The sequence below is a fragment of the Manacus candei genome, unplaced genomic scaffold (genome assembly GCF_025592945.1).
Source record: "Manacus candei isolate 608988 ecotype Guabito, Panama unplaced genomic scaffold, ASM2559294v1 h1tg000019l, whole genome shotgun sequence".
Taxonomy (NCBI): Eukaryota; Metazoa; Chordata; class Aves; order Passeriformes; family Pipridae; genus Manacus; species Manacus candei.
In genome coordinates, this window is record NW_026138067.1 from 6,966,105 (window position 1) to 7,456,770 (window position 490,666).

Consider the following 490,666-nt stretch of genomic DNA (forward strand, 5'->3'; position numbering starts at 1 on the left):
CTAGAAAGAGTTCCCTGTGCTTTCTTCTTTTTCCTGGTGCAGTTTGTTTAAGAAGTTGATGTCTCTTTTCCCTGACTTGTAATTAATGTTGAGTTGTTCAGATCACTGCAAATCTGCTATGGCTATTGTGTATCAGCCACTTCAAATGCTTCCAATTTCTCCATAAATGATAGGTTTTCATGTGCCAGCAAAATTTCAAACAAGACTTTTTCTAAACCGCAGCTTCAGAAAGATGCTGTGTCATGCAAAAAACATAGGACACTATATTAATAAGAATAAAATATTAGTTGTGGAGGACAGCAAAGAAAAAATTATACTGTTTAAATATTGTAGTGTTAATATGTGTATTCTTTTTGGACACATTCTCACTAGTACATGAAACAAATAAAACAAACATAAACATTATAGTAAATATTAACTATTTCTGACCTAGTAGTACCAGGGTGTCATGTGTGAAGAGTCCTAAGTGCTTATTAAACAAAATCGATGTTTCCACAGCCCCAGTCCTGAATTAATTTCCCAGACAAGTACACTTGTAACCCTGGAAGAGAGTGTCCCTATGTCTTAAAACCAACAAAGAATTCAAAGTCAGAGATCCTGCCTCGGTGAGCTTGAACTCATACATGGGGTCAGAACTAGAAATTCTCACCTGCAAGAAAGTGAGGCATAATTTCTCTTAAACTGTCTATAATTGACTGAGCCTATGAGTACTCCTCCATGTTAGTTATCAGTTGTTAATTTACTATTTTTTTTTCATCTTCTGCACATGAGTTACAATGGTGGAGTGGGAAAACTTTAATTTTTATCCATGGAAGCTTCAGGATCTCCCCATGATCCCTGTAGGCTCCTCCAGCGAGGCTCACCACAAGCCATGCTTTGGCACAGACTGTCCATTCAAAAGTGACAGAAAGCCCTAATTCATCTTAATCTAAAAACTAATCAAGGGCTATCTTGTATGGTATTGATTTCCATGTAGTCAATGGGCATTCTGTGTCCTTGAAACGCGGATCAGAAATTCAGGTGAAGAAAGGAGTGAGGAGCAGAAGCTTGTGCTGGTGCTGGAGGGAGAGAGGGAGCACGTCTGTGCCCCTGCCCTCTCCAGACTCTGTCACTCATCTGCACTGACTGTCTTGTCCTGCTTTCCCCAGGCAGCTGGGGGTTCAAGTGAAGACATTCAGATCAAAATAAAATGTGTGGGGAGGTTATTCTTTGTATATAAAAAGGGTTTTCTCACCCTCTTGAAAAATTAGTGTCCATCCTCATCGTGGAAGAATTGCTTTGAGAAGAAGAAATCCAGTTAGCTGCTACTTAAGCATAGAGAAATTGTGTCAATCACAGATGTGACTGGATGGGAAGCAATCACCATACAGGATGATGTTTAGCAGCCTGGTAAAGAAATAGTCCAGTTAGCTTGTGCTTTTAGTTAAATAATTTGAAGTGGTTAAAATCTTAAAGGCAGTTAAGTAATAAGCAAGGCAGTAAAATCACAGTGTAAAATATGACATTATTTTGTAGAGTGCTGTAGCATAGCTCTGAGTATGTGGGATCAGATTTGCAATACATACACCCATACAGACAACACACTTTGAGCACATTAATCAACATGTGCGCAGAGTGGTTCCCAGTCAAGTGCCTCCACTAGACTTCATTAATTTAAGAAGATCTTGCTGAAATTATGCCATGTTCATCACAGTAGAAAAAGAAAAATAAACATTCATATTTTCTTGATTGTTTGAGTGTAGTGTCAGTTAGTTTGCTGGTACAGATTTTAATCATAGCAATTAATCTTCCAGGTAACTTTTCCTTTTACTTGTTTTAGACGTTTATAATTCAGGTCTGGAAAATAAGTAATTTCATGCTTCAGGTATAACAATATATCCTTATCCTTTCCTCACACAGGGAGCCATTATTAGACATGGTGCACCCAAAAGGCACTCCAAGTCCACTCCTGCTAACTTATAAGGAGAACTTCCCTAGTATCACTAGGTTTTGACTTTAAAACCCGTGATTTATTCATTCCTGCTGAAGATAAGTGATAACGTTGGGATGGATGGCAAATGTCTCGCAAGAAATTATTTTTTGTGAACCTCAGCATTAGATTTTCCATAGTTACCATGTCTTTGATATGATACCACTGGCAATACATATGTCATGGTTTGAATCTTGTTTTCCCCCAGAGGCTAGAAAAGTGGTAGACCCCAAGGGGTGGAAACCCCTGGAAGTTTTGGAGTTCTGTCCAATGGGCGCTCCTGCAGAAATGTAAACATATCACAAGCTCACCGGAAGAGATGACTTGTAGTTTTTGGGTGGTTGAGGAGAGGTGGCCATGTTGTGAGCCACGAGGAAGGGGCTCTGAGCCCCTTGGGCCCTCTGGGGCCTCCCAGCCCCTGGCTGGGGGGGGCTACAGGGACCTGGAACAGCATAAAGCTGGGCTAGGTGCCTGTAGTTATGCCGGGAGATGTTTTCTCCATGGGCACAGAGCAGCAGCCGGCACTGACCAGAGAAACGGTGGCAGAGAGCCAGAGATAAGACCTGAACTGGAGGAGCAGCAGAAGCAACATGCAACACCGCAGAGAAGACTCCTGGAAAGAGAGCTGAGGAGAAAGAGAGCCAGCAGCCTGAGAGACAGAGTTTGGGGTAAGACTGTACCAGCCCCCCAAAACTCCTTTGAGATCCCTCTTGGAGAAGAGTGACATGGACTCCTATTGAGGAGAAGAGTTTTAGACATGCAGCACTGGAGAGAGAGAGGAGCTGAGAAGCTCAGAGCGTCCCGGAGCTGGACCGGGACGGCCAGAGGAATGCAGGGGGAGTTGACCTTGGCTCCCCCCTTGCACTGCTGCCACGGTGGCAGCCTGAGAGACAGGGCACAGAGGCCCTGCAAGGAGCTGAGTCTCCTGGAGATACCAGACCGTCACGAAGACCCCCCTGTGTCTTCGTGATATGACGTGGTGATACGACCTTGTCTGGGGTTACGAAGCCCACGGAAGACCCCTCGGTTGGAGGCGATGGGGCCGAGAGAGGCTTGAATACCTCCCTCGTGAGTGCTGGCAGAAATCCAGCTATCAGCTGCTGCATGTGGAGAAGACAGACAGACTGCTGCCTCAGAAGATGCTGCTGTTCAAAGACTGAAAGGGATCTGCCCTTCTTTCCCTCCTGGACTTTTATTTGGAGGGGAGAAGAGATCTGATCCACTGTAAATACATATGTCATGGTAGAGATAGTTTGTGATCATGTGTATAATGTGATATAGTATTTATTTGTACAGTCATTGTAATATATTCCCTTTCCCCCACTTTGAGTCTGGTGTGTGTGTTGTCTGGAAAAACCCATCTCACATTAAGCTGAGATGTGGGAGGGGGAATGGAGCTAGGGAATTGGATTTTGGGGCCATCTCAAACCATGACAAGTAGTCACTGCCTTTGCCTGCCTATGCATAATGATTTACTCCTAAAAAATTATTAACAGCATTTTAGCTCCTGGGATAATATACTTGAAAGTCAGACTAGATGTATTTTCCATTTACAGTGGTTATTATAGAATATTTTTATGCAGAAAAAGAAAACAGTCATTTCTATGATAAAGTAATAAAGCCATGCTTCTTTGAGTACATTTGCCCTTGGCCACCGATTTTGTCTGAATCATGTTTCTTTCAAAATTTCAAATATGATTTGTCTTTCAAACTGTCAAAAATAATGTACATAAGAAATGCACAAGAATAAACAGGTGTCAACAATGTACAATCTACCTGCTAGCTGATACCTGTGGCATTGCATCGTTTGCTGTGAATAAAAGCTATTTATGCAACCTTACCTTCCCTGCTGCTAAAAGTGAAGAAGAAAGGAAAAAAAAAAAACCAAAGCTCTTCCCTTGTTCCTGTGTTTATATATATGTGTGTGCGTGTGTGTGTAGTATGCATATAAATATATATAACTTGCTGCAAGGAAGGCAAGTGCAAGGGATTCCCTCTACCCTTCCAAATTAAAAGAACATTTTATGAAACAAAGGTCTGTGAAATAAAGGAATTTTAGTAAGTGTGGGCAATCTTGTACAATGCATTGGGTCCAGCGTAGCTGACAGATTGGTGCAAGCACAAACAAACAAACAACTGGTTATGCTGAATTCTTTCTCTAATTTGGCTGTTTTGTCTGTCTGTTTATATTTGACTGTGCAGTGCTCAGATCACAGCAGTGACAGATCAGGACTACGTGTCCTCTGTAAGCATGCAAAGAAGTCTTAATTTCATGTTACTTTAGTCATGTATTTAACATACTGGTTTGCACTACATTTCTTAAAAAAGGGCTCCAAAGTTACTAGCTCATTCCATTAAAAGCAAGAGCCTGCATTTTTCCAGCTTTCATGAAACATCACAAGCAACATGTCACAAGGTGATGGGAACATTGTGGGTTTTGCCCTCACCATAACTAAGTGGCATAAAATACCAATCAAGTTGCTAATATCTTGGATCTGTCATCATCAACCATAAATGTAGAATTCAAACCCTCTGTCAGCAATGAGAAAGGTAACATGGTTACAGCCAAGACTGAAGGTTTTGTAACCTCTCTGTGTTTTTGTATACTGCAGAAATCTGTCAGATGTTATTGCTACTTTCTCTTCCTTTTTTTTTTTTTTTTTTAGACCATCAGCAATGGTATGTATCAAAAGAGTATCTTCTATGGACAGTCTTGTTTATGATCATTCCTACATTAAAAGAAGGGATAACTATACTACCAGTTCCATACACTCTGAATATATTGTGGTAAGGTCTATTTAGTTGACAGATGTTTGTACAAATTTTCCTGAGCAAAATTAGTAATTCTGAATTTTGCAGATCTGATGCAACTTACTTTGAAGGGGAGTAGACTATGATAGATCTAATTCATCTCAGTCTCCATACTGCCACAGATCTGGAGATAAGCCTAACAGCAGTAGCAAGTATGAGCCTAAAGAGACAAATTGTATTAGTCAAGGCACCATGGGCTCAGTATCTGCAATGTTTCTTCACTAGGAAAGAAAAAAGAGATCAAAAGTCAAGGAGTCAAGGAAGATTCTATTACGCTGGATGCACTAAATCTTTAAAGCCTCGCTTTATGTGTAAGAAAGGTGTAGGACAAGTTATCAATTGTTCTACCTGATCCTTTTTATTAAGTGTTTCTGGGAAGCTGTCTTTGGACTGCCAGCTCAGTGTTTTCTTCCCTTACTTGGGTAGGTCTTAACCAACACTTCTCATGGGACCTTTCTCTCAGAACCACTTCATTTTTAAACAATTTTTGAAAATTCTCTGCTAGTTTTCGAGCTTATAGTTTGATTTTGTTCCAATTTCCTTCCTCCATTCAGGGTAAATGATGAAATATTAACTTCCAACTTTAGTACATCCACTGAACAAAGACTCTTAACCTGAAATACCAACCTGGGGAGTTCAGGCCATGCATTCCTTTCAGCACAACAGCTCTACCTCCTTACCTTTCTCTAATACTCTGGCTGTTTTTTTCAGAAGACAATTTGGTTCTGTCTTCACTACTGAGAAATATTGATCTGCTTCTGGAGAGTATTTTGTAAAGTCAAGTCAAAAGTCCTTATAAAATCTTCGACCTGGCCATTGTGAGCTGTGGTCATGGATCCATACATGTTCCAAACATCACTGACTTTGGCACAAATCTACAGGTGAAAAATGCAGTAAAATTCTGAAGTGGTTTTCAGCCTCTTATCTTATTATTACAAGTGGCAACTGCCCCAGTAAATAGTCCGAGCTATGCATGACCATAGTATGGGCAAGATTTTCCAAGCCATCAAGATCCCTTTGGGCTATTTATGCCATATGAAATGCACTATGATGCATGGATTTAAAAGTTAGAAAGATGCTACATTTTGAGTTCTGTGATTTGTGAACAAGATACTGCATTAAATAAATCAGTGGCCTAATCAAGTCTGTGAGGTTTTAGGGATAAAACATTAAAGCTCCTTAGTGTTAGAAAAATATTGGGATCCTTTATCTCTATCACAGAAGTCATTCAACTAGGCATTTTACAAGTATTTGTACTTTTCTTTCCTCACAGTAATGCCAACTAACACAGGTTATATTAGTGGCTTTACTGAGTGTTCAACAGTTTCTATGCTCCCAATAATGATTGTGGTAAAAAGTCACGCTTCAGGGTGTAAATTAATCACTGGCATTTAGAGACTGAGAGAAAAATCAATAAAAAACCTGTAGTACTGCCTACCTTAACAAATTTCCTTCTAAATACACTTCAGCTTATTTTGGCCAGTTATCAAGCAAGTTTTCACTTAAAACCTGCAGCTTATTTTTATCCCAGACCTTACCAGTGCCCTGAGTTAATAATCCTTTCAGCACACAGAAGTCCACTGCACAGGACTCTGCTTTGGTGGCACTAGGGAAGCAGTGGATGGCTTGTCTGTCCCTGACATTATGCATTGCATATTGGACACCAGCTTGTAATTCAGTTTATAGTTGTTTCTAGAAAACTATTTTATGTATGAGCCAAATTGAACTGTCCAGACCATGCCTCTGCTCATGCAGATGCTTTCTGGAATTTGAACTACACCACCTTTCTGGGAATGTCTCACACAACCAAATGGAAACAGGATGGAAAGAAATTTCTAGTGAATAACAACGGTGAAGCACCTGGCATGTACCCAGTACAGACAGTGAAACTGAACTTCTAGTTCAGCTTCACAACATGAACTTGTTCCATCTTTTTGGTATTTCCTCAGGCCAGAGAACCCTACCTATGGGACAGTGCATCACTATGAAACTCAGGTCAGTAATGAGTCAGGAATTGTAACCACTGTAGAGAGATGGACTCCTTCAGAGCAGGACTGAGACAGATTCCAGATTCTAGGTTCCTGTATAAATACTTCTGCTGGCCTAAAGAGCTCCATATCAAGGAGAAGGACCACTTGGGCACCTCAAAGCCTCAGCATTCATGTTCCAAGTCAGGTTTCTACATTGCCAACAGAATAGTACACGCAGGGAATAGTACATGATAACCTTCTGTAAATTAGTCACGGGAAGCTCTAAATAAAGGGAGTGTGATTCAGATGTATCCTAAGGAACTAGGCATTTTCAACCCATTAGATTTCTCAGTGAGGAATTAGGGATTTCAATTGTTCCATTTGTGACTGAAAGTCAACATTTTGAGTACTGTACAGTACCAAGTACGAAGGCCAGAGGTGTAACTTCCTTGTAAAAATACCTTTAAAATAAGCACAGAAAAGTAAACCATCGTGTCACATGCTACAGAATTCTGTGACTAAACCTGGAAATTTTGAAAATACCTAATGGAAAGAATCAACAGCAAGAAAAGCTGAGGTTTTTTGATCTTCTAGCTGCTAGGTTCAAAACCTGCATGAATCTAGCAATGAATTCCAGTGCTTTTAAAATATAAGAAGGAAGCAAAAGGGAACCTTTCCCACTCATAAATATGATAAGGAAAAGCTATGTGCCTTTGCAGTCAAAAGATATTGGTTTGTGGTTAATTTTTTTTTTCTTTTTCTTTCTCATACCTTGTATGATATAAAACCCATTCCTAAGATTATTTTTAAATATGATCTGCTTGAAGGCAATGTGCTCATTCCCTGGGTGGGAAATATGCTTCATTTTAAGTCAACAGCAATCTGTACTGCTGATTAAAAAACAAGTGCTGATGGGCTTCACAGGGAGCCTCATCCATCTAGCCTTAGCTAAGAAGTTGGTAGAGAAAGTGGTGGTGGGAGGAGAGGAAGGATGGTGGACAGCGTTCCATGAAACATTGAATAACAACAGCAACAACAACAAATCATGAATTTTCTGTACTTAAAAGTTCTATCAGTGTGGAAAAATAGCTCTGAAAAGAGAATTTCAAATTGTTTGATGATTGCATATCCTGGGAATTCAAATGAACTTTGTCACCACTGCCAGTTTTATAAAAGAATGAAGTCTCCAGCAAGGCACAGATGGTAATTCTGAATGAACAGATGATTATGCCAAGAGAATATTATGCTTGGAAACACATTTTATTGATATATGAGTAAAGCTGTTAGAAGGACAGTTGTGAAAAAGAGGACCTAGCTCTTTACTGAACACCTGAATACAATAAGAAATTAGGGAGTGGCTAAAGGTTATTTTGTGAATTTTTCAGTCCTGTTTACAGGGAATTAATTTAAAAATTATCCAGGAATACTGAAGATTAAAATGCTACTATAATTGATGGGAACCACAAAAGATGTGTAAAAAACATCAGTTAGATATTAAGCTGTATTTACCTAAACTGAAAAGAGATTATGCAGTAGCTATTGGATTTCCAAATAGAGGGGCCAAATTCCACACTGATTCTGAGTATAAATTCACTTCAGTGAAGCAAAAAAATTTATGCCCATTGATGTTTAGGGACTCACAAGCCCAAACATATGCCCCTGGTTGTTCTCTAAGTTAATTGGTTTACAGTTGTTAAATGAGTTGACTCAATTAATAGAGTTATTTCTAATTACACCCGTGTCATCCCACAGCCAAGGTAGATTCCCTGAGTTCAGTGGAATGCTGTGACTGTAAACCAAGGATCTGATGTGACTATATATCAGAAAAGGAGTGTATGATCTTTTGCATCACTGGATTTGAAAATGTTGTCTTTATATTTTATATGACTATTACTAAGTGAAGGCTGGAAACAACAGATTTGCATTCCACACAAGTTTTAAATACAAACCATTGAGGTCTATAGGCTCTTTCTTGTGACTTAAGATGGTTAATGTAAGGGAAGAAGTGTATCACATGAGATTTTTCTTGGAGGTGAAAGATATTTAGTATGTCTTGCAGGGTCACATCACAGATGTTGGCCTCAGCTTCTTCCATACACTTTATTGAGCATATAAGGAAACCATTGGAGACAGATGACACTGGTAAAATAGTACAAACTCTGTAGCTTGAAGAAAATTATATTCATCACCAACTTGCAATCAAAAATAATACATATCCCTCAGAAACATTTATCCTGATTACAGTGATGAAAATATATGAGGGATCGCCTAGTTTATTTTAAAATTATTGATGTTCAGTTACAACATTATTTATGAAATTAGGAATAACCAAATGATTTGAATTGTACTGGGGAAAAAAAAGAGAAAGAAAAGAGGAAACAGTCTTTTAGGTTTCTTCTTCAATATGAGACAAATGCAAATTTTAGTACGGGAGTAATTAGAAGGAAGAGATTACAGGGATTCCTGTGTTATTAAATAAAATCTGTGGGTCAGATTACACCTCCATTTTTGCAATGGTGCCAGTTGATTTCAATACCAATAAGGTCAGATTAATGCAAAGCAGTGAGAGACATCATCCACAATCCCATTTGTATGTGTGAGATGAATACATTAGCTTCCCAGCAGATGGCCGTGAATTCTTCCAGACAGAGCATGTCTTGGGCTTTCAAGAACCATTTATCAAAAAGAACACTGAATCATCATCAGTTCTGCAGCGATCACTCCAGGGAAGCAAGTGCTAACTGGTTTAAAGATTGGAGGCAAATGTACTGTATTGTCAGCTCCAAGTGCAGTGGCCTTTGGTCTATGCATCACATCAACTGGGACTTCACGAGCACCTTTTACTTGTTGCTTTGTGATGTCAGAGATATATATCTTTGAGTATTTCCTTAAAAAATAGTTTTCTTTCAATCAGTGGGGGGAAGCAGGTGTGTAAATTACATTTTGAATGTCCGGAATTATTTAGTAGCTACATTCCTTCTTATACTTCTGGATTCTGCCATTGTGAAGTGAGGAGTGGTCAGTAGAAGTTAAGAAAAAAAATCTGCATTGGGTAAACAAGAAAAATATTTCCTAGTTTTCTAAATAGAACATTTTAAGGAAGGACACAGAGACCTGTTTTTTAAAAGGTTACTAGAGTTCAGCTAAAGAGATCCGATGCAATATTGATGAAATAATGGTATTACCATTTCTGGTTTTAGGACACCTTTCACTGAACAATGTCACTTCAATGTGCAGACCTAACTTCACAGGGCTTCTCTTCACTCTAGTGATGTAGCCAAATTTACCTAGTGGGCTATATTTCTCCTACTCAAGCAGGATGAAGGCAAACAGCACCAGGGAACAGCACCAGCTGAAACTCAGGGAACAAATAATATTCTTACTGTGGATTTTCATGGAGTCATAACAGGATTTTCTAAGTGGCTGATTTAATGCCATATTTTACTTTTTAAAGACCCCATAGCAGACACAGTATGTAGGGAATGTATAATGATCCATTAGAAAAATTGAAGCCCGTAAATATCTGGGGCCACTGGTCATGTTTGTTGGCTGCCATTTAGGGAACAGGAGACAGCTGCTATAACAGAAAGTAAAATGTCAGAATCTTTTAATCAATATATTCTACACATAGAAGGGGCATGCAAAGTCTGACACAGACAAAAATGGCAACTTCCTTCCCTAATCCTTATCACCCTCATCTACAGTACTCTGTCACAAGCATGTTTCTTATGTATTTGGTGAATACAACAGACAGCGTGCCATAATGTACTACAAATGTTAAAAGGGCAAGTAATGATTGTAGTTTATTTTTACTGTATATAAAAGTTCAATTACAATTTACCAAGAGTAAATAGCTTGGCAAAGATTAGACAAAAATAATCTAAGAATGGCATTACCAGACAAGGGTATAAAGCCATGTACTCAGAAATGTACATTGTTCTACTGAATGGAAATGTAAGGATAGTTGGCATTCAGAGAATGATGGACTGTCCAATCCATCCTAGTTTCCCTTTTATCTATGTACATCTCCATGGCATCAGCTGGTGACAAGAGTAGAATTGTGCTGATATACCTGAAAACAAGTAAATAGAAAATCAGGGGAGTTTTGCACTAATAGATAATAGATAGATAATAGATAGAGTTCCTTTGTGGGCATGTGTTACCATTTGTATATATAATTTTATGAAGATAATAAGACATAACTTTCTTGTTTAAAAAAAAAGATTTTTTATTTGTTTTTTTTTTTACAGAAAATGTTCATCATGATTTGGCAATAAAAGTTCCAAACCCTAAAGAATGCATCAGGATTTGTATAGTTCCCACTGAAAGTAATATGATTGGATGTTCGAATAGCCAGTGGAGAAAGACAATATCACAAATAATTGGAAAATTCTGCTGGTCACAAGGAAAAATATCCTAATGAAGCAACAAAAACAAAGTTCAAGATGAACAAAAGGACAAAGTTCATTTCCACACAAAGTTTTATTAGTCCAATTGTTTTTATGCAGAAGGCATTTAGTGATTATATGTTTACCCATTTTAATAGGCATATGTACAGAACCTAAAGCCAGCTATTTTTATATAAGTGCAAAGAAAAATCTACTCATTCATTTCCTGACCATTCATTTCTCTTCAGTAGTCGGGAGGAAACAGAAGACAAAAGTTCTTTGTTTTACATCACATTATCAGAGAAATTGTAAGCAAAAAGGACAGATCTTTCATCCAAAGAAGTGAAGGTATGCAGAACCATCCCAGAGCAGAGAAAGAACAAACAAAAACTGTGTGTCAGCACTTAGGAAAGAGGAGAGGAATAGTAATTCATATTGTCTTTTAATCTTCTTATTTCCTATGATGAAAGAAGAAGATAAGGTTTTTTTCTATGTAGTTTCAATTCTGTACAGTGGACTATCTGTGAAAATGTAGCTCAATGGTTTTTAGAGTCATTCTTTAATTCTTTGCCTTTGTCTTTTTGCCTTCCAAAAAGTGGTATTGGAGACAAGAGGCTGAAAAACCATATCATCAGACCAAGCCCTGGTTCCTCTCAGGTCCTACTAATCTCATGAGGCACTGATTGACTTCACTGCTCAAAGGCACGTCAGAAACCAGGAAGCCTTGAAGAATCAAGGTCTGTTCTATTTGGGAAACTCACTAAGTCTAATGGATCTGGGAATTTTTGGCTGGATTTGCAGTTGACTAGGATAATGTCTATGAGGCAAGAAAAATAGCAATTAAGACATTAGTTCCTTAGGAAATGAACACATCAGTTCAAATTAGATGGGACCCACTCTGATTATTACCTTTTGTTTTCCTATTTGTCTTCTTTCAACTGCTTATGAAGAAAATGGATCCCAATTTTTGAAATTCAGGTCTCTAAAACCAAACAATATTAAAAAAAAATGCCTGGTCAAAAAATCCAAAGTAAAATCCTACTTTCTGATTTCCCTTGGAGCAATAAAATAGAGTATTAAAATGCTGACTAAAGCAAAACACCGTCAGAATTCAAATGCAGAAGATATGATTTATATATGTGGAGAGACTGAAGCTGTGATATTGACTAAGAAAAGTTTGAAAATACATAACACTAAAATGTAATTCTGATGTAAAACTGAGGTTCTTGTTTGGGATTAAATGGCTAATTAGAAAGGATGGTTTGCCTAATTTATCTGCTAGGCCAGAACTTTTGGCGTAACAAATAATAAAGCAAAAACACTGAGGCAAAATTAACTATTAAATATTTGAGAGGTTCATCCTCTACACAAGATCAGGTGCTGGTGATTAAGGATGAAATATGGAAAAAAATAAAGCAACAGTTTTTGAAGGATAATGGAAGGAGAAAAATCACCTCTTAAACATACCTGGACAAAACATGTATATTATTGAAACAATACTGGCAGAGTAACATGCTGGAAATATCAGTAAACAGTTCTGGAAAGGAACAGTACAATTTAGGTCCTGGCTTGAAATATTCTTTTCATAGCTTAGCTTTGAACCAGTTGACCAGGTAGAAAAATTGTAGTCCCTTCCCCAAGAGACCCAAAATACAACTACAGATGCATAATCAAAGATAATCAACCACAAAACATACCTCTGTAGGGAGCTGCTCAGAGACTTGTCGATTCTTAAGCAAAAAAATAAATCAGTGTAGCTGTGCTGAAAGTCTATTACCTCTTATGAAAATAGGAGGTAAAAACCCCACATTTCTAAAAGAGGTCATATGTTCAAGTCTATTTTGTTTGAAGAGTTAATTTTATTTGAAAATACAACCTATTAAACGGTAATGTTTTTTATGAATTCTGTACCTTGTAGGGTTGTGGTAATGGCCACATTACATTCTGCCTGGTATAAATGCTTCAGAGCTGACAGTTTCTTAAGAAAATGAAGTGGTATCTTTTTTTTACTTATGAATCATCAAATAATTGGTTATCTATTGCAAACACAGGGGGTATTATTAGTACTCATAAGTGCTGGATGTATGTCCCTGTACAATTTGGCTTTCAATTCTGAAAGAAGGAATTAGCTGAAACGTTTTCACTTGCAAGCCCCCTCTGTTTTCTGTGGAAACGCCTGAAAGATAATAGAGCCCACAAAGCTGTTATTTGCAACATTGTTTTTCAGAGTAGCGCAACATCTTAAAGCATCTTCTTCCCAACCAGTCGAAGGATGGACCTGTCACTCTTGCTTTCCCCTTCCAATACATCTGCGTTTGGAATTGTCAACTAATGATGAAATAATTTCTACAACAGAGTCAGGAATGCCTGGCACAGTCTGCAGGTGTAATTCTGTCTTCTGCTTGTGAGGGAGAGGCAGGGAGGACAGGGAAGACCTTCTCTCGGAGTTTCACATCTCTTGGAGCTCATGTGCCAGTGTCAGAATTTCTGCTGATACTGGAAACAGCCAGGTAACAAGCAACAAGAGAAAACTAATGCACCTCATATAGGAGGATACAGAATGTTTGATTCAGGAACAAAGCTTCTATCTAGCTGTCTGTCTATCTATTTATCTATCTATCTATACATACATACATGCATACCTACCTACCAGTAGATTTCAGGAAGGACTGGACTGGGCCCTGACAGAGAAAAGGAAAGAAGAGAAAAATTTCAGTCTTCTGAGTACAGGTGTGCAAAAATAGTTAAATGATTCGCTTGTAGTTAAAACAATTGTCCTAGTATTCACCCTGGAGAACAGAGTCTGGAGATACTTTATAGCACCTTCCAGTACCTATGGGGGGCCTACAAGAGAGCTGGAGAGGGATTTTTTTATACAAGCATGTAGTGACAAGACAAGGGGTAATGGCTTTAAATTGAATGAGGGTAGGTTTAGATCAGGTATTAGGAAGAAATTCTTTACTCTGAGGGTGGTGAAGCACTGGAGCAAGTTGTCCAGAGAACTTGTGGACACCCCATCCCTGGAAGTGTTCAAAGCCAGGTTGGATAAGGTTCTGAGCATCCTGGTCCCATGAGTGGCACCCTTTTCCATGACAGAGGAGTTGGAACAAGGTGATCTTTAAGGTCCCTTCCAACTCAAACTATTCTATGATTCTATCCCACAGTGTGCAACTGGAGTATCATAAAGCATGTTGGGCACATAGGATAACTTCCACAGCTACAAATAAGATGATGAGTGAAAATATGTATTTTAGGACTCAAGGGATGCAGGTTCCAGGATAGAAGACATGTCTTAGTGCTGATCCTGAAGCTAGATTAACACCATCAAATATTGAAGAATAATACAATTCCCACAGGATTTTGCTTTGTGGAATGTTGTTAATCAAAGGTAGAATAAGATTGCAGTTCGCAAGAAAGAATCCTGTACTACTTCTCAGAAATACCACTATCTCAGTTCTGGATAAAACATTGTAACTGGGAAAAAACCCTTATATTTGACACACACAGCTCATGACAACAAAATCTAAAGCCGTTTAGTGCAGAGTTGCTACTCCCTGAAATGTTTAACTGACTTAAGTAGTGGTGAATCAAGTGGTGACTTCCGCCTTACCTGTGGCCGCAAGTTGACGTTAATAAATATCTATTCTGTCTTCAAGCAAATCTTTCATTGGTTTTATTGTATGTTAACAATAAGAGGCTATACGGAACTATAAGCCTCACTCACTGGTAGATTATGTCAATCTAAAATTGGAATAATAGTACTTAGTAATAATGATAGCAAAACTAAAGCAAATAAAAGAAAGTATTTCCTCAAACTTTAGAAAAGTTAGTAAAGTATAATTAGTTCTTCCTAAACCAAAACAAGAAATAAACTGACCACCATGTCTTCATTTATTTTTCCCTATATGGCAAAAAACAGATCTCTGGAAGAAGATTATTATCTTGTCTTCATTGCTTTCCTGTTCAATTTGTTAAGTAAATTATTTTATTTTGGCTCAGAATTATCTAATTTTCTTCCTTGGTCAGTATTTGTTACATTGCCATATAATCAGTTTTAGATGAGCAATTTTCATTCATGAAAACTGTGATAAACTCAGTGCATTGAAATTAGCTATCTGGGGAAAAATACTGACAAAACTGATGCTCCCAAGCCAGTCATTGCTGTGTCTGTGATCTCTGTTGAGTGGCCAGATATTACTTAGAAGAAGTAACCAAAAAGATCAGACAGAGCAGTTCTGTGAACTCACGACAGATCTATACTAAAACTTGTGACTGGCTCAGGGGCACTCTTACTAATTAGTCTGATGAGGATTTTAATGTTCTTAGTGCTATTACTGAAGATGAGAGGCATTAATCATCAAGCCAGATGACCTACTCTTGTTAAAGAGGTATGAGTGACTAATGGACATTCCCAACCAAAACAGACAAAGAAAGATGACACAATAACTATCTAAAGGCAGAAGAGCAAGATTATATTTGGATGTGAACCAGGTCAGATATGTGCAAATACTACCAGCCTGAATGTTTAAAGTAACTTTGGATAATTATTTGACCCCTCTTGATGTCTAAGTGCAAGATAAGTGAACATGAAAAAACTGGAGGTGAGATTTCGTCTCTTTTGATTCATCATTTCAACCTAAATGTGTTTCCAGATTCTAAATAATGATCGGTAGTTATTAACAGTGCTGTTCACCTTTCCTCTAAAAATTGCAAATACGTGCAATTACTGTAAAGCAAAGATACTATCCGACTAATGTGAAGCTTTCCACATTGGATTATGCCATTTATTTGAACTAAAGAAAATAGTGCTGGGAGGAACTGTGAAAGGTTATTCAATGGATCTTTGTACTCCACTGCTCTATTTATTTTAGTACCCTGTTTGTGCAGTTGCCAGGTCTACCTAGTTAATTGCTGATATCACCATTTTATACTGTTTACACAAACTAACAAAAGTGGAAGAAAAAAACTCTGCCAATCTTTTCATTTCAGAACTGTCATTATTTCTACTCCTATCTCTTTACATGATAAGTTGCACTTAACTGTATCTTTAACTAAAATCTGTAATAAGGGAAGCTGTGTGGGCAAATATGCTTATACAGTTTATTCCAGTGACAGAAAATAGAGGATTTCCAGATCAAGGCAGTCAAGACCCTGCAAGGATGAAGCATAAAATAATTAAAGATAAATATCTCATAAATACTTAAAAATATTTCTTTTTAGTCTGGGAATTACAGAGACCAGGGTTGGGCTTCGTGGTTGGTTGCAACAAGTAGGGGAACTAGCTGCATAGAACAACATAATGATTGCAAAAAACCCCCTGCCTCTAGTGATTTGGATTTTTCACTTCACACATCATTTAAAACACATTGAAGTGAAGTTATTAAATCAGAACATACACATATGAAAAGTACTGAAAAGAAGTGAGTCAGTGCACTTTGAGATTTTATAACTCCTTGTGGCAGTTTGAGCCACATTAGAAATCCAAAATCCAATTTCTAGGCTTCCTCCCACCCCTTCCCACAATTTATCCTAACACCGGAGAGAAACTTTCAGGCCAGAAGCTTCTATAGGGGAAGGGGAAGTATATACGTTTATTTACACAAATAAATATACTGTACAAACTAAAAGCAACTATATATATATATATATATATATTTACATTTCTGTCAGTCCTTTTAAGCTCCTCCCTTTAACTTTAGTCCAGGAGCAGCCTTTCAAGGCTGATATGTAACGCAGTCTCTCTCGTGGGAGTGTTCTGGGCCCGAACACTCCCCCCTCACCAAGCTCCAGCCGTTTGTTGCAGTTTTTCCTCCTCACAAAGTCCAAGAAGATAGCTTTAAGTCCTTTCTCCTCGGTTCTGTGTCATTTCTGCTGTGTGATCTCTCCCTCTCGGTCTCATACCTCTGTTCGTAGGCTGCTGCAGCGTAGTTTAGCTTATCAAGCGTCTGTGTCCTGGAATGTTGATTCCTCCTCGGGTTTTTGGCTGTCCTCCATTTAGATCACAGCAGAGACATCCTCTGGGCCTCTCTCTATCGGTCCATCTCTGATTTCGCCTCGGTTTCGTTTCCCAAGCACTGAGCTGATTTGTTATCAACCCGTTCACCTGGCTCTGCTTAAATGCTGAGCCTTAAAATCCACCTCCCACCAGCCTAAATGCAGTGTGTGGGGGAAAAAAGCCCCCTAGCCTTGGCTACAGGCAGCTCGGTTGAGTTATGCACTGTCCCAAGCGTCCCTCAGCTGCAGAGGGGGGAAGAGGGCCTAGCCTCCTCCCTCTTACCTCTCAGGTGCTGTGAATCTCTTCCTTCACAGCACACACTCCAAATGCGGCCTCTGGCCTAGGCAGAGGGGGGGATCACAGGGCTCCCCTCCCTCCCTGGAGGGGAAGAGAGGGAGCCCTCCTCATATCTTCTCTTCCACTTGTAGTTGCTCAGTTAGATGGACTCCCAAGTAGTGTGATACTTTTGGTTCATTTCTCTGTGTAAAGTAATAGTGATTCTACAACAGGCTGCCAGAACCCCTTGATATGTTCATCCTTTATTACAGCAGGTTTCAGCATCTGACCTTCCCTGTACAGTGTGGCTTTCTGTGGACTTTTTTCCTAGTTATTGAAATAGATCTTGTCTGTAGTCTGAGAGGCTTTGGAGAGAAATGCACTTTAGGTGATCCTTGTAATTTTTTTACTTACCTATATACATTAATAATTGTCAGTGAATACATGATTAAGGGTCATGCCAGTACACGTATGTCAAGAAAAGCAGTATTCTTCATTGAATCATGAATTACCTTCAGACAGTTTTAAATTAAGCTGTATAGGCGTATGCTTTGTTTTAAATCACTTTTTCATGGAAAAACTTCAGTTCTAGGAATTAGCTTCTTGCCTTTATTAATCTTAAAAGGAAAAACATACAGTTTTATTCCTGCATTGGTATAGTTAAGTTTTTGCCTACTGTTTTTCTGCCTTTTCACTTTTCTTTAAACACTCTTTCACTTTCCATTGACGGAAGACTATATTCAAAACTCTCAATATAGAGATTGATGAAATCTTTTCCATAACATAATTAGCTGTTATAAGAAAGTTGAGAAAGGCTTTAAGGATCCTTCTTGACTGGTTAAAGCTCGCAAGTCCCTGTGGCATCTCAAAATCATTCATCTATCTAATCAATTATATTGAGAGAGCAAGAAAAGGAATTAGGTCTCGAGTTATATCTGGTATGGATTGAAGAAAGGAATAGATAACCCTACCCTTTACAGAATCCATTTTCATTTGGACTAGAGTTTGTCTTATGATTGTTGCTGCTAAACTTGAAAGTACTGAGATACTGTTTTAGACACCATTCAAAGATGAGAATCATAGAATGTGTCAGATTGGTAGAGAACTATAAGAATCACCAAGTCCAACTTCCTGTCCCTTGTAGGACAACCTAAAATTAAACTATGTGACTAAGAACGTCATCCAGACACTCCTTGAACTCTGACAGGCTTGGCATCATGACCAGTTGCCTGAGGAGCCTTTTTCAGGGACTAACCACCCTTTCAGTGGAGAACTTTTCCCTGATGTTCAATTTAAACTTCTCCTGGTGCATTCCTTTTCCTCATGTCCTGTCACTGATCACCTCCTCCTCCTCTGCCTGCCTTGAGAAAGTTGTAGACTGTGATGGGGTCACCACAGTAAAGAGATGATAACATGTAAGAGAGGTAAAGAACATATAAAGTGATGGTAAGTAGGCAAAGGCTGAATTTGCAGTGTAATTGCACACACAAGGCAAGATTCTGTTTTCCTTGTGCTTGTTCCTGCTTTTAAATTTCTCTGTATATATTCCTTCAAGGGAATACTTCATAAATAGTGTGTCAGCTATCTAGGTATGGCAGGGGATAAACTTGTTCTCATAATGTGAGACTGCTGCCAGTCATGTGACATGTCATGCATACTGACCATGGAGACAGAAATAAAGGCTGCTACAGCCCTCTAACTGTTCCTAGTAGATCCTCTGCTGCTTGTATTTTGTGCTCCTCTTTTTTCCCATAGTGCTTTAGATTTATGCAACATCTGACTAAAATTCTTGTCTTATACAGTTTGTCAACATTGATATGCTTGTGTCCAAAGACATTAAATAAATCCACATAAATGTGGAATGCTTAATACCATCTTCTCTGGAGTAGAGATTTATGTGCTGGTAAATTACTTTTATCTTTGGTTTATTGCCTCTGCAATGTCGGGTAAGTGCTCCTCTATAAATAGAATGCACTTAGAAACAATGTTGATTCACAAGTTCACTCTAATGGAGAGGTCTGCTGTCAGAGGAGCAATGTCTAATTAATTCTCTGTTTTGATTATTTTCACAGAAAAAAATAATGCATTTTACACTAACAAGTTAGCTTCTGAGAGCATATTATGGCAATCAAAAGGAAAGAAAAGGAATCACGTTTTCCTTCTGTACATATATATATGTATATTTCCATAGAGTTTTCCTTTCAAAACATGGTGAAAGATATGTCAGGCTCAGTTTGTGTTAAACAGCACAAAACTCTGAGTTTTCCCAGCCTTCACTGAACACTGTGCTCTCCAGGCATGCTCTGCTACCTGAAACATCAGTATGAAGATTTGATTCCAGTCATAGTAATAGCTTAATACATCATCTGAAGTTTGTGAACGATTTAGTATGTGCACCATTGTTTCTTCTTCCATAAGTCTTCAAGCAAAGGAAGGAAGAGACAGAACCAGTACCTTAGATTGGTGCATGGCCTTTCTTTCTCTGTATGTTTTTCAGTTGCTTAGGTGGGTGCCGTAACTCTACTAGTAATTTCCAGTTATGGGATCATTATTAAGATACCTGGACAAGCAAAGAAAATTATGAAAAAGAGGGAGAAACAGACAACTAGGAACTTTTGAATAAAGCTCTTATTAGCATACAGGGTACCTTTCACAAGCAGCTACAACAATTTCTTTCCATAAAAAATTTGATAAGGAAGTCTAAAAGGGCCTATTCTCTCTCTTCTGCTCTAAATGAAGAGTTACTCCACCACACAAAGCAACACAACTGCTGTGGTTAAGCGTAGGATCAGTCCCAAGGACTTTCATTTCAAGAAAACCTCATCTTAAAATACAACTAACAGTTTCATTCCTACAGATTTTGTTATATCTGAGCTGCCTAATACATCTGTACCTTTTAATATATTTTTCTTTTCAAGACATGTGGAAATGTAATAGGTTTTACAAGCTCAATTGAGGTAACACTCATAGCATCCAAAGAAGGAAAAATGATGTGAGACAATCAAATTGGTGAAAGGCAGAGAATCCTAGCAATAACATGGGCCAACTCCCTTGGCACTGGTGAGTGCATCCCATTCAATCCTGTGGACTTGTGCATGACTGATTTGTTTAAATGCTTCCTAAACTGATCCTTCTCTATTGAACATGTTTTCATTGCCATAGCCCGAGATATGGGAATTCTGTGCTGGAACCCTGAGTTTGCAGTGAGACCCTAACAGATATTGCCTTATGGTGTCCTCTCCTGTAAAACCGAAATAACAGCACTGAACACTTTTCAGAACAGTTTGGATGCACATGTGAATGCTATATAAGAATGGTTTTTTATTAATATTCTCTTTATGTATGAATGAAAATACTAAGAGAGTTAAAATCACACCTGCAATTAGTCATGCTATTTTTTAATGCCTAATCTATCAAGTACAGGTGTTTAACAAATGTCTCCTGTACACTTTACCTATGTTACCAATGCGTATTATTATGTAACTGAGAAATGGAGATTGCACTTATATTTTTGCACTTGGCCATACTCCCATGAACATACTACTTTCTCATTTTACTATAAGAAAATCTTGCATTATTGTGCCCTAATGTATTGTAGCTAATACCCTGTTACCTGAGAAGACTGGTAGCATGTTATTTCCTCACAAAGTTCTCATAAATCCACCAGCATATAAGCAGAGTGGTTATCAGTTAGCAATCTCCACAGTTAGCCATTTCCTATACCTATGTCCATAGACAACTGCTTCTAGCCTGCAGTGAAACAGGATTACTAATAACCTGCTCCTAACATTTCTCAACATCTTTCCCTGGATTCCTACAGTATTGTAGCCTAAGTGCTCTAATGTACATATAAACTCAAATAAGATTTGTGAGAATGCAAAAAATTGCAGCACAGCTCTGTGACACATCTATGCTAAGATCCTTGAAGGTAATTAGGCCTGACTGCAGTCTAGGTGAACCTCTAAACCAGGGTGAGGTACCAGGCTTCTCACAAAACACAGGCAGCTCTAACTTTTAAAATAAGGTTCTTCAGAAATCAGATAGTACAGGGTGCTTCTGTACTACCTCTGAGTGATATCCAGAGAAGGATGTTCTGATGTCTCACCACCTAGAACAAGCAGAAAATATGATGTGGCTTATTGAGAAAAGTACTCTGTAGTCTTCTACTTCTTTTATTAGTGTGTGATAAGCAGTCCCCAATATTAATGAGTCAGTGAATTGTTCAGCTTCAATAATACCGCAAATCCAGGCCAGAGTTTGTCAATGTATATGGTGCTGCCTAGAAAGAGAGTAGCTAATCAAAGCTGAAGTTTTATGGACTCTTTGATCATGAATGTGAAAAGAGAGGGAAAAGTCAACATTCCTAAGAAATCTTTGAATACCAAAGATAGCTACCCCCCTGCAGATTTGAAATCTCTATTTCTATTGTTTTGCTCGAGGGCTCTTTCAATTAATATTTTGTTTCACTAGAGATGGCTGAGAAAGGCCTTTGATCCTAAAATATAAAAAATAATGTACCCTTTTCAAGTGCTATACCTTATTCAATGGAAAAAAAGAAAAGAGAAAAATAAACACACCCCAGGACAGACATGGTTATTTGGTGCAGGTTCACAGTTTACAGATTGCCTTTAATATAAAAATTCCCTAAGGATAATGACCAGTGATGAAAATACTTATCACCTGCAGCATTAATAGAAACAAGGTAACACAAAATCTACATCCTAGTGTCTGCTGAGCCTTATTCTAGTGAAGTGGCCTACACAAGGAAAGTTTTGCAAAGGTCAGGCAAACGTGTTCTCAAATCTGTATGACTCAGACCAGGGAACTGAAATTATATCCTGGGTAAGTCTGGTAAGCAAAGTATTTAGCCCACTGAACTAGGCAACAGTTTCAGCTAAGCAGCTTTTCTTCTTATGTATATTTATTGCAATCCACCACCAATATTTGCACTCCATAACTGATGTCTTAACTTTCTCCCCTTTATCCCTATCTCCTGCCCTGCACCTGGTGTAATGAGTAATTTCCTATACAAAATAGTACAGGCTGAATGAGTAAAGCAGAAGATGGTCTCTTGGGATATGGGGAACTGAGAAAAATGCTCTTTCTGAAAGTGATATAACTACAGATAAACTTACCACTAGAATAATAGATGGGATTGGGTGTTAATTAAATTTAAAATAGTCAAATAAGTGAGAAAATGTCCAGTTTGAGGAAGCTCTTTCGAACTTCTCAAGCTTCAGTTGAGCCATGACTAGAAGGTTCTTGTTCGGTAGCAGAGCACAAGCATTTTGACAGCTTGAATGTAAGTTAACATACAAAGGTAAAAAAACCCCAAAATAGTAAGTCCATGCATTTTCCTCCTTCCTCTTTGCTTGCTTGAGTCAAAAATGCAAAAATATTAATAAAAAAGAAAATTAATCAAATGCTGCAGTACAAGATTTCTGAGTTACATGAGGAATGGATAAGAACAGCAGAAGATTCAGAACAAACCAAAAGATAGATGTAAAGAGTTCTGAGCAAATGATATAATTAAATGTATGTGTAAAGTGAACAGCTGCTCACTGACTTGCAAAAATCACTAATGAATATAGAACATTTTAGTTAGAACCTCCAGAAACTTGGAAAAAATGTGTGTTTTTAGGAGAGCTTGGTCAATAAAAAGTTACTCTTTGTTTTTGAAGAAAGGTGTTTCAAAAGATTCTGTCATCCTGAGCCTGAATTTCATAATGATAGACAGTGAATGCACAACTTAGGAGATATCATAAACAATATGTCAAGTCTAAATGGAGCTTTATGCATGCTCAGAAATACCTTGCTTTGCTAGAACATTTTTGAGTAAACTCAACTGCTAGGGCAATATAGCTTCAACCAATGCTGTGCCAGCCCATTGCACACCATAGCAATATGTAAAGTAAGTTAGGCAAATGCAGAAAGAATGCAGAAAGAAAGATGAAAATACCTAGTTCCTAAAACAAGTCCAATTTAAGAAACAAGTTTTTGTTTGGGATGTAGAATGACTCCTACAGAGGAGAGATCATTTCCCTGTTGGCATGCTCCAAGCTCTGATAGGTAATAGCAGCTGTAGAGTACTTTCAGTTCAGCGCTGCCATTTCAGAAAGCATTTGGGAATAACCTTTTCTCACTTTGATCCCTCTGAATCCTTTCTATCCTTTTCTATTTGATCTGCTTCAGGCCTGGGTTTTTTTGTTTTTTCTTTTTTTAATAAGTGCTTAGGAACACATGAAGAGATGAATCAGTTACAAATAAAACTTTCACTCAGTACTCAGTAGGTAACTATGCTGGTTTCATAACACCTGTCAATGGAGGTGATCTGATCCAGCCTATCCAAATCTAAAATGGAAAAGACATTAATTTCTGCACAATGAGCTCTCTGATAATGAAAGACAACCAAAGAAACAAAGATTTATGGATCACCAAGAGATCCATCCTCAGAAATAACTGTCAGACAATTTTATATCTTGGCTAATTTCAGTGATGCCATATCGATATTATCATTTGCACAATTGTTAGCACAAGACAGTAACACAATGTTATACCCGTATTGCTATCTGATTATGGTTTCAGTCTCATGGAGGTCAGTGGTAAGCTTTCACTTACTTTCACATGAGCCGATTGGGGCTGTTAAAGGACCATGAGTAAGCTGTTTGAATTGGATTTATCTTACTATAGAAATCAAAAAGTTAATCATTATATCTAATTTACACATCTATCTATTTCTGACTGAATGCATCTCCAGGGCGTGCTTCATTTCCTTCGCAATTTAGTGTCTAAAAGAGGTGGGAGGAATCACCCACTCTTCTTCCCTTGACTACAGAGAAGCCTCGATCACTGTCTTGACTTGTTGCCTAAGTTTTAGATTTCTAAAGCTGAATGATTTCTGTGGAATACAAATCCAATCCCAACAGCACCCCAGACACACGGTGCAACATTAGTTTCTTCATACATCATCTGCTAGTTTGGGCTGGGATAGAGTTAGTTTTCTTCATACGGTCTGATATGGGGTTCTGTTTTGGATTTGTGCTGGAAACAGTGTTGATAATTCAGGATGGTTTTTGCTATTGCTGAGCAGTACTTACACAGAGTCAAGACCTTTTCTGTTTCTCACCCCACCCTGCCATCAAGAAGCCTGGGGGTACACAAGAATTTGGGAAGGGACACAGCTGACTCCAACTGAGCAAAGGGATATTCCATACCATATGGTGTGGAATATGCTCAGAATATAAAGCTAGAGAAAAAGAAGGAAGGGAGGATGTTCAAGGTAACTGTCATGCATGATGAAGCCCAGCTTTCCTGGGAATGGCAGAACAACCCCCTGCTTGTGGCAAGCAGTGAATGAATTCTTTGTTTTGCTTTGCTTACATGCATACCTTTTGTTTTACTTAATAAACTGTCTTTATTTCAACCCATGAGTTTTCTCACCTTTATCTTTCTAATTCTCTCCCCCCATCCGGGGGGGGAGTGAGCAAGCAGCTCTGTGGGGCTGACTTGCCAGCTGGGGTAAACCACAACACAGCAGAAGAGGTAGACAATTTTCATATTCTCCTTGGTTTACTCAAGTTAAAAGAGATTAATAGAAATTATATGAATTGGCAGAGAGAAAAAGTCTGTATTAGAAAAGCAACCAAGACTAAGACAAATGCTATGTCTGGTTATTCTTTACTTACTAAGATGAAGATCATCAGCTCATCTGTTTATTAGCTGCTAGTGGTAACATTTACTTAAATTAACAATTGTTATGATGATATACAGTGTAGAGAGTTACACCAGTACATCTCATATGCACTACACTTGGTAAAGCTCTATAATACAAAGAGAAAGTTGGTAATACATCAAGTTAGTAATGTTACATCAATAGTATGCCTCTAATCAACAACTGAACGGCTGCCAAGCTCTGCAAATGGAATCAACACTAAATGGATCTCTCCATCTCCCACCACTTATTTTATTACCAGATAGAGCTAGCATAACGCATTTCCCTACAACTCTACAGTCATGATAAAGGTCAAAGTAAAAGAGAAGAAGAGCCTAAAAAGGGATATAAGAGGTTTCCTTGGAACAGAAGAGCAGATCAATTTGTCTATTAGACATATGCCAAAGTAAAGTGCTGTGATCAAGAGGTGATATATGAGGGACTTCTGTCGCAGATGTATAGATTCAAGAATAAATCTTTGAAATACAATTATAAATGTTTTATATGTCTTTGGGGCAAGTCTTTCCTTAGCTCTGAAATGAATATCAATTAAAGCACATGGAAGAGATCAAGGGGGAGTGGGAAAATGAGTGGTTCAGCATGGAGGTGTGAGTTGGTGGGAGATCTAGCGCCAGGGTTATCAAAATCTGCTTTGCTTTCTCCACCAAACCCTAAGAGGACAAAGCCAAGCACTAGGCTAAGCACAGACAGTGGAGATTCTGAAGGGCATCAGCATCAAAAGCAAATGGAGCTCTTTGTAAATGTTTGTTGTAACTGGTTAAGCAGCTAAGATTTTACAGTCTGGAACCAGAAAACTGGGCCTCCATTGAGGATGTCCCATCCCTGGAAGTGATCAAGGCCAGACTGGATAGGGCTTTGAACAACCTGGTCTAGTGGAAGGTGTCCCTGCCCACAGCACAGGGGTTGTGACTAAACAGTCTTTATTGGTCCCTTTCAACCCAAACCATTTTATGATTATATGATTATGGCCCTGTTGGAAATTTTAAATTGTTTTGGATTGTGAATAATTGAAAAATATGGGTCCCTTAGCAAGAAAAGGTAGGAAGGAAGGTTGAATCATTGTATGGACTATTTTCTTCATGTTCTAAGGTGTTTTTCATTCATATATATATATATATAATAAATATATTTTTATCAACGGAAATATTTTGTGATTTCTTCTTCAAGTATATCACTGCAATGAAGACAGAGGAGATTACGTTAGAAGCTGCCTTAGCCATGGAAACCTTCTGAAAAGAACATACATCTCCTACCATTCCAGATAAATTTGGATGTGCCAAGAGAGAGGAACACTGCAACACCAAGACAATTAAAAATAGCTCATTGCTCAAGACATTGCTGGTAATGATAAGTGATGTTCTTGGTCTGATACAAAAGTTAAATCCCCAAAATGAGATGGTATGAAACTGGCCCCATGACAGTGAAAAGTAAATAGTGTGTTTTCTTCAACACTGGTATTTTTGGTCTGTAAAACACATGGTCTCATCATTAGATGTACTCAACATCAGCCACAACTACTTTCCACTCCATGCCCCCATAACACCAATTTTAGTACTTGTACTTCTTTAAAATTGCCACCTTGTATTTTTCCTCCCAGTTGACATCCTCTTTTGATGTAATGTTATATTAAAAATATCCATTGGGGCCTCTGCTCAATATTTTAAAATTAATCTGTAAATCTTTATTTTGGGTTTTAGAACAGTTCAAGAGTAAGTTAGAGTCTTTCAAGTATACCATTCTTTATCCAAGTCCCAAGGGATAAAAATACTTAATACGTGATCAAAATCTAGTTCTATTTTTTAAAGTGTGCATCTGACTTTTGATCTAATCTACAGAGAGAGTAGGCTTTTAGAAATGATGCAACCTGACAACTGATGTCTAGCTTATTGACATTTAGAAGGGTAATTGTTTGCTGGCAGCTTGTCCAGAAGAAGTTTCCAAAGCCTCAGTGTACACATCACCCAAAGCTCTCACTGAAGGCCAATCTTCAAATGTCACTGGTAGAACATAAATAGATAAAAGGTTATCCTAATTAAAGCTGTGATGGGATAGTTCAAGACTATTAAAAAGAGGAAAAGAAATATTACAAAAGTAGTCTAAATAAAATCTTTAGTAAGAGAGGAGGCTTTTCTTGCTGTTTTTTTTTAATTTGCAAATAAGATATTTAAGACATATCTTTCTCTTTTAATCAAGTACATTCCTTTTAATTTATATTAATTCTCATTTTAAATATCTCTGTCTATGCTATTGAAGCTCAGAATATTTTTCCCTTTAGAAAAGGGATTTTCTTTTTGGAACATCTTGACAGGTCTTGCAGTAACAAGCAAATTCTGAGATTATGGGGAGCACTGGAAGGGGCTACATAGAAAAGCCATGTGAAGGATTAAAACAATGCCAAGAAGAGTACTGACAGCCACTGTCCTTAATCACTGCTGTGTTGAATCCTTGTTCTATGTGAAATACAATCTTAGTACTATGTACAAAGATGCATCTGCCTCATCACTGCCATTGTGTCGTAAGTGCTTCTTCCTTTTTCAGCCTCCAGCAAACCATGTGAATGAAGCTATTTTAATGTTATTTGAGGGTACTGTATATGAGTTCTGTCAATTTGAAAATTCATCATCTAATGATCTAAAGAGGCCCGGCCTGGACAAGAAGCACCAGGGAAGATTCAACCTTGGGCAGTGCACCATCTCCCCAAGTTCCCCGCTGAGGGCAACAATATTTGGCTACTTTTCCCCTTGTAAAATCTGCGAACTGCAAGATAAGAGAAGTCTTTTCACAACAGTCTCTTCCCCTCTTTCCCAACACTGCTCCCAAAAGAGTTTCTGTAGCTGCCATCACATACTGTTGCTCTGCCACCAAAGGGCTACTACTGCAAGAACTGAAGGTTTTGGGGTTTTTTTTGTAACATAATTGGCATATTGTCTTGAGCAGGCCTTAGGAGAAATGCATATATTCACAGGATAACACCTAGTAGCTCAAAGAGGGAACAGAGATGACTGAAGACTCATTGCACCAACAGTTTTCACATAAGGGTACTTGCTGTCAATCCCTCAGCATGAGTGATTGATGTAGCACCCACATTTAGAAGAATTAAAAATGTAAATGTGTGTAACTTTCCATTCATATACCATGATTGGATGACAAATAGTAGTTAAAATACGAGGCATGTCAGCAGTGCATAGACTAATTAATTCTTCATCACTACAACCTCACCACGTGGTGAGTCACCAGGAAACTCTTTCTGAACTACAGCCATTTCCCTGAAGGACAGTGCAACAGCAGAACATTGCCCTGTGTTGAGTACAGGATGAAAATATATGTACAGTTTCTGCTGGTATTTTAGCTCTTGAATACATTCCTCAGTTCATACCCTAAAACAGTCTGGAACGAATTACTTCAAGAGAGCAGAAGCCAAAAAAATGATTCCTGAAGTGACCTGAACACAGGCTCCAAAAACCTACAAGCTCCATCTTAAAGCTCTAGCTGCATTCTCAAGAGTGTGTTCTTAGGAACACACAACGTGGCAGCTTCCAGTCTTCAATTAACTCTTTTAAATATGTCCATGGTGTGGAACAAACTGTCCTTCCCATTCTCAGTGTGTGATACCATGAGCAAACGTGTCAATACTTACTTTCCCTGGGTCCCTCTGTGTGCATCTTGTCAAGACTCCTCATTCAGAATTGTCATCCACCTCCTGCCCCATCCATTTTCCCATGCTGTTCCCCCCCATGTGAATGGGATCTCCCACAGTTTCACCTCTGCTCCACAGAATAAGCTGCAGTGAGTTCCTTCTTACACTGCACAAACCCTACAAAAGTGCCAGTGATGCCCTTACCCAGTATGCTACTGATTACAGGGGACTGGCCTCCTTAGCATGTTGCTTGTTGAACCTGGTACTGCTGGTCCACCTCTTCCCTTTGGAAAGCCTCCATCTCCTGGTCACCCACCTGCAGCATCAAGGCAGAGACTGCTCAGCAGCAGCAGGAGCACAGTGCTGCTCTGGGGAGCCATCCCAGAACTCCCAGTTCTCTCAGTCTTCCTAAAATCTGCTTATTCACAAAATTGTCCTTCATTTATGGGGCTAATCCATGGCATAAAGAAGGCATGATTATTACAGATTTATAGTTGACTTGCTTTGAAGATACTGGAACTGCAATCTGATTGCAGAACATTGCCTTTCTGGTGAAAACTCAACCTTCATCCTCTCCTCCAAAATCCAGACTTGCTTCAGATCTGACAGTTATATTTTTATGGACCTTTCTGTATCCTGTTTTGGATCAGGGATTCATAGCACTTCTTTGCCATATATAAATCTACTGCCTACACAGCAAGAAAACATTTGGAGATGTGACATAAGAGTCACATAGGAAGGTGCTTAGAAAGACTATGAAATTATGAACGAAAAATATTGCCAACAAGACCTCTTCATGTAACTTGGTATATTGGGCTGTCCTGGATTAAACAGCCCACAATAAAAGTAAATTAATCATCTATTAGCTTTTATTTGCATGTAAAGATAGGGTGAGTATAACATGAGGAATTCTGTGCTATTAGATAAACAGCTGATCTCACAACAAATGTAAGACAGCATTCTTGCATCTCTTATTTAGAAAAAAAGAAAAGAGGTAGAGAGGTTATGTCAGTGATAAGTGAAGAAATTAGTATAAAGCAGATTTGCAGCATGACCTCTCTGTGGATTTTGCCACAAGTCTGCATCAAACCATTGTCACAGTTTTAGCTGGGGTTGTGTATGTATGTGTGTGTGTAGTTTCTTCTCAGAATTTGGTCCAAAAACATTTACAATTGCTTCTTAAGAATGACCCAACTCAATCTGTGGAATTCAGACTTTCTTTCTTCATAAATTGCTAGGACAGTTTAGGGCCTGACTCTAAGACTGTTGAGAGCAGTGACTAGTTTCTAATGAGTATCAAAAGGATCTAAGTACAGAAAAGTCCACTATAAAATACATATTCCTATTGGTTTTATTAATCACTTCAGCAGAATTAAAATCCTCCCTTAACCCTCTACCAACTATTTCATACATTATATGGAAAAGCTGGACATTTGCTGAAGGCAGAAAGGTCCCTTTCAAAAAAGCACTGTTTTGCACATCATTTCTACTGTCAGATCAGAATACATTAGAATATGGAAGAGCACAAGGGAGGTCTACAGTGCTATTAAAAGCTAGGAATAAAAAGGATCAGTGAAATGGCAGAATAATGAATAGGAACATTATCTGTATTCAGTTTGGCTATCTTAACACTTTAATTAATAATTTAAAGTAATTTCTTCTTCAGTGACATTTCTCAGGAAATATTTATTCTGCACCTGCTAAAATCTGCCACCTACACAACTTCAGCTAAATGAATATCATGAACAAAAATATTCTGTTCTCTCATAGAGGGTTAACAACACAGCCTGTTATTAAGCTTACCTGACACTTTGCATTATAAGACTTTAATTTCGATTACTTATAACTGTGTTAGACTCTCACTCACAGTTGTCTGCCAGGTGCTACTTCAAGATGACATTTTTGGAAAGTTTCATTCAAAACAGTCAATTATGAAATTAAGACAGGGAAAGAACATTGATTTCCTACATTGAAGGTTTTACAGTTTATTGTTCTAGGAGCTACTTTAAATGAAGACTTCAGCTGCCAGAAAGCCTTTCAGTACCTCAGAAGATTTGCATGCAAAACTGATGGAGTCAGTCTGATACTAGTGGTCACATGCTACAGCACTGACAGGTTATTTCTTAAAACAGCCTTTGGGCTGTCAGACCAGAGAATGTGTGGTCTGCAATATGATCTTTTTTTTTACAATAAGGGTATTTTTAGTCCCTGAAGTCCATATTCCCTGACCATTTATACCATTTTCATTTACAATGAGCTCCTTCTCCCTGTGAAAGTAAAACGCGAGCAGTCCAGATGAACTGATAGAGCAATAGCTCTTGCATCCACACTAGGTGTTTGGTTTTCAGATGTTTTCCTTTCCTCAGGGAGACCACAGGGTTCTGACCCAATATTTCTAGCTGAGAAGTGCAAACATCATTGCTAAGCAACACAAATTTGCCTCATAAACAGTTGCACATGAACCTGGTCAACAGGAAAAAATTGTGGGGTGTTTTTATGGTACATATGCACATACTGCAACCCGCTCAGATGCCCTTTATGCCTCTTTTATCAGTCAGCCCACGCTGGGCTTTTGGAGTAGGTAACTGTGCTTCTCATGGCCAATTTAAAAGCACAAGTAAAAAGATAGAGAAAAACCTGGGGAAATTATTCCTACTTGGATACCAACCATTTTTATAGGTATATACATCTTCCCATACCATCTCTCAGAGGTAACTGTATTTACAGGTCCAACCCTGGTTGTGCTTTGTTCATGTCTTAGCCTTGCCAGCCCCCAAGATGCATTCACTTTTCTCTACATGTGTCCTAGGCAATGCAAAGTTCACCCTGTGGTCAGGGCTGGCAGGCTGGGCAGCTGCAAGGGAGGACCATGTGGGGAGGAGTATAGAGAAAGGAAGGCTTGTCACTGGCTTCACACTGAGTACATCTGCTGTGTTCCGTTCCTAATCATCAGTATCTGGCAAGGGCCCCTGCTTTCCCCTCACAGCCTCAGCTGAGGCACAATGGCCCACAGTCTTGCACATCTTCTCTTACTCCTGCCCAGGAGCATTTGCAGAGATTGACTGCATCCTTTTCTGGTGATGTCCACTGCTGTTCAGAAGCAACTGCTCTTGAAACCAGGTGGAGTTATTCTACAGGGTTTTTCTTTGTCACCATGGTCAAAGAGGATTATCATGGTGTCTCCTGCCTTTCATAGTTTTAATTTCAGGTCTCTTGCAGTCCGAGGCTGGCTCTGTTAGTTGTCTGGTTCCAGAGTATTTCAGGAAGGCCAGGAGACAGTGGCTATGAGAAACCAGCAAGGTTCTAGTAACAGATTCTAAATGCAGATCTCTAATAGTAGGCTCTAGGAAGATTTTTAGATACCCATGTGCAAAAGTATGACAGCATCTAATATAGAATAGTCTCCTTTTTAAAAGGGCTGTTCACCCTTTCCAGTTCGCGATGGAGCCATTGAAATGACCCTGGTTGGTCTGACCTCTCTCATGACCAGTGATAGACACAGTGTCTCAGGGGAGCAGCACTGTGCCTCACCCCATGCCCTGGCTTGCTGTGCGGATGGCTCTTTCCTAGAGAAAATTTCTTCAGAGAGAATGAGCACTAAACAAGCTGCTGGATCCTTCCAAAGCAATGGCCATTGCATATATCTGCATATGGTAACCAGACTAGTTAGACAAACTAGTTTGTGGCAGACACAGGGGTGGGAGGGTCTGACAAGGATGGAGTATGCCAGGAGTTGAAGGTGGGGAGAGCTCGCAAACATCATGGGTTGCCCCCACACTTCATGCCACCTATACTGGGCTGCACTGCTGAAGTGTGCTTGCCATCCTGCTGACATCTGCTGCACACTCAGGATGCACTTGTGATTTCATGGATGCTGCACCATCCTGCCCCAATTCGCCTCCCACTGCTGCTGGTGGGGCAGGGTCAGCACCAGGAGACTGTGGGGCTGAGGCCATAGCCCTCCTCACACTGTGCAGCACACACAGTGTTTTGCATGCAGATAAAAGCCATCCTTGTTTCTCTAATAATGTCTTACGGCATATGCTTCCAGTGCTCCGCTATTCCCTGAAATAAGCTGTAAGGCTGGTTGGGGCCCTGTCTCCTGGCTGGTGTGGAGGCACGGAGGCGTGTGGGCAGCCACCACCGCGCACGGCAGCTGCTGTGGGACACAACAGCACCTGGCAGGGCTCTGCTCTGCAGGCAAATGCTGTCAGCATCAGGAAGGGTTTGTCAAATCTAGGTCAGCCAAAAGCTGATTCGCAGATAGGGGAGGAGGAGGAGGACCTGCAATGTGGGTGAAATTCTGACATTTGAAGGGTATGTGCAGCAGACCAGGGGAGCAGCCTCTGTGGGATGAGCACTGGCAGGCTCTGGCCCTGCTTTCGATCATGCAGCTTTCCGGATAGCATGGAGATTCCCTCAGGGAGCCGTTCAGGAATGTGGCAAAGGCAGGGCACTGCAGGTGTCCTTCTCTGCTCAGGTTAGGGTTAAGACTAAGGATAGAGTTATGGTTACAGTTCAGGTTAGGGTTAGGGCTCTCTCAGCTGGAGCTTAATGAAGATTATTTGGAATCACTGCTGAATAGTGAGGGGACTTAAAGGAGACGTTCTTGGGATAGAATCAAAGAGAAAAATAGAGGGAAAAGGATCTATAAGGAGATACCTCTGCAATTTCTAAAAGAGTGAGGGAAAATCAGAGTTTAAGAGAAACTGAAGACTATGAAACAAAGCAATAAAACTGCAACAGCAGGATAGAGGTTGCACATTTGTCTTCTGAGAATTGGATACTGAGTGATTTTTGAACTGGTTAAGACAGTACTATCTTGTTAGCCAAGTTCCTCAGGTCCTTATGTGCTCCTGAACAGAGTGTAAGGAATAACTTGTACAATTACATTGCTGATATGACTGCAGACTGCTGCCAGTGTTGAGTTAATGATAGGGTTAATGACAGATAAAAGAAGAGGGTGGAGGAATTTCTGAGGTATGAACTACTGGACTATGCCTGCTTTCCTTTTTTTTTTAACCTTATACATAGTCAGTATGTGTCACTCAGCCTTTTTATGACTAGAAAATGAGATACTAGGACAAAACCTAGTGTGTCTGATAATGCATATGATCAAATGTGTTCACCTGTACTTGACTGATCTAAATTAAAATTTTCAAAGTGGGAGCTTAATGGCATCATTATTTCCCTGTCACATATATGTGTGGTGAAGTGAGCTATTAGATGCGTGTGCCCTGAAGCTGTCTGTAAACTGATCCTCATCGTGAGATACATTAACTGCTATGATATGGTGTGGGTTAATGGGAGTAACTGAAGGGAAAACAGTCCACAGGCAGAAACAGCTGGTCTCTGTGAAAAGCTCAGACTGTGTGTTGTCTCCTTCTTTTCTTCCAGAAGTGCAAGTAGAACGAGTGGCTGTGCTTGCCTTCCCACCTTGGGCTTTGGGAGTGTCAGAACACAAGGGTGTTCTATGGGTATAGAACTAAGAGGAAAGGAGGTTCCTGCACCTTTTCGGTGGGAAATGCACACACTGTAAATGGTGTTTCAGCTTCACTGTTAAGCTGAAAAAGGGGAATGAGAGATGTGCTAAGACTGGACAAACCGCAGTATGGGGGAAGCAGCGTAAAGTCACTTTACAAGCATCTGTTTTCATGTTGCTCCTTGAAGTCATAGATTTTTTGGTCTTTACATTATTTTAATACATATTGATAATGATTACACATATGGACTTCAATAATCAAACAAAAAATCTATTCCAGAGAAAAAGTTATTCAAAAACTTCTTAAAATAATACTGGCCTTAACTAATCATTGTCACTCTTAGTTTCTTCACTTTTTCTTTCTCTAGTCTATTCTATTTTGATTTATGTGGGATTTTTTACACTCCTTTCAGCTACCTACTCTCTATTATATGCATTATTCTAAACATGTCCAGTGCAGAAAATAAGTCCATTCAAAGTTGTTCTGTCACACTAAGGAGAATTTGTTACACAAACATCTCCATTCAGATGCACTCAATGACAACCTCGTCATATGGCTGGTATTTGCAGTGCTCTCAGAACCACAGTACTGTGCTTAGATTCAAACCAACCTAATTGCATGAAGCAAAGAACATGTGTTAGATGAGATTGTAAGTGTAAGCAGAAGTTGGAAACTAATTGTTTCCAACTAACAGGCCTGCACAATCTCAGAGGAACCAACAGATGTTAAAACATAACATCTGTTAAAACATAAAACATCAATACCTAATATTGATTTGTTTTCCAGCTGGTTCTTACTTAACTGTGTCTTATGATACATCAGTGACTCACCAATATATTATTTATGAAAGCAGGATGCATTTAAGTTATATTTAGAATGCAAGAGTACCTTACTAGAAATATAATATTTAGCAGCTCATGCAAGGAATACAGAGTAGAGCAATTACTGTTTATAGGTCTAGTTTTCACAAGTTGGAAAAGAGGATAGTAATTTATATGCTTGTATAGAGAATGCAAAATACTGCTAGAGCAAAGAGGAAAGATACTGCTTTATCTACATTGGTGTTTGTGATTACAGAAAGTGCACACATTAAGCTTTTTTTGTTGTTGTTTAGAAGTGACTAATAATGAGACAAGGTCTATTTGAGTTATAGAACAACCAAAGAGTTATGGTACATGGTTAATTATACAACATTAGGATGCAAGGAAAACTATGCAATTTTAGGCATTTCTGTTTCAGGATGACTTGTGATGACTTATCTCATTACTTGCTATAAGGAACCACTACACAAATAGTGCTTGACAAATTATTCTTGTGTTCTTCCCATGTCAACTACGATTCTGGCAGGAAGTTACATGCTCTGAAGTATATTTTAATACAACCTAAAATACATTACCCATGGAAAGACAGGTAAAAGTTGTGCAATTCTGCTAATGTACTTCAAGAGTTACAGCAACCTGTAACTCTTCAAAAATAGTCTCCCAGTAGAACAACCTTTTGGTAAGGCACAAGTTGAAGGGTTAAATGAGGGAAAATTGGTCCAAAGTGCCTTCCTGTACATGGAACTGAAAGTGAGGGGGAAGAAGGAAAAGTTGGTTGGTTCTTTGTCATTGATAGAGATAAAATAAAACAGTAACTTGAAATCTCTAAAGGTTCTCAGCAATATGATTGTATCTTCCTGTATTTGAGCCATACACAGAGCTGGCAGGAATTATTCTACATTTAGGGGGCAGTATTTCTGCCTTTAAACTGCATCTTGCTGCTTAGAGGAATGTGAGTCTGAACGAATGAGAGTTGGTCTGGTACGTGCTGTATAGGGGCAGTACAAATGTATCTTTCCTTAAAGAGGTCACCTCTGACAAGACTAAAGAAAGAATGAATCTTCACTATTATCAGAACATTTCCCCTCCCCAAATATTTCTATTAAGATTATCCCAACAGTGTAATGCTTATTAGAAATTTGTGAATTGGAGGTTTAAATATACTTTCTTTTACATGTGTCAAGTAGTTCCTGTTGCTGAAAAGACTTAAATCTATATGTAGATTTCAAAACAGACAGTTACTGGAAATTACCACTGTCTAGTAAATTCCAGTATGAATTATTCACTAACATAATACCTATATAAACTAACTTTATGTACTGATTCTGCTGGTCAAGACAGTATAAAATTAGTCTTACAGGAGTAAAATGTGTAATTCATTTAATAGGCCACTAAAGCTATGATTCTGCAATTATGTATGAAATTGTAATCCTTTAAAATGATGTCTTCAATAATTAAAAGTCATGCTGCACTGTCATACTATCTGTTCCTAGTATGCTCCTAGCCTGGCTTTTACATCACCGTATAACCTGTTGTTTTCAGTTTGTACAACTTGCCAAACTTTAACTTTGGTTTGGTATAATATACTAAGATTTAGGGTAAGGTTGTTTTCTTCTCAAAGTAAGATAATGTATCCACTTTGTAGAACAAGGCAAGACAAAAGCATATATTGTTCACACTTGAAGAAATCTGCATCTAGAATTTAAAAATGGATGTGAAACTTTATTAGACTTGAACATGATTTTCAAAAGCAGCCCACACCTGTCCTAGTTACAAACTATTCAAAAATTTATATCTCATATATTCTCTGACTGCCAGAGCTACCATAAATTGTCCAAGTATTTAATATCACCAGGAGCACTCTAAGAGTAACAAACCATAATAAACTCCCCAGATTCAGAATGCTTGATACTACTGCCTATTCTGACTCCAGGGAGACAACTGGGAACAAGGGACTTTTTCCCCAGGGCACTTCTCATCTCTTCCAACCAGATCTAGAATCGCATTGAAAGAAGTTGCCCTTGAGAACCATAAATAGGATAAGACTAGGAACTTCAGAATAGGGTAAAGCAGCAGGCGTAAGCTGAAGAAGTGACTGTGACTTCTGCATGTGAGAACCTCCTTTTGAGGAGGAGGAGGAAAAACTGAAAAAAGGGTCTCCCACCTCCCTCATATAAATGAAAGAGGAACTCAGTGTTTGAAAGGTATATGTATTCATGCATCCTGTGAAATAGTATTTATTTGTAATTCACTCATGTCCATGTTTCTAGACATTCTTGGAAAGAAGAAGAAAAACACGCTAGACTGACACTTACTTGGCACGCACAAAGAGTTAAAATATAAGTTCTCACTAAGTAGGAGACTGTCATAGAGTGGATCAGTTGCTTCAGTGTTGAACCTGAGAATGTACTGGACTTCATGAAACTGTACTGAGGAGGGAGAGAGAGAAACTTGCAACATTTGCTATGAGACTTCACTAAATAATGCATTGGATTAGATTCGTGCTTCAACTCTGTGATTACCTTTACACGTGTCATGGAAAAAGCATGGTGTTGCACGAAAGGTGTAAAGTACTTAGAGCTTAGCTTTAAAACAGGCATTGGGTAAAGTTCCAAGTGTAACTACCGCAAAGGTACTTTGAACTAAAGCATCTTGGTCCTGGAATTTTGTTAGCATTAATAGAATTCTTTCAGTAAATATCAACTTCATATTAATGTACCTTATTGCCAAAATATAGCTTATCACTATGCAAGTTTTGCATTTATGCTACAAAGCTTACCAAGCTTTTAAAAATGCAGGCATCTTCCTAATAAAAATGTAAATATGATCTTTCCAAGTCTGACTCTGAAATGTTAGTTTTGCAATGTCCGTTCTCATATTTAGGTGTGCTTGATGGAGCTGAATGATACTGAATAACTGCTGATCTTTCATCTTTGGTTCACTGATTCAAATGTACAATGAATTACTGAGTAAAGTGAAGGGTTTTTTTGGGTCAGCCCACATTGCATAACAATGACAAGTTGCCCATGCCAGAACCTCTGTATATAAACTGTGTCTAGACAGAATAAATACAGAGGGTCCCCACAGGCTTCATCTTCTGTTAATTAGCCAGAAGCTTAGTTCTCCCTGCTTTTTCAGCACTGTTGTCTATGCTAGCAGTATTACAGCTATCAGAGCTATGTTGATTCTGCTCCTCTTACACTTTCATCCTTCTATTATCAGGTTATAGCTATATTTTCCTTCCTAGCAGTGTTTGAGTTCTTAGAGAAGTGACTTCTTTTTTATCTGTAGCATTAAGGCTTAAGGGTAGCCTGAGAAAAGCTTTTGCTTAAAGCCAGCGTAATGAGAAAATTAAACATGGGAATTACTCTATGCACATTAACAACTGAACAACCTAATACTTGCATGATGCACCTGCTGTCCTCCTAGCTCACTCTCAGGATGCTCCAGACCACTCTCAGGATTCTCTCCACAGCTCTTCAGTACCAGTTCTCAGTTCCTGCTCTGTTGCAATACTGTTGCCATTCTGTTAGTGTAGCCTAGGTGAACTACCAGACAGTGTCCTTAGTTCCTACACCACTGCTGGGACAGATTAATAATATTGCCTGAGAAATCAACTACTACTTCCCTCCTTCCTAAAGCACTGGTTTAGGGCTAGGCTTGAGTCAGGCTATTGGTTAAAAAGTAACTATTTTTAAGGAAGGAGATGTGAAGTCCGAGCAAGACACATACTCTCCACAGAGCTTACAGACCATGGGTGTGAGTAAAGCTTGGTTTTGGAGGGTCATGCTTAGTGTCTTCCTCCCAGACCCTCATCCTGCCATGCCAGCCTACTCATCTTCATGCCCAGATGTGCAGCCACCACATGTTGGACTTTGGCTGTCTTCACCAGAACAGTGGCTTGAGACAGGGAAATTTGCTCCTCAAATCAGACTTGGACACCTTTATTCTAGTTATCTACAATATTTTGGGCTCTTCTAGGCAGTCAGTAGTGAGTGTGTTCCTTGAGGCAATGGAGGTGGCAAGTTGTTCAGCAAAGTCTGTATGCCTGAAACTCGTTCCACTGTGACTTTATGGTGTATTGCTAATGCAGGTCCTCCTAGATCACAGTGGGTTTGTGGGTACTGGATGAGTACACAGGGTTTGTCTGTTTGACAAGGAGTCAGTAAAGCCCCGCATTATCTGCCTCCTTAGAGACACAAAGTAAGTAACCTTAAAGAATCGTAGAATCATAGAATTGTTTAGGTTGGAAAAGACTTCTAAGATTGAGTCCCACTGCTAACAAAACCCTTCCAAGTTGACTGCTGAACTATGTCTCCAACCACCACACCTGCATATCTTTTAAATACTACTGGAGATGGTGACTGAATCACTTCCCAGCAGCCTGTTACAATGCTTGACAATCTTTTCCATGGAGAAGTTTTTCCTAATAACCATCCTAAACCTCCCCTGGCACAACTTGAGGATGTTTCCTCTTGTCCTATCACTTGTTACACGGGAGAAGAGATTCAACACTCACCTTGCTGCAACCTCCTTTCAGGTAGTTGTAGAGAGGACTAAGGTGTCCCCTGAGCCCCATTTTCTCCAGGGTAAACCACACCAACTCCCTCAGACACTCCTCCTAAGACTTGTAACTGAGCTGGCAGTGCTTGTCCTCTGTAGGACTTTATCATCCCTACACAGGCCACACAGAAGTTCTAGGAAAGGGTTAATAAATATGTAACAGTGAAGCATCTGGACTGCAGATTTCAGCCAAGGGAAGCCTTGACAATTACTACTTCACTATAGTCTTGTGGGAACAGACCAAGTAGCAGTTCTGTTGAAGCTAAAAGACCCACAGTGTGCTCTGCATTCAAATGTACACGTCACTGTTCAGCAAGTCTGCAACAGAAGCTGTCCTGAACAGTTAGGGATGCAAGAAAGAGGGGAAACAGCTGCAGGCTATCTGAGAAAACACATACAGACTCCACTGTGTTGCCCTATTTGAGGTGTATTTTTACTTGCGAGAACATCAAATTTGTTCATGCCTACCTATGCTGTTCAAGCACGGGTGTGTGTGACCCATGAATATCCTGGAGTCCTCAGTCTTCTCTCTGGTGGAAAGAAGGGAACTGGGAGTCTGTCCTATGTCTTGCTTTATCCTGAATAGGTCTGGGGTACAGCATCTGTCTTGGCAGAATTTAGCAGCGCACGTATCCCTGTGCTCACCATAACTCCAACCTTTCCCCACCTCTGACACACACACATTCCTGCCTCTCATTGCACCTACCATACTCACCAGCTAGTCTGGGCTGATATTCACTGGTGATCACAGACTCACTCATGCACCCATGCTCACTCTAGTCAGTGACACCACGGACACATGAGCCTCTGACCTGCAGTCTGACTCCAGTTGCTTCACCTCTCCCCCCCCGCCCCAAACACACAAGCGCAGAACAAAGACCCCCTCACCCAGGAAACAACTTAGAAATGGAATTTAATGAGAAGACAGAAAGACTGTTCTGAGCTGGTTTTTCTTTTCATGCTTGTTTGTCCTCAAACCACCGTGTTTGCTCCATTTCCCCATTTTTGATTCCTCCATGTTGTAAGTTTCACACAATCCCACAATGCTTTTCCTGCTCTCCCCGCCCATCCCATAATAAGTACCATCTCCCATGGTAGGAACCTGCCCTGTGCAGTGCCCTGGAAACTTGTCACCAGGGACTCACACTGCTGGATCTCATCCAGCCCATGGGGCTGATGCTCTTCTGGGACAACTAGGGGAGGAAAGGGCAGGGTACAATTTATTTCCATTCCTCCCAACCCCCATATTGTTCTCATGGTCTTCTCAGCATCAGGCTTTGTGTCCAAGATGTGCACATATCAAGTAGAGGGGATGGAGAAACATGCAAATCTGCCCATTTCATCTCAGATGTACTTGCATGCCAGTCTTAGGAGCAATAGCTCAGAAACAGTAGGAACTTAGAAAAACTACCTCTACTGAATTAAGCTTTTAGACCCTCACTTCTCTGAATTCCATAAATATGGCAGCAGAGGTATTATTTGTCTTTTAGCTTGGCTCTTGTGCAATGAACTCCTGAGGCTAAAAGCATAGAATTTACAGAGCACAAGTCAATGACATCTTACAGCAGAAAAAGTGTGAATAACAGTTTTCCCATACTGAAGTTCCAGCTATTTATATTGTTTTTCTTTAAATCCATCTTACTTTCTTCAACTGCATTGACATATATGTTGTTTATTCTTTCATTTCACACCACACTCCCTCCCCCAAATTAAGTACTGGCAAGCTACTGAATGAAAGCTTTCTCTTTATTCCAAGTTGCACTGAAAGACTTCTCAGAAACAAAATGTTTTATTTAAATACCAAGTAAGGCACCCTACACCTTTAGGCTAAAACAAACCCGGGACACATTTATTTCTGTCAGTCAGAATCACGAAATAACAGAATCACACAATGGCTATGGTTGGAAGGGACCACAGCAGATCATCTGGCCCAACCTCCCTGCTCAAGCAGGGCCATCCTAGAGGACATGGTATAGGACTGCATCCATACAGTTCTTGAATATCTCCAATGAGGGACACTCTACAACTTCTCTGACCAATATGTTCCAGTGCACGGTCACCCTGACAGTAAAGAAGTACTTCTTCATATTCAGGTGGAACTTTCTGTGCATCAGTTTCTGCCCGTTGCTCTTGTCCTGTTATTTGGCCTGGCTCCATCCTCTTGACACCCTTCAGATGCATATATACTTCAATGAGATCCCCTCTTAGTTATTGCTTCTTGAGGCTGAAATTGTGTGAGGGGGGGTTAGGCTGGATATTAGAAAAATGGTCTTCACTCAGAGGGTGGTTGGGCACTGGAACAGGCTCCCCAGGGAAGTGGTCACAGCCTTAAACCTGACAGAGTTCAAGAAGCTTTTGGACAATGCTCTCAGGCACATGGTGGGATTCTTGAGGATGGTCCTGTGCGGGGTCAGGAGTTGGACTTGATGACCCTTGTGGGTCCCTTCCAACTGAGAATATTCTGTGATTCAGTGAAAGGCTTAAGGAGCTGGGCCTGTTCAGCCTAGAGAAATGATGATTAAGGGGGACCTTGTTGACTTGTATATATATCTGATGGGAAGGTGTCAAGAGGATGGAGCAAGGCCAAATAACAGGCTCTGCCCTTGCTTAGTTTACTGCTACAGATATTATTCTGAATTGTACATGGATGAGTCTGTCTGGATGAGTGTCTTGGGAGGTAGGAGATGAAAGTTTTAATTCTTTCAGACAAAAGAGGTCACTGAACTTTCTGCTTCCTGTTTTGAGCATTTTAGCCATTTAGCTGACATATATAAACTGGGGTGAGGATTGAAGAAAGAACAGAGAAAGTCAGGTGCAAGATGTAATGAGATGTTGACAAAAGAGATGCAGAGCTATTTGGGGAGCCACTTCATCCTGCTACTGCACAGCAAGTGCCTAGTGAGAACATGCCAATTAGGGGAGCTTGGGACCTCTGCCCACTCTTCAGACCTGATCTGGCTATAGCATAAACAGGCCCTTTTGTGAAGAAGCAATTCAATTTATTTTGGGCAATTTGAGTAAAATATAAATAAGACATGTCAGGATTGTACAAAAATTATTTTGACTTTTCAAGACCAAGTTATGCATTATCTACATTTTGTACCAATCTTCTTTGGGAGAGGGCCCTATTCTGCTCAGATCTGCTGGGTCCCAGAATAATCTCTCATTCCTCCTTTGTGATGACTATTTCTCCTTGACTCAATGTGATTCAATGATCCAACACTGATCATACTGAAATTCAAATTACTTACTTTTGTGAAGTTACTAAACTAACCAAGTGACCCTTCATTGGCACTTATTCATCACTTACCATTATGAAAATTTTGTGACATTCATAAATAGTCTAAATGATTTTGTTTTTCTTCATTTCTTCTTTAACAAAATGTTAAATACTATAGATTTCAAATCAATCTTTGTAGGAAACCTCTATAACACATTACCACACAAGCATTTTCTCTTTACAAACCCATTTTAAAAGACATTAGTTAGCAAGTTTTGAATCCATTTAATGTTTTTAGGTTAAGTTTATAACTGAGATTCTTGTTTCCTAATAAAAATGTGAGATACTATTGGGGCAACTGCCTGACAGAATTAAGTATTATTTATCAACTAGATTTATAATCTAAGAAAAATATCAAGTTAGTTTGAAAAAAAAAATATTTTTCATAAAGTAAAATTGATATTAAGAAGAGAGGGATAAAATTATTTATTAATGATGATGTCAAACATTCTATTATTTGCCTAGGATTGAGATTTGATGGGTAGTTTGCCCTTTTAAAATATTGGCTTAAGATAAGCTTTTTTCCAGCTCTCCATAATTTCCCCTGTGTTTTAAATTTTATTAAAAATCAACATACATAACTGAGAAAGCTTATTTGATGATTCCTTTTTTGTGGTTCTAAATGCATGCGATTTAGGTCTCCTGATAAAAAAAAAAGAGAGAGAAAAAAAGAGCTTTACTAGTTGCTGTTTTCACATTTTTCAGGAGACTGTTGAAATGGAACTTTTAAATTCCACCCTTTAATCAGCTCAGTCTTCTGTCTCACTTGAGGAGTGATGTTGGGGTATGCTTGTTAAAATCAGCTCTAGTTCTTCTTTGTTATTACAAATCCTTTCCTCGCCATCCAATCAGACATTCTACGAGTTGATGGAGTTCATAATTATTCTTAGCTTTCTGAAACAAAAACATCATGCAGAGATATGATTGTGTGTGCTTCTGTGTGCAGACATACGTGTAGCAGCACTTTAATTGTGTTCCTAGTTTGGACACTGCTCTGTTTACATGCAGCAGACATTATGAATGCACGATGGCTTACCCATACACTCAGATAAAATTTTGTTTTGTGATCAATGTCTCTTCATCTTGTGCTTTGAAACGGTACTTCAGTAAAATCCATTGGCTGGAGGAAGCTCAGAGGCTACAGGCAATGTGCCGAGAGCCTCAGGAGTAAGAACAGAGAAAGAAAAATCAGTGCACTGTGATTGATTTACCAAATTGCTGTTCTGAGCTTTCTACTACAGCTCCCAGCTCAGAGGCATGGGTTTGATGATTTTACATATATATAAGTATGACTTATTTGACATAATATCAAAAATATAGTCTTAATATTCCATTGCAAGAATATTTCAGATTAATATTATTTCCTAAAAATACATTATTTTTGGCTATTATTAAATTGTTTTCTATAAGCAAAAATGTGCAATGTCAGGTTATAATGGCTGAGGGGTAGAATATTTAAGCTACTGTTTCTTACTTTCACAGAAAGTGAGCTTGACTTTTACCTCAAGCATTTAGGCATCTTAGAAAAAGAATAGAAAATGGTTGGCTGCAAAGAAGAGAGGAGGGTGTAACACTACAAACCAAAATGCAGTTACAAATGGGTAAAGGAATGTTTCCTTTTCATGTCTAGGTTTAGAAGAATTACAGAGTTGAATGCTTCACTGTCCTTTGAGCACTTGGCAGTGTCCCTTACAGGCTACAAATAGATACAATAAAAAAAAGGCAGTAACAGTTTGTGCTGGTTTTGGCTGAGGTAGAGTTAATTTTTTTCATAGTAGCTGGTATGGGGCTGTGTTTTGGGTTTGTGCTGGACACAGGGTTGATAATATAGAGATGATTTTGTTATTGCTGAGCAGTGCTTACATGGAGTCAAGGCCTCTTCTGCTTTTCGTGCTGCCACACTGGTGAGGAAGTTGGGAGTGCATGGGAGGCTGGGAAGAGACACAGCCAGGACAGGTGACCCAAAGGGATACTCCATGCCATGTGACATCATATTCAGTACATAAAACAGGGGGAAGAAGGAGGAAGGGGGAGTCATTTGGAGTGATGGTGTTTGTCTTCCCAAGTAACCATTGCATGCGATGGGGCCCTGCTCTCCTGAAGATGGGTAAACACCTGTCTGCCCATGGGAAGCAGTGAATTAATTCCGTGTTTTGTTTTGTTTTGCTTATGTGTGTGGTTTCTGCTTTCCCTGTTAAACTTTCTTTATCTCAACCCATGAGTTTTCAAGCTTTTACCGTTCCAGTTCTCTCCCCGGTCCTGCTGGTACAGTAGTAAGCCAATAGCTGCAGGGGGCTTGGTGGCTGGCTGGGATTAAACCATGACATAGTCATGGATTTTTGTCTTTGTCCCATCCAAAATCTTGTCCCCCTTAGACTGTCAGTAAATATAAATAACCACTGCTTCATCTAATATCAAGGTGTTTTGTTGTGTTTTTTCTCCAAAGAAAAGAGATTGATTGTGCCCAACTACATTTTTTTACTATAAAAGAATAATGTATTTGATCCCAACAAAATACACACATAGTGAATAATATATCAAAACTAACTATTCAGCAATTTATCAAAATTTCACTTACACCACTACTGTATCACTTGATTCTTTGTATTTGAATCATCAAAAAATATCAGTAAGGAATGTATTTCTGTATTCCAGAAAAGGAATAAGGCTCAAACAGAAGGGGATCTATCACTGACTTTTTAAGAGGGAGTACAGCACTCTTAGCATAGCTATGAATGGGGGTATGTTCTGTATATTAGCTAGTAAAACCCACAGGTGATCTTTCTCAGACAAATTTCACACCTAAATCTTATTTCCTTTATTAGACAATGTGAGACCAAATCTTGAAGCTTTTCTATATCATTCTACATTATCTGAGTAACTTATCACTAAAACGGTACATCCAAATTGCAACACAGAAATGTGACAGCTTATTGAAATGCAGTGCTATTAACCCTTCCTGGATGTGCATCAGTCACACGAACCAGCATGACCTCAGACTACTGTTACATGCTTTAATTTGGAAGTATCATGCTGAGCACCATCTTTCACTACATTTCTACCTGGGCTTCTGATAAAACAATCTAATCAGCTAAAACAAGATTATATGGTAACTATAGATGCATAGCATGAACATTTTATCCCTACAGAATTCCTCTATTAAAGTAATTTTGTTTCTCTCATTAATCTCATTGAAGATTATTCTGCAATAAAGAAAGGATGTAATCTGCTACTGACTAATTGCTTCAGACTCTTCAGTACTCATATCTTTCTTTTCAAAAGGCTTTTCCCCATGTTTCTTCTGGTTACTTAAATGAAAAGCAAGCTGAGAGAAAACAGGTTTTGTAGATCTTTTCAGAAGCTTTATAAAAATGCAATAAAGACAATTAAAGTATTTTTCACACATCCTCAATCATGTTTTTTTAGGATTTAATTTCTAAGTTTAAGGCTCCTCCCATTCTGTGTGTTTTGGTCCCATCAGTAACTTCTTGGACAACATCAAGATCTGATTCTTTGCATTATCTGTACTTGCTGGCAATGAGACAACTCTCAAATTGCAGACTTCCTGTTGCCTGGGTTTTGAATGAAATCTGAAGCCCTAACCTGGGAAGAAGACAAAGCAAAATAGAATTTATTGAGCCCAAAATGCTAAGAGGTAATTTGTTTAAAATAGCCAAAGATGAGAAATGCCTAATGTCACAGCTGAGTGCTCCCCTGTATGCTCATCACTCTTTCTGAGTAGATGGGAGCCTCTTCCCCACCACTCAGAAGAGTGCCCTGAGCAGCAGAGGCAGTCTGGTGTTCTGTGGTAGGACTCCTCTATTTTGCTTGAAAGCAATAATTAAATACCCATCCTGTATATATTGAAGAAAACCATTAAAAGTGAGCTTTGCTTCCAGCCTGTTGAAGCAAATTTGTGCAGAAACGAGGGAAACTTGTGTTGTGTACTTTTCTCCAATGCTTATTCAATCTGAAATACTTGTGGATTCATTAGGTGTAAGTATTCCCCTCCCCAGCTGAATACCATCATCAGAGCAGTGAGTGACGTTCGCATTTTCACTGAATAGTCCATTGAGCCGTTGATTATTTCATGCAAAATGAAACAGCTTCTGCAAAAGAGACAAACATAGCACTTCACCTTAGACTACCCAGGAATCTGATTGCTGGATATACTACAGGGAGGTGGGAGACAGGGATTCAAGGGCTGTCAGGCAGAGGAGGCAATTAGACCATAGATTTTTGGGTGAGCGCTCAAGCTGTTTGAAGACAGGAGAGATGACATCTCCTTCTCTTCTAGCTGTATTCTTGTGTAAACCAAATCTGTTCAGGTTTTAAATTGTTTCTTCACCAAAATAAAAGAAACATGATACGTCTGTGAATCCTGTGAGGATTTGTGTAAGAGAAACTCATCATTGTAGTGGTTGAAAAAACATTTCTATTCATTGCCAGAACAGATCTGTAGGTATAAGCACCACAACTGTCAAAATCTCAGATATTGTGAGAGTTTGGCCATTACCAGAATATGCCAGCAGCATAGTGAAAATTATTAAGAACAAGATTTTCTACTTAGTGAATGCTTTTATCACAAGGCTGTCTTCATTTTGCTTCACTCCAGACTCTAAACTTAGAAATAAAGTAGGGAAATGCTGTTTACTCCTATAGGGTTATTGCAAGGCATTGAAATACTTCACAGTAATGACATTCCATAATGAGTATCGTAAATACAAATATCTAAAGTAACTTCCTGTTACTGATTCAATGCAGTACATGCTATGGTACTTATTTCTTTTATGATAGCTCAGCACCTAAGTTTATTATAAGTTTATTATAAAAATTTAAGTTTATTATAAAGATTTTCTCAATAAATTTCTACTGACACCTCATAAATCTTTGGCTTCATTTTTCTCTGTGGAGCTATTTTGAAAGCTGTAGAAGTCATTATAACTGTAACTATGTTGTAAAGTTCAACCATACATATTACTAACCATCTGAAATGGTTCCATAGGTTTCTGACTACTAAGAGTAGTACCATACAATTAAATCTTTATTAACCAGTGTGCAGCATGAAAGGCTGTCAAGAATGACATTCAGAACAATATTTTCAGAGGTTTACAAAATCATATATTGTGCTAACATATTGTCTACAATTTAAGACAGATAAATCTTCCTCTTACAATCAGTTTGTGGGTGAGGGGACTAGGTAATGGGCCACAGATGCTTTTTGCTTCAGCTACTAGACCACCTCCCCAGTCTTCACTTACCAACCACCAGTCATTCGGCTTCCATGCTGCAAAGGTACTACAGGCCTGAGTGCAGCACAGGAGGAGTGAAACCAGTTTCATGGTCATATTCTTTCTTCCCACGATTGAGGGTATGCTGCAGCTCACAGTTTTAAAATGTTTTGTCAGCTTCACTGTAGAAAGTATCCCAGCCTTGCCTAGTTTCAATTAAGCTTCTTTAAAAGGAAGCTTTAAAAAAAAACTCCCTAAGCCAGGTAACTGAAGATGTACATCCAAGGTAGTTGTCAAAATAAATGTAAAGTAAAAGTAAGGTGACCTTATCCTTTTGTGACATATCCTCTTATGTTGCATTTGTCTTCACTCCATCAAATGTTTGTCTGATTCACATTCCTGTACCAGAATGGCATCTGTGAGTGCACCGTATTCAAACTAGCTTAGTGAACAGATTCACTATTCTCATCAGTCACTAGTAAATGTTGTCTTGAAGTGTATACTTCTTAAAAATACACCAGGCTTTCTTCAATAATCTGATAAATTGTCATTGATTATAGTCAGTGAAATATGTTATTTAGACAATGTGATGTCTTAGTCCTTGTGAAAGCCATTATCTTTCCTTCTAGAAACAGTGAAGAGTATGATGTGGAAATGTAAGGGCTATCTGATTTATTCTCTGGTTCCCCGAAAATCTTTAGTGGTGATTTTTATCTTCAGGTGAGAGACAGAGTTAGGTATTATTTTTGGATGTAATCTCTATTTTACCTATTCTCCATGGACAAGAAATCTACATTGTCACAGGAATTCAGTATTACACACAGAGATGTTAAAATTATATTTCAGCTTCAGGAACAAATGTCTAGGTGCACTTATGTTTCCTCCCAGTTTGTTTTGTAACTGATACTTATGCAATTGCAGCCTTGCTTTGTCCATTCTGCTCTGTTTGTGTTTTTTGATAACTTCCAAGGCAGGAAAATTTCACCTGTTTAAGATGATTTTTATGACACAGCCAAGCAGAATGACTAAGCAGAGAAAAAAAATGGCTACAGTGTCACTTCATGATTTATCAAATGTCAGAGAATCCAGAAAGGATAAATTCTGCATATGACAGCAAAGGTTTCATTTAGATCTCATTCTTTAATTCACAGTAGACAGAAATCCATAGGAAATCAGGCTTTAGATTCTGCTTGGATTTAGATTTTGCTTGGATTACTTTGAAATTTTAAGGAAGCATATCATAAAAAGCCCAAGAACTTTAGATACTTGGAGAAAGTTGGAAAATAAATTACAAGAAAGCAGTAATTTTCATTTTAATTTTGTCTAAAAGTTATAATTAAGAAGTATTAGTATTAAACCTGTACTCGTGGTTTTCGTTGTTATCCACACAGAGCATTCAGGGCCTTCTTGGATCTGAAGATGTGGGGAAGATAATCTCTTCCACAATGGGTTGTTTTAAAGACATTGGACATCTATTTATGCAGTGTTTATTATCTGAATTTGAACAGTACTGGAGAAGACACTGGTGAAGAGAAGTCTGAAGTCACCAAAATACACTAACTGTGCATTTTAGGATTTTTTTTATTTTGTATTTTAGCAAAATGGGGGGAAAATTACTGTTCCAGAGCACATTTATGTGTTGGTTTAAACAGGGAAAATGTTAAAGGAAATATCCAGAGCTTTCAACCCTAAAGCATATCTAACAAAACCATAGGCTATAATTAAAATCTGTACAAATGTTCTAAGGAGAAATCTCCCAATCAATTAATATACCACAAAAAAAAAGTAAATTGGACAAGTAGGTATTCATACAGCTATGCATCTGTACTTATATTGCCACAGTCTATATTTCTCTTGATAGCTCCTTTAGGGACCCCACTAAGTAATATCAGAGTCTCTCATACCTAACAACATTCATCCATCCTTCTCATACAACTGGGTAGTTGTGGGGTTTCACAAGAAATACACAATTAAAGGAAAACAAACAAGGCCCTGTTAGCACCCAGCTAAAAACTGCATCAGCCAAACGTAGGTACCTGATCCTTTAGACATACAAATTTTGGCATATCCAGAGTGATATGAATCTTGGTTAAGGCCTCCTCTTCAGTGGGGCTCTGAAAGCTGCCACTCTTCAGTGCAGCCCAGTCCAATAGAAACTTCCAGAATGACCCAGAGGACTGGGTTTTGTACAGCTGACATCAGTGCTGCTCTGAAGTCCCACCATATCCCATTGCTTGTAGTCAGTTCATTTCCAGTGAACAAGAAAGCCTGTTCCTAAATCTCTGTTCTGCCCAATCTGAACTTCAGACTTCCCTATTCCCTCTCACCAGATTTTTTCAAAATACTGTGGGAAAGATGCTTTCAACCTGTCACCTTTAAGTGCATAACTTTCTGGTGAGAATCAGATTAGTGGAGATGCCCACAGGAATGCCAGATTATTTGTTGCAAAGGGAACTTAGTCATGGGTCCCTGCTATACAGAACTGGCCAAACACTGCAACCTCTGCCTCTTTGGCATGTGTGAACAACAAACATGGTAACTGCCACATCCAAATTTCAACCTTCAAATTTTTACTTCAAAGGAAAAATCAGGAAAACTCTCACCTGGACTCTTTCCATTATCTCACATTAAAAATCATCCTAGGCTTACAGTCTTTTGCTTCACCTGTACTTGATTCACTAACCATATGAGGCGTAAACCGGTGTTTAAAATGTAGACATAATAAAACAAACAAACAAAAACCACCAAACAAACAAATCCCACCCCCCAAATAGAATCAATCCAAACCAAACCAAACAATCAAAACAAACCCAAACAGATGTCTATTAAAAATTGCTAGGTTTTGCAATTCATTTGTCTCCAATGAATTTTTCTTCTGCTAGCAGGTGTCAGTATTGATGATGCTCACAAGCTCAGCTAGGAATGCACTGTGTCATCCTATACCCAAATGAAAAATGTTTATTCCAGTTGCCATTCTACATACTGTCCTAGGAGGATCTGAAATGAGCATTCTCAATTACAATTATGGCTGGTTCTTCCAATGTATTTGGCCACATGCATTAACTGAATAGCAAATAGGAATATACCATGACACACCATATGCAGTCAAGGTATTTTCTGATGTAGGCGGATTAGAATTTCACTCCAGTAAAGAGAAATGAACTCATTTTTTTTCATGTACTAACTTTAAACAATTCAAGAAAGATTATCTTTGGGAGAAATCATAACAGAATTTAAGTTTGAATTTGTGAATAGGCAGGATAGTAAACAACCTTCTTGCAAAAAAACAAGAAAGAAAACCCACTAGTTTCGATGTACATGCCCCTTTCAGCCCCTTTGCTATACTCATGGGTTCTTTATATTTTCTTCACAAATGACCAAAAAAAGCAAACTAATGAATTATACCTGGAGGCGGCAAAATGTGACTAATGAGAGCTAGAGCTTTAAGATAAAAATGTGCAGAAATTCCAGCATGCTTTATAATTTATAATAATGAAATTCCTGATTTACAATATTTGGATCATATATTAAAGTTTAATCACAAATGCATTTGGTTCACAATCCCTTCTCAGTGTTGATCAATCTCTCAGGAACTTCAATAATGCAATTTTTGATCAGGGCTGCTAAGAGTTCAGAAACAGAGGACAGGAAAGAACTTTCCATTCAGTGGGTTCAGACCTTGACTTTATAAGCAGACAGGTCACACAATCCCTTCCATGAAATTCCCTGATTTTTATTGTTTTGTCATACAGGGATCGTCTTATCTTTTTTTATCTTATGTATATTAATTGCTAATTTATAGTAATTTGCTCCTCTACTAACATTTGCTATTAGAGAAAAAAGTTGTTCTTCCTCTTGTCAATAACCATTCCTCATACATATTTAGGGAAATATATAATATTTTCTCTCAGCCTCTGCTTTACAAAGCTAAATGAACCAAACTGTTCTCACGTAGTGAGCTCTCCACATCCCCGGTAAAACTTTGCAATACCTGTTTCACTTCATATCACTCATTATTACCAATGAGTGATTTGGTTATATTTATGAATTTTTGTGAGAACATACAGAAATAGAGAATATCTATTGGGTCAATATTTCCATCACTTTTCAGGCTTTTGCCACCTGAGAGGTTTCCTACAAATATGTCTGTTCTGAAATATCTCCAAACATGATCATTCTTAAATTAAAACTTCAATCAGAAAATATAAATCAGAAATAAACATGTAATCAGGAGGTAATCCCCCATGGTCATCAACTTACATCAATTTATTAATGTTATAAAAATAACGATCTGCTTTCGGAACTCATAAATGAGCAAGGATTGAAGACAAATCTGAAATGAAATTAAACTTAACTTTACCCATAAGCAGAAGTTAAATTTCAGCCTGTTGTATAAGGCCTCTTTTAATTAAAAAATAAATAGTACATGATGATTTATGATATGAAAGAACAATAGTAACACAGGTATTTATTTTATGAAACCTCACAACTTTTTTATCAGCCTATCAGTCCCCTTTTTGTAATTTAGAACAATCGAACTGGCAATGGTATATTATACAGCCAACACATAATTAAAGAGCCTTCTGTCCTAAGAAATGTAAGTAATATGCCTTTGAAAATGAAAGCTTAATGCTACAAGAATGAGATAGCTAAAGTTCTGTGTATTGAAAGAAATTTGAGAGATGAACTTATTCGACAAAGGATCTAAATGCAAATGAGCACCAAGATCAAACCACTATCAAAATAAGTTCCATCTAGGCAATGCAGCAGAAAAAGTGGTTAAAAGCACAGCTAAAAATATCTACTGTGACTCAGAGTCTTTGAGAATCCACAACAAAAACAGCCAGTAATGTGCACCTGTGACCCTTTTACTTTTTTTGGTAAACATTTTATCTTCATTGTTAAAAGATAAACTATTTGCAATGTAGTAACTGAAAGCAGAAGATGCCAGAAGAGTCCAGCCTGCTGAGAAACAGCAGGTTTCTGCTGTAACAGAAACACAATCATAGCCCCTGTCTGTGTTGGCTTAAATATTACTTAAAAATAGGATATGGGCTGTTTGCTACATTACTAGTAGCAGCCATTTATCTCTGAATCATTCAGCCAAGAAAATACGATGAGAACCAGGAATTCACAGTAGCAGCAAAAAGTGGTATGGACATTCAGGTGTTTAGCATAGACTGAGAAAATTCATTGTGAGTATTGCATCAAAAAAAGGGTACGGAATTAAAAGCTTTAAAAACTGGGTTGAATAAAGTAAATACCTCTGTATTTTTCCACCTTTCTTTCAAAAAATTGAAAAATCTGAAATATTTCACTGTTGTAATTTTGATTAATTTTCTTCTTCTTTTGAAATGAATTTTTTTATATATAAGAAAAGGTAAACTGGTTTTATAATGTCAAATTGTAGAAGAGAGATGTTTTTTCTGTTTTCTCTTTCACACAAAAGGGAACATTAAGATTTTTTTCCCTAAAAGATTCCCCATTTTTCCTTTTTTTTTTTTAAATTTAATTTGGAATTTTCTTACATACTTCTAATCAAAATATAGAAGATTTTAATATTTATTTAAGCTGGTTTGGCGTTTTTTTGATAGTTGGAGAATTTACATATCTTTTTTTTTTTTAGTCTAATTCAAACAAAGCTGGATTAAAACAAGAAATTTTCAGCAGCTGAGACACATTTGTATTGCTTGATAGCAGCCATGTCAGTCTTTCCTTTTTTTCCTTGCATACAGAAGTGCACTCGTAGTATTACACTGCCTACACCAGATAAGCAGGGCTATGATCTTCCTGATCCTAGAACACCTATGTGGTTTTCTGTAGCATCAACAGTAAAACTTCCATCACCTTGATATTTTGTCAATAAACTCCCAAGGACACCTGTGCAGTTGTAGTTAATGCTTCATTCTGTAATTCATTCATTTTTCCTAAAGCTTACACAAAACATGCAAAAGGAATTTGGCCTGTTGTGCCCAAGGTGGAATTACCGAATCTCAAGGTAATTTTATCACAGTGATTCCAGGAGTGAAATACTTAAGGGACATATCCAATCAGGTAGTCAGATTCCTTCATTTTCATTAATATATCAACAAACTATGCAATGCATGAATGTTTCATGTTCTTCTTTGTGCCTTCCTTGCCTTTTACTGCCCTCCATGCTTCTCAGCATTGCTTTTGCTGGGTGCCAACCCTGCATGATGCCTGATTACAAATGCTGAAATGAAACTTCCAGTACATACCCTGACCAGCTATTTTTGGGCAGCCTATATGTCATTACATAACAGCACATATGCTATAGATCTAGATTTTGGTTTAGCTAAAATGATTTTCTTCAGTGGTTTCAATTTAAATTTTGCACTTAAACCAGCCTGGAAGTAGTTTACCTTTTGGCTTACTGCACCTTTGTATTTCTCTGCCAGAGTTAGAACATCAGGGATCACATGTAATATTTAAGTGAGATTCCCCTTTTATTTTTCAATTGATTCCAGTTTGCATTGTTTGTTGTGTTTTATTTTAAATGATAGGACCAGCTTTCCAGGTGGTTAAAAACCATGCTTCCCAGAGCCAATTGAAAACTCACAAGGCTGTATGAAACATTGACATCTTTCTTTTTTAAGCATACAACTAATTCTCCTTAGAACAGCATCTGTGAGATATTGTTGGTTGGGTGCTGGAACAGGCTGCCCAGGGAAGTGGTCACAGCACCAAGCCTGACAGATTTCAAGAAGCATTTGGATGACACTCTCAGGCACGTGGTGTGACTCTTGGGGATGGTCCTGTGCAGGAGTTGGACTCGATGATCCTTGTGGGTCCCTTCCAATTTGGCATATTTTGTGATTCTGTGATTGTTAGTTTCCTCAAGCATTTTTTTTAAAAATAAAGGCTATTGAAGACCTTTTTTTAGCCAGCAGGTTTTGCTTTATAAACCCACATGGAAATTTCATAGAAGGAAAGTTTTGAATTAGTTCCAAAGAAAATTTGCAGCTGTGTTTTTTTGCCCCATGATATTATGCCTGTTGGTTATTAGAGGCCCCCCTTTTAAAGATGATCATATCTTGACTGGTGCTAGTTTTTACAACAGGGTATGATTTCTGTGAAATCATAGATGATCTCAGTATACTTTTAGTCTTTGTATTGATTTACAGAAGACAACCAATGGCTTAATCCCATCGGTGCATGCCCCCAGCCTGGCACTGCTGAATACCAGAGACCTCTCCTCATCCTCCCTCTAAACAACCATATGACTTGTTAGAAATTACTGAAGGGCATCAAGGGGCCATATAGATTGAATATTGATCTCAAAGTAGTATGCTGCACTCCTTTCTTTTGTTTTTAATAGCAGCACTAATAGCCCACTGCTTTTACTTCTGCTCTCTGAGAGACAGATGCTTATGGCAGCTTCCTGGTGCAAAGGAATGCACTTCTTCCCCCATTAAAAATCTCATATTCTCTCTTTGTTTTGGGTACATTCTGCAATAATTAAATAAGCTATGATTTTCTATTTTACAGGGGCACAACTTCAGTAATCTTGAAAGAAGGCTCAAACAGATCTACAATTAATTTTATTACTGAAGAGAACTAAGAAAACCTTTCTGAAGCATTTACTACATTTACATAGCAATATAAGCCCGTGACTGTGTTCATAACACATTGCTCAATTATCGGTGTCTTTGAAAACAAAGCAAATTAATCTCGCATATACAAATCTACATAATGCATGAAAGTAATGCATGAACTGAATAAGTTTCCTATACTCTACTGAGATCAGCACACACACAGTCTTACAATAAAATGTTCACTTGCAAGCCTCCAGCTGCCTGGTAGAACTTTCAGTTGAAGAAGTCAGGGATGGATACTTAAACTCCAATGTCTATGGAAAAAAACAAACCTTCAAAGCCCACAGAGGACAGTAAAAAGTAGATAACTGCAGACTGATTGGAAGAAAAATATTGATTACCATGAAGAAAATGTCTGAGGGGAATGTGGTCAACTAAGTTTAAATGTTGGAAATGCTGAACTTTGAGTAAAAACACATTCTATATTCTTCCTATGCTAGCATACGAGATTATTTTCCTTTCATATTATAGGGAATTATTACAAAACCCATTGTTTGAAATTCAGCTATATTTTGAGCTTCTATATTTTGACACTTCTATTTCTTACATGCAAAACGGTTTTTAACTAAAGAATGTAGACTCATCCACTGGGCAACACTTGCATGCTGTCAGTGCAGTTTCTGTGTAGCAATGGCAGGATAAACCCTTACTGCTTTGTTCTGATCAAACTCCTCTAACAAGAGGCTGTAGAAAATAAGTGGATTGTCACTGCTTTCTGCTCATGGACCAAAAACTGATGCTCAGTCTGTTACTGACAGAGATTGACCTATCAGCAACAAAAGTGAATGTTTGACATGGTCAGGGAAGAAGAAAGGATACCATAAAGATAATGAATTATAGAAGGATGTATTTCTGAGGGTTTCAAACCACTCATGTCCACTGGCCACTTATTACAGAGTGTATGGTAGCAAAGCCCCTTGGATGTTAAATGGAATGTATACTCATTGATAGCAACCACAAGTTATCAAGAATTGTGGGATACAGTTAGACTCTTCTACTTAGACTTCTACTAGGCTCTGCTAGCTGGATTCCCTCTGTGCATGTTTCTCTTTTCTCTTGTACCTAATAACATGAACTTTGGTTTGGTACTCTCTCCCTGTAGTGTTTAGTTTAAAATGAGGTACAAGAAATGGTCACATAAAGGATCACAAACCACGAGGAAATAGCCTCTACTTTTTATTTATGTCTTCACTTGCTTCAGTCTTCACTGACAAGTGCTCCAGCCACACTGCCCATCACAGAAAGAAAAGGCAGGAACTGGGAGAATGAAGAAACACATGCCATAGGAGAAGATTAGTCTTGAGACCATCAAAGGAACCTGAAAGTGCCCAAGTTCTCATGAGGGGCCTGATGAGATGCATCTGCAGGTTCTGAGGGAACTCTCAGAGGAATCGCTAAGCCATTACCCATCATACTTGAGAAGTTGTGGCAGTCTGGTGAAGTTCCCACTGACAGGAAAGGGAGAAACATAACACCTAGTTTTAAAAAGCGAAGAAAGAAAGACTCAAGGAACTACAGGTCAGAGTCTCAACTCTGTACCTGGCAAGGTCATGGAGGAGATTCCCCTAGAATCTATTCTAAGGCACATAGAAAATAAGGAGGTGATGAGTGACAGCCAACACATCTTCACTAAGGGCACATCATACCTGAAAAAATTTGCCATCTATGGCACAGTTACAGTGTTGATAGATGTAGGAAAAGCAACTGACATCATGTGCCTGGACTTGTGTAAAGCGTTTGACATTGTCCTGCACAATTATCTTTGTCTTTTAACTGGAGAGGCATAGATTTGACGAATGGACCACTCAGTGAATGAGGAACTGGCTGGATGGTCACACTCAAAGAACTGCAGTCAACGGTTCAATGTCCAAGTGAGGACGAGTGACCAGTAGTGCCCCTCAGGGTCAATACTGGGACTGGTGCTGTTTAATGTCTTAGTCAGTGACACGGACGGGGGCACTGAAGGCACCCTTACTAAGTTCGTTGACAACACCAACCTGTGGGGTGCAGTCGACACGCTGGGGGGAAGGGATGCTGTCCAGAGGGACCCTGACGGGTCTGAGAGGTGTGAACCTCATGAAATTTTACAAGGCCAAGTGCAAGGTCCTGCACCTGGGTTGGGGCAATCCCAAAAACAAACATAGGCTGAGCAGAGAATGGAGTGAGAGCAGGTCTGAGGAGAAGGACGGACGTGGGGGTGTTGGTGGATGGGAGGTTCAACACAAACCAGCAGCGTTCACTTGCAGCCCAGAAAGCCAAACACATCCGGGGCTGCTTCAAAAGCAGCACAGTGAGCAGGTCAAGGGAGCCAATTTAGCCCCTCTACTCTACTCTTGTGAGACACCACCTGGAGTGCTGCATCCAGTTCTGGGGACTCCCAACACAAGAAGGACGTGGACTCGGTGAACTGAACCCAGAGAAGGGCTACAAGAAGGGCTGGAGCACCTCTCCTATAAACAAAGGCTGAGAGAGTTGGGGCTGTTCAGCCTGGAAAAGAAAAGGCTCTCATTACCTCTCTTACAGCAAGAGAGCTGGAGAGGGACTTTTACAGAGACATGTAGCGATAGGACGAGAGGTAATGGCTTTAAACTGAGAAAAGGCTTAGATTAGATAATAGAAAGAAATTCTTCACTATGAGAGTGGTGAGACACTTGAACAAGTTGCCCAGAGAAGTCGAGGATGTCCCATCCCTGGAAGCGTTGGAGAGGCCAGGTTGGACAGGCCTTTGAGCAACCTGGTGTAGTGGAACATGTCCCTGCTCATGGTAGCAGAGTTGAATTGGCTGATCTTTAAGATGCCTTCCAATCTAAACCATTCTATGATTCTATGATCATTCTATGATACTAAAACTTCCAAATTATATCCCTTGAAAATACGCTTTGTCCTATAAGCAATCAACAACAACAACAACAAAACCAATCAACCAATGAACCAAAAATATCAGTGCATAGTCTACCTACCACACAGGAAGACTGTGTACTCAACTACATGGAAAAGTTCACTAGGACAGTGAACTTAAAAGGTAACAGTGCTGGAATGTAGCTTTGAATTACACAAGGAGACAGTGGAGAGAATATGAATATTGCTATCAGGGACAGGGGTGAAAATAACAACGAGAGGAGAAAACTGCGAGGACTGAGGTGAAAGTCTGAGAGCCAGAGGCAGTCAGTGGTATGCCACAGCCTCAGATCATCAGCAATGTGGAATTATAGGAGATACATTTGAAAAAGAAAGCTTTTGCTAGAGCCTTCCCAAGTAAAATGAAGAGAGATTGGTAAAGTGCTGTGCTATTCATGGAGACCAAACCTGCACACTTTCTACATGCTGAGGAACTGTTCCCCTTCTGTCTGACAGAACACAGCAGATATTTACATCTTTGCTGCTGTGTATGTACAAAATACAACTCTATGGAAATTTCTGCTGAGCAAAACTTGACGAAGAAAGCAACAGCATCCAGCTTTAGATGGGTGTCTACCTCTAAATATAGTTCACTGGCTGGTACAGCAGATGCAGCCACCACTTACTTGCTAATTTGGTAATCTGCATCTTGGTGACGATGGTGTCTTTTGAATGCTGGAATACATTATCTTAGGCTTTCATACATATATATAACTTCATGCAATTACAACAGCATGTTTTAGGTAGGAAAGATCCATATATGTTTGTCTCTCGTTGTAAAAAGCAACTACATTTGACAAGTTCTGAAGAGATTCCTCATGGACAAGGAAAGGTGTGAGAATGAAAATATAGCTACCTCTGAGGAGAATAATAATGCAGACTTAAAAAAAGTACATGTTTTATTTGCCATTATTTTAACATTTGTTCCCATGATGAACAGTATTCTGTACTCCCTAGATAGTAAGACTCCCTAGTGGAAGTTACTCTCCTGAGACTCAGGACACCTTTCAGTCTTCTAATTTACCCAGAGCTGTATGATGGTAAAGGTGCAAGCTGTTCTAGGAAATTCTAGCCCTCCATTATCCCAAACATGAGGCTGCATTCAGAAAACTGCCTTTTCTATTTGCTCTGCTGTCTATCTCAAGATCAATAGCTTCACGTGAAAGAATTACATCATGTCCCCCCTCTCTTTGTACAGTTATGCATGTTGCATAGCTGACAAGTTTTTATAATACGTAGTGTGAAGGTGGCTGTTAGACACAAACTACAGAATACAGCATATTTCATGGCTTACGGAGAACACAGAATGGGGAGACAATTAATGAACATGATTCATTCCCTTTTTAATACTACATTCATCGCGATGTCATCTTTCATTTCTTAAAATACTGCAGCAGAGTAACCTACATAATCTTATCTAATAATTTATCCCATTGTATGTCAGTTTGCAAGGGAAATTGCTTCCTTGCTCTCTCCTTATTTGACATTAGTGACAAGTAACGCTTCCTACCCTGATTATACTCACCTACATGTAACAGAGGGTTTTTTTCTGCAGTAGTTTTTGCTGAAGGCTGTTAGAGTTCAGATTAAGATAAGCTTTCAGTGCTCCCCTCTCATATCTAATGAATTAAATGAAACTTTTTGAATATGGTAGTCTTGATTGTACATGTTATTGTACATGATGTCATTAGAATGGCAAGTTATCATGATGCAGATGTCATCTGATACTCTTTCTGAGAACTTGTTTAGTATTCACACTGTAAAGATTTTTTTGTGTGTGTGCAATAGCAATTTTCTATATCCATAAAAGCAGAATTTAGCAAAACCACTGAACTCCTGGTAGGGTAATACAATTTTAGGCTTGGTAGTATCTATAAATCTAAAGCAATGTGGTGCTGTCATGTTTATTCTTATCGGTCTTTTAGGAAGGCAAGGAATGATAATTCACAGCTTAAAACAGCAGAAACTCCCATTCACAAATACTTAGGGGGCTTTTAATTTCGACAGCTCTTAGGTTTGAAACGCAGTAGTGTCAGTGAGAGGTGATCATATATTTTCTCTTGCCGCATAGCTCTTCCAGCCTAGAAAATCGTATTTAGGAGGACTGTTCTTCACGCTCTTCGCCTCGGACCTGTGACATTCTCATCTGACTGCTCTGAGCTTCGCAGGAGAGCTCCTGTGTGTCCCCAAGCCTCGTCCGCACAACCTAACTCCTAGGAGCTGGATGGAGATGTCTCTGGAGAAGCACTGCATAAAAACGCTGCTGGGCATCCTCTCCCTCACTCTCTAGATCTCATTCCTAAAGGTGCCGCTTCACGGGGTGGCCCAGAGGTAAATGGCCCGGCCCCGTTGTACCCTGCCCGACCCGGCTCCGGGGCGAGGGCCACGGCCCTGGAGTGAGGAGCGGGCAGAACCCGGGGCCAGCCCCGTCAGACGCCCCCCAGAGCCCCCCTGGCATCCTGTGCCCCCTGCGCGCTCGGCGGGAGCAGCCGAAGCCGAGGGCCCCGCAGCGCTCCCGCCGCAGAGGCGCGGGCAGGACCCGGGCGCGGTGGCGCAGCATCCATCGCCCCGCTTCCAGAGCCTCTCCTCCGGCTCCGCAGGCAGGACCAGCGCGGCGGGAGGAGGCGCCGCTGGCCCGGGGCTGCGCGGAGCGAGGCGCCGCTGCCCCTTTAAGCTCCAGCTGTTCCATTCTGCGGTGCCTATTTTTAGCCTGTCCTCTTGGTAGCATCCAGCTCTGCCCGCTCTCTCTCCGCGCTCCCCCCGTCCCCCCCCGGTGGTAGGTTCCGCACGGCGGGGGACTGAGCATGTCCGAACGCGCTCGGCAGCGGCCGCCGCGCCGGGGCTGCGCTCGCTGGCGGGGCGGGAAGGGGGGCGCGGGCGCCGCCGCCGCCGCCCGCAAGTAAGTTTGTCCGCGGGCGGGAGGGCGAGGGGCAGCGGTGCCGTGGTGCCACCTCACCGCGGCAGGGCCGGCCCGGGGCAGGCGCTCGGGGGTCGGTGCCCCCCCGTCCCTGGGGGATGGAGCCGGGCGGGACGCGCGGCGGGACCGGCGGCACCTGCCCGCCCGGGCGGCTCGGTGCGCGGCTCGCCGCCGCCGCAACTTGTGGGCTGCGCGCCCCGGGGTCAGCGGCTGCGGCCTGCCGGCTCGGCTGGGCTCGGCTCGGCCACGGCGGGTCCCCGCTGCGCGGGTCGGCGGCGGGGGAGCGCATCCCCTCGGGGCGTGTGAACCCGCGGCCGCGCCGCCGGCGGCGGCAGGGACGGTCCGAGCGCGGTGCGATGCGGGAGCGCGGTGCAGTCCGAGCGCGGTGCGATGCGGGAGCGCGGTGCAGTCCGAGCGCGGTGCGGTCCGAGCGCGGTGCGGTCCGAGCGCGGTCCGCGGCTGTGAGCGGCTCTGAGGGAGGCGGGCGGCGGCGGCAAGGGCGCGATGCGAAAATACCGAGCGAGTATCGGCACAGCCCGGGCACCTCGGAGTCAGCGAGGCTGCGGTGTTCAAAGGAGTTTCTGATTTAACAGATGGTACCGCAGCAAAGAAACTGTTTGCGGAGGGGAACTGTAATGACACAGGTTTTTTACTCCCTCGTGTGACAATTTATTCTGGGTGTTCTTCTAGTTCAGCAAGGCTATAGTATTTTAACTTACTGGCAGTAGCAAGCCCCAAAGTATGCCCCGAGGTTTTTGCCTCTAAAAATGGGATTTTGTTATTAATTTTAAAAAATGCTTGTTTTGTTGTTCCGTTCATATGTAAATCAGTTTAACACTACGTGTCACTGATGTTTGGGAATGTAAACTTCTTAACGCTGAAAGCAGGATGGCTTAGTTTCTTCTCCTGTGCTCTGAAGCTGCTTCCCTTTTCAGAAGATGCTTCTTGCTGTTTGCAAAGTTGCATTAAGATAGTCTTCTAATTAAAATCATAGTAGGGGAAGGGGAATTTGAGGAGCTTTCTGTGAAGCAGATGTCACGAAACTTCTGCTTTGCGTATCACTGGCGAAAGAATAGGACTGAGGGTTAGTAAGGTCCTCTTGACGGACAATCTGTCTTAGTTTTCATTAGACCGTTGCGGTAGGCATTGTCAGTCTAACGATCTGACTTTTGACACTTTTACGGTCATGCTTATCTTTGCACAGTGACTTAGATTTGGTGGAGTACTCAGACCTGAATATTCACATAAGCTTAAAGGTCTGCATTGTCAGAATTTAGATGCATTTTAAAATAGTTGCAGACTCAGAACTTGCCACTTCTACTGTGTATATTCTTCATACTGTTAATTAGCGTTATGCAGATAAGACGAGGAGGCTGCTGTGTGATGGTTTCCGTACCTCTGCAACTCTTCAGCTGCTCCCTTCTCCCAGATGAAGCCCCCGCCTCCCCCCACCCCCCGCCAAAACACCCTTGCCAAACAGTAACAACTGAATTAGGGTTTCTGAAAGCTAGTCCGTGTAATTTGGATCTGGTTTGTGCATGAATAAACTGCTGTCCTGTCAGTTCCATTTTTTATGAGTATACAGTAATGGGGAAAAATTGAATTCTTGAGTAGATGCCTTTTGCCTGCTGCACAAGACCATAAGACAATGCAGCAGGAAAGAACAGCCTATGTTGACAGCATACTGAAAAATGAAGAGGGAAAATTTTGTGCATGGCAACCTGCCATTTTTCTTCTGTGATTAGGCTTGAACTGAAATAATACCAGGTATTTCAAAAATTAGATTGCTTAAAATGGCTGAAGTCTTCAAAGCTGGAATGTTAAAAATGCCCTTCCTTATGCTCTTGGAGTTTTGTTTAATTATTTGTGTTGCAGAATACTGTTAGGATGTTTTAATACTATTTGTTATAGTTCCAGAGCTCATACATAATAATACAATTATCATCAGCATCCTAACCAGATAAGCATTCTTTGATACTCAAAACATATGCTAATATAGCATATAAGGATATCCTTAGAATTTATGCTGTAGTATAATTCCTGTAGAGCCTCAGTCGATTCTTTGTTTCTTGGCCATCTTTGAGCCCAGCTACTGGAGATGAGAAAATTATTTGAGTGACAGTGAGGTTATATATTAATTGTTTGAGAATGTATAGTTATCAGCTGCAGTGTTTGCATAGTTATGTCTCCCTTCAGTCAGAAAAAAAAAAGTATCTAATATTCTTTCTCAGTGCATATCTTTCCTTGAAAACTTTTTTCTCCACTGTTTGCCTAATCTAAGGAAATATCTTCCATGCTTTGGTTTGGGTTTTTTTTGGTTTTTTTTTAATAATTTTTTTAATAAAGTATGTCATTTTGCATTGTAGGAAATCATATATACTTATGCCTCCTGGATTTGGAGAAATAACAGAAGTATGGAAAGAGATGTAAATTTTTTTTTGTTTTAGTTGAATTTCATTTAAAAACAAAACTTAACCCTCCCCCCCAAAATAAAACCTCAAACACTCAAACCCTATTAATAGTGCCATAAGACATTTTCATAGGGAAGTGACAATTCTTTAAGGCTGGGAGCTGGAAGGCAGTAATCTAGGATTGTCAGCACTAATGGGCTGTTAATTCACAAGGTCTCTGAGCACTTATATTGGTTGATGAGCTACTGTGACTTATTTCCTCTTTACCCTTTAGTGAGTTGCTGTTGTTTCTTAAGTGACTATAGCAAAAACATTAAATTAAACATATTGAAACATATGGGAAATGGCAACCTTAGAGAAGCAAACAGTTACTACTACCAAGTGTGGTCAAGTGTCAGATTAGCACAAGATTGCTACGTGGATGTGAGTGGGTTCACTCAGGAGATACTGATACTTCTGTTTAATAGAGCCATTTACTTAAATTTGGGATGGCTTCCTTGTTCACTGCAGCGGATATTTGTTATAGTAGGGTGTCTCTGGTATGTGAACTGTTGCCATCAGGGGCAGAAGGAGCAGTTTGAGATAGGCAAAGAATTGCACATGTTCTGAAGCTCGTGGGGAAGAGCTTTAGGTGTTCAAAACAGACATTGCTATTTTGATTTTATTGGTGGTTTTTTGTGCCAGGGACAGGTGCTTACATGGTGCACTGTAGCAGTGAGCTGCAAATTACCCTGCTATTCTAGCATCTGCTCCAAAAAGTTTTACTGAAGATTAGACACAGATACGAAGAAGGCATCTCCTGGATATCTCATGATGTGCTATGGATGTGTAATACAGTTTAAGACAGGAAGTGATTTGATCTGCAGGCCTCTGTCACAGAAAGAGCTTATCCTTGGCTGCAGTAGTACAAGTAGTGAGTTTCCGCTCTATGTGAGGTTACTGCTTGTCTCTCTCAACTACACATTGAAGCAAGCGATGACCTGCTTTCTTACATTGCTCTGGCAAAACAGAGATAGAGTATTTTATTTCTTTTTTTGGTTATTCTACTACCTGTTAATAAATAGGGTAAAATCAGAAGATAAAAGAGAAGTAGGTTGAAAATCATAAAGTTGGGTTAATCTTCCACAGTTATTGTACTGAGAACTAATTTAGGTTTGGCTCCTTATCTCTTAAATGGCACGAGTACCATTCAACTCCACTTTGTTACTCCTACGAATACACTCAGTTATCTTTACTACATGAAAGGAGGGGGGTGTTAGACATGGGAGCAAAGGGAAGAGAGGACAGCTACCCATAAGCAGGATGTGTGTCATAATGGAGTTCTCAGCAGAGCCCTGAACGTCTGTCCCAAAACAAAGGACTGGACCTTCTCTGGGGCCAATATAATGTCTTGTCCGCATAGCCCAGGGGTGGTAACATGAAGGGAAAAAATGGGATTGGGTGAGTTCCTCTGAATAGCTTGAGAACATGAAAGGTGCATCGGTCTCCTCTTTATTTTCTTTTTGCTGGGCCTGTTGTTTTCAGGAGTGGTTGGAGTGGTAAGTCTAATCTGTTTTATATATTTCTGGTAAGCTTTTATGACCCTTTTATTCCATATGATTTGGGTTCTGTTCTCTACATCACACCCCCCCCCCCCCCAAGATTGGTACCTACTGAGTACTAGTTAATCAGCATTGGAAAGCCTGACTGTCTGATTTGAAAAGGAGAGTCAAACTTAAGACTTGTGAAGGAACAAGTAGATTTTCCGAGAACAGCCATGGGCATTGTAAAACTGGAGGGACCTGTGCAGTGACTTCCCATGTAATAGAAACTAAAGGACTCGAGTAAATTCTTGATTGTATGAGACTTGCCACTTAGAAGTTATTCTTCATTAAAAATTTTGGAGTAAATCCCTCTTAACACTGGTGAATGCATCCAGATCCATTGTGAGCTCTCCAGTTATTCATTAGCCTTAGTGTTTGCTATTACTAACTAATTTTTAGGTTAGTGTTGTTTTTATTGAACTTCCATCTATCTGCCTGTTTAAAGAGCTATATATTGTCCAATATTTTTTATAGGAAAATCTGTATCAGTTGATGAAGACCTCTTGATAAGACTGAGCTCTTCAAATCTTTTGCTGTTTATGTATTTTCAGTCCTGTTTCATTTTTGTGGCTGCTCAGTTAGACTGTTTTCTGTCCCTTCGAAGCTATACCTACTGTGTCCTGGATGCAAATGCTTTTCCTGAATGTGCAGTAGCTTCACACACAAATAAAATGTTAAGGGCATAAAAAAGTTAGTGCCCTAGTAGGAAGAACAGAACATAAAGAAATCTCTAATGGTGAAGTAGGTACAAGTCTAATACTTAGTTGGTAAATCTATCAGTGATCAACAGTGAAAGATGAATGAAAGAAGAAATTTTGAACACTAAGCAGAACCTAAGATGTTAGCAAAAGCAAGACCTTTTTCTGTGGAAGATGGGAACTGTTAGTCTCTGAATGGGAGTCTTAGTCATGCAAGATCCACTGTTGTAGTTTACACATCCTTCAATAATCAATGACCAAAGACTAACACTTGGGGTCAGCCTGGGACATGCTCCTTGCGTCCCTGTGAAGACACAGCTGACATGTTTGCAATCATGGATGTGAGGTATTTCTTACTGAGCTTTTAAAACAAAGCTGTAGGAATTCTGTATCAAACTTGGGATATCTCTGGAAGACAAAGTATTGCCTCTTGAAAGTGTGGGTAGCTTGTTTGTTCAGTTGATATTATTTGTACACGCTTTTGTTCTGGAAGAACACCTTGCAGCCATCAGGACATAATTAGAAACCATCTTTTCTGTCTTCCGTGTGTGGTCTCACCCATGAAAGCACAAAATTTGGAGAAAAATTTACCACGTGAACAAATACAGGACTGCTTAATTGATGTGCTTTTTCTTTCTAGACACTTTATGTATACAATTCTCATTCATTTTGCTGTGAATTTGACTTGTGGAAACAGAAAAGAATTGTCTGTCTCCTCTGCTCCTTTGTATAAAATGCTTTTGGAACCCATAGATGTGAAACAAATTTCATGGATAAAACATAGTTCAATTTAAGTACTTCCGTAGATAATAAGTATCCAGAAACCTTTACATAAACCTTTACATGCATATAAATATAAGACTTTGATACTGTAGTCAGAATTGTGTTTTTCCCCAGGGCATAACACAACCATGTCTTCTTCCATACCTTCTAAAATAACAGTAAATACATTATTAGATATTCTTTAATCTAATCATAGCTATACAAAACCTTAGTAATATATCATGTTTCATAAATAATACAGAGCATACTAAAAATCTTAGAATTTATAATCACCTCTTTGAAATTGGCTTCACTTGTGAGTCTTCTTTCTACTTCCTTTGTGATTTCAAATTATTAATACTGTTATATTGCAGAAAGTTATATTTGTATAATGTTGATATAAACTTAATCTGTGCAGTCATCTGAGTCTTTGACAGTTGAATTCCAAGTGGTCGTATGTATTTTGTTGCACCAAAAAGCCAGGGCATCCATGTTGTTGATAAAAGGACATTTCAAGATGATTGATCAACTATTATCACAGCTTCTGTAGCTTATGAAAAGAGAAGTTATAACAGCTTTTAAATCCCCTTTAGAGGAGGAAACATTTCTTATCCAGGAGTAAAAACAGCAGTAGCAACAAAAATGAATGCAATGGGAAACAAAATATACTTTTTTTCTTCTGGTTTTAGTTCTCCATTGGGATCTTATTGTTAGTCTCTGTGGGTTTTCAGTAATTTTATCTGGATTATTACTATATAGTTTCTTTTTTTTTCCCTTTTTTTGTTTTTCCTGGAGTCAGTGTAAACACTAACTGCAGTGAAATATTATGGCCTTAGGAGTAATACTAATTCATTAGTAGTCAATCTCACTTCTAGATGAAACCCCAAACCCCTTGTACTTTCTGCTTGAATAGTTTTTGAAAAATAACACTAATTTTTTATGTGGTCTTAAACTACTGATAGAAGTCCCACTCATACCTTCTGTTGCCATTAGTATATCACGATGGCAAAAATAGTGTCTTTCTTTGCATACAGTTTCCATATGCCAGAAAGGGTGATAGTAGCAAGAATTAGCTGGTCCGTGTGGAACACTTGACTGTGAAACTCTTCCCTTGTGCAAACTGTCATACCTCCTTTTTTTCTTTCTTCTTTTTTTTTGTTTTCACTGAGATCTACTTCACCTGAAAGCTTACATATCTGAGTTTGTGCTCCACTGAGAAGTTTTATCTGAAGCAGTGAGAGACTTAGGCACCTCTAAAATGAGAATAGTGGAATAGCTATGTGTAAGAAATTGTAAAGCAAGTTTTGAAGTGGGATTAACTGAAGTGGCATTAACATTTACTACACTTGAACTTTTACAGATGTAAAATGAAGATGTTACTAGCTGCACAACATAGCATGATATGAGAAGATAAGTTCATTAATGTTGGTAAAATAGTCTGAATCTGTAGTGATGATCACGTTGGAGAGGCTCATGAGGAAATTGATACTTCTGGCATCCTAGCAGAGCTTAAGTGGAGTACCCTAAGGCTGTGGACTGAACAACTCTGATCAGACTGGATCCGGATACCTTATCTGCTTACCCAGTAAAATATGTCCTTCCTGCTCTCTGAGTGTTGAAACAGTCTTGGTGGAAAGAAATTAAATGCTCTGTGTCAAGCTGTTCATGCATCCTTTTTGAGAAGATTGTTTAAACAATTGGTGACCTGTGGTTCTTAAGTGTGTTGAAAATAGCAGCTGCAGCATATGAGGTGTTGGTACCTGGTGAAGTCCTCATCAAACTGCAACCAGCCTTCTGAATTAGGGGAGAAAAGGTCCTTATACAGATAATGGGACCATGGGAGAAGAGATCTATGTAGCAGTATACTACGTATAAAAGTCATTGCTAATGTATAAATAGTGAGAGTAGGTAAACACAGAAAGGAGCAAGAGAGACAGAATTAAGATACAAGAGGTTTTGATTTTGGTGTGATACTTTTCCTTACATCACATAAAGGAAATAGGCATCAAAATTATATTATGTGTGTGCTGGAAGTCTAACACATATGTACATTGTATCTGACAGCACTAGCAGAGTCTCCAAAATGAGTGTACTCAGTGATGGTGGCAGCAGATGTTTTTGCACAGGTGGAGAAGCAGCATGGCTGGATGGAGTTTGCAATGTTAGGAAGGAGAGTGATGTGCTGATGAAATGTAAGCAGAGACTATAGAATCATAAAATGGTTTGGGTTGGAAGGGACCTTAAAGATCATCTAGTTCCAACCCCTTTGCCATGGACAGGGACACGTCCCATAAACCAGGTTGCACAATGTCCCATCCACCCTGGCCCTGAACGCTGCCAAGGATGGGGCATCCACATCATCTCTGACCAGCCTGCATCTTGAGGATCTACTTTGACACAGGAATGTGGCACAGTGAACACCACTGCAGTTCTGTCACCATCTCCTAATGCTGCTCTTACCAGTGTTGAAGTAAGTTTTGTGCAAGGCTTAAGTCATACCTAGAGATAAGGCTTGACCTTACTGAAGCTTTAAAGGGAAGGTATTGGAAATATACAGTCATATTGAGAAATACACAGAAAAGATACCCTTACTTTCCTTCTGTTTTCTTCAGATTTCAGGGTCCTGTGAGTGACAGGTGTCATAAAACTGTAGCACAGGCAGAACACAAACTTGTTGCTGCTCTTCCTAATATACTCTCAGTCACTTCTAACCACTTCTATTTCTCAGGTACACCCAAAGGCAGAGATTTTTTAAGATGTTGTGGCAATGGGCAGTAGAAATGAATTCCCCAAATGAATTGGCATGTCATCTTCTCTGCCCTCTTTTGGGGAACATAAAAGACCAGTGGTTGGAACCCATGGGGTTTTCTTCAGCTGAAATAAATGAAATGTTGACGAAATCTGAAAGTTCGCATTGATAGGTAGGAAATTGTTCCATCTCCATGAAGCTTGCAAAGGATCACTGTCATATCTTCTAAATTCCTGTAACTGCTAATTGCATCCTGTTTTCTAATTCTTCTTTGCAATTATTTTAGTTACATCTCACTATGGCAAAAGTACCTGCCTCTTTTGCTGTCTGAGTGAATCCAAGAGAAGGAAGAATAAGAATAAAAATACTTAAAAAATTCTTTATTTATTTCACTTTCTTGTAATAGTCATGTTGTAGATCAATTTTCTGATTTTAGTTTTCCAAATTCACACCTATTAAATCCTTAGATAATAGGAAGATTTGGCTTTAAATAACTTCATACGACAAGCACAATAACTTTTTTTCCAAAGATCTCTAAATATTTTCAAGGTGCATTAATTCATGTTTGCCAAAATGAGCCAGATCTATACCTGTGTGAGGTCAAAAGCAGACACCAATGTACTTTAATACATCTAAGTTAGGCCATTTCATGTTAACTGGATGCTGAAACACTGACACAGATTGCCTAGAGAAGTTGTGGATGCCACACCACTGGAAGTGTTCAAGGCCAGACTGAATGGGGTTTTGTGCAATCTGGTCAAGTGGAAGGTGTCCCTGCCCTTGACAGGGGATTGGAACTAGGTGATCTCTAGGGTCCCTTCAAACCCAAACCATTCTATGATGATTAGTAGAAAGATTTAAAGAATAATCTGAATAAAAGTGATGAGAATGACTTTTTGATGGATAAATGAATATAAATTGTGCCAATCTACAGAAATACAGACTGAGATGGCGTGAAACAGCTTGCAGTTTTTTCTATGCTTGTACCTGACATTTTATACCACAGTGCTTGCACAGTGGCACCATGCAAATTTCAGTGCATCAAGCATTCAGTTTCCATGCCAGGATTAAATTACTCAAGTTTGTTTGGAGTTCTAGACTGTTGCAATTTTAAACCACTTGTGTTTTGTCATGTGTCTTTGTTTAGGAAGATTCCTATTCCATTTAATAAAAATTGAATTGTGATAAATTAATGATTATGACCAACCCAGAGCTGCAGGACATCTGAAGCCTGCAAATGTGTTACGCTTAAGATACTTGTAACTGACTAACTTGCGTGACAATCTTATTACATCTTCCACTCTGTTCTTGGTGTATTGTTAACCATACCTCCCTACAGGTAAATCAAGATAAAATGATAGGTTTTCTTCCAAAGAAAACAAGCTAATCATCCACTTCTTGATCGTGGGTGAGAAATGCAACATTATTCCTGAAGGACTTCAAACTATAACCCTCTGTTTTCTTCAAACACACATCTATTGATTTGTGCAAGAGCAAGTTAGGAGGAACACAGGAAAATCTTCTTCATTTGCCTGGTAAATCATTACAGCTAAGACAAGATTACTGTCATATTGTATTGATCATTCCTTAACATTTGACATTTAGAAAGAGTTTCTGTTCTTTCTTTAAAACTGTAATCTTCTGTGTTGCTTGTTTGGATATTGTCTCACCTAGGCTCTTGATGTTGAAGAGAACATACTTGTATTGATCCATAAAATATACGTATCAAAGTGTATGAAGGAAAAGTTTGACTGTGCAAATGAGCATTTGCATTTATACAATGTAATAATGAGTTAATGTATTTGTAAGAGTACATGACTTCTAATTATGAATCCCAATACAGGATCTGAGGTGGCCATTTGGCTCAAAAACTTCTTCCCATCCACTCTTAAATCATCTAGCCTGCCTCTGCATACTTTGGTTTTTTTGAATCTTTAGTCATTATGGGTATAGTTGTAGTGATGCTAAAAGGCTACACTAATGGCCTTTTTTTTAAAAAAAGGCCAATGCAAAAGAGTAGTTTGTGAGACCACTAGGAGAATGCTTTAAAAATTGTTATACTCTGTGTGCTGTCACATAAAGAATGACTTGAGTATGGTTGGTTAAAGGTGAGTTACAAGAACAACATTTAATTTCAACTTTAAATTAAGGTATTAACTAATAGAGCTTGGGACAGCAGATTACAGAAACTATGGCGTAGTCTCTTTCAGAGTACTGCTACATTGAAATTCATGCCTAAGCTTGTATTTTTTTTTCCTCCTTGCATGTTATCTATGTTTGGAGATTCTAGTTCTGGTCTTTCCTACCAACAGATGCTAATGTTAGAAGTTTTTGCTGTGACTTTATTACCTAAACCCAATAACACTGTACAGAACAGCAAGCAGCTCTTCTGTGTTTGCCAGCAAAACAAACAGATTACAGGAACAGAGTAAAAAACTTCCTTCATTCTCTTCCAATTGATTTAATTCCTGGTAATATCTTGTTTATGTTTGGAAAAGAATGACCTTGAAACATTGCAGTTCACAGTTCAAATCTTTCGGTCGATATTGTCTTATATACTGGGTGACCTGAATAGAAAATAATGAGTAGACTGTAGAATCTTTTGTTGTTGAATTACTTATTATCTTTTTCCACATCTCTATATTTGTTATATAAAGTACAAATTTAGTATTGTGGACTCAATAATGACATCTCCCTTTCCACAGTCATAGTTCTTACTTAATACTACCAGCATAATAATTTTTATAGATGCTCTGCATAATGTATCAGCATGGGCCAGATTTTCGTCAGTGACTCAGAAGCTGTTGTAATTATATTGGTGCAGGCAGCTGCATCTCTTACTTATGAGGCTGTAGTAGTGGTAGTGAATTTTCTACATGAATGGAGAATTTGTAAGCCTGCACCAACGTTAGATAAATAACCTCTGACAAGTGTTGAAATTTTATTTCAATTATGTGATAGTGTTTGGTTTCTGTCAGAGGGCTCTGTTGTTCTCAAGCATCCTCATTATGTGCCTGCATTTGCAGTGAGCAAAAGGTAATTTGTGCCCTCGTATATTCCACTGGGATAGTGGTGAAGTATTTTGGTAAGAATGTACTCTGTCAATCTTGCTCCTCTTATGCCCTGAATCACTTTGCAGATGCCACAGTTGAATATTGCTGGAAAAAGTGCCTAATGCGGACAGTCTGAAATTATGTGAAAACTTCTTGCAATAGTCATGGTGTGATACCTGAAACAGAATAGAGGAAACTATTTACAAAAATATAGAAAGCTTTAATTATTCATCAGATGCTGGTGAAAAACTATCATATGTATCCTACCAGGCAGAAAAAGTTGTGACTTTCACTGTAGTTCTACAAAGCCCTATGAGTTCTTAAAACTCGTAGGCATGGGCTTAATTATTGCAGTGTATTGGTTTTACCTGAATTAAGAGAAGGGAAGCAGTATGATTTTACATTAACAAGGTGCACAAAGCTGAACTAACAGCAGAGTCCAGTTAGGCATTTGAAACACACAAAGTGTCTGAATTGCCTGTTTCCTGTGTACTGCCTGTACTTTTTGGGATGATGCTGTTCTCTGGTACTGTGTGGACATGACAGCTAAGAAGGGTAATAAGATAAGCCCCTTTTGGCTAAAAAAAGAACAGTGCTAAGCTTGAGGGTGACGCACGTGTAGGCTCTCCTTTGGACTTCCCCCTGGAACTGCAAGAATATGTAACTCCTTTCCTCCTCAGCTAATGAGATCTAGGGAGTTCCCATAGTGGTCACCTCCTGTTTTAACCTGCTGAAAACAGCCCCCTAAAGCAGTCATGTTTCTGCTATTCATGCAGTGATCTGTCACAAAGTTCTATGGGAAATATGTGATGTCTTTGTTAAGTACTGATTTCAATTCTACTCTTGTAATCCTAAAAATTAGACTTCTAAACAGTGGACTGAATGTCCAATGTCATTTTAGTAGCACTTGAGCAGGCAACACTTTTATCGTTGATACCTGTGTATAGAGTTGAATCTAATAAAAAAAAAGAAGGAATTACTTAATCTTTTTGATAGTTTTCATATTTTTAAAGACTTGTAAAAAAACCCAAAAACCATAGAACATTAAGAAGCAACTAAGTACATGTTTCTTAGGAAAAAAGTAAGGAAAAATGTTAAAACCGATTCCAAGTTTTAATTGGAAAAAGATTAACTGTATATTTGACTTTATTAACAAAGGCATAATTAGGTCCAATTTTCTTCTTCTCTATTGTAGTTGAAATGTCCCGTGTGAGCACTTACAAACCTTAAACTCTGCAAATGGAGAATTGAATACAGGCACCATATGTTTCACTTCTTTCATATTGATTTTAAGGTATTATCAACACTCACAAATAGACAATTGCAAATCCATCTTAAAATTGAAGTACTTGCCATTTTCATGATGTTTTCCCATGAGGTTTCTCTCTCTGAGATCGGTCTTTTCAATTACCATTTGCTGTCATTCAGCACTTCTTGCACTTTAATTTTATAGCACAAATGCCTCTGAATCCATCAAAGTTTATTTCAGTCGCTTCTCTGTTTCCATGCTGTTTTCAGTCCCAAACAGTTTTTAAGGATTGGTTCTCAAAAAACATTATTGGTATAGTGAGGTTCAGAAAGCAATAGCAACAGTCCACAGTTTCAAGCTTTTCTGAAAAATAAAAATAATTAGAATGTTTCTCTTCTCAATTTTTAGTGGAATTACAGCTTCACCAGATAGAAACTAGGGCTTCAAGAGAATTTAAGTGTCATGGCATAAACTCTTCAAAATAAGAAAACTCTAGGCATGGTACCATGCCTAGTGATAAAAGCAGGACAGAATGACTTAAGAGTATGTGTAGTGCTTTTGGCTCCTGTCTTTTGCCCATACATGTAATTGGCCAGAAAACAAAAGAAATATCACAACAAAAGGTTCATATTGTTGGCTACTGTCTTGCATTGCTAAGGTCAAAGTAGTGTAGATATTCTGTGCTGACACTTTTTTGCAGTTACAGCTCTTGGGGCTTAGCTGTTCCTAAGTGCAATTGAATTCAGTCATTATTACCCTCGATTTTCTGCGGTGCTAAATTCCTGCTAATTTTTGGAAATTCAAAAATACTTTGACCTTTACTGAAGCCAGTAAGATCTGTGTGTGCTGATGACTGTTGAAATCGGACAGAAAGTTGCATGCCAGAGCACAGTTGCATGCCAATCTCTCCAGGCTCCATCATTTAATTCTGCATTAGCTACCTAATAGCTAAATTAGACCTCTGCTCTTGAATTCCCCGATGAAGATGACTGTCTTTTAATCCATAGATGACAAGTAACTACTTGACATATTACCTTATTTTCTTGAAATCAGCCCTCACAAATACTGTGTCTTTATTTTTAAGGTTAAGCTTGAAAATGGCAATTTTTGTTTTCATGTTTTTAAGTGTCAGTATGGGTAACTCAATTCTACCCTTTATCTTCTTTTTTGTTTGTGTACATGTTATAGGAAAATTAAAAACAGTCATTCTTGGGTGTTTGGCCACAAAACTGGTAGATGTTGGAAGCATGCTAACAAGCTGAGCATTTTTCCAGTGAGGCATTTTACATTGATCCTTTTGGAATCAATATAGCCTGCTTTTGAATTTCTCTAGTCATGATGTTAAATTTTCTGAGTGCCTAAATGTGAATCTTATGCCTCCTACTTTTAGAAGTGCTGTGATTCTTAAGCAATTACTTCCTTTTCAGTGTGATTCATATATTTTCTACAATATCTCTCATTTGACAAAATAAACCTGTGTGCTCTTTCATTACTGAAGTGGTGAATTTTAATTGGCTTTATATTTTAATTTCTTCTTGAGACTGACTTTATGACATCAGTTTTATGAGTTAAGAAGCTACCTGCTGTGGAATCGGTCTGCTTTTTCTCCTTGAGGGAAGCAAATTTCTGTGTACAGGATAAGCACTGAATTGATTTTACAAGCTTTTGTTAGGAAGTTTGATAGGGTTTTTTTTATCTAGTTCTGGCCTTGTCATACCACATTTCCTTAGAAGTTCTGTAGTGTGTATTTTAGTGAATTATCTTGAGTCATTCATCATACAACGTCCTTCCAAGTGCTTAGGATAAAGACTGTTTTAGAAGGAGCATGTATTTAGGGTGGTAAGTGCAACCTAAAGTGTTCTGTTAATCTCTGTGCTGCTTCTTCTGTTCAGAATTGAGTGGGTATAATTTTGGCTGCACGACTTCATGCTACTTGTTATTCATTAAGTTGAAAACTCCATCTGGAGAAGGTATTAATCCAAACTGTTATTCTGTTGCAGCTTGTTTTGAAGTTATTTGCTTTGGAGTGGGACTGAGTTGACCAGCAGTATGTTAAAGAAAGATTGACTGCTTGGAAATGGTTTTTAGTACATTAGGCATGTACATACAGTTTCAGTGTTTCATATCCTATTTGATATGTCTTGAGTGTGTCTGTGACTTTGGCTCTCTCTGAAACGTGTTTATTTTTATGTGCATTCTTCTATTTTCTTAACATTTTTTCTTTCATGAAGTCTAAAATAAGATTGCTTGACCTAGATTTCTTGCAAATTCTTCAAGTGCTATTGCACATACTACTTGCAAATTATAGTTTCATTTGAATGGGAAGGTTTAATTTGTTTTTTTTTTAAATTGAGGTTTAGCTGTCAGATGAAGTATTATGTCACTCTTCCATATGCAACTGAAAGTTGGTAATTTAGTCAGCCTTTTGTGAGCAATTTTTTACAGTATTTAAAATTCCTGTCATATAACAGAGGATCAGTGTGAAGTATTTTTGGAGAGAATAGTTTCTTCTGCCGTTGCTAGATTAGTCTTGAGATCTTGTTTCTAATTAACAAAAAAAAAAAAAAAAAGCCCAGCAGCATCCTTTCAGATGGGGAAGAAAACTAGGGAAAAATGTAGTGTTGAGATAAGGCAAAAAGAGAAGTTCCTCAGCAGCATCTTGGATACAGTTTCGTGAGTTGCAATTTTTCATTTCAGATTTTATTTTCCTTTGTAAACTATTTAGAAAAAAAAGAAAATAAAAGATAAGACTATTTTTGCAGAGTGATCTCTTCTAGCCTTTACCTGCATTTGGCTACTGCAAAATACAAAAGTGAGGTCATAGACATATAGCAGTGAATAAAAATATAATAGTGATAATAATAGCCTAATCACAGAAAAAATCTGATGCCCAGTAGACTTGGTGAGTGACTTGCCCTCTTTCCTCACAGTCTCATGGGAGATGATACAGTGTGCTCCTGCTGTACAATGTTCCTGTTTTCTAGAGTTTGCCTACCCCCTGCTGGGGGGTTTCCCTGCTGGGAAACTGTAATTTCTGGCAGGGATGTCTGCTAGCACACACCTCTGGGAGAAGGTGTCAGTCCAGAGCATGCTTCTGCCACCATGGTTGCAGATTGCATGGAGGTACCATCACTTGCCCTCTGGGCCACTTTGTTCACCCTTAGTTAATCTTCCTAAACATATGTACCAATATTTCTGTTTTCTCTCCTATGTGTATTTGTGTGTTCATAAACCAGCATGACTTGAACAATGCTGGTTTATATTCTCTAACCCAGGACTAAGGGCATATAGTAATTAATATTTAGTTTATTAAAAGCCAAAATATGTAACCGAACATTTTTCTCAGGTTCTGTTTATGTAGAATACTGAGTGTTCATTTCTATCTTCTTCTGCCCCCTTAATTTAATCTTAGTGAAAGGAAGGATGTCAGCTCTATAAACCATATTTAGAGCTGTGAAAAATAGCATTCTCTGCAAAATGGGATTCCTGATGGAAGCAAATATGCTCCCAAACAGTAGTTCTGCTTCCCAAAAGGACAGGCCCATTTTAATACCCTGTGGTAGGGTGACAGACAGGGCAATCCAGGCAATCTGCTTGTCTCACTGTAATTTGCTACATATACTTAGTCCTGAGCCACTTAAAATGAAAAACACCATAAACCCCCATAAGTGGGGCATGTGCCCCACTAAATTTAAGGATATAAACATGGGGGTTCTGTTCATTCATTGCTGGCCAAAGAGTTTTTAATTCTGGTTTGCATACAGACATGTACTGAAGGTCTAAGTTACTGACAAAATATAATAACTATTTTTTCAACCTTTGGAAATCCATTTTACCAGCAGATGAGACTGCAGTTGATATACCTGGATAGGCAAGTTGTGATTCCTGTATAGTTTGTTTGGCAATATTGTACACATTCTACTGTAAATTCAGGAAATAGACAGGCAACTCCTAATGAAGTTTAGTGTCGAAAACAGGGAACCATTTGTACTCTTTGGGCATGAGGTTCTTTAGTTATGTCAGGATGATAAACAGAAACTCCATGTTAATCTGACTTAGTAAGGAGCTTTCGGGATCGCAAGTTGGCAGATCCATAATCTGACTGTTTGTAAACAGATACAGTTGTTGACCTTGTTCGTTGTGGATGTGCTTCATCACTATAGCTTTAGAAAAGCATAATACATTTCCCCCATTACCTAAATTGCACAAATAAAAATGGAAGCCAGACCTTTCTGCCACAGATTTCTCAAATAACTGCATTATCCCGTAGCTGAGGAACTGGTGCTGTTTTCATGTTCTTATGCAATGCATTTAATCCTCAGTGATCGGCATCCTTTAAGAATTAGAGCATCCAGTTTTTCACTTCCATTATTTTTATGGGCACACAGTACCCACACACTTGTGCTGCTTAGAAACCACCGTGCGAAATAAATTGATTAATAACAAGCTGTATTTAAGGGTTCCCCTGCTGGGCTTGTTGTCTTTCTATTACTTTTCTATTCTTGTTTTTATTATGCAAAATAAATTATGTTCGTCATGTAGCTGGCTAGGAAAAGATGAACACCAAACTCTTAAATTCTATCTCTTTAAAGTGCTAAATGTTAATTGGGTTTCTCAGTAGAAACTGTCTTGAGAGGCAATATGACTATAGTATAATTGCATGAAAGCAAAACATCTGCAAGACTGAAGCAGCATCATGTAGGTTTGTTTTCTAATAAGGTACTTGAAAGGAATTAAAATGATTAATATTTTTACATGCCACAACAGTATTTTTAATCCAGTGGTTCGTATCTTCTGTTTCTCACTCAGAAAGCACCAACCAGTATTTGCTAGTGGGAATATCAGAGACCTCTCATCCTTGGAAGTTTGCTTGCACACCTTTTTCCTTTTGAGATTAGACTGACCCAAAAGGTGTCAGGTTGTGTAATACTGTTGTGATTTTATCAAGAAAATAGGACCAGATTTCACAAACTACATCTTTTTGCATTTTCCTAAACCTACTTAATGCCCTGTCAGTCCTATCTGTTCTTGTGTCAACGGTGCTTCTGTTTGGCAGTGTGGTGATCATATTCCTGTTGCATTTTGTATGGGAAGTTGGGTGCATGGAGGGCTTTTCATATTGCATGTCCATTCAGGATACCAGCACTTGATCCATGTATCCTAGCTGCAGAGTGAGAGTGTAATGGGGACTGTGGATTTAACTACTGCTCTGTAACAACTCATTTTCCTTTTACAAGACCTTTTTACCTCATGAATTAAAAAGGTCAAATCCAGAAATAAATAGCGAGACAGTGTGCATTATTCAGAAGTGCTAGCTGCAGCCAATTTCCACCACTAATAGAGAAGTAATCCATTTACTCTTGCTTCTTTTTTTAAACTGAAAGTATACCTGAAGCTGACCAAACAGCAGATGGCTAGGTAACATCTTTCTCTGAAGAGCTTTTAATTGATTTTATATTCATTGATTTGTGAAGTCTCCCAAAGTCTTGCAGGAGCTGCTGTATTTCTTTACATTTAATGGACTCCTGCATCTTCTCAAAGAAAAAGAGTAGACCCCGATACTGGAGAGTATTTCACCACTGCGAAGGTGGCGTGCAGCACATCATGTCCTGGCACACTGCTTCTTGCAATTAGTGGGCAGATACTCTGGAAAGCATAATGAGTAGCTCTATAGGAGACTGAAGCATCTGTCTCTCACCTACTTGCTGTCTGCGCTTCATGTGCCTCACAGCCCTGACATCAGTGTAGCCTTGCATCACTAGTAAAGCTGACTTAGAATTCTGGATGTGAAGCCATCAGACAAGGTATTTTGGATCTTGCCTTCAGGTGTTTTAGTCCTTCACTGAATCTGTCCTTACTCGACGTGGTGGAATGCCAACTGCTGGTGTTTTAATTCACTCTAAATAACAACTGAGTTCATTGAAGTGAGTAGAACTACTTAAATAATTAGGATCAAATCTGTAAACTGAGTTGCAAAATCTGATTCAAGGTAAGCTGAAAGAGATTTAAAGAGAAATAGAACAGCCGTCTTGCAAACCACTACCTTTTCACACACGTGCATGTGTGCGCACGCATACCTGTGTGCACAGCACCTCACTAGTGTCTCTGATGGAAATTTGCAGTCAGTTGCAATTTGGCTTAGCATGCTCTACTGCTGCCCAATATTCATAGAAAGGCTTTGGATCATAGAACGATCTATTTTTCTTTAGAAAATTATTTGCTGTAAACCTTTTTGTTGTCTCTTTTTCTCAGCTAATTCTAATGACTATGACTGACTTTAATGGCTTTAAACTGAAAGAGAGTAAGTTTAGATTAGATATTAGGAAGAAATTCTTTACTGTGAGGGTGGTGAGGCATTAGAACAGGTTGTCCAGAGAAGTTGTGGATGCCCCATTGCTGGAAGTATCCAAGGCCAGGCTGAATGGGGCTCTGAGCAACCTGGTCTAGCAGAAAGTGCCCCTGCCTATGGCTGGGGGATTGGAACTAGATGGTCTTTAAAGTCCTTTCCAACCCAAACCATTTTATGGTTCTTTGACTTCAGTTCAGCTTCTCCAGCCATTTTAAGTAAGTAAAATAGAAAATCAATGACAGCAATGATTGATCTGCTTATCATATAGGGAACTGGGAAACAGTTTGCAGTATTAAAGACTTGAGTGTTTCCTGGTTATATTCAGTTTCTGTTTTGGAAAAACAAGATGTCATAAATGGCAGAGTTAAGGAGAGAACTGCAGAAGAAAGATAAGTAAGTAATGACAAAATAAAAACCACATAATGGGAAGATATTTATTTTGGTTCCCTAAACATGGTAGAGAATGAAAATTGTTTACCAGTGTTCACAACTAAAAAGAGAACCAGGTCGTTCTGCCTTTCTTCCCTTCTACTGCCATTGTAAACAGTCACTCCTAACTGACTCTCTCAAACAGTTTTGTGTTTTTAGGCATTATCTTGCACGCCATCATGCTACTACATGCTGCCTTCCCTACTGAGAAACTATTATAGCACAGTGGACAATAAAGGCTGCCTGCTGTGATGAATGTTGGCTACCCAAGGGCAATGACATCCTTCCTTACTTCACTTCTGAGTTGCTGACTGTGCCTCCCAGCAGACCTATATGAAAGAGCTTAAGAATAAATTGATCCTCAGTTTTGTTGCTTATCCTTACCTGGTGAAATAAATAATAAAAAAAAAAATCTTAAAAAAAGGAAGAGTGTTGCATTTTATTGTTTTGTACAAAGTAACCAACTAACAAAATCAATTTTGTTAACAAGTAAAAGATGCAAGTTAGGACAAATGGCAGAAAAATGTTTGTTTAGTCTTCTCTACAGAGATTGATGATTTTATTTTTTATTTTTATTTTTTCCCAAGGCTTCAAAAATGTATTTCAACATCTGACTTGTGTATGGTTGCTCCAAGCTGCTCATACATAAGGCTGATCAAGACTTCTTATTGATCAGACTTTGATTTCTTCTCTAAGGCAAAATAAACCCGATAATGCTGCATTTATCTTCTTGTAGGAATATTCTTTTCATGTATTTAGATAATTGCAGCAGTGGTTTTATCAGTTCTGGAGGCATTTGGAATTTCAAAGTATTTCTAAGGGTCAGTGTGCTTCTATTGTAGTTGTCTGATGCTTGATTTTCATTTATTTTACATTTAACTTTTGGGTTGACTGGTGTCTTGAAAAGTTCGTGACACAAACCATAGCATTGTGATTATAAAGATTTTGCAAAATTCCTCAGCTGTTGTTGTATTCTTTAGTTTTCAAATGCTGTTTTTAATTTATTTTTCTTTCAAAAAGAACACTGCTGTGACATTGTCTCTCTCAACAGAGGAAGGATGGATATTGAGGGTGAAAAAAAAAGTCAGGGTCATTTCAGTTATCCTACAACAATAATTTCCTGATCTCTGGTGTTGACGTGCTATGTTTTTGTTACAAGAAAGCTACACTAGGCTTTTCCCTGTTTCCGTCTAATGGGCTGTTTCTAAATCTTTCTGATTCTACTATGCAACAGACATTTAATTCCTCAGGGTGCAAAGGCAAGCAGGATGGCCTATTTATTGCTTGTGTCTTTCTCGCAAAACCTGCCGTTAAGTCTGACTTTACTGAAGTTGCAGGCTCTTACAGAGTAGTGACATGGACATGCATGCTGTTGTCCAAAAAGAAGATTCCAGTGTCTAGAACCTGGGAAAAGGGATGCTTTCCAAAGATTCTTAAACAGCTATAGTAAGTTTTGATTTAGGATAATGTGCCAAGAAAGAGATGAACGAACAGTCACTTGTGCACACTGAGTAATAGTCACAACTTTTAAATTAGGTGTGCCAGGATTTGGAGCCTGCCTGCACATTGCCTGATATTCTGGTTTGCTAAAGACTATGGTATCTCTATAAATGGGATTTCCTGGGCTAAGCTCCCAGTGTGAGGTTTTTGCACTTTTTTTAGCAGATACTCTCAATGGAGTCCTTTGAAGCAGTTTCACCAGGTGAGTGTGACCCACTCCATGAGATTGTACCCCAAATTCTTTAGCTTGACCTGTATTCTTAACCAGTTGTAATCAGTTTCCCATATTACCCAAAATGCTTTTTCTGTTTGCAAAATCCTGTAACAACTACATTATCCTTCACAAGAATTATTTTCAGTTGTTCTAGTAGCTGTCATTTACAGTCACAGGGATGTGCCAGAGCCAATAAATATAAGAGTCTTAACTGTTGTGATACTCTATCCCTAAAAATGTCTTAGAAAAAAGAAGTTACAGATCATATGTTTGAAGCTAGTTTGGCAGCCAGGGACCTAGTCTTTGTTACAGTTAGCTAATATCTGGGCACCCTCTCCAAAACCCTGCAGAACAATCATCTGTGTTTGGCATATCTGGAATCCAGAGGGGCTGTCCTCTGAGCTGGTGTGCGGATTGGGATTCTTGAGCTCCCAGCACTTCAGGAAATGCAAGCCTGTGACTAATGTCTCCTACAAAAAAGTTCTAGCTTGACATAGGGGTTTAAGGTGCTTCTCAGGTATGCATCCAAGTGTTTTGAGAGAATTTCAGTGGATTTGAGGCAAGAAAGAGCTTTCCAAAGAAAAACATTAAGTAAAATAGGTGCAATCTAAAGTTCATGGTTTCTTCTCCGAAGACTTGTATTTCAGTGTTGATAATGTACTCTTCTGTCATAGTGAAGAATTTGAGAGCTAAACCGAAGATAAGCATGTAGTAATCTAGTTTTGCTACTTTGTTTCCTCATAGAAGTCCACTAATGACTTCCAGAAAACCAAACTCCAGTAGAATAATAATAGTAAAAAGAGGTGGGGAAAAAGGTGGTTGATTCTTGTGACATGGGGCAAGTGCAGTACTCACAGGTGGTGGTGTAACTCATGACTGTGAGCTATAGGCTGTTAAGTATTCTGCTAATCCATGTGTTTGATTTAACGAATAAAAAACCATTCACCTAGTACTTTCTTGGAGATTTTACTCTATCCCTACAAAATAAAGTTTCTGAATCTCCAGCAGATCGCTGCACTTCCATCAGTTTACACAGTTGGGTGCCAGTGCATGTTTTGTTTCTCTCTACCTGTCCTACAGGCAACATGCTGGTATGCAGCTTTGAACTTCAGATATGGTTGTTTGCATACCAAAGGAAAACCTTTGGTTGTGGAGAACCCTTGGTAGTTTCTACTGGACATCAAGATAATGACATGTAATGCAGAGAGGACTATGCATGCTTTTAGGAGTAACCTATAGATCTCATGATTGACTCTTCATTTTTCCCCCACTAACACCATCCAAGAGATACTACCAAAACTTCCCAGACAGTTGAAATGAGCTGGGGATTTTTTTTTTGTGGTGTTTGGTTTTTTATTTTATTTGTTTGTTTGTGTTTCCCTTTCAATCAGACCATAAATCTTGTACTCTTGGCAAAAAGCTTTTTTTCTTCTTGCAGAGATTTGGTGAAGTATTATACCAGTAGCTGCCAAAAGACATCTCTCCAACTCTTGTATTTTGTCTTGGAAGAGGACCAATTTCCTTGTCAGATTTTGGCTAGCAAAACAACTACATGCAAAGTTCCTTCCCTGCTCTTTTTTAATTTCAGCAAATTATGGGGACTATTGAAATTAAACTAAAACTTCCTACAACATCTTTGCATTGATTAGACCTTTTATAATGTCTTTGTTGTGCTGCTATAAACCTCTTGCAGCAATAGGAATACCATAATGGGTGAACCGAGGAACTCTCATTTAAGCAGTAGAGAGATGCAAGTGTTTATACTAACATCTGTAATTCCCACATTTAGCCTTCTGCTGGGAGAAGTTAGATACCATGCATAATTTTCTTGGAACATAGATTCAAATGTCAAATGTCAAAAATATATTATTTTTTATTAATAAACTATTTGATATGAGTAGCCTTATAGGCTGTTCATTCTAACAGTGTATATGGTCTGAAAGATGTTCTTCTGTACTTAAAGGGATCATGTTAATACTTAGCTTTAATTCATGGTGTCTAATCTACTGTCTTGCTAATTATAAATTTAGCAAGTCCAAAGTGGTGGACAAAATGTGTCCAGGGGTGCATCAAATACAGCATGACCAGCTGGGCAAAGGAAAGGATTATCCCATTGCTTTCAGTGTTGGTGTGGCCTCACCATTTCAGAAGGATGTGAAGGTCCTTGAATGTGGCCACAGGAGGGCAACACATCTGGTGAAGGGGCCTAGAAGGCATGTCCTGTGAGGAGTGGCTGAGGACTTTGGGGCTTGTCTAGTTTAGAGAAAAGGAGGTTGAAGGGCAACCTCATCGTGCTCTACATCTTCCTGAGGGGGGGAAGGGGAGAGGGAGATGCTGAGCTCTTCTCCCTGTTATCCAGTGACAGGATATGTGGGAATGGTTCAAAACTGCACCAAGAGAAGTTCAGACTGGGCATTAGGAAGCATTTCTTAACTGAGAGGGTGATCAAACACTAGAACAGGCTTCCTGGAGAGGTGGTTGATGCCCAAAACCTGTCAGTGTTTTAGAGGCATGTGGACAATGCCCTCAGTAACAGGCTTTAACTTTTGTTCAGTCCTGCGTTCATCAGGCAGTTGGACTAGATGATCACTGCAGGTCCCTGCCAACTGAACTATTCTATTCTGAAATATTTTCTGACTTGTTATTCACATTGTTGTGGTTTAACCCCAGTTATCAACCAAGCCCCACGCAGCCCCTCACTCACTGCTCCCCTGGTGAGATGGAGGAGAGAATTGGAAGAGTAAAAGCAAGAAAACTCATGGGTTGAGATAAACAGTTTAATAGCTAAGGTAAATGCCACATGTGCAAGCAAAGCAAAAGAAGACATTCATTCACACTTCCCATGGGCACACAGGTGTTCAGCCATCCCCATGAAGCAGGGCTCCGTGACATGTGACGGTGACTTGGGAAGACAAATGCTGTCATTCTGAATGTCCCTTCCCATCCCTCCCTCTTCCCCCAGCTTTATATGCTGACCATGATGCCATATGTGGGATATCCCTTGGGGCAGTTGGGGTCAGCTGTCTCAGCTGTGTCCCCTCCCAGCTCCTTGTGCCTCCTCTCTAATGGGGTAGGGCAAAAAGCAGGAAAGGCCTGGATACTGTGTAAGCACTGCTCAGCAATAAGGAAAACATCCCTGAATTATCAGCACGGTTTTCTGCATAGATCTAAAACACAACCACATACCAACTATGAAGAAAATTGACATTATCCCAGCCAAAAGCAGCACAAACAAACTTTAGGAGTTCTGTTCTCCCATCTTTATAAGCTACAGACACGTTTTTTTGTAACCTTCTTGGTTAACTGTCAGAGAAATGAGAAGATTCACTGGGACACATGGACGTGTGTTACTGTTTTTGTGACTCTGTGAGTCAGACCCTGTCTGTGATGAAAAAAATGGGATGAATGCACACAAATAATGAAGTGAACTGTGCAGTGCATGGCTGGACAGTTGGGGCAGGTGACAGTCCTCCTCCACTTTGCAATGGTGTAGCCTCCCTTTGAGTACTGTGTGCTGTTTTGTGTGCCACAATATAAGAAGAATATGAGAGTTTTGAAGATGGTCAAGAATCAAGAAGGAAAGCCATATAAGGAACAACTGAGGTCACTTGGCTTTTTCAGCCTGGAAAAGAGGAGACTGAGGGCAGGGCGGTGGAGGAAGTAAACTGAAGGCTGGAAGAGTTAAGAGACAAAAGGAGATGTCAAGAAAATATACAGGAACATCTTCCAATCTAGGTGATTTTCAGAGCTTACCTGAAGCTGTAAGAGATGGGAAAATCATTTCAATCTCTTATTCTCTAGCTTGGTTTGTTCTTACCAGCTCTTGGCCTGAGGGCAACAAAGGTTAACAGCAGTGCAATATTTCCTGTAGTTCTGTATGACAGTGAGCACAGTGATGGTGGTAAAACATGCTGCATTCAGACTACCTGTTCTAGCTTTAATGTCAAAGATATTTTGGCCCCAAAGATAACTGATGGACTAGGTATTTCATTATTTTTATTTGTCAAACCTTAACTCATATGAACTTAATGGTTTTCACACTAAAAGATATAGAAAGCTGGCTGAAGCAATCACAGAACAGATTAATGAATTCTTTGTGAGAAGTATATTATATTGCTGAGTTCCCTGAATTCACAAAATATGAGACAGGGAAAAATTAGCTGTGTAGGAACATTAGGGAAAAAGCCTAAGGTACGAGTAGCAAGCTGAATGTTAGCTACTGATGTAGACTGATGAGGAAGAAAAAAAGAACATATCAAACTGGAATGTAGAACCAGTGTTGCCATATGCAAGATAATAAATAATTCCTGTTTTACTCAGTCTGCATTGAATACGTTCTCCAGTTTTGGGCACCCATGGTTTAAAACATAAAGATCAGAAATCTAGAAAACATCTAGGGAAAAAAAAAATGAATTCTAGATTGATGTTTGGCCTAAAAAAGAGACACACTGGGGAGACATGGGAAAATCACTGAAATATGTGAAGTGCATTTGTGAGAAAGAGGGTCAAGAATTTTTCTCTGTGTCTGCTGGGAAAATAACAAATAATGAGCTGGAGTTGTGGCAGGAGTTGTGGAGTTGTTTTCAGGAACAAATATCTAATGTTTACAATAGAAAGCTATATTTCAGGTTATACAATCTCAGTCCTTTGAGGTTTTTAAGAACAGGTTATAGTTAGGCCAGTATATATTAGAAATGGCTTAAATGCATCATATTTTGCTTTGAGGAAAGATTAAAAAATAAGTAGTCTCTTTAGCTCTCTTCTATATTCACTAAATTTCTGACCCCCCTGTGACCCATTGATTCTTTGTTCCACCTGTCTGCCAAACAGAGCCTTAACATAGCTGAGCATTTCTTTGTCTGATTTGAGTTTTGGGGTAATCCTCTCTTTTTCTCTTTAGTTTTTACTGACTTTGTAAAACAAAAATGTGTCCTCTAATGGTGTCTTCTGTGAAAGTTAATTTTTTAATTTCTGCTTGGGAAGAAAAATAGCAGGACTTGGTCTGTGCATCTTTAGGAGTGGAAAGTTGGAACTGGCTGCAACGAGGATTCTTCAGAATAGGAGTGGGGGAGAGAAAGTAATGAAGAACCACCTTGAGGGGCCACAGTCATGTATGAGCCTTTTCTGTTATGACAAATATACCTTAGCTACTGTTGTGCTTGGTGGGGTGAAAGCTGCATAGTGCCAAGATTTGGAATACTTTAGTTATTTACCAAATTGGAAGTATAACTTTTGATCTAAAAAACCTATTCACTAATTCTTACAGATCTGGCCCAAAATTTTGGTTTGAGAGTGGCACAGTCTATAGGCAGCAGTACTCTTGGATCCAATTCCAGCTGAGAACTTCACAGTATATATAGTCAGCTTTCTTCTTGAAAAGGAGCAGAAGTAGAAAGCAGCAAAAATGGATATATATATAAATTGTGAAAGGAAAATAAGGTACTGTAAATATTGTATATTGTAATTTCTGTATTTGTGGCTTTCAAAAGAGAGGACAAAAACCATTAATGTCATTAAATGAATGGCAGTGGGACCTCCACAGTGATTATGAATGAAAGGAATATTTTGCTGTTGATAACACAGGAGTAAATAGATAGACTTGACAGCTGATTAGGGGAGACTTTTAGTAAGTGAACTGAGAAGAGCTTTTTTAATACAGTTAGGAAAATCTGCATCATCATATCTTGAGATATAGTCATCAACCAGCTAATGACTAAGCACAAATATACTTCACATTGTATTGAATAAATGTCACTCTTTTTATTTTTTTCCTTTTGAATAACACAGGCTATATTAAGTGAAAGTGCTTGAGTGCCTCTTCAATACGAAATAGATATATTGAAATCACTGTTTTACATCATTCTGTACAGTTAAGTGACCTCTTTAATTTAGATATAAATTATCACTGGAGCTGTAGTTAAAGTAAAAGCCATTATCATAGGATTAGATTAAAAGTCAAAATTTGAAAATCAGAGTCCATATATTCTTAGGATGAATCTGCTACTGTTGCTGTGTCTAGCATCTGTAATCAGGTACAAAAAAACCCCTGTTATGCCTTTTTTTATGATGATAGCTAATAAACTCGTGCTTGACATATTTGGCTTTATCTGTCCAAGTTGTACTCACTCTACTCCTGTTTGAATTAGGTCAGATAACTACAGCCAAAGCTCATCTCTATTTCTCCATCCTCCAAAGGTTTCTACCTTTGTCTGGCTGACTAGAGACTCGAGTCTGTATTTTTCTGTTCTGTACTATTGATCACGTTTAGCTGCCATTATTTTATTCTGAGGAGAGATGGCTTTTATCTGTTAAAAAATACAAAGCTTGTGAAATACTGAACTTAGCTTACAGTACCACTACATTTGGTAATAGTGCAAAAGTGTACAGGAAAGAGAGCAATTCATCAGCTTTGGTCCCAGGAATTGTTTTATCTCTACATCTTTATTTATGTGGAATGAATTACGATCCCTGCAGTCGTCCCTCTGCTGCTGTAAATTATATAACTGTTATATTTTGTCTGCAGCATTAACAAATGATATATAGAAATCTGATTCGCAGTATCTCAGACTGGCTTGTAATCAGATGGAAATAGGACTGGGTTTATACGGCGAAGATTTGATAGTGGGGAAGCTGCAGGGGTGAGTTCTCTGAGAAGACATCAGGAGCCATCCCAGTGGCTCACAGAGCTAGTTCCAGATGTTCCAAGGTGGACCCGCTGCTGCTCAAAGCTGAGCCCATCAGTGATGTGGTGGGGCACCACATATAACAATATAACAAGAAAGGGTAAACAAAGCTGTGCGGCAGCTGTGGGAGAGGAGTGAGAGGTGAAAAAAGAGAGAGAAAGGAACAACTCTGCAGACACTAAAATCAGTGAAGAAGGTGGGGGAGGAGGTGGTCCAGGTGAGAGCAGAGATTCCTTGCAGGCTGTGGAGAAGACCAGAGGGAAGCAAATTGTCCTCCTTCGGTGCATGGGGAACCACGATGGAGCAGATATCGACCCTGCAGCCAGTGGAGCAGCCCATGCCACAGCTGATGCGTGAGTTCTGAAGGAGGCTGCAGCCCATAGAGAGCCCATGGAGAGGAAACCATGCTGGAGAAGGTCTTCTGGCAGGACCTGTGACCCTGCAGGGGATTCATGCTGGAGCAGTCCATTCCTGAAGGACTGCACCCCATGGAAAGGACCCACATTGAAGCAGTTCTGGAAGAACTGCAGCCCATGGGAAGGATCCATGTTGGAGCAGTTCATGAAGGCCTGGATCCTGTGGGAGGAACCCCATGCTGGAGCAGGAATGGTGGAGACAAAGCATTATGGGGTGACCCCAACCTCTATTCCTCATCCTTCTATGCTGCTTGAGAGGGGAGATGGAAGCCAGGAGTGAAGTTGAGCCTGGGAAGTATGGAGGAATGGTAGAAACTTCATCAGGCTTTATAAATCTTTGTAAACAAAGAAAAATAATGAAAACCTGATCAGTCCTGGCTACTCTCTCTGAGTCTTCTCTGTATGCATGCTGTTCTCTGTTCATAGGCACATCCACTGCTTAATTAATAATAAATTATTGATAGTCCAGCAATTGTACCTAGAGAAGGACAAGCAATTTTTAGCAGTCTTTTTTTCCCCCATGTTAGGTTTCCAAAGAACTTAGATTTTAAGGTGATCTAAGGGATGTAAAGGAATTTCCCTTTATCCTGAAACCATAGGAAAAGAAGCTGAGTGTGCTGCGGCAAAGGTGAAGGAGGGCAAAATACCCCAGGCAAATGGTTGTTTGTTTTTTTCTGTCTCGTTTAAAAATCAATACATTTCTTTAGCATGCTCACAGAGAGCATGAGAGGAAATTTTTTCTCTCCTATTGCAATAGTTAGGGTTTGTCTTGAATTGCCTACAGGCAGAAGTGGATGATCTAACAGGGAATGAGCGATAAAGCACAGCTACATCTCTGCACTGAATATACTATGTGGATTCTGTGGCAGAAGCTACACTTAGTTATGACACCAGAAGATACATATATGGTATTTTAAAATGTAGGAAAGGAAAAGAAGCAAAAGAAAGAAAATGAAAACGAAGTATATTTTGAGGCATTGTGATATTATTTTAAAGAATAAAAGATGAGGCTTTAAAAACAAGGGATGAGAGAAGAATTATCAGTGGAGGTCACGTGAGCTGTCACTGGGATGAGGAGGCAAATTCATAATTCTTTGTTGTTGTTTTAAAACCAGAAATATTTAACCTCGTTTTGGAATAAGAAAACATCTGTCATGGAAACTGTATGATTCAAATGAAAAGCATACAGCAATAATAATGTAATTAATTTGTAAAGAAAAAACTAGAAGTGTAAGAAGATTAAATTAACAGGATTGCAAATGTAATCATAACAGATAATAGTATCAAATCTTTAGCAACTATGTGGTTGCTGTAAAAGTCTGCTGATAGACAAAATAATCATCATAATCAAATATATGAAGTTAACTTCTATATTTCTAAAATCCTTTCCCTTCAGATATCAGAAAAAAAAATTAATGAAAAAATAAAAAGTTAATACTTCTGAATGACCATAATGTTGGCTGCCCTCATGATTTGCATTAGTAAAATAAATTGTTTATTAAACTTGATACTGAACTGACCTTTGATCAACAACAGGTGGCAGTCAGGCTTATTTCACTGCATAAGAATTGCTGTTAAGGATTTCATTTACATTTCAGATAAATCAGTCTTTAGATTAGTAACTACATTTCAGCTCTTTTATTTTTCTTTATCATTTATTTTCTTAAGAATTCACTAATTAGTTAGCTCCAAGAACTGCCAAACTAAACCTTTAATTGCTTATTTGAATTGTAAAGTGTACTTCCTTCAAGAGTTAGGGTAATTAAACAAAACAAACCAAAAAAAAATCAAGCTCAACTATATAGATGATAAATGTAATTTTTGTTTTATAAAGGTTTGGAGAAATTATTTCTTCTAATTTTGGCATAGTTGCACAATATACTAAAAAAGCTGAAATAAGTGATCTGAGGCAGAGTTTGATAGAGCTTAAGGCCAGAGGTAATCAATCTCACTGTATCCACAGGCCATTACATTTCTTCTGGTTAATCCTGTATGATCCCCTTAACTAGACATAGCTTGAGTTTTTTGAAGCACAGCTTTTGGGAAGATATTGTGATCCTACATCAGTATACTATTATACTGCAAAGGACTACTTGCTGTAAAACCATCTCACATTGCTCTGTGCCTTAAGTTTTTTTACAGTGCTGTGTAAATTAAAAATTCAGGTGACATTTTCCTGCTTTCTCTGTTTCTGTGTATCCGTGTATCACTCAGCTCCTTTTCTCTGTGTAGTTCAGACCATTAAATTCAAATAGCTTCTGCAGTTCCCCAAGTATGGAAGAGGACAGACATCTACAGGAGAAGGCCACTGTTTTCAAGTCAGAGGGCAGAAGAAAAGCACTGACCTACTTACCAAACATGTTCTGCTGTAGGTGATCTTATCCTTTTCTTCTGAGTTGTTTTTTTTTTTTTTAACTTTTGATATCTCAAAGAGTGTTGAGAAGTTTATCAGAAGTTTTTTTTCCTAAGCTTCAGCAAATCACTTTTAATCACGATAACTTTTAATAAGGTATGGTATTTCAATAAGGTATGCTATAGCACTGAGACACACTGAATACCAAGATTACATGTTTTTCTCTCTGATGGCATTCAGTAGAATTACTCAAATATACGAAAGTACACATTAGCTACATAAAGGTAGTTTGGTTTAGTGGGTGATCTAGCTGAGAACAGGGAATTGCAATCTTTTGGAGGGGCGTGTCAATACAGAGGCCTTTGGGATGTAAGTATGAAGAATTTAGAACAATATATTTGTTAAAGATTGCATGGGCATTTCACGACACACTTGTGAAGTTGGAATAATATTTAAGAGTCTTAGATTCTTTTACATTACTAGTAATGTGTTGGTTTTGTTGGTTTTTTTAAGTTATTATGATTAGTGAAGTACAGCAGTGACTTATTTTGGTAAATGGAGAAATTTTGTTTCAACTGAGTGATTGCTTTGCAGCAAGGACAGAATTAAGAATATTTCTAGTTAACTTCATGCTTTACTTGTCTGGTGATTTGTTTCACAGCAGTCTTTTTCCAGAGATAGTCTGAATTAAGTGACTGCTGAGTCTCTCTTAGATTTCTCCTTTACATTTTACTGCAAGCATGACACATCAAAAGTTAGCACATATTTTCTTTAATGTGGCAGTATATCAAAGATTTCCTGAAGTGCAAAAATTGTTTCATTCCCATTAGCTCTCACTGTCACTTCATCATACTGTATCTTATGTAAGCATGGCCATGTTTGTTTTTAGTTGCCTAAGTACTGAACTAGAGTTCTCTCTCTCCTTTCTAATTTTACACTTTATTTCTTCACTTGTTTTCTTCTGCGAAAAGAAATCTTTGAAACAGTGATGCTGCTAATAAACTTTTTACATATTCCAGGTGTCCCCAGTGATATGAGCACTGAAGTCATGTGCTTTCCATTTTTTAGGTTATTTCTTTTGAACTGGTAAAATTCTACATATACATCTTTTAATTTCAAAGGTAAAAATTCTCATAATCTTTGGCTTCTGTTGTTGTATTGTGATTCAGTATTTCCCATTGCCTATGGACAATATTATGCTCTGCTCTTAATTTTCAAGGCTTACTGGGCATAGTAGTGTTTCAGTTTTCAGATTTTTTCTCATCTGCTTATTGCCGCCTCCTGGATTTCAATATTTTTAAATTCAACTAAGTCAGGTTTACAGTTGGATATATGTAGTTCCTGTTTGCTGCTCTTGGTCCTCATCTATAAATATACTGAATCTACCTCTTCTGAGAGGAACTTAATGTAACTGTTTTTGTAACCTTTCAGAACAGAAATTTTAGTGTTTTCTTCTTGGTGTTTCCTTAAAGCAGAAAATAATCTTTTATCCTGTTGTTATACCAGCATTATATTTTAATTACCCCAGCTTCAACCATCATTTCACATCCCCTTCCATTTTTTAACTTCTTTATACATAGACTTATAAGATCTTGGGATAACTCGAGTTGGAGGGGACCTCAGAAGGACTCTAGTCCATCCTCCTGCTCAGAGCATGGTCAACTGTGAGATCAGTCCTGGTTGTTCAGAGCTTTATTTAGATGGGGTTTAAGAAATTCCAATGGGCAATGCTGCACAACCTCTCTGGGCAATATGGTCAGTGCTCAACTGAACTCTCTCCAGTTCATCGGTGTCCTTGCATCGAGGGCAGGCTGCAGAACTGGGTGCAGTATTTCAGGAAGAGTTTGATGATTTTTCAATAAAGCAGTATGATCCCTTCTCTCTGTCTGCTGACCATGCTCCTGCTAATAAAGTCTGGAATGCTGTTCACTGTCTCTGTGCCAGGACACTCTGCCGACTCATGCTCAACTTGCTGCCCTTCCAGCCAGGCAGTGCCCAACCTGTGCCATTGCAAGTGTTTTTCCCTTCCTAAGTACAGGACTTTGCATCTGTCTGTCCATGCTGAATTTCATAAGGTCCCTGTCAACTTGTGTCTCCAACCTGTCCAACCCTCCCTGGGTGCCCTTAAGCATATCAACTGGTCTCCCTAATATGGTCCCATCTGCAAACTGGATGACACTGCATTCCGTTGCTTCCTGCAGGTCATTGATAAATATCTTATTTTGCAATTCTGTATGAACATTTTTTGCCATACTTTTCACTATAATAAAGTTATAGTTAAGAGAAAATATTTTTATTCTTGATACTTGTGCTCAGATTTGCATGGGTTTGAGCAGTCAGTGTGAATCTCAGTTATTTATGCTTAAGTATATCTGGTGCAAATGAAAATGTTCTCTGAGTTTTTGTGCCAGTTTTAATGACATCTTTAAGATATCATTTTAGAAATCGCTATTGCTTCTAATTTCACTTTGGAAGTTGTAGCTTTCAGAACTTAGTCTGCAAGCAGATAGATGCTTTGTCGCATCTGCTTCAGTGCAAAATGACCCTTTTTACTTAATCAACCTTTCAGTGTAATGCAACTGTTTGCAAGAAAGTAAGGATGGTTCTCCCAGGTTGTTATGCCACTTTGTCCTGAGGACAGTACCTTCCATCGGAGAGGCAGTGGGTTCAGCTGAAAGGCAGCAGCTGACACAGCTGCCTTTGCTAAGCCAATGAAATGCTATGGGAAACATTTTTATGCAACACCAAAAACTCTATACAAAGGAAAAAAGGTCCAAAGTCCAAATTAATGTCTCATTTAATATATTTGTTGACTGTATCAGTCTTTTTTTTTTCCCTGAAAGAATATAGTTGTGCCTAGAGGGAATGGAAGGTGATAATGCCAGCAAAGTTTCTGCTGAGATCATTAGCAGTGTGGGGTTAATGGTTGAACTTGATCTTAAAGGTTTTTTCCAACCTAAATTAATCTGTGATTCTCTGACTCTGTATCCAATGCCTTGCTCTTCCTATTTCTGCACCAGTCACCTTCAAGGGAAGTTGCTTCAGCTACTCATCAATTTTTTACCTGTTGTCCTGTTTTCTGAGAAACTGCAGTACCTTATGTCATCCCTAAAATTATTATTTATATCCAAGAAGAGATAGGAAGCACTAAAGCCATTCAGAGTTCTTACAAACATAAAACCATACTACCTACTAATATACCTAACATAAAAACATAATACCTACTAATTTTAGATGCTTGTGAATGGTGCTTTTGAGTGGAAATGGAAACGATCATCAGTTGATTGAATAAACTGGGATTAAAATTTTCAGTGTCCAAGTTCCACTAATGCTTTTGTGACCATAAGTGATTGTGTAATTTTCAAATACGGGAGCTGGGCTTCCAGGCCACAACCTAAATAGTTATGAAAATTCTGAAAACCTTGCTATTTCTAAAAGAAAAGGAATGCCTGACTCACGTACCCATTTATGCTCCACATTGTATAATCAGCTGTCTGAATGGCTTAAGATACTTAGTGTGCATTAGGGCAGAGGTTGAGTTGCAGTCTTTAATCTCATCCATGTTCCATCTCCGAGCTGCATATCTGACAGTGTAGGCATAGCTTAGACACACAGGGAATGTGTATGCCCCAAATCCATTGATTTTCAATTGTAGTGGACACTTGGCTTACTTAAAGCCTTTAGAAATTCCCAATCAAGACAGCTAACTTGAAGCATGCATTTGTTATGCTCGCAAAGTAGAGGGACTGATGTTACTGAGTGGCAGGGAGAATAATTACATGGGAAGGAAAATGTACTTCAGGCTGATGATATTTGTGCTGCTTGCCCAGCTGCAAGGCTGTGATTCTGGAACAAGAGGGCATGGAAAGGAAGAGGGAGGTTCCCTTTGAGTCTTTGCAGCTGTACAAGTTAAGGAGACACACTGAAACCAAAAAAACCCTACACAAAACAGAAAAGAAAGTGCTTTAAGAGCAGCTGTTAAATTGAGACAAAAATGTCATTGCCCAAACCCATAATGAAATATAGTGCTGTGAAAATATCACTTCCTCGCCTGCAAGTAACAAGACATTTTATCTTGTGTCATTTGATATGATCTGACATGGAGATGTGAAGTCCCCTTGAGCATCTTACGAATTTAGGAGGGAATTTATAGACAAAAATCTGCCCGTCAGTCAAGATCATGTAATCACAGCTTGTTCCCGGTGAACAAAACATTTGTATTTAGATAGTACATTTACATTTAAAAATCAACAAAACTGGGATAGAATGTTTGAATTTGTAAGCTATATATTTTTGCTTTAAATTGAACATTTGAGATTAGGGCAGAAATGTTTCATTAGCATCAATATTACATTTTGTGGGGGCAGTGGGAGTATGAACTGACATTCATAAGGGGAGTGAACCAAAAACGGAAGCCGCTGCAGTCTTGTGGGAAGGGACGTGGTGGGAGAAGCTGGAGGGGCTGCTGCCTGCCTGCACTTTTCCGGTTGATACTTAGCTGCTCCTTAGGCAGGGAAGGACCAGAGTGCTGTGAACAGGCTTGCAAAAGGGACTTGATTTGTGGGGCTGGGAGCATGCAGAGCACCCAGAGCACTGCCTGGGCTGTCGTCATAGTTGCTCTTCCCAGTTTGTGCAGCATTTTTAGTCTCTGCTTCCAGTTCTGCTGGGAGCTGCTTCTGGCTGCAGCTGGCAATGGCTGAATCCTCCTGTGGGAGGGCCAAGCTCATGGGGAGCAGCAGTGTCAGCCTCCTCACAGCCATTGGCACAGCAATACAAGCTTCTCTGCTTAAAGTTGCCTGGGGTGGTGTGGAGGGTGTGCAGTGATGGTCTCAACACCCCACAGGGTATCTCCCTTGCCACCAGCTGCTGCTACTGTCCTTTGCATTTTGGAGACCTTGGCTCGGAGGGCACATGGAGGGAGGCTACTGTTGGCCTGATGTGGGGCTGCAGAGTCCCTGGGGCCTCTCCTGGGCACAGGCACCCTGAACGATGTACTGACTTGCCTGGGGAAGGAGCTGCTGGAGGGCAGTGGTGCTATTCAGGAGGACCTGGGCAGGCCAAAGAAACGAGCTGACAGGAACCTCACGAAATTCAGCAGAAGCATATGCAAGTTCTTGCCCATGGGGTGGAATAACCTTGTGTAAAACGATGGTTGGGGACCAAGTGCCTGGGAAGCAGTGGTGCAAAAAGGGATCTGAAGGGCCTAGTGAACAGCAGTTTGCATGTGAGTCAGAGGCATGCCCTTACAGCAAAGAAAGTTACCTGCTTCCCTCAGCTTCATGGGCAAAAGTGTAGCCAGCAGGTCAGGAAAAAATCCTTCCCCTCTGCTTGGTATTTGTGAGGCTGACTGTGGAGTACCATGTCCACTTTTGGGCTCCGTGGAACAAGAAGGGTGTTGATTTACAGAGCCCAAACAAGGTGGTCAAGGGGCTGTAGCAAAAGGCATACAACACAAGGCTGAGAGAACTGGATCAGCTCAGGCTCAGAAGAGATGGCCAAGAGACCATCTTAGTGCTGTCAGTGAGTACTTGAGTGGAGGACACAGAGGAAATCGATCTAGATTTTTCTCAGAGGTATACAGTGATATGATAAGAGGCAGTGGATCCAAGTTGTAACATAGAAAATTCTGATTAGGTATTAGGAAAATATTTTTACTGTGAAGGTGGTGAAGTACTGGAACTGGTTTCTGAAAGAGGCTGTGAACATGTTCAAGACTCAAGTGGACATATTTCTGAGTAACCTGATCTAATTATACTTACTTTGAGCTGTGGGCTGGACTAGGCAGTTCCTCCTGACCTAATTATTCTATTATTCTATAATATTTTTATATTTTTATATTTATATAAAAAATGGAATTTCTTTTTGTTGAAATAATAACGTTTCCCGAGGTTAGTACTTAGTAGGCCCACATCAGGAAGTTTCATATTGATATTAATATTTTCTTTCTGGAAAAATGACTTAATTTACTAAGCTAGTCATTCAACAAATTAAGCACCAAAACGCAATTAAGATATAAATTTATATAGCTGTGTTCAGCCTGGCAATTCAGGAAGACCTGTTTAGTTGCTTTAAGACACATGCATTTAACTCATGCACATGAATTTAATTGTAAAAGTCAAGGACTTTTAGATCCTGCACTATCACATAGCATTATGCCTAGCTTTTGTTGAGCAACTGCTCTAGCAACATCAGGTTTAAGCCCCAGCAGTAGGATTCAGTCTTAGGTTTTTTAACTCTTATCTTTTGTTTGTTAATCTTTACACAGTTTTGCTAACTTTTTTATTTCTATAAAATTGCTAAGTATTCTCTGAATTCTCACTGGAAGATGTTTACTAATGTACTTGTCGTTCAGGATATTAAAATCAAGGTCCTGAGTTTCTTGATCTAAAAATCTCTCTTTCTTCTCATCCAGGTCAATATAAACAGCCTGTGCAGAGCAGTGCATTCATAAATGTGAAACAAGCCCGCACCACCATGTTTGGCACTAAGAGGTCAGTTTCCACCGTTTTTGTTATGCTTTTCATCTAAAAAAAAAAAAAAGGTATGACTGCTGTGACTCTAAACTGAAAATGTTACATTTTCTAAATATATTGTTATACAAAACACATCATCTATATATATTACTCTTTTTATTATACTAATTGGATTTTCTTTGCTGTACAGCTCTGGTCTACTTTAATTGACAGGTATATGGCATACAGGCCAAGTAGCACAAATGCAAATAGCTTCCCCAAGGCATTATGGGTCACAGCAAGAATGCCAAAGAGGACACTGTGCTAGTACTGGAGGGCATCCCTCCAGCTTTCTGGGTGTGGAAAATAACACCAGGAAAAAAAAAGCACCAGTATAAGTAAGGTTCTTTTCTGTCATTTTAGGGAATCTGTACTGAATATAAGGTAACTTTCACCTCTTACTCTGCATGATTCAATGTCATACTACCCCAAATGTCTCAAAAAATCAACAGTTTTGAGTTCATGGTGTCTACTTCCTGCGTCTTTGAATGCTCTTCATAAACATCAGGTCTCTTGTATCTGTCATAAACGGTATGGCCCTGCTTCCCCCACAGTTCCTGCAGCTGCACAAGCCCCCAGCACACTGAGGCACCTTGCCAGATACCAGCTACTGCACCCAGGGGCCTTCTGCAGGGGGGTGTGATTTCTCTGTATAACAAAGATACTATAGACCATTCCTGTCCTATGTGAACTCCCTGATTTTTGTGCTTTTAGGTTTTTAGTACAAACTAGTCAAGGACTTCAATGCTTCTGCCCTAGTCGCAGGGCAGCCGAGTGAAACCTTTGCCCGGTGCAGTGGCAGAGCACCTTTAATCTGGTACCTGGAGGAGTACCTCGCCTCTTCTGAATTGTTGTGAAGAGGGGAGGCTAGCTGGCCATTAGGTAGAACATATGAAGCAGCATCCTGTATGCCTGCAGGAGTCAGGGCAGGCAAATGATAAGAAAAAGCACCTTGGTTTTCTGAAGCATCGGCTCCTGCACTGGTTGCACGAGGCTTCAGGGTGAGCTGCAGTCCTGTCAGAGTCAGGGTGCTACCAGGGGCTATCCTGTCCACTGGGCTCCTGCAGCTGTGGGTGTGGCTGCCTCACATGGCCACAAGTTCAACTTGTATACAAGATACAAATGCAGCACATTTTTAGGATTTTTTTTTCAAGAAAAGGAAACTTGAGTTGTATTTTTAGATAAAGACAGAATCTGTTGTTTTGTCAGTCTGATGGGTTTGAGATAACTGTTGCTGAGGGTACAGTAATGGAATTGCAAACTTCCCATTTGAGGATTCCTGCTTTTAATTAGTTGCCTCTGCAGAATATTAACACTCCAGTAAATCAAAGACATTCTGTGAAATAAATTATTATAATACATTATATTCATGTGGATTAGTTATTTTTGCCACAGTTTAGTATAACCCCATATGAACTCCTTATGGGCTGATCTAACAATTTTTTTAACTGTTAGGATCATGTCTTTGTCTTTTCTTAGCATTATAAAGCAATGGCAAAATGAAGAATTGTGTATCATTGCTAGGCTTGAAATGTCTTTCTTTATCTTTTTCCTCACAGATTTTAATCTTGAGTAATATGCAAATGAAAATTCCCAATAAGGATTATTACAGACAATAAGAAATTTTCTCCCATATCTGCAAACAAGGTTTTAAGAAAAAAAGGCACATTTGAGGAACAGAATTTCTTTGTCTCTTCACTGTACTGTGTTCTGCTATTTCTCACTTTATGCAGACTGTTATTAATCACTTGCAATACATAAAGGATGTTCTGCTTCCTGGAGGGAAAGAGTCACAGTGGTCTTCCATAATAGTAGCCTTCTATGTGTAGACTGGGAAATTACATCAAGTATTCTTGAGATTGGTACCATGTTTTAGTTAGGCAGTGATTAAGTACTTGTCAGGTGTTTTGTTCTAACAATTGCAGTGCATTTTAAATTTAAATTTCATAGAGAACTATTAGTTGTGAACAAGAAAGTCTTGAGGTTCTATTGATCATTTTTAAATTTTATAAACTTCTACAGACAGACTGCCTAAAACTGTTGAGAGTTTTTGAAATCTTAGTTTGATATGTTAATTCTCTTCCTAAAAAGAAATACTGTATTATTTTGGAAATATAATTAAGAACAGGAAAAGATGACTTAAGGTTTATTTCCTTGAAAAATTAATTTTAATTAGTTCTAATAATACATTACTAATTATAATCTCCACAAAACTTCTAATGAAATTGCAAAACTCTAGCTCAAAAGCTGAGTTATCTCCTGTCACCAGATCTTTGAAAGTTTCCTGGTATACAGTATCCAAGCTGCTTTTTCATTTATACCTTTCTCTTAATTTTGCATTTATTTTGTTTATTTGTTATTTTTAGTGGATAATCCCTTTTGAATGGGCTGATAAGAGTGCCTGTCCAACCAGAAAAGCTATGAGAAACTTTGTATGAGGCAGATATTTCTCATCTGCTTTGTAAGAAACTGTGTTGTTAATGTGAACTGACATTGCTAACAAAGAGGGGAATTCCTCTTAATTTCAGTTTCATTTGAGTGCCAATCCCATGCTTTTAAATACTAAACTGTTGTGGTTTCTCTGTTTTATATTGTATTCTGCTCTCATCTGTTTCACTATCATGCTAATTTTTCTCTAATTAATCTAATCTACAATAGACACCATCATTGAATAATCAGTATATATACCAGTGAGTTCCTGATGTGTTGTATTATTCATATTGTATACTTATTTCTGTTCTTTCAAGAGCAGTTGCTGATACCAAGCAACTGCTTGGTAAGGAAAGGAAAAGTATTTAAAGGGTTTTAGAGAAGGGATGTTTGTTTTATGAGAACCATCTTCATGTGTAGAAGATTCCCAGCACAGATAGGCTCCATATTAGCACATCTTCAGGATCTGCAGTAAACTCTGTCTCACTGTCTACCTACCACTGTTATGATGTTCAAGGGTACTCTTACTTGTGATTATTTATGTTCTGCAGTTTAAAAAACTCATGTTGTATAGCTCATTTAAACTGACAGTTATTGACTACTTATTAAGTTAAGAAAATAGTGTTCATTTGTAAGCTCCTGATATGAACAGACTGTAGTGTTTTCAAGATAATATAAGCCTAGTTTCTTCTTTTCCCTTAGTTGCAGAGAGGCTATGTTTACACATGGTTTCTAAATTTCATGTTTTTAATTGGCATTAGTCCTGGACCATTGCTGTGTTTGTTCTGATACCTCTGCCAGGTTCTAAAGCATGACCAGTGGATGCCCACAAAGCTCTGTCCATTACTGAGCGCTAAGAACATGTGCCAAATTTTTTTCCTTTGGGATTTTTAAGTGTACAAAAATAATTATCTGGCCAAATTATTATTTGACCTAAATTCTCATGGTGTTCACATGGTGTTCACTGTGCCCTTTCTTTTGCTTTTTAATTGGAAGTGACACTATTTAAATGAAGCTGTAACATGCTTTATGTCTTCTGCTCTGTTGTGGAATTAACTTTCTTACTGCTGAACTTTGTTACGGTAGCGAACTGCAAAATAATATCTACTTATGTGGACTCTCTTTAAGCTTACTTCCTTTTCCTAAATATGAACTTCTAATGTCTTGCACTGTTTTACTGCTTAGGGGTCTGGAGGCTGACTAATACAAAGTGATAAGGAGGCTGTGGGACTTAGGTTCTTGTTCAACCAGAACAGACACAGTCTAGAATACAGATGTATATAAGGCAACAGAATGTGTCGTAAACACAGACAGGGGGACAGAGTGGGAGACAGAGAAGGACTTGACACTGTGTAAGCAATAGCTAAAACACTGATGTGTTATCAACAGTTTCTTAATCACAAATCCAAAACACATCACCATATGGGCTGCTGTGAAGAAAATGAGCTGCATCTCAGCTCGATCCAATACAATGTAAAAAGCCCAATCAGTGTTCATATGCTGGAGCTTAAAGCTCCAATAAAATGGTTGTGTATATAACAAAAGATAGAAAATACATATTTTTCATTTACCAGTTCCTCTAATAAAAATTCAGCTTCCTATACATACAAATAAAGTCACAAAATTTTTAAGCAATGGTGAAGAGCTTTTAAAAATTTACTCTAAGCAGTCGCATCCTTAATTAGAAAATGTGAATTAATGTCTGGATATAATGTATATTTTTAGAAATGAAAAGATAAAAGAAATTTGTTTAATTTGTTCTTAACTAATTAATGTCTTCTCAATTTTATTTTTACAGAAGTTTATTTCACAATAAGGCTCTTGTGAAGGGCTTGTCTTGGGCTTCTTAAAGACATTTACATGAGCTAATCAGCCAACTTGGCATGTACATTTTGTTAGAGAAAGTCATGTCCATTTCTACACCAACTTTATGCTGTTGGTCTAATACTCAGAATTATTTAATTATCCTGATGTGTTTATTTACTATATCTTGGAGTTTCTGTAAAAGTGTCTGATTATTGCCTGCAGATTATTTAATTATAGAATTACACTTGCACCTCAGTTATAACCTTTAATACCACAAGTTCCTTCTTCAAAAGTTGCTGGCACTTGAAATTACAAAGAGGACCTAACATTTAGTGACTGGATTTTTGTTTGTTTGTTTGTTTGTTTTCTTTGCATTAGAATGCAAATTGTTTATTTATTTCTACGGTTGATCTCAAGTAATTAATGTATGAGCAAAAGAGCAGATACCTTTCTTGTCATGGTACCAGTTCTCTTATGCTTTAGAAGATTCAGGAGGTGCAGAGTTTCTGAATAAGACCCTTAAAATATATTGTGTACATGGCTGGGCTTTACAGTGTACAGGGATGTACACCCTGTTCAAGTTCCCGCTGAAGGGCAAAATGCTGGCATTTCCAAAGCCAGTGAAATTCTTTTGCTTTTATGCTAGAAGTCATGATGTCACATTTTCAGATAATACTCTTTACCAAGAGTATGCAGGATGAGGAAAATGTTTTATTTTGCTTTTTAAAAAATGCATTTGGAAGAAAAATATGCCAGGGTATAAACTGAAGGTCAGTCTTGCTGAATGATGAAGTCAGTTGAAGGTACTCATGCTGCAGTTCAGTCATTTCTTCTTGCACAGGAAAGCATGAAAATATTTCCCAGACACGGATGAATTTTTCCTCATGCTCAGATTTCATGCTGAGCTTGGGCCTCAGTGCCCTGCAGATATCTCCAGTTGGTGGTATGTTTCTAGTCTTAGCAGAACTGCTCCTGGTCAATTCAGGCTGTAAAAAGATAAGATTTCTCTCATTTTTAGAAAATGACATCTGTAGATTAGAGAATTATCAGTGCTGCCACATGTGAAACCTACTCTCAATTTGAAACCTATCTAGTTTAATTCTAACTTCAGTGTGAAAAGCACATGTATGACAATCAGCACCTAACAGAGCTCAGTGGCATTATCCAGCCTCTGCTGCATCTTTCACATGTAAGAATAGCTACACTGGTGGTCAGAAATACATTTTCTCTCAGGGGTTGCTTGTCAGATACATCTCTGAAGCCTTCCAAGGCAGAGCTGGTACCACATAATGAGAGTAGTTGTGTCCTACAGACTTTTTCAAATGCTTCTGGCAATTACATAATTTCTCAGATGTCTCCCTTTTTAGGGATGCTTTTATAAATCCCTGCCCACAATCACACCACTATATCAGAGCAAAAGGCTTTTCTCCCTGTTCTTTATTTCCTAACAAAAATCCCAATATCCTGATAAAAACCAAGCCTCATTTCACAATGTGATATGTCTGCATCCTGCTTGTTTGTGTCTGAAGTCCCCAGGTTAAATTTTCAACATGGCGAATAGTGGATACCTGCTCAAGTCCCATGCTTTGCTAATGGGATGTTTTTCATGCTGCTTCTTGACACTTTTTTTAAACACTCATACTGATTTATTTTATGGCAGTGTTACAGAAGACAGTTTGGTAAAGCATGTTCTGATTCTGTATTCAGCAACATGAATCAGGCCAAGGGAATGGGACCAACTAACCGTCTGTGTGTGTGCTGTACTGCTGCAGATAGCAGTCATGGGTTGTTGGCTCTGTATTTATGTGGCCATAAATTGCCCGTTTTGCTGACACTTTAAAGTAAATGAAGGAAAGCATCAGCATTGCTGGCTTTCTGGCAGGAAGCCTAAGAGCAACTTGGTATGCCCTCTGTGTCTAAATAGTGCCACTTCGATGGAAAGTTTTAATTAAGTGCATGTCTGTGCGTGCAGAGAAGAAATCAAAGGCACTTGGGAGAAAGAAAGTGTATCTACTCCAGAGTCATTGAGGAGTAATCTGGTGAGAGCACTAAATGACTTTCAATTAATTGGAAAATATTTTCTTAATATTGCCAGAAAGGACAAGAGAAATCAGTCTGAAGGGAAGACTATAAAGTTATTCTGTAGATCTAATTAATTTGCTCTATACTGTTGTAAGATGTCATGGTAGTACAAATCCGAGGTATAGGAGTTGTGAAAATAATCTGATATGCTGGATTTCATTAAGCTTCCTAATTGTAATTATCAGAAGAATACTGGAAACTGGTTTGCCTACAGCTAGTATTTTTGATTTGTCATTTCTGTAGTAGTTTCTAAGCTTATAAACATCCAAAAATTCATTGTTAATACAAGTATAATTTTATAGCAAATATTTTATAGGTACTGGTATTAAAATTCTAGCTATTGAAATTGCACTAATCATATGGGAATTTTAGCTCTATTTCCTTGTTCTTTTAGTTACAGAAAGAAAATTCACTCAGTTTTCCTGAGACTGTCTAGAGGGGTGGCTCTTTATGAAAAGAGCAGTTATGAGGAGCAGGGATAATTCATTTACCACTAGATATGGTCCATGATATATTTTACATAATGTTTGATATATGATTCATTGTTTTATCTGCACTACATCGAAGTTAAAAGGGCCAACCCTTTTGTTTGTACAGGTCTCATTATGTCATATTGTATTTGCCTTAATCCCTGTAATCTTTTTATGGCCTTAATACAGGATGGCTTCCACCTTCAGTTGGTTAAAGCCTGGTGCTAATAATACTAAGGTTGTGGGTTCAATCCCTGTATGGGCCTTTCACGTAAGGGTTGGATGATGATCCTTGTGGGTCCCTTCCAATTTAGAATATTCTGTGAAATCAGATTTATTATTCAGTAAATCTTTTTCCAGAAGAAATGGAGCTTTCTCAAGAGCCAGTCCAAAACTGTAACAAACTCCATGAGCAGCTAGGGATGACCACATAGTCTTATCTTTGTCCCTGGTTGATCTTCCACCTTTAATATAACTCTAAGATACTCTTTGCATTAAATAACCACAGTGAAAGAACAACACCAGTGGCCTGAGCCTTGTCATGGTGAACTCTTTTGTTCCTCTGTATGACAAAGTCAGCTCCATCTACTCATCTTACTTTAAATGCATATTCTTCTGTGAACTGTACTATCAGATGGAACCTTCCCCCATTCCCAAAGCTCCAAAGCTTTTTTGTTTCTTAACATGGAAAAGGTTATTTTTTGAACACAGAATTCTAGGTCTTATTTTCTAATGTCATGGAGACTCCTATGACTGAAGTGTCAGAATGGAAGGATACAGGCTTTTTAGGAAGGATAGGCAGGGGAGACAAGGAGGGAGCATCACCCTTTATGTCCATGATCAGCTGGAGAGCATGGAACTTCATTTGGGGATGGATGAGGAGCCAGCCAACAGCTTATAGGTCAGGATTAAAGAGAGGCCAGGGACAGGTGACATTATAGTGGGGGTCTACTATAGACCACCCAAGCAGGAAGACCGAGTGGATGGGACCCTCTATAGACAGAGAGAGGCAGCCTCCCATTCTTACAAGCCCTGGCCCTCATGAGGGACTCCAACCACCCTATCTGTTGGAGGGGCAACTCAGCAGTCTAGGAGGTTCCTGGAATGGATTCCTGATAAATTCCTTCTCCAAGTGATAGAGAAGCCAATAAGGAGAGGTGCTATGCTGGACCTTGTTCTAATGAACAAGAAGAGACTGGTGGGGAATGTGAAGCTCAAGGGCAGCCTTATCTCCAGTGACCAGTGGAGTTCAATATCCTTAGGGCAGCAGGCAGGGTACACAGCAATCTCACTACCCTAGACTTCAGGAAAGCAGACCTTGTCTCTCTTGAGGTGCCCTGCTTGGTAGAGTACAGAGGATAAAGTCCTGGATGGAAAAGGAGCCCAAGAAAACTGGTTGATATTCAAGGATCACCTCCAAACTCAGGAGAGTTGCATCCCAACAAAGAGGAAATCTTGCAAAAATGTCAGGAGACATGTATGGGTGAACAAGACACACCTGGACAAATTCAGACTCAAAAAAGAAGCCTACAGAGTGTGGAAACAAGGAGAGTTAGCTTGGGAGAAGTACAGAAAAATTGTCTGGGCAATCAGAAGTCAAGTTAGGAAAACTAAAGCCCTAGTAGAATCAAATCTAACCAGGGACATCAAGGGTGACAAGAGATGTTTCTGTTGGTACGTCAGTGACAAAAGGGAGACTAGGGAAATTGTGGGCCCTCTCCATAAGGAAATGGGAGACCTGGTTACCTGGGGTATGGAGAAGGCTGAGATATTCAATGCCTTTTTTGTCTTAGTCTTCACTGACAAGATGCCATTTCAGATGTATACAGCAGATGGGGAGTCTCATGGGAAGGGGAGAAATAAATGCAACAGATGCATAATACGAGGAAAAAAGCTATTTATGAGAATAGTTCCAAGAATTGAAGATGCCATTAGAAGGTTATTTACCTTTTGGCAAAGCACTGGATTTTGCCTGACTTCTTTTAGTGCAGGAGATGAGAAATATTTTGGCATTTATTATGAGAAACTAGTTTTAAACAGAATAATCTTATTTCTCTGGGTATTATGGAGCAATGCTAGATGCCTCCACTGCTCTGACAAAGACAGGAATCCTTACAGACAACATAGGGAAAATCCAGAACTCAGAAAAATTATGCATCTCAGAGTACTCCAATAAAAGTAATGAATGCACTGGTCTTAAAACCTTTTTGAGATCACCACTTCACATTAAGGTAGAGCAATGGTTCTGAGCAGAGTGAAGGAAGATGTGAGAAACATTGCATACACCAGGCTTGCGCTCGGCTCCTCAGGCAGTGCATAGGCAGGCTCTGGAATTTTTTGCAGCAGCATCTGAATGCTAAAAAGTTCAGAAAATGTCAGAAAAAAACCCATTTTTTAATGTGAAGGTGGTCAAACACTGAAAGAGGTTGCCACAACAATTTATGGTCTCTGTCCTGGCTGATAATCAAAGCCCAACTGATTGTGGCCCTGAGATCAGCTGAGCTGGCTGTGAGCAGGAGGATCCCCAGAGGTCCCCCCAGCCTCAATGACCTTGTTGCAGGCTATGAAACAAAGAAATACCTCTACAGTAGGAAGCCTCTGAACCCCAAATTTCTGGAAGAAGTGAAGCTTCGTCCTACTGTTTGTCCTGGTATTTACCACTGTCTGTGTTGATTTCTCCCTCAGGGCTGGTCTTGGCCACCATCCCAAAGGATGCTGAGCTAGGTTGATCATTGGTCTGATCCAGCATGGATGTTCTTGTGTGTGTTAAGAGGATATTGGGCTAGGCTGCAGATAGGGAGTAAGTCTAATTATGGAGGAGAGATTATTTAGGAAAGGAGGTTAAAGCAATGCAGCTATGCCTGTGATCCATGCAGGGCAGCCCAGGGAGAGTGCTGACATTGAGATTTTGCATGAGGTTTTGTTTTCTTATCTGCTGTATGATATAAGGCTTGTGGGCCCTCCTCTTTGAGAAGGTGTTGAAGGTCCTGGATGCTTTGGTGTGGTGTCTATGTAGCTGTGCAACAGCAATGGGGACCATCCACTGTGCTGTGTTGGGGAGAGCAGGAGCTGTCAGAGCATGGCACTAGCACTGGCACTGAAGGAACAGGAAAACAAATTAATTCCAGTTAAACATGAATGTGACATCACCACTCTGAGGTAAGTGTGACTATTTCTAGCAGCAAACAGGTGGTGGTTTGTCTAACAGTAAAAACACAGCATTACCTTTCAAAGGGGAATGTGACTTTTGCAAGTGGAACAAGACTTCAGGACAGTCATACCTACAAATAAATAGTTTCTTCCAATAATTTGCATGTGTTATGAAAAACACTAGCAGCAGAAAGAATAACAAGGTGCCTCATATTGTGATGATGTCTGTCTGTAGGAGATTCAGATGCAAGCTTGGCTTGCAGCAGGTAGCTTTTTGCCTGTGTTGTCTCAAGTGTCTCTGCTATCAGAAACAGCTATGTGTGGCTTTTACTTTCTGAGCACCCGTGTTTCCTCATGCCAGAGCTGCCCTTTGGGCCTGCCCCTCTGCAATGTGGGTTATGCCAGTAGAGATCCAGGACACCTGCACTGAGAGAACAGCTTCTGGGTGCATCATCTTTAATACAATGATCAACTTGCATTGTCTGAATTGATTCCCATTCATAAAGCTGACATATAATCGACATCAGAGTTAACCATCAATGTCCTCAGCAGAGTTAGTCTAGCTTTCATGTTTTAATAACTCTGAACAGCATGGAGTTCCAGGTAGATTCCTTTCAAGGTAGATTCATTAGGGCAAAAAAAATCATTAGCAACTGGTAATGGATTGTTTCTCAGTAAGATAAACGCAAATTCAGACATGCTTTGAACTGCCAGTGTTGGCTCACTTCAATGACAAAGGGAGCAGGTGAGCCATGGTGTCCTGATTATTCCTTTTACTTCTGTCTAAAAAAGAATCTTTGAAGACCACAAGGTGTTGGAAATATACTGTCCTATCCACTAATGAGTAGTAGAACTAATGAGATATCTCACAACTCCCTTAGTGTCCACATACTTAACATATACTTGTCTGAACTTCATCTAATTCTTTTCAAAGTGATGTGTGACATTGGTGTCAGGAGAGAAATACTGAAAGTAGTTTCCATTCTTTTCAGTCGTTTAGTCACTCATGCTGAGTGATCAGATCAGATTTGGGCATCTATTATGCTTTGTGATGAGCATATGAGAGGGTCTCTGCCATGCTGTATTCTCCTTTAGTTCATGGGCAATATTCATAAAACCAGGATGAGGAAGGTTTGCTGATAACCATTTGTTTGCTAGAGAAAATTTTATCTGAAGGAATAAATACTATGTGGCAATATCCTCACATGTATGACAGTGCAGCAGTAATGGTGGAAGCCCAGGTTGCTCATAAAATTATCTATTTCCCTGAAACTCCTTCAGGGGAATTTCACACAGGGTCTACCTCTGTTATCTCCCCTTCTGGTCATTAAGGGCTCTGCTCACAAGTAGAGTTTTGGTGACAGCTGCCACAAGGAAGAGGAGAATCCTTATTCCTTATTACCTGAAAGGTTGTATTTAGTAGAGGCTTCCTGAAAGCAAACTTTGCCTTTGGTAAAGCACAACAACTTTCTGTGGCTTTTACCTGCTGTTTGCATTGGCACCTTGAAATATGTTCGTTTGAAAAAGCGTATAGTCCCTTTCTTTAAAAAAAAAAAAGAGAGGAAAAAAAAAGAAAAAAAGAAAAAGAAAATATTTGCCATTTTCTGTATCTTGTTTACCAGAAGCACTCCCTCATGCACCGTACCACAGAGAAAAAAAATTTCTGAGCTCCTTGTTTTTCTGTACTTCTTGCCTTGTGACATTTTCTCACAGGAAATATTCACAGCATATGGAAATGTTGAGAGTTTGGTCTCCATCCTTGTGACTAGCAATGGCTAAGATGTATGCAGTTTCAATCTCAAAAAAAAAATAAAAATCATGTGCTTCCTTTAATAATGGAAATTTTTTAAGTCTGAAGATCTTGTCTAGCTAATATGATTATTTTGGCTTTAAATTGACTAAAGAACTGAACATATTCATGTGAAGAGTCTGAACCTAGCCTCACTAAATAGCTTCCGCTTGTATATGAAAAAGTGCAGATATTGGCATGTGATTATGAAATACCAAGCATACATACTGATATCAGATTTTTTTAAAAATAATTGTTTTTCTTTCCCTCAGATGCCTCTGTAGATTATGTCCAGTTCATCTTGTGAAAGTTTCTGAAAGCCAATTTATAGGAAGAGACTTGTCTCCACAGAACTTCTTACTATCAATTAATGTGTGTTTTGCCACAATTTGGTGCATTTTTTTAAAAATGACTGTAACCTACATAACATATTAACAAAGGATTTGACAGATTTTTTTATTCTGTTCAGGCCTTTAACTCAGGATAAATGATATGCTTGAGAACAAGGAATTGAACTTTATACAGGGATTTCTTGATGAAATCCTGTGGTCTTTCTTGATGAAATCCTGTGGTCTTTGTTATTTATTATGGCCTTGGATTTGACCCTTCCTCTCCCTCTTTTGTTTTGTCCATTATTATGGTCTGTGATTATGGAAGAATTGGCTTGGCAGACTGTTATGTTTTATTTTGTAATTATATTGAAAATCCAAATGAAATTCATCTGCATATATTATTCACCCATTACAATGGGTTACTAGAAGGGAAATGCTGATAACTACAAGCTATGAAGAGCTCTTGGCTGCAGAGTTTTTATCCTGTAGCTCTGTGCATCCTGTTATGTTGCGGCTATTTCGTAGGAGATTTGCATCAGGGGGTGAAATCCTAGGACCACTGAAGTACTTGTGAACTCCCACTGAAATTAGGGTTTTTCTTATCCTGAATGGTGCCTGGAGCCCTGGAGCCTCTCTCTCTCTCTGCCCCCCATGCAAGCCTCTCAATGGGCATTAAAGTAGGGTCAGTAAGGGACTGTAGAAAAAAAGCTACAATTCTGAATAGGTATTTGAATGCATAATTTTTTAGTGAATGTTTACTCACTAGTAGTTTTTCAGGATACTTAAAACATCTTAAATACTGTAGGTACATCTGTTGTGATTTATGTGACCTCAGTATTAACATTATAATTGAAACAAAGTTAAGGAAGTTCAAGAATTCAAAGTTGCTGTTTTGCTTGTGACATACAGTGGTTTATATGTATATCTATATATACACATATATATATATATATTTATCTCAGTTACATTTTTTGCACAAACTTTAGCAAGGGTCTGTACTATTAGTTTAAATCAAATTACTTCTAACCCTAATATTGGATTGATACCTCTATAACGTAGACAATATACTACTATTGTAAATTGTGTTGGTGAGACCTGATGATGCTGATTTCAGGTTTCATCCAAAATCAATCCCACAGGAAGACCAGCCAGCCCTTTAACCTGCAACTTAGAGTTCAGGATTACTGCTTTGGGCAGCTGCCTATTGATTTTATTGTATGCTTGGCAGATCCAAACATGCCAGAGTTGCTGTGTGTTCATAGCATGCAAATGTGCTGCTTTCAGAATTCCAATACTGGTAGAATTGGTGTCAGGAATAGGGAATTAAATACTGATTTAGTTTTAATAGTTCAGGAGGTGAAAGCATTCCTGTGTATGTTTACAACCTGTAGTGCTGCTTGCCTAGTAAGAATGGATGGGTTAACACCACTCCATGGGTTAAAGTTTTGGAGAAAAACAGATACATATCTTCTGTACACAAGGTGTGGTAGATAAATATTTTGTGTAGGTAAGCAACTTTACTCAAGGAATGTTTAGTAGTATTTGCAGATGGAAGGAATTAGTTAACTTTGTTAGAGTCTGTGTTAATATCACATAATTAAAACACTACCTCAATCCGTTTTTTCCCCTGGAATAGTTCGTTAATTCATTTATTTTATCTGCAAATTTATAATGATCTAGTGTTATGTGTACTCAGAAATCATTACCGGGTGTCTGCTGAGTGTTTGCAGTACTGGATATTTAACATTTGCAATTTATGGCACTAAAAATCCTAATCTTCCACTTCATTCATGGGAAGAATGTTCTTGTGACTGTTGTGATCTTGTTTTTCACAAGTACTTTGTATTCCAGGATTTCACTTAGTGTGTATTTAACTCTAAATATGTAACATGAAAATTTAATTCATTTACTGATTCGTATCTGCTTTTGAGAAGCTTTTAGATTTTAACAAATCAAGAACACCAAGTAAGAGCCAAGGTATTTAGGAGAACAAGTTAAAAGAAAAAGAAAGAAAAAAAAAAGGAAAAATGCAGCTAGTTTTGATATGAAGCTGTAGTTATAGAACACACCTGGAGCCAAAATAACAGCTCACCTCCAGCAAAAGGGAGAGAGAGGGAGGTTCTGCCTCCTCCCTCTCATGTTCTGCTCTACTCACTCCCCTCCTCTTGCCTCTTAAACAAGTACCAGAACTCTCCAGGTGATTGCCTGGCAGGTAGGACCCACTCCCTAAAGCAGCAGAAGATGAGCTTGGGGCAGTTACAGTTCTTGCTACATCAGTGAGGAGTATAACCTGGCATCCAGCATCAGAGCTAGTGCAGAAGGATGGAGGGCTAGTGGTGGAGAGGAAGAGGAAACCCCACCAGATTTTGGGGTTGCATTATGAACTGCTACTTTTGAGGTTGCATTATGAACTGCTCCCTGCTTAAGGCTGAAACAGTTAGATCTTCCATTTTAATTTAAGACTCTATTTTTAAATTTTAGAATAGAATAGAATAATTCAGCTGGCAGAGACCTTGCAGTGGTCACCTAGTCCAACTGCCTGACAATTCAGAGCTGACAAGAAGTGAATGCGAGTTGTTAAGTGCGTTGCCCAGATGCCTCAAACACTCACAGGCTTGGGGCATCGACCGCCTCTCTAGGAAGCGCGTTCCCGCGCTTCGCCCCCCCATCAGTAAAGATATGCTTCCTGGTGTCCAGTCTGAGCCTCCTCCGGCACAGCTTTGAACCATTCCCGCACGTCCTGCCACTGCATAGCAGGAGGAAGAGATCCGCACCTCCCCTCCCCTCCTCAGGAGGCTGTGGAGATTAAGGGCATCGGCTCAGCCTCCTTTTCTCCGAAGTACACGATCCCAAAATCCTCAGTCGCAGCCTCCAGAAAAACAGCTGTCAGAAGTGGGATTCGAACCCACGCCTCCAGGGGAGACTGCGACCTGAACGCAGCGCCTTAGACCGCTCGGCCATCCTGACTCACATGGTATTGCTCCCGTGGCTGTGTCATTCTCTATTTGTAGGTATGTTCAGTGATGCAATACTGTACTGTTTTCTACACACAGCAGGTGTCAAAAAATATTCCAAACTAAAATGTATTTTATGTTGACTCTATTGTAACTATAATAACTGATGTTAATTTGGTACATGCGGCTGTTTCATTCTGAATCTGAGTGTTATTATGTTGAGAAAGAAGCAGGCACTGTCGCACATAAATTACATATGCCATGAAGCAGAAATTTGAAGGTGTACAGAAATTGTTGAAAATGTGGTATATTGCGTAAGGACACTGGTTAAAGCTGATTTGTTTCCTGTAATGTCTATGAAAATCCCCTTGAGATATGTACTAGTTATTCATGGTAAGAGTTTTCACTGTGATAGTTGAAAGGGGACTGTGGCACTGAAACAAAATATATGTTCTTTTGCTGCATTTTTTTTCCTAAAGAATTTATGCACTTGAAAGCTGCATACAGGAAGCTCTAAACATACAAATTTGGTCAGGATTTGAGAGTAAAAGCCAATGTGAAAGGCAAGAGGTGTACTTGTTTGAGAGCATCAGATTTAAAACCCAGTGTCTCTGTTTGGAATGTAAACTTAACAGAAAAAAAATCAAATTTTGAAATGGGACAACCAAAAACTGACTATCAGAAATGGCAAGTATACCTCTGGCCTCAAAACATAATCATTCCTCAGAACCTTAAGAAGCAATATTTTCCAATGGCAAAAAAAGGCTACAGTCTCTACTAGATTGGCCAAAAATTGATACTGATTTTATTTGGTACTGGTATTGGAGGAAAATCATAGCTGCTGTTTGGAGAAACCAATTCTTCTGGCTCCAGTTTGACAATGTCTTTCTAGCACTGGGGAGCCCAAAGTGCCGGGCCCTGTACTTTGATGCAGTCTCGTGGGTACTGAGTTGAGGGAACTAATGACTTGTCTTGACTTACTGGCCATGTCCTTCCTTGGAGATACAAAAGAGTTGACTACACAAGGCCTTCTCTTGTCCTTACTTCAGAGTCAGATCTTATCTTGAAAGTTGACTTTGCTTTGAGCAAGACTTCAGAGCAGATCAGTGCCAAAGGTCCCCTCAAACCTAAATTGTTTTGTGATTCTACAACTATGTGCTATAATTTTGAATTGCTGGGAAAAAAACTAAATAGGTCCTAATTTAAATCAAGTCTAAGTCATGAAGATAACATTACCCATTGGCTTCCAGACTTGTGGATTGCACAAGAAGGCAGAACTAAGTGCATACCAACCATACAGTGATCTTGGTGAAGAATCTGCCTAAGCCTAGTCCTGGACAGTACTCCTTTAACAGGAGCATTTTTTGGCCCAGAACTTCAGTTGACTGAAGAGTTAACACTCAGGCTGTTGCTTAAAAATCTGTAGATATGGCTAACTTACTGGTCAAAATGTAGTGGTACTTGGTATGCAGTTGCCATACTGACTGAGTTGAGCTCTAGTAAGTGAACTGGAAACCTCACTAAAAATGTCATATTTAAAAAGATGTACATATTCCTCACATGCTTTGGCACAGACTTAACTAACTGCCTGTCCATCACACAGTCAAACTCACTGGACTTGAGGCTGGAGGTTGTTCTGTTGCAGGATGTTGATGGGCTCCAGGATTGTTGATTGTGTTCCTTATCATCCTTGTTGATAGTCTCTCTTATGTCTTTATGCTGCTGCTCAACCAGTCAGTCATTTACACTGATGTCAGGGTACAGTAGCAGTCAATTTATTTAAATGCTGGGTCTGCTATCTCCAGCACTGGAGATAAAACTTATCACAACATTGCTTGATATGAAAGGCCTTTCTCCCACCTTTGCTATCCCTTCTGTTACTTGATAGCCCTTCCTGGGCCATTGTGGGTTTCTGTCCTGCTTTAAGGAAAGTTTCTCACGAAGTGAGAGCATCTTTTGTGCCATTCTTTCTCTGAATAGGAAACTTGTTTTCCTCCTTATGTTTCAGAGCTCTCCCTGGGGCCCTGAAAGGAATACTTACTAAATCAAAAAGAATGGCTTAACCCTGTGGGACCAATTCATCTCTTTCCAAAGAGAAAGGGGAGCATGTTATATGGGTGATAATGACATTAAACATGGTTAAATGAAGACTTACCTTAAAATTATGATGCCTTTTCAATATTCTTATAACTTCTGCAAAAGGAGATGTGCTTGATTTTACTGGTACCACTAATCCTGTTGTCAGGCTTTTTTTTTTTTTTTTGTTGCACAAACAGAAATACAAAGAGATGCATAGCCTCAAAATGTTCTCAAGAACCTGGGAAGCTACTCTTCCTGCCCCCTGTAATCTTTAGGGACCAGACTCACTCATTTATATTAAAAATATATTTTCATCAGTAGCAGAAGCAGATTGTAAGCTAGAAACAAGACTGTCATGTGTCAGGACTGTGTTGTCTCAGCTGACAGCTGTTTTGCAGCAGAACCTCAAGTCTTGTCATGGTCACAGATAGTAATGGGCTTGAATAGTAATAGAGGCTTTGTCCTGAGCCTATTCCCTCCATTCTAGTGGGAATTAGAGGTTTGAGGGGTGCAGCTGAGAAAAAAAGTGATCATCTTACTCTATTCACATGGGTCTTCTTCATTAAATAACTCATCTTCAAAGTACCTTACAAGCAAGAATGCTCTGAAACCTCCTTTGAATTAAGTACACTCCCTTAAATTTCCAAAATAAGTAAACTGCTTTTGAAGAGATAAAGCAGATTAAATGTGTGGAACCCTGTGGCACTTCTAGGAGATCGGGAATACTAGAGAAGGCTGGCATAGCATGTCTGCACTCTCTGTGATAATAACAGAAAATGCCTCAGGAGCATATATTATCAGCAGGATCCAGAAGAGAGACAGCATCTGTGTGTTTGGCAGGGGAGGGAGAATTCCTTCTATCCCCTGAAATGGGTGATGGGTATCAGCTTTTCTTTCCTCCCAAATCACTATTTCACATGAACATGGGTACCAACTGGAGAGCTCATTGCTCTGTGATTGCTGCCTGTTGAGTTGGAATAACTTTTTTCCTTAATACTTTTAATTCCAAGTGAAATTTAGGAGTTCTCCAAAACAAAAAATAGAACTGCCTTTATTTTAATGATCATGTCTTCTGTTCACAAGTCATGGATATGGACTTTTGTTCCTGCTTAGGTTAAGTCATTAAGAGCTGTGAGCTGTGAGGATAGTGAGTGGATTTCTTGTCTGCTTTCATTAGAACATGTCCTGATGAAAAGTTAAGCTCAGTTTTGTTCCCACCCTGTCCTCTTCATGTCCAGTAACCTTTCAGCTCCCATGAATGGAAGTAGTTACATCTATGACTGTGGATGGGGGTGTATATTTAACGTGGCTGCAGTAAAAGGTAACTTGACAGCTGACACTGGGGCAGAACTTGACCTACAAAATCCTAATTACTAATTGATGAGTAAGCATCTAACCTGACTTTCAGCTTCCAGCTCAAGTGTTCTAGCAATGAAAAATATCCTTGTGCTTGTTTGGAAAAATGAAAAAAGAAAACAATCTGTACATCATTGGAGATGTGATAATCATGGAAACTCATAGTAACAGAATAATTATATTTTGTTGTTAACAGTGATTTTATTTTCATTTTTAGATAACAAATTCCTAAAATATTTGAAGCAAAACTGCATATTTTTACTCTGTTAAGTTCTATCCTTATTTATAAAGGCAATAGCAAACAACCCGAAGGAACCCGAAGGAGCCTTGGTAATTAATTAATGTTAAAAGAATCAGTTGATGTTCTGATTCCCAGACTCTTGGATGAAAAACAGTGATAAAAGTAGTTTATCATGTAACCTGTGATGGAGACCCTGTGTCCTCTTTTGGCAGTTTCAAAGAAGGCTGGGACATGGTAGAGAAGTTTTAGCTTAAATGGTGCTAAACAGAGTTTGGCTGTGGAGAGCAGGATGATTTAGTGATTATGAGAACAGAAGATTTAGTGAACGGGGAGCTCAAGAAGGGCTTGCCTCCTGCTAGCTCAAGGAGGGAGAACCATAAGGGATTATCTACAGTGTTGCAGGTGTTTGGCTCTTCCAGATTTTTTGCAGGGCAATAAACAAGCTTTGAATAAAGGACAGTACCTGACTGTGGCCTGGTTTCTATTTCCATGTGATAAAGCCACTTCCTACTTACTAAAATTATATGGAAACAGTATATCCCAGGCCTGTTGATACTGGATATTGATTGTGCTTGGCACCTCCTTTTGAACATTCCATCCTTTCTCTCCTTTCCAGATGGAATGAATTGAGTCTGTGGCCATTCACTCTGATACACAAGTGAATGTTGCTTTTGAGATGCAGAGGACAGAGGCAACGAGTGTCCAGCTGGTTTTATATGGGCCTATTTGCAATAAAAAAAGAGTGCAACCAGTACAGCACTGCTAATTATCACACAATAAAGACAATGATAAATAACAATGACATTATATATATTATGTAATAAGAGCATTAAAATATTGAATCATTAATGATTAGCATATTATAAAATATGGAAGGTTTCTTAAGAGTGTTTTATGTTTGGAAAGTGGGGTTCATCAGTGCAGTTGTCAATACCAGAGTCTTGTGACTGTGTTATACAGTATGTTAAAGAAATAAGCAATATGTTAAGTGCAAAATACTTTGCCCTTCACTGTGTACAGAAAACAGTAACCCAGTAACTGACAAATATTAACCATCCCTTAGACTTCCCTCATTTTCTAAAAGCAGATATTTACATGTTTACTTCTCTTATCCCAAAGAGAGATAGTATCTTTTTTTTTTCCCTCCAAAGGCTTTCTATTTGCATGATTAATATGTTCCTTGCATACTGAGAAGAGGAATATCTGCTTCACTCTGGTACCCATGCTGACTCCACATCGATTGCTCTCCAAATTAACATAAGAACTATTTATGTTTGCGACAGAAAGAAATCCTGCTGGTTTTGAGTGTGGTTTTCTTGTTGACATTTTAGAAACTCTTTCAGTCTCTTCTTAATATTTAGACAAACAAATATGTTTGCTTTTTGTGGTGCTGCTGTTGACATTTCCTAAGGGAATTGCTGAAGATGTTCACAACTTCCTGGCACAGGCATGCTGTAATGGAATAGTTCTTTGCTTGTGGCCCTGACACAAATTCTTTTTAACTGATGTTTTTGCTGAAAGTAATGTGATTGTGATAACTTACGTGAGTCAGGGTAAATGTGAGTCAGTCCTGGCTATTTTGGGGAGCATAAATGTCTGCTAAACTACTTAGTGTTTTGCTTCTTGCAGATATAACAAGCAGAAGGTGCCAATTTATTGTGTGCCTCAGAGCCTCTGTGCTGCACAAACATCTGCAGTGCAGAGCGAGAAGAAGGTCCATGAGGAGCATTGGTAATTGGTGAAGCCTGACGGCCAGGGAAGCTTGTAACTCTACCAGCAGAAATTGGTCAGTTAGGGGCTTGGCTAATTTTGGAGCCAGTAGCCATGAAAAACAATCACATAGCATAACATGCCCTTATATGTGTAGTGTATGCCCCAAGGGTGCTCCAGATGAGACACAGACTGATGTTGTTGTGAGTTTGCTTTTACAGGACATGGTTTTGAACCTGTGCATTGCCACAGCTTTAATATCTGGTCAGTACAAACAGTGTATAATTACAGTAGCAATTAACCCATGACTATCCACTTCAAGAATTTATTTAACCTTTTTTGTGTGAAGGTTTTGAAGACTCTTTAAGCAGGTTGGGTTTAATTACAGAATCCCTGATTAAAAGTATGCAACCAGACAGCCAGTTTAGCCTGTGTCTGTATTAAAAATGCCAACATTGTTACTACAAGAATCAGCTATAGCTTACAATCTTTTAGCAAGACAGTATCTCTTTATGACTGGTCACCATGTATTGCAGCTATGAAACAGATTTTTCTTTTTTGCTTTTTAAAAATCTTTTCAATTGAAAAGCATTTCTGTTTCTGGGATTATCCTAACCTCGGCTGCTAAATCCTCTGCATTTTCAGTGAAATTGTAGAGAAACTCGTTTGCCAGACGGTTGTGCAGTGGCATTTTGGCCATGTTGTTTGTTCTGTTTCCCAGCCCTTCAGCAGAGGCTTGAGGAGAGGCAGTCTTTATTGGTCTGTGGCTGTTCCCCTCCCTTGAAAAAGAACAAAAACTGTCAGGAAGAAAGATATTCATCCTAAAGGTAGACTCCAGTTACATTAAATAGAATAGCAGCCACTTGGAGGTGGGACTGGAAGGCAGCCAAAAGGACACCGTGAAATTTTTCAATAGTCTGTCCCTATGCCTGTCTCCCAGTGATCAACAGAGAATGTAATTTCAACCTTCAAACTATTCACTGCAACCAAAGGGAATCGAATGCTGCTCTGGCTCTGTTTTAAAGAGCTTTGTAACCTAGATGTGTAGATACTCTTCCCTCAAATGTACATGTTATTCTACTATTGCAGTAAATCATTGCAGGTATTACTACTTATTGACTTAAGTAAATTGTCCTTTTGACTGAGTTGTATGTGTTTCATAAGGAAAAAATTGACCTTGACCAGTGGATAGAACATATTTTCAGTTAGTGTTTTGATTAAGGATTTCTTAGATGGTCCTGCTTGTAAGCAGAAGGGGTCAGCTGAGAATCACCAAGTGAAGTCATGTTTTGAGGCATTAGGGTAGTGATGAGATCAACTGGCTTTCCTTGTAACATCTGTAAAAAGGTATAATTATATGCTGTAACTTCTTTAAGAAAATCTTTAGATTTGTGTATGTAAAAGCAGATGGCCTGTGACTTACAGGAAGATTACAGCCTCCTGAATCTCCAAAAATTTCAGTCATGTACTTGCAGTAATATCTTTCCCTTCCTTCTGAGAGATCTCTGTACCCTTACATCATTGTATGTGAGGCATCATCAGTTGAACCTGGTGGGTCATCACAGCTGAGGTGAGATCAGAATTGGGTCTGCTGCCACTTGGTTTTGGGCATTGCTGTTCCCTCCCCAGTGGGATCTCTACATATGTCTCCTGAGGGAGCGGAGGAGCTGAGGCCATTTTAATTTTAAAACATTTCATTTTAGTGAAAGCAGTAAAGTGGAGATATAAGAAAAATAAGAAATTGCATTATGTAGATGGTTCGTTAAAAAAAATCTCATTCCTACTGTCAAATATTTGAGAACTTTGTTCAATTTTGTGTATTCTAATATTTGTGCAGTGCAGTGTTTGTGTTTTCTTTCCTCCTGGAATGTAGAGTTATATTTGTAATGCCATTTTAAAAACCTCGCACCCTGTCCCTTTTTTTCTACACATGATCATAATGAAATATTTGCTTCAGTAAATAGGAAAGCAAAGAGGTGGGAGGTGCCCTCTGTGAGTATGCTTTGGATGTAAAGAAGTAGAGATGACATATGGCTTCAGAAAGACGATCTGTAGGATTCAGGAATTGAAAATCATAGGTGCAATAAGTATACATTCTCAGCTTCCACAGAGTAACCTGCTCTGTTTTGCAGGTAGGTGTCAAAGTAGAGAGGAAGTAAATGTTCTGCCCAAAGCCCTGTCATCCTGCCCAGGCCATGGACAGTCCCTGAGAGTGCTACAAAGTATGGCACTTATTATGAAATATATGGGGCGTTACACAAATGTAGAGTCTTGTCTAAAGTCCCCAGTGACCACAGCTATTAATTACGAAGAGCAGTAGTTACTACTGTGAGTAGTCCATTAACTTCAACAGAAACTACATTGATGCATTCAAGAGTAAAATAATGTCCTTCAGTTTTTGCATTAAGGTAGGAAGGGCAGCTTTCCACGGTGCTAAAAATCTGGATTTATGATATGTTCACAGCTAATGTGCTCTTCAGGCCAGGTAGTTTTACCCAATAAATTTTTAAAAGTGTTTGGTAGATAGTGGAGAAAGAGGCATCTAATATCCACCTTTAAATTACGTATTTAGTAAACATACTAGAGTCTAGTATCTGGCTCAGATTTCTGTCTCTCACTGTGCTTGTGCAGAGTCTTTTGCCTCTAAAGACCATGGTCTATGAGATAAAAATAATGACATGTTTCTTGTAATGTGTATGACATACCTTGCTGGCATGAGGATCCTTAAAATGGACACTGTTAGCCATGTCCATCCTGGGGGCTCTTCACTAAAAGAGGGCATCGTTCAACCAGAGCTTCATCTTACACCTCTTACACTTCAGCAGATGCTGATTACTTCCCAGTCTGTTTTTCATGAAATGGCCATAAAATTTTCTATTATTACTCCTTTCTGAACACAACTAGTTTTTTTTAAATACTCTACTTTCTTTTTTTTTCTCTCTCTGTGCAAGTTATGGTAAATAAATGAAGACCAAGAAGAAGACTGAAGGAATAAAGGAAGGAGACAGAGAAAAGAGAGGTGAAAGGAGTGGGAAGTGAATGAAAATAAGGGACAGAGAAGTTATATATGTATAAATATTTTGATGACTCTAGAAAAATTAATAGATTCAGGATTATAAATTAAGGAAAGACATAGCACATCAGAAATTGCACTTTTTAAAATATAGGGAAAACATTCCAGGTGTCTTACATCATAATAATAAGTTTTAGTTGCTTCTGACGTATTTAAATGTAGAAAATAAAATTGAAGCAAAAACAGAAAAAGGAAAACTGAATAGTGTACTGCAGAATGAAGGTGATCACAGAAGGAAGAAAAGTAGAGAGGGAAGGTTGCCTAAATCCACTTTACTCTAGCACATCTTATGCTCTGAGTCATACTTAGGGCCCCAAACATTTTCAGGAGGTGCTCTCTTAATATTTGCCTCTCCTAGTATTGTTTTGGGGTTTTGGGGGGTATTTTTAAGAACACAAATGCATTCTAAAATCACTTTATGTTTTTCATTCTTTTTGAGGTAACATCCAAAGTACAGAAGTTAAAAAAAAATTGTTTTGAAACATTGCAACTGTCTCCCCTTATTCCCCTCCTTCTTCATGGAAACAATGTGGTTTTTTAAAAAGAGGGAAAAGTAAGATTATTTTTTCCCTTTAGGAAAGGAGGCAGCAGTTAGTGTACTAAAGGGAAGTGTAGACCTTCAAAGTTTCAGTAGCTAATTCTCCAGTTTTTTTAAGGCACGAGGTACCGTGGTACAAGTACAAGAGGTCCCCAGTGCAAGAAATGGATATGTTAGAGTGTGTCCAGAGGAGGGCCACTAAAATGATCAGAGGACTGGAGCACCTATTCTATGAGGACAGACTGAGAGAGTTGGTGTTGTTCAGCCTGGAGAAGAAAAGGCTCTGAGGAGATTTTATAGTTACCTTTCAATATATAGTGAGGGCCTATAAGAAAGATGGAGAGAGAGTTTTTAACAGGAACCTGTAGTGACAGGACAAGGGGCAACAGTTTTAAACTGAAAGACTTTAGATTGGATATAAGGGAGAAATTTTTTATGTTAAGGCTGATGAGCACTGGAACAGGTTGCCCAGAAAATTGTGGCTGCCCCATCCCTAGAAGTGTCCAAGGCCAGGTGGAACAGGGCTTTGAGCAACCTAATCTAGTTGAAGATGTCTCTGACCATGGCGAGGTTGGACTAGACAAACTTTAAAGGTCCCTGCCAACCCAAACCTTCTGTGATTCTATGAGTCTATGTTCCTTGTAGCCCAGGAGCTCTGACCTCTTGAACATCAAAAAATTTTCTCTATTGAGAATTAATTTGTAAATCTTTACCAGTTCAGTTGATATTTGGTTGATCTCTTATTTAAAAGACACTGCTCCATTTAGACAAATCTAAACCCCTTCTTAGTATCTCCTCCTTAGTAAAGGTTGTACTGGAAATACCATCATTACCTTGGTTTCATGTGATATCACTGCAACACAAACCCCATCGACAGAGGAACAGAAAAAAGTCCTGTAACAGAACTCCTCTGGCGTGACTGTTGTTGTGGAGTTAGACTAATGCTCTTTGTATGTGATTCTCTTGGGCTATATTTTTCTGATACATTTTCTGTTTTTCAGTTTTACATCTAATATTGCTACATTTATGACACTGTGAAAAAGGTGATAGAGCAATTGAAAGAAAACATCTTTCAGTTTCTTTGCATATCATGTTTGTTGTTTTCAGCCTATAAATGCACCTGAGCATTGATTTTCTTGAGTATGGAGGGAGCTCAGGGTGATACTGCTGACTCTGAAGAAAATGTTTTTACAACTAGCCTTACGAGGAAGTTTCTTGATTCACATTTGAACTTTGTTTTTTTTATAGTCAATAAAAAGTGGATTCAATACTGTCAAGGGCTCGAATTGCAAAGTCAGTATCTGAGACGTTGCTTAAGAAAAGTTCCTGGCAGGTGTTTCATCATATTGTATTATCTGGTAAAAGCAGGAGTTAAGGAGCATCCAGAGTTGCTTAGCCCCTGGCAGGATAAGGCTCTCTAAAATGATGTCTTCTTAACCTCTGCTTCTGAATCCATTTCCTCTGACATTTTGAGTAATTTTCTAACATAGTAGCTAGATAATGCTTGTCCTTGATTCCGTGAGAATGTTTTTTCCTGGAGTGAAACTTTAAATGTATATTCTCAAAACTGTATCTGGTTTTTATACAAGCATGAAATTAATCTTCCTCTTAGGTTTCTCCTGTTCTTAAATTGGTCTCCCATCTATAGCCATTTACGCATTTAAGTCAAATTTACACTGTTTTATGGTTCAAAGTAAGTGGTATTTTGGGTGAAATGGAACAAAAATCCAGTGTGAATGAGCTGTTTTGAAAACAGGCCAAAAATATAATCAGTTATTTCATTAGAAGCATTGCCATGCTGCTTTCCCTACTGCAATGCTGCATTTACAGACCGGAAAGCCAGCTGTATCTGGGGCTTCCTCAAAAGCAGCATGGCCAGCAGGTCCAGGGAGGGGACTCTGTTGCTCTGCTGTGCTGTCTTGACCCTACCTGGAGTGCTGCATCCAGCCCTGGGGCCCCCAACGTAAGAAGGATGTGAAACTGTTGGAGTGAGTCCAGATGAGGGACACCAAGAAGGATCAGAGGTCTGGAGCACCTCTCATGTGAAGACAGGCTGAGAGAGTTGGGGCTGTTCAGCCTGGAGAAGAGAAGGCCCTGAGGAGACCATATAGCACCTTCCAGTATCTAAAGGGGTCCTGTGAGAAAGGTGGAGAGGGACTTTTCACAAGGGCCTGTAGTGATAGGATAAGAAGGAATGGCTTTAAACTGAGAGTACATTTAGATTAGGTATTAGAAGAAATTCTTTACTGTGAGGATGGTGAGACACTGACACAGGTTGCCCAGAGAAGTTGTGGATGCCCCATCCCTGGAAATGGTTGGATGGGGCTTTAAACAACCTGCTGTCCCTGCCCATGGCAGGGCGTTTAGAACTAGTGTTGATGGAAGGGTATAGACAGATTGCTCCAGGATCAATATGATCAGGCAAATGTCGGATTTATTAGGAGAAAGACAGATTATATAGTGCTCATGACGCTCAGCTTCTTGTTCACACTACATTGGTTACATAAGGAAAGCATACTCTGCTGTCCACTGCTAATTGGACCACAACAGGTGGTCATAGGAGATGAGAAAACTTTATTCATCTGCCAAAAACTCCTCCTTGGCATCTTGGCACAAGACCTGCAGCCATATTAGTGGCGCAGCATTTTTTACTATCTGCACCCAGCCATGCTAAGGTGAAACACACAGAAATGTAAAGAAAATTGTTCACACAATTTTTGCCTTACGACAAACTAGCTGATCTTTAAGATCCTTCCAACCCAAATTATTCTATGATTCTGTGCCTAGAGGCTGTATAATTTCAACAAATAGTGTTAAGAATAGAAGATAGAATTATAATATAGGTCACCTATTAGTGAAGATTTAATTTCCTATACGGAAACATAATTAATTTGTGTAATATCAGTGATTCTGTCACGTTATATGAGAACATATTTGCATATATGCTATCTCTATGTATAGTATTGCCTTCAGTGATTCTGTAATTTGGAGGTTCCTTACATAGTGTGTGGGTTTTCAAAACAATATATCTGTCTAATCTTCCTGATCAGACCTATCTGTCTGATCAGCTCTGTGAATATATAAAAATGTGCATCTGGTTAATGTGTATTTGGTTGATAGGGCCTCATTTTGAATGCCAGTTTGAAATACCTGACCTATACAGGGGAATAGAGTTGTGCTGGTTCTTGATGTCCACCACGTAGAAGAGATTGGTGGGAAATACAGAGAATGATATGTTTGTTTGAATCACTAGAAAGATGAAGAGCAGGGAATGGATGGCCTCAGAAAAGATAATTTAAGTCTCATACTACTTTTTTGTATTCTAGGGAAGTATGTTAATTATAAAGAATTTTAAAGGTGATTGTTTTATGCCCACCAAAAATACATATATTTTTTAACACAAAAAGTTAATTAACCTGTAGAGCTGATGCCACAGAGACGAAATTTCTAGGGAGTTCAAAAAGGATTTTGTGAAGACAGGTTGATGTTCTTTCTGAGGATTACTAGAAAATCCTCACTGCTCAGGGAATGAAACTTCTGGCTGACAATAGTCCGGAGGAAGCTATCCTGGGGTTCTACTCATAGGTGCTGGCTGCTTGTTAATAATACGACCCTTGTTCTTACCCTAGTTTTCTACACTGGTTTTTATGGTGTTTTAATTCTCTTTATGTGAATGGGGCTAAATCACACAAATCATACTAGAAAAAAGTGAGCATAAAGTGATATACCATTCTAAAAGCTTGGTCTTCTGCCAAGGTTACTTTAAGGTCATGGCCAAGCAAAGAGGAGACTGCCGACATCACAGTTACAGCCCACCACTCCATCCACATCACATTTCTGCAGTGAAAGAAAAGCTTGTTACATGAAGGTCTAATGAGTCACAGCAGCTGGCATTTCATCTGCCATAATAATGGACCACAATCAAAACAAAATCATTCATATATTTGTGTGGGGTGTTTATGTACTACTGAATGAAAATTTACTCACAAGATGAAGAGATGTATTGCTATTTGGTTTTGTTTCACTTTCTCTTGGGTCAGAAGGAGAGTGGGCCTTTTTATTTAGACATAGAACTACTTTGTCTAAAAAAAAAATTTTTTTTCTTTTTTTTCCTGATTGTATTGTTTTGTCTTTAAACAATAGTTGAATGTTTGCTTCATTGTGCTTATGATAGGAGAGTTGAAGTTTTCAGTGCAGAGGCATTGCTTTATTACTACCTCCTGCATGTCCATCTCCATTATCTATTTGCTTTTAAACTTGCCACTTCTTTTTAATGTGTTGCTTTTACATGTCACCATGAGACAGAGTGAGATTGTCCCAGTTTTCTTGATTTCTTTCATAAAAATATTGACATTTAAACTCTCTTTCAGAGTTTAATAATACCCACTTTTGATATAACAACAAAAAAGAGAGCCTAAACTTTTAAGAATATTCCAAAGAGGCTATAAAACAGACTATCAGATTACTGTTCACTTGAAATGATCATAGTGATAGGGAGTTGAAAAGAAATTTGCATAACTTTTCAAATAGGAAAAGAAAAAAGACAAGATTGATATCATTATATCAAATACTATGTTGAAGAGTGTTACATTTATTTTCTTACAGTTCTTTTTGGCCTGATGGGTTAGTGGAAGACACTAAACCATGCTGGACACACTTCCTCCTCTAGTTTCTGATTTTCAGCTGGAGAAAGGATACTTGAATTGATCTGATTATTTCTTGCTTGCAAACAATGATTACTTGAGAGTATGATTTACAGCTAAGAACTATAATGGCACTAAATTTAAGCAGTCAGAAAATTCCTGGTTTAAATTTAAAGATAATGTCACATTGGAAGAAGCTAATTCCTGATGCACTATCAAGTCTGAAATTCACTGTGTAATAAAAGAAGTGTAACTCAGAATAAAAGGAGAAAGAAACCACTACATTTTCCCCTGTAATTCAGCTAGCAGAGAAGTTCTACAGTGTTTCTCCCATTTTATGGCTGAATTTAAAATAGTAAAAAAAAATGTAGAAGCAATCAAGTATTCTATATACAAGATGAAATTCGTATGTCTGATTTTTTTTTCTGATGGACAGTCTTCTTCCTATATAAATTTAGTAGTGTTGAGGAATCCCTTGTAAGGTACAGGAAAGACTGTGAAAACTGATAAACTGAAGAGAGTTCAAAGAAAGAATGTGAAGAAGATGGATTGACAAGCTATGGAAGTAATTTTGGTCCATGAGAATATGGTAACACTTCTCAGTGGTTATACCCTGAGGATACCAAATATATCTTTGTTCCTGTTTCTGGTCCCCACCCTCCCTGCACATGCATCACCCAGTGAGTTAACAAGAGGCTTTCTGGTCATGAGATGAGACCCTCATTTATAAGTTACATGAGCTTAATGCTAAGTCCCAGCTCTGAATCATTTCGGGTAACACAGGGGAGGGAATTCTGTTCTCTGTGTAGGTGAAAGTTCTTTTAAATTTTGTTTATAATAGGAATAACTTGAGAAAAAGAAATCCTAATTCCCAGAGAAAATTACAGCAGCATCTAGTTTGATAAGAGAGCTTTTAATTTTCCTGCATTGGATATCATCTTGCAAAATCACTGAGATTTTGCTGCTGATGTTAGGAGAAGCAACTTCAATGTCTGGATGATTTCTTTATTAATTGATGTTAGTGTTAGGAATTATCTTATTATTTTAGCTTGACTTCATTCTTTCTGTTGTGTTTTTTATCACAATTTATGATAGCAAAAAGGCTTGGAAAGGATTATTAAATCTGTTCCTCGGCCACTTTAAAACCGTAACCCATGCTCCATCTTAATTATGGTTGCTTAAATACCCCTTTCTTTCATGCTCATTTTCTAAGACTACTTTCTGTATGGACAATAAAGTAATTTTAAGGGAATGAACAAACATATTAGGGGAAGCTTTTTTTTCCCTCTGTATCTCCCAGAAACCACCCCTACTTCTGGAGCAGGAACACTATGATAATATATCACAGGCTTGTTATATTAATTACTGTACAATATATCGCAAGCTGCTAAGGTCTTGTTCTACAAAAAAGGCTACCAGTTGTAATGGCACATTGAGGATATTTAATAGCACTCATGCAAAACCCACTTCCTCACTGCTTTATAGTATGTGAGATAACAGTTCAATTAATATTCAGAGCCAGCCTAGATGAATTGAACATTGAATATGAAATTTAAAATACTTCCTTGGTTTCTTGCCAAAGGTATTGGACACATACTATACATTTACAACTCCTGCATGATAAGGATTTGAGTTTTGTTATTTAGACAAATATTGTGTTGCAACATTAATTGCAAGTTAACTTCAAATTATTTTAGTATAATTATTACTTTTATGGAGTCAGGTTTTAAAACAACAAACTTATGTGACCATTTAGGGCTCACAGAATGCAATCAGAATCATTATTAGAATCACTGGAATATGGTACAAACTTAGCATTCTGACTTCAAAAGGAGTTGCACATTTAGGCAGTTCTATATTTTCTTAAAGCCAAGCTAAGCTGATTCCACATGACAGTGGTTTTAATGAGGCTCAATAAACAGTACAGTTTGTAACCTCAGGCCAACTGCTGAGCAGAAGCCAAGAGCAGTGCTACAGCTTTAGTGAACCCATTACTGTGAAAGATGCTGGATCCTGAAGCAGCCTGAGTCACTCATTGCACAACAGATGAAGCTCCAATAAATAAAAATGAATATCCAAGGTGACGGGTGACAACTTCATGCATACGTGATTTTCTCTGATTTGACAGTGCCTTGATAAAGTCTTAAGGCATGTGGCTTACTAGCAACCATTTACATTTTTAGCCATTGAATCTTCTGTTTTACTTGCAGACATTAACAGTTGGGGCTTGTGGTTTCATATATATACTAAAAATTTGCTTTGCTTATGTATTGGGCCTAATTCTCAGAGCTACTTAAGATCTAGAACAGCTCCTATAAACTGCTAGGATAGTCAACAATGCTGAAATGCGTATGTTTTCTCTGCCAATTTCTGCTTATTTTTATTAATTTTTTTAAAGGTGACTTGATATAGGGCAAATTAAAGCATGCATTGATATAGTTGCTATCTACCCTTGGGGATGATCTCAGACATTGTTCCCCCACCAGCACATCCACTGACCTGGAGCCCCATGTAAGCTCTGCTAACAGTCTGCATCCCCTGTGAACAAGGTGAGAAAATAGTGGTTAAAAGACCACTAGAGATACCGTAACTCCCATTTTAAGATGTTATGACTCTCCTAGTCTTTATGAACATATTCCTAAAGGGTGTCAAGAAATACAGTATAAATGGATGTAGGGACTGAAAAAAAACCAGAAAAGAGCAGAACTATGATATTGAGGTTTTAAGTGAACAGGGATGCTGAACCACTTCCATGGCTGTTTTTGTGCATCAAAAGTATAGACCAAATTAAACAGAAGAGGTGGTGGCACAGGATAAAAAAAATTGTTCTTGTACAAGAAAATAGGCAGAGATTTGTTTACATTGGCAGGAATGGTAGATTCAATCTTAAATATCTTTTCCAAACTAAATATTTCTATGATTCTGTGATTCTGCGATTCTGCATAATATGCTGGACTGTTATTCATATTTTCCTGAGATAATCTTATCAAAAAACCTTAAATCTGAGCAGTTAACCATGTGTGTCAAATTTGTGATTCTTATTTGTTTTATCTATCAGCTTTGCAAAGTTGCTGAATCACAGTTTAAGGGGTTAACACTGAAATACAAGCTGGTAACAGGTTTACCATTTGTGCTTTTGATCTTCAACCCAGTAAGACAACAGAAAAAGATGTTAAAATAACACAGAGCTAGTGCAAAAAGATTCTGCAATCAGATGCTGTTCCCTGTTTAGTGCAGTTAAATTACTGAATGGCAACAACAAAGACTAAGCTGTCATCTGCTGACATTTAATTCAGTGGAAAACAGGAAAAATGCACTGTTATAAAGTGATATCAGAATCACCAGGGATTTGCAGAGATATAAAAAGACAGATAAACACAACAAAAATCAATGTGGTTAGTGTCCTTGGCTCTATCACCACTTCCCAAAATGATACAGTTTCTATTTAGTCGGGAATTATGTACTCAGACAGTGGCATTGCAAGAAATGGTCTGGGGACCAGTCAACATCATCACACAGACCAGGAAGGGACAAACCACAGGTTTTTAATCACTGGAGAAAGGGAAATGAGTTATACTAGTACATTATTTTTCCTTGGAAGGCACCAGGCATGGTACAGTGCAGACTGAAATATCTGAGCCAAGTCACAAAATGCAAAGCGAACTTTGACTGGGTAGATCAAATATTTGGAGTTCCAGGCAGCAGTGCCTATAATCTGAGATTAAACAGGTGTTGCTAGTTTGGTTTTCCAAGCAGATCAATAATTGGTATTTGGAATTGTTTTATAAATGACCATCATTCATGGTTATCTTCATAGAAACAGTGTTTCCTTCCAAAGGAGACTGGCAAGAAAATAGTTTTGTGTTATGTAGGGGTAATTTTATAGTGTCATTGCCTGTTGAGTGTCCCTGCCAGCTTAAAATACACATATGGAAGGAAAATGGTCATGGTCGTCTTCCTTGCCTGTGGTAAGCCAGAGGTTTTATAGGCCTAAAGCTATTAAAAAAAAAAAAAAAAAAAAAAAAAGGTAAGTAACTGATCCTGACATATTAATCAGGACTAGTGCTAGACCTGAACTTTAAAGGATCTTGTATTCTGAAGAAATTCACGTCTAATGCCTTTCCCAGTGTTGCTGTTCCTGCACTCAGGAGTATGTGATTGCTGACTCAGGGAAAGGAACTTGGCAGCTGTGCAGAACTCCAGAATTTCAGTAGTTCCACATTACAAGTTATTGGCTTATGTATTGAATCAGAATTTATTGAAGTTCCCCATCTCCAGAGAAGTTTAAAAGGATAAAAAGCTAAAATGGAGTATAAGTCCAGAATGTAATCCCTTCTGATACATATGTCTGTAGATCCTGAGGCCAGGTTTCCTGAAGGTATCCTATGGGCAGTCAAGGATCACTCCCAACTCCCTTGTTGTACATTGTGATGTATTCCTGCCACCGTGATAATAAATCGAGAGATGAAGTAATGTGGTTTTGAATGGAGATAGATGAGGCACATATAATAGTCCATGCCAGGCTTCCTCCTGTGGAAGGAGAGCTCTCTACTTTCCAGTAATATCCCCTGTGTTTGTGGTACTTAGGACAGAGTGTGGATGGGTGAGGTAATTTTGCTGGCAGGGGGTCTTATCATATTGCACATCTGATTGTGGCCCCCCATGCTTGAAATCCTCTCCTTCCTGCCAAGTGGGAAGGGTGACCCACCCTTGTAGCACACTTCCTTTTGCAAACAAGGCCGTGCAGGAAGAATCTCAGTAACCCATCTTGGGTGGATTGATGGCACCAGGAATGGACGGTAAGGAGCAGTTGCTGTTGATATCCTTATTGATTCATTCTCCCTTCGCCTTGAAATTCTCAAACTTGCTCCTGTGTACTTCAGTTATTAAAATTGTGTTCTAATTCCCTAACTGCAGGCAAGGTTTTGTGAGTGAGTGGTGTAATTCTTGTGATCAAAGCATGAGCTTTGTTTTTTTCAAAATCATATACAAGTCTCAATGAATTGTTCCCATGTCTGTTGAAGCTTCTCTCTCATTCTGAATATCAGAGAAATAATTCCCTTTCTTTTTTCTTCTCAAATGAAGCTTGCTGTTTGGTTGATATTTTAAAAGGAAGTTCAGATACGAAACCCTGTGGGCAGTGATAATCTGGAAAGAGATATTTGCTATCAGTTTGTGTAGACTTTATGTTCTGACGGGAAGGACTTCTTTTGGCCTGAGCAGCCATCCTGCACTACTGCAAACTGGAAACTGAGTAAAAAATGGATAGTATTTTGTTAAATTGTCAATTGAGTCATTATTGTTATTGTAATTATTTTCATGACATACTCGAAACAATTGACTGTTATATTGTACAGCTATTGTTCTGCTGCTGTTGTGCTGTTTTTCTCAAATAAGGAGGTTTATTTATTTAGATCCTGATTTTTACATGAAATAAATGACAGATAACTTTTATTGCTTGGTAAAGATAAAACTTCAGAATGAAATCAGATATTTTGAAGTATTTTTCACTTTAGAGATTCCTTTTTAACCAGAAGTTAGAAGATGCTCACAAAGAAGATTAGACTGCAAGAGACCTAAACTCAAAACCCAGGAAGTATAAGACTAGAAGTGCTCATGGAAGTCAGCACCACACTGTTACAAAGAAGCACAATTTCAATTTAAGCGGAGAATCCTGTCTATAGGATTTTTGCTTTAATCTAAATTTACGATTAGGGCCTGTTTTAGCCTTTAGACCTTTCTTAACCTGTTTTATTCATTGATAGTAACGGCTTCATCAGAGACATTAAGTCTGATCATCAATTGTTAATTAAATTTCTAATTATTTCTAATAAGAATATAAAAAAGAAAAATGTGATAATAAAACTCCCTGTCATATTTTATTAAAGAAGTTGACCCTCTAATTTTCATGTTTCTGCAAGAACTGTAAAAATGTCGCTTTAAATTAGATTGCAGCTTAAATTAGATTGATGGACTGCTAAGAACAGTAACCATTCCATCCTTTCTGTTTTAATGCCAGAATTTCAAGCTATATCACAACATCTTGAGCATTTCTGCCACAGCTAAAGCAAAACCTTTAGTCCTGGTCCCTGCACCGAGAGAGTATGGATTTAGAATAGCTTATGCATGAAAATTTACAACTAAATCAGTACAAGATTGATTAGCTCAAGTGCTTATATATGATGTTTTACACATGAAAATTTCTGCTGTGCAGTTTTGGTGCTGCTCTTGCTGTGATGGAAGAGGGCTGTGCTGGGAGCCATGTGGTCTGTGTCGAACAGGCCACATGTCCTGCACTGCAGGGTTGCAGCAGCAGCTAAGGTGGTGCCTCTGCAGGAGAAAAAAGGTGTTTTTATCCATCCTTGGTGAACCAGCCTCTGCAAGGACAGGAGAAGGAGCCAGTCCTGAGGGATGGAGGCATCACTAGAACAACCAGCCTGTCGCTCTGTGAGCAAAGCAGTTTGTCCAAGCCTTGCACAGCTTCCCTCGAGGAGTGTTGTAAGAGATGGTGTTCCACAAAACTTTGAACTAAGGAACAGGGAACAAGCATGATGATTCCTCCCTTCCTCTTCCCATCTCTCTTGAATGTGAATTAGCTGCCAGCTAGAGGATCTGAAGAAAAAGGAAGGTAGAAAATGACAAAAAATAGTGTAGCAGTTACCATCTTCTATCTTGAAATGTGTAGAACCAGACAGTCCTCTGAGGTGATTCACTGGAAAGTTAAATTCATTTATTTTTGAAGGGAGATGAAGTTTTTGATAGTTCTGTTTGATTTTTTAAGATTAATCTTTGGTTTTCACCTGAATTCTTGCTGCTGACAGGAAGCAGATAAGCAGCAGCAACTCGGCCAGAGGAGAGGGCAGTTTAGCATAGGATGCATTTGCTGCTGCTCACTTCTCCCCTGTGAGTCCATGAACATATTGGTTGTAATGCAGAAATGAGTGTAGGAATGCTTGGCTGCCTGTGTAGCTCAGCCTCTGACATCAAAAGTGGTGCTGAAAATGGCATTAAAATGACATTGGCATTCCCTGAAGGCAAGGAGATTTACAGAAACATAAAAACAATGAAAGGAAATAAAAGTATATTTATGGATAAGGGTCAATGTTAGAGCTCTAGATGTGTGTCCGTTTGATGGAAGGTGGAAGGGGAAGAGGTAGGGTTGGAGGCAGAGCTGACCCTGATAAACCCAGAAACAAGTTATAACAGTCAGGTAATGAAGAACAGAATAAAATGTGTGGCAGGTCTGCAGTCACAGTGCTGGCTTTGTTGCCACTGTCTCCCAGTGATCAGAGGCACAGTGGATAGCTGTTCCCTTCTCCTTCCCTGGCCAAACACTAGCATCTTCCAAATTATCAAAAACCTGAGCTGCCTCATTCCTGTGTGAGCATTGCTTTGACAGAAATGGGCTCGGGGGAAAAAAAGCAAAACCAACTAACTAGTAAGGTGAAACAGTGTCACTAGTAGCATAAATTAAGGACATCAGCTGTCCTGGGCTATTATGAGTCAGGTACCTGTACCAGCTCCTGTTATTAAAAGCCTGTTATATATGCAGATTTGGATTTTGGAAGATAAAAACAAGCAGTGATACAGGAACCGCTGTACTTGTTGCAGAAAATATAAGATTACATATGGTCTATGTTTTCAATTGTGTCTCTTGGTAATAGGAAGGAAAAAAGGGTTTGGGGAGTTGAAGACAGGGCAGCAGAGCTTAGTGTCTCCAGACTTCACCTGTTGTAAAGGATATCAGATATGCTGATAAAGTGGTTACACATAAATATGTTACTTATAGCTATTCCTTGGATATATGAAAGGTCACAGGAACTTTTCTTGGAATGGACCCCTTTTAGTACTTTTGCTATCAGGTTGGTGTTTTGGGTTTTTTTTGTTTGTTTTCCCCAGCAGTAGCCTAAAAATAGTTTGAACTATTGTGGTTCAATATAGGTAGCTGGTTCAGGTAGATGGCAATACAATTTGAGTGGAATCTCTGTGTGTGTTCTGTCAGGAAGGTGTTAAGGTACTTAATGACTGTCTTTGCACGCTGCTAATTTGAGCTGGTATTTTTAGTTGTATTCCCGGTAGGAATGGCACCAAGGTTTTTGACAGCATTTCACAGGTACAGCTTTGATAGCTGAATCCTGGGGGAAGGGGCTGCTACAGAACTGCAGTAGCTATCCCACCAAGGTTGATGCCTGCTTTACTCTGATAAACCAAATTTTCAATTAAAAAAAATTTCCAGAAACAAAACAACCTCCTAAAACTTAACATCCTGTTCTTTCCAGTGAGACACTGATTTTTTTTCCCCCTGGAAGTTCAGAGGAAGGGATTCTGAACATATCTTAAAGCTGCCCTTATACAACTTATTATATGTCCTACCAGTTTTAACCTGCAAGTTCTTGATGGTATTATCTTGTTGGTTATGTTTGAGGACTGTGGTATTTTTCTTCTTATGAAAATCTGCAGAGATGCTCAAGGAAGAGTTCTTCAGATAAATTATAAGAAGAAAACAGGGAGTTAGAAGGATATGGGGTCTTTTTTCTAGTTCATTTTAGTTACTAAGACTGCATATTTAAATATGTCATTTATGAAATAATTCAGCAGGTTAATAATGATACAAATACTCTGGGATAAAAAAATAATTTGTGACACTGGAAGTCATAACTTTAACTAGCTCTTTTTGGTTTCTCTGATAGTCCTAATCAGAAGGGTTCATGAAGGGTTGTGAATTAGTGCTATTGGGCATGCAAGATTCCTCATGAGCAGTTCTCAGAGTTTCTAAGGTCTGACTTTACTCTTTTACTAATATTTGAGTTTCAGATAGCCAGAGCCCTTGTGATTAGTGCTGCTGGGAGGCCTGCAGAGTGCTTGGCTTGTGTGCTGGAGAGAGAGAAGGACTGCTCTGATGTATTGGTAGTGGATTGCGACTGACGTGCTGAGTAGATGCCTGGATTGTTTTGAAAAGTACATTTATTTTTTGACCGTGGTTTTGTTTTTCAAGCCCTGAGGATACTCAATTTTTAACCGTGGTTTCAGGAACACTTTTTGCTATTACTGAAACTTCTTTGTAATTACATTTTTTGTGTGGTAGTGTTTAGGGAACTAAAATAATCCCAAAATTGAGCACTATGTTGATTTTTCTCCAGTAGTCTTTGTCAGAAAAAATTCTTATACTACATTTCTGCTGGACACTGTAGTTTGCATATTGTCCTGTTTTCAGTGTCTACTGCCTCCCCTGACTTTTAGTACCAAAAAGTACCAGAACTGGAAGTCACATGGGGGGTAAAAAGTACCCACAGCAATATAAATAAGGCATCTGTGGGCTGTGGAGAGACACAGTGTAGAAGAAGCAGGGGCTGGACAGTGACACATCCAAGAAAGTTGAACTCTCTATTTGTGTGCAGACCTGGGAGACTTTGAGCTAGATCACAGGTAGGTCCTGGATTTCTGAACATTGCTCTTTGCTGTTCTTTAACTAAAAATATTTTCTGGAACAGAGTGTGCAGGCACCTTGCTTTGGACTTTCTTAACTCCCACTGTGTTCAGTGCGTTTTTCTGTTCATGAAAGCAGACCAGGTACCACTCAGTGAACAAACCAGGCTCTTTTGTGCAGGAGAATATGGAAACACCCTAAATGTCAGGTGAACGTGCTGGGCAAAATATTGGAAGCTGCTCAGATAACACCTGCAGACTGTTAGCAGAGATTGTTTTTTCTCAAAGAAAGAAGGAGGTAAGAGGAGGGTGGCATAGAGGACTCTCCTGGGGGCTGTGTGACAGCAATATGCATACATTGTCTATGAAAAGAAGAATTTCCTCAGTGTAAGCTGTGTATTCACATTAGATTTTGCTGTCATTACATAAGGACAGTTGTATTGACACTGTGGATAACATGGCACCTTTCTAATTTCTTTTCCCTGCCTCTAGTATGGCAATAACTCATAGTAATGCTTGAGCTTGCAAAATGCTGGTGCTTATGATGCGGTGGCACCAACTGAGCACAAATCCAGCACCACTGGGAGGCACTTTGTTGGACAGGCTGCTTGTGAGGAGGCCAGTGTGGTAGCCATCCCCATGTGAGCAGGGTGGGCAGGGCTGGTGATGGTAGCCAGCATCAGCCCTGAGTCTGGCAGCTACTCCACAAGCTGATGGCAGGGGATGTCTGTCTGTCTGTCTGTCTGATGGCAGGCTGGGGGGTTGGCTCACAGGTAGGAGTCTGGATCAGTGGGCAAAAAGGCAGGCATGGGCATGGCAGCAGTGCTGCTTCAAAATTGCTCACCTGTACTGGATTTCCCTCCAATAAATTATTCAAAAGTTTAGTTTTTCTTACTGTCAGGAAATTTCATCTTTTTAAGGTTTTGTTCCTCCAAGCTCTATTAGAGCCATTGAATCTTATGCCTTTGCTTGCAAAACTGGGAAGTAATTTTCCTCTAAGCATTTTCCATATGTAGTCATATAAATTCAGTGACAATTCACCTTTCATCCTTTCCTTATGAGCTGAGTAGATTAAACTTCTTTAATTTAGCATTGTGGGGCTTATTTTTCAGCCACAGGGTTGCTTTTGTTTTCCTTCAAAGTTTTCAGGAAGTGGAAATAATAAACTTTATTGTCAGAAATGACATCCTAATCTGGCAGTTAATTCAATCATATACAAAAAGAGAAAGATTAAACTATTTTTACTCCAGCGCTGGACCCAGATTTTATGAGAAGGCAGGCATGGCTTTAGATAACCAAGTCTTTCTTTGAGCTGTTTCCTTCCAAGTCAAAATCTTTCGACCTTACTTGGGAATATGTTATCTCGGAGAACGAAAAAAGAACATCGAAGTGACAAAACTTTTTCCGAAAAATCTTATTGACTGGCATAAATTAGTTTTCTTGCATCTAATTATTGATAATCACTATGATAACAACAGTGAAAAAAACCTTAGAAGTCTTAAATTTTTCCGTGGGTGGTAAGGATACATTTAGGTAGCAGTAAATACTATCACATTTTAATGAGGAGAAAAAATTTTCAACTAGCTTTTGAATCTAAAGATTTACAGTTAAAGTGTGTGTGGGAGAGGAGAGGGGAGCCTTTTACCCTGTCTCTCTCTAAAGCAATGTTTTGTGTTGCTACATTGTTCATGGGAAAAAAATACTGGATTGAGCCTGATTCCATATGTGCATTCCTTTATTAGAATTACTGAACAAAAAAGAGATGAGTTGGTGACTTTGATAGAATTGCACAATAAAATCTGCTATAAAAGAAATTGTTTTTTCTAAGTTCATTTGATGCCATTCAGTGATCTGTCTTCCCAGATTTTATTTGCAGGGTGGTTCTTGGGCACACACACTGCCACGTGGATTGAGAGCTGTCTCACAGGCTGTCAGCAGAAAAGGCTGATCGTTTCTGCAGGGAGCTGGTGCCAAGCCGGGCGCTGCAGGGCCATTAATTCCAAAGTCTTCCACCATCTGCTTTCAGGAAATAGAGAGGGGAACGTCACTGACCTTCGGGGTGTTTTTGCCTTTGGCTATTAAACAATCTTCGATAGTACTGAGCTCTGGCTCTGAGCTCTGCCTGCAGTCCCTTTCTCTCACTCCAGTTCCTACAGTGAGCTTGAAGGTGTCCAACCCATTAGAAACTTCTGAACACGTTTCTTTTGAGTATTATAAAACTAGTTAGAAATGACAGAAATGATAAATCAACCTTTTATACCTAGTGAGTAGGGATTCAAAAACAAATCAAAGAATGCATCCAGACACTTTTTTAAAAGAGTGAGCATGTGTCCCAGCTGCCCAGTTACTCCTGCAGACTCAGGTGGTGTTGCTTCCTTTGCAGTAGTGCCATGTTTTGCTCCTCGTGTGCAGTGTAGGTCTGCACTAGCTATATATGCCCATGGAGCTACAAAATGATAAAGAACCCTGCCTGCTTGTGCACAAACTCAGCACTACTTATTCCCCATGCATGGCACTGAGCTGGAGCAGTTCCTCCTGCTTACTTTGTGTCCCCAGGAGCAGTGAAAGTCTCTGCTGGCTCCAGCATCTGATATCTTTATATATCAGAGTCTGATTTCCGTAGTCCGACAGGTTAAAGACTGGGAGGTATAGCTAAAGCACTGGCACAAGAAACAATGTGGGATAATGCTTAAGCTGGAAATCGGGAGAATTTGGAACTCCCAGCCTTGCAGATCCATGGGAGGTTTTTTGAAACCCTCAATATCCTTGCTAGAGGGCTGATCTGCTTTGAGATGTCGGGGGACAACCATTTCTGCCTTCTGCCCAGATCACCCGGCCATGCAAACAAATTGTGATAAAAATAAAGGCAGCTGCATTACATAAACCTGAATGCCCTTCCAGCTGGGGAAGAGGATGAAGTTTAATATTATCAGTGTGGTGGTCTCAATGGCCTTTTTTTATTGGACAAAGAAGACTGTCAACATGGGGAATGAAAAGCATTTGAGGCTCATGCACATCTGCATTGGCCTCTTGCACTCGTAGGATTTATTTTTGACTTCTTCCATTGTGCTTGGAGTGCTTAAAGTGTCATTTGCAAAATTAATCCTTGAAATGGAGGACGAATACTCATGGCATTTGCAGAAATTGAGTGGGGACTAAAATCCTCATTCAGCAAATATTGCAGATGTCATATTGTGCTAAAAAAATTGGCAAAAATATTAAGAATGGTTTTAGTCTAATTTTAAACTCACATAAAATTAATGGCCAATGAACATCTGTAACCTTTGAGTATTCTGAAAACAAGAGAAACCTTGAATTGACTGTGGTCAGTTTGAGTAGTAAAATACTTTTTAAATTAAATATTATAAAGAATATTTTATGAACTTTTAAATTCTGTTTTGTTCTTTTAAATGAGAACTTAGGTAAGTAGCAATCACATTGCATATTAGTTTGGTAGCATTTCCACTTGAAAAGCAGAAAAAAGAAAAAAATCTTTGTGTTTATATTTAAAGTAAATTTTAATGAAAAGTTTAGAGACTCCAAAACAAATTTTTTTTTGCTTTTTTTTCATGAAAAAAGAGATATTTTAGGGATATTCTAACAATTATTTCAATTTGTGTGTTTGGTTTTTTTTTCTGAAAAGCGTATATTTGAGGTTGAGGGTTTAGGGAACTGTTCTGTGGAGCTATTTTTTTAACACTGATAGCTAAATAAGATCCTAATAAGCAGTGGCAAAAATTAAAGCCAAACACCTCTCTGAATGATTTATAACTTTATCACTTTATATTTTTATTTATTTTTTTTAAGTAAGAGTTTTATTATGTCAGGTCATGTTCAGCATCCAAATAGTGACTCTCCCACTGTAAAACTTCTGTTCAAAACTGAGGAGCAATAAAACAGCATCCTTTTCTAGTGGCTGAGCAAGTTGTTAGTCTTAGAGTAAATGCCCATGTACGAAACAAGAGTTGAGTGTCAAGTTTTTCTGTGGCCTTTTGTCAAAGCTATAAGGGATAGCAAAGAAGTTGCTGCATCAGTCCTTTAACTAGTCTGTTCTGGAAGGAAAAGTGCTTTCTGCACATCACACGTTAATGAGTCTGACATGAAAATACTATTAAAAGGAACTGTCTTTAAGTCTTCTTTGACCAGTTTTGTTCTCAGATGGGTGTAAATATGTGTAAATAAAATTATTGCAGCATCTTATTAGTTTCTGATTCTCCTGCCTTCTCCCAGAGGCAGAGCTGCAGGGGCTGAGGCATCTGCTGCTGCTCTGCAGAAGGACGAAGTTAATCATTATATTGGCATTCAGTCTCTCCCTTGTGTAATCCTTGTCCCTTCCTCTCGATCCTTATTTCTTATGTAAATATTAATGAGTTGTCTTGTTTGAATTTTAAGACTGATCTTTTTCCCTTAAGACCAATTTTCTGTAATTATTTATGCTCTTACCTATTTCTGAAAGATTTGCTTAAAAAATATAAACTCAGTTTGGGGATATAAAACAAAACACTCTTCCTGCCTTGACAGTGAAGATGAAGGAAAGCTAGAAATGTTTGTTTATTAAAATATTCAAACTTATTTAGAATTCAGACGGCAATTCCTGTCTGTTCAGACAGATATTTGTTCCTCCTGTGAGGGTGGTTCCCAGTGCAATCTGGTAAGACTGGGTATTCATGCTAGTCTCACTTCATCAGCAATTTAAAAACAACAGAATGAATATTTTGGGCAAGATGATCTTGCAGGTAAGAGATGACCTAGAAAATATTTGGAAACTTCACCTGTTGTGGTACCCTCCTCATGAACACTTTCAAAGAGCTGGGCATTGTCACTTCTCTCCTTGCACCCCTCAACACAGGCAAAGGACCCCACAAATCTCCCTTTGGGGTACTGAGAAGCCAAATACTCCAGTGGCAGCAGCACTCATACCTTGGTTTAGGTATTAGTCTCTTCCTTTCCTACTGTACATTGCCACAGAACAAAACCAGGGTCCTTTTTTCAACTTCTCTTCCTCTCTTCTTTCTCCCTCTCTTCAGCTCTTAAGGTTGCATAGCACTGACGCTGTGTGTGCAAAAATCTACTGATGTTTTACTATTTATTTGTGTTATTTCAGTCTTTCTGAGCTGTCTGAAGGTGAATGATATGAGAACAACACTTGCATCCTTAGTTAAGGTACTGATAATTTGGAGCAGATGCAGCACTGCTGTAATTCTTACCAGGGAATCTCACGTTTCCTCTCAGTAGGCATATGTCTACTTTTGCCTATAATAATGTGTGACCCGTACAAGAGATTATACTAAAGTATATTAAATAAAGTAATTAAACTAAATATTTATGTTTTCTTTTGTTTCCACGGTACCCTTAGTAGTAAAACAGATTATAGATTACATTAGCTGTGTTTCTGAGTTTGGGGTTTATTTTTCCTGTGTTGTACTAAAAATCTCTAAGCTGATATTAGTAAGGCAGTATTTTCTGAGTGAAAAAATAAACAGCACTTGACACTTCACAACTGCTTTTAAACAGAAGAAACCATTACTCCAGTAATGTGTGATGGCAGACAGAATGATCCTGACATAGCGTGCCCAACCTTCGCACGCCAAGTGTTGGTCCAGCTGTCATGGTTCCTTCTGTCAGTGATGGCTGGGGTCTAGCAACAGAACATGAGTGTGAAACCCTTGTATTCAAGAGGCTCATTATATCTTCTGCCTTTGTGGTGTTTAAATGGTTGCTACAGAAGACAAAGGAAGGCCTATTTGGAGTGGAAGGCTGTTAGAGACAAACTGGTTCCCAGTCCATTCTGCATGTGAATAGTATGACACTGCTGCAACAATAGTATGAATGGGAAATCTGTTTATTTTTAGCTATGTTACAGCAGTTTCACGTTTTTTCATTATCTTGTGTCCACATGGGCCCTAGGAATGCACATGGAAAGAAAATGTACATTACAAGTAGAGCCAGAGAGGTTTTTAGCAAGAATGGGCTAACCTAGGGAAACTTACTTCCATGCACTGATTATATATTTGCTTTAATCTTTTCATTATTAGCCCTAATAAGATCATCCCTGTTTGGGATGATGGCAGCCATCACCTTAGTAACTTCTTCCAGTTTTTCATTGCTGCTGTGAAAAATTTTCTGTTGTGCTGCGGAATAAATCTTATGCATCAAGTGCACTGGAAATTCAGTAAGAAATAGTTATTTCATGTTCTTTCCATCTGTTGTGCTTCTCAAACCTGTAACTACATGAGGGGAATGTGGAAAGTAAAAGTTATAGGTCCTATGATTCTTGGCAAAATTATTAGCAAAATGTTATTGCATGGGAAGGATGCATGGATATATCTGAAACTTCTACTGCTGTGGTGACTCCTCATCAGGAAAGTTCCTTTTTTTCTCAAGAGTCCAGTACAAGAAAAGAATATATGCAAACTTGAAATGAGTGGTGAGATAGAAATCTACTCAAAGGACATTTGCAACTAGATCTCCTACTTGTTTGGACTAGCTGGATTTCTGTGATTTACAAAACAAGGTGCCAAGCAATACTTGGCTCTAGAAGCCAGCTGGTGAACCTTCAGTGCTGGGCTTAGCTGTCTTCTTTTTTTCCCCTCTTCTTGTCACTGTTTTTTTTATGTTGGCCAAGGACACTTTGCCCAGCTTTTATACATGAATTCTCAGATTTGGTTTAAGTCTATCAGCTTTCTATCCCTTTGTAATTAAACTGTTTTTATGCACTGTGTCATGTGGTAGGCAGTGACAGAAGGCTGTAACCAGCAAGAATCTGTGGGGTTTTTTCCCTCGGGGAGACTTTTGAACACAAAATGCTTGTAGGAGACACATGATAACTGGCTCAGCACAGCAGGGCAGTCTCTCCTGTTCTCCGGGGACATGCTAGTTGGGCAAGTCAGTAATTTCCATCTGAAGTGTGAATTTTTGGAGGAGGAGAGATGCTGCATTAGTACAATAAAATGCCTGAATCACAGTGTCAGAGAAATGAGAGAGGAGGGCAGCAATAGAGGTTAGTTTCATATACCTCAAATCTGACAGATTTATGTAGCACAGACATATGGTCTGGATATAAATCCCAAGATGGAAGAGTCCACATCCACTGCTCGATGGTGAAATGTGAAAATACAACCTGCATTTCTAGAACGTTGCTCCTAACTGTTACCCAGGGCCACGTGGAAGTTGACGGAACAGATACAGCCTTTTAACTAACATCTTCTGAAGGAAGATCTACATATGTTTCTAAATTAATATGGTTTGTTTCTAAATTAATATGGTCTAAAAGGAGACCAAGAATCTGCTATGATGCATGCAAATAAAGAGGTGTTTATGTTGATGCCCAGCCACACAAGTGCCATGCTGACACAGATCTAGGATTTCCAAGTTGAGCTTTCTGAAAAATGGCAAGTTCATTTTGCCATGTGTTTTTACTCTGTGCTGTAATAGATCCAAAACCTTCATATCAACATCACAAATGACATTGTGTGAAAGTACCTGTTTTCAGATTGGAAAGATTATTTTTTTTTATTTGGCATCTTCTTTTAGAAGTGACAAAAATGGGCCATGAGTGACAAAAATGTACCATACAGAAACCTTTCCACTGAAATTGATACATCCCTGTGAAACATTGCACTCCTGATGGAACAGCATAATTCTGTGGAAAAAAAAGAAAAAAAACCCTAAAAAACAACACCAATATTTTGTTAAGTTTTGACAAGATCTAGTCTGTCTTCAGAGAAATCTTACAGTAAGTGGGTTAATTCAAACTATTTGGTTCTCTTTTTTCTATTAACAGGGCTAAAAAAAGAAAAAAAAAACTACTTTACCATAAAGGCTTTTTTTTTAAAATATACCATGGCCCACAACCATCTGACACAAGCATGCATCTAGCACTGCCTGCTAAGTGATATAAAAAATTACAAGCCTGGAACCAAATGTCTCGTTGAAAACTAACATGAACAAAAGTGTCAGACTTAAAAGTGTTAGCTAGAAAGCTAAAGGCTTCTCTATGTGTCTTTATCATTTGTCTTTTTCAAATTTGGCAGTGGATGCTAGCAAAGTCTGTTTCCTTGTGTTCCTCAGACTACAGACCTATGTAGGAAAGAACAAATTGACAACACTGTGCTTAGTCCAAATGCATGGCAGAAAGAGAGACACAACTCTTGGTACAGGTGCTGGTGCTGATCAGTGTGGGGCCCAGGAGTTTGGTACATGAAGAACTCGCAAGTAGGCTCATGTTCAAAGATGAAGAGCACACAGGAAAATTAAACACCTGAGGTGCTATTAGATAGAAGAAAGAAGTTTTATAGGTATAAGGAAGAATTTTTTTTACAATGAGGGTGGTGAAACACTGGCACATGTTTCCAAGAGAGGTGGTGGATGCCTCGTTCCTGGAAACATTCAAGGTCGGGTCAGATATGTCTCTGAGCAACCCGATCTAGTTGAAGATGTCCCTGCTTATTGCAGGGGGGGTTGGACTATATGAACTTTAAAGATCTCTTCCATCCCAAACTGTTCTATGATTCTGTTAGAAAGAGATTCCCATGGACTAATTTTTCAAGCTTGTCCGGGTCCCTCCGAGAGCTGTTTGTGTGCCAGGGGCAATTACAGAGCTGCTGGGTGTTCCTCTCCCGTGCTCTCACGGCCTTACAAAATGCTCCAAGAGCCGCACGTAGCTGTGTTTCAAACCCCTGTGGAGTATAAAGAGCCGCCCCTCTACGTGAGGACGCAGCGCGTGCGCTTCTGGGTGTCCTGTCTCTCCCACCACAGTGAGAGAAGGAATCCTGTAGGGGTGGGGTCCTTGCACAGGCTTATGGGACCCTTTGCACTGAAGCAGCACATAAAATAAATAGTTCCTCTGGGTAGCAGCTGTGACTTCTTCCCTAGGTGATGCCCGGTCCACAGGCTGAGCCAAGCCCAGCCCTTGCGGCTGTCCCTGGCCACGGCATTCCCGGCTTTTTGGGTAAGGGATGCTCCTTTCTTCTCCAGTTCTGAGAGGCTATTGTAGTACCATGGAGGACATAACAATATCACAGACAAGAGACTGACTTCTTGACTCTTTACATCTTTAGCTGTGACTGAACAGTCTACAGATTTGCATAAGTGCTGGGAAGGTGTGGGGCAAAAACCTCTGCCTTGGAATTGGAAAAAAAGAGTCCATATTTTTGAGTATGTAGTATGGATGTCACAAAGGAATGTGTAATTATCATATACCTCTTGATAAGAAATAGTATTTCCATGGGTTCATTGAGCATATTTCTAATTTCTAAATTTTACACGTTCTCCTTTCCTAAACAGCAAATATACTCATTTACTGAAACTATTCTGACTATAGAAGGTGATAAACATTTTATGAAAATTGAAGTGGGCTGTTACGTATGCCCAGGGAGGTGGTGGATGCCCCATCCCTGGTAACATTCAAGGTCAGGTCAGATGGGGCTCTGAGCAACTTGATCTAGTTGAAGATGTCCCTGCTCATTACTGGGGTGTTGGGCTAGATGACAAGTAATGGTCCCTTCTAACCCAAACTATTCTGTGATTCTATTACCATACTCCTAGCTCATATGCCAGTGGAAAAGTATCTGTACCTCCAGTAGACTTTGAGACCCCAATGAAAGATGAATATCCTGGAAGGAACATGAGATGCTTTTACTTGGGAGTGACTTGCAGAGGGCAACTCTTCCTGGAAAGTGCAGTATTGCTGATAAACTGCACAAAGCAATAGCAGTTTTATGTTCAACCATACAGATTCACACAGTGCAATGTTACTGCCCTCACATCTCTGCTCTCTGGAGAGCTCTGGGTTTTAATAACCATGATCCAAGATATGTTGGCTCATCCCTCCTTGGAAGGAAAGTAGAATGTTAGTAATGCAGAAATGTTTCCCCTTCTCCTCCTGAGGCACTACTTTTCCCTTTCTACCTCTGAATCCCCGCTTTGTGTCATGGGCATCCTGTAGAGCTTTGTTCTTCAAAAAAAGCAGTGTTTGCACCGAGAGAAGCTGTAAGGGTGGGTGAGCCAGGCCTGTCTTTGTAACTTCTGTTTCACAGACCTATCTTTGGATGTGTCTGACATTACTTGAGAGTAACTTAGGGGAGATATAAATTAACATGATTTTACAATTCTTCCTTAAAGTTGTAAATAAGATTAAAAGAAACAAGGCTTTACGTGTCTTAAACCAACCACTCTGTATTACGTGTCAGTGGGGTCTTTAGGGTGGCCTCTGTGAGTCCCAGTTGGCTTTCATGGACCACCACAAGGCACATCAGCCAATATAGTGGTGCCTCTGTCATTAAATATTTAAGAAAGGACAAAAAAACCTGGAGGAGGTGGAAGAGTCAAGAATAAAGTTGAGCCTGGGAAGGAAGTAGGGCTGGGGAAGGTGGTTTTAATTTTGTTCTTATTTCTCACCATCCTACTTTGTTAATAATTAGAAATAAAATTAAATTAATTTCCTCAGGTCAAATCTGTTTTGCCTGTGATGGTAATTGGTGAGTGATCTTCCTGTTTTTATCTTGACTCATGAACTTCTCCATCTTATTTTCTCTCCCTGTCCTGCTGAGGAGGGGGAATGAGAGTGTCTGGCTTGGCACCTGCCAGACAGCCAAGGTCAACCCACCACACACAAATATCTGGTGCCATTAAGAAGACCAGATTTTAAAACAAAGAATTTGGAATGAATCTCTGAGATTTAAAATTCAGACAAGACCCCATGTCTAGCACCACTTTTGTATCTAGACTCAACACTAAGACTTTAACCCTTGTTTGTGTTGAAGGCATTGAACAGGTTTAATTTTTCAGAACAAAGAAAAAAATCCAAAACCTCTGTGTTCTTCATGATGCTTATTCTGTTTATTTTGATAGTGCATATAGGGCCAGCTTTAGAAACTTTTTTGTGACTTTGGCTCATTGGTTGTAATTAAGCTACTGTGTTTCATGGTCCATTGTTTAACTTGCCTCAAGAACTGATAAATACATCACTAAAACCTGGCACTGTGTTCAGTGAAAATACGACTTGTTAGGCGAGTCCATCAGAGCTAATCTTCATATCAAGCAATGAGAACTCACTGTGACTTTGGAAAACAATATTCCCATGCCATTGGTTTGATTTGATGTAAAGTATTTAATGAGACAGAGACTCTAATGTATCTTATGCTTCCAGCTTTATATGAAGAAAAATTGTAAGAAATTTCTCAGTTACTAATATTGTGTTGTTGTTTGTTGGTTTTTTTTTTCCCCCTGGCTTTAGCATACAGAAATAGTTTCCCTTGCAACCCTTGCAGGAACCTAAATAATGACTTAGTGACTGGGATGAAATAAGTGTCTGCTCTGGTTACTTATCTGAGCATTTAGAAGAAATTATGCTTTTCAGAAAACTGTATGTAGCATCAAAGCCAGGATTTATTTCCACAAAGTCCTATTACACTCCAGATGTCAAACTGAAAAGAAGTTCATCCATTGTCCTCCACGTGCTTTTTGGATTTTGTTTCCCTGCATGTGATCTCTACACAATCAGTGGAGACATTAGGAAAACAGGTATATGTGCTCATCAGCATAAAGATGCACAGAGCATATTTGTGCACATTAGCTCTAGACTGCTAGTTTTAGTAAAGGAGTTCTTGCTTTGTTTCATTATGGATGTTTTCCCTTCCTGTTTACCTTCCTCTACCCTTGCAGTTTTTACTCAGTGTTTTCTTTTGGTAAAGGAAAATCTGTGGAATATATTAGACTTAAAATCATAAGAATGCAAGCAATACCATAAGCTATTTCATAAGATACAGATGTTAGATCTTCTCACAGCTCCTAATTTCAGTGTTGTTGCCATCTGAGGAGAGTTCTGCTTTATGAGCTTTTCTAACAAAAGCAACCTAATCCCCAAAGCGCAGCGTCTGCTCATGTGAGCTCTCTGCCTGAATCCAGGGAACTGCACAGCGCTGGGCACACAGAGTTGTATTCATTCACATCACACTTGGCTGGCAAATTTTCCTTTGGCTCCCCCCCTCATCAGCAGAGAGATTAAATCACCCTCAAACAGGTAAAGTCAAGCTAATCAGTAGCCAAGTGCTGTGACTATTTCTTAAAGCATAAGTACATAGTTTAGTGATGGACTTGTCAGCGTTAGGTTTACAGTGAGACTCAATCACCTTAAAGGTCTTTTCCAACCTAAGTGATTCTGTGATTCCATTTCTCAACATTTGAACAAATTCATAGAGGCTGAGCTATATACTATATGCTTCATAGGATATAAAACAATACATACATGACGTATAATGAAAATTATCTATCTCAATAAGAATGTGAATTCCAAATACTTGGGGCCTGGACAGGGCAAAACAATACGCTATTTACAGGAAATGAGGCGCACTCAAACATATGTTTGCTGCAGGAATATATTAACTTTTACCCTTTTAAGATGCTGAGGTGAAGAAGGAAAGAAAATTACTTTAATAACAGCCTGACCCAAATTTTCCCAAGATTTCTGAAGAGAAAGAAATTATTTATCTGAACCCATTTCTAAAGAGAAATTAAGATGGTTTTCCCTAAGTGACTTAAACTCATTTCTAATCCCCTAACAACCTTAATCAACAAGTTTAAAATTATGTTAAAATCTCTTTAAGGCTTATTACTTTGATATTATTGCCACTAGTCCAATGGCCAATTGGAAATCAGTGCAAAATAACTTTGTTCCCATACCATCACATAAGAGCATGTAAGCAATATGAAAATGTGTTGCAGGGAATAGGTATCTGTTGTGTTGTTATGCAGTATTGCAGTTTTTTACACCCAAGGCCCTTTAATGCTGCCTTGAAATTAATCAGAAGAGTCCATGCTGCAGCTGCATTCTTGAAAGGATACCCAGCCTAGAAGGTGCCCACTGTGACCTTTCTGCGTGCCCTGGCCCGGACTTCAAGGAGCTCTGAATCCCCCCGGTGTCCCTGAGCATGCACATGCCTTTCTGCAGCCACTCTCCTGTGATTACCCGAGCAATCTGTAACTTGTGCTGTGCTTTGGGAAGCGTGAGAGGGAGTGCTGGCTGCGGCGGGGGACAGCAAACACTCTGTGGTGCTGTTATGCTGTCAGCAGCACCAGGCAGCCCTGACCACGCTCTGAGATGCAGTCTCTGTCTAAGAGGGCTTGCCATCCTCAGCCTCTTTCAGGGAGTATGAACTTGTATCTCTTGAACTTTTTCATGGTCATGTAGTCCTTGGTGGCTGCTTTGTCCAGAGGACTCCCACTTGGTTAGAAGTGGCCAGTGCTGGTATCCTTGCAGAACTCTGCCAGGCATTCTGGTGATGCCCTTTTCTCCTGAGGGTGCTATCAACAGGCAGAAGAGTGCAGGTGAAGTCTCCCATGCTAAAATTGCCTTTTCCCAGCAGGTGGAGGCAGCTGTCATGCCTGATCTGGCAAGATGCCACACTGTGTATGTAACAAAGAGGAGCGTGCCCTGCTAGTGTCAGTGCCTTCTATTATGGTGTGCAATGTAGGAGCACCAGGAGCACAGCATTAAGTTAAGGTGTCTAGATATGCTTTGACAGACTTGAAGTGATTTATGCAGGGCTGTTATGGATCTTACAGCTTCTTGGCGACAACAGCCTGAACGGACCCTCTTTTCTTGTTTTCCTTGGGCTATTCTGAGCAGGTCCCAGAAACCACTACAAAAGTTAGACATCTGCTGGTGAAAGAATTAGGTCTCAGTGACACATGGGGAGACAAAGCAGCAAGATTGACAATGATGTGAAACCGATGGGCTCTCTGCTTCCAAGGTCTTCCTGACATATGTTGGAGCTTTATACTGTTGTATTTTCCTTAGCAACTAAGCATGATTCATGCAAACTTATCTGCAATAACAAGTCCCTAATAGATTCTGCATGCTCCTCAGAACCCCTGCCCTTTAGAAATTAATAGGTTGTTATTTCAATTTGCAGTGGTTATAGTCTATTTCTTATTTATTCCTCTTTTAATCTGGGTTTGTTCGGTTGTGCTGTTTGCATACTTGTTTTGAAAGGACGGTGATGAAACCACAATGTAGCTCTATATTTCTTGTTCCCTCCTGCCCCCCTCCCCCTCCAAAAATCTAAAGATGAATGAGTTTGAAGTTCTTAAATCCTTTAATATTAACAGAATCAAATTCTCAGTGTGATTGCAATTTTAAGCTGAAACTAAATGTTCAGACTAGCATTTATAGGAAGATTTCCTATTGCTGAGTTGTTGATTCAAGTTTTATTTCCTTGCATTTGTGCTGTTAAAATGACAGGTCTATTAATATCTTGCATCTTCCAAATCTTTTACCTGGGGACGTAGTGGTTCCCTTGTTGGGTTCATCTGGGCATCTTTAAGCTAATTAGTTCCCGGACAGCAGAGGTGCCCCAGGCACTGGTGGTGTGTCTTGCTCATTCCTGTTGGCTATTTACCTTTTCAGTCTTCTTTTCAGTGTCTTGAACAGGAGTGTTTGAATTAAGTAATATCAAGCCTGAAAGTGGAAAATTGTGATGAATGAAACAGGAACTTGGTCTAAATGCTCCAATATTATTTTGTCTAGTGGCCAAAGTCTGAGCCACCTCTCCTTTAAGACAAATGTTTTTGAAAGAAGAGGGGACCTTTTTTCTGTGTGTCTTGCATTTTTCCAGAACCTTAAGGATAATCTTTTAAAGACTGATTCTATCACTTCATATGAATTTGCATCTCTTTTCGAGATCTGAGGAACTGACACTTCTCAAATGCCCAAAACTGTAGTTTGAGTTTGAGTTGCCTGTATGGGAGTATTGTCCCTGCAGCAAAATGGAGTCTGTCCTGGGGTTCAAGATCCTTTTTTACATCATGTTGAGATATGGAGCAAAGTGTCCTTCCTTACCTGTGAAGCTGTGTAACTCACTCTTGTCCAGAAGTTTGTTTGAAAATTAATTTTCCAAATTCATGTCTGAATCATGTCTTCCTTTTGGGTAGAGAAGTAGCAAAGTCTGGCAGGGAACCTACAGTGTTTGTTGGGCCTTGCATTACAGATTTTAGTCTTTATTGGCAAACTTGACACGATGCCTGATAGCCCTTTCTAGATTGATTGGCACCTGTCTTCCCCTTCTGAGCTCTTCACTGTCCCAAATAAGGACCCGAGAGGTACCATTCCTTCTCACCCACATGGCTTTGCCTCCTTCTCAAATAACCAAGGTCTGGGTGAGTTCATTGCTATATGGCTCAGTGTCCAGTGAGAGAGCTCTGTGGAGCTTCAATGTTCTCCTTGGCTCACCTATTCAGATGTAGTGACAGGTTGCATGTTAAGTTAGACTTAAAAACAAGACAGATGCACCTCTCTTGGTGGTTGCAGAAGGGAAAGGTGGTGATGGAATTACTCCTTAGAGTTCACTAAAGATTTTGTTTAGTTTGTAATGTGTTAATGGCATGTCATATATCTCTCTGGGAGTTGTTATTTCCCTTTGTTGCATGCAGAAACACTGAGAATAAAAGAAACAATAAGATGGCTGTCTGTCAGTCTTCCTATACTTGGAAAATGAGCAATTTGGACACCTATTTAGAAGCTTAAGGTAAAGCACTATCATCATGGCTAGGCTTTGCAAACGAAGATTTAGGAAGGCTCTAAGGTAAAGCACTATATGGTATCCTGGAAAGGGCAAATTGTGTTCCATGGTGACAGAAATAACCCTTTCAAGCAGAAAATGTCAGCTTTTGGTCACTCTTACACTGTGTACATTGAACTGTAGTAGTTTGTTAATGGGCAGACAGACCTGCCCTGGGTTTCTGTTTGAGGACTGCAGATCACTCCAGAATGTGTAATTGTTACCAGCGCTGGAACTGGTGTTAGGGCTTTTAGCATGCAACTCAAAGTTAATATTTTTATTTCAAATTATGCTTTCTAAAGGCAGTTTTATGTTCCAAATACTTAATTCATTTGCATTTCTATAATTCATCACGCTCACTTTGAATAAGGATCATCCTAACACGGTTCCCTATATATGGAAAACCACATATGGAAGAATTATAACAAGTAAAGTGAAATTAACTGGGGGTTTTTTAGCTATTTCAACTACACCAACAATTCAGGAGAGACACAAACTTGAATATTTGGTGCACTGCCATTTTCAGCTGCCTGTACTTATGTGGAAAACTTCCAAGCAGTTTTTCATGTTTGCTTTGGCATATGATTACCAGCGGGGATGGATGGTTGCTGTACATAGTAAAATTTTGGCATTAGTTAGAGTTTTGTTTGTTTAATCAGTGTTTTCCAGAAACAGACAGAGAAGGGAAGCAAAGTTTCTCAGAGGTATGGTGTGATCTCCATAGAAGGAGAGAGTAAGCAGGGACTCTTCAGTTTGAATATATGTATATATGTGTATATACACACACATATAACGTCTGTAGAGCATCCATTAAATTTAGATGTCAGTAAGTTTAAAATTGTCACCCAATGCAAAAGGAACATGCAGGTTCTTTTAGGGATTCTTGGCAGAATGAGGGTTATTGATCCTTGGCCACAGGGTTGTAGTAGTTATAACTAGAGCCTTATTATTACATTAAAATTTTAATAATCAGCATAGATTATTGTTATCTGCTATTTCTGGCAGTTAGTGCAGCTTGGCTACTCTTAGTATAGCTTATGGAGTATTCTTAGCAATTATCATAGCTTTCACTTAAACAGAATTTCTAGTAATTAGTGTAGCTTTCTTACTATCAAGAGTTTTTAGTTACCTGAACCCTCTACAGATTGGGTCAAATTCTTAATGATCCGTGTGTGATACAATAACCATAATCTAGACTCAGACTTTACCAAAAACAACATGGCTCACTAAGTCTCAGAGGAAGCAGGTCACAGCCAAGGTGCTCCAGACCCCCAGGGGATCATGGGTTTTCCTGTCCAGCAGCCGTTCCAGTCTGTCCCACTTAGGACTTGCAGCTGCTGGATTTTGTAGGCAATATCTCATGTGCTGGTATGCTTCCCTATTCCCTAACATCCTGGAGACAGCACTCTGTGAGCAAATGGTCTTGTAACACTGACAGAAGGGTTATCTGTTTTACAATGGGGGTCATCATATCCTGGTGACAACCAGAGTGTTGAAAAGGGGAAGAGAGAAGGAGTTGGTGCGTGATCAGCACACTGACACATCGTGGCTGTTTGTCTTAGAAAGTGGTGTTGGTTCTGCTAACCATATTACCAGGCTCAGGAACTGGGGGTACCAGACACAAAAACAGAGGAACTTATTTTTTACCCGGACCAAAGTAAACTGACACAGGTTCCCACAGGGATCGAAAGCACAACTAGGTTGAAAAAAGAATCAAACACAGTCGTCCAGATATATTTCGATATATCTTTGATCTATTCAGCAAGTTCCTAAGCTATCAATTTTCAGGAAGATAAATACAGAAGGATAGTATGTTTGCCCTTTTTCTTATGTTTGCTCTGTAAGTTCCAGTTTTTGGCCACTATTGGGAATAGGATGGAGGAAGAGAAAATGAGTTGTTCAGGCAGGTGTTGTAGTTCCCGTACCATCATAGTTACAGTGGATATGTAATGGAAAGCGAAAGAATGTTTAAAGCAAAAAAACCCTCCACTTATTCTGCTATTACAAACATACCTGCTTAGCTGAACTGTACCTGTCTGCCTCTTTCTAAGGCTCTGCATGAAATTAGGAGGGTCCATGTAATATCGATGAGCCTGTGCATTGATTGTGATGAGGAACACAGAATTGCTGCTGGGTGTCTTTGACACCAGATTTACAGTGACTTCCTGGTGGGTAAGATGTGCATTTTTGTAGCCATTAGAAATGCTGTTGCAGTTTTGATTGCTCAGCTGTGCATGCTTGTTTAAAAAAAGTAACCTAATGAGAAGTACCTATTTTCATGCTGTTGGATGTGTAGAATAACAAACTGTCAGTTACAGTGCTGTTCAGCATTAATGTTTGGAAATAACAATTCTGTTGAAGATATCAATATATTTAAACATTTTGCAAGTGGACAATGTAAACTGCACGTGTCCCTCTCACAGCCGTATGTCACAGAGTCTGCATAATTTGTGGCACCAAGGTGCATAACTGCTGTTATGAAACTTGCATGAAAATCAGGATTTTTGGTATTCAGGAACTGTGTGTATATATGGAATATTGAAGAGCTTTTACATGTAGTTACTTTGTGTTTAGTTTGCAGTCAAATAAGGCATAGATATTTTAGATTTGTTTGAGATTGTTTTAAGGAGATTTGCAGTAGCTGTCTGCAATATCTTTTACATCAGGATTGATAATTATTTATGTGTTTCATAATGCCAGAAGTTATTTTGGTTTGCATCTTGTTTCCTAAACATTTTAATGTGTTTTCTTTGAAAATTATGTCCTGCAGAGAGAGTAGCAAGCAGTAAAGCAGGTGTAATGTGCTCTTGTAAGTGTTTGAAATTACCAGTGTTCACCAAGCACTAGGTATCATGGGAGTGGAAGAAATTGCTGTTTCTAAAGTTATTAATGCCAGTTAGCCTCTGATTCAATGTGGAGAGAAGGAAAAGTGCTGGTACTGAAAAATGTATTAAGATGTATAATAGCATATTATTCTTCTGAAGGATTGTTTTCATGGCATATTTTTGCTCTACTGTTGTGGTACTGAATATATTGCTGTTCTAAACTGTTATCTCCTGTGCTTTATTTTTTTTTTTTTTAAATTAGAGCTTTTTTCAAAATTACAGAAAACCACTAGGTCTGAAGGAATATTTTAAATATAGTGTTATTTCTAAAACAGAACTGCCAAATGCTTTCGTTGCACAACTACAGAAGAGAACCAAGAGAAAAGTGAGATGGTTCTTAATCTTTTGATTTCCAGTGGGATGTTTTCCTTGGTGTGTCAGAGAGGATCTAAGCCAAGCAGTTCTCTGGGTCAGGCTGTTTAAATCAACTGTACTCAAGGGAGCTGGATGTCAGCAGGTTTTGGATCAGTCCCTAGGGAAGAGAAAAGCTCAGAAATACTTAGTTGGTAAGTGTTGTTTTCTTTACTGCTTTAAAGATGGTATGCATATTATATGTAATTATCTCTGGTAGCTGAGAAGGTAAAACAGAGCAGAGAAAACAGTTATTTAGGGGCTGGACACAGTATTTTATTGCTCTGGATTTATCTTTCCGGACAAGGCTGACATTACCAAACACCTGACTGTGTGAAATAAGCACAGAACATTACCGGAAGGAAAACTACAGCTTGGAGACAAGGATAAATTCCCAGCTGCATTAGGAGAGTGAGTACAATCTATTTTGTAATTTAAAACTTTTAATGAGAAATTAATTCTTATTCCATGTACTCCCTGAGATACGAAGCTCCCCAAAGCTGCAGGCTGCACATTTTTGGAAGCCACATCTGCTTCACAGTCGGCAGAATGTGCAGCAGGACGGCTGCCTGCCTGCTGTCAGTGCCTCACCACGCTTTTGATAGCCAGCAGCAGACTTGCGTTGGCGAGCAGCACACTGGTGTGAGACAGTCTGCTCATCTTAGACAGAGAAATATGAAAACTGGTCTACATGTCTGTCTTTTGCATAGACTGAAGAAGTGTCCCAGTGAACAAAACAAAGTATCAACTTCTAGCTCTGTGCAAGAAAGGCTGTGGTAAACTTATTTTCCGAAGGCCCTCTAACTAAGAGTTGCCTGAGTGTCCAGAAGGAGAGGAGAGGAAGGAAACATCTTGTGATCCAGCTAGATTTGTTGAATTAAGACAAAATGGGAAGAGTGTTCAACCTTGCTTTACCTCCTGGCATATTGCAGGTTTCTTTTCCATTATCTCTGTTAATTTGGGTTGCCTCTGTCACTTATGTATGCTGTGATCAGCGATATGGCTCAAGAGATGGCTGCAAAGCAGCACACACCCTGTTCCATAGTCTGTCTTCAAGGGAAATCTTTGCAAATTCCACATCCCAACACCACATGCCTGTGATGTTGAAAAACTCTTGCCATTCTGTTTATTGAGTGTCTCCCTTGTAGTGTGGTCACCACAGAAGAATGTTGCCTGTATGTTAACAACCTGACTGAGCAGAGGTGGTCCTGGCCTGGCCCTGCTTTTTCACAAGTCTTATGACTTATGACAAGCAGCTGAGGGAGCTGGGGTTGTTTAACCTGGAGAAAAGGAGGCTCAGGGGAGACCTTGTCACTCTCTAAAATTACCTGAAAGGCGATTGTACTGAGGTGGGGATCAATCTCTTCTCCCAAATAACAAGCAATAGGTCAAGAAGAAATGACCTTAAGCTGCACCAGGGAAATTGGTATATTGGAAAAATTTCTTCACAGACAGGGTTGTCAAGCACTGGAACAGGCTGCCCAGGGAAGTGTTTGAGTCATTATCTTTGGAAGTGTTTTTAAAAGACGTGTAGATGTGGCACTTAGGGACATGGTTTAGTGGTGGACTTGGCAGTGCTGGGTTAATGATTGGACTCAATGATCTTACAGATCTTTTCCAATCAAAATGATCCTATGATTCTGTGATCTGCAGCTGTGCATGAGCCTGCTGCTCAGACCTGCTCCCACTGCTCTTCTGAAGCTTGCATAGAGTCCTCAGCCAAGCCCAGACTTGGCTGGATCTGCATAGTTTGGACATCACACAAAAACAGGCTCAAGCAAAAGCTTTACCCATATTGCATTTTAGGGCTAAATCTGCCTTGGATGGCAGCTTTTAAGTGTAAGATGGGGATATTTCTTCCTTGCCTTACAGCAAAGATGATAAAACCATTACTGATGATGAGGCTCTCTAAAAAGCAGATTACTGTTGATTTTTGTAAAATCCGTTGCATATGATGTTGAAAAAATGTTAAGGAACAGATATGTGTGTGCTAGTTGCACCACATCTGTGACAGAGCATGAACCCCCTCCATGTGTAACAGTAAAAAGGCAATGTCACTGGACTTGTTGAGTGGGAAAAAAAATACCTGTCAAAATTTATAAGGAACCTAAAGTAAGCATGGATGGAGGACCTGACAGCTGATCTAACTAGAGAAGCACTGATTACAATGAGATATGGGATATGTTCCAGAACATTAACTAGTTTGTCCAAGCTGAAAGAACCTGATCTTATGGCTGAGTGTTAAGGAAAAGTACTCCTCTGCAATATTACTTAAAGAACAGTTTTGGGAAATTCAGATATAAGCAAAGAATTTAATAACAGTATCAATATTATGTACATACTTCTGCTACGGATAAGGTACAAGTAGGTATCAATAAAAATGCAAAGGCTGGGATATTGTTTAAATGTAAAATATGCGAGCCCTTGTTTATATTTTCATTTTTAAATTATGTCTCAGATGAAATTTCATTTTGGATTAAATTTTGTCAGCTCTCCAGATTCACCCACATTTTTGTTAGTAGTAACAAGTTGCATTTGATTGTTCCTCTTCTATCACAGTGTAAAAACCTTCCTTCAATTTTCTTCTCTTTTTATCTTTCTAGGATTGCTTTTTTCAGTCAGCCATCATCTGACTTAAGCTCATTTTAGCATATGCAAATCCTTTACCTTTGACAGTTGCCAATAGTACTGACAGATTGGTGTCCATTCATTAAAATGGCACTTGATTTGAAATCCCTTGGTTTCAGATGCCAGTAGACTGGTGGAATAAACAGTTCAATTTAAAGGAATGTTAGGTTGAGAAATTTGGAGATATTAAGACTTACAGTCAGATTCTAGGTTTGCAGCATTTCTGAACATGCAGTTTTGATAATATTTTAAAGATTAAAATTTTAAAATACCAAACCAATTGTGCATTAATACAGCATTAATAATAGTATTTTATTAAAGAAGAACAAAAAGTGTAGTAAAACTGTGATGACATCGTAAGGTGATCGGGGAAAAATAAAAGGCCAGTATTTGAGATCAGTCTTCCTAAAGGAAAAGATTTATTGAACTTGTCGGTAATCTCTTGCTCAAACACAATAACAGAAGATTCTAAACTTTTAGAATATGAACAGCACTCCTCTTGCTGTAGTAGTGAAATACTCTTGAGGAAAAAAAAGTAAATCTAAAACTTCTGAGGCAATCCTGACTCCTCCTGACTGTGGTATGAAACAAGCAAACACTTCCAGGACAATATAGTTCTTTTAAGAGGTAGGTGTATCTGTTGTCATGCAGTTCTTAAGTGTACTGACTGGAATTCAGAGTAAGGCAAAATGATTTCTGTGTGTAATTCTCTGTGATGGTGAACCACAGAAAATTCTTAACTCTGTCTCTCGATCCTGAATAAAATCAGCGTTGTGGTAGAATGTGCCTCCACTGCCTCCACCACTGGTATGGTGGAGACTAATCAGTCTTGCAAATTTTTATTTTGTTTGTGGGGCAGACAATTCAAGTGGAAGTGAAAGTAGATGTCTGGCTTACGGTATGGTGGGCACTACGTAATGACCAGCTGTCCAATGCCAGCTAGGCTGGTATCCAACCAAGAAGCCTCCCTCTTAGAACATTGTTTCCTTGTGAGACAAAGTTGTTCCAAATATTGCTGTCCCCTCTACTGAAAGATATGAGTGTTCGTGATCTGTTTCAGTGGAAAGGAAGATAAAGTAGTTTAACACAGTTTATGAGACACTATGGTGAGTTATCACATCTTGGCAGCGGAGGAGCAACTCCTTTAAATCATTGCTCCTGCTTGATAGGTGAACGTTAGACCATATCCTTATGCATGACATGGATTGCTATGCCAAGAATGTGCTCTTTATAAATTTAAGCAAATGCATGAATTCCTGGTTACCTCGGGGTAGAGAGAAACAGAATCTGCTTTGCAGTTGCCCATCCTCCAATGTTGTTTAGAGCTGCTTAAACCAATGGGCATACTGAGTTCAGTGCCCCAAGTTCTAACTCATATAATGTGTATCCTTGTAGAAGATTTGCTCAAATTAAAGTAGCTTAAATATTCATATGACCCAGCTTTTTCGACTAATTACAGAAAAAGTAAATTAAATATATAATCAGATCCTTGCGGGAAGTACTGGAAGAAAGCTTTGTAAAAATTCCCCTGAGAAGAAAAAGTCAAGAAAGGTTGTGTGTAGTGCTTTCCAGTCCCTTTAATCTAGAGAAAAAGTTCTTTTACTTATAGTGACATAATTGTGCAAATTGTAACTAATTACCCTCTGATTAGTTTGTCTTTACTCAGCTTTTATGAAGGGTGGGTAAGAGTAGATTTATCTCATGGTGTGCTATGCATTTGCTTTGCTTTGCCTACTTTTCTTGAGGTTAGGAAAAGAAGATTTGGAGCAAGACTCAGTGAAACCATACAGTGAGAAAAAGAACGAACACTTCCACATGGTGAAAAAAATTATTTCTCTGTCTCATCTTCTGTGGGTTGTTGGGACTGTCTGGAGTATAGACCAGCAGAGACCAAGAGTAGCTGGTAGTGGATGGTATGACAGGACTTTCTTCTTCTGCCCTTGGTACCCAAGCAAGTTAAGTAGAGGAACCAAAACCAATGATAATAACTTAATAATATGTAGTAATAATTTAATAATGTCTACCACTGTGTGTGGTAGATAAATTTTACTGCTTTTATTATACTTACAGGAGAAAGAAACAACTTTCTTTTGGATAATTTGAACATTATTACATCAATACTATAGTCCTATCAGTTGTATGTCTTTGCTGTAAAATGGCAGTGCTGAGGTGCCTTTTTCAAGGGTGTAATGTCAAGACAATCCATATCAGGTTTTCTGTGTGTTTAAACACTGCATCTTTCTTTATAAAACTCTCTGCTTTAAAGATCTTTGTTAGCTAGAGCTGTTCACTGATACAATGATGAAGGGAAAAGCCAAGTCACTTTGATTATAGTGCTCAAATAGCTGCTCTCAGAAATTAATACATTAACTATCGCTTCACTGCACCTTCAAAGAACAGTATTTAAACCTTCCTGACATTTTTTTCAAACATCTTCCCTAACTGCATGTAATATATAAACATATAAACAAGTATGAGTCATCCTGCTTTTAAATTCAGTGTCTCTTCTGCAGTGAATAAATAGTGCTAGCCAAGAAAGGAATTTCTCTACAAAGAGAAACTGGAAATGTTTCTAGCTTATGCTGTCATCCTCTACGTCAGCAAAGCCAAGCTTGCGTAAGTCTGCGCTCTGTATGCGTTTTAGGTTTGTAGCACACGTACATGTAAACTAGTTGTTGTAACAATGATGTGTGTACCTTGAATAAGTAGGGCTGGACTGAGCTTGTTGTTTGATGTGGCCCTTAGGAAGGGGCTAGTGACTTTGCTGCACTCCCAGCTGGGACTTGTGGTAGAGCTGATCTCCTGGCAGAGGAAAGATGAGAAGGAGTTAAAGTGGAGATCAATCCATAAGCCCTCCTTTCACTAGTGGAATTTTGCAGATCTGCCTGATCCTGGCTGACATAACATATCACTGAGCTCTCTAGACACATACATTTGTCACTGCAAGTGTTTTATAGCCTTGTTTGTGCCGCTATGGTTGAGGTTGGTCAGTCCTGTGGTACTTTCACTGTGTCATTTTCCTATCCAGAAGAAGCACTGATGCTGCTTGTTCTCAGAGCTGTAACTCTGCACGTAAGGTGTATATTCATATCAACTGCTCTTCAGTTTTGAAGTCACTGACAGTAGGTGAGGAAACAAACCCCAAGAACCTACCTCTGAACATGGTGAGAAGTGGGGATCAGATTGTCGTTCTTAAAACTACTGCTCAGTCCAGCTGTGCTGCAGGGTTTTTTCAGTACATTTGGTAGCTTTATATTAGCCAAGCCAGGCTGAGGTGGAGCCACTGATGCTGAACAACAAAGAACCAATAACATGCTGTTGTCATCATAATTGGCCTTTTTAGCCACCAGCACGCTTGTAACAAATGTGGGTAGAGCCCTTCCTAAATGTTCGTTCACGTGCTGTTATAACCTACCAGCATATCCCCAGTATGTCTTCGATCAGAACTTAAACCTCTGTCAGGTTCAAAGCCCTTGAAAGGCCTTCATGAGTTGTCTGCAATGCCAATGGTGGTGGATATGCCTCTGCCTCTGGCTCCATTCCTGCAGCTGCCGTGAGGTGCTCCAGCCTTGGAGAAAGTCTTGCACTGTTGAAGCACATTTTGAGTCTAGGGATTCACTGCGTCTAAAAGCATCCTGATTTATATCCAAAATGTGTTCAAGATTTGTGTTCTGCAGCGGCATGTTATTAGCATCTAATTCAGGTTTGATATGAAATGTTATATTTAGGTGTGTGGGGGAAAGGTAAGCAGCAGGTATGTTATTAAGACTTTGTTTTTATGGGAGAAACTATTTGCAAGTTTGTAAGAACGTAAATCACCTGACCTCTGAAATCCTCTGGAGTTTGCTTTATTGCTAGATAAAGTAGCTCTAGTTCAATATCTGAACTATTCTGTTGCCATTTTCAAACAGTACTTTGGAGTGTTTTCACATTTGCTTTCATGCCTTTGATAACTCATGTCAAATACTGTCAGAGTGTAGCTTGGCTGTGTCAGATTTACTGGATGATTAGGTTATTGCAGGGAAAGTTTGCCACAACTGTTCTTTGTTTTACTTGCAATAAATATCAAGAAGAGTTTCAAAATCCTTTGATCTCCTCCAAAACACCAATACGTGGTATACGCAAATGTTGTGTGCCACAGGAGCTCAAATGGGCTTTGAACTCCACAAGCAGCCAGTAAAATAAACTGTGTAAAAGGAATACCCTGGAGAGCCAGAGGTTTGTGGACAATCCACCCCATGATGTCTAAAGATTAGGTAGCAATAGCTTTGTAAAGCTTTTCCCTCCCCTTCTGGCTGAGTGTAGTAATTGGAAGCTGCAAGATAAAAATGGAATAAGGAGAGGGGAAAAAGAAGACCTGACTGGGAAATCTATTTGTTTTAGCAACTGTTTTTCAAAACTTTGCAAGTTTCCCAAACAGATCTTGAGAAACAGATGCAAACCAAAGCTATCAACTACATTTGTCTAGAGGTTTATTTTTCTACTATTAACTATATATTAAACAAAATAAGTATAAAGATAAGGCTAAAAAATAGCACTATATAGGAATGTTTTAATGGTGGATTTACAAATGATGTAACATCTTCCTCTTTTTTAACAAATTTTATCAGTAGAAATCTAAGAAGTGGAAAAACTTATAGAAACCTTATTTTCAGAGAAAAAAACTGATCCTTCTCATGTTAAATATGAATACAGGAAGCAATTCTAGATTCACCAATGCTCTGTGAGAAATTCACTACTCCAGACATAAGCTATTGGTTGCAGACTAATAGCTGCCTTTTTTTTTTTTTTTAATATTGCCAAGTCTATTGGATACTGAATTCTGTGAACTTTTTATTTTAAGAAGTGAGGCCAGTGCAAGTTTCCTACCAGTGTCTTTCTTTAAATACTGGAGATCTAGTTTTGCTCTTTTGGAAAACAGTAGACCTGTAGCCACAGACAGTAACTGGTGGGGAATAAGACTGTGCCAAATGAAACTGTGTTTGTGTATGTCTAACATCAGTGCTTAATTTGAGAAATCCTATGAGATGCATTTTTATCTTATTTTTCTCATTTAACTAATTTTATTATTTCTAATAAGATCTTTCTATTACATTGTTTTGACTAAGGTAAATATTTTACACTGCTGAGAATGCAGCATGCATTTTAAAACTACACTCCATGCTTTCTATTTACAATTACAAGAGCCTCATTCCACATGTTTTAAATACACTTAGCAATTGTATCCAGTGTCATTTTGCTAGAGGGCAGCTTTGGGGATGGCTTCTGTGAGAAGAGGCCAAGGCCTGCTGGGTGCTCCACGATGGACCTACCACAGGACATAGCTGAGCCCATCGGGCAACCTGATGGCACCTCTTTGAAAACAAGTTTGGTAAGGGGCAGAGATACAGAGAGAAGGAAGAGGGAGGAACCAAGGAGAAGACCAAGGCCAGAGCAGAAGGAGATGCTCCACAACAAAGGAGCTGGGGCCTGTAGACGAGCCCATGCTGGAGCAGGTGCTCTCCCAAAGGGACTGTGACCCATGGAAGAGCCCATGCTGGAGCAGAAGAAACAAATTACAAGGAAGAAGCAGCAGAAGAGCAGGAAGCTGTGAGTGGCTGAGACAAACTGCTGTGGTCTGACCCTTCCTCCCTCTCTATGTGAGAATAACCTACAGTGATAACAGAGCAAGTGGTGACCAGGAAGGGAGCAGGAGAGGGGTCTGGAATAAGGTCGTGGCAGAGGAGAGAGAGAGGGTTTCCCCCCCACCACCATGTGTTTATTTGTCTCTTTTGTTTGTTTCCTAATACTTGAATTATTAATTAAATATTTATACAAAATGACAGTAAATTAAATGCCTCCAAACTGAGGCTGTTTTGCCTGCAGCGGTAGTTGTAAGTGATGTCCCTGTCTTTACTTCTACCCACAGGTTTTCTTATTCTCATTCTTCCTGTTTTCTCATGTCTCCCACTGGGGATGGAGGGAGCAAGCAGCTGGATGGGTGCTTGGCTACCAGGTGGGATCGACTACCAAAGCAATGAATATCTTTACAGTTCTCCACACTTGCTTTCCCAGTACGTTACTGTCTGCCATTACGGTCTTAAGCTCTGCCAGGGGAGGTTTAGGTTGGATATTAGGAAGAAATTTTTTACAGAGAGAGTAATCAGACATTGGAATGGGCTGCCCAGGGAGGTGGTGGATTCACCGTCCCTGGAGGTTTTTAAGATGAATCTGGATGTGACACTTAGTGCCATGGTCTAGTAACCACGGCAGTGTTGGATCAAGGGTTGGACTTGATGATCTTGTTTGTCTTTTCCAACCTGATGGATTCTATGATTCTGTGATTACAAAGAGTCAATTCTCAGTGGATTTTTCGCACAGCAATTTTCCTTACACCTTCTAGAAACTCTGTAACATCAGCAATTAGGATGCATTTTTTTGGTAAGTATGTTTTATTGTTTTCAAGTATTTTAAACTTAATAAAAATAATTTACTGATGCAATTTACCAGCACGTGTTGGTGCCCCACCATGCCTTATGTTTCAGACTTTTAGGGAAAAAGAGACACCCAAAATACTTTGTTTCCAGAGATCCTCCGTTTGAAATTGACTTGCTCTCTTTTGGTCTTAAAAAATGGAAAACGTGACACTGGCTGGAAAGGGAAATACCTAACTTGTCACAGAATTAGAAGGTTTGTGTTGGCATTTATATGATTTTTAAAAAAATATAAATTCTGTCTTGGCAAGGAATAGGCATAGAAATGAGCCATTTTTTCTGTTGAAAAGCAAACCCACAATGATTATTTTTTCAGTGATGATGCCTAAGGCATCAGTGATAACATTTTTACCTCAAGCTACTTCTTTCTGCAGCGATAATTTGTCACCTTTAATTGCCAGTGGTGTCTGTGCAGGTAGCCCTTTTCACTTATGCAGAATGTATAAGTCTAAATTGGGTCTAAATTTGATCCTTGTTCACAGTTAGACCTGTCAATGCTTTATGAATTGGGACAATCTAAAAGGATTTCGAAGGAGGGTTGTTATTTTACGATTATGATTTTCTCCTTAGAAATGCATTAAACTTAGGGTACCTTCAGCCTCTCTTGCTCATCTCAGCATGTTCTTATCAGCCCAAAGGACCCAGGATGAAGACCACAGAAAAAAACCTTAGGAATTACACAAAATAGGAAAGAATTTTTCAGATTAGATAGTGCTCTAGTCTGGAATCTTGCCATTTGCTGGATTCCGAGGAATGTAGTAGCAAGAAAACCAAGACATTATATTTATTTTTCTCTCACAATAACCATACGTTTCAAGTTACTTTTAAGTGGGTAATGTATCATCATGGCCAGTCTTTGCGAACGAAGATTTGGGAAATCTTCTGCACAGTGGATTTTTTAGGTGAGACACAGTGTGCGCTGAACTGAGCCCACCCTTTAATCCTGAGGTTCATCTGCCGGGGCCGAGCAAGCTTGGACGGTGGCAGTGAGGTCCTCAGGACGTAGGTTTGTTTAGAGTGACCTTCTCTTGGATGGATGGCCTTACAGGGCTGACGAGTTCCATCTGCCCAGAGGAGTTCCCTGACCGGGAATCAAACCCGGGCCGCAGCGGTGAGAGCACCGCATCCTAACCACTAGACCACCAGGGGAAGTGGGTATGATATCTTCTGGAAGAACCCAGATGTGTTGTAAAAAAAAAAAAAAAAAAAAAAAAGGAAGAAGATGTTGTAGGGACCAAAGCTGCTAAGTTCTCTATCAACTGGCACCTCAGGAAGTCTTCCATCATCCCCATATCACCATTGGCCAATCAGAGCTCAAATCAGTCCAGCAGTTTACTTACCTAGGTAGCCTCATCTCCTCGGATGGTAAGATTGATGGAGAGATAGACAACAGGTTAGCAAAGGCATATAGTGCTTTTGGAAAACTCCATAATAGAGTATGGCATAATAAACACTTGAAGAAAAGTACCAAGATCAGTGTTTACAGAGCCATAGTGCTGTCTACTCTCTTATGTGGATCTTATATGGTCATCTACCACCACCACCTGTGTCTCCTAGAACACTTCCATCAACGCTGCCTCCGATCAATCCTAAACATCCACCGGTCAGATTATGTGACCAATACGTCTGTTCTAGAACAAGCAGCAGTCACAAGTATTGAGGCCATGTTGCTGAGAACACAGCTGCGATGGGCAGGGCACGTCTCCAGGATGAAAGATCACCACCTCCCTAAGATCTTGCTTTATGGTGAACTTGCCACCGGCTGCTGCAAGAGAGGAGCCCCGAAGAAAAGATACAAGGACTCCCTGAAACAACATCTCAGCCTTGGCCATATTGATCAACATAACTGGTCTACTCTGGCCTCCAACTGGGAGGTCTGGAGACACACCATCTATAACGCTGCTGATGCTTTTGAGAAAGCACGCAGGATCACTCTCAAGGAGAAAAGGCAACGCAGAAAGAACTGTGCCTTGCAGAATATACCACCTAAGGAGTCTTTCTGCTGTGCCTTTTGCAATCGGACATGTCTATCTTGTATTGGCCTTTTTAGCCACCAGTGTGCTTGTAAAAAATGTGGATAGAGCCTTCCTAAAATTCGTTTGCAAAGCCTAGCCATTAAATCTTGAAAGGCAAAGATATTAGAGTAGACCTATTGCTTTGACATTCTTATTGAGAGGAGGTGAAACTCCTTTTATTTGACTTTAACTCTCAAGATATGAATGCTAGAGAGTTAGTAGAAACTGATAAAATTAAGGTTCTCACTTTTTGTTCTATCCAGTATCTCTAAATAATAGCCAGAAGATGAAGAGTTTTGTTCAGTTTTGAGAATATGCCCCATCATGTGTTGTCTTTATTATAAATGGCTGAAATGGAGCCTTGCTTTGTGTCCCTGTTTGCAAATGGAAAAACAGATTGTATTTTATTGCAGTCCACTTGCTTACTTCATATTAGATGCAGGAAAGTATATATATATGTATTCTGCATTTATAGCCTTTACAATGTTCAGAGTTCTCAGAGTCCCTCAAGAGAGGAAAAGGAGCAGTAGGGCAGTTTCTGCTGAATTCAAAATTATTGCGACTTGTTAAAATAGGATGTTTTCTCACAGACAAGCACTTTGCTGCAGTATTTGTTGTGATTTTCATTAGAATTGATGAGAGTAGTATGTATAGCAAAAGCAAATATCACACTTGGTAATTGTTAAAGACAATGGGAACTTCTAAAAAATAAGAAATGTAGTTTTTTCCAATGATTTCTGTCACTTCAGTGACAAACAAATTAATGAATACAATCTTTTTCATTGATTCATTTGGGGGTGTTGGTCAACAACCTGCTGAACATGAGCCAGCAACATGCCCAGGTGGCCAGGAAGGCCAATGGCATCCTGGCTGGTGTCAGAAATAGTGTGACCAGCAGGAGCAGACCAGTGATTGTCCCACTGTACTCAGCACTGATGAGGCCTCACCTCGAATCCTGTGTTCAGTTTTGGACCCCTCACTACAAGAAAAACACTGAGGTGCTGGAGCAAGTCCAGAGAAGGGCAACAGAGCAGGGGCAGGGTCTGGAGCACAAGTCCTACAAGGAGTGGCTGAAGGAGCTGGGAGTGTTTAGTCTGGAGAAAGGGGGGCTAAGGAGTGACCTCCTGAAAGGAGGTTGAAGCCTCTTTTCCGAGTAACAAGCGTTAGGATGAGGCTGAAACTGTACCAGGGGAGCTTTAGGTTGGATATTAGGAAAAATTTCCTTATGGAAAAGGCTGTCAGACATTGGAAGAGGCTGCCCAGGGAAGAGATGGAGTTACCATCCTTGGAGATATTTAAAGTCGTGTAGATGTGGCAGAATAAAGCAGCCCTACAGTAGTGTAATTAAACTAATTAGACTGTAGACAAAGACATTCCTTGCTCTTCTGTTAGGTGTCCTTAAATCTTTTCCAACAGAGATGTTTCTGTGGAAAGCCCTCCACTGCTGAATACAGCTGACATTTTAAGCCTCTGCTTGGGTGCTGCACTAACAGGCTGCCAGGTCCAGTTCTGGTTTGTGTTGCTGGTTCATTTGGAATGGAGTAAAGTGGGCAGCAAGCTGTCAATACATGCCATGGAGAGGAAGGCTTTGACATTGTAATGCAGCAGAATGAGAAGAAAAACATCTTTGTCCGCATATGTTATAAATTGTTGCCCTTTCTTTTATCGGAGCCTTCTCAAAATTTTTTCTTTAAAAGTGTTTTGGTTCTGACATTATCGATACTCTGTTTCTGTGGGAAAGGGCATTCCCACAAGATTCTTCTAGACTGTGAGATAGCAAAGATGTGATGAGTCCTGTAATGTCAGTCTGAGCCCTCCGTGCAGCCCACTGCTGCAGGAAGAATTCATCCATGTCCATATGATGTTTTCTGACTGCTGATTATGCAACATTATGATGGCAGGACATAAAAATGTTCCTACAGAGAAAACAGGTTCACAAAAAATTTTTCCAGTTGAACATCCCTAAATTAGCATTAGTACCCTGTAAAACTAAAGTTCTTGCAAACTTTTTTTTGCAGTCTGATGAAAAATAAAAATAGAAAGAAAAATCATGTAATAACATAAATGAGATGCAAGAATGGGAAAAAAAGACAAAAGAAGAAATAAAACATAGGATATGTAAGAAATAAAACCGAGACGAAGGAAAGTGATAATGCACAAGTGCCAAAATATATTATTCTGTTGAGGACAGGTACAGTATACTTGTGATAACTGAAACCTTCTGCAAAATATCAAGAGCAATTTTAAAATGAAGAAGCATTGAAAAAAAATTAGTGGAAAACCCAATGGAAAATATAAGATAGAAAGGATTAATTTCACACTGCCTATCATGTAAGTGCATATAGCCTCTGTCCATGCTTACAATGGAGTATGGAAGTCTGGTGTTCCCTTGATATAAAGTATTAACTGATTTGAGAATTTACAGTACATGTCAGATAATATTCTTCTCCAAAAGTATATCTTCTGGCAACTAACTGACCTGGTAAGCAGAGTGGACCAGATAGCCTAAAGGAAAAGCAGACAGATATGTATTTACTATGCAAATGTTGGGTTTACATGTAGAGTTGTGAGATCTTTAGAGTTCTTCCAAATAGTGAGGGAAACAATATACCTGGTGGTGCCATGGTCATATCATCCTCCACATATTCACCACATATCAGGTAGTGAATAAATGAAAAAAACCTAGTTGTTTAGAGTTTTCCTCAGCTAGTATTTAATTGTATCCCTCAGTTTAGAAAGGCAGATATTTATTCCTTGCACTTCTTTGCTCCTCTGATATAGAAGACTTATGAGCAGCAGATATATATAGTTATAGACAGTTCTTTTAGCAAGATTCAATGACAGACTAACAAAACTTTAATTTTACATTCCTACCTATGGCCAAGCTTTATTTCTCTGGCATAGCTCTATCAGGTATCAGGAACCCACTGTATCGATGAAATGAGCCTGATTCTAATTCTGCTCTCTAGGAAATTTGGTTAATAGATAAAGGGTTGTTAGCCAGGGCTCACATAGGGCTTAAAATCTTGAAGTCTGTGCATTTGCCTGCAGTTATGTATCCGTCTCATATTCCTGGAAGAGTGGAATAGCAGAGTTGCAATGGACATTTCCATCTACCTGTAGAGTCCAACCTTGGTCAGAGCAGGTCATGGCAGCAGGGGAAATGTGCCACAATCTCTACTGTCACCTGCTGGTTTTTTGTGTGCCTGCAGAAATGCAAGCCTCAGTTCCAGCTGCATGGCATTTACTCTCAGAGGCTTTTGAGAGTGCAGTTAGTAGGTGACACTCCTGCCTTTCCTCAGGAGCAATGGTGGAAATTTCAGGCTGAAATTTCAGTACCTGAATCCTCCTCCATATTGCCATGCGTGTTCCCCTTTTGGCTGATTCCTACTTGTTCTTTTTGAGATAGGTGTTCTGCAAAGCTGGAGGTAGCAGTTCCTCTGGTGTACACAGATACCACTTCCAGTTAACAAAGTGGTGAACTGAGGTGAAGCAATGAGCACTGGGAATGAAATACAGCTCTGACGAAAAAGGGATCAGCTTGGATTATGCTGTAGTTTCTTCCTCTCTGGAGCCACGGAGTGACAGGCTCGAGGTTTGAGTATGCTAAGATACCACTCAGCTGTGGGTGTTTTCCATGACACTTTCCATGGGCTTTAGAGGACACTCTAAGGAACTGGTGCTGTTTTGGGAAGCGATGGGTCAAGTATGAAATTGTGAACGCAGGAAAAAAGAAGGTTAAAGAACATGGCAGGAAATACAAGCTTTGTGAAAGTGACTGTGCAGAGATGCTGGCAGCTTCTCAGTACTGGTGATTTACTATTAAATAGAATTGTCACAACTCAGTTTTGCTACAAATGTGGTTTGTTGGGGAGTGGGGAGGGGTATGTTCTTCCAAGGGAATTTCAGAAATCGTGTGCCCCTGTACCACACGCCAGCCTCTATCTCTGCATTCACAGCTCAATTTGTATTAATTAGATAGATGACACAATCCATGGCAAGCAGTCCTTATTTAATATTGCAGATTTATGGCAACCCCCCAAATTGGTCATAACAGCCATTAGGCTTCAGTCAGAGAGAGACAGTGTTTTTTGTAATTGCTGTGGGTGTCAATGTCCAGAACGGCTTGGTGTCCCAGTTAGCTGCCTTCACCTTGCATGGCTGGTGGCTTCTCTTTTGTTGTTAGTTTTTTCCCATAGTATTTGATGGTGATTATAACTGTAGAAGATGAATGGCACTGGCAGATGTCATAGGTGTACAGTGCAGGGATGCTTTGCACAGGAGCCCTCCTGCCTTCTGCCTGGTTTGTTACTGATTTTCATTTTATTACTGATTTTGCACTCACAGGTGGTGGTGTGACCAGTTGTCTGTAAAAATATAGGTGAAGGCATTCACTCCATTTGTGAACAAACTAAACTCGAATCCCAGAGTTTGGAGATTAATACTGAATTAACATACTGGAAGCTGAAATTAAACTCCTCAATCAATGCAAAACTTTAAAATTAAATGTTACTTAGCTTTGTTCTGAGCACTAACTAGCTCCAATTTCAGTAGGTGTTTCTGACTGTTCAGTGCTTTTGAACACAGGATGTTCCTCTAAACAGGAATAGTGCAATTCATGGCCTGAAATAGTAGTTCCATTATACCGCTCAGCATCTGATTGCATTGCCTTTCAAAGCAGATAAAACTGCTGAAGAGAAAGATCTGTGCTGTAGAGAACAGAACAGGGAGACAAGTTGTACTTTTTCAGTGGTCTGATTCTAAATGTTCCTCCTGAATGCACAGGAAACATGTCAATGTAAATATTGAGAAAGAAATACTGTACTTCACTTTTCATCTATTGAAGTTGGAAAATACGTACTGAACCAGTATATTTGATAAAGTTCTGCTTTCCAAAACAGTGTGGGTACAGTATGTAAACTCATTTTTCTGATAGGTTGATGCTAAAACTGCTACTATGACAAAATTAACTGTAGTGTCCATGCCATGAATATCACAACCCATAGTTTTTTCTCTTATTTACTTATCTGTGCTTCTTAGCCTTTAAAATGCTATCTAATTTCCTAGTACACAAGTTCCTGCAGCTCATCAGCAATGGAGCACAGTGGGCTGGCTGCATGTCTCAAAAAAGTTGTTCCACCCACTTGGTGGGTGTAGGGCAGTGGGGAGATGTGGAGAATTAGTGGCAAGCATGGAGAAGTAAACCTGTGGCTTTTCAGCTGGGAGGATTCTGACCAGTGATGCAGTAAGTTCCTGAGTGGGAAGCTCAGTTTAAGCACTGACTAAATGACTGGAGAGAGGTCATTGCCATATCAGTTTGCTGATGTGTCTGCATTCATCATTAAATTTTAGAGAATGGAAATTCTACTGCTCCACATTGATTTCTACCCAAGTGCATTCTTTCAGTTATGACCACGTGTTTTATACCCTTCTGCACCTCTTATGTTATGAGGGAATGAGAGAAATTGGAATTAAACCTTTTTTCTAGAAGGTGTCAAGCATTGGGTTTGCAAGCAGTGCTGTACATATAACTTCTTAGGAAACACCAAGCTGAAAATATTGCACCATGAGTGGTCTAATTTTTTCTTCCTTTATATATATATATATATATTTAATAGCTATTTCTTTTTTTTTCTTTAAAGTCCTTTGTGTAATACAGAGAAGGATGTTAGCAAACCACTTACTTTAGGAAATGAACCTTTCTAAGGAGGTACTTCTGTTTCATGAATTTCAGGATGAAGAAATTTGATCTGACAGATTGCAAAGTGGAAGTGAGGAAGAACAATGGACAGGGCCTGTGTCAGTTATAAGGCTGTCCATGTATTCTCCTTGAAAGCACAAGAACAAAGAAATTATTAGAGAAGAACAAAACTTGTAATAGCATAGATGTTAACACCATGAGCTACATAATGTGATTTGGTTTGTTTTGAAGGTGAACTTAATGATCACTGCTGTTTCAGTAAAGGCAAATGGTAAAACCTAAGGTCATTGGTGATATCAGTTCCTAAATTTACATTCAACCTTCTAAAAGTCTGTTGAAATACAATATATGTCCCTTAGATGTCATTTCTTGAAGAAAAATTTAGACTAGGAGTCAGCATGTTCCCAACTGAAGCCTTTATTTCAAGATACAACCAAGAGCCCAAAATGATTACAATAATCACTGTTACGATTTTACTATTTATTTTACTGTTATGGCCTTTGGAACATTAATTTTATTACAGGAGCTGGGAATCATAACATTGATAGAAACATAAATGCCTTTTTTATTTTATTATTAAACTTTGTTTTAAAAGGCAGTTGTCACAAGAATGGTTCACTCTTACATGATGTTAAATGTAACAGATTTAGGTGTTGTCAATGATACATCGTTTTATGGGGTAAATAACTAAATTAGTTCATACTTTTATATTCGCTCTTCCTGTAAATGACAGCTAAATGGGAATAAATTGCCTATCTGTTTCCAAATGTTACTTTTAGCCACCCGCTTTCTGAACTTCAGAAATACTTGCTAACAGCCCTGGTATTGCTTTGCCTTCCTGTACTATTTATAGTTAATGTCAATGCAAGAAGTTGTTTATATCTCAAACTGGTTTTCTTCTGGGAAATTAGGGACTTATGCCTTCTTTCAGAAATGACTTTCAGTGTTTCTAACCTACCTATGATCAGAAAAAGTGACTCATTTTAGTTGCCCAATTCCAACTGGATTAAAGGTCTATTGTTCTCTAAAACTGTCCAGCGTGATTCATGGGGTCTATAAGGCAGTGATCCCTTTTGCAAGGTTTCTTTCAAGCTGCAGTTTTGTAAGCCTCTTATCCCTGATGAATTTTGTAGTTTGCTATCTTCTCACATCTCATGTGTCAAGAGGACTCTAAGAACTAAGTGGTACACTCTACTACTGCTGGTGAAAATGAAAAGCATGAAAAATAAAATGTGACTTGTAGAAAAGCTGGAGAATTCCTATTTATATGATTGCCCTGGATGAGTCACTGAAGTAGAAGTGAGATGGCTTGTGATGAGGGAAGCTAACTGGCTCCAAGAGTTTCATGTCATTCTGTCCCATGTGGCCTATTTGGTCAGAGGGACAGGAGATGGGATGAGAAGTAGGAAGAAACAGTTACTTAAGGCTTTCCTTCTCCACAGAGTATCTAGGGGTAAAAGAAAACAAAACCAAATGGTTGATGTGGTTCCTTGATGAGCTTTACAGTTTTGATGAAGGGAGTTGGCTATGGCACTGACAATGTAGCCTCTTTGACAGTCTTGATTCACAGGATAAAGGGAGATCAGGAGACTTGCACCTGGAGAAGGAAATGCTCAGCCTTCTTTTTTATTAATTTCAGAGCTGAATTGCATTTTAGATCACAGTAATGATTAAACACTATCATGATTTGGCAGTTGTGAAGGCACCAATAATTCTGGAGTGACAAGGGATAAACTCTCATTATGACAGACAGGCTCTGACCTGAGAGTGGCTGACGTCAGTGTCATGGCAAGTGGTTGCTGAGAAAGCCACTTAGGAAATAAATTGCTTTTGCCATGGATTCCTGGTATTAGAGGAACCCTGAGGAGAAATGATTTTTGAACGCTGCTCTCATTTCTTAATGCACATCTTGTTTTGCTGAGAATAGGAATATGTTAAAAACAGCTTTTCTTTTTGGTATATGGTATGTGAAAGTGCCCACAGTTTCTGAATAGAGCAGGCTTTTTGCTTTCAGACTGCTGACAGCATCCTGACTGACAAAGGTGCTTCCAAATTCATGCTTTGATATTAAAACTCATTATCTCACAAGCAGGTTAATGGGTAAGAGGATTACTGTTGGCTGATAAAGACAGATGTACAGTATTACCCTAACAGAGGGGATACCTCTTGTTTTAAAGCCATTTGTGAGGAAAAAAACATCACCAACAAAAAAACCCCACAAGTAGGCCATGATCATGCAAGATGTTACGTGCAGACAGGTGTCTGTGTTGACCTTTTGGGGGATCTGGAGAGCCCAGGGTAAGCCTGTGCTGAGGAGCTTGCAGGGCTGATACTTCACTGGGCACTGATCCAGCATCAAGCACAGCATTTTCTGTGCTGAGATCATGGGGATGTTTCTTTGGCTCCACTTTTAGGAAATCTGCAGCAGGAAGTGAGAAGAATGAGAGGACATTGCCTTATTAATTGTGTCTCTTGTATTTTATTGCTGTACAACTATTGTTCACTTTGGGGACTTCCCTGTATAATTATAAATCTTTCAAAATGGTGATAGAAAGACTTTCCAATACAGACTTGTTTTTCTCTGTCCTAATTTTTCAGGTAGCCTGAATAAGGTGGTCATACATCAGAAACTAAAGTGTAGAGACATCAATAATCTCTTACTTTTTTTGTGTTCATATATCACCTCAGCTTCCAGAAAGATTTAATCTGTTCATTGGGTCCTGCTTTGCCCTCCATACTGATGGCACCCTGTCTCTCTTTTCCTCTTGTTGCTCCAGCAGAACAGAGTAGATGCAGGTGGGGGTACTTTAATATGGACTATCAGGAGTGCAACCATAAAAACACTCCTAGAGGAAAAAGGAGCCCTAACTCTCAAGAGGCACTAAATGGGTATCCATGTCCTGCAGTTCATTGCCTCTCAAGAGAAGGAATAAGAAAGGGAGGGAGGAAAGAAGGAGGAGGAGGGGAAGATCTGAGGTTGCAGAAGGCATGGGACTCCCAGAATGGACCTTTAGGATGGGAAAGCAATCTGCTAGAGCAAGAGGGAGAGAACTTGAAGTGACAAGGCAGCTCTATTGGCCGCATCTTTTGTGATATAGCCCTGCCTTCTGAGAGAAGGCCTCTGTCAGGGAGTGATAATTTCAAACTGCTGCCAAACTAAAGGCCTAAGAAACAAAAAGGAAGCAATTTCTTATCGTAGTGTTGTATGCAGCTAGTTTAAATGGATTTTGAGCTATTATTTGTATTCCTGATTGAAATGCACAGGTTACTGCATCTGCAGTAGTTTCCTGACAGTTTTGCTCTTGGAAACTTTCCAAAATCTGATTGCTTATGTTATTCCTCTATCCATCTTTTCTTCTTAAAAAAAAAAAAAAAGGAAGAATAAACCTTCCTGCAGGGAAGAGTCCATGTACAAATAGCTCCTGAGGTGGCTTAGCTCACTTCTATGAATTTTCTTATCTGGCTTTTGTTATGTGTTCCTTTAGTCCTGTAATCATGGAAGAAGTGGAGCAATATAAATGGAGAAGTATTACAGAGAAACAAGGAGATTAAGATGGGGGGCATCTTCAGAGTAGTGCTGTCTGCTTGACGGGAGGATGAGGAGGAATCAGAAGGCAGCTAAATGTGGGAATCAGGAGACTTGCTGTGGTTTTACTGGGTCATCCAGATGAAAGGCAGCACTTACTGTCTGCTTAGTTTACAAATCCTAAACCATGGGCCATTTGAATGGATGTGAAAATAGGGAGATGAGAAGAGCTGTAGTGAGTTAATATTGTGTTTGTTGGGAAACCTTTTAGTCATTTAGTGATAGGAAGAAGTGAAAAAGGCAGTAAAAGGCAGGATTATTGTTCCTGCAATTCTGCAGTTCTCTGACAAAAGCTGAAAGCAGCAACATGAATTTTTAGCTCTGCCACCCCCAGTGAAACACAGTTTTATCAATGACTCTTCTCTGAGCAGTGATGACTGACTAAATAATCTGTTCTTCTGTGTGAGTGGTGAACTGAAGCACTGATGAATAAACGAGAATGTCAACTGTATGAAGGTAGAGATATGGATGAAGGGCTTCTTGACAGTCAGTCCAACTCTGCTAATGACTAGTGAACAAAATGAGAGAAGGAAGTCAAATATTGTCTGGACCAACGTGACTGTCTACAAATCTAGCCAAATACCTACCGTCAGTAAAAAGTTTAAAATCTTATGATCTCTTTTGCAGTACAATTACGAACTTCATCCTAAAGCTTTGAAAATCCCTTCCCTGAAAACCTTGTAAGTGTTCTTTGTGTAAGAAGCAGCCCCTCAGGCTTACAAGGGGTCGTGTGATACATATTGAATGCCTGCATGCAAAAGGGTGTCTTGGCGTAAAAGACAAGTGTTTGTGTTGATTTGTGTTACCTCATTCCCTGCAGCCATTCAAAAAGACACTGAATTTGTCTTCTAATGACTTGAAGATCTCAATTATACTTTTAATTCCTACATGGAAGGCATTTTGGCAGAAAAGTACTGTCAGCATGTGGGTATTTTAAAATACAAAGGCATTTTGGTTAAAAAGAAGGAAGTAAAGAAAGAAGTCATATCATCCTATGGCAATGGGACCTATTTGGGAATTCTGCTTTCAGTTAGATTTTTCCTGGATATTGTAACTACAGAACATGATTAAGAAGTTCTCAAACCTTTTTCTTTTTTTTTTCCCCTAATTAATGTCTGCTAAAGCTTCATTTTAAAGAAATCTCCACTGGTACTGTAGCAGCTTTAGAAGATCAGAGTTACAGTGAAGGAAACACAAAGAAGTAGTGATTTGCTGCAGTATAATTTTCTTGTATGCCACTCATGCATTTTCCCTGTCATTAAAATTCTGCTGCTGCTGTTTGAGTGGCGGGAAATCCGGAAATGGCTGAAAAGATGCAAGGAGCATTTTTTATCTTTATGTTTCTAAAAGATATTCGATACAATGCTGGGAGTAAAAAATACTCTGGTGAAAGCAAGTTTAGCAGATGCCAGGTTCAGCTGGCAGCTGACCCAATCACAAAAAGTTTATTGGCAAAATAAACTGCTATTCATTTCCTGCAGGACGCACTGTGCAGGTAGGGCAGGTGTGTGTTTCACCAACTTACTGTGCTCAAGAGTCTCAGCCTTGATTTTGTAACAGACCAGCTGATCAAAGTGGTTGTAGTTTGCTGATGCTGATTATCAAGTGAGGGTTTTAACTCTTTGCATTATCCTCAGTTCAGGGATTTCCTTTACTGGGTATGGGCAGTGGTGCCTTTTGCCTCCATATGGTCATGCAGCTCTCACCTTTGTTCACAGGACTAGGTCCAGATGGAGTTCTGTTCATAAGCATGTGAAGACCTCGGTCTGGTGGGCATCTTCAGCAGATGCTTAATGGAGGGGAATCAATACAATTCTAATTTGGCACTCATTGATTGAAATCTCTTTTCATGTGCTTTGGCCGTATTTTGAATTTGCTCCCTTTTCATCCATTATACATTTTACAGAAAATGTCTTCTTTTGCTTTCCTCCTCTAAAAGCTCACTCCACTTGTATATGAATCAAGTGACAATTACCAGATTTTTTTTTTCTAGGTGGCGTGTGTTTGAATGGATAAAAGGCGTGACTGATCAATGCAGGGAAAAATAAATCAATTCCTGTGGATTGTGGAGATACTTTTATGGCCTCTGAGCCCTTATCCTTGTCTTTTTTGGTTTTCCTTCCTGAGACAATTTGAAAGTAAAAGTCTGTTGACTTATCCTGATCTGCCTCCAATCAAAGATAGCTCTAAGTCCTTTTGATGGGACTATTTTCCCTTTGAAAAGTGCAGATTGATCTAAGTAGGACTATGTTGTGTTTCCAGATAAAAAAAGAATATAATTGTTTGGCTTCCTTATTCCAATTAGGCCCCATATTGTAAGTTACTATTATGTTACCTATTTACTAATTAGCATAAGCAGAATCAAAAGAATGTCATCAAAATAATTAGTCTTTTTCCTCCATCATAACAGCACCTTGAAATGATCTATGATTATTCTGTTCCTTCTCTGCTCTGCCTGTCCTTCCACTTCCCTCCCACACTCCCTTTTTCTTTAAAGTTTTATTGCTCATTTTTATTTTAAAATATACATATATAGGTATATATTATGGGATGGAGATTTTGGTTCCTGAAGAGGTTTTTTTTTTCTTTTCACATCTTGCAATTGATTTTCACCTAGTGGGATTTAAAATGTCACTGGCCCTATCAGCTTTTCACTAAGTTATATAACTTCTTGGTTTCTCAGCACTCTGTAAAGATGAAATGCAGTAGCTGTAGCACAGATGATGTCAGTTCTCATGCATAAAATACTGTCTACCCTTTCTTCACTTATATGTTAATGGCTTATTTTTTTAATAGGAGCAGATGACTAATTTCTACCATATTAACATTAAACCCTTTATATTCTCAGAATATATGTACTTTTATGATTTACTGAATTCCTAGCCATTTTTTTTTCTGTAGTATATATACTGCAGAATAAATATAATGGAAGTTCAAGGAACTCTGTATTTTGTTCACATAAATGATGAATACTACAATGTTCTAAAATATATATCATCTGGGTACCCAATTATCTTGGAAAAGCTGTGGGACTGCATCAGCAGGAGGTCACTGCAATGATCAGTACCAAAACAGACACTGGACCGGTGTATGTAATTCATAATCCTGCTGCCAAGTAGGAACAATCTTTCTGTCTAATTTTAGGTATCTCCAGATTAATTTTTGTGTTGCTTTAAAATATTTCTATAAAAATACAAACCTGGCATTAATCTTACAGTCAAACTAAGTATGTTCAATCTGGAGTTAGTTTACCAAAACCATGCATTTTTCTAGAGAAAAGCATAAGAATTTCTCAATCCAAAGCTTGACTGCTTCTGGGTTTTGGCTTTGGTGGAAAGGTGGGGGGTTTTTTGACCCCAAACTGTTCTGAAAGTGGAAATCTTGAGCGCATGAAAGGGGGCTTTCAAGGTCTCTGTTGAAGCACCTGGGCACAGGTATTTATGCTGCCAGGGTTTCAAGGAGAGGACCCTGCCTGGCACATGCAGCTGGAGCAGAGCCATCCATCCATTCAGTACCACTTCAGGCAGGAGCAGGCTGTGCCTGTTGGTCCTTTCCTGTCTGTTCTCAGTGAAGGCAGGTACTAGGCAGTGCCTATGTCCGGTCTGGATGGGCAGGAAAATGAGGAACTCTAGTGCCTTTTCCCCTTCCTACTCCTTTGAGTTTGTTGTAAAGACTTACACAAGTTTTAATTGGTGTGTTTTGCAGGCTACTAATATAGTAAGAAGCTAGCCCCAAATTTACTGGGGTCTGAACTAAGTCTATATATATCTGCAGAGGGCTATTGAACTGCTTGGAGGAAATAGATTCCAATCTCTTAATTTTATTTTCTGTTGTTTTATGTTCCTAAATTCTTCCTCTTTCTCATGTTTTTCATATGTGAGTGAGAGGTTTTACCTTTCTGTTCATAAGAGCAATTAGCAAGGCTTAGCCATAATGTTTTTATTTTTTTATAGTTACTTTTCATAGAAGATTAGCCAAGGGAAAAAACAGACATTGTGAGGTTAGTTAGATACATCTTGAAATCCTGCCAATGCTTCCTGAAAAGAAAATGTGATTTACTGATTCTCATTTTGCATTTAGACGAATCGCCTCTGATTTGTCTGGTAGGACTTCCAAAATCTTGACAGTTTTATTGCACGCATCTAAATGCAGCTTCTGTGTTTTAGCTTGTATGCTGTTCCCATACAAGTTCTGATCAGGTGGTTCTGCCATGGAGCTGAGCCTTAGTTAGGAAGCTAAATACACAAATGTTTCCAAACTCACTTGTCTCATTTAACATGCTGTGGCCTCATTTGTCTCCTGAGCTCTGGTTTTGATCACTTCCAATTGTTTAAATTTCTCCTTGGCTTCTTTTTTCATTCTGTCAGACACTAACTCTTCGTCTCCTGTACTTTGTTCATCTGCCCATGCAGGCTTATGTCTGATCAGGGGAACTTAACCTGGCAATGCCAAATTAGCCTTGAGGTTCTCTTTATTCTGGACTAAGGGGAAAAAAAAGGTGTCACTCTGCTTTGGAAAGTCACAGTATAATGCTTTTTTATTGGATTCTTCTTTAATTAATGTCATTTACTGTGATGCCTATAGATTGCCAGTGTCTGCAGTGGGTGTAGCTGCAGTGCTTATAGCTCTATGGGCTTACCGATTTTAAAATTATAATAAAAAGTGCTGCAGGGCAACCATGTTCTACAATCTCTTGTTTCTATGTTTGTCCAATCCTACTTTGTATTATTGTGAGCAGGAAAAAAATTGGAAAAAGATTGTTGCTTGTTACAGGCATAAATCTGAATGTTGGTTCAAGGGAAGCTTCATCCTTGTCCGCTGGTGAGGACATGACTTTTCTTCAGCATAAAACTGAATTATGGGTTTAGACTGTCTTCTTGAATCTCAGTCTGTGCTGCCTTTAAGTCCCACCTGCAGAAGGAAAAAGGAATAAGCAGGTGAGGCCCCTCACTGCGTACACGGGTGGGAGCTGCAGCCTGGGCAGCAGAGGCCCTCAGCTATAGCTGCCACTCCACAACCACAAATGGCTCCCTGGGAGTGCTGCTTGTCTTCCCCTTCCTGTTCTTCCTATTTCAGCCCCAGTTTCTCCCCCCATGTGTGGCCGAAAGGTTAAGAAGATACCCAGTCTATGGATAAAACATAGTGATCTCTTTCACACTGTTGCAATGTCACTGCAGGGTTTGTTAGGACAACCCTTGGGGTTGTCTTCTCTCAACTTCTTGCTGGGAGCATGTTCCTTCCTGCTCGATCCACCACGGTTGTATTGGTGACTGTCTCTAAACATCAGACATAAGTCTCTGAGAAAGAAAGAATAGAACACTTGTGCCTACTGCAGTGTGCAGACCCAGTAGCCGTGGTCCCAAAAATCCTCCTCATGCCCCTGAGAGAGTGCTGCTACTGAAGACACAACAGCTCAAATGCTGCTCACCCAAGAGACTTCATTCAAGCACAGGAGCATGGATGCATGATGCATCCTGAAAGAAAGAAAGGAAAAAGCTGAGAGGGATTGTTTTTCTTTGGTGTTGTGGCAGAATGTTTTGCTTTCCAGGAGCTGTGCTTTAAGGCAAGGATCTGAACAGGCTTGTATCATCCTGGGCACTCACTTGCCCCTCAGGCATGAACTACTTCATGTTCATTAATGCAATTTCTTACTAGGCTTCTAGATCCTTGCAACATAAGTAAAGAGTTTTAATATTTAAGTGTTTTTATGGTGTAGTGGCTTGGTAGATAACTCTACAGATGGATGTGAGCTGTCTGCTCTTGAATCTCAGCATGTACATGCTTCTACTGAGTCGACAGGTCTTTGGCAATCTGTGACCAGCTTCCACAGCTGGTTCAAGGAATATGGTTCTGCAATACTAGGATGCTGAAAAGAGCTCAGGTACCCAAAGTCCTGCAAATTGGATTTTCCTTTTTTACTATTGACATAAAAATTCACAGCTAGAGATTTACATTGCACATATAAAAAAAAAGTTGGATGGTGTCTCTTGATAAGCCATGCTGTGCATTAATGGTTACCTCCTTGGTGGTGGTCTCAGCATCAGGTCTAAGGATGCTGCAGAATCAGGGCCCCTGTCGGGAAGCAGGGAGGGACTCAGGAATACACAACTGGGTTATTAAAGACTAAGCAGTAACACACTTCATCGTGCTGCTCTCTGTTTTAATTTAAGTGACTGACAGCATTTGTCAGGAAAAAGTTCAGCTTCTAAGAAAATGCTGACAAACTTGATAACTGCAGTACTTAATGTCAAGTTGCATTTATTAAACACACAGCTTAAAAATTAAGTCTTCAGTCTGTAGTTAACAAAATGAACTTTGCTCTATTAAAAAACCCAAACTTTTTCAATATTTATTGATATCATTGCTATGGATATAAAATAAGAGAGTACCTTCCTTTCTTAAGCAATTTCCTTTCCTAACATTGAAGTTTTACTATGTGGCATAGAAACAGGGTATAGATATTTATGATAGGAAAGACTGAAAAATATCTTTTGTGATTTAAATATTTAAAAATATAGAGATGTTTTAAAATATATACTTTTTTTAGAGTCGTTCATATTTATATAAATATGAATTATGTAAGGACTGGAGGACATATTTATTTTTACTGTCACAGTTGTAAATGGAATACCCACCCTGCCTGCTTCAAGCTCAGGCCACAGGGACACCTGTGCCACCCCCAGCAGCCCACGTCCCTGGCACAGGGCACAGACACAGCCTTCAGGGCACTTGCAGCAGGAGATCTGGTGGTGTGTAGTCTAGAAGTGACTTAATTTCAGTGAATGGGAGACATCAAAATGAATTGTGGCACTTTTGTTGAAGACAGGTGTTTCAAAATAGGGGAAATCTGCTAGCTAAATCTTCAGTGGCTTCCAGCAGCTGGTGACATGCTTTGATCACTGGGTCATCAAAGCATAGTGGCTTGGTAATGGTAGCAGAAAGCAGGATTACAGGGGAAGACCTGAAAGGATCCAGGGCTAAGTCAAGAGGCAAGAGGGAATTGTATTTGTAAGGCAACTTGAAAAGAGAAATTGGCTGTAGTAGTTCTTAGGTCATAGTTCTTAGTCTAAAATGAAAGCTAAGACGAGGAGAAAACTGGACTGATGGGAATGTACCTGATGAAGTTTGTAGGCACTGTCTGTTGTGAGCCCATATCCAATTAAAAAATATATGCTTAGCATAGATACCAGCAGTGCCTTCTGCTTACAGCTCTGAGGACTTTTAGTCCCCACAGTTAGGGAAAGTTGAAATTAGTGTTGAAATTTCAAACAATCTTATAGTATAAGAAACATTAATGTTCTTGAAGGGTTTTCTTTCTCCTTTTTTTGTCATAGTTTGTTGTCCCCAGAATACATTTCCTAGGGTTCAGATTGATCAATTTGGGTTCAGTGGCTCAGTCACTTTGTTCTCTCTTGGGGCTGCTCATGCCCTTGTTCTCACTCCTGCAGCTCCTGTGTCTCCTGTGCCTCTGACTGCTCAGTCCAGCAGAGCTTGCCCCCGTGCACAGTCCCTTCTGCAGCCAAGGGAGTGTATCATCAGTGCTTGTGGGCTGTGCCTGCAGGGTGAAGACATACAGAAATGTCTTTACAACCTTTACACTCTTGTGGACACAAAGTAAAAAGTCGTTGAAAATGTTCCTCCTACTACCACAATAACAATATAGTTGTGTGGGTTTTCCATTTGTTTTTAAATAAGTAAGCACTGTTTCACAACCTGTCTGTTCTGATGTATGTTTCTCCTTTATATATAGATTCTCAGAACAGCCTGTTATTAGTCAGTTTATCAAGGGGCATTCCTTACTTTATAGGGTGACAAGACATGAAAACATATATACTCAAGATAGCCTTTTCTCAATAGGTGTAATGAACAGATTTCCTATTTTCTAATTGTGTCTGAAGAGACCTTATCAGGGCTCTGGATCTCTACCTGCTGTGCAGCTGCAGTGTTTGAAGGAACAGAGTATGGGCTGGCATCCCCAGTCAGCCCCCTGGGCCATTCTTGGAGCTCTGGAGGAAATGCCAGTAGCTTCTTTGCCATGTTACAGACTCTGGGTGAGAAGAAAAAGCTGGTTGGAATTAGTCAGAGCTCAATGCTTAGAGCCAGAGGGTCTCCTGCCAGAAGGGTAGGAGGATAATTTTGTCTTGTTTAAATATAAAATATTCCTGTATCTTTGAAGATGCTTCTCTCCCATCTAGTAAAAGCTTGGCTAACCTGATTTATGAATCGGAAATGCAAAAAGAACAAGACAAGAATTTTTTAAAACCTGTATGGCTAGTGCCTGGTGAAACTCCCTCAAGAAAAAGGAGCTTGAATTAACATGTTTTCAATGGAAGATGTGGTGTATATATCAAATACTCAAAAAAGCTGACCAATATAAAGCTCATTTTACACTGTCTATATATTTTCTGCACATTTCACTAAAATGCTAAAATTATACTTATTTATTCATATTATTCAAAATACTTGAGTTATGTGTAAGCTGAAAGGCAAAAATTCAATTCTGCTTTGGCAATGATGATGAAAGATTTCCCATTTTGCCTAGTTTCTAACTTGCCTTTGAAAAGTTAAGCGCTTCCACAGAGATCTACCTGATATTATTATATCCTGCAGAACACCCTAAGAACCAATTTATATTCCTAGGAAGCAGAAATGCTAGATGTTTTAGTCTCCTCAAGGAGACTTTCCCCAAAGGGCACTTCATCCTCAGTATGGGGATGAATCTTGTGGCTCAAGGAAGACGAGAGGGCCTTCCATTTGGGAAGGAGCATGAGGAGAATTTGGATGATTTCCTGTGAGATCTGTGCTTCTGCTGCCCTGGACTGGCCCCCCTCCTCAGCCCCATGATCTGTTGGCAGGTCACAGAGCATGGTCTTTACCCTCTCTGCAGCTTGTCTTAATGGTCACACTGAAGGCAGAGACTCTCCTGCTTGCTGCACCTCTGGTCCCAGGGGTGGCATTCCCAGCTGCCAAGCAGCACTGTGTAACAAGGCAGTGGATGTCAGGGTGTGACAGGGCAGGCTGCCCAGCTACAAGAGGAAGGCCAGACCAAAAGGTCCCCACTTGCCTGGAGGCACTCCAGCCACTGGGCTGTTGTACCTACCTGGGCTCAGATGCTTCTGGCTGGATCTCTCCTGCTGTTTATCATCTTTTCCCCTTTCACAAAATACCTTTATACCTCACGGAGTTTTCAGTGATGAGATCAGAATGTCTCATCCCATATATATCTTATGGAATAGAGATAATAATGATGTATAAACTAGTTTTATATTTTGAAAGAAGTCTTTAAGTTGTTTCAGGTTGTATAAGCTACTGTGCAAGGCAGAAGAATATGCAGATTTATATTTCCATATATTAGGACAAGCATATCCACATTCTTTGAACCTGAGCTATGCTTGCCCACTGTGCTGATGATTATTTGTAGAGATGGTAGAACTAGAACACACAAATCTGTCTAAGAGCATTGTAACTTCCAACCTCCTCTGTCATCTCTTTGAGAAGTTAAAAGGCCCTTTTGCTTCCAAATTTGACTACATAAATGTATGTGTGTTATGATTGCATATAGCGCAGCAATCTCAGGAACGTAAGTGCCCGGAGATATTGCAGCTGACTTGTAAACAACTCAGAAAGCAGTCAAGCATAGGGTTGGAATGGGAAATGTTAATGCAATTGCCTAAATTAAAGGCCATGGATAAAACAGCTTTGTTGATGTATAAATTACTTGCAGTTAGCACAGAAAATAATTGATACTATGACAAAGTTAATTACATGGAAAAATACTATGAATTTGTATGGCTTCACTGTAAGTGAGGTTTTCTGTATGTCTTAGGGTATGCCATGTAGCTCACAGACCACTGGATGCTTTGAAACCCCTGAATTAAGTGTATAGGAGAGAGAAAATGGTAATTTAGGATGTGGTCCTCCATAGTACAGGATATGTGAAGATCTCCCAGTAATTTTCAGGGGAATAGAATCTGGGTGCTCGTTGCATAGTCTATAATAAAGAGATTTCAGAAACTTACTTCTAATCAGGTGAAGTAAAGGCTTTCCTTAGAAATACAACCTTAAAATAGTCTGGGCAGTTTGAATCCATCCTTATAAATAAAACTGCAATAGATATAATGCTGCAGCATTAATGAGACAAATAAGAATGAAATAGAAATCATAATCACTTTTAAACCATTATGCAAAATTTTTCTGTGCTGAATATGACAGAGCTGGAAATTTCAAGACCCATGAAAATTGTACTGAAGTAGATTTGCATAATGCATTGGAAGATCTTTTGTGAAAATGGAACTAGTGGGAGTTATTTAAATAACAGGATAGCAGCTATTAACAAAATAGCAAAATTCAAAATAGTAATTTACTTTACACATCTCTTCTAAAACACGTCCAGAATCAAGATAACTGTCAGCAAATAGTACAGCATTGCAACCCACCCTCTCAAAATCCTGAAAGAACAGATCCTGAAAGAAATTCTCAGATACCTGACAAAACACAAACCTTAGTTGCAGAGCATATTATTTCCACCATGTAAAACAGCTGTAAAACTTTATACCGCCATGGAGAAGCCATATGATCTTGAGCTGTTAATCCTTACCCATGCTTAGGCAGGAAAAGAAGAATGAATGGTTTATGCTATGACTATTCGAGTTCCATTATGTATTTAGCATGACCACTGCCATTTTCCTCTCCATCATCATCATTACCTCCCTCCCTACTCCTGCCATACCTCATCCTCCTGCAAATGTACATCTCCAAACCCATCTGTGGTGTGTAGAGCTCTTTGACTCCTTTGCCCACGGACTCACTAACGCTTCTCTCCCAGGCAGTGAGAATGCCTTGTCACATTTGAACCACAAGTGGATTCTGGATTCTCCCGCTTGGAGTTCATGGATGTAACCTGGCAGCAACCAATCTATATGTCTTCTGTAAATGATCCTCCAAGGGTTTACCTGTAGCAGTGCTGTCATGCTCCCAGGAATAATCACAAGGTTTGTGTTCATTTTTGTAAGTCTTTATTCTGTGATATGCCCTTGAAACACATGAAGCTCCAGCGTTGTCTATAGATCTTGTTAAAAGGGTGTGGATTGCCTGTTCCACACAGCAAAAGGGCAATTTTTCAATCATTTAGATACTCTTCATCTTTTCCCCTCTAGCCTGGTCAAAACTTCTGGTCTGACGTTGTCCTTTGGTACAGAGAGAGGGACGGTGGCAGTTTTCCTGCACATGCTGTGACCAGTTCCATAAGGATGACTAGGAGATGGAGAGAGGGTGGTTTGGGTTTGCTTTCTGGTACTGTGACAATTGAAAATTGTTGTGTCTGCATGGTAATTTTTGATAGTGTGTGTAAAGAGGAAAAAAAAGGTGTTTTGCATGCTGCTGTACTTGCTCAAATAAATAATGCTGGGGTATAGAGCAAAATATGATGTTGAAATACCACTATTTTTTTTTTTTGGACATAGCTCTCAAGCCTTTATTGTTTCCTTTCCTGAAGCTGGGCTCACTGTTGCATTGTTAATACATACTTGCCACTTAGAATTGCTTTTTGGGCTGTGTAGGTGTGACTTCATTCCTAATCCTTTCATATCATCACCCATGTGAACGTCATCTTGCTCGAGTTTTGTGCCATCAAATGATCTCATAAGATGCTTGCATTTCCAGAAAACTCTGCATGATCAACACATAAAGTAACAGACTGAAGGGCTTTTCTGCAGTTTTTTTATCTGTTTGTTTACTGTCAGACATTGATTTAATGGCATCCTATATTCTTTGTGGTTTCCTTTCCTCTGCAATTCATAATGACCAGTTCAGGTTGGAATTACAAGAATGTTGCACGCTCACTGCCTGTGGTACTTAAATAGTAGTGGATACTTACCGATAGTACCAGAGATGGAGCATGCATTGAGTGGCTCTTTCCTTGTGAAAACCCTCCATCTTCCAGCAATTCCTGGCTCGAGGAATTTGTTTGCTGAAGTACCTGCATGCTTTACAGCGCCTAATGAATGCTTTCTGCCTGACTCCTGTCTTTGTTTTCGGTACCGAGTGATACTCCTAGCCTGTGCTGTTAGTTCTGTTAAGCAATTATATATGCTATTCGAAGAAGTATTTAGCTGTGTTTGCTCCAAACGTGCTGCTTGCCTTCATTTGGTTCTTCTGAAATTACCATCGCTGTAAAACCATTTGCCACCCCCTTTCCAATGGCCGATGGCTGTAAAGGTCCCTGCGCTCGTCCCCTGCTGGCAGCTCCTTCCACGGTCTGTTTTGTCTTTTCCCACGAGGAACCGACTCATCATGATCACGAGTGGTTTTTGTCTGTACCAGTCTAATCCTGCTATGTTCCTTTTGGGAGTGGATGGCCAGGGCCATAACCAGGTGATACTCAAGAGCATTAAACAAAATATTTTCTAGCAGCCCTCTATGGCATTGCCTCATGCTGCGAGCACACAGAGAAGCCTCAGGTGATAAACGGAGCCTTTTACTTGATTCCTCTGACTTGCCAAAAATGCCAGCTATGTGCAAATGCAGATTTGTGTGGTGGCTGGGGGGTACAACCAGTGTGTCTACAGGGGAATAAAATAACTATCTTGGGGACTAGTCTATGCAGTTGGTGCAGGGACTGGGGGACGGGGGAGGAGGGGAGGAGCATGACGGTTAGGCCTTTTCCTGTGTTAAAGTCATCAGAACTTTGCAGTGTTGTCTTTAAAGCAGTAGTTTACCTGTTTTTTTTCCAGAATCAGATAAATCCTGGCTGTTGACATCAGTTTAAATCACATTTCTCACTACAAAGAAATCAAATTCATAATCAACTCTTCTGAGCATTCAAAAATATTAAATGCATCTCTGAAGAATAAACATCACTCTTCAAATGAATGGTTTTACTTCTCCTGTTAACTGTGTAGTAAAATTTCTACAATAGTCACAGGGGGCACAAAGAGGGGTTTTTTTTGTTTTCGGTAGATAAGGATGAGCTAGACTGTTCTCCAAATCTTTGTTGCAGTAAGGGATTTTTACTTAGAAATTCACAAAGACTTAATTGTGCAGATTCCCAACCCCTAAGATGCTTTGTATTGTTGTTTGTTTCCACCATAAATTTATGGTTTAAACACTTTTATTTCCCCCCTCCCGCCTTTTGTTTCGAATTGGACTGCCAACCATGATGGTTTTAGGTGCTTTCACGATCTGTTAAGAAAATAATGCCTTATTTTTTTTTTCCATTCTGCTTTACAAAAATGCAGTTTGTAATTTTAACATGGAAAAAAGGCATGCATTTTATTAGAAATGGAATAGAAACCTATTCCATGGTAGTGAATGCCAGGGATGAACTCCTAATGTTCACAAATTCTATAGCAGACTTCACAGGGAATTCACTAGCCCCAGGACTTCAGGACTTTCCATATGTATAGCCTGCCTAGGGTATCAACATCACTTTGGGGTTGATACTCAAACACCTGACCACATTTTCTTTTTGAGGGAACTGGTAAGACTCTGTTCCAAGTGACCCGTTCCTGGGAGGTGCTGCTGGGGAGTGCAGGATGCCAGCTGGGCAGGAGGAGGTAAAAGCATCTCTCAAGAGGTTTCTAAGATGCAGTAGAAAACCTTGCAGTTGCATGCAGAGGGTAGATAGAGAAATAAAGTGCAAGTTCAACAGCTAGTCATTGTATCTACTTATACGTATGTCATTCCTTGTGGATTAGCTGAATGAGAAAATCCTCTGCAATTAGTAACCAGTAGGATGCTGAGGCAGATTTGGGTTTTGTGCCTCTGTCCAGTAGAATAGAGGCACTAAGGATGCATAGAAGGTCTTGGACAGCTGGAGATATTGGGGTGAGCAACATCTGTTGTAGGAAAATACAGTGAGGGAGAAATGGAGAAAATGGGGATTTAATGGTTTATTAGCAATAGTGCAATTGAACTACTCAAAGAGATGTGTCAAATGTATGTTTGAACAGGGTTATCTAAAGCTGAGGTGCTGCTTAGCTGTGTTCCAAGCAAACACAGCATCTCCAGACCCAATCAGCAGCAGCTGAATCACCCCAGCTCTGGCCCAATTTTAACTTTGCCCCAGGATGGGTTGCCTTGATTAGCTGACAACAATTGGTTCTTCAGAGTTATTCCATGTTAACTTCTCCTCTGAACGAGTCACTTTTGCTGTGAACGCGCCTGTGAGAGGACAACCCTATTTCACAAAAGCCACCGGTAGCCAAAAGACAACAGCAGTGACCAGGTCGGGGTTCCAAAGGCTGCAGATTTTCCTTTTTCTGTTGCATGGTTTTCTCTCCCTGTGAAGCTCCTATGATAGCTGCAGAGAAATAAATTTTTGCACCTTCTACTTCAGATCTCAAGTTAGGACCTTGTCCTTGTTATCAGATGTGCTTTTCCAAGCCTGACTAGTGCAGCACTGACTTTGAAGCCCTCACTGTCACGCTGTCTGCCAGCTGTCTGCAGTAGCATTTTGGGTCACACCAGGCAATATTGAAAGACCTTGTGCTGCCTGTTTTGGAAAAGTTAGTTGAAGTCTGCTACAGAATACATAGAGTAAAAGATAAAAAGGATTTGCCACAGTATTTCTTATATCTTTTATTTATTTTTCTACAAGCAGGCAGCCTGAAATAAAGCAAGAATGAGGAATGTGATCTCGAGGCATTTCATGTTCAGATTTCTCTCTGACGAAGAATAATTCATTTCAACCCAACTATGCAGCTGTAATATAAAAAAACCTCCAAAACCAAATGCAACACAAAGCTAGTAATAAAGCAGGGTGCGGGGGAAGGGTCAGGCTTACAGTGAATTAATTCTCTTGGCTTCAAAACACATGCAGAACTCAGGCTTTCTTCGCAAGACGTGGTCTAGTGAAGATACAGTTCAAAGACTGCAGTGTTTTTTGAAACTATTTGCTAACCATGACTGTATATCAATATACAGCTCAGGTGGGCTGAAGGAAGATGTATTTGAGTGAGCTGCTTGTTTTTGTCAAGTCATTCCCATAAAGTTGTGTCCTTACTTGAACCTGTGTCCTACTCAGCTGACCCTGTTATTGCAGTTTGAATTAATTCAGACCCTGTATCTTTCTGTCTTTCCTGTTTGCAAAAGCACTGTCACCATGGTCTTTCAAGAACATTTTGACAATATTATGTGCACTTGCTTGGCTGTCATACTCCTGTTTGTTAATTTTGGTATTTAGTGCTTTGGAAGTCTTATTTTTAAATTATTCTCGATTGCAAGAGTAGTTAAGTTTATGGACATTAATTTGCTGCAGGCATTTCAACCGAGTCTTTAATAAGTCACTTGAAAAAGGCCATGTAAAAATTTAACTGCTCAAATGACAGGTATTATCCCTTTATTCCTATGTGATTCTAGAAAAATAGACAGGGTATATTTGTAACAACAATCTGGTGTTCCCCACAGTGCAGCAAGCTATTTTATTAGCTACCTCCAGACAGCTTTATTAATTGGACTGTCCTTCAGACAGCCTTGGTGGTGAAGAATGTGTTCATAACACAATTGAGAATATAAATCATAATGGTATTTTTCAATTTGTAAAATTTATTTCTACTCACCTGTTGTCTTCCTCTGGGGCAGAGCATAGACATGTGTAATGCAGAACATATATACACTTATTGATCTTTAGGCCTCACTTGCCTTGGTTCAAGATTACGGAGAGGTGCTAAACACTTTGTAGCTTCTTTGCCCATGGCTATTTTGCACAACATGGAAGCAAGACACTTCAATCACAGTGGAAGCTGTGGTCTGAGGTGGGGTATTACTTCTTGAAAACTAGTGATTTTCTTCTCAAAAGTAATCCTTTAAATCTTCAAAGATTTCAAGTGGTGAGGAATTATAGAGACTTTTACATGACCTGACAGATGGCATATTCAGCAGTGTGTCAGAATAACATTATGATGGAACACTATTTCATTGTTAATGAGTCAGTGAAATATTCCAGCTTTCATTTTAGGTAAATGTATTTGACCAGCTGTAGGCTTAAAGCTAGAAGTGTTTAAAACAGTCTTCATTTCTGGAGCATTATTTCAAGCAACAGAACTTTCTTTTCTTCTCCCACAATGTTTACTCAGAGAGGATGCCATGCCAGTCTTATCTTGATTTTTGTACGTATGAGTGCTCATAGTGTTCAGTTGGTTTATCCAAAGATGGTGTTGGGGATGGTGTTTCCACTGACTCCATATATGGGTCCATCGACCAAGATCCTTGAAGTAAAGTTATTCTTCCCATATCTGTAAGGTTCTTTGAACAGCAAGAGCTAATATAAGCAGTTGGTGTATATGGAGCAGTAGTTGTTCATTGTTTCTCATAGTGTCACTCTTGTAAGTCATTAAAGCAAGTTACTGTGGTTCCTATATGAAGACAGTGCATAGTTTAACCAGAACCTGTCAAGGCTGGATGCCACCTATATCAGAAGTTTCTCAGAATCACAGAATATGCCAAGTTGGAAGAGACCCACAAGGATCATCGAGTCCGACTCCTGGCCCTGCACAGGACCATCCCCAAGAGTCACACCATGTGCCTGAAGGTATCATCCAAAAGCTTCTTGAACTCTGTCAGGCTTGGTGCTGTGACCACTTCCCTGGGGAGCCTGTTTCAGTGCCCAGCCACTCTCTGGGTGAAGAATCCTTTTCTAATATGCAGCCTAAACCTCCCCTGACACAACTTCAGGCCATTCCCTCAGGTCCTGTCACTGGTCATCACAGAGAAGAGATCAGTGCCTGCCCCTCCCCTTCCCTTCATGAGGGAGTTGTAACTGCAATGAAGTCTCTCCTCAGTCACCTCTTCTCCAGGCTGAACAGACCAAGTAACCTCAGCTGCTCCTCATACGGCTTCCCATCAAGGCCCTTCACCATCCTCGTTGCCTTCCTTTGGACAGTCTCCAATAGCTTAATACCTTTCTTACATTGTGGTGCCACAAACTGCACACAATATTCAAGGTGAGGCCGCACCAGTGCAGAGTAGAGCAGGACAATCCCCTCCCTTGACTGGCTGGCGATGCGTTGCCAGGAGACCTCATTTACTAATTCCCTGAGCAGCCTGAAGTCTGCTCTCCTCATGTCCAGAGCTGAGGTTTTACTGGCACCTTTCCTCCTGTCAACAGAGATTTTAAACTCGATCTCCTTGTAATCACCGTGGCCAAGATGGCCACCAATCTCCACTTTACTCACAAGATCCACTCTGTTGACAAGCAGCAGATCAAGGAGAGCATCTTTCTGAGTCAGCTCCTCAGGACCTGTTCCATAAAGTTGTCTTTCAGGTTTTTTAGGAATTTTCTACCCTAGGTTAAACCAACTGTGTGGTGTTCTGTGCTGGTTTAGGATTTAACCAGCAGGGGAAATGAACTCAACTCAAAGGAGAGATTATAAGTCAGAATAACAATTTATTAAAATAATACAGTAAGTACAATCATGCAAACAAACAATTGGTCTTAACCCACAAAACCCAAATGTATAACCCAGCACCCTGGGGCATGAACAAAGTGGTGTTCCTTGCCCCCCCCCCCCTTGAGTCTAAAGTAAAGGGAGAAGGGAAAAAAAAAAAGAAACCTGCTGGTGGGAGAGTTGTTGCAGTCTGGTCAAAAGTGGTGATTGCAGTCCAGTTGAGGGTGGTGGTCTCAGTCTGGTTGAGGGCGATGAGCTGCAGTCTTCCTCTCCTCTGGGTCCCACGAGTGGTAGAAAAATTCTGAAACTCCAGGTTTATATATTCTCCAGTTCAGGCAGGAATGGTCAATCTTTCCCTCAGAGCGGGGAATTCCATAAAAGGAATGGTCAATCCTTCCCTCAGACTGGGGAATTCCATAAAAGGGTATGAGGATGCTCAGAGCAGGGAATTCCATAGAAGGGTATGAGGACAGGAACATCCCCCCACAGGCGGGCCCCCCCCGCCCCCCCCCCCCCTTGACAACAGTTTCTGGGAAATGGCATGGAGGGCCATAGAATACACAGTTTTGGGCTATACCCATTCAGTAATGAATCGGTCCCTGCTGTTCTAACTAGGACATGCTCCCAGTTAATTTCTGGCAAGCTGAAGTCCCCCATAATGACAAGGGCAGTTGACTTGGAAGTTTAAGTCTCTTAGTTTAAATGAGTTCTGAAGTAATTAAGGACAATAACTCCAGAGGTGCATTATCTAACTCAGAAAATCCATAAACCAGAATCTACTGGACTCTGGAAGGATGTCCTGGGGAATATCTGTCTCTGCTCTTCTCACTGATGGAGTTGTCGGAGACGTTTGTCAAGATGACCCAGTGTAGCCTTTCTTATATATAGGAGGGATGAATGTCCCTGTCAACCTAAACTGTTTGTGGAGAGTCATTGGAGCTGAGGAACATTCCTTCAAATGCAAGACACCCTAGACTAGTCTAGGAATAAGGTTCTAGTGAAAGTAGTCTTTCTCTATGGACGACATAGAGAAGGTAATTTCTAACCGCTAATTTTCTAACTGCTGGTCCCTTCCCTGGACTAGCAATACCCTGTATGAGTAGAGTAATTTTGCCTTCAGTGTAATTCATAAAATTCTACATTCACTTTGATACATTATTGTACCTTCCAGAGCCTGATGACAACCTGCAGATTTTCCAATCTGCTTAGAGCAGTTATTATTATGGTAGTATTTAATCAGTTAATATGTTAAACTAGCATATTCCATTCTCAGTGCAGTAACTCATGCTGTTTAATTGCAACCACTACGTGGAGAAAATGTTTGAAAGATAAGGAAGCATAGAGCTTCCGTGCAGGAAGGGATACTGCTTAGCATTAAGTTGTTAGCCTAATAAAATTATCCTTTGGCATTACAGAACTTTATCATTTTACTTCACTTGCTTCAAAATTTCAAAGTTGTTATGATCCCTTCATCACAAATCCATATCTCACTGCAATGCCATAAACCTCTTTTATTTCCAGGATCAAATCATGTAGTCAACTATATACATTTATAGAGACTTAAGGTAAGAAAAGTATTGACAAAATCCAATATGTATGTACTGAGTTTCATCATAACGGGACACTTGTCTCTATCCAATAACTCTAGTAGCAAAATAGCCTCTATTTTATGTTCCTAGAGACAGTGAAGATGCCAGAACTATTGTAAATCAGTGATGGGAGTGTACTCACCCCACTCTGAAGTAGGATTTGAGAGTTATTTTAAGTCTTTCGCTCAGAACTCTGATAAAATGACTAGATCTGAGGAGGAGTGGAGATAGATAATGACAAGTTGTGATGTTAAGTCTGGATGTGTGGGCAACTAGAGCAGTAAAAAACTGTTTGGATGGTTATGCTCAGAGAATAGTGGTTAATAAGTTGTACTGTACCTGGATGCCAGTAATGAATTGAATGACACAGATTTCTTCTGCAGAACAGAGATTTTCTTTTCCTCTGTTCGTTGCTATTGCAGTGCAAAAATGGTACCTAGGGTTAGTGGGATTCTTGAGAAACAACATATTGAAACTACTGCAGAATGGGAAATGCAGTTGTAGAGCTACATCTGAATTCAGAAAATCGTCCATCAGTTCTTTTCTCTTGAGGCTTTCAGCGACTTGGTGTAAATGATTTAGTTTCTTTGTACTTCCCTCATCTGTGGAAACTTAAGCCAGGAAACATAATTATAGGATAATTGTGGGCAACTCATCTTAGAAATAGATTAGGGACTGATCCTTCAAGCAGCTCAGCAGGCTGATCTGAGGGCAGTTTACCATTTGCAGCTACATGGGAGATGGAAGTGCTGTAACTGATTCAGAAGCTGAAAGGGGATATTAATACAAGGCCTAATTTATCACTGCTGTTCTGTGTTCTGCTACGACATGCCCGAATTGTTGTACAGTGAATATATTACTGTTATTTTATACATAATCTAGGTATAGAATGATGATTAATAATACTTTACTGCCTTAAATTGCCTTTAGATTAAAGAAAAAGTCCCAGTCGGTGGATATTAGTGGACCAGGATGCATCCCGGGGGCAGCTGAAGCTCAGACACCTCAGCCCAGCAAATCTTTACCTGCCACTCAGACAGCTGCTCCTGAGGAGGAGCAGAACAACACCACAAACACCCAAAGGCGCAATCCGCGGAGGAGTGATCTGAAGAGATATTACACCATTGGTGAGTTTTCTTTCAGAGACAAAATCAAATATCCTTGTTAAAAAAACAGGGTCTTACTGTTTATTTGTGGTTTATTTCTTTTGCTTAACTGCAGTTGGCTACTAAGATTACAAATGCGCACAATGAACATTAAGATATCATATCTTAATGCTGATGTCAAATTATCCTAAAGAATTAACAATCTGTTCCAGTCACCCTCACAGTAAAGAAATTCCTCCTCATGTTCAGGTGGAACTTCCTGTGCATCAGTATGTAAAGCAGGAGATGAAATAGTGGGAGGGGAGGGGCTGCATAAGAGTAATAGTGAACAGAAATCCACCACATCAAAATGAGTTCTTAATCTAACTCAGGATTAAAACATGTTATTGGCAAATTGACCATAGTTGAATGTTCTTCTGTGATCACCCAAAACATGGTTGTATATAGAACTACAGAATCAGGTTTGCATTTATCTACTTGTTAAATTTGACTCACTGCAGTTTCTTTTGGGAACCTTTAAACAATTCTTGTAACATTAACTCCATCATTGTTAGTAACTGAGATGTGCTTCTAGTGATCACAAGGTCTAAGCACTAGTTGCTCAGATCTAAGCTTAGTGCTGTAATAACAGAATGTTGTTAATACATTTGAATATTTTGTTTGAATATTGTGCAGCACTTGATTTGACAGACTTGTTGACTGGAAAAGGCCTCTGGAGGTTATATAGTTTGCTGTTCTGTTTGAAGCGGGACTTCAGCCAACACTAGATAGAACAGCCAAAGCTTTGTCTTGCTGAGTTTTGACAATCTCCAGGGGTGGATACTCCACTGCCTCTCTGCATATCCTGTTGGAACATGGACAGTGTGTCCGTAGAAAACTTCATTCATGGGCAACTTGCCCATAAACAGATATTAACGTTTGTGAACAACAGTTGTGGACCCTAGGGAAGTATGAGAGTAACTGACCACAGAAAGTGGCAAAGCTTGCATGTTTTTCTCAAGTATCATCTTACATTATCCTTGTACACAGCGCTGGGTGAGGTGGCCTGTCCGGACTGACCCATGGGAGATGTGTTGGTATAGTGTTCTTATACATACAGCCTTGTCTATGTGACTTGTGTGAATCCACAAGGAATAAGTTGCTGGAGCCAGAATTATTGCATACTGCATAATGTTTGACTTTTGCTGACAGGCAAATTAAAGAGACAAAAATTATTCTGTGTCTTCACAAATGTTTGATGGTACACGTTCCTGAATATTGTGAAAAGGAAAGGTTTAATCTTGGACAGTACAATACTGATACCACCTGAACATGTTTACTGTATTGACTGAGTTATTGTGATATTGAGTCTATGGCTTTGATAACCTGAGAGAAAGATCAATTACCTTCTTAGAGCTCCCATCAACCTCAACATATGTTAAGTTGTGAGCTATATCACCATCTTGAATTAAAAGAAATTTTCTGTGACTTGTCTCAAAGATAATTTCTAATAGTTAAAGTCTAAACAAATAATTTTTTACTTTCTGAGGATGAATGTACTGACACACCTGTAATGGACTGGCACTCTAAAATAGGAAAATATCATACTTTTCTGATGTTTTTTGTACAGTTGGCTGTTATATAGCATAAACAAGCACATTTGATTTGTTGCTGACTTAATATGATTACACAGATGCTTACCTTGTTTTGCCTTTGTTTTCATGTTGTTCTACCTAAAGCAATCTGTGTCCAAGATCGAGCAAATGGATTAAGAAAATGTGTTAGAAAAGTAATGCCCTCAGCCGACTTTCTTCTTTCCATTTTACAATTATTTATTATTATTTAAAGTTATTTTTAAAATATGGTTGTGGGTTTTTTTTTTTTTATTTGGCTATGCAGGAAGCACTTACGAGATCTTTGTATAAATTGCACTCTGCTTTGCAGATCCAGAGACATGTGAGCATTTAGCTTGCACACACATGCTTTGCAGAAGAAATTACAGCAGCTTGTGTATGCTTGCAACTACTGTGAGTAGATACAGGCAATTGCATGTACTGTGTTCCTAAATAGTCTCTAGCATCAGAATATTTTTAAAATTTTTTCGTGTCCCCATATACACATATTTACTTCAGACCTTTCAAAGTTGATTGTGTAATGAGGAAGGAATATCTGGTAATTTCAAGAGATTTTAAAATTTCATCAGCACCACTTCTACTTTAGAGAGCTATGCACAAGATACTTATTTTGCATTTCATCTTTCCCACAGACTGTATTTCAGATGCTCTCCAAACTTAATGAGTGCAGTTGCACTTTTTAGATGTGGGGGAAAAGTAGGTAAGAGAGAAAAGAACTGATAGGAATAGGCATTGGGGAACAAGTTGTATACTCGGTTAAAATGAAACAGAAAATGGAGAGTCAGTGAGGGGGAGAAATAACTGTTCCATATGGCAGGCTCAGCAGGCAGGAAGGCTCCTGCACCTCCAGTGCTGAGCTGGTGTGAAGAAATTGAGTGGGAACGCCTAGATTAATAAGATGAGTGTAGGAAAAACAGTCTGCATGGTGGGTTGGATTAAGTTTTTTGGAGAACTCTAGAAACAGCACCCAAGATACTTAAAAATAAAAACCTAAAATTAGACTCTTTAGGTGCTTCAGGCACTTAAAAATTCAGGCCACTTATTTCTGAAGTGCTTATTGCTGAGCAACTCCCTCGAAAGAGAAAAAGAAGACCCAGGTGGGTCTTCAGCATTCTGAGAAGGGGGCTGGAATATTACACAATGGAGAATGCTATGGGTAACCTGAATTCAAAGCAGTAAGGCTGGATCAGCTTAATGCCATGTCCAACTACAAGAGCTACAATTAGCTTTCCTTTCTGGCACAGTATCATAGCTGTGTTGCTTGTAGGACCCATCTGAAGGGTTGCAGGACTCTACTTCATGGTATCATGCCAAAGGATAGATATTTAGCAATTTATTAAGGTGAGTGAAGTAGCTAATGTTACCCTATAAAGACATGCACTTGAGGAGCCATGAAAGCCTAGTGTGTAGTGCTTAGATACTTCTGAGAGGATATACCCAGTAGATTATTTACCTAGTAACCCTGGTTTTGTAGAGGGTTCTATTTACCATTAAAATAAAACTGCAGCACTGGTATAGTGTAAATACATGATTTAAAAATAAGATGGCTGCATAAAAATATTTTCCTCATCAGGCAAAAGAAATTATGAAACAGGACAGTAATTCATACTAGAAAATGTTGTTAGACTACGGTGTTGGTGGGGGAAAGAGGAATGCAGCAATTTTTTTTAAAAATTGTATCTAGTAATAACAATCTTAATGCAAATATTGCTACATAGGCTCTTGCTAACACAACTCATTTCATTGAGAAGACAACTATCAACTGTCTCAGGAGGCATCTTTTTTTGGAACAGTCTCTATTATCAGTGGAAGCCATTGCTCTACAGCTACACACACTTAGTAGTTTAGACAGAGTGCATGACTATGTATATGTGTACGCAGTGTACAGCATGAGGACACTTGGGAAATACTAATTGTTCCCTTCTCTCCAGTAGTTCATTTTTTAAAAATTTGTTTCATGTTTCACTTGTAAAAAAAAAAAAAGGAACAAGCCCTTTCCTTCTTCAGACTCTCTTGCAAATGAGATCAGTAGAATTCTTAATCAGGAAAATATTTTCTGCTAGCTTGACCTTGCCATATTAGTACTCTGAATTAACTAATACAAAATCAGTGTGGGATAAGCAACTCTGAATAAATACATTTTAAATTACTAAGTTTCCAAAATAGTTGTCTTGTAGCTAATCCCTAGGTGATAATTGGGAAAAGACTGATTTTCATGTGGGCTCCCAATCTTGTTTGTAAGAGACGAAATTTCAGCGGGTAGTTACTTTAAATTTAGTTGGGATTAGTTTAGTCATAGAATCATAGAATTATTTGGGTTGGAAGGGACCTTAAAGATCACCCAGTTCCAGCCCCCCTGCCATGGGCAGTGAACCTTCCGCTAGACCAGGTTGCTCAAAGCCCCATCCAGCCTGAACTTGAACATTTCCAGGGATGGGGCATCCACAACTTCTCTACCCTACCACTCTCATAAAGAATTCCTTCCTAGTACCAAACCCTGCCTTCTTTTACTTTAAAGCCATTCCCTCTTGTCCTATCACTGCATGCCCTTGTCAAAAGTCCCTCTCCAGTTCTCTTGTAAGCTCTCTTCAGGTACTGGGAAGCTGCTAAGAGGTCTCCCTGGAACCTTCTCTTCTCCAGGCTGAACAACCCCAACTCTCTCAGCCTGTCTTCATAGGAGAAGTGCTCCAGCCCTCAGATCCTCTTTGTGTCCCTCCACTGGACTCACTCCAACAAGTCTATGCCCTTCTTATGTTGGGGTCCCCAGAGCTGGGAGTAGTACTCCAGGTAGGGTCTCACCAGAGCAGAGTAGAGGGGCAGAATCCCCTCCCTCACCCTGCTGACCACGGTGCTTTTGATGCAGCCCAGGATATGTTTGGCTTTCTGGGCTGTGAGAGCACACTGCTGGCTCCTTATCAACCAGCACCCTTAAGTCACTACTAATAATTTAGAACTCCTAAATGCATTATTGTGAAAAGAAGATGGATAGTCTAAGGAATTTAATGCATATAAATATAAGTAATAATTGATCGCAAGAATTATTACAAATACACAAAACAGCACAAGAGAGTGTTTATAAAGTGTGAGAGTATAGATGATTTTATGGAGATACCTGAAGCATAATCTTTTTTTTCAAGTGATTAATAAATCATAGTCCATTCCTCCTGTTATTAAAGGGAGAACTAAATGAAAACTGATCAGCTTTTATTTAGTGAATATAACTATACCTACCTCTTGTGCTATATGCTTTCCAATGAGTCAATTCAAGTCATGACTTTTACAATAATTTGAAAGCATAAATAAATATATTGTTTACATATGCAGTAGATTAATTTTCTTTATGTTTACATACATTCCAGTCTGCTTCTGTAAAATTATTACTTGCATTAAAATATGTCAGACCTATCCGATTAAGTGTGAATTCATACATATTTAGTACTAAATGTATATGGTGTCACACAGTCTGTTCATCTTAAGCTATTATGCAGGACTAACATCTGTTCAAGTGGTGCTGAATAGAATAGAATAGAATAGAATAGAATAGAACAGAATAGAATAGAATAGGCCAGGTTGGAAAAGACCTCTGAGATCATCAAGTCCAACCCTTGATCCAACAGCGCCATGGTTACTAGACCATGGCACTAAGTGCCACATCTGGTCTCATCTTAAACACCTCCAGGGACAGAGAATCCACCACTTCCCTGGGCAGCCCATTCCAATGCCTGATTACCCTCTCTGTAAAAAATTTCTTCCTAAAATCTAACCTAAACCTCCCCTGGTGGAGCTTAAGACCATACCCTCTTGTGTTACTGATAGCTGCCTGGGAGAAGAGACCAACTCCCACTTGGCTACAACCTCCTTTCAGGGAGTTGTAGAGAGTGATGAGGTCTCCCCTGAGCCTCCTCCAGGCTAAACAACCCCAGCTCCCTCAGCCTCTCCTCATAGGACTTGTGTTCAAGTCTCTTCATGAGCCTTGTTGTGATTTCAGAGATCTCTCACCCTGATGGAGCTTTTTTTTTTGGAGAGCTGGTGTGAGGGAGTCATAGACTACTGATTAGACATCACAGTGAATCTGTTATTGGACTCAAAACTGGAAAAGAAAAACATCGATCCATCTGAAAATATGTACTTATTTACAATCAAGCCGGGAGTCTTATGGAGTTCATTTCTTGTGATGACTTGCTATTGTAGTCACTTACTGAAAACAGAGTTAGAGGGCTGACTCTTGCCTTCTCCTCTGAAATAAGCATAAAACAATTAGAAGGACAGACATGGCATTGTGGCACTTTTATTTTTAGTGTACAAATCCCTTCCTGCTCTGAGAGATTTTTTTCAGGATGCTCTAGAAATATCTTATTCCTTTTAGAGGGCATGATCTGATATTTGGTGTATCTGCTGTAGAGATGTTTTCCTGCAAAGAATACTCCACTTTTTCTTTAAACATGTCTTTGAAATGTTCTTCTTATCATTTGGCAGTTGAATATATTTGCTTCTACTCTTCTGCAGAATTGAATGTGGTTCCTTTCTGTAGTCGCTCCCAAATTACCTTTCTTGTTAGTTGCTAATACTAGCAAAGCGTGTGACATAGGTAGGTATGTTAGAAGTCATGGAGTTTGGTGCAGCAGGTGCTGTAAATTTTGGCTGCATTCTCTCCATTTTAGAGAAGGACAGATGGGAGATGAAGCTGCCAACTCTGCCTCAGAGGATCCAGATGCTGGTTGCACACATTTGCAGTTTGACTGTGTCCCATTCACTGCACTTACAATTTCCTTATTAAACACTGAGTGCTTTTTGAGAAGTATCATTCTCACTGCTTCCTTTCAAGTGTGATCTCAGAAACTTTTAGAGGAGGAGGCCATTTTCCTAGCATCTCATTACCTGTTTGTGAGTGATAAGGAATGGGAAATAATTCGTGGAACATGTGGATAATAAGCAAAGTGTCTCTCATAGCAACAGTAACTATGCAAAATTCTTACTCATTCATCCTTCCTGAAGATTTTTATTAGTGATTCAGATCACATAGCTACTCTGGATGAGCAAGCAAACATTTATTCTTTGTTTTTCTCTTTTTTAGTATTTAAAACTTGGAGGCATTAAAACCCAATTGTATCCTTCTTTTGTCCTTTACAGATACTGTATCCTTTGAATATAAATGAGTTCTGAGCTATAGAGACAGCATCCAACATAAGAGGAATGCTCATTAATGTCCTTTCATCTCAGTATGTCCCTCTTCTTAGCATCTGGTTTTGGTTTTAATCATATAGATTGCTATCTTATCATCTGCTGAGTCATTTACGGCAAGAAGTATTTCAGGATTTTCTAATTTTCCTGCTTAACAGCAGGATAAAGCTGAAATCTGTTATAGTTCTGGAGGCAGGCTACTCAACTTGCAAGATCGGCTAACAGTGGGTCACTAAAATCTGAATCTCTGGGGGAGAAAAGAAGAGAAACTGATCTGACCTCTAAGCTCGCAGCTGAAAGAGGATGCATCACCTTCAATCTCTCTCTCATTGGAGATCTTCTGTAGAAGAGAAAAATGACTCAAAAAAGGACATGATTTCTAACATCTCAAATGTTCCTTGAGCACCAGTCCCTTTGAAGCTAACACTCAGATGGTTAAGGCAGTGAGTTTCCTTCCATAGAACATATATGTGAGCATGAAATCTAAGATCAAAATCTGATGTTACTTACTGTGGAATAACTACGCTAAAGCAGAAATTGGTTTTCAATACAGTGACAGAGTGTGCAAATCTGGCTGGTGCTGTGAATGGGTGACACTGGACAGCCTCCAGCTCTTCCTGATTGTGGTGCAAGAGGCACAACCTACCTCAGTTGCCGTGACCATGTGGCCTGTGTTGATGGGATGGGACTGTCTCTCTCCTGTACAAGCAGATTGCTTTCCTTGAAGTCTGGCAATGATCTAATTCAAGCAATTCTTATTGTACTAGGACAGACCCCACCCACTGTCTGATATCTCTGGTCCTGGTCATGAGGGGCTACCAAATATCTCCCAGCATGTACGGGGCTCCACACAATTTTCTTCAACAAATTTTTACCCTTTCCTGCATTCACATTTTCTCTTTATATTGCTAAATAATTAAAAGTGAAGTGTGATTTTATGGAGACAGAGCTCCTGGTTTAGGGTCATCTCCAGGACAGCTTGCTGTGAAGTTCCTTTTGGATTTTAACAAACCAGCTCGTTGTTATGCTTTTCCCTCAAAAACCCTACAGGAACTGAGTGTTATTGCAAAACCCTGGTTTTTATCTTGGGCCAGGAAGAACAGTTGGATTTTATCATGGAGTTGTTGTAATGTTGAGCATTCCACAATTACAGAACATTAGTATGCACATAGGAGCATGCAAAGATTTTACAAGCGTAAAGTATTCAACATTTATGAAAGAAGTCTTTTTATAAATTTAGATACTAATTGGCCAGATATGTTCATGAAAACTAAACAGTGGCAGCAGCCTGCTGTATTTCCAATTAATCTCATTAATTAGTATGCTTGAGAGATTTTTTTATTCTTTTAATTTGTAGAAGATAGAGTGACAGTTTCTTTCCTCTGCCAGAGGAAATGTGGCAAGGATGATCAGTTCTAAGGATTGTTGACTTGCAGTTTCTCAGGCACTTTAGCCATACATTTGTTTAGGAACCTGTGTGGCCACTTGGATATGGAATTAGGTGCTTATGCCATCTATTTGCACTTTATGTTTTTCCCTTTTCATTTGTATGTAAAACAGTGCTGAGATTGGTTGTTTGATAGTTTGCCAAGTTTCCGATGTTCTTGCTTTGAATAAGTCTCAGAGAAGACAGGGCCTCCCTATAGTAATGTTTTAAAACATACGACTTAAATATACTGGGAAATTAAATGGTGGTTTGAGAAACTGACTTAAATTCAGTCTACAAATTAAATGACATGTTCTATTTAAGAACTAGAAACTCTCATTTTAATAAAACATGAGACACTGATTGTTCAGAGGTCAAGACTTCCCAACATAGCTGCTAACCTTGACATCAGTTGGGTATTGAAATCTGCTGGGATCTCAGAGAGAAACTATCACCATTGTGAACCCTGAGAAAAATGCTGAACACCACCACTGCTGACTCACTGCTGACTCTGAGATAGCACAAAGTCATCTAGTGGTGTGTCCCAAACTCAGCTCCAGGAGAAGAAGATAAATCCCTGTTGGGTTACAACTGCATAATCCACAGCTAAGTTGGCTTTGGTGGCTTTGATAGTTTTTAGCTAGAGTAGAACAACTTTCTCTTTGTTATCTGAAAATAATCTAAACCTGTACTGATTTGTTGTGATTTTTTAAATGAATATTGAATGCACACATTCCAAACCTGTCAGATAGAAGAAGAAAATGTAACAGTTGTAAAATATAAACTTTATTTCTTATTCATTGCCTGCTGGAAAACCAAGCCAAATAAGTGAAGGAGTTTGGCCTTCTTTACATGCTGAGTTTCTCTTTAAGGGTTATAGATGGGATTGCAGCTCATCCCAAGTAAAAAGTATGAGAGTAAAGACAGGTAATCTGAGAAGTGGAGGGCTCACCTTGAACCCTACAGCAGACTCTTGGAAGAGAAGAGGATATATTTTTCCATGACAAGATGGCTCTGAAGAATTGTCTGTTTAAATGAGAATATATCCAAGCGGAATAGTGTATTTTCTAGGAATAGCATGTCCTTGTTACACCTGATTGTAAATAACCTGCCAGAAAACACTTTCTCCAATAAGCTCCATTAATAAAGGTGGATTGGGTTCAACTCAATGTCTCAGTATTCATTGAACGAGGTTCCTGCTTTTGATGGTCTTTTAGAAGCCCATCTCCTTCACCGTTTTACTGCCATAAACAATCAGATCACTTTTCTTATTTCCAGAGACAGAAAAAGCATAAATTCATTTTCTTTTGGATAGTTTGCCAATTTCTTCTTCAGGGCAATAAATATTTTTCTTTACTCTGGCAAGAAGAACATGCTGCAAGTTCTTTTGAACGATTTAAGTTTTGTATTTTTGGGGTATATGTGCACTAAATGACAGTTAGGGACAATTTGAAAAAAGGATATTTGTTTTTTAAACATGAATAGTGAAGTTGTCATACTGAGAGAACAAAAATTCTTTATTATAACTTGTATCCATATTACTTTGCAAAGAAGGGCTGAAAGATTATTTCATATGGTTGAAATCATATGTCTGAGAGATCTGTAATTAATTTGAATAAACCAAGATTTATAAACTCTGCTTGGGTATGGGAATAGGGTAAAGGTGTTGGAGAAAAGGAGTGGCAGCACCACAGGTATGAAGAATGCAGTCTCAGTGAAGCACCAATACCAGAAAAGAGCAGCATGAGGGTAGATGTGCAAGCAAAGAAGAGCAGAGCCCAGGCAGTGAGGAGGAGAGGAGCTACTGAAAGTATTCACTTGAGAAAAGCCCAAATAATGATACAGTATATTAGAAAAGCCCTGTTTCATGCCATAATCCAATGTTCTGTTAATAAAATTGGACCATGTACTTCTGATTCCTGTTCTGCTGATGACATTCTTATCAATCACATTTGGTATTAAGAAATTATTAATTTTAAAAAATAGTGAGAGAATTTCTATCTACTGTACTTTATATTTCAAATATACTGTTAAAAAGTGCTTTCATTCCGTTACAGTTCTGTGAGGGGGAAAAGGTGGAAACATTTAGCATGTTTTAGGTACTCTCCCCCTTGTAGACTTGATACTTGCCCCTTTTCTACTGTCAGGATGAGTTATGTGTGAAAAAGATGTAAAAATAGAGAGCAAAAATCTAAATATAATTTGATTTTTAGTTGCTAAAGACTTCAGTGGGATCATGTTTTTCTAACCAATACACATAATATGTATGAATGTGAAATTATGTATAGTGGTATCTAACCTCATACACTGAAAAGGTGTCTGTTGCTTAACAGTACAACTGATGCTTCAGTTTTGAATGTTTGTTAGCTACCTGTAAATTAGTGTACTATCTCTGTATTCTGGAAGATAGGAGATGCACATTATGGTGAGTTTGTGGTTTGGCTTGGGTTTTTTTAGCACAATTTATAGATTGTTCTATCTTTGCTAAAGGAAATTATTAAAAAGCATTATTTCTACAGCAGGACAGATTGTTAATATTTGCAATTATTCTTATTTTCTGGGGGTTATATTGCATGATCTTCATGTTTGTCTACTCAGTGAAACAAGTTCCCTTAAAACTATCAGCAATAATACAACATCTTTCTTCTGGTGTTTGTCCCATTGAAACCTCCCAGGTCTTCAGTTAGCTGGCTAGTGCGTTACTGGAGTCAGGAGTATCAGAAATATGAAATTTATGTGCAAATTCCAATTATTGATACCAACATCAGCCTTGAAATGTAATTATACCTGTTCTTCTCAAATGTCAAGCCAACAACACGCCTATTTGAGGAGGGCAGCTCTATTTTTAAATCCAAAGCAAAACTCAGTGTCCAGGTCAATTGGTTCCCTCCACTCCAGACCTTCCTGGGAGGCCCAGGGTAACAGCAGCACCACGTGCCTTTCCCAGAGCCAGGCACTGAGATTTAGCAGGTGGTATAACAGTACCACCAGGTGACAGCATAAAATGTAGGGTTTGCTGCTAGAGGAATTCAGTTCAACAACTATTTGCAGATCAACTCTATGGTAAAGCATAATTTTCCCCCCAGGGCTAGTGTATGTAAATCTTCAGATGCAACTAGTATGTTTTTGCTGTAAGTTCCATCATGAAGACTGTGTCTGTGTCAGAGGTCTTTATTGAGTCTTTTTTTTTCTTTTTGGCAGGAGGAAGAGGTAGGGGGAATTGCTGTGGGGTAGATTGGTTTGGGGATTCTTTGCAATGTTTGGATTAGGGCAGAAGGATCCATTTCTCTGAACTTGTCTACTTCCAATATAGCACAGATAAGAGAAGAACCAGGATAACGTTCTAACAAATATCAGTCTAACGTTATTTTTATGAAACCTCAAGGCATGAGGGATAATTGTTATGATATCAGTTTGAATATAGGCTATTCATAGAATCATAGAATCGTAAAATCATAACATGTTGAGGGTTGGAAGAGATCTTAAAGGTCATCTAGTCCCAACCACCCTGCCATGGGCAGGGACACCTCCACTAGACTAGGTTGCTCAAGACCTTATAGAACCTGGCTTTGAACACTGCCAGGGCTGGGACATCCACAGCCTCCCTGGGCAACCTGTTGCAGTGTCTCAGCACCCTCACTGTAAAGAATTTCTTCCTAATATCTAACCTAAATTTCCCGTCATTCAAGTCTTACCCATTCCCCCTTGTCCTATCCCTGCAGTTCCTGATGAAGAGTCCTTTTCCAGCTTCTCTGTAGGCCCCTGCAGATACTGGACAGCTGCCGTGAGGTGTCCACACAACCTTCTCTTCTCCAGGCTGAACAGACCCAACTTTCTCAGCCTGTCTTCGTAGGGGAGTTGCTCCAGTCCTCTTAGCGACTTTGTACCCTCCTCTGGACTTGCTCCAACAGTTCCATGTCCTTCTCATCTTGGGGGCACCAGAACTGGATGCAGTACTCCAGGTGGGGTCTCACAGGAGCAAAGGAGCGGGGGAGAGTCACCTCCCGCAACCTGCAGGCCATGCTCTTTTGGATGCAGTCCAGCATTTTGTTGGATTTTGGGCTGTGAGCACACACTGCCAACTCATGTTGAGTTTTTAATCAACCATCATCCCCAAGTCTTTCTCCGCAGGGCTGCTCTCAGTCACTTATCTGTAAGTGTGTCTGGGATTGCTGAGACAAAGATGTTGGACCTTGTACTTCACTTTGTTGACCTTCATGAGGTTTGCAGCAGCCAACCTCTTCAGTGTGTCAAGATCCCTCTGGATGGCATCCGTTCCCTCCAGCGTTTCAACTGCACCGCACAGCTCACCGTCATAGGTAAACTTACCAAGAGTGGCTTCAATCCCCCTGTCCCTGTCATCAATAAAGATGTTGAACAGTTCAGCATCAAATAATTCTATTTGAAGGTAAATTTAATTTATATGTGACAGCTGTGATGATCCTGCTGGAGTCACTTACGTGGAAAAATACTTAGGAATGTGATTCCATTCTAGTGAGGAAATTCATGTTAATAAAAGAAGGTATTTGCAATGCAGAGGAGTTTGTTAGCCAACTAATGTCAGTTGTTTGCTAACACTGTAGACATATTAGTGTAATAAACCTATGTCATGCAGTCTACCATCATAGCAAGAGCAAATTACATAAATGGGAGTCTCTTACAGTATATTCAGGAAGTGCTGATCAAGATAATACAGAATGATTAAAGATTTTAAATAATTTCTTCTTTAGCTGTATTCACGTTTGTTAATAATACCAGAGTCTTCAGTAAAAGAATAATTGAATTTCACTGCTTTAAACAAGCTGCCCCCGATGCATATCCCACTCAGGAAAATGCCATAAGCTGCCAAGTTAATGGATGGTGGGGGAACCAATGTGCTTTCAATTTAATATTTGTATTCCCTCTACGAGAGATGGTTGTTTCCTAGGGTGTAAAGATATAAAGAAACAAAGAACAAGTCTTCCCACTCTTGGAAGTTACATTTCTTGCTCAGGTAAGGGAGGGAAGTTGATGTTTGCCTTTTTCTTTCTTTTTTTTTTTTTCATCAGCTTTAAATTCACAGCAAACAATTAATGAATTATTATGCTTTCTTTCTGTAAGCTTCTATAAACACTCTAATTTGTGCTACATGGCTTGAAGTTTGTGGCAGTCCTTACGTGCCATTTTGATATTTTCTGTGATTTTTGAGTGTATCCTTCTTCACTTGAAAAAGTGGGATTGTATGCAAGATAAAGACATTATAAACCCTGTTGCTTCTCTTAGTTAACACAACTTGATAGAAGCATACTTAGTAAACAGCTCTAATATCTGTTGGTGAGTAGAGGGTTTAAATGGGCTTTCATGTTCTTGTATTAAAGCGATTTACAAAGAGAATAGTTTTGGTCTGTTTAGGCTGTAATCCAACAAACAGTTGTAATTCTGCTGCCATTAACAATGCACAAACATGTTCAGCTCAATCTATTCAATACAGATCATTTTTGTTCATTTTGGTATGGTTTAAAATTTTTTTCCAGGAGATTTTGTTTCACTGGTGCAAGCAGGATCGAGCAATTTGCTACCACCTTTCCTAGCAGAACCCTACCAAAAAGGCTGGTGAAATTGATGAGATTATTTAATTTCTTTGGAAAAGAGTCTGTCTTCCAGTTCTGCAATGCTCTACATTTTGTATTGAAATATACACAAATGGCTGTTCAAGTGAACTGAACTACTTGATGAAATTCAAATTCAGTCACTGTGACCAATGGCTGAAATAAATGGGTAGCTTTCCTCTGTTGTATGAATGCTGATTCCTTCATTTTCATAATGCTGACAGCACCAACAGGTAAATTAATTTCTTTGCAAAGCAGATTATTTGCTCTGCTGTTTTATAGCATTCCTGATTCTAGCTCATATTTCTGGTTATTGCTTGTGAGCAACTCTACAAATATGTGAGGGCAGACTGTCCTAACCAGAGAAGTAAAATTTCCTGCTAAGTGGCAATAATGGCAGCCTGGTAGTTTGCACCAGCTGGAAATCCTAGCAGAAGTCACTGAAGTTGGGAAGAAACCCAAACAGACTCAGAGGTCGCAAACATGCTCTGATACAGACTGCATTAGTCTCTTCATAATAAATTATGCATGACACCAGTCGAGTTATTAGTGTTTCTTAATGTCTAGTAATTTAAGAATTTTTCAAATGCAGCAGATATTTATATGCTGCCATCATCTGGGGGGAGGAGAGGTTAGTGCATTGCACATCCCACAGGGAAATTAGCTGTTACCCAGTTAACCACTTCAAAGCATTAGTGTCTACAAATCTGATTATCAAATTAGATTAAATGCTTTCCGTTTAGCCCTATAGAATTTATGAACACAGATAATTTAAAAAAAAGCAAGTAAGCTTCACAAAACTTAAGGACAGATACAAATCTGTATAATTGTTTATGTACAATACAAACATATTCTAAAGTACTATGTTCAGTTGTGATCCCTAGTAAAGGTACAAATCTGCACAAGCTGTCAGTGTTCATAAAGTTTACTCTGAGTTTGCTTCATCAAAGCTTTAAGCAGAATCTGGCCTATCATTTCTGTGCAATGCTATTCAGGAGGCTGAATGGGGTAAGGAAGAAATTTGCTTCACCTGCAAAAAGGTGTTGTGTTAGGAATTACTGCATGGAATTATGTTGGCAGCATGAACAGTCTGGCAGCTTCTTACCTTCCAGGCAGGACGTGTGTGTGCATAGTGTACTGCCTGAGTAAAGTGGTGTGTGGAAGAGAAGGGGATGCAAGTTGAGCCAACAGTGGAATAGTAAATTAGCCCCATTGAGTTAACAGCTTCAGTCCAAGTACTAGAATTCCTCTTGCAACTTGAATAATTTGCTAACTTAATTGGAAATGTTAAGTTCTGCTTTCTCTGGTTGTTTACCACTGTGGTGCCCAAACGATGCCCACATCTGCTTTTGAACTCTTCAGATGATGATGATTTTTAATAAACATGTGCTTTTTAATAATTATTTATTTTATGTGTTTTGTTAATTTTTCCTTTAACAAATCTGAACAAGATTTCAGCCAAATTACTTTGCAGAATTGAAGCGAGCCAGAGAAGGAGCAGTTTGTGCTGTTTGCAGAACTAAAATGTGGCCTTCTTGGAGACCACTCACTGACCTCTTTTCAAACAAAAACATGGTGAGAGCACCATGTGAAAATTTCTAATAACATTGTGAATCAGGATCTGATCACTGAAGTAAAACTTCTCAGGACGTGAAACGGAGTGAAAATTATGTTCTGGTTGCTGCTCAAAGTAATCACCACCAGCAAAGAAAATAAACCTCTTCACTCCAGGTCTGTCCTGCACGCGGTTGCACAGCTGTTGTGGTTGTGTGCACAACACCCTAAACCATCTGTAGACATCTGCCCTGTGTCTATGTGTAATCAAATCAAAGAGTTTTTAACTTGTGCTGTGACGTTAATGTGGCAGCAAAAATATTTTTCAAGATATAAGTGTAGGTCTTCTGTTACAGCTCCTGCTTTAGACTGTCAGTATGAAACCACAACTTGTGAGACATGTCTGTCATGTAAATAAACAATGCAATTTTCATAGCACGGATAACACAGATAGTTTGTGTTCATATTTATCTAGACAAGAGATGTGAATGTGGAAAAGTGGCTCATTCAAAAATTTGGAAATAATTCTGCATGTTCTGTTTTCAAACCTTAGAAGATTTTGATAAAGAACAGCTTTATCTCTAAGTATTTTACTAATGTGCGCATAATGAATTAACTACTTCCCTCATCATGTCAAGTTTCTCAAATGTTGGACACTTACTGAAATTTGATAGTGAAGACACCATGACACTGTTAAAGCACGATTTACTTTTTGAGTTAAAAATTTTGACTGATTCCAGCTAATTATGGGATTACTTTATTAAGGAGTGACAGTATCTATAATGAACACAGTGTCTTCCCAGTACTTGTCTCATTTAGTAGTTTGAGAGTAATACAATATGGTCAAACTCTTAATTACTCTGATATGTGGGAGCCCCATTAGTGAACCTCTGGTGCTTGGTGCGTTACAAACAGGACCAGAGACCTATGTAGTCCCTGCTTTAGCCTCTCATTTCCAGTCTGAGAGGCTGCTGAGGAAGGCATGGGGATAAGCAGCACAGAGGAAAAGGTGAGCATGTCCCTGCTTGTGCTGGAACTGGCCCAGTGGGAGCAAGCACCAGCCCAGGAGCCTGTTCTGATGGCACCTGCCCTGCCTGTAGACACCTGGATTTGCATATAAAGTGATAAACTGTGCCAAGAGGATCCTGTGCAGAACTGTCTCATTTGCTCCCACATCACCCTTAGCCTCTCTGCACAAAGTTTTCCCACAGTAGATGAATTTACCAAATCTGCCTGCTTGTGAGGCAAGCAGCAAGCACAGCTCCTCTTGCTGCTCTTGACATTGCTGTAGGCAGTACAGCAAGAGACTTCAGCAGCAGCTTAGTGCAGATTTGGAAGTGTATTTAAGGACGTCCTTCCATGGAGCAGTACTAGAAGAACAGCAAAAGTACTGGGGAATTAAAAGTAGTTAATTGAGGGTGGCCTAATTGGCGTATTCAAGACAGAAGACATTTCTTCTATTATTGGCACATGAGAGTCAGAAGGCAGCAACTTTAAAGGTAATACACAGTATTCAGGACTAAGAAGAATGAGTTATAACAGATAGTTACAGGTTTTTAGGATATAATTTTGCTCATTTTGATTTACTGATATTTTAAAATGTATATTTAATAAACAGAACAGATTTAGTCCGTTTACCTGCTTAAAACATGGAGTTTGATGGTGTGGAGGCAGTTGCTGCTGGATATATCAAAAGTCTCTGAACTTCATTTTCATCATCTTTTTTTTTTTTTAGCAAGCTAACTAAGATTTTTAGTTGGTCTATGAGCCATGAGATGAGCTTTAGCTGATGCTTTTGGTGTCCTGAAGTTGTAGATGTTCATGATTTCTTACAGTGTGTTTATTATTTATCTAATATTTTTGTACTTCACAGAGGAGTATTTTAAAATTTGGTTTTAGTGTTTTATGTTTTATACGGTAGTTTATGCTCAGAACTAATTTAGGCTGGTGGCTCTGTGTGGGATCTGTGCCTCTAGAATGAACTGGTGATATGGGAATGGCTTCTACTGGTCAAGTGTGTCATAAAAGACTATACCAATTAATACTAATGGGCTACTGTAGTAGCAACCATAGCACAGAGACTGAAAGGTGGCGAATCATAAAGTAAACATTAGTCTCTCACCCATGAAGTGGTCTCTCCATACTGGTGTTTAACCTACTTGGTAAGAAGGCACTGAGAATACGCTCAGGCTGTGGTAATGGGGTCTGTCTGTAATGCCAATAAAGAAGTGTCGCCAGTCTGCAGTGCTCCAGTCTAATATACCATCGTTGCCTTTACATTGCAAGTCATGGAGAACAACTACAAAACCAGCTGAGTGGGGCACAAGGATGCATTTTGTTTACTCATGCCAGCAAACCCTACAGCTCAGTCTAAAGATTGCCTAACTGTGCCTGTACCTTGGAGGGCTATCAGCCCTAATGACCCAAACTTGGAGCATATAAGCACCTTGAAACCAGGCAAACAGTCAACAGAATATGCTTTTTTGTTTCCTTTTCCTAAATATTCACTTATTGTATGGTTAAAGAGAAAGTGACTGCATGGTGTGTTAATTCATAAGTGATGCATCATTTATGAATGTGTGTAGGGATTCAGGGACAAACTGCTTCCAGCCTCAGACTGGTTATATGAGAGAGAAGGTTGCTGAGCACCTTCCTTTCTTTTTTTGGCCCAGAACTATCCTACTTGGATGAAGCTGGAACAAGTGCCATCCAGGCTTGTACAGAGCATGCTGCTGGCTCCTGGGGAGCAGAGGGAGGGAGCTGTGTGCTCTGCCTCAAAGGCTTTACAGCAGTCAGTCCCAAAGTCTGGGACATTTGCATGTTCCCTAGATAAAGTCTCTTCTCAGCACCCAGCATATTTTGCTGTAGCTTTATTCTGCCCTTAGCACACACAGCTAGGCCTTTAGGGCTCAGATATATATTTAAATGGCTACAAGATCTGCAGGCACAATAGACTGGAAATTTATGTGATACAAAATGAGTAGAAATGAGGTGAGGAGGGATTTGCAGTCTCTAAGCATACAAGTAGAGCTGAATAATGGAAAGGTGATTTGAAATAAAAGAAAATGTTAGTTATGTGTGTCTTTACAGCAACCACAAAGATTCTGACTAGCTGCAAAAGTGCACAGAACCCTGTCACTCTGCCTGAAAATATTTTTAACCTTTAAAATTAACACAATAACATACCGGGGTTTTGTTTGGTTTATTTGTGTGTTTGTTTGTTTTGTGAGTGATTCCTTGCTGGATATTTTAGTCCTACTTTCTCTTTTATTTTTGTGTTCCAAATGAGATCATTCCTGTTAGCCTATGGAGTTCATGTAGGACAGGCAGTTGCTGTAGTGAATTGTGGAAACAACTTATGTGGTGACTGATTCTTCCTGGAATAGCATTTTAAAGGGCACAATGTGCTCAGCAAGCTTTCTTCTTGACAGATGATGTGAATGACTTTCTCAGACATAGGTCAGGCACAAATCTTGCTCTTTTGACATGGCACAGCCCCCAAAAAGCATTAATGTCATGCCTGCAAATACAATGGAGCAAATTTGCTAATAAAAATTGCTAAAGACATCTATCAACTAGATTAAATAATCAGATCATTGCCACAGTAGTAGGGAATATAATTGTTCCTTGATGTGAGTTCTGGGCCTCCAGTTACACAACCAAACTGGCACTTTTCCACAAAGATGTCTTCAGATGGCATTTGCACGCCTACATCCCTAGCACTGCCTGGTTTCACTCATTTCTTAGCAGGGCTGTATGAATTGTGTGTCAAGCATAGATTTGGCAGTTCCAGTATGTTTTGGGGAGAGTTTATAAATACAGTGTTGTGCCTAAAATACAATGTTGTGACAGAGCTTTTCTTTTGCTAAGTAAGTTCGTTTTACCATATTAATCACTCAATTTTATATGAGATGTTAACTGTATAATAATTCTGAGGAAGCAATCATACTACAGTGTATTTTAAATAAATCTATGCCTTAGGCTTCCAGAAACATAGTAAATAACTTGTCATTGCCATTTTTCTTTAAAAAATCTGTATACAATAGTAGTATTTTATAACATTAGTTACTGATGATATTTATATGGCTTTAGAATAGCATAGTTTCACTATGTAGAACTAGAAGTTGAGGGGGGTTAATTTTTAACAGAGGAAAACATATTAGAGAAAATCAGAAGAAAAACTGAGTTCATTTGAGTTCTCCCAATTTATTTTTTTTGTTAGGTTGTTGTGTGGGGTTTTTTTAATTGTCATTAGTTGATATGTCTTCTCTTGCATCTGTAGGCTTGGTTGATTTTGAGCTTTTGGGCATTAGTGAGTATTTTCCTACTACATATTAAAGTAAGTATAGGATATTTTTAGGAAATAATATTGTCAAAAGTAGCAGGCTCTGAAAGAACAAGGAAAAAAAATAACTTGGCCCCAGAAAAATCCATGCAGCCTGTTCTGGCTCTCTGGCAAAGTGGCTGCTTGAGGATTTGTCTTCAACAGCCTGATTTTATCTCCCAGGGTAATGGGGGGGGAAGGGAGAGATCTGTGACAAGAGGACAAGGGAAGGCCTGAATGGGACATATGATGAAAATGCATGAGAACAGCATTGAATGGAGCTGCTTAGGATGCAGCAGGATCTGCCTGTCATCCATGTCAAGGACAGCCTGACTCTCACAAAGCCATTCAGCATCTCTTCACTTTACTTTTCAGTGCTCCCATTTCTGGAAGACTTCATTAGCTTGAACAGAGATGCACTCACCTGGCTCTGACCCAGCTGATAGAGAGCTGATGAAGCCACACATGCTGAGAAAATTGGTGCAAAACAGTGATTCTGCGAGGCCTAGCAGACCTAAGAAAATCCCATTTAGCAGACTATGCAGAGCCATTTGTATGTCCATGTTGCTCAGTGCCTAGTGTGCCTGAGAGCTGCCTTGATTGTGCAGGATGCTTGCTCTGGGTAACACAAGTGGTCAGATTGTCCACAGATCCTGGAAGCAACAGAAATAGCAATGCCCTTGAGTTAATGAGCTATGCTGGCTCATCTGTGGATATTTTTCAGGCAATCTCGGATGTAGTGGAAGCTAATGGATATGCTGACTTCTGTTCTCCCTGGATAAATGGAGAAGATTTTTTTTCAAATAACTTAGATGCAGATATTAAAAGTACTTAGGTTTTATCAGTGCAGGATTGCCTAGGGCAGTAGCTTCTATTGTCTTATTATCTCAGTCTATAAGTATTCAGCTGTGGCTTTCCATAGTCTGAATGAAGGCTGTTAGCATAGCCATTAAGTTTATGAACTGTCATTCCCTAGAGACAAGATCTAATATTGTCTAGAGATCAAAGTCTTGATTGATGGCAGCCATTGACACCATCTCTCCTTAAGATATCTTCATGTCCACAGTCTATCCAACCATCAGGTTCAATATCTTTTCAGTTAACCTGTGTGATCTTGCATCTGTGCCACCCCTGGGCTGGGGAGAGAGGTGAACTGATTCATGAGCAACACTGAGTCTGTGGCTGGTTTGCACCAGAGCTGACATCTGGGTCTTCCCCAACAGTGCAAGTGTCCCTCATTCAGGTTCTGTCCTTTCACTGGTACAAGTAAGGATGCTTTGAAATCAAGCCTGGTGCCATGCTTCAGATGAATGGGCATGTCTATGGGCATGAAGTTGACTGATTCTGCATTGCTCTTTGCAGTATTTTATACATAAGATAAAGGGCTTCCCATTTATATAGTTAAAGTACATGGGTTAAGTGTTATTACAATACTGTTGACTGGATGTCCCATGTACTTGGACTAGGTGAATGCAACACTAGTATTGTGACATCTATTACCACAAGAAGTTTATTTGCAACTGAATGTGATTCCTTAATAAGGAAATTTGCTTATTACCTTTTTTAAGGATGGAAGAGTTGTGTGCTATGTTTTCTGTTCTTTCTGTTGTTTTCTTTTGCAATTCTTTTGATTGCAAAATTTTAACTACAAAGATACCTTCATTTCTACAGTGCAGTGAAAGTTTATCTTAGCTGTTCTGAGTTTAGTGCTATGGCTTGTAATATTAGTAGATGTGATTGGGGTGTGGTAAGGGATATGGAAAAAAAATGCCCAAGCTTTGAGATAGACATAAACAAAAGTAATGACAGGAGGAGCAAGGAAAAAAGGTGGAAGAGATGAATAGGAAACTGAGTTACCTCATACTCCAGGGGCAAGGATGCCTGGGATAAACTAAATCTACATAACCTGCTGTTAAAACGGATTTATATATATTCCTTACATTTTTGGTTATGCTTAACCAAATAAGAACATAAGTGGGTTTTTTGTAAACACACAAAGTTATGTTTTAAATATCCGCTCTGTAAGGTCAAAATCATAAAGACTGTTCCTTTATTAAATATGCAGATTGTACCAGGGTTTACATGAATCCATGATACATCCGAAGGTGCTGAGGAGCTGACCAGCTGCAAGGCCTCTCACTGGCTCTTTGAAAGGCCATGTGGATCAGGGACTTTCCTGAGGACTGGAAATAAACAAATGTTACACCCATCTTCAGGAAGGAGGATCTAGACCAGTCAGGCCCACAAATGCTAATGTATGGCAGGGTACACCCAGCATGGATTTACCAAGAGCAAACAGTGTCTGAAAGACTGAATGCATCCTCTGTCAAGGTGACTGGATCACTGGATGAAGAGAGAGCAGTGGATGTTTTGGGGTGACTTCTAGAGACCTCTCCTAAACTAAATTAGACTAGAGAAGACTCTCTGAAGATAGGTGATTTTTGTTTGGGAAAAAATGCTAGCCTAGCAAACAGGAAACACTTGTAAAAGGGGAACCAACCAGCTCATTCCAGGAGGTTGGAGTTGTGCAAATAAGATATATGCAGCATTTAAGTGTTGGCCAGTGAGTCCATTGACACTTCTTGCATGTTGATTTAGACTGACTTTGAAGTGTACAAGATATAATTTGAATATATAATATAAAACCACTAAATCTCTGGGGTTCTTCCTACCTAATCAAATGAGAATTGGAAATATATATGGAAGAGAATGTTTTGGTCTATTTATAATGCATACAGTCTAGACAACTGGCATTATAGAAGGAATATTTTCCTGCAGTTTTTTCCTGAACAGAAGAAAAACTTTCCTCCTGAGGCTATAAACAATGAAAACAGGGTAGCACATGTGTAATCCATGTAACTGATACCGTAATGTCTGTAAATGATATTGGAGTGTAAGTAGGAAACAGATTTTGCCATTCACCACAGTGCTAAATATGTGTGTGGACTGCTAACTGGGTAAACATACAGGGTATGCAATCTTGTTTGAAAAAGAAAAAAAAGGCAAAAACCAGCAGACTCGTATTTTTTTTATAGACTTCTACATTTTAAAATATGACCAAAAAGTATAATAAAACATGCCAGATATGCTCTATTACTTTTTGGGGACAACATTGCCATTATTGAGGTGAGAGGTGCAAGTGCTGTACATTACCAGAGCCCTCAGGCCATATTTAAGAGGGATTTAGGGCACACAGACACTGTGTTAGGCCTCTGCAAAGGAGAGAATAATTTCTGTTCCCTTCAAAGCTTCAGGTTGAAATCCTGAACCCAGTAAAATCGATAGAAAAAAATCTGTTGATTTTAGGAAATTAAGACTTCAACTTTAGAGTTTTATCATGTGCCTATGAAAGTGAATGAGTAATGCCACTGATTAGGGTGAGATCAAGAACAAGACACCAACTCTCTGTAGTCACTAATGGTAAAATATAGATGATATCCTTTTAGGACCTTTTAGGATCTTTTTCACAGGAACTTCAAAGAAATGATGATAGATATCTAGATAAATAACCTTGGTAAAATCTGAAGATAACAGTTTTCTGCCCTCATCAAAGTCTTGGCAGATAAGACAGATTTATTACTAAGCAGAACGTATATTTTGGGGGGCTGTTTGCTGGTTTTTGTTCTGGGTTTTTTTTGTTGGAGTTTTTTTTGATTGTTTTTTGTTGTTGCTGTTGTTTTGGTTTTGTTTTGTTTTTTTTTTAATGAGACAACAGCTGTTTACTAAAGATTTATCAGAAGAAATTTGTCAGCATTTGTGGATTTGTTCCTTTCATGATTCAGGAGATAAGTCTGCTTTGTTCTTTCTCTTTTCCTTTCTCTCTTTAATGAAGTGTTTCTTAATAAACTACTAATTGAAATCTTCTGCACCTGTATTTGTTGACAGTTAATTTGGGACAGAGAGTCCTTGCTGAATCTGTTTCTGTCATGAGTCTGTCTTACAACCAATTTAGCCAAAAGAGTATATTTGCATCCAAAGTGTATCTTTGCATATGAATGCATATGTGTGTGCCAGGTCAGACCAGGTTGAAGGGGCAGTGCAGACATCCAGAGGGCTCTTGGCTCTGAGTCTTGGGTGATTGCAGCCTCAGGAGGTTTCCTTCGCTGCTGTGATTTCCGGGGGTCTGAAAGTCCCTGCTCCAGAAACTGAGAATCTGCTGACCTGAAACCCTTTTCTAAGATGCAGAAAGGTCTTTATATGACCATCCCAGTGCTTGAAGTTAACTCACTGTATTTACATTGATGTTGGAATAATGAACTTCTGCAAGGAGGAATGAAAATACAGGGGGAAAAAGAGCAGAACTGGGTCTTGTTTAGTTGTTCAGTTCATGTGTCTGGGTTTGTTTACAGCTGGTGTGACTTACCCTTGGGTGGTCAAAGAGAAATAATACATTTCATATGGAAAAAGATCTCTAGCCTTGATTTCATGAGCTAAACCAGCATTTGGATTGTTTACTTGTTGAAGATCTTATTTTTTTTTATTCCTTACTTGCATCCAGGAATAAGACTGGTTGTGTCATAGATTTGGTTCAATTAAGCAACTGACCTTTCACTGTATTCATTATACTCAGATGCTGATCCACCCTGAAATTTTAATACAACAAGCAGAGAGTGCATACCAGTGACAACCCATTTATGTGAATTTTCCTCCGTACAAAATTTTCCTCCGTATTTTGTACTGGAAGACCTGATGTGTTGTCAGTGCAGGGAGAACATAGGGATTTTCCTCCTGTGATCACCATCCAGATGAAAGGTGAGAGGAGCCTGTCCTTCAGTTCGTACTTAGAAAGAGCCAAACCTGTTCCCCTGAAACATGTGGAAACCAGCAGCGAGGGTTTCCACCTGATGTGGGACTGCCCCTGCTGCCTCTCAGACTGTGGCTCCCCGGGAGGAGCTTCTTGGCTAGAAAGCACTACTGTTAATTATTTTCCATCAATTGGGTCTTTCCTATAAAAAGGTAGAAAACAGGAGAAATTATTTCTTTATAATTATGGAACTATGTTTTCGTGATGGATTAGTACTATTAGAGAGCTGACTTTAAGCAGATTTCAGTATTTTCATTGGCTGCAGCAACAAAATAAAATTCTTGGTTTTTTCCTGCATAATGTAAGACTGATTTTCAGGGTAAATAAAATTGGTTTACATTAAGTTGGAAGTTTTATTAATACTGAACAATTTCTCACTGTGCAAACTCAATCCTTCCTCTTCCTGCTCAACCCCAGCCTTTAACACAAATAATTTCAGCATTTTACAAAACAGAGAGTGAATTGGATAACTCTACAGTATATTGTGCACTGAGTGAGCCTACAAAAGCCATTTCTGCCTTGCTTCTCTGCTTGCATTTTCATTTTATGGAGGTAAGAGGTGGACAGTGTCCGTTTTATACTGCAAAATGGGAAAACAATCCTAATACAAGCAATCAAATTGCAAATTTGAACAACCCTTCAAACAGTTGCAATTAAAGGAAAAATGTGGTGGCTCCACTGCACAAACTTTAGAACTTGAGACTGATACAAGAAATCCTGTAACTCTGACTGCAAGTCTACCTTGTAAATTCTCAGAGGGTTTTCTGAATAAAATGTTTTTGTAATACATCCTCTTAAAAATATAGACACCAAATACTCATGTAAACCAGGGTATTCCTCAAAGGAGACCTTTTTGCACTTTTTATCTTTCTTCATGCTCACATACTCCATCTGTCTTTTTTCAGAGGTGGCCCCAAGAGCATCTCCCTCAAGCAAGGTCTTGCTCTTGTCTCTTCTCACCATTGCCCTTTGGCCCTCCTTTACCTGTACCCCCAGATGGGCTTGATGCTCAGGGACACATTTCGTCTCTCAGATATGTTTTGGCCACCAACTCAAAGGCAGGAAAGGTGATCGCCCTGAATTTTCCTTTGTGCCTGCACTATTCTTGTGGCAGTCTCTTGTCTGGTTCTTTTCTCTTCTCAGGTCAGTCTGCTAGAGCTTACCTCTCTACCAGGGCCTGTCTGCCAGGTGGCTTTCTCTATGGGAGAGAACGCAGAGGATTAAATGTGGCTCTTGATTGTGGCTTAAGTTGATCATTGCTTGTAAGATATCATTCAGTGTGTTATGAGGGTTGTCTTTATCACAGATTTAACTTTAGGGAAGTGAAGTATGAGTGGTAGAAGGAAGTTCAATGTCAATCAGTGAGTCTAAACAAAATACTGTGGTTGCTGTATCTTAGAGGTAAACTTCCTTCTCCATAGAGGTCCTTTGGAAAATAAGCATGAATATCCTGGGTCACTCAACCCCTCGCTTTCATGGGTATACTGATTTTAGTTACTGATTCTAAAAAGCATAGGTGAATGAATTTGAAATTCCCCATCAGTGACATAGGTGGAGGCATTAGCAATACTTCTGTAAAATTTCAGTAGTGTTTAATTAAAAGAAATTTGGGCAAGTCTAAGTTAGTGTGTACTGCTGATCTTGTCTCCCTCCTCGGACTCCAGGTTGTAGATACTTCTGCAGCAAATCAGCTGTAGATATAGTTGGCAATTAGGTGGAGTCCTAGCAGGTAGCATATATATATTCTCTATCTCTCAGATAATGTAGATATATTGCAAAAGACTACCTCAATATCTCTTCGAAACCTCCTCTGCTTCACTGTTACCTGCTAGTTGTTGGGTAGCTCCCTTTTCTTCAGAGGCTTCAGCCACAGAGATCATGACCCCTTCCTCACCTCACATGCCTATTGAAGTGCTAATAGCTTCAATCACTGATGTTTCCCTTTGGGGATGTGGTGGTGGGGCAGCTCCAGGAAGTGTGGATGGGGATCCTCACAGCCTCGCTTGGAGGCTCTGCATGCAGGCAACCTCTCCACTCAGTCACTGTTTCTTGCTGTGAGAATTCCCCCTTTGATCCTTTTGCTTTCTCTTATGTACAACTTTAACTAGCAGCAGCAGTGTGTCTCCTGAGGCATAAGAAGGCACTCAAAGCAGGTGACACCATCAGGGTTTCTGCTTATGAGGTGCTAGTTGCCATCCACTGCAGCTGTTCCCTGTTGCAAGACACCAATAGGGGCAGATTTCTGCCCATGTAGTTGACACGAGCTCTTTTTACAATTAATTTTTCCATTATCCCTTTGTATTTGTTAATAATTGATGTTTGCCTAATTTAGATTAGACTGTTGTGATTTCTTACTTATTCTAAATTGCTGTAGCAACAGCAGTAGTACTCACATGCACTGTGGTTAAATCCCGAAGGCACATAAATGCTGAATAAGAATATGACTTTCCCATTCCTAGGATTTGAACTGTGCTCCCTCATAGCATGCTTCTTTCTCTTATGTCTTGCCAGGTTATTCCTGATGCCACTTCCTGACTTGTCTGGTGATTGTTAGTGTACTTCTTTGCTGTACTTCATTAGAGACATTGTTATCTTAGGACAATCATGTCCCTCTACATTAGTCATTTAGAATGTACTGTACTGGAGAGACATATATTTACAAGTGTATATATATATGTTGGTATTTATATTTTTAACTTTTATCTTCAAAATCCATGCAAAAAAACCCCAAACTGAAAAATAGTATTTTGTGAAAGGTACAGAGAATAAATCTTTAGAAGAAGTAACCACCTTTTTCACTCTGGAAATAAACAGGTACCTGAAGGCAAGGCAATTTACCAGAAAAAGGATATGAAGTGCCTTCAGGTAAGATTGGTTCTGATCAAAAAAGAGCTGAACACTTAAGGATTCAATAAGATTCTTTGCAGAGAGACCTCGACAAATAAGAGAGATGAACAATCACCAACTATGTGAAGTTCAACAAGGGGAAGTGCCGGATTCTGCACCTGGGATGGGGCAACCCTGGATGTATGGACAGATCGGGGAATGAGATGCTGGAAAGCAGTGCCACAGAAAAGGACCTGGGGGTCCTGGTCGATGGCAAGGTGAACATGAGTCAGCAGTGCCCTGGCAGCCTGGAGGGACAACTGTGTCCTGGAGGCATCAGGCAAAGCATCGCCAGTCAGTTGTGGAAGGGGATTGTCCTGCTCTGCTCTGCACTGGGGCAGCCTCGCCTTGAATATTGTGTGCAGTTTTGGGCACTACAGTATAAAAAAGATATTAAGCTATTAGAGAGCATTCAAAGGAGAGCCAGAGGATGGCAAAGGGTCTGGAGAGGAAGCCTTATGAGGAGCTTCTGTGTTCACTGGCTTATTCAGCCTAGAGAAGAGGAGTCTGAGGGTCTTCATTGCGGTCTTCAACATCCTCACAAGGGGAAGTGGAGGGGCAAGTACCAATACTTCACTCTAATGACCAGTGACAGGACTCATGGAAATGGCATGGAGCTGAGTCAGGGGAGGTTTAGGTTAGAGCAGGAAAAGGTTTTTCACCCAAAGGATGGTTGGGCACTGGAACAAGCTGCCCAGGTCACAGCACCAAGACTGACAGAGTCCAAGAAACATTTGGACAGTGCTTTTAGGCACATCTTGGGGATGTCCTGTGCAGAGCTAAGATGATCCTTGTGGGTCCCTTCCAACTCGGGATATACTGTGATTTTATGATTTAATTATCATATAAAATTCTTCCAATTTTCTGTATGACTGCATTTTTTTCCAGCCTCTACTCTCTGCTTCTGGTGCTGTATAAGCTGGTAAATCCTCATTAGGAACGAGTGTGTTCTGGTGTTGTCTGCTTGCCTCCAGAAAGCAAAGTCAGTGCAGAATCAAGGCAAAGACATGCTTATGGCAAAAATTAGTTCAGATCAACTGTGCAAGAATCTGAGCATAATTCAATACAGATTTTGTCAGTATGCAAGTAGGTGACTGTGCAAGTAATATTCACCTGTGTTATAGTGAGCAAGGCACAGGCCAGAACTCATGTTGTGTCTCCCCCCTTCCCTTGGAACCTTGTCCTCCAAAAGGGCTTTTTCATCTCTGCAACTCATACCCATCCCCTCCAATGTGTATCTGGGTGCCCTAGACTGGTGGGTAGTCCCTTCCCTATGTCCAGGGGAAGGATGGGCCAGCTGGAGGCATCTAGTGCTTCAGTGGCAGCTCTTCATGCTTTGCCTGCAGCTGCCATGTGTTGGCAGCACAGCCATGATTACAAGGAAACTGCTTCACTGAAAGGCTCCTAACAGAAATAAGAGGTTTACTACGTCATGCTGGACTCAGAGGAACAACCTTTTTGTTTCTCTCCAAAGGAAAAAAGAAGCAGGACAACATAATGCTTTGTGGTAGTTTTACACTGTAGGGTGCAAAGATCTTTTTTAAAAAAAGATAATTTGATTTATTTGAACTTTAAAAAAGAATTGTATGGAAAGTTTCAGAGATTTGCATGTCATTTATCATTCAGTTATAAGAGGGCAGGAAAGCTGCATGTTTCTCTTCTGTAGAATTGCAAGGTAGTGGCTGTCTTTAAAATCAAGGACCTTTTTGTCTGAAGGAAGATAATGTTACATATCTCATTAAAAAGTTGGACTATGCTTTATGACTACTTTTATACATTAAGTCAATTTTAGTGTTCTACAAAATGTGCCTGAACATACTTTATCCTTAAAAAACTGGGAAGTCATTCAACATAGTTTTGCAGTTTGCAGCCTGTCCTGCCAGAGTCAGCAAGTCTTCTGACAACAATTTTAACGGTCTGTTAAAGATCAAGCAACATTGTGATGGATTTATTATTGCAGAATTTTTTGACTGCTAAAGAAAACAGGACATCAGTTTAATACTGATAACTCAGTTCTCTGTTTTCTTTTTATTTTTCGTCTGGCTCAGCATTTGTTGTATTTCCAAGATACAAAATAAATTCTGTACCAATAACTGCGTGTATGTAGAAGAAAATTTATTTTTACCTTGATTCTTGCAGAAAGGAACTCTAACTTTGCTGTTAAGTGGAAATTCTAATTCTTAAAAATAAAAAACCCAGTAATTTAAATTTCTTATATCAGAAAAGTGCTTTTTATTTTTCTTTGAAATGATAAATGTCTCACTAACTTCAACAGGGATAATACAAAGTCAAGTCAGTTATTTTAGTTGCAGAACTGTGTATGTGCATTCATAGCCTTATGTAAAAGTGTTCTGGTGAATTTATTTAGGTTGTATGATTAAATAAAAGATGGAACTTTTACCTCACTGTGAAAATGAAAAGCTATTTTCTGATTAGTAATTCTCAGAGGTTTGTTAATGTTATTGAAATAGCAGTTAACTCACTGATGTATCTGGTGCAAGAAGATGTGGGCAGGATGTGTCCTGCCTATGGCTGGAGCAACCAGAGCTATTGTGGAAATTACTCAGCTGTAAGAAGAGGGAACGAATGTTAGATTGGGTTGCATTCTTTTGTGTGGATAATTTACCATCTCTCCTCGTTCATGTCATTGCAACTGTTCAGAACATGACACTGCTTCAGCTTTAGTAGGATTTTGCTTCAGCCCATGGCCCATATGCTTGGAGTTCCCTGCAGACTGATGTGCTGGGATATTAAAACTCCACTGACTGTAGAAGATTTTCTGAAATGTGAACAAACTAGAGGATATTGCATTTTTTTTCAAAATTACTTTCCTTGCATGAAGTGAAGGTTGACTTCTATGGTTTCAATTCCATAGGCACCTATATTTGGGGAGAACAGGCTCCTTTGCACAGTGCATGCAACCAGGAAATACATGTTTGTGGTAGACTTAATTTCTTGTCAAAGTTGTTGCTGTTACTTCCTATCTTTATAAGACATGAAAACCAGGTGACAAGAATGAAGATAAGAATATCAAAACTTGAATAAATACAGTATGAACCTGCAAAAGAACTCAATTTAAATGTGCTAGATTGATTAGTTCTGATATAGTTGTCAATCAGTACTTTCAAACTCCAAAGCATGTGATGTTTGCAGACGTTGGCAACAGAGCAGAGTTGCAAAGCAAGACTATTCCCTCTTTTTTAGTATTTGGGGGTTTTTTTGACTTTGCTGGATATGCCTTGCCTTTTTCGATAATGGTGTTTCTGAGATGAAGCACATCTATATGTTAATGTGTTACAATTTAGGATGAATTTTGCAAATACACTTCACAAAAAACAAGGTTCCTATAAATTTCACATTCGATCAACCAGTCCCTTGTTCAGGCCATGTGTTCTGAAGACGTGTTAGAGATCTCTTGTTCAAGTGCCTTGAGCCCACTTGGTGAGTCTTGCAGTAAAGGAAACATTTTCTTGTTTTCAAGCCTACTTTGTGTGCCATTCTCTGCTTTGTTTGTGATTCATCACCACTATCAAGATCAGCCTCTTGTCCTCTACAGAACGCCCACCTTTCCCTCGAAGAAACCACATGGTTCTGGCAGCAACATTTGCTCCTCTGAGTATCAATAGAGCAATTCAAAGAAAACTATACTCTGTATTTTTCCATCCACCTTCAAATGAAGACTGTAGGGAGGGGAAGAAAAGAAATAAGATAAGCCCTCTGATGGGCCTGTTGTAGGGCCCTCACACCCAGGCTTGCCAAGAGTGTGTGTCCAGTGCAGAGCATCTGCCCCAGCTCAAAACCAGGCCCTGCTAGGGCTGGTTTTGAGATAGTCTGAGGAAGCTAACTGAGGAAACTCTTTAGTTGTCTGTGCTGCATACAGTGAAAAATTAGCTGAGCCAAAACTGACTCAAGGTGAAAAGTTTAGGCTATTTCATTTTTTTTTTCCAAGAACCCTCCTACGCATGAAGGTTTGTGAGCCCTGAGAGCACAGGGTGGGTTATGGTACTTTGTGGGTCACTACATGGGAATGACCTAAGGCACTCCCATGAAAATTTTTTATCCCAAGTTGCCAGTGAGTATCCTTGAGTGCTGCAGGGGATCAGTAGTCCTGAGGTCTTCGTGACCCCCTTATGCCTGTTAGGACTTTCTTCTAGCACTTTTGAGTGCACCCAGGCTTATGCACCCTGTGAATGCCCAGAGTCTGGGCATGTGGGTAAAGATGTAGACATGAAAGAGGTCAGAATGGGAAAGCTGGGGATAACTTGCAGACAAAATAACAAAAGACAGTTTATAAAGCCAGAAAAAATGCAAAGGAGAGATACTTATAAATTAAATAATATTATTGAGGTAGTTTTGTTGGTGTTGTTTGTTTTGGTTTGGTTTTGTTTTTTTTTCCCATGAAGAAAACTGGAGGAACAGAAAGGATCAGAGCAGTACCTGCTGTGCCTTAGCTGTTCCCAGATGGTGGCTGGCATTTTAGGGACATTCTCAGCAGGCATACTTCAGACTAGCAGTTTGATAGCTATACACTGGGGCTCTTGATGAACCAGCCTTAGAATAGTAGAGATTCAACTGACCGTAGATGTGATTTAGAATTCAGTCCTATTTTTTAAAGTGTCTAACACACACTTAATTTCTGTAAAAGTAATTATGATAACCATAGGTTGCTTTGGAACTGCACCAAACTGTTTCAGGAAGAACTCTGGTATTTCAGAGTTTTATATAGAGAATTTAACTGCTATATAAATCTGTGCAGCTATGAGTGAAAAAAATTGCATAAAGAAAAAGTGAGAAGTGGAAACAATTAGAAACAATTATTTCTGCAATGCCATATATTACAAGTTTAGCAAAACAGTTTAGTTCTCAAAATATTTTATTATTATAATTTTAAACAATCTGCTATGGAGAAAAAAGATTAAAATATGAATATATATGAGTGTATAATAACCTCACCATAAATTATTGTAATATTGTTATAAGTGATACCTAAAATGGCAAAGATGATCTTGACAAAAGGAGGCAATACTGAATTCTATTGTCAAATTGATTATTTGAGGTTTTTTATTACAAGCAGCAACGTAAGTAACATTTCTCTTCAATCTTTTTCCTCCATTCCCAAGGAGGAAATGTTTATTTTGTTCCCTAAACAACTTAAATGTACTTTGTATGTTTCATTATTTTGCTCCATTCCAGTATGTGCAATATTGCTTTAAAGTTACTGTGATGTCTGCATACATTGTATTTACTGGACATTTCCAGTCTAGGATAATCTGTGACAGATTGTCTTAGAATTATAGAACCACAGAGTAGTTTGGGTTGGAGGGGAAACTTTTAAAGGTCTAACCCTCTTCATTGAAGGCATCTGGCAGCAGATCAAAGTGTGAGCTTAATGATGTCTATTAGAAAGAACTGTTTGCAATGACAGCATTTTCAAATGTGAAACATTAACTGTATGGAATTACTACCTTGAAACTCTTTTCCTTAATAAGACAGCAAGAGCAAGAGAAATAACTTTATTTTATACGTTCAGGCAGGTCCAGTGTTCTAACATAAAGTTGTAATTAGAATTTTCTTTTTCTCATTCCTCTCCATGTCAAGCTAGTACATTTTCACTGAAGAATTATTCAATTTACCTTCAAAGAATTCAAATATATCTTAGGTTTTATTGAAATAGCTTTTTTTAAAAAACACTTTTGCAACCTACTGAATCACCAGGAATGAGGATGTCAGTTTTGTAAATATGAATTAAGGATTACATTGCTACTGGTAACATCACAAATAGCTGCAAGCATATAATGTCCCCATAAAATGTAGTTTAATTTTAATACATAACCAGAAAAGTTGTATTTGTGGCTTTGAATTCCTTACCTCTATGTGGATTTATTATTACAAGTCTCTATTATTATGGTTTGTATTTCACAAACCTAGGACATTTGGATTTGATCAGAATGTCAACAGTGCCACATTCTGCCACAGAATGAAGACTGGAGTTGAGTTTTAATATTGCAGGCTTGGCTCGCTAATGAAATTGATGCATTTGCTGGAACATACACTTGAAATTCTCTTGAAAGCAAGCCCAGATCTAAAATTTCCAAGACAAGTTGTAATACTTTCATCCAGAAGACCAAGCCTACCATCTGTGAAGCTGAAATGTAGATTTGCAATACACAGACCAAGATCATGTGCAAAATCTGTGTATTGGCAAAAGTCTAAAGAGGAAACTCTTGGGCTGAGGCTGATAGCAAACTAGTGCTCACCTTAGTGCTGAGGGATTCTCATGCAGTTCCTCCACTGCCTGCAGTTTTTGGCTTGTATTTTCATATGGATCCAATGTCTGACCAGCTTGTGAATTTAAAATGTGCTTTGCTTAAACTGACTTTGTCCTGATGGGCATTCCTTTTAGCATCAATATTGTACCCACAGAAAATTTTCAGTCAAAACTTACAGCTTTCATCCAGAGTACTCAGAAGTCACCATCAGCACCAGATTTACGCCAGCATTGCAGTCAGGCTTCTCTTACTGCTTGAGTATAGGTTCTGTTTCACTGTGTTGTGCATTATAGGAGAAGGATTCAGATACCTTTAGATCATCTCTAAAAAAAGAAGTCATTTAAAATGAATGCAGTCTTCTCCTTCAACACTAATTTAAATTCAGGGGTTGAAAAATTATCAAAAATGTTGCTTATTGCTTTTATTTAAGATCATAATTGATAGAGAGGAACCACATTTCCTGTTTTTAAACGTGCTTTCCTTACGTAGTTCTGCATAACCTTTATCCTCTATTTCTATGACATAATCACAATTTTAAGGAAAAAAGTTGTCATAGAGAAAGTAACTACATTCTTTTAAATATCCTTCCTGAGAACTCATTTTATGAGGTATTTTTCTGGTAAACTGGTAAAGCAGTTTAGCTAAGATTTTAAAAGCTCTAAATGAAGAGAAGCTATGGACAGTTTCCACAGTCCCTCAAATGTCATTTTTCAACTATTGGCAAATATGCCCCCTCTGTAGGCATATAGGCATAGTGCAAAAATTTAAAAGAAGTAACATCAAAAGGATCACCTGCAAATTCAAACTATTGAAAACTCTCTCTCTCTCTGGAAGGTAAAAGGGGCTGGAGAAGAGCAGGGAGAAATCACTACTCTGGTCAAAAGCCCTTTTGACAGTTTAAGTCTTTACTTACTGACAAAATTTTTGGAAGAACATAGCAGGTATCACTTGGGATTGCAGTTTCTTTATGCAGAGTGGTAATTGTCAGGAGATACAACTTGGAAGACTCTGACGTTCCCAGTGCAATGTCTTTCCTGAAGGATCTGCCTATGGTGGACCAAGAGTTTCTACAGGAACAAACTGAAACCAGAATTTTTAGGGTTGGGACTCGTGCATCCAAGTTGAGTCAGAAATGAACTTCAGCTCCTGCCTGTCAGTTTGGCAGGAATCTGCAGCCTTTACGAAGGAAATGACAGAGCACTCTTTCAGAAGCGTAGTGAATGAGAACATTATGTCCTTAGAATGCACTTACACTTGCATAAGTGATTTCTACCTTAAAGCCAAGCAGAGAACAAATATATGATTTCTGCTTTACAAGGTGTGGTGGTGCCACGGCCCGAGGGTAAAAGGAATAGGGACGCGGCACCACACAACAGGGTTTGGACTCGGTTGAAGGTCAGGGGTGCAATGCCACTTTATTGGGGGAAACAGGGACTTATATAGGGTATGGGTAAGGGGAGGTCTGGTAACTGGGGTGGAGCATGGGATTGACAACCCAGGGTGAAACAGGATTGGGAGACAGGGGAAAGATGGGTGGAACTTCGGAGTATCCAGGGGAAAGGACCAATGGGAGCTCACTCTGCACTGCGGCACTCATCAGCCAGTCAGTGAGAGATGAGCGGGAAAACCAGGGGAGAACAAAGGAGTAAACAACTTTTGGCGGGAAATAACTGAGGGCATGTCTGAACAAGCCCTGAACAATATGAACCATAGGGAATAACATGGGGGTACATTATAATATGGTATAAAACTGGGGATTAACAGGAAAGTCTGTGGATTTATAGTCTTTTCAGGCTCCATATACATCCCGCCAGGCCTTGAATCTTTCCCAGTCCGTTTGGTGATCCTCCTCGTGGTGGGTTGGGGCTTTTTTGTGTGTACAATGCTGTTTTACATACAAACTGCCTTCACGTTTTACCCTCATTCATGCCACATGAAATGTGGTAGGATGAGTCACACAACTGGAATGCTGCAATGAATGGCTATAAACTTCTCAGAAGGGATAGGCAAGGAAGGGGAGGTGGTGGGCTGGCCCTGTAGGGAGCGTTTTGATTGTCTGGAGCTTAATGATAATTACAGCAGGGTTGAGTGTTTCTAAGTAAGGGTCAGGGGAAAAGCCAACAAGTCAGGTATCATGGTGGGAGTCTGTTATAGACCTCCCAACCCAGACAAAATATTCTATAAGCAGCTGGGAGTAGTCTCATATTCGCTAACACTTGTTGTCTTGGGGGACTTCAACTTACCAGATGTCTGCTGGAAACACAATGCAGAAGAGAGGATACAGTGTGGGACATGAAGGAGCACAAGTCTCATGAGGAATGACAGAGGGACTTGAGTTGTTTAGCCTGGAGAAAAGGAGGCTCAGGGGAGACCTTATCGCTCTCTACAACTACCTGAAAGGAGGATGTAGACAGGGTTGGTCTCTTCTTCCAAGTAACAAGTGACATGACAAGAGAAAATGGCCTCAAATTGCACCAGGGGAGTTTTAAATTGGATATTAGGAAAACTTTATTCATCAAAAGGGTTGTCAAGCATTGGAACAGGCTGCCCAGGGAAGTGGTGGAGTCATCATCCCTGGAGGTATTTAGATGTACACATGTGGCACTTAGGGACATGGTTTAGTGGTGGACTTGGCAGTGCTGGGTTTACGGTTGGACTGGATATCTTAAAGGTGTTTTTCAAACTAAACCATACTATGATCCCATGATTCCATGGTTTTGGGACAGACAGCTCATGTAGGCTTTCTTAAAGCCATGAACTGGCAATCCCCATGCAGTAGCTTAGAGTCCTAAAGAATTCTAAGAAATTACTTCAGATTTCATGCTACTAGCTAAAAGAAGCTTGTAGCTGTGTTTGTGTCATCCCCACCCTTCACAGCTGGATAGGGGCAGCATCTGTGCACCAGCTCGGGTTTGATGTGACAGACGACTTCTCCAGACATGTCTCAGCATGGCTACTGGCCACTGTTTTCCCTAGCCTTGCATTCTGGAGACTCTTCTCTTTGCTAATCCATTTCTGAGGGGATGAAGGAATATCTCCTCTGAAGGCTATAATACATGTTCAGCATTTTTAAAGAGAGTGACTTTTCATTCAATAAAGAAATGAACATTTTATGTATTAAAAAAAATCCTCTGGAAGATCAGTTACAAAGGAGGACCTGCATGGGTGAGCTACTTGGAAATACAAAATTGTGGACAGTTCTTCCTGAGGGTTTCCTGATTTTGAGTTCAGAGCAAGTACTGCCTCCAATGTGGCTCCAAGGGAAGATTACCATATGTGGAAATTACTCAGAGGAAAAATATCTAGAACACCCAGAATCCTTTGCAGTTCTTCAGTTCTTCTTTCACAGGAATTATCATATATGTTTCTCGATACTGGAGAAATTTATGTAAGCAATCTTTTCCAATCCTGTCCCATCCTCCACAGCTGTATTGTTGAAGAGTTCTCCAGGAAAAGGCACTGCAGTCAGTTTTAGTTTGATGATAAAAGACAGACTAAAAATTGAGGATGATCCTTGCTAAATATAAATGAGTCTTCACAGTTGACACTGAGAAGAGCCTGAGCCATGGAATTACTTGTAGCTTTGCTCAGTTACATTATGTACTAAGTTCTGTGCGAGCGTGTGGGTATTTATTTTCAGGTTGTGCTATTGTTGCCATGTGTGGCATCAGTGTCTCATAACCCATGTCAATAGAAGCTATGAGTCTGTCCACAGAGGTCTTGTCTGTCCACAAGTCAGCCTGTCACAGTGCCAGCGCAGGATTTCCCAGAGAGGAATGGGAACACTGAAATGTTTGTGCTTCCTCAGCAGGAAAATGATAGTCTGGTGCCAAGGACCAGGTCGGGGGGGGGGGGTTGGTTCTAAATATTTCTTGGGTTGGGAGCAGGGGGGGAGGAGAGCTGAAAGAAAAAGCTCCATTTCTGTGTCCTGCTGGGTTTTCACCTGCTATTTACAAGTGCTAGTGGAAGGTGGGAGAAGGGTATCCCCCACCACATTATGTTTCCTACATGGAAATTGGAGCAGTATCTTCCAACACAGTTTCACTGCTGCAAAGAAAGGTAGTAGAAAGAAGTGCTGACGTCAAAGAGTATGCAGAAGACATAATTTCTGCTTCAAAGCATTTTTAAAATCTAAAATCTTATCTTCTAACTTAAGGTGCTGCAAATTATACCATGTTTTGTCTCATCACTGCTGAGATTTCTTCTCTATTTTTCCTTGTGTCTTCATAATTTTTGTTTTCTTGTCATTCTCTCATTCTCATTCCAGCAGGCATGTACTGTGTCACAGCAGTGCCTGAAGAGCTGTTTATACAATGTGAGCAAAAACCTACTGCCAGGAATACGTAGCTTTAGAAGTAAATCAGAAAACAGAGAGGGGAAAAATAAAGTATTTTTTAGGTACTCAGAGGAGGCAAAATATACGCGTGTGGTCACAGAGGAGAAGTGAAAGGTTGGACTTAAAGCTTCAGTAAAGTGTGAAGAATCACACTTCTTAGGCTTTCCACAGAGGTTATGTTATTTGTGAGGAGATCCTGACCTGCTTGTTACTTTCTGCAAGCTGCTTCCTGGAGGTGACCTTCTCCTGCTTAGGGGTTCCATCAAAAACTGAAGTGGGTGAGAGAATGAAGTGCCATCCGTGAATCCTCCACTTGCACTAAGAAAATCCTTCAAGGAGAGCAATAAAAATTGCATGGATATGCTTCTTCCCTTCTCTTCTAGTAACTGTGCCCATGCCTCCACTACCCTCTGACAGTATTATGTATGAAGTGTGTGGTATCATGCAATTTTAGATATAACGAGGGAACTCTAATGATGGAAGCATAGACTACTAGAGAAGGTGGTCTTTTTACTAGTTCTACTTTTTCTTTCCATTAAAACTCTATCTCTGATATTTGTGATTTCAATGCTGTGTGCATTTTCAGATACTGAATTTCCATGCCTCAAAGACTTGTTATAGTCTCCTTTTTTTTGCCTGCTCACTGCTAGGTTTTCTTCCTTCCATATAAATGGAAATTTGTGAGCTGTGGGTTAGAATCCATCATTGAAAGAAATGCTCTGGAAATAAAGTAGCTAACTGTACTTTTTGTGCCTTTTAAGGACACAGTTTCTTATGTGCCAGAGAAGAGGAACCAGTGAGTAAATAAAAAGGAAGAAACAAAACAGTAAGACCTCCTGCACTCCAGGCTATGACAAATATGAATGGGAACCAAAAGTCCATTATGTGACCTGAATATTTGCCAAAACAGTCACTTCTATGACTACATACTGGTATTATTGGCTTGCAGAACCCCCAATAATACAAGGCTTTGCATAGGAACCAATAGCAAGGTGCATTTTTGAACAGATATCTATTGGAACATTCTTTTAAACCAAGTTTGACAAAATGTACTATATTTAGACTTGTAGTTTTCCACTGTCAAAACATTACATCTCAAAACTCCGAAGAATGTCCTCAGGGAGACACACATTTTGTATTCTGTGAGGAGGCAATAAAAGGTATGTCTGGCATGAAGAAATCTTGGTCAAATGCTTTCTTTACTTCTTCTACTGCGTGCTAGGTTAGTTCTGAAAACAATTAAGAAGTAGAGAAAGTTCCCTTTTCAATTTTGTCTTGATTAACCCTCTTCTGCCCAGGGTACTAGCCAGTTTATTAACATTTGGAAATAAGATCTTGGCATGGAGTAAGGGAAGCAAAGTGCTACTTGCAGTAGCACCACAGAAATTCTGCTGTAAAATGTCACGTGCTTTCCAAAAATCTCTGTGCTCTTTAACCAACCCCCTCTTGACCCAGAAACAAAGCTGAGTAAGAGTGTGACCCAAGCAGCCAGAAGGAATTGGCCCAGAGCATCTTTTTCATTTTTGACCATGCCCATTCATTATGTCCCTGTGCCTTGAATTTAAGCTGTTATACCATGAAGTACTTCTGTACTGAAGCAATATGCCTTCATGAGACTGCCCTTTGGAGAAGTTTCCAGGATGTGATTTGTAAAGCCAGCATCAGACATTGTATCTTCTTAGAGGTCAGCAATGCAAGATTTGTTCCTGTACATATAAGGAATTCATTCAGAATATGTGAATCATGATACTGTGTCCTTTCTTTGGAAAATCATGCCATGATACTTCATGCCCTTTCTTCAGAAAATCATATCAGGTGTGGTAAATAACTGCTTTCTTTGCTTGTAAATCTTGTCCTGCATAACACTAGCTGTGGGTTGTAATGGAATATACAGCCTTAAATGTCCACACTCTTTGTCAAACCTTCTTAACAGTAAAAGAAAAGGCTGCAGGACTTAATTTCTTGTGCGTGGAATGGTTCTTAGCTTATTCCCCCCAACATCCACACTGAAGGATCCAGTACACAGTCCTTCATATTAAAAGGAATCAAGTGAGACCAAGCATTTAAGAAAAGCAGCCTCTAAAGGTGCTATTTGATACTAAGCTAATACACAATTTGGTGTCTCCTCAATGCAGATTTAGGCACTTTAAGTGTATCTCTATCATCAGCTGTGTAAAACTGTTATTATCTCAGACAGTTGTTATGTGGGAAAAGAGACTGTTCTCATTAACACAGATATCAAAAATAAGGGAGGGGGAAAAATTAAGCATTTCACACTGTAACTCTGAAAACAGCTGTACTTTGTTCATGAGAGGTAACATGTCTCCTTGAGAAAACTGTGTGAGTCATGCAGTTTATTACTTTTTTCTAATAATGCAGTTTTAATTGACAGCCATATTTTGAAAGGTAATTTTTTTGAGAGGATTGTTTGTAAATTTTCTTTTTAATATTTTGTTTAGTGGTTATGTAAAGAGTAAGATTTCCAAGTAGGCAATCCACAATTTGGTTATCGTCATACATGAAAACACTTTCCCACTTATAGTTTTCTGCTGTCTCCTTGCTTGCTGTTTTGATCAGTTATTAGAGAAATCAGTTTTGATTTGGTCAGTTATTAGAGTTTTCTCACTAGACTAGCTCAGTCTCCACTTGTGCAATGTCCTCTTTTCATGGAGTGCACCACACTTTCATTACAGAACCAGCCCACTGGACATCTGAAAGCTTAATTTAGAGATGTACAATGGCGTTAGTTAAAACCTTTCCTGTGTTTTATATAAGTAAAACCAAGAAAGAGAAAAAGAGACTTCTGAGGAACGTAAGTTACTGAAGTAGAACAGAATCAATCACATACTACTTTGCTGTAAGTAGTGAAGTGGCTCACAGGATCATTCAAGTGCTAACTGATGAAAGGAGAATTTATTTCACTTACTGATAACTGTTCACTGAAATTCACTCCTTTTCTTCCCTCCTAACAACATTATTACTACCTGTAACAGGGAGTAAATATGAAGAGCAGTATCTCAGGTAAGTTTGGGTGAGATAGCACATCTCTCAATAGGAAAGAAAGTAAGAAGAGTGTAATCTGAAAATGGTTTGAAATCAGCCCTATGGATCTATTTGCACTTAACCTTAAACTAATATTTGCATTTTCTTCTTGAATCATGAGTTCTGGAAAACAAAAGGATCTTACAAACACTGCAGATCAGTCTGAAGATCCTGCTGTTAAAGAAATCCAATGCTGCATTATATATGTAGATGCAATGTAATAATTTTTATGGAGTGCCTTTTGACTCACAGCAGGGCTGACTGGGCAACATGGTTATGCTTCCATTGCCACTTCTTCAAGATTCTGTTTTGACACTAAGTCTAAAAAAGTGTTAAAAGAGCAGTTCACTTAAAGGGGAGTGACAGAGAACGCAGTGGTACTAACATCTGACTATATGAAAGTTTTAGTTAAGAAAAGCAAAAAATTGATTTTGGGGGAGGAAAGGACTATTGCTTGGCTATAAAACAAACATAGCTGCTCTACTTTTTAATATTTATAAGAGTTTTTTACTCTCAAATGATGCAAATGACTTTGTAAAATGCAAGAGGCATGGCAGACCAGAAAATTTAGCAAGATTTCCCTATCTGCAATATGCCGTGGCAATATGCCCTCAGAGATCTAATCACCTCTTTCAAAAGACTTGTGTGATTGTGCAAGCTGCACACAATTGTTCCTAATTTTTTTTCTTTGGGATAATAATGCTGATACTTGAAGAAGGATCTTGCTATAAAATCAAATGGAAAAGCATTTAAACAGTCAAAACTCTTCTGTGGATATCAAACGTTTACCAGGACAGAATATCACCTAGGCTAACTACTCAGTTTGTTGACTGAGACACCGTTGTCCTGATTCAGACCAGTTTACAAAATGGAAAGACATCTTCCACATCCAAACCATTTGGTCATGGGTACCACCTAGTCATGTTGAAAGCAGATCATTAATTGCTCCTGAAATCCTTGTTTATATCACCACTAGAGGCTTACTCCTCTTAGCTATTTCATTCAGGAAAAACTTTTCTATTCATGTGCCAAACCACACATCCAGGGCCCTGCAGCACTTAAAAGCTTGTTTTGCAGGCTTATGTGCAGTCCATGGAGGAGGGGTGGGGAATGTTTATGGTACCAGCAAGTCCTTGTGTCATCCAGTCTGAATAACCCTGGAAAGTGAATGCTACAGCTAGCTCGTGCTCCCTTATGTCATCACGCCTATTAAAAGTAATATTACATGTTAAGTCTGTTGAGAAATAGTGAAATGTGCTGTCTAAAAGTTCTAATTGACCTCAAAATTTTTGATCACGTAAGGAAACACTGCATGCATGAAAACCCATATAAAATGAGACTGTATCTTGTTTTCCACTTGCTAGCTTCAAAATGTAAAGGCAAAACATTAGTCTTTCACAGAAACTACAGAAAGGCCAATACTATTTAGTTTGAAACTTATTATGCATCTCCTTTGAAAGAATACTGGGGTTTTTTGAGTTACAAAAGACATCTGCTTCTAAAAGAATTATTGCTTGAAATAAAATATTTAATGTCAGAAATGGTGTTTAGTTTGATATCCTTATGCAGAGTATGCTGAATATAAATTCCATAGTGAAAGGCCTGGATGTCTTATGGTACTGAGGCTAAAAGAATTTTTTAGAGGAGAATATCTTCATTTAAAACTTACTCATTTCATGTAACTTGGAAATGTGCATCATGAAAACAAGTGGTGCACTTACATTAAATAAAATTAGAGATATATTTATTAAGGCTTCTGACAGTTGAATTTCATAAAAATGGAGAAAATACAATTCCTTTTAAAAAGTCCAAACAAAGTGAAACAGTTGAGTAAAGAAGCATATACAAAACAGAATAATAATATAGAATATGCTTAATCCAGAGGACATGGGAAGCATGGAGGATATAAAGAATGTAAAATATTTTTATGTGGGTGGACATTATGCAACTACTAATTCACACCTTCAATTTCTGTATTCATCTTTGAAGCAAAATCATTTAATCAGAAAGTATTTCATTATCAGGAAGCCAGGGCCTCAGTTTGCAGGAATCTGTTTAGATGATTAATTGTTTGGGCCTCTGGTTTGTTTTGTATCTGTGTATTTTACAGAGCTGAGTACAATCTCAATGCCAAATAAATTCAAATTGTCTGTGTCCCTTCACTTTTCCTAAAAGTGTTGAAAACCAAAGTCATAATAATGATGATATTTATTAAAATACTTTACTAATTCTGATCTTTCAATATCTGATTCCTGCAGTCTCCTGTAGGATGTGCAAGAAGTGGTTCTGTGCTGTCACTGCAGTTGCACTACTGAGCTATCAGAAAGACGCTCTAAAAAAAAGCAGCCAGCACTCTCCATGTTATCCCAAACTGTCCCATCAGCAGTAGGCCCCCTAATCTCTTAAATGTAACAGATCTTTCATTCCTGACAATAATTTTACATGATAGTAAAATATTAATTTGGATTACAAAACAAAACCCCAACAAAACCCAGAATATAATCTTTCTTCCTAAAAGCCCTGAATTCTGAAGATTCACTTTAATTTTTGAAAACCAAAGAATCCCTTGTCCTATGTCTGCACACGGAGGAGCAGTTCTCTGAAACTCCCGTGCCAACTATTTGTATTACAGGGTGTGAAGCAGCATCTGCAGAGTCAGGGCATGGTCAGGCTCCTCTCCCTGCCTGCCAGCGAGTTTGGCAGTGCAGCTGTGCTGGCACAGAGCGATATTTGTGTGCAAAACCTAAACCTGCTGTAGGATACACTCCCTGCCCTTTCAGGATCAGCTGGCTTCTCAAGGCAGTCTACAGCCACTGTAATATATCCAGGATGTTTGGCAAAATCTTGTGGTTGTCCTCCAATGCTTTCTTTTTATCACGTTTGTTTTCCTTTGTAGAGCACAACTTCAGAGCCCTTAAGGCTTCGACATTTGAGAATGTCCTGACAGTCCATTTGGATTCTTTTCCATAAACATTTTATGTTTATGTCTTCTCTTTAAACGAAGTTATCAACACTGGCAGTTGGTGAGATTTCCAGTTCTCAATAAGACAACTGTGGTGAAGCCAGACCAACTTGTATTTACTTCAGGAGATTAAAAAGGAGAGAAAAATGAAGGCAAAGTAATAGCTTGTCTCCCTGTCTGCTTCAACATCTGTAGCAATTGAGGTGTCTTGTATCTCTCTGAGGCCCCAGACCTGATCTTCTGTGTTACCTCCATCTATAGAGGTCACCTCCTTCACACTGCCAATGACCCAAGAAAGGCACTTATCGAGGAATTCTCCTAATTCCAGAGAAAGGGGGACAGGGTGGTGTCATGGCAAATCTTTACATCAGAATGGCTGGGCAGGATGAGGTAAAGGTAATGTTTTACTCGTGTCGAGCTTAGTGTCCTATTTCCCACAGTGGCCAGAAGCAGCTGGTAATTAGGGAAAGAATACAGAATGAAAGGCACCTTGCTGGTATTTCCTCCAAGCTTTAGGCAGTCTGTGGCATAGGGGTTTCCCCGAAACCAGAGTTTGTATCTGCATTCCTGTGCTTAATGGGTCTTGATGGACTTTCTGTGATTTTTTTCTAATTACTTTCTGAACCCTTCATAGTTTTGGCATACGCAACATCCTTTGTGGTAATGAATTCTGTGATTCAGTTATGTTGTGTAACAAAATGTTTCCTTTTCTTTAAATCATCTTAGCAATTTCATTACTACTTCTCTTATCACAAGAAACAGTGAATAATTTTTCCATGATCTGTTTTCTGCTTACCTACATTGTATTCTTTTCTCTGCTTTCCTAGAGAGAAGCAGCTTGACACTTTTGTTGCTCTTCTCAGCACATTTTCTGAGTACATTGCATCCTTTTTTTGAGTTAATATGGCCAGCAATACAATCTATATTCATTAGAAGAATTTGAAAAGTAGTATAACTATATTTTTTCTAATAATTCATATTTATTTTGCATTTTTGATGTCTATTGACTGACATTTTCATATATTTCTTTATGGGATGGTAATAGCTCATTTAGAGATCATCATTATGTATATGAATAAACATAGTTATGCACTCAGAGGAAAACTTGTCTTTACTCTGCATTTATCAACAGTGAATGTCACCTGCCGTTTTGGGTATGTTTTGTATTATGAAACAATTTTAAACTTTTTTCAGTAGATTCAACTTTCCCACATAATTTTGTATCATCAGCAAACTCCATTACCTTTTTACTCTCTCCTTAGCCTAATAATGCTGTAAGTTTGAAAGCACGCATCTCTGTTGGACTGCACTGAGAATCTTTCTTCCTCTGTTGTGAAATCTGACCTCTTGCTTACTGTACTTTAAAGGATATTAAATGACGAGCCCTCTTGTCTTACAACAGCTTCATTTCCTTCATGAGGGGCTTTGTAAAAAGCTTTATGAAAATATAAGTACACTGCTATCAACTGATTATTCTTATCCATATGCTTATTGACTTCTATATAAAAGTTATAGATTTGCAAACTGAGACTTAAAAACATTTTCTATTTTACTTATCCAGATGTCTTCTAATTCTGTTATTACAATTTAATTTCTTCATGAAGTCTTGAGTAACACCAGAAGTCCTTTAATACCACAGAGTCCATCAAAGCTTTCTGTGCAAAAAAAAAAAAAAAAAGGATCTAAGTGGGGATCTAAAACAAGTCTAAAATGTTGTGGTGGTTTTTTTCATAATTGCTTTAGTGATCCTGTCCTGGTTTCAATAGGACTGAACTCATTTTCTTCTTAGTAGTTGGTACAGCGCTGTGTTTTGGATTCTGTAGGAGAACAATTTGATAACACACTGATGTTTTGGTTGTTGCTGAGCAGTGCTTACCCTGAATCAAGGACTTTTCAGTGTCTCGTGCTCTGCCAGCGAGGAGATGCAGAAAAGCTGCAAGGGAGCACAGCCGAGACAGCTGACCCACACTGGCCAAAGGGATATTCCATACAACAGAACACCATGAACTTCATATAAACTGGAGGAGTTACCTGGAAGGGGGCTGATCAGTGCTTGAGAATGAGCTGGGCATCAGTAAGCAGGTGGTGAGCAATTGCATTGTGCATCACTTGTCTTTCTTGGGTTTCACATTCCTCCCTCCTTTTGCTTTTAATTACAATTAGTAGTAGTAGCACTATCATTGTCATTATCTGTTACTTTGTTTCAATTATGAAACTGTTCTTATCTCAACCCATGAGTTCTATTTTCTTTTCTTTTATGATTCTCCTCCCCATCCCATTAGTGCTGGGGGGAAGGGAAAGTGAAAGAGGGGATCCTTTCCTTCTAGTGGTGTGGCCTGATGGAGCGAGTGCCCCAGGGATAGGATAGACTGCCTCCACCAGTCAATCTCCTCCTCAGTGTCCCTGATACTTTTTAACCTTTCCACCTCCTCTTTTAGCTCCTCCACCAGGCTGAGCAGATCATGCACATGGTCACACCCCACACAGCTGTCATCTCTACTGCCATCCAATACCAGTCCCAGGCTCTGGCACTCCCTGCAGCCTGAGACCTGGACAGCTGTGTGTTTTCATGGCAGCTCCATTTATGTCTCCACATCCTTTCTGGTGAGTGCAGAGGACACAGCTCCCCGCCAAGGGGTAACCATCACTGAGCTCCTTCCAAGAGTGTGGTGACCACTGACTGAGCTCACCTCTGGAGCTGATGGGTGACCATGCCAGCTGCTGTGTCCCACTCTGTGTGATGTGCCTCACACTCCCTGAGGGTGGCTTTAGTGTGGATGGGGATGGCCACAGGCATTCCTGGCCTTCCTTGTGCTCAGTCACAGCTGCCTCTGAGTCAGAGCTCTACCACTCTTTGCTCAGAATGTCAGGACACCTCTCTTGGCACTATTTTTGAAGTCTTGCCACTTAAGGAACTTCCCCTGCAATCCCTCAGAGCAATCCTCAACCACAGAGCACGTCTGCTGGAGCAGCCTTGGAGTCTTCCTCAGTAATGTTGAGCTATGAGCCATACCCAAGGCAGGACTTCAACATCAGATTAGTAGGAACTCAATAGGCAAGTTCCATGATTATTCAAATAACTGAATTTTTCCTTTCTATGTAATAAGAAAGCAAGGCAAAGCTAGACAATAGTTTTTATCCCTTCTTTTCTCAGCATCACCTTTCCATTCACTGAGGTTTGCTGACCCTACTAAGGTTCATGGCTAAACTGGTACACTCAATATATTTCCAACCTGGAAATAGCATAATTCACTACCATTAGGACCTATAGCTGGAAGAAATAAGCTTTTAACTTCTGAAAAACCCACCAGTCTTATTTCCTTGATGAGAAGCGTGTTCCTAAGGCTTCACCCTTAACCATTGTCAGTCAAATCCCTACCAATTCCAAGTCTTGATTCTGAGGCACTGGAGTAAAAAACCTTGACAGATAACCATTAATTACCTCTGAAAAAAACTGTATTTCTTTGGAATTTTGTACACAATATAGGTACATAATATTTCGTCCTCAGATGAAATACAAGGAAGACAGTGAGACATGCCTTTAGTCATTTCAAATGAAGCCTACAGGAGAGCTCATCTAAACAAATAGAAGGAAATTAATAAGAGGCAAATAGGATCTGCAAAGCCCTGTATGTGCATAGATTCTCAATGGTGCGTACGGCATTGCAGTTAAATGCAGCTGAACACAAGAGAGACAACATATTGCAAATCATTTCAGGGGGAAACTGTGACAGTAATCAAAGACAAGATAGTAAAATGTGGAGAGAGGTGGGAGTTAAGCTATTAAATCTTAGGGGGAAAACTACTGTGTATAGGATACAGTTTCTTAATTCAGAGATAATACAGTAATGGACAGCCTTCAAATGATTTAGCTAGCTTGAAGCAATTTGATTTTTGAGGATAAATTGTAGTAATTATCCCCAAAAGGACAGAGTGAGTAACCATCCACAAGTTTTCTACATGATATTATGGGAGCAAATGAATCAGGCATATGCTTGTGATGTGGTGCTGGTGGGGGAGGGGAGAGACACCAGATGTTCCTTAAGAAGCAAGATTTAACAAGAAAGAAAAAGCAGAACTTCCTCCTAATAAGATCAACATACTCCTTCTGGGTTTTAATTCAAAAGAAAATTTCAGGAATGTCCTGCACAGTTATAGATGGCTCAGGAAAAGGTATGTATAAAATGCTTTCACGAACTTACTTTACTTAAGGGAAATGACCACAAAAAACAGGTAGCAAAGACTGGAACAAAATTGGGTCTTTTTTTAACTAATCCTTAATCCCAGAATACACTGCCTAAGCAGTAGCAAGTAAAATAGAAAATCAGTAATTCTTATTATGATAAGAAAATTGCATCCAAAAGGATCAGCTGTTGACATTAGACTTATTCTGGCTCATGATAAATTCTGATGATATTTAGAACCCATTCATCTAAAAAATGTCACTGTACTTCAGATGGCATTCCTACTTAGAGCTGGCATTATGTGTCTGCCTATCAGCTGTCCTTAAGTCTGTATTTTCCAGGTGTCTTAGAAGAATAATTTTGTTCAGATGAATTAAAAAGAACCTTTATCTTAGATATCTTCATGTCTAAAAGTTGCAATGAAAACTTAATCACCTATAACTAAAAGCCATGATGTTTTCTGAATTGCAAACTGATCTGGTGCCAACCAAATATAATGAGAGCATGTGACAAGCAGTCAATTATTTCTTTAAACTGATAGAACCTGTTCGTTATATAGAGTCACCTTGAGGATTATTAGCATGCTTAACAATAATGATATTAAGGTATCTATTAATTTGAAGATTATTAACATTATAACTCCCAAGACAGGACTATGGATTTATAAAGTATGTGGCTTTTCCTATAAACATGAGGAATATAGCTGGTCATGAGGTGGCAAAATATTGATCACAAAACATTGTTCATGTTAATGACCTGAATCAGTGCTTTCATTTGAAATCTGAGTCATGGTATGATTGCTTAGTCTTCAGAAGGTATGTACAACCAGATTAAACTGTAACAACTGTATCCTACCAGAAGGATATTCTATTTTATTATGAACCAATCCAGCAATGTTAAAAAGGTCTGTTGTGAATTGGAATCTGGCTTTATTGTTTCTGAGCAAGTATCAGCAACCTCCTTACAGCAATACAGTGCATTAACAACTTGATTAAGCATTTAGTGAGTGCTGAGGAAAGAACAGTTACTGTTATAATGCAAAAAGGAAAAAAAAGGATTAAGTCAATACTGTTTGCCTATGATTCAAATATCTGATGAATAATCAATTTTCTGAACACCTTTCATAAGCAGTTATTTATCATTTGCATAATTTATGCCTCTGTGGAGGATGGGATTAGCTAGTAAATACTATGAAGTCATCGGTTATATTGTCAGTGTTTTCTACAATTGGTTTCAAAACACATGATGAAAGAAAAAAAAGGTCAGTGAGCTGATGTCATGAAGACCTACTTTTCAGTGCCTACTGAAAACTGACTCTGTTCAGCAAGTGCTATACCTGGTGAGCATCCTTAAACTGCCTGGGTGTCTGTATCCACATGAACTTCATACCCCCTGGGGTCCAAATTCAATTTCATTAAACTCCCTGAAAGAACAGAATGTTTTGTTTATTATAAGCCACTATTGACCAGATAAATATGAAATGAAGACCTGGAGGTCATTTCATGTTTATTTGATAAGGTAGTCTATATATAGAGCTGTGTAATTGCAGCTGAAACTAAAGTTCTGCTGTAAACATGGAAAAGTCTCCATATGATATGCATTTGTTCTCAAGGCCATAGTTGAAAAATTTCATGTGGATATCACTGATAGTCTAACAAATGCTGGCATATTATTGTATGGATCTTTTCCACATCTAAACATAAGTATACTTTGCGAAAATAAGAAAAACACAGATTTAGTTTTAGAATATATATTTTTGTAACACTAATTCTTACACTGCTTTTTGAAAAAAAAAAAAACGTAAATAAAAGTTGGATAGTGACTACAATTCTATAACTTCTCAGGGAAGATGGATAACTGCAGGCAACAAAGCTTGTTATTTACCTGAATCTCTGAAAATTCAGACCATATGCAGCTGAAATTTGGTGCTTCCAAAAGTGTCAAAAAATTATGGCACGTTTTTGAAATCTGATAAAGTTATTTTGCAGGATGAGGTTAAGTGGAGTAAAATACACTCACTTTATACTCACTTCTATTGGGTTTCATATGCTTAGTATGCATTCATATAACTATGCTGTGTATGCTAGTACAGAACATTTGTGAATCAATTAACATTTTTTTGTGTATGTGTTTCAGTAATGTCCTAGATTTGACTGTACGTTTTATTTGTATGGTGTTTCTATCTTTACTATCTAATTTAAATTATGGTATGAAGATTTTTGAAATCTGGCTGGAAAAGCAAAAATTGCTTTCTTCTCAAAGATGAAAAGGACTTGTTGGGCTGTCCTAAGTATAAATAGTCTCACTTGGATTAGATTAGATACCAATCTGACAAGATACAAACCTGACAAAACCATAACATTTATGTAACTCCAACCTATATCTGAGGAGACAAAGCACAAACAGGTCAGATGTTGCAGTGGTATCTGACAGGAATGACTTGAAACTTTTTAGATTTGGTAAGACAAAATCACACAGTGAATGTTATAGCACTTAAATATTATGAAATGAAACCTAATAAGCAGTGCTTAGGACTGTGTGTTTTGGTGCTTAGATATATTGTAGGGGTAAACTGAGATGCCCAAGGTCCAAACGTTCTCCTCAGCCTGGAGAAGACTAATGTCTAGGTGAGGTAGCTCTATTTTATACAGCTTCTAAAGAAATGAAAGATTTCTTGAGTCAGATTTGAAATACTAATAAAGCAGGAGTTTGATTCCATTTTCTACTGAGAAACAGTAGAAATGGCATCTCTCCTAGAAGAGATGCTGTTACAGCTTCTTGTCTTTTTCAGTGTTATTTCAAGAACAATCATATACAAAACATAACCTATACTTGAAGTATCTGAGTCCAGAATCATGGACTGCCAAAGTCCCTTCTTGCCCATGTTTATTCTGTCTTGTCCCTTCAGTGTGACATTTTCTGCTGAACAGTGAACAGCATCAATGGTCAAGTGGAGACTGGCCCCCATTTCATTGTAATCTTACAGGGAGCTGATTAGTAAAATCAGAATTATATCCCTACCTGCTAAAGTCTGAAATTCCAAGTTTACCATTTCTCAGGCTAGTATGCAGATGGGAGTTTCATTCTTGTCAAGTGTTTAATCTGAAAAGAGGATGTGGTCTTGTGAAACTGTATGAACAGCCACACCTAGCCCACAGTTCTCTGTGAAGAACCTGTTTTAGACACACCCATTTACGTAGTGTCACCTACTAGTTACCTCTTTTCAACTTCTCCCAAATTTATAGTGCCACCAAATTTCCCTTTGGAATAATTTGAACCTTCTTAGTCACAAAAATAGATTTATGCAAACATTTTTACTTCTAGAACTGTGTACTTCCACACTTCATCCTTCAAGTTAATTCTTTCCTAAGGAAATAGGCCTGAGAATGTGGGAGTTCTGCATGCCTGAGTTTTGGTCCCTCCTTCAGGGACTGCAGGTGCATTCTGCATTGCATTTAATTTTTACTGAAACAGCATTGGAAACAGACTGCAGTCTATTTTTCTCTGTCGTAAGAGTTTACCTTTTACATGAGGAAGGAACAAAAAACAATTCCTGAATTATTTTACATTACTAAAAATAAGTTTCATTAAAAATTAAGAAAGAGGTTAGGCTTTTATGATGTTCTAATTCAAATTCCTGGTTTTGCCAATCATTATGGGTTTTGCAACCACGTAAATGGTAGGGTCTTGACCAGACATGGTAATTTAGAATACTTAACAAAGGCATACAGCATCCTCATAACATGACATGAGAGTCAGTGCCTCCAGAATGACTAAGGAAGCTTAAATGGGGCATTTGGTTCAAATTGTCAAAATTACATACTTGCATATAGGTTGCATATTCCTTTGCATACAAAGGAATGCTGACTAATTGCCAAATGACTGACACCAAGACTGTCACCCCAGAAAGCATGTACAAACCTCATTTTTCACAAAATAGAATAGAGATTTTGTGTTACCTGGCATACTTTTGCCTGCAGCTTGGTAGCACTAAAAATTTGGCAAGATGAATTGCAAGAGGCCCATATCCTGTACACCAAGCATGTGAACTGCCCAAGCCCTAAGGAAGTTGAACATCATCTGCTGGTGTTTTGCTGGATTTGCTGTTGCAATTTGTACTTATTTTCCCAAGCAACAAATTTGCCACCGAAAAAATGATATCCCTACCACTTGCTGTGGTTTTATTTTTTTTTCTCCTTTGAAATTCTTTTATATATAATTATATGTTCAGACCTTGGAAATATTCTTTCCTCATTGTGTCCTTTTCTATTTGACCAAAATTGATCCCTTTTCTCTCTCGCCTACACCACCAGTTCTTTTAGGAGGTAGCTCAATCAGCTCTCTGCCTGCTCTGCTTTGGGATCTAGCTGCACAGGTTGTGCAACAGATTAGCATAATGTGTTACTAAATGTTACATCATAAATGCAGACATATTCTGTCAGACATTTCTGTAGCTACCGAACTGTCTATAGCACTGATACGAAGGCATCTCCACTTATGCCACAGTTGCATTATCATTTTGACCTAATATGCACTGGCACTGAAGACAAAGAGGCTGCCTGAAACTTCCTCCCTTCCTCTCTCCCTTTCCACTGTCTCAGCCACGTCTACTCTTCTGTTGTTTTGCTTGTGTTTCCACAGGTGTTTACAGACAACTCAACCAGATCTGGAGATCTAACTGGGGATAGTTGTAACCCCAAACCAAAATAATAATAATAATAATAACAAAAGTTTAGTTACTTTTTACTAAACTAAAATGTACTTCTAAATAGATCATCTTTACTACACAATTCATTCACCTGCCAAATGAATACACTCATAGTGTGGGAATAGAAACAAGCAATTAAGAGCAGGTAGGACCAGCTGCTTCTTTTGGAGGGCCAGTTTTAAGTGATTGAGTTACAGAAATACACTTTTTTTGCACTGATACCACAGGCCAGAAAATAAACCTGGGAGAGATCCTTGTTGCACATTGAGAGATCAAATGTGTTGGAGAGATCAAACACAAATTTATTAGCCCTCCTTAGCAATAAAAAATTAAAAAAAATTGTAGAACCCACTTAAATTTGGTTTAGCTTTATAGCAAAAGGGACACACATTGCTTATTGACCTAATGTTCATATTACTCTTACCAATTAAAAAGCTGAAGAATGCTGCAAAGTTTTTCAGATGGAAATATGGGCTACAGTCTTAAGTACCAGGATATCAGATTTTTAAAGGATTCAGTTTGGTCAGTTTTCAGACCAGAGGTCTTTGTCAACAATATTGCTACAATGGGCGTGGCACAACTAAAGCACAACTAAGTAGAAACAGCATCTTCAAGTTCACAATAGTATTACTGGATGTTTGTGTTGACAATGCTTTCTGAAGAATCATAGAATCATAGAATGGTTTCGGTTGGAAGGGACCTTAAAGACCATCTAGTTCCAGCCCCCTGCCGTGTGCAGGGACACCTTCCAGTACACCAGATTGCTCAAAGCCCAGTCCAACCAGGCCTTGAACACTTCCAGGGATGGGGCATCCACAACCTCTCTGGGCAACCAGTTCCAGCACCTGACCACTCTCACAGTAAAAAATTTCTTCCTAATATCTAAACCTACCCTCTTTCAATTTAAACCCATAAGCTCTTGTCCTGTCACTACAGGCCCTTGTCAAAAGCCCCTCTCCAGCTCTCTTGCAGGTCCCCTTTAGGTACTGGAAGGCCTAAGGTAACCTAAGGCGTTCTGGAGCCTCCTCTTTCCCAGGCTGTCTTCATAGGAGAGGTGTTCCATCCCTATAATCATCTCTGTGGCCCTCCTATGGACTGGCTCCAACAGTTCCACATCTTTCTTATGTTGGGCCCCCAGAGCTGGATGCAGTACTCCAGATGGGGTGTCCAGGTGGGAGAGCAGAGTAGAGGGGCAGGATCACCTCCCTTGACCTGCTGGTCACGCTTCTCTTGATGCAGCCCAGCATACAGTTGACTTTGTGGGCTGCAACCACGCACTGCCAGGTCATGTTGAGCTTCTCATCAGCCAACCAGCTCCAAAGTCCTTCTCCCCAGTGCTGTCTCCACTCAGCCTGTTTTTGTGCTTGGGATTACCCTGACCTAGGTACAGGACATCACAATTGGCTCTGTTGAATTTCATGAGGTTTGCATGGGCCCACTTCTCAAGGTCCCTCTGGATGGCAAGTAGTATAGCTCTGACTGTATTCTTCAAAATGTAATAACTATGTAATGTTAATAATTGTATTACATCAATGCCTTGAAATTTATCAGTAGACAATGAGTGTCAAATATCTTAAAGAGTAATATTACCTTTTCTGAGCACTGATACCTAAATCTGTTTTTTATAGTTAAAACAGTTCAACTGAAGAATTTGTTGTTGCTAAGTAAAACATTGTTAAATGAATGCTTTTGAGTATAGGTAATGATTTTCAATACTATGAAAATCACATTGCAGTAAAAGGTAATATTTTTATACTTCAGTTAGACTATTTGTGAGAAAAACAGATGAAAGCAGCTAGTTATCAAAACATATATCTTGAATACTTTATCAAAATGCTTCTGAATCTGAATCTGTAGCCTCTATCACTGCAGTATAATGAACAAATGCTGCCTCAAGTTGCAGCAGGGGAGGTTTAGTTTTGTTATTATGAAAAATTTCTTCATCAGAAGTGTTGTCAAGCCTTGGAACAGGCTCCCAGTGAAGTGGTGCAGTCACCATCCTGGTAGAGGATTTAAAAGATGTGTAGATGTGGCACTTAGGGACATGGTTTAGTGGTGGACTTGGCAGTGATGGGTTAACAGTGATGATCTTAAGGGTGTTTTCTAACCTTAACAATTTTATGATTTTATAAATATGACCTTGGAAGAGAAAAAAACCAAACAGAACTACTTCAAACCACAGAGAAAATACATGCAATCAATACAATAACAGAGGTGCATATGTGGCTGCAATACTGGTGGCCAATCCACCTTGAAGTTTCAAAAATGCTGATCACTACAGTTGTAAACTCATTCCTTGTGCAAAGATGTAGTAGATTTTGCCTAAAATAGAATCAAGAGGGCAAAAGACTAACCATAACTTCTTCATGGTAGAAACATTGTAATGAAATGAAAACTAATTACAGTGTTTAGGGCAAGACAGATCTCGTAGGCAGAATAGTTTACATGCTAAACATCTAGTGGTGCTTAGACCATGCAGTGATTCTGCAGTTCCTGATTTAATCCTTAGTCATGGAACAGACAGATTACACATCCATTTCTACTGGCAGGTCTTGGGAGCAGGGAAGAGTGGTAATTCTGCTGAAAATTTCTTGTTCTGTGTCAGGGAAAAGATTTTATTTGTAAAAAAGTCTTGAACATAATTATCTCCTGAGTAGGAACTGATTTAAGTAGTAGAAAGGTTGATTTGAGTGTACTGTTTATATCAAGTAACCCTCAGAATTCAGCACTCCAAAATGCTGACGTTAAACTCTGATTTAATTGAGCAGCTGCTACAAGTGAATAGGAGTTGAAATAGCTCAGCACTTTGTTCCTCTGTTCTGCATGTACACAATAGATTTGGCTCAACAAAAGCATTTTTTATTAAACAGTGCCTTCATTTGCAGCTAGATGCAGCATATAATGGCACCATACTCACATTAGTATATAAGCATATTAGCTTCCAATTCTGCCTTCTCAAGGTCTATGTCACAGGTATAAATATCATTATATGGCTGTTCTTTCAGCCTCGATACGTGCAGAACGCACATCATAAGGCAGATCATCATCAGATTCAATGCCTTAGGTATTTCTTTTTCTGTTAAAATATTTTGGATCATGTTCCAGCTGGTTTTATTTCTTCAAATGTTAAAACATTCCAAGGATTGTGGGGACAAAGAATTCCAGGGTACAAATGAACACCACAAATCAAACGTCTTTCTCAAAAAGAAAGAAAAATTGTATACCTGGTAAGTTCTGCTGGAAGACTAAAGTAACCTAGTCAGCTCAAAGGTTGAGTCGGGTATCAGTGTTGGCAAACATTCAAAGGAGGGCACGGGGACATGGCTGGCTGGCACGGCAAGGACGGTGGCATCCACGATAGCAGGGACACTGAGAGGGAAGGGTCAAAAGAAGAGCAGCAAAACCACACAGTGTCACAACTAATCCTGTTTTACAGTCCAGTGGAAAAACATCTTCAAATCCACGGCTGACTCAAGATTTAAAAGTAAGAAGATCGGCTTGATCCTTGATTTTCATGCTTGGGAACGCTGAGACAAGAAAGCTGGAAGTTCATAGAGAGCTTTGCAGCACGCTGTTGTAAAGCAGTGAGCTTCCAGGAAACATAAACAACTCCGCGAGCCGTGGATAAGTCCATCGCGATGCACAAGCGGCCCGAGGCCAGAGGGAAGCGATGTCCCGAGTGCCGCAGTGACGGAGCGCTGGCAGCCCCGCGCCCCCGGCCCGGCCCGGCCCAGCCCGGCCCCGCCCGGCGCTGCCGCGGCCCCTTTAAAAGGGGGCGTGGCCGCCCGAAGTTTGCCGAAGTTGCGCGCGGGCCGCGCGGTGTCCGCCCGGCCATGGCGTCCCCGGGGCCGTAGCGCCGCCATGGACTCGCTGGCCGCCCTCACCGGCAAGGGCGGCCGCCTGCTCCGCGGCACCGCCAGCCGCCTCTGGGGCGCCGTGCCCGGCGGCCTCCGCCACGGCCGCTGCCAGGACGGCCGGAGCCGCGGGGAGCCGGGCCCCGCCAAGCCGCAGCCAGGTACCGGCGGGGAAGGGGCTGGGGGCCCGGGGGCGGGGGGCGGGCGGGGCCTCCCCGGGCGGCGGGCTCGGCTCTTCGCCCCCTCTTACCCGCCCTGCAGGGGAGCGAGAGCGGACGGGAGCAGGAGGGGGAGAGGGTCCCAGCCGAGCCGACCGCGGGTGCTGCCCCGCTGCCAGGAAGGCTCGGACGGAGGGGGCGGCGGGGGAAGGGCCGCACGTGTGCCGGGCACTGCCGGGGCTGGGGCTGCCCCGGAGCGGTGGCACCGCGGGGAAGGGTCCAACAGCAGAAACCGACCGAACGTCTTCCTGATTTCACTGGCGGAACTTCTACGCTTACTTTCGTTTGCTTCCCTCTCCTGCTACCTTCGCCGACGACGGTGAAGGAAAGCGCGGGGAGCGCAAACTTCTTGGTTTGAGATCTCTTTTGTGTACGAGGTGGTTTCTGCCTCTCTGGTGCTCCTGATGAACAGGCAGTAGTCCTTTGAAAGTAGGCTCAGTGATGCTAAGGGCAGAAGTAGTACCTCTGCCTCTCAGTGGCCGAACAGGTCAGTCAGGAGACAGTAAGTGACTCCTTGTCCTGTGCCTGGAAGAGGGCTGCTGTTATCACCCCTTTCTTGATAATGTCGTTGGGCTGTAGGTATGGGTACTGTAACTTACTCATCTGAAGTGAGCACTCACATGGGCAAGAAGTACCCTGAAAACTGGAGGGGTGGTCAGCAAATGCACACAAACTGTTTATGCAGAAGAGGAGCAGGCGGTAAGGACTCTAGAGTGATTCGGGGTTACAAACAAGCCATGACATAACTAGTAAAACCAGCATGATCTAATGACTGATTCGAAAGAAAAAGGCATATGAAGTTAAGTTTGTTAAAGTGCTTTATGATAATATAAGGAGCAGTGTACAATGAATAGTAAATATTTTCCTCTTTTTTTTTTCTGTTTCGAGAAGCTCTGTGCTAAGTGGATGAATATATGTTTGTTATAGTCTGTAGGTAAGGTCATGTCTCTACTGAAATGTAATATTAAAGTCAATTAAATTTATTTGTTACGGTAGGTTATTTTAGAAGAGTAAAATAGTTGGTTTTCATCAAGAGTAACAAGATCAGTGTAGGAGGCAAGGCAGTAGGAATGCCTGTGCAGCCTGTCAGATGTAGATGGTGTCTGCTTGTGTGCATTGGATCGCACTTCTAGCACAGAAAGGATGATAGGGAACCAGCTATATTTACAGTGCCACTCTTTATTTGCTTCATGCCCCTCTCCCCCGAGACATACAAGGAGAGAAAGAGACAGTAACTTGTTTTCCAGTAGTGAAATGAAATACCTTGAATAAGGCCTCTGCAAACTGTTAAAAGCTTGTTGACAAAGGTTACTTAAAGTCTTTTGCAGAACCAAAATGACAGTGACGTGCTTTAGCATCCTCTGGTCTTTTAATCAGTTACAAGGCCTTGTGTTCAGCTGTTAGTATAAAGCATCTCCTGTGATACATGTGATTTCTTAGAGGGAAAAGCTCTCTGAGTATTTGTCCCCCTCTTCTGGGGCAAAGGATTAACTTAGACTGCATTGTAATGTTTTGGGTCTTTTTTTTTTTTTTTTCCCTCTAGCTTTGAGCAAAAAATGTATTTTCTCAGATGCTTTCATAATGTACTACTTAAAATTTGTGTTAATGAAAAGTGACTGCAGTTCTGGAAAGCAGGGTGTGTTTCTCTGTCAGCTCATCTAAGTAAGAGGTTTCTATAGATGAGGCTCTAATTAAACTGAACATTCAAGCTAATTCCACAGTACAGATAATCCTTAATCACACATTCCCTAAAGCCTGGAGTTGCATTTTAAAACAAAAACACATGCAATATCAGAACACTAACACCTACAGTACCTACCAATAAACAAGAAAGTTACACTCTGTTCTAGCTAAAGTTTCTAGGTAAATCCATGCCTTGAATACATACATACATACTAGCTCTTCCTATAAATTATCAATAGACCATATTTAGAAATTTTATTTCAAAGTTCATAGACCTTTTAAAAGAAATAAACTTCACACTGATATTGGTAGTACCAGATGCCAGATGCATTCTCCGGAATTTCTGGTTCTCTTTGCATTTTTATCCTCTATCACAATCATTAAAAGAAAAAATACCTTTCTAAAGTTTTTTCACTGACTTGACTGGGACACAAACAATGTAAACTGGTTAAACAGGTTTACAGCTTCCAATGGCAATACTCAGTCTCCCAGTGACTCCTTTCTCTCTTCTAAGAAATACTATAAACTGTTCTGTGTGTATCCAAAGAAATGAGTTAAGGCACAGCATGTGAAGAGACTTGCCTCCCTGAGCTTGGAAATGTAACAGAGCAGCTGTTAAACTGTTCAGAGAGACAAGCATGAAAACAATAAAGGTAAAAGTACTAATATTACATTAATAAAATTGAGATAATTTATTGTAGAAGTTAAATTAAAAATAAGAATAAAAAGGTTGGGTTTTGTTTCAGAAAAGTGCAAATGTGGTTTTAAAGCATTTATGAAGAACTATTCTTTTAAGAAATAATGCATAGTCCATGCAAAGGAAATGAACACAGAGCCCTAAGCAGGGAAGAAAAACTAGAGTAATAGGTAGGCCTGGATTCAGAACACTGCATAAAGAGACTAAACATTTGGAGTAGTTAGAATTTGCCAATAAGTCTTATCTAATGCCAGGGGATCCATCTCTAATTAAAACAGAGGTTTGATTTCAACTGAAGCATTGTAATCATTGTTACAGCTTCCACAGCACCCATTACCAGGGCACAGGTGGTTTGTGAAAGCCAGCAAAATTCTTGCCAGAAGAATTCTACAGTCATAAGAATTCGTTTCTTATGTAACTGACAGAAACTCCATAAAGAAAATAACATGGGAGAGCCATGGTCTAATTGCCTTGCACAGCATGCTTTGCCTAGGTGAGGAAAAACTCCAAGTATAGTGCTGTCAGAAAGGCATGTTAAATTCCATACACAGAGAAACACACCCTGCTTTCCAGAACTGCAGTCACTTTTCATTAACACAAATTTTAAGTAGTACATTATGAAAGCATCTGAGAAAATACATTTTTTGCTCAAAGCTAGAGGGGAAAAAAAAAAAGACCCAAAACATTACAATGCAGTCTAAGTTAATCCTTTGCCCCAGAAGAGGGGGACAAATACTCAGAGAGCTTTTCCCTCTAAGAAATCACATGTATCACAGGAGATGCTTTATACTAACAGCTGAACACAAGGCCTTGTAACTGATTAAAAGACCAGAGGATGCTAAAGCACGTCACTGTCATTTTGGTTCTGCAAAAGACTTTAAGTAACCTTTGTCAACAAGCTTTTAACAGTTTGCAGAGGCCTTATTCAAGGTATTTCATTTCACTACTGGAAAACAAGTTACTGTCTCTTTCTCTCCTTGTATGTCTCGGGGGAGAGGGACATGAAGCAAATAAAGAGTGGCACTGTAAATATAACTGGTTACCTATCATCCTTTCTGTGCTAGAAGTGCGATCCAATGCACACAAGCAGACACCATCTACATCTGACAGGCTGCACAGGCATTCCTACTGCCTTGCCTCCTACACTGATCTTGTTACTCTTGATGAAAACCAACTATTTTACTTTAGGGACACAGGGCATATGACCTGTGAGGAGGGAGCTGAGCTTTAGTCACGCAGAGGAAACCAAGGCAGCCTAGAGGCAATCTAATTATGACATGCATCTATCTAAAGGAGTGCACTCTTCTCAGTAGTAAGAAATCAAGAAGTGGCAATGGCCATGAGTTTTAGCTTGGGAGATTCAAATTAGGCTACAGAAAAAACTTTGCACAGAGTGGTCCATCACTGGAACAGGTTTTAAGCTGACTTGATTTGATGTTGGCAATAATTCTGCTTCAAACTGGAGGCTGGAGTAAATATACTTTAGAGGTTTCTACCAGATAAAACTTTGAATCTGTGAGGATATAGTTTCATACCTGGAGTCTTGTGTTTCTTCCCTCCTGGACATTTTCACCTCACTTCTGTCTGTGGTCACTTAATGGAGGGAGAAGATACACTGCACAGAAAGTCTTGACTTTCTGTAATATGTGTCTCGTTAAGTACAAAAGTTAAAAATCAGTGATTCAGAACTACTTATTCAAATATTCCTCTGAACCAGTCTGTCAGCAAAGTTTTTCTAGCCACCTCCTATTAAGCTGTTGTTGTTGTTTTTCTCCCTCAGTTTCAACTTGACTGTTCATTTCTGAACCATGTGGCCTGTGGGTTTATTTACATTTCTTTCTTACCACCTTTGAGTCTTGATTGGTAAGATTACCATACGCACTATATCCAGTAAGCTGTGTGGCTTGTCAGTCCTCTGTACTGTGGTCAAGGTGGCAGCAGTGCATTAGAAAAATAAATGTGCAGAGCCAAGTTAAAATACATCTTTCAAGCCCTGCTGTAAAAGTTAGTGTCTTCCTTTCTAAAAATCTGCCTTAGAAAAGAGCAAACATAAGAATAAGGTAGGTCATTTCCTCACTTCATCTTTATTCAGTACTTCACTTTTAAGAAATTAACTGGTGTATGATAAAGTATGAGAGAGGATTCAAACTGGGGAGACACACTTCTGAGAGTTTTCTTGTACACACTGTTCCAGATGAAGCACATGTGAAATGTACCAACACCCTTTATAAAGACATTAATGCTTCGCTTTCGTGTCTGAAAATACTTCAGTTGGTACAGGCATAAGAAGCAAATGTGATCTTGGAATGTATCAGGCTGGTGACTCAGTCATCTTGTGATATGTAAATGTATGCACAATCTCTTCTTCAGACTTATGTGCTACTAGTATATAGGATTTTTGGGCTATTCCCTTGGTGTGTGTGATGATAAATGATCTTTTCATGTTCTGCTTTGTGCCATTACATCTCCTCCTGCTTTTTTTTTCTCCAAGCCTTGGGGCTGCAGAATTTGTTGTGTCCTTTTGCCCAACCTTTGCTGTTGATTGTCCTTTTGAGTCAGTCTGCTGATATGCAATTGAACTGTGTTAAAAACTAGTCCATTGGGATCTCATTAATATACCCCTCCATATTCCTAGTTTCTATTTCTCTCTCCCCTTTACTGAATTTTTTACATGTTTCACAACTCTTAATCCATTTTTTACTGTTCAACAGGGTTGTGATGTATTGGATGTTTTACTGAAGTTCAGTTTATAAACTAATCTAGCAGATGACTGAAACAAATATAATCTAATGGGGTTTTTTATTCATACTCTGGTATCTTTTGACTGTATTACATTTTTAATGTGTCATGTGTTTTTATTTTAATTTTCTGGTTAATTTCCATTTCTAACATTCAAATAGTTTAGAAGGTCATGTTTTATTGAGAACCTGCATGCTTATGGCAGCATTTCAAGTCACTACATGTATTGATAATAATTTTCTGTTAATCAGTAAGCAACACACCCTGCTGTGTTGTATGTGTAAATCTCCCTCTGTTTTGATTTAGTGGTGGCATCATTTATCTGTATTGCCTGCCAGAAAAATGTGGGAGGAATCATAGTTAGAGAACTCAAATTGCAAGTAAGATTGTTTAGTCCTGCTTAACATAGGGAAGATGATGACTTCAGGCTAGGTTTTTGAGTGCTTTATTTAGCTGGACCGTGGAAATGTCCAAGGATGGAAACTGCACAGCTACTCTGGGCAACTAATGTTTTTTTACCTTCTTCCCAGTCAGAAGCTCTCCTGTTTGTCCATTATGTCTGTTGTCTTTTGTTCTCCCACTGTGTTACTGAAGAGCCTGACTCTGTCATCTTGACACCTATGGGGAAACTGTCTAGAAGGTACAGGATGGCTGCTGTTCCAATCCTTCAAAATCACCTCTGCTTCAGGCTGGAGAGACTCTGTTCTTTTGACCTGTTCTCACAGCCCCTGACTACCTTAGTGGCCCTTCACTGAAATAGTTTTTGTTTATCTATGCCTTTCTTATATTGAGCGGGGTGGGGGGAGAGCAGGACAGTGACACTAGAGCCAGTATTTCAAAAGCAGTCTGAGTGCCAAGTTAAGGATAATAGTTGCTTCTCTCCAGTGCTCTGTCTGCTGGCCACAGTTATCACAGCTGAGGATGCTGTTATTCCTCCTTTTTTCCAGGGCATGCTGCTGGCTCCTGTCCAGCTTCTGCCTACCAAGACCCTTGGGTTTTTATACCCTTGGGTTTTTATCGGCAGAGCTGCTCCTTGGCTGGGCGGTGCCAGCCTGTACAGCACAAAAGGCTCTTCCTTCCCATGCAGAAGACTGTTGCCTTGTTTAATTCCATAAGGTTCCTGTCAACTTGCTCCCCCAGTCTGTCCAGGTCCCTCTGAATGGCAGCCCTGTCATCATGTATGTTGACTGGTCCCCCCAGTTCATTGTTACCTGCAAACCTAATGCAATAAATTTGTACAGCAAGGTGTTTACTGAAGCACTGGGTATAACTTCACATACACAGAGCATCCTTTTGCATGATAGCAGGGCAGTTGTCGTGCATGATAGCAGGTCAGGAGGATGAGCTAATTGACTTTACACTTTCAGAAAAAGTAGGTATCGTTGGCTTAAGTGAGATAAGGCAAAGTGTAAATTCTCAAAGATGTTGATATTGCTGCTTGATGGTCAAACTGCTCATGTGGTATTGTGTAGACTTGAAGATGCACAACTAAATGGGCTTAAATATCTGAAAGAGGCAAACAATTATTATTGGAAAAGTTGACTAACTGTATCAATAGAACAGCCAAGATTTCTGCAAGTTTTCATTAATAGATACGTTTGGTCTGCAGAGAGTTTGTACAGTACGTGGAGATTTGCAGTTAGGTAGTTTCTCATGTATTAAACTATATAGATGTATTTCAGATGGACCAGGAAAGGAAACTTACTGTTGATTAACACATATTGTGGCGTAATTTGAAAATGTGATAAAGCATTTCTGTTTACTTTTAAATGTGAAGTGTCGTGCATGAGCTGCTTTGTCTCCTAGCCATTTGGAGAAGTGGCCTGTCTTAAGTTTACTTCGATTCAGTTGTTTTCCATCCTGAAATCATGCATTAAGTTATTTCTGCCTATGTGCTATGCAGCAGGCTGAATAGAAGAAAAGAGGGGCATGTGTTGGGGGCATCACAAAATGAACTTGAATCTGTGCTGTATCTGTTGCAGGAAAAAGTTGTTCTGATGTTTAAAGTGCTGAGGCAATGGTAGCAAGGTCCTGGATGCATTTAACTTGAGGGTTTGATTGAGAAAAATGTGAACAGAAACATCATGTGGAGAGCAGTGATAAGGATCAAGAATTTTGAGAGCATGACTTGCTTGGAAAGACTGAATCACAGAATAAGTAGCAGTTGCTTATCAAGAGGAGACTGAAGGAGGCATTGTTTATAACACTGCCTTGGTCTGGAAACCTACCATTTTGGCTAGAAAACTGTAGGCTCCAAGCATCTTGTAGGTTTCTATTAGGGCCTCTTTGTTTCTGGTTCCTAAGACATGGGAAGATAACTGAAAATCATCATCATGGCTAGGCTTTGCGAATGAAGATTTGGGAAAGGCTCTATCCACACTTGTTACAAGCACACTGGTGGCTAATAAGGCCAGTACGAGATAAGACATATCCAATTGCAGAAGGCAGAGCAGAAAGACTCCTTAGGTGGTAAATTCTGCAAGGCACGATTCTTTCTGCGTTGCCTTTTCTCCTCGAGAGTGATCCTGCGTGCGTTCTCAAAGGAAGCAGCAGCATTATAGATGGTGTGTCTCCAGGCCTCCCAATTGGAGACCAGAGTAGACCAGTTATGTTGATCAATATGGCCAAGGCTGAGATGTTGTTTCAGGGAGTCCTTGCATCTTCTCTTCGGGGCTCCTCTCTTGCGGCAGCCTGTGGCAAGTTCACCATAAAGCAAGATCTTAAGGAGGCAGTGGTCCTTCATCCTTGAGATGCGCCCTGCTCAGCGCAGCTGTGTTCTCAGCAACATGGCCTCAATACTTGTGACTGCTGCTTGTTCTAGAACAGATGTATTGGTCACATAATCTGACCAGTGGATGTTTAGGATTGTATGAAGACAGCATTGATGGAAGCGTTCTAGGAGTCGCAGGTGGTGGCGGTAGATGACCCATGATTCAGAACCATACGAGAGTAGACAGCACTATGGCTCTGTAAACACTGATCTTTGTACTTTTCTTCAAGTGTTTATTACACCATACTCTATTATGGAGTTTTCCAAAAGCACTATATACCTTTGCTAACCTGTTGTTTTTCTCTTCGTCAATCTTACCATCCAAGGAGATGAGGCTGCCTAGGTAATTAAACTGCTGGACTGATTTGAGCTCTGATTGGCCAATGGTGATATGGGGATGATGGAAGACTTCCTGGGGTGCAGGTTGATAGAGAACTTCTGTCTCCTTTAAACTGACTTCCAGCCCAAAGAGCTCAGCAGCGTCTGCAAAGCAGGATGTTAAACGCTGCAGAGCTGCTTCTGTGTGGGCAACAAGGGCGGCGTCATCAGCATAGAGCAGCTCCCAGACAAGATGGTTTAAGGTCTTAGTGTGGGACTTCGGTCACCTTAGGTTGAAAAGGCTTCCATCAGTACGATATCGAATGTAGATACCGTCCTGATCATCAAGGTCTGCCGTGGCCCTTTGGAGCATCATGCTGAAAAAGATTGTGAATAGGGTTGGTGCAAGAACGCAGCTTTGTTTCACACCATTAGATATTAGAAAGGGCTCAGAAAGTGCATCACCATATCTGACTTGGCCACGCTGATCCTCGTGGAGTGAGATAATCATTTTAAGGAACTTGGGGGGACATCCTAAACGTTCCAAAATCTGCCACAGACCTTTTCTGCTCACAGTATCAAAAGCCTTAGTGAGATCAACAAAGGTTACGTAGAGACCTTTTTTCTGTTCCCTACACTTCTCTTGCAGTTTTCTGAGAACAAATACCATGTCTGTGGTACTTCTGTTGGCTCTGAAACCACACTGGCTTTCAGGTAGAATTCCTTCTGCTATAGTGGGTATTAGTCTGTTCGAGAGTATTCTTGCCAGGATTTTGCCAGCAATGGAGAGCTGAGTAATACCACGGTAATTTAAAGAGTCTGATTTAACTCCTTTCTTCTTATACAAAGTGATGATGACTGCATCACAAAGGTCTGATGGTAGTTCACAAAGTTCCCAACAGCGTAGTAAGAACTCGTGAAATTTAGCATGGTGTGCTTGGCCCCCATGTTTCCAGATTTCAGGTGGAATTCCATCAACCCCAGCTGCTTTGCCAATTTTCACCTGCTGTATGGCTTTAAGAGTTTCTCCCAAAGTGGGGGCAATATCCAGTTCATTCTTCACCAGTTGTTGTGAGATGGACTGAATTGCTGAGTCTTGAATTACAGGGTTGGTACTGAAGAGAGTCTGAAAGTGTTCAGACCATCGATTCAGAATGGAGGTTTTATCTGTCAGAAGCGTTTGACCATCAGTGCTGAGTAGAGGGTTTTGGACCTGGTATGTAGGTCCATATGCTGTTTTCAGGGCCTCATAGAATCCTCTGTGATCACCCATATCTGCACAAAATTGAGTTTTTTCAGCTAGGTTGATCCACCACTTGTTCTGGATGTCACAGAGTTTCTGTTGGAGCTTGCTGCATGGAAGACAAAAGGCTGCTTTTCTTACGTGGCAGGAAGGCAGTGCAAGGTGTGCTTGATGAGCAGTTCTCTTCTTCCTCAACAATTCCTGGATCTCTTGACTGTTTTCATCAAACCAGTCCTTGTTCTTCTTGAAGGAGAACCCGAAGGATTCTTCAGAGGACTGCTGGATGCTGTTTTTAATATGGTACCGAAGTGCTTCAGGAGAGAGATCTATAGAATCTAGAGAATGATTTTTCGAGCCCAGTTTGAAGATTTGCCTGGAACCTGTCTCTCACTGTGGCTGATTGGAGATTGTTAACTTGGAGTCTCCTCCTTGGGATACTGCCCCTTTTAGGTTTGAATTTAAGACTGAAGTTGAGTTTACTGTGCACAAGTAACTGAAAATAATATTCCTGTAATTAGCATAAGCGTATCTAACTGCAGAGCAGGGAGAAGGGTTAATGAGACAGTTGCTGACTGTGAGGTAGTCCCTGCTGTTAGGAGTGTCAGGTCACCAGGTCTTATGGAATATAAAGATTTCCTCCTTTAATCTCTTTTGTTCCTTTATGAATAGATTAAAATGATCTAATTGTTATTGAGCAGAACTAATCTAATAAAGATGTAATATCTGTACTTCCCCTATTTTATCAATTAGCAATATGTTCCATGTACTGCTAAATAACAATGTATTTGAGAATATTTCAAAGACTATTTTTCTTACTTTCTCATCATTCATTACCCCATATGTGCTGCATTAAGATCCTGTGAAAAACTGTGTTCTAGACAAGAATTTTACAAAGTTGCTGCCTATTTCTTTGTTTTAAACACTGTAACTCTGATGCATAAATGTGCAATTTTTGTTAGGTGGTGTGTATATGTGGATAAATCATCTTTTTCTTATCTTCTTGACCATAATAGGCTAATTTATTAGTTTTAAACAGTTTACAATAATCATTGACTTCCTTGCTTTTTCTCAGAGAATACTTGTTTGGTATATTAATTTATTCGTTTGCAAAAAGTGACTGTTGTAATGTCTGTTGCAATGTTTCTCTGCTGATGATATTCTATTCACTTTAATGTAAGTTATTTGAGATTTAAGCTTATCTTGCAGAAAAATAGCAGGGTAAAGGAAAATGAGTACATCTTGCTCTATGCAGAGCTTGAAGATCCTCTTAAGCAGTTCCTAGCCTGTATACTAGTTCTCTTTACCAGCTCTTAGTGCCAGAAGTCCAAAGGATGTGCTAGAAGCATCAGCAAACAACAAATCAAAGGCCAACAATTCAGCTCAGACGGCATACTAAGAAATGAGAAATGTCACTCTTGTCATAACAATTTGAGCTAGCAGTGCACCAGGAATGTTTTCACTTGACCAAAATTCAGTGGCATAGGGCCAAATAGAGGCAATATTAGAATCTCTCCTATAAATGTTAAATTTTAACTTCAGTTGTCTTCAATTTTCAGTTGAATAATACCACTGATTATTGCATATCTTAAGGACAAAGCTGCCTCATTGAAAACTGTATGTTCTTAAACCATAATGTTCATAACCTTATTTTATATAAATATGTTGGAACAATAAGTCCTTCTCTCTGTTTATGTTGATGATCATATGTAATCATTCTTATGCTACAGTCTTAATCCTGAGTTTCTGTGCCACACATTCAGACTAAATATTGGTCTGGTGTCTTTGTGAACACTGCCTTCTGCATCTTTCTAGTTCTAGTCTCTGAAATCCTAGGCAGTTGAAATATTTTTTGTCATTTGTGGATCTGACATTCACTTTATCACTTCAGTGTTTCCAGCTGTTGTGGAGGCTCAGTCCTGTTTAAGGTAGTTAAGAATTAAAGCATCAACCCTGATGTTGCTAAAGGGTGGGTCTTGTTTCTGTCTAAAACAGCACAGCTAAGAGCTCTGATAACCTGGCACCATAGATCCTCTTGCTAAACAAGTTATTCTTGACTCTTGAGTTTGTGCATAGTATGGTCAGTGGCAGCAGGTTTTTCTTCTACCTGTGGTCTGAGAACATCAGCCTTCAGTAGTCTCACTGGCTTGCTACTGGCAGATGAAGTAAGGATTGAGTGTAACCTAACAAGATGATCTCCTGTGCAAGAGGGTTATCAGGAAAATAGATAACATGAAAGCACAAGACTGATTCTTGTTGATGCTGAGGACTTTTCAGACTGCTGCATTCTATGCTGGTAGTTGTTTCTACTTTCACGTGCTTCCTAGAATACTGAGGGCACTGGAATGGCTGAAAGATGGGTTTACTTTCCCCTCAAAAATAAATAACCTGCTCTTTCAGTGAGAGAGAGGCTTTGTAGTGTGTCATCAGGGAGGTTGAGTTCATGTCTCTACTGCTCTGACCTATTTTCACAGTTGAAATATCTCCTAGTTTTGTTTCCAAGAGGTTAGGTGAAATCAATGTGTTCTTTATGAACAGACAGCTCAAGCACTTGGGCTGTGGGCAGAGGTGTGGATTTTAGTAGCTGGGCCAGATGGGTACTCAGCACACACGTAGCTTGGCATTCCATGCCTCCATCTCCTCTTGACTCCAGAGACTTAAATCATGGTAGGTTATGAAACACTTGAAACCTGTATCCCATGAAAGTGAGCTCTGATGGGAAGGGTAGGATTTACTGTCTTAAGTATGTGAGGGGATGATGTTAACCCTAACTGCAGATTATAAGCTCCTGGAAATTTTGTGTTAGGAGTTCTTCTGGCATCTGCTTTGCTACAAAGTGCCCTCAACAGGGAAGGCCTTCCTTCCTCACCGCTACCCTCTGGTTGCTCTTACTTTCCTGAAGTTACCAGATTGCTCTGAAGTCTCTGAAGATGGTGAAGGGCCTAGAGGGGAAGCCACACAAGGAGTGGCTGAGGTCAGTGGCCTCAGTTTGGAGGAGACTGAGGGAAGACCTCATAGTGGTCTACAGCTTCCTCATGAGGAGAAGTGGAGGGACAGGCACTGGTCTCTTCTCTGACCAGTGACAGAACCTGAGGGAGTGGCCTGAAGCTGTGTCAAGGGACATTTAGGTTGGATATTAGGAAAAGGTTCCTTCAGAGGGTGTTTGGGGACTGGAGCAGGCTTCCCAGGGAAGTGGTTACGGCACCAAGCCTGCCAGAGTTTAGGAAGTATTTGGACAATGCTCTCGGACTCAGTGGGATTCTTGAGGTTGTCCTGTGCAAGGCCAGGACAATGATCCTTATGGGTCCCTTCCAGCTCGGGATATTTTATGATGATTCTGTGATTCGAAGTCTAAAGTAGCAGGTTCTTCCTTTGTGAAATAATTTTCCATTTTCATTTCTGGCATAAGGAACAGAAGTGGTTATTCGTGTAAGACTTTATTCTACTTTAAGTTACTGGAGAGGGAGAAGATGGTTTATTTCAACCTCTTGAATAGTACCTCTCTGCAAGCTCTTTAGACACTTAGAGTAGTAAGAAGAAGAAGGAAACTTAAGTTTGGGTTGAGGAAAAAAAACAACCTACGCTTGGCTATATACAAATGAAGTGTGGGGCTTGTTTATTTCTATCTAATGGGGTTTTATTTATTTAGAATCTTTAGTGTTTACGTACAGGCTGCATGTTTGCTACAGACAGGATAATTATGAAGTTTAACACTAATACTCTTTGTTTTATGAAAAAGCTGTAAATACTCTGTACTTATCAAACAGCAACAAAAAATCTCCAGTGATCAGATTGAACACACAGGAACTATAGATCATCTCCCTTCCAGATGAGAGCAGATTGGGTATGATATAGAATCAATTAACCACAGTAATTCCAGGGATGTTACTTGCCCGATAGGGTCAATCTTCTATTTAGTCTTTCTTCATAAGTTGCTTCCTGGATAGCAGCAAGTACTTATGCAGTTAGTTGATTTCCAGTTATCAGTTGTTTGTATTGGTTGAATTCTAAAAGCATTGCAGAGGAATGAAGTCCCTATTTTAGCAGCTGGTGTCTGTTAGAATCAGCAGGAGCAAGCTGTGTAACTGGTGAATTAGATGTCTGCCCACGGGGCTGTATCAGCAGCCTGTGACAGTACTGAAGAGGAAAATGAATTTAACACGCGCGTTGCCTCAATTTTTTTCAGACGCTGGCCAGAAGAAGACCCCAGACAAGAAAGATGGGCGACGAATGTCTATTCAAAAGCCTAGAGGGACTCTTGAATATTCTGTAAGTCACTGATTTTTATTGTTAGAATGTTATTTCAAAGCAAGTGCAGACTAAAAAGTTTCCTTACAAAATATAAGCAAAACTGTAATGTTCATTATCTTTAATCTTGGAATTCTGTGCATCTGATAGTTTAGTTTGACAGAAATTAAATTAGGGAATTAGCTAGTAGTACTTGAGGAGTAATGCTATTTTTTCCCTTTAAATGCCTTTTTTTCCCTTAAAAATCCCAAACTAATCAGTCTGTTGACTGGTTCACTTTTAGGGAACTAGTTGGAAATAATAAATAACAATAGTTACATAATCATGTGCAAGTTCTCTGCTTTCAGCATTGTTATAAGCTGTTGCTGCCAGGAGAAATAACAGAGTTAAGTTTGGAAGGGAAGCTATATCTTGATACTGACCTTCTGGTGGTCTCCTAATGATTTCCCTAGATCTATACCTTTTACTGTATAACTCTGTTTCTGCATCAGTATCTGAAAATGGAGCCATGTTCTGTTCTTGAAATGACCCTCAAACTGTGCTGCAGTCAGCTTTTCACATTTGTGGTTACTAAGGGAAACAGAAGTGAGAAGTATCTGTCTTGTGTTATATACGGGAAATATAATTAAGCCTATAAATAATGCTTATAGAATTGATGTTAAAATAGGGAAAGTGTCACAGTTGTCTTTGAACGCTTTTGAAGCTGGACATGATAAATAAAAATGAGAACTTTTTTATAAAAGGTCTTTACTTGACCTCTTGATGTTCTCTTATTCCAGGAGTAAGAGATGGGGGAGATGGAAGAACTTAACTCTTAATGTTCTATTAAGCCAACCTGTGATACTGCTTAAATACTGAGAAGGCTGTGATAGTCATTTGAAGAGACAGTATGTGTGTATTGGGAGCAAGAAGCACTTCATTAGTGTGGCTTTTATTAGAATTTGAATATAATTCCAGCTTATACTAAAGGCTTCCTTGAAGTTTAAATTCAAAACAGAAATTCCTGCTGCTTGGGTTCTAGCAGCTGAAGAATGTTAATATAAAGGTGACTGTTTCTATTACATTAACTCCATTATGTCTGAAATAATAGGAAAAAAGGGTTAGTTGTAGGTCTATATTACTGGCATTCATACTCAAATCCCTTAACTTGGCTCTTGCCACTATGTGCATGCTTTTACTTTGGTATATAAGATTCCAGGCAAAGTTAAAGCAACAAGCTTTCCTTTTCTTAACCTAGTATGTTTGTGTCAAGTTGTCATATACTTCTGCAGGTTTCTGTGTTCCAGTGGGTGGGGTTTTAGAGCCCGAAATAGCTTTCTTAGTACATCCTGAAGGATGCATCACTTCCTTGTGAGTCAAAAAGATGATTCACAAGAATCAAAGCTTTTTGTCATTAAACTTAGTCCAGTTTCTAAAGGAGCCTGTTGCATATATGGAACATGGTGCATTTCAGCTTCACAAATGCTCTATTCTGATGGCTCTTGCAGTACATTTCACTCATGAAGCTCATGAAGTGCTTCAGTAACATCAAGTTTTTGGAGCTTTTGGTTGAATGTTGGGCACATGTATTTTAATAAAATACACAGATCTAACCTCTAGATACTGAGCTTATGTTCACTACGAGAGATCTGGCAACTATTGTGTTAATTTGCTACTGTTGTTATTTATGACTTTATTCTATGTGGAGAGATGCACTTACTTATGTCTGGTTTCTGACTTAATCCTACTGCCTCTGACTGTGACAACACACACATGTATTAATCTACCTGCCTGTGTTGCTTCTTTGAGAAGTAGTAGAAAGATGAAGGCAAAAACCAGATTCCCCTTCACCTCCCAGTATTGTTGAAAAGTTAGTGGGCTTTTTTTCCTTTATTAAAATATAATTTAATGTGTTAGTTTTTCCAGTGGCTACATGGTTTTAGAAAGGAAGGTCTTGTATTCCTGAAATTTGGAGTGAGATGATATTTTGCTGATGCAAACTATGGGTTTTTAATGTGGACTTCACATGAGACTTTTTTAAAAAAGAAAATAGTTACTATGGGGATAAATAAACAATAAAATATATTTTCACTTAAAAGCTAAAACCAAAAAGCAATTAATGTTTAAGATTCTCATCTAAAATTCCCAAAATGTAAAAACTTGAAACTACTGTTCTGTATGTTACACCAGAGAGAATATATCAGCAGATATGGTACTGATTGAAAACAGATATGGTAGTAATTGAAGGAAGTAAGTCCTAAACTGCCTCTAAAAGATACAGAAAACTGGTTTGTTTTTGCTGATATTGCTTAGACAGTGAACAGATATTTTTTTTTAAAGTTCATATAATTTCTCCTTCTCTAAATGTCAGTTGACAGATTAGATGCAAATTGATATTATCTGTTATTTCAGAATTCACAGTTGGTGCTTTCAGCACACAGCTGATGAATGTGAACAGGCTCAGAGAACCAACAGAGCAAATAGTTCAGGTGAATTATTGCTACTAGCTAGAACTTTCTTGAGTCCTTTTTTGGGTTCTGGAAGTAGCATCTTTACATTGCTTAACTGACATAACTTCATTACCTTAACATTGCATTGGAAGCCTTTTGCGTTACATGTACAAACACAAGCAGTGCCTACCTGCAGGTGTTAGAAGAGCCAACTACAGATAAATGGAGCATAAACAGACAGTGCTGGCCACTGATCACCAGTGATTGTAGCATGCTAGTAGTTTTATGACTTCAAGGAAAGACTTATCACTGATCTTCCTTTTGAGAAGAAAGAAATAACTGAGGTTCTGTTTTCCCGATGTTGTATACTATATACATTAGTCCTATTAACAATTAGTTGATATAGTGATAATCCAGTATTTTTAAAGGCTTGGATACAACACCAAAGTGGTGGTGTCTGCTCCCCTGTGTCTCCACCCTTCATTCTAGTCTTCCCATCTATTTAATTTTGTTAGTTCATTTTAATACTCTTAAACTATTGTTTTGTTGTTTTCTGGTTGTTGGACATCTAGTCTTGAAATAAGAAAATAGTAAAATTCTTTCTACACTCTGATTCATATATATTTGATGTATAATTTTTAATGGAAGAATAAGTGAATTCCAAGCATTGAGATGCAATGACAGTCAAGTTCATTAAAATATCAGTAGAGAATTAGGTTTTAAATAACTTTGCCAACTGTTAAGTTGAGGGAAATGAAGGCAGTTTGAACCATAGCTAATGGTGACTGAAGCTCTGTCTAATGGTACACACATGGCAAACATGGGTACATAAGTAGTGCTCTGTAAATGGAAAAGGGGTAGTGAGATGCACCTCTGCTCAAATAGGGACAGAATGATTTGAAGAGAATGTTTGATTAGGGATTTTATTGGAAAAGGAAAATGAAAGGTAAGGATTTTAAGTGGCTCTTTCTGTATCTAGTAAAATCCATAAAAAACTGATTTTGATGAACTTAGAATTTTAAACTTATTTATATTTATATGTAAGTGACAACATAAGGTCAAAGTAACAGGAAAATAAGATCTTATGTGTTTTACCTCTGTGTAAGAGTTGATGACAAGAAGGTTTTGCTATTGAGGAAAGCTACTTATATTTTTAAGGAACCTTTTCAACAAAAGTTATTGTGCAAAGCAGAGTGTGTGAATCTATGCAGTGCTGAATGAGCAATCCTTGTTTTCTTTTAACACTTCTATTAATTAGTGTCTTTCAGTCTTTATACTGAAGCAAGCAAAACCAGTGCATGATATGTATTGAACCACTTCAAGGCACCAGCTGGCCTCCTCAGGTCCATTTTTGACTGTTTTAGGGAATAAAACTGTTTACATGTCTAGTGGGTCTCCTTTCTCCAGCAGTGTACTTGTATTGGAACAAATCTTGCCATTCTGTTAATCACAAAACAATGCAGTCACTGTTCATCATTCCCTTCTCTTATCAAAGAAGATGCAGCATCGTGCCTTAATATCCAAATATTTATATAAGATTCTTAATATTCAGAATAGCATTTAGATGGCTACCTCATAATGTATAGAAATTTTGCTTTCTGAGAGAGAAGGAATGACTTTTTGCCCTGTCTTCCAGTATTGAATTGGTGGGGAAAAAAATGGTTAGAAAAGCTGAGGACTGACTGTGGTATGTGGTGGCACTTTTTCAGTTTGTTATTCTATGCTTTTGTCTGTTCAGATTCTGTTTATTAAAATAGTAGACAGCCTAAGAATTGGTAAGTAGGCCTTTGAATCTAGGGAGATACTTCAGGAAGTCTCTATTACATGAACAATGTCTTTGTTTTAAGAAGGTATCAGTGCTGGTCTTTGAAATCTCATGCAAAGTGGAAATTTGCCTGTGCAAACATGGCAGCCAAATAAGAAAAGGAAGCTTATGCTTGCCATTGTGTTTATTTTGAGTAAGGTAAACACTTTAGTTACCAAGCTGTCTCACCAGATGTTTTTATTTCTGAAGACTGAAAAGAATGAATGCACTCTTAAAGGGCTTAAGCCTCATGGGTTTTAATTGAATGCTTTTAGTTTGTTTTATAAGATAGAAACAATTGAGATTTTAGACTGTCATTAAGTGATACGTAAGCAGTACCTAGAAGCTGACTGTCCTTCAATGTTTATGTGAGAGCAAACTTAGGCAAAACTTTTGAATCTCACTTTACAGTTTGTTTTAGCAAAACTTTTGTATTATGTAGATCTTCTGATGGAAAGACTACTATTCCTTGATTTGGTGGTTAGTTTTGTTATTGTCTGTGGAGCACATAGGACCTATCTGGTCTAGTTACAGTTTTGTTTTGATTTCTACTTTAGTACTAGTTAAACATGGCATACAAGAATATTCTTGTTTTTTGCATATCTGCGATCGTACAGTACTGAATGACTAGGAGGTACTAATACAGTCTTTCGTACTGGAAATACTAGTAGAGAGGGATGTTTGCTGCTTTGTTTAGCTTATTGGCTTCCTATATAAAGAATTGTCACAATAGCTTTTTCTAAGATAAGTTTCTAATTCTAATTGCCTTTTCTTCGGCAAAACTTATCTCTTTTCTTTAGTGAATCTAGGTTGACAAGTGCACCTTTGCAAAATGTTATGGAAGGCAATTCTCAATCTTTACTTATATTTAGCAACACAAATATAGCTTAGATTATATAGCTTCATCTTGTCTTAAATTATAAGATTTGGTTTTTCCTAGTACAGTGTTTATGAAGCCTTGTGCTGTTATGCAGTAAAGTTCTTAGTTGTATCCTCTCTTGTCATATCTCTATTGTTCTTAAAGCTATGAATTCTTTATTCTGAAATACTCTCTGAATAATTTTTTTCCTTTTACTTTCTTCTGGTCTTTCATATTGAATACATTTAGGGAGATGGAGGTGAAAACATGAGCTTGAAAAAATCATTTCCTTACTTGGGAATCACCTACTCAAAATGCTTATGCTCCATCTACTGTCATACTAGTTGACTTGTTTTGCTTCAGCGTTTTTTGCATTTTCTCAGTGATGAATTTTACTTGAAAGTCAGTGTCTAACAGAAGCTTATTTCAGTAGTGAGAGAGTGTGTTCATGTTTGTAGAGATTGCTTCAGCTTTCCTGTAGGTGAAGAATGGAGGAGGTGAAGAGGGAGAGTGAATGATTCTGTGAACTGAGTCAATTGTGTATTGGGCCAGTGGTACCCAGCAGTGAATTTATAGACCAGAAGTTCTGGTGCAGTAGCTGAACCTACAGCTCAAAGTGTGTGACTGACAATTCTGACCACCTGGAAACATAGTGGAAAGGCGCACATCTTTATATGGGGTTGTAATAGTCTAATATTTAGGGAGTAGGTATGTTTTTTGGGATGGCTTTGTTGGTTTGGGCTTTGTTTGATTTTTCTGGAGGGTGGGCAGTCATAAGATACGAACACTTAAAAGGTTGTCAAAATCTTGGTAAATCTACACATAAAATTTGTGAGCCACTCTTTGAACTAACTGCTTACAGGCTTGTTTGTTTGTTTTTTTTCCCCAACTGATACAGGTGGAATCAAGAGACACTTTAAACAGTATTGCCTTGAAATTTGATACAACACCCAATGAACTGGTTCAATTAAATAAGCTTTTCTCCAGAGCAGTCGTTCCTGGACAGGTACTATTACATTATGTATGTTACTTACCCAACAAAGACCTCTTTCCCTATATTTCTCATCTCTACCAGAGAAAGTGTTAAAGAACTTCTCTTACTGGTTTTCCTGTTGACTTTGCAAAAGAGTTTTTCTGTTTCCTCTAACTTGTGAATTCTTTCTACTTATTAAATAACTGCCTAAAAAGGGAACAGGTAACAAAGCTACTTGTCTCACTTGAATAAGATCAAAGGACTTTTCAAACTAGATATACTTAATTGTATAATAACACTTGTGTACAAGCTAAACTGTTGCTTTGCAAATACAGCAGGCTGTTCACCAACTGTAGCTCAGGAGGCATATTCAGGGTACAGCTTACAAACAGTGTTCCATGACTGCATCTTACTGCCTGCAATTCTATTTTAATAAATTGAATAATGTTTCTATTCCACTCTGAAAACTTGCTGTCTTTACCAGCAGTATATGAATTATCAGTCACATATTATAGGTTGCTATTGCTTTTTTTTCCCCCGTTTCTGCCTTCACTTTTCATTTCTCCTTGAAAACTGGGCCTGGAAACATAAGTCAGCTATGGAATTAACCATTTGCAATTTGGTATTAGCCCTCTGTTTGACAAAATCCTGTGTTTATTTCTGATTGCTACAGAACTCTATCTAGGTAGCTTGAATGCCTACCATGGCTGAAATAAGGTATCAAAGGTGTGACTAACTTAGGGTGATTTTTTTTTTTTTTTTAAAAAAACATTCAGTGCTAAGAGCTATATTTAATGAACTTGTTTCCCAGTCTGTTTCTTGTTGCTCAAATAGTAGAGTAATAGAAAGATAAATAATTGGACAGGTCTTCCTTGGACACTTATTGGGTGTTTCTGGCATGCTGTATACTTCCAATGCTTTCTGGCTGAAGTTTGTCCTCAATTATTATGACTGAAAATCAAAGTTATATCAAGATAGAATTAAAGAACTTGAAAAGCTAAAATGAAGAAGTACTTCATGTGGTATTGTTTATTCCCTCAGCTCATAATTCTGTTAAAAGTAATGAGAGCAGGAATGGTTTGTGTAGCTTACTTTGAGAAAGCCTAGCAAATATACCTGAACTGCTGGGAAATCTAAAGTAAATCTGAAAGCATATCTAACTTCTAACTACATTATATCTTCTTTATAGATTTTGTATGTTCCTGACCCAGACTACATTTCTAGTGTGGACAGCTCCCCCTCTCTAAGTCCTATAAGTCCCCTATCACCTACATCTTCCGAAGCAGAGCTTGACAAGGCTACAGTAAATGTAGGTATACCTGTTATACTTGAAATTAATTTACCCTTACAAGATAAATGTTACAGATGCTATGCTTTCTTCTTAAACTGTCCTTTGGTTTTGGGGAGAAAGTACTTAACAACATTTGGAGTTAAAAGTAAAATAGTACCTTTTTAAAAGTAAATACAAGCTTTTAGTCTTGAAATGACAGTTTTCTGTGTGAAAACTGATTTGAGGGCAAGTTGTTTGTAGCAAAATATTGTCCTTGCACACTGAAATCTTAATTAGTTTCTGTTGCATTTCTGTATTTGTTACATCTCAAAGCTAGTTAAAGGCTTTTGATTGTATTTGCCCTTCACTGAAACAGACTTTTTTTTGTTTCAATTTGCTAAATGAAACTAGAAAACCCTCTCCCACATCTCTACAGCAGGAGGAACCTGAGTATTCTGGCCAATATATTGTTTCTACAAAAACTAAGTTGATTATAGCTGACTTCTGCTTAGTAGTTCTACCTTTGTAGACTTTCAAAATACTGAAATTGTTTAGCCATCAGAGCTGCCCTGTAATTCAGCTCAAAAGCAGATTTTTGGGTAGGAGCTAGCTTTGTAGAAGCATGTCTTTCCAGTAATACTGGTTTGCTGTCAACAGAATTCCATGGGGAACAGTCCAGCCAGGAAGATGCAATATTGGAGCCTGAGCTTCTGTGTAATTCATGCAATTACGACCTTAATCAAATGTTTCTTAATACATCACTGCTATTACTTTCCCAGTTATCTTTTTCTCTCAAATAACAAATTTTCTTGATAGCATATTTTGATAGTGCTCAGTCCAACTGTCAAATGTGTACTCCAGGGTTCTGTGTGCTCAAAGTTTAGGAGCGTTTAAGACTTAAAGTATTTATTTATGTGCTTGTGTGACTTGGTCGGTCCAGACAAGTTTAAATTTAAATGTTTTACTTTGTTGCTGGAGAGGTTCTCAAGCTGCATTACAAAGGCTGTGATGAGCCTTCTACTGAAAATTACTGTTTGGTTTTACTGTTGTGCTTTTGCTCTGACCTAGTATGCCCGTTCTCATATCTGCTGCCGTTAGTGCTGAATAATTTCTGTTGTTTTATGGCAGACTGGAGGTGTTGTAGCACAGTAAGTAGACTAGTCTGCAAGAATACACTTTTGTATCATATATCTTGTGTCTATATCTGTCTCAAAATGACTGTAGATGCTACGATACACCTGCCCTTATAGCATATGTTGTGTCAAGTTACTAGAGAGAAAATTATTAGCTTTACTATTAGAAATTAGAGCTTTTTCTACAGTTCATCAGATGCTGTGTCAAAAAACCCCTTATTCTTGTTTTTGTCAATTATTTTGTATATACTTGTTGGCAAATAGTAGATATGGAGGCTTAATAGCATAACTATACCTGTAATTTATTTGACACTTTTTTTATTGGCTATATGCACATAGCAGAGATAAAAGTTAAAAGTGTAGAAGAAACAAAGTAGACAAAAATACTTAAAAATCTCTTCTGCAAAACATTGGGGTTTTTATTGTCCAATGTTAGCAACAATTTGAGAGTTAAGTTTCATTTAATTGAACTTTATTATTGCAGAACTGTTTTGTGCATCTTATGTGTTGTGGATCATTACAAGCAGTTCTTAAATGCTTCAGGGAAAGTCAAACGAGCAATGTGATGATATATAATAAAGTGCTTGTTCTGTTTCTGAGGCTTTTCAATCTACATGTAAGGAAGGAGGGAATATTTATCAAAAGAAATCAGAACAGAAATCACTTGCATTTGTCAGTGTGGACTCTGTGTGTATTTGGTTTTGTTTCTCAAACAGTCTCTCCAGCAACACAAAAGGCACTCAACTTCTGTGTGGCCTGTTAAGGCTGAAGGGTTTTGTTCTTCATCATACTACCTATCTTTCATGTTTTTCTTTTCTCTTTGCTGATTTCTATCACTATGAACGAGATAAATACTAGCATACATTCTCTAGTGCTCTCTTGATGTCAGTCTTCTTTGACTCTCCTCCACTTTTGACTCTAGATTTGCAGTTTAAATTTAATCACATTTTGAAGTAAAGAGAATATGTTCCTCTGCCTGTATAATGTAAATGAGTCTTCTCTCTGTGCTCTGGTTTTTGAATCACTGAGTTCTTGGTAGATAAGATGATTAACAAATATCTGAACTTCTGAGTCAAAAACTATGCTATGGTATACTCTGTTCTTTTATTTCTGTTTTAATAAACTTTGGAGTAGCTTCACACAACCAAGTGGCTAAAGACAAATCAGCATGTGGCTGATATAATCTGCATAACCCTGTTAAAGTTGGGGTCTTTTGAGGTTTTGTATTTTTGGTTTTTTTGGTTTTTTTGGATTTTTTTGTTTTGTTTTTTTTTACATTGCTACACTTAAGCTAAGATATCAGTGTGTATTTCACTAACTTTGTTACTGTATGTGTAAGAACTAGCTTAGGCTTTTAAGCCTTTCTTATGCTGCTGGGCTTTTGAAGGATCTCTTCATTCAACAGTCTGCACATATTTGAGAAGATCTAATATGCTTTGTTACCTATAAAGCCTAAAATCCACTTCAAAATAATATGTAATGATAAGGGCATCATCATTAAATTGGAAAGTCTACCACCTGTATTATTCCTGCTTCTGTGTCATGTGGCAATAAGATGAGAAATAGCTGACTTAGTCACTGTGAGCTTGGAGATCAGCTGAGGACTCTCACAGCTACTTGCTGAGTTATGTGTCATGAAGGTGTCCACATAGGCTTTACTAGAAAAGCTTATGTAGAAGGAGAACTTATCTCCAGGAGGTTTGTTTCTTATTATACCTTCCTTAGCTTTTTCAGCAAAATTCAGTTCAGTGGTCTACAGGGTGTTTTGGGTTTTTTGTTTGCTTTTTTTAACAAAAGTTGAAAGATGCAGGCAAAGGCTAAAGTAGTGCCAGAGAATGTACTGAAAACAGTTGTGCATAATGTTCCTGGATATGATTAAAGGCATTTAGCTGCAGTCTGTACTAGTGAATAGAACTGTACAGGAAAGCAGAAAACCAAAGGGAACATAGAAGTTGACATTTTTTAAAAATAGTAATATTAATAACTAGCAGTAGCAATTGTGTATAAAATGGAAGCCTTTAAACATGGGTGAAGCTCTAAAACAGGGTTGCTCTGTGTATAACATAGGCTTTGGTGCAGTCTCCTATATGTGTATCTTTTTATTTGAGACAATTTTTTTCACTGTCTGTCTTGTCACTGGTAGGGTTTCATGTTCACTACTTAGTTCGATATACTGGTATGCAGCAAGGAGCATAACTCTTAGGAGGTCATGAGAGAATTCCTCTGAAACTTACATCCAGGTGTGTGAATGATAAAGATGGTGGGAAACAGGGTGAATGTACTAAGGCTTATATCATGCCTGACAAAAGTGATTGCTTTCTGTGATGAGATGGTAGGCTCAGCAGCTGAGGGAAGAGCAGTGCGTGTTTCTTACCCTGACTATAGCCAGGCCTATGACACTGTCCCAAAGCAACCTTGTTACTGGGGAAATGTGAACTGAGTAGATGGAGTAAAAGATGGGCTGGAAAAATTGCCAGGATCTTTGTGTTCAAACTTATTCAATACATGTGTGAGATTGTTTGTTTGTCTATTTTTTATGGAATCATAGTATGGCTTGGGTTGGAAGGGACCTTAAAGATCATGTAGCTCCAACTCCCCTGCCGTGAGCAGGGATATCTTCCACTAGATCAAGTTACATACAGCCTGGTCTCGAACACTGTTTTCTGTGGTGAATCCTTGAGGGTCCCTATTGGGGTGATACAGTTCATAATCTGTCTATCAGGGACCCTGACTGGTGGGACAGGTCACAATGCACTGTCAACAAGCTTGGTGGTGGTGAGCAAAAATTAGGGAAGTGGTCAATACAGTGGAGGGAGGCACAAGGACTGCTCATCAGGGACATCAAGATTCTGGAGAGATGAAGTAACAGAAACCTCATGAAGTTCAACAGTAGCTAAGACCTGTCTGGGACAGGGGAGAGCCCTATGTAACAGTACAGGGTTGGCTACCTACATAGCAGCTTTGCAGAGAAACTAAGGGCCGAGGAGAGATTGAGACTAGTGTCCTGGTGGAGATGTTGGACAATGTCTACTTGTGATGATGATGTCTGATCACATGCCAAGTGGCAGGTGAAAGAGGGATATCAACAGGTTGAGGCAAGGGTGGCTTGTGAAACTGCATTTGCAGTATTGTGTCCACTTCTGGCGCCTTCAGTGCAAGACAAAGATTGACATGATGGAGCTAGTGCAGTGGAGGGCCATTAAGATGATCAGGGAATGGAAACACATGAGGCACAAGGACTGGCTGAGGTGTGGGTTTTTTGTTTGGTTGGTTTTTTAATTTATTTTTTTTTTTTGGGGGGGGGGGTTGCCGGAGAAGAAAATACTGATGGAAAACTGGATTTCTCTGTTGTACTACCTAGTAGACAGGTCAGAGTGAGAAGAGTGAAGGTCTTCAGAAGTTCATAAATGATGGACTGCAACAGCTGTAAGTTGCTGCACAAGAAGTCCTGGTTAAATAACAGGAGAATACTTTTCACAATGAGGGTGGCTAAACACTGGAGCAAGCTTCTTGGAAAGGCTGTGGAATTTTCAGCCTTAAAGATTTCAACTCAACTGGAAGAGCCATGAACAGCATGATCATGAGCATGTAGGTTTAGGCCTGCTTTGGCAACAGGGTTAGACTAGCTGACCTTCCAACTTAAAGTAGTGTATAATATTATGGAAGGACATTTAATAGGACTTCTGTTGAAGTTGGAAAAGAATCCTTTCTGCTATCTTCAGTTCAGATTTTTCATGTGACAGAATATTGTATGATCTCCTTATGTGTTTTGATCATTATTTTGTTGTTTTTTCCTAGGTTGATTCTGATTATCTTTGCCCAGGTGTATTTTTTTGTCAGGGGCTAGTAGAGCTGTGCTTCATTAGTTGTAGTCCTTTGGATCAAAGCAGTCTAAGCTGGAGTGGATTTGGAACCCTATTTTTACATTTGTTTTCACATCAAAGAAAAACAAAAATTACACAACAGAAAATCTCTAAAAGTTAATATTTAAACAGATAAGTTGCTAAGTTCTGGTTTTTTTATATTTCCTTTTAGGATTCAGATGGAGTCCAACAGAAAGAGTCAGCTGCTTCACCAGCACATCCATGTGTTCGTCCTACGAGAGTGGTATCATCCACGTCCGAAGAGGAGGAAGCGTTTACAGAGAAATTTCTAAAAATTAATTGCAAATACATCACTAATGGCAAGGTACTGAAACCTTCAGATGTTACTGTATGGGATATAACAATAAAGCACATTTAAATCATAAACCATACAGTAAAATTTAGTCAGAGATAGGTAGATGAATCATCTACCTATGTGCTATATATGTCTATATAAATATATTTGTTTTTACTCCCTGTTTTCTTGGGATTCCCCAGGCCACTTGTTTCAAGACATGATGCAAGCAGTCGATATGTGACAAACTTCCCTGATGACATACTGTTACATAATTCTTTTGAGGGCTTGAGGTTCTGTTTTGTTCCTTATGTTAGTATCTCTAGTAATGAATTCTTTTTACTTACAGTGGAGAAGGACATGCCTTATGGTATAAGGAAATATGCAGTTGTGTAGCTTTGCTTTAATTTTTAATTTTAAAGCAGAATAGGGTGAGCAGAATAAACCTGATTCTGTGAACAAGCAATTCTGTATTGTTCTCCACTGGGTACAGTATGGTAAAAATCTCGATTTTTTTTTTTTTTTTTTTTAATTTTTTTTTCCTTTGAAGGAGTAGTTACAATTCTCTCAGTAGTGTCATTACACAAATGTCTCCAAATTAGTGGCATTTAATTCACCTCCATTTGGCTCATAAGTGCACAAGTTTTGCACAGACTTCTAGGGACTGAGACTGTCAAAAGACTTTACTTCAGAACATTTTACAGAAAAATCAATCTTTGCTCTCCTACCCCACAGAAAAATTACTATTGGACACTATTTATGAAAAATCATGCACTACTTTCTCCTTTGCCTGAAAGTTTGGATATGTATATAGAAATACTACTGATTCTGTGTTGCTCAGCAATAGATTTTCAGATCAGCTACTGATAGACAGATTAATAAGAATCTCCTAAAACCACTTTTTTGGGTTTTTTTTGGCTGATGAAAAGGGTCGCAGATCTATGTGTGTATGGGCTTGAAGCCTATTGACAGAAGTTGTGTTAGAAGTCGATGAGGCAAGTACCGGAACAGCTTTCTTTGTTACATTGTTCTTCTTTGCAGTTAGTTTTCTTCATTCCTGGCATCCTGTCTTTAGCTGATGTTTTTTAGGTTCATCGGAGGCACATCTTTACTCATCAGTTTTAGGTGCTGTGATGGAGTGGAAATGAGGCCCATGAGCCTTTGTTTAGAAATTGGTTGTGCTGGAAAAATATAATCTAGGGTTAAAATTTACATATATTATTTACGTGCTGTATTTTCTCATTAGAATATTACGAAGCATTTGTCTTTGACCTGTGTATTTCTGGCCTATTTTCTATGAGCTTGAAGTAGAATTCTGTTTCTAAAGAGTTGTATAATCTGTCGCAGTATCAGTCCATACGTGGGAGAGAAATGAGTATGAACTTGCTCAGATTTGAGTGCCAGGTTTTGAAAATTTAGCATGTAATTTAACCTTTGTCACATGTGGTAGAAATGTCCTCTGGAGTGTTGTCTTATCCTGTCCTTGATAAGTTTTCTGATGATGCAGGATGATAAATTTTCAAAGTTTGCTAGAGAAAACTTAAGATTCATCCTCTGCTTCCCACTCTGGAAGTGATTTTGAAACTCCTAATTAACTGTTTTATAGGGCTTCAGTTGTGAGTCTGTGGCTGCTGCTCATAAACCTAAATCTAGTGAAAGCCTATTTTTCAGTGTGTCTAATTATGCAAAGGGGCTTTCGTTAAGGTGACTGTCATTTCTCACTGTTATTCTGTATGTGTTTGCAGTTGCTTTTAGTTACACCTGTGACTTCCTGGACAACAGAGAGGAATTCTCCAACATGCAGTGGCTGGAACCTGGGAATGTTTGCTCTGTTCATTGCACTTGCTCCTTACTAACTGTTAGAGGCAGGATGTTAAGCACAGTTAGAGACAGGGTCATGTGAATATCCACATTCTGGCTCTAATCTTCCCTTTATAATGATTTTTCAGATTTCTGTCTCAGGTGTTGTAGAGGATTTAGAACTACTGTTTTCTTTCCCACATGTAATATATGGGTAGTGAAAGAATAGAATATTTTGATTGGAAGGGACCTACAATGATTATCTAATCCAGCTGCCATCAAGGCTATGACCTTGTCTCTTCTGTATCAGATCTATAGAATATTAATAAAATTCCACTTTCATGTGTGGTCATTAATAAAAGAACTCAGATATAGAAATGCTGCTGCTTTTTTTTTTGATTATGTACTGAATCTACAGAAGTAATATTTGTTTAAAGAGAAGCAGTTGCTCTTCTGAGAGGAACTGACTTTTACAGTCATGTTAAATTTGTTTTCTAGACTACAGTGGATGTAACAAAATGTTGGCTTCTCTCGACAGTCCTCCTCTTGGGAGGTCCTTTTTGCACCTTGAAAGTCTATTTTGCACCTTGAAAGTGCTGGGAAAGAAATACCAGTGACAATTTTTTTCAGTATCTTGGAATTAGGTAAATACATTCTGCTGACTTTAAAGTCTTTGGTATATATGTTGGACTCTAAAAGACACACATAAAACCTGACTAGGCACTGAACTACTAAAAGGAATCACATCTAGATGCTGGAGCTGCTTCTGAAACTCTTTTCCTTTCTCCGTACTAATGGCAACTTCATTTTTCTCCTGTGAAGGTTGTCAGCTGTCACCTGAGAACAAATTTCTGGAGTTGGGAAGGATTGTAGCTGTGTTTCATACTGCCCTGATATGTCTTCTTGAAATGAAACTGAAAACAAACAATCCCCCCCAATGTACAATGTTTGTAATAACTGTGAATGTTTTATCAGTAAGCTGAATATTTATTAATTTCCTGATAACTTTCAACAGTACATGAAGTGACTCTTTTCCGATTCTTGCACAAATCTGTCCAGATTTGTAGTCTTTAGGATTCAAGATCTGTAACTGAAGGATCCCTGTCATTCTGCTTAAAGCTAGATTTCCTCCAGTTCATAGTTTTAGCTCAAACTGCTGTTTTAACAGTTAAATGAATTTCTGTAGCAGGCAGGTGATGTTGGTGTTGGCATGTGTTTCTAACACTTTTGTTTAAAAAAAGTTCAACATATTGTAAATTACCTTTGTTTTTACAGCTGGATTGTGTAAGAATGCTCCAGTTCATAATATGAATAGCAACGTTAAAATTTTTCATACTCAAAGTTTAAAATCTACTTCATGTACTGCAGCAGTATCATTGTGATTAAATTCATCCAAAATCGCATCTTTAAAAGTCTTTAGTGCTTTTTATTCTATTTCCATTCTGTAAACATATTTGTCCAATCAGTTAACAGGTCCATTAAGTTAGAATGACTTGTATTGGCTACTGTGTTATTTTTGTGTAAAGAAAACAAAGATAAATGGCAGTTTTTGAAGGTCTCTCTTTTTTTGTTCTCTGATTAAATAGCAGAAAGCGAGAAGAGTTAAGAGTCAAGTTTTAGATGATGCTTGAAATTGCTTGCAGACCTACCAGTTAAGCCCTGTGGTTATCTGGGAAGGATGTCTCCTTACCCTCAGAGGAGCTGTTTAGTGTATTCTTTAGGGTGCAAGGGTTTCTTATTTTACTAAAACCAGTTATTGATTAGTTGCGAGGAACAAAACTTTTCTCTGGGGAAAATAGGAGACATTAATTTGCTTCCTCAGAAAAAGTTACATTTCTACATGACTGCAAAACATAAGAAAGTGTATCAGGTTACCTACATTTAAAGATGCTTAAAAAAAAAAAGAACATACCTTTTTCCTACCAAAAAGATAGAGAAGAAGCTGAAATATGAAGGAGAAAAATTACCACTTCTTTTCCCTCTCATTTTAGGGTACGGTCAATGGTGTGCTGCTAGTGACGCCAAATAATATAATGTTTGATCCTCATAAAATGGATCCTCTGGTCCAAGAGAATGGCTGTGAAGAATATGGCATCATGTGTCCAATGGAAGAAGTGATGTCAGCTGCTCTGTATAAGGAAATTGTGGACAGCAAAATTAAGGATTCATTAAGCATGTAAGATAAAATAGTATTTGTAAAGCTTTGAGTAAATTTGAACTGTAACCATATGTTGACCATACAAAAGCAGCAAATGAGTTTTCCTTGTTTTCTTTGTTAAGAAAGAACATCAAAAGTTGACTTGGAAAGACCCTATAGAAAAGTGCAACATAAAAAGTCTTACGTGTGAATCTTCATTGTTTACCATTTTTCACTTGCTTCCCAAATCCTTGTTCCTCTGACAAATGGTTATAGACTCATTTTCTAAGATTTGTATGTGTTTTTATGGGACTAGGAATATATTTATTCCCTTTTGGGCTAGAGGAGGGGCCACATATTCACCTTTAGGTGTAGCCTTGTTTGGTGTAAACAACAAATTTGCATCAGTGAGCTAAACTGATGCTTAGCCTGGCAGGCATTTAAAACCAACTTTAAACAGCATTATTAAAAATCTTCGTTCAGTTCTGTCTGTTGCCTAATTTTTATACTGTTCTCAGAAGTAGGATAAATTCTGTCTTTAAAAACCAAAAAGTATTTAAAAAAATCATCAGGTAAAGGCCCCCTTTTACCTATTTCAACTCATAAAGCACAAACATTTGCATACTACCATGACTATCTACCTTTAACCAAGGTAGAATTGTCTAGGTGTACGAGTGTAAATCTGTTTACTTGATGTGTAAATCTTAAATGCAGCTATTTTAATTAAGGTGAAAAGATATTTAGAACTCTGAAAAATACCATTTTACAGTTCTTATATGTAATACACTAAGCACATCTTTCTTGATAATCTTATTACTTCTGGACATCCAGATATTTGAGTTGCCTCCTACCATTTTTAAGTTCAGTTTTGGCATAGACCTGGTAGTGAACTGGTGTCTTGGCTGCCTGAAGTCATCTGTGTGTTGAAAGAGCAACTGAAGTACATATTGCTGCAGAAGTACTTTGGGGCTTTTGATACAAAATGGGGATGTCTTCAGCATGATGGCTTTTCTGGAAGTTTATTTTCCAGAATGAGTTTTAAAAAGTTGCTCACAGTTCCTACTTCAGTTGGTGTACAGTGGAAGGAATAAGATAATGAAAATTAGATGACTCCTTTTAACCTACCTGTCTGAATCATAATACTGCAGTTGCAAGACAACTTTTTTCCTAGCATGTTTAACTTGTTAACGACTTAGTAATTACTTACAAATCTAGCTTCCATGACCTGTTGATTTTTGTGCTCCTGTAGCACATATTTTCTGTTTTGTTTATAATGTGAATTCATATGGAATGAAAACAACATGTCTGTTTAATAAAAGGTCACACTGCATTCAGAGCCCTGTATGTCCAATTTGATGTATCTTTCATGTCAACTGTATAAACTATTAGATAAAATACTTCTAGCATTTTCTTCAGTCCCAACACCTTTTTACTGTAGCCTCACAAAAAATTTGAGGCATATTTGTAAATTTGAGGGAAAATAAAAATCAAATTTCTCAAGTCTGTAAAAACAGAAGTCCCAACAGCTACAGCTAGATCTGACAAGACCTGTATCTTGAGGTGGTTTAGACTTAAATCATGTTTTCTCACTGTTTTTTTCCTAAATATTCCACTGTTACAATAACCCTCTTTTCTCCCAATTTTGCCAACTGTCAAACCTGCTTAAATTTGGGAAAACCATCTTAGTATTCAGATTATTGATATGGAAAATGATTGTGAACGCAATGGATTCTTTGGTTCTTAAAACTACAATTTTGTGTTGTGTGGTTTCTATATGTAAGCCACAATCTGTGCTGAAACTGGACAAAAAAATATCTGACCACATACAGATGTCTTGGGGTTTTCATGAACCTTAGGTTGTGCTTGTATAAGAGCACCTATTACCAGCATAGTCCTGAAAAATCTAGGAAATGGCCCAGTCTAATAGGTAATAAATTCTAAAGTCTAACCTACATGCTTTATAAGCAGAATTACTCCATCAGCAGCAGCATAATATCGGTTCCACCTTAACACTTAGATAAGAGGGTGCATAAGCTTCTCAAAAACATCCTGAATTTCAGCACTGTCTCACTAATATGACCTAACTGAATAAAGTTTTGTAGAACAGTAGAGTGAATATATTATCCTTCAAGATACCAGATTAGGATACAAGCTTCTTAGAAGTGTTTAATAATAGGTAATGGAAGAGATGATGGGCTTGTGATAGCAAGGAAATTGAGAACTCTAGTCAAAATAAATACGAGAATTTATGAAGGTTATGTACTGCTCATGTTTTTCTTTGGCAACAGGGGAAAAACTTGAGTTCCATAGATGTAGTTGAGCATGTTCACAGTACCGTTCTAGTTCTCTTCTTCTAAAACTCTTAGAATTTCTCATTAGCTCATCTTGAAAGGCAGGTTTGAGTAAGACTATTTGCTATGGGGAAAATCAGTTTTTATGCTTGCTTTTTACTTATATTATTTATGACATCTTCAGTTGTACAAGTAGTTGGGGATTTATTTTGCCAAACAATGGTGTGTTCAAAGTTAGGTACCTGCTGAAGACCTGTTTTAGCAGAAATGCCATGGGCACAATAGTAACATCTATGTTGATGGTACCTGTTGTTCTGCATTGACTGGCTCAGATAGCTAAGGTTAGACCAGATGACTTCTGCCATTCACTTCTTACCTGTGAGCTAGGTGACAACTTCCTCATAGAGTGGGAGAGATCTGTACAACTATACTGGCCTCTTTGGTAGACAAAACTTAAAAGATTGTGGATGGCTTTTACCTTTAGAGGTTATGGTTGTGTGTAGCTCTTTGTTGTTTTTACTTTGGCATTTATTTTATTTTTACACTTTTAAGTGTAAAACAATCTAGTTGGTTTTACAGGAGAGCTTGTCCTTGTGTAAGTAGTGTCATGGACTTGGAAAGTCCTAGCGATGTCGTGCTGGCAAAAGGTCTGCTGTGTTTACTGTTACAGTGTTATATTTTATGCTTGTATATTACTAATGCTCTGGATTAAGTTGTGTTTTAGAGTTTGTTTTTTAAGAGCTTAAACTAAACTTAATAAAGAAATGAGCTTGATATAAAAGGTAACTGTTATAGCAACATTCTTATTTGCCCAACAGAGATGTAGAACAGCTGTCAGTAAGAGAACATTGCCATTCCAAGAAATCTGCAAAGAGCAATACAGATGAAATGGATTCCAGGATGCGGGATACAGGCAATGACAGTGCTAGTACTGCCCCAAGGAGCACAGAGGAGTCTCTTTCAGAAGATGTGTTCACAGAATCAGAACTCTCTCCAATACGTGAAGAACTTGTTTCCTCAGATGAGCTTCGACAAGATAAATCTTCTGGAGCATCATCTGAATCTGTCCAAACAATAAACCAGACTAGTGCTGAATGTTTAACAGTCATTTCAGACTCAAATGAAGCTGCCAGTGACTTAAAGCCCAGTGCTGAAATGGCTGTAAGTGTTAAACAGTTTGGTACCCACTTAAGTTCAGAAAGTGCTAAAATGTCTATAAAGGGGGAACGAGAACCTCCTGAAAATACTACAGATGTCCCCCAGCAGTCATTGCAAAGATCACACAGTAGTGAGGAGCATGGCAAAGAGGCAGAAGTTGACAAGGATCAAGGTTCCTCACTAGGAAAAGAACCAGATAATGAGAAGGAAGAGGAATGTCCACCTTGTGAAGATACCACAGACTCTCAAAAGAAAGAGACAGCTAACAAAGGAAAAGTAGTGGGAGAGCAAACTCAACACTCGGAGACAGAAGTTGAAGAACTCCGCAAGCTCTGGAAGACCCACACTATGCAACAAACAAAACAACAAAGAGAAAACGTGCAACAGGATTCACAAAAAGAAATTAGTCAGAAAACTGTATCTGCAGGAGATGGGCGGTTAGAAGGTGAGTCAATGAGTATTTATGGATACAGTGTTAGCCTTTGGATTGACAAAGTATCACCCTACAGTTCAATAGAATTTTTGCACTTTGTTTTCATTCAGTGTGACACATCTCCCCATGTATCAATTATGTTTCTTATTAGCTTGAAGATACACCAAAGCTAAACGACCTAAAGTAGTGGAGAAAATATTGCTCAGGAAACTGAAAACACAGATAACTTTGTTACTGTAACTTTTCCTCATTGAAATTGTATTTCTGGTCATACTAAATCACAGTATCTTTCTAGGGGAGATTTAAACAAACCTATAAAATCAGGTCTACGATACCTTGGTCACAGTTAAAAATGTTCTTTAGCAATCAGCTAACTTTCACTTAAATTTTGATCACAGTGTACATGTGTGTGAATGAATTTTGGGGACTGAATTGGTTATTTATGGCATGTCTGCCTTGTGATTAAGATTTATGGTGTGAGCAACAAACACCAGAGTCTAACACTGGGTTTGATACTTTAAGTATATTATTTCACTTGCATCTTGTCGTACTTTCATGATGACTAGAACAAGGTTAAACATCCAAAAAACGTTTCTCAAGACAAATAAGAGCTAGATGATAAGAAACTAATGGTATGGATACAGGGAACAACTAGGTTTTATTTCTTGAGTACCTTTTTTCTTCTGCAAAGATCAGGGCCTGGAATTATTAGTTGGAAGTTATCCTGAAGGTCTGTTGAAGTTTTTCATATTGAAAAATGCTGTGCCTTTAAGCAACTTAAATATGCTTCTGTATGTATTTGATTTTGCTTTTTAAAAAAATCATAGGTCACTTTCTGATGCCTTGCTATCTTACTAATGGAGATAAATAAAGTAGTTGTTTTAATTGTGCAATATTTTGGGGGCTAGAAAAAAAATCTGTTTGTATGTGATAGGCATTAAAGATATGTGATGTGCATTTGAAGGTCAAATTTTTTATGTTAATAATTAAAAGTCAAAATTATATTTAATAGAAAGGTACACTCTTTGGTTGATAGAAGTTTGTCTTACACTTCAGAATCTGGTATAATAGTTTTTGTTGGTTTTGTCTTCATTTCGGTTTTTTTTTTCTCCTGTTAAGGAAGTACTGAATTTTGAAATTTGAAGCAGATGAATTGTTACATCATTCTGTAATAAGTTTGACTTTTATGCCTTAAATATTAAAAGTAGTCTTCTGACAAATATGTCAGCTAGCAGCAGTTGCTGATTGTGACTTATAAGAAATGCAGGTACTAAGTGTTCTTTGCTGCAATTGCTGCTTTTCTTACAATTGAATATTATTTGTAATTTGGTTGCATTAAATGCTTTAGTTTTGGTTTTCTGAAATACTTTATCATAATAACTGCAGGTTTTTCATGTGTTATGTGATCTGTACACTCACGGAGTATATACACGGATAACCCAATAGTGTCTGCATACAGTCTCACAGAAGAGTGCTAGAAGGCTGCACATGGTGTTACAGCCTCACTCAAGTTTGAGGGGGTAAAATAGAAAGAAAAAAATTAAAAAAACAAAGGTTCCTTTTTGGAGATTTATACCAATTACTTCAGTTCAACTTCAGTAGGAATTATTACATGTTTGTTATTTTTGCATGCTGTATTAGCAGAATGCAAATAAACCAGTAAATTAAGAATTAATACTTTGCAAGCTAGATAGATTTGGTGAAGCTTCTACAAGTACAATTAAATAGAACCGAGGTAAAAGCATAGATCTGCTCTTTAACTCTTGAAAGCCATCAGACTAAATATGAGAGATCTATTAACAGTAGGACACTAAAAATACTAGGTCATTTAAAATTTGAAATACCATAAACACAGTCAGAATAAAACTCTGAAGTAGTCATACTCTGAGTTTTGGATCATGAAGTTACCTAGACAGTCTTTTAATTTCTTTTATACAACAAGGACTTCATTGATTATTTATTTTTTTTTCTTCTGTGGGATTTTTGAGCATTTAGGGTTTTGGGAACTACTATTTTTTGATCTTTGCAGAGGTCATATGTTTCTGAGTTTGGAATTAATGATCTATTTCTTCTGAATATTGAACAGATGACACAATGCAAGTAGATAATTGTGAGTAGACTAGAATAACTAAAAAGGTCTCCCTTGTATCTGTTTTTAATTCTTTTATTACCCAGAACTCTGTTATACTCTCCTATTTTTACAGACACTTATGTTAACCTCTGGACTGAAATAAAGCTAGATGTAGTTGGTACTTTAGAGAAACTGTAATGGTCTATAGTTTTCTGTTTGTATAAACAAGCTGAAATACCATTAATGACATGTCTGTGTGCTGCTTAGTCAGCTAAGTATTTGCAGAGATTGAAAGGAAAAACAAGAAGCATGAGACACACAATAGCCATTGCTGAAATCCTTTCTCATTAAGTCTATATCAAATATACAAGAATATATTGGTGAACACACCAAAAAAAAGAGCATCTTAAATAGCTCTTTTGAGACTTAGGGGTAGGGCTAAATTGTTTGGTTTTATTCTGTCTGCTAGCTGGAACTGTATCATCCCACTTCTCTGAGCTCAGGGAAGTTATAAACTTCTGTATTTGAAGGACCAAAATACCAGGTATCAGGTCATTTTAGGAGTACTTACCTAACAGTGCCACAGAGTTCATGTGCCAGACCTATGAAACCATCTTTTTGTTTCTTTTTAGTGGTGTTTTTGTTTAATCTGACAATTTACCTTTGAGCATATACATTTATAAAATACTTGCAAATAATGCATGTTATGATTAATTTTCGATACTGTATAAATCAGGTATAATTCTAAAATGTTGACTGAAAATTAGGAGGCGCACATTTAAATAGTTGCTGGGAAAAATATTATTTTGGGGAGCAATGCTATTCTAAACTCTTTGCTGAAAATCTGATTGAGAAAAGATACAGTAGCAATGTTCATAGATCAAGTAGGTGATGTTTTCTGTGTTTAGTGGATTTCTGGTCTGCATAAAAACTGAAGGAGAATTTCAACTGTAGAGAAAAAATGAGTGTCCTATGAAACTGGAACACAGTCTGTATGTACATTTAATACCAGAGCTAGGATAAGTCCTTTGTTGTCATAACTGATGATCAGAACTCTTAAATTTACTCTTTCCTTCCTTCCTTTATAAAAATCTCCTTTGGCTGGAGGATTTGGGCAATTGATCTAGTAAAGAAACAATTTTAAGAAGGCTTCTTCCTTTACCTTGTGCTGACTTTACAATCCAGATCTTGAGGGTAATCATATAACTGTATTAGTTAATTAAATATACTACTGGAGGGAGAAATCTGTACTGTAACATCCAGTATACTTCATCCTGAGATGGTGTTCATGCCATTGAGCTGTTTGATATAGCTAATAAAGTAAAATCAATCCTGTATTAGTAGTGTTAAACTTTTCCTGTTGCAAATGAAAAGTAATGAACAGGTTTGACATGTATGAATCAAGGCAAAGTACATATGTAGAATCGTATCTTTTGCATGCATGTGGTGTATCTGTTTAATAGTGGGAGGGTTGTCTGATTCAGTGATGAGTGGAATGCTTTGAGAATACCTTCTGAATACTTTCAGTCATGGATGAAATACTATCATAATGGGATCTCCAGAAATGAATGTAACAATTGTTGAATGTGTTGTACTCTGAAGTATATTCTGCTGATGCAATTGACATAACAGACAAGTTATATTACTTATACTACCCTGTCTCCCATTACTTGTTTATATGTGTCCTATATACCTGTACTGCCTAATACAAAATTAGTTAGTGATTTGTTAAGCTTTTTTGTACACTGTGGATAAGCTTACTTTTTCTTTATTAACAGGGTCTTCAACTACAAAAGAGAAAAGACGACATCGATCTCACAAGTTTCTGCTTCTCAGGGTTGGAAAACCCATGAGAAAAACATTTGTTTCTCAAGCAAGTGCATCGATGCAACAGTATGCACAGAGGGACAAAAAACATGAGTACTGGTTTGCTGTTCCTCAAGAAAGGTAAGGAGGTAAACTGTAAAAATCAACACTTTGCAATAGGTCTTTGAGCTTCATTTTTCTGCACCATTCAGAATTTTTCAGTGACTGTGTCTATAAAGCATCACAAAAACAGGTCAGCATCTGAGGATATTGTTGATTTGGTTTGTATTTGCCCCTGGAATACCTCATTACCTTACAGAAATTTTACTGATATACTTGAGTTACTTGTAGATTCTCCCAGTAGTTTCTCATGGTATTATTTAGGCTTTTGTTTGTAGCAAGTAATTACTGAAAGAAAGATTCAAGTAAGTGAATCTGTGTATGGTGGAGGAAGTGAGTTCTGCAACAAAGTTTTTATTGTCATTACCTGTGCTTCCCATTATTTAGAAACTTCCTAAAAATTCTCTCTACTTCTTAGAGCTCTGAGTTCAGAAGAGCTAGCTGGGGCTCTTTTGTCTTATCTTCATATATGGAACATGAAACCTTTCCAGGAAGCAAATTAAGTATGTCTACTGGAAAAATATCTAAATTCTTTGCACTCAAAGACATGACATGTCTATGCTCACTTGTACAGTCTTGTATTCTGAAATGATCTTTATTAGGTAACTGTGGCTTATTTTCAACTTGAATGTGATTTTTGGGGTTATTACATCCTTGACAGTGGGGGGAAAAGAAAGAAACAAAAAGCTATCATCTTGTATAAATACTTACTCACAATGATGAAGTCACTTTTCCATCTTTTCTTTTGAGCTGAATGGCATAGAATGTCCAGTTGAGGCACTGCAGTTGAGGACAGATATGGATCAGTTGGAAAGAGCCAGAGGAAAACAGCAAGACTAATTAATGCCTAGAAAGTGTAACATATAAAGAAAATTAGAAGTAAGTGGGGTTCTTTAATCTAAAGGAGAAAAGGTTGATTACAAACATAATCATTTCATACTTAAGTTGGTTGCAACAAGAAAGGCAGTAGTCTTTTTTTCATGTCCTCTGTGAACAGAAATGTGTAGTGGACTGAAGTTACATCAAAGTATTCGAGTTATCCAACAGGTAGAATTGAGTCTACGCTAGTACATCACTAGTCCACTTTTAAACATCACTCCTGCTTCCTCTTAAGTGGAGGAGATGATGCAAATTCTTGAGTCAAATGTCTTGTCGCACTAATTCTGGTGTAGTTAATCCTGTCTGGGCCAGGTATCCTCTTGTCATTACAGTCAACTCAAATTTACTTGTTCTATCAGTGTCATATTTAATTTGAAAACTGATAAATGTTTCACATATGGCAATGATGTCTAGCTCAGTTGATTAAAACGTTTATTGTCTCTGGTTCATTTTCTAATGTAGCAGAGCAAGTACTTACCTTCAGCATAAGGCAGAGTTTCTTACCTGTTTTGGAAGATGGTTCTTAGTTTGCAGTCTGTATCTGATCTTGGAAATTACTCCACCTGTAAAAGGTCTCTCTCTAATTGCGTGGAGAGTATAGTACCAGTTCTTTATTCATTTATTGTGCCCTGTGTTTTTTGTACACAAAAAGTCACATGTCCTCATGTTGGGTTGTTTGTTTTCTTAATTTGGTGTTAACCTTGATGAATGCTACTGTGCGCAGGTAAAAACATTTTAGTGTCAATCCAGTTGCCTTCTTCACCTAGTGGTAGGAGAGAAAAGTCAGTATCTGACAACCTGCATTATTTCAGTGTTCTTAATGTCAAATGAGCTAGTCTGGGAAGAAGCGTTTAAGAGTTCCTTAAGCATCAAGCTTTGTGGGCCTTTATTTTTAGCTGCTGTAATTATACACAATTCCAAGTTCTTGAGAAGTGCTATGACATCTTAAAATTTTTACCTCATTCAGTGCATGAGGAGTCTGCATCTTCTTGTTTTGACTTCTGTAAAAGAATTTATCTAACTTCATGCATCTGAAATATTTTACACTCTCTTACTGCTAGAGAATTTTTTTTTTTTCCTTTCATCAGTGTTGTCCAGGAACCTTAATTTTAACAAGGGTAACTGATTAACTGACCCTGGTTAGAGACTCTTACTACACACCTGTGTGCAGCATCCCTTTAGGCAGAGGCACATGAAAAACAAAACTGCAGTTTTTTGCAGAGATACTGCTCTGCATCTCTTGGTATTCTTCCACTATTCAGTTTTGCAAGGATTTAGTAAGGGGAGGGGGGGCAGAATGTTCAAATATTGTTCTTTAGGCTAATCCAGTATGCAGATTGACTGTAGTCAATATCTTTGAAGAGAAACATAAGGAATAGTCAAATTCTTGTAACCAGAGCCATAAAGCTCTAACTCTGAGTCTCTTTTCCACGATGAAGAGATACTGGTGGATTTGTTGCAGGTCCTTTTTCTTAGTGTTCTGTCTGTGCACCTACAGGAAATATTTAAACAGTACAAACTGACATCTAGTAGGATTGCAAATAACTTTCTTCTGTGAATTTGGGCATTTTACTCTTCCAAACTGGAAAACCATGCCATTTGTGGCAGGTAACTTAAAAGGAGGTAATTTTGAATCGTGGTACTTAATGCAGTCAGAGTAGTCTGCATGCTTTCAGTCTTATTCCCTCATGTCTGTAGTAATTCTCATAATCTGTATAATTTTGGTTATATGTCTTGGGAACGTTCATCTCTTCTTCAGGAGTAGGGAAAACAGACATGCAGGCATCTTTAAATTCCAATTTTGTTTGTTCTTATGTAACTCTTTTTAACTTAAAAAAAAAAATTCTTGGTGTTTTATTTTGGAAGTTGTTTCAGTTGTAAGCAGAGGTTTCCAACGGGACAGAAGTGGTTGAAACCTGTACTTGAATATGAAATCACGGTTACTACATTACCAAATTGCTTCCCGTTTTTCCTCCAGTGTCAGTTTCATATAATTAAAAAGAAAAAAAAAGAACTAACTAGTTCTTGTCAAATATATCTCTAATACCTAGTGAAACATGAAATAGTAAGTATTTTCATTTTAACCTTAAATACTTCATGTTATTAGACAGGATCCAAACGATCACAGAACTTATCTTTCTTCTCCGTATCATTATTTGACTTCTCTAGGACAGATCACTTGTATGTCTTCTTTATCCAGTGGAGTCCAGAGATATATGCAGAAGATACTGGGGAGTCTCTTCGGGAACCTGGATTTATAGTAGTGAAAAAGAAGGAAGAGCCTGAAACTAGTGAAGAATCTACTACTGAAGATGCTGCTAAAGAGTGGGAGGTAAGGAAGAACAGTGTCAAATATTATTTTAATATATTCCAATGAAAGTATTAAAAAAGATAGTGTTAAATACTTTCCGAGAAGAAAAACAAAAGCAGTGTACTATATTAGTCTGATTACTGTGATCATGACTGTTTAATTTATGCCATCCTAATGCTTTGCTCTAACATCAAGTCAGGGCAACATTTCACAATTGCAAGTCATTTTTGCATGAAGCAAATTGTAACTTAAAACTCCAAGTGAAAAGAATGTGAGTATAGCAAAGAAGTTGCAATTTTGATGAAGCAGACATAATATTCAGTCTAGTAAACTGACAGTTTTCTGATACTTACTATTGTATCTAGAATGTTCAGTATTTATTGGTAAGACTGAAAAAAAGGGATGGAGCAGCATAAAAGGAAAGGAACATCTATTAATGACTTGTTTCAATAATTCACTAATTAATTTTTCACTTTTAACTTCTTCGTGCATTAAGACACTGTTGAATGAACTTTAAAAATAAATTGTAACTGGAACTGTCTCAACTTTTTTTATAACAAACACATTTCTCTCATGTGAATCTGTGTCCACTGTGCTTCTATGGACACATCTTTACATGTCTACATGGTTTTGTTTTGTAGTGTACATACAGTTAAAGCACTTGTAGTCTTGTGCCTTCAAGTCTTGGTCAAAAGTTTGATGATTCTTGTCATATATATATATATATTGTGGAAGTATCCCATCAGCACTGTTTGAGTCTCAGGACAGCAATTGCCATCTCTGTAGACTGATCTTCTGTTTTTTCTTCCCCCTACCCCCACCCTGCAATGGAGCACATTGAAATTAAGGAAGTCTACACTTATATTTTATGTAGAGGGTAAAAGAAATTTTAAAGAACTGCAGTAGTCTTAACTACAGGTAGTAGTTTTCTTCTTAGCTCCAAAATGTAGAATCTTAGAACTCTGACTTCCAGCTTACTTACGTGAAGTATTAGACTGTGGCTACAAAACACTCTCTGCAGCTCAGTGATTTTGCAGGAACCATATTTGCTTTCAGACATGGAAATTAGTATCATAAGAATATGTCTTCTGAACCTTCATATTTTCAGCATATGTTTTGCTTGAGTACTTTTACCAGCAGTTATTTTGGTGTTGACTCCTGCTCAAAGCCTTTATAAGTGTTTGATGTTTTGAAACTTGGCCTTTTGGAACATGGGGATCAGTGAAAAGTGATCAATATTATGGTTTAAAGCACAGTATGTCTTTTTTAATGAGCTCTTCAGTAACTTAGCACCTTAATATAATTACAGAATAATTTTCACAGAAAATAGTGAAAATTTGTGTTCATGATTAAATGTTGTAAGTTTTTAGAAGCTATTTCTGAAGATATTTGAGACAATCCGTTTTCTGCAAGTACTAAAAATCTGTAAGTTATTTACCATAGAATGAAGCCACGGCTTAAACCTTTATTTAGGTCTTCTCTGGAAACAGTTGTAGAAGACATATTTCAAAAATATTGTAATTTCTGTGTTATGTGACATTATGTCAAGGTTGGTTTCTTAATATTATCAAATAATTTCTGGATTTAAAAGTTAGTGTGATTAATGAAATGGTTAACTTGATAAAAAAGATGTTATGCAAATACAAGAAATATGGTAATGTGGTCTTTTGTGCATTTTGACTTGAGTAATGTGACTTCCTCTGACTGATTTCTAGCACAAATCTGAAAGTAAAAACTAACTTTTTAATTGGAAATGTTTGACAGTACGAGATGGTTAAACTTGTCATCACATAAAACTGCATTTAGTGGCTTTTAACATATGCTAGAAAGTATCAGTAAATACAGGACACTGTAACTGTTGTCATAGTCATTACTCCCATTGAATTTCAGTCATTATTTTCAATCAATATACTTCCTTCCTTTAACCCAACGAGCTTTTCCTCTGTCCGTTTTTACTCCAGTGCAATCTAAGCAGGTGAACAGTATAACTGAAACCTTTTTGTAGGTATTGGGCTTGAAAACAACCTGCCTTCTTCAGATCACAGGGATGGGAGAATTGGGGTGGAAGGGAAATGGAAAGCAACATCCTGATGTGCAAATACATCGCAAAGTACTGTTGATCTACCAAAAGACTGAGGTAGTGGAGTATCTTTCTATTCCAGAAAGTGTTCTGCCTGTAATTGTAATCATTGTACAATGTCTTAAAATCAGAGAAACAGGAATGAGGGTTAATGGGTTGTTGTAGAGCCAGGTGGGTGTCAGTCTCTTCTCCCAGGCAACCTGCAGCAGGACAAGAGGAAGACACGGTCTTAAGCTCTGCCAGGGGCAGTTTAGGTTGAATATTAGAAAAAATTTTTTTACAGAGAGAGTAATCAGACATTGGAATGGGCTGTCCAGGGAGGTGATGGATTCACTGTCCCTGGAGGTTCTTAAGATGAGACTGGATGTGGCACTTAGTACCATGGTCTAGTGTTGGATCAAGAGTTGGACTTGATGATCTCAGAGGTCTTTTCCAACTTGGTCAATTCTATGATTCTGTGATTGTCTTGAACTTATGTAAATGGGCTTACACCAAAGAAGAGGGTGTTATGAGTTGTATGGGATTGTTGGGGTTTTTTATGTGGGTGTGTTTTGGTGTTGGTTTTGTGATTCTTTTTTACCATCTGTACTGAGCTATAGACAGAGAGGTATATTTATCATGGTGTTCTTTTTTTATTTGATGTGTCTTGAGTGCAAATGCTAATGGCTTTCTGTATCTGTTAGCACAAATAATGAATAGTAGTTTGTGTTAATAAACAAATGCTTTCTCCAAAGCATATTCCGTACTTGCATCTAAACGTGCAAGTACATGCATGTTTATTGACAACAAGCTGACTCCTTCTGTTGTGCAGTGCCTCAGAAACAACTGCTATCAGTACTTTATGGTCTAATCTTGTTTCCTTTTTTAGTTCAAGTTGTGTATATTGTAGGTTCCTATTGAAACCTGAAATCTGTTAAGGAAACAGATGAATTGCTCTGCACTAGAATAATTCTTATTTAAAGAGTTGAGTCTTCCTTTCCCCTTCCCCCAACTTCTCCCTGTCATTTGATCTCATTTATTGCCATTATTCAAAACTGAGTGATACTTCAGGTCCATGTAAATCTAAATACTCATCCACAAGGTGTTTGAAAACAGGAAATTTGTTGTCTTAGGATCCACAAACTTACAGTAGTCTTAAAGTAGTTGGAAGCGCATCTGTTTTGTTTTCATTATCTTGTTCATTTTTCAGAAAATACAGAAAATTAGTTTGATTTAAAGCTGTCTAGAAGTAAATTTCTGAAATAAAGTATGAGTTGATAGATATTGCAAATAATTTTTTCCAGACACAGTGAGTCGTGTTCTGGACTCGCATTTCATAATAATTACCTTTTGGTTTTGCATATTAAATGTCTGTAGGAAACATAGACATAATACTTCTGGAAAGCAATATTCTATGATAACACTTGTCAAACTGAATTTCAGTTAGAACATTAGATGTGGTTTTAAAATGCTTACTAGATGAGACCATTAGTTGCAAGTGAAGTTCTGCCTTCGTGGAATGGCATTTGACTCAGACACTCAACCTTTCACCACTAACAAAACTAACTTCTGGAGTGTCTCAATTCTATTTCTATGTGTTTGTAGAAATGTGAAGGTCACAAACAGTAATTGTCTCATGGTGAGATAAGCACCTATGTCCAGTATTCCAGTCTTGAAACCTTTTTCAAATATTCTTTATTGGATCTGGACTGTAGCCTATAACATTTCTATATTAAAATAGACATTGAAGTTTTAGAATGCACTGCTGTATTAAGTTTTCTATATTCTTCATCATATTTCTTCTATAAATTTGCTTCTATCCCTACTGTACACTTCAGTGCTGGGATGCTAGTGCAACAGCTGCTTGTTGTGTCTTACATTTTAAAATGTGCTATGAACATAATACTATATAACAAGCTGGATAATACTGAATCAACAGAGCAATGAGAAAGCCTAGAAGTTGGAATGAAACAATGCACAGAATGTATTTAAAGATGCACCATGCTAATAGTCCTCAAAATAAGAATATTTTTCCAGTATGTTTCTTGAAATGTTGTCTCTTTATGATAATATATTGGATATATAAGCTAGTTGGTTATTTGGTTTTTACATTGTGTATTGTCAGTTTAGAAATTGGATGTGTCACTATGCAGATGTTGCTGTGCATTAGCACAGCATGTTTAGTAGGCTTTGCTCTTGTACTGAAGGATGAGTGTCTTGAATTCCAGCAGTCGTGCAATACTAGAAATGTTTCTGTTAATTTGTTGTGATTGAAGAGAGAGACTGGTGTCTATTTACATAATCTAATGCCCTTTGCAGAGATTGGTAACTTTCATTCTTGGTTTTGCAATTACCTTGAGCAATATTGTCTCAACTTCATGCATGGGATATTTCTTGCTTTGCTCTATTTTGTCTCTACTTAATCTGTTTGGAATCTATATATGACTTGTAAGTCAAAATTGAAGGTTCTGATTACTTGGAGCTGTCCTGTAGTTGGAATCATGAATGTAGAATTGTAATGATGGATATTTCATCTATCTAATAGAGAGATTTGGGACAGTCTCTCTGCTAAGAGTTAAAGCAGAACCATTCAGCTAAAATGCTTGTGCTTTTGAGATTCTTAATGGCTGTCAGCATACCTCTGGAAATACTGAGGAAAACTGTGATGGAAAAATGCTACCTTTTTTTTTTTTCCCTAAGCTGTTGACAGGAAGCAAAGGATGACTTTTCTCAAATTAGACTTCCTTTCTTATGGAAACTTTATCGGCCAGCTACAAAACTGTGCTAGTGCATGTTGTATTGATACCCCTGGAGATAGCTTTTGTAATGTTTAGTGGGTTTTATACCTGTAAGGGGGAAAGCAATCAGATCTCAGCTGTAATCCCATGTTAGCTCCACCTACAACATTACAAAGACCCAGTTGTTCTAGACGACAGAGTAGTAGTTTTTCATAGGAGCCTGTACCTTATTTTTATTTTTTTTAAATTCAACTGCATTCTAATCTCATTATTCCTTAACTTGGCACTTGTTTCTCAGTCATCTGAAAGGCTTTTTGTACCAAATAGAACTTGTCTGGTTTATCTTTAGTAAGAATCAGACCTTAATTCAGGTGACTTCTGTGTGCTTTAGCATCAAAATATGAAACTGCCTTTCTTTCATGTAGTAGGATTCCTTCCAGAGACGATGATTTAGGTGGTCTGAGCATGTAAGTTAGATGTCTTCCTAATTTTTAAGTTCTTGGCAATTTATGTTCTAAAATTATAATAAAAGGAGTAAGCTTACAGGATGTTTCTTATCGGAGCTGTAAAATGCTACTCTAAATTTAAAAATATTTTAAGACTATAACAAAGTTTATAACTCCAGAGTTTTCTGTCATATTACACTAATGTGTATTAAATGATGCTATTTTAAACACTACTTGTGACAGCTTTCAGTTTTTTCTGCTATCCTCTTTGGCGATTGGAGCTTTTATTATAATCCTACCTATAAAATGCCTGCTAGATGTAATTAAATAGCAATGTCATCTTTTTTAAAAATGCATTCTAACAAGTAGATAGGCTACAGAAAATGAAAGTAATATAATTGCTTATCATTTGTTTGTTCCCAGGAAAACCAATACAATGGCATAAAAACAAACTTTCTTTTTGTCTGTCACAAATGCAAATGACTTATGAATTGCACTGAGGCACTTGAGTTATACAGTCTGGTTCTTATGATTTATGTTTTTCCTCAATTTTAAAGGCTGCTTCTGAAATTGGAATACTAAATTCTGAGAATAATCTTATTTTATGCATATACCTTATATATAATCTTCTCAGGAGATGCCTGAGGATGCTCATTTTCAGTGTATCATGCTAGTGACTTTTTGTCACAAAACCTGGTCACCTACAGGGCTGCTTCATGTGGAATCAATAGCATAAACTGAGTAATTATGCCCCCCAGGCTGCCCCCCCCCAGATATCCTTCTGGGATAACCTCTCTCTTGAGAGGGAAGGAGCACAGGAAATAGAGTAGTTTTTACTAATATAATATTGCTCAAAAAGCATGAATATTAAATATAGGTATTGTAGAATTCAACATCACAACTTTTCTATTACTGTGGTATCAGGGCACTGTTAGCTGCTAGGTGAAACAGAATAATGCCATCTTACCCAGCTGCAAAGACACTCTTCCACACCCGCTGTCCAGTCTTTCTTGGACTTCCAGACTTCCTTGAAGTTGGAGGGAGTTACTATACTTACTGTCCTGTTTCAGGGTTATGAGATCTTGTCAGCTGATAACTTGAAGTCTGGTGTGGCAAAAGGTGTAAACTAGGTAACTGATTTGGAGTGGAAATAAGACGTTTCATTAGTTGTTGGCACTCTCCTTTTTCTCTGCCTCTACTTTAGTATTTTTTAAGACAGATTAGTTTATTAGAAGAAACAATATTGTGAAGTGCAGTTACTGAAAGTACTATGCACATTGATTGTGTAGCGATCTTTAGCTTGGTTACAAACTAACAATGACAATAACAAGATTATCATTTGGTGTAATTAGATACATTTTCTGTTGCTCTGTTGTCTAGGTAGCAAATAGGTGGATGCTCTCAAGTGTTTGCTACTAGTTCTGCACATGTCAGGTCTGAGCTCGTACTCCTCCCTAGAATCTTGTAATCAAGCACTCTTATGGCAAGGTCTACATTCATTGCAACAAGATATGAGGTTCTGATTCAAATTAACAGATCAATAGTATAATCCACAAATGCACAAAAGAATAAAAAGGCAGTTTATTCATCTTTAAGGGGTGATACTGGGGTCAAATTGCTCATGTGGGCTTTTTCTCTGACTAATAGAAACACATCTTTACACATATTTGGAAAGAAGTGTTACAGGGCTTTCAAGGAGATCAGTCACGAGAGAACCTTTACCACTGTTACAGTTGCACTGTTTCTCGGTGCTGCTCAAGATCTCCTGCCCTGCTTCCTGCCCCCCTGCTGCAGATGCTCGCAGCAGCAGCAGCAGCAGCCCCCACCAGCTGGAAGACTGAGCATCAAAACAGGCTGCAAAGGGGTCTGATAAAGTTACTAGTGCACTCATTCCCATTAAACTTTGCAGCTGTTAATAAGTGAAAAAGTGAGTTGTCAGATCTAACAAAGAAGTTATTGCTCCTTTCTTTTGAGCAAGTCGTCAAAATCCTTTTGAGAAGTTCTGAGAAAAGCCAGTTTTATTTAGAGAGAAGCTAAAAACTTATAAGCAAATTGTTTGAATTGTTTAAGTGTTCTAGAACAAAACATTGGTGAGTGGGTCAGGCTCTTTTCTTCCTCTCTCAGTCTCGGAGAAACAGTATGTTGAGAAGTGTTAAAAGAGGATTTTGGTTTTTTTTCTTCGGGGGGAAAATATGACTGCTAAAATAGGCTGTGGGGGAGTTAGTTGTAGCTTTTGCTTTCTGGCTTAGAGGTCTCATGTTCAGAGAAAGTTTGAAGTAATTTTTCTGCATACTTTCTATTCCTGTAAGATTTCCCAGACTTGCTAGGGGAGGGAGTGGTGTCTGTAGCTTGTATTTCATTTTTAATATTGATGGTAATTCTCCTTTGAAACAGTTTTAAAGTTGTCCAGTTTTGTTCTTGTTTTAATTCAGTATTAGTTAACTTATTTGGAAAAAAAAATACACAAACCAAACCAAATAAACCCAAATACATAAATGGACATATGGTTTATTGTTGGAATCTTACCCGATTTGACTGTGTATCTAGTGTATTATTATATATTTGAACTTCTTAAACCCCGGCTTCAATGTCCTAGTGATAAAAATGTTTTAAATTGCCCCCTTAATAGTTCTCATAAGTTAGGACAAATTTACTTTTAGAGCTGCCAGCTCCTGAGTAAGGTTTTACTGAAAAGAAAAATAATTTATCCATGTGAATGTAGGTACTAGTGCAAGGTGAGTTCTTCCAGTACATGGGCTGCAGTAAAATACATGTTTTAGTTCTGGTTTTCTCTGCTTGGACATCTTGGCTCTTAGATCATACTGCAACAGCACAAGTGAGCAATTATTTAATGTTGTTGTGATGCTGCCTGATGCTGCCCTGGCCTATTTAATACTTTTATGCAGAATTTGGAGCATAGATGGTGTGGAGTTTTTTGGATTGTTTTTGTTGGTTGGTGGTTTGTTTGTTTTGTTTGGGGAGGGGTTGGGCTGTGGGGTTGTTGTTCTTTTTTGTTTTGGGGTGTGGGGTAGAGAGCCTCCAAGTGCTACTACAAGGAAATTCTCAAAGGGTTGCTAGGCATTTTACTATTGCACATGCTAGTTTAAATAAACATTCTTCCTTAAGGGAAAAAAAATTAAATCATGATTCCAGAAATACTTTATTGCTAGGACTAGCATTTAACCCATACAGCAAGTTTATCTTATAGGCAGAAGGATTCATTTTATTCTTGTAGCTTACAAAATGAAAATGCTGCAGGGATAACAGTTTCTGAATGCTTCAAAACCTGTTTTTCAAGTAGTATTTTAAATCTTCACTCACCACTTTTCTAAGTGATTCTGGACTCTAAAAAATGACTGACAGGGTTTATATACAGTTGTCAACATAAGGAAGACAAATTATTAATAAAATATTGAATGCAAATTTGTTACCATTAGAACTTGTTTATGAAGAGTTATGCTGTAGTAGAATATTGCAGGCAGATCTTGGGGATTATTTTTGTGTTCTTCAGTATAAGAACAATTAAGTTGCTCTGTATCTTTAAATATTTTAGCCTTTTTAACAAACTAGTGCTCTGCAACCACACTTGAACACAGGAAACCTTTCTTCTTCGGTGCCGTCATCACTTGCGATACATCCCCCTGCTGTACAGTCGCTCATTTGTTCCCTGCCTTGTCAGTCAAACGTGAGCGTCTGGCAGACCATCCTGTCAGCGTGTCGTGGGACTCTGCCTGTGCCTGGAACTGACAGCAGGTACAGAGAATGCTTGCAAACAGCCTTGAATGATATTTTTCTTTTTAATTTCTTTTTTTAGTCTCATTTTATTTTTAGAAGGGAAATGTCTCGTCTCTGGTATGGGAAGAAGGGAAGGAAGCACCAGCCAGTTAATCGTAAATGCGCTCTGGTAATTTTCAGTGTAGTGTGTTCATTTCTGTTATTGCAGTCTTTAAATGTTGTGGTGCAGAGACAGTTTCTGGAAGTCTAAATTTTGGATATGTAAACAGGATGACGGGTCACACTTTCGTTACCTTTGGCACATAAGCTAATTACCTGTATTCCTTTGGCATTAGATGAGAGAAACTACTTTGAGCATTAAGGGGTGCAGCAGTTTTAAGGTGTTTTTTTTTTTTCATTTGGAGTATTGCATTTTTTCACCAAAAATGTGATTTATAGCTGAATACTGAGAAGAGGAGTTTACACTGACATTTAATTAGAGCAGGATAAATTTCCTGAGTTACCATTACCTTCTCAGAAGTCATTCAACAGTATGAAGGTCTGATACTACTTCTAAATCCAGGAAGATGAGTATGCTGTAGTTCCACTCTCACATTTATAATGGAGGGGAGAACCAATACCACTTTTTGCAGTTTAGATTATATTTGCATTAGTTTCTGAAAGTAACTGTGGGAGTTTTTAGTGTTGTTTTTCCCTAACAGGCCTTTTGCAGTAGTATTTAATTTGTATGTAAAGGAAATAGCTTTCAGTGGAACTTAGAAAACAGTAACATCTTGGGGATAAGGAGGAAACGATCTTGACAGTACACTTGTTTGTGCTTTTACCCAGTGGTAAATCTGGAAGATAGTTTTCAATTAGATGCTGTCTGCGACAGGCTTTTTACTGCCTTTTTTAAGAGTTACAGATCTCCTGGGTTTTGATACTTAATTCTTTCAAGGTGCTCTTGACTTTGGCTTTTATTTTTCATATTGTATTTATTTACAGTTTTTTATTCATTCTTTTATCTAGTATTTTTATCTTTATTTGTAGCCAGATCACTGAAAAATATGAAATTGCCTTGTTACAGCAAAAGGTTCTGTAAATGTGTGTTCCTAACTAACAAACATTTTTGAAGTAATAGGCGCTTAACTTTCCTCTGTGGTAGTGGAGTGTAAAATGGAGATAAAATACCTAAATGAACTGAAATGTTATTTTAACGTAACATTTACCAGTGTAAAAAGTATCTGAAGTTTATCAAGAATGTGTGTTTTAACATATAGATATATACATAAGTAAATAACTATATCTTGCCCAGATAATTAAAAAAGTAGTATTATCTCTTATTATAATTGTTTCCCTTAGATTGTTTCCCTTAACTTTAGCCAGAGTCTAACTATGCTTATAAAAGTAATAGTTATCAGCTCTTAAGGAGAGGTTGAACTAAAGAAGACCATGTGGATAATCTTTGCCCTGAGAGAGGGACAGAACAGGCTATTTTAACATGTAAAAGAAATCAAATCAGAAAAAGAGGCTAAAGAAGTATCTACCAGATGGGAATATTTTTAAAATGTTACTATGTCTACAAGATATACTCTCTTCTTGAAGTCGGGTTTTTTCTTCAATTAATGATCATAAAGCTAATGTGCAACTGTAACCTTTTTGCAGAAAAGAGGGAAGTAGTATTGGTATAATTACTTCTGTGTTATCTAATGATGCAGGACAGTAGGAAGCATATTGAAGAGACTGTCTGTATATGAAGTGTACAGATTTCTGACTAAATTTCTCATTAGTGGTTGTTCTGAAATTTGGATGAAAACTCACATGAAATAACAATTGCTGGACCAAATAGAGTGATGTAATAAAACAAGAATGCTAGCTTCAAGCAACTAAGTTGCCTTGGATTATTTACCTGAAAGGGCTTTTCTTTATGATGGAGTTAATTTGGGGTAAGTGTTGTAGGGGTTTGATACTTTCCCAGGATAAGAGATCAAGGTTTTGGTGACTAACCTGTGCATTATGCTCCTCCTTTAAAACCCCAGTAATGTTAGCTTCCCACGTTTTATTAAATGTTTGGTATTTGTGTCTCTTTATTGTACTGCAATACAAGAGATGCCAGTAGGTTTCTAGAATGTCAAAAATGCAGGCAATGATTCTTCCTATCAAAGCATTTCAGACAAAAGACATCAGACAATGTAAGAGAACAAAAAGTGGATTGCCTTCTTTGGGAATGCTTGTCCCTGCTTTGCAGAGCTTGGATAGGCAGTGTAGCCAAAGGGGACAAAACCAATGAAAACTGATCTTTGACTTTTATATTCTGAAGATATTAATGTGCAAAGGGAATTAAAGCAGTGTTGGTTTTAACAGTTTGAATTATTTAAGACTTGCACAACTTCTGAGGTTCTGATTTATTGGTTAACTGTAGTTGGCAAGCTAATGCCTGTAGGTCTTTGGCTATTATGGAGATATAATAATAGGACTTACAAGTAAAAGATAAAAATTTAGTACTTCTTTCCTGTGGATATCAGAAGTGTGAGGTTGCATCAATCCAATAATAACACTGCAGGAATATTTTGAAAGTCAACTTTCCGTACTAAGTTTTGTTTTAGAGTAATGAGTGAACTAATGATCTGAGGTTTTTTAGTAATAAAAAAAGCAGAGTGCAATCCAGTACTTTCTTACACAGATCACTAAACCTAGAACCTTTTCTTGATGACAGATATTTGCCATACCCATTGTCCTAAGTAGTTTAGGGGTTTATACATCATACACTCAACTAGATGTTCCAATGTGGACCTGTTGGACTGAGTCCAGAGGAGAACCAAAGTTGATCTAAGGGCTGGAGTACTTCTTCTGTGAAGTCAAGGTGAGAGAGTTGTGGCTGTTTAACCTGGAGAAGAGAAGGCTCTGGGAAGACATTGTAGCACCTCCCAGCGCCTAAAGGAACTACAAGAAAGCTGGAGGGCATGTAATGATAGGACAAGGGGGAATGACCTTAAGCTGCAGGAGGATAGGTCTAGATTAGATACTATGAAGAAATTCTTCACTGTGAGGGTGGTGAGACACTGGAAAAGGTTATCCAGAGAAGTTGTGAAATCCCCATCCCTGGAGGTGTTCAAAGCCAGGTTGGATGGGACTCTGAGTAACCTGGTCTAGTGGAAGGTTCCCTGCCCATACCAGGGGAGTTGGAGCTAGATGGGCTCTAAGGTCCTTTCCAAACCTGACCATTCTATGATTCTAGATCTTCCATTGACTTATTAGGTGTTATATTGCTTACATTTTTAATAATTGGGAAATATCCACTGCAAATGCAGTCAAATTAGAGGAGCGGGTGAACATTCAAATAGGTTAGTTATAAATGAGTAGTAGAAGCTTATATTTGTATGTTTTTAATGATCTGTGGAATCTGAAGTTGGTCCTTAGTTGATCTGTTTTCTGATTAAAGTAAGAGAAACATTTTCATACTGGGCTATGTTTCAGTTACTTGTAAGCATAACTTGTTACACTTTCTTGTCAAACCTGAGAGAATCTTTGCAGAGCAGAGTATCAGAACTGAGATGTAACCTTGCTCAATCTGCCTTGTCCTGGAGTGGCAGCTTGAGGTCAGGCACCAGGTGCTGTGGTTTCAGCAATGAAACTCTGGGTTCTCTGCTTGCTAGTGCTGAAACTTCCTTAAATGATTTTGCAAGGGAACTGGGTTTTATTGGTCATGTTGCTACAGATCTTTTTTCTTTGAACAAAATGAGTACAGGTTCCTAGCCTGCCTCATTAAGAAAGTAGTTTTCTTAAAACTAGTTCTTAGTTCTTTACACCAACATCCTAAACTGCTTGATGTTTTCTGTGTTAAATTTAGTTCTCTTGGTGGCATTATCATCTCTGAAATGAGTGTTTTCTCATATCTTGAAAAAATAGCTTAATAAGTTTTTCAGACTCGGTGTAACACTTTGTGTGCTGCAGGCTTTGATTGCTGTCTTCTCAAGTTCATTTATTCTGATTATTGCAGATTTTTTATCTTCAATATATGCTAATTACAGTTTGGTGCAGTTACTGTGGGCTTAGAGCACTTTGAGGCAGATACTTAACAGTTCATCTTGCAAAGCTGTGAAGACAATAGTGGTCACAGGGAGAATGCTGCTGTCACGTGACATACTCAGCATTTCTGTCCCTGCTCTGGAAAACAGCCTGGTGTGCAGAACAGTTCTGGGAGGGCCAGCTTTAAAGATACTGAAGGAGAGAAAGAACCACACTGCCAGCCAAACCAGGGGACTGCTGTCGTTTTCTGGTCCTTCTCTGCTTAAAGTGGCTAGTTGTTGTCCCTTCCCTTCTGTTAGGATCCAGTTGCCATATGCCAAAGTCAATAGTATGGATTTTACTGAATGTTAAATATGAGGTAGAGAGAAATAGGGAGGGGGTGGAGGTGAGGGAGAGAAAGAATGAGAGAGATACAGATTAGGTAAAAAGATAAAGATATCACCACCAGATGGATTCTGATGGCATCCTGCTGGTCCTTCTTCTTCTGGTCTACTCGGGGGTGAGGGTCCCCCAAGTCATGCTTATGGGGTACCACTTTTATACAGTCCAAGTCCTGGATATTCAAGGGGCATCAGAGATGTTCCCATAACGTGGGATGGCATGGGTCTAAGCAGTTGTTTTCTTTCCTACAGTTTGCACAGTAGAATTTTGTCCAGTGTGTGGATTTCAAACCTTTACCTTCATTTAGGCCTGGAATTAGTGCTTTCCTTTCTCACAGTTTTCCATGGTAGGAATCTTTGTTCTGGTAGGTTACCTAGATCTGCCTTGCCAGGCCTGGTTCCTATTTTTGCCATCTGCTTTTATCTCGAGTTTCTATCGTGGTGGCTTTTCTTATGGGAGTTTCTTTTTGACAGTGTTTTGAGACAGTTTGCTGCAAGTTCTTTTAAGTCCTAACACTTTCCCTGTTACCAGTAGTGTGATAGGGAGCTGAAAACCACACAAGACAGTAAATGGATAGCTTTGTAGCCACACTGATTAAAGATTAATCAAATTAAATTAGTTGTAGGTTGTTGTTTGGTTGGGTTTTTTCAAATTATACCTGTAACTGTTTATCTGGTGTGGTAAGCCCCATGTATTAATGCATCATCGTTATGTAATCAATATGTCTCAAATCATATTTGTGATGGAGGGGTCTGCTTCTTTGTTATTGTTTTCTCTCAAGCAGTGTGTAACTGATTTTGGGAGGAAACTAAATTTGTCTGAAAAATAGAGCTAGTGTTTTCTCTTAAAATATTCACAGCAGCATTTGGTTCACAAACGTACCTTTTGTTTTTATCAGAAGGTATTTACAGACTTCAGAAAATGTTTGATCCTTTCTTCCCCCTCCCTGTTCATTGATAAATTGGAGAGATGGACTGATACTTCGAGGTAACTTTGTAAGTGGCCTGATAAAATTACATTGACTTTTTTTTTTTTTTTTTAAATTAAGTGTCCTGGAATTTTAAGAGTGAAACTTTTTCTAAATCTCAAGAATTTACGTTCATGAAGCTTACAGTTCACTTGATTTTACACCGATGTATGAAGATCCAAAGTAAAATTGCTCAGCTTTCATTCTTTCTTAATACTTGTTTTTTATTTCATATTCAGAGTTGCACTCTTACGTGTAAGAGAGCCACTTTTACCGTTAAACTTTACCCATTCTTATCTTTCAGAAGCACTGTTCAGCTCTGATAAGACCCTCCCTTTCTCGGTGGAGACAATTTCAGCTATTTGTTAACTGTGAAAGTTTAACTGTGTTTGTTTTGAGGGCAGCAATTGAACCTCCCTGTTAGCAAACAGACACTGGGGGAGGTGTGTCTCTTGTGGCTTTGTTAAACTGAGGAATCCCTCACTGGTGTAAAAAGTTTTCATTTTCACATCTGCCTGTGGCAGAATGATATGGCCAGTGGCTGAAAGGGCTGATCAAACGTCAAACAATTTTAACTGTATTTTCATATGTTGTTGAAGGACAGAAAAGTTCCATATTCAGAATTTTGGTTTCTGTTTTGTTCACTGCATATGCCAGTGTAGCTTGTAAGAGTTCAGTACTCTTTACGTATTTTCAGAAAAACAAAGTTTAGAAACATGAGTTTCTCCAAAAGGAGAATCCTTAATTCATTAAATAATAAAACTAATGTGTGTTCTGCTAGGTGATTAACTCACATATACATGGTGTGGGGAGTCCAACTGAAAGAGTCATAGGACTCATCCCATGTTTTCTCATCAATGCTGCTGTTATGAATAGAACAGGTAGTATTAGATGTCTTAAGGATATATTCCATGTCTTTACAAACTTGGGAGTTGTCCTGTGGTAGACAGTTTCAAGTGCCTCAGCAAAAAACCCTTTTTGCCCTAAGCACACTAATATCCTAGCTGTACACATTATTTGTTTTGGTCTATTCCAGCCAGTGCCCAGATTAACCACAAGAGGTTTAGCTGGTTTTCTCTCCTCCTGCATTCTTTTTGAAGAGAAAATAACTAGAGGGAGAACAAAGGGTAGGTGCTTCAGGAACAGTTTCTGATCCTCAAAAAGTAGCTTTGGATGTGAAGAAAACTGGATGCTGATACAGCATAGTAAAGAGAGTGCAACAAATAAAGCACATAGCGAACTCATACAGATAGACCTGCATTTTATTCCTGGGCAGAATACTTAGATTACTACAATTTTAGGCAATTTGGCAATTTATGTGTAAAGATACGAACTATATTAGAATTTAGAAAGCTTTTTCTATACTTTAAGGACTTAATTGTAAGAACTTGTCAAGGTTGGCTCTGGACCTGGCTCAGTCAAATTTTGAAAGCCTCCAAGGGTAGAGATACTGCAGCCTTCCTGAGAAACCTGTTCCAGTTCTTAACTGTTGATGAACATCAATCCTTGGGGCCCAGTGGTCCAGCCGGTTTTTCAGCTTTGTTCTTCACACATTTGATGGGTAACTGATTTGATTGCAAGGTTACTATAGTTAAATCTAATACTGTATGAAAAACTAAGTTCTGTGTTTGAGAATAAAAGTTCAAAGTAGAATGAGGTGGTAGAAGGTCCTGGAATGATCAGAACAGACAACTCATGAGTGCTGGGTGTGGGGGAGAAGAGGGGAGAAAACACTTTTCTTTAGCTTGGTGAAGTAGAATAGAAAATTAAGATGACTGTAAGGAAGGAACATGAAGAAATCTTGATGGAAGAGGAAACAGCATAAATAGATTATGAATTAAACCAGATTATAAAAGAGAATAAACTTCTAATGTCCCTACTGACATTTTAAAATGGTGCTTTCAAGCCGGGCAGTGACAAAATGCTGGCTGTTTTCAAGATGTATCTCAACCAATTCCTGTAGAAGGTAGTTTCTAGTAAACTTAGACATATATGACTTTAAGGTTGTGTAACTATTTTAATCATGAAGTACATAATCTTGTCCACTGCAAAGCAAAAATAAAGCATGTTGACCTAAACTGTAGGCACTCTATAAAAAACCAGGTACAGTATCTGAACTGTTGAGGTATCTTAAGGTACTCAAAGCCTTGTTCAGTGATGAGTGGATAACCTTGAAACAGTTTCTTGTGGTTTACTCACTGAATTTAGTATGGACTGTATACTGAAAATATGCACTGGGTTTGAGAGGGTGGATTCCTCTCTTGTAATTTTTCTATGGCTAGTTTGACATTCTATGACATGATTTGTATGATCTTTGTCATTGCATACCAATAGTCTTCCATTTTGCAGGCTTTTGTTCTTGAAAGAGATGGAACGTGAGTGTGAAACAAGTTCAGTATGCCAAAAAGTTATTGGATAGGTATTTATGTTTCTCAAACAGGAAATATGAGGCACCTCCCTGGCATATGAAAAGGTCTGTCAGATCTCAGTCACTGAGCAAAAGGGTTCATAAGCAGTTCCCACGTGCAGGATGGTGACTGAGGATGCAGTTGACAGCTCAAAGGCAAAGCCTACAGAGCTTGCTTGCATTTCACTGTGTGAAACAGCAACTATATAATGGTGTCAGGGATTCTGAGATTTTATTTTTTTTTCAAGAATCTTTAAGTAACCACATATTTATGGCTCATTGTAAGTTAACTACTGCCTTGCATGTGGTACAGACTGAGCTTAAAGAAGCAACAAGACTAAGGGGTCCTCACATTACTGCTTTTCAGGCTTACAATCATAAGTTGCTGGTGTGAACAATGTAATTTGCAATGAACTGTCACAGCAAGTAAAAGGATAAAACTACACTCATACGTTTCAGTGGAATATTGTTAAAGTTTTGAATATAGCTGCTTGACTCTGAGAATGCACAAACCGCTACCATTTCCAACAATTTTCCTGATCTTTTTTAAGAGAACAGTAGAAAAATTATGGAAATAAATTGAGTGCTAGTAATTGCAGATTATGCAGTATTAAAACTGGGTGTCACAAGTATTCCTTTTTCCTTGCCTTGCAGTTGCATGGGGTAAAGTGAACCATCGCTGCTCAAGAGCCAGTCATGCGTGACTGTGGGCTCTGTACTCAGGACAGTGGCGAGTATCTGGCCAAACTCCTTGTAGTAAGGGCAGGTAGATGGGGAGCTGCTGGACTTGTGGTTGTCTTCCTTTGCACTGTGGTAGGCTCTAGAAGTTTTTAATACACTCTTACTACATGGGACATCCATTTAATCTCTCCACCAGCTGTTTTAAGATGCTTTCATACAAATGATGATTTTGAGTTGTTCTCAAAATCACATTATTTGCTCTAGTTACATCAAAATTACTGTTGTAGTCCTTTAGCCAGCTTGTTGCACCAGAGCAGCATGTTCTAGAGCTTTCTGACTGAAGACTTTCTGGGGATACACCTCCCGCCAAAGTGGAGATGCCATTTGGAGTGAATGCGTTGACAGATGAGCAACTCCTGAAGCTTTGGAGGGGAATAGAAAGTCCAGGATAAAGATATTGTGACGTGATATTGGGATATTATTGAACTGTAGTCCTGCTACATTGTCTTTAACTGTGTCTTCACTGCCAGATAGAAAAGTCAGAACTTGCTGAGAAGCCTGAGGTTTGCTTCTAGTCTTCCTCAAGGAAAGCAAACCAGGTTCACAGGGTTCATTAATCTGGGTGTAAAGAATGTCTGAGAGGACTTTGGGCTGAAGAGTTTGGGTTAAGGCATGCAACTCAGATTGACTTTTAATTTAGCATCCTGATTTTGGTAACTTTGTGCACTCCTCTATCAGTTCTGTATTTGTCCTAGAGCAGTGAGATATATCTGACTGCTAGTGCCCTCAGTGTTTTTGTAATCTTGCTGTGTGTACTCATATGTCTAAAATCACCTACACGTGCATTGTCCTTGCAGAAACAAACATCTTTTAGCCCTTCTTGTTTGTTTGTTGTCATTGCACATTTTCCCTCCATTCTCCTCCAATTTTTTCTTTCATACCTTTTTACTTTTCTTCAACTGTCAGTGGAATTATTGTCTTCCTGTCTCCATATTCAGGTAGTGTCAGTGGCTGAGTATCACCGCAGGATCGATGCTCTAAATAGCGAAGAACTGCGCACACTCTGCAGACGTCTCCAGGTGCCCTCTTCAGTAGTTTAAACCCCATCTCCAGATACTAAAACACCTTTCTTTGTAGTGTCTTGGATCAGGGCAAGTCCCGCACTCAGTGGGTTTGTCTTGTCTACAGCACTACAAGGATCCAGCAGAAAATTCCTTTGTTTTGGATGTATTTAATTGTGCAATGCTATGATGGAATCAGTAATTTTATGACGGAATTACTACTTCCACCTTTTTCACACAGGAATTTTCTGTTAGAATTTGAAAATTTGTTCTCAGTACTGCTTGACTTGCAGTGTTGTGTTTTAACTTCCACTTTAGAATGGTGTGTTGTGTTAGATAGAAGCTTTCCTAAAAAGAATGCAAAACAGGTAAAGAATCCAAAACCTTGTTGCATGGGTGTTTAATTTTATATAGGAATCTTTCATCAAGAATCTCACAGTACTTGGCAAGTATGAAGCTTCACAACTTCTGTGGAATAGGTAAGTATTTTTCCTACTATAAAAGCAGGTAACTGAGGCAATTCAGCATGGCAAAGGTCATACACATACACACAAAACAGTACTTTGAAAGCAGTTTGGATTTTCAAAGGTCTATGGATATGAACTGAAACTATTATTTGCATTCTCTTTAGGTGTTTCTTAGTTTTTTTGACAGTTATAAAATTGTATGATGTACACAGCAACTAACATAACTTACTGATGGAAAGCATAGCGTAGACCTCCCTTAAACCTCCTTAGAAGCACTGAGTACTTAGTTCTCCTGTAGTAGTTGCCCACTGAAACTGTAAAAAGTTCTGTTCTGTTTTGTTTTTTTTTCTGTGATCTTGACTTTTTTTTACCTATTATGTAATTACACAAAAGAAAGCATTTTATTAGCTCTGTTATTTCTGTTGATTTAATAATTGGTAGTTATTGCTTTAAAATGTTTTGTAAGTAGTACAGTTACAGAGATCAATAATGAGCATAAGCCATGAACCAAAAAGCTGCACTTCTACTTGTATAGGAAAATCAGAAATTTAGAAAAAAAAAAGAAAATTTCCTCTTGAAAACAGAACTGTTCTGTTTTTGACAAGCGGTGGTGGAGAATCCCTGTATTAATATCCTGAAAGTATAAGAGCTCCTCCCCAAATATCTTTCACCTAGAATGCCCAAGCTTGAGATTTAGGCTTTAAAAATCTGATGGGATTGGTTGCTGCCTATAAACTGCCTGTTCTGAGGCCATTTGAGAGTTGTGGTCCCAGCTGTGTTGGAGACTGTGTGACAGTTACTAATCTTGGAAGCCCCTGGAATCTGACTATAGGTCAGTTTGTTCTGTCAGAGTTTGGTGGGAAATAAATCTGTAAGTTTTGAAGCTACACAGCTTTCTGTCAAACAGATACTTTTGAACAGACGCTCTTTGACTGGTTCTACAAAGCAGTGTTCTTCCTAGAAGAAAAGTGCTTTACTGTAATAATAATGAAAAAGGCAAAAAACAAAACAAAAACAAAACCCCAAACAAACACAAAAACACCTAAACAAAAAAAACTGAACAGAAAACCCATGATCCCCCGTGCCACTTGAGGCCAAATTATTCATGTTTTTGTTTTGCATGGTGGCCTTTTATTCCCATTGTTATTCTTTAATTCTGATAAGTTTTTCTGCTATACAGTTGAACAATGCTGAACTTGTCTGGAGTTGAAACAGTAGCATATGATGGATGAAAGGCTTTTAAAGTGGAAAAGATTTGGACTATGAAATAACATTTTAGAGATAACACTCTATAATGCAGCATGTAGGTCATCTTTTTGCATATGAAGCTATATGGATAATTACATATTTACATTGGAAATGTTTTTTACCTTCTATTGAAAAAATGAAGGCATGACCTTATTGCTAGTGCAATGCTTAAAGTGCACCTTTTCTTGAGTTAAAAATTAATACGGTAATTCAGTAAGTGTTTGAATATAGTTTGATACTTTGACTTTGTAAGACTATTTTTAAGTAACAGGAGTTTGTGATAGCAACTCTTTTTATAGTTATTGAGAGAAAGGAAAGGGATATTCTTTTTTTTTTTTGCTCGGGTGGCTGTATTTGTTTAAACATTCCTGTCTGTATTTCAGAGTTTTCTTTGATTTGGCTCTCTTTTCTTAACTAGGCAAGTTCACAGAAGCTTGGCAAAATTTACCATGGTGATATTGTGAAATACTGTAGGCGTGTCCTGTATGTTTAGAGTATGAGGGATGTGGTAAACTGGAGTTGGCAGGTGGTTTTGGCAGGTATTTTCTTGAAATTTTCAGGATTCAGGCTCTAATTTGGACAGTCTGGCTTTCAGTGAAACTTTGTTTAGGCTGATAAATTATTCAGATGCACTAATTGTTGTTAAGATTTTTTTTTTCCTTTAGCAAATCTCTCAACATTTTAATAAGTCTTGCTGCAGTGGCTTATCTTCTTAACTTCTTCATTTTGTCCTACTCCTCTGTCATATTTCACTATCCCTAATAAGGTTTAAATATCCCTGCAACAAGATTTATAGAAGGAAACCTGTTTGGATCTCAGCTATTCTAGTTATCAAGACATGGCACTATAATATGAAAGTGCCAGTGAATGTCAGCTGGGGTAAGAAGCTGTTGTGAACTATATCTGATGAGGAATTTTATGGCCTTCTGCCACCTCCACTAAATGGTATCTACAACAACTCAATAGGGTAGATGTATAGGTCACATATTTTACACTACTGCAGGACCCTTGTGCATAATGCATCTTTGCAGACTTCAAAGCTCACTACGCAGCTTAAGTATTATTGCTGCTTTCCCTTCCCCACCCTCAATTCTTCCTTCTTTGATTCCCATAAGTGCTCTGGCAGATCAGTTCATGGAGCAGCAATACTTCAAAGGCTCCATTCAAATGGTTTGCTCAAAATACGTAACAGCAGTCTCTCCAGATGTCTACTGCATATCTGATAAATTTCTTAAGTACTCTGAAAGAGTATTCATTCGGAAACTATTGAAAAATGTCAGTTTTTAAGCTTTAATTCCTTTTTTTGTTTGTTTGTTTTTTTTTTTAATTACACTTAGAATGCTATGTTAGTATTAAAATGCAAGAACTATGTAAGGTAACTTCTGAAAAGCATTTGAAACCCATCAACTGTGTATGGGAACTGTTTGTTTTGTTGTTTTAGCATAAAACCATAGCTTTCTTCTCAGTAGGTGTCTGGTATTATTGGTATATAGTTGTGTACCAGCTTGCTATCGGAAGCAGTGGCAGTCTTGCTCAGATCAAACCTATCGGATTTCTTAACTTTTGAAGGACTTGCCTAACTAACTTGATAACTGCATGATTTTAAACCTGTGAAGTTTATCTTTCCTGCTAATAGAATGGCAAATACTTACTTTCTTGCTGTTCTTTTTGTAGATAACAACAAGAGAAGATATCAATTCAAAACAGGTAACAAATATCAAAACAGACCTGGAGCCTGAAGCATTCCGGCCAAATCTTAGCGATCCAAGTGAATTACTACAGCCAGAACAAATTGAAAAGGTATTAACTTAGATATGTCATTTTTTTACTCCTATATGTTAATGTATCACAAATTGTATGACTGTAGTGTAAAACACACCAGTAGGAAGACCTTGTGTGATGTTAAATAAAAGAAAATAAATTGTGTATGTTAGAAAAGATGTTAAGATCACTGAGTCTGACCAATAACCCAGCACTGCCAAGTGGACCACTAAACCATGTCCCTAAGTGCCACATGTTAAGCATCCTTTAAATACCTCCAGGAGTAGTGACTCAACCACTTCCTTGGGCAGCCTGTTCCAACGCTTGACAACCCTTTCACTGAAGAAGTCTTTCCTAAGATCCAATCCAAACCTCTGATGGCACAACTCGAAGACACTTTCTCTTGTCCTTTTACTTGTTACCTGAGGGAAAAGATCAACTGCCACCTCACTACAATCTATTTTCAGGTGGTAATAGTTGTGGAGAGCGAGTTCCCTCTGAGCCTCCCTTTTTTCAGGCTAAACAACTCCAACTCCCTCAGTCCTCTCGTAATAATACCAGTGTTGCAGATACTTCATCAGCTTCACTGCCCTTCTTTGGACACAATCCAACACCTCAATGTTTTTCTTGCAATGAGAGACCCAGAACAGCTTGCAGTACTCAAACCACAGCCTCACCAATGGCCATATCAGGATGCCATTCTTGTCCACTTGGACGCACTGCTGGCTCATGCTCAGCCATCTGTCAAACAGCACCTTCAGGTCCTTCTCCTCTGGGCTGCTTTCCAGCCACTCTTTCCCTAGTCTTTAGCATTGCATGGGGTGGTTGTGAGCCAAGTGCAGGAGCCCTGCACTTTGCCTTGTTGAACCTCATACTGTTGGCCTTGGTCCAGCAGTCCAACCTGTCCAGATCCCTCTACAGATCCTTCCTACTCTCCAGCAGATCAACAGTCCTGCCCAATTTGTCATCTGCAAGCTGAGGATGCACTCAATCCCCTCATCCACATCATTGATAAAGATATTAAGCGGGACTGGCTCCAGTACTGAGTGCTGGGGAACACCACTAATGACCAGCCACTAACTGGCTTTAACTCCATTCACCACCAGTCTCTGGGCTTGGCTATCCAACCAGTTTTTTACCCAGCGAACAGGGCACCTGTCTAAGCCATAAGCAGTCAGTTTCTCCAGGAGACTGCTGTGGGAAATGGTGTGAAAGGCTTTATTAAAGTCCATGTGGACAACATCCACAACCTTTCCCTCATCCATCAAGCAGGTCACCTTGTCATAGAAGATCAGGTTGGTCAAGCAGGATCTGCTTTTCATGAACCCACACTGGCTAGGCCTGATCTCTAGTTGTGTTGCACATGCTGGTGGCACTCAAGATGATCTGTTCCATGACCTTCCCAGGCACCAAGGTCAGACTGACAGGCCTGTAGTAGATCCTGTAGGGATCTTCCTTACTGCCCATCTTGTAAATAGGCACCACATTTGCTAAGTGGGACCTCCCCAGTTAACCTGGACTACTGGCAAATGGTAGGAAGTGGATCAGTGAGCACTTTTTCCAGCTGTCTGTTTCCTTGGGTGGATCCCATCTGACCTGTACATGTCTAAGTGTCTAAGCAGAGCATGATTCATCGCTAAAATACTTCCTTTTTTTTTTAATCCTAACTTTCAATACCCCATGACACTTCTTGCCTGTGTTTTTGCCCCTCTTTCATTCCTTCTTGAAAACATCATGGCTTTCACTGCAGTTTTTGCTGTACAGTCTGAAGTCATCTCATTTAAAACATTTATAATGAAGTTTTGGATTAAAAGGCACAGGAAGAGGACAGCAAGTAACATTTACCCTTCAGCTTGTTACCTGCTGACTTGAGTGATGTAGTAACCCAATGCTGAGACATTGATGGGACATGCAGTATTGTTATGCAACAATAATTGTGGTTTTACTGTCCTTGAATAAACCTTTTAGATACCTTAACAAAGACATGTACTTCACTTGATAAATGATTCTTCTGCAGGTCACTGGTAAATGTTGGAAAAGAAACTTGTGTGAGTGACCAAAAGTAGAAAATACACATGTGAAACTTCAGGTTTAGTCTTAGCTTTTAAGGCCACTTATAAGCAGTTCAGAAGAACAGAATATGCTTTCATTTACATGTAATACATTCTTAAATGTAAAAGGTATGTTAAATAAAGGGTTGTCATTTTCTTGTTAATAGCTCACAAAGTCTCTTCCACCACGGACTATTGGCTATCCATGGACTCTTGTCTACAGTACTGCGAAGCATGGCATGAGCTTGAAGACTTTGTATCGAACAATGATGGGATTAGACACACCTGTGCTGTTGGTTATCAAAGACAGTGATGGACAGGTAGGAAAATGTTTGTGTGGAAGTAGGGGACCCATCAAGAAAAATGTTTGAGAAGTACAAAGCTGACACTTCAGTCCATTGTGGGAGATAAAATTGTGTGTATCAAGCAGGTTTTTTTCCTTAGAAATATGTTTCACTGTTAAGCAAGCCTCTGACATACTACATTGTCTAGGAAATACTTTAATGATACAAGTTCACTGTTGTAATGCATGAGTCTTGTAATACCCAGTTAAACAATTTAATTTTTTTTAATGCACTTAAGGCACAAGAAATACAGTCTCTAAAACTTTCTTATACTGGAAGATCCTGTTGAGTTGGAATGTCACTGCCAGCTGTGGGCAGTGCTTCTTGGTATGTTCTGTGGCTGCAGCCAACATCTCTCTCCCTTTCAAGGGCTATAGTATCTTTGTTGCATTATTAATTTTTTTTTTTCTTGAGTCTCTGTAGTTGTGCTCTATTTTCCTTTGACTGGGGTACGAATTTCTGAAAGTGGCTCACATCTCACCATTTGAGTAGCAAACATCCCCTCTTAAGTATTCTAGTAACAGGTAAACACTGCAGGCAGTATGAGACTGATTCCTTCTCTGAAACTTCTGTGCTCTCTCGTGGAAGCAAGTTACTGTTGTTATGAAAAGTTGACAGAATCACTGCAAAATCTGTAGCACTTACTTGTCCCAATTTGGTAACCACTGTTTTTATTTTCAGGAAGCATGGGCTCATGTCATTCAGGGGCTCTGAAAACTGTAAATGAAGGGTATGTTTTCTTATTCAAGTCACAACTTCATTTTTTCCTTGTTTCCTGCCTCAGGGGTCTCTTAACAAGAAAAATCCCTTCTAAATTTCTGCTAGTAGAGCAGAAAGCTCTCTTTCTGCTCTTTCCCAGAAGTTCTTTAAAAAGGAGTTTTTTCTTCATTTACTTCTTAATCTTGAAGATAAAAACTATTGAATAAATTTGACATATCTCAACATACTCATCAGCCTCTTAAATGGTAGCTTCTCCAATTCCGTTATTTAGCTTCTTAAGATAAATTAGTAAGATACCTGCTTCCTAGTACCTGATTATCTGACCTAAAAAGAAAATGTCCCTTGTCTGATAGGGGTGTCTTTCCACCCCTATGTAGTATTGTTCTGTTGCTGAAACTATTCATATAATCTTCTACATATGAGTACCTCAGCTTACATGTTCAAAAAGTGTCATGGCTGCCCAGTCAAAACAGGGAGTTTATAGACATGTCATAACTTTTTTTTTTTCATGAAACAAACCTTGATGAATCTTATCTTACAGTCTCATACCTAGGAATGTGTATGAAAGTATTCCTTGGACTTTTGGGTCCAGTAGCCACTGAACTTATATTTCACAGTGTATGCCAAATCTTACCTCAGTTCCTCTCAAGAGTGTAGGACATCCGTGTCTATTTAGTAAGCAGAATGGTTTAGGCAACTTTTATGTGCTCATTCCTTTGACAGTGCAGTGAGAGTGGTGTTTTCAGTAGTTCTGTCTCATGCAATTTTTGCAAAGTGTGTTTGCATTTGATGGCATGAAACAAATTTACACTATCTTTCTGTTCAAAACCTATCGAAATTTAGCATAGTCTTTCTTCTCTTCATGTAAAGATCTACAGTCATGAAGAATAAGATACTGGAAGCATACTGTGCCCTTTGGTAATTAGGATAATTATCTAAGGTTTTTTTGAAAGAGGTCAATTTATCTTTAATATCTTGTATCTTCCTCGCAGATAGTCCTATAAAACTGCTTTCCATGACTGAAAAAGAATCTGAGTACTTTTTTATAGAAGAATTTGTCCAGAAATATTTCACTAGCAGTATGCTAACATAAATACTATTATTCCCTGCCAGAATGTGTTTTTAGAGAACAGGTGTTTATTCATATCCTGTGCTCCAAGATCACCAATGTTTTTCTAAGCTATCTAGTTCAGAGAAGATCCCAAATGAGATTCAGCCTTTTTGAAGAATGACAAAATTATGACAAGGTAGTTTCTTGACATTTGCTGAACTTACCTCATCAGTCTTCTTTAGCATTCTTTGTTCTGCCCACTCTGTAGCTTCTATGTTAATGAAAGATACTGGTTTTGTCATATCCTTAGCTGAAGTACTTTTCTTTTAAACTAGAATTAATTTATTTCCTAGACTGCAACCTCTGAGGCACTGTTCTTTGTTTATGAAGATTCCTTATTTTTCTTATGTTGATAATAGGTTAAGTAAGAGCAAGCGTATCTTGTAACTTCTCATACTGTGTTTCATTAAAGGCTGCTAAGCCTCAGCCTATACTCCAGAATCTTCTCCAGTCTTGATTTCTTTTTCAAATCTATTCGCAATTTTAATTAAACAGCTATTTTTTAAAAAAAATCCAGCCAAAACAGTGAATTTTCACAAATTAAAGCTTTAACTATTAAAAAGCTGAACATTGCCTAGTTGGAATTTAGAATCTTAAAGCCACCTAAATTGCCTGCTCCAGTCAATTCTTGGAGATCCTCTAATAAAGGTGTCCATAAAATCTATAGATACCTCATTACAATAGTTATGGACTGTGTCTATCTATTGGTATGTACTTCTGTTAGTGAAGACACTGAGATCTGGTGTCTACCCTGACAGCTATTTAAAAAGAAATTGGCACTTAATTCCTGAACATGAGTCACTAAACAAGTGGTGGTTTAGAAGTGGAATTAATGCAGTTAATCACCCCAAGGACTGTCTAGTTTGATAATAAGTTGTTCTTCAGATTTTATTGTATACGCTGCAGAAGTGTCAGACATGGAGCCTAGAATTTAGGAATTTTAGTTATCCACCCTAGTATCTAGCCACAACAATCTGATCTCATAGAGAAATCCTATAAGCATCACTTCTCAAGAACTAAAATAACCGGTGGGAAGCAAATTGCTCTTTTTCTGCAAAGTTTTATCTTTTATTGTTTCTTACAGCAACAATGTGATCTTTCAAGACTCAGTTTGAAGCATAGAGAGGGTGTAGAATCCTGATTCCTGGAGGTACTCGAAGCTGAACTGGGCAAGACTGAATCAGCCTAATTATAGCTTTATAATCGGTCCTCCACTGAGTAGGAAACTATGAGAGACCCTCTGAGGTTCTTTATAGCATAGTTTATTCCATAATTAGAAATAAAGCTTCAGAGGCTCTTGAGTAAAATATGCAAGAGTTTCTCTATAGTTAGAATGTACTAGTTTTGTGTTTTACTGATTATACAAATAACAGTCCTGAGATGATCAGAGGCAAACATCGGAATAAGTGTTGTGTGAAAAGCTCATACCTGTGTAGAGGCTGAACTGAGATAGTTTAGGTTTGGCACAACTCTGTTATTTTAATGAAAGGTTATTTCCTCTCAAGGAATATAAATTGTTAATGAAACATTACACTTATTTTATCTTTTTTACTTATACTTACTTACTAGATGTAGTGTCAACCCTGAGGGCTGAAGTAAGACATGTCTTAACTACCTGAATGTAGCTTAGCTACCATAGTTGCTGCAGAGTTATTCAAAGAATGACTTGAGCTGTTAAAAGAAGTTAGGGTACAGAGACTCAGATGAGGACTAAGAAATAATTTGAAGGGTTCAGTGACTTCCTATTGCTGGAAAATATTCATGTAGTTATTTAAACATGGAGTTTTACTTAGCCGATTTTATGTTCATTGATCAAACTTTCTTAATTTGAATTTAGTATGGATTTTTACACTAAAAGATGTTCTATTTAAATTCAATTATCTGCATACAGTAAGTACAGTCTAAAGTCATGTGGTGGGCTGACCTTGGCTGGATGCCAGGTGCCCACCAAGTTGCTTTATCGCTCCCCTTGCCAGCCAAATAGGGGAGAGAGAATAAGATGGAAAACAACTCATAGGCTGAGAAAATAGTTGAGAGAGAAAAGCTAACACCCCGTTTTCTGAAGTCTAGTCTACTGCCCAGATGCTTGTAATCACAAAAAGGAAAAAATGTCTCATGATGCATTTTAGAGCTTACATGTACAGAGAGAATAAAATATGCAATAGGTATAATGGACTAGAGCAATTATAAGTTCTTTCTGACTCTTTCATCCTTAATTTTTAACCTTAACAGTTACAGGTAGTGGAACAGGTAGTAAAGATCAGCTAAAAATGAAATACTGTCTTAAAATTCAAATTGATAACACTTGATGTCTTGATAACATCTCAAGCCTACCTTATATAAAAAATACACAGGAAAAAGGAAACCTTCTGGAAACTAACAGGAAAACAATCAATTCACTTATTTTGGTCTGATTTCTCCAGAAAGCTAGAATGTAATAGTTTCTTTCTCTCTCAAGCCTGTTCTTGACATTGAGACTGTGGGATAATAGAGAAATATATTGCCAGTGTTTGATTCTAGATGTTGAATGAAATAGATGTCTCTGAAAAAAAGAGTTTGGGCTCATTTTCCTGTAACCTCGCATTAAAACAAGAGTACAGAAACTTGTACCTCAGTTCATAGATCTTTGAGATTTTAGACTGAATTTGCTGTTTAACAGCTGAAACCGATACAGGTCTCTGAAAAGTGAGCACCTTTAGCTGGCTGTGATACTTTACTTCATCACCTCGTTGAGTAAGTTTAAAAATTCTTCCAGAGAATCATATTTTTAGAGTATAAATATTGGTCAAATGTATACTCAAAGGTAATTCTCCTAACTGAAGTAAAGGAACAATTTTGTGTTGTGACAAGGAACTTGTCAGTGTAGTGGTGCTTTGTTCTTAAAGATAATATAAAGAAATAAAGTATTAGTAATAATGTGAGGAAGCTTCTGTAAGTGTTGTGCCTTTAAGGAAGTTTGGTATGTAAGTCCTACCTTTTGTCTGGTCTGTAACAATCAAGTCTTAGCAGTGACTTCTAAAATGTACAGTACATCAAATACCTGCTATTGCAAGAGATTAATTCTTGAATTCAACAAAATGTGAGCACATGCTGGCTCATGTCCAGTCTTTTATCTGCAAGATGAAAGTTGTCTGCTGCAGGACTGTTCTCAAGTGAGTTCATCTCCAAGTCTGTACTTAAGTTTGGAATTGCCCTGACCCAGGTACAGGACCTTTCACTTGAACTTGCTGAACTTCATGAGGTGCACATGGGCCCAGTTCTCAAGTTTGTCCAGGTCCCTCCGGATGGCATCCTGTCCTCCTGTTAAAATCTGTCTCTGTTGTAAGACAGGGTAACCAGTGCTTACCTGTTACTTGGATTGGAATGAATAAATTACATGAAAAATAACGCAGTTACAACTGGGAACTTGCTGAAAATGGCTTAGGTCAAGTGGAATAGGAGTTGTCTAAGAAATTTTAAATATGTATACATTCTACCTGAGAGTTTTCTGAGTTTAGTTTTTATCCATTAGTGTGGGCTTTTTTCTTGATCTGTTCACTTTTTATTGAGAAAGTCCTCTTACCTTTTTATTGTACCACAAAGCACTGTACCATATCTCAATACACTCAGAACCATGATAACAGCATAAGGCTCATCCTGAAGTGAATTTCAACATTTACAATCTAATTTGCTTATCTTGCTATTATTAGAGATTCTCAGATGGTGTGTAGTTTCTCTGAAGTTTCTCTTGCTCTTATGTGTTTTTGCTACAGGTTTTTGGTGCACTAGCATCTGAACCATTTAAAGTGAGTGATGGCTTTTATGGCACTGGGGAGACATTTATGTTCACTTTTTCTCCAGATTTTGAGGTAAGTAGTAATAACTTTGTGTGCTCTTACTCTCCTTCCCTCCTTCCCTCCTGCCATGTGCATTATCCTAAAATAGTTACAGAACAAATCTAACAGTAAATCTGAAAAATACTATGAGTTGGCCAAAAAAAGTTGTCATACTAGTTTGTCCCTTATGGACAAAGTAAATTGGTAGTGTTTGCATAGTGAAAACATACTTAACCCGACTCTTTCATTGTACTGAAGATTTCTGTACTGTTCTAAATTCATCCAGGTGTCTGTCTGAAAATTAACAAACTGCATCCTTTTAAAGGGCATATCATCTAGCCTAAGCATATTTTCTTGGTATTTTTCATTCTGTAGAAGTTTCTATGCTCAAAGATGGCCTGTTTGAAATGGTCCTATTTTAATTACTGTAAAATCTAAGAGAATTTTTATCTGCAAATATCTGTTCCCTGAATTTTCTGTGTAAACTTGATAACTTCATTAAACTGGCCTCTAGCCACCCATAGTCTGTGTGTACTGATATTTGGGTTCCCTTCCACCCAAACAAAAAGTTCAGATATTTTTACTTACTAGTCTGTTTTGGTTTTTTGGGTTTTTTCTTAGGTTTTCAAATGGACAGGAGACAACATGTTCTTTATTAAAGGAGACATGGACTCCCTTGCTTTTGGTGGAGGAGGGTAAGTTATAATTAGTCTGTTAAAAGTGTTTGTTTGAACACCTTTGAGGAGGAGAAATTGGAGTTTATTTCAGTTTGAGAGCTCAGGACTCAATAGTTACCAGCCAAGAAAGCTTTAGTTTGTCAGGTGTTCAGCTTCTGATGTTGAAGAAACTTAAACAGGAAGGTCTGTCTTAAGCGTAGTGTGGCATAAAGTTTCAGCCCTGCAAGATTATGATGCCTTCCATGCTCAATTTGCATGTGTGTATTGCTCTATTCAGAATGGACACAAGATATTGTGATTCTGAAAGTATGTAAATGTGAAAATTACGCATCACTAGAAGAGGGCAGAATTGAAACTGAACTGTCCCAATAAATGCCAGTGTCATCAAAAATTATACATTGTCTCACCCCGTTTCCCCCTCCCTGCCCCCCCAGGTGCATAAGCTTCTGGGATGTTTCCCCTTTTTTTAATCAACATTCTCTGATATAATAAGAGTACTATTATATCTTCTTAATAAAAGTGGAAGAGGCTGAAAAACTGAGGAATTTTAGGTAGCTTTCTTATTTCAGAATGTCTGAAAAAGGATGTTCCCAAATTAATAGTAAATAGTGAAATAGTGAAAAAAACCCAAAATTTATCAACAGCAATGAGGTACTTGTGTTAAAAACGAATTCTTTAATTCCTTCTTATTCCTGAATTTTGAATGAAAATTACATTGATAGGTTTAATGCTTACTTCCTCAGTCTTTGGTTAACTGCATTGTCTGTCTTGCAGAGGAGAGTTTGCTCTTTGGCTCGATGGTGATCTCTACCATGGAAGAAGTCATTCATGTAAAACATTTGGGAATCACACACTTTCTAAGCGAGAAGACTTCATTATTCAAGACATAGAAATATGGGCTTTTGAATGAGTATTTAACTATTTCTACAGGTTCTTGTCCCAAACCTGACATGAATCAGTGCAGCTTAAAAATCCCTAGGAGCAATATAATGCATTTTACTTCTGATTTTTTTTTTCAAAGTTTTTAGTGTGGCCATTAGTTATTATTTTTAAATACCAGACTTTTTTCATGCTCTCACATCTGTAATATACTGTCATACTTTTTCTAAGCTGTAGACAATTTTACAAAATATTGACCATGTGGACTAAAAATTAACATTAGTTACTTTGAGCCTTGCAGTCTGTAAAATTCTTATCCATATTACAGTTGCCTCCCAGGTTTCCCACACACACCTCTCTGCAATCCTGCTAGGGGGCTGCTTCATTGAATATAGTTTATTATTTTTGTATTCAAATTATGTCTATGAATGAAGTTGCCCTCTCTGAACCTCTAAGAAAGCTGCGTGTGGGTATTTGGCAGCAGCACTGCAGGGATTGGTTCAGGCCAACAATGGGTTATTCATGGTGCCACAAATGGATGAGAAGCTGAGCATTCCTTTTTAACACGTCCCAGTACACACGTGGTGAAGTTAGAAGATATCCAAAGTCAACAGTGCCACTCGTCTTGTTTATTGTTCATGTTTAGAAACAAGTCAGTTAATAGGTGTTCTAACTGCATGCTGATTGTATTTAAAGAGTGTTTTGCACATGCTGTTAATGATCTGCAGGTTTGGGACAAATACTGACGATACTGAGCTACATGGCAAGGACTCATAAAATGGCAAGAGAATGTAAGAATATGATAATTCCACACAATTAAAAGGCTAAAGCAAGAAAAACTCAGTGAATAATTTGTAGCTATAGTAGGGCATTAAAAGTACAGAAGCAGATGCATCTTTCTTCAACATAAAGTGTCAATATATACTGTTATACTGTTGTAGCCGTGTAGCACATCAGCTCCAAGAATATAGCTTATTCCTGTCCAAAGAAAAAAATATTTGTGATGTTTTTGAGTGGGTCTATGTTGTAAATTTACAATTAGCACCAGCTCTGATTAAAATGACATAATGTATTATAGGTAGACAATATTGTAATTCAGTAGACTCGTGGAATATGCAAACTTACTGTCATGTGACCTCAAAAGAAAAATGACAGGCTAGAATACAGTTCCAGTAGCTCTTGTCCACTTTTGTAGGAAAATTGATAAGCCAATGTGGCAATAACAGCTCAACAAAACTGTTTGTTTCAAAGCTTTTATTCTATGTTCTGCAAAAAAACAAACAAAAAAAAGAACAAAAAAATTGCTGTTAAGTGTGACAGTGACTGACTTTGTGCTGAAATTTCAGCTATTTCAGATAAACATTGTATATTATCTTGTAAATTAATGTTTAAAGTAGTTTTGTTATTATAGAAAAGTGTTGATTGACGGGTTGCTTATAGCACTTTAAATTATTCTAGAAATGGAATAAAAGCCAAATGGGTTGGCTTAAGTAGATGTAGTTGTATATTATTTCAAAATATTTACATCTCTGGAAAGTTAAAAAAACCCAACTTACTCGAAGACAGCTTACTGCTATGGTAATGAGAAAGGGCAGATGTTTCATCTATAATATGCTAATGCTCAATATGAATAGAAAAACAGGGCTTTGTTTCCTGTCTCTATGTATAGCTCTTTATCCTTATTAGAACTTAGTACAATGTGTAGAGTAAATGTTTACAAAATAAGGAACTGTAAATAAATTGAAATGGCTTTTCTCCCCTTTGGTCTTCCACAGCAGTATTATTGTCTTTGTGGAGTTACGACTGATTATTACAACAACAAAAAAATAAATCCTGTAATGGATTTTAACTACTATAAGCTCACAGTGATGTATAGCAAATAAATCTAAATATACGTAAGAATAAACTTGAGTTGGAGTTTATTTAGAAGTTGGAGTTTACCTAGAAGCACAAATGCATTTTTTTCTTGCTGTTCATTTAATAACTGAATAAGTAGGATGCCTTTGCTTATCCTTTATGATTTTCTTTTAAAGCCCTATGGGAAGCAATGAGAGTGCTATATACTGTCTTCAGCCACTTTTAAGGGGAAGGAGAAAAAAATGTCTCAGATCATCCTTGCTGACAAAACCCATTAATTCAAGTGCTTAGTCTATCCTAAGCTCATATTGCAAATAAACCTATTTCAGATTTTCTTAGGCTGATGTGAAGAATTTTATAAAGAATTATACTTTGAAGAATTAAATGAAAGCACAGAAAAATCTTCAGTAGCTGAATGTCTCCAAGTCTTCGACCACTCTTGGAAAGGCACAAGGGAAAAAAAAAGTGGAAATCAAGAGTAGTGTATAGTTAGCAGTACAGTAGCAATCATGCTTATAAAATACTAAATTAGTTAAGGAATAGAAGGACATTCGACTTAGTGACCGTGACAACACTTAGTGATGTGACTACCTGTGTAAAGGATCTCTAGAGAGTAATGCATGTCTGCTAATGAAAGACCATGGATTTTATTAACCAGAGGTGTAGTTAACTTTTGTACAATGCATATAAAGGATAGTCTAGGTGAGATCAAAGGCAGTGTCTTGATGTACCTCCTGCCTTCAATTCAATATGAATTTTCTGGCAAGGTTTGCTTCTGTGGTTGTAAAGAGTTGGGGTTTGACATACATTGAAGGCTTATGAGATTCATTTTCAGGAGTTCAATGCCAGAAGACTGTCCCAACATACAGCTCTTGGATGGATTCATAGAGTAATTTGATGTTTTGCTTGGATACCTGGGATTCTTACCATATCATCTTTTGGCTCTAAATCCTATATATGTTATTTACAGCTTTTGTGAAATCTGCAAAAGGTCATGATTTATCATATATGGCTTTATCATATATATCATTCTCCTGCTTACCTGTGATTTTTTGGTACAGGAATTAGCATGTCTGCGTGAAATCCACTCTTTGAAGACGAGTAAAAACATTGACTACTTCAACTTCAAATAAAACAAATAATAATCTTGTATTCCTCATTCAGCACTTGTATCCTACTTTTATGTTCTTCCTTTGTAAATGAACAGATGTCGTCAGGGTATTTTACTGTTAACACAGCAGTAGGGAGCTCAGTTAAGGGAACAAACCTCTACTCTTCACTTTGGAGTACATGCTACTGCAATGAAATAGAGTACTGGAATAGAGTGAGGGAGAGTCCAGCTGAGTGCATGGTGTGCCCTTGGTATAGTACCTGCAAACCAAAGTGGTCCTGCTGGCTGTCTCACTGCAGAGTTGCCAATGGCAGCTCTGCTTTCTGCTGTTCTGCTTGTCTGACAAGCTTTGTCATCCTTGTTGGTCTTCTGTTGTAGCAGTTACACTGCTCGTAGTACACATGCAGTTGAATACTAAGCTACTTTTAGTGTGCCCTGCGGTGTCAGGAAGTGGCTTTAGCTGAGATGTTGGTGTGGTGCAATGTATACACAGCAGTCGAAATGGCTGTGGGAACAGGGCTTGCCAGTATTTGTTCTGTGATTAGTGATGATTGAGCATATCACCACAAATGTTACACTCTCCACTACAGCTAATTTTATTTCAGTAGCCTTTCCCTGTTTTAAAAATGAGTTATAATACTGAACTCAGGCTGTACAGAAACATTTTTAAAGAAGGAATTATTGCTGTGGAATAGGAAGCTGATTTCTACTGGGTGGGATACACATCTGCTCGCTTCAAGCCACTGCAGCAAGTGTGGTAAGACTTGAAAAAATAAAGTGTAAAAGTCAAATTTATTTCTTCTGATACAAATTCTGTGCTGTCACTTAAACATGAAAACTACATTCAGAATATGAAAAATGTACTTCAGTTCCTGCAAAAGAAGAGATTAGTTTTTCAATACCAAGTAAACTACACAACCCTCACAAAAGCAACACTCGCCTCAGAGAGGAAAGTGGGGGAGATATGTTTCAAATACAACATTTGGAGGGTGAATACAGTATTTAAGAAAATAACGTGCAACTCTAAGCAACTGTGAGAGTAAGTGTTGCACACTTGTCTCAGAGTTTAAGACTTTTATATTTGAAGCAAGTCAGAACTAGGAAAGCAGGTCTTGAATAAAAATTTACAGAGACTGCTTTAATCAAGAAGGGTTTGACCTTTACCATCTTTCTGCTTAGAACATTTAAATTTGGCAGAGGTGCTAGTTTCACAGAAATGTAACACAGTGTACTAGGAGAGTTAGAGTGGGTAGTTCATGGAGTGCTTTTGTTCAGTTGTTTTTAATGGATTCAGATTTATTTTCTCCTACTTTCTGTGGATATGAAATGCTGAAATTCAGGGAGTGCCACTGGTCTGTTCTGTTGCTGAATGTGTTTGAATAAAAGTTACAGGCTTTCAGTTCTCTCTGCTATGTTCCATAAAGGAGAAAACAGGAAGGTTCCTTATCTCTTCTGTCACTGAATTACATACAGTTTGACTGAGAAGTTTGCTGTGCAGCTTAGTCTGTCCTTGCCTGTCTTGCCCCCAGTACTAGTGGAGGCATTATATGGAACTGTTAAAGCATAGTCTTGGCCCCAGTGACTTCTGGTGTTGTACAGGAGTGTGCAGAAAAATAAATGCCAATAATCAGTTGCTTGCAAATGCTTAAGTGAATGACTTTTATGAATTTCAGTAGGTGCAGATGTAGCTAAATTTCAGATGTTAGGACTGGATCAGGAGCAATTGTTGCTTCTAAAGTAGATGCTTAACTTGCCCTAATGAACCTGGAGGAAGATGGTTTTGTTTGAGAATGCCAGCAGTTTATTCAGTCCATGTTGGGTGTCTGCCTCCCTGCATTTTAAGGGGCAGGAGCAAGAAAATGCCAGCACTAAATCTGCTGGTGATCCAGTCAGCCCAGCCTTTTTCATCAGTAGGTTGACATCCAATCCTTAAGGGGAAGAAAGCACTCAAGATTCATAGATGCTCATGGTCAAAAGGAACAACAGTCAGGGGTCTGCAAAAACTCTGAAAGTTTTGTTAGTAAATTACACAGGTGGCATGGAAATTGGTGTGTTAGTACCTGACCTACTATATAAGTACATGGCAATTGGTTTTAGATAAAGGGTAAGATGAAGAGACAAGGAAAGAAAAGAAAGAGTAAAAGAGACCACCAGCGTTCCAGTGTTGGTCCAGCTCATAGGATGTCCTGAGGCACTCAGCCAGTCTTGGTGGGGTTACTCTTTTATATGTAGGTTTTCCCTCCCCTGAAGATAGTGACTACCTTTCAATGCAAATTAGTTATCATGTGCAGTCCATTCTTTCAGACATGAGGAATTTTCTTTATTTCCAGAAGCAGGTTGGAGGGTCTTTGGTGGTCTTGATCCCCCCCTACAGTCTATGCCCACTTCTCAGCCTCATTCCTGCCATTGCATTGCACTACTGTGCTTATCTCCAGGAACTAGAACTAAGATGTTTGTCCTAGAAAAGTGCTACCCTACCTCCACATGGCCCCCTTCTTAAGCCACATCTTGTTCTTTCCTATTGGAGTGTTATTACTGACAATCCTTGGTTGGCTTCACAGCTGTCTGGCTATAAGTGTTTGGTACGTACACATTAGCCCCTTCTGGGATTCTACAGTAGGCATGCAATGAGGCAGAGATGGCTCTCTGTTGGCAACAATTTCTGCCTTCCTTTCATGTAATGATTTCTTCGTTAGAGGCAATGCTCGGGGAACAGATAAAGCAGAAGAGGCACTCCATACTTCCATATTTCTATCGAACAGGTAGGAAGAAATGGAAAAAACATCAGAGTAAATTAAGTTTCTACAGGCTACTTCATTGGCTCAAGACCTAAGCAAGGAACGTTTTTTTGATTCCTACTTCAGCAGGACTAGTTGTACTCCAGATGTTTCCCTGCTGGTGAGTGGTAGGTGGCATAGACTTTGTATCAATGCACAAGCTCTTATTATATGCTGTAAATGTACATAATATTGAAATGCACCACTTACTGGTATGCTACAGTGTTTCAGTACAAAAATATATCTTGCTGACTGTGTTGGGTGGGTGAACGAAAGCAGATGTGCTTGATTCCTCATACAGTGGTGAGGTGCTCTTGGGGTTTAAGTCACACGTGAACATAACACTGAAAGACCAGTGGTGAGCTGTACATCTGCTGTATTTTCCTGTGGTGGATGAGAGTTCTCATGAGCAGAAATATGTAATTCACTTAACACTTATGTGCCTTTAGTGTGTATTCTTTGTACAGTTTTTTTTTTAATAAGAACTTTCCATGTACCCTGAAATCTTTTTCTGGGTCTTCGGACAGAGAAACCTTCACAGGGAAACATTTTAACAGCCTGTGAAAAGATAATGCACTTATATTTTGAAAAAAATTATTGATATTTTACTTCACAGAATATACACACATTTATTTTCAAGTGTGTGGGACAATAACCAAGAAATAATTAAGGGTTTTATTTCTAGTTCATGTATTCTTTTGACAATGAGATTTCATCAAGACAATTTAGACAGTTGTGAAGGTCATTATATAAAGATGTAAAAATAAGTTTAAAATATGCAGGTAAAAATTATTTTATGTAAGTATTACACTTTGAGGTCAGTTTTGTAGGTCAGCTTGAGTAGTTTAAGAGATCTCAAGAAAACATTGCTAAGTACGTTCCATTGAGTCCATCTTACAATTAATTCTTTCTTCCTTAGAGTCACAACATATAACTGTGCCTAAAATATTAATGATTTACACAGACTTACAATAGACGTATTGATACAAGAACTGACTACTAACTTATTAAATATTTGATTTATTTGTACATTGTAGTATCAAACTGGAGTGCTGTACTCCTAATATGACAGCAATATTTGGGTTAACAGAGAGAAAAGATGTTCATACAACTTCTAAGACAATATTTGCTCTTTCAGTGTGAAAGAATTTTATGGGGAAAAAACCACTTCTTTGTCATTATGCGAATTACTGGCCCAGGCATCTTGCTCTGAAACAAATGCTTTTCATGTGAAGCACACACATTTTTACCAGCTATTTTTACAGTAGTAAACAGTGATCTCTATAATCCAGTAATTATTAAAGACCTTACACAGGTCTCAGATTTGTGAATAATACAAACAATTTTAAGACCTAGAAGTATGACTTCAATAGCATTTACTCCTGTTCAGCATCATCTGGACTGAAATACATTATTTCAGTGACATCGGAACAGCAAATTCTGTAAAATTAGGTCAGTGTTTCTGTGTAATATGAAACAAGATTTTCTCAAAGTTATGAACATGGTTTATCTTTTCTCATGGAGGTACATTTCAGAGGAAGATAATTATGTTAGTCACTTTTTTGCTATACACGAAAGTACAAGTACCTTACTGATTTTTATGTTATACTGTTTTCCCCGTTTATAAGAACTGTATCAACATAGATAATCAGATGATACATTGCACAATGTTGCATAGAAGGCGTTTTCTAAGTGTCTATCTAGTGAAAACATTTTTATTCATTACATTCCAACATTCATAACTTCAAATATGAAACAACCTAATAAATTAGTTATATAAATACAATAAGTATATAAAACCCCGTTTATAAAAAGAAGGATTTTGTATGTGATATGTAAGAGAAATCTGTGTCAGTAGTTGTCAAGATAATACTGCAGTAGTAGTTGCATATCCTGCTTGTAAAACAAATGTGATACCCTTATTCTGCATTCAAATAAAATAATTTTATAGGTATTTAAATGAATTAATTAGGAAATGCATGTACAAGATCGCTTTCACAGATCAAAAACTTGTCCTGAGTTTATATTGTCATTCAGCTACCAATCTGGCATGTGCAAATGCTAATAGCAAGGGAGAAGGGGAGAAAAGTTTTCCAAAAATTGTTCTGGTTTGCTTATTTTAATAAAGTAATTATGACATTATCATCCCTTCCTTGCCATAACATTTCTCCCTCAAAGTCCACCAGCCCATGTTTCCTGGCTCTCATCAGAATTCCGACAACCTTATCTGAAATACGAACATATCTCTCAAAGAGTTCCCCAAAAGTAACTTGGATCTTGCCATCAGGCCGTGGCCTAGCCATTGATTCGATGATGAAGCACAAGTCCCTGATCTCCCGATGGATATGGGCCTCGGCTCTCTTGGCTCTTTCAGCGGTTTTGGTTCCTTCCTTTGGACGGCCATATCCTTCATCTCCTTTGTGCAGGCGCGTGGACATGGCCAGCTCGTGATCAAATCCCTCGCTGAAGGGGTTCAGCTTCTGCGTTATGATGTGCTGGTCGGCCCATTCCTGCCACTTGTCCTTCAGGCTGTGAACGGCGCTGTCTTTCCTGCGGGAGTTGGCCCGGGCCTCTTCGCTCAGTTTGCTTGCGCTGAAAGAAACACAAAAGGGCATTTGAGCTTTGGATCTCATAGTTTAATGGCTCAGTTCTGCTACTGATCTCTGCTGTTAACTGGTTACTGTGGTTTTGCAGACAAGATGGGAGCCACCAGGTGGCACGAGTTCACCACTTCTAAATTAGTTCTTTGGAGGCTGTTAGTCTGTGCTCAGTTTGCACTCAAATGCAAATTTGCAGACCACAGCTTTATCCCATCTATACTACTACCCTCCAGCCCAGATTTGAGCCCATTTTGACAAACTTTACCCCAAATGTCTTAATTCTGTATGGGAGCAAAACAGTATGTTGCTAATTACCCACACTTTCTGTACTTTTGGTTAGTCACACAGCTCCCCCTTTCTGTGTGCCTACCTAAGCCTGAAATCTGCCCCCCTCCCCGAGGTTAGAGATGGCAATAACTCTAAGTGTATGGTCTAGGTCCTCCACTATTCTTGCCTGAAAAACAGAAAGTAGGGCCTAGAAAAATCTCTCCTCTGTAATAGATGTCAATAACTGTAGGAACAACAACAAGCTAATGGAGTGTGGTAGCTTGGCCTATGATTCTATATTTGAAGTATGGTTCTGAACAAGTACTGAAGTCCAAAATTCACATTCCAATGGGCAGGATAAAAACCTGAAAGAAACTTAAGGCTACTGACATCTGTGTCAGTGTCAAAGGATGAGGAAAGGCCTTCAGAAGTTTTACTTTTGTGTGTGTGTGCATAGCAACATCATAGTGCTGGATGACTCCAGGCAGACAAGAAGTTGTCTGATACTCTTTCCTCTAGTGACCAATTTCACATATTGTGGGGGAGTTACAGATAGTCTGAGCTGGTCTTTGTGCTGTCCACATCCTGTCATTGTGTCTGTACAGAGCTCAGCTAGGGACTGTGCTGTGGCTGTGCCAAAGTAATTTGTTTTCTAATATTTTTACTCCCCAAAAGTCTGCTTTGAAACCTCCTCAGTAATGTCAGCTGAATATTAACAGTAACACCAGAGAATCAAAATACACTTAAAAAATATTAGAGAGGACTGCAGAGCTGCAGAAAATTCTGTTTCCCTGCTGTTTTGGCATTACTTTGTTTTCTACTAAGCTGGTTGAAAGAGAGAATAGGATTCATAGAGATGTCCCCAGTTCAGATCTGTGCACCAGAAAGATGCCAGTACTGGGCAACATTATAATGGTAGAGGAAGAAGTGCAGACACTTAGTGCCAGGGACAGAGAAACTAGTGGAGCTGGATCACTTTATTAGCTATCGAGTTGCCAGGGGAAAAAAATCCTAAGTGAATCAAATTTGCCTTGAAGAAGTAACGCCAACAGTCTCAGTGGAGCTGATGAGCAGTTGTCACCGTGGAGGGCTTATCCCTAAGCCACAGCCAGCTGCTCCCTCTTCTCTCTGAGGGCCATGAGCTCTGAGAAAGTCCTAGAATTTCAATTCCCCAGGTTGAGCAGAAAGAAGACAGTGAGATAGCAGGAGGCTGTAAAGTCTTTGTTGCCTGCTTTAATTTAACAGTCTAGAATGTATTCCCTCCTTTTCCTACTGAAACCTTTCATTTTCTTTTCTAGCAGAATACTATTATCACCTTCCTCATCCAAATCATCTTCTCAGTAGTTGAGAAAACCATCATCTTATCTGTCCTTTTGCTATTATTGTGCCCCATGTGGCTTTCAAAAAAACTTACTGTAACTAACTTTTTTTAATGCATTTTCTGATTTAACCATTTCTGATGGCTGAATAGCCATCTTTGCCATTGTTTAGCTTAATGACAAGTTAACACAGTGAATTGTGTACAGGTAGAAGCATTTTTTCATGCTTCTACCCCACCTATGATCCAAAGTGAAGGCTGTGAATGTCAAACCACTGTAAGAAGTGCATTACCCATAACAATTAACTAAGTTAACCTGTTAACCAGGATAATCATCCTAAATGCATTCTGACCTTCTAGGAGGATAATATCCATGTTCCATATTCCCTTTGACTCTTTCTGTAAGACCTTTTTCTCTCTACCTTTTTAATATTTTGAGTTTCATATCCCTTTTTTTGCAGCCCTTTGGCTCCTAAGCAGGAACAAAATAGTGTTTCCTATGTCAGTAGGAGTTAACAGGCCTTCTACTAAATAAGCAACTTATTCCAGTAAATAGTGCAGCTGGAAATAATGAAGGTGCTGATGCAAGGAAAATAAAATACTGGCACTGATGCTTTCTTTCCTGAAACATAGAGAGGAAAATGGGAGATATATTTTAACAACCATGTACTTATGACCTTTTTGAAGAAGATTAAGCAACATTGAATGGTTCATAAAAGTAGCAGGCTAAAACAATATATTTTGAGTCTATAAAATAAATTTTAAAAAAGAATAATTAAAAAATCCAGTCCTGATAATAGCACTGTAAGAACAGAAAATTATTTTTGTGTCAGATTTTAGTGAAAGAGAGAGATGTAAGTAACATAGATGGTGTTATTTCAATCATTTGCACCTCAGTAAATATAACTAATCAATGTTTTTCCTACATAGCAGCACTAAAATTAGACATAGAGAAAAGTACAAGAAAAGTTTAACAGAAACTAGATAGTTGGTTTGTTTGTACTATAACATTCTAAACTGATAAAATTGTTTTAACTGAGGTTATTTATGGATAAGTGTTGCAAATATATCTTTTTTCTACTGTATATGTGAAATCTTTGGTTTGAGGTCCTAACTTCTGTGAAAGGATGGTGCACACAGTCTTCGCTAAAAGTGGGGACCACAAACTTTCAAGCACTACATTACAGTAGATATTTTTTCACTTTGGCTATTAACCATTTGCTTCTTATTGGAGTTGACCATTCAGCTATACAGCAAAGCATCATTCTAATCCCATCTGAATAGTTAAAATAGCTGTGTGGGTGCATGTGTTCAGATAGCTGTGCTAAAAAGAACTGTATGGTTGAAATCCATTACTATGATGGTCACAGTTTAATGCTGGTCATGTTAAATGCTCATCAGTAGTGAGGTGTAAAATCCAAGCATTGGGAATGATACAGCCTGCCTGCCTGCCTGTCTGCAGAGGGATCAAGAAGTCTGTTTTGGCACTTTCATCAGTTTTTCATCATCAGTGCTGATCCCAGTTTTTCATTTCTGAAAAGGCGATTGGGATACGATATGAACATCCTGGCCTTGGTCCTCTGATTCCTGCTGCCTTACTCACCCTTTGACCACAGGCTAATTGGAGGGGGGGGTTAAAGCCCTGACTTCTTGTCTCAAATTGCTTCCTGCTCAGCTTGCATTTATGCAGAAGATGGACATAGTGTAGAAGCTCCACTATGGGATGGCTCCAGTAGGAACCCATGTCCTGGCACCAGCCTTTTCCCTCCCGCAGGCTTGGGCAGCTGAGCTCTGCTGAGCCTGCCTCAGTTTAAGTTTCCCCTCCAGATGTCGTCCCTGCCCAGAAAGCCAGCGGGCAACATGTGGGCTGCACCTCAGCCACAGCTCACCACTGGCCTCAGAGGCTGAGCTCCCCTTCGTTGCAATTTTACAGCCAGATGTGAGTTCCACGTCCAAACAGTTCAGGTTCAACCACACATGCCTTTCTGCTGCCTTTGTTCCGTGGCATTACCAAGTCTGTAAAACAGGGCAGTGGAGCACACAGTGTGCTGTGTCTATAACAGCTGCATACGGTTTCCCATCTTGCAGCATTGGACATATGGGTCTTTTATTGTTTTACTAACAAAAGAGAGACAAATTAGTTTGGCATCTACCTTTTGGCAAATGTGGCCACAGCACGACTGTAACTGTCTTCTGGGAAGGTAGTTCTCCTGGAGATCTCTGGAAATGGAAACTGGAGAATTTCTACCAAACACTGCTGTTCCTCTGCTCTTATAGGAGACTTCTCAAGAATTGCATGGTTATGGCTGAACACTGCTTGTTTAGCACCTGGGCTCCAAATTTAATGTGTACCTGCTGTTGTGCAGTAAACTTCAAACATAAGACTTACTGAAAGAAGTCTTAGTCAAAACTGTCTAATGCTATGAATTTACTACTTGATTAAAATATTTAAGTAGAACCTATAATAACTCTGCAGGTACATAACAGATTCTTCTTCCTTTTTCTTCACACAATTTACAGGTATAAGGAAGGTTCTACTTCCACAACATATTCAATGAATGTACTTTCCTATCCCCTCACCCTACACTGTAGTGTGCCCAATGAGAGACCTTGATGTTAAAGAATGTATTGATGATTCAAGTGTTCTTTTTGTCAAATGATGTATAGCGTACAGCATGATTAAAATCAATCCTGCAGATGTTGAAGCAGGCTGAATGCTTTATAATGTATGTTTGGGGTCCCAGATCCCAAGAAAGTTTTCCTTCTTTGAATTGATGAACTCCAAATCTGTGGGAAAGCTTCCAAAATGAAGCATTGAACCCAGCTTTTGATAAGCTGTACTTGGAAGTAATTCATGCAATGTTAATTTTGGACATTCTCTGCAAATTGCTCCTGAGAATATTTGCAACCTATACTAAGCAAAATAATCAATAAGTATTTGGAAATACTATTTGTCAAACAAATTGCTTTAGACAGCATTTGCTGAAATAAATGAATAGTCGATATTCTGAAATTTGAACTAAAGTAGTAAGAAGGAAGTAGTTATTTTGATGAACCAGTAGATCCAGTGTGAAAATTAAATATAATTAACATTTCCCAAATATAATTTCCTGATTGTGTCTATTATGTACGTAGCACATAAAACCCTAGGCTATAGTCAGAGTTTTTTGACTAACTAATTAAGCACAGAGAGATATGTGAAATGTTTCCTGAATTTATTTTTTTTTTTAATTGAAGAGTTATAGTTTATCTTTAATCACTTCCTACTATTCTCCCCCCCATCTTCCTCATGGAAACCTGTACCTCTCTGCCATTTGTGATAATGTAATAAAGATGCTTTACTTACAGAGATGGTACAGGGCGTTTAATCCTCACAGCCGTCACCTCTCGGTCACTGTCTTCCTGCTCGAGTTTTTCTTCTGCCTCCCCATAGCCACTGTCCTGGGCATCCAGGCTGTCATCACGACACTTAAGTAGCAGTTCTTTCTTAGATCCCTCTTTGTCCTCTTGTTCCATATGTTCCCAGCCCTTGGTCAGATCTGATACCACAGTTGAACACTTTCTCCTTATGGTTGGAGATAATTTACCACTAAGAATTTTGTCAATAGCACTTGATTCTTCTTTGAGCTTGGTCATCTCTGAGCTGCTGTTGTTATTCTCATATCTTTCACTGAGGAGGCTGACACCACTTCCTCGTTCGTAGGCTTTGCTGACAACGGTTTTGGTCACCTCTTTGCTTTTAATGTTGAACATTTTGAGGGCTTCATCTGATTCCCTTGAATTTTTTTCAGCATCTCTTATTGTCACTGAGGATTTTTCATCGCCTTTTTCTTGGTCCCTCTTGACAGATGGAATTTGCCATTTTTTGAAGGAACTTTCTTGTACAGGCTGAGCTGCTGAGCCTTCTGCAGTAGGGGCCCATCCAGAGGGCTCTTGCTCTTGCTTTACATGGTGGTCAGATGCCCACTGCTGCCAACCTCGTGCCAAGCTGAAGACTTGGCTGGCCATTCGGATCTTGTGGACAGCCCTTTTCACAGGAGCAGCGCTCGGCTTTTCTTCGGGAGCCATGCTGCTGTCTGCTGCCATGCTGGCTTTTCCCCTTCTTCTGCTCAGCACCTTCTCAATGGATTTCTTGAAACAAATAATACCCTCCGAAGAGGGCCACACAGATTTAAATAGAAGCAGGAGCAGTTAATGCCCATGGAAAATATGTGAAACACTTCTCACAAAGATATAGTATCCTCAGTGTTGCAAAGGTCTTTTTTTAAAACACAGGGGTTGCATTTCATCACAGCAGATGAATGATGCATGATGTAAACAGGGTGACACAGACTTGTGCTGGAAATACTGGGAAATTAACATCTCCTTTAGTCCCCCCTTCGTGACTGCTGAATTCCCAGTTTGTTGGCAAGGGTCATGTTCTTCTGGAAATGCAGAACTTGGATTAGAGATCCTGATCAGAGTGACTGAAACTGCTAAATATGAAGTGCTGTCAGTCCCTAACAAGTTTGAACAGTGTGGAGACTTTTCATTATCACAAATAAATAGTGACTCTTGTCAGGGAGTGTGAAGGCAGAAGCAGGTTATGAATGAGAAATTGTTAGATGCATTTTCTAAAAAGATACTAGGTGATTTCTTCTTACTGCTCATGTGTCCAAGGAAATCCAGGTTTGTTAATTTTTTAAGAGGTATTTATGTGTTCTGTTCTCAGTCATTATCTATTAATGTCTGTCTCTTTAGAACGTACCTTCAGGGGGGTCTGGGAACATTATCGTGTTTGGTGTCAGCACTAAGGAAGAGGGAATCACTATCTCTGGGAATCCAAATAATAAGTCTGACTTGATCAGATGGATGAATGATCTCCTAGTTTTAGGATTTTGAAAAAATAAAGGATGACCTATTTAATTCCTCACTGCTTTTAAGAAAGTTGTATATAAAACTTCACGTTTACTTATATATTATTTACAACATAATTGTGTTTACCAGGTACAGTATAGAAAAAACAGTTTTCCTAGGAAACCTAGTGATTTTGTCATTCCAGAGGACTTCCTAGAGTATGTTCATATTTGAATTAGTAAAATTTTTTAGCTAATTGATACATCAATTTTTGCATGACAATAAACGGACATTTTTCTGAGATATGGTCCTATGGTATCTTATTTCTGAGTATAATGTTTCCTAAATAGGAACGGAAAATGGCATTGCTTTTTCAATGCATCATACCTTGCAGATTACAGGATGACCTGTTGCACTTGCCATGTGTGCTTTGCGGCATACTGTTATACTAACTTCAAGGAATTCTGTTGGCTTTGTTGGTGTTACACCAGAGATAAATATGGACTCTTGGTCCTCTGCCTTTTTATCTTCTCTCTATTAAAGGCTGGGCTGTTTGAAGTAGGTCAGATCATATTTAGTTCTTGATTAATGCTATAAGACTACATCATACCTTTGACTTCTATGCAGGATTCCTCATTAATCTGTGGAGTAATTTCCTCTTCAAAACTGATGACACAATGTAAGTTAGTGTTGCTGTTAGATATTTGCTCATACTTTTATTTTAGAAAGAAATGTGTCACCTCTGTATACTGTATAGTCTCAGCTATTGCCAACTGCTTCGTAACTGTGAGGCAGGATTGCGAGGTGTACTGGTACAACTTGATTAAGAAGCATGTGTTACCAAGCATTTATTTTGGGGACATTTTAAGGATCATAATCAGGAATGGGATCTTTTTGTGCTTAAAAAACCCCACATGTGCATGCCTGCATGCGCACAGGGTGGTGTATGTTCCCTAAAATATAAGGAAGATTAAAGTGAAAGAAGAGAATAATGCACATGAAGAATAGGAGCATTACACCTGCTCATTATATCATTCCATGTGATTTCTTGACTACAAGGGTGGCTGAGGTTTTAGGAATGAGCTGAAAGCTAAATACAGATGTAAGGGGTAAGGCCAGGGAAGGACTGCAGTGAAATAAGTGACTGTGAAAGGACAATCTTGGAGGGTAAGGCCAGTAGAGACCCCTGTTGTAAAGGGGGACAGCTCCACCTTCATGTGTTCTGGTTCCTGTTTCTCCTGTTCTTAAAGAGTACTGGCAGTAGACACTCCCCACTGTCTAGGCAATCTATCCCACTGGTTAACTAGCATAAAGGAAACCTTTTCTGAGGTCTGACCTCCACCTCCATCACACCACTTTAAGCCTCTGTCAATGCCAAGAACTAACAAATTACTCCCTTTCTGAAGCAACCTTTCTTTCTGAGGACTCCTGTATTCCTCCTCAATCTTCTGAATGACCCCATGTCTTCCCAACTTTTCTTGTGTTTCTGGGATCCGTGGTCATGCTTTTGCGCTTGCTGTTTTCCCTACATTAGGTCCATACCTTTGTTCAAGTGTGATACCCAAAATGGGGATGGTATTCTGGATTAAGCTTGCCCATAATGCAGAAAAGGAACAAATGTCTCGAATGTGATGCTCCTGATTCATATTCTTCTTGTAATCTCCAAAGTTTCCAAAGGCTTTCCTGCTTCATGGCTATCTGTATTCACAGACTGTGCCTTCATATGTAACCGTTGTTGTTATTGTGCTCTCTTTTTTTTCAGGTAATTTTTTCAATTTGTCATGACCAATTTGATTTTTAATCCCTGTTCCTGTGTTCTTGCAATATAATTCATATTTGATAAATGTCATGTCTATTCCACTTTCAGAATCACAAAAGGAAATAGTACCTAAATGTGAAGTAGATCCAGTTATATTAAGAACTTTCAGTTTGATAGAGAATTCTTGTTATTTATTTTTGTGTGGTTTTCCACACAAAATTTGGTGTATTCCAAATACAAATACAAAATATTGTAGTATTCCAATTAATTTTATATATGAGATGAAAATAATAAATCTGACCAATATCAAGATGTGTAACATCTGCTGCATTTGCCTATCTTTGGGGCTGGACCAGATGAACTTTGGAGGTCCCTTCCAGCCTTAACTATTCTGTGATTCTGTGATCTTTCAGAGCCTGCTACTTTGCTATAAAATAGAATTAAGATTGGTTTAATGTAATTTGTAATTCCTGAGGAATGTTTGGAAATTACACCACTTTTCAAAGAATTGTTAATAAAGAGAATTTTTGTTTTTCTAGTGGACTTGGCCTTGGCATACTGGTTGTAGTCCCAGTATTAAGTCCCCACAATTAATATTTACACAGTTTAGATAAATGGCAATAAAAAGTCACAGTCTACTGAAAAACACCAAGATTACAGATCTAAACTACTATTAAATCTGTGTTGCACAACAATATATTAAACAAATGTTTAGTTTAAATTGGTCACTATATTAAGCTGAAGTGTTATAAAATCAGACTTGTCCAAAGTGCTAGTGAAACTTTGATCTAATTATTCTGAGAATAACTAAATTTATAGTGCTTAATTTTAGGGTGTACAATGATGTTGCCTTGAACATGTTGAATAGTGTCTCATTATATGGTGATGTTACCAGCAAGAAGTTAATTAGAAGTATAAATAATGTCTGAGTCATCCAGTGAGATTCATACTTTGAGGGTAGCTTATTTTACAAATGTTTTACTGCAGTAAGAGTAGAATTTATTACATCATGCTTTTCAATTTTTATTCTTAGAGAAACAGTCAGCCAAGGCTACAGCTACATTTCCATGTGCAGTCTCCCTCATGGCACTTCTAAAAGCTGAGAGCCAGCCCTTAAGGCACAGATAGGTTTTAGGCAGACTGGACCTGAACCACATTTTCTATGTGTCTTCCATATATCACAAGATCATAAGGTATATTCCAATGAACAGCAAGGCTTGGTGAGGGCGATTGTCACAGGCTTTCACAAGTTCAAAAACTACGCTTCAGGTCAGAGTTGAGGGACCATTTCTTGCAGAAGATATATAGGAGAAAAGGTAATTGGAGAAAGTGATAGATGAATAAGCTTGACACATGCTGAAGTTGTAAACTCCCTTGTCCTTGATCCTGGCTGCCTGCAGTTCTGGGATTTAATCTCTTTGACACCTTGAGACAAGTCTGCACATGGCCATAGGACCTTGCTTCTGCTTTTGGATTGCTGCATTTCACATAACACTTCTGACTTCCTGTATCCAAACTTGGGATGAAACAAGCTGAAGGGATGTCAATGTCAGTGTTAAAAGTTGGGATGTTTTTGCTGTGTGGTGGTTTGGTTTCTTCTCTCCCCCTGTCCCCTGATGGATTACTCTGAGACTATTTAAAAATCCTTTTAATTTCTCTTTGCTGTAGAACAGTAACAGTCTCTGGGAGACCAGTTTGCCATCATTTTTTTTTTGTTTGTATTGTTTAAGGATGATTCATTTTAAAAGTAGGGCTGTATCCTGCATATATTACTTTACCTTGTCAGACATAGATATAAGTTATTCAATGTTTTTCATGCCAAGTAATTTAATTTTGGACCAACTGGAAGTGTATGAAAGATGCTGTCTTCTGCCTCAGAGTTAGTGGTGAATAACAAAAACAAGCTATGTTTCTTTGTTAAGTATAAGCAGCTGCCATTATTAGTAATCTCAAGACTGAATTTTCTTTTCACCATGACATGGTTAAAGTACATTGTGTCAGAGCATTGTATGCTGCCAGTTATCACAGTAAACATGGGAAAAAGATTAGCCTTTGGGATTTCCTTATTTTTAGAGTTCACGACAAACATATTCCTTCTAACAACAGCAGTAAACAATTCTCATTTAACACACAGTTTCATGTACAATCCAGGTGTCTGAGCCCTAAGATGTGGACTGCTCACAAGACTTTGGACTGGGTCCTGTCCAGCCATTAACAGAAAGCAGTCTATGCATTCCTTAGTGCGGTTTCTTGTGCTTGCATCCTATATCTAGCCATAGCCTTTTTTTTTTTTTCAGCTGAAATTCTGTCATACTGAGAAACTCTCCCTGTGTAATTAGCATGTAATCTTGAGTCTGCACTTGATTATGTGTCCTTATATGAGAGATCAGGGCTTATCCATGACCTATCATGACATTTGTGAAGAAAATAAACCCAATAAACTGTCAAGAAAACCCTGGTCAGAACCACAGTTGAAAGAGTCTTAGTTGTGGAAGGGTAGTGGGGGAAACGGAAGACCCACTATCCAGTGGCAGCAGCTATAGCTAATGATTTGTAGAGCAGAGCCCCAGAGCTCCTCTCACTCCAGGTGAGCTGGATTTGAATGCAAGCCACTCAAGTAATAGAAAATGGCCCTGAAGATTCTGAACTGGCTAAGGATCAGAATTCAGAATTATTTTTGACTGCAGCCTGGTAGAGAGACCTGGCTGTTAGAGCTGAGAGAAACCCAACTCAGGATGTATCTCCAAGTTCCTATACAAGACCTGCTACTGAAGTGACAAAACTCTTTGCTGTCTTGAATATCTTACTCCTCTAAAGTTGTCTTCACTTTTCAGAAGATGAAAGCTAAGACTAGGATGTAGAGTCTTAAAGCACTTTGGCACTCTCTTCCTACTTTTGCATATAGTGCCCAGAGCTTTTCTTGGGAGTCACTTGCCTGCAAGAAATCCATGCAGTGTAATCAAATTTATACAGGAAAAGAAAGCAGAGGTAAGATCAGATGCTTTTAGTCCATTTTACCTCTAATCATAAATATATCTTTTATCTGAAGATCTGTAGGGAGTGAACAGAAATAAGTAACAAGCAGTAATGAAACAATTTTCTTTAGAAGTGTAAGCAAATATTTGCACAAAATCATTTGTGTTAGGCATTTAGTTCTACTTCCATTATGGAGTAATTTCTGAAGATCATTAAAACAAGGGAGCCTTAAAAGAGACCTAAAAATATGTTTGCTATTCAAGTTTATATTGATCAGATCTATTTGTAAGTGAATGGTTATCTTTTTTTGATAAGAAAATTATTTAATATTGTGAGCATTTTAATTTTGTGGTTCCAGCTTGCTGACGTATCTTGGTTTATAGTTTACCTAGGAATAGTCTTATGGCTTTGAGAATATGACATTATTGATGCTACTGAAATCTGAGCAGAACACTGGATGCAAGGAATTTAAATTCTTCTCATACCTTTGCAATACGAGAGAGGTGGGAGCCATACCAGAATAGGAGAACTTGAAATCAGACACCTGGATGTAATGTGAGACATGATAAATGTATTTTACACATCTACAAGACAAAAATCAAAAGAAATCACAAGTAAAAAAAAAAAAGGCACAATTCCATACAGTCAAAATATGTTACAAAAAAGAGATAAGAGATATAATCAAATCACTATCCTCCAAGTATTAGCAAGATTTTAACAAGGCAGTGTTCCCATGCATTACAGCTTCAATTTTTCGTGTTAATATTAACTGCATATACCTGTTTAATGGTATTTCTCAGATTTCAAGGTAGCAAATGTGAGAGGAAAAAAGAACTTTCACAATTTAAAAGAAAATACTTTCAGGAACTGTGTCTTCTGATTAATTAGAGAATTACAAAGCAGAACTGTATGAACCATTTCTTGAGCATTTGCTTTATCATTAGTCTGTTTAAAGTGCATTTACTTTCAGGTATCACTAGGTGTGTATCACCTTGTTCTCCTGTATTGTCTTTACAGACTACCAGTTCCATTTAAACTCTGACAATACAGAGTATAAAACATAAACAGTTGTTCCTTTGTTGTGCATATTTGACCTACCACGGATTTTTGAAGGATCATAGAAAATTTACCTTTATCTGTCAGAGTTGCTAATTATTGTCTTTATATTGTAGGTATTGCAACTTAAAAAAAAGTAAATTTTTAGTTTCTGAAATTACTGTTTGAGGAGGGAGCAGAAAACAGACTGGAAATTTTAGGAAACATGTTTGAATGCAGAAAAACCTACACAAAGAAAAAGAAATGAAAAAGAATCAATATATAATATAAATGCAATATTTCATTATTTGCTTTAAAGTGTTGTAATTCAGAATCAGGCTCAGAACTCAGGAAACAGGCCTATCTCAGTATATTTTCAGTATTTTATTATGAACATTTTTTGATATTCACTGAGGGAAATACCTTGAATTACACAAACGCTGCATTTTTTAACAGTCTATGAATTAGCTAAAGCAATTAGCATATTTGTGATGCCTCAGTCAAAATCATGCTCAGCTCTTTTGTTGTTCCATATCCTTAGAGGTCCTGACACAAAGGATTATTTGAAACAATTGATGTTATGGCCCAGATTTGGAGGTATCTATGGTAGAAAGCAGAAATCCTCTTGACTAATTCAACATGATTTTTCTTGCAGTGTGGGGGATCTCATTTTAGAAGTGATACCAGTATCCTGAAGCTGTAAACTGGGACTGTGATTCTTGACCTCTGGGTAATGCAAACGAAGTCTCTGGAGTGCCGTTGGCTCTGCCCACTCCCCCCGCTGCCACATTCCAGTGCAACAGGCAGGACAGGCTGTTATTTATTAGTTCTCACTTAACCACCAGCTGCTCTAACAGCATGCAGCTGTGTTTTTGTTAGCAGAGGTAGACCCCTGACTTTGCTCGTCTTTAACTGCGTGGAAGTCCGGTGGCCAGCCTGTGAGAGGAGCACTGCTCTGAGAAGGTGCTTGCGTGAGCCCAGTTGACATCAGGTGTCAAGGAGTGAGTGATGGGCATTGCTGGAAGATCATATGGTATTCACACTGCTGTATGGATGTTTCCATGGCTCATGACTAAGCCTCAATCGCCAGGAAAGCTGCAAAAAAGAGCTGAGATTCTCAATGATCTTTTGGGGTTAGTTTTGAAAAAAAACTTCAAAACTATTTTAGATTAAATTACACACCTACCTGATCTTTAACTATGCTTCAGATATCTGCCTTACTTTTACATTATGTAAGAGTAATTAACAGGCCACAATTAAGGCATAAAAATCTTGGTGAGAAGAAAATGAGAGCAGAGGAGTAGGATCTTGAGGTCATTATTTATTTAAAACTGCCCATCATTTGATTTGCAGTATGGAAGCAAACTATGAGTTCCTCTTGGATACAGGATACCTAATTGCTGATAGCAACACTCAAACTGGAATGAACTGTCCTTGAAGGAGGTCATAAGTATCTACTCACTTTTCTCATCAGCTTGGTCTGCTATTTGTGTGGCTTCCTCATGCTCTGCTTCAGCACATGGATAGGTATGTCTGTTAATCCAGTGACTGACTTAGTGATTCAAAACATAGATCAGTGTACTAACAGCAATTTGGAGGGAAAGTTTGACTCTGGATCTCCTTTGCTTGCCTGAACCAAGTCAATGTCCCTCACAGGGGTGTCAGCCATTTGAGCACAGAAAATTTGAGGTGGTAAATTTTCAAGAGTGGCTTTTGATTTTTGAAAATACATGACATCAGCTTGAGATGTTTTGCTTCTCAGGCAGCTAAACTGATTCTAGCTCTCACCTTACTAGGTCTTTCCTTACATCACCAGTCACTGCTGACTTAATCCAATCTTGTATATCCCAGGAGATGTTTAGGAGCGGAATTTGGTGGAACATGAACAAATCCAGTATTATCTAACAGGCCCAGAATGCTGTCTCAGCTTTCCTAGCTCTTTTCTTAAAATTAAGGAGAAACATATGTTTACATTTAAAGAGTATTATGGTACTCAGATCACTTGACTGGATATGGTAATTTTGAGCCTAATGTATTTGCCTTTTTTCTCTGTGGAATCTTTTAAGGTTTGTGGGAGAGCCCAATGGATCTGTCCCTGAGGGCTTAACAGATTTGCCAATATAATAAGAATATCAGAATTTTAAATCAATCAAAAGTAATCTATTTTTGCTCTTTTCTTAGCCAGGTGATTGCCAAAAATTTTTTTGGTTGAAATTGCTGCTCTATATCAATATTGGTCTTTATTTTTCTCTTGGTATTTCTCTTCAGATAGTTATTTATAAAGTTCCAGGCTTACCCAGGAAAGGAAGGGAAAGTGATTGAGAGATTTTGAATGATAGGAGAGAAGTAATAAAGATAAAAGACTTCTTGTCATACACTTTGAAAACCACTGGGAACCACACGAGAAGCATTCCAGTGAGTGGAATCTACAGGCAAAGAGTGGTACCAAGCAGAGCACTGAGCAGGGATACGTACTTCTTTTAAGGCCTCTCCTATTTTGTGAGTTGAGTAATTAAAAGAGTATGATTTATTCAAGCCTTAAGTCTTGGTGCAGCTCCTACCCCTTGCCTGTGTTATCGGCTCCCCCCGTGTTGCTCTCCCATGAAGCACGCGGTGCTCTGCTCCCTGTGCAGCTCCTCCCCACTTGTGCTGCTCACGAGTCCTGCCTGTGCTGTGCTGTGCAGGTGACACTGGATCCATGTGGAGGGCAGCGAGGCTGACCACTGCTGCTGGACACTACCTGCCCCCAGCACCAGGAGCGGAGTTCATGGTGCCAGGCACTGAAGGGCTTTAAAGAGTGTCATGAGAAGAGTCAGGAACCCAGAGCAGGGCTTCACAACTGGCCAGCTGAATTTATTGAGAATCTGTGATCCTGAGATGATTGTGAACATAACATTTAATAGTAAATAAATTAGGTTAATAATACAGAAGAATGTTTAAAGGGAGATTTGATTTCTATGATTGGGCATCATTTTATCTAATTTTACCTAATCTTCTGTAAATCACTGTACTGAGCCGTTCCCTCTTCCATATTTGTGCTTTTGCCTCTAGTTTGAGATGGTTATTTGATATTTATTAAAAAACAGACCAGAGACTACAGTCCATCTATGAAACAGTACTTTTTGAAAACTGTAGTATTAGACACATATAAAAGGGCTGTAATTCTCTTTTTAAAAAAATATTTTTTTTTCTATGTGAAAACAGCACTGGATGTCTTTATGCATATTTAATATTTTAGTACAGAAAGCAGTTCACATCTAGGGAAATTTGAGAGGGTCAGATTCTGATATCTACTGATATTGATAAAGGTTTGTTACACAGGGACTCTCAACAACACCAGTGGGCATACTGACCAGATAAGAGTAATGAAGGGTGGTAGTCCATCAAAAGATGAAAAAACTTATATTTTAATTGAGCTACAGAAAAGTGCTTGTTGTTGGGACTGGAGGATATGGACAAGTGTGGAAAACTAGATTATGAAGGGCACAGAATGGAATTCAAGGTCTGTGGCTGCCCAGGCTAGAGGTGCAGAGTTAAATGATGGCAGTGATGAATGCACATATCACACACTAACACAAGGGTAAATAAACATTGCGTAATCACCCAAATAAATCTGAATACATGATCAATGTTTCCTTGAGTGTTGGATGGATTTTCCCTGTGGAGCACATGGTACATCTTACTATATAAATTTTAGGAAAGTGCTCTTCCTGTTACTTTGGCAACGGCTAACTTTAATGTGTTTGAGAATAACAACGGCAACAGTTTTAGAAGTACCTCAGTAACACTGAAAACCGGAGAAACATCAATGTATCATGAGTTAGGTTTAGGGATATCTTTGTGTATTAACATGAGTTAGCTCCTGCCCACTCCATTCTAACAAAAATTATTTTGTCTGTCTTTACTGTCATAAATAATCCTGAGCTTTTGCCACAGGGCATTTAAATACGTGACTGACTCTAGAAGGACTTAAATATTTCATCAAAATGAAACTCTTGATCCAAGGTTGCTCAGGTACTTCTGTAAAGAAAATGCAGTGGCTTCATTTGGACAGAATTTTTAACAAGCATGTGAATTTCTGAAGCAATAGCCAACACACTTCTCTGCCAAATACACATTGATTTTGCTTTGAAAGGTTTGCATCCTCTGTGATGCCAGAACAGAACAAGTAGAAAGGGTCCTTTTGACTGTTTTAACTTATACCATGACAGTAGAGGTTGCAGAAGAAATAATCGCAGGATTAAGATACCAACATTGATCCAGAGCCTTCTTACTGGAAAAATCAGTCAGAAGTGTTCTCCTATTAATGAGTAGTGTGGGTAACTTTTGTGTAAGCATGGACCTATCATCTCCCTCTTCTCCCTCTCTTTCCACAGTGGTATTGTCTATTCATGTTTATACTTGATATGTTCCCAGTACAGTTAGCTCTTTTTAAAACTTCACCTCCCTTCTGAACAAGGGGATTTCTGTAGCCTAGTCAGGACTAGTTCATATAATTGCATGAATGCAGTAAGTCTTGAGTGTCACTTCAAACACTTCTAATAATTTTTAGTTTTATTGCTGAAATTCTGGATGGTAAATGAATTCCCAGGTTAGATTTCTTTCTACAACACTATCAGTGCTACATCTGTATTATTGGACCATTACGGCATTTCAAAAACACAGATAATCTCCCTACTCCATGTGACCATCTGTAAAAAAGATGCTGACCTCCAAGCCATTGTAAATAGATCATTTATGGAAATAAATAAATTAGTGTTGGAGCCAGACTTGTCCTGAATTCTTCTGTGAGTGCAGACTTGGACATAATTGAGAGATCAAGAGTCATAAGGTTAATGAGGTCATGCTGCCAGGGCCTGGTCTGGGTTTAGTATAACATGAAAGACTCAGCTCTGATCCTGACTGGCACGTTCACTTAGCAGCAATACCATCCCGGCACCAATCTGTTCAGAAACCTGAAACCATCTTCCGTCAGCCGTCTTCTTGCTGCATGACACCGTCAGAAGACATATGTTCTTCTGCACGTGAAACCACTTAGACTATCTCACTCCATGTTTTCTGTAAACATATTTGTTAAGAAGAAAGAATGATTAATATAACTTCTCCTTTTTAAGTATGGATGGACTGTAGAATCCATCTAAAAGGATTGCCAAAGTTGTAGCAAACAGCGTTTGATAACTCTTATTAACTATCCACTAAGTTGTCAATGAGCTCTATTTGAACTATATAAAATGCCATATTTTACATTCCACATTAGAAAGAGCTCTTACAATCAATAGCTCTTATCTAAAAAATGGGAATGATGTGCCTCCTGCTCCTAAATGCTTTAGAAGAGCTGACCAGTATCAGTCATAGACAGCTATCAATATTTTTCTTTCTGTTGTTCCCAGGATAGCGTGAGATAACAAACCTCAGATTAAAAGAAAGAAAGAAACAAACAAAAAACCCACAAAAATTAAGCATAACGGATTGTCACAAAACATTCTCTGCCCTGTTCACTGAACAAGAAGGGGCTTCCATGGAGAGTAGACAAAGTTCTTAGGTTAAGAGAGGCACCTGGGGCAGAGGAGGAGCAGAGCTGCAGAACCATAGCTTTTTACTTTTGTAAATTAGTACTTCTAATATTGTGCTTCAACAAAAGCAGTTTTTTGCATGCCACAAGGCTTTTCCCGTTTACTTGAAATTTTTCTATGGAGCAGCTTCTCTATTGGAATATAAAGTTATATAAAACCCAAATGTTTCTTGGAAACAATTTCAACAAAATTCTGACAGAACATCAAGAATTTTCAAAACTGCATCTTTTGCTGCCACATAAGAAAGACCCTACCCTTCACCTGCACGCTCTGAAGCCCAAAGATTTTTCATGGAAAAACTGAAAACAGTTTGTAAAACTTAAAAAATTCTACCTTTCAGAACTTGAAAATGGAATATCATACATTTCATTTTTCAGTGTTTTATTTAATAGTTTACTGGATGTAATATTAAATGTAACTTCACGCTGTAAACCTTACTTCTGCAACGAAAGAAAATAAAATGGTTTTTTGTGAGTTATTTAGTTAATTAGGTACTTCGGCTTCCTCCATTGACTTTTTATTTTGAAGAAAAGAAGGAGACTTTATCCCTCTGTCTCCCAATGTCCCGCTCACTTTGTGAGCACTGCCAGCTGCTGAACTAAGCTACTGCAGACCTTGTCAGACCTCCTATCCTCCTCTTGGCTGTCATTGCCACCCTGACCAGATTTTATCTTCCCAAAATAAAACTGATGAGAATTGTAACACCTTCAGTCAGCAGTTGTCAGGCCCTCTGAGACCTCAGCAGTTCTGTAGTCTTCCAGAAATTCTGGAAATAACCTATTTACAAGTTTCTATAATGATATGTAGTGGGACTTCATTTCCAAGCATATCTCTGGTGTTTTTCATCTTGACTTGGGCTAATAGAGCTCTGTGAACTCAAATGTTTGTTACACTGAAATTAGACTGCTCAGTAATTCTATGCACTAAGATTTCTTTTGAATTTCTGCCGTCTTACTGGCTGCACAGGATATTTTTTCACCAAACCCAAATAAGTCTTAGAGTAATTTAAACTTAATAATGCAGTGTGTATTAGTGCTGTAATCGTTAACTTACATTTTACAAAGTGCTATCATCATGCTTTATCTTGATTTTTGTTTTATTGCACTTCATTGGCTCCATCTTTGTTCATTGGTATTTCCATTTGATATAGTGTTTCTCCCGACTGTTCTACAATATTCCTTTGAATAAAGCCGATAGCCTAAAAAGTTTATAAACAGCAACAGCATCACAGATGAAGGGATTTTACTTTTGTTTTATTTAAATAAAACTTCAAGCTTAAGATTTCCAATCAAATGCTTTAAACTGGATTGCAAATGTTAAACATCAACACATTTATTGACTGCATTTTACTATAAAAAGAAACTGTTCATAATCTTTCATATGCAAAACACCCACCATTTTTTAAAGGAACCACTGTGTGTGATGTGAAATGTTGAAAGACTATCTTAATGGCATCTTGGCCCAAACCTCATGACTCTGTTCCATGATCTTTTAACTAAGTGAGAATCATGTAAAGCTGCTGCCACAGTTGATTAAAATAAGCAGCACATCATTCAGGGAGAGCTTTCCTATTCCTGTTGCTAATGCATCATAGCATGGCCAACAATGGAGAAATGCCACCTAGCAGTGCTATGGAGTGTCAAACCTTCCATTATCCAGCAATCACAAGGAAAATGTTAAGATTGTTGTAAGTTTTGCTAATTAAAGGTAACACTTTGGATCAGTCACAACACGGTTTCAGGTCATGACTAGGAATGGAAATAATTTTGGAGTCAGTGATGGATGGTCCCCTGTTGGTAATAGATGCTGGGCAGGAACTGATCCTCAGTTCTTAGACCTCTCTGCAGACCACAGAAAAACAGTAAGGCCTTGAGAAGTCTACTAAAATCTGATAGATTCTTCTTGGGGGTCCCCAAAAGGTTAAGAAAGGAATGTCTGCCACTAGACCTTGTCTTCTTCATTCTGCCATATTCCTTAATTCTCTTTTTTTCTCCACAAGTCTATCAAATCTCATATGAGGCTGTAAGGGAAATAGATGAAGGCTATGCCTGCATGTCAGCTGCTGCAGGCTGTGAAAGCCATGCTGGTATCAGCTGTCATGTTATCATTCCCTCTCCTTCCACAGCTGTTTCTCACCATTTACTGGTGAAAGCAACACACAACGGCTCCTCAAAAAATACAAATCTCCTTTTTCAGCCTTAATGAAACAAATCTTGTCTTCCAACCTAATGGATACAAAATTGTCCTCAGATAAGCTTATATGGTCATTTAGGGGCCAGATGACAGTAATGAACACACAGGAAAGCATATTAAGGAAGGTTTACCCAGCACAAAGCACTGCTGCACAGATTACCAACACCAAATGTTTTTACAAACACTTAAAATCTCTGCTTTTCTCTGCAGTGGCTTTCCACAGAAAAGAAGTCAGATTGGAGACCTTGTTCTTATCTTGGAAACAGTAAAATGTGTTGGGTGTTTTTTAATGATTGTATAAAACTCTAGGACAAAGATTATTACTGATAAAAATAATTTCCCTGGTACAAGGAAACCTTCTATTGTCATAATGATGTGTAGAAGACAGAGGTTTTTCCTGGGGCTGTTCTCTCTGTGAAATAACTTTCCACAGGGGCAAGGATAAGTCTTGTCACTTCCTCCACAAATTCGTGTATTGCTGTTCCACATACAGCACCTGCTTGCCTTAACTGCTTCTCTGAGCAACTCAGAGCAGCCTTTAAAGTCTAAAAGTCACAGGTCAAGGAAGCATGATAAGTTTGGCAGAACAGTCTCAGGCAATATTGATTTGCAACTAAGGGCAGAACTTGGCCAACAAGCAATCACCCAGGGCTGGTACAAAAATGGAAAGCTGCTTCTTTCTAGAAAAGGCATCGATGGGTTTTTTTGCTGCAGGCAAAAGATGGCTTCAGACCATGTAGTGATCCTGAAACTGGACCCTGGGCAGAGGTGGGCACAGATGTATGACCTTAATGGTAGTTGTTGCTGCTCTCCCATTGTCAGTGACCAAAGCCAGTGAATGGAACAAGCTGCTGTTTCTTCTCTCTCAGTGGCACATAACTCAGCATTGAGAACACCAGCTGCAGCCCTTCTAGTCCTAACATCCTGAAATCATATTAAGGCTATAGAATTGAAGACTGAAGGAGTTTCTCATTGACAGCAAGTTCAAATCCTAACTGGTATTACCCAAATGGCTTCTTAGCCACAGACTGATCCTTAGAACTGCTCTTTTTATTTATTTTAAAGACTTTTTTTCCCATTAGCTTAATTTTCTCCCCATAACTAGGACTCTTATCTGTCTTTTCAGGGATCAGATTTGATCTCCTTCCTCTAATTTACACGGAGGGAAGACATGTGCAGAAACAGGAACTTTTCTTGAAAGAAACTTAATCATAGAATCATGGAATCATAGAATCATTGAATAAACTGGGTTGGAAAAGACCTCTGAGATCATCAAGTCTAACCATTGATCCAACTCTGCTGTGGTTATTAGACCATGGCACTAAGTGCCACATCCAGTCTCATCTTAAAAACCTCCAGGGATGGTGAATTCACCACCTCCATGGACAGCCCATTCCAACCATGATCAATGAGGATCTTGCAGCTTATGCAGCACTCATTTCTTCCTACTGGCTTCTGCTAAATGTAATAAAAAAGAACATGACAGTAAAGTGTCACAACCATAGACTATTGCATAGGAGGTATTAGCTGCTGCCTCTCTAGCATCATCTGTAACACTGGACTATTTATGTGAAAATACATAGAGCTACTTGTTCCTTGCTGTGGCAGTTCTCATTCTGCTTTCCTGCATTTGATCATCTGGCAGTGGCTAGCAGTAGCAGAGGAGATATTTCACCAGTAATCTGACAATTGATGTTGTCAGCCCAGGCCAGGGTACTGGAGGATGCCCCTATGGACAGGGAGAGATTCCTGTGGCCAAGGGAGATGGTGTGATCTAGTTCAGTTCCATGATGAAAAGGGCAGTAAATATGTCAGATCACTCTAAAATCACTCCTAACGTGAAATGAGGCTAGAAAATAAGTTTAATTTACAAAAGGTGGAGAGAAGCTCCTAAATCAATCTAAAGACAAACAGGCTGGAAACAAAATAAATAGCTCAATAAATACCTAGTACTTCATTGCAATTTCAGGGGTTTTTTTTATGTTATTCCATTAGTGGATCTGAGAACTAAGGCACATGGACACAAATCATTTTGGGTGCCACAGCTGTCTGACTCTTAAACAAGTCACATTCTCACAGTATTTTCTTTCCAGGTAATTGTTAGTGGTATATGGAAGATGTGAAGGTGTAGTACACTGCTCTGTGGTGATATTCTCCTGGTGTGGTTCCGATAGGCAGGAAGGTCTGGTGATTTATTCAATCTAAAGAATGTGCAGAAAGAACTTGCTCCTATCATTTGAACAGGAGGTAGAACAGGGTTCTGCTCACTTTCTTCTGAGATTTTTCACTTTTGGGAAGAATAGAAAAATTTCTGAAAGTTCTTAATCAGCTAGTGTTCTGTGACTTCCCAGAAATATTTCAGCTAGTAAACTATGCTAGTCCTCTGACAAGGTAGAGGAAGATTAAAAAATTTGGGGTTTATATTTAATAGAAACTAAAACCTGAAAAACACTACACTGCTGAGGCACGACATGGGACCTTAGAGACCCTCACTGTGTTCTCTGATCACTAGCTTTGGTGTCCATGAATGGCTGCCCAGGCTATTTCATCCCTGCAAGTAGATTTAGGCATTTTCTTTTAACAAAAGGCACCAGTGGGCATTTCTGCAGATGGCTTCTTAGACCAGCTTTTGCAAAGCTGCTTCAGCCATCAGTGCTTAAGAAGAAAAGTATGCAGTCTTCTACCTGTTTTGTCTCTTAGAAGCAACCAAAATGGTTTTTGGCACATATTGCTAAGTGCAGCAAACAAATCCACTGGATGAAAAAAGCAACAGCAGCAACTACCAGCTTTAGCCTTATATTTCCTGTAGTACTTAGAAAGATGAAATATTTTATCTTTGAGATTATTGATGTGTGACTGCTTGCCCATTCTTGTTTTTCCTTCTCTCTGCATATCCTTTTAACTAACTTTCAGGAGTAATTTTCCGTTCCCCTTTATTTTCTTTCCTAGTCATGCAATGGCACAGTTTCATGTCCTCAGCCGTTGCTAGGGAAACAGAATTTTGAACCCAGCTTGTCAAGCAAATGAAGGAGCAATTATTTTTGAAGTATTTCTATAAACTTGGATGAAAGATGGTCACATATTTTTTAAGGTAGTGTTGGTAGAACTTTTTTTTAGATTACTCAGCACTTTCAGTGACAACTCCCTGTGTTGTAAATCCTGCTGTTCAGCATGATACTTCCTTTGGGTGTTTTATTTGAAAAGTCCCACAAAGCCTGACCCAGCTCTTTCCAAGCAGAGAGAGCAAAAATGTTTTAGGCATATTCAACTAATTCTTGCAGCTGTCTCCTCTGCTTGTAGAGCTGTCACAGTGGTGCAGCAAGGTGAAATTTTCCAGGGAAGGAACACTGTGGCAGTAGAGGCTTGAAGGGAGGGGAAGGACACTTTTATCTTTAGTTTGGGCATGTGTTTGGGCTACCACCTTTCCCAGGTGAAGCTGCAGCTATCCCTTTAGGTAGTTTCTTCCCTTCTGCTGCTCATTGGAAGAGAGTGTGGGCAGGCATTGGTTTCTGCTAGTGCTGGGCTACAGGTATGTGCTGGGAGATGCATTGTGTGGGCAGCCCTGAGTCCTCTCCTTCATCCTCAAATGTCTGTGTAAGCACACAGACTCTCTGCTGAGTGTGGTGACTGCCCACATTATCTGTGCTTTCAGGAAAACTCAAGTGTGGTAGATGCAGGAGGGTTAAGGAAGGGTGGGCATGTTAAGCTGCCACTGAGGTCAGCTGCAGCCCATGTGACGTCTAAGGGTTGTTCCCAAGACTCTTCTGGAATGTGCAACTCCCCCTGAGGTCAGTGGGTATTTTCAGTTTGTGGCTGAGTGCCTGTACTTTGCCATTCTGACTGCACAAGGTTGTCCAGAAGTAGCAGGTTGTTTCTAGTTTGTAATGTTGCTATCTATAGAACCTTCAACTCCTCTAACATTAAGAAGAAAATTTAAATAAGTATTACCTTACACTTCATATAGCTGTCTCAGGAAACAGGTCCTAACACACCCTGCGACAGATCTTTAAACAAGAACAGTGTGTGCTGTTTTCTCAAGAACCTTCTTGTACTTTATTGCATTTATGTTATCTTCATGAGGAATTATTTTACATCTACACACTGTCAGCAAAAATCATTATGCACTCAGAGCTTCATTCAATGAGTGGAGTCATTAAACTGTACTATTAGGTCAGTTGGTTAGAGCACGGTGCTAATAATACCAAAGTTGTGGGTTTGATCTCTTCATGGGCCGTTCATTTAAGAGTAGGACACGAAGATATTTCTGAATCCCTTCCAACTCAGAATATTCTGTATAGGTATTGGATTTTTACTATTTGGTAATGAAAAATATTTCTGTAAATCTGAGAATAAGGGCAAAAAATTACGCATACATAGACTGTCAATAACTTATGGGTTGCTTTAAGACAGGACTTTCCCAGTGCAACCAAACAAGTTGTGGGATGATTTTCACTGTGTCCTGATTACAAGATTCACACAAAGTCTGACTGGCTCACCAACATTCTGGAAAGTCTGAAGAGAAGTGAAGTGACACAACTTGCATATTAGTCCTTCTTAGACTTCTTGAAGACCTGTTGGAAGGTCTTTTTTTACCTGAAAATGTAAGATCAAAATATTTTTTAAAAACCCAACATTTTTATTTATGCTTAAACTCTGAGATTTTTGTTACTGAAATGGTTTTGTAGTTCTTTTTTTTTCTTCATCTTTTTTTCAAGATGTAATGCTAGCTCCACATATGTGCATAAAGTAATGTGTTTCAAATGGAAGAGACCAAACTTAATACTAAATTTGCCATTTTTGTGGCAATATTGCTGCATTGCTAAACTTCTGTACAGAAGAAAGAAGAAAAAAAAGAAAGTAAAGAAAAACTGATTAAGGATTGTAGCTTGGGCTGCAGCAAAAGAGGCACAACCAGCTGGATGAGGGAGATGATTCTCTCCCTTTACCCTGTTCTTGTGAAACCCTACCTGGAGTACTGTGTCCAGCTCTGGGCTCCCCAGCACAAGAAAGACCTTGACCTACTGGAACAAGTCCAGAGAGGGACATGAAGATGATCTGAAGGCTGGAACACCTCTCCTAAAAAGACAGGCTGGAAGAGCTGTTTAGCCTGCAGAAGAGAAGGCTCCGGGGAGATGTTACAGCACCTTCCAGTGCCTAAAGGGGGCCTGCAGGAGAGCTGGAGAGGGATTTTTACAGAGACATGTAGTAGTGATAGGATAAGGGGGAATGGCTATATGCTGAAAAAGGGGAGATTCAGTTTGGATATTAGGTAGAAATTCTTTAAGGGTGGTGAGGCACTGACACAGGTTGTCCAGAGAGGTTGCGGAATGCCCATCCCTGGAGGTGTTCAAGAAGAGGTTGGATGGGGCTTTGAGCAATGTGGTCTAGTGGAAGGTTCCTTGCTTTTGACAGGAAAGTTGGAACTAGCTGACTTTAAGGGCCCTTCCAACCCAGGCCATTCTATGATTCTACCAAAGGGCCTGACTCTTTTAATTTGGAATAAGCATTGTGGGAAATAATGCGATGCATTTTCACCTGTCTGACGCCCTGCTAATACCCTGTAGTTGCCAATGGATAACATCACTGCTCCACGGTGTTGAGGCTCCCATGGGATCTTCCTCTTGTTTGGAACAAAAAGGATCCATTTTGTTACTTTTTTTCAGTCATTTCTACCCTTGAAAATTTGCCTGTGTAAAGAATCGTGTTTAGGATGGCTGGACTGTATGTATTTTCTTGAAAATAAGGAAAATTTTTGTTTATTCTCAATTACAGACCACATCTATTAGGTAATTTCTAGTAATCAGTAGTCAAATACTACAAATGAGAAATTTGTTTGTTATAGAAGGCTTTTTCTACTTCTGTTGTGAGAATTAATTTTGGAGTTACCTCAGTGTTGATTTTGTTCTGAAGTGCTCTTTACTTTTGGTGTCTTCAGGAGCAAGGGCTGGGGTGTGAGACCCATGCAGAGGGCTGACGATGGACAGTTAATCTACAAGTGCAGTAACTGCTAAGTCTCTCTAGCCAGATTTCCCAGGCTTTTTTTTGGGGAAGACAGGTGTTTAAATAAAGACTTTGATATACGAAGAAGCTGTCAAAGGACAATTTACCACAGTAGCTTCTCTATGGTAACTATCTTCGCGTTCTTTTCAGCTACCAGGCACTCTTCAAGAGATGAAAAGAAAATAATTTGCAGCTTAATTGAGAAGTAAGTAACTTTCAATTAATTGTCTCACATTTGCCATGAGGTGCAAGGCATGGATTGACTGGGAGACAAAGAGGAGAGTTGCAGCAGGTCCGGCGTTGAGTGGAGCAGCCGGCGCATCCCTCTGCCCTTCCTGCAGCAGCCGCTGCCCGTTCCCCCGCCGGAACCCTGGGCGGGACAGAGTCTGGCCTGGGGTTAACAGCGTGCTCCAGGCAGCCCCCAAAACCACAGCACTCAGGCTCTCTGCCAAAGCCCTGCAGCTTCCCGGTAAGTTCCCGAGCGCCGAGCTGGTCTGAGGGACAAGCCCGTAAGGCAGGGGGAGAGAGAGGGAGAGAGAGTGCGCGGCTCCAGCTTCGACAGCCGCTGCTCCACGGCCTGCCGGAGTCAGCCAGAGGGAAGGGATCGGTAGTTCTTTTAAGCTCACCACCCACTCTAAAAGTCATGTTGTTTCTTATTGTTTGTTTATTTGTTTGTTTGTTTGTTTTTAATCAGTAATAAGTCGTTTCTTCCATCAGCGAGGAGGTTCTGCCGCTCCAGGATCCTGGGGTCCGTGCGCGTCCATCCCATTCCCAAGCTCCTGCTGACACCTGCTGGCCTCCCGCTGGCTGGAAGCTCAGAATGTTGGGAAAGAGGGCCAGCCCTCTCGTTTTCTTGCTGCTGCCTTCTAGTCTCTGAGCTGTTGGTTGTTGAACCTTTAGAGGAGAATAATATATTTAGAACAAATATTTATGGGACTAAGCTTACATTACTCCATGAGCATGGCATAAGAGAACAGGATATCTCTCCTCAACATCTGAGAGGACTGTAAATATGACCTTTAGGTACTTCAGCATTTCTTCTTGGCTCTTCTTAAAGAGGGACAGGCCATGCTGGTGATGATGGGGCAGAGATCCACACATTCAATACCAACTGGGTCTGGCTCACCCTTAGTGAGGCATCCCATAACCTACTCAAGGAGGCAAGAGTTTCAGCAGAGCAGAATCTGTACAATGTAAATTGATTCATCATTTGTTTCAAAATGAAACAGCAGTACTAACAATTTAGCATCTTTTATTATGGGTAATTATGAACCATTAGTTAGATCCACTTCAGAGTTTCTGACTTCATAGAGACACTCAATGCAATGTTGGGGTCAGACATCAGGCTGGATAAAATTTAAGATTTACTTTCTAGCAAGCCTGAGCTATGTGAAGACCTATTTTCTGTAGCTTTGCCTGAAATACTCACATATTTAGTGTGCTAAAACAAATGTGAAATGCAAAAACTTCTCTAAATGACAGTGCAACTAGGGTAGTAGGAGACATGGTCTAAAAGTCTGAGCATGTGAGTGTCCTGTAATCTGAACTGAAAGAAGTGTTTCTTTTTTTTTCCTTTTATGTGGCAGTTCCAAACCTCAAAACTGTGACATGCAGTACTGTTGTGGTTTAACCCCAGCCAGGAACAAGGTAGCACACAGCTACTTGCTCACTCCCCCACCAGTGGGATCGGGAAAAGAGTCAAAACAGTAAAAGCTAGAAAACTTGTGCATTGAGATAAAGCCAGTTTAATAGGGAAAGCAAAAGCCATGCACACAAGCAAAGCAAAACAAGGAAATTATTCACCCCTTCCCATGGGCAGGCAGGTGTTTAGCCATCTCCAGGAGAACAGGGCCCCATCACATATAAAGGTTACTCGGGAAGACAAACACCATCACTCCAGGTGTTCATCCCTTCTTCCTTTTTGCCCTCACTTTATATACTGAGAGTGATGTCATATGGTATGGAATATAACTTTGGTTAGTTTGAGTCAGCTATCATGGCTGTGTCTTCTCCCAGTTTCCCATGTACCCTCAACTTCTTTGCCAGTATGGCAGGATGAAAAGCAGAAAAGCCCTTGGCTCTGTGTAAGCCCTGCCCAGCAATAACAAAAACACCTTTATATTATCACCTCTGTGTTCAACATGAATATGAAACCCAGCCCCATACCAGCCACTGTGAAGAAAATTACCTCAGCTAAAACCAGTAAAAGTACAAACCAGTTACTGCTACTTGCTGGAACTAGACAAATGTAATATCGTCTAGTGAAACACTGCCATTCCTCACAAACCATGCTGTAACATGTGAGATGCTGTTTTTGGAGTGACTATTGACTAGAGTCTTGAGACTGGTACCTAGTTTTGTTTATTACTGTGTTGCACTCACATCTCCAGTATCAGTGTGAAAGGACAGTTTTCACTGAGGAACAGCTGAGCAGAAGGAAAGAAGAGCTGCCATCTTGTGTGGGGAACTGAGACTGCAATAAATGAGGCTAAAATGATAAGAAGATTAAAAATTTAGTACACCTTTAGGAATTCATTAAGTAAAGATTATTTCCTTTGTAGTCATGACTTCCATATTTTCTTTCTATTTGTTTATAACTAATGCAAATGAATCAGTTCATCCAATAAGTGCTGTTTTTCTGGCCTCAGCAGTACTGCAAACTCACTGAGAGGATGCTGAGGCAGTGGGACCTTTCCATTGTCTGCACCATCTAGCAGAGCTGACTAGCCATGGGGCAGGATGTATTACAGCCAGGAACACCAGCCCTGAACACAGAAAATATCTTCGTGTAACTTTTGTATACAAAGTAGGATAACCACAAACAGGTTTATGGTGTGTTACATGATGTTCATGAATCAGATGACAGCAGGCACCTTTTTCCAAACCTCTTGATATGTTCTTTATAGGATCTGTATTTGATGCTTTTTTTTTCTTGCTGGAAGTGGATGCTTACCACAACCAAGCAAAGAAGTGTCCTTGCCAGTACTGGAAGGACAGAGATGTTATTCCAGCTTCTGTTTCCCCATTCCCTCTTAACTCCTAAAAGCAAGATTGAATGTGGGAACTATAAGAGCAGATTATGAGTAGACCCAGATGGACAACACTGTAAGTAAATCCTTCACCTGCTATCCCCCTGGTTGCCTTGGGCAAGGCAAGTGGGATGCTCTGTTTCTGGAGCCTGCTAAGGGCAGGCTGGCTCTGCCCATCATCATGTCATCCAGGAAGTAATTGATCCTGTGTGGATCGATGGCTGCATTCTCTGTCTCTGGCAGTGAACAAATGTAGAATGACACCTAAAGAGACTATCTCTGATGTGATGTTGAGAATCTGTGAGATCCATACAGATCTCAGATGAGAGATGATTACCAGCATTGCCACTGATGAGCAAGAGAAAGTGTTCCCTTTTTTTTTTTAGCCTAGGATCTTCCCCTACTACATTTACAGGAATGAAGCTGGGGTCTTCTCCAGCAACTAAGGCAGCACCAGTAAGTATAAAATCATCCTTACTTTAGCTTTTGCCTTTTGAGAGTTACCAGTGGTAACCATACTCAAGGACACGAAGACCTTGTGGAAAACCGAGCGTATGTAACACGTAGGAAAAAGAAAACAGTTCCCCATAAGTGTAGGGTGGTGCTGGTAATGGAGTGTCTTATCATGACATTATAAGAGGAGAGATGGAGGATGGTAAGATGGTTAAGATGGATTCTTAACCTAGAAGTCTGGATAAAAATACGAGAGCATGTGCATCAACCTCTGCATTTTTTCCCAAATAGAAGACATTACCTTTCAAACAAAAGTAACACCTTAGCCAGGGCACAGAGCATGTCTTCATGTTGGAAAGATGGGCTTTGTGTCCAAGGTACTGTTGTGAGAAATCTCTTTTGGTATTTGGAGTAAGCCCACAGGTATTATCATGAATTCAATGAAGCCCACGATCCGCCCAGAGGTGACAAACCTGCAACTGCTAACTAGGAGACAGACTGAAAGATCTTGTCCTCACATACTTCTGCTTGTCAAGCACCTGAAGGATACTGAAGGGTTTAGATGTTCTGTCAAGCTTACTCTGCTCTGAATGTCTTTACCAGCATTAGTTGTGTTCCCTGCTATAAAGTCGTCACTAAGAACCAGACTCTGAAGGCCTCCTGGAGTTTATCTGATTTCTGCTACATCCTTTTAGCAATAGAACTAGCAGAAACAGGGTATCCTTGAGGGCTGTGAGCTACAGAAAAGTAACAGATAAACTATGAAAACCAAATTCCTGTAGGTAAGCTACATAGAGGATCCTGAGAGAGCAGGTCAGCTTCTTCATGGTGACAACTGTACAGAAATTCTATATGATCTGGTGAGTGCTGAATTTTGAAAAACTGTATTGACAAGGGTTATCTCTGTGAATTTACTGCTAAGGAGATTGAGAGAGAAGCCTTCTTACTTCATTCACTGGTTAAATCCAAACTTAACAAGGTGGGTTTCAAAATCAGCTATCTCTTATAATATCTCATGGTGTTTTTTTTTTAATTTGGAGTTTAAACACAAAAGTTATAGTGATCTTAGTCCTTATTTAACTGTCTGTGTCAAGTTAGCACTTCATGCTAATGCAACTAAAGAATATGGCCTCTTATTCTTGGGCTGCTATTAAAGTGGTATTGAGAAGGAAATCCAGCTGAGTTAGAAGGTTAAGATGTCTCCGCACCAAACTTGTTTACTTCTTGTTAAAGTTCAAGTTTCTGAAGACCTTATACCAAATAGTTAGGGACATACTAGAATTTACTCAGTCATCTCACAAGTCCTTCGACTGTTTCTTCAAAGATCACTAAGAAAGATGAGAGAGGAGTCACTGACACAGTTTGTCTGGTCTTCCATCAGTGACAGTTTGGTTTTTTTGTCCTTCCTTTCTAGTAACTGATAAACAGAAAATCTTCTCAGCTCCAGCTTCCTAACCCTGCCTTTTCCTGTAATCCTCTTGAGACCCAACACTCTTTCACTACAAGCAGATAATTATCTTCAGTAAACCCTATGTGTATTAGTGAGAACAGTAGACATTATCTACCTCTACCCTGTAAAACATGATCTACTATGATTAGTTGTTACAAGGAACCTCTGTTTTCCTTGGTAGACAGTTCATTGGAAAGGACTCGGGCTCTGTGCCTTATAAAGGCACTACATAAGCTTGAATAAAACCTATTCATTCTTTCTATTCAGAGCTTTCAGGCATTCAAACCTCCCTTCAGACACAGTTGCCCCGAGATGTCTGTTCACATCCCATCTGTACCTGATGAAATAGTATTGACACAGCCTCTGCTGGAGATTATTTCCTGTCTTCATTGTAGGTCCTATTTAGATTATAATATTTGGGAACATGTAGCCATTTTGTGATTGCCTAACAGTGTCTCACTGCCTCTCATTTTATGCTGTGAAACTGTGTCAATTTATATCTTAAATTCTTACAAGTGGTTTTGTATGTGGACATGCACCTGGAATTTCCTCCTATTCCCAGTACTGCTCCTTATGTCCACATATTGCCAGTGATTACCAGTTCATCTTGTATGATATTTTGATCTCCCTCTGATGTTGCTTTCCAACTATGTGTCATCAACAAGTCTTACAAGCATGATACTCTTTGGGACAAAAATCTTTAATGAAACTCCTCCCCAAACCAAACCTCAAAGAGCTGCACTGTAGCTTCTTTTCTTTTCCCAGCCTTCACCTTTCAACACTACGCACAGCTGCTTTCAGCTTATCACAATGCTTTTATGGCTTTTATTTTTCATTGTTTATCTATCAATATCTAATGCAATAGTCTATCATACTTACCTAAGTCCAGATAGATCAGATTGCCAAGAAAATCAGCAGAGACAGACACAGGCTCAATTTGGCATAGTGTGTCCTTAATGAACTGATATACATTAACCCCCTCTAATGGGCACCTCCATTTCTTTTAATCTTCAGAGTATCAAATGTTTTTTTGGCTAAGTGAACACGTTCAGACACAAAGATTGGGGGAGAGAAATGAGATCTGTAGTTGTATATACTGTTTTCTCCTTTTTAAACATGCAAAGTAGTCTTGCTCTTCTTACTCTGCTTTACCATAATTTGAAAAATACATTAAGAATCTATGCTAGAATGTGATTCCATGTTCCCATTCCCTTGGTGTTATATGACTGAAGCTCATGTCTCGGTTTCCTAATTTGAACATAAAGACTGTATTACCCTGAGCGTGGTCATTAAAGAAACATTTCAGGCTGGAACTAGCAGTAGTACTGACTGTGTCACTAGGAAATATTCATTACTGTCTCAGCCTGACCCGTTCTTGAAGTCACAGAGAAGCTCTCAGCACACAGACAAACACAAATCTGAACTACATCTGTATATTACCCCATTTGCCAGAATGCTAATGCTTATACGCATGAATCAAGGAACACTCTAATTGCACTCCCAACTACATACCAGAAACAGACATGAATTTAAATGGAAAGTATGTGCAATCAAGTTCCAGCTATTTAAACTGAGTCCTAGAAACATCTGTAGCCAGGCTGTCTTAATTTATGGAAGCCCGTTAACCAGTCAAGATAACTTCACTTGCATTTCTCAAAGAGAATAAAGAAAATTTGCTTTGCCTTACCTAAATGTTCGTGTCTTTTTGTGAAGTTCCCTGAATGGATCAGAGAAGTTTAGATGGTAAGAACAAGTTACGGTTATAAACTCTATCCTGAACTTCTTTCACTTGCTGTAATCTGTGACAAGTTTTCAATGCCTTTGTTTTCATATTACACGCTACTTGGAAAAAAGGAAATACAATAAAAAACCCCACCAAAATTTGCTGTACTGCAGAAACCACTAAATAGAAATACACATAAGCAGAAAATCTTAGCAAAACACTTGGAATAAAAGTTACTATATAATAGTTAAGATAACAAATATTAAAATAAAGAATGAGAGAAAGTAGAACAATCTAGCAATATCTATTAGAATACTAGGACAGTGACAATATTTGGGGTGGTAATCTTTTGGCCAGTCTTTCAAAGTGATGATAAACTTGCAATTTCCATCCTTCCCTTGCAATTTCCCCCCCCCCCCCTCCCCCAGAACTAAACTCTGAATGTGCTTTAAAAAGCACTTGATTTCTCAAACTTGTACTTGGGAAAATGGGCAGGTAGCTTAGCAGGACAATTTAACTACCATTAAAAGTCACTCAAGTTCCTGATCATAGTGAAATGACAGCTGATGGAGTTTACTTCCCTAAGACAAATCTGTGCATCCATATCAAACAGTGACTTACTTAGGAGTTACCTTGTATCTACTTTTTGGAAGAGGAATCTTTCATATTTAATCCACTTTAATTCTCTCCTTGGGGTTCTGGGTTCTGCACAAGTAAATAAATAGAGTAACATTATGCTGTAGCTTGCAGTATATCAAGATGCTTCTTAGGCAATTTGGTAAGAAATTTTTTAAGAATAAAAATATAATAAAAATCAAAAGAGAAAATTTCCTTCTGGTAAGTTTGAAATTCTGCTTTCAAGTACAGGTTTAAGTTGGAATCTATGAGCTTTTCAATATGTATCAAGGCCCCTAATCATGCTGGCTTTATTTTCAAAGGACATGAGCATTTAAGACATGCTCATCCAGCTCAGTTGGTAGAGCCTGAGTACTTTCAAGTACTTTCTCTACTTAGTCTCTGATATCTCTACTACAGTGAAGCAAATTGTTGCTTCCTTACAACAGGGAAGCTTAAGCACGTACTGAGCATCTCTGGCTAGAGGCAGTGATGCCAAATGACTAAATTACTGATGAGATAAAATGGGAAGCGAAACCTCCTTGTATTCTTACTTGTTTTAATTATGTTTCTATACACACAGTCCGGGCTGATGTTGCATGGGGGTCTCTCGAAAGGCTTGACACACTTTCTCCAAAACAATTAATCGTTTGTGAGCTCATAACATTTCTGTGGTGTAAATCAAGATTATTCATTCCTACCCAGGATCGTATTATCTAACTCCTACCAAGCCTGGGATTTGAATGTATGTCCTTGTTTGGCAGCAAAAGGTTCTGTTCTTAGGCTACAGAGCTGGCTCTTTTTAAGCATAGTTTTGAAAATGCAAATGCAGTGGACTGTTTCCCATGGAATCAAAATAACGTGCGATCCTAATTTATTGTGTTCAGCGATTAAACAAATAATTTCTTCCTTACGTATTCAAATTGCCATCCATCAGTTCTTTCAAGACTGAATCTATAGTACCCTTCTAAATAGCTGCAGAAAAGTCTTTCATTAATTATCACACAGTGTTATTACTGCCAGCTCTGCTGGCTGCAAAAATAATTCTTTGTGTTTCTTTGTTGTAACTTATTGCATCTATCTTGGCATCAAATCTACTCACTCGAGGCTCATGAGTCTAACCATCACTGCCATCATATACAGAGCTCTGTACACACACAGAATCACAGAATCACAGAACCACAGAATCACAGAATATGCTGAGTTGCATTGAGTCCAACTCCTGGGCCTGCACAAGACCATCCCCAGGAAACACACCATGTGCCTAAGAGTATTGTCCAGACACTTCCTGAACTCTCTCAGTCTTGCTGTTGTGACCACTTCCCCAGGGAGCCTGTTCCAGTGCCCAACCACCTTCAGGGTGAAGAAGCTTTTTCTAATATCCAACCCAAACCTTTCCTGACACAACTTCAGGCCATTTCCTCAGGTCTCATCACTGGTCACCGCAGAGGGGAGATGTACCCCTCCTCATCCCCCCATGAGGAAGTTGTAGACTGCAAGGAGGTCTCCTCTCAGTCTCCTCCAGTTTGAACACACCAGGTGACCTCAGCCGCTCCTCATATGACTTCCCCTCAAGGCCCTTCACCATCTTCGTTGCCCTCCTTTGGACGCTCTCTAACAGCTTAATATCTTTCCTATATTGTGGTGCCCAAAACTGCACACAATATTCAAGGTGAGGCTGCCCCAGTGCAGAGCAGAGCGGAACAATCCCCTCCCTCAACCAGCTGGTGATGCTTTACCTGATGACTCCCCAGACGTGGTTGGCCCTCCAGGCTGCCAGGGCACTGCTGACTCATATTCAACTTACCATCAACCAGGACCCCCGGGTCCATTTCCATGGCACTGCTTTCCAGCATCTCATTCCCCAGTCTATATGTACATCTGAGGTTGCCTCATCCCAGGTGCAGAATCCGGCACTTCCCCTTGTTGAACTCCCTGTCGTTGGTGATTGCTCAGTCCTCTAATTTGTTGAGGTCTCTCTGTAGGGCCTCCTTGCCTTCGAGGGAGTACCAACAACTCCTCCCAGTTCTGGGTCATCTGCAAACTTACTTAGTATCCCTTACTGTCCTGTGTCCAAACCATTTATGAAGATATTGAAGAGCACAGGGTCTAAGATGGAGCCCTGTGGAACCCACTAGTGACAGGTCATCAGTCTGATGTTACCCCATTCACTATTACCCTTTGTGCTTGACCCATGAGCCAGGTGCTGAACTTTCAAGAGGGACACCATTTAAGACACGTAGGTTATTAAAAGTAAAAAAAAAACAAACAGGTCGAGTCTTGGCTTGCCAATAAACTTTTCTGGGATTGGCAGGGGTCTAGAGTTGACCAGGTTTCTCTGGCTTACTTGGAGGATGGCAGATATGGGAGCTTCTGGAACAGGAAACTTAGGTTTCTTAGGGCTTGGGGCCATAGAAATTGTTTATATAGACTGATAAGCTTATTTTGAACGAAGGATACACTAAAAATAGGATTTTAAAAGGAATTTTTCCTTACTTCTTTCTTTAAATCCACATGAGAAGGAAGTGAAGAGCTTTGAAGCTAGGATTAGGTGCCATACACATGCCTGTCTGGCTCATCCAAGTGCATCCCTCCCTCGGGGACAGGGCTTCTGCCTTTGCTTCCCGTGCTGGAAGTGCATGATTCTCCTACTCTTACACTATGCTGAAGGCTATGGTATTTTTTGTGTTTGAATTTTGTTCATCCATAAGATCAACCAGATTACTCTTGTCAATATTTTCTTGTTGGAGCGTATATTGGTTTAGAGGAAAAAGGAGTCACTTTAAAAAAAATGCAGTTTACTCTTACCACAACATAAAATGCCAAAGTTGTATTTTTTTTAGTCTAGAATTATAAATGAGTGCATGAGTCCCTACCTGAGTAGGAGTTTTCCCCTTCTGTGAGAAGTTTATTACACAGTCACTTCTGTAGCTTATTTTGCGTCATTATAGCTAAAAAAAAGATTTTTATTTCCAGGCCTTAGGTGAGGCATATGAACTAGCTTAGTAATACTCAGAAAATAGAAACTAAAATAGCAACATTAAATGAATTTCTTTGATTCTTTTCTAAAAACATACTATCTGGTTGTATCTTTTCCTCAATTCCTGCTTGCATTTCCCCCCAGTCCTACTACTGAATTAATGTAGCCTAGGCCTATGGTGAACAGCCTAACAGACAGATCACAGCACACTGATGCATTGCTCTGGGGAAGTTGAAATCTGTCACAGAGGGAGGTGAACTGGAACTGATTTTAGATTCCCATTCATTTTCTAAGGAATGCAAGTAAAAGAAAAACAAGAGGAGGTGGGTTGGTAAAGGGACTAAGACTTTAAATAGTATTCTTGACATTTTGAAATAATGATCGTTGGCACTAATGCCTAAAAGCTTATAAACCACTGCCTTATGTGGATTAAGAAGTAGAAAGACCAGCTCCCTCTTAGGCAGAGTACTTTGTAGTGCTATCTCAGTTTTGTGGATTAAGATGGATTTCAATAGGCTTACATTTCCTAACAAGTCTCTGACCACCAGTGTCCCTTATGGCTCTCCCAGTGCACACTCTAACCACCTGTGAGGAAAAGAGAACTCATTTTTCTGCTTATAGGGCAGATCCAGCACTTCCAGCTAGAAGCATCACTTTTATTGGGGTCTTATCTACTCATATAATTTATCATGTGAAGTAATGCGGATTAGAAGCAGGGAGTAGTGGCAATACGAATCAAGGTTAGTCTGGAGCTCTTGCCAATGCAAAGGAACACAGATATGAATAGATCTGCTTTCTTCAGCCCCCTCTACTCCTTTACTCTAGCCTTCAACACACCGTTTTCTATGCTGTGAGATACTCCTGCCTTCTGTGAATTTTCAAATAACTTTCAACAGCTTTTGAATACTACCATTATGGAGGAATGACATCTTTTCTTGGGATCAAACTATTCTAGAAATCAGGGTACACTTACAGTGTCAGCTAGGATGTCTCCCCTCCTATCAGGCTGCTGTGCAAACACAGGCAGGAGTGCAGTCAGCCCCCAGCTTTGCAAATACAGAAAGCTCCGTCACAAAACAGTACTTCTCACCATGTGTAGGAGAGCTGTATAGACATGGGAACTGATCTGACAAGGGAGAGACAGACATCTTTAAAGTGAGAAAATAGCTAATATGAGACAGAAGGTGATATGTCTGTGTGAAATTATTAACTCTGTTGGAGATTGGGTTCTGAATTGTCAAAGTTAGTCTCTGAAGAGCCTGCGCAGGTGTTTGTCTGGAGGCAGCCCTGGCTGGGAAGGCAGTCTGCCGTCTCCTCAAAGGAAAGACAGTAGGTGCTCTGTGGGCAGCAGGCTGATGGGACTGTGCTCCCCCGGGGAGGTGGCAAACAGGCTTCCTGCTGCTGAGGTTTGTGTGACTACGTGCTGTGAACCCTGATACAGATCCCTGTGTGGCTCCACCATCTGAGGGGTGGTGGGCTGGTAAAACAAAGCAGGAATCGCTGCAAAGGATAAGGTTCCACGGTAGCCTTGGCAGAGACTCTGGTTTAGGAAATCCTTTCCTCCTGCCTCCTTGTTCACATCCTAAGTCACAACTCCCATTCCATACCCCAGTTCCCCCTCTTCTCATCTGTGCTACTAAAATTGTTGCTGGACAAGATGCAAATCTGACCTCTATACCAGGACCTCTATACAAGGATGTCTCCCTTTTTAAGTTTTCTGCTCAGGTTTTCCACTTGCCAAATGCACTCACAGGCTGTTTGCACAAGCTAACTAGTTAAGGGAAATGAACTGATTTATGATATTTTCATCTTCAGTTCATCCCCAGCTGTTAGGTCTGTCTCTGCCTGAACTTCCTGCTCTACTACTTATGCCTGCTATAAAAACCATTTCATTATCAACATGGATCATAAAATGGTCAAACAAATGTTATATTGTGCTGGAATCATGGAAGTGGAATAGCAGGAATGACCATTAAGGGAAGTCTGCAGAACTGGAATGATTAAATCTATACCCAACACAGCATCTTATGTGTCTGTAGTCTGAGAAATAAGACTGTGTTTCATACCTGAAACACAGACATTTTTTTGGTAAGTATGTAGCAGAAGATTATGTGGAAGGAAGACTAATTGGTCTAGCAGAGACAGCTCTTCAGGCTGTGAGCAGAAGGAACCAGCAGAAGATGACAGACTCATCTTCTGGCAAATATCCATGCATGACAAACTAGAAAATGTTATGTGCTTAGAGATAATGCTTCCCTGCCATTACCTCTATATAGTTTGGGCATATAGAGGCAATCAACCTCTTGATTTAAATTGAGTTACTTAGGAATGTCTTATGTAGTGTCTACGTGGTCATAAATGAGCAAGACCTCTTTTCTAGGAACCAAGAGATAAGTGCAGTACCTGTAAGATCGCATTCCGTAAAGGTCCAGATCAACCTTTCAAGTTAAAATCTTTTCCATTCTTCTACGAAAAACACCTGCAACATCAGCATGGTTTGCAGAGTAATAGGGTTTGTTTTTCTTAGATGAAATAAAAAAACAGATTGATTTTTCCTCTGTTCCACTTCAAATTTGTGACACAGATTTTGCTGTGAGGTTTGCAACAGAATTCAATAATCCTTAATAGAGTAAAGCTGTCAGGAGTGGCCGTCAGATGTGAATGAAATTCTTGTGACACGGCTGGAAAAGAACAAATTACCAGAGATGAATGGTCTTCCTTCTTAAGTAAAAGACGGAAAGTCAATCAATCATTTATTAGTGAATTCTGAAATATTGTATTTTCTGACTAGAAATCCATAGTGGATTTGAATCATGTTTGCAATGCATATTTATAATTTCAGTTATGGTGTGGTTTAAGCTTGTGTCCATGTTGTGAAAAATTCAGTCAATTTGTATGGAAGTTATTCACCAACTTCAATGTGTAAGTGCTCTTTCTCCTGGAATTTACTGCATTTGTAATACAATATTTTAGAGTAGGTAAGTGTTTTTATTAAAAAATCAGTAGTTAAGATGTGAAAATCATGGTTTTTGCAACTGTAGATTTTTTTTGGTGGGTGAACAAGGAGATGTGACTTCCTTTCATTTACCTACAGAGCCTTTGATTTATAAAGCGTATTCTTTTATATTTGACAGTGGACCTCTGACTGTTCTTTTCATTGTGTTACAATGTGACTTGAAAAAGAGCACTTGCTTTTAAACAACTGGGTAAGTTAAAAATAAAGCTATCTGGAAAAGCTGAGGGAATTTGGAATATCAAGAGTCTATTGCTTAAAGCTGAGCAACAGCAAACTTACTCAGTTCTGCTTTCCAAAGGGGCTTTCTTACACAGATAGTTATAGTAGGCCTACAATAATACTTTGAAGTTGGCTTCTTTGAGTTGGCTTCGACAATAATTATTTAGAGAAGAATTGCAGTTTTTTGACTTTCAGGAGTTTGGAAATGTTGCTAACTGGCCATGGCCATTACAATGTTTTGATTTTACATATAACTGTTGGTAAACCCCATGTTGATAAGCTCTTTTGTGTCACTGACCACTGTAAATAATTTGAGTTTGATTTGATTTTTTTTTCTGCATGTTCAAAAGTTTTTATGCTCTTTTTAATCCATAGTTTATCTTTGCAATGCCAACAGATAGACCGTGACTGAAACTTCATGAAGAACCTAGAAAGAAATCTTCTGCCAGCATCTTGTATTGTGATTTGTCTCTTATATGCTGGTAATGGCAATGTTTTGACAGATGGCTGGAGCAGTAGCATTAGAAGCAACTGTCATGGATACTCCACATCCTGTCTGAGAAAGTACACCCTGATTATCCTACCCAGGAGGAATCCCTGAACCCTCAAGAGAAAGTATCCATGTTTCTATATATTCAGTGAGCGTGTGTCAGAATTTAGATATGAAAGCATAAATAAATTGTTTTGCTACTCTGAACATCACTGGAATTCTCATTTAGTAAGCATCAGCATAACAAAATCCAAGTCTCTTGACCCAAAAGAGCAGTTAGACTTATGCATGTTTTAGACTTGGTGGCTACTGCTTGCAATTTGGAATTGGACTGGATGCCCTGTGGTGCAGCTTTCACAAGGGAGAAACAACTGTCTTTTTTCTGTTGACACTGGGTTAGTGGATGAGTTCAGCTGAGGAAGTTGGGCAATCACCCAAATCAGAGCAGAGATATAAATATTAGCAGAACATTCTCATGGGAGGCCCATAGAATTTAAAGTTGGCTTCCTTGATTGGTTTCAGAGCCTGATAGAGCTTGGCAGACCTATCTATTTTCTCAGGCATTAAATGAGCATGGCTTGGACTATCTCCTTAAATGTTTTCTTTCTTTTTGGTGAAGTACAGAAAATGGGGAATGACTTAAAAAAAAAAGAAAAACAAAAAAAAAAAAAAAAGGAAAAAAAAAGAAAAGAAATTAAAATGAAAAGTTTGTATCCTGCATCCATATTTATCATTGAAGAAAGAGATAGAAAAAATGTCAAAGGGTCACCTACTCCATTTTCCTCTCCCTAGGCAGGATTAATGATACTTGAAGTGGAGTTCCCACGCTGTGGTGCACTGCTGATGCATGAATCCCCTAAAAGTGAATGTAGCAGTGCTGCATAGAGTTACAGCATTCTGGGGCAAATCTTCAGTGCACAGGAAATACTGTTTTCAGGATGTCATTTGGAATAGGCTTGGTGAGTCCTCTAGCAAAGGGACAGAGGCCTGTAACTGATTGAGGCAGTTCAGACTCAAAGGATAGTGAGGGCAGCTTAGTGCTGGATGCAGTGGGATGTATGCCTGTCTCTCATTGTTCAGCTGGGATTTCTGCCTGTGGCAGCTTTCCTGGCTTACTTCTCCTAGCTAGTGCTGTAGCTACACTCCATGGGTTTCTCAGCCACTCCAGCAAAACATGTCTGTGTCCATTCTCTGGTGCTGAAAGTGCCTGGAGTGGATTAGCCCTTGTTCTCACTGTTCTGCTCTGCCACCTCTCACATCAAAGTGGCCATTTGCAGGACAGCTGCCTGTTGGGGATGTCTGTGGCCCATTTGGACTCCCAAAGCAGGCACAGGAGAGAGAAAAGCAGGCTATTTGGAAAGCCAAAACATGTCCAGAGACCATTTTAATAATCTAATAGAAAAAGTATCTGAGTCCCTGTGCCTGGGTACATACCTTGTTGCAACTGAGTTTAATCTGATAAATTTAGCCCTCACTCTGTAGATGCAGCCTCTCCCTGTACCTCCTTGCAGATTTTCTTTGTAGGTGATCTCTTCACATGAAGTCACCTTGTCATCCTGGCAAAGCAGCAGCCCTATCTGCTCAGTGCTTTTTACTTGTGAAGTAGAACTTTCTCTTGCAGTTTTTCATGTGTTCTGGTCTATACCTTCCGTGTCCAGTTTGCTGCAAGGCTCAGTGGACCTGTGCTATAAAGAGATTCATGCAAGCAATCTTTGCAGATGGTGTTATTGAGTGCTGGTTACTTGAATGATGATAATTTGCTGCTGTGATCTTTAATATGTACTACTCAAAATACCTGCTGTGGGAACACCCCTAGTCCTGTAGTCTGCGTTTCCCTCAAGGTCTCTGTGGCAAGGACAACACAGGTGAAGTAAAAGAACATAGTCTTTGGGACGTAGGGATTGCCTCTGTAAGTCAAGCAAAGAGAACACAGTGGGAGGTTGAGAAAGATGGGTTTGTGGTATGGGAATGTGGAGTGAGGTCTCCATCTGACGAAAGGATGTAAGAGGTGATAGGGTAATAGCAAATCTAGTGGCTAGACACCGATTCATGACACCCACTAACAAGGATGGCAAGGAAAGCAGTCTGTGCAGTATTGGAGATAACATACAGAGCTGCTAGATTATCATGGTGCTGATGGTCAGTGTTGATGCAGCAGTGTAACCTTGGCTTCTGGGTAGAAGAAGCAGGTTGTGTTATCAAACTTCACAGGATGGCACTATGACAGATGTCACACTAAAATAAAGAAGCTGACCAAAAAAAAAACTTCTGAAAAGTAGGTCTACCACACTCGAAAACCTTACTTCTTCTCCAAAAGGTAAAGTATCTAACAGAAGTTCAACCTTTTTTTTTTGCATTTGCTGAAGGAAGCAGATGAGGGATTAGAGACTCCTAAGACCATGCCTTGACCTGACAGAGGCAAATGTTTTTCTTGGGAAAAAACCCAAAAGCTGATAGCTTTCACACCTCTGAAGAGAATTTCCTCAAGGAGTCAATTTATAAAGGCATACTATACCATACTGACAGTCTAGTCCGACTTTAAGATTGAAGATGTAGATTTATAACTTAGCTTTTGACAGTAACTATTTTAGTATTTCGTGAAGAAATACAAGGTAGCTGGGCCCATGACTGTTGTCATGTCTTTATTTCTGTAGTGCTGTGCTGGATTTCCACATCCATTCCATGACTAGGAAGACCTATGCCAAGGGATGATGTTGCTTGATGGCCTGTTAGATACTTTTCCTGTGAGACGTAAAACTAACAGAGGCAGAGCTGACTTTGACTAACACTTGACTGACCTTGCAATGGTGTCCTTCTATTTGACAAGGACTCTTATTTACTTGCCCTTTCCATAGTTGCATATTGTCATTTGCCAGAGCCTTTTGGCAACCTGGTCTCCCATTTAGTTTAACACTGTGGTGACCAGAAGACGTGCTCCTCCAAAAACTGCACTGTGTCTGCTATTAGGAAATACTGTGAATAATAGATGCTGAAATGTTAACATTGAAACATAATATATAATAATTCCCTATTCCTAATTTCTGAACCACGGCAAATTGCATCATGCTTTATGATGTCCTCAGGTAGTAAAGTATTTAGGGACATATAAAAGACAAATACTTTCCTAAATCTCATATCAGAAGATTTAGAGAAAGAAATCTACATTTAAAATTATTGTAAATTTTGAATGTCAAAGTAGAACATCTATGAGTTTGTGAATGACACTGTTACCAGTTGCCAGGGAATCCAGCTGCTCAGAAATGGCATCATAGTTCTTATATTGGCCCTCTTCCTGCTTTAGTCCTCTTATGTTACCATATGACTTGCAGAGAGCTGTCACTTTCTAGATTCTGAGCCAAATAAATAATGAATATGGCTTCATTTAGCAGCTGAGATCTTTCCATGTGCAAGTTAGTTATTTTTTTGTGACTTGAGAAGAATTGTATGCTGACTGAAAAGCTTGAGAGGGAAGAATAGCTTTATTATATATATGTGTCTAGAATGTGAGCATATGGTAGAGCTAAATATTTTTAACATAAAAAGTATTGTTGTATTAAAATCTGACCCACACTTTAATGATGGTATTGTAATCTGTCTAGCCCTGGTTGCTGTTAGGGAAGAGTACATTTAGATGTATGGATTAAATTTCATTACTAAAACAGCTTTATGAAGTTTGGTCTGGGACTGTGAAATATATTTTTTGAGTAACCAAGAATATCACCAACACACCATTGAACTTACCTTTCACTCTAGACACAAGGAAAATGTTTTTAATGGTTTTGTCTTTCACATAAATTGGTTGTATTTCAACAAGAAAATTGAAACTCTTAATTATTCCAGAATGGAAAGTGATTAATTACAACAAGAAAGTTAATAAACAACTAAGTTATGGTTGGAAACCTCTATGATGAGCTTCCTATCCAGTGATACTACCACTATGCCATTTAAAAAAAAATGTTCTGCAGTGTTTCTGGGCAAATTGCAAAACACAGCACCTTAACCTAATTGACTATAGTCTTTAACTGCCAACTGAAAATTAATTTGTACTTCTTTGTACTTTTCTTCTAGGTCTAGGATGGATTCAAACAGGAATACCATCTTATTTGTGTTTCACAAACCCTCTGTTGTACGAATCTTAATAGAGTACCAGTCTACTAAGTGCATCTTTCCAGTGCTTCCTCAGCCTTTCCCTAGTTATCAGCTCTGGGTCCCTTTGGTCACCCTTCATCCGAGTTCAGTCATCGTATAGATAGGATAAAGGGAAGTGCCCTTGGCATTGGTCAATGATTTAAAGAACTACAGTCACAGGAAGGAGATGTCTGGAGCTCACGAAGGGCTCCCAGTCTAAACCCCACATCCTTCAGTCCTTCAGCCTCATAGGGGACACGGTTTCACCTGTGTGGAGCCATTTGAATGCTTTGCCATGTGTAAAGAAAAAGAAATCAAGTGTCTGGAAAACATTATCTGTGCTGAAAAATGTGTGATGAGACGCTGCCAATAGGTGAGCTGGGTAAGCACCAAGAGCACAGTCATGAATATCTGTTAAAAGCACACAAATCTTGTTTGTGCTGGTTGTTTGGCACTCCTGTAGCTGGGCTGCTGCAGAAATCTGGGTATAAAGTGGCAGAGGAGAGAATAGGACCAATCTGTTTGGTGCTATGAATGCAACTTTGCCTCTTGATTACAAGTCATCAAGTTACCATCAGGTTTGGATTCCTTCTGTTCACTGAAAATGCAGAAAACTAGGCTTTTAGTGAAAATTTCATTATGAAACAACCTTTACCTCTATAAACATGTTCTTGTCTGTTAAGTGTAAAGTAGAGTTAAGCAGGTAAAACCAGGAGCCTCAGATCAAATAGAGTTTTTGCGGATGTTGCTTCATTTATTCCTCTTTTATTTGGGACTGAGACTTATTAGATACTCAATTATTAGGAAGGTATGGCTGAGGATCTTGTATTAAGAAATTGCTTTGTCCCCTGTCCCAGCCGAGGGAGCTCTCAGAAGTGGTGACTGAAGTGAAATGTGGCCAAATAGTTTGGGAACTGGAGAATATGTAAGCTCAACACTTTGCTGGAAGGAGGGTGTGGCTGTCATTACAAAGTTATGTTAGTGATGAGGCAGGCTATACTGGTGCATAGGTGACTTCTGCCATTAGGGATATATGGAAGCCACAGGAATTTTCTAGGTGGAAATCTTCCAGGCTTGTCCATAACTCTGTGTCTCACAAAATCTTTTCACACAAACATTGAATATGATATACTGCATACCTTCCAATATGAATCTTCTTATAGACTAACTAGACCTACTATATTTCTCAGCATCCCTAGGTTCACTAGCAAATGGATGCTTGCCCTTCTTTGAAGATCTGATTCTTGCTACTTTAATGACACATTCGTAGGCTGAGAGGAAATACATCTATTTTACGTGTAGGAAATCGAATTTTCAGCTAGATTCACCTGTATTCTTGCTATTTCAGGCGGACCTTCCTTTCTTTCTTTCACTAGTTTGGTTTTAAAGCAGTTTTTAAAGTCAGTAAAAATGAAGAAAAAACCTGTAACAATTACCTTGTAAAAAACTCACCTATTGCTCACCTTACAGTTATGATATCAGAGTACTGTATATAAAACAAATTGTTTTGGAGGTGAGAGTATTTAATATGTTGGGGGTTTTTTTGTTTGTTTGTTTGTTTTGTTTTGTTTTGTTTTTTTTAATTTGGCTTTGCCAAATGACCAAAAATCTTCAAATATAAGAACTATAGTGTAACGTTATATAATTATTTAAAAAAAGATTTAGTGATCAGAGATAAAATAATTGTTTTCCACCTATTATGATGGTAATAAGCAATTTCTGGTAATTGCATGTATGTCATGTGGAATCAAGGCTTTGTTAGTTTTGTTTTTAGAGTGAGGATATAATTTTTCAAGTTTGACTGATTAAAAGAAAAAAGGAAGACAACCCAGGTGTGACTGAGATGTCCTTGACTTGCCTACCAGGACATCTCTGTTAACTTTCTGTGTCAGGAATCAGCCTGTAGATGTCCCCCAACACATATTGTGATACATTCAGTGTTCAGTTCTGTTGAAAGCAGCTGTAATATTTATAAATTACCAACAGCTCAAGTAAAAGACAGACACAGAGATGAAAAGCTGCTCAGGAATGGCTATTCTGTGGGAGGACAGTTGAGGTAATGACACAGTAAAGAGCATCTCAGACCAAAAGAAACATGAGCTAAACAAAAACTGATAAAAAGAAATAGAAATAAGAGTCTTACAGAAAGCTGAAGACATCTGAAAAAGGGAGCCAATAATGACACAGTTCCCTGTGACTCTTAGATATGGAAATGATAGATTTTCCTCTGGCTTAGTGAACCAGAACTGACCTTAGCACTGTAACACATGATGAAATGAATGCTGAACTTCCATGAAATGACAGGTTTGCAAGTGCATAATATCTTTGACAAAACCAGAAGGTTAGGGGGAGAAAATATAGCTCAATCCATAATCATCCTGATGAGATGATGAATTTTGGTGACCCTTATCTGTGTTTAGCTAAGGTAATTTAGGGGTGAATAGTGCCTACATCAGTGGTGGACCTGGCCCTGCCTTCATACCCTACGGTGGAGCTGGATGAACCCTTCATATGGTTTGTAACAATGGGTGGAATCCTAAACAGTTGTTTGTTTCACCCATTTGCAACCTATGAGCAGTTGATTTCTTCTCACACAAGACTTTGATAAATGGTTTCTACTTATATCAATAGCCATATTCATATGCAAACAAGCACATTTGTCAAAGAGAAAGAGTAATAACTGGTCACAATGTATTATTTGCTCTGTTATTTGTCATTTTGGTTGTTATTCTTCTGTTTTCAAAACTATCCCTGGAGGACCTGGAAGAATATAAAGTAACCTTTCCCTCAACACAAGTAATGAAGAGTTGAAGCAAAAAGTAATGGGTGACTTTTAGCCAGGAAATATTATAGCACTTACATTATCATACTTATTTCTCTTTGATCAATGATCTGCATACTGGAAGACTACTATGTTTCACTCTTTCCTCCATCCTCCTCTTCCTTAAGCTGCACAATCCTTTCTTTCATCCCTTCTTCAGTGAAAACTTTTTCAAGATTTTATTTGTCACTTCCCTCTGGAGTCTCTCCAGGTGTTATACATTTTTCAGGAAGGAACACTGTGATATTATCTTGTCATGCTTAGGTTGCTGTTCACCATAGCATACATAATTGTTTCTACAGAACTGTTAGATAATATTTTGGCTTGTTTCCCCCATTAGTTCTTCCTAAATTGAAATATTTTGATGACAAATCATAATTACCTACATGCTAAATACAATTTTCAATATTTCTCCATTCACTTTTCAGTATTTTTCTCTTACTCAGCCTCCAAGGACGTTGAACCAATTACATTTTTCTCTATAAAGGTGGAAAAAAATCCTTAGAGGTAAAGAAAAGAAGTAAACGTGAGAATAAAGGTTTGACTCAATGATCTTGGAGGTCTTTTCTAACCTTAATGTTTCTATGTTTCTAAGAATCTATATATTTATTTCAGTATGATTTTGGACACTGTTAGTGAGGAATCTTATCTGACTGGTAGTCATCTGCTGCTAATCAGACTTTCCCAAAGTCACTCAGCAAGCATTTTGATGTAACTAATGCAGTACAGAAATGGAGCTTGCATTCTGACCAATTCATGTACTGACAGGGGAAAATAAGAAGTCCTAGAATAACTATAATACTCACTCAAGAAATATTTAAAATGTGATACAGTAAAGTATTTCTAAAAATCAAATTTCGTGGACAAACTGCAATAAATCTTTTCTTCTATAATTCTTAATGTATAAAAGATATGTTTACAAAATTTATTTCTGGTAGTTTCTAAAGGAATTTACAAAAAAAAATTGACTGAAGGAAGTATGTATCAGAAAATATATCTGTAACACAGTTCTGCATTAAGATTTTTCTCATTCCATGGATGAGCTAAGGTGAATAAATTTCTGCAGGTATATTGTTTCTGGCCTGTAAGAGGATGTGTAATTGAGCTCTTTGACTTGTAGAGTGAGTCCCAGTCTAAAGGAATGTAAAAAATTGCATCTAAGCTTTCAAGAAACAAGTTGAACACAGGGGACTTGCTGTGAAGGAGCTGTTGAAATGTAAGGTGCTATGACTTTTGTAACAAGGTAACCGCATACACAGAGCCTTCTGAATGATTGATTGTGGGTTTGGTAGTTTTTTATGGTTTTACTTTTTTTTCCCTTTGCAGTAGTAATGCATTTTATTTTGCTTTGTTTTCTGAGACAAACCTGTGGACGAATTGTAGGAGGCAGGAAAGAGACAACTTGAACTGCTGACTGCTTTAGTGAGACTGGGGGTGCAAAGAACATCTCATATTTCATCAAACCTCCAACGATCAACTTAGAGGGATTGTGGAGAGCAAGTAAGAGTCAGCTCTGGGTAAGCAGTACCACTAGTCAGTGAAAATTATGAGTCAAGTGCTAACTAGTACTTTTTCTGTATAGCTACCTCATCAAATCATTTTCTCAAAGCCAGAGAAGGTGTATGATAATTGCATTTGGTGAAGATTGATTCTACACGTTAATCAAGGACACTGAGAAAAGTTTCACATCAGACTGGTGCCCTAGCAAGCCAGCTTACTCTGTGTAGTCAGAGAAGCTGTGAAAATTTCATGAATTTCAGCTTTTCATAGCATCTTTTGTGTTTTCTTGAAGCTCTTTTGCCACACATCCAGAGAAAAGTTCTTCCCAGTGGCATAGTCAAAGATACATCCATAAATTAAATGAATCCTCTTTTTTTGTTGTCACTGTAGAGTGTGCACATTTCTTTCTCCTAAGATGGTGGACCAAAAGAAGTAAATTGATACCTTTTTTAAATTTTAAACTATTTTTTAAAATATTTCTCACTATATCTGTCAGCTACTCTTTGCTTCCACTTGTTCGCGTCTTTTGCAGGGTGAGGAGAAGTTGACCTCAGTACTCTCCACGGTTGTGTCAGGACACAGAAGAAGCTAATTTCTTTCTTTGACCTCAGCCATACACGGAAATAACAGATGTCTCAATATGCTGAGGTCAGACACTAAAGAGAGCTGGGGAGGACAGACGTCGCATCAACAGTGCTTTCCTTCTTCCTACTTAGTCTCAGTAAAGGGTTGTTTTCTGACCTTTTTCTTCCTAATTTAGTAAAATTATATTGAACTTGTTCTCCTGATATCAAGTCTAATTCTTTCAATTATGTAGGGACTAATCCAGAAAATCACAGATTTAGCTTCAAATGTATACATACTTTTCCATAGGAAATGTCTCTGAGCAAATATCATGTATTTTATTCAGAAAAGGAACCTCCCTGTGTAGAATGAAGTGGGGCCAGATTATCTCCTTTAGATGGATGCACTTAAATGACATATTTAAAAACATTTACAGTTGTTATGGAAACAAACTGTGGTGTTAATTTTGATAGAGTAAATGGACCCAAGGGTCACTAAGGTGTTAACTTGATCATGTAATTGTAAAGCAGTCACAACTAGCTCAGATATTTGACTACAGAGGCCTTGGATTACTGTGACTAATTCCTGTGATAACTAGACTGGACTATTCATGCCAAACACACACACACACAAGTTGATTAGACTGCACTGGAGGAAAAACCCCAGCAAACCAAAACTAAACAAATTACAAAACATATGGGGTTTTGAAGCTGAAAGGTTAGGAAGCTGCCTGATTGTGCAAAGTAAATCTGTTTGGGAGTTTCCTGAGTCTTTTTTGTAAGAGATATTGGCTGGGGCCTCTTAATCTGGAAAGCATCCTTATTAGTAGAGAAAAGTAAGCTATTTCTGCTGAAGATTGTTACTAATCACTCAGAAGAAGTTGGTTGATTTTAGTCTTTTTCTCTTTTTGATAAAAAGAACAGAGAAAAGAAGGGAGGAGGGTTAGGTAGCAGCAGGTGAGGTGATTGGCGTTTACTCCTGGTCCTGGAAGCCAAAGCAGCTGTGGTGGATGGTGAGTTGCTGGGACAACCTCAGCTCTCAAATTTGTGGGTCTGGCTCAGTTCCATAGCTAAGGCTGCGACCTGGCACATCCAGCTGGGCTCCCACTGCCTCTCCTGGAATGGACTTCTGGGGCTGCACCACAGACTGAGGGAGGAAGGAAAAAGAATGATAGAAAAAGTCTGGGCTGGAGGTGGTGTGTGGTGTAGGGTGATGTAAAAGAGGGTGGAAGGAAGATAGTGCCAATGCAGTGGCATGCTGTAGTAGAGAAGGATGATCCCCAGTCCCTCCTGAAGTGGGTGTTTCTGTGGTGCTATGATCCTATGTATTGTCACGTGTCTGGGATTGCTGCCTGCCATTTCCAGGGATATGTTAGTTCTGCACACAGTCTGGAAGACTTAAATATGACACTAACCCTGAGAGTGTAGTACAGAAAATTTTGATCAACACATAAGTGCAGAAGCAGCACTGAGGACTTTTCTTAGAAGAGTACCTTTCCCTTATCTTGAGAGGATTTGCTCTTAAGTCTGCTTTGAGGAATGAGTTGAATATTTTTCTAAAACCATAGTTGAGAATAGCATTCTGAAATATTAATCAGTGTTAGAGAGTATGTTATCTGCATGGTCCACTGCTCTGGGCAGATTCAGATGCACAAAGAAGGTCAGCTACACCCAAAGAACATGTTGAGTCCTTGTAGAGCAGAAGGATGTGCTTCATGCTTCACTTCCCAGTTCTGATTATTTTGTTACTAAGATCTGTCTCGTTCTCACTCAGCTCCCAGATGAGATCTGTGTTGTTGTTGTCTTCCTGTGTACATTAGTTTTCTCTCAAAAACAACCTGGGGTTGTGGACAGGGAGGAATCTGTCATGCGTTCTGATATATTCCCAGATAGAATATTCAGAGGACCAGCACTGTGGGATGCACCCATCCCACATCATCGCCGTAGCCAGGGTCTCTGCATGGAGAGCAGAACTGGTATCACCAGGCAGAGTAGATCTTGGCAGTGTCTTCAGGGCTGTCAGCTGCCTGTGGAGGGCATGAAGCAGTGGAACAAAGCATAGGATTTCCTCACTGGAAGAGAGAAGTGCTGTATGGCCCGAGGGCATGCTGACTGTTACTGCAGCCCAGTATTCTGTGTCCTTCCTGGACACCTTTCTGTTGCCCAGAAAGCAGAATTCTTCCTAAAGGACTGTATTATGTCCTCATGGCATCTTTTTTAGAGAGGATAAGGCTGAGAAGACCTGAAAAGCAGCCTTGCTTCAATTGAATGGTTAAATGTGATCTTAGCTGCTATATACATGCTGATTTCAAATTTAATGACTTATCAAAACTGAGGTTTCTATTGTGCTATTGGAAGAATCTAAAAAAAAGAAAAAGTGCAAGAAGTCCACAATCTGTGATTATACAGACCCCCTTTATCTCCATTTTTCACAACGGTGATATGAAAGTTATAATAATTAATTAAAAGGGTATTGTTCATTATAATACAATTATACAATTTTGCTGACTGCTTTCTATAAACATTACGCTATAGATTCTGAGGGGAAGCTGAAATGTAAACAGTACTTTTTTTATAAACACTCACTAAGAGCCCTGCTCTTTTTTCCTAAAGTCTCTATACCAGCACTTGATCGCAAACCTAAATTAAATTGTTTGAAGACTTGTTTTAACATTTTTCAGTACAGATAAACAACATACTTCAAAGAAAACACTGCTACGTGACATGTGCAACCTTAAGAATACACCATTTTAATCATTACTACTGACATTGCTTGTTTATCCTTGGTATAACATCATCAGTTGAAGTGAAATTACTTTTGATTTTACAGATGTAAGTGGCCAAATTAAAATTCTTACTCTGTAATATGCAAACAACAAAATTTCACGTCTCTTATGAATATAGGAGGTGTTATTAAATGCCATTACTGATTTCATGTTTGATACACGAACAAACCAAAAACTTCACTTATGTGTAAAGTGAGAAGGTTGTTTGGGGTGTGCTGTCTCTCTCTCTCCAAAATGTTTCACGCTCTTACACACGAAATATCTTTTAGTTTAGTTGTTGCCTAAGGTTTTCCTGACTAAGATACCTGTGTATTCTTTATGTCTAGGAGTGTGCACCACTCTAATGATGTAAATGAATGTCACTGCTGTGTATCCACACATATGTGGTATCCACCAGGTATCGTGTCTCTGTCCTCTGACTCCTCTCTTCTAAACTTACTTTTTATGACAAGTGTTGCAAAACAGAAGCCAGTGGAAAACATGTTTCTAAGCAAAGTAACTCTGTGAAGCAGAAAGTTAGAACCAGAGAACAAAAGGTTAGTTTTCTTGTAGAAATGATAACAGCTTGAACCTTTCTTCCTCTTCTCTCCTCGCATTAGAAAAGAGTGCACTAGTGAGGTTAGGTCAGTACACACATGTTTTAAATTAGTGGTTTATAAACAAGGAAGTGACAATTATTTGTTATGATTATTTGTCAAATAATCACATCTGTACCCAATTACCATGTATGTGCCAGTGTTTGCATTTCTCAGTAAGTTGAAATCAATGAGAATAGCTTTAGATGGTAAATTGTGAGCCCACATTTAATGGGGACAAACATTTTAACACAGTACACATTGTGTTAAAAGTTATAAATAAAAGTGCCATATAGCTCTAGTCAGTCTCACTCCTTATCTTTCATCTGCAAAGTTTACGAAACACAGTAATGAATCTTATAGAGTATCTGTGATGTGGGTTTCCCTCATTCTCAAAGTCTTCTTATCACATAAATTTTAGTCTTATTGTTTTATTACTAAGTAGTGTTCTCTCTTTGTTAATACATATATAGCCTCACTATACTGTGGCCAGGCTAACATTTTCAGTATTCATTTTATTTATTTGTGTTTCTTTGTTCTATCAGTGCATGTAGTCCATTCCTTCAGAAACACAGGCTTAAACCAATGGTTTTATTTCCAAGGTCAGCATATTTGAAGAGTAAACTCAGCTTTTGAATACCAAAGGAAAAAAAACATTTCAGTGCTCATTTGAATAGAGATAGTGACTTTTTTTTGACATTCTTCTCCTTTAGAAATGGCAGCGTCTTCAGGGCTGTCAGCTGCCTGTGGAGGGCATGAAGCAGTGGAGCAAAGCATAGGATTTCCTCACTGGAAGAGAGAAGTGCTGTATGGCTGTACATGCAAAAGTGTATTTGTGGAAAGGGAAATTGTAAGCATGTCTTTACATGAGTGTTTGTTTGCCCCAGAGGTGTTTGTGCTGTCATCTCCTAAAGTGCTTGAATTTAGGAGTCACTCGGAGTCCAGGAAAACATAACACATGCTTGTATTTTTCTGAGGCTTTGGACTTAATTCTTGGAGTATGTATGATGTTGTCTTCCCTGCCCCAAAAGAATGCTTTCCCAGCTGTGTTGGGAGTTTTAACACCCCGTTATGTCATTCTTCCATGTCTTACAGGGAGCAGGGTAAGATGTGTATCACCATCCTCTTTGTGGTCATAGACCATGTCTATAACAAATACACACAGGGAGACTTGGTGAGAGTCCTTGGCTGGAGGAATGCCTCTGTGGTTTAGGCTTGAGTTACAGTGCCGTGTTTCTGTGTGTGGTCATGCTTTGGCAGTCACCCAGCCTTACATGATGGACGTTTGGGGTGTTGCATTTCAGCCCATCCACTTACCTTTGCCTGCTTCTAGGATCTTTAAATGAACTCCTTCAAGGGACAGTAATTTGACCTCTTTGTGCCAGACCCTCCTGTCTAAATCCTCCCTAGCCCAGGCCTGTGAGCTACAGCTGAGTGGGCAGCTGCATGACACAGCAGCTGTGCCACACAGCGGGCCCAAGTGCATGGGGCTTTGCACAATTTCCCTTTGGGATAGGTGATGAGGCAGAGGCTTCAGAGTAAAACACTGGGTAATGTAGCAATGGGAATAGCTACAGGAGAAAGAAAAAAGAGTTTTAGTGCAATTAATTGTGTGTTTGTGGAATTAGTAAACAACCATAGAGAAGTGTGATGTTAGTCGACTATAACAACATAACCTCACTTTCATCACATATTTCCCTGTTCTTTTTTGGGTAAGCTGAGGCACCAAGGATGATCCCTTTTACTCCAGTGTTCAAGGGAAAAACTAGCATTGATCTTTTATCAACATAGTGTCAAGACATAGTTTAAGTCTTTCTTTGACTTCTCAGTTATCACATTTCTGCTGTACTGTGTCAGCCTCAAAATTGAAGTTGGAAAATTCTAACCTGGCAGTTGTCACCTTGCTGCTTAGCAAAATGGCTTCAAACTACCTATGGCTGAAGTGAACCTAAAATCCTGAAGATGTACTTTCATGAGTAGGTCATTGCTCCTAGGTAAGCTCTTCTCTTTGTGTTCCTCTCTGCATGCTTTGCAATCAAAGAGGGTGAGCTTTGCATTGGACTCAGTTCTGTCCAAGGGAGTTAGGAGTTTAAGCATACTTTTTGGGACGGTTTTCCTGTGGGAATTTAGATTTAAATCAAGTGTCTTTCATCAGGACTTAGACATGGTCCTCAGTGCAAGGCACTTTGTGGTCCCATTTAAGAAACTCCATGTTATGGTCCCAAAAGGTGTTACTGAACAATTTCAGGTGCGTGAGAACAGGTGATCTGACTACTGAGATTTGTGTACCTGAATTCACTCTTGGTTTGAGCTTTGATGGAAATTATGTCATCTAAATCCACAGCTGAGCAGAAACAGAATCTCCCTTTCCAGAGAGAAGAAATTGATGCATAAGCTGTAAAAGTTTCACACTAAGAGCAATATGGAGGGGTGAAATTAGTCTTGTAGGGTTAATCAGATCTCTTCAGGAGCTTTGCATAACTGAAATATTAAAACTCACAAGTTCTAATCTGTTAGGGGAGACAGAGAGATACATTATCTACTCTCATTTCTTTCAATATATACCACAGAATATAGTCCTTTAGGTGGTAGCTAGTGTTAATCAATCAGCCAATTACAGCTGAATACAGAGCTACAGTTGGAAGATAAAAAACAGATTCTCATGGTGGAATTCAATCTGAGCAGCTGCTTCTATTGTCTTGCTGTCTATATTTAAGTGTCACAATTTTTGGAAATGATAGATTAATTTTATTAAATTAATTGCAGTAAATATGTGAAACTCTATTACTTTCCATGTTGTCACATAGGAAAGAATTAATTGAGAAGTCAAAATTTGTTTGCTATGTAGATTTCAAAGATTGTGAATGAATTAAGACAAATGACTTCATATAAACAAATATGTAATGCCATAAGACTTTAATTTATGAAAGCTGAAATTATGAGTCAAATAATCCAAAAGAAAATTTAAATGCAGAATTGTGATTCATACTTGAAAACACAGAAGAAAACTTTTCCGAATTCTTCAGAAATCAAAGTCTGGGGAAAAAAAAGTCTAGGCTGATCAAAAAATCGAACTCATAAGGATTACAACCTGGTGTAGAAAAGAAATAGAATAATGTAAGTTTAATTTTATTAGCAATAGCTATAAATTAAGAGTTGGGAATTGGAGACAGTGATTTTTTTGTGAAACATATGCCTGGATTGGAAAATAAAGGATAGAATTGAAATGAAAAAGATGAAAGGAAAAGTATTAGCACAGTAAAGTAACATAGAACTCAAAGGAATTTTCATACAGTGTTAGAAACAAGGAAAATGAGAATACTAATAATGGATTGAATAACAATGCAGAAAACTTGAGAGTTAATTCAACTATTATTTATCTTCAGGATAGAAAAATGGGATTGCCTTACATAATAGTGCACATGTGCTTTCTTTTCCACTGGAATCTTAGCTGTATGTCATAATGTAATTATTAAATTTAGGTATTTTTAAATTACTAATTGCAATAAACTGTGTCCAAGAGATTTTAAAAAAATGCTGGGGAGCTGCCTCATTTATTTTCAGCAAACCAGAGAACACTGAGAAAAATCCAAACTAAGCTAATGTCAAGCCAAAATTGGCATATGAAAAAATATGAATAATTCATAGACCTGTCATCATAACTTTGATAAATGATGGTATGGTAATCAATTAATAAAGAATTAGCAGGGAGTCAGTAAAATTAACAATAGTCAGCATGGGCTTGTAGATCTAGTCATATTAACATTGCATAATCCATTTGGTCAGTAGACAGAATATTAATGACATAGTATATTGAATGTGTTATTAAATACTTGAATTATTATATCATTGTGGTTTCATTTAGGAAATCAGAGTGTTACAAATGATATATTTTAAATGGATTAAACTTGACTGTATCTGAATGTAAATTGGGATTTATTACTGGCATAGAAGAGGAACTTGTGTTAAATTTTTTTTTTATTTTTAATGTTTCTTGATCTCAGGCTTTAGAAAATTATCATAAATGACTGGCAAGAAATATAAAGTCATCACTGATTTTAGGTGCATATAATTCCATGCTTAGGTGAGAGATAAAGTAGCTGACTGAAGTAATGCGGATTGCCTTGTAGACGAGAGCCAATCTATGCAAATCTATTTCATGGCAAAAGGAGAAATGCTCATGGACTAAAAAATAGTAGGTCATGGTTACAATATTGATGAAATTTTGGAAGAGCAAAGACTAAAGTGACTTGGTCATGGTAGAAAGTACAGTCAGTTCACTGCAAATTTTTGAAGCTTTTCTTTGACTGAAGCTGTTAATGCAATCTTTAGCATTTATATGAAAAGCTAAATAGTAAGAAGAAGTAGGTACATGATATGCAGTTTAGTATTTCATGCTTCTGCACTCCTCAAAGATATTCAGATTTAGTATATGTAATTTCAGAAAGATATTGAAATATTTATGACGTTCCGAAAAGAATTCAGAATAATTAATTCTTTGAAAAAGTTATACTTCACAGTAAGGGATTGATAAGTAGACCATTTATCAATGAGAAAATTACATGATGGTTGAGCATTGTTTCTAAGAATAAGAAGATGCTATTTCACAAGTGGATGGTTGTAGTGCAACAGAAAAATATATTATAAAATCAAAAGAATGGAAGTCATTAGTAGGCACACTCAATTTAAAATAAAATGTCAATATTTACTAGCACTAATATGAAAAATTGAATAGTTGTGTGAAAGAACAATGTGATAATGTAATGTGATATACACAATTAACATTCTAGTAATATGAAAATAATATGAAGAAAGAAAATCTGAGAAATTATGGGAACTTCTCAAAGCTCATAAAACCCCCCTCTGTCTCTGCACATTTTAAAATCATACTTTTTCATCATCAAGTTTCAGTTACAATATGCCTTCATAAAGTCATATGGCCAAGGTTGCGTAGTAGGTCATTCTTAACAATCATAGTATTCTATGTTTGCATCTATGACTTGCTGAAAGCAAGGCCTGGGTCAAGTTGACCAAATCAGAAAAGAGTTATAATTTTGTGACAGAGCTAATCTTTCTGACCAAATGCTCACTAATACAGTTATGCAGCTCTTCAGTGGTAACACACAGTTCTAAAATGCCTGCTAGGACTCCTGTTAAAATACATTCTAATTCTTTATGATTTGAGCTTCAACTGCAACTTCTTTAAGGTGAAAACTTTCAAATTTTGACTGTATTACTATCCTAATTATAAACACTCTATAAATATATTTCCTTGAAACTGAAATTGTATATTATGCAACCTGTTTTCTTCATGTTTATGCAACCTTGCCCAGTGACTGTGGTCTGAGCATATTTACTCTGCACTGTTTCTGATATGCCCTAGTTTTTCCTTTGTGCATCATATATTTGGTCTGATGACACAAAGGGCATTGAATTTAGTTTCTCAAAGACCTCTTGAGTGTTTTAAAACTTTCACATTGGTACCGTGGTTGTCATTAAAAAATGATACCTAATATATCACTCACTCCCTATTCCTCCAGCAGAAAATATCTGTGTATTTATTGGCAAATGGTGAATGGTTAATTGCTCCCTATAGCACTTACTTCATGTAATGCAATTTTAGGGCCAAAATTTGCCCTTAGATCAACCTGTCTTCAGTGGTTTTGAGCCTGTGGTTGGCTTCTTACACTAACAGACTCTTTCAAAGATAAATGTTATGCCTGTATTTGGAGTTTTCTTTTACTCTTGGCAGATAAAGATGTATGCTCTGTCTTGTTGCTTCGGGAATCATAAGTGAACAAGTCCCTAACTCAGACAATTCAGGTCAGTTCTGAAAAGTAAGTGGGATTAACCCATTCTTAAGAGATAGAAATCTAGAATAGCCTTTTTGAGTTAAAACCCTCAAAAACTCAGCAAAAAAAGACAACTGAGAAGATCTATGACTAGAGTAACATAACAGCACAAATAATGAGAGAATAGTGAGTACTTACCAGCTCTCATATTAGAAGAATAAAGAAGACGTAATGAAGAATCAAATTTAAGAACAAACTAAAGACACAGTTGCTCACATCTTTCTACTTTATCTGTGGAGCTCATTGCCATGAGGTGTGCAGGATGCCAGAAATATAAATGGTTCATAAAGTTATTAGGTACAATTATCTGTAAGTTCATGGAGCATTACGAAATGTGGATGAAAGGTTGCAACCTCTGGCTGAGGATTTTCCTAAATCACGGATTGCCAGCAGCTGGGATGATATGCCATGGGGACTATTGTGTTATACTTCATTTTTATTCCTTTTTCTGAAACAACTGCTACTGACAGTGTTGGAGACAGGATCTTGAACTAGAAGAACCTTTAGTCTGACCTACCACAGTCATGCTTACAAGAGCCCAAGCAGGGCCTTTTTTCCCTGAAACCCAGGATTTTTTCTAAAAAACAAGTTCCTAGACTATACTTTATTGCACCTGAGACATCCTATGCTAAGCAGCAAAAGATAATTCATTTTTGCAAGACAACTAAAAAAGGTCAAGATTAGTTCAAAGAGCCTTATCTAAGACTTATTTACCTTTTATCAATTTTGATTAAATCATTAATGTTTCCTCTAAAGTAAAAGTATTTGTAATATTATATCACATATAGTCTGTCTTCATGTAGTATTTGTGTTGTCACTATTGATTTATTTGCCTTTAATATATTAGTTTTAAATTTTCTGGAATGTTGATCAAGTCTTTAATATAGTTTGAAATGTGTCCTTTCAGTGCTTTTTAATCCAATTTAAATCGTTTAATGATTTAATAATTTTATCCATCATGAAATCATAACATTTACTTTAGGAGTTGTCTTGACTAGATATACTTCTGTATTTTAGGTGGAAAAAGTACAAGTCAATATTTTAGACATCTTAAAGGTAATTTTTTTTTAAATCACAACTTACAAAATTAATTACTTTGTCTCGAAATAAAACTATGCCCTGAAAAGGCATTTGCTTTCACTTCTACAGGTACAGGCTTGGGGTATATTCCCATTCAAGAAAATGAAACACTTTATTTCTCTATAATGAGGCACATACTTTTTCAGAGAAACTTGCTCATGATGTTAACAATCTCTCCTCAGTATTGCTCCACGGGGTAGCAAATGTGTGCACACATGCACACACTTAGAGGACAGTATATACATTACTTCTGGCTATAAATAAAACTAACAGAAAAAGTCCAACCAAGCGTAAAAGAAAATCAAGAAAATAAAAGTGATATGAACAATAAGGATGTTAATGCCCAGGATACCCTGGAACAATAGAAGGCAATTCCCACACAAGAATGGGGCAAACAAAATCAGCTATAGGTTTGTATTGGGTCTGGCTGAGATGGAATAATTTTTCTCCACAGCAGCCCTCGCAGTGCTGTGCTTTGTGCTGGTAGCTAGAAAGACGTTTGGCCACTTCTGAGCAGTGCTGGTACAGCACCAGGGCCATCCCTCCAACATTGTCCCTTCACCAGTAGGCTGGAATGGATATGATCATATTAGAAAAATTACATAGCCAGGACAGTGCATATAGAAGTGCATAGCCAGGACAGCTGACCCAAACTGATCAAAGGGATATTGCATATCATATAACGTGTGCTCAGCAATACAATCTAGCAGAAAGGATAGGGAAAGGGGAGCATTCATTATTCATGATGTTTATTTTCCAGGGCAACCTCTTTGCACACTGAAGCCCTGTTTCCTGGGAAGTGGTTGGACATAGCTTACTGAGGGGAAATAGAGAATAAAATATTTTGGTTTCCTTTGCTTCCATGTGCATGACCTCTAGTTTTGTTTTATTAAACTGCTGTAATCTTGACCCATGAGATTTTTCCATCTTTTTTCTCCCCACCCTGTCCAGCTTAGAAGGGGAGTGATTGAGTGGCTCGGCGGGCACTTGGCATCCATTCAAGGTCAACCCACTACAAGGTTACCCTGAGAGATTTGACAGAGACATTTCCATGTAACATCTCAAGCCACATTATCATAAGTGAAAAGGAACAGAAAAACAGTTCTACCTGTGCTTAGGAACCCACACTGGAGGATAAATTCTACTTTACATTTCAGCTAAAATTGTCCTTTTTAAGCACGAACAATGGGAAATTTACTTTTACTTCAATAGACCTCATGCTCCTTTCCTACTTGGCCTAAGTTGCAACGTTTAGACAATACTATTACACTTTTTTTTTTTTAGTTCTGCTTGGCCTAATCACAGGCCATAAACCATGACTACTGACTGTTTATGCATGCAAAGCAATTTGGGAAAGGTAAGAATTATACTTTTGCTGACACAATCAAACACATGACCCTTCCCCTCTCCATGTTCCTTGTACTCTAGCAAAAACCATGGACAACTGTAAGCTGCAGTAACATCAAACTTCTTTCTGTATAAACATTTCTCTCACATTTTAAATGGGTTGTAAGAAGAAAAGGAGAAAAGATTAAATGTCATATAATAGCCCAAAACAGAAAAGTGATACAGTCAAAGATGTTACTGTGCTTGTGTATGTCAGCTGTAGGAAAAAGTTAACAAACTTACTGTGTGCTTTTTTTTATCAATGAGCTGTTCTGTCTCTTATTAAACTACACAGAACTGGTAAAAGCTTACCAGCCCATTGTCTCAGTGTTTTGCTTTCCTTATCCTTGGAATTACCATGTGTATTAGTTTGCCATTAAAGTTTGCTAGAAAACCTTTAACATGCCCATCCATAGAAAAAACAAGGCTGAAGCACAGGTGCCGGCAAGAGAAACTTAATCCAAACACCATCTTCACTGTCAAGGTTAATCATTTTTCTCTAGTTCTGTGCACGTGAGATTTCAGCCCTCAAAACAAGCAAATGGAGAAAATATAGAGACCTCACACTTACATGGGCACAACTCCACCCTCTCCATTACCTTCAAGTCGCCTACATTTAAGCCTGCTTAGGTCTTTAATTTTAAAGCATTTACCTTTCATTTGTTTCCCATCCTGATCCAGTTAGTTTGGGAGGGAGTGCCATATTAAAACATCTGGGATTCATCGAATGTGTTCTTTTTAACACAGGTTCAGTTTGATCAACCCCAGATGCTCAACAACTAAAGTTGCATGTAAAATATTCATAGGTTTTGGCCAAAATCAGATTCAGCTTTCCATACCTTAAAAGAAGAAGTTCTTTAAATAGATATGAGTTAGATTTAAATAAGTTATTAAAAAAGAAAACCAAAACAAAACCAACGAGAAATAAAGAAAGGAAAAATTGGAAATTAACTTCATTTAAAGTACAATTGAGTCAGACAGGTTAGTTTATGTGCCATTTTAGGCTGGATTTTCAGTTTTATCAGTCATTTAAGACTTCAGTAAGACTTCTTGTCATAAGTTCCTTCTTTCAGTCCCTTTCATTTTGAGCCACCAAGGATAGGTGATTCAAAATGAAATTTTTCAAGGAGATCTGAACCAAGGCAGTTTAACTTTTCCTGAGAAGTAAGACTGGGGAGGAGGGAGATAATAGCTTTCCCATGAGAACAGTTGTTAAAAAGTCTCAAATCAAATGCAGTGAAATAGGACCTTGAGGTTAGGTGGAGAAGAGAGGGAAAACAAAGGACCCTGAAGTCCTTTTGCCATCGTTGTGAAGTTTTAGCCTGACTTTTAAGATACTCAGTTACCATTGCTTGGGAAGCGTTTTTAACTCCCCCTTATTGTATTCATGCTTGGCACCTCCTAAGCAGTGTCAGTGAAATATGTTTGCTGCTGCTGAACCCAGAATTGTAGTGGGAATGTAGAAATTCCAAAGATTTTAGTAGGCATTTGATTGAGTTTTGTTTATCCCTAGTATAAAGCTGCCATTTGCATAAATATGCCACTGGTGTAGTTTCTACTTCTCTGTTTAAGATCAGATCTTGTTCATTAAAGATATTCTGAACTGAAGAAAACACCAAAAGAAAAACAATTAACTAGCTTATCCAAAGTAGATTTCTTTTCTTCATGAATGCAACAGTTTCAAAAGCTATTATCTAGTGAATTTCCAAGGTCAGAATTACTTTTAATTCCTTAATACAAAGCATTTCCTTAATACAAAGGTAATTATAATTTTCTAATTATATCAGTGTCTCATCTCTAGTCTTGTTAAGCATGTCACTGATTTGAAAGCCATTCAGCAGAAATCCCATTTCTAATCCTTTGCAAAGGACTTAATGACACTTCTTCTGAAGATTTCTAAAGGAGACCAAGGAAGTAAAGTTTGTAAGTGTATCATAAAATAAGACATGATTTTTTTCAAAACTTCTAAGAGAATCAAAGTTACAATGTTTGTGAACTTGTTCTCTATAATTATACAAAACTTTTCCTCTAATGACTTTGCAGGGGATGGGGAGAACAAAAGCAAGATATTTGGCGCTAAATGAGCCTGATTTCTATCAGCTTGTAAAAAAAATACGTCTTCTCTTTAGACAAGGCTCATCTTCTGTCTCTCCTCAGCTGTCTAGCACTGAACAAAATAGAATGTGTCACCAACATTGGAAATTAATATTTTTAGGACGGAGAATGTTCCTATGATGGAAAAGGTGGACAGTTTTCTCATACTTTCAGATTACCAGTGTAGCCAACAAGCGTAAAAACATTTTTTTGTAAGAGAGCGACAAAACTTTTTTTCTAGGCTCTTCTTCCTACAACTGAGCACAGAGTAAGAGGCTGCTGAGCTCAGGCAAGACAGTTTCACATGACAGTAGGTTTTAATAAAAAGCAAGAGGCTTTCTGGTCAGTCAGAAACACCACGTCAATTTGTAATTTGTAATTTATTCATTCCACAATCAAATACTAATATATTTTTAATATAAAATACAAGGACTTTATTGTTTATCACAACATTGAAAACCAAGGAGAAGTGATCTCAGGTAAAAGGAGAAAATGGGACATTGAAATAATGAAAAACTGAGAAATATTTAAGATTGATAGCAAAGAGATTGGGGAAGGGGAAACATGCAAGTAATAAAAAGCATGATAAGGAGGAAAAATGCCTAAAGTAATGAAAAAGTTCAATGACACTGGTTTGTCTCTCTAGCAAACCCTTTGGAAAATGTTTTAGATTATTTTAAGGTTTCAGAAAAATGAATGAGGAAAAAAGAATGAATGAAAAGACAGAGCCAATTATTTTTTATTCTGGGCATCTCTATAGCACATTTTAGCTCATCAAATCTTGCTATCTGAATCCTGAGAAATACTCTATAAAATGTTATATATAGAAGAGAAAGAGAAGGAATATAGTAGGCAGAAAGAAGAAATAGAAACTGTATTGACTCTTCAAGTCCAGTCTTACCTCTTTGATTCACTTTGATTCACTGAACTTGAATAAGAAAGTAAAGAAGCAACCAAATAACCTATTTAGTGTATGGAATGTTGCATTTTTGTCATGCAAGTGCTCTTTAGGCTCAGTATCCTTAAGATGCAGCTGCTCCTCATTAGTTTAAGAAGGATAAGAATGAAACATGATAAAATCAATAGGCAGAGTCTTCTACACATATAAAATGAAACTTTTTTCTCTCTAGAGTCATTTACATATCAAAAAATTATTACAGGCATTTATGCAAGTAAATAACTTAGCAAAATTTAAAAACTACTTTTTCATATACAATGTAAATCTTCAGTGCCTAATTGACTTTTTTAGAGAAATATATGCAACAAGATTGTAGGACGAGTTACATGCATTATGTAAATCCTTCCCTACTGATGACCTCTGGAACCTTTCTCTTAAGCAGCTAATACTTTACTCGGGGAGAGAATAATTGATAACTGGTCTGTGAAAGTCTGACAATTCCTAGGTTACTTATATACTCTAATGCAAACATTTTTTGAACTCTGCATCCTAAAATGTATCAGGCCATAAAGATTCAATAATCAGATAGATTTGGCAGCCTCTTCTTCAGGCTTCATACATCAAAGACAGAGATGACATTTTGAGTTATTTTAACATCTGCTGAATAGAACATTTTGAATCTCCAGTTGAAAATAAATGTTTTGTGTCATAAGTCTGGATCTAATCTGTCCTAAGCCTTTTTGGTTGTCACCAAGCCACTTTTTTTCACAGATGAGGGAATGAAGATGAAATAAATAACATATTCCAGCATGAAAAACAATTACCAAGAGGCTGATTTTTCTTCCATTTGCACTGGTGAGAATTCATGATGTATCTCACTGTAATCTTCTTAATCTAAGCACAGCTATACAGAGGCAGAAGGAATTGCATCTCCTTCCTGTTGGCAAACCAATTCCCCTGGTCCAGCTTACTCTTTTTATCTACCTGTGAGTGTAAAGCCTGCAGAAAACAGACATGGATCACATTTTACCTAAATTTACCTGTCTCTCTCTGAGTTGAAATTTTCTTGAAGTTAGTTTGCCAATATGATTTTTTTATGTGTAGAGAAAAGTAAAACCACATAGTTTAGACTCACTTCTTCTTTTTGTTTTTCAGAAGGAATGAATCAAACCTTGAAGATACCTAAGACGGAAGAACCAAAAATCAAGCATTTAGATGGAAAAGCTAGAATATTGACAGAGTCATTCTTGTCATACTCTCTCAGTTAGTCAGGAGTTTCCAATGTCTATGGTAAAAACTATGTCACTGCAGAATGCAGAAAAGTGGGGGAAAACAGAAGAATGAAAAGAGCAATGCCTCTCAATATAAGGTTCAACTGATTTAACTTTGAAGTTGGATCTGACTTCAATGTGGGCCATGAGTGCTGAGAGAGCTGGCAAACACCAGGTCGTGATGATCAGGAGAGATACCTGAGGACTGGAAGAAAGCAAATATCACCATGGTCTTCAGAAAAGTTCAAGAAGGAGGAAACAGGGAAGTAATGGCCAGTCAGCCTCACCTGAATGCCTGGAAAGGTGATGGAGACCCTCATTTTGGAGGCCATCTCTGTCCACATGGATGACAAGAAGGGGATCAGGAGTAGTCATCTTGGATTCAATAAAGGCAAATCATGCTTGACCAACCTGATTGCCTTCTATGATGAAACAGCTACCTGGATGGGTGAGAGGAGAGTAGTGAATATTGTCCACCTCAACTTCAGCAAGGCTTTCAACATTGTCTGTCACAACATCCCCGAAGACAAACTCAGAAAGTGTGGACTGGATGAGTGGACAGTGAGGTGGGTTGAGAACTGGCTGAACAACAGATCTCAGAGGGTCATAATCAGTGGCAGAAGGTCTAGTTGGAGGCCTGTCACTAGTGGTGTCCCTCAGGGTTCAATACTGGCCCAGTGTTGTTTAACTTATTCACCCCTGACTTGGATGAAGGGCAGATGCTTTATCAGCACATTTGCTGATGATACAAATCTGGGAGGAGTGGCTGACACCCCAGAGGGCTGTGCACCCCTTCAGAGAGACCTCAACAGGTTGAAGAGACGGATAGAAAAGAACCTTCTGAAATTCAACACAGATGAGTGCAGGGTCCTGCACCCGGGGAAGAATAACCACACGCACCAGTACAGGTTGGGGGCCAGCCTGCTGGAAAACAGCTCTACAAGGACCTGTGCGTCCTGGTGAACAACAAGCTGTCCATGAGCCAGCAGTGTGCCCTGGTAGCCAAGAAGGCTGATGGTATCCCAGGAAGAGCATTGCCAGCAGATCAAGGGAGGTGATCCTGCCCTTCTTCTCAGCCCTAGTGAGGCCACATCTGGAGTGCTGTTCCAGTTCTGGGCTGCTCAGTACAAGAGAGACATGAACATCCTGGAGCTGGTCCAGCAGAGGGTGATAAAGATGATTAAGGGACAGGAGCACTCCTCTTATGAGGATAGAGAGGAGACAGTTCAGTCTATTCAGCCTTGAGAAGAAGCATTTGAAAGGGGTCCTTATCACTGTGTATAAGTATATGAAGGGAGAGTCTCAAGAGGATGGATCCAGGCTTGTCTCAGTGATGCTGATGCCAAGCAATAGGATAAGAGGCAATGGGCAGAAACTGATACACACGAAATTCCACCTGAATACGAGGAAGAACTTCTTTCCTGTGGGGGTGACCTTGCACTGGAACAAATTGTCCAGAGAGGTTGTGGAATCTCTCTCACTGGAGATACTCAAGAACTGTTTGGATGTAATCCTCTGCAATGTGCTCTAGGATGATCCTGCTTGAGCAGGGAGGTTGGACCAACAGACCCACTACGGTCCCTTCCAACTCTACTTTCTGTGATTCTGTGATCTGGGACAGCAAGTGGGTCAAGATGGTTTCCAGATGATTCCTCCTGTTTGGTTCATTCTATACTTCACTGTTCAGGGTTACAAATTGTGAGGATTACAGGACTGGACTATAGTTTCAGTTTTTCATAATGCAACATATCTCAGCCTACCCTAACAAGTATATAGAAAATAATTTCAACAGTATTTTCAACAATAATAAAATCATTACAGTCATAAATTTTTTACTGAAGCTACCAATGAAACATATCAAAGACCTGTCTCAGGCTATATGATCATCAGAATTCTGCATGCTGTAAAAAGAAACAGGTAAAATGAAGTTGAAACACATGGAAATAAACTCAAGGAACGTATGTCAATAAAAAACTGAAAAATTCAAAGGAATGTAAAGAATTGTATTTTAATTCACATACATAAAAACATTTTACTGTAAACAAGAGATATTGCTTTCTCTTTGCAAAATGTAAAAGCATTTCCTTCTGCAAAGGAAAAGGGATCAATCAAGAAAGACCCTAATTGCAGTTAATCTCAGGTGGAAAGATCATGATAAAACATACCTGGAAACAGGAAGACAGGACTTCTGAGAAAGCAGTTCACTGATAAACATTCACCATGTTTGCTACATTAAGCAGCACTCATAAAATAAGTTAATCTTGTAAAGCTTAGAAAGTCAGAATGATAGAGTGATGCAATGCAATAGCTTAAGGAAGAAACAGGAAACAGACCCCATCTCTTGTGAGTTACAGTGGCTGACACAGAAAAGAGAAACATATTTCCTTTTCTTTCAACTGTCCGCAATTAATAAGCAAGGAATAGATTGATGTTGTTCTGCTTTTGGCCATCTAGAATTCTCATGCCCAGTAATCAGTGGAGAAAACTGCTATCTCTAGGTACAGAGATTAGATGCTGGTGAGTATTTCCTATCAAAATGTCTGCGGCTGGTTGGGATGAGTCTGGGAAAAGGAAACTGAATTTGAACACAAGGAAATGGACTTATTTTAGGATAACAAACTCATTATTACCCCATTCGCTCCAGATCAAACTGGAATTATTCTCTGCTATTTTCAGTTCAATCATACCATTTGAATTCTGGTATTTTACATCCCACTCCAGTTTTGCTTTTACTTACAGCACTGGTACATATATTATAGCAGGTTTACCAATGTACAGACACTTAAAATACCTAGATCCCTGTGTATCCCTATTTAAACCTAAAAGACTTATGCATGTTTTCACTGTCTTTAGTGAGTCCCTTAGAAATGACCCAAGAACATTCAAAGACTAACAGTCTGTGTGTAAAATATCATGATATTACAGTCATACTGAGAAAACAGTAATTTTGTTAAATTATTCAACATTTAAGCTAAAACCATATGTTAAAAGTATTTAAAGTGGGTGGAGTGCATAATTCTCTTAGTTACATGGAATTACTCTCTCAAAACAAAAACGAAGTTGATTTGTCTATTGCATTTCTTTCTAAAATGTACAGTAATAGACCATTTTAGAAAAGCTAAGATTATCATAGTTGAGACAATTATACTTCATTTTTATTATCTCTTTAGTATATCTGTGTTTTACTTTTCTTTAGTCTTCCACAAATACATTTTTACATATTTAGCATTTCACTAAATGATTGCGACCACTCAATCACTAAATGACTGAGATCAGGGTTGGCATCTTTATATGAAGAATTGGGCCCTACTACTGAAGAATAACAAATTGCTAAGGAAATAGAATTGATTGCTTAATATTTTCTCCCACGGCCTTTCCAGTTTTCACAGATACAAGAGTGCAGATAGTTGTGTTCTTTCTCTATATACATGACTGGTGCACTGCATGGGTCGCTTCTGACTCAGTCCATGTTGGAGGCAACTGTGGTTTCTTCTGTCTATAATTCCAGCATATGGTGAGGAAAAATTGATCCTGGTGTGTTGCTTCATACAGCTCAGAAATATTCTACAAGAAGGGAAGGGATAGCATATCTAAGGAAAGAAATAGCAACCACCAACCTATGGATTCTGCAGTGAGGGACCCCTTGGCCCTGGTCTATGTGCAGGCATCTTGGCAGAGGCTCTTCAAATACCAGGAGTGAAGCTTTAACTTAATGGGAGCTACAGTATGATCATCTGCAACAGACCAAGGCATTATAAACAGATCCGGACTTCTGAACCTCATACTGAAGCTAAGCCAGTAGAAGGGTTTGAGAATAAAAATAAATCATGATTGTTTTAGGTGGGCCATGATTTCTGGAAAGGGAGTCCCCTTTTGATGAATGCAGCATACACTGTTCTCTGATGTGACTGGCAGCATTCCTGGTGAAAGGACTAAGTAAATTGTGATGCTGTCCAGTGAATTAACTATCTGCTTTTCTTGCCACAGTCATATACTGTCACTTACTAGGATGCTGACTTAGAGCAAAGCTTCATTTCCCATGCTCTAGGCCGAGCCGAGATCACATGGCTTTATTTCTGGGACTGCTTCAGCACTGATTTGAGTTTTGTTGTTATTCTGCCAGCAGGAGTAAACAATGAGGCAAAAAGATGCCAACTAGGTGAAAGACAAGTTCAACTGCACTATGACAAATCATGCAGTAGAGAAGATATTGTATAATTAATTTTGTGAAGACATGGACTCATTCAATTTGCCACTGTAATGGATACTCATTCCTTACAATGAATCACAATCCACCACATTTGGTCATGAGAAACCTATTTTTGTGGCAGTGCTGCCAAATAATCTAGAGAACTCTGTGTACTTACTGATAAAGTGTTTTTTTATATGGTCACAACTTCTGTGATCCTTTGGGCAATGGATGCTTTTATGGTGACAGTGTATTCTCACTGCTAATGCTGGACATTATACCTCTCCTTCATGTCTACATGTCTATGCATCTGTCATGTACTACAGAATGTTATTCCTATAGTGAGGGAAATATAAAAACATAATCAGTAAGACAAAGCAATCATAGAATCATTTAGACTGGAAAAGACTTAAAATCTTCAAGATCCTTAAGATCCTCAAGTCCAGCAATTAACCTACCAAGTCCACCACTAAACACCATCCTTAAATGCCACATCTGCATGTCTTTTAAATACCCCCACAGATGGTGACTCCACCACTTCCCAAAGTAGCCCATTTCAAAGCAATGATGATGTGGAATTCAGGTTGAAAAAAAAGAATAGCTTTCAGTGTTTCTTTTCAAAACAGATGATATTTAAATTGTCTTCTTTAATATTCTGCATGAAATTAATTACTACGTCTGACATTCTAATGTGTTAAATTGTGTTAAAATTAATTTTTCATCATTTACCCAGTAAATGAATGTTTCCTATTACTTCTTCTTGTCAGATAGCCTGTGGTCTAAGGGATAGGATCTGGGTGGAGGATAGGTACATCTGTGAAAAAGCTAAGGCATCTTCTTTGGGATCAGCTCCATATCTGGCAGAGACCAGAAGGAGTTAACAAGGATGGGGAAAGCTAGGCAGCCTCAAATCATAACTTAGAGGGTTTTTTTGCTGCAAAGAAGCAGGTTTTAAAACTGAGCTGAATATAATCTTCATATTTAGGAAAGGTAAGGCAACTCATTTTTATTCAGTGTGTCTGAGTGAAGTAGCAAGCAAATTAGTTATTTTTTTAATATTTTTTAAAGAAAAAAATTAATTCAATAATATCTCCCATTTATGATAAGATATCTATCTGGTTATTATGTCTCACTGATCTCAATTTAAAAGAAAGGAAATGGCGCTGTGAAAAATGGTCCAGCACCTGCACAGTCACCACCCATCCACTGGCTGGGAGCTTGGTGGCACTGCTGGGGACAGGCTGTGCTGCCATTAAGACCAAGAGGCCCTACTACCAGATCAGGATCCTGATTATGAGCAAAATTTTTCTCTGACCTCACCAATGCATGGAGGCAGAGAAGGAGATTCTCTCTAGGCAGAATTTGTTACTACACAAGAAGATGTTTAGGCACATAATCATAGATGTTTAGGCACATACTCAGACACTGAGAACTTGAACCTAGAGTTGAAATGTCCTATTGTATTACTCCAAATGTTGCAAAGCAAACTTCTATGCAACACTTTCAAGGACTCCTGAGCAAAATTTACCTTGCTAGCACTGGCTAGATTATGAACACTTGAGATTTGTGACAGGAGAGGTATCTATTTCAAAGAACACTGTTCTCATTCTTTCAGGCTCTAGCCCTACTGAAGTTGATAGACTTGTTTGACTTTAGTTATTGAGTTCAAGAGGACTCTTCAACTTATTATAATAGACCACAGTTAAGAATATCTGCAAGGATTGGGTCCTGTGACAGCGAAATCCAGGTTTGTTCAGGAACATTGTATTTCAGAGAAGAGTCACAAGTTGCAGCGTCTCTGGCCTGCAATTTAGTTAATTACACCAAGTAAAACAACTCTGTGAAGACTGACAGCATCCTAATCCAGAACAGACCATATAACTTGAAAACAGGATGTACTCATGATTTTTTGTAGTTACAGCACAAGACAGCTTCTGTCCCCCTGACTACCCCAACAATTTTCCACCTAACTGTTTTTGAAGATCATTTCCTTAGGGAACTCTTCATCTCCTTCACCCAATCCTTTTGGGATCAGCTCCTTCAGGTACTTTGGATTTTGCACTGCTCTATGCCTAGCAGGAATTTGGTGACTTAGGAATCAGAAGGTACTGGTTCCTGTACCTGAATTTCAATAAGGAACCCATGGAATTTGGTACCTAAGTGCTAAAAACACAAACATTAGTGTTAATTGATTCACTTCAAACCATTTGAAATATATACATTTATTTCAAGAATTATACATCAGGACTGTATTGTTAACACATTTAGTATCTTTTTTTTCAGATCCTGGCCAAAGAAAAACAGCTTTAAGAGTCAAGAACCTGTCAAGAAGCAGCTTTATTGACCATGCCTTCAAAAGCAGTGAGAGCATTAAACATAATATTTTACTGGGAAAGGCTGGAAATGCAAAGTATTTTTGGCTTGATACAGTAAATAATTTTCTCCTTTGGTATGGCAAATAAAAAGATCTCTATCAAAATAGATCATCCCTCAGGCTAGTATACTCTGCTTTTCTAAAAAACATGTCCTTCTTCCTCAGGATACATTTGAGTGTAAATGAAAGGCAAACACAGATGAATCAGATTAATAGTATTGGAGCTTGTCAGCCTGAGATCCTGTAAGGATCAGTGCTTGCCAATAGCCGGCCACAGTAAGAGTGAGAACATGAGGCTCACATTACCTCCATCCTCCCCTGAGCAGATACAAATCTCGGATGTGTCAAGTGTCTGTGCAGTGCTGGTTAATCATAGGGAGAGCAGTTGCTCTGTCAGTCTCATGACTGACATCAGTACAGCACCAGCCAGGAAAAAATATTTCTCTGCTCAGAATAGCACTTCATGCACTTAATTTTAAAATAATTTCTGGGACTGTTTTACATGTTAAATACTCACATGGCTTCCTGAAAGCCTCCTCCTTTTATCCACTAGCTAAGACTTATTTCAGTCAAGTTTTTCTTTTAAAGTTGTGACAATATCTATTGATTAAAGAGTTGCAAATCTCTCACCCATTTGTCTGTAACAATTCTTCTGATATTTAATATATGTGAACAACAAAACAAGCATCAGAACATAAATTCCGGTAACACCACATCTAAATATCAATCTTCTTTAACCATCTACATGGTGTGACTCACATGCTCAGATGCACTGATAAATATACAGATAAGAGGGATGAAGAAGTTCCAGATAACCTGGATAAGCTACCAGTGAAATTTTTTGTGTTCCTGCCGATATGTTTTAGCTATTATTGGGCAAGAAGACAGGCTCTTGAGTAAGCAGTTATTTGTAGAACCATGAAAATATGTCAATCACACTTTTAACTGATTTAGATTTTTTCATTATTCTTTTAATTTGTATTTCATAATTAAAATCAAAACCAAATATGTGGGTTTTGTTTTGTTTTGTGGGGGTTTTTTTAGCTTGATGAATATTTTGTAAATACAAAAGATCTGAATCATAGAAATGTAGAAAGGTTTGGGTTGGAAGGGGCATTAAAGATCATCTGATTCCAAATCCCTCTTGTGGGCAGGCAGATCTTCCACTAGACCAAGTTACTCAGAGACCTATCCAGCCTGGCCTTGATAACCTCCAGGATGGGTAATCCACAGTCTTCTGGGCAACTCATTCTAGTGCTTCATTACCCTTAAAGAATTTCTTCCTAATATCTAATCTAAACCTGCCCTCCTCCAGCTTAAGGCCATTCCCCCTAGTCTATCACTACATGCCCTTGTGAAAAGTCTCTCACCATCCTTCTTGTAAGACCCCTTTAGTTACTGTAATACTGTAAGGTCTCCCCAGCATTTTAGTCTTTGTGTACTAAAATATATTTTTAAAAGAATAACAAATTATGTTTTCATGATGTCTCAGTAATCATTTCAATAGTCACAGTTCTGTTCCAAGACATACAAAACACAAGCCTTACATGAAAACATTTCATTTAAACATAAAAAACCATCTCATATCATTAAAAAAGCTGAACTAAAAAAGAAAACAAGAAAGTAAAAGATGTAATATTTTGTAACTATTTTGGGTTTGCAATGGGTGAAACAGACTTGTTATATACAGGACACAAATTAAAGCTATAAGTAAATAATAGCTGCTAGTCTTGATTGTAAGCGAAAAGAAAATGTAGGTATATTTTTTGTTTTCCATGGAAACAATAACAACTTATTTATGCCTTTCTGTTCCAAACAACTCCTTCAAATACTAGCCAGTGACACTGATCTCTCCTAGTAGTTCAGAAAGCAAAGGATTTCTTTATGTAATACCTGTTTTCAAAGCTTATTGAAACCTAAAACCAAAACTGATATTAAAGAGCTGACCTAGCTACCTACTTGGTAGCTAGGTTTTCTGTCTAGCTTACTAATTGACACAGTGTCATAAGACAAGATTGCCAACTTTGCTGTCCTTGAGGAGGAGTGTTTAACGAAAAAACATATACTCTGAATATAAATCCCTCATACTTTATAATGCAGCTCTTATTGAATACTTACTGAATATGTCCTGGTATGACAGGGAAGAAACAGGGACGTCAACACCCCAATTGCCCAATTTTTCTGTAAGTCTTCCAGAAAAAGTTCCCATGCTGATTGATATACAGAGCTTCTGGAGACGTCAGAGGAACTAGTATTTGCTGTTGAGTCTTGATTTCTCTGTTCCCTCTCTGCTTGATTTCCAGCTGTATGGAAGGGAATCTCACTTCTTTCACCCTGTGGGATTTACTTGGGTGACCTTGTGGAAGGATTCAAGATTATCTGGAGACAGTCTGGTGAGTCCATCGGCCTAACAGTAGGGAAGTAGAGCAGATTAGTACTTCAGTTTTCATGGAGTAATGTAATTGTGATCAGTACAGAAAGCTTGACTACTCCTGCATTAACACTGAACCATCATGAGTAAGAGTCCAGTGGAGAAATAATTTGGTGGCAGCTTCCAAGTCCCAACTTGTCAGCTTTTAAACTTAAAAACTGCAGGCTGGTGATTTACAGTGAGCATAATGATAACATAAAAATGTTTTTAAAAACATTCTTTGTTTGAAGAAAACAAATCTGAGACCTTTGGTCGGGAAGCTCTTCCTTTAGTGACCTGAGTGTAACGTTACAGTCTCTACAAAATGAGAATACAACCTCAGTAATAAAACAGTCCTCAGTATGATCTCTATCAGTACAGATGAAAGACCAGAAGCTCAGATTATACTCTATCCTATTTTTAGACTTGAAGCCTAAAACAACAAACAATTAAAAAGTCATTTTAAATGCAAATATTTCTGCAGAAAAAAAAGGTATAGTTACTGTCTCGATGCACTTGACAAAAGCCATTTATTCAACTAAGTGCTGCAAGATTATATGTTATTAAATATTTATAGAGGAGAAACATCTACAGTCTTATGAAAAGTACAGTATTTCTGTAATAATTGTTAGAATAAAATATAATTTTTGGTTGCTAAATGATCCCTACTAGTTCTGTACATTAATATTAAGGTGAATGACATTTTCAATAACAGTGTAAATGGCAATCCAGAAGAGGTATGCAAAATCTGTCCCGTGGGAGTATCAGTTTACTTTTTTGGATCATATCCAAAGCTCTCAAAATTCTTTTAAATTCTTTCTATCGATTTCAATAGGGTCAGGCACCTATAAGGTTATATCACTCTACGTGTTCTCAATTTCTGAACCTGAGGGTCAACAATCTGATAGTTCAGTATTTGACTTGAAATTTCCATATAATTTTCATTTCTTTTACTCCTAGTTTTCTTTAAAAACACCATTTTTTGTCTCTCATTTTCATTCTTTTGTCACAGTTGCAGAAAACTGATGTAGGCAGTCTTTAATTAAGAAAGGCTCTGCTTGACACAGTGCCATGCCTTCATTCCTGTGTAGTGCATCAAGAGGTTCAACCTCTGCCCAAATTAGTAGCAGTAATAATATAACAAAAACAAAACCATGTTCAGATAACTTAAAACACAATCACACCTGTCCATTAATTAAAACACATCAATTGTAAAAACAAAATTTGATATTCAGCTTTTAGAATCTCCTGACACATGTGCATCTAATTTTTCAAATTTAACATAGCATTACTTTTTATTTAGCTGCTTCCTCTTCTTGAAAGAGGATTACAAGTTACACTGTCATTGTTGGGTTGTGTTTTTCAAGTATACTCATCTGGATATGAGTGTAAAAAAATTCTTTACATGAAAAAAGTGTAAACCATCTGTCTTGAGGAAAGATATACTTGGTAGAACAATGAACAGTTGTTTGTCCATATTGGCAGCAATATTCTACTTATGCTAGTAAATTGATGTGCACATGTAAATGCAAATATGATCAATTAAATTCTGCCAAGTTCCAGATCATATTTCAGGGTAGACCTGGGGCTGACAGTGAGAAGATATGCCAAAGTTCTGTCAGCAGCTGCTTGTGGGTATCCTGGTCTTCTGGAGGAAAATCAGGGAGATCGTATCTCAATGACAAAATCTTCACAGCAAACAGGGATACACATTGCAAACAGGGATAAAGGTTAGTGTGTACAGAACTATGACTTGCTTCACCTTTGAGGTGGTACTTCTAGCAGAGGAATAAAGTGTAGATGGTCCAATGCTTTACAGATTTTCAGAACTATTGTTGTATTATCACTAGCACAAACGGGATTTTTCTTTCTCCTTATGGTTAAAAATTAACCTGGTATTAAGTCATAAATGCACGTACGCATGTTACGACCCGCCCCAGAAAAAGGGGAGAGGAGTAACCCAGGTTCTTATCAATAATTCCCTTGGAGTGGATTAGAGTGAAATGACACTGAATAATCAGTGTCTGAAAACATATATAGGTAGGGTTTATTTTAACAATTTTGTTTGAACAGGTATGTTAGCATTTTGGGTGTTGTCATCTATATTATATATCATAGGGATAACCCCTGGGGGGAAAATGCATAAGGGAGAGAAAGGAAAGACAGGATAAGGCTAAGGGAGAGTAAGGGAAAGAAAAGCTGAGAGTGGACAGATGTCTATAGTCACCGCCCACGGGGTCCAGCGATGAAACTTGGTAGTTGCAGCTTCCATGTCTATCAGTTGAAGTGGTGGCCTTGATCTGCTGGGGGTGAAGGAGGGAAGCCCCCCACACTCCAAGAAGTTATGAGTTATTATATCCATGGTCAGTGTCATGGGCCATGCCTCGAGCCTCCAACCTCTGCCCTGGGCCCTGCACAGTTTTTGTGTCTGGCCTGGTTCCCACCTTTTTTTTAGATTGGCAGAGGGGGGATGGGCTGTTATGGGCCATCAGAGGTCCTGCCTTTTCAGGGCTTGACACCTTCAATTGCCCATCAGAGGTATAATGCAACAGTCAAAAGCCTGCAAGGCTCTTAACTTTTCAGGGCTTCACACCTTCAGCACCGGAGGGAGGGAGGGGCCCGATTGCTCATCAGAGGTATAATGCAAGTCAAAAGCCTGCAAACATGGATCTTTACTGGAGGGAGGGATGGGCCCAACTGTCCATCCAAAATGCAAGTCAAAAGCCTGGAAAAGTCTCCTAGAATGCATAAATCATTAAACATTTCAGTCTCTGACAACACATGAACAGAAATTTACTTGCCTATGTTTAACATAGAGAACACTTCATCAACATTTCAAGACTTGCCACTGTATTTTTCTTGTAAGATACTCAGCATGCAAAGAACACCCTTGTGATCTATGAGTATAAAACTACATTAGCTTATTACATTAACAAAAATAAGGGAACCGCATCTCAGGCTTGATCACTACACAGGCATTCAATAGCTAACAAAAATAAAGCTTTTTTTACGTAGCATCCCAAAACACTAGCCAGATCTCCATTTAGGTTGATCTAATAAAGGAGATAGGAACTATAAAAGTTCGGAAATATTTTTTGACGTGATTGATGGTAGCATTAGGTCCCTGATGCAATATATTATGTTGTTTCTAGTAAAAGTATTGAGAGTCCAAACTTAATTATATAACTATGTGCTTATCAAATAAAAAAAATCTTAATCCAAGAATGTGGAAATAAATAAAGTATCTCAAAAAACAACACAAGAAGAAGAATGAATGTTTAATAATACACCTGAGTTTCCTAAATTCATTTTGAAGGGAAAGAGCAGTAGCATATGACAATAGCTTGAAAACCTCAAGAATGTGAGAACAATGCTTCATTTTATAAGCAGTGTAACTGGAAGTAAATATTTAGAGCCTCAGCAGTCAGTAGAACACTGGATAAATGTTTTAACCCTTTTGGGTTTTATATTTTTATGTTTTCCCTTCTACCCTGTAAGAATACAGTTCTGCCACTAAGCACAACAAAGAAACCCTTAAAGTATATCAATAAGGGGTGTGTTTGTATTTGTAATACAGATAAAAAAGTGCCAAAGAAGAGCATTTAGGCTCAAGTATTTCTTTACAATGCAAATCCTCTGTCCGAAAGGCCACACACACATGAACAGTTGTATTACAGGCAGATCTGCTGTGATATTTACAAACCCAGACCATGAGCTCTTCCAAACATGTGTAAAAGTCACTCACATGGTGTGTTTCGACATTAAATGCCATAAAACAACTTTTGTCTCCTAATAATATACCTCTAAGGTGTTCAATCTATTGTACCTAATTTCTTTTCCTTCTCATCTAGAGAACTATGGTTCATAACCAAAACAGATGACACTTATAATTTTAGAAATTGAGAGAAGTCTTTATTAAAAAACATCAGTAGGCCACATAGGCATCTAATCAGACCTAAGTTAGCCAGTATAAGTTTTTTACATATAAGTCTTCCCTGTAACAGGTAATGAGTTGTGGTAATACTAAATATGGTATATTGGGAAACAAATGATTACATTTTGCCCAAAACTACTAATAAAGAGTGTGTGTGCTTGGGAAAATCGGGAAAATTAATTTTATTATCATCTGAATATCACAATGCTTTACAGCATGTATTTTTTTCCTTGTATGGTGATAAATGAAAGGTAAAAGAGAAGTTTCTAATCTAGTCTATAATATCAATGTATTTGCATTTGGGTCACTGACTGTTTTTTCTTTTACAGACACAAGAGTTCAGTCATACTGAGCTGGCCAATCCTTTAAGCTACAATTCCATTGTGAGTAGTAAATTCTGTATAAAAGTTGTGCAAATTTTAGTGGGCATGGGGGAGGATTTTTTTCCAAGATAGAAAAATATGTAAGGCATTTTTATTTCAACTAAACTATAAGTTGATGACACAATTTATGTTTGAAATCCCTGTAAAACAATCATAGTAATTAAAATTTAATAGGCATCATATAGGACCAAAAAAAAATTATAGTAGTGCATTATTGCAGTGTGGTGTCCACCTGTCCTGAGCAGTTATGCAGCAGGAACCTTGCTGGAAGTTCTCTAAAATGTAATAAAGTATTATTACCACAGAGATCTCTGGACATATGTCAAACTGGTCCCAGTCTCTGCTGCTAAATTGTTTCCTGTAGTAGAGCACACTAGTACTGAGGCTTAGGTGAAGCATTTAAACCCAAGATTTAAATAATGCAAAAGTCATGTGCCTCTGTTGTTGATGTCCTGGGAACCATCTGCATCTCCTACATGCCAGACTTGCTTCCAACACAGTTACCTGAACATCCAAAGATCTACCAAGTTTCCTGTTGCCCAGGAGTTCCAGTGAGCTGGGACCTTGTACCTTCAAACAGGATACCCAGGTTTGAATGTAATGCCTTCTAGGTTTTTGAAACCATCTTGCAAAATGAAAGGCTGCAGTGTCCATCATGTTTCATGATGGACATCTGAATCCTGCTGTCTGAAATTGCCCTTTTAGGATAAAGAAATTAAGTTAGGTAAGGGCATGAAAACGGCTTTGTAAGTTATTGCTTTCTGTTGGGCATAAGCCATTCTGTTGCACTGAATTTAGCTGAGTGTCTTTCTTTCAGAGACTGATGGGTTATGAAATTGCTGGCAGGATCAGTAAAGTGATTTCTTCTTGCTCTGTCAATAATGACTGTGGAAAGGGACCTGGGGGTCCTGATTGACAGCAAGGTGAACATGAGTCAGCAGTGCCCTGGTAGCCAGGAGGGACAATCCTGTCATGGTGGCACCAGGCAAAGTATCACCAGCTGGTTGAAAGAGGGGTTTGTCCCTCTCTGCTCTGTGGCCTCACCTTGAATATTGTGTGCAGTTTTGGACACCACAGTATAAAAAAGATATAAAGCTATTATTAGAGAGTGTCCAAAGGAGGGCAATGAGACGATGAAGGGAGCAGCTGAGGTCACTTGATCTGTGCAACCTGGAGGAGACTGAGGGGAGACCTCATTGCAGTTACAACTTCCTCGTGAGGGGAAGAAGAGAGACAGGACCTGATCTCTTCTCTGTGGTAACCAGTGACAGGACCTGAGAGAATGGCCTGAAGTTGTGTCAGGGGAGGTTTAGGTTGGATATTAGAAAAAGGTTCTTCACCTTGAAGGTGGTTGGGCACTGGAACAGGCTCCCCGGGGAAGTGGTCACAGCACTAAGTCTGAGAGTGTTCAAGAAGCATTTTCACAATATTCTGAGCACATGGTGTGACTCCTGGGAATGGTCCTATGCAGGGCCAGGAGTCGGACTCGATGGTCCTTGTGGTTCCCTTTCACCTCAGCATATTCTGTGATTCCGTGATTCTGTGATTTTTATGAAAGTGGCAGATTTGGTATTAGAGCCATCTCACTTGTCTCCTGGAAAATTTAAGGGAGTTCTTCATGGCGGTTCAGAGAGGAGAATAAGTGTGAATTTACACTAATCATTACTTTTGAAGTGTGCAAATTCTTTAAAAAGGTAGCTGATTTTTCATTTCAATCATAACACACGGTAGCATTTCATTAAATCCACTGACACACACACTGTTATTTTATAAACAGCTTAAAAGTCGTGCTCAGCTGGTAGCTCATTTTTACATCAGAAAAACTTTTTTTTGTTGTTGAGTTTTCTGAAAATGTCATTAAACCCAGGAAAATCTCAGTATCTTTCCTGTATTCTGTACATCTGCTGCCTATTCAGTATGATACTTGGAACAGGACAATCTTCTTGACAAAGGTCTGGGAATGTGTATTTTTACTTCAATTAGCACTTGAATCATCAGTTTGGATATCAGAATGCCAAAGTTGTTTTCCACCTGAGGTTCTGTCTCTTCCTAAAATTGTGATCCTGGAAATTCTGTAAGCAAATATAACCTGCCTAGTATGAGGAATTATCCCATGTCCAGAATTTAGCACTGTGTTTATGTGTGTGTTCTTTGTTGGTTCTTTCCCTTACCCAACAGAAGCCTCAGGCACTCCTCTGTTGAGTACTCTGACATGAAGAAGGGACTTTTTATTTTAATGGTTGACAGTTTGTGCATGGATACTGTGCTCTAATATAACAAATATTTTTTGAAAATTCCCAAGAAAAAACTAGTTCAGAGTGACTGACCCAAAAAAAAATTTTAATACTTTTGAATCCCTGAATTTTAATATTGAGAATTCCCAGATGTTTATATATGATACTGCAGGAACAATGCTGATCCTGTATAAGAACTGGGACAGGGTTATGAGAGGTACTTCACAATCTGCTAGAATGTGACAGCCCCAACTCTGATGAGGTTTAAAAAAAAATCAACAAAAAAAAATCAAACAAGGCAGACAGTTACTAGAAAAAAAACAAACCAATGAAGAGATCACATGAGCTTTTCAGAGCAAGACAGCAATTCAGTTATGGTGTCAGAGCAAGAACCAAAATATCTTTTACCTATCCCACCAAATGCTTGTTCAGGTTATAATCCAATTGAATCACTGCAAGTATGTTTTATATTCAGCTTGTCCAACTTAGATGCCCACATTAGAAGCCTAAATATTCTCACTTTTCTTTAAAAACTCCAAGGAATAAATGCCTAAACAGAACTGGGGTTTCAAAGTACCTCGTGGTAACAGAAGAAGGCAGAAATATTTTTGGTACCGATATCTCCCTGTTGGTTCCACATGAGATTTATACATCACTTTTCTTAAAATGTTTGGGTCTATCTGAGCATCTTGAGATAGAATTATTTCATGCAGATTAAAATAAGCAAATGACCCAAGGCATTTGGGTAAAGAGGAGACAAAAGTGTGACTGAATTGGAAAGGTCATGGAAACAAGACACAAAAGCTATAAATCTATTTAAAATACAAATCTATTGAAATATTTATAACTAAGACCAGAGTTGAAGAAACCTATACAAATATTATCATTTTGTACAGCAGCAGACACCCATAGGTGCTATTCTGAGAAATCAGGAAGAGCATGGCAGCCTAAGATTTACATTGCTTAAGTCTATAAATTACACTATTGAAACAAGCTTTTTAATTTACTCTTTTCCATTCTACTTCTGTTGCTGGGTACACTGAATGTTTTCCTAGTGAAACTCAGACACATAGTAGAAATATTAGTAAGCATAATGTGAAGTATAATAATAATATGATCTAGTTATACTTGGCTCCAGTAGGCTATAGAATATCAAATATTATCAACAGAAACTTTCCTTTTATGGGGGAATGTGATACAGTTGTAAAAGAAGGCAGGGCAGGAAGAGTTTGAAGTTATGCTACATTGGCTACAGCATTTTAATTAGGTATTTGGACATAAAATGGTTTTGCTAAATCCGTGCTTATTTTTAACAACTCCTGTAGCCCTTAAATTTGTGTAATGCACAGATGTTTTACAAGGATGTCTTATTTACTAAAACATTTTTACTATTGAAACACAGTAAACTAACTGCCAAATAATGCTCCCTAGCTCTTTTAAATGTCAATAAGTAACAGATATTTTTTTACTGAAGTTTATAATTTCTGTTTGGTCTGCTGAAAATTTCATAAGGTGACTAGAGGTCTCCCAGAAGCCTCAAGTGAGAATCCAGATGTTTGTTCTTTCATTCAGCTTAGCTTCAGTTGTATGCAGGAATCATACACATCAGGAATGCTTTTGAGTCTCCTACCTTGGAAGTTAGGGATTTCTTAGATTAGGCAGCTGTGTAAAGCAAACATCACCCTTGGCTGTCCTAACTGATCCTGTGTTGAAAATCATCATGGGGATAGGTATGTCTGTAAACTCACTTGCTCTGTCCTCAGCCATCACTGCTCACAGTTACATAAATCCACAAAAGACAGCTTCAGGAAAGGTGCTAGCAGAGTACAAGGGTTGCGTTGTGATGCTGCCCATGCTACGGTGTCAGTAATTAACAGCAGAAGATGAGGGCACACAGCATTAGCATGCCACCACTTTTACAGTCATGACTAGATTCATCTACTTAAGCCCTTGTTAAAAATAAGTGTGAAATGCATACATTTCATTTTCATAGTACAGTTTTATTGTAATGTACTAGGTAAAAATTAATAACATTGAATTTCCCCTCTTCTAATGATGATCATTGTATTCAGACACACAACTGCAGGCTCAGAAGTTCCTGAGTCACAAAATATTGGAGGCTGAAAGGATACTTTGGAATGACTAAATCACTGACTGAGTATATCCTATATGGTTTCTCTGTTCTGAAATTCCTCCTTAGGCATCTGGTTTTAGCCTTAGTAAAGGAGACAGAGCTGGTGGAGATTGAGTCAAATGGGCTGTCTGGTCTTGGCACATAAGCCTCTCCTTTCTTTGAGAAAAAACATGGTGACATTAGAGAGATTAAGAGGTGCTTGGCAGCTAGAAATCATGAAAAATATTGAAAAAAGAGGGTGAGTTCCATCAAAGAACACAGAAAATAAACAGAACCAAAACCACACAGTAGGAAAGTATCTCTCAGTCACACAGAAGGCAGGAGACTTACACATACAAACATTAATGCCCAAAAGAATGAAGAGCACCTAAAAGTAAGGTGGAATTTGACATTCACCTTAGTCTATAATCAGTCATTCTTGGAGCCAGGATAAGGGTCTGTAGGATGAGACACTTTAACTATCTATTCTGCCACAGAAGATTGCCTTCCCTTTTGATAAATAATGACAACAACTGTAACAGTACTGTAACTTGGAAAAGTTGACTACAAAAGCAAAGGACTAACTGGCCATTTCAGCATTGTTTTATGTGAAAGTAGAAGATGAATAGAGACTGAGGAAATAATTTGTGAATCATCACAGCTATAGTGATAAAAACACCAAGCTAAAAAACAAAACACATTTCTTGATCAGTAATGTTTAATTTCATGCTGGCTGCATGGATGAATATGTACTCCCTACTAAGCTCCTAGAAATCAGTAGTTACCATGAAGTTAATTTCCCTTAATTTCCACAAAGATTATATCCCACTTTATTGGTACTAATGATCATTGCGAAGGACCCAGCCCAGTTAGTTCTGGAATATGGTTGAACTGGAGTCCTATCATCATCTTTCCATAACAACCACACATCGATCACAACACAGCTGGGCAGAGTGAGGAAGCACACCATGGCTACATCCACCTTGAAAATGTAATCTGCAAAACATAAAGGGATGGAGGAATACTCTCTGCTTTCAAGGGAGTCCCAGGTAATAATCCACTGAGTCACTTCAGTCAAATTTCAACAATTATGAGGCAAGAATACATATCACATTGTTTTAGAGAAGTGTGCAAATGACATCACTAATGGAAAGTAAGAATCAATATGGTAACAGATATAACAAGTCAATAACTCTGCAGTCTAATAGCTCATACTCTGATCTTAAATAAATGCTGTCCTAGAATTAAATATATCATTGATTTGTCCATATTATAATGTGATCTAATAGAGGGTTTTTAGCAATTATTTTAGTTATTTCAAATGGAATCAGAATTCATTATATTTGCCAGTCCTAGTGTTTGTTACAAAGTACTGTAATAAAAAAATGCAAGTATCTGCTACTTGGACGTTCTCTACTTATCTCTTTGCTCTAGATTGAAGGCATAGCATCATCAGGTTTCACAAGCAGTAGCTGCTCTTCTTTTCACAGCAACTGGACAATGGCAACTGCAACTATTTCTGAATTAAGGCATAAATCTTCCTCCAACCCTCCATGCCTGACACCTGTTTAGGACAATCATTTTCCAATTATCTTTACCAATCTGAGATGCAATAAAGACACCCCTCCCTCCTTCACCCCTTTTTTGAGGGAAGTTATACTTCAAGCAGGAAGCTAAAGGCTGCACATTCTTTCCACCTATATGCACCATTAACTGCAGCTCGTTCACAGAACATATCAGCAATTGCTTCACAATCCTTTTCTTCTTAATGGGCATTTACAAATGCTTTTCCTTCAACAGCACTATCTTCTGCATCAGTGCAGAAATGCAGGCATTCACTTTTAATTCCTGACTTTGGCAGCATCATGGTACTTGATCATCATAATATGGCTGACTCCATCACCAGGTCTTACCATCCTGCAGTCTTAAAATGTCCAACCCTGGGAACAGAAACAAAACACTGACATTACAGAAATTGCAAGGGTGGAAGACAAACATTTAAAAATAATGTAAGAAACAATGAGGAAGAGTTCAAAGAGTCCTCCTAAATCTTTTTGGGAGGACTACAGACAATTTGTTTCTGTCAGTTTTCCAAATGTTTTGTTTGTCTGTTTACAGTGAAGGTGAGAAAAGGTCTGAAAATAGACTGCAGTGTAACACATGCTAATGGCCATTTTACCTGTCGTGTGAAAGTATCCTACAAGACATGGGAATGAAATGATGTGCTTGCTTTCCCTTGGGCCTCACTTCATTCTGACTGTAAAAATGGTCACTTATGTGTTTGATTCTACAGATTTCTTTTTGTAGGAAACAAAGAGATCAAATTAAGTTACTATGCACTGAGTAAAAATCTACTCTGTTACTGAGGTTGTTCCAATGAATAGAGAAAGCATGCAATTGAATGTATCATATTATGAAAACCAGTCCACTTAAATGGAACTAATTCCCAAATCTCAAACCAAAACCGAATGATTGCATTATAATGTTTATTGTATTCAATTTTATGGATAACTTTGCCAGATATACATTGTAAAAAGCTATTGTATATGATAGCATAACATAAATCAGTCAAATATAATTCGGACAAGGAAAACCAGAAGGACGTGTGATGTCTGTACTGAATTTGTGTATCTTAAGCACAGGGAGCTTTTCTGATTTTGATTTTCATGAAACTGAAATGTGATTCCAAACATAAAAAGTAGCCAAGTTAAAAAATGTGTTGTGTTGGCCATATTGTACATATAAAGCCTAGGGATTTAAGCTTTAGCCATTGCAATGTTCAGTTTGGATTAAGAGATGTCGCTTCATAAGGAAAATCATGACACTTCTTCCCCGTACTTTTACTGACCCCGTTTCACTACAGCTCAAAAATACTGTCAACAGAGAAAATCAGCATTATTTTATTTCTGTCATTTGTTCCTTTTTGGAAAACATGAATCCTTCAAAAAATGCTATGCTGGTGCTGGGATGGAGGAGGGTACCTTATTTGTAAAACAGCGGTTTCTTTAGAGTTTTAATAAATTTACCACAGATACATTCAGTTCTCACAATTAAATTTATGAACTCAGCCAAATCAATCCTGCAGATTAATTTGTAATATTTAGCCTTTTTAGCCTTTGTAATATTTAGCCTTTCACACTTCAAATTCCAGAGAATACCTGATATTCTAAAAACACAGGCATGATTACCTTATGTAATGTATTATACCAAGAAATGAATTATACCAAGAAAGAGAGGTTTTAAGGAAAAGTGAACCTCAAGACTGGAGGGGAACTCCTGGATTATTAAGTCCAGCAACAACATTATAAATTCCTTCATAATTTTTTCTGCTTTATCAAACACAATTGGCTTATTAGACCAGAGCTGTCAGCTGCTGAGCAAACTGATTTTCCAGATCCCCTGCAGACCACTTGTACCACACAGAGTACTAATATCCCATGCCAAAGCCACACAATTAGCTGGCTTTAGCTAAACACAAACAAGGCCATGACAGTGCTTTGCTGAGCCTGAGATAGACATGACCTTATGATAGCAAAGACAGAGCTGAATGAATGAAAAGAGAATGGAATAATTTGGCAGTAACACAGGTGAAGCTGAATCTTAGCAATAACATAGGCCACCCCTTTTCCTTTCTCTCCATGCAGTAGAGCTGCCACAAAAGTGTCATACCAGTGGCTTTGGCCTAATGGCTTTTCTTAAACACATATTTCATCTAGGGGAATATTTTTAGATCTTCCAAAGGAAGGAGTTACATCCAGAAAATAGAATAAGAGTAAGTAAGACAAAGTAACATTTTACATGTGCTTGCTCATCTTTTCTGGGTTAGGACCTTGAGCTTTATAAAGGTGAGCAATAAAACCTGATGTTGTTGAGTATCCATATCCTGTACAGCATTTTTTAAAGGGAAGTAAACGTCAGCAGTAATGGAAAATCAAAGGAATACAGTCTTGCCTCAGAGTATTTCTAAAATTATTTTACTAAGCCATTTGCATCAATATTAGAAGACCAAAAGGTAATTTTTACATTATTTCCTCTTGGTCTGCACGGTTTTGTCCCCCAAATCTTGCTGATGACATCACGAATATATTTCTATCACACACCTCTATTACTCAGCTTGCAGCACTTTCTGGGGGCCCAGGTGTCTCCAATTTGGAAGAAATTATTAAAATCTGTTCAGCTGGTTCTGCATCAAAGAATTCTGTAATTGCTTGGTTCTAGGGCTTTCTGCCATCTGAGGCTGAAATAGCAACCATCTGTTAAGAATTGCTCTGTTGAGTGGTTTTATTCATATTTTGCAGAACAACAACAGGAAAAAAATCTTTCAAAACCAAAAACCTTCTTAGTTATAGCTTGGTTTGAATGGAGTTCTGAAACATGCATCATCTCATCTTCTTGTTGCAAGTTTCTGTACTGGTTGATTGTACAGCAGAAAGAATGGTTTCCTTACCATGAAATATTGCTACTTCATGCTAGCAGTGACTCCCAGGAAAAAAGAGTAATTATTTTCTTATTATTCACTCATCAATACACAAGGTGCTGAGAGCTCCACAGATTAAATTAAAGAGAATTCCTGGTCTAGAAAGCAGCAGGAGAATGGTCTTCTCTATAAAACTGTTTCTGTAAAATGAATGTTCATATTCTACTATCTAAGGTCACTTTGTCATTTAGGAAATGGTTTAATTTGAACAACTTGTGCCATCTCAAAGTTAAATGTCTAATCAAAACCTAGTCCTCTAGGTTTCTTCTGTAGTCAATACTAAGGCACAAACACATCCACTGAACAATTCACCTTAATGTTCTTGTTTAAACTGGAAGAAGTGAATCAGCTTGTAGAAGTATGTCTCCATCTATCTGTTTATATGCTGCAGTAATCCAACGTTGAAGGCCTTTGGACCCTTTCTCTGTGCTCTGACCATAAAAGGAAGTACTTAGTTTCTCCAAATCCTTATGTATTTTCCCACTTTCATAACTGCTGAGGTCAAATACAGATCCTCAATAGAACTTCATTTTTTACACATTAACTTCCATTGCATTTTACAGTAGTGAAGACTGATGAAGGAAAGATTATATGAATAAAACTAATATCATAGTGTATATACATATAGAAATATTAATTCTATGATTTATAGTTTCTGAAAAATATAAATTTTGGGGGTCGATTTTGCTGTTGGTTTTTTTCATTTGTGGTTGGAGAATGGAAGGGTGGAGATACTATCACTCTGTTGCTTAAAACATATCCCATCTTGAATGACAGACACATAATACAACTTTTCCCCTTGAAGACCCTAAAGACCAGAATAACAATGCAAGTGGATGGCTTTACAACTGAGGAACAGAGGGACTGAGCAGTGAGTTAACCAAAGCTTCAAAGGATGTCTAGAGCAAGAGCTGGAGTCAACTCTCAGTTGAGAGTTGGGCTTTTTTATTCATCACCACAGGCTCTTCAGCTCTTCTGTAGAGCTTCTATTTGTCAGTTCAATACACAGCTATCAACTTTATCTCCCCACATCTGGAGAAGCCAGTACTCTGCCATCATATTCCATGTGTCAGACTCTTAATATGTGGCTTTATTCCCAGTTCTTCAGGTCCAAAATCTCTGGAAGAGAAGCATATTAGAGATAGTGACTGCTAAATGATCACATGTACAATATTTCAAAGGAAGGGCAAAATGTTGGAATAAAAGCCAGGAGATTGTGGTAGATTAAAATAGAATAGTTCCAACTTTTCTTGCTCTCCTTTGTAAATCTTGTGGGCCTAAAATGGAAAGTATCAGGAAGAACATGTAAGATGCTACTTTTTAACTTATTAGACATATAAAGTATTTTCACCCCTTCTCACACAATTCCCTCTTATGGAAACCTTAAGAACAAGTAGGTTGGAGGTGTGCTGCAATGACTGCCTGCCTCGACTGTGAGTTTGACTCATTGACACTTTATCCTCTAATGCATTATTTCAAAGTTGCTTTTAAATTTCTACTGTTATAGATAGATATGAAAATAAGAAAGTAAGAGCTTCAGTTTTCATTTGTCCTTAATCTGTGCCTCAGTCATTACTGATCCCATAGGAAGACGAACTGACTACATACTGTAAGTGGGTCTCATTCCTAGGCCCAGCGATATGGTAACGGCTCATAGAAGTCATCCATAACCTGACGTTTTTACAACATCTTCCTGTCATATCTTTGTACCATCATTAAGACATCATTAATTTCAGGCAGAGCCTTGGTCAAATGCCAAGCCATTCTCACTCTTCCCTTTCTGCTACAAGCAACGGGGGATTCAAAGTGACAAAGAACCCAAAAGCTGGGAGGCACCCACAGATGACTAAGCAGACAGGATGCATTCCCCTTGGTTGCCAGTTAGATGATAATCTTCTCATAGAGGCATATCAAAATGCTGGACTCTTATGCACAACAATGGTCATCTCTCAGTAGAGGGACAAACAGATGGCCATTAGCATGTGTTTTCAATTCATGTGTTTTATGACATTTGGAAAGTGCGTTTTACTAGGGATTGGGGAACTGCTTTATTCTAAAGCTTCTCTTCTTGACAGAGCTCTCCTTACCAGCAGAGTCCAGTGTGCAATTTCTTCACAGAACCCTCTGAACAAACAGTCTTTTCTGTCCTGCCTTCACTTCAGGATTCCCAGTCCCTGAGAGTCTATGAATTGATGCCCAACTAAAGCAGACCACTCTCAGCGCACTGAGTTGTGGTTAGACCCAAGGCTGGACACTTACTGATACAGCCTTTGGTCATCCCACCTCAGGCAAAGCATCCTCTGGGGAATCTACACTAAACCACATACTTCTTTGCTAATTCATTACTGTCCTTTACTGACTCTTAGATCATTGTGGTAAACAGATTTACTGTGACCACAAATGCTGTTTTATGGCAAAAAATAAAACTGGAGCTAAATTGAGTGTGACAGTGACCATAGAGAAGAATAACATTGCTAATGGAGCTCTTGCACTGCTCAGATTCCACAGGCAACACTGGGATTGTAAAATAAGACATAGTTTGATTTTATACATAGCAACAACATCAAAACTGACAGAAACAAGGGCTGTGAGATAGAAACATACCAAAACCATGCTTGTGTCAGAAGAGTTTTGACTAATGAACTGAGGACAGGAGGTCTGAAGCGATATATTCAGTGCTAAGGTTAGTAGCAGCACTCTAACTTAGCCAAATCAGGTTTTCTCAGCTCCATTTTGTTTCTAGTGAGGGAACTGCCTTATTTCTTTACTGTTGGTAAACTGAGGACGTCATATCAAAAGGAACTGCTTTATGGAACAGTATTGTCACAGCAAGGAAAACTGAATGATGGGCACAACATCAGCATCCTCAATCCAGCCACCTCCAGAGCGTGGCATTGGGGACAGCAGATCCAGGTGGCACCAGCAGGTGGCAGAGTGCAAAGCACCGGCGTGACTTGTAAGAAGGAATCTCCCACAGCAGTATGGCTGGCATTGAACCAAGAAGCTACCAGAGATGTTGCAGTTAATGGACAGAAGTCATTAGTATCCTGGTTTGAATGAAGCTGTTTGTAATATGGAGGTCTCCGTTACGGAAATTTAAACCAACAATTGTAACACGCAGGTTCAAATTAAAGACCTGACATACTGGAAGATGGAAATGAGGGAAGCAAGAACTGAGATGTTCGTTACTCTAGCACATAATGTGCATGCAAATATTCTCTTCATGTAATTACTTTTCATAAATTAGAGAACACTGTAAGCTTGCAATAACAATTGCCAGGATAATAACCAGGCAACCCTTTACACAGAACCTGGAATAAATACTCCTTTCTTTTCAACAAAGATTTAAATAGAAAAAGATACATCCAGTAGCATGCAAACCAACTGAACTTGTCAAACAGGTAGACAAAAAATAGGGAAATTAAAAAATTATTTTTAAAATTCTTAATATTGGGCTGTTAGTATCATCATAAAAAAAAAGGTAAATTCCAACTTCAATAACATCCAGTCATCCATGAACTGTGTTGGAACTGGTAGTATCTCTTTTGGGAAGAACAATAATCACGAAGATTCAAACTTGGAAGTGTTCACAAAATTCTGCTAACAAAAATAATTTAGAGACTGAAATCCAAAGGAAAAAGAACATGTGAGAGAAGTAAACGTAGTACTCATGGTTATGCATACATAAGCCTGTGTAGAAACTCTAATACAGAACACTTGTACAGTACTATAGATGGTTTAGCTGACATAAAAACTTCCCCAAGGGAGATCTCTAACTCTTAAAAAGTATCCACACCCTTTTGAAAAATTTCTCTCAGAATACAGTCAGATTCAAGGAGAAATCCTGTAAAAATAGTGTGCCATACACTGATGTAACTCATCACACACTCATTGGGAGCAAGTGGAGACATAAGTGAAACTGTCTGTATAATTGAGTTTTTCCAGGTTGTTTTCTTGTTTGCTTGCTTGCATGCTTGGTTTTATTCAAATTGAGGAAAGAATAAACTGGAAGAAAAAGAGTATTCTGATGAGTTCCCTTTGGGAGACCTAAAATTACTTTTTCTTTTTTTATTTTTATTTTCTAGGTGTCTGAGCTTTTTTCCCCCTCCTATGACTGAACAGGCTTCCGCCCTCTGGAGCTGTGGCTCTTCAGTGTCATGATGCCTCCAACTCTTGGCTGCCTGCCTTCTGGAAATATGGTGTAGACAAGTGACCTGAGAAACTGCTTCCCTGGGAGAACAAGAGCTGAAGGCACCCTGGCTTGAATGACAGGGCTGATAAATTCCTGCAGAATCAAGCAGTATTCAGCAACCCTCCACATCTAGTTAGAACCAGGGATGACACTGACACAGGGAAAGCCATCTACCTTACTGTTATAGATTAGGAAATCAGGGGAATTTTCCTTCCCCCTGCCCCACTCCAAGGGAGAAGAAACGGAGTGAGTGGGGGGAGGGAGGTTATTAGCATTACCAAAGATGTAGCCGGGTTGGGTTAACGACCGATCTTGGAGAAAGATAAGGAAGAGGCACGGAGGCGGGGCTGGTGGAGACTCTGGCTGGGAGGGGAGAGGCAGTGTGGGTGTGTGGCTGGCTCTCTGGGGTGCTGACGGGCATTTTCGTTGGGGAGGGGGACCGGAGGTCTAGCTTGTTTTGGCTGTTAATCCTGGGGGGGCTCGCCCTCCCATCCTGCTGGCTTCAACCTGTCTGACTGTCCCGCCCGCCGGAGCCGCTGTGTTTCATCGGAGAGTTTTTGCTTGCCCGCGGGAGAGGAGGAGGAGTTTTTGGAGACACTACCACCTGAGACTGCAGTGAGTCTTCGCCACTTGAGACAGCGGTGAGTTCCCGTGGGAGTGTGCTGCCTGCCTTCCTTGTCGCCCCCACGGAGGCGAGGACTCCCCTCATCTCCTTCTCGGCTTCCCCTCGTGGTCCGGGACCTCTCTCTCTCCGGTCCCCTCTTCCCGCGGGTGACTGACGGAGCCCACAGCGCCCCCTGCCGACCGTGACCAGGTACTGCAGGTCCTACAGCTCCATCAGTCCTTCAGCGCCCCCTGCCGACCGTGACCAGGTACTGCAGGCCCTACAGCTCCATCAGTCCTACAGCGCCCCCTGCCGACCGTGACCAGGTACTGCAGGCCCTACAGCTCCAGCGGCCCAACAGCGCCCCCTGCAGACCGCAATTAGGACTGTGTTAAAGGACAGAGGAGTATTCTTTTAGACTTGTTGTTGTGGTTGTTGTTGCTGGTGTTGTTTTGTTTGGTGTTACTGTTTTTTTTTTTTTTGTTTCTTTTCTTTTTTTTTTTGGTTTTTTTTTGCCAACATTCATATATTTCTTAATAAAGGGTTGTTATTTCTTCTGTTTTTCCACATTTTCCTCGAGTAAAGCCCCTTAATTTGACATTACAATTGCAGAGAGAGAGGAGTTTGGTCTACCTCACAACTCACCCTCTTTAGCAAACAGTCTAGTCTCTCTAGACTGAGACATTTTTTGGCGCCCAACGTGGGGCACGAAAGAGGAAAGGTGGAAAAAGAATAACTACCCTTTGTGTGATTGACACGCGTTTTTGAATTTGTAGGCACCATGATGTTAGGGGTTGTTGCTCTCCTCTGGCATATGACCATGCCAAGATACCTGTCCCACCTGTCAACGTGTTTCAGTTCGCATACTAGTACTTACATTGCAATAAGTACTTTTGAGTTTGTGCATTGGGTATATGACACGGCAAATTCAGCACCTGTGATTTTCATCCGGAACATATCCTCAAGGATACACTACTGCTCTAGCCTAAGCTGCTTCCTCTGGGGTTTTAAGGATAATAGTACCCATTCTTATGGAGACACACAGGGGAATGCACGCGCCCAACCTTTTATTCAGTTCCCTTTTGGATACGATACAATGGCCTCTGGGAAGTTTAAATCATTTTTAGATGTCCGAGACATTTCAATTGTTGGGCTTTTCATCCTAAATTGTGCCACTATAGCATACCTGATATACCAAGCCAAGGCCAAGAATTACCGAGAAGGCGTTCAGGAGCCTGACCCAGGGGTGGAAAACCTCGAGTGGCGTGGGTTATGGGAGGACATGGGTAAATTCCTAGAAAGTTGCTCAGCTCCCATGACATGGAAACTTACCCTTGAACAACTCCTGAACCCTATAAAAATAATGAAAGCTGTGAGGGAGAGGGGTCGTGATGGATCCATGGAGAAGCAGGTGACAGCTGCATGCGGGGTCTTGGCCATTGCCTACAGGAAGTTGCTTGGTATGGTGCAGCATTCCCAGGGGAAAGGAAAAGACGAGGACAAGATGCCTAATATCAAGGTGACTCAGGATAAGGAAAAAACTAAGGGGCAGACTAAACCAACGGAGGTTGCCACTATCCACAGGAAGAAATGTAAAGCCAAATCAGTTCGCCTAGTTGACGATGATGGAGAGGCAGGGTCCTCACAAGCAGCTGCTCCAGAGACAGAAATCATCACTGAGTCTTTATCGTATAATAACCTCCGGAATCTACGGGCAGATGTTGCTCGTCGTCCGAGTGAGCCCGTTCTGGCCTGGATGATCCGAGTTTGGGACTCTACAGGTGATGCAGTAAACCTTGATGGTGGTGAAGCGAGGTTCCTGAGGTCCATTGCCCAAGATGTGGGTATTGAGGAGGTGTTTGTGAGGGAATCGAAGCCCCTGTCTCTCTGGGCACGGCTCGTGGATGGTGTGAGAGAGAGGTTCATTTACAGAGATTCCTTGCAGGCAGATCATTACACCAAGAGCTGGAAGACCATCGAAGAAGGAATCCTACGGCTGAGAGAAATGGCATTGCTAGAAGTACTGTTTGGGGGGGATGGGCAACCTACCAACGATCCTGACAAGGTTAAGTGTACACCACAGATGTGGTGGAGCTTTACACGTATGGGGCCGTCCATACATAAAGGTTACCTGACATCACTGGAGGCTGGGGAGAAGCGGGAGCCAGTGATGTCTGTAATAAATAAACTTCGGTTGTACGACAGTATGATCGGAGGACCGATACAGGCCCGTATCTCCTCTGTAGAGACAATAGTTAATGAGCTCAAGGAATTAACTACAGGGTTGAAAGAGAAGATTGAGAGAAACAATCTCCATACGGCCCCAGTGAGAACCAGACGCCCCTCAGCTAGAGAGAACAGACAGACTTCACGAACTGAGTTGTGGTACTTCCTAAGTGACCATGGAGAAGACATGAGACGATGGGACAGGAAACCTACCCGGGCCCTAGCAGCCCGAGTACAAGAGTTGAAAGAGAAAGAAAAGGGGAAGTCTGCGAAAGTGAGTGCCGTACCAGTATCCTGCGGGCAGGGATCTGACTCGGTAGAGGGCACCTCCCGTCGACGTTCACAAGAGGAAAACGATGACTGGCAGAATGAAGACGAGTGTTAGAGGGGCCCTGCCTCTAGCCAGGTAGAGGCACGGGACAACCGTGTCTATTGGACTGTGTGGATCAGATGGCCTGGCACGTCAGACCCACAGAAATATCAGGCTTTGGTTGATACTGGCGCTCAATGTACGTTAATGCCCTCAGGACATGTGGGACCAGAGACTATTTCCATTTCGGGGGTGACTGGAGGATCTCAAGAGTTGACCATAGTTGAAGCTGAAGTGAGCTTGACCGGGAAAGACTGGCAGAAACACCCCATTGTGACTGGTCCAGATGCCCCATGTATCCTGGGCATTGACTATCTCAAGAACGGGTACTTCAAGGACCCCAAGGGACATAGATGGGCTTTTGGAATAGCTGCTGTGGAGACCGAGGAGGCTAAACAGTTGAACTCGCTGCCCGGCCTCTCGGAGAGCCCTTCGGCCGTAGGGTTGCTGAAAGTCGAGGAACAGCAAGTGCCAATCGCCACTACAATAGTGCATCGCCGGCAGTACCGGACAAACCGAGACTCTGTGATCCCCATCCATAAGATGATCCGTGAGCTGGAGAGCCAAGGGGTGATCAGCAAGACCCATTCACCTTTCAACAGTCCTATCTGGCCTGTGCGTAAGTCTAACGGAGAATGGAGACTGACTGTGGACTACCGTGGCCTGAATGAAGTCACCCCACCACTGAGTGCTGCTGTTCCAGACATGTTGGAACTCCAGTATGAACTGGAGTCCAAGACAGCGAAGTGGTATGCTACTATTGACATCGCAAACGCATTCTTCTCCATTCCCTTAGCAGCAGAGTGTAGGCCGCAGTTCGCTTTCACCTGGAGGGGCGTGCAGTACACTTGGAACCGACTGCCCCAGGGGTGGAAACACAGCCCCACCATCTGCCATGGGCTGATCCAAGCCACATTAGAGAAGGGTGAGGCTCCAGAACACCTGCAATACATTGACGACATCATCATATGGGGGGACACAGCAGAGGAGGTTTCCGAGAAAGGGAAGAAAATCATCCAGATCCTCCTGGGAGCTGGTTTTGCCATAAAGAAGAGTAAAGTTAAGGGACCTACCCGAGAAATCCAGTTCCTGGGGGTGAAATGGCAAGATGGGCGTCGTCAGATCCCGACGGAAGTCATCGATAAGATCACAGCCATGGCCCCACCAACCAGCAAGAAAGAAACGCAAGCTTTTCTGGGTGCCATAGGTTTCTGGAGGATGCATATCCCGGAGTACAGTCAAATCGTAAGCCCTCTCTATCTGGTTACCCGAAAAAAGAATGATTTCCAGTGGGGCCCTGAACAGCAACAGGCATTCGAACAGATTAAACGAGAGATTGCACATGCTGTAGCCCTTGGGCCAGTCAGGACGGGGACAGATGTGAAAAATGTACTCTATTCTGCAGCTGGGAATAAAGGTCTCTCCTGGAGCCTCTGGCAAAAGGTGTCTGGTGAGACTCGAGGTCGCCCACTTGGGTTCTGGAGCCGAAGCTACAGGGGATCTGAAGCCAATTACACCCCAACAGAGAAGGAGATCCTAGCGGCTTATGAAGGAGTACAAGCTGCCTCTGAGGTGATTGGCACAGAAGAACAGCTGCTCTTGGCACCTCGACTACCAGTGCTGAACTGGATGTTTAAAGGAAAGGCCCCCACCACACATCATGCCACTGATGCTACATGGAGTAAGTGGATCGCTCTGCTCACACAGCGTGCCCGTATTGGAAATCTGAATCGCCCTGGGATCCTAGAAGTCATCACAAATTGGCCGGAAGGCGAGAGTTTTGGTCTAGCAGATGAGGAAGCAGAAGAGCAGGCGGTACGGGCTGAAGAAGCTCCAGAATTTGATAAACTACCGAAAGAAGAAGCACGCTACGCCCTCTTCACTGACGGTTCCTGTCGCCTTGTAGGAACGAAGCGCAAATGGAAAGCAGCTGTATGGAGCCCCGCCCGACAAGTTTCAGAAGCTACTGAAGGAGAAGGAGAATCGAGTCAATTCGCAGAGCTCAAAGCAGTCCAGCTGGCATTGGACATTGCAGAACGGGAGAAGTGGCCAAAGCTGTACATCTACACTGACTCGTGGATGGTAGCCAATGCTCTGTGGGGATGGCTGGACAGATGGAAGAAGGCCAATTGGAAACGCGGGGGAAAACACATCTGGGCTGCTGATACGTGGCAAGACATCGCTACCCGAACAGAGAAGCTCACTGTGAGGGTCCGCCACGTAGATGCCCATGTGCGCAAAGGCCGAGCCAATGAGGAGCATCGCAACAATGAACAGGCAGACCGAGCCGCACGAGTCAAGGTGTCACAGGTGGACTTGGACTGGCAGCACAAAGGAGAGTTGTTCCTAGCACGGTGGGCCCATGATGCCTCAGGCCATCAGGGCAGAGATGCCACCCATATATGGGCACGAGACCGAGGGGTGGACTTAACCAAGGACATTATTTCCCAGGTTATCCATGACTGTGAGACCTGTGCTGCCATTAAACAGGCTAAGAGACTCAAGCCCCTATGGTATGGTGGACGTTGGAGTAAGTACAGGTATGGGGAGGCCTGGCAAGTCGATTACATCACACTGTCACGAACCCGCCAAGGTAAGCGCTATGTGCTTACTATGGTGGAAGCCACCACTGGATGGCTGGAGACGTACCCGGTGCCTCACGCTACTGCCCGAAATACCATCCTGGGCCTTGAAAAGCAAGTCCTGTGGCGACATGGTACCCCAGAGCGCATTGAATCAGATAACGGAACTCATTTTAAAAACAGCTTAGTTGCCACCTGGGCAGGGGAGCATGGCATCAAGTGGGTGTACCACATCCCATACCACGCAGCAGCCGCAGGGAAAGTTGAACGACATAATGGACTGTTGAAAACCACCCTGAAGGCGTTGGGTGGAGGGACAGACAAGAACTGGGACCAGCATCTAGCAAAGGCTACATGGCTAGTTAACACCAGAGGTTCCATCAACCGAGCCGGCCCTGCCCAGTCAGAGTCCCTCCACACCGTGGATGGAGATAAGGTCCCCGTGATTCACGCGAGGGGTGTGTTAGGAAAAAAGGTTTGGGTTGACCCTACCTCGAGCAAAGACAAACCCATTCGTGGGATTGTTTTTGCCCAAGGGCCCGGCTGCACCTGGTGGGTGATGCAGGAAGATGGAGAAACTCGGTGCATACCTCAGGGAAACCTTACTCTGGGGTGAGCTGGCTGTAACTGTATACTTGTATCTGTATGTAACCCTGCACCTGTATCTGTATGTGTATCTACCTACTAGTGGATGAGTATATAGTTGGAATACTGCATGTACGTATGAGGATCAAAGATTTAACCTAATAAGTGTGGCAGCATGGGGAAGAAAAATTAGGGGTGGATAATGTTATAGATTAGGAAATCAGGGGAATTTTCCTTCCCCCTGCCCCACTCCAAGGGAGAAGAAACGGAGTGAGTGGGGGGAGGGAGGTTATTAGCATTACCAAAGATGTAGCCGGGTTGGGTTAACGACCGATCTTGGAGAAAGATAAGGAAGAGGCACGGAGGCGGGGCTGGTGGAGACTCTGGCTGGGAGGGGAGAGGCAGTGTGGGTGTGTGGCTGGCTCTCTGGGGTGCTGACGGGCATTTTCGTTGGGGAGGGGGACCGGAGGTCTAGCTTGTTTTGGCTGTTAATCCTGGGGGGGCTCGCCCTCCCATCCTGCTGGCTTCAACCTGTCTGACTGTCCCGCCCGCCGGAGCCGCTGTGTTTCATCGGAGAGTTTTTGCTTGCCCGCGGGAGAGGAGGAGGAGTTTTTGGAGACACTACCACCTGAGACTGCAGTGAGTCTTCGCCACTTGAGACAGCGGTGAGTTCCCGTGGGAGTGTGCTGCCTGCCTTCCTTGTCGCCCCCACGGAGGCGAGGACTCCCCTCATCTCCTTCTCGGCTTCCCCTCGTGGTCCGGGACCTCTCTCTCTCCGGTCCCCTCTTCCCGCGGGTGACTGACGGAGCCCACAGCGCCCCCTGCCGACCGTGACCAGGTACTGCAGGTCCTACAGCTCCATCAGTCCTTCAGCGCCCCCTGCCGACCGTGACCAGGTACTGCAGGTCCTACAGCTCCATCAGTCCTACAGCGCCCCCTGCCGACCGTGACCAGGTACTGCAGGCCCTACAGCTCCATCAGTCCTACAGCGCCCCCTGCCGACCGTGACCAGGTACTGCAGGCCCTACAGCTCCAGCGGCCCAACAGCGCCCCCTGCAGACCGCAATTAGGACTGTGTTAAAGGACAGAGGAGTATTCTTTTAGACTTGTTGTTGTGGTTGTTGTTGCTGGTGTTGTTTTGTTTGGTGTTACTGTTTTTTTTTTTTGTTTCTTTTCTTTTTTTTTTTGGTTTTTTTTTGCCAACATTCATATATTTCTTAATAAAGGGTTGTTATTTCTTCTGTTTTTCCACATTTTCCTCGAGTAAAGCCCCTTAATTTGACATTACAATTGCAGAGAGAGAGGAGTTTGGTCTACCTCACAACTCACCCTCTTTAGCAAACAGTCTAGTCTCTCTAGACTGAGACACTTACTTAGAAATCTTTCCACAAATGTCTTTCTAAGAAATACTTCAGGAATAAATACTGCATGTATAAAAAAGGTGAAGAGATTCTTTCTGAGCGTGCTTTCCAAAAGCCTACAAATGAAGTCCATTTTCTGTTGTGTACTAGCTGATGCCATCTGCTGCTGCACCAGGCCATGAATAAAAAGGGACAGTTTCATCAGTGTTATCACCTCCCTTGACTTGATATTCTTAATCTATGACTGAAACTCAAATATGAATATGGACTAAAGTAAAGTATGCCAGTCTGTGCAGGGTCACAATCTTAAAAATGCTTCCAAACCTTGCATTTTTATTTCTTCATTTCATAAACAATTTCAATGTATTGTTGTGCTTAGAATGGGTCCTTAAAATCGCACAGTTTTTGCAAGGAAAGTTGCTCTGTTACCACTAGATCCTGTCAAAAGAAAGCCAAACCACCAGAAAGCACAGTACATGAATCAGATTAGTTCAGTGTCAAGGTTTCTGTGTAAAACTACTCACAATATCAGAACAATGTGGTGCTAATGTGATACTGCTGCTGTTACTGCTGGTGCCATATGGGTGCTTTATAGTGCCAGGACTGTCACGGCCTTAAAATACGAAGGTTTCATTAACATATTCCTTGAATCTGTAACCTTATCCCTTAGGGATTATCTCTCACTCACTGGAAGACTGTTTTTTCTATATATGACTGATTTCTCTCACTATTTATTTTAATTAAGCTTATCTTGAAAACAAAAATGAGAAAGTACTCCTGTCCTTAATTATAAGAAGTGTTTACTTGACACTGTGTCAACAGGGAAATATTTTATGGTAATGTCGATTTTGTCTCTTTTTCTTAAATCTTAATTTTACACCATCCATGTACCTTTTCACCTTAAGTTCTTAAGTGTCAGATACTCTGGATAAAACTCCTATTTCTGGTCAGCTGATCAAGGAAATTATGAACAACTGGAGAAGTGGAAGTTGCTGAGACTCCATATTTCCAGATTAGTTACTATAAAAATCAAATCACACTGAATTATGGAAAGAGTTTTGAACTTAAATTTCTTGCACTTTAGGAATATTGACACTGGGAAGACTTCACTTGCAAGTTACATTAAGGATAGAATTTACATTTAGGATAAAATTTACATTTACTTTGTAAAATGCTGGAGATTTGCATCATATTGCATAGACTATAGCATCCAGTATAATGATATTTTTGTTCTTGTTGGCTCTTATTTCACAAAACAAACAATCCCTATTATATCAACTTCCTTAGGGCAACATATATTAACACATATTAGCAAAACCTAGTGTATTGATTGCGTCCTTCTTGACTGTCCTCCTTGATTCATTTTCTTCTTTTTCTACCACAGAAACCCAACAACCAGTCCAAATTTCCAGAGAGTTGAATATTTATTGTTCTTGGTCAGTTTATTAATCCACATTCTGAGATTCGATTGCACAAGGTTTAAAGAACAAGTTTAAAGACTTCTGCTAAAATAGATGTACAAAATTAAAACATCACTGCAATGTTGTATTTTTCATATTAGCTTCTCCCAATCTGTCCCTCACAAATGACACCTCTGATGCTGGAGGTGAGCCCTTATTTTGCTTTCCATTATATGCTTTCCCAAGTGGAATAGGAGAACAGAAAATTTTGTTTTCTTCACTAAATTGCTTCCTGAGAATGGTAGTGGTCGCTTGCTAAGTGGTAGTTTGTTAACAGTTGTAACAATTGAGTGGAAGAGAGAGGAGGATATATCTGAGATCTAGAGAGGAAGGCAAATTTGGGGTCTGTACTTAGACTATAATTTTTTCAGACTGATGACCTTTCTCTGCATTGCCCTTCAAATGTACTGTCATGGAACCACTACAGGGTGGAAAACCTTTAAGGAAATAGTTCAAAGGATTCTTTAGATTTACATTTAACAGTCTGTTATATTAATAGCATGATTCACTTTGACTCAAGTGGACTAAATGACATCATTATTATACTGTGGGAGAAAGAAGTTAAGTTGGAAATAGTGTTGTTCAGAATCTTATCAGCAATATTTATGAAAGTATTAATATTACATCAGGGAAAAAAATTGAGCTAAAATCCTGAAGAATGTGTTTTATATTGTAAACTTCCATAAACCATTGACACAGAGCAGCTTTAGAATTTGGCACAACTGTTTTCTCTCTGAAATGCTGTTTATGGCAAAAGAACAAAAAAATCATAAACCATATTTTCTTCTTGTTCTCAGATTTTTTTGGTATTGACTGATATATTTATGGCATATGAACGTGTGTAGATGAATGTGTGAATAACTAGAGAGAAAATGAGTTAATTCAGTATTTTAATCTTCATCTAGATCTATTATTGTCTGAGAAAAACAGTCCAGAAATTTTGAAAGAACAAAAGTTATTGTACTTATCTTTTATTTAGTCCTTTTGGAAACAAAGAGGAAATTGAAATGAAAGAGGGATATTTTTAGCAGTAACCTGTCCACTCATATATGTACATTTTTTCTTTAAGAATGAGTAATACAGTCTAATTATCTAATTATCTAATTAATGGCATAGTTATATATATTGATGAAATATAGAAGCAAAATTAATTTATATTCCAGTACCAGTTTTTACAATTATAACTGGCATTACAGATAGGTTTATGGTATGTACTAATGAATTTCATTGTATTTTACTCATATCTTTAGAATGGAGGTACATTTAAACTGCTAAAAATAGCAGTATTACTGTTCCCTTACAAATAGAAGTTAAGATTTTATAATAAATTCGGAAAATAATGCACCTTCAATAATGAAAAATTAGAAGAAAATCCTCTTTTCAAGACAAACTTTGGAGAATAGATATAAAATAATTTTAAATAAGAACAGTATAATACCAAGGGAAAGCAACAGAAACAATATCTCTCTAGTGTTGTACACTTTGAAATTACTTAAATGATACATTCATCATTATAGAAAACATTTCAAATATTGTGAGTGGAGGGTTAATAATATAATTTGAGTAAATGTAATTTTATATTAAAATAATTTTGCTATTATTTTTGGCTTAAAATCTCTCTTATTATTTTGCTAAAACCTATAGCCCTTATTTTACCAGGTTTTCCATGTCAAGTCGTAACAAAAAAAAGGCAAAAATAAAGAAAATATGGAAATAAAACATAATTGATGGAAGATTTTTTTTTTTAAATAGATACCTTCAAATGATCCAGTTGTAACATTCTGAGAACTGACAAAGGGATTAGCTAGACGTACAAAATTAGGTGATTTGATTGCAACTGATGGACCTGAAAACTACACCCTGCTCTCCGTTTCAGATACAATCTAAGTATATACATGTGTTCTGTGACTTCAGTTTATCTCTGTTCTTAACCTCAAATGGCTGTGGTCTTTCAGGTGAATGCACCATCTCCTTTGAGAAGACACTTATCACTTCCTAACTCAGTGCCATAAAGGGTACATGTGCAGTGATACTTATGCTGCTTTAATTTTCAGTGCCTTGTTCTTGCTCAGAACTTTTTATTTGCCTTAGCTTTTTGCATTTTTCCTACAGTGGAAGTTAATCTCCAATTGAAAAGGTATCTGATATGAGTAGACAATAACTCTGCATCCAGTTTCTGAATATATTTCTCTTGGAGACAGTTATTACTCTCTAATTGAGAAATGTTCTCACTGGTGACAGAAGATCTTAGCTGTAATTTGTTCCTAAGAATTTTACTTTCCTCTTAATTGAAAACTATCTATAAAGTCAATAAACTCATTAGCCTTCACATTACTGTAACAATGGACTGGAACACAGTTCTGGGAATCAAGTTTAAAAGGAAATGTGAAAGATAAAAATGTTCACTCTTTTCTCTCTGGCAGTTCCAATGAAATTATGAACTGTCATTTGTGGCAACCATGGTATATTTTGTGGAAGATACAAAATAAATTTATATTTCTGTACAGTTTAATATCTTGATATACATACTAGATTATTCAAAGTTCTTAAGAATTTCTACAAAGTTCTATATACAGGCTAGAGAAATAGGATAGTGCAAGGAAAAATGAAATGTGGTTCTCCCACCACGCTACTTGTGTAAGTTTATTAATGAAGCAAATAACTTTACAGAAAAGACACATAGAGATTTTGTATATTGAAACATCCAACTCTGAGTCTTGTAAGGCATGTTAATGGCTTCAGTTACTGAAGTATCTGTCATACTAGGAGAGACTGAGAGAGTAGAGACTGTTCAGCCCAGACATGAGAAGGCTCAGGGGAACCTTACTCATGTGAAGAAATACATAGTGGGAGGTGTAAAGAGAAAAGCAGACTCTTCTCAGTTGTGCTCAGTGACAGGACAAGAGGCAATGGGAAAAAACTGAAATACAGGAAACTCCATCTGCATGTTAGAGAAAGCTTTTGTGCTGTGAGGGTGATTGAACATTGGAACAAGTTGCTGAGAGAGGTTTTGGAGTCTCTGTCCCTGAAGATATTCAAAACTTGACTGGGCATGGCCATGAGCAACCAAGTCTGGCTGACCCTGCTCAGAATGGAGCCAGACTAGCTTGGATGAGCTCCAGAGGTTCTCTGAGGTGACTGAAGGTGATCCAGCCTCAGTCATACAGCAGTTCCCTTCATTGATAGTGGAGGAGAAGTCTCGTCACAACTTGTTAAAATTCAGCTGAGATTACCTGTGGTTAAAGTTTCACAAGAAAAATATTTCACATTAAATTTTGAAATAAGAATGTCTATTTTTTTATATAAATTATGCATGATGCCTCTGTTCAGTATATCTCTGATCAGTGCTTGACATATATCTCACAGCTCCTGCTTTATATTCTAGTTGGTAGCAGTAAATGTTTAATCTTCATAAGTAAAAAAAATCTTTTAAATTGCAATCTTGTTTGGTGTAAATTTAAAAAGCTTTTTGTTGATGTGAATGAAGGATTAACAGTAGTATGCTTCCTTTACTAAGAACAGTTTAAGAATACAATGTAAATAGACTGAGAAAGCAAAATCTCAAGAATTATTTGGAAAGATATACTTTAAGTTTATAAAACTGGTACAAATTGTTATTTCATGAAAAAAGTATAGCTTTAAAAAAATTGTGCAAGATGGGAAGGTGGAAAGAGTGGGTGATGCAGTATAATTAGTAGTTTCCTGCTAAAAAAAATATAGCTTAAAAACTCATTCGTCATGTGTGAATCAAATGCATATCTTATATACAAAAGGTCAGAATGAATTTTCATATTTTGAGGGCTTGTTTAAATATCCAGATTAAAAATTAGTGCATAAGAGAGGTTATATACTTTTGGCTACAGTTCCCTTACAGTATATTAATTTTTGATGTGTTAGAAGAGTGTTACAGAAAGATATTTCAAGCTAATAGATTTACCAGCTAACAAAAATAAAACTGCTGTTAGTTCATACCAGGATATAGAAAGTGCAGAGAAAGTCAAATATATTCTAAAAGGATATGTTAACTTTATGTTTAAAATATAAAATATTTTGGTGATATGTTTGTCTTTTGATGAAAATGGGCGTGATGAAAAGTCCTTTAACTTGCAATATTGGGCCCCTCCCCTCCCCTCTCCTCTGTGAATGTGTAGTCACATATATCTTTGTTTCTCCATTTTCTTTCATGCAAATTGTACTAATGTTGGTCACTAAATTTAATAGCAGATGCCACATGTGTCATGACTGATCTCATTGAGATTATCTCATGATATAATCTCACATTTGAATTTACATTCTTATGCCTGAGCGTGTTGTCAACTGAGAATCCATCACCTTGCTCTGACTAATGTTTTTTTTTAATTTTTGCTAATGTGTGTCACAGCTTGCACACTGAGTTTTATGCTGGCATGCTCTTGTAGGAGCCAGCACTACTGTTACCCTGTCAACACCAGGTTTCAGAAGGAATTCCTTTGGTGAGTCTGCCTTCAGTGCTGTGCCCCTCAAATTTGCAGTTCATCCCTGTGGAGGGTTGTCTTGCTGCTTCAATGTCTGTGTGTAAAACATGATTTTGATTTCAGTTTTTATTTAATGCCTTCCACTTACTGGATGACTTTTTTCTTTAGAGAGTGCCTTGGAAGGACATTTGAAAAGATATATTTTAATAAACACATATATAGGGGAAGCAAGAAAGAGGCAGATACTTATACACAAATCTAAACTAATTTTTCTTCTGCTACAATACCTTTGAAGATACTTCAATAAAAGATATTTAGTGAACTATTGTTCCATACCCTACATTTAAAACTAAAACAATCATGAAACAAGCATTAGGAAGACCAGTCCTATCTCCTTAGATAATATTATGATACACTTGGTATTGTTTTATCCATATTGAGTAAAATACTTTCGTTGATCTAAATGAGCATTTCTGGTATATTTTGGACCTGTCACAAGAACTGCTAAAGCGAGGAGGTATTGGGGTGACCTGAACAATTTTACTGAAGCTTTACTACTCTAGAGTAACCTCACATGAGTGCCAACACAGCCTTCATGCCAATCCACACCACATTATCAAGTTATTTTTCTTTCCCTCCTCTAATCTAGTTTTCAGCACCTATACCAAAGCCAAACTGCCAGGATGAGGTTGGAGAAGGAGGGGTTGAAAATTACTTGAGCTTGAGAGTATTTTGGCAGAAAGGTGGTAAGATAGATCTTTGTGAGGAATTTACCAGAAGTGCAGGCCATATAGAAGAGACTGGAGTAAATTCTTACTCATGTAACAACCAAACTGTGCTATAATTCGTAGGTTTCTTTGAGTAAGTGAGGGGAGACTTTGGCTGAGCATTTATCTAATAGGTTAAATGTAAATGGAGTTCAGTAGAGAACTGTATTTTCCAGACTAATCTGAATTACTCCTGGGAGTTAAACTATGTATGTCCCATTCTTATATTAAAGAAAATGAGTAGGAGAAATATAATCTAATCGTTTGCTGATATTTCATAGAGATGGGAGTAGGAAAAGGCTTTAGGTTTCTTCAACTGTTTATTCTACTTTATTTTTCTTCTGAACATGATTCTCTCTTCTCAGGAAAACTGCTGTTTCGGATGCTGTCTTACTGAATCTCTGCCCAGTGCTTAAACCAAACTGAATCTGAGCCTTTTCCAGGAAGACTGGGAGGAGATGTGAAAACTGTTTAGAACTAAGATTAAAAAAAATAAATGTGGTGTCTCTCCACTGCTGTTTTCACTTGGGATACGAACTCAGGTCAGATGGGTCATCCTTACCACAACTCCTGAGAGGATCCAGCCAGGAAAAGTTCATTCTTCTTGGGTTGTCAAAGGTTACACAGACATTTCCTAAGTGACTTGATTCCAAATTTGTAGATCTCACTCTGTTGTCCTTTAGGACCAGATTTGGAAAGAAAACCTACTATGGCAGGGAAGGAGGAGGGGAACTCTGGCCAGGTAACTTCCTGCCCTCTAGGGGAAACTGGACCCCTGTCTGCCAGAGGAGGGATGGCATTTCTTAAAAGAAGGATTGTGTGATTAGCTAAAACAGAACAAACACAATACCAGATGCATCTTTTTCAATTGCACAAGAAGGATTAGGAGGAACATGAGGATTCACTAGTATTTCTTGTGTCAGGGAACAGATTAAACTAGACCAGACTAACAAAATAGGTATTAAAACATTTCACTGTTCAAAGGCAAAGCATGTCCTGTAAGTACAAATTGATTTTGCACAGTACTAGCTTGTGAAATCATAACATTAATGTATTTTTTCCTTGTTTACTGGCTTAGTCTGTTGATATTTTAGCTTAGATTTATAAAGTAGTTAAATTAAATTAAATTGTGTTCTTTTCTATGTAAAGATCAAAAGCAAGAGGTTTGCTAGCAGCAGAATATATTTACAACTCTTTATGACTAGCAAATCTAATGTGACCAAGAAAGAGCACTTCTAACCTTCTAACCTTCCTCGCAAACTCTATTTTAATTTTCATTTACGTTGCCTAAATAAATATAGGAGGATTGAAGGGAGCCACACTGGTAGAATTTGACCTGTGCAATACAGTTCATTTACGGTGAGACATCCTCTTTTTTAAATTCCTTGGTATATGTACAGTGTTGAATTTTTCCATACCTCCTCAGACTCTAATGCTGCTGCTGCACATCATTGTTTAGTTACAGTAGCACTGACAAGAGGAAGATCTCTTTCCAAGTGCCTCCCTCAAGGCACAAAGAAATGACGAAAGAAGGAGGAAAGGGAATAGGGAGGCGAGTTTTCTGTAGGTGTCATTCCATTATCATTAATGTGATAAAGTAAGCACATGGGTGTTAGCTGGATGTTTCATAGCAACAAGGATGTAAGCTTTCTACTCTACTTGTAGAAATATTTTCCAAATCTCTCAAATCCAATAATCTATTTTTGTACTTTTTCTTAATTTCTGAGGAAATAGACACAGAGCTCCTCTGAACTAAGGTTGTGTGCAATTAGAGGTTGAAGAAACTTATCTAGACTATGAATTGATGAGTCAGCAACAGATAGCAGCAGTAATTTATGAAACATTCTGGCTAATATCTAAAAGTAACTAATGAACCTAAAGATACCATTAAATTGTTTAAGTGTAGCAGTTCTCTCCCCACTCCCCACTTGTTATCCTTTTAATGCCTTCTTATTCTTCAGCTCAATTAGTGAATTAAAAGGAAGTGTCATTCATTTGTACATTATCAATGCAGAATGACACCTTTTTCCTTTTCTTTCTCGAATGCCTTAATGTGACTGAGTCACACTTAAATCTGTTTAGTGTCTCAGTAGAGATCATACTTATCCATAATTTTAGTTGTTAACACAGACCACTAAATACATTTTTGACATTTTCAGCAGTTTCCTAAGTCTGGTTAAGAAGAGTTTCCTGCATCAGAAAGGAGATTTATACCTCTAAAGGAACAGAACACAATCCTTCCTGATCCCATCCTGATCCCTTTCTATATCCTCCTCTGCGCATTTCTGAAAAGAGGAATCTGCAGGCATCCAGAGGAATGTTTCTCTGCATTTCTGCACTGATTCCCTTTATGTCTGTTTCTGCAGATTGTAGCATGCAGACAATTAGAACTCAGAATAAGTTAATCTCAATATTACCTCCTTCCTCTCACTGATCTCAGTATATCAAACAAAGTTATTAGTGCAAGAGAACTAATTACTAATGCATTCAAGAACAAAACCTAACACCCCTATGTTTTATCTTTTGAAATTAGGGTAACTTCTCCCTTAATTCAAAGTTCCTTATTTTTTTGACTGTAAGTTATCAAAAGGCAGAGTAATGCTACTAGATCTTATTTTTTACTACAAAAGGGTTCATCATCATGAACGAAGATTAGGGAAAGGTCTCTACCCACGTTTGTCACAAGCATGCTGGTGGCTAAAAAGACCAATACGATTGCAAAAGGCACAGCAGAAAGACTCCTTAGGTGGTAAATTCTGCAAGGTACGATTCTTTCTGCGTTGCCTTTTCTCCTCGAGAGGGATCCTGAGTGTGTTCTCAAAGGAAACAGCAGCGTTATAGAGGGTGTGTCTCCAGACCTCCCGGCTGGAGGCCAGAGTAGACCAGTTATGTTGATCAATATGGCCAAGGCTGAGATGTTGCTTCAGGGAGTCCTTCTTTCTCGTCTTTGGGGCTCCTCTCATGCGGCAGCAGGTGGCAAGTTCACCATAAAGCAAGATCTTAGGGAGGTGGTGGTCCTGCCCAGCGCAGTTTTGTTCTCAGCAGCATGACCTCAATACTTGTGACTGCTGCTTGTTCTAGAACAGATGTATTGGTCACATAATCTGACCAGTGGATGTTTAGGATTGTAAGAAGGCAGGGTTGATGGAAGCGTTCTAGGAGTTGCAGGTGGTGGCGGTAGATGACCCATGATTTGGAACCATATAAGAGAGTAGACAGCACAATGGCTCTGTAAACACTGATCTTTGTACTTTTCTTCAAGTGTTTACTTCCCCAAACTCTTTTATGAAGCTTTCCAAAGGCACTGTATGCCTTTGCTAACCTGGTGTCTACCTCTCCGTCAATCTTACCATCCGAGAAGATGAGGCTACCTAGGTAATTAAACTACTGGACTGATTTGAGCTCTGATTGGCCAATGGTGATATGGGGATGATGGAAGACTTCCTGAGGTGCCAGTTGATAGAGAACTTCAGTCTTCTTTAAATTGACTTCTAGCCCAAAGAGCTCAGCAGCCTCTGCAAAGCAGGATGTTAAACACTGCAGAGCTGCTTCTGTGTGGGCGACAAGGGTGGCGTCATCAGCATAAAGCAGCTCCTGGACAAGATGGTTTAAGGTCTTAGTGTGGGCCTTCGGTTATCTTAGGTTGAAAAGGCTTCCATCAGTGTGATATCAAATGTAGATACCGTCCTGATCCTCGAGGTCTGCCGTGGCCCTTTGGAGCATCATGCTGAAAAAGACTGTGAATAGGGTTGGTGCGAGAACGCAGCCTTGTTTCACACCATTCTTTATTAGAAAGGGCTCAGAAAGTGCATTGCCATATCTGACTTGGCTGTGTTGATCCTCATGGAGTGAGATGATCATTTTGAGGAACTTGGGGGTACAACCCAAACCTTCCAAAATCTGCCATAAACCTTTCCTGCTCACAGTATTGAAAGCCATGGTGAGGTCAATAAAGGTTACATAGAGACCTTTGTTCTGTTCCCTACACTTATCTTGCAGTTGTCTGAGAACAAATACCATGTCTGTGGTACTCTTGTTTGCTCTAAAACCACATTGGCTTTCAGGTAGAATTCCTTCTTCTATAGTGGGTAATAGTCTGTTCAAGAGTATTCTTGCCAAGATTTTGCCAGCAATGGAGAGCAGAGTAATACCACGGTAATTTGAGCAATCTGATTTAATTCCTTTCTTCTTATACAAAGTGATGATGACTGCATCACGAAGGTCTGATGGTAGTTCACCACGTTCCCAACAGTGTAGTAAGAACTCGTGAAATTTAGCATGGTGTGCTTGGCCCCCATGTTTCCAGATTTCAGGTGGAATTCCATCAACCCCAGCTGCTTTGCCAATTTTCACCTGCTCTATGGCCTTGAGGGTTTCTCCTAAAGTGGGGGCAGTATCCAATTCATACTTCACCGGTTGTTGTGTGATGGACTGAATTGCTGTGTCTTGGACTACACGGTTGGCACTGAAAAGGGTCTGAAAGTGTTCAGACTATCGATTCAGATATCAGTAAATCAGTGGAAACTTGGCTTTGGAGGACTTTACACAAAAATGGGCTAAACCAAGTGAAAACCAGCTCTAGTGTCAAATATTTATCTGTCATCCTAATACTGTGAAAGTGACAACGCTGCCAAAATAAAGAGCAGGACGTTAGCACTAGGTATCAAGGTATGCTGTGGGTTTTAGAGTTAACCTCAGCTGGAGCTGGTTTATATAACATAGAGTTAAATAGCTTAATATAGAAATACTAATGATTTTTTAATCCTTTTAGGTAGCTTTTCACTGTGGGAAAAATTAGTTTTCAACATAAATGAAGACTGTTCAAGCTTACACAGTTTTTTAAGGTGAATTTTCATGTTAATCTGTTGCCAAGTCAATGCGAATTCTCGGTAAGTTCAGCTCTTAGAAGCACTTCTGTCTGTCCCATGAACAGCTGTTGGCTAAGTTGATTTTCCACACTTACTTTAAGAGTGTTCTTAACTGTATGTCTGATTTTAACATATACTCTTACTGTGTTGTTAATATATAGATTCTTTAAAAAGTCACCTTACAACTGTGCTACCTTCTTTGTGTCTGCATTTTCTTGTTTGTAGAGATCTGTAGACCTTTTACTCCCTTCAGCTGAATCAACTATTGATCCCTGCTTTGGAGTTTATGCTGTCCAAGAGGGGCTTGTAATTTTATCCATAATGGGTAAAAGAGAATGAAAGAAGGGTTATGTTTCTCATTTTCTATATATTAGGGGCTGGATGGAAGCACAAGTTGTATGAATATTGCTCGTATCTGTAGATTTTTACATATGGTACTATTCAAATTCTATTCATGATGAAGACTGTTCCAAATTTTATTGATTTTCTAAATGAGTTCTCCTCTATCTCTGCATGGTATTGAAATCTCCACAAGAACCAGACCAAGCTTTCCTTCTTTCCCAGATCTAACTCACTTCAGGAGAGATAATCAGTAGTACTTTCTTCCAGAAGGAAAATGTGTTCATACTACTATGATAGATTTCAGTTCTTTTCACTTCATGGTTCTATTCCCCTTTGAAAAAAGCATGATTTTTCCTGATTTGCTACTAGCAAGCAGTAAAACTCTTAATTTAATTTGCAATTTAAACAACATTTATCTGTTTCAGACTTATTGTCATATATAGACTACCAAGCAGAAAAAAAAACTATTTGGAGAAATAGTTTACAGAAGAAATCTCTTACCTGTGAAATGGTCTGTTTCCAAGCTACAAAGGTGTAAAATAAGATAGAGAGAACTATCTGTATTTGGGAGAAGTCTGGTATGTGCTGAGCAGGCAATAAACAGAGCATCAGCACACCACCATATACGCTAAGAGGTGCATATGTCCTGCCTGCTCCGCACAGACCTTGTCCTCCTGTGTCAGAAAAAAATTCAAAAATGGAGTAGGGTCAGAGAAGGATGTCTGAAAATGTGTAAGAGTTTCTGTACGAAGAACAGTTTATGTAGACAAGGACTTGTCAAGCTGAAAAAGAGATGACTGAGGGGCTGTAGCTGAAGTGTGTAAAACTGTGAGAAGAAGAGATTGGAAGTAATCCTTTCATCATTTCTAGTAGAGGGTCAAATGAAACTAGCAGTTAACAGGTTAAGATTTCACAAAAGTAGGCATTTTATATGTCAAGTAGTCAAACTAAAAACTACTCACCAAAATTTATTATAGACAGTCCACTAGTGACTGAATCACATATGGTAGGTGAGATATACACCAAGTGGTATAGATGTTAATTCCAGCTTGTTAAATTCTAGGTAGAGTGACAGTGTTCCTGTGGAGATATTTGCCTGCACCTGGAAATCAGCACATATTTACATAATTGTCTGATGCTGGGAACTTGGCTTCCTTAGTTTCTGCACATATGCTTATCTGGCTCTCTTAGTGCTATTCAGTTCCTCAGAGCTCTGGATGATAAAATTTTAAATAAACTCATTAAACAATCTTTAAATAGAGGTGGTTTTTGTTGGCTTTTTTGTTTTTGTTTTTTGTTTCATTCTACCTTTACTAATTGTCTTCTTTGACAAAAATGTTGCATAAAATGAAACCTTTTCATAAAATGATTGTTTAATCTTGTATATAACCAAGTATGTACTAAAGTTACAGGTCCAATTTTTAATCACAGTATTTCTTTTAATACTTTCTTTCATCTTCTGCCACTGCTTTATCCAACATATGGCTATGAGTCACTCCTTCTGCACGAATGTAAGAGAATCTCTCTTGCTGATTGACATGAGATCTTTGTTCCTTGTTGGTAAGATGAACTCCTCCCTGAAAGGCAGCATGGACGAAGGTGAAACTCACATTTTTCTTGGTTTTAGTTTTGTTTTGGTTTTGTTTACCCCCCTTCTCCCCCTGCCCCCTCCCGCCCCCCTCCCCCGGAATTCTCTCTCCTTTAAAATTAAGATTTTCCTTAAGATCTTCCAATTGAATAAAGAGGATTTGCATATGCAGTGGTAGATCAAACTACCAGAACAGATTTTATGTTTTGTTGCATTCATGTAAATCAGCAGTAGTAACTTAACTAAATAAAACAGTTGTAACTTTTTGCGAACAGCACAAAACGACCTTTTGCCACTGGCTCTCAATTTTAGGTATTTTAACAAAGTACCATCTAATCATAGCAAACAATACATTCTGTTAACCTTTCCACATTTGAAGTAGCTTTGTCAGTATATTGAAACCATACTTTGAAATTGTAGGTAGAGTTGTAAATGATTTTTTGTCTGTCAAACTATTGCAGTGACAAGACAAATTACCATGTTCTCTATGGTGGAAGTTACTTCCAGAAATTTCAAGTTGTTTGACGACTTACTTGGTTTTCCATGAGCAGCTTTTATTTCTTATGAAAATGAGAGAAGATGGAGAAATATCTCTTTTCAAACGAGATCTCCATCAAACCAAAAATTACTTAACAATCCTTTATGAATGATGCTTTCTGATGAGCTCTATCAGAGCTTCATAGGAACAGCAGATGAAAATTGATATGCTAGGATTTATAAATCTGTGACAACTATGAAAGCATTGCATTTAACATGAAGATACAAGTGCAATACTGTCATTAGCATTTGGAGTATTAAATCAATGCTACACGTCTCCTTTTAGTACTAGTCACAGGTATAAATTTGAGAGAGATTACTTAGAGAGACCTGTGGTGAACTAGCTGAGAATTTTCCCCTTCTCCTACTTTGGAATCTCTTTCTTCCCATTGAAATTTTGATTTTCTTGATATCTGGCATACAGAAGGTAGAGCACTTTCTTAGGGCATTCCTCTTGCCACCTGAAGTTGTAGTTGCCACATTGTATGTACACAAAAGTATTTTACTGGACTTTTCTGAAGCATAATTATAACACAAGGTAGGGCTTGGCTCAAAATGTGCTGCATCTAATTTTTACATTTTCTGCACTATTTAACACAGTTAATTGGTGATGTCAATAGATCTAGTGGAGAGTAATGTTAACGCTTTGGACTGCAGCATTGTGAGCTTGTTTTTATGTTTTAGGGTATTTTCCAACTTGTAATGGTACATTGCAAAGAAAAATAGTACAATAAAAATAAATAGTTATTGTAGCCAGCATCAACAATTTTTATGGATGTGTCTATTTAATTTTATCCTAGCCAAATTAATTGCTCTTTCATTCTCCAGATTCTGAGAAGTATAAAGAAATACATGAGAATGAGCTCATTGCGATAATGTACATTACCAGTAGAGATGGCCTAATGTGAGAAAAGTCTGAGCACATGAAGAAAACAGGCCAAGTCCAAGACTGAAAGCTTGGATGAGAAAACATTTTCATTAGAAATACAAATATAGTCTCACAGTCTATTATCTATTTCTCCATTGAAAAATCTGATCCGTATCTAATTTTAGTGAGAACAGCACATCTTCAGCTGCTGTAAATTTGTTGGTAAATTCAATTATTAAATCCAGAGGAGGATTTAGTCATGTAACCTGTTCTCTTCAGATGCTCAGAAATTAAATGTCTGTAATAATCATTACGTCTTGCATTTCAGAACTTGGGTGCATTTAGTGCTCAAGAAAGCAGAGTCAAAAGCAGCTCTGGCTGATATTTAGGGCTAGCACAGGTTTTTTGTCATGCAGTCTTTACCTCTGTGCCCCTCCAACTCTGACTTTTATTGATGAATTAGTTCAAAATAAATGCTAGCAAATAAAAGGAAGAGTTTGAATGGTGGTAATGGCTAAAGACAAAGATACCACTGCAATTCTTTTAGGACATCTTTGGTTTAAAGGTAAGATAAATGATCTCTTTGTTTCCAGCTAGATATAAAATGCTTGCTGGTCAAAGCAGCTCATAAGCTGATCTCTTCACCAGTGAATGTCTTTTAGCCATTGCTGAATATTATACCCTTCACCTAACTATGTCAATCCACTTGCTCTGAAGTGGCTCCTGGGATATTCAGGTTTCCTTACTGAAAATCAGTTATTCTGAATTTTAAACAAGGTCTTAGCAAATAAATATCTGTTTCCAAAAAGAGCATACCAAAATGGTAGTCAGTGAAACAATAGGTACTATTTACAGTAGTCAGACTAATATACTAACCTGGGAAAAACCTTATACTGTAAGTAACTGATGATATCAGTTAAAGTAAATGTATCACTTTTACTTCAATGTGTTTATCATATTACAACAGACAAATGACAGCATGAGATCATGAACCATTAAAATTATGACTCTAAAAGTCCAGAATATGTTTACATAGCTGTAATTGTGAATTCAGTGTGAAAGTAATGCAGAAACGCTAAATGATGTAATATGATTTGTCAACATCCCCATGAATCCAGACAGGTAGCCCCACTGATGACCATAAGAATACATGAGATTGTCAAGGAGTTAGTCTAAAGTACTGGGGCAAGTTTTTATGTCTACAACATCCCTGTTTCTAGACATAAACTTTTTGCAATAGAAAATATTTGGATACTGCTCCCAGCTGCTCAGGAAAGCCAAGAGGGTTAATGTACTTTTTTGACTTCTACTAATACAAATTTAATATCTATTCTGATTATGTATGTCTATAGGAATTGTGAATATCTGCATCCCATGAGATTGTCAAGAAGCTGAATAATGAAATGGCTGCAAGAGCACCTCCTTGTAGTCAGAATTAAAGACCGGACAGCACAGAAGAGGTCTTACGCAGGTGAAAGTTAGTTCCAAACAGTGCTAGTCACTTGCCTAGAAATGAGGGTGATGATATGAAGTGTAAATCTAATTTTAGTTTTGTATGGTTGCAACTCAGGAATACTAGTAACCTTCCAAGCAAGATATAGAGTTTCTTAATTCTGAATTATCAAAACAACTGTTTGATGTCCCACTGAATTCTAATCCACTGAGATTTTTCCTTACTACCTGAAACTGGTTTTTCCTAAATTTTTGGATATCATATGCACCCCCTACAGAAAAAAAAAAAAACTAAAAAAAAAAAAATTTAGATCTATCTGTATTAGAAAACATCAGAAAACACAGATGCCTCTCTAAAAAAAGACACACTTAAAGGGAAAGGAAGCAAAATTTCCTTCTGCCAGTCAAACAGAACTAACGCTGCATCTGTGGGCTTGGGAATGTCATTTCCCATTCCCTTGTTCATGGAGAGACCAGAAATAGTGGTCTCATCCCTTCACACCCCCCAAAAAAATTACTTATTTCTCATTTTACCAGATCTGACTCTACAGGATAGGCCTGCATGTTTCCTACTGTCATGGGTTGTACCAAGGGGATTTTCTTTAGGTCCTAACGTCTATGGGTAGTCACCCTCCTCTTACTCCAGCGGAGACCCAGCACATTACTAAGCTTTAAGACTCCAGCAGCCCTACTTAATTCTGTGGCCCCAAAGAGTGATTTAGATTTGCTCTAAGGCGAAATCACAATCACATAATGGAAACTAAGGTAAGCAACCATAATTATTGCAAGGAACAACAATTTTATTTCCTAAAATGAGTCAACTTTCCAGTAACACTACAGAAGAACAAAAACTTTAAGAAAACAAGGCTCATACACTCTTTTTTTGAGTCATATGACAACAGAAGGCAGTCACCCTTCCTTTTTAGCTTTTATTTCTTCTCTCAGATCTTTCCCCAAGCTGTCATTTGAGGGATCAGCTACTTCATCAGCAGTAATAACTTGATCACCAAACTGAACTCTTTGACCACTTCTGTGTGCCCCATGTCAAAGATTCCATTTCAGGTGTGCCAACACAATCGTCTAAATCCATGCTGCCAACACAGAAACCAACTGGGTATTGCCTTCTGGTTTTGTTTTAAACAGGAGGGAAGAGGATTTTAAACTATCTTTCTGATAGTAAAATTTAAGCGTAAGTCATTTTGTTGATACTTTTGAGAGAAATGTGTGTTGGGTTGATGTAAAAATGAGATTCTCATTTTTATTAAGTGCTTCCTAGTAATACAAAATCAAGTGCTGTTTTTATTTTCAGTTGAACCAGGGTTTTACCTCAAGTACAAATCACTGGCACAGAATGTTAGGAAATATTTGGAAGATTTGGTTACATCTGAAACTTCCTGATGAGTATCAGAAGACTGGAGATGGGAAAATGAAATAAAGAAAAAGTGCTATTAGAATTCCAAATATTGGCTATCTCATGAAAATCAAGCTAATAAGATAACTTCGTCCACTTTCTAACAGGCCTCTCATATACTAGAACAAAACTAGATACAGACCAGCAGTTTAACGCAGAGCTGAGTTGCTACAGGATTTTCAGTGCAATCTTGAAACTACTCTGAGCCTCTGAGAGCCAGGGGGCCATTCCCTCAGATGAAGTGACAGTAATAAATGCAAGTCTGGCTTTCAATCTGCCTCAAATAATGAGCAAAATCAAGCAATAGGTCACCTCAAATGCTTTCCAGAACTAAACCGGGGAGATATGCTGTAAATCTACTGCAAATGCAGAAAATGGTAGTTTTATTACTAATGACAGCTTATAAAATGGAATAGTATTGTTATAATAGTACAATATAATAGTTTATGGTTGAAAGATTGCAAACAATATCTTTTCCCCACATTTTTTACAGTATCACCTAATTCCATTAGAAGCGGATCTATGAGGTTATTTTTGTTTGTTGATAACTGCAAAATCAGCTTTTTTCCTTGACAACTTAGCCTTTTTGAACTTAATAACTAGAATAAAATATTGTTGAATGAATTTTAAGTATGTGCCTGCAGTTCAATTCACATTCAGATATTTTTTGCTGTGAGAAGTTTCATTTACTCATTCAGATAGTTACAGAAATTTGGATTTTTAAGCATGCCTAAAGAATTTAAATATATAATTTCATAGGATATCTCAAAACCAGTCAATCCTTTAAATGTAGGGGTAAAAAAAGCAGGGCTACAACTCCTTCAAAAACTATGACGTGGTGTCCCATCAGAACTACTTTGATGAAAGTATTCTGGTTTTAATAATAAGTTCAAGAAAGCTGTGCTGCTCATAGGAAACAATTTTATGCAGAAAACTGAAAATCTTATGATGTTTTCAACCAGTTTGGGTTAGCTCTGTAGATGCTAAAGATTAACAAATGGTTGACTGCCATGGGTTCTTAAGTATCTGTAATTTTCTGTGTTATAAGGAACAGTGAAAGCAATATCTGATGATTTTGCTTAAGAAAACTCAGCTTGACTGTCATATCATTCTCCATAACATTTCATAATATATTATTATACAGACATTTTATATAAAATATTCTAAACTGTTTTAAGGTAAGAGAGAATATATAGTGCAGATAACTTAGAGAAAATAACTTAAGATCTTGAATTCAATATTTATTTCTTAACAGGAATATATGGCTTCCACAGTCTGGCAATGCCAGTGACATACAGATGGAGAAGAGGCTGACAAGCTGAGTAAGCAAAATATAAATTTTTCTGCAGCTCTACCAGTGGCTTTTCATAATCATCTGCAAAGTATATTCAAAGACTACTATGAATTAAAAGGAGGAAAACATTGTGAGACAAAAAAGTAGATAAGTGGCTTAATTAAAAATTTGTTGCATAAAAAAAACAAATCAATTTGAAGGATTACAATTTTTTGTATGGTTTCAATACTGTTTCCCACTGATCACTGTATGAAACACCCATAAAAGCAAAAGAAAAAACTGATTTACCACTACTAAAAATAATACATAATGAGCTGTTACACATCAAAGGGAAACTGAAGCTACATAGGAAGATAGCATGTTCTTTCTTATCTCCATTATTGTTTCAGATGACATTGGATAGTGTAAAAGTTAATAAATTATTAAATATTTTTTTATTTCTTTTTTGAAGTTTTTATGTTTCTGTTTTAACTGATAAACTGGTAGGCAAAAATCTATTTGGAGTCTGTTTTCTATGGTGTGTTTCTCAATCATATTTTGCCATTTTTACAATTGAAGTCTTTAGAAGTTTTAGGATTGATCAATATGCAGCTGAAATGAAAGACGAAAATAAAAATACAATTAGTCTCAGGATCTGAGTTAAAAATGTTTATGCTTTTGGTCATGAAAAAGTGTCTAAGATAGTGTAGCACACACAAACTACTTAATACAAATGAAAGTATTTGTTACAAAATTTTAAGCCTAACTTAATGTGGACTGAGAATGTAGTTCCTTATTTGAACCTATTTTATTTGAAGATGCAATTTCTATCCAATGTTGCAATCAAATAGTTTAAAAAATTAATTTTTAATTACAAGATTAATTTTAAAATATTAAATTTTGCTTAGAACCAAGGTTTTAACAAAATTCTTTTATGACGGTTTTCTAAGGGTTTCTCCATTTCAGAGTAAATGCCAACCAAAATGATTTTGGCCTTATCGAGTTAAAAACAAATACTTAACACAGAGTATACAGTTTAGCCAGATAAACAACAATGAAGGGAACACTGGTATGAATCAATTCTTCTTTAAAAAAAAAACAAAACACAACCCTTCAGTTAAGATTTTGGCCCTAATGCTGTCCTCATAAAAACAAGTGGCAAATATCCCATTGCTTTTAATATGAAAATACTAACAGCTTTATGACATTCTGGTGATACTGGAAAAGAAAGCAATCTCCCTAGAATCTCTCTGACTGATAAAATGGAAGACACATGCATAGAACTTGTCTAATGATGCTCAAAAATATTCTTTGTTCTCAGTGAAAAAAAAATAATGTCCAATGTGGGCTGAAAGCCCAGTAGTGGAACCAGGAGCAAGAGAAAGTGAGAGATCTTGGGGATTAAGCTCAAACTTACTGTCCAGGAACAATAATAGGCTACGTAATAAAAGACTGGGTGACAGAGGGGCATCTTTGATGTCCAAAAGCAGAAAAATGTCCTGATTTTTAACTTTCTTCCAAAGCATTCTAAAATGTGGCAAGAGGGCTAAAACCACAAGGATTTTAAAGACAGAAAGATGTAGGCCAAAGGAAATGACAGACTACTCTTTTTATTGCCTGCTGCATTGGGGTGAGCATGGCCCAGCTTTTGCCCTCCCTGTTCTCTGCTAACCTAACACAGGACAATCCTGGCCAGGAAGTCATTCCATGGTGTCTGGCTGTTCTGTGTCCAGTTTTACAGCTGGAACATTTGGATTGGACATAACAGCCCATTAATGCAACCTCTGGGTTTGCAGTAGAGACCTGAGTCGCATGTGGCTGGTGATGGCCATGGGCAAACTGAGCGGCACCCACCTGAGCATGGCATACCCTTCATCTCCCATGACACCCAATGGCAGCCAAAACAAACTAAATAATCTTTAACTTTATGAATAAAACAAATTAATGTAAGGAGGAAGAAAGGAGACAGAATGGCAGCTTTCAGTTTTGCCTTGGACCATGGATGATCTTAGCAAAAAACATTGACCCATGTACTAAGGTATAATATAAAGATGTGTTTTTGAAATTAATTCTTGTGGAGAGTGAGTATTTTAATTTCAATTTTAAGATGGGTTAACGTTCAAAATACGCCATTAGTAAAAGGAAACGTTTCCCACTCTGTGCTTTGATACAGATGAGAGAAAATCCCTTATAATTTTGGACTAAGTTGGGGATACTCTTGAAATTTACCTTTATTATACAGCAAAACTTGAGAAAATATTTCAGCTTGACCAGTTCTCCATGAAAATGACAGTGTGTAAATCTACACTTCTGGTTAAGGAGGAGAATGTTATAAATGGGCTCTGACAATGTGACTTGAAAATTGAAATGTCCAGACATGAGTCTGTACATGTTGTTTAATCCCTGAGTTTACAGTATTAGTCTTGACTGGTAATAAAACAGTTGTCTAATATCCTTCTTGACTGATCAAGTCTTTGTGGTAAATTATGCAGAAATGAGGTTATGCACAAGACTCAGAATCATCATGAATCAAATACACTGAAACGAGTTGGGAAGTAGGCAACATGAAGTTTTTTACTACCACCTTTTATTCTGGCTATATTTAATTCAGAAGCTCTACATGTCTTGAACAGGCTTAATAAAAGATGCTGATCTTTGTGATCATTTGAGAGGAGCAATTTTATTTTTATTGTGGATAGGCAACCTAATTGAACAAGTGGAAAATAAATGGAAGGAGTGACATTTACCAAGGAACTGTATAAGCACATAAAAAAAATTATTTTAATTATTTAGATGAAATAAATGTAATTCTAGAAGCCAAATGAGCTGTTTGCCATAGTTGGGTGAGGTAACACTGTCAAATTAAAAAGTATAGCTTTTATAAAGCTGTTGCTAACAAAACTCTAAAAAGTTTAAACTGATATTTGTTTTGAAACTAAGAAAACCTTTTTCTGACTATACATTTACCTTCTTTACATTGTTAGGAGACATTGAAATGTATTTTTTTTATTATCTTGGTACTTTCTGGTTTGTATTCACAGACATGGGTTATGCTGTTACATGTTGGAAGTTGTCATCATGATCTGTGCATATCACAGTTGACAGAAACTCTCTGAAGCCCATTAATCCACTTTGATAACCACTGCTGTTCCAGTCACTCCTATTATATCAAATTCAAAATTGTTCACATGAGAAAATTAAGCAGGTTTTAATCATCCCATGGAAAATACTTGGTTGTTCTGACAGAATTACTTCTGTACAATAAAGGATTTGGGGTGATGATTTCAGTGTGCCAGAGACTTCCAGTAAAGTCTGAGGAAAAGAGGCCACCGAAGTCATTAAACTCTGAATTAGAGCCTTTAAATTTGGTTCATCTCTTATCCCAAGGGTAAAATAACAGTACTCCAAAATAAATAAGTGGAAATCATCCTTTAAAATAGAATACAGGGTCAGGACAAATTGTCTTTGGTTCTCCTGTAATGAGTATATCAAGTTTGCTCAGAGCTTTATTGCAAGAATAAAGATTAAAAAACAAAAATTCTGCCTTGCTTGTCCTAAGATACATGCAAATGTCTGTAGCGATTGTGACCTTCTTCATGCCACCTTTTGGCTTAATTAGTCTAAAATTTATTGGTCTTATGACAGAACTTTTGTATCTATGCAAACAAAGGAGACAGGGGCACCAAAAATGCTGATATATTGAACTGCCTTACATTTTCTTATTTCTGTTGCCATCCAGAAAAATATTGCTGTGTGCTCAAGAAAATAAATAAGGCTTTAAGGCTGAAGAAAATCAAGAAAAAAAAATATATAACCATTCACCTGCATATAAGTCACCTTCTCTCTTCTGCTGTCACACACAATGGATAACTCAAGTTTGCAAACTGCAGTAAGTGAAACATTTTGAGAGCAGATCCAGCCTGGATGGTGAATGGCAGCAGGTTCTCCTGCCCTCTCTTTCAGAACAGGCAGTGGCCTGTCGGCCTTTTTCCATGCTCAGTTGCAGCAGGCTCTCCTTCATTCCAGCCTCCTCCTGAGGCGCTGCAGAGGAAGGATATTTCTTCAGACTTCGCTCACCCAGCACCTCCCTTCAGCCTCAAGTGGATGAGAAAGCCACATCAACTCAGCACAAGCATTTCCAGGGGATTTATTTGATTGTGGAGCTGAGACATAAGGTGGAAGGGCAAATACCTTGCACTGGGAAGAATGGTATCATATGCCAGAGATGCAGAAAATCAGACCAGACAGGAGGGATTGTGGGCAGTGGAGGCAGTATCTCAAGGGCTGGGGCATGGCCTTGAAAAGGGATGCAGATCTGGGGCTGTGCAGACTGAGGGGGCACTTTGTGCCTTGAAGAGCAAACTGTGAGCCTGGCAGTTAGTTGCATATATTGGGTGTGCTTGTAGGGTTGGCTATGGAGAGGTGACAGCTTAACTGGCAAATTTCATTTACAGTGCCTTTGCATACAAAAACCAGCTTGAGCCAATTCTCGCAACTCAGCCCTTCTCATAGAATTTCCCTGCTCTTGCCTGCACAGCTCAAGGCCTGACAGGGCAATTTTTTCCTGCTTCTTCATTACAATGACTCATCTTCCTTGGTGATTAAAAAAATGCAACTTTCTATTTTAGTGTTACTGAAGATGATTCTGCTCTAAAAGGAGTGTCAGGAGTAAATAACTTTGCCCTTTGGAAAATACATCACTGGCAAAGAATTCTAAGCGAAGGTGTTGATAAATATGTCGTTATTTGGCCTTCTTTCCAACACCTGTCCAGAGATTAAGTAGAATGTAGTTTGTGTTTTGTCACTTACACTACAGATGACTTTGGCCTTCAAGTGTAACTCAATACCTTAAAATACACAGTAGATAAACACTAAATACCAGGCTATCAACAATTTTATTCCTAAATGGATTATGAGATGACAGGATGCCAATATGATAATCAAGCCATCACTAAAGGTAGTTATTTTATATCCAAAGTAAAAACTGGATGTAATTAAAAGCTGTGATTTTCTCTCCTGTCATGTCTAGTAATTTTTTTTTTATTTCAGTTGAGTAATAGTGCTTCTCACACCTCATCTCCTAGGTAGCTATTAGAAGTTTGCCACTTTCAATTGCCAGATGTTCCTGTCAACAGCCTGACCCTTCAAAAAATTGAAACCGAAAGCTGTCTCTTGTGATTTCTTCATTTTCCTGTACAGTAGAAATGAGAGAGAGTGATGAGTGGTTTATGGGTCAGAACATCTGAAGGCTATCAATTTACAACTACCACTTTCATTTGAAATTTGCAGCCTATCCTGGAGTTCTTTGGTATGCCTTAATAATTTCCCCCAAACTATGCTTAGATAAATCTAAATTCTGCTCCAGCTCAGACTGTAGGAAGTGCTCTTGTATTAATGCATAAACTCAGCCCAGGACCCTTTGCTAGTTGCCAGAGCAGTTTATACTGTCAGAAAAGGGAGGTAAGTGTGGTTACAGAGAGTGCTCCAACCAGCAGCCCAACTTACTACTCCTATTACAAGTGGTTTTGTACCACCAATCTTTGCATTAAAAACTGTTATCAGCCTGGAATAGGCTGCCCATGGAAATGGTGGAATCATGATCCCTAGAAGTGTTCAAAAGGTGCTTGGATGTGGCTCTTGGTGGTATGATTTAGATGTGAAAACAGTGGTGCTGGGTTAACAGCTGGACTCGATGATCTTACAGGTCTTTCCAACCTGAATAATGATTCCATGATTCTGAGTTGTGTAGAAGTGACTGAGGTTAAAATCTAGCCCAATCTTCTCTTCATCTGAGTGTTAATAAGGTCAAGAAAAAAATGATCAGTGGTAACCTGAATGTTTATTTATGTTACCCAGAGGCTCTCTGTCTCCCTCTCCCTCTTTTTCTCCCCACAATCTACTCTCCTTTCATAGGTAACTGCCACATATATATCTGTGTGTGTATATATGTGTATATATATACGTATATAGGTGTATATATTTGTGTGCATATATAAATGGCTATTTCCATATTTGTAGTGGATGGTGCCCCTGCCAATGGCAGGGGGGTTGGAAGTAGATGGTCTTTAAGGTCTTTCCAACCCAAACCATTCTATGATTCTATGATTCTGCTTATGAACAGTGTGTCTAGATCCTTTGAAATCAGCAGAAAACCTGTCTTTAACTATGATATATGTTTGGTCAGATTTCACATGCAATGCTCTCATTTTAGATATCCTGATTCAACATCATTTTCTAGGGTTGTCTGCATCATTGTATTGCTTTCCATAGGGATTTTTGTGATAATGTTATGAGATTTGCAACCCTATTTCTTGTCTAGCGCTGAATAAATTAGCAGATTCAGTTCATTAGACACTCTCCTGGTTCAGTTCTGCTTTCTCCATACTCCAGAATGTAGCTCTCAGATATGTTAACACTTCACCTTAATTGGGGGCAGTTACTTCACTGTAAATTGCAGTCGATGGAACTGTAGCAGCAGAATATGTGCTCTCAGGTATTTTAAAATATAACTGTGAAAGAATAATTTTATTTGCTCGGAAGCATAAAATACGTCTGAAAAATTGTCTGGAAAAGAGGAATTTTAAAGGATGACTTTATTTCTGACATCAATACTAGATTTTGGAGTTCAGTTTTAAGAAGTCAGCTTAACTCATGGAGTAGCATAGACCAGGACTGGACATTGCCCAGAAATTTGGCTAACCTCCATGACTGTCAGAGATCTTGTGATGTTTTTAGAAGAAGTTAGAAGAAAACAGATATTGCCTGCTTTTAGTTACATGGCTTCATTCTTTTCCATATAGCTTGATGCACATATACAGACATTTTGATTTCAGAAGATTTTAGTGATAGAAAAAGCACTGCCATTTAAATATATTGCAAACCTTTAGACATAATATTAAACTGTGTTTTCATTTTATAGGCTAGAATAGATATACTGGCCACCAGAACAAACCCTCTGTGTAATAATGATCTTAATATAGAAATAATAATCAAAAGGTAGATGTGGTTCTCAAAATAGCAAAATACCTACAATTTTTTTATTCTTATTTTCTGGTACAGCAACAAAGAATAATGAAAATTCTTTTAAATCAGCATGTGACTTAAAAAAATTGACTTCAAAAGATAATGAAGTTCTTCCAGGTAATGTCTTTTAATAGCCTCAGGACTCAGCATGTGATTTTGTATCATGCGAATTCTAAAATTAAGTACAAGGTAAAGAGACATTTTGCATTGTAATTTTACTGCAAAGTGCAGGCACATGCCCAATAAGCACAAAGTCACATAAAACTCTTCACTTTTTGGAAGAACAAAATAATCTTAGGAAGTATGTTTTTATGTTAAAAATACTCTTGCTTTTTCTTGAAATGAAAATGAAAATAAAAGGTAGTAAGTCTAATGCTGAAATGCTTGTGAGGGATGGAGTCCAAGACATTCTAGATCCATCACCACTTGTCTGTACCCACACTTACGATAGATTTTATACTGGTGAAATCTGCATAGCAGCTGTAGCTTGCTTTTTGTGGCATTCCTGTAGTTAGATACATAACAGTTATTGACATATAGACAAGCACAAGTGTGTTTTCTGTCCTTGAATTAGAGGTCTGGAAGCAGTGACAAATATTGAAACACCAAATATTGATAACAGGTATGCGTATGTGATACAGAGATAAAGGGATGTTTTATATCCTGGCTCTTCATGTTGGGCTGGTGATTATGATTATTTGCATGCTCAAAGTCTTGGACATTTCTCAGACTGATGGCTTGAAAAGTTCCTTTTAAAAGTATAGAGCTGGCACCACCATTCAACATAAATATTCCAAAAATATTTACATATTCCTGTCAGTGCTTAAGGAATGAACAAAACATTTGTCATCTCATTGCAGGAGTTTCTGAATTTGTGTGAGAGCACCTACATTCCTCCCATAAAATGAGCAAACAATAAACTCTTGATTTTTGTAGCAATGGGCAAAGGGTGACTTCAACTGGTGTTCAAACAGAGCAGTGGTGAGATGCAGAGAAGTAACTCCTCATGGAACATAAGAGACGCTTAGGGTTTTTAGAAGGCAATGGATATTCTGTTGTGTGTAGGATTTTATTTTCTTTCCTCACTGCAGTATTTATTTTGTATCTGATTATTGCCTTCAGGGCACCTAAAATATTGTGTACAAATAAGAGTATGTGGCATTTTTGAATGAATATATATAGACATAAAAATTGCTCAAGACTGCAAAATCGGACATTTTGCTTGCCTCAGAAAGGGATCTCCATGAAATCTCATAAACCATGAGAAGCAGACAGTCTGCTTTCGTGGCATCCACAGTCCTTTTCCCTAGATTAAGGTAGTTCTTTTGAGTACATAAATCTTCAGTACTTAACTGGCTTCAGATCTGCTAAATTCCTACCATCAACTAACATATTGCTTTTCTTTCTGTACTGATTACTACTAGATCAACAACTTTTTTTTTTTTGTCTCCTGGAGATGAGCTGTTTTGACTAATTTCTGCAATGATTTTAATTTTTTTTCGTCACCTGCAAACTCATGACTCTCAATCTTGCCTTTTCTTAGGATATATGTTCTACAGTTGAATAAGGCATTAGTATAGATTTAACTGACGATTACATTATTGTTTCCTTTCTAATTTCAAATGCAACATTATTGGTTTGGGGATTTTTATTCAAAATATTCAAAATATGTGATTGCAATTTTCAGTGAAGTCTTTTGAACATCTCCAGTTCAGGTTATCATCTTCTCTTAGGATGATTGTGTACAGATAAAACACAGATGAATATAACTGATCATGTGATTTAGCATACAGTATTTATATGTTACCATTACTGCTTTTGTAGCCATTTGACTTTAATCCTGCTGCCTAATCCTCACTTTATCTGGCTTTTTATTATTACTATTTGATGTTTTCCATGCATAACCACTTAAGGAAAAATGTTCTTAAAAAGAAAACCAAGTACTCTCCACAAGTGTAAGAATGTTAATACAAGTATTCTTTGTAAAAGAAAGGAAAATGCAAGAAATACCTTTTTTTACCCACAGTCTCATTTGCAAAGAAACATGGATGTGCCATGTACTACCATTGTTTATTACCAACTAGTTTCAACCTACACAATATAATAGACACAAATTAGACAGCTGAGGAAAAGGAATTAAAATAGATGTTTTCCTACCCTCTGTGTTCAGCTGCTGTTGAGACTGATACAGTTGGTAGTGCTTCTAGTGGCCATTTTTGTCCATGAAGTAATATGATTTTTGCCATTTGTGCTTTCCCTGAGGTTTACACTCATATTTTTAGCATCTCCATGCCAGTATGAGCTCACCCAGCCTGCGGCATGTCCTGCTCCCAAGGGGCAGGAGGGCAGCTTGTATCTCACCCTCCTCTCTCCTGCATGACCTGCACCCCCTCCTGCCACCATACAAACCATTGCATCAGCAAGGCTTGAACATTCAACAGTACGTGATAAGGAGGTGCCAGGATGCGGGATGGGGGACAGTCATGATCGTTACACAAATGCAAAGCTCTCTTCCCCATGTCCCTCCCACTCCTGTACTTTCCATACTCCTCTTAAGTACCAGTCACAGAATAGAGTCCTTTTATAGGTGGTTTAACACCACTGAAAATAACAGAAGATATAATTTCTGCACATTGAACATGATGCTGTGTTCCAGACTCACAGTACTTCACAGCGAAACTTCCATTGCCTAATGATATTGTGTCCCTATTTCTGGCACTACAAGTCACTGCCTATCAGATGTTGAAATCTATGGGGATCTTTGCGGTTATGAAACCAACCCCTACAATAGTACAGATTTTTCCTAACACAGCACTTTGCACTAAGACAATATTGAAGAGCAGTGTTCACACCTGAAAAGAAGGGAGGGATATAAATTGCCTCTGGCAAACAGGGATTAGTCAACACATTCTAAAGGAGAGGGCTGCAGCGTGACATAAAAAAAAACCCTGCATGGGTCTGTCATAGGAACTGTCACCCACTGTCAGCTACAGTTATTTTCAGGGTTATACAAGTGTTGATCCTGCAAATACATCATGAGCAGTAAAGGTGTCAACAGCTTCTTGTGCTTGGTTCTAGATATCACATGGACTAGTGCTGGCTATTTCCTCACTTGTTCAAGTACTGTTGTTTGCTTATATCTATATGCTCAACAAGACATAAGAGAAGTCAGATCCCAAAAAGGAAAGGATCATGACTATCTACTTCAGAAATATTCCTGCAGTAAATTCAGTTCTCCTTCCTTCTTGCCAAAGAGTGCTGGAATTCTCTTTGTCATGCTTTAGCTGTTCAGAGATGTTAAGCAGTGAGACTGTCTGTATAATCCAAAATACAACAAAGTGATTCAATGGTTCTTGAGATTGCTGTAACTGGTGTAACTTGTCACATCCTTAAAGATCTTATCACAATTTTTTTGTCATGGCTCTCCTTATTTTTCCAATTATCTGGAATCATCCTAATGTCTAAAGGCTCAGTCAGGATTAAGTTTGTAATGTGTTGTACATTCTGTACAGGCACGGAATAATCTGTGTATCTGACTGTTTACATGATACTAATGCCTTTTGCTGAATTCCTGACCTGGAGCACTTTCTTTCTAAAACTAAATATAAAATCCTAAATTTTATGTAAATAAATTAAAAATCCTAGGTCTTCTAATGCCAAACTTCTAAATTTCAAGATTTTGAAATTGTAAGATTGCATTGTGTGTCTTCTTTAAAATACCTGGTGGTCATTTTATTTGTATGTTTGTATGTTTTCCCTTACTTAATTGTTTCCAGAACAAAAGTTTTAGGGATTTTTTGTTGGTGTTGTTGGTTTTTTTTTTTTAACATTTCAGATCATGTAAGACCTTATTTTTATGTTCTCAGCACAGCAACTGTTGAAATAAGATCAAAGGCTTATCTGTAGGAATGTCTTCCTTTTCTAATAGGCCAAGGAGAGGTATTCAGAGAAATGGAAGTACAGAGAAGGGGCTGCCATGGTGTCATGTTTACTGCAGAAGGATCTATAGGTCTCGAATCCTCTTGGGTGTTTGGTGAGGATGGAGGATAAAAACATCTTTGTGGTGGCTGTCATCTCAAATTAAAGTGGAGAGGTGGTATCTTTAAACTGTAAAGTATTAGAAAAGGTCGTGCTCCACTGAGGTATTGTGGAGTAGGAGAGGCAGGAGCTGATGGTGAACACCATGATTAAATGATATTGTCATTACTTGTAAATGAAGCAGGACATTTCCTAGAGGTAACAAATTTCAATTTGAAATTCTATTCTGTTACCCGTCTTTATGTGAATTGATACTACAGGACCTGATATGCTATTTTCAGAGCATATCCCATGCAAGAGAAGGTGCAGATGGACACTGCTGGAATCCCAGAGGGGTCAAGAAAGTTCTTTATACAGATCAGCTGAGGTTCAGAATGCTATTTGACAAACAGCATCATTCCTTTCAATGAGATGCTTAAGAGTGACATAGTTGAAAATGCAGTATCAAATATTTTTATTTCTTTAGAACCAACTAATATTCTAAAATATTGGATCTTCTACTGACATCATTCCACCATGTTATTGAAAAATGGCAAACTAAATTACCAACAAGCTCATTTATTTGCATTTTTCCCCAAAACAAATCAGCATCGTTTATTTATTTGTAACTTCATTATTTTTTGTTTTTCTTCCATATACAGCTATGATTTATTACCTTTCTTATTAAAAGCAAAGAAACTTTTCCTTGATAATATTTAATTTTCCATTTATCAATAAAACATAAATATATTCTTGACATTTTTATTTTATTTTTAGTGGGATATAGTTTATTGCTTTTAAAAGTTATTCTTCTTGATATTTCTCATCCTTCTTCATCAACAGGGTTTCACTGTGAATTTCAGTGTTTTGTTGTCTATAGTTTGTAATGTGTTTGATTTTACACTTTTGTTATCTGTTTAATTTATTTTTTTGCTTCTCAAATGTTTTATGGGCACTTTACCAATACTGATCCTGTATTCGTGTTGGCTTAGAAGTTCCACGTAATTTAAAATCCCATTGGTAGGTCCCTGGGAGGAGACTGCCTTGGGCTTTCACATCCAAGAAATGTAATCCATCCTGCCTTTCTGCAGGTTTACTATCTCAATGATGTATGGCAACTGACAGAACTTCTTTGAAGAGTCTCTGAGAAATTTCTTGGATTCAGATACATGACATAATTATATTTTTGATTCACTTGTATGTCAACACTTTTTCTTTTCATTCTACCTCCAGTAGCTCAGATGTTTTACCTGTAACTGTCATCTGTTTCTTAATTTGGAATCAGTCCATAAGTGTCCAGAGTCACTTGAAGGTCCACACTTAGCCTGGATTTTCCAAAAGTGCAAGTGAGCAAGGTGCACTGTTCAGAGAAGCTGTCTGAAGCTGTGAATTTTTTATTTTCCCAGAATCCAGCAGTCTTGTAAAATGTAGAATTGTCTGGGTGTTTCTTTTGCTTGATACATTATAGTTAAACAATAGAAAGGGAGTTGCTAATCACTCTTACACTCCTGGCCCGCCTTGAGACATTTTCATTGAGTGAACTGATATGCAAACCTTCTTTATCAAGCATTTGAAATATGGATTTCTTGCATGGTCACTGTTACATCCAGTATACCACAGTGCCTCACAAGTGTATGCCTAAAACCTACTGCCAGTCCAAAGCTTTGGATTTTAAAATATTTTCTATACTTAATCTTCAGAAGTCTATGAGAAAAACAGACAACCACTGTCTCTGAAAACTAGACATTTAACTTCAGATTTGTATCACTGACCTTTAGCAGACATTAAATCTTTAATTTTGGTAGAAAAAAATTATATAAATGGGATGTTGAGTAGTTCAGTCCTATTTTTTTTTATGTCTATTGACTACTATTTTCACTGTTTACTCTGGGATCTATTCTCTTATTTTTCTTGCAGAATAAGAGTTAAAATTGTTGGGATCACAATTAAAGCTCTATAAAAACCAAAGTCATCAGTGTATTTCTAGTTTAGGTTTTCCTAAAACAAGAACAACATTCACTGTACTCTCTCACCTCATTCTTCCTGCTATTTCCCATTAGGAAAAAAAGTAGGTCTCTCTTTTCTCTTCCTGTAAATAATTTTCTCAGAAATATGTACTTGGTATACAAACCATGCGGAGGGGATCTCTCTCCCCAGCTTTGAAGGTATTTTAGATTGTATTGCAGCCCAGGAGCAGTTCTTGGGACTACATCTTTAATAGTGAATAAAGTGATGCCAAATACCACTCTCAGACACTGAAAGTCCATCACCCATACTCTTACATTCCTGGAGTGGTCTCCAGAACAATCACAGCCATGACCAACAAGTTCCAGGCATAATTTAGGACTCAACACAGGCCAGGAACTATTCTCAGTGGGCAGTTTGGATATGGCCAACCATGTTTTGAAGGGAAACAGAATTTAGTATGGGCAAGGGTTATTCCATGCCAAGTACCAAGATATACTAGAGGCTGTTTCTAATGAAAAACAGGCTTTTTCCTGAGATGTACTTTTTATTATTATTTCAGAGATATCAATATTTTGCAAATACTCCTTCATGTTCTCTGATATCTAATCTAAGATCTGTGCTCTGTTATGATGATACAATTGCCTGTAAGTCAACAAATAAAGAGTAAATATTCTTACATGTATACCAGTTAACTCTGAGGTGTTACAGCAGTCAGAGGGCCCGAAATGTGTCTCATGCTTAGAGAAACAGTTGAAGAAATGATGAGGAGAAAGACAGGAGGTATCCACCTTTCTTTAGATATAAAGGAGCCCAGTAAAGCTGAGGTAATTAATAACTGCACTTCAACCTGTTGCAGTTTTATTTGTGATGCAGAGTTGTTTTATTCTTTGTGAAATGGAAGGTATTGATAATCATGGGATACTACATGAGAACAATTTTTTTACTATGACCTTTTAAATGGGAACAGCCCTAAGTCAATATGCATTGCGCTTTGAAAAATATTGCTGGTGAACTTTGTGACTTTCTGAGAAACAAGCCTTATCTGGATGATACTTTGGCTGGGTGGCTGATTCACTAGCAAAATCCTACTGATGATGTTACTGTATTGTCAATATTTTGAGGTTAAAACAACTTTAATGAATCTTTTGAACAACAAATTTACTATTTTGCACTTAAAACCCTGTATTCCATGTTCAACTTCCCTGTAGTAACACATGACACTTATATTGAACCAGTTTTAACTGCAAAATTATTTACAGCACCTTCATGAACCTACAGGATTCTCCTAGATCACAACTGGCAAAATATTTTACGACTGTGAAAGCCTAGATTGTAAAATGTTAAGGACGTGATCTTACATTGTCTGGCATTACCTATAGTTGTCACTGTTCATGTCTAAGGTAACATATTTGGAATAGCACCAATGTAAATAGTCACTTAATATAAAACAGGATATGATCATGTTTGCTTGAGAAACATCTATAAAAATTAGAAGCAGCATCTTTTTAGAGACATTTATGTTGCATGAGTGTCCTGGTTTAGGAATGGTACTCCCCAATTTAGTACTGCCACTAAAAATGAAACCATAAACCACTCCCCTTCCCCCTCCAGGGGGAGACATACAAGGCAGGGATCACAGGACAATGGGGCTTGAGTCAATTGGCACATTCACTCCAAATCCATAATGGCTCTCGGGAATGCAGAGAATCTGCAAATGGTGTAACCCTTCGTGGTCTGTGACATTGCTATTATTTCTGTTCCATGAACAATAAATATACGATGTCTGATTACTTTTCTTGATTTCTTTTTTATCTTTATCTCATACCCAAATAAGTGGTGACTAAGAAATAAAGAATTAAATATTTCATGGAAAATAAAGGCAAGGTTGAGCATTGCTCATGATACGGCACCAAGCCATCACCAGAACAAGACATTAAGTTTACAGTACTGGCTAGGATTCATACCAAAGTTGAAATTTTTCTTAATGTTATTTTCCACTCATCATATTATAACAGTGATTTATGTACTGCCATTGTCACCCCTGTCTCTCTTACTCTCATCAGTAGAACTGCAGCTGACACCAGATCAAGCACAGGGGTCACTGCTGTTGCCTGTCACGGTACAAGGCTCCTGTGGTCAGTAATCAGAAATAACATTTATAACAAAGGCCATTTCTGCTGCAATAATCATGTTCCTGCCAACAGTTCTCATCTGAGAAAGACATAAAAAATGTTATCATTTGACAACAGGTCATATTTCACCTTACTAGAAAAGGAAATCTTCCTGATAAAGAGAAACAAGTGACATGGCAGATTGCCAGGGATTTATCCTTAAGGTAATGAGGAAATTGAATTCTTAACAGACACTTACAAATTAGTTATAAATGGGTAAGCTGGGAGGTGAACACTTGTAACTCTTTAACACACACTTCCTGTAAGTCTGCAGAGCTAAGTACCATAGAACTGTTCCAAAGCTGATTGTTGAATTACTGACCAGGAAAGGGAGAAATAAAAAACTAAATGATGCTGATGTATAGGTGCCTACAGTGCCAAGATGACGTGTACCAACACAAGTGATGGAAAACCAATAGCCAAACACAAAACACAAAACACAACCCCAAAAAAACAACTAAAAAAAGTGGCCCAAGTTGAAAATAATAAACAAAAAGCCTTAGTGTTTTGAAATGTTAAGTGTGGCTCATCAGGAGAATCTGAAAATCTGGAATTCTGCAAAAGGCGGAATCAGTGTTGGAGTTAAGTTTCAAGATAGATGGTGGGAAGCTTTTTTACAGACTGATAAAATAATGGTTTGTTCTTCTGTTCACCAATAGTGGGATGAAATAATTTTGGGAGACTCACAACAATGAAAACATTCACCTCATCTTCTTAACCACAATTTACCCAGCAGCAGATTTTGTTTAACAGATCTGACAAAGTACAACTCAAATGGATTAGCAATTGTTATACAAAACATAAGATATTTACACAAAACTTTTTAATCCTAACCATAGTCTCCTGTCCCCTTATCAAAGACTACATGCTGTGTGTTTCAAATTAGAAGAGTTTTGCTAACATGGGCAATGTGTCAGAGTGTCTGTGTTCAACAGTAGAGGACACAATGCTGATATTTCATTGTGCTTAACAGAAAGGATTCCTGATTCTGGATCTATGAGGCAGCTCACTGAGCGTTGTTGTCTACTGCTAGTACTGCCTTTTGCTACAGTTCCATTTTTCCTTGCAGGATGGACTTGAATTTAATTTAATCTTTATTTCTTAACTTTACAGAAACACACTTTCTCAGATGTTCTGGCTTCACATTGTTGCTAGATGTGAAGGAAGGAAAAGGAATATATCTTCTCTTCTATCCCCCAGCAAGTATTTGTCTTTGCTTCTACTGCTGTGGGCAGGACAAGCAAAGTAGTCTGAGGTATTTTCTGACTGTGCAATGCAAACACTAACTCAAAATCAACGAAAGATCATTACTACATTATTCCTCGAGAGCTTTTTTTAGGCATAACTTTGTAATAAGCTCACATGTGTACACCTGGAAGTAAAATTAGTTTTACATGCTAGTTATTTCTGTTCTATTTCCATATTTCATTATTTATAACACTCATATTTTAATGACAAGAGACCAATTTTAGGCAAATGACCTAAATATATCCTTAAATATTTATTTAATGCAATGAAACAACAGACTTTTTTAGATTCCAGCTACATTGCAAAGGAATCAGAAAGTTTTAAATGGTCACTTTATTGGAAACACCCTTAGAAAGAGAAATCCAATGAGTTTTGACTGTTGAAAGTTAAATGATTTAGAAATTTTACTTTGACACAAGGTTGTATTCAGAACACAGAGCTAATTTCACTCTTTTAGGGTTTGAAAGTACTTGAGTATCTAATAAAAAGTTTCTGTGAAATAGGTCAGGTTATAGGTAGTTTCACCCTGTGATAGCACAAAATTCTGAAAAAATTACCTAATTTAAAAATTAGAAACTAAAGCAGTATTCAGCAGTGTTTGTATATTATGCAGCATTTTCTAAGTTTTGATTTCTTGTCATTAAATTATTTGACACTTGTCTGAATCCAACATAAAAAGGAATCCTTAAGCCAAATGAAGGTACTATAGCAAATATTAGTAATTTTATTGCATTACAAACATAAAATGAAAACAACTTGTCTTTCCTAGTTTTCCAGATTTCCTGTTGTGCCTTCTTATTTTATCCTCAGTGGGAAGGTCTTTGCTAACGTATCATACAGCCCCATTTATTTTGATTCTTTCTCTAGTAATTTTTCCCAATATAGCCTAGTCTGCACCTTCATTCTTTCTCTTATGCCATATCAACTTTCTCCTTTTGAATTTTAAAAGGACACAGTACATAACCTTGCATTTGAAAACACATTGAGATGTCCTAGCTCTATTTGTACTTAACATCAAGATTCTGCACACTTAATGCAATAATGGCCCAGCATGGATTCAAGGTTGCTCCCAAGTTCTTCAGTGGTCTAAATCTTTCCCATGTCAGAAATATTATTTTCTAATTCTGATTGACAAGAGATTATTTTACATCCTAATAAATAGTATCTTGTGTTCAAGTATATATATTTTTTCCTTCTACTCTTGACCAACCAAAACATCTAGGATCCCAGTAATTCTGCTACTTAAAAGAGCTTGGTGCATAGAAATATGCACAGGGGAGTAAGAGTTGCTCTCTTACATGAAGTAGAAGGGATGTAGGTGTAAACGATAATGGTGAGAATTTTTAAATAGGAAAGAGGTGGTTTGTAAAAGAGCCAAATACAATAAATGTTGAGGCACAAATGTCAAGGTAAAAAATTTATGTAATGGAAAAAGGTGTTTTGAAGATATTATTGTTGAAGACCTTGTGGGAAAGACATACTTAGATAGTTTTGTCCTCCAAACTTCTCAGAGGAAATCCTGACAAATATTTCAAATGAAAGTTTTAAGATAGTCTGCAGCTATTCCCCAAAGTCTTATATTAGCCTTACTAGGTTAGGAAAAGAATTAAGACTTATTCAACTGTTCCAGTTATCATCTTTGTGTAATAGATTCAGTGTGTGAACCAAGTTCATACCTCATCTTATCAATAGCTGAAGTTAACTCCAAGCTGTTCGGCCTTTCAAGTGTCTAAAACACACAATCATTTAGTAACTCCTACAACAGCTATCCATTAATGCATAACCATTTTCTCCTTAATAACAGAGATTACTGAAAAAGATGCCATTGAAGACAAAGAGAATTTTTAAGGTATGTCAGCTTTCAATTGTATGGAAAGAAGAAGAGAATTGATACAGCAGCTGCAGTTTTTTCCATGGTAGATCCAATGAGGTCTTGAAAAAACTATGTTGATATATATTTGTTATTTACAAATCATTTAATATCATAATACTCTTAAGAGGAAATTCCTAACTTCAGTTGCTGAAGTTGTTTATTATAGATGGTAATTGAAAAGAACAAAGCTTTAAAATAATAAATATATGTAAAAAAAGGGAAGAGATTGACAGTAAAAGATATTTTATTTTTTTTTTCCTATTCTCATGGTGTGTCATCTGGCTAGTGCTTGCTACTTTGGAAGGAATTTTTTTCTACTATATGACAGTTCACATCCATTTATTTTTAGGTTTTTATCCAAACTACTTTCAGGACTTTATGCAAGGGAAAATACACTGGTAATAACACTTCTATCACTAAATCTTTTACTATGTATTTTTCTGATTTTATTTGTTTTAATTAATTAGGTTTTTTTGTAACACTCTCTTTTATGCAAATCTCAGTATTCTGTCCTCTCTTAGACTTCAGACCTGTTGTGCACAGCACTAAATGTGTATTCTGGTCAGCATGCATTTCAGATGAGCGCAATATGATGAAGTTCAGTTCCCTAAAAAAGTGATAAAACTCCTACTCACTTCAGAAGTGAACCTTAAGCAATATGTCCTTATTCTACATGAAACTGCATCAGTAAGTTGAGGACGTGTGTCATGGATGCCTGTCCTTGAAAGTTGAAGGTGCTCAAGAAAAATGTATTTGGTGGTCAAGAACCTGGGTTGCTCCCATTTAAATCAAGTAGTTCCTTCATAACAGAATCCACGTAAGTGTAGCTTAGTTGTGTATAAAACAGATCAGTGACGAGATGTTATGACTTTGTATTTTAGTCTACAGTAGTTTCTGGAAACCAGATTAGTTCATTTCCAGCTGAGATCCAAGTGGTCAAGGCTCAGTCTCAGGATGTGTCACAAAGTACATCTGTGATATCAAGTGGTTCAGTCTTTCTGTGTCTCAGTTCTCAACCTATAAATGTCATCAGTAAAGATATTTCCATCCGTTTTCTGTCCTACCTGTTAACTCTAAAGGTTGGTGCTTTGGGGGAGTTTTTTGGGTTTTTTTGCTTGTTTGTTTGGTTGGTTTGGGTTTTTTTAATCTATTCCTCATTTTACTTAGGAATACTCTAAACAATAATGTAGGATTGTTGTAGACTGATGCCTCTATATATTGCTTACTCCATAATGCTAACATAAATGCAAATATTTTGTTAGGTTTCCTTTGTCATGCTATCTTCCTAAGATTTAAAAGTTAGTTTATCACTCAAACCAGCTGTGGTTCAGAGATCCTCACCCTAAAGGCCCACTGGCTAGCAGGAAGATAACGGTAGCCAAGAGGAAAAAAAGAAGAACAAAGAAACCCGGGAAGCTCTTAGCCTGTATCTTTAAGAAACCTCAGGATAGTATACATTTTTTTCTCAAAAAAGGTCACAATTAGTTTTTATTCTTCAGTTAAAAACTGCCACATATATATAAAAATATGCATTCCCATTTCTCAAAACTCCCACATACAGTGATTGTCACATAAGAACAATGGAATTCTGCACAGCACTGTATGCACTAGTCTCCCAGGTTCTATGAACATAAAATTTCTGGAATTAAGCATATAGTAAAGCACACTGGTTGACATTTGTGCAGCTGAATTGAATTCTGTACAAGCATTCAGAAAGTCTGCAAGCCAAGTCCTGTTGATTTAAACATCTCACAACTTTGATAATTTCAGACATAATTTGTAGAAGCTAAGTGGTAAAGAATGAAAGATGAGAGAGAAAGAAACCAACTGCTTTATGATAGAAACACTGGATGCTTAACAAAGTGTCTCCTAATCACCAACTTCAGATGTAGACAATTCAGCCCAGAGGATCAATGATTTTCATACAGAACTTTTTGTCTGCCAATGGCTAGAATTCCCCAGGTGTGCTTAAATTTGGAAATAAGGATCTAGTAATTGTTCATGCTTTGGATAAAGACAATACTTGGTAATAAAATCTTTATAAACATCACTTAATCACCCATAAAATAGGCCAATGACCTAATGCTATAATTTACATTTTAAATTTAAAAATTTGACCAGGGAGTGGTTTTCTATTTAACATATGTTTAGCTTGGGTGGGCAGATGGGGTCCAGTCTTGTTAAACCAAAAATTCTATACCTTTGGGTTTACTCAATAGGAAGAAAAGCAGAGCAGAGTATTAAAGTACTGATTGATGAAAGCATTTGACATGAGCTCATGCAATATGACTACTGCTTCTACTGTGGGACTGCGTCCCTCTGCAAAGGGGTGTGTAAAGGCATTATATGAGTGAAGTTATAAGTTTAGCATAAAAATGATGCATTGGCTGCCTGCACATGGGCTATAAGTAGTACCCGCTAGTTCCATGTTGCATTTAGTAAATGGATGTAGCAAGGTGATGTTGGAGAGAAATTTCCTTCTCAGTGGTTCAGACACTCTCCAAAGGTGCTTCTTTTGATTCCCTTCCTCTCCCGTTGTCTAAGAGGTTCTTGCCTCTAACTTTTGTAACTTCCCGTACCTATAGTCAAAATACAAGGTCACACAGACTAAAATTCCACTTCTGAATTGAAAAAAACCCTGAAATCACTTGCAATAATAGTTTTCTTTTAGTTTAGGTTGAACTATTTAAAGCCAGTTTCTTATCGCTCATAAGCCAAATTCCTTTTTAATTTCTATTGTTGAGAGGTTAGAGAGGAAAAAAAAGGAATGACAAGAGTTGGTATTCTGTCAGCAAAATGCAAAAATCACCTTCTTTTCAGAAAGATTCTGTCATTACAATTAGGTGGAAGAGAAGGTAGCCATCTGGTAAACTTGTAACTTTTTTACCAAAGCTTCCTTTCAGCTTTCATTTAAACTCTTACACAACAGATCAAAGCTAAAACTCCTCGTCTCTGGTTGTCGTTGTTGCTGCTGTTTGTCATTATTATTATTGTTATTGTTATTATTAATATTGTTGCTGTCGATGTTATTATTATAGAGGGGGGGAAGTGAATAATAAGGGACAGATTTGTTTTCCTGGAAGTCAGATCACCTGAAATACTGACTGTAGGCAAAGTCAAGTTCAAGCACTCTTCATGTTTCCAGTGTTTTGATTCTGAAAGGACAGACATATAATCTGCAGTTAAATAGGGAATTTCCCCAACATCGAGAGATATGTGTATTAGAGAATATGCAAGACCTGTTTAAGAACTTAAATTTCTCATGTATAGGGAGCTCTTACTATCAAACTGAAGTGTTTTAGAAGGGAAGACACACACAATATGGATAGATATGCAATATTTCCTTTGGAAGAACATCTCAAAACATTTCATTCTAGAAAAATTGGAACTGAATTTTTAAACAACATCTCACTGGAGCTTCATAAACTCTCAAGCTGCAGGGCTCTAACTGAAAAAGGTAGCTTTGGGTATCTTCCCAATTTCAGTCTGCAAAGCTGTGGCAAAAGCAGAAGATTTTCAAGCCTTCCTTCATAATCCAGTGGAATTGCTATATTCCTTTTCCAATACACATTTTCTCACGCAGAGGTCTTCAACTGAAAATCTAAGAATTTAGAGGTTGTCAAGTACACTGCAGTCATCTTCTTCACAGTCAGAAAGACATCATCCCAGATTTTAATGTTCTCAAAGAGTTACAACTTTACAAATAAATTCTCTTAGTTCCACGTCTTTGTCTTCCTCTCATTTTCTATATATCAGAAAAGTGCTGACATAAATCAACTCATTGTGTATTTTAAAGGAAAATTATCCACTATCAACTTAGCAACAGTAAGAAAAAAAATTATCTTTTATAACCTGTCATACTCTAGCAGTTACAACTGCATTTTTATGTGAGTTCACAGTCTGAAGCAGCAGAAGTTTATTGTGAAGTATGCTCAACTCTGACTTTTTTTTAAAATACTTAATGCTAAATTCACTTACTCCTTTGCATGACAGTAGCATCTGGAGAGTTTTTCTGTTTTTTAAGTAGCTAGGATGACTAGTTTTCCACTTCTGGAAAATGTTACTTTCAGGGAGGTAAAGGATTTACAATTAAGGAAAGAAAAAAGCCAAAAATTACAGTACTATGAACATGACATCTCTGTCTGAGAGTCCTAATTGCCAGACACAGAAATACTGGCTCCCAGACCACATCAAAACAAATGAGAAAATATCATTAAATATAAGTTTGGAACCATCATTTTCCTGTATAATGTTGTATATTTTCACCAATCTGACAACGTGAGGATTTCATGGAGTGTAAACAGAACTTACTAGAGTAGGAACAAGTGGCCTCAAATTCAATAGAAAAATAAGAATTCAACAGTCTTACTAAATCTGTATAAATTTAACAAATGTTGAGGGAAAGAAGAAATAATGAATAGGAAAATGCAATATAAAATCTGTCTGCTGAATGTTTAGTGTCTGACCCTGGACCCAGGCCCACTAGGACATGCCCTCTGCAGGCTGGGACATGCAGCAGTAAGGTCCTTATCTGCTCTCTGGAATGTTTCTGGATTTTATTCAACCATTTTTTAATACCAAATTTTTAAAAAATCCAGGAAATCTCAAGCCATCCATTTCTGAAAAATGTATGTTTTCATTAAACATAAAGTTGCTAGCCCTGGGCAGATGGGAATAGAAATGTCCAAATGAAAACCAATGCTCTGTGCTGAAGCAAGCTGGGATACTGCAAACCTGGCAGTTTCAGTGCTGTTGTACAAAAACCCAAAGTAGTTATTTAGGAAATGAAAACAAACTAAACAAGTTAATAGAAGCAAATACTTTAGAACATTTAGAGCAAGTTGCTTTAGAGACATAGGATTTAAAAAATAATAATAAAATGATTAGAGAAACGTTGTTGTGCAAATTTCTCCACTGTCCTGAAAGAGGTCCACCTGCTGCTACAGACATCCTTTGCCAGAGCAATGTAGAAGTCTTTATAGAAATAAAATCCTATAATAAACTTCTTCTCCTTCCTCAAAGTGTGTGTTGGGGGGGTCGCTCTCTTAGGACTTGGTTCTGTTATTCAGGTTTTTATCCATGCGAAACAGACACAGACACAGGAGCTGAGAAAAACTCACCTACCTTAAGGAGAGGATGGAGGCCACCTCAGTACATACAACTCAGACATGACAGATATGAGATATCTCTCAGATATGAGAGGTATCTATCTATGAGATATGGTTTGAAGCTGGCTCCCTGCCAAGTCTCCAAACCTTACCACAAGAAGTCCCGTTCCCCCCCCCGCAAAACCTCAGGGAGAAGAGGGAAAAAACAACCAAGAAAACTGAAACGAGAGAGAGACAGCTAAAGCAATATATATAAATATATTTACACTTATATTACAGTTATATACAATTGAAATATATATATATAATTTCACAAGGAAAAGGGAAAGGGAAGGGGGAAGTGAAAAAAGGAACAAAACCAAAATAAAATATATATATATTCCGATCAGTAGCCCAAGATCTAGCAATTAAAAGAATTAACAAAGAATATCTCACTACTCTCCTTGGGACAACAGAAAGTCGCGCTGGAACGATCGCCAGCAACCTTCGTCTCCCAAGGTCAGCAAGGCCCAACCAGGCCTCGCTCCCCAACACGACAGACTCAACAGCAGGGAACCTGCACCTCCAAGCCGCCGGAAGGAAAGAGACTGAAGGCCTCTCCTCCATTCTTCTTATAGCCTGGCTTATGTAAAAATTGTAGGGAATACTGGGTAAATCTGGACCCTTCCTTGGTTACAAACTGGTCACCAAGGAAGGCCTAGACCAAACTACCATAACCAATATGTAGGTAACAGTGTATCTGCTATGTGATTCAGAATTACGGTCTGCGCACATCAGTCGGTGAGAGATACTCATCTGATCAGCCAGGGCTTTCTGATTCTCAGCACCTTGACTTGCCCAAGACTCTTCTGGCTTCATCCCCATTGATCTGTAGCAATCATCTGTCTCTTGTGGAAATGCTTACATGTAAACATCTAAAGATAGCATCCCTCATTACTTTACCGAAACTACCCTTCTTTTCAGATGCCACTGGATTTCTTTATTCTAGTCTTTTGTGCAAACTTCAAAGACTTGTGGGTAGCCCCCTTGCTGTGAGTTCCTCAGTGATGGACTGCTTTCAACTTTACACTTGCCAAGATAAAACAAGGCCAGTGGTGTCAGATTTGAAGGCAAAAGGATCTGACTGCTCAATGGTACAACTCTTCTATTGTACGTATAGTTAAAGGACCCCACTGCTGTCATGTTGTAGACAGTGGATTAGCTAATGAGACTGTCCATGATAGCAAAGAGCTCATTCTCAACATGCAGCTAGTTTTATGGCCTAAGAACAATAAATGCTCACATTAATTCCATCATGTTTTCCCAGAATACAGCTAGCCACCATTTACAAATGTAGTCTCTAATTTTATTATTTGATAATAAAATCTGGTAAAACACTTCACCTCCTTTTCCTGGACAATGGCTTTCAGAAGTAGAAAATACTGTGAAAAATTCAAATTAGAGGTTGGAAATTAATTATAAACATGAGATCAGGACTGAACTGGGTAATCTGAATCACTTGCTTACAGACCAGTTAATAATTTTCACACACTATTCATTGAAAACAACCACCTCGTGGCTTCACAGGCTGGTTCAGTAATTCCGCTGTCATGAGTAAAATTATTAAATAAACACAAGAGAATAAAGGAGAGAGTAAGGGAATGAATTTGCCAGCTGGAAGCCTTAACAAAATGATATTTGATGACCTCAGGAACCACTCAGTACAATTGAACCCTGTCCATACTTGGCAATATGTTCACAATAAATGTAATTGACTGCTCCTCTCTGAACTTTGGGACTGTATGGAACTGATCTGCCTATGAAGATTAGATGTTCAGTAATGTCTTCGCTTATGTGAGGTCTTTATTACCCTGCGGCTAGTGCATAGGTTACAGTATACTTTAGAAATTATTTACATATTTTGTTACCAAGATTTTCTCTGGTATGGCTATTATGGTGACATTCTCTTTCTTTACCCTCCCTCTTTTTTCTCCTTGTTCTTCTATCTGACTTTTTTTGCACATACTTTTCTTAGTGCATAGTTCTTTCATGCTTTTTTAAATCTTTGTGGGTTTTTTTTAAATTTATATATTCTGAGGTAAATTGGATGCACTTTGATATCAGCAACTTTACAAAATACAGTACACACCCTCTAGACAAAGGTTCTTTTTCAAGTTTTCTTTGGATTAAGGCATTTTCAAAGCAGAAATTAGATGACAGACAAAAGGAACAAAAAAATAAATCTTTCTGAATGTAATCCCCTTCCAACTACTGCAAAATATGCACAAAATATTCCCTAAAACAGTGCTGAAAATCAAACCAACAAAGTCAGGTCTCCTTCAGGTGTTGGCAAGCAGACCAAACTGATAGCAATGACTATGCATGCACAAGCAAAATAGTCATTGATCTAGTGAAAAGTGTCTCTGCCCATGGCAGGAGGGATAAAACTAGTTGGTCTTTAAGGTCCCTTCCAAGCCAAACCATTCTATTATTCTATTATATACTTATGTATGTATGCAAACTCAGGATATTTTAGAAAAAGAGATAGTCTACATCTATTATCATCATGTATTATAAATATATGTAAAAATCCATCAAGGTTTTAATGTAGGCTTTCAATTGAAGTTCTAATAAACTTTACATTTATATGCAATCTTAATTTATAGTGTAACTGGGTTGCCTCCATACCCAGGAACTTCCTCCATCCCATAAGAAGTGAGACAAATCTTATTATATTTCCCTTTGATACAAAACCCACTTCTCTTGTTTCAGCTTCCCAAATAGGAAAATGAATATTAATATAGTAATTTTCTGTACAAGGAATAAGTCCAGAAAGGGACTGAGGTGTGCCTCTCATGAACCAAAATGGCATAGAAACCACAGTCTAACTTAGGCCTGAGTTCATCTCACCAACTGCATGGCCTGAGTGTCCCAAATAGGCATCACACAGCCCCACATGATTTTATTTAACTGGTGAGAAAATGGAGATCACCTCTAGAGACCAGTTTAGATGGTGTGTGGGCTGCAAGTGCAAATCAACATGGTTTGTGACTGAGGGGACTGAGGAAGTGAACTGCTCCTGCATTTGTACCAGCTGCAACTTTCCCAGGGCTGATGCTTTCCAGTTTCAGTAAATTGCATTGTTGTAACCAAAATGGAACATGGTGAAGAAATGAGTTATCATTGCTGGCTCTGAGTCAGAGAAAACCGGATGCTATCCTGAAGCCAGCGGGACACAGTAGTGAACATTTCTTTCAAACCGAAAATATAAGAACATTATCAGTCATAAATCATCTACATTAGCACTTTGCCAGCTAAATATCTACAAAGTAGGTCACACAAACCCAAAGAAAATCCAGAATCATCAATTCTCTAGCTAGTATCCCATTGATTTGTTTCTAAAACTTGTGCCCAAGAGTTTACTGAATTTGAGGTGTTTATACTAATCTCTTTTTTTTTTCAATTTAATAAAAGATTTTCCCAGAACTTTTGAGTTCCATCTTCGTCATGGCAAAATAGTTCCCCAAAGTTATTTTCAACTTCAACTGAATATAAAGTACTAATGCTAGGATGAGTTAGGATCTTCATTTCAGTGCTAGAGGTATCAAAAGAATATGTTCATTTTTTAGAACTTTTCTATTCTCTGATGCCTTACTATTAATGAAGATGTAGCATTCAGTCTCCTTTCATCTGCCTAAAGGGAGGAGGTGAATCACATAGGGCACCTAACCTCCAACTGCTGCTCCAGAATAATACAGTTCCCCTGTAGGGCCTGTCACCTGTGACACCTTGTTCAGCTATCTTAGGATGTCTCAAATGACACCAGAAGCCTTTGTTTGGGCAACTGCATTGAGTCCTTCATGATACAGTCCTTCTTGTCCTTCAGGGAGAGAAGTAAGACATGTTTGTTCTAGGAATCTTTTTGATTGATCTCAAAATAACTCCTGATAATTAGCCTTTTTACCAGAGGTTTCATTTTTCTATGGTGATGTGTCTCATAAGATCAAGCAGCCTTTGAGAAACACAGCCTCGATGAGGGTTCATTTTCCACAGTGTGTAACAGCAGGCCGAAAATTGATTGTTTTTATGAGAGAATTAATAAAGGCTGCAACAAAGTAGTAGGGAGAACACAGTCAGGTGCAAGAAATATGGCACTGATGGTGTGGATGATTATGATTAGATTTATTGCTAATATAATATCTAAATATTGTCAGTGCAGCATATAATATAAGCAGGTCTAAAGGATTATAATATAAGCAGGTTTGGCTAGAAATGTCCAGGTTAACAGTCTTTGGCCTTGCAGAATGAACAATTACAAAGCAACAAAGCATCTATATAGATAATTTTGGATTTTATCTCTGTAAGTAGGAGATCTTAGCACTTTTACTCATCTGTCCAAAAGTGAGTGTTCCCCATCTTCAGGCTGGATGTACTCTGCAGGTGTCCCTGCTAGGGGGGTGATCAACTTGGAAACTGCTGGCAACCTCAGGAGATCAGTTTGCACAGTTTGCCCAGTCTCCAGCAGAATTTTATACCCCTTTTCGGACCTACGTGTACCAAAGTCAATCCAGTCATCACAGTTCCCACAACTTGCAATGCATCCACTATGCAAGCATCCACAGAGTTCCTTCCACAATTAATTCCCACCTGATCTTCTCATCTTAGGACAAATCATGTTCCCCCTTGGAGACAATAAAAAGGGAGAGTGGGGGGGGGGGGCAGGATGCACCCAAAGACTTTATCTTTCCTTGCCCTCACAATGACCTGATTTCCAAGGCACTGACAACTAGGACAGTCTTTGGGTGACATTTTTTTAGAATTTGTCTTAAAATTACCAACATATGACTTGTTTAAAAATGGCCAACCATGAGGTGCACATTTTCCCACGGAATCCACCTGCAGTTTTATATACCACAGGTATTGAAGCATCTTGGTATTGGGACTGACTCCAGTTGTCTTCATATCTTTTAGAAGAATGTGAACTCTTCAAAGCAGATCCCAGATGTAAGATGTCCTTTCAGGTTAGTGTGACTCCAGTGATGTCAATAGAACTGCCCCAACTTCTGCATCACACTGACTCAATTCTCCCAAATGAGGCTTTTGGTAATTGTCTCTACATTCCAGGTTATTTCCAGCTACTTCATTACATTGTTTCTAAATATTAGTTTTTATTTTAGGGCTTTTAAAATGAATATATTTTTATAAATCTTAAGAAACCCTTCAAAACTGTAAAGATTTCCAGAATGCTTAGACTTGCTGCCTAGTCAGTGTCAGTCTTTGCTTGTCCTGAATTTGACATGGCTGGTGTCTTGCTGGTTCTCTCTTTACTCCATTACAACCTTTTGCTAGAAGGAAATCAGTACATGAGAAATCTGGAGATGATACTATAATACAGTAGTAAGGATTATTATATAATTTAATTAAAAATATGCGTGAGTTTTTCTAGTGACATTTTAAATTATTCTTGTTATATTCTGTCTGCATTTTTGGTAAAGCTACAAATAGGTTCTTCTAAATCTATTATTGTAACTTTGTCAATCTGTACTTGAGTGTCCAAAAATTATTTGACTCTTTTGTCAGTTGAACATTTTGGTTGTAATGATGAGGGTATTCTCAAGACACTTCGACTCTCCCAGCTGATGTCAGCCAACAGGCACAGAGGTCAGCCAGAAAGTTGTTTGAAGATACACACAGAAATAAAGCAAAAATGGGGGAAAATTAAACACAGAGAACATCATGGGCCATATGCCTTCCAGTTAAAGGAATATTCCACCTATGGAAAAAAAAAGGCTTTAAGTATAAAAATAGTTATGCTATCTCTTTTGAGACCACTTTTATAGCAACAAATGCAGAAAAAGAGCTGTTGTGACATTGGATTAAAATGCTTTTTTTCACCAAAGTAGTGGTCACCTCAAACAGTTCAAGGAATTATCCCACCTTATGCAGTAGCTCTGAGACAAGAAAGAGACTGTTTTGAACACTTTTATTTACACCACCTTGCCTACAACTCTCACAGCTTCAGTGCTGAGAGAGATTTAAAGGAAATGAAAACCAAAAGAGGCCTTCTTCAGTATGTTGGTTATTGTCTTGCCAAATCAGCCATCTGCGTACAGAGCCAGTCTTTGTGTCACTTGTGGCCTTTCCTTGGCTTCTGCTCAGAGACCTTAGGAACTGTTTGTTGTTTAATAGAGCCCTCAGAGATTATTCTTGGAGAGAGTTATTTCTGTAAACCAGAATACACTGACTGGAAATTCTTTTCCAAAGCCATGGAAAAGGAGTAATTGGATGCACTCTTCCCCTACTAAGTATTCACTGGGAAACAGTAAACTGAATTTGAGTTCTACACCCCCAAAATTTTTGTTTCCTATTCATCAGTTTATCACACTCAGGGACACTGTCTGATGTATATGCAAAGACTTCTCAAGCGAATTGATGTCGTCACAGTACGAAGGTTACTCACTGTCTTGTGGAGTTAGGTCAATGTTAGGGAGCAAATTTCTGTGTCAAAAATAGTAGTTCTGGCAACTTAACAAGAATTTGTGTTTGAGACGCTGCATGGACATACATATAAACATGACTATCTACAATTGCTATATATTTGTCTGGAAGTTAAACATTAGAAATTTTTCCTTTTTGTCTATGAAAGGTAGAGATATGTTGTATAGAATGGAGAAAATAACTGTTTGAGCTAAAAATAAACATGTTTGATGATTTATCTTTGGGAGGAAATTTTTGAATACTTGCAACTTTCAAAATGCAAATTCTTAAAAATTCATAACTGAAATGCTTTCCCAAACATCAATTGAAGTTTCCTGAATTTTCTCCTTCTTTGACTGAATTTATTCTCCCAGAATTAACTTCAAATCAAGAAATCATTTCCATCTTTGAAATTTAATATTTATAATAAAGAACTTTATGCTGAATAAAAAATTAAATGCCAGCATTGTTAATCTGCATCCACTGAATCAACAGAAGAGTTTTTTGACTTTATATCTTACTCTCAAAAAATAAATGTAGGCAAATTATTCCTATTACATTCATATTTATTTTTATATAATTAATTTTATTTATGAAATCTTATTAATGTTTGACACTTTAGTGAGCTGACAGCTAAAGAGAGAGCTATATCTCCACATCTACAACAGGACATATCTGCAGAACTGGCTCTAAGCAAATGGGGAATTGAAACTTGCATAGGTGCCTTAATTACTCAGTTATGTTCACCTCCAAGTGTCTGCAGTGCTACTCCACTATCACAGACACAGTCCAGTGTCCAAAATAGAGATTTTCAAAACCCTGGTCAATTGTTTCTCCTTGTGAAAATGCCAGTAGAAAGCCTATGAGTCAAACACTGCAGTCCCGAGCCTTACTCTTTGTGGAGTCACCCCTTTAAGCTGCCATAAGGTGTCCTAAAGTTATGCTAAATTGTCATAGAGAGTCCAAGGTGAGTGATGAAGCAGATAACCCAATGACTAAAATGATCAGTGTTGTTGCAAGGAATCAGACTGCTGAATGATGATAAATTTTTGTGTCCTTTATCTTTTTGTTTTGCAAGGCACTGGGATACACATGGAATGAAACATGACTTAGAAGCATTGACAACAGAATTGAAGCTTCTAAAATTAGTTAAAATTGTGAATCAAAGCATGTTTCAGTAGATTAGACTTGTCTGAACTCACATAATAGGAAATGTTTTGTTATTTGGATATAGTTTAGGGTTTTTGGGTAATTTTAGCAGATATTAAATCCTCACCAGTAAAAATCAATATTAAGTATTTTTTTAGTGACATTCAAAAACATATCGATGAAATGCATGGTCCATAGATCTTTAATTGAATCATTTCCATAAAGTGAATTTAAACAATCAAATTTCAAAAGTAAATCCTCTACGTATGCCTAAATGAGGTTGGATTTTCACATCTTATTTTCATTCTGAGACTCTCATCTGATCACTCTCAAATATCTCCAAAACACACTTTTGTCATAGCCTTATCTTTTCAATGTAAATCCAAGATATACTGCAGTACCTGGCAAGACTTTTTAAGAGTGTTTGATTCTTAATTTAATTCATAATGCTTTATAATTCTGCATTTTTTTGCTGATCCATTCTATTTCTAAAATATGCTGCATGAAATATTTATTATTTGACCCAGTCTGAATTTGTCTTGAGTCCTGGAAAATGTTCAGCTGAAGCTACCAGAACACCACAGAACACACTGGAAAAAGAAAACTTTCTTCCCCATAAATGTCAGTAAAGGCATTTCAGAATAACAAAACAAACATGATATAAGTATTCTGGGGTCTTATTTGTTCATATTACTCAAAAGATTCCTCAGTTGCTCTATTTGTGAAAATATACTAAAACCACTGGGAAAATAGGCATAAATGCCTTCAGAGGCCATGGAACAGATGGAGTGATGCTGGATCAAAGGGACACAAACACTTTCCCTCAATTTCTCACCAGCTGAGACTCTTTCATCTTGCAGCAGACTTACATCTTTTGGGCAGGGTATTGACTTCTTGTCCTTACTGTTTGGGGACACACAGGATGGGTCCTAGTCCATTTTTACTAGTATAGACATAACTGCAAAATCCAGGATTTAACATCCGGGCGGTGTGGATTGAATCTGGAAGCAACTGGAAAACCAAGCAGTGTGAAGGAGTGAGGAACCTGAGTGCCCAAGGACACTATAGCTGAAAGTCCAACAGATCTTCTTCAGGAGGCAAAGAAACATGAGCTGGTGAAATTACAGCTTCTGAGAAGTAAAGGAAGCTGGAGCAGTTAGAGTGAGGTACTCTTTTGTTCCTTCCTCTCTTTTTCTCCCTGAATCTTGTGGACTATTTGGTGAAGACAGAGGGTATGAAAGTTGGAGGGGAATCTATTTGAGCTAAAGGTTATTTGACCAACAGCCCCTTTCCATGCTCAAGCCTGAATGACTAAGAAGCCGAAAATGGCAACCGCAACTTGAAATGTGCCATCAAAAACCATCCCTGAGCCTCCATCATTGATATCTATCATGTGGTCTACAGGGAGAAACCTTAACAATAACACAGTAGTCCTGTTGGTGGCAAATGCTGAATAAACACAACCCTTTGCCAAGATAATCATTCCCAGTTTTCCTACTACATGGAACCTACCTCCTTTCAGCACCAGCAGTTCTTGTTGTCTCACTGGCACAAGCAAACTCCTTGTGCCATCTCAAGCTCATTTTCCCATGGGTCTCTTAGGTGGGACTCCCAGGAGAATTAAAACAAACACCTCGTTCACATAGATCTCAGCAGAAACTCTGAATTAGACCATACTTCTGTGGCTTCAGTGCAACATAAATATATTCTAATGATTTATCATGTACTTGCTTTTTCATTTCACATAAATAAAGAAGAACATTTGGGAAGCACACTCGCTCAATGTTAATATAAAATGAGATGTCTGTTTTGCCAGCCTACTGCCTTATACTAGATGCTTGAATATTCTAATTTTCCATCCAGTGGTGAGTTATTTAAGGGAACAACATGTGTGTGCATGAGAGTGTATGCAGCACTGCAGCTGCTACAGCACCAGGTTCAAAATATGCACAGATGAATAATTTCAAGTCTCAAAAATAAAAAATAAGCAGCCATGGGCATTGGTATTTCATGGAACTGTGGACATATCAACTTTTAATATGCAAACACATGGTCATACATGAATATGCTACTGTTATTTAACTCCCTGCATGGGGATTTACTTTCACATTTCATCAAGCACTGCTGCACTGAAATAAAAGTGTAGTCTTTGCAAGCCTTACCTTTTCTGCCAGTCATCTCCAGGTCTTGGGGCAACTCCTGTTGTTGCATAAGTTTCATCAGAGTGGCATAAACCTACATTAGACCATTCCAAGCAAGAGTTAGTTTACTCTAAGTCTCCTATGCCAATGTTAACTTGTATATTTTGTGAGTAAATTGTTACTAATTTTTCATGCAATAGTCCAGTTCTGACGAATTTTTCTTGGAGACATTAATGTTTTTGATGGTTCAAATGACAATTTTCCTGTTGAGTAGGAACGAAAGCTATTTACCATGCAGTTTCTGAATGATTCGTTCTCACAAATGAGGAGTTGCTCTCAAGGGTGCTGACTGCACAGTAGCCACCAAGACCAGTGCCAGTAAGTACAAACATCTCTACTCACTTGGAGGTACCAACTATGGCAACTGAAAATTAACTTTACATGACAGTTGTATAAGGTGACTGTTCTGACATACTGTTCTTGACACAAACATGTGACCTTCACACAGAATGTATTAAGGAAAAGTTGAGTACTGCAATCCAATGTTCCTCCATTCCCCATTTGGAACTGATGCCGAAACAACTTGATCTTGGTCTCAGAGAAAGTATTTATTCAACAGTGCACCATATGAGGAAAGTTATGCAATATCTTATATCTTAAGATACATTGTCAACACACTGCCAAATTCTGATCTTAGATATGTGTGGAAAAACTCATACTCCATCATGTGAATTAGTCAAAACTAATTGGTAGAAAAGACAGTAGGCTTTAACACATCAGTGTCAAATAGATTTGCACATATATATCTGAAGAGAGGAATGAATTTGCAAATACAGGGAAAAATTGAAGATTTCCCACTGATTTTTCTGGGCTTACTGCACACTATAAAGTAATGTCAGGGTCAAATGACATATACTTAGCAAAGACTGCGTAATGGAGAATACATCCACTGTTCTAGCAAGCATTTTTTCAAAGGTAGTTAACAATTTTTTGCTTTTGTCACATAAAAGTTTTTCCTGAAAGAATTTTGCCAAAGTGCTACCTAACTCCAAAACTATATCCACTCCAATCAAACCAGTACTGGCTTAATCCAGTTGTTATGCTGGGTTTAGGTCAGTGCTAGTCAGTGCAGATAATGTTTTAAAAAAACTAATTACATGGGAAAAAGGAGTAGGATTTTTCTCTTTTCTTTATTGATTTTAAAAAGCAAGTAGCTTTCAGTAAAATTTTTATTAAAATTATTCCAGAATATATCTGAAATAACTTACAAGAAGAGATTATAAATTTTATTTTTAATAGAATGAAAAATGTTGTTACAGACTTTATTTTCTGGCTTTACAAACTTGTATTTAAATTTTGGTTTAAGAGCATTTGAAAAAAATCTGCTCTTTGACTGGATCTGCAATTCTTTTAGTGCATATGCAAGAGCGGGAGAGAGCCATATTAGAGAAGCTTAGAGTTTACTTTGTTGTCTAGTCAGCTCATTGTTTGACAGTAGCTAGAAAAGCAAATCAGGTGTTGGAACGGAACAGAAAAGAAAACAAAACTGGAATGATAAACCTTCTGCCACTATGAGGCTCTTATATATTGAATTCTGACTGCATTTATGTTGCCTCCATTAAAAAGAGAATACAATAGCAGCTGAAAGAGGAAGAGGAGGTCAAAAAGAGGAGGATGAGAAGAGTGATTAAACGTTTGGAGAAGTTTATATACAAGAAATAAGAAGGAATCTCTAATAAGCAAGAGATAAAGGAAGTAATATACAGTTCATTAAAGTTATAGATGGTGTAGAACAGCGAATGATTGTTCTCTGTCTTTCCGGCACCAGACGGTGTAAAAATATCTTTAACTAGGAGTTTTGGAAATATTAAAAACTCAAATGGTTTAAAATACGCATTTTGAAAACATATTAGGAGAACTCTACAGTCATTAAATAAAAGATGTTGCCTCTGAACAAAGATCTTGATCAATACTCATTGAAATCATCCCTACATTCTGGACCTGCTTTTATCCCTTTTCTTAGACTTTAACTGCTGCATAGGGGTTCTTCTACAGAAAAAGAGAATACAGGACAGAGTTTGATTTTGCTGCAAATATCAGTTGTCCAGAGGAGGAAGAAGGGCTGCAGTCTTCATGAGAAATGACACAAAGTGCTAGACTACCATTGCAGTGTCAGTTTAGTTTAAAATGAAAAGTTAAAAGCACAAAAGAAAGACAAGAATAAAACAACACAGAAGGTTTGATAAAACAGACATAGAAATCTTTATTTAAAAGATGGTTTCTTAAAGGATAAAACTTTATCATATTACTCCTCATTTTTCAGTCTCTGCAACAGGACTAAACAGTACATATGGGATTATTGCATGTTTTACTCATAATTCACCAAGCAATAATGCTATGTCCCAAGTTTGCAATGCTTGCTGATCTCCGAAAAGATTACTTCTTGTAGAATTTGTCTGCGCAATGTTTTGGTCAGTGTGACTGGATACTCCCTTCTGTGCTGAGAGAACACAAACCACAAGCAAGGTACCACCCACAGCTGCTTACAGCAAACCTCATGGGTTGGAGGTCTTTGACTGTACCCTCAGTGCACTGAGTAGGACAGCTGCCATCACTTGAGTGGAAATTCATGTGGGATTTAAATTGCTGTGGACTATCAGCTTTTAGTTTCCTTTTCCCATCTGAGGCTCTAAGTCCTGTCCCTTGCTAGTATGATTTTCAAAGGCCTGGAGGCTGCTTCAGCTCCAGCAGGACTGTGTGAAATAGTGCTGTGCCTCATCTGGGGCAATATATGTGAGCAATGCATCTGCTTGAAACAGAATGGCTGCCAACCTGTCAGGTTTGACCCCTTCTAATATCAGATTGCCCACACACCTCAACAAATAACTTTGAAAAACATTTGTTGAGATACATTTGCAAATACAGTCACACAGTTTTTCCAGCTATAGAGATTCAAAGTGCTATGCATGATTACAGTATGATTTTTGAGACAATTAAGAACAACTCATATTTATTTTTATATTATTCCTTAAGTTTTCGAACATAGTTGAATCAGTCTTTTCATATTCCAATGTAACAGTACTTGTGTTAATGTGATATCTATTTGATAAAATTGTTCTCTCAATTTTGATGAAAAAACAGTGGTTAGTGAACTTTTCTCATCCTTTCATTGGTTATAAACTCAGTATAAATTTAGCCTTTTGACTCCAATTAGAGCTTTGAGAGTTCTTGGGAACAGATGACATATTTACAACTCAGTATGTTTGTCTCATCCATCTGTTCTCTGCTGGCAGGTTGTAAATTATTAAGACACATACTGCCTTGTGTATATCTTTGTATGTGCAGAAAAGAACTGTGTGGGTACAGGTTCCTCTAATTGGTATTTAGGTTCTTCCATTGTGTGAAAGCTCTACAATAATAAAACATGAAAGGCTTTTTGATCTTCTCAAAACACACTTATTTCTGACTCACTGAGGGTCACCTCAGCAGTATAGAATCATAGTAAAAAGGCAACAAGTACTTCAGACTGAAGCAATGTCAGACATAAAGTGCCAGACTCAGAAAACTGGCAGATTCCAACCAGTTGTAAAAATGGGAGAAAGTAAAGGACCTGATTAGACATGAAATACATTTAGTGACAATGACATCTTCATTAAATAATTTAGAGGGAAAATAAATTTTTAAACTTGTACAGATAATTCCAATCACAAACTAAATCCCTATAGGAATAGCCATCAAGCCAAAAAATATATCTTTTTCATCAAAACAAAATTTGTTTCAGTGTAACATATGTCACTTTGAACTGCTGTAGTTTATGTGAACTCTCTGCTGAAATCAATTTTTCTTTGAGAATTCTCCATTTATCAAGTTTCTTTTACAAACTACAATTACATGGCTGGTGGTGTGGACAGTCTGAAGTTTAAAAGCAAACCTGAGGGAATAGCAAAGGTGTAGAATGATTGTGCTGTAAATGCAGTTCGAACTGCAAAAGGCTGAGAAGGCTAAAATAGCTATGCAGGTTTTATGGAAATAATAAAAAAGTCAAAGAATGCATTAACCACCATAGGAAAGATTATTAAGAAGTCAAGGGATGATATTGTTGACAAGGCACCAAGTCAAACAATATTTGTCCATAGCTGATAAGGAAAGAGGGGTTAGAAATTGGAGAAGCTTAAGCAGCTATTTTTATGATTTTACTTAGTACAAACAAGATCTCCAAGGACTGGGCCATGGTTAGCATAACCCCATTATTAAAAAAGTGTTCTGGGGATTTACATAGAAATTGTATATCAATGCATTTAGTCTCATATGGGACAAAAGTGTTTCATGAGATCAAATAAAGATACCCTTGGAAAAATCGACAGCCTGAGAACAGCCACATGCTCTCAGGAAGTGGAGATCATGCTTGAGCTGGTTGGAATTCCTGAAGGATATTATTACTGCAGAGGTGCGGGTTGATTTGCTAGAGTAGCAAACAAAAACCACAGAATTTGCACTGTGGTTATTCAGATATTTTGATCATATAAACATGCTAGAACTTTAAACTGATAAGGATTAATGTTCTTTGCTTCAAGGACAAGTGAAACTGATTAATGAAATTAAAGTTTTTTCTTGAAGTCTTTTGGATTAATGTTTTTTAAACCATTATCAGACTTAAACTTTGCATTTAGGATTCCTTGGACATTTTAGGATTGGACACAATGAAAAGAAATACTTCTGAATACTCCCATTTCTGCATTATTAAGACCAAGAGAAACACAAAAGAAATAGGAAGCAAAAAGAACTTGAAAACATTTTAGAGTTTCTCTAAGCTATATTTTGTCAGCTGAGAGAACAAGCAGAGCATTTTGTCTCTCTAGTCCACTACAGCAGATGGACTATTTGGTTTGCTTAGTTAGTGAACATGAGTAATGCTTAGTACAGGCTTAGCAATTCTTTGTAATGCTCTTGTGTAAGTATGTTTAATGCTAGAATCACTTTGAGATTAATGGTTTTGGGTTTGGTTTTGGGTTAGTGCAGCAAATTATAGCCGACCTACTGGGATCAACTGGTTTCTTTTTGACTGCCAGTAGTGAAAAGTATTCAGGAAAGATTTAGGCAGGGACACAGAGGATACCAAAGTTTCTATTCCAAGAAGAATTTCTTCAGGACCTGTAAACTTTGCAGCTTGGATGACTGTTGAGGTTTCATGACCACAGTAAAATTCTCAGATTGCGTGGATTAGACAGAAGAGTCAGTTAGCAAAATGAACAGCTGTCAAATGAAAGCTTTCCAAGAGATCTTAAGGAAAGAGCTTTAACAATCAAATCAGATCATGGGTAAATTATTTTGAGTGACATAGGATTACAATAAGCTAAAGTAATAGCTAAATTCTCAAAATAAATATATCCCAAGTTATTCTACAAATTTGAGACCCTTTATGTATTGACAATACTAGAGATTGTTACTCTAGGAGTGACAAACACATGTAATGGGAAGACTTTAAGCTGTACA

At 38.6% G+C, this 490,666-nt stretch overlaps 2 protein-coding genes, 1 long non-coding RNA gene and 1 other non-coding gene across 14 annotated transcripts; 2 read left to right on the forward strand and 2 right to left on the reverse strand.

Moving 5' to 3' along the window:
- The first annotated feature begins 61,497 nt into the window (after nucleotides 1-61,497).
- Nucleotides 61,498-327,782, forward strand: OXR1 (oxidation resistance 1). 11 transcript variants are annotated; one of them, XM_051785167.1, is made up of 17 exons: nucleotides 61,498-61,569; nucleotides 98,449-98,527; nucleotides 195,727-195,923; nucleotides 266,485-266,567; nucleotides 272,537-272,644; nucleotides 273,801-273,920; nucleotides 279,050-279,202; nucleotides 282,964-283,148; nucleotides 286,219-287,003; nucleotides 290,841-291,009; nucleotides 294,037-294,199; nucleotides 312,599-312,679; nucleotides 316,051-316,176; nucleotides 318,356-318,508; nucleotides 324,116-324,211; nucleotides 324,800-324,873; nucleotides 325,630-327,782. In XM_051785167.1, the coding sequence occupies exons 2-17, from the start codon at nucleotides 98,511-98,513 to the stop codon at nucleotides 325,763-325,765; spliced, it is 2,646 nt and encodes an 881-aa protein (XP_051641127.1). In that variant the 5' UTR covers nucleotides 61,498-61,569; nucleotides 98,449-98,510; the 3' UTR covers nucleotides 325,766-327,782. The 11 variants fall into 11 exon arrangements, with proteins under 11 accessions (XP_051641127.1, XP_051641122.1, XP_051641125.1 ...); XM_051785160.1 differs by lacking the exon at nucleotides 61,498-61,569 and adding an exon at nucleotides 186,649-186,814; XM_051785161.1 differs by lacking the exon at nucleotides 61,498-61,569 and adding an exon at nucleotides 186,653-186,814 and having other exon boundaries at nucleotides 98,462-98,527.
- Nucleotides 113,492-113,574, reverse strand: TRNAL-CAG (transfer RNA leucine (anticodon CAG)). The gene has a single exon. It is a non-coding gene; the product is annotated as a tRNA-Leu (tRNA).
- Nucleotides 327,783-332,140: 4,358 nt separating the features above from the next.
- Nucleotides 332,141-339,825, reverse strand: ABRA (actin binding Rho activating protein). Its single transcript, XM_051785181.1, has 2 exons — nucleotides 339,011-339,825; nucleotides 332,141-334,071 (listed from the first exon to the last, which is right to left on the reverse strand). Exons 1-2 carry the CDS (start codon nucleotides 339,748-339,750, stop codon nucleotides 333,594-333,596), a joined length of 1,218 nt encoding a protein of 405 aa, XP_051641141.1. The 5' UTR covers nucleotides 339,751-339,825; the 3' UTR covers nucleotides 332,141-333,593.
- Nucleotides 339,826-426,020: 86,195 nt separating this feature from the next.
- LOC127470084 (uncharacterized) lies at nucleotides 426,021-433,005 on the forward strand. The gene is made up of 3 exons (XR_007904167.1): nucleotides 426,021-426,085; nucleotides 426,144-426,201; nucleotides 432,535-433,005. It is a non-coding gene; the product is annotated as an uncharacterized LOC127470084 (long non-coding RNA).
- Nucleotides 433,006-490,666: the final 57,661 nt, after the last annotated feature.

Coding starts and splice junctions, on each gene's coding strand:
- OXR1 (XM_051785160.1), top strand. CDS start 186,756: ATGATCCTCCAAGGGTTTACCTGTAGCAGTGCTGTCATGCTCCCAGGA. Junction 272,645..273,800: donor GAGCAGTCGTTCCTGGACAG/GTACTATTACAT, acceptor TCTTCTTTATAG/ATTTTGTATGTTCCTGACCC. Junction 291,010..294,036: donor TTTGCTGTTCCTCAAGAAAG/GTAAGGAGGTAA, acceptor TGACTTCTCTAG/GACAGATCACTTGTATGTCT.
- ABRA (XM_051785181.1), bottom strand. CDS start 339,750: ATGGCAGCAGACAGCAGCATGGCTCCCGAAGAAAAGCCGAGCGCTGCT. Junction 334,072..339,010: donor AAACGCCCTGTACCATCTCT/GTAAGTAAAGCA, acceptor TGTTTCTTTCAG/CGCAAGCAAACTGAGCGAAG.